This window comes from Musca domestica, unplaced genomic scaffold, assembly GCF_030504385.1.
Source record: "Musca domestica strain aabys unplaced genomic scaffold, Musca_domestica.polishedcontigs.V.1.1 10, whole genome shotgun sequence".
Lineage (NCBI taxonomy): Eukaryota > Metazoa > Arthropoda > Insecta > Diptera > Muscidae > Musca > Musca domestica.
In genome coordinates, this window is record NW_026712115.1 from 2,011,439 (window position 1) to 2,588,154 (window position 576,716).

Consider the following 576,716-nt stretch of genomic DNA (forward strand, 5'->3'; position numbering starts at 1 on the left):
TTTTGTTTCGCCGTTAGCGGAAGCATAGCGGATAGTGGGACGCCCGATAGATAAATCGGGCAGCTGCGAATTAACTAAGCAATCGCGGACTCGACGAGGCGAAGTCACTGGCGCTCCTAAACTATCCAGTCAACGGACTGGTCCACCGCAACGGACTCCCTAAACCCCGTTCCAAGGTTTGCAGTCAGGGCGCCGTATGGAGAATAATTTAAAAAACAAAAACAACCTAACAAACACCGACAACACCTCAACCGCCTCTTGGGAGGTGGGGACGAGACTCTGCAGACACCGAGAAGTAGTATGCGAAAGTATACTACCAAAACGCTAAGAGAAGAAGAAGGCCAAAACGCTAAGACTTAGCCAGGAGAGTTTACCATCTGGTTTTGGGAATGATTCAACTCTCTTTGATGAGGAGCTCGACGTCACCGTCATACACCCATCTAAAAGAGATGAATCAGTGCCGAAAGCTACAGAGGTTGCTCAAACTGGCTCTCAGATGAGGCTAAACTTTTATGAAGGAGATTCATCAGAGCATACCGATGCTACCAACCTCCGGGTCAAGGAAGGCGTCGTGGAAGGTGACACTAATGTCCCAAAAACCCGCGACGACTCCGCATCGAAAGAGTGTAAGTAAAAAGGGACTACAAACGGTCGGTGAGGTACTGTAAAAGCTTCATCGGCCGCGATCCCCTACATATTACGGAGAGGGAAAAGACCCTACGGTTTTAAAGTAAACAATTTTCCAAATATTGATTGCATGGTAGAACTAAGGCTGGAAATACATAAAGCGCATATTTGGCTGGCTTAAGTCATCGGCTGGCTTCTTCGTAGATGAACAAAGGAGTTTTAGGTTGACTTAGTTCGATTTTGACCCTAGACTCCTTTGTTCATTTCCGAAGAAGCTAGCCGATGACTTAACCCAGCCACCTTAAGAACGTAAAGTCATGTAATCATATGCTTAAATTTTTTTAAATTTATACATTTGATAACATCTCATACAGAATCACAGATGGGAACTGTTTTTTATGCATTGAAATTTGACAAGGTAAGTTGCATAAAACGCAGAGCTGGGAATGCTAATTTGAAATGAGATTACATTTGTTTTATTGTACTATGATTGATTGTTTAAAAATAATGAAAAGATTACAAATTTGATTCCTCATACTACCGCGCTTACATACAAAATTTTATAAGGATTCATTAGCCTAATTTAAATATTCTCAACCAGGAAGAAGAAAAAATTAATTAGGGAAAATCTGGTGCGGAATCGACATCCTGCCAGGATATTTCACTAGTTTTAATCAACACAATCCAAAGTCGTATGTGTTCAAATGTTTTAATGGAGTTTGAATTGATATTTCAAATTACGATAAGTGTAAAACTGAATATCATTATTTAAAATTAGGTCAGATTAAATTAATTGTACCATTATAATAATATTAAAAATTGGATATTTCGGATGTATATTTTTAAAAGGGGCTGCAGCTTAAATATTTGTTCTAAAATATGGAAACATTGTCAAAAACTCGTCATGTACTAATTTTCAGAGGATTTAAAATTTGCTTTTCCCAAAAAATACGAACCATAGATGAATTAAACAGTTTTCTTTTTTTCTGGATCACACATTGTATTGGATCTATATTATAATATTTTTATTATTTATTTTTTTACAAGAAAAATTGGTGAAACATGCAGTTATAATAAATGGTCTGTTTCAGATCTGCAAGAATGTAAAATTATTCATTACGATATGTAGCAATCGCTAGAAAATCGTGGAAAAGGCAACATCCCTTTGAAACCAAACAGCCTACATACCATGGTAGAAGAATATAGGTAGATGCATCAACGCTTGGGAACACTGATATGTTAAAATTTTTTAAGTGCTTTGTAAAAAATAAGTTGATTTTTATATGTTTTCTTATACGACGAAAAACGGAGGTTGTAATGATATGTATTTTTCAACAATTTTTACATATTTCAATAATTTTTCATTCACTATTTTCAACATCAAAATCGGTTTGACAGTTCATTGTCCCAGCAGCTGTGTCGATGCGACTACCTGCATTTTTCTACCATGATACATACATAAAGTATTCTACATTTTGCAATTTTAGGAAACATGAAATATACGAATATATTATCTAACGTGGTGTCGCCATTCCTACACCGCAAAAAAATTTTCCGAACCATCTTTTTTGGCGTTTTTTTAAGTACAACGGCGATTTTTTCCATTATTAGGCAAAAAATATGTTCACATTGCCCTGCAGTGAATTTTTATATCAAAAAAGGGTATACCTATTGCATGTCAAAAATGGAATTATACCACAAAATTTCATATCGAGCTTGACACTAGTATTATTATAGAGTCAAATCAGCTGGGATTTGTCGTCACCTGTAATAATTATACCATGAGCAAGAGTAAACAAAATAGAGTTCTCGAATGCAAAACATAACAGCATGGTTGCCAACTTCTGATTGTTTAAAATATTGAATTTGACGGATTTTTACTAGTTATTTGTGCCCGTACTTTCTGGATACGAAATTCTTAACATTAAATTATAGGAGAGTACCATAATGAATTCATTGGAATTGAACGTTTAAAACACGTACACGTTTAAAGGCTAATGTGAACCCAATACATGAACATAGTAGAACAGGGTGATCTTGATAGGAGCGTTTTTCATAATACTTTAATTTAGCATCTCTAGAATTCAATGCCACCATTTTGCGACGCACTTCTCCCTTGTAAATTGATTTTAACGCCGTTACTGTTCATATACTTAGACTTTGCAATCTCTTGCACGTTTGGTCGGCTTGGTTGAAAAAGAATTTATTGCTAATTTTTTTCGCATATTATGGCTGGTAAGAGGCAAGCTACCTCAGACTTAAATCATGACAACTGGGATCGTGAGGAAGAGCCTGAAGAACGTGGAACATTCAAAACCGCTGATGAACAAGAACTTAAAAATCGTGTTATCAAAAAGGCCGCTAGGCGAAGAGTAGCCGGTACCGATTCTGCGGATTCTGGTACAAAGAGTGTTTTTAGTGGTTTTTCAGGCTTTGGCAAACCTTCGGCAACAGCAGCTACAAGCACAGCGGGAGCATCACCCTTTTCATTTCTATCAAAGATATCATCGGCCACCCCAGCGCCAACCAGTATTGCAACAAGTGAAACTCCTAAGCCAGCTGCCACCACGTTCTCTTTTGGATCATCAGCGACAACAACAAAAACAGAAAGTGCCAAAGAAGTTAAAAGTGACACAAAGTCTTCGGAAACATCGGATGAATATTATGCCAAATTGAAAGGTCTCAACCAGGCGGTTAGTGAATGGATAAAAACTCATGTTGATAAGAACCCCTTGTGTATATTGACACCTATTTTTAAAGACTATGAAAAGTATTTGGCTGAACTTGATGAAGAGAAGAAAAAGACTGGAGATAAAAGCACAAGTTTGGCAACCGTCAGTGATGAAAAGAAGCAAACGACTACCGCAACGTCTTCGGCAGGGATTGGAACTTTCAAGTTTTCTGAAACTTCTACAGTTAAAAGTTCTACAACATCAACGCCATTTTCATTTTCATCTGGTGCCACAACAACATCTACTGGAGCCACAACGTCCACCACTAAAACAAATGGTTTTAGTTTTGGTTTAAAGAAACCTGAGGATACAACGGACGCTAAGACCACGCCAGCAGCAACTACTGGTTTTTCGTTTGGTCTTAAACCGAGCACAGCATCCTCAACATCTAGCACTACCTCCTCTACTACATCTACCACGTCAGCTGCCCCCACTTTTAGCTTTGGTAAACCAGCTTCAGCGTCTGATGGTGATGGAGCGCCCAAACCATTTTCATTTACGCCTGGAGGTACTCCATTTAGTTTTGGCAACATAAAACCTCCCGAGGCACCCGCACCATCAACAACTGAAAACGACGAAGAAGACGAAGAACCACCCAAAAACGAATTCAAACAAGTAGTTGAAGATGATGCAGTTTATTCAAAGAAATGTAAGGTTTTCGTTAAGAAAGACGGCAATTTCGCTGACAAAGGTGTTGGCACGCTCTATCTGAAGCCAATTGAATCGAGCGAGAAAACACAGCTTATTGTGCGAGCCGACACAAATTTGGGCAATATTTTGGTCAATTTAATTCTTAGTTCTGCCATTCCGGCCCAACGTATGGGCAAGAATAACGTCATGATGGTTTGTATACCGACACCAGATGTTGAGAAGCCTACACCAATGCTGTTGCGTGTTAAGACTGGAGAAGAAGCCGATGAGCTATTGGCAACTATTGAAAAATATAAAAAATAACTTTTCAAATAAGGACCGCAAAGAATAGAATACAAATAATTTGTGTTTATGTTTTTGTTTAAAAACTCAAAACGCATACGTACACAATTTTTTGATGTTAATTTATTTTTTAGTTATCGTCGAAAATAAAATAAAAGAAATAAAATAAAATAGGATAAAAAATATATTTTTGTTGCTCTTTTTATGGATTAAAATATTCATTAATGTTTAAATGTCGAGGAAATTTATAAAAATAAATGTCTATTGAGCGGAGGGAGACAATCTGTTTCAATAATGTTTCTTATTTGGATCAGATTGAAGAATGGATTAGAAAAAAACGTAGAAACGTAGAAAAAAACGTACGGTTTTCTAATTCATCTTATTATACCAGCAAGAGCCACGTCGTGTTAGTAATGATGACATTCCTTAATAAAATGTTACCCTCATAAAGCATTCTGACTGACATATTTTCAGTCCTCAGGGTTTAAGTTCGTGTTTAGAAAAATGTGATCTGTAAAGGCCCGATTATTGATTATTCTAACGTGGTAAATCAAATGACTTCTTTATATCCTACACAACATAGTGGTAAGGGAATGATGTCTTTGTGCATTTGTTTGCAACAGGGAGAAAGAAGCGATATAGACCCATAGTTACTTTTGAGGGTCTTCATAGAATCACTTTCTGAGTCGATTTATGTATGTCGGTCCGTCTATGTATTCTTGTGAACAAAATGCAGGTCCTATTTATTATCCGATTTAGATGAAATTTTCCAAATAATATTTTTTTGGCCCAAGGACGAACCCTATTGAAATTGGTGATAATTGGGTCAGATTTAGAAATAGCTCCCATATATATCTTCAACCGATTTCTGGATAATTGTGCACTAAATCATCCGACCGAATTCAGTCTGGAAGCAAGTACATCAATATCAGTCCAAATGACCTGAATTTTGGTATGATGACCTGAATTTTTTTTTTAATATAACCCTTCTCCAAGTGATATCACGCACTATATAGCAAACTATAACTGTTCCCAAGGTGGTATGATCTACTTGAAATAAACTATTTTGTTACGGGAGCCCTACTAAGTATGCATAGTGGTGTAGGGTATCATATAGACGACCTGCCCGACTTTTGACTTTTCCTTACTGGTTTTCAAATTTAAATGGGATACTTTAAGGAGCTCTTAAGAATTTTTGACATAAAAAGTAGCGTTATACTTTATAAACTATGCGGGTATTATATATTACTATACCATAAATACAATTGAAATTATATATACCATCAATACAATTGAAATTAGTTTATTATATACTTTTAGTATATTCATATTATTTTATTCTATACTAAATACGCGCTGCATTTTAGGTTGACATTTTTTGGGAGTATTCTAAAAAACTGCTAAATAAGGCTATCTAAGGGCTTTCGGGACATAAAATATGAAATTGGATGGTATATTCCATTCCATTCAATTTGACTGGGACATTTTTATGTCGAATGTGACCTCTAGTGCCACATATACAGGGTGAGATAAAAAAACTGCAATAAAGTCAAACGCCATAATTTATACTTTTATTTTATTGAATGAATGCAAAAAATGTCGGAAATAGCATCAAATCTTAGAATAAGTTTAGATTTTTTCGAATTGGCACGAATTATGGCCTTCAAATGGCCAATGAAACCGTCACACGCAGCCCGAATGTTGCTCTGCAATATTTTGGCCCATTCCCGGCGATGCGGGTATTATATATTACTATACCATAAATACAATATACTTTTAGTATATTTATATTATTTTATTCTATACGTTTAGTATATTTATATTATTTTATTCTATACTAAATACGCGCTGCATTTTAGGTTGAAATTTTTTGGGAGTATTCTAAAAAACTGCTAAATAAGGCTATCTAAATAGGTATTTTTAGGCTGTTATGGGGCGCACATAAGGGCTTTCGGGGCATAAAATATGAAATTGGATGGCATATTCCATTCCATTCAATTTGATTGGGACATTTTTATGTCGAATGTGACCTCTAGTGCCACATATACAGGGTGAGATAAAAAAATGTAATAAAGTGATCGACACTTTGGTTTTTTTAGTGCCAACCAAAGTGCTGAGTGTTATGGTGCTGCGTCCTGTTGGAAGGTCCAAGGTCTGCTGCCAAAATGCGTGCCAAGGCTTAAATACACCCTTTAGAATATTTCACCCGTGGAGACGGATTATGTTAAAAAATATATATATCGGAGCCGAGTTGCACAAAATGGAAACGTATATCCCGAAATTCACTCCATTTGGGCTGATATTAGTTATTATTTGCACAATAAACCTGAAATCGGATTATGGATATATGGGAGCTATATCTAAATCTGATCCGATTATCGCCAAATTCGAATTGGTTTGTCTTTGGGTCAAACAAATATTGTTTGGAAAATTTCATCTCATAATAAATGCGACCTGCATTTTTTTCACAAGAATACATGGACGGACTGACATGCATAAATCGACTCAGAAAGTGATTCTATGAAGATCAAACAAACAAATGCACAAAGACATAGTCCCCTTACTACTATGTTGTGTAGGGTTTAAAAATGCACGCTGTGACATTTATGTTGAAAACCCCTCACTGATAAAAATGTAAATTTTGATAAAAAAAAAAAATAACCTTTAACCCAAGGAAATTTTACACAAAGTTAGCTGACATCTTTGAATAATCTCTATGTATTTTTATTTGCGTGGAAAACTTGGTAAGTCCAACAGAAAGAAAGTTACGTACGGTGTCAGAAGAAAAGGTTAATAGACAAAAGAGCAACACGTAACATAACTAAAAACATTATAAATCTGGTTCTTTTGTTGGGGTTGGAATTGCTTGAAACATTTTACTACTTTCATAAGGGGCATTATTTTTTTAAAACTGTAGAGTCTCTATAAGGAAGTGAAACAATTGATTCCGAGTAAGTAGACTTTGACTGTTAATTCAATTTTACTATTTGCATTTATCAACAAGAGTAGACAAAATGTGCATGTTCGCTATCAATGAGTGAGAATCAATGAGTTTTTTATCTCCATTTCTCCTTATTAAAAAATGTGAGGCTTTCAGAAGACACAATTCCATTAATCAGACTACCAATGTACAAGAGAAAATGTTTAGAAACAATTTCCGATTAATGTTGTCTTTCCTTTCATTTATTTATTATACAGCGTAATATGAAGAAGCCCATATGGTCTCAAATTTATATTACATATCTGCAATACCCTGATTAACAAATAATAATATTAATATATTTTAACAATTCAATAAGTTTAAACAATCCTATTAAATTTAAAAATTCAATAAATAACAGTCTTAAAACTAGTAATCTATTCTAAGAATTCAATAAATACGAATGACTGCACCACGATTCACAGTCTCCAACTAAACAAATGTCTAGTAAGGTAATTGAAAAGTGCGGCGGACTTAACATCACGAAATAGTAATTTACATCATAAAACCCTTCAATTTGAATCAATAAGATAATACCAAGGCTCCCGAACCCAACAAAAAGAACGTAAAACAAGACTGTAACCACTTAATAAACATAATATATAGGATAATGCATTTACCCCAGATATTTAACCACATGATGACTAAACGGAGAACTGGTATAGGTAAAATTACTTAAAGCGAAAGGAAGCTGATTCCGCAATATCACAGCTCAAGACGTTCTTCTTGCAAAAGACACAGTAGAATATGGGTTATTTCAGGTGACATAAAAGTACATACCAAAATTCCGACTTTTCGTCGGTATGGTAGTATACACCAAGATGACATCAGACGAATTCACATGTTTATCAGAATCTATGAGAAAATTCAGTAAATTTGTTTCATTCGTAAATTGCTGTAAAAAAAATGCATTGAGCGATGATTTCTGTATGTTTCAGGTCACTTTACCCTGAATTTAATCTCAATATTTACCTAATTTCTATTTACAACATTTGTCTCATGCAGAAAATATACACCATGCAAGGTAATCGTGATCGTAACCACTAATCTTTTAACTATTTAATAACGATTTCATTTTATATTTTCTGTAGTATAAATAACTGAGAATATGTCGCACAATACAATGTTTTCGGCGATATTGAGTAGTTAACATTTCGAATCCCTTATGCCTAAAAAACTATCAAAACCAAATTCTTAAAACTCTGATGGTCTATTTAATACTTAAAAGTTATATAACATATGAGCAAAATTTATTTGAATCTTTTTTATATGAAGTAGTGATTGGACTGTTTGCTCCGAAGCAATACATGAAAAATCATTAAGAAATGCATTCCATTCAACGCATTTTGAATTTTATATTTTCGCTAAAGTAACATTTTTACAATCTTTTCAAGATTTTTTAAAATTCTACGATAAAAAACGAAACGTTTTTTTATGACACTCGTATCCAACGGGAGGAAGCATTGAAGCGATTGACTTTTGTTTCACTTCAAAGCACTAATAAAAAATAAAGTGATGTGATAGAGGTGTAAAAGGACTGCATTTTAGCCCAACAACGCCCTTGTAAAATATACGACTACTTCCTTCGTGCCAAGAATCAGTCCGGGATTATTTCAGATATGCCCGAATTTAGTTGAAATGACACTACATTGTAACGTAGGTGGTGAGGATCAGATTAGTTTAAAAGAAATTATTGCACTTTCAATTTATTCTTAAATAAAACATAAAAAAGGAAACAAAAACTTCTATGTAAAAAATAAAATGAAAAATATTTTTACAATTCCAGAGTCCACAGTGCCAAGAACGGTACCAAAATCATTTATAATAATAAAAAAAATACAACAAAGATAATATAATTCAATATAATTAACAAATGTGTGTAGATCTAAGTCCACAAAATGCTTCAAAACTTGAAAGTGTGTTGTGTTTCAGGTAACTATTTATAAAGAAAACCCGGCAACCCTGTTTACCTCGAATAGAAACAACACGGCCAACTATGATCATTGCATTGTCTTTTCTTAAATCTTTCCTTTGAAAACAAAGAAGATTAATTCAGGTAATTTCAACCCCCTTCAACGATCCTTGAAAATCTGGGGATGTTTGGAAACAGACGTGTGTAAGGGAATGTCGGTTAAAAACACCCCATCTTAACCCTCATTAAAAAGAAACGAGAAAAACTGGAAAAGCCTGAAAAGAAATTGTTCTTAATAAATCTAACAATATGCAAATATAAAAATGCATAACAAATAAAAATGCATTTTTGACAATTGTCAAAAAAAAAATCACCCCAAAAATATTGATAACCAATTGTATTTTCCAACCGCAAATGGCAGCAGCATCCTTTATGCGTTGTTGATTGCAATCTTATTTACAGGCCGGGGATTGTGCAATATGCTTTGGAAAATACATACTTTGCAACAATCCACGGTCTTCAAATAATTATGCCCTTATGCTCACACACACTCGACGAAAAGCAAAAAAAAGTAACAAATACACAAAGAAACCGAAATTATAAAAAAAAAACATAACCTCATTTTCTGTAGATACGCGGCAAGTTAAAAAGATTTAACTCTACATTTCATGGCCAATAAATCACTGAACCCAAAAAATAATAATTCACATTATGGTCACGTTTTCTTGCAAAATTACAATTAATAATTTACCAATTTGTTAATTTTAATTTGTCATTCCCATAAAACCTTTGTTGTATTTTCTCTTTGTTACTGTTGTTACGCTCTGCATCCGCGATACTTTTTCTTTACCATATAATTTTCCGTTAAAACTGTAATTTTTAAAACGGTACAATATGTTGTTGCTTCTAACTTTGCACTATATTTGTTGCAAAATCTTAGAACTCCTATTCTCCTGGATTTTTAAAGACAAATGAAAAATAAATCAAAAATTTCCCTCCAACTAAACATAAAACGAAGTCATCCTGGGGTTGTTAGTCACGGCGTCAGCATATTCTGTGAAGCCGTTGGGAAAATCACACACGTCTCCGTTAATCTGAATGACGGCGTTACAACCTTAGAAATGTAGTTAGTCACGGACGTACTGTGAGAAGCAATAAAGTACAAACGTATATAGTTTTTCATTTTCTTTTTTATTCATTTAATTTTGTAATGGCAAAATAAAGTAGAACAGATTCAGGAAAGCTACTAAATAAATATATGTCACGAAGCTACTAAATATAAAATGACATATCAATATTTTTTGCCTAAAAATAGAAAAAAAACCTGTAAAGTATACAAGACACCAACAGCGAAGGTGCGACAGCACATAAGGTGATATACTCGTATTTTTTATGTTTCCTAAAATTGCAAAATGTAGAATACTTTATGTACGTATGCAGTTTGGTTTGAATTTGAAAGGGATGTTGCTTTTTCCACGATTTTCTAGTGATTGCTTGAAGTGTTGAGAAATTTGGACCTACAGCTAACAACTATACATGCAGTGGAATTATATGAAAGCATTAAAATTAAATATTTTAAGAGCTATTCTTCTGCATATTAAATTGAATAATCCACATTCCAAAAATGAACATTTTTGAAATTAAAACAATTTATTGAAAATTAATTGTTTTGTTTACATTTTTGGACATAAAACTATGATATTTGCATTACGTACAAAAACAAATTTGTATGTGTTTGTGTTATGTTTGTTGTTACTAGGACATAACCATGGTAGATTTAATAAGGTAAAGTTATGCAATCATATGTTTACTATTTATTTTTTTAAATTTATTCATTTGACAACATCTCATTGTCAAAATGTATACTTACAAATCTGTTGTATACACACAAATCAGAGATGAGAACATGTTTTCTTCACAGTGACATCTTAACTCGAATAAAATTTACGAAAAGTGAAGTTGTACAAAGAGGTTGTACACTAAGTTGTATCGTTTGTGACCAAAACACACAATTTGCGTACTCTCCAAGTTGTACAACCAGTTGTATCGTGTGTGGCTTGCATTATATCTTATAGATATGATTTCAAATATGCTAGTAAAAATCTGTGTCTAAAATCATAAATCACTTCACTATTTCGAAATACTTTCGAAATCAAATTTGATTAAATTGTAAAAACACAACGCTGAGTCTTGTAACTTCAAATTTACTAACAAAACAAATGCAGCAAGCGTTTGTTTGAGACTTTTCTCACAATGTTTTAATTGAAGACAATATCTCGAAAAATGGATAAAATACCGGATATTTTTTCTCAGTTCTAGTTCTTAATACGATTATAATTCTTTTTCATCCCAATGCGCAAAGAACTATTATTTTAACAACAATAAACTGAATATATGTTTTGACATTACAAGACTACTAAAAGAAATATTGTATTCAGACGATCACTGGCCTTACCTTGGAAATTGTTGTACTATAAGAGGGACTTTGTGCAAATTTCAGATGTACTATCAAATAAGAACAACTCTTGCTTATTGTAGAGTAAGTGTGCCTAAGTTCGGCATGTCCCAGTAGTCGGCATTTTTTATTTTTAAGTCCAAATAAATGAAACTATTATAACTAAATGTATTTTATTTACTTCAAATATATTGTCAGCTATCTTTGTGAACAATTTTGCTAAGAAAAAATGAATTATTCTAATAAAAATTAAATTTTTGTCTGTGAAGGTCCTCAACAATTCATATTCTTAAGAAAGTACAATAAAGACGTCGAATCAGTTTAACTAAACAAAAATATTTGTCAAACACACGAAAGAGAAATCAAACACATAAATCAAAAATATTATATTTTAATGAATTAATTTATTATTATTATTAATTATTCTTACAAAAAAATTGGTATGCCGACTGTTGGAAAATGCCATACCGACAATTGGCAAGTGGTGCCGACTACTGGCAAAAAAGCATTGTTTTAATAAAACTACAAATTTATGAAATTTAATAAAAAGTTATTAAAACTTCACTGCAAAAACTATACAAAATTTCGAATCTGAATAAATTAACTTTGAAATAATTGAAATGTTCCACTCAGAATGGCGAGCGATTAAATACGCGAAAATCCTAAAAGTGCCGACAACTGGTACACTTACCCTATGACTCATAACAACAAATTAGTACTTTAGTTTTCATTTTAATAAAACTAAATACAGTTTGTAAAAACACTTATTATAGGTACGTACCGGCAAACATTTCTATGCCATAAATGGTTTATCTTATTATAAACAAAATGCACACACAAAACATATACTACATATTTGGTCATAAAAACAATAGAAATTATCGCATTTATTTGTGAAACAATCAAAATTGATAATCAATATCAGTTTTTGCCAAAGAAATGGTAACAAGAAATGCCAAGATAAGATTATATGCATGTATGTATATCAACATTTGGATTGTGTTTGGAAAAAACTTTATTTGCTGTGGGAGTTTACAATGGCCGTAATCCAATGCAATTGTTAGTTGTTAATTGAACGGTAATACAAACGGTCGCTAAAACATGGCCCCGGCACCGAAATACAATATTGCTTTGGATTCAAATTTGCCCGATTGGTTGGAGCAAATAACCTTAGATGCAGCCGTTTCCCAGGCGGTCGGTGATGATTTCCTCCGAGTGTCAAGTGTTAAAATTGAGAATGCCTCACAGAGCGGTGAAAATTATTCGTCGTTGATGATGCGTATTAAAGTTGAGGTGGGATTGAAAAGTAAGTGAAATTGTCGGTATCTGAAATCTCTCCATTCATACAAAATTATAAAAAACACAAAGGTAGAAGAATACAGGTAGATCCATCAACGCTTGGGAACATTGATATGTCAAAATTTTAAAAATTTGCTGTCAAAAATAAGTCGATTTTTATACGTTTTCTTTTACGAAGCCAATCGGAGGTTATTATGATATGCATTTTCAAAAGATTTTAGTAATTTCAATAATTTTTAAAATGCATACGATTTGTCAAAAAAGGTAGATTTTCATGTTTATACATGGCTAGAAAAGAAAGGTTTCTCAACTTCAAAGAAAGTAGAAAAAATGCAACTCTGTGCTGGAGTCTTATAGTGTCAAATAGACTTTTAAATATGCAACAATTGGCTTTGTTTATTTTTAATTTTTTTTTTTAACAAAATTCATATTGGAAGATGGAATCTAAAATAGTAGGACAATACAGTTTTATCACAAAATTGTAGAATTTGTTACAAATTTGCATTTATTTCAAATGATTTCAAATGATTTCAAATTATTGTATTTTTTAGTCAAGACAATACACGAAAAAAATAGTTGTGTTCCAGTACTTTTTTAGTAGTAAAACTAGCAGAAGAGAGAACAGTTCGAAATGTCATTCTCATTTAGATTTGCTCAAAAAATAAGGGAACGGAAAATTAGCAGAAATGCGATAAAATGTCAACATTCAAAATTCCAAAAGGAAACAGCCTAAATCGGACTGGTGAAACCTTACTGAAAAGATCATTTTCTTTATTAAAATGTATCAATACATTTTTCAACCTTGTTAGCCCTGCCAATTAAATGTCAAATTTACAATATGCACATTTCTGCTCGGCCAAATTCATGTAGCTAAAACAAGCAGAAATGTGCACCACTCAGCGCCATTTTTTTCTCGAGAGAGCTGCAAGTTTTGCTAGTTTTTGGAGTACGGGAACGCGTTGTAGCAGAATTAGTGCTAATTAGTACTAATTTGCAGGTTCTGGAACACAACTAATGTGTATATGTTTTGACAGAATAGGGGCACCAAAAGAAAAAAATTGTATTTTGGAGGTAGATTTGTTCTACCTTCTCTAATTGTGCCTTGTATTTGGGGAGACTGGCTAAAGTCATCGGCTGGCATCTTCGTAGAGGAACGAAGTAGTTTTAGGTCGATTTAGGTCGATTTTTGCCCTAAGCTAATTTGCTCTTTTCCGATGAAACCAGCCGATAACTTAAGCCAGTCAACAAAGCGCTTTATGTATGTTCACCTTTATTTCCAATAAAAATCGCCTGGATTTTCAATTTGAGTAAATCGAACCTCACGTGTGTGGGAATAAAGAATATTGCAAAATTAATAAATGAAACATTTTTTACACTGAAAACACAAGGGATATAGATGGTACAATAAAAAGGCAAAGTAGAGCTACCAGCTGATTACGATTTTTTTCTAAGTGTGCCCGACTTCTGCCAATTTTGATTGGAAGACGCGCGTCAGTTTTTCCATGGAATTGAAAGATAGAACTGTTTAGATAATATTTTTCAAAGAAAATCCAGATATTTCATTCATTTTTCTTGCTATTTAACTGATTTTAAAAATTGGGAAAAATATTGAATAAATGAAAACAATAAAATAAAAATTTGACAGGGAGCGGGCATAGTCTCAGGGCTGTATTTCTGTAGTTTTACGGAGGTGTTCTACCTCCTTATTGTACCATGGAGATATAAATATATATAGGTGTCATGTGCAATTTTTTTAATCCAAAAATGATAAAAGTAAAAAGGTAAAATCATTTCAAATAAGCAATCCCATTTCTGCATTTTCTGTAATTTACCTTGTCACATTTCAATACATAAAAACAGGTCCCCATCTCTGATTTGTGTATGTACAATGGATTTATAAATAGAAATTTTGTCAATGAGATGTTGTCAAATGAATAATTATTGAAAAAAATGTAAACATGACTTTACCTCCTTGATTCTACCATAAATCCAAACATTTTTAAAGCATTTAATGAATGTAGCGTTTTGTAGGTAGCAAGTAGAATTATCTTGTAATCTAGTAAGGATAGTAGATTACATCTTTTGGGATTAAAAGTTAGCGCTGTGACAGTGCGCCAGGCACTCTGTTCTCGCGGTTTATAATTTTTTCATGTTTGTGTTTATAGTATATAGAGATCGGGATATTAGAATTATGCACAATACAAATAATTTTGCAAAAAATCAACAAACTTTATACAGTTGTTATAGATAATTTGGAAGTAGGAGTTCACAAGCTACAGAGTAGATTTTGTATGATTAATACAATCATATCATTTTTCCAGCTATAAAAAACTCACGTGCTTATATTGATCCATTTCTTATCTACTGATAACTGAACATTATCAAATTGTTGTGTTAAACAACTGTCAAAAATGTGGGGGGATTATTCAGTTGTAGCGGCGAGTATTCGCAACACACAGTGCGGGTTTTTCTATATTTCTTATTTTCTAAAACTATTTTTGTAATGCTATTAAAATCAGAGTTAATTTGTTTTCCTAAATCCGAGAATGATCACAAAGATGAAAATGTAAGAAATCTCACACTGCATTTACATTTTAATCTGGCACAAAAGCAAACAAAATTACACATTCTTTTAAAATTTATTTTTTAGGGATATTTTTCAATATTTTTGGTATATCAATGTTCGCGAGTGTTGATGCATCTACCTGTGTTCTTCCACCATGCATTAAGCCAGCCGATAACTTATATCAAAAAAGCGTTTATGTATTCTCATCTTTAAGGTGGGAATACATAAAGCGCTTATCTCACGGGCTTAAGTCATCGGCTGGCTTCTTCGGAAATGAACAAAGGAGCCTAGGGCTAAAATCGAACTAAGTCAACCTAAAACTCCTTTGTTCATCTACGAAGAAGCCAGCCGATGACTTAAGGCAGCCAAATATGCGCTTTATGTATTTCCACCCTTAGAACTCAGTGGTTTAAGCAAGGCAAACAAAACAGGTAGACTAAATTACTAGATCGAATATGGCAACCCTTTTTTAAAGTACTCGACCTTGTACAATAAGTGGGTAGAACAGCGTCGTAAAACCACAGAAATACACAAATGAGGCTATGCCCGCTTCCTCTCAGAATTTCTTTGGTATCATCCCCATTTTTAAATAGTGTTAAATATCGCGAAAGATTACTATGATCCAAAGTACACAATTTTTCGATCCCATAGCAAAACTGGTAAATATATTTAAAGCTCGCCCCGCAATGTGTGTTCCGTATCTTAGATACGCAAATTTTATTTATCTTTTCTTGGGCTTTAACTTATAAATATAGAGATTTTAAACCCTTCATATTGAGGAAACTTTCTTGGTGCTATTAGTTCCTGTGTAGTCCTTGAACTAAAACGAAATCTTGTGCTGACTATTTCCTGCAATGATATTAAGGTCAATTCGGGTTGACAATCTTCTACCGATATTATAGCAATATTATCGCTGCCATGCCATAATGCCAAGCTGCTTATGTATCACCAACTTTGAAAACAATATTTATTATTATTAATATTATTAAAGTCATAAATACATAAGGCCCGGTTCATTTTCGATGAAAATGTACGTTTCTCGAAGCCTCATCGCATTAACCCAAAAACGTATAATTTTGCGATAAAACTAGACTAAAGATGAGAATACATAAACAGCTTGAAGTCTTCGCATGGCATATATTGTGACATATCATAAAGGGATGCCAAAGCCATACACAAATTCTGCCGTCATTGTTCCTTATAATTTGACATTAAAATGCCTGGCTGTGATGCCAAGTTGCTTATGTACCCTCTCCTTAATTATCTTGAATCAGACATTGCCTTAACACTATCGTAAAATTATATATTTTTGGTTGAAGGAGCTAAAGGTGAGGGTACATAAGCAGCTTGGCATCGTGGCGGCTAGGCATATTAATGTCAAATGATAAGGGGAAACGACGGCAGGATTCGAGTGCGACTTTGAAATCCTTTTATGATCTGCCACAAAATATGCCAAGTTGCTTATGTATCCATACCTTACGGTTTTTTCTAAAGACGATCATTTTCATGAAACGTGATTTTAACATAAAAAATGCATAAATCTACTATCTTCTTTATCTTACAGATGGAAAAGATAAAAACCTATCCCTCTTCCTCAAAACTTGTCAAGCCAATGAAGCTATGGCTCAAATATTAGATATATTTCGTATTTTTCCCAAGGAAAATGAAATCTACCACAAAATTTTACCACGCTTCAAACAACTCTATGCCGATGCTGGGAAAACAGTTGAATTTAGTCCGAAGGCGTATAAATTTGATGTAGACGTAGATAAGGACTATGTCCTGCTGGAGGACCTATCCACGAAGAACTATAAAAACGCCAATCGTATTGTCGGTCTTGATATGGACCATATGCATGCCGTCCTTAAGAAAATGGCTGAATATCATGCCGTCTCTGCGTGTTATGTGGAAAAATATGGGTCATATGGTGAAGATTTTAACGTTGGCATGTTTAGTGAGAAGAATCGTGGTATTTTGAACGAATTTAATAAATCAACTGGATTTCTCACCCAACTAAAGAAGTGGCCGAACTGTTCGGCTTACTATGAGAAATTAGCCGACAGCGATGAGTATTTGGTTAGTCGTTTGCTAGAGGATCAACGTGTTAATACGGGAGAATTTAATGTCCTCAATCACGGAGATTGTTGGTCCAATAACATCATGTTCCAGTATGATGCCTTTGGAAAAATCAAAGATATGCTGTTTGTCGACTTTGCCTTGGGCAAATATGGTTCACCGGCAAATGATTTATATTATTTCATATTGTCCTCATGTTCGGCTGATATAAAATTGACGAAATTCGATTATTTCATACGCTTCTATTATGGACATTTGGTGGAAAACCTTAAATTGTTGCAGTACGCTCGACCGCTTCCCAAATTAATAAACATTCACGGAGCATTACTGAAAAATGGATTGGCTGGTAAGAAGATGTGATCTACACGCACACATTAATATAGATAAGCTCGAATAAATCAAATTCAATTATCATTATCAATTATCAATTTCTACGAATTTCTCTATCTTTAGAATTTATTATTTTATTATTTTGCTTTTGTTTTCTATTTTTTTAGCTTATATGATTGCATCCAAAGTTTTGCCAGCAGTCATTTTGGACAAATCAGAAGAATCAAATTTGGAAAACTATACAAATCATAAATCGAAAATGGTCTATTCCATGTATAGCAATCCAAAATATGTTAAGCAAATGGTAAACATTCTACCTTGGCTGGACAATCGTGGTCTTTTGGATTGGAAGTGAGACTAGAAATTGTAAAAATAAATATTTTTCAATGAAATATACAAAAATTTGATTAAATTTAAAATAAATCAGTTCCAATTCCAATTTGAAATCTTTTTCAGCTACTATTTAGCTTACTAAGAAATATTTAATGCCATCTAGTGGCAAATAGTTTAACGCTGAGGAAACTTCGCAATAAGGTGTTACTTTAATGGTGGCGTGTACAAAAGTGACATATTACGACATCTGTTATCAGTTAGAAAGTTTTTTTTTTTAATATAAAGGCCAGTTTCTGTTGTCGATATGAATGCGAATAAAAATTAACTCTATTCCAAACATTTTTCATGTTTTATTTTTTGGGAGTTAAATCAAAAGTATAAGAGACAATGTAGCCTCATTTTAAATGAGTCATGAACTTATTATGGATGTTTTTTATAATAGTAAAAAGTTTTACATTCTTGTAGTTGTGGAAAAGAGCATACGTTTTGTACATCTGCTGAATGCTGCCATTTGTATTGTAACATATTAAAATTTAAAAAATATTTTAAAAATGCAGTATGTGTTTGTAAAGCAATAATTTTTGAAAATGTTATTTTATAAAATATTTTTGCATAAATATTTAAAAGCTGTTCTGCCTCCATGCATGGATCCATCTATCCATAGTAGAACTAAGAAGGTAAAGCCATGCAATCATATTTTTTCAATTTTTTCAAAATTATTCATTTTACATCTTATTGTCAAAATATTTATTCATGAATATATTGTATATACACAGATTAGAGATGGGAACCATGTATGGCACAATTACAGAAGGTAGAACAAAGCTACCCCCATAAATACAATTTTTTCTTTGGGTGCTCTTATTCTGTCATGTACACATTTGGTGCATGTATTGTTTTGAATAAAAAATAAAATAATTTGAAATTATTTCAAATTCAGGTTCCCATCTCTGATTTGTGTATGGGCTTACAAATATACATTTTGACAATGAGATGTTGTCAAATGAATAATTTTGAAAAAATTGTGAACATATGATTGTTTAACTTTACCTTCTTAATTCTACCATTGAAAATATTTTGTTTTTATTTTTCAAAACAATGAACACCTACAAAAACACCAGCTAGTAGCTCTGCCTTACCTTTTTATTGTACCATAGAATAAACAATACAATTCATGGTACAATAATAAGATGCGGTACCAGCTGATTACATTTATTTTTCTAAGTGTGCCCGACTTCTGCCAATGAAATGTTATCAGATAGGCAATTTTGAAAAATTGCAAACATATGATTGCGTGACTTTACCTTCTTAATTCTACCATGGGCAGAATGTTAAAACTGTTATTGTTATGATATCGAAAGAAATTGCAAAAATATAAGATTCTGGCGTGTTATGGAACAGATCACTTGTTATTATTGCGGCATGGTGTGAATCAAAAAAAGTAAATCATTCTATGTTGATTTATAAAATACGAACCCGAAACATCAACGCAAAGAGAGATAATCATTTTTTGTTTCAATTCAAAGTTTCATATGACCGCGCCGAATTTCGTTATAAGAGCGAACAAGGTTGTTAAAATGCTAATGAGAACATGGCAAAACAAATGAACAAGAACAGTTTCAAGTTATCAAAGAGTCGATAACGATGGCAACGTTTATTCGATTTTTTACCAGGCAAAATCGATTTTGTCATTAGGGCAAAAGTCGACTTACATACCCCTAAGTCGTGAAGTTCGCATAAGCGCATAGTGATGTGAAAAATCTTAATTTCTGCAAATAAGAATATAAACTGTGTTAAAATCAATTAAAAGAACAAAAATTAAAAGTAAATAAAAACGCATCGTTATTTTTATAACAAATAAATGCAGATTGTGTGTCAAAACCAAGACAGAGTTTGACTTATCAAAAAATAAATTTATAGAAGAAGAAGCAATTCAGCATAGAAGCCAAATTCCTTTCAATTTTTTTGCTATATAGACGCGGAACTTTACAAAAAAACAAGGTGAGTACAGGCGACAATTAAAATACATTCTTGCAATGGAGAAACAAAAAGTTTCGAGTCATGCTAATTGACATGTTTGCTATTACAACTAAAACATCGATAATTAATAGAGTGTGCAATTATTCTAATACGCGGGGAGGGGGTGGCAGAAATGTGCAAAAAAATATTTGTGGTTTAGCGAGTAGCGTTTATTTATTGCAAATATTTTATGTGATTATGTTGGTGTGTGTGTACTTCAAAACATAATCTTGCAATGCTAATTTCTTTACATTATTTGAAGAGTTTTTCTTTATTGTCCTCCCTTTGCCTTTTGGCTGTTCTTTGCCCGTTGTTAGTACAACGGTACACTACAAGTCATCTCGGCATTATGACTTTATGGTTGAGTGATTTTTATTTTATTTTTGTGGTTAATGTTGTGTATTTTTTTTTGTTTCATTTTATTTACATACATTCATAGGTGCGTCTTCGTTCGTTTTGGGTAAGGGCGAGTGTGTGTGCGTGTTTAAATTTGTTTGCGCCAATTATATTGTTGTTTTTCCTCCTCCTAACATGTTATTTTTATCAAATTAACTTGACGTGTTTTCGTTGTTGTTGTAATAAAATTATAGCATACTTCTTGATTTTTTAAGAAAAAATAAATTGTGAATTTATTTTGTCATCGTTATGTTTGTGTTATTGTTGCTGTTTTTTTTGTTGTTTTCTTATTTCAATGTGTGTATTGCCTTCGTTTGTGGTGTTGTTGTCTTTATTTGTACGCCTGCGCCAGCAGAATTAGGGACATAACGAGACCAGTGTTGCATTTTACGAAAACCATCCATCGTATGAACACAGCGAAAGTAACAACAGGAACAACAACATCAACTGTGACAGTGGCATCTGCAACAACAAACAATGCAAAAAGATGGCCGCATTTTTTCTCCGTGTCATATTTGTGTTCTTATTTTTTGAGTGGTGCATTAACCTCTGATGCGTGTGTGTGTTTTTTGTTTGTTTTCAAAATGGAAATATATCTGTTTTCTTTTTGGAAGAAATAAATTCCAATTGGATTCTCTTTTGTTATTGTTGGTTATTTTTAGCTAGCCGTTGTATTGTTTCTAATATAAATGCGTTTGAGCAGTGCCATTTCAAAGGAGGGGAAGAAAATAAGTGAAACACGCTTATGACCAGATACTGGTCATTGTGTGACGGGAAACTTCCAATGACATAGGCCTGAGTAATCTTGAATGTGACAATAAGAGCTTTCACTGGCACTATAGCTAACCCACATGAGGTAATACTGTTTATAGGGATATGGAACACTTTTAGTATAGTAAAAACTCAGAATTTGAAACTTTGAATTTTTTCCAGAGGTAGGTTTTTGTACCCTGATTTTGGAAAACTATTTTTTGAGGTACGGAGCTGGGCACCCTGTTTTGAGCCGAAAGTCCGTGTTCATACCTTGGTTAGACACGGATATACTATACCGATATAGATAAGATTTGAAAGCTTATGAAAATACCTATACAAAAGGTGGGCTTATTTAAAAGGGTTTTATCCCTCTAAAAGAGTTAGGCTCCTCTAAATGTTAAAAAATGACAAATAATAAAATATTCCTATGTTAAATTATAGCTGACGGTCTGGCTTTTCAAATACGGATCCAGAAGAATTAAATTCGGGAACCAGAGAGGTTTAAGAGATTTTCTCCTCTAGGTATGTCCAATACCGGCTACCGCATATATTTGGTCCTACTTTTTGCGATTTTCACTTTTGGTGGTTTAATCAAAAGTACCGGTCCAAAAATCGATAATTTTAAGACCACCATTAGCATAAACATCATCTGGAAAATTAAAAAAATCTGGATTTTTTACTAAACTAGAGTTAAGCCGAAGTTTATTTTATAATAAATAGGAAGGTGAGCCTTTAAAAACAAAACACAATATCGGGCAAATTGTAGCCACGAACATGTATTTTGCATAACAAGGCAGCAGCTTCGTTTAACCGCCGAGAGAAATTGGCCACACTAGTCAAGATGATTTTTCGATGGAATTCCAGATTATTTTCATGCTTTTAAAAGAATTCATTAGTAAAGAAGCGACACATGCCTTGATTTCTTGTGTCAACAGAATTTTGCAAACCTTAGGTTCCAATATTTATACGAGGAAGGGATAAACCTGGGTTTCCTTTAGCACTTGTATGTAACAGTATAACAATATTAATCTCAGTTATTGCAGGGTATTTATTCTTCACATCACTAACTTGTGCCAAAAGCTCGCATTTTACACATATTTCTGTATTGTGGTCCGACAAGTTGCTTCACGGTGACTACCTATGAAGCTTAATTTTTACATTTTTAACCAGTGAGTGGTGGTAGGTTTAGCAGGACAATTAAGGTGCAGCGTATTGGGTGGACCTGTATCACACGCCGCTTAGACGTTTCGCGCATCTTCGTCAATTCGTGTTCAATGCGAATTGAGACTACTGAACGTGATTGCGCCAAAACTACTCTAGTCTTCATACGTTCTTCAGCTGCAATGGAATTTAGGGGGACGGTATTCATACTATAATTGCTGATCGTATATGTGACTGTATCAGTATGAATGCAACTCAGACCCGCCTTCTCCTCGTCTTGATCTAGAGGCACTCTTTTATGGCGTATGTCCTTAATATATGTCTGCTGGGTGAAGGAGATTTATTCACCATATGATGGTTTGGATGACCCCCACGATAGCACCCAAGCAGGAACTGCAACGAAAGTACATGGTTATCTTGACGTATGGGAAGGACCTTCGCCTGCTCATAAAGACGATTTTCACCGCAGCATTCTGGCAGGCTTAAATTTTATCGTAAATCTACAGGCTGATTTCATCAATTTGCTGAAGATAGTTTTTTTTTTTTGGATAAGCAATATGGTCCTGAGGCAAAAGATTAATACATTACCAATATTAGAGTTAATGATTGTTCTACTCAGAATTTTATTAATTCAATTTTTTGAAATGATATTCATTTTAACTTGAAGTCGATTGGTTTGGTTTAGAAGTTTGGCGTCAGAGAGATACAGAGTCGAAAACAAAGGTTGGACTTCCATTTTTGCTGTTAAGAAATATGTAGACTCTAAATTTCGCTTTTGTCTTACATGCTAAAATTCAATTTTTGATTTTACTGTCAGAACCCAAAGTCGAGTTCGGGTTAACAGAAATTTCATGTGCAATAGTGACAACTGATGATGATTTTAATTTGTTGCCTTATAATAACATTATAAAAGATACCATTTCAAAAATATTTATGTCACGTTTAATTAATTAGACAATTTTAGATATAAGTAAAAAGTAAAAATTTATCAAGGCTTACAAGATAACTAACAGACATCAAAATGTTTCATTGGAAACGGGTAAATTAAAAATTTTTTCTATTATTTATTGGAACCTCTTGTTTATATAAAGATTAAAACAGACGTTGATACTATCAACTTAAAACACCAAATCCAATACTCAACTTATTACGAGTTTATTTGTCTAATTTGACATGTTTCCGATTGCGCTGTATCCCAAGAGACAAGTGAAAAAATTCCCCATGACAAATTTCTATCATTAAAAATCCAAAGAATTTTACGTTCTTCTACCAGAAATTTACTGTTTCTCTTAACCCAAATTGTTGCTGTTGTTTTTTTCATTTTAGGAGATTAATCGTTGGTCTTGTCTAAATTTTCACACACCCCCACACACCAAATTTAAGCTGTCATATGGAAATCATAAACATATATTTTGTGGCTATAGATGTATGTACAATGGCGGCACATTGTTGTCACCACTATGGCTAATTTAAATTTATAGTAGCATTTCCAATTTGGGCTAATACAAATCACTTTAGTAACGCTTCTTAGATGGTTTATTTTTATTAGAGATTTAATGACATGTTTTGCAGCGTGTTGTTTTTTATGTTGTTTGTTGCCATTTAAAGTTTCGAGTTAACAAACTTGCAAAACACTTTGTTGAGATTTGATTGTCGCCAATGAAAAAATACACTATGTACAAAAAGTATGTGTATGAAGAAATTTATAAACATTAAAAAAAATATTTAATACAATGGTTATTTGCACAACTGATATGTATGTGTAGATTAGGTTAGAGGATGCGCGGTTGCTTAGCAACCACTCCACTCGGAGACCTGATGCTACATTGTGAGTGAAAAAATAAGGAAATAAAGAGAGAAAGTAAAAGAAAACGCTTATGTTAAAAAAGGGGTATATCCATGAAGAGTTTATCCTGTTGTCTTTAGCTATTTTAGTCTTCTAGCTAGCTGAAGAATAATTGACGGCTCAGTATTGGAGAGTGAAGACAGATCATGCAGAGTTTGCTTACATTGACACAGTAAGTGTTCCGCAGTTTCTATTTCATCCTTGTCTTGACAAAGCCTAGAATAGCCCGTATGGTCACCCCCCCCCCCCCCACTTGGACGTCATGGCCCTAATAATACAGTGACCTGTGATTAAGCCTACTACAATTTAGCCATGAAAATGAGTGAAAAGATCTCCTTTCGGAGATTACTGGCCATGTTTTTTTGGGGGCAATACGGCCTATTGCATTTTGCCAAGTGTGCTGAAATCTTCCATTAGTGTTTGTGTATAATCTGGAAGAAGTGACACGAGGTTTTTTTCACCGAGCTCTCAATCTCTAGAACAGTTGACTCGGAGCCGCTTCTTGCCAATTCATCTGCAGCTTCAGGACTACCATAGATTTGATGGTGGATGAATTTAGCAGTTTCAGGGCCGCTTGAATATCGACATATATAGTCATCAGCAACCTGTTCGATCCATTAGCAATTCTACGGCTTTCTGACAGCAAAGATTTCTGCCTGGAATACGCTACAATCTTTATTGAGCTTGAATGAATTCCGGATATTCAGGCTTTCGCAGAAAACACCTGCACCCGTTCCACTTTCCATTTTAGAGCCGTCGGTATAGATAGCTATACCACTGAAAGGTGCTAGGTATGTGGATGCCCAGTGTTTCGAAGTCTAGCCTAGTAGATATATAGTAACTGGGTAAAACCCGACCCCCTTAGTTCTCCACATAATTCAATATGGCCGAATATCCGTAAGATTGACTACGCCATTGACCACGTTCATTGAGTGTCAGTGCACATCTCGCAGCATGTTCCTCTACAAATAAACTTAAGGTTTTTAAGTTAAGTAGGGTGCCCAATGCAGATTGAGGTGTGCTTCTGAGTGCACCTGTAATTAAAAGTGATGCTGTTCTTTGTACTTTGCCAATGTTTTTACTGAGGGAAGCCTTCCCCAGAGAGTGCCATCAAACTAACCATTTGATGATATACGGTTTCAGTCTTCAGCTCTTCCCTATGGAGTTTTTGCAGGAGTAGAGTGCTATCAAGCCTCGTTTAGCGTGTTCATCGATGTTCCTCCTCCAGTTCAGACGCTGGTCGAGAATGGTGCCGAGACACTTGGCTTCAGACGAAAGACTTAATGTGACGCCATCCAGCGATGGTGGTAAAAATTCCGGGAGTTTCCGCTTCCTCGTAAAGAGAACAAGCTCTATTTTAAATGGGTTGACACCAAGCCCATTGCAACGCTCCCATCTCAGGGTCTTACATAAGCTCCCTGCATTAGGTCTGAAATAGTTTGCAAGAATTTCCTAGAATTTCCCTTGAGGAGTGTCCCTGGACACTGATTTCCTGACGGAGCACTCCCCTACGCTTGAGTTGATGGTGATTATAATATCTGCAAGAAGGGTATATTAAATATGTCATTCCGTTTGTAACATCTCTAAATATTCATCGCAGACTCCAGGATGATAGGTGCTGAAAATGATATAAATGGTATTGGTCCACGTTTTTCGTATAGTTCCTTATAACGGTATCTCCCGATATTCGGTATTTTCATTTCATTTATTTAATACAATTCAATATAAATATGCCAACATGATGTTGTTTTTTAGCTACATTTCCACGGAATTGTTCCAAATTTGGTATTTATCATGGTACAATGAAGAGAAGGTAGGTCAACTTTGAAAAAATTGCAAGTATAGAGGTCTACCTGTTTGGCTTGTAATGTCAGGATTACTATCAAAACAATAAAAAAGCAAACAACTTGTTGCATTGATTTTGAATAAATAATTTAAAACCGCGAAAACTGAATGAATGGTCAAAATTTCTTTTCAATATCATGTTCTATACATCTCTTATGGGTTATTTCGCGACAAAAACTGTAGATTTTGTCAATGCATTCGTTGGAATAAGCATTTTGAAAACACCCGAATTTGAATATTTTCTGAACAATTTTTTATTATTGAAAAGAAGACACACACATAAGCAAATGAAGTTGACATATTAAGCCAGAAAAATAAAAAAAATTTAAATCATATGGTAGTTCTGCCCTACCTTGAATTCATTGTACCATGGTATTTATAGTTTGTAATAGGTATACCTCCTGTGAGTCTATATAGGTCCACGTTTTTCTATAGTACGCATATAACGGTACCATCCGATATTCGACATTTTGATCATTCTAGCCACATTTCCCTTTAAATTGTTCCTGATATTCGGTATTTTGGCGATTTAGGCGACATTATGTATTGGATTTGTTTAAAATTCCGTATTTGTATTTCATTATGGGTTAAGAACATTTATTCCATATAACGGTACCGTCCGATATTCAATATTTCGAAAAATTTTACTGAATTCTCCACCTATCTTACTATTAATTATTTCGTGGATGTAGACTGAAGATTTATTTTTAAAAATCAAAATTGGAGTTTTTCATTACAGCTTGTGTATAGCCTTTTTTGAATACCAGAATTGCCAGTAATTTTTGTTTTTAAGGTTTTAGAGCACTGAATTACTCAGAGTATATTTTTGAAAATGGTCATTTTTGGTCAGGAGATACCTTTAGTAAATCTATAGATGATGTATCATCATCAGAAGAATATTAGAGTTTCTATCCTTTTCCGCCTACCAATAGCCACCCTCTCCTCTTTGTTAACATGCAAAATCTGCACAGCATGTTTTTACCTCTTGAATTGAGTGAAATGAGACCTTGATGTCCCTTCTCCCAATTAATTACTGGCTCAGGATCCTTCCGAGATATTTGGCACTCAAAGAAAGAACCAATTTCACTCCATCCAGTACTGGTAGAAAAATGTTTCTACTTTTCGTTTTCTTGTGGATAGGTTGGGCTCGGTTAAAGGATGCGTGGCTGTTTAAACAACCACCCCACTCGGTGGAGTAGAATAAAGGGGAAATAAGGAAATATAGAAGAAGGGAAGAATTAGAAGATAAAAACTAAGGAATTAGTGTATTGTACTGTATTCTTCTTGTGATCAGCGTATTGTCTTAAGTCATTTTAATCTTCTGGCTAATTAAAGCATAACTGCTGGCTCGGTTTCAGAGAAAGAGTGTAAATCGGGCAGAATTTGCTTACCCAGCCTCTGTGTAGCTCCAAAAAGAGTTGGTCAGTGGCAGAGTAAGTGCTCCACCGTCTCGGTTTCCTCCTCGTCCTGACAAAGCCTGCTGTATTTGGTGTCGTTACCCCTTCCCCACTTTGAAGTCATAGGCCTTTGTCAATGGGCTTTGTTGCAGTGATCTGTAATTAGACCCACCATAAGCTTTAGGCCAGATTTCGTCAACGAGATGAGTGACGTAGATCTCCATTCGGGGATCACCGGCCATATTTTCTTGGAGCTTTTCTGCATTCCATAATAGCCATAGATTTGATTGTAACAGAATTAAGAGCCTTCAAGGCCGCCTGACTACGACATATATAGTCACCAGTCCATTCAATTTATTGATTCTTTTTTCTAGCAGCTCCATGGCTTTCCTGATAGCAAAGGTTTCTACCTGAAAAACGCTGTAGTAGTTGTTTGATATAAAGGATCTCCGGATATTCGCATTTCACAGAAGACCCCAGCCTCCGTGAATAGTACATCGTTATATCCGGCTACCTTAATTAGAAGTTGGTCGAAATTCACTAGAATTTTATTGATCGCCAGAGCAGTGTGCTCCTCTGTCTGGTTTCTTAATTTTTACAAGAATTGTACTAACTATTAGGAATCTTATGTCAAATAACACCCAATTTGGAACTGTACCAACGGCCTTCAGAACCAATAGAATCAGGCGGGGACGTTGAAAAATTACATAAAGTTCCATAAATATGTTTATATTCAGCTTGGCTTTAAGTTTTTGCTTCTTTTTTTTCGTACATTTTTGTTTATTATTATTTATGGGCTGTAGTATGTCATTTTGGCATTCGGTGTTTTGTTTATGGCATGCGCTGGTGCTGTTTCTACTGTTTACCACTGCAGATGCTGTCGCAGCTGCATTTTTATGGTTCCCAAATAAGCAAATACTTTTGTTGTTGTTGTTGTTGACATTGAACCAAATTCTCTTCTCCATATTTTGTTGCATGACTTGCATTTGCTGTGACTGGTTTTGGCTTTATTTTGTGTGTACATTTATCTCCGATTCTGGTGTTGGGTTACAACATGACAATGCATCATGGATGCAGCAGCCTGCAGTCAACCTCATTGTTTGCCTGCACCAAAACGAGGAGATACCACCATTGTCTTGGCCATAGAATCACAAATACAACCTGAGAAGATTTGTAACATAGTTTCTACACTTCTTTACAGCAGCAGCAACACCAGTAGCTGTTTGTTTATATTGTTCATGACTTTTTGTTTTAAAGATTTGCAGTCAAGTGGGTTACAAATGCCACCAGTTAGAGCTAATTTTACCATTAGTATTGTGTTGTATTCGCAGTGGCAAGCCATTATTACTGCCTTATTTGGAGTTCAACTTGATCGTTAAACAAAACAAATGGCAACAACACAACAATCCATATTTAGTAGATTTTCCCACACTACCCAAAGCTGCCTACCTACCTACTTGTCAGCAGCAGTCTGTCAGTCAGTCATTTGGTCAACTCTCACATTCACACTTAAGTAGATAACACGCTCTACATTTTGGATTCTGTCGGCCACATTAACTTCAGTGCCGCCTCTTTGTTTTCATTTGTTTGTAAACTTGAGATCAACCTACCGACGGCGGCGGGCTATGAATGAATTCCATTATAAAAGCTATTCTCGTTGTTAGGTGGGTAAACTCCAAGCAAAATATTACGTAAAATCGTAACGTAATCAAAAAAAAAAAAAAAAAAAGAATGTGAGAAATAAATACCCAAGACATTGTTCATTTCGTTGCTTATAGAATGGAATAAATAATGTTGTTCTTGCTTCTTTTTTTTGTAAGCTTTAAACATGAATGAGCTGAGCTTTAGACTCTGCTTCAAGTTCTATGGCATGGCGGTAGAGTTTATTAGCACCTTATCTTTGTGTTTTGTTTTCTATGGAATGTTTGAACTTTTTTTTTTCAAAATAGTAAACTGAAAATTCAAAAGGTTTTGATGATGTCTTCGGGGTAGGCTCGGCCAGTTTGACATGGATTTTCCTTTGCCAGTCCTCTCGAAGAGGAATTCTCGAATTTCGAACAGCCCAGATGTTGCTATGCCGCGTATATCATTAACGGGTGGCTTTTAGTATCAGATAGCTTTTGGGTATAGTTTCATTTACAATAAGCATATTGCAGCATCTCAAAGTTCGGTCTGTGGAGAGTGTCTTACGAAGTTGTCGGATACATTAAGAATAATATTGAAAACTCCAGCTTAACATTGGCAGCTGTTCTCCATACATTGAGGGCTTTATAAAATGTGAAGATCGGGCGATCCATAACGCTGTATATGCCCTTTGTATATCCTCTATCCTGGTTGAATTGATAGAATGCCACAATGCAGGATAGTTATTTCGAGCTTAGGAGAGAGTTACATTAGGAAAACAGCAGAGGTACACCCCTGGGAGGACTTCTCATGTTATCAAACAAGGGACATAGAATATTTGGTAGGTGGGAAATAGAAGCTCTAAAGATCTTCAGGACATAGATCCCATCAACATCTACAAGTTTACTAAAAGCATTCCCTGGCTAGGCAGACTTTAAAATGGCCATAACTTCTTAAATATTGAGTTTTCGGCGTTTTTAGCTATTATTTGTGATCACTTTTTTAAGCATGAATTATTGAAAACTTTTAAATGGCCATAACACCCTATATTTTGAGTTTTCGGAGTTTTTGGCTATTATTTGTGATCACTTTTTTAAGCGTGGGTTATCGAAAATTTTAAAATGGCAATAACTCCTTAAATATTGGGTTTTCGGCGTTTTTAGCTATTATTTTTGATCACTTCACTAAAATGGCCATAACTCCTTTAATATTGAGTTTTCGGCGTTTTTAGCTATTATTTGTGATCACTTTTCTTACTTCTTTCCACAAGCCCTTTATTCTACCAAAGGTCTCCGGCCAAGGCAGACGCCGTGTAACTGCGCATCCAAATCGAAATCTTTATTCATTAGTACGAACAGTCAGTCAGTGTCGTTGCTGTTTGCCCAGCTAATCTGATTCTATTTAATTCCAAGTTTCCAAGAGTGGGAGTGTTATAACTTTGCTTCAGGCAAAATGGGTCTACTCTATGTCTCTTCATACGAAATTCTCTCGTGGGGACAAGAGATGTTGCCGCGAAGCTTTGCGCATTGCCGTTAGGCTAAATAAATCTGAATGATGCTAAGTAGCTGCTGCTTCCTCACTCATGCTACATCGGTGATGGGCGGCCCCTGTACAATAATGTCGACAGATAACTAGTTTATTAGGTCTCGGTTCCTTTTTATATTGAGATTTTGGTGGTTTCTTTGTATACATTTTCGACTTGGGTCTGCTGGGGCATCAGAAGCCAACCTGGTCTCAATCTTCTTGCTGGTGGTCGGAGTGGAAGTCGCAGATGCAGCAAATAGACCTGATCTAGCTATGAGGTTCTGAGTGTGACTCTTTATAGATTCCGTTTTCTTTGCCTCTTAGATTTGGTTGGATCGATACTCTCAGAGTCAAATCAACTACGTCGATAGAATTTTGCCGCTAGAGGATAGTCTCATCGGTTTAACACGATGCTTGTCCCCACTTGATCTTTTCCAGCGCGACTTACCTCGTTGTGATGGAGAGGGATAACGTTATGCTCAATTCTTGATCGCAGAGAGGAATCGTTGCAAAAACCAGAAAGAAAATTACTCCCCACAAATGGAATTATATTCGTAGACTGTACTTTCCGACCTATTGAGTTACAAGAAGTTAGAAAAGTCTGCTTGTCTCGGACGAATTTAACATTTGGACCACACTAGGACCTTGATGAAGTTATTGTTAAGAATTCTTGTCCTTCCAAGAGTACATCCTGGAACCAATTTTGATTAAAGCACTGTTTACCTCTTGACAAAGATCTATTTTCTGTAATATGAAATCTCCAATACCCTGGACTATGTTTATTGCCTTTCAAGACTTTCTGTGTACTGAGAATATAAAGTCATAAATCATATAAGAATTGATCTACGGTTTCCACTTAACGTCCAGGCATAAGTTGAGTTTAGGGGCTATGCTTGGATTGACCTGAAAATTTTACCGCAGGTAGGTATTTGTAACCTGATTACGGCAATATAATTTTTTTGTGGGGGAAATACCCGGTTACCCGGTTATTCGACCCAAAAGTTCGGATACAACATCCGGTTTATATCCGGTTCTACGTAACCGATATCAATAATATGGGTATCATTTGAAAGCTTATGAAAATACCTATCCAACAAGTGGTCATATGACGGGGTAACTGGAACCTGTTTCGGAGAAATTTAGGAAAATGTGCATTTTTGTATGAGTAATTTTTGAAAAACCCATAAAAACTCGAAAATGGACCCATTATAGGGTCTTAAAATCTATACACAATATTATAGCTAACACTATTGCCTTTCCAAAATGGTGTCATATGTGTTGATATCTTTTGTAGTTCCGAAGATATTGACTTTTAAAGTCGTTACTTATGAAAGCAGTTTGAGTGAACCCAAGTTTTGTGTCGGGTTTAACGTTCTTGTTAATCTGCTTTGTTTTTAATTTGGTGTTGTTAGAATATTATGGATCGCGTAGTCGGTGTTGGACATATCCCAGAGGAGAAAATCTTAAGCCCCGGCCGAAGGCCGGCTGCTTACAAAAATTACAATTTTTAGAAAAACTATGGATCGCGTAGCCGGTGTTGGACATACCCCAGAGGAGAAAATCTTAAGCCCCAGCCGAAGCCCGGCTACTTTCGAAAACTACAGTTTTTAGGAAACTATTGATCGCGTAGCCGGTGTTGGACATACCCCAGAGGAGAAAATCTTAAGCCCCGGCCGAAGGCCGGCTACTTACAAAAATTACAATTTTTAGAAAAACTATGGATCGCGTAGCTGGTGTTGGACATACCCTAGAGGAGAAAATCTTAAGCCCCGGCCGAAGGCCGGCTACTTACAAAAATTACAATTTTTAGAAAAACTATGGATCGCGTAGCTGGTGTTGGACATACCCTAGAGGAGAAAATCTTAAGCCCCGGCCGAAGGCCGGCTACTTACAAAAATTATAATTTTTAGAAAAACTATGGATCGCGTAGCCGGTGTTGGACATACCCTAGAGGAGAAAATCTTAAGCCCCGGCCGAAGGCCGGCTACTTACAAAATGTACAATTTTTAGAAAAACTATGGATCGCGTAGCCGGTGTTGGACATACCGCAGAGGAGAAAATCTTAAGCCCCGGCCGAAGGCCGGTTGCTTAAAAAAGCTATAAAGGTCAAAGTCAAATGCATCTAGACTGGAGAAAAATATAATTTAATTTAACACATATGACACCATTTTGGAAAGGCAATAGTGTTAGCTATAATATAGTGTATAGATTTTAAGACCCTATAATGGGTCCATTTTCGAGTTTTTATAGGTTTTTCAAAAAGTACTCATACAAAAATGCAAATTTTCCTAAATTTCTCCGAAACCGGTTCCAGCTACCCCGTCATATGACCACTTGTTGGATAGGTATTTTCATAAGCTTTCAAATGATACCCATTTTATTGATATCGGTTACGTAGAACCGGATACAAACCGGATGTTGTATTCGAACTTTTGGGTCGAATAACCGTGTAACCGGGTATTTCCCCCACAAAAAAATTACATTGCCGTAATCAGGTTACAAATACCTACCTGCGGTAAAAATTTCAAAATGATCCGAGCATAGCCCCTAAACTCAACTTGCTCCAACGTCCATTAGATTATGCAATATTAATCACATTTTGAAAATTCAAAACCATCGGAACATTGATTTTCACATTATAATGTGTTAATAATTCTCCAAATTTATAAGTGTTCTTAAATATATATGCGTTTTTGTATATATTTATAAAATATTTCTAATTATTTAATTTTCTTTTATTGCAGGTAAGCAGAATTTATAAATTCCCAGAATACATTTGGGGTAAATATGTATACATTTACATTTACATGTGTACATGTACATACACAAACCGTCCAGAGTTTGTAAAACATGCCGCTGACTCATCTTTGTTCTTCTACAAATGAATGCATAAATGAATGTAAATTGAACAAAGAGAAAACGACAACGAAAACAAAAATAACAAACAAGTGGAAAAAATTAACATGGAAATGTTTGTTTTAAGCATTGCGGCGGAGGCTTTAGTTCTCTGGCTGGCGACATCAGCATACATAGGTGACAATATAATGACATGGACCAACACCGAAAACGAGTGCTAAATGGCATCGTAAAAAACAAAACAAATCTGTTTAAATATCAACCAAAGGCAAATCCGTGTCATAACTATTTAAACATGACTTTATGTTTTGCCGTTGGCGGCTTTAAGATTTAAGCTCACATAGCATTTAGACAGAATAACGGACGCAACCAGTCATTGCAATTAATCATTTGGGATTATATATATTATTTTATGAGTTTCTGTTTTTACTGTGCAGTTTTGTGCTCATAATTTTTGGAAAATATTTAATTTTTTGTAAGTTAGTTAAAATAAAGGATGCTGTGGCGTGGTTGACTGTATCAAATGCCATTGATAGGTCAAGGGCTACCATTGATCTATCAAAGGCATCCTTGCCTGGCTTCTGTAGCGGCACCATCCGCCCATTTTCCAAGCTAGGGGAACGATGTGGGTGGTTAGCTATAGGTTGAGAACTTTTGTCAGATACTCAATTCCCACCGTCTGTGCCTGTCTGTTCTTTGGATGATTTAGCATTTCGGTTCAAACTTGAAACATCACCCATCGTAAACGGTGGTGGTGCCTCTTCGGCTGGAAGAGATCTGATACGACGTAGTACACTTCGTTTCGCCCTCTTGCTCAAGGGGTGCCCGACAAATTGTGGATTAAAATATTCAGGGCACCTCTTCGGATCAGTTACCTACCGTTCCATCGTTTAAAGTGACTGAGGTTCTACCTTTCTCTTTTCCTGCGTTCGAGAGCGATTTAGTCATATCGATTCCGATGTTGCAACACTTTGGATGGTCTAGCCACTTTTTTCTCTTATGCTCGTAATGTACCAATCATTGGGATCATTAGGGTTGGAACAACGTAGAACATCAAGCTTATTTGCCAATTCCGCTGCCTTTTGCTGGAAAATTTGGTCTTATTCCGGGTATTCGATCGGCAGGTTTAAAGCGAGCTGAAGCAGCTTTCACGATGTCTTAGAAAATCGTTTCTGCTACCCGAACATCAGAATTTTGAGCAGTTCTCTGAAGCGACGGTTGATTTACTGACCAGTGAACTTTGTTATGGGCAAGGAAAGTGCGACGTTCAGACGATTCAGACTCAACTAAATGAAGGGTGACACTCTCCTCTTATTCCGTTGGGAATAACCGTTCAGAATGTGGATCAATCAATCTACTCTGCCAACGCTGGTCCCTTTTGGCCATTACCTAGGACGGAATGCCACAACTCATGGTAGGCATTGGAATCCTCCAGTACCAGGCGATTATTGTCTACCAACAGCGGGCTAATATATACATATTAACAACCTCCATACTCCTACGAAGAATCAGATGAGGAAGACAAAGACGCGGACTCGCCCTTTTGCTGAAGTCTCGCAACCAACTTATTCCGGAACAATTTCTGAAGTGCATCCGTTTTTGTTCATCCATTACATCGCACCGAAACAGATCTGTGGTGGATGACGTTCTGACAAATACCTAGCAAAGCCAAGGTACATCGATCCCGGCACGGACCAAAAGATTCCGGAGCAAGCAATCCGGGATATGCTGCTCCAAAACAGAAAAATTAACAAACACTGTTGTTAATTGTTGTTGATTCGGTCAATCCGATATCGTAGAAGCCGCTGGCGAGGGATTGATGCTATTTCGTAACTTTATTCATCGTATTATTAAGGCAATCGCAGCTAATTCAAAAGAAAAAAGGGCTTTGCTCCCCGAAGGCATGGTACAGCTCTTTAGACGCTTTCCTCACAAAGTATTCAACCAAAATCAGAAAATACATAGCTTTTACTTAAAATATTGAGAACAACAGCTTTGTTTTACGGTTCATATGAAGGTTTCATTGGTGTTGACATATTAACAAAATGTTACATTTTTCTCATGTTAAAGAACACTATTTTTTCATATTCATAGTCTTTTTTATTGGATTATTAAATGTTTCTGATAAACAATGAGATAATCACAAATAAACAAAAAAAAAAAAACATTGTTAAAGTATTTGCACATGGAAACAGTCAGTCATAGTTGTCACGCCTTGTCGCCATTGCTTTGAAGAAGCAGAAGTAAAAACTATTTTTAAAGATTTAATAACACATCAAAATAGATAAAATATTAAACTAATATTTCAGGGTTAACAACAAATTATAAATTAAGCTTATAATTTTGATAATCGAATAAAACAATGTATGTCTTCAGTTTTCTTTATTGATATCGGTTACGTAGAACCGGATACAAACCGGATGTTGTATTCGAACTTTTGGGTCGAATAACCGTGTAACCGGGTATTTCCCCCACAAAAAAATTACATTGCCGTAATCAGGTTACAAATACCTACCTGCGGTAAAAATTTCAAAATGATCCGAGCATAGCCCCTAAACTCAACTTGCTCCAACGTCCATTAGATTATGCAATATTAATCACATTTTGAAAATTCAAAACCATCGGAACATTGATTTTCACATTATAATGTGTTAATAATTCTCCAAATTTATAAGTGTTCTTAAATATATATGCGTTTTTGTATATATTTATAAAATATTTCTAATTATTTAATTTTCTTTTATTGCAGGTAAGCAGAATTTATAAATTCCCAGAATACATTTGGGGTAAATATGTATACATTTACATTTACATGTGTACATGTACATACACAAACCGTCCAGAGTTTGTAAAACATGCCGCTGACTCATCTTTGTTCTTCTACAAATGAATGCATAAATGAATGTAAATTGAACAAAGAGATAACGACAACGAAAACAAAAATAACAAACAAGTGGAAAAAATTAACATGGAAATGTTTGTTTTAAGCATTGCGGCGGAGGCTTTAGTTCTCTGGCTGGCGACATCAGCATACATAGGTGACAATATAATGACATGGACCAACACCGAAAACGAGTGCTAAATGGCATCGTAAAAAACAAAACAAATCTGTTTAAATATCAACCAAAGGCAAATCCGTGTCATAACTATTTAAACATGACTTTATGTTTTGCCGTTGGCGGCTTTAAGATTTAAGCTCACATAGCATTTAGACAGAATAACGGACGCAACCAGTCATTGCAATTAATCATTTGGGATTATATATATTATTTTATGAGTTTCTGTTTTTACTGTGCAGTTTTGTGCTCATAATTTTTGGAAAATATTTAATTTTTTGTAAGTTAGTTAAAATAAAGGATGCTGTGGCGTGGTTGACTGTATCAAATGCCATTGATAGGTCAAGGGCTACCATTGATCTATCAAAGGCATCCTTGCCTGGCTTCTGTAGCGGCACCATCCGCCCATTTTCCAAGCTAGGGGAACGATGTGGGTGGTTAGCTATAGGTTGAGAACTTTTGTCAGATACTCAATTCCCACCGTCTGTGCCTGTCTGTTCTTTGGATGATTTAGCATTTCGGTTCAAACTTGAAACATCACCCATCGTAAACGGTGGTGGTGCCTCTTCGGCTGGAAGAGATCTGATACGACGTAGTACACTTCGTTTCGCCCTCTTGCTCAAGGGGTGCCCGACAAATTGTGGATTAAAATATTCAGGGCACCTCTTCGGATCAGTTACCTACCGTTCCATCGTTTAAAGTGACTGAGGTTCTACCTTTCTCTTTTCCTGCGTTCGAGAGCGATTTAGTCATATCGATTCCGATGTTGCAACACTTTGGATGGTCTAGCCACTTTTTTCTCTTATGCTCGTAATGTACCAATCATTGGGATCATTAGGGTTGGAACAACGTAGAACATCAAGCTTATTTGCCAATTCCGCTGCCTTTTGCTGGAAAATTTGGTCTTATTCCGGGTATTCGATCGGCAGGTTTAAAGCGAGCTGAAGCAGCTTTCACGATGTCTTAGAAAATCGTTTCTGCTACCCGAACATCAGAATTTTGAGCAGTTCTCTGAAGCGACGGTTGATTTACTGACCAGTGAACTTTGTTATGGGCAAGGAAAGTGCGACGTTCAGACGATTCAGACTCAACTAAATGAAGGGTGACACTCTCCTCTTATTCCGTTGGGAATAACCGTTCAGAATGTGGATCAATCAATCTACTCTGCCAACGCTGGTCCCTTTTGGCCATTACCTAGGACGGAATGCCACAACTCATGGTAGGCATTGGAATCCTCCAGTACCAGGCGATTATTGTCTACCAACAGCGGGCTAATATATACATATTAACAACCTCCATACTCCTACGAAGAATCAGATGAGGAAGACAAAGACGCGGACTCGCCCTTTTGCTGAAGTCTCGCAACCAACTTATTCCGGAACAATTTCTGAAGTGCATCCGTTTTTGTTCATCCATTACATCGCACCGAAACAGATCTGTGGTGGATGACGTTCTGACAAATACCTAGCAAAGCCAAGGTACATCGATCCCGGCACGGACCAAAAGATTCCGGAGCAAGCAATCCGGGATATGCTGCTCCAAAACAGAAAAATTAACAAACACTGTTGTTAATTGTTGTTGATTCGGTCAATCCGATATCGTAGAAGCCGCTGGCGAGGGATTGATGCTATTTCGTAACTTTATTCATCGTATTATTAAGGCAATCGCAGCTAATTCAAAAGAAAAAAGGGCTTTGCTCCCCGAAGGCATGGTACAGCTCTTTAGACGCTTTCCTCACAAAGTATTCAACCAAAATCAGAAAATACATAGCTTTTACTTAAAATATTGAGAACAACAGCTTTGTTTTACGGTTCATATGAAGGTTTCATTGGTGTTGACATATTAACAAAATGTTACATTTTTCTCATGTTAAAGAACACTATTTTTTCATATTCATAGTCTTTTTTATTGGATTATTAAATGTTTCTGATAAACAATGAGATAATCACAAATAAACAAAAAAAAAAAACATTGTTAAAGTATTTGCACATGGAAACAGTCAGTCATAGTTGTCACGCCTTGTCGCCATTGCTTTGAAGAAGCAGAAGTAAAAACTATTTTTAAAGATTTAATAACACATCAAAATAGATAAAATATTAAACTAATATTTCAGGGTTAACAACAAATTATAAATTAAGCTTATAATTTTGATAATCGAATAAAACAATGTATGTCTTCAGTTTTCTGTTTTTTTTTTTTTGCGGAATCCAAACAAACAACCATTTGTATCGGCGGCAATATCATAAACTGGTTTCGCAGAAAAAAAAACTGGATAACATCTTCTTTTTACCAAGAAGCAAGAAGAAAAAAAGAAGTGATGTTACCTGGCCGAGATGATTCAAAACAATAAATGTATTTCTTTTAATCAAACTAAAAATGGCAGGTGTGGGGAGGGGGGTTTTTGGATATCAATCAACTGCGACTGCTGGTTAGTTGAAGGCAAACTGTACATAAATAACCAAAAAGCAAAGAATCTGCAATAAAATGCTATTTTTTTTATTACGGGGATATAACGGTTAAACAAAAACAAAAATCAAGATTTCAATATCCATTTTTTGTATTACTGCCGCTCCCTACCTTTTTGAGATAACAAACAGACTTTGCCATGAGAATGCCATTTATTTTTCTCATAACAACAAACAAACAGAAAAAAAAATCAAACAAACTAGATTTTTAATTAGCCCCCCCATAACCAACTCTGGTGTAGTCTTCCCAACAAAAATAGAAACACATTTGCATATGAAAACCGTCAGATTGGAATCTGTTTAACACTTCTTTTATGCCGAAAAATTATCAATTCCCATCAACATCATCATATTTTCTTTTATTTGACATAGGCAGGGCTTGGCGTTTCTTGTCTTGTCTTTGCCCGTCATTTTATGCTCTATTTAACAAGACATCATCACAGTGTGTCTTACTTTTCACGGGCATAAAATGTGAACTGCTTCTGGTTGTCTATCTCTCCAGCTATCACCAATGATAACAAATTCAAAAAATTATTTATCTATTTTATGCGACATTTAAGATTCGTTTTATTCGAAATGCTTTGCAGAAAATCATAAACATTTTAACGACTTGACACGGTGGTGGAGCATAAACAAATATTTATAATCTCGGGAAGTATCATTCAAAATCGTTATGTTGCAACTGAGAAGAAGAAAATAACTATTTCCGACGGCACGTCTTGACCGCCGGCCAAATGGAAAAACAATAGTGGGTAATCATTTGTTATATAAATATTTTCACAATTAAGAGAGAGAGAGAGAGAGAGAGAGCTATTTTTTACGCCACCTTCTTACACGGAGAGAAATATTTGTTTCTGTTAAGCCGAATTGTAGCTAGCGCTCAAACACGAACTACCGTTAAAATCAGACAAGACAATAAAAATCAACCGACCCCTTGCTTTATATTCTCAGCCATATGGCTACAGAGGGTATATATAATTTAATACGGCCAAAACGTGCCTCCTCGAAATAACGGTTTTAGAGCTTAGGTCTCTTTGGACCAAATCCGTTTCAGAACATTTGGAGTCGATTTATATTTTTTCCTCCGTTCTTTCGTCTGTCTGGCTGGCTAGTGCGCACGATAACTCTAGAAAGGAGTATCCGATTTGGTCCAAACTTGGTACATCGTAATATTATTATCAATCTTAGAACGAGTTAGGAGATGGGTTATGTCGGATCACTTTTCAATAGCAAAAGGTTTATAAAATGCGAAATTAATATCTGATTCTCCCCCGGATTTACACATCCCAGTATATTATAGTATATTTTTGCCACATTTTTTAATGGATTTGTCTAAAAATTGGTATTTGTTGGTCATAATGGGTTCAAGCTCCGGTGGCGAAACATTGCATGTATGGGTCCATGATTTGGTATAGCCCCCATATAACGGTACCTCCCGATATTCGGTATTTTGATGGTTTTTGCCACATTTTTTCACTGATTTGTCTAAAAATTGGTATTTGTGAGTCATAATGGGTCCTAGTTCGTGTGGCGAAACATTGTATGTATAGGTCCACGTTTTGGTATAGTCCCCATATAACGGTACCTCCCAATATTCGGTATTTTGACGATTTTTGACACATTTTTTCACGAATTTTTCTGAAAATTTGGTAGTTGTAGATCATAATGGGTCCCAGTTCGTGTGGCGAGTCATTGTAATTATAGGTCCACGTTTTGGTATAGCCCCCATACAACGGTACCTCCCGATATTCGGTAATTTATGATTTTTGCCACATTTTTTTTCACGTATTTGTCTGAAAATTGGTATTTGTAGGTCATGATGGGTTCAAGCTCCGTTGGCGAAACCTTGCATGTGTAGGTTCTTTCAATTTTACACACCACAAAATGTTTATCAGTATTTTAGTTTTTTTTCTCCAAGAATTATCAAACGTCTCATATAAAGTGAAGGAAGTAGTTTATTAGTCCAGACTTAGGTCGGACATGAATAGGATAATATTGGCAAACTCCCTCTACACTTTCGCCATGAAGAGTCAACATTTTGAACAATCAAAAAGCAGAATACAATATATTATAATAAACGGAAATATGCTGAGGGCATACATCTGTCGGTAAAACTCACTAATACTCAACCCCCCGTGTCGTCATCAACATCAAAGCAAGTTTGCTACGAGACCTAAATATTGCGAACACAGCTTGAGATCTTTAAACCCACCAGTGGAACATCTATATAGAGAGACGAGGCTTTTCGTAATATCGTATAATTATATGCTTTCGTGTTGTACATGTTTTGGCAGTACTGTGATAGTTATCCAAACCATTAAAAACCACTATCAATGCGTGTCAGGATTTATCGATATAAACTAAAGAAAAGTACCATGGATATAAGAGAAATATTCTTTGTGAGTAAGTCAGCTGTCAGAATTTTAATAGTATTCATACTGGTGTCATAGTAGGTGCAGTGTGCAATACCGTCCTCTGAGTCTTGCAAAGCAAAAAACTGGAAGTTTAATGTGTCCAGTCCATCTGCTCAATCAACAGGTTGAATATAAGGGGATATTCCTTAAAAATGACGAAATAACATATTTTCCTCATTACCATGTAATGAGTAACGTCAACACGATATGTAGGATGGAGAAATAAAGGATTACGAGTGCCAAAAATTGATTCGGTAACCTATAGGAAAGTTTTGCTGGGAATCACCATCTGATGAACCTGAATCCAGCAGAAATGTTCATTATAAATCTGATTACCAAGTCATTATTTCAACAAGGACAAAATAAGTACTTATTTTTTGGCCACTAAAGACGTTATAGAATTACTTATTTATCACCTTTTAGTGGCCAGAAAATAAGTACTTATTTATTATTTATTTATTACTTATTTCGTACGACATGATTTAAAAAAAAAAATTTGCAGGCTTTTTAGTTAATATTGGGCACGGATCAATAAAAATGAGGTGCTGATTTGCACCCTAAGTAGCATTTTTCAACCAAACCAATTCACTCCTGAATATTTTTTGCTGGAACCATTAAAAGTAGCTATCAATAAGATAAGATATAGTTTAGAAAATCCAACATAATTAAACATGCAGCTGATAGCGAGAAAGTTATCTTCTTAAAATGATATATACAGGGTGAGACGAAAAAACTGCAACTACCTTCAGACTGCTGCCATTCCAAGCCACTCGTCCGACAGCTGTTAAAACTATTCCAGTGACAGCTCATTATATCGTTTACAAGCGTACTGGTAGCGTAGCCCGTGATACTGGTAGCGTAGCCCAACTTCAAGGAAGTGGACGGAAGAAAACAGCAACACCAGCAGAAATGGTTCGAAAAGTAAAGAATCGACTTGATCGAAACCCGCGTCGCAGTGGCCGAAAAATGACTCGTGAGCCGAACATATCGCAATATTCCTTTCGGCAAATATTGAAAAATGAGCTCGGGGTAAAATCATTGCAATCCCAAAAAGTGCAAGAACTTACTCCGCAACAGAAAGAAAATAGACTCAGAAGAGCTAAAGAGTTGCCTTGCTTGGCCGAAAGTGGTGAACTGCCGAATTTGGTTTTCTCTGATGAGAAAACATTCGTTGTCCAGCAGTTTGTAAAGAAACACAATGGTCGTGTTTACTTGCCAAACAGGTCAGCTGAAAATGTGCACCTTCGGTTGGACACCAGAACTCAAGCGCCGGCCATCGTGATGGTGTGGGCCGCCATAACAGTCGATGGTCGCTCTCCGCTCGTATTAATCGACCGGGGCATCAGAATAAATGCCGAATATTATCGCGAAAATATTCTGGAGGGTCTATTATATCTTTGGGCATGCAAATATTGTGGCCGCAGACCTTGGATATTTCAACAAGACTCAGCACCATCGCACTCAAAAATGGTTACAAAATGAGGTTCCTCGCTTCATTTTCAGCGCACAATGGCCACCAAAAATTCCGGATACCAATCCGTTGGACTATTGTTTCTGGAGTATTTTGGAAAGCAAGGTTGGCACTAAAAAATAACAAAGTCAAGTGCTACTTCCCCTCAATAAAATGGACATACTTACATCACCACAGACAAAACAGCGAAATACTACACATTACTAATTACTTTTTTTGGTATGTTTGCCGTCTCTCAGCCACCGTCATCCCCCACTTAAATCCTCTACTTCAGGTTTTTACCTTTATCATCCGACCACCAAAACACCAACAAACATTGACAAATATTGACACCATAATTAAATGACTGTCATGTGTTGTGCGGTGCGGTAAAGCGACGGACGATGGTAGTTTTGTTTAAAACTCCTTTTCCGTCCGGTTCGGTCCACTTCCACTGCTTATGGCCACCCTCAACGAAAAAAGGATACGAAGGATACACAGTTTGGTTGATGAGGTCGTTCCGAAGGGATAATAATTTTTGCCCTCCCCTTTATGGAGTGTGACGTGTGCTTTATTTCTTCTTCCGGTTTTTTCTTTCATATTTGAACGTTTTATTTTGTGACTGTTTCCTTTTTTTCTGGTTTGGTGGTATTAACGTTCCTGTTCTTTTTACCTATCAGGATAAAGTGTTAAGGCATATTAGTCCTGGTTGTTGTTTTTTTCTAGGGGAGAATTGTGTTATAAATCGTTTTTTAGTTGAAATTTAATTTTATTTAAGCATATTTTGTATTTGGGACTTGAAATAGGGTGAGGGGAGGGAGGGTGCGTATTTATTGGGGGAGTAAATTGTAATGATGATGGTGACAATATTAGAAAGAAGAATAATTATGATGATGATGACTGTGAAAATTATGGTTGTACTTTTATTGACAAAATTCTCCTACTCTCTGCTGTGTGTGACAGGTGATGGGTGCACAGTAGAATATTGCTGACAGTGATAATTTTCTAAAAGAAAAACACTGTTGGTAGTAATTTTGTTATAGAAAACCGAAAAGGATTACTTATGATGATTGTTTATAGAAATCTATTATTGGTGGAAAACTAAGCAATTTTCTTAAGAAATAAATGAAAATACATGATTGATCTCTGATCATAAACATTGACCATTTTTCTATGGATAATATAGTTTGTTTCGACTATTAGCCCATGGACAAATACGACAGGTAACAATTTTATTAGGGAAAAATATCCCCCGTAACAAATTTTCCTTGTGATAATTTTTCTAAAAAAACCTATAGCATGCAAAAATTTTCGTAAAGACCATTTTCCAAATAAAACTCAACTCTTATAGACTCCTTACAAGAGACTTATAGACTCCATACAAGAGACTAGTGACAATTTTCATGGCAAAATAATTACTTATGAGAATTTTCTTTTATATACACATATATTTGTATACACATATCATTAGTGACACTTTTCCTGTGGAAACTTATCACGAGTGAAAATTTATGAAAATTAACACTAACGACAATTTTCTAGTGGAAAGCCATCACTGGTGAACAATACCTCATAAACAAATATCACTACTGAAATGTTGCTATGGCTAATTGTATTTTTTTTGAAACAAAAGACTTATGACATTTTTTTCCATGGAAAATACCAACCAACAACAACAGTGAACATTTTACTACCATAAGTGACAATTTTCTCATAACCAATGATAATTTTTCGATGGAACACGAACACTGGTGCAAATTTTCCATGGAAAACCATCACTTGTAGCAATCACTACTAATTATTTTCCCAATGGAAAAATATCACTACTGGTTATTTTCTTATGGAAAACCATCACTACTGATAATTATCTTATGGAAAACCATCACTACTGATAATTTTCCTATAAAAAACCATCACTACTTATAATTTTCCTATGAAGAACCATCACTACTGATAATTTTCCTTTGGAAAACTGTCACTACTCATAATTTTTCTATGGAAAACAATCACTACTCATAATTTTCCTATGGAGAACCATCACTACTCATAATTTTCATATGGAAAACCATCACTCATGTAAATTTACTCATGGAAAACAATCGCTACGGACAATTTATTTATGGAAACCCATTACTAGTCACATTTTTTCCATAGAAAACCGTCACTACTGATTATTTTTCTATGGAAAACCATCACTACTGGTCATTTTCCTATAATAAACCATAACTACTGATCATTTTCCTATAGAAAAGTATTACTGCTGATAATTTTCCTATTGAAAACCATCACTACTCACTATTTTCCTATGCAAAACTATCACTCATGAAAATTTACCATGAAAAACCGTCACTACTAACAATTTACCTAGGGAAACCCATTACTAGTCACAATTTTTCCATGGAAAACCATCCATGGAAAACTATGACTACTCACAATTTTCCTATGGAAAATCATCACTAGTGATAATTTCCTATGGAAAACCATAACTTGTGACAATATCTAATGGAAAACGATAACCATTAATTTACCAATGGAAAACCTGGTGACAGTTTTCCAACAGAAAACTATGATTGCGACAATTTTCCAATGGAAAGGCATCAATAGTTATTATTTTTCAAGGAAAACTACCATTGAATTTCCTATGGAAACTCATCACTAGTCACAATTTTCCCAAGGAAAACCATCACATGCAAACAATTTTCCTATAAAAAATCATTACATGTGGCAATGTTTTTATGAAAACTTGGAAAACCATAACTGATAACAATTTTCATCACATTGAGAACCATCAGTGGTGACAATTTTCCCATGGAAAACTGTCACAAGTCACAATTTTCCTATGGAAAACAATCATTCGTGAAAAACCATCACTGATGGCAATTTTCCCATGGAAAATCATCACCGGAGCCAATTTGTTGTAGAAAACGTCACTTGTGAACATTTTCCTTTGTAAATACACCACTAAAAATAATTTTTCTATGGACATCCATCCTGCTGACCTTTTTTTCTTTTTACTGGTGAACATTTCCCCTATTATTGAAAAATATTCTTTGTAAAAGCATCACCGATGGCAATTTTTTGGCAGAAAAGAATAACTAGCGGCATTTTTTTTTGGATAACCATCACTAGTTACTGTGCCCCATGGAAAACCAAATCCATTGACCCTTTTTCCATTAAAATTTACTGGTAATTTTTTCCTCATTGAAATTGACTAACTAACTGTGGAACATCATCACTGATGACATTTTTCTATTGCAAACCATAAAATCGTCACTGGTGCCACTTTTCTCATGGAAAGTCATCACTGGTAAAAATTTTCTCATGGAACATCATCACTGGTGACAATTTTCTCTTGGAACATCATCATTGGTGACAGTTTTCCCATGGGAAAACAAACATCATTGATGGGAATTGAGAGATGAGAAATATCCTAAAAAATGCAAATTTGTAAGATTTTCCTGTGGAAAACAGTTGTATTTTCCTTTTTGAGCTACTGTATTTTTACACACCCGTGTTATTCCTTCACCTGCCTCTCTGCGTAATAACGACCTAAAGGATATGGCGATGATGATGATGACGACGACCGTTGTTGTAATGCCTTTGGTCATTAGAGTAGGAAGTAAGTGGGTAAACAAATATGGTTTCAATTGTAGTTGTTGTTGTTGTATTTACTTTTTATTTGTTGTTGTATTTACTTTGTAAGTGTTTACAATAAAACTCTGGACGGCCCTGTTGTCATTCATTTCCACCAACTGCTGGCTGGCAAACTCGTCCTTCCACTTCCTCTTCCCGCCATTAAGCCAACAAAGTGTAGCGACAAAGTAACAACAACAACGGCCACAACACACATTATCCTCTTCGTGGTGACCACCAAAAGGTGCACATGTTAACTTTTATTCTTCATTCAATTTGTTTAGTTGGTTGCTCGCGCTGCTGGTCACTCACTCACATGATATTCGGGCTTGGAAAAAGGACTCCTAGTTGTATGTTTCGTTCCGTTTCTTTCTCCATACGTTGCGTCCTTTGGCGGCAGGTCTGGTCTCTATGCCCTGGTTGCAATGATGATAATTATGATGGTTGTTGTTGTCATTGTATCGTGTTGTGGTTTAGCCGTTGTGGCAGGCAGGGACACTCGGGGGAGATGAGTGGGCAAACATACATGGGGATGTGTGTTTTGTAGTAGTAGTTATTGTTGTTGTTGCTGTACTACTATTAGTAATTGTCATAGGATATAACTTCCATTTAATATTTTCCGCTAAATTATAGAGTGTTTGTCCCAAGGACTGTGTTTTTATTTTACTTTTTTAGTTTGTTACTATTGCTTTTGTTGTTTTTTCTTGCGCCATGAATTGTAGAAGAATGGACAGACAGAAACAAAAACAGGTAATATTTACTCCTTCTCCATATTAAAATGCTGTTGTTGGACAACCTTCCTTCCGTTGCTGTTTCCGTTTTTTCTTTTCATCGTCATCCACATAATTTTTGTCGATGTTGATTCAATGACGGTGGATAGGGGGACGAAGGCTCCGACATAACCAAAAAAACAACTAGCTTTGCGTGTTGAACATTAAGCACATTTATTCGTTGCTACTTCGTCGTCCATCCATTCCTTCAATTCCAGCCATCCATCTGTTTTTTCGGACTTTATTTCCCTCCCGATGACCCTTGGTGGCTTGTGGCCTTTTCGGTTGGTCGCCGTGCGCGTTTTTCCAAAGTCTAGCAAACTTTTTCCTTTATTATAATTTTCTATAGTTTTGTCTTTGTGGTTTTACATGAATTTCCAGAGCACCGCTGAACAGGTTTTGTATCCTTGTAATTGCCCCGGCAAGTGCTTCAATTTATGTTGCTCGACTTCCATGCCATCATTTCGTCGTGATGATATATTTCTTTATTGAGGGTTGTATGTGTCGGCCTGTTTATGTGTGCGTGTCTTCATCAGGCCACAAACTTTGGCGTAAGACTGACTGCTCAGATTCACAAAAATTACATGGATGAATTGCAAAGACTTTTGGATGGATGGGCTAACTTAATGACTGAGCAGCTCCTCCTGGACATTGAAATAAATGACTAAATGGCTTTGTCAATCTTGTTTGCTTAATTTTTTTATCTTCTCAACCAAAAGAAAATCATAGCTAATAAACATTTTTCGAAAAGAAAACTGCCACTAAAGATTCATAGCAAAATTGTCACCTGGTCACGACTGGGTTTTTTCATTGGAAAATTTTCACAAGTGATAGTTTTCCCTATTACAACTCCCAAAAGTTATACTTGTCCACAAAAACATTTCTCTAGTAATAGTTTCTTACTAATGATAATTCTTCTGAGGGATATTTCTTCTTTTCTAGAAGAGAAATTATCGTCGGTGATATTTTTCCGTATGATACAAGTCCATGAGAGTGTTTTTACTAGTAATGATTTACATACCATAGGAAAAAAATTATTTCTCTTACACTTTCATAGGAAAGCTACCGTTTTCTACAGCAAATTTACTGCAGGTACTGTACAAAAATTTTTGACGGTGATAGTTCTACACAGGAAAAGTTTTCCATGAGAGCATCGTCCCCAGTGTTGATTATCCTAGGGAACATTTTCTCTGGTGAGTTTTCAGAGTATGAAAATCGTCAAAGTTTTCCATAGGAATATTGTCACCGGTGAATGCATTCCGTAGGAAAATAGGTATCTGTGCGAGTTTGCATGGGGAAAATTATGATTGATTATAGTTTTCCATAGGAGAATCGTAGCTTATGATTGTTTTCCCTAGGAAAATTGTCACCATTGTTATGCTTCCATAGGAAAATTGTTACTAGTGATGAATATCCAAATTTTGCAAATAATGTTTTCATGGGAAAATTGTCGATAGTGATGCTTTTCCATATGACAATTTTTCACTAGTGATGGGGTTCCTTTAGAAAATTCTCGCTAGTTATGATTTTCTGTAGGAAAAGGGCTACTAGTGATATTCTTTCAGAGGAACTGTAACTAGTTCTCATTTCCCATGGGAATGTGATAACTATTGATGATTTTCCGAGGGAAACCATCACTAGTGTCTTATGGAAAAGTGTTCACTACTGATGGTTTTCATGGGAAAACTTTCCACGTCACGAAACTATCAATTTTCCTCCCAGATATCGAAATTTCACCAGATACTCAAATCTTGTTCTCTGAAAAAGTAAAAAGTGAAATCTAAAAAAATATTTTTCACAAAAAAATCCAGCCGTATAGTTTTTGAAAGTCCTTCAGTATTATTCTTTTTTCTGCAGAAAAAAAATTACGCAGCACCCGGGACGAATTTTTCTATAGAACAAATTATGAAGCCCAAAAGAATCAACTTTTTCTGTTAAAAAAGTGACACAGTCCTATTTTCACAGTCGTCCAAGACTGAGCTTTTTCTAATAAAAAAGATTCACAATCCCCTTGTATTGAGTTTTTTTTTAATTTAATTTTCTTTCATTTTTTTCATAATTTGTATTTTGGAATTAGATTTTAGTAATTTTCAGCAGCTTACATTTTTGTTTGAAGAGCACCATAAATTTGGGTATTACGATAGTCTCAGGACCGAATATATATCACTTGTTTTAATACCCCCACCATAGAAGTTTGTCATTCCGTTTCTAACACCTCGAAAAATACATTTCAGACTCCACAAAGTATATATATTCTTGATCAGCATAAAATTCTATGTCGATTTAACGATGTCCGTCTGCAGGGCTTTTAGCATTGGAAATGGGCTATATAGGTCCACGTTTAGGTATAGCCCCCTTATAGCTGTCCCTTCCTATGTTCGGTATTCGATGATTTTAGCGACATTTTCACCGGAATTGTTTCAAATTTCGTAATGATAGTTCGTAATGGGTACTACAGTCTGTGACGGAAAATTCGTATAGTCGCGATATAACGGTACCTCCCTATCTTCGGTATTTTAGATACATTATTCACCGGAATGGTTTCAAATTTCGTATTTGAAGTTCCAAATGGGAACTTCAGTCTATGACAGAAAATTGTCCATACTGGTCCAGGTGTTCGTATAGCCCCCATATATTATTACCTCATACATTACATTATTCACCAGAATTGTTTCAAATTTCGTATTTGAAGTTCCTAATGGGAACTTTAGTCTATGACGAAAATTGGCCATGCAGGTCCAAGTCTTCGCATAGTCCCCATGAAACAGTACATTATTCACCGGATCACCGGATTTTTTTTTAAGTTTCATATTTGAATATTATGACAAAAGTTGCCTATGCAGATCCACGTCTTCGTATAGACCTCAATTAATGACTATATTCGGTATTTTTAAGATTTTAACAGAATTCTTAACGGATTTTTTTATATTTTTTTTTTTGAAAATTTCCAGATTCGTTTCAAATGGTGGTGGACTCAAAGTACGGTCCTGCAAAAATTACTGCTTTTTTACTTGTTCTATATAAAAAATTCCATAGTTCCTTAGATCTAAATTTATTTCTCAAAACATCCTTTCTTTTGGCACCGTTTTTTTCTAAATAAAAAGTTTAATTTTTTTGGTTCCTTGATTTTCTGTAGAAAAAATGTCCACTGTCCCCTATGACGGAATTTTTCTATAGCATCTACTCCTGTGTTTTTTTCTTTCTTGACAAATTGTCAAAGATTTCGCAGACTGAGGTTTTTATAAAATACTAATTTTTACAAATCCCCCAGGATTACATATTGTCTTTCAGAATAAAAAACTGACAGTTTTGGAATGTTGCTGCCTCGTGTTTCTTCTAATACAACAACTGTTTAACGCACAAAAAAAGTAAATTAGCCAAAATGCTTTTTTTTACATCGGTGACTTGTAAATTGAAAGCCAAAACGAAAAAAAAAAACGAATGGTTCGTAGGGACCGCGTCACAACGTCGTTAGCCATCCAAGCAGAACCCCATATTCTGCGCCCCGGCTGAGGGAAATAGACGTATAAAAATCACAGAAATTACCTCAATTAAATAATTTTGCCATTAATATAATGTGTGCGCTGGTCTTCCAAGTTCCTCCCTCCTACACCTCCTTCGTTGCTTGGCATTGCTTCTTGGCTCAAGCTATTGACATTTTTACAACAACAGCAGCAGTAGGCAGTCAGTGGCAGCAACATTTCAGTATCCATTTGAACACATTTCTAACAAAAATAATGACATACTAATTTTGTTTGTTACCATTTCGGTATTTTGGTGAAATGTTGTATTTTTTTCGGGAAAAAATCGTTGAGGGCTGTGATTTGTTTCTAGGCTAAGGAGAAGGAAAAAACTTAACTGTAAATGGTTTTGTTGAAAGTTAATTAACTCGCCCCCTTTGCTTCCAAATTAGGGCTTTATTGTAGCTTTAAATGGCAACACGTGAAAGGTTTTAGTTTTCGTTATTAATTTGAAGGATTTTAGATTTCTTTTCTAAATAAAAGGTTACATAGGCCTAAGGTTAATTTTTGTTGGGTGGGAAAAAATGCGACTATTTTTTCTGTAGAAAAAAATTCTTTTTTTTTTCTAAAGAACCCAAGTTCTCAATTCCATAGAATTTAAAAGCTAACTAAAGACCTAAATTCCATTGGCATAATTCAACCACAATGTTCAGGTTTGATATCTCCCCATATTTACTATTACATCTCGAATATGTAATACCCGTTCGAATGCGGTGTAATTTAATTTAGACTAAACCACATAACGTCAACTTTACATAAATAGAAACATTATTAACATACGCACACACTATTTTTATTCTGCATTACTCTCCGAACCCCATCATCATCATAGCTATAGCCAACCACCAACGTCCACAAGATAGTTTTACTATTAATCATGTGTTTAAATTCCCATCGCATAATGGTCGATTCCTTCGTTCGCTGCTATGGTGGGGTACTCCTTCCTCCTTCAATCACTGTTCGTCGTAATATAATTTATTTCAAATTAGAATATGAAATTTTTTAAACGTTTCAATTAATAATTCAAATAAAATTTTAATTGCAGTCAACGTTTCATATTCCCCTCCTCCATCTGTTAGGGGGGGGTGAGTTCACAGATTCGAAGGGAAATTGTGGTGCGTTCTGTGTTAGAAAAATAAATGATGTCGTCGAAAAACATATTGGATATTTCTCATAACCTAATTACAGTTCTCTGTGTCGATTCGAATAGAAAATGATGGCAAACCAAATTATTCTGTCGAAAAATGGAGGTTATTATATTAGGTTTTGCTGTGTCGAACCATAGCTAATATATAGGAGATATTATTTTGGTCGGTTATCGATAAGCAATTATTAAGCTATCGGGTGTATATCGTCGGAATCGGCGAGCTATTTATTATATCGGCGAGCTGTTTATTAATAGGATATCGACTTATTGATAAGCTAGTTGATGTGTTATTAGCAGAGCACAAAAACGCTCGCTCTAATCCGAGTAAAGACTGAAACTCGCTCGATTTTGGGAGTATGTTCTGCGAGTAAATAAGAAATCCATTATACTCTATTATGCTTTACTCGTTTTCGCTCAAAATCGAGCAGATTATCCTCTTGTCGTTGCATTATTTGTAAGTAAGACGTGTAATATCTCAACCCACAGCTGCAAACGAAACAAACTAAAAACAAAAGAATGGAGGGAGAGTAAACTTTTTATAAAACTAGCACACTTCGAGCATTCCCGCTCGCGAGTATTTTTCTTTGCCACTTAAGTAAGGGAGTATGCTTTGCTCGTTTCCGCTCAAAATCGATCAGATTATATACAACTAGTACTCTTCGAGCACTCCCGCTCGCGATTCTTTTTCACTCCGCGCACATTTGAGCAAATTGGAGAGCCATACACACGAATTTGATGAACTATGGACGAACAATCGATTATATATAGCTGAGCTGTCTAATATCTATCCACATAGCTGTCGATGAGTTCGGGACCTCATGGAACAGCTATCGGTGACTTTTCATTATATTCAATGAGCTATTGATAAATTTTCGATCAGATATTGTCGAATTATCGATGAGATATTGACAGACAATCGATTAGCTATTGATGTATAGAATATCGACGAACTTTCAACGAGCTATCGACAAACTATCGATGTATAGACTAATTATAGATGAACTAGTCTTCTAGCTATTGCCGTACTATCGATGAGCTAACGAAGTATTATCGACAAGTTATCGGTCAAAATTTTGAATAATTATAACTCTTATAAAATGTGACGTAAGATTCCAGTTGTCTTCAAATTACACAAATCACAATATTTTTATTAACTTTAGGTCTATTATGAAGATGGAATATATCGGTCCACTCCTTCTGGTACCTCGCCCACAAAGAGTTAAAATTTTGGATATTGATGAAGCTCATAAAACACGAAATTAACCAAAATGATTATAAAATACGAAATAGGCATCCGGGTGTCTTCATACATAACACATCCCATAATTTTCACTAACACAAGATCGGCTGTGAAGATAGGATGTATCGGTCCACTTCTCCTGGTACCTCCCCTCAAACAAAACAAGTCAGCGATTCTTTACATCTTGCTATATCCAAATATTTCTCTCAACCAGAAACCTGAGATGAATATGGAATTTATGATTTCTCATGAAATTGGATATTTGATATTCTTGTCATACCAATATTTTTATCGGTATTGGATGAAGTATGAAAATGGAATACTTCGATCGACTATATCTGGTACCTCACGCACTTTTAAACATTTTCTAAAATTAAAACATATCTCATATCAAGTGAAGGAAGTAACCATTATAGTCTAAACTGATGACAGACTGACTCGTCGCAATATTTATATCATGTTTATTTCTAAAATTTGAATGATAATAACAGAAGTCAAAATATATTTAAATAATCAAATATTGGCTGAAGGTAGACATTTGTGAGCAAAACAGACTGATACTTTTTAACTTGTTTAAATCTTAGAATGTTATCAGGCCTGTGGCTCTGAAAGTCTCTTTATTTTTCCTGTAAAATCCATGAAAATGGATTAGTTGGTCGTTCGAAAAGTATTTTTGATTACAACGTCAACTTCTTACGGCTATTGATGTCATTTCTCTCTTCACAAACATTGTTCCTCTCTTTTTCTCTGCCTCCTTCTCCTCCTCCCCCTCTTCAAAAGTAATTTCCACAAATATGTTTCTGTGTCATTTGTTTTACTGTTATCGGGCTACACACAATGCTTTTATGCTAATTACATTGAAATTGCAATAATTAGGAATAGAGCGAATGATAGAAAGGACCTTGTGGAAAATAAATGATAGTTGGTTGGAACGACAGTCAGACGGACAGACAGATAGACAGACGGGCAGTCCGAGCAAACAAACAAACAAACAATCAGCAACCATCTATTTACTACTCAAATCCCCAGATGAAATACCTGTTCACGTGTGGTTGGTTGGTTACTTGCATTTGTATATACGAGTATTTTTCTCATTCATTGTTGTGTTCCACAACAGCAACAACAATAGCAACAAAACAACACCCTCATCTGGGGACACAACAAAGTGACCTGAAATGCAACAATCATCATTATTTCAATTAACTGTTATACATTATGAATGTGACATTATGTATATATATATTTTTTTGAATCAAGGTGGAGAAAAAAATCCAAGTCATCTGAGTCCTTTTTCTTAAAAAAAAATCTAAGTTTTTAAAATTTTTCAAGAAATGTTGTCTTTTTGGGCCCATGAGCTAAATTTGTTGTTTTTTATCTTTTAAGATACGACAATTTAAGCTCTGAGGATCTTTGAAAAAATATTGTTCGGCCTGCAATTGTATATCCAATGGTCTTTTTTTTTTTAAATGTTAATTGTATGTTTAACGCTCTGCGGTTCCTGTGGCAATTGTAGCTTTGGCGGCACTATTAAATTTGGAATGGAAGATCTGTTGATTTACGAAATACTTTGTAAAACATCTGAATTTTTTATAAAATCTCCAATTTGATCCGTAGATTTCTATTGCATACTTTTACGCTTATTTTGCCACAATTGCATGAATGGTGCATACTTTTAGGCGATCTAAAGTCCAAAGTGCATCTGTGGCTATTGACCAGATGCCGATGAGCTATCAATAACTTATCGTAGAACTATCGAAGCATTATCAATCAACTACCGATGAGTTGTTGAGCTATCGGTGATTTATTAATGAACTGCCGACTATAAATCAATGTTCTGTGAGTATTCGTATTTTTGGGCCCATGAACTAAAATTGTTTTTATACCCTCCACCATACATTCATTTTGTCATTCCGTTTGTAACTTATCGAAATAATGATCTTAGACCCAACAAAGAATATATATTCTTGATCAGCGTAAAATTCTAAGACGATATCCATGTCCGTCCATCTGTATGTGTGTCTGTTTGTCTGTCTGTCTGTCTGTTGTAATCACGATATCTTTCGAACGAATTGAAATAGAAGGCTTAAATTTTGCACACATGTTTATTTTGCCAGTAGGCAGGTTAAGTTCGTAAATGGGCCACGTAGGTTCACGTTTTCATATTGCCCCCATATAACGGTACCTCCCGATATTCGGTATTTTGATAATTTTAGCGACATTATTCACCGGAATTGTTTCAAATTTGGCATTTGAAGTTCGAAATGGATAATACAGCATAAGGCAGAAAATTGTTTATGCAGGTCCACGTCTTCGTATAGCCCCCATATAACGGTACCTCCCGATATTCGGTATTTTGATTAATTTAGCGTCATTATTCACCGTAGAAGTTTCAAATTACGTATTTAGATTTCGTAATGGGAACTACACTCTGTGACAGAAAATTGTCCATGCAGGTCCACGTCTTCGTATAGGCCCCATATATCAGTACCTCCTTATATTCGGTATTTCGTTCTAAATGGTTCCTTTTTTAGCTGTAATTAAGAAATTAGGGGTCAATCGTAAAATTGATAGCATTTTCTGATAGGAGGATTACTTTTGTCCACCTTGTACTTTGTAATACACTTGATTTTTTTTATAAAATATCTAATTTGATTTGATAATAATCAATTGATCTGTTGATGTTGTTGTAGCAGTGTTAACATGCTCCGTTGTTTATAAACTGATTAATCCGGTTCTTCCTCAATGTCCAGATTTAGGAATTCTGCTACCTTTATGGGCTGTAGACTTGGCTGGACAATTAAACAGTGTATTGTGCGGGCCTGTATCGCACGCTGGGCAGGCGTTCCGCACATCTTCGTCAATTCGTGCCCAATACGAATTTAGACGGCTGTACCATCCTGAACGTAGTTGGGCCAAAACTACCCTGGTTTCCTAGGCAGCCGACGTTCTACAGCTGAAATGGATGGGGGTGGATTCCGAGGATGGCATTCATAATGTAATTATTAACTACCTTCGCGACTGCATCAGTATGAATGCTACTCAGACCCGCTTGATAGGCTTTATGATCTAGGGGATCTGTCTTATATCGCTGGACCTCCCTAGATCATGCAGGTTCTGACACGCCTGGGTGGGGGAGTTCTGTCCACAAGATGGTGGTTAGAATGACTCCCACAATAACACCAAGCAGGTATTGCAACGAAAGCATATGATTATGCTGACGTAGGGGAAGAACCTTCGTCGCCTCATGTAAATGGTCCACAGGAGTCATGAGGAGGCACCCTGTTGCAGTTCTCAGGGCGGCATTCTGACAGGTCTGAATACTTGTCCATTGCGTTGCACTCATATTCGCAGACCACACTGGAACCGCATAACTAACCACAGACCGACGTATCGCTGTATAAGAGGTTAACATGGAGGGCGCGGAATTCCACCCCACCTTGGGGAACTCCCTGTTTCACTCTACGGGGCTTGGACTTCTTTTTCCGGAATTCCACGTACGACTGAAATATCAGTGAGCTTTCGACATACTTTCGAACATTGACGAATATTGACCTGCTATCGATCGCCAAGTCATCTACGAGATATTCGATAATCTATCGATGATATATCATTGAATGGCTGATTAGTCATTATTGTACTTTCAACTTGATGGCATCTTGATGAATTACCGACGTTTTATCGATAAATTGTCAACTAGCTATCGCTGAGCTTTCGATGATATTGTGACAGTTTACGATGAACTATTGATCATCTTTCGTACTGACACTAACAGAGCACATGTCCTTCAACATTGACAATAGAAATCTGTGGATCTATGAAATTCTTATAAAATCTCTTATTGAATCTGTAGATTTTTAGTGCTTTACCAAAAGCATTTTGCCCCATTTGCATGAATGGCGCAGGTACAAAATTACCTCAGTGGCTATTGAAAATAATAACAATTAATAGCATCTCTGATTCATTCTGTTTAGTTGCAAGAATGGTGCTTACTTTTAGGAGATCAAAATCCATGGTGACTCCGCGGTTATTGAAAGCGTCAAAAGCAGGCTTTCAATAAATTTATGACAGCAATACTTACGTATGGTGCATACTTTTTGGCCTTATTTATCATATTTGCTCAAGTGGTGCCTAATTTTAGGAGATATAATGCCAATGCACCTCAATATCCATATTTACCTAAGTGGTGCCCACTTTTAGGAGATATAATGCCAAAGCACCTCAATGTCCATATTTGTCCCAGTGATGCCTACTATTAGAAGTTACAAGTCCAATGTACCTTGATGGCAATTGAAAATTCCCCATTTACCCTTTCAAACTAAGAAGGTTAAAGAAAAACATTTTGCATAGCAATAAGCAAATTAAAATACAACCCACCCGCACATACACCCGCTCTTATGCCATTTACATATGATAATTTATGTACATAATAAATAGACACAAAATGATGATAATAGCAGTACAGTAGTTGTTTATGAAGTCAAATAGAAGAGGAGAGGAGGGAGGGCTTGGGAGAAAATAAAATAAAATTATACCCCCACATACGCCTCCACTACTGCCTCTTTGCAACGCCGCTCCACAACTTGGTTGTGTCAATATCAGCTGATTCTTTTCGCATTTTACATAATTTATAGATGTCTCTCTTCTTTTACCTATCCATCTATCATGCTTGCGCCGAGGCACCACATACATAAGGACATCCCTATTTCTAAACGACTGCCGACCCTATTTGCAAGCATAGTTGTTGGCTAACCAATAGGGGGAACAACAACCAACTGTTCCCAACAATGACACAAAAGACTATTAAAGGATACTTTTTTTGTTCCTCCTCGCCGCTATTTTTTGCTCTCGCTCTCATTTAATATTTATAATTGCAGTGCTAGGAAACCTCAAGGATGGTAGGTAAAGTAACTCAAGGATGGACGGATGATACAATAAAAATGGGTGGGTAAATACACCGACCAAATGTGAAAGTCTGAAATTGTTGAGTATCTGATGACTGACCAAGCGTCTAACCGCTTAGTTTAGAATTTTTAGAAAAAAAGCCAACTAAAAACAGTAACTAAACACTTAAACAAATGCCTGAGAAAGTCAACAAATTGTGTATATTTTACAAAGCAAATATTGAAAAAGCAACAAAAAATATATAGTTTGAAAACAACAAAATTACAACAGCAAAAACTTTAGCAAAGTAAATATACATTACTTGCTATTGACTGTCATATATACCGTCTATTAAATGTTATTAAATGTGAATTAAAAAAAAGTAGTCCTCATTTTTTTTGAATTTTTTAAGAATTAACTTTTTTTTGTTGCACTAATTTGAAGGAACAAAATTTTCCTTGATGGACAATAGAAACTGTACTGCAAGCAGCCTTTTTTAAATGTCATTAAAAATTTATAGATACATTTGCCATTAAGTGTGTGTGTGTAAATTTTAGGCGAGCCATATATACTTTAGATGTGTAATGTATACTTTTAGGCGACTCATATGAAACATTTCTGTTAAAGAGGGTGCATTAACTTTGTCATTGGGTTCTAGCTCCGGTGGCGGAACATAGTGTGTATAGGTTCACGTTTTCGTACAGCCCCCATATAACGGTACCTCCTGACATTCGATGTTTAGATGATTTTTGCCACATTTTTCCACGGATTTGTCTAAAAATTTGGTATTTGTAGTTCATAAAGGTTTCTAGCTCCAGTGCCAGAACATTGAATATTTAGGTCCACGTTTTCCTATAGCCCACATATAACAATACCCACCGATATTCGGTATTTTGATAATCCTAGTCACATTTGCCTACGCAACTGTTTCAAATTCGGCATTTAAGAAGATTTAGTAGATGACAATCCTTAGAGTATACCCTCCGACATTTGGAACGAATTTAGAAAATTTCAAAAAAGTAGAACCCGTTAAAAATTATTTTAAAATCTTACTAACCGAATATAGGCGATATAGTGGGGTCTATACGAAGACGTGGACCAGCATAGGCAACTTTTGTCATAAGCCATTACAACATTCAAATACTTGAGGTGATCGACACTTTGGTATTTTTTAGTGCCTACCTTGCTTTCCAAAATACTCCAGATACAGATTGGTATCCGTAGAATTTGGTGGTCATTGTGCGCTGGAAATGAAGAGAGGATCCTCATTTTGTAACCATTCTTGGGCAGCGCGTGCTGAGTGCGATGGTGCTGAGTCCTGTTGGAATGTCCAAGGTCTGCGACCAAAATGTTTGCGTGTCCAAGGCTTTAGTACACCCTCCATTCATTCTTATGCCACGGTGGGTTAATACGAGCGGAGAGCGACCATCGGCTGTTATGGCGGCCCACACCAACACCATGGCCGGCGCTTGAGTTCTGATGGCCAACCGAAGGTGCACATTTTCAGCTGACCTCTTTGGCAAGTAAACACTATCGTTTTGTTTGTTTACAAACTGCTGGACAACGAATATTTTCTCATAGGAGAAAGCCAAATTCGTCAGTTCACCACTTTCGGTCAAGCGAAGCAACTCTTTAGCTCTTTTGAGTCTATTTTCTTTCTATTGCGGTGTAAGTTCTTGCACTTTTTGGAATTTCAATGGCTTTACTATGAGCTCGATTTCAATATTTGCCGAATGGAATATTGCTATATGTGCACGAGCCATTTTTCGGTACCTCCCGATATTCGGTATTTTGATGATTTTAGCGACATTTTTCAACGGAATTGTTTCAAATTTGTTATTTGAAGTTCGAATTGGATACTACAGCCTATGACAGAATATTGTCCGTGCAGGTCCACGTCTTCGTATAGCCCCCATATAACGGCATCTCCCTTTATTCGATATTTTGATGATTTTAGCGTCATTATTCGCCGGAGTAGTTTCAAATTACTTATTTAGACTTCGTAATGGGTACTACAGTCTGTGACAGAAAATTGTCTGTGCAGGTCCTTCCTATATTCGTTATTTTGACGATTTTAGGTACAATACCCATCGAAATTGTTTGAGATGTCGTATTTGAAGTTCGTAATGGATGCTACAGCCTGTGACATAAAATTGTCTATGCTGGTCCAGGTCTTCGAAAAGCTCCGATATAACGGTACCTCCTTACATACGAGATTTTGATAATTCTAGCTACATTATTCACCGTTTATTTCAAGTTTCGAATTTGAATATGATAATGGCTTATGACAAACAATGCCTATGTAGGTCCACGTCGTATAGACCCCAATATAACGACTATATTCGGTATTTTTAAAATTTTAACAGAATTTTCTAAGGATTTTTAAAATTTCCAAATTCGTTCCAAATTTTGGAGGGTATTCAAAGTTCGGCCCGGTCGAACTGACTGCGCTTTTTCGCTTGTTTTTGTTTCAAATCTATTATTCCTTAATAAGTATTTTTAAAAATTCATGATTTTACATTGGAATTTTTTTAAATACACAATTACACACCTGATAGCTCTTGATTTTTATAAATCCGCAATTATACGTTTTCTAGTTCATAATTTTTATCGACGATTTGGTTCTTTAAAAAATATTATTTAAAAAACCACGATTGTGATTCTTGAAAATTATCCTTTATAATGTCCATACTGACATAATATTAAATAAATATTTGGTTTTTAAATCCAGGCTGGTACTCTTGGGTCTCCTTGAAAATTATTCTTTGAAAATGCATAGTAATATCTGAGTGGTACCTTGAATAAATTAGTTCCAAAGGCCACAATTTTAGCTCTTTGGCGGATTTTTTTGAAATCCGATTTTGATTGCTGTACCTTGAAAGTACATTCATAGAAATACTAGTTCTTTACGACCTTAGTTTTTTAAGTACTCGTAGCTATCTTTATTGGATTTTTAACTAATATTATTCAAAATATTCACGCAGTTAGACCTGTGGTTCTTTCCAAAAATGTCTGACTCCTGGAACATAATTTTCTTTAAAACTCCCTCTAATAGTCCTTAGTATGCTACACTTCTTTTCATTAATGTCCTTAATTATCTTGTATGAAAATCAGTTACAATTGCTGCCTACCTGGTGGTCAATTAATAAACAATTTCATAGTTTTTTTCTTCTTTTTGTATTCGGTAGACCTCTACCATATGGATGGATAATAAATAAGCAGAGTCCCTTTTTTGGTCTGATGGGGAGCAATTTTCGTCTTGAAAGAAAGGATATTTTGTGAATACACAAATTTTCTTGTCAATATTAAAAATGTAATTTTATCAAATGTGTTGTTTTTCCTCTGTGGATGTAACCCCCCTCCCCGAGCCCTTTCTTTGCCATAATGGGACATTTTCGGCTCTCTACTCCATTTTCGTGTGGTTCCCTTGAATTTCGTTAAAACGCCCCCCATTTAAGGCCTATTTTGTCGCTGATGTGTATATTTTGTGAAGGCTGATTTTTTGTTCGTTATTTTTCATGGACTCGCATTGTACAGTCCACCCGGCCTCCGAATGTAATTATAGCTTTTGGTTCGTTTTGGTTGCCATGGTTCTGCATAGCTCGTGTCCATTCGATTTCCCCTAATATGCGGCAATGTAATTGTCCTGTATTTTCTATCTATCTATTTCATTTTTTAGCGTGTCACTCGCTGCCTTCGTTTTTCGAATATGGAATATTTAATGATCAATTTATGTGTTGGATTGCCATTGGCGTTGGTGTCGGCCTGCCTGTCTGTGCCCCTCTATTGCGTTTGTTGTATATACATAACCCCCAAAATGCCACGCTATTTATTAATTCTCATGTGCATAGTTGAGCAAATAAATGGGGGGGGGGGGGTCCAAAGAGAGTGAAGCTCTATACCCTCCCACCTCTCAAATGTAATTGTCTTATCTGTCTGAAACTAAAAAGGCCATTTCCGATCTAACATTAAGGACATTTGTGGTTAGTCTTGCAATTTACCCCCTTTCCTCCAATTTAAACCCCATCCCCAACTATAACTGGAGTCTCGGAGCCCAACAAAAGTTGGGGAAGTTACTATGGCCACCGGACATGGTGACCATTACAGTTCTCTTTAAAATATCCTGTGATTGGTCAATCATTTCCGTTTGGTCAAACCCTTTTTCGATGATACAATATTGGGGCCACCTGTATGTCTATCTGTCTCATTTTCGAACTCCAACTACTGTATATGGTTGGAGTCTATCCTTGAGTCCCCAAACATGTCTAGTATTTTCTTGCCATAAATAACCGAGCCCCATTTCTTGAACTATTAGTCCTTTAGAAAACTTCTTGGAGTAGAGACCCATCGAAAAAGCTCTCCATATTATTTTTTTTCTTTTCAAAAAGTACATTTTTCTGTGATAACAACGCCAATCCAATGTTTTGGATTCAAAAACAAAAATTCTAGTTTTGGAAATATCAAAAAGATTGGATTTTTTTTTTAAATAATGTGATAATTAGTGCAACTAAACGCTATAACCAAAAAAATCTACAAAAATACCAGTGTTAATTTGTTACGAACAATATTTGTTAAATGAAAGAAACTATATAATTAATTGATACCTCAAGATAATAAAAACGTAAACGACTTTATATTCCCTCAATTGAAAGAAAAAAAAAAAAACATCAAAAGAAATCTGAATAAAAAACATTTAATTTTTTTTTAATTAACACCAGCAAAACGAATTCTCCATAAAAAGGTAATTTAAATTTTATCATAAAAAATAATGTGCGGGATTTAAGGGGATATCACGTAGATACATACATATTTTTAGTGGGTTAATCATTTTTGCCATGATAACCAACCACTCTTCAGATATATCTCTTTATGGAGTTATGTCATCTTGGCGTCAAAAAATTACTTGATTCGCTCTTATTACACCTGAAGTACAATGTACATTCTTTTATACAAAAAAATCGAAACATTTCTCAAAAAAAGTTCTGTATTGGCATTTACCTATTACACCTAAAATGACAAATCATGGAGTTACATCATCATTTCTATGAAAATTAACTTAACTCGTTCAAATTGCACTTGGACTGTACAGTACACATTTCTAATTTCACAAAATTTAAAAAAAAAAAAAAAAATTAAAGTTATTTTGAAAAATAATCTGAATTAATATTATTTTGAAAGAATAATAAACTATTGTACCATATTTGAAGTTTTGGAAACTGTCAGCTGGGGTTTTCCTAAAAGTATGCTTGAATTTTCAAATGTTTATTTTTCTGTATAACTTCTTGTCTTTCGATACAAAATTCAATGGGCTTTTCTGGTAAGTTCAGTCGGGCCGAACTTTTTATACCCTCCACCATTCGGAAGGAAATTAAAATTTTTCAAAAAAAAAAAAAAAAATTATAATAATAATAAATAAAAACGGCCGAAAGATACCCCTCCAATGAAAACCTTTATATGGAAGATATACAAAGACGTGGTGGTGGTGCATAAGTAATTTTTTGTCATAGGCTGAAATAACGATTTAAATACGAAATTTGAAACAGTTCAGCCCGGAAAAAGGGAGGTAACATTGTATGGGGGCAATAGAAAGACGTGGTCCTGCACAGAAATTTTTCTTTCATAGACTGTAATATCCATTACGAACTTCAAATAACAAAGATGAAACAATTTCGGTTAATAATGTCGCTTCAAACATCAAAATACCGAAAATAGGGAGGTACCATTTTAGGGGGGCTATTCGAAAACGAGGACCAACATGGTCCATTTTCAATACCAAAAGTCCTGCAGACATAATATACACTTGAATAAAATTTTACCCTCTACTTCATTTCTTTCGGAGGCTAGAGTGATTTCCACAGACGGACGGACATAACCAAATCGACATAGAATTTTATGCTGATCAAGAATATAAAGTATATATATCTAAAATGTATATTTCGAGGGCTTACGAACGGAATGACAAACTTAATATATAAATTATACAGGGTGAGATAAAAAACTGCAACAAAGTCAAACGCCATAATTTTTACTTTTTTTTTTAAATTGTATTGAATGAAAGCAAAGAATGTCGGAAATAGCATCAAATTTTTGAATAAGTTTAGATTTGTTCGAATTTTTAATGGGTCAAAATACCGAATGTTGCTCTGGGGTATTTTGGCCCATTCCCGGCGAAGCGCTTGCTTAAGGTGATCGACACTTTGGTACTTTTTAGTACCAACTTTGCTTTCCAAAATACTCCAGACACAATAGTCCAACGGATTGGTATATGGAGATTTTGGTGGTCATTGGGCGCTGGAAATGGAGCGAGGAACCTCAGCAGATGGTGCTGAGTCCTGTCGGAATGTCTAAATGTTTGCGTGCCCAAGGATTTAATACACCCTATAGAATATTTTCGCGATAATATTCGCCATTTAATCTGATGTCACGATCGATTAATACGAGTGGAGAGCGACCGTCGGCTGTTATGGCGGTCCACACTATCATCATGGCCGGCGCTTGAGTTCTGGTGGCTAACCGTAGGTGCACATTTTCAGCTGACCTTTTTGGCAAGTAAACACGATCATTTTGTTTGTTTACAAACTGCTGGACAACGAATGTTTTCTCATCGAAAAAAAAAACAAATTCGGCAGTTCACACGGCCAAGCGAAGCAACTCTATAGCTCTTTTGAGTCTATTTTCTTTCTGCTGCCGTGTAACTTCTTGCTCTTTTTGAAATTTCAATGGCTTTTCCCCGAGCTCATTTTTCAATATTTGCGAATGGAATATTGCGATATGTTCAGCTCACGAGCCACTTTACGGCCACTGCGACGCGGACTTCGATCAAGTCGCTTCTTTACTTTTCGAACCATTTCTGCTGATGTTGCTGTTTTCTTCCGTCCACTTCCTTGACGTCGGGCGCTACGCTACCAGTATCACGGTAACGAGCGATGGTACGAGACACAAAAGATTTATTCACATTTAAATGCTGAAGTGCCCTAACGATAGCCACTTGTGGTTTTTCAGCTAAATATAAAGAAATCACACTAACACGCCAATTCCATAACAAATAACTTTTTTTGAAAATTCTCACCAAAATGCTTTTGAACGCTTCTAAACAATATAATGAGCTGTCACTGGAATAATTTTAACAGCTGTCGGACGAGTGGCTTAGAAATGACAGCAGTCTGAAGTTGGTTGTAGTTTTTTTCATCTGGCCCTGTACTTTTGGAAAGGCAATGATTTTTTTTTATGTTCCCCGGGACGAATGATGTTTCATATATTTATTTATATTTTCAATATATTTATTAAGAAATCAGAAATTCTCTGTAGTGTTTTTGTGACGAGGCGAAATATTTTTTCGCTCTAATAAAAAAATTTGAAATATTTCTATTATAAAAAAAGAAAATCTAAATTAAGAGCTCAAAAAGACCGTCTGCATAAATTCCACCATCAGAAGTTTGGCGAAACATGCTGAATCTATGATTCCAATTGCAAAACAAAATCCTACGCGCCTTGAATTCCTGCCCAACAAATGCTATTCTCTTTTTTAGACACCATGGAGGGAGAGCCGTCGACAAAATACAATTTCAAAAAAACGGAAAAAACAATGTGTAGGAAATTATGAACTAAATGAATTCTCTGCAAAGAATGTGGGGTGCATATATTTTTCTATTTAAATTTAATTAATTTAAAAAATGTGCATATTTAAATAAAATAATTGTTGGTGTTGTCGGCGGGTTTGTTTTTTTTTTTTTTGCACAATTGTTGTCATAGTTTGTTTGTGACAGCCTCCACAAAATACGGATGGCAACAATCGTTTCTGTTTTTCTTCATCGTCATGTTGCATTAAGGTGACAATATGAATGGTTCTGATGACATCCCAGTGTGTGATGATGGGTGTTTGGAGCTATAGGTGAAGAACGGAATATAGCAATGAAGAGCAGGGGTATTTGACCCCTATATGACAATTATACAAGCAGAATTTTATAATCAATAAGAAGTTTTGGTTTCTTAAGGAAAAATTTAACCTAAAACACTGGAGCTTTGACTTGCGTCTTTTAAAAGACATAGAAAATTTTTTTTAGTTTTAAATATTTTCTCCAATAAATTCAATGTCAGTGAATCTGTCATCTCCGGACTCTATGTAACGACGAATAAATGAATTTTTCAAGGTAAACATACTTGATCTGCTAGCTAATATAATTATTAATACAAAGTCATTCACTGGTAAAAGGCTTGATTGCAAAATTGCAACTGATAAAATATTTTAGTCATTGCATTATGTAGATTGCCTTGTGTCATCTATTGATACTGGACAAACAAATATTTTTTAAGAGGAGTTTACGTACCCACAAAAGACCCGACAGATCAAATTACAGCTGATTTCAAATAGAAATCTTCGATACGAACTTTTATTTCCCACGCCACATAGTGGTAATGTATTATGCATTTGTGCATTTGTGTGTAACATGGAAAGGGAAGCGAGATCGACCTATAGTTACTTTTGAGGATCTTCATAGAATCACTTTCTGAGTCGGGTTAAGCATGTCAGTCCGTCTGTCGGCCGTCCATGTATTTTTTTTTTTTTTTTGGACAAAATGCATGTCACATTTATTATCCGATTGAGACGACATTTTTTTCCTTGGACCAAGGACAAAGGACAAACCCTAAAAACTGGTGAAAATCGGTTCAAATTTAGATATAGCTCCCACATACATCTTCAACCGATTTCGGGTTAATTGTGCACCAAATGGCCAATATCAGTCTAAATGGCCCGATTTTTGGCACATGCGACCGAGAAGCAAATACATCAAATTTGGTGGAAATCGCTTCAGATATAGCTTCCATACACATGTTTCATCCGATATGATGTTTAAGTCGCTCACATTCGTAATAAGCACTCCACAAGAATGATATTTGGTACCAGATATCAGATTCAGCCCACAAATACCTCTGTCAAATTTTATCGCGATCTGATCTAGCTCCTCCTCGTTCGACAGCTCTTAAAATAATTCCAGTGACAGCTTATTACATTGTTTACAAGCGTACAAAAGTATTTTTACTTGTGATGGAAATCAAGCGTGATAGTGTGATTTCCTTATATTTGGCTGGTATACCACAAGTGGCTATCGTTACCGTGATACTGGTAGCGTAGACCGACGTCAAAGAACAGCAACATCAGCAGAAATGGTTCGAAAAGTAAAGAAGCGACTTTATCGAAGTCCGTGTCGCAGTGGCCGTAAAGTGGCTCGTGAGCTGAACATATCGCAATATTCCATTCGACAAATATTGAAAAATGATCTCGGGGTAAAGCCATTGAAATTCCAAAAAGTGCAAGAACTTATTTCAGCAGAAAGAAAATAGACTCAAAAGAGCTAAAGATTTGCTTCGCTTGGCCGAAAGTGGTGAACTGCCGAATTTGGTTTTCTCCGATGAAAAAACATTCGTTGCCAGCAGTTTGTAAACAAACAAAATGATCGTGTTTACTTGCCAAAGGGTCACCTGAAAATGTGCATCTTCGGTTGGCCACCAGAACTCATGCGCCGGCCATGGTGATGGTGTGGGCCGCCATAACAGCCGATGGTCGCTCTCCGCTCGTATTAATTGACCGTGGCATCTGAATAAATGTCGAATATTATCACGAAAGTATTCTGGACGGTGTATTAAAGCCTTTTGCCCGTAAATATTTTGGCCGCAGACCTTGGACATTCCAACAGGACTCAGCACCATCGCACTAAGTTCGCGCCACCCAAGAATGGTTACAAAATGAGGTTTCTCGCTTAATTTCCATCGCACAATGGCCACCAAAATCTCCGAATACCAATCCGTTGGACTATTATGCCTGGAGTATTTTGGAAAGCAAAGTTGGCACTAAAAATACCAAAGTGTCGATCGCCTCAAGCAATCGCTTTGGCGGGAATGAGCAGCGTGTGACAGGTTCATTGGTTGTTTGAAGGCCATAATTCGTGCCAAAGATGACCAATTCGAACAAATCTAAACATATTCTAAAATTTTATGCTATTTCCGTAATTTTTTGCTTTAATTTAGTAAAATTAAAAAAAAAAAATGTTAAAATTATGGCGTTTGATTTTGTTGCAGTTTTTTATATCACCCTGTATATCCAATACAAATTCCATATTCATCTCAGGTTTCTGGTTGAGAGAAATATTTGGTTGGATATAGCAAGTGGTAAAGAGTCGCAAGTTATGACAGATAAAAGTATATAAAGGGGTTCGCAGATATATATCATCTTCACAAAAGATCTCGTGTTGCAAAAACGTTAGTATGTGTGAAATTTAAAGAGAGTTGGATGGTTATTTTGCTTTCTTTCAGCGTTTTGTTTTTCAAAGTCTTTAACCCTATGTGCGGTAGGTACCAGAAGAAATGATCCTATCTCCACCATCTTTATGAATGAAATGGAATCGGATGGTAATTTCGCGTTTTATGAGCGCCATTGATATTCAAAATTTTGATCCTTAGTGTAGGAGGTACCAGATGGATTGGACCGATACATCCTATCTTCACAGCAGATCTTGTGTTAGTGGAACTAATGGGATGTGAGAAGTAGGAAGACAACCGGATCCTTATTTCGGATTTTATAATATTTTTAGTTATTTAAAAATTTGACACTTTGTGGGGGAGGTACTAAAAGCAATGGTCCGATCTCTATCATCTTTGCAACAGAACTTGCGTTGATGAAATTATTGAGATTTTCCAAGTCCGAATTCGATCTTAATATGATAATAATATACGATGTACCAAGTTTGGACCAAATCTGATACTCCCTTCGAGAGTTATCGTGCGTACCAGCCATCCAGACAGACAGACGGACGGACGGACGGACGGATATCGCTAGATCGACCCATGTCCTGAAACGGATTTGGTCCAAAAAGACATAGGGTCTAAAACCGTTATTTCGATGAGGCATGTTTTGGCCGTATCAAATGATATAGAGGGTATAGCCATATGGTTGAGGGTAATAAAATATCGTTTTGATGAATATAATCTGTGCATCTAAAAATAATTTTGCTAACCAAATAAAAAGAAAATGTCAAACGGATTTAATGCAGCTGTAGAAATGTGCATTAATATGCTATTTTATTTGCAACCAGATTTAAATTTCAAAATTTTTATTAAAAAATAAAATAAAAGATATCTATTAATAATGCCGGTAAAACAAAATGCATTCAAAGAGACACTTTGAACTTAATGTTGGGCGAATAGGTTACGGAAATTATAAAGATCATAATTTCGGGTGGACGTTTTCATCGTAATAACCGCTGGGTTATTTCTTTAGAAACATTATTTTTACAATAGTCTAGATTTATTTACGAGAAAAAATCGTGGCGTGAAGTTATTTTGCACAAGTATTAAAAGGCTTTATTTTTACTGTAGCAAATTGTTCATCCATCCATGTTCCGATTTAGCCAAATATATATACTTCTAATAAATTAATTATATCGGTTTGTCACAGTCGAGCGTGTCAAGAGAAACTTGAAATATTTAGAAATTCCTTTAACGCAAAATGACAAATGGACTTTTAAATGGTATGCCTTAAAATATGAATATTAACAAGGATAGGACTTAAAAAAAAAGAAAACAGTATCATCCACAATATTTTAAATCAAATTTAAAATCAAATCTTAAAAAAACACATCGATTCCCGATAAATTAGCACAAATTGAGATATATTGCTAAGTGAGAATAATTAAGAAACGAGTATTGTTTAAAGCAAAATAAAAAACAAATAAATTATAATTCTGCCGTTCCGGTTTAAAAATAATAATTTTACTTTATATAAGATATCTGGTGTGTTGAATAACCATATAATGATTTCAAATTTCGCATTAAAAACAAGTCCGAAGGTTCTGTTTGAAAATGTTAAATAATAACTTCCTGGAAAGAAAAGGCAAACTTCTTCTGCTCAGAGAAAATAAATATTTGTTTGGGGTTGCTCTGAAATGCTTCATACAGGGTGAGATAGAAAAACTGCAACAAAGTCAAAAGCCATAATTTTTACATTTTTTTAATTATATTGAATGAAAGCAAAAATGTAGGAAATAACATCAAATTTTAGAATAAGTTTAGATTTGTTCGAATTGGCACGAATTATGGCCTTCAAACGCCGAATGAAACCGTCACACGCTGCCCGAATATTGATCTGCGGTATTTTGGCCAATTCCCGGCGAAGCGCTTGCTTGAGGTGATCGACACTTTGGTATTTTGTAGTGCCAACCTTGCTTTCCAAAATACTCCAGACACAATAGTCCAACGGATTGGTATCTGGAGATTGTGGTGGCCTTTGTGCGCTAGAAGTGAGGAACCTCATTTTGTAACCATTCTTGGGTGGCGCGTGCTGATTGCGATGGTGTTGAATCCTGTTGGAATGTCCAAGGTCTGCGGCCAAATGTTTGCGTGCCCAAGGCTTTAATATAACCTCCAGATATTTTCGCGATAATATTCGGCATTTATTGTGATGCCACGGTCGATTAATACGAGCGGGGAGCGACTATCGGCTGTTATGGCAGCACACACCATCACCATGGCCGGCGCTTGAGTGAGTTCCGGTGGCCAACCGAAGGTGCACATTTTCAGCTGACCTCTTTTGCAAGCAAACGCGTTCTTTTTTGTTGCTGGACAAAAAGAATGTTTTCTCATCGGAGAAAACCAAATTCGGCAGTTCACCACTTTCGGCCTAGCGAAGCAACTCTTTAGCTTTTTTGAGTCTATTTTCTTTCTGTTGCGGTGCAAGTTATTGCACTTTTTGGAATTTCAATGGCTTTACCCCGAGCTCATTTTTCAACATTTGCCAAATGGAATATTGCGATATGTTCAGCTCACGAGCCATTTATCAGCCACTGCGACGCGGGTTTCGATCAAGTCGCTTCTTTACTTTTCTAACAATTTCTGCTGATGTTGTTGTATTCTTCCGTCCACTTCCTTGACGTCGGGCTACGCTACCAGTATCACGGTAACGAGCGATGGTACGAGACACAAACGATTTATTCACATTTAAATGCTGGAGAGCTCTAGCCACTTGTTGGTTTCCAGCCAAATATAAAGAAATCCCACTATCACGCTTGAATTCCATCACGAATAACTTTTTTTCCCGGAAAATTCTCACCAAAATGCTTTTGTACGCTTGTAAGCAATATAATGTGCTGTCACTGGAATAATTTTAACAGCTGTCGGACGAGTGGCTTAGAAATGACAGCAGTCAGAAGTTGATTGCAGTTTTTTCATCTCACCCTGTAAATTGTATTGTGCAGCAATTTTATAAAACCATGATTAGAAATGTATACCAATTCCATAAAATATACCGAAAACTACTTAAATAGTTTTAATTTTTAATGTGACACAAAAAGAGTAGGTTTTGATGGGATTGCTGTCACTCTCGCCAAATAAATATGAACAGATTTCAACATTATATGAAATTTCCAAAATTTAAATTGCATTTACCTACTGAACGAAAATTAAAAGTACTTTTGTTGGAGCACAAACACACTTACACGGAAATGAGACGGCCCACATAAATATGCCGCAGACAATAACTAAAATCCCCTTTACCTCCCTTGGCCTCCTCATTTCATATCGCTTTACTTTTGACATATTTTGAATTGAATAATCATACGTGTTTCTTTTGAAATGACCTTTCTAGGTAACAATAACAAGAAAATAAATATAAATCATTTATTTAAAAAAGTCAACCTCAATCAAACATCCAATCTTGATATTTCCCTAATGTGAACACATTAGTTGGACATGAATGGAGGAAATTAAACAAATCATAGATGGGAATGGGTTAACCTTTTGATCAGGGGCATTATATTTCTTTAATATCATTATCAGTTGATGTGGCTTGCTAAAAAAACATTTACTATTATTGATATTTTGATAATAGAATGACGAACAATTAACCATGATTAGGATTTAAATCTTAAAGATTTCGATACGAAAAGCTGTAAACATAATTACAATAAAACGATTTGTTTTTTCGAAATAAAAAATTTAAAATATTAAACTTAATTTTTTTATAATTTTAAACATATAACATTAAAATATTTTTAAAAATAAACATAAACTTAAAAAGAAAAAATGGTGGATGATTGCAATTTGTTTTCGACTTAAATAAATATAAAAATATAACTAGTTGAGAAAAACCTGAAAACTAAAAAAAAAATGAAATAGAACACGGTCGGCGTTTTATGTAAGACACCATAGTTATTTTATTGTTACATAATAGCCAGCCTTAATCACATTATTGTTGTTTTTTTTTTCATAAAAACAACGTTTATTTATTAGTGGAGAAAATGGTTTGAAAAATTTCACAAAAAAACAAATTAAAAAATACAAATTGAATTAAAATTGAAATAAAAATAAAAACATATAAAACATAAACTTAAATAAATGAATAAAATTAGATGAAAAAAGAAACAGTTATATAAAATTAAAAAATACCCCCCAAAAAAAACAATAAAATTAAAAAAACAACTAAGTTCAGCCGGGCCATTTTGAACTTATTTAAAAATTAAAAAAAAATCCCTAGAATAATACCTCCTGAATGACACCCCTTATGTGGGGGGCTATACGAAGACCTGACTTTCATAAGTAATTTTTTGTTATAAGCTTTAGTACCGATTTCGAATTTACGAATGCGAAATTTGAAACTATTCCGGTGATTAATGCCGCTAATATCTTTAAAATACCGAATATCGGGAGGTACCGTTATATGGGGGCTATACGAAGACCTGGATCTATATAAACATTTTTTTGTCATGTTGTAGTATCCATTACGAAACTTCAACTACGAAATTTGAAACAATTCTGGTAAAAGTTTCATTAAAATCATCAAAATATCGAATAAACAGGGTGAGATGAAAAAACTGCAACCAACTTCAGATTGCTGTCATTTCTAAGCCATTCGTCCGACAGCTGTGAAAATTATTCCAGTGACAGCTCATTATAATTATTTTAGATGGAATTGAAGCGTTAGAGCACTCCAGCATTTAAATGTGAATAAATCGTTTGTGTCTCGTACCATCGAAAAATGGCTCGTGAGCTGAACATATCGCAATATTCCATTCGGCAAATATTGAAAAATGAGCTCGGGGTAAAGCAATTGAAATTTCAAAAAGTGCAAGAACTTACACCGCAACAGAAAGAAAATAGACTCAAAAGAACTAAAGAGTTGCTTCGCTTGGCCGAAAGTGGTGAACTGCCGAATTTGGTTTTCTAAGATGAGAAAACATTCGTTGTCCAGCAATTTTTAAACAAACAAAATGAACGTGCTTACTTGCCAAAGAGGTGCACCTTCGGTTGCCCACCAAATCTCAAGCGCCGGCCATAGTGATGGTGTGGGCCGCAAATAACAGGCGATGGTCGCCCTCCGCTCGTATTAATCGACCATGGCATTGAATAAATGCCGAATATTATCGCGAAAATATTCTGGAGGGTGTATTAAAGCCTTGGGAACGCAAACATTTTGGCCGCATACCTTGGACATCAACCCAAGAACAGTTAAAAAATGAGTTTCTTCGCTTCATTTCCAGCGCAGAATGGCCACCAAAATCTCCGGATACAAATCCGTTGGACTATTGTGTCTGGAGTATTTTGTAAAGCAAGGTTGGTACTAAAAAATACCAAAGTGTCGATCACCTAAATACCGCAGAGCAACATTCGGGCAGCGTGTGACGGTTTCATTGGCCGTTTGAAGACCATAATTCGTGTCAAAGGTTATCAATTCGAAAAAATCAAAGTTTTCTGTCAAAACTATTTCAACGACTTCATATGCAAATCCTAGAAACCAACAGAGACCTCAAGATCAAATTTTGGGATTTCAGCTACAAATGTATGACGTAGCATCAATAATCTAAGTATCAAATATCAGAATTGTATCTATTTTTCTTCACGTAATACCAAAATTAGTTCCACTTAGTACTTTTCGAACAGTAAAGATTTCAACGGACACCACCTCCACATCTATGTCAAATTTAATTATTTCAGCTTTATTCCTTCATCCAATACCAAATATAGTACCATTCAGCAGGTTTCGTACAATTATAGCACACATTTCCGAAACCAGCTCCAAATGTCCGGGTTACACTTGCATAGCGACCCTAATGCCAAATTTCAGATTTCAAGCACTATCTGTTCACTCAATACCAAATTGTATCAAATATGGTTATATTTAGTACTTTTCGTGCACTTGAAGTACACATTTGCAAAACTACCTCTATATCACCAGCCTACCAACAATAGGGACCCCAATACAAGATTTCAAAATTCCACTTTCATTCGTTCACCCTAAACCAAACTGTTCTAAATTTAGTAACATTTAATGCAGTTCACACACTTAGTACACATTTCCAAAACCACCTTAATATATCAACCTGATTTTCAAATACCAAGTTTTTAGCTTTATCCGTTAACATAATACCAAATGGTACCATTTTATAAGTTTAGTACCATTTAGAACTTTTCGTAGCCTTAAAGGTCGAATTTCAAAATCCTTTGGTGACTATTATTCCAGTTTGGCTAATACAAAGTGTTAAATTTTTAGTAAATTTTAGTACTTTTCGTACCTTTTAAGTACGAATTCCCAAAAACCCTACACACTTAGGCTGACGCTCGTGCAAAATTTCAAGGGTCTTGCTTCAGTTAGTCCGTCAGTTACTCTTTTTTTTTACGGGGGGAAATAAAAAAAAACTGTAACAGAGTCAAACGCCATTATTTTTTTTATTTTATTGAATAAAAGCAAAAACTGTCGGAAATAGCAAGATTTATTCACATTTAAATGCTGGAATGCTCTAACGATAGGCACTCGTGGATTTCCAGTCAAATATAAAGAAATCACACTATCACGCTTGAACGCCATCACGAATAACTTTTTTTTTTTTGAAAATTCTCACCAAAATGCTTTTGTACGCTTGTAGACAATATATTGAGCTGTCACTGGAAATGACAGCAGTCTGAAGTTGGTTGAAATTTTTTCATCTCACCCTGTATATTTACAGATTGAAATATAGTTTTTTTTTTTGTAGAAAAGTGTTATTTTGAGATGCTCTGGTGTTATATTTATTTATTTTGATTTAATTTTATGTAATTCATGTAATTCCCTGTAATAAAATCTAAGCTGTTCAAATCAAAAACAATTTTCCGACTGATTTCACAATGACAGCCATTGACATTTCAAATAAATATTTCACAAACCAAATCATATATTTCAATGTTGATACAATTGCTGTTGAAAAAAAAAACTTTGCAAAATATAACGAGTTTTTAAAACAAATATTTTTTTTTGTTAAAACTCATTTTGATGGGAATTTATTTGTCCAATTTTTATGTTGTTGTTGTTTATTGTTATTATGGTCAAATGCAATTGATGATGGTTTTTGGCTTTTGTTTTAATTTCTTGTTCTCATATATCAAACAATTAGCCATACATACGTATATACAGGGTATGTACATTCACATACTGTAGAATGTGTGTGCACATGTGTGTTTGGTATTTGAAACCTTGAATGTATTAACCCATCATCATCATCATCAGCAATGGTTGTTGGCTGGTTGGTTAAGTTGTGGCCAGGAGATCGCTGCTCTTTGTGGTATTTATAATCGTATTAAATAAAAAATAAAATATTTGTTGTTTTACAAAAAAAAAAAAGCATTACAATAATCTCCTCCTGCTTCACAAATATGTGAAGCAGCATCTATCTACTTCCATTCAATATCAATATTCTGTGTGTTGTTGTTTTTGTTTTCAATTTATTCATTCATTGATCTGTCAGACTGAGCACCGCCAGTCAGCCACTCAAATCACTTCACTCACTCATTCATTGCTATTCAGGTGGATAGTTTCAATTTTATATTTATTGGAGGTTTTTTTCGTCACAACACCCCACCTCCCCATTCCATCTCTTTTGCTATTACCCCCACCTGTATTCGGCCCATTGTGTTGGCTGGCTTATGGTTTTATTCTTCTTCTTCTATATCAACAACAACACCTGTTGTTGTTTTATATGTTTGAACAACATCAGAAATATTTGCAAAGCAATAAAAAATTACCACAAATTGAATTAGCAATACTTGAGAAATACATTGATTTTTAACCCACAAATCGCTAAGACTCTTTACAGAAGTAAAGACCGGTTTTTTTTGTAGAAGTAAAGACCGGTTTTTCTATATTAAAAAATCCACGTTTTTCTTTGTTGTGCAGCAGTTTGTAAACAAACAAAATGATCGCGTTCACTTGCCAAAGAAGCCAGCTAAAAATGTGCATCTTCGGTTGGCCACCAGAACTCAAGCGCCGGCCATGGTGATGGTGTGGGCCGGCATAACAGCCGATGGCCACTCTCCGCCCGTAATCGACCGTGGCATCAGAATATATGCCGAATATCATCGCGAAAATATTCTGGAGGCTGTATTAATGCCTTGGGCACACAAACATTTTGGCCGCAGACCTTGGATATTCCAAAATGACTCAGCACCATCACACTCAGCACGAATGTTTGTAAAATGGCGTCCCTCGCTTCATTTCCAGCGCACAATGGCCACCAATATCTCCGGATACCAATCCGTTGGACTATTGTGTCTGGAGTATTTTGGAAAGCAAGGTTGGCACTAAAAAATGCCAAAGTGTCGATCACCTCCAGAAAACGCTTCGCCGGGAATAGGCCAAAATTCCGCAGAGCAACATTCGGGCAGCGTGTGATGGTTTCATTGGCCGTTTGAAGGCCATAATTCGTGCCAAAGGTGACAAATTCGAACAAATCTGCACTTATTCTAATAATTAAAATTTATTTCCGACATTTTTTGCTTTCATTCAATAAAATTTAAAACAAAAATATAAAAATTATGGAGTTTGACTTTATTGTAGGTTTTTTTATCTAACCCTGTAGATGTACCAGAACCGAGTTTTTTGGTATAGAAAAAATTCCACAGTCCCCCAATACCGAGTCCAAAAAATCCACAGTCCACAGTCACCCATGACCGAGTTTTTTCTATAGGAAAAAAAATCCACAGTCTCACAGGACCGAGTTTTTTTCTATAGAACAAAAATCCACAGTCCCCCGTGACGATTTTTTCTTTCTATATGTCGTACCCTCTGAGAAGCAGTGAAATAATTTTTTCTACAAAAAAATAAATAAATAAATAAATTCGGCCGTGCCGGGCATTTGGAACGAATTTGGCAATTCTCAAAAACAATAAAATCCGCTAAAAATTCTTTTAAAATCTTTAAAATACCGAATGTAGCTCTTATATTAGGGTCTATACGATTGACCTGGATAGGTAGTTTTTGTCATAAACCATTACAATATTCTAATGCAAAACTTAACAAAATCGGTGAATAATGTAGCTAAAATCATTAAAATACCGAATATCGGGAGGTACCGTTATATGGGGGCTATACCAAGACGTGGACCTGCACATATAATCTCCTGTCATAGGCTGTAGCATCCATTTCGAACTTCAAATATCAAATTTGAAACAATTCCGACGAATAAATTCGCTAAAATAATCAAAATACCGAATATCGGGAGGTAACGTTGTATGGGGGCTCTACCAAAACGTAGGTCCACGTTTTTTTTTCAATACCAAAATACATAATATACATTTAAGTAAAATTTTATCAATTTACTTCAGTTAGTTCGGAAGCTAGATCGATTTCCACAGACGGAGAGACGGACGGACATCACTAAATGTTTATGCTGATCAAGAATATATATACTTTGTGGGGTCTAAAATGTATATTTCGAGGTGTTACAAACGGAATGGCAAACTTAATATACTCTCCATACTATGAGAGTATGAGAAAGTCTCAGACCAAGAGGATAAATTTTTTCCTATAAAAAAAATCTTCAGTTTACCGAGGACCTTTCCACAAAAAAAAATATTTTAAAAACAAATTGTCTTTAAAATTGTGTCATGCCAAATTTCCATGTAGGAAAAGATCGATACTTTGGTATTTATTTCAAGTCAATAAAAAATGTTCTCCTAAAACAAAATTCTCTGGTACGCTTATGGACAACTTGTGTGCATTCAAATCGGTAAATTCACTTCTCTGTTTAATTGTTGCTGCCACTTTTTGAGTTTAGGTTGGTGCCCAGACAGCTAAACCAGCAAGGCAGTGAGCTATGCTGTTGATTGTTGGCTCAGTGGCTGGGCTGAGCTGGTGGTTTTGGCTGCTGCTGTCTGAATGTTTCAAAATCAGCTTCGACGACAACCGACCATATTATTATTTATTTTGTGTTTTTTTTTGCTTCTTGTTTCGTTTTTTGTTGTTAAATTCATTTATTACGAATACCAAAAACAACAACTACACCCGTCTAATGTGCATTTGTTTTTTTTTTCTTCATCTGAGGTTTGTTTTTGTTTCACTTTTCAGCCATTCAAAGAAATTCCAAGTTTTAGTTGTCTTTAAACACTTCAACACTACTGGCAGATTTATTGTTGGCGCTTTGCATTTCGAGCACAAAATTTTGAATTTTCAATTATTTGTTTTGTTTACAAACAAATCAAGAAACCTAACAACGACGCGGCCACAAAAAAGAGGCGGGAAAGAAAGAACTTTTGTTGCGGAGAGAAATCTGTTTACATTTTCTTCTAAAGTATTTATCATGTTTTTTTCTTCGGAAATTGTTTACTTATTACTAATTTTGTGTTGGTATTTTTCATTCTTTTTTCAGAAAACATGAAAATCAAACGTGAAAATCACGATGATGGTCCCCACTCAGAGAAACGTAGCCGACACGGTGATGATCAAGTTCGCATCTTGATACCCAGTAATGTAAGTATTTGTTCGTTAACTTTTATTTTTTAAATAAATAGAAAAGTTTAATTGGCTTATTTGCCAAGTACTTACCATGGTATAAGACAAATTAGAAAATAAAATATGTGAATTTAAATGAAATAAATCTTGAACTCCATTAGGCGGTCGAGATATCTCCAGAACTGTTTAACATCTACATTTAGATCGTAGCGATCGCTAAGTAAATTCGTGATAGGTTGAATTACCATGAAGGCGAAGTATTTTCCAACGTAAAGTATATAAGATTCAGTCTTAACCTCACATTTTGACTCAGGGACTTTTTACAATATTTACCGTTGGGGTGAAATTTGACAGGCAAAACTAAACATTTTAAAATCTAGAAATTTACACCATTAACCTTCAGCCAATATACAGGGTGATATAAAAACAATGCAGCAAAGTCAAACGCCATATTTTTACATTTTGTTTTTTTTTTTTTTTAATTTTATTTAATGAAAGCAAAAAATGTCGGAAATAGCATCAAATTTTAGAATAAGTTTGGATTTGTTCGAATTGCTCATCTTTGGCACGAATTATGGCCTTCAAACGGCCAATGAAACCGTCACACGCTGACCGAATGTTGCTCTGCGGTATTTTGGCCCATTCCCGCCGAAGCGTTTGCTTGAGGTGATCAACACTTTGGCATTTTTTAGTACCAACCTTTCTTTCCAAAATACTCCAGACACAATTATCCAACGGATTGGTATCCGGAGATTTTGGTGGCGATTGGGCGCTGGAAATGAAGCGAGGGACATCATTTTACAACCATTCTCGGGTGATGCGTGCTGAGTGCGATGGTGCTGAGTCCTGTTGGAATATCCAAGGTCTGTGACCAAAATGTTTGCGTGCCCAAGACTTTAATACGTTCTCCAGAATATTTTCGCGAAAATATTCGGCATTAATTCTGATGCCACGGTCGATTAATACGAGTGGAGAGCGACCATCGGCTGTTATGGTGGCCCACACAATCACCATGGCCGGCGACCAACCGAAGGTGCACATTTTCAGCTGACCTCTTTGGCAAGTAAACACGATCATCATTCATTTTGTTTGTTTACAAACTGCTGGACAACGAATGTTTTCTCATCGGAGAAAACTAAATTCGGCAGTTCTAAACCACGAACCATATCTGCTTATGTTGCGTTTTCTTACGTCCACTTCCTTGACGTCGGGCTACTTTACCAGTATCACGGTAACGAGCGATGGTACGAGACACAAAAGATTTATTCACATTTAAATGCTGGAAGTGCTCTAACGATAGCCATTTGTGGTTTTCCAACCAAATATAAAGAAATCACACTACCACGCCTGTATTCCATTACGCATAACTTTTTTTTCTGGAAAATTCTAACCAAAATGCATTTTTACCCTTGTAAACAATATATTGAGCTGTCACCGGAATAATTTAAGCAGCTGTCGGACGAGGGGCTTAGAAATTATAGCAGTCTGAATTTGGTTGCAATTTTTTCATCTCACCCTGTATATTTAAACCAGAGCTCTGAAATGCCAATGTCGCTCTCTAGTCAAAGTATGGGAAAAATAAAGAAATCAAATATCCTCTATTTTTCTAGGCCACTCGAATAACTGTGAGTAGGCTTTGAAGTTTTCAAATGGGAATAAATTTGGCTCGAAATCGAACAGATTTTACTCTTTCTGAGAACTCTTAAGTTGTATCATACCATTATTATTATTATTTTTTGTTGTAAGTAGGAGCAATTTTTAATCCGCAGCTGCAAACGAAACAAAAACAAATAGCGTTGTTGTTTTTTACACAAAGCCCACAGAGCCTTGGCGTTTGTACACAATCTCGTCGCGCTTCTCAAAAGATGTGGAAGGTCTTCTTCTCACACGAGACCAGAAGTTCACACAGAAGGGCGGAATGTCTTCTTCCTACAGACGACCCTAAGGTCCTCCCAGAGAAACCCCAATGGCCTTCTCATAGCAGTTTGCTACTACCTACTCACACGAACACACAAATTTCCATTTGATTTCTCTCTTAGGATACAATCTTACTCTATTCTGAAAATGTTGATACTCTCTTCTTTTTCAAATAGGAGTACTCGTTAACTAGTGATGAACTCTGGTTTAGAGGCTGATAAGATATTCTTTTATAAAAAAGTACACCTTTATTGATTTGATACTCCAAGCAAGTATTTTTTTTGTGAAAGTTGGACTCCATGTAATTAATGGACTCCATATTCCCTTGGCCTTCAATAAATTAATTAATAAATAATAAAAAAGTAGTATCCCTAGTTTTTTTTTTAAATTTCAATTGAGCCCTCAATTAGGAGCCCCCACTGCTATATATATTGTGTTCGTAATGGTAATACGTTCAAAAACGTTCAGCATTGAGATCTCGCCCAACATAAAGATAATTTATATATAATTTTATAACTTATATTTTTCTTTTATTTTTCAGATTGCCGGTGCTATTATAGGCAAAGGAGGCCAACACATTCAAAAAATGCGCACACAGGTATGGTAATCAAACTCCCTATCCACCTTGGTTTAGAATTCTAAGTATTTTTTTATGTATTTTCTATTTTTTCTGAAACAATGTAACCTCCTATTTACCAGTCAGATTGATTGTCCTATTATTTCCAAAACTAATTTGTCAAAGACCACAAAAAACTTTGTGAAATTAAAAAAATCTCCCACTAAGTTAAGAGTTTAATGTCCTTTCAAGTCCTTAACGAGTCATTATTTTGATGGAGAGGACTGGATCACTCGACCTTTGCGACAAGGAGTATTAATGGGTTTTATTTAGTTTTGTGGGTTATCTGTTTGCGATTTCAATTTTTCTTTCACTGTGTCTCATTATTTGCTCTTATTTAAGTGTGGTTTAATTGGTTTTAACAACAACTAAAGGGCCCTTATTTTTGGGATATCTATCCTCTTTTCTTAATACATTTATTGCTTCTGCTGGTTTAACTTCTTTTCTTTAACATTTCTGCATCTCAAAATATCTTTTCTTTACCTACTTCATCATAACATGGTATCTGTATAATCTTCCAGTTCTTTTTTTTTTTTGTTTTAACAACCTTTGCTGCCTTGGCTGCCCCTCCCTCTTTTTTCCTAGTCGACTGCGGGGTGTGGAGTGTTGTGTGTGGATCATCACTACTCTGCATCTTCTCGGCAAATTTTTGTTAACCACGAATTCTCGTATTTTGTAGAACCATTTCAAATATTTTGTAGCTAAACTTTTAGTTAGTCCCAACTTAGTATACAATTTTGAAATGAGATCATTTTAATGCAAACAAGAACAAAAACAACCTTGACAAAAAAAAAACGAATAAAAAAAAACAAATACCACTTGCAATTTACCATTAATTAAATGATCAATTTTTCTCTTTCTCTTTTTCTCGCCCCCCAACCACCAAAATCTCTCAAAACCATAAACCAACTAAATCCAAATGTTGTTGGTCTCTCAAATACAAATCTCAATTGTTGACCTAATCCAACAACCAAAAATTAATGGTCCCTGTCTGCCTGTGTATTACCTGTTGTGCCCGACCAAACCACCACCACCGACCAACCGCGACCGACCATGATGGAACCAAAATGATTGGTGTGGTTCTGAAATTCGATCTTCATCAACGATTTGTTTTCAATAACAAATACAATTTTATATATCCGGCCCGGTTACTTGGCCCGATTGCCTGTCTGCCCGCCAAATGATTGACCAAAAAATTAAAACTCTGACCAAATATGCCCGAAATCTAAAAAACAATCTGTCATTGAAACCTGAACTGATTCTGCGTACCAAACCAAAACCAACACCGAAAATACCAAAACACCGACCAAACAATCTACGGGTCTTCTGTTGTCTTCTTTGTGGATCTGTTTCAAAATCTGTGTCTCTGACTCTGCGCGACCCAAACAATCGATCAATCCATCCATCAACGACCGACCAATGTCTGTAACTACACCAACACCACAAAAAAAATATTACCAACCAAAAACAAAAAATACCACCACCCCCCAATCAACTACAACAACAACAACCTAACTTTGTTTGTTGAGCAGTATAATGCCACTGTGTCTGTCGACGATTCCCAAGGCCCCGAACGGTAAAGATCTTACTATATAAACTCACACACACACATACATATATATATTTTCTTCTTCTCTTCCTATATAAACAAATATGTCTCATCATAACTTTATTAAGCCATGAAAAAAAAAAAACAAAAAAACCGACAAGTATAATCCAATTTTATTAGGTCTAAAATTCACATATATTACAAGAAACAAAGAAAGGGATTACATTTTCTTTATCTAGACTTATAATGGGCTTAGTTTTAACAAGTATTATCATTGAATATAGTATATGTGTTTGTAATATGTATTCCTTGTAGACTAACCTAAGCTGAAAGATTCACTAGAAACGAAGGTAGAGTTTGAAAAATTCCCTCTGAAAAAATATGTTGCATGTCGTCAAGCATTAATCACCATTTTCATCAACTAATGCTAAAGATTACTGGTGTTCTGGTAACTAGTTGCTTCACAAATGATGAAAATGGCACTTAAAGCTTTAATACTTTTTTCCCAAATGCCTAATTAACAACCCACAAAAATTATTATCATGGAATTTTTAATGTTAACATTAGCTTTTGCAGATTTTGAATCTCTTAAGGAAAAAGAAAACACAATTTCATTATAAGGCCTAAGATGGTGAAGGTCATAAATCCCAAGCAGATGCTTTGGAATATTGAGAGGAATTCAAAGGAAATAACGTTTTAGTTAACCTGGGAACCGTCATCTTCTGGGCCTGCTAGGTTCATTTCTTAATGCTATCGGCGTAGAAGTGTAATCACTGAAGAGGCACCCGTTAAATTCCTAGACGGAGAAATGGTCCGTGTTACCTGGTAATCGTCATATTTTGGGCCTGTCAGGTTCATTTCTTAGTGCTATCGGCTTAGAGAAGTAATCACTGAAGTGGCGTCTAGACGGAGAAATGGTCCGTGTCACCTTATTAGTAATCTCATTCCTCGCCAAGTTGGAGTGCCAAGGACCGAAGCATGGCTTGACATTTTTTTGTTTCATTTTAGAGATGAAATCTGAAATTCGCTGCCAAAATGTTAAGTTAGAGATACATAACAACACCCCTTAAGACGTGACTCGTGCCGACGTTGTGTTAGCGATCATTAATGCTAATTGGCGTGGATGGCTCCCAAAGTTCGTGCATTTTTAAGATATTGTTTCGCAAATGATCAGACAGCAGAATTTCACAATAGCATAAATGTGAGCCTGAAAACTAGACTATTGAACTTTCGAACCCAGCCCTGGCATGGAACTTCATAGCTTCGCCAGGTTAGCTTTATTGCCAAGAGCTTGCATTAGGGTGTCAAAAGATCTAAGTCTCTAAAATGTTACTTTATAACTACAGAACTTCTATAGTCATGTAAGTTCTTCAAGTTAACGGAAACTCCGCTTTCTTGTGAAAAATGCACGCCTAAAACTCAATGTGATGCTCATTATTTCGTTATTCCTCATTATGTTGAGAACTTTTCAAAAATCCGATAAGACTCAATTGTACATGTCTTACTTTACTATTTCCCTAATTAGTTTTATTGATTACTGCAGCCAGCAGAACGTCTGCATTAATCATTGGAGATAGTCTCAGAACAGACAAGCAATGGACAATCTAATGGGACTCATGGAAGTCCATGAATAGAACCTCTTTATAACCCCTGAAGAATTTAATATTCGAATGGGTTCCCTTTTTAACTGAAATTCCAATGAAATCGATGGGAGAGTGCAGGTCAATGTTTCAAAATACCATAAAATGTGCGGTAGGCTTTATATGAACCTTCAAAGGGCTTTTTTTTATCAACTGTCAGTTCCAGATACCAACTTTGAAACAATTTCCTTGAAAAAAATGGCTAAAGTCATGAAAATAACCGGAGGTATCGTCACATGGGGGCCATTGATTTTCTATGTGCACCATGTTCTGCCAAAAGAGGTAGAAACCATTACAAACTCTAAATAACAAATTTAAAACAATTCCGTTGAAAATGCTTACAAAATACCGAATATGGGAATATTATATGGTGGCTATACGAAAACGTGAATCTAGAAATCTAATTTTCAATACCAGTCACCTAGACAAATACAATACAAACTAATAAATAATATAGGCTGTATCTAGATCTCGAACACACAGACGGATAGACAGATCGACATCAGTTAGAAATGAATGCTCTATGGGGTTTCCGACGAGTATTTTGAATAACAAATTTTATGTACCCTCCTTTTCATATACTCTGAAGAATATAAAAATTTCAAAAACAAACACCAAGGCTTCGCGTTTGCTAAGAGATTTTCTCAGTCCTTGAACTTCGATTTAGCACTTACAAAGCTTTTAATATTGCAAAGTTTTCAGCCTAGACTAGAACGCATTGAGGTAATATGAAAACTTTCTGGATTTGCTCTGCTCTGTAGCCATTTTGGAATTTTACTAGCGACTGCAATCTTTTCAATACTGGAGTTGAAAAAGCAGCTTTAGAGCCAGCTGTAGATCCAGATGAATAAACTCAAGTCTGACCTCTTAATAAGCTCCTTCTTTTTTTATCGAGAAATTCAGCGAATATATTAGGTTTACCAATGTCACTAACTACCCTCCCGAAACCAAGTCCAAACTTATGTATAGTAGAATAAGTTCCCATTCAGGCCGAACTTTTTGCACCTTCCACCGTGAGAAAAAGTTAAACATTGTCAAATCTTGTTTTGAATGCCAATCACAATCCCAGAACTAGATTTAAATGTGCCTACAGGACAAATTAAATATATTCGTAGCTTATGGATGAGGTAACAAAATGACGAGCTTCGTACATCTCTTTTAGGTAGACAGGCCTCGAAAATTTTATTTTAAAATACTTCAACCGGACTCGCTTCTATTCTATTCCTTACGGCTTTCCATGAAGTTTGTTTCTCAATACATCGCAGAATGACTAAACCCACTGTAGATGGTATCGATGGCAAACCGGAAATTTTTGATATGTGAAATTTAAAGTAACCGTCCTTTTTTGTACATTTTTTGTGATCCCTGCCTGACCTAAGTCTGATAGAAATATCGTCACGCACCAAGTTTTACTCGATTTTTAAGATGTGGGAAGTTTGACGACGATTTCATGTTTAATGAAAGTTATTATTCGAAGTGTTTACCTTTCGTGGGAGGCCTTGTACCTTCAGGAATCCCAAGTAGTGCCAAGTTTGAACTAATTTTTACATTTTTTTAGTTTTATTGAATGGTAGCAAAAATTTTCAGAAAAAGCATCAATTTTAGAATAAGTTTAGATGTGTTCGAGTTTGTCACCTTTGGCAGGCCATAAGCCTTCAAACGGCCAATGAAACCGTCACACGCTGCCCGAATGTTGCTCTGCGGTATTTTGGCCCATTCTCGGCGAAGCGTTTGCTTGAGGTGATCGACACCTTGGTATTTTTTAGTACCAACCTTGCTTTCCAAATTACTCCAAACACAATAGTCCAACGGATTGGTATCCGGAGATTTTGGTGGTCATTGTGCGCTGGAAATCCAGCGAGGAAACTCATTTTGTAACGATTCTTGGGTGGCACGTACTGAGTCTTGTTGGAATGTCCAAGGTCTGCAGCCAAAATATTTGCGTGCCCAAGGCTTTAATATACCCTCCAGAATTTTTTCGCGAGTCATTTGACGCGGGTTTCGATCAAGTCGCTTCTTTACTTTTCGAACCATTTCTGCTGATGTTGTTTTCTTCCGTCCAATTCTTTGACGTCGGTCTACGCTACCAGTATCACGGTAACAAGGGATGGTACGAGATACTAAAGATTTATTCACATTTAAATGCTGGAGTACTCTAACGATAGCCACTTGTGGTTTTCCAGCCAAATATAAAGAAATCACACTACCACGCTTGAATTCCATCACGAAAAACTTTTTTTCTGAAAAATTCTCCCCAAAATGCTTTTTTACGCTTGTAAACAATATAATGAGCTGTCACTAGAATAATTTTAACAGCTGTCGGACGAGTGGCTTGGAAGTGACAGCTGTCTGAATTTTGAAGTTTTTTCATCTCACCCTGTATAGGATACTCTCCGTTAAATATGATATTCGTATTTTGCGTCCAAACTTTTGAACTTTTCTGTCGGGATTACCTTACCGGAAAGAGTGAACCCAATAGCCCATTTCTGACATCGCTCTAAGTGTGATGAAAGTATTACGATGTACTATTTACACAAAATCGTATCGTGCGAACACTTTGCGCACAGTGTTCGATATTCATATCACTGAATTCAGATGCGAGTAAGACCAGTTCAACGTCTAGGTCTTTCTATAACACATCTGGGTAAATTTTGTACGGCAGCATTTTTGCAGAAATTACATACAATTTTTGAAACTTCAAATTTTACCCAGAGAGAAAATTCAAAAAAAAAAAAAAAAAAAAAAAAATAGTACCTGACATTGAATCATAACGCGATATTAATAATTGATTATATGTAAAATATCTAAATCTATTTCCTATTCCTGCACATATTTCAAAGCAATGTTATTCAAAAATTTCCACAATTTTTTTGAGTTACTAACCAAAAATTAGTCCGATTATTGTTCCTATTCTCATTACCACATCATACCATATGCCGTCGCTAGACAATTGTTATGATAGAAGCTACCATTCAACTCCATATGGAATTCGCATTTCCCCCCCTTAGTTACTTGCTTATGTATTTGTGTTGTGGTTAACCATAATGTGAAGTAAAGTATGGGAGCGGCAATGGTCGGTCAGACAACTTTTAGATTTAAGTTCAATTAATACAAAGTATGTGTGTACTGTAATTGAAGCAAGTAGATTGATGGTAACCAACTACAGTCCTTTGAATTCATAGCCAAATACCATTTGCTTACTCCTGTGTCTTCTGTGCGTTTTGTGTGTAAGCTATTATGTCACTAATACAACTAATTGACGACAAGAGAGAAAGACAACCAAATATGGTTGTGTGTGTAACCGAAAACTCAGGTGATGATTACCTTGAAAAGGATATTGACCGACCCGACCTGTCGTAACTTACATAACGAATAATAATTGTGACGATGATGATGACTATAATGACCCTTGGGTTACTGGTTTTTATGTTGTTTCGTTTTTTATTCTACTTCTTTACGTTCATGTTTGTGTGTATAATTGTCCTCTATATACAACTTATTTATATACTATAACCATGTACTTGCTCTGTTTCTGTTAGCAACACTTGGTATTTAAAAAATGGAAAAAAAGTTTTATTTTTGTAAATACACTTTTTATCTTCTCAACTTTCTTGATCTCTCTCTCAATTTCTCCTCTATCTGTATCCTGTTTCATCTTCATGACTTCAGACCACCACGACCTACAACTTACATACATACATTGTACAAAAGATAACCATTTGCTAGTCCTTGAAAAAAAGCTCCTTCCCAAAAACAATAAATTTGCCACTTAATGTAATTGATTGTATTTATGTATGTGGGATAGTCATTTTTGAGAAAAAAAAAGAAAACAAACAAAAGAATGTCCTTTATTTTGTTCTTCCTTACTTGATGATACCACTTCTTTTTCTTATCCTAAATGTAATATTTTGTAATTAATTTTTTGTTTTAATTCCGTATATTGTTATTATTTTGTTAATAATTTGTTTCCTCTTTTTTGTATTCTTCTCTTTTCTTGCTTGCTCCGTCGTCTTTGTGGACTCCAAATGAAATGTAGAACAATTTTGATATCAGCCGAATTGGATGATACCATCTCAATTATCACGGAAATGATGAAATACTATGAAGAGGTAAGTGAATTTAGTTTTATCTGACATTTTTGTGAAAGAGAATAACACTTCCTTCCGCATAATTCGAATATTTTAAGAACTTTCCAATTTGTTGAATTTCCGAGGGGGCCTTAAAGTATAAATATTAAATTTGATTACTTCAGGTGAAATTTAATATTTCTTTGAGATGATTAATGGGATTTTTAGTTTAGATCTTTTTGTTTTATTTTTGAGGGGAAATGTAAAAAAATATGCGAAACTTCTTGGAATGCTAATCTTTAGTTTTTTTCTAAGGCCAGAGCAACTATCGATTTTTCAGATAATAAACTGTGAATTGAGAGAATGATATTAAGATGCAGGTTTCCAAGGTTTGGGGCCATGCGCTTGTACTGTTTGACAGCTACTTTACTTGGAAACCATTCGGACCATGATGTTTCAATGATGTAGACACGAAAATGTTCGAAAGGTAATAACTAGAGAGATTGGAAATTATGGGATTTGTTGATGAAAGTCTTCTGAGAAGAATAAAGGGTTTATTATGTACCAGGGTATATTTAGTTCTATAAGGGCATTTAAGAATGAGGAGATATTCTTATAAATATTGATTATTGTAGCCAAATTAAATTTTGATCCATTATAAGTCTATCAACCTCAAACGTTTCTTATTGCTCTACAAAGTCTTATATATTAAACAAATCAATTCAAGCATTAGAGGTATATAATAATAATATAGGATTTTTTTCTATATTATCCGATTGCACACTGAAGATATAAAGCAGAAGTAACAAGCAAAAATTAAAAATTCTCACGTCACACGAATCCTCCTTCGACTCGAACTCAGTCTCTAAGCGCAATCTACTACTTATCTATAAACAAATAAACAAACATATAAAATCAGACGGATTCTCTTCGTCCCAATAGTAACTGAAATTAATTTTAATGTCAACAGTTCTTAAGACCATGCCTTTGGACCATGCTAGCTTTGCGATAGCTAGTAAACATAAGCATATCTCCTTTGTCAACACTGCGGAAAATGTTATTGTCTTTAAAAATCTTTACTAATGTATATATATATATTTATATAGATATTAAATCTATTATTTTCTTTCCCTTTGTTGCAGCGTGATTGTGAATACGATGTGCGTCTACTCATTCATCAGAGTTTGGCCGGATGTATCATCGGCAAGGGTGGCCAAAAAATCAAAGAAATTCGTGATGTAAGTAAAACATTTTTCTTTTATTTTTGGGTATCTTAGTGACATTTAAGGATTTTAAAAATAAATATTAAAAATCCGTTGTAAGAAATTCGCATGAAGTGTATTATCGATAAGGTATGACCTATTATTGAGGATTTTTGTGATTAGTTGCAAAAATGATTGCATACTTTCAGGCATTTAATTATAAATCAGAGACTCAGTGTTGCCGTTTCATGGTTAATGCAATTTTAATTTAAAAATCGACCAAAATTGCCGCAAGAAAGTGAAATTTTATTTCTTCTATAAAAATATGGGGGGTTTCGAATCGTTACGGTATTAAGTAGAAGAATTTGTAATTGAGTAGTTATGGATGTAAGAAGGAAATCTTATAAAAATAAATTAATGTTATTTACTTTTCCAAGTCATATACATCGAATAGTTTTGACTTAAAAAACTTCTTACAATTTAGATATTTTTGTATCCAATTCTAATTATATATGTATACTTTTCGTACACTCCACCATAGTATGGAAGGTATATTAAGTTTGTCATTCCGTTTGTAACACCTCGAAATATAAATTTTTGACTCCATAAAGTATATATATTCTTGATCAGTATTAAATCCTATGTCGATTTAGCGATGACGCCCGCCCCTCTGTTGAAATCATTTGCTTTCGAACGAATTGAAGTGGTTGATCAATCAAGTTTGCTTAGATGTATTTTATGTCTGCAGGACTTCTGGTATTGAAAATGGGCCAAGTAGGTCTACGTTTTAGCATAGCCCCCATATAACTCTCCCGCTAGATTCAAGGTGTTGAGGTTATATTAATCAAAATCAAAAATTGCTGTTAATTGACAGATGGAGTTCCTAGCATGTAAACAACATCCTTGCATAGACATTTTTATAAAGACCTCCAGATATTTTATATATTATTGATTTTAGCTAATTTTTTCAACGAAATTTTCTCAAACTTGGTATTTGAAGTTCGTAGTAGGCACCGCCTTCTCTGGCATTTAATTGATTAGGTCCGCGTTTTCGTACAGCCCCCATATAACTCTACCTCCAGATATATTCGGCATTTTTATGATTTGTACCATACTTTTCAACAGAACTGTTTCAAATTTGATATTTGACGTTCATAATGAATACCACCTCCTAAAAAAACTCATATATGTCCACATCTTCGTATAGGCCCCATATAACGGTACCTCCCAATATTCGATATTTTAAGGATTTTATCTACATTTTTTAATAGAATAATCTTAAATGGTCTTCCGGCCGAACTTAGCAGCCTTTTTACTTGTTTTTCATATTTTGAAAACTGAAGACAGTTTTTTTCCCAATAACTACTTATTAAATGTTACGACAGAAACAATTCTTCGATTCTACGAAAAGTTAATTGCATTGGGTCACAATTTTGCTAAGAATTTCCGATTATGAGATCAATAACTATTTCTAGATGTAACAACTAGTGGAAAGAAAGATAGAAAATTTCAAATATGCCATTCACCTTATGAACTGCCCCTAACAAATGATGTCTTCTGCAACAGACATCATCGAGCCTTTGAAAAATAGTACATCAATATTGTTCCTTCTCTATTTTTGATAGGTGTCTTTTACAGAAATTTCAAGTAAATTTGCTGATAATAAAAACAACAACTTATCTAAACTGTTTCTTCCATGCCATTATGTAGTTATGTCATGAACCTGTTATTTGCCTGTGTGTGGTCATTAGTTCCTGGGAATATTTCAATTTATTTTTGCAAAAACAAATTTTGTAGGTTTAAAATTTTTCATGTTTCCATGGACTTTTGTATGCGAATAACATAACACACACACACTCTCATGGTGGTCTTGTTTTGTTTTTATTGTTACGTTTATTTCTATACAGTTCTCTCACCCCCTATAGAATTTGTACATTGAATGGACAATGTTGTTTGCAGTTGTTGAATATCTCGACATATTTTTGAAATGTATTCAGAGAATCCTTTAATCTTTTATTAATTTTTTTGTGTGGAAGTTGGAGTTTCTCACCCTACTCTAGATGAAGGAGGGGGATTTCGATAAAAAAAAAAACAAAATCGAAAAAAAAAAAGAAATTTGTGTGGGAACAAAAAATGTTTCTTTGTGGGAAATTATTTTTTTTTTTTAATTTCAAAAATGGTTACCTCAAAGTCTTCTATAGAAAATTGAAGACTCCGGAGTCTTCTATAGCAAATAGAAGATTTCAAAGGTCTATAACAAATGGATGACCTCTTAGTCCTCTATAGTAAATTGAAGATTTCAATGTCTTTTATAGCAAAAAGAAGACCTTAAGGTCTTCTGTAGCAAATATAAGACTTCAAGGTCTTCTATAGTAAATATAAGACCTCACTGTATTCTATAGCAAATAGAAGACCTCAAAGTCTTCTATAGCAGATCTCAATGTCTTTTATAGCAAAAAGAAGACCTCAACGTCTTCTATAGCAAATAGAAGACCTCAATGTCTTCTATAGCAAATAAAAGACCTCATAGCCTTCTACAGCAAATAGAAAATAGAAGAACTCAATTCCTTCTATAACAAATAGAAGACCGTAGGATCCAAAGTTCCTATATAGTAAATGGAAGACCTCAAAGTGTTTCATAGACTTCAACGTCTTCTATAGCAAATAAAATACCGCAAGGTCTTATATAGCAAATAGAAGACCTCAATGCAATCTATAGCGAATATAAGGCCTCAAGTTCCTCTATAGCTAATAATAGCTATAGCTAATAATAGCTATAGCTAATAATAGCTATAGCTAATAATAGCTATAATAGCTAAGACCTCAATGTGTTCTATAGAAAATGGAAGACATCAAGGTCTTCTATAGCAAATGAAGGACATCAAATTCTTCTATAGATAATGGAAGACCACAAGGTCTTCTTTAGTAAATTGAAGACCTCAAGGCCTTCTTTGGCAAATACAAGACCTCAAGGGTTTTTTTTTAGCAAAGTGAAGACTTCAAGGTCTTCTTTGGCAAATTCAAGACCTCAAGGGTTTCTTTAGCAAATGGAAGACCTCAGGGTCTTCTATAGCAAATGTATGACCAAAGGGCTTTTTACAGAAAATGGAAGACCTCAAAGTCTTCTATAGCAAATAGCGATCCTCAAAGTTTTCAGTAAAAACAGAACACCTCAAGGAAATAAGAGACCTCAAAGTGTTCTGCAAATCAAATTAAAATCTGAGATTGTTTGGGTTTCTCTTAAATTTTTATTTTTGCAATTCCCTCACAAAAACTACCAAAAGTATTCCAGATTCTCGTCTGGATAAAAACTGGATTTCGAAAAAGATAAACTCTCAAAAAAATATTACCAAAAAAATCCAGCTGCAAATGAAATGTAAAAATATTTCAGAATTTCTAAAGAAAACAACCAAAACCTGATGATGAGAAGAAGTTGTTTTAAATCCTCAGGAATACAAAAACAACAACAAAACGTCATCCAGGATAATGTCTAAGCAAGCAACAGCATCAATGGCAGCAGCTGTTTCCTCCTTTCAGTTTCTTCTTCTTGTACTCCTGTTTTGTATGGCTAAGGACTAGTGTCTGAGAAGGAAATCATGAATGACTTTTTGTTGTTGTTGTTGGTGCTGGCTTGGCAATAGCAAAGGAACGGGGGATATGTGTGCTGCTTTCTACGCATTCTCAGGTAGTGTGTGATCACGCAACCAACCAGTCACTCACACCACCACTCAAATCCACAATATATTTTTTTTTTGAAGTTTCTCAACTCCCATCTGTTTTTGCTGAAATATCATAAATTTAAATCCATCTTTATTTTTTTTGTTAGTTTCAAACAACAAGGACTACGTCCGTGCGTATTGGGTGTTAGAGAAAACTAAGACTAAACTAAGAGGAGGGCTAAACGATTACATGTTTTTTTTTTTTTGATGGGGCACAGTGGAGCTCAATTTTTAAAATAAGATTACTTTTTTTTTAACTTTAATGGTTGTTGATTAGATGGTTTTTTAACCCCTTCTGCATTCTTTGGATCCATCTATATTGAACACTAGTTTCAATTTCATTTTTTTATTTTCCCCCACTGTACCATTTGCATTATTCCTCTTTCTAATTCATTTTTTCTTTCAGCGTTATTCATTGCCTTTTATTCGTTTTCTTTGGGTTTTTGAGCTTTCTTAGAAGGTAGTAATGACCTTTGGCGACATTCGTATTATGTGGCGTTGACAATGGCCACACATATTCGAATTTGCTTTTTGCACCACTTACCAACAAAATTCCTTTCCTTCTTTTGGTCTGCATTTGAAAGGCTTTTTTTGTTTGTTGAATGTTTTGCTCTTGCCTTTCGTTTTTTTTTTCTCTCCTTTATGCCATTTCATTTCTAAAGTGCGTTTTTGGCTTTTCATTGCAACTGTTGTTAATTTTCTTTATGAGGAATCTTGTACATACATCTTGGTAGTAAATTACTTTTTTACATTTTTGTAGCATACTCTTAAACGCTTCCGACAATTTTTATACTTAAGCCATAGGCTATACTATATGTACCTCTCGAGTTTTAGCATTTCAAGGGATTTAGATTCAATTTTAAAGCCAATTTGAATCGAATCAAAATTCGAACCATGATAAATGTTCGATGTTGGTGGCCATTTCGACATAAACCAATATGGCGCAATATCGAATATTGGGAAGTACGTTATATAAACGTACAGTTACGAAAAGGTTGACCGATATGGCTAATCTTCGAACCTGAAATAACGGTTTTAGACCCCAGGTCTCTTTAGATCAAATCCGTTTTAGGAATCAGGAATTTTTGGAATCGATCTAGCGATGCCCGTCCATCTGTCTGTCTTGTTGGTGCGCACAACAACTCTCGAGGGGAGTATCCGATTTGGTCCAAACTTGGTACATCGTAATATTATTATCAAAGTTAGATCGAGTTCGGAGATGGACAACATCGGTCCACTCCTTCTGGTACCTCCCCCACAAAAGGTTGAACTTTTCAAATAAAATATTTTACTACACAGAAAGAGAAAGAATCCTAATTTTTGCATCAGTGCTAGGTCAGGTGCGAAAATGGACAATATTGGTCCAATCCATCAAGTACCTTCTCCACAAGAGGTCAAGATTTTGAATAATTGTAACTCTTACAAAATGTGATGTGATGTGAGAGTCCGATTGACTTCAAATTACACACATCACAATATTTTTGTTAACCCGAAGTCTGGTTTGAAGATGGAATATACAGGTCCACTCCTTTTGGTAGTCCCCCAAGGGTCAAAATTTTGAATATCCATGAAGCTCAAAAAACGCGAAATTAACATCCGATTCTATTTGGACTTGGCGCATCTCAATATATCTATCAACACAAGATCTGTTATAGAGATCGGAGAGATCGCACCATTTCTTCTGGTACCTCCCCCACATAGGGTTCACGATTTTGAAAAACCAAACGCTCAAAGATAGCGAAATAAGCATCCAACTCTTTTCAAATTCACACATACAAATATTTTTGCAAGAACTATTGTGAAGATGATGTATATCTGTGTACCCGTTCTGGTACCTCACCCACAAAGGGTCACAATTTTCAATACTTTTACCTGTCAGTACTCGAAACAACTTGCTATTTCTCTTAACCAGAAACCTGAGATGAAAAATTAAGTGAAGGAAGTAGTCGATATAGTCCAAACTTGTCACATCGCAATGTATACATCATATTTATTTAGCTCCGATACGAAATGGAAAATATTGACCTATTCCTTCGGAATCTACTCCATAGAGGGTCAACAATTTGAATAATTATGACAGAAGACAAAACTTATTTAAATAATCGAACATAGGCTGAGGATTTACCACTGTCGACAAAGCCGGCTGATACTTTTTAACTTGTTTTTATACCCTCCACCATAGTATGGAGGATATATTAAGTTTGTCATTCCGTTTGTAACACCTCGAAATATACTTTTTAACAAAGTATATATATTCTTTATGCGCATAACATTTTATGTCGATTTAGCGATGTCCGTCCGTCTGCGGAAATCACTCTAGCTTCCGAACGAAATGAAGTAAGTTGATAACATTTTACTCAATTGTGTATTATGTCTGCAGGACTTTTGGTATTGTTATTATGGGTCATGTAGGTCCACGTTTTGGTATGGCCCACATTAATGGTACCTCCCTTTTTAGGTATTTTGGTGATTTAAGCGACATTATTCACCGGAAATGTTTCCAATTTGGTATTTGAAGTTCGTAATGGGTACTGCAGCCTAGGATAAAAAATTGTTTGTGCAGGTCCACGTCCCCATATCGGGAGGTACCCATATAATGGTACCTCCCGATATTCGGTATTTCGATGATTTTAGTGACATTATTCACCGGAATTGTTTCAAATTTGGTATTTGAAGTTTGTAATGGATACTGCAGCCTATGACAGAAAATTGTTTGTACAGGTCCAGGTCTTCGTATATCCCCCATATAACGGTCCCTCCCGATATTCGGTATTTTGATGATTTTAGCTACATTATTCACCGAATTTTTTATTCATGTTTCGCATTTGAGTATTGTAATGATTTATAACAACAGTTGCCTATGCAGGTCCACGTCGTCGTATAGACCCTAATATAACGGCTACATTCGATATTTTTAAGATTTTAATAGAATTTTTAACGGATTTTATTTTTTTTTTGAAAATTGCCAAAATCATTCCATATGGTGGAGGGTATTCATAGTTCGGCCCGGCCGAACTTACAGTTTTTTTACTTATTCTAATGCATTTGTGTCATGTCGTCTGATCGAAACATTAATAGGTCATATGCATTTTGTCCAATTTTTATAGGATTATGTCTTTGAAATTTGATTGTCATTTTTTTAGAGAAAACATTGTGAGAACGTGAGCCTGTCTATTTCAATGTAGATACATTTTTGAGGACTCGTCACGATTGCCATTAGAAATTAACAAGGAACCATATCCTCCACAGAGAATTGACCACCAAAAAAAAAAAAAACACGACACAAATTTCAATTTTCTAATTAAATATCTTTCTAAACCGCAACATGCAAACACACCTTCTAAACAGAATTATTTGAACAATAACAAAAACGCACTAAACATGTAAGCATAAATTACTGCAAATGGTTTAGAACCCATATTCAACCCACAGCTGTTTGGCTAAGCCACCAGCTAATATATAGAATAATATACTGACTATGCATGCTGCTGGTAGGAATATAATTACGAATAGTTGTTTCTAGCCACCAAAGCAAAGATCATTACATTTGAAGGCGACGGCGGCGGAGGAGTAGAAGGATTTTGATATAAAAAGTGTAAAAACGCGAGAAAGATATAACAGCTGCACTTTATACTCCTCGACACATTATTATCCTTCAAGCGTGGACAACGACTTTCCATTATAACAATAAAAAACAGCAGACAAGGAGTATTGTATCCTTTTTTTTTCTTAGCTACAAATGAAATGGCATGAGGATAGGAGAGGAGAGGTAGATAGGTAGGGAGAGAGCGGGCAACACCTGTTTGAAAAATACCACACATTTCAAGAAAAACATTTTCAAGTTATTCTTCCTCTAAGGTTGTCTTGTAAAAGATGATGAAGAAAAAACACAGTTGTCCTCATCACTCATCATCGGCATCGGCATCTCCATGTTTTTACAGCATCCTTCTTCGTTCAGTCGTTATTCCCAAAAGGACAGCTGTAAAAATTAAGAACTGAAATGTGATTGAAGTAGATTTCATTTTTGTTTTCTATTTCTTAGATATCTATTTTTATTTCCATAACCACCAGCACCTTTGCCTTCGAACATTTGTTACATATTTTATGGACAATGACTTTTAAGTAGGGATTTAAAAAGACAAGACCGGGGATACATTTCATTGTAATGATTAAGTGACAACATGTGTTTTAAATTTAGATTTCCTGAAAAATTGAATTTCCTTAGTTTTCCTAAGAGACAGGAGACTAAAACCATGTTTTTCTTGAATGTTGAATGACAAGAGATGGGGAGGAGGCAGGAGGGATGGATATATGGGGGAAGATTTTGAAGATTAAGTGAGATAAAGTGAAAGTTTAAAAATAGTTGAAACTTTCCCTCCCTCTTCGCTGGATTTCAAATAATCACAACATGAAAAAGTAAAAAAAACTTAAAACAACCCTGAGGTGGAAATGTTTTCAAAAACCCTGAGATTGAAATAATTCCAAGTTGGAGTATTCGAAAAGAATATTATAAAAGTGATACTGTTTTATATAAGTGATACTGTTTTACGGAAGACCATAGGAGAGGTTAGTAGGATTTTAAATCTTTTGAAGCCTCTTAGATTTTTGAGAAAAATAGTTCTTAGAAAACCTTAAATAGATTTTCCGGAAGACATTCGTCTAATCTATAAAATGCGAAATCACGGGGTTTTATAGATGGTTCTTAGAAGTTTTTCAGATCCTATAAAAGAAAATAGATACCCATATTTGGTATGAGCCGCTTTACCAACGGCTCATGAGTGTGTGAAAGTGTCTATCTAGCTTTCTTTTTCACTGCAAATTTCATATCATCAAGCCCCTCTCGAAAGATAAATAAAAACAAAAAAGATAAAGATAAAGATACAAGAAAAACATATATACCAAGAAAGACCTTCTGAAATAGAGGTGACTTTTAGAAGATCTATTTTTAGAAGCCTGTTTGAAGGTTAAGAAGGTCCTTCGATTGCATATAAGGCCTACGGCAGGACCCTTGATGACATAGGTGACATTAAGAATACACCTCAAGGTCATCTAAAGATAAATAACGGTCTATAGTGTCACGGATCCTTTTCCAACTCGTTTATTATCTATGGATTATAGGTCTTTTGTAGGACTTCTATAGAATCAGAAGATCAAAGTTTTGTTATAGCATTAGCAAGGCCTTATAAAAGTCCTTTACAAATCAGAAACATATTCTAGAAATTTAATATAGAATTAAATATTTGCTAGGGTCTTCGATAGAATATATAATCCCTAGTTGTTGTTATTGTAGCAGCTCGTACTGCTGTGTTCGTTCTGACATATTTTCTATTCAGGGTCTGCTTCTAACTCCAAGTTCAAAAAAGAAGCGACCTGTATTGGTTGGGTCTATAGCTTCTAGGGAGAAAGATGAGTATGCTTAGCTGGACAGTTGAAGAGGTGAAGCGGGTGATGTACCACACGTTGGACAGGTGTTCTGTGCTCTGCTTCAAATTCGAGCCCAATACGAATGAAGGCGGCTCTCGTTCTTCAGCTGCAATGGTGGGAGGAGGATCTTCGATTATGGTATTCACTCTGTTTTGTGCAATAACTTCTGTGATCGCGTCAGAGTGAATACTATCCAGGCTGGCTTGATAGCTCTATTAATCTAGAGACTTTCTCATATATCTCTGTACCTCTCTCTAGATCATTAAGGTCTTTCCTTACTGGCCTGGGCGGAGGTTGCCTATCCACCAGATGGTGATTGGGATGGTTGGGTATATAAAACTCAAGCAAGTATTGCCTCCTCGTTTATATGATCAACGGGTGTCATAAAAATGGGTGGTTCTTAGGGCGGACATATATATAATCTCTAGTATATTGGCCCTAAGAAGATCTACACCATAGAAGACCTAAAATAGAAAATAAGGACACAATATCTTCTAAGGTTCCAATTAAAAAGTACAATTTTCTAAATACATATATTTCATTCTACCATTTAGAAAACTTACAGATTTTATGAAGGATTTTAAGAAAACTCAATCTGGTTCTTTATAAGACCTTCGATCGTTTTTTTTTTTTTTTTTTTTTTTGGAAGATCCTTAGAACTTGTTTTGAAGACCTTTGAAAACCTTTCTATTCCACAGAAGAACTAAATTGAGTTTGTCGAATAATCCGTAACACAGTTAATAGACATTTATTCCCCTACTCCAATATTGCTAAATAGTTGAGGCAGTCTTATAATATCGTACCTCTTGTTAATTCTGAAATTACCCATATATTTCTTTCAAAATCTATAAAGTTTTCAAAGTAACATTAGAAACATTTTTATCAAATCGAATAAATATAGAAACTAAAATTTTGCACAGATCAGTTGTTTGTGTGCACGTAGGCCAAGTTCGAAGATGAGCAATCTCGGTCCACGATATCGTATAGCCCCCATACAACCGTACACCCCGATATTCGGTGGTAGCCAAATTTTTCAATGAAATTGTCTGAAAATCCACAAACGTAGTTCTTTCTGAGTACTTTAGCTGGAAAAGTATATCTATATAGGTCCATGATATAGTATAGCCCACATACAATGGTACCCCCCGATATTCGATATTTTGATGATTTTAGTCATATTTATCAGTTTTTAAAAATCCATACTGGAAGTTATTTCTAAGCACTTTATCCCCTGGAAGAGAAATGTCTACATAGATCAGCGGTGCTCAAAACCGTGTTCTAGAACATGAAGAGAAAAAAGAGATAATTTAAGATAAAATTAAAATTCTGTTTTTCTTTATATTTTACGGTTCTATTTAATTGTTTTTAAACACGAATGTTTGCCAAATTAATTTATAAAGCAAATGGATAAAAAATATTTGTATAAATAATGACTTAACACTGTTTTGTTCTTGATTTAAATAAGCAAAGAGAAATTTGACTGAAAAGAGATATTTCTTCTTGAGCACCGCTGACATAGATCCACGATATCGTATAGCCCACATACAACGGAACCCCCCGATATTCGATATTTTGACGATTCTAGGGATATTAGGTAGTACAGCCTATGACAAAAAATCCTCCATAAAACGGTACCTCCCTATATTCGGTATTTTGACGATTTAAGGTACAATATTCACCAAAATTATTTCAAATTTCGTATTTGAAGTTCCTAATAGGTACTACATCCTGTGATAGAAAATTGTTTATGCAGGTCCAGAACTTTAGCTACATTATTCACCGGATTTTTTTCTTCAAATGTTCGTATTTGAATATTGTAATGGCTTATGACAAAAGTTGCCTATGCAGTGCCACATCTTCGTATAGACCTCAATATAACGGCTATATTTGGTATTTTTAAGATTTCAAAAGAATTTTTAACGGATTTTATTTTTTGAAAATTTCAAAATTCGTTTTGAATGGTGGAAATAATGGTTATGGATGTGAGTCGGCAGTCCTCTTAATAACTAGCAAATTACACTAACAATACCTAGCAAAAATCTCATTTCCACATCACCAAGTTTTTCCTGGAAATCATAATATACATACGATATATCGGATCTTGGCAAAAAATCACATTACCAAATAATGGGTTTATTAAGCACATTTTGCCACTAGGTACTACTTAGAAAACAGCATCCTACCCCATTTTTTAATATGGACTTGTCATAGGAATTCAGAACATATTTTCCTTTTTAAAGTTCTCTGGTGTCGTGGAAATTCGAACCAGCCTCGTTAGGTTTAGTGGTCGGACGTGCTCACTTGATATGATAAAAGAATGTTATCTCGCAAGTATTTTTTTAAAAATTACTTTTTTTGGAGTGATCCTGAAAGGACACATATGACTACTTCATTTTCCCCCGATATCAAATCATATAGTCGCTCCAGGAATTATTTGGGCGTCCTAATATGATTCTTTTTGACACATACGCAGAATTCAGCCTAGAAGTAAGTACTTCAAATTTGGTGGAAATCGGTTCGGATATACCTACAGCTCCCATATATATGTTTCATCCGATATGATACAATGATATTTGATATTGGATATCTTATACAGCTCAGAAATAACTCTGCCAAATTTTATGGATATCGGTTCAGATTTTGATATTTATCCTTATCCGATTTCAATTATGTAATATCAGCCCTAAATTGGATGGATTTTTGCACATAAAGCCATAATACTCCTTTAAAAAAGGATGTACTTTACAAAAATTCCCAGTATACAGGGTGATATAGAAAAACTGCAACAAAGTCAAACGCCATAATTTTAAATTTTTTTTTTAATTTTATTGAATGAAAGCAAAAAATGTCGGAAATAGCATCGAATTTTAGAATAAGATTAGATTTGTTCGAATTGGTCACCTTTGACACGAATTATGGCCTTCGAATGGCCAATGAAACCGTCACACGCTGCCCGAATGTTGCTCTGCGGTATTTTGGCCCATTCCCTGCGAAGCGCTTGCTTGAGGTGATCGACACTTTGGTATTTTGTAGTGCCAACCTTGCTTTCCAAAAATACTCCCGACACAATAGTCCAACGTATTGGTATCCGGAGATATTGGTGGCCATTGTGCTCCGGAAATGAAGCGAAGAAACTCATTTTCGGTTGTTATGGCGGCCCACACCATCACCATGGCCGTCGCTTGAGTTCTGGTGGCCAACCGAAGGTGCACATTTTCAGCTGACCTCTTTGTCAAGTAAGCACGATCATTTCGTTTGTTTAAAAAACTGCTGGACATTCGTTTTCTCATCGGAGAAAACCAAATTCGGCAGTTCACCACTCTCGGCCAAGCGAAGCAACTCTTTAGTTCTTTTGAGTCTATTTTCTTTCTATTGCTAATTTTTCGATATTTGCCGAATGAAATATTGCGATATGTTCAGCTCACGAGCCATTTTTCCGCCACTGCGACGCGGTTTTCGATCAAGTCTTTGGCCAGTAAACACGATCATTTTCTTTGCTTACAAACTGCTGGACAATGAATGTTTTCTCATCGGAGAAAACCGAATTCGGCAGTTCACCACTTTCGGCCAAGCGAACGAGACACAGAATATTTATGCACATTTAAATGCTGGAGTGCTCTAACGATAGCCACTTGTTTTCCAGTCAAATATAAATCACACTATCACGCTTGAATTCCATCCCCAATAGCTTTTTTCTGGAAAATTCTCACCAAAATGCTTTTGTACGCTTGTAAACAACATAATGAGCTGTTAGTAGAATAATTTTAACAGCTATCGGACGAGCGGCTTAGAAATGACAGCAGTCTGAAGTTGATTGCAGTTTTTTTCATCTCATCCTGTATACGTTTATTTATTGACTCTACTAAATATGCATAGTGATGTAGGGGATGGGTTTATTATATAGTCGACCCCATCCGATTTTTGGCCTTTCTTTACTGGTTTCATTCCAAAAAAAATACCTACAAACATCAAGCCATTATTAGAGATATCCCCCTCCTACACTCCATTGAACAAATTAAGGTGACTAGTGAAAATATTTTGGGGTACATAAATTTATTTGCTGCTGTCACTGGCGATTTTTCAGCTATGGTGGTTTAGATGTTTTTATACTAGCAACAAAAAACACAACAACAATCATGATGATGTTATTCGCTGGTGTTGTCGTTGATTTTACGCTGTATCCTTTTGATGCCATACAAAAATTACTTTGACCCAGTTTTTTGTTGGTTGTTTTTCGGAAAGGGCGAACAAATTCTGGGAGGACAACAAATTTTGCAATGAAGGATGCTAACACACACGCACACACATACGCAGCAACACCACACACACACACATACACACTCTAATATGGATTTTAAGGTTACTCCTTTTTTGTGGTGGAGAGCCTTGAAAACCAGAAACGTAACAAATTGCAAAGCATGGCTTCTTTGATAGAAGAAATGAGTTTGTTTTCCAAGAATTTGTAGTTTTTCTTTGGAAAACGTAGGCAAGGTGATGGTCGAGACCACAGGGGAGTGTGTGAAAAAATCCTAAATGGCAAAATAGAAGTCAAACAAGAATTTTTGCTTGGGCGGCGGCAATCAACATTTCAAAACGAAATAATGACCTCGGTTTTCTAAAGATTGCATGCGTGAGGATTTTTAACTTGAATTGTTGTTGTGGAGGTCCCTTCTTGACAAGTTTCTTATTTTCTGTTGTTGTTGTTTTCAAGGATTTGATTTCTTTGCCTCAAAATTGTTTTTTTTTTTTTTTTTTTTTTTTTTTTCGAAAAAACAAAAATGGAGAGGACTTGTTTAGTAGACGCATTTTCCTTGGAAGCGGATTTTTTTGGCTGGATTAAAGTTCACGCAATGGTTGGAGCAAGCTCCTTTGTTGTTGGACACACACACTATTTTTTGTTGTTGTTCTTGTTGCATTGCCAAAAGTGCACTTGGCAACAACTAAAAGGATTAGTTGTTGTTTTCTACAACTCTACGGGATATGTTCTCTATGCTTTTGTTGCAGTTGCATTTCGATGTCGCTCTTTGTTTGACGCCACAGTCGGCTGCCCAACCCGCCTGAATTTTCCTGTTTTTCTTGGAACTTTGTGTGTTTAGCATTCATTTCGTTTATCCTTTTAAATGTGCGTGACAAAGTCATTGGTTTTTATGCTACATTTCATTTGCTTTCATTTTTTGGCTCCTTGGAATTTGTTTCTTGCTTTGCTTTTTGTGTATATGAACTCGAATCCTAATGACGCCTTAAATTTAAAATTTTTAAGTATTTTTTAGAAAGGAAAAAAAAGTAAATATTAAAAAAAAAATCTCTCACTAAAAATTGAAAACCTAGCATTCAGAGGTTAATTTTTTCTCAACGGACAAAATCATTACCACCCAGTTGTATGTGTGTGCCCTCGAAGAAGGACTGGGAGGCTCATAAATTTGAACCTGGCCAAAGAGAAAATGTGTGTAAAATGCAACCGGCAAACAAATGGCACAAGACAAAGTTATTCGCCTTGGCCGTTGTACTCTTTCGTTCTCTCTGCCCACCTTTTGTCACAGGTCCTCTACTTTGAGGTGAACACATTTCGTTGCAACAAGACAACAATCAGGACGAATAAACCTGGTTGGTTGTAGGCCTAAGACGAAGGCTGGCAAGCAGCTGCTTTGAAAACGTGCAACAATAACAATACTTGCCATACAACAGTTGTCATTCATTAAGGGTATATTTATGTGTGCCCGTCCGTCCGTCCGTGTCTTTTTGTTTGTATGTGTTCCATGATGAAAGTCCTTTGAAAGGAAACATACATGGAACAAAAGTGACTGACTCCTTGCCAGGGGTTTTCCTTAGAATTCAAAACGTACAAAAGAAAAGCAACATGTGGTACTCTCTTTAATGGACTCAGAAACAACAAAAACAACCGATACTTGAAACAATTCTGGGTGTTGCAGGACAAACAATTCAAAGGCATTGGCCGACATCAACAACATGCTCATCAATGTTGTTGTCGTGGACAAGGAAGGCGATGACTGGCACAGTTTGAAATAATTTCATTTTATCGTAAAGGGAAAACTATATTCTCGTACCTAGAAAATTATTTGAAACACAGCCTACATTAATTACTGGAACTTGTAAAGGATCCTTAAAGAAGGATCCTTGTCGTTGCTGTTTGTAAAAGCATTAGGTTTAGTGTTTAATGATGAATTTTATAAAACATTTCTTTTTTGAAACGTAGATTTTTCTTAAAACGTTGATTTTTACAAGATTTGGCGCCCAACGTGGGGACCATGTATTTTCTATGAAAAACATTTTTAAGCAAAATTGTACAATAATATAGTTGTAAAGAATCGCTGACTTGTTTTGCAATTTATGACAGATAATAGTATTGAAAATGGTGACCCATTCTGGGTGGGCTAGCAGAAGGAGTTCGCAGATATATATCATCTTCACAATAGATATTGTGTTAGCAAATCTGTTTGTATTTGTAAAATTTGAAGGGAGTTGGACTGGATGCTTATTTCGCTTTCTTTGAGCGTTTTGTTTACCAAAAGAAATAGTCTGATCTCTACCACATTTAAAACATATCTTGTGTTGATGTAAATGTTGAGATGTGGCAAGTCTGAATGGAATCGGATATTAATTTCGCATTTTATGGGCTTCATGGATATTCAAAATTTTGACACTTGGTGGGGGAGGTACCAGAAGGAGTGGGCCGATATATCAAATCTTCACAGCATATCTTGTGTTAGTAGACATAATAGGATGTGTGAAATATAAAGAGAAACGGATGCTTATTCCGGATTGTATGATTGTTTTGGTTATTCAAAATGTTGGCCCTTTGTAGGGGAGATACCAGAAGATATATGTCTGCGAACCCCACAACGGGTCACAATTTTCAATACTTTTTTTCTGTCATAATTTGCTAAACAAGTCACCGATTCTCTACAACTTGCTATATCTAAATATTTCTCTCAACCAGAAACCTGAGATAAATATGGAGTCATGATTTGTGAAGGATTAAGTCAAGGAAGAAGTCGATATAGTCTAAACCTGGCACAACGCAATATTTATATCATATTTATTTAGCTCCGATACGAATTGGAAAATATTGCCCATTGCTTCGGAACTCTTGGTTCCTTTGCAGAAAATATTTAATGTAGGTCAATGTTTCGAAGTAGCGCCCATAGTGTCTTGACCAAATTTTTCAATCGATTTAGCTAAAAATTTGTGCTTAGACTACTTTATTGGTAAGGAATATTTATTAATTTCAACATAGGTTTATATTTTTGCATAGTCCCAATATAGCTGTACCTCCGACGTCTACCTTTACAACCAATATTCTCTGGGGGTTGAGAAATTCTAAGTGGAGGTAATCGTATTGGGTAATAACAGTCAATCCCTTAACATGGTATTTTTGGTATAGACTCACATAACGTTACCTCCCAGGTCGTATCGTATTTGGCTTATATGGTCCATTTTCACAACCAATATTCTCTGCGGGTGAAAATTCAGTTAATGGTCAGTACAGCAAGCCACCAAATGGATTTATATGATTTGAGTGTTTTAGCTTTTTGACCTTAGGTTTCATATACAAATTAAAACAAAATTATTTTATTTTGTATTTTATTCCCCACTTTTAAAATTTTAAAGCTCTATTTCCCACCTCGTCTATAACCCGAAAATTTTCGCACAGTGTAATCATAAATGTAAATAAATCCACGGTATAACTAAATAAGTTCTTTTTAATTAAATGGGCCACAGTGTAATATTTCTTGAAAAATTAATGCTGGGAAAAATTCTGTAAAAATATATATTTTATTTAAATTCCGAAGCAAGCTTGAACTTAAAAAAAAAGGTCCATACTTATGCCTAGAGAAAAACCTTCTTTAATTATCCTAAAAATCCCAAGGCGCAACAAGTTGCCGAAAAAAAAAACAAATTCCATCTTCTAATATCCTTTTTGATCCTGATAATTTGCCAGGAAATCTTTCATGTCTACATTCCAAATTCTTGCACTACTTCTTTAGAGGCATTTTGTCTCTGTATTTGTTTGAATGTCGGCATTTGTTCATTAATCCTGAAGATTTGTCTGGCTGGCTGTGGTCGCCTGGCCACTTTCCATCTGTTGGTAGGTAGAGATAGTTGCCTTTTTCGATGGTATGCTCTGTCGAATCTTAATTCGTTTACGACGCTCATCCCTCCCTACAACATCATCCCATCCTCATTGAACGGCAAATGCAACAACTGTCAAACCAATCGCTCAGCTGTCCTTCTTTTCGTTTTGTCTCCTTCTAAAAAACTACAAGACACCAGGAAATTCTCGAATATTTTTGGTTTTGTTGTTCGTTTCTCTTTCCGTTTTGTTGTGCTTCAAACAGGATTTGTCTTCCTCGCTTAAGCTGTGTTGTGTTGTGTTCGTACATTTGTTTCCTTGTTTCTTGGAGAATTTTAATGATGAATGCTTAACAGGTGCTAAAAATGTCTTGGTGTTTAGCCGGTTTCGTTGGGTTTTTTGCCGTCTTCTTGAGTTCCGAAGCAGACAGAGGCAACTCAAGACGACGAAGAAGAGGTGGGAAAAAGTATTATCCTGCCGGTTTTGTTGGTGGAGACAGAGGTCCTGATGATTGCTGTATTTTTTTTTTCTTTTACTATTATTTATTCCTCACGTTTTCAAATTTTATGCAGATGGCTGGTTAGGCAGACGACTTAAATTTGAATCATTGAACTTTGATGTCAGGTTTCTTTTTTTTCTGATGTAGGTGTATACAAGGACGAGAAAAAGGCAACAAGATATAAGGGAAAAAGAGATAAAGCTATAAGAAATTTTTTATACTCATTTCACATAATTAATTATTATTTATTAATTTGTTGCATAAAAATGTCGACTATTTTATTATGAACTTTGGCGCCCGATTGGTACGAATACTGCTTTAATATAATTTAATACTTGTAAAGCAACTTCCATATTTTACATACAAAGTTGACTTTTTTGTGATTTTATACTTTGCCGCCCAAAATGGGGCACTCAGGCAATTTGGCTTGTTAACATAGGGAGCTGACGATAGTTCTCTTCTTCCCAAAATTTTTACCCAATATTCTAACACATTCAGCAACTTTATCACCGTTAGAGTTTCCAAAAAAATGCAGAAATAACTATTTTTAATAAAATATTTTTAGAAACATTTATAGTTAAATTTATTAAAAAGGTAGAGATTTTGACCAAAAAGCTCTTAAATTATTCTAGTCTCTTCGATTTCTCAATTTTAACATTGCCTATAGCATGTATGGTGCATACTTTTAGGGGTAACAAATTTTTAAATTTTTTCTACATCGAAAAATCATCACTTCTACATAATTTTACGCTTTGTCACCATAGTAAACATTGATATTTAAAAATAAAATTTTATAAAAATCACATCAGGAATCAGCCAACTCCTCCCTCGATCGATCCATCCATCCATCTGCTCTTCCATCAATCAGCAGCCTTGCTGCAATCTAATGTGAAAATATAATTTTATGCCCTGTAATTTCCCACACATATTTCGTCACTTTGTGTTTTCCCCACAAGCTGTTGCTGTTGCTGCCGCTGTATGCCATGTTTTGCCATTGGGCGCCATCCTGATGTTCCCTCCAAGAAAAAAATGATGGCTTGCTACATTTCCTTGCTGGTGATTGCATCGGCATTTCGGTATATAATGTTTGCTTCTCCATCTTCTTCTTCTTTATAACTAAAAACTAGAAAATCAATAAACCCACTTCACTTATTTTTCCCATAGTGCCATATCATCTTGTCGTGTCTCCTGGTTGACGCCAGTTTGTCACCCACTATCGACGAAACTCAATCTCAAACAAATATTTCCACTAGACATTCACAACAACCACGCATTCCTCCAGTCATCAGCGTTGCTCCATCACAGCAACATTGCTTTCAAGGTAATTATGAAACGGTGGAGCACTGGAGCAATAATGATGAAAATGGAGGAGGAGAAGAAAAAAATCTAAATGAAATTTCCTTTAAATTATCTTATTTTATTATATATCATTCACTTAGTCCCCACCACATCCCCTATATTTCCCTTCACATTCCTCTTGTCATATTTTGTTATGAACAGTGGAAACTTTACGCTGCTTTGGTTGTCATCTTCTCTCTTCTTATCTTTGGAAGACTTCCGTCTGTCTGCCTGTCTTCGTTGGGCCAAGTATTTCCAGCTCCTTTCCTTCTTCTCCTTTTTTTGTTATACCCCACGAAAGCGTGTCACACACAATAACTTCATTAGATGCGTTGCCATGCATTTCCTGCATTTATTGAATTGGTGTCCTCTTCTTTTGTCCTTCATCTTTTTTTTTACTTTTCTCGTCTTCATTCCTTGACACTATATGGCTGACGATGGTCCTTGTAGTCCTTGCTTTTAATTTTTCTGTAGAACTCAAATTTAAAGTAAAATTCCATGTGTGTGTGTCCGTTGACATGTTTCTTGGCTTTCGATGATGATGATGCAATAGATTGGTGGTTAATATTATTAGAGGTTCCGCCAAAGCGAGCCAACTGTATTGCTTTAAGAAAATGTTAAGGTAGCCCAGCAAACAAAAATAGGAAAATTACTAAATGAAACATAATTTTTAACAACTCCGCGATTTTGACTCTGATAACATATAAAAAAAAAAGAAAAAAAATGTTCTGAAATATTCTTTTAAATCTTTATGATAGAAGTCTTCAAAAATATTTATACCCTACAACACTATGTGTTGGGGGTATTATAAGTTTGATTGGGCCAAAAATTATGTAACACCTCGAAATATTGGTTTCCCACATAGGAAAGTATATATGGATCTTCCTAGCTCGCCGAGCTGAGTCGATCTAGCTATGTATGTCCGTCCGTCCGTCTGTCCGTCTGTCCATGTTAATTTGTAATCACTCTACAAGTCGCAATTATGGCCCGATCTTCACGAAATTTAGAATGTAGGTGGGGCTTGGACCAGAATAGAACCCTATTGCTTTTGGAGATGATCGCCAAATGTTCAGGGGTTGAAATGGACCAAATACTGAAAAAATTTCGGATTTTGCTGTAGCTACACAGGTCGCAATTATAGACCAATCGACGAAATTTCGCATGTAGATAGAGTTTAGGGCGGGGAAGAAGCTTACTAATTTGGGTGGTCATCGGATAATATTTAGCGGGTAAAATAGACCATATCTTTTTTGTTGAAAAAATTCAAAATTTTTCATTAAACCGCGAATATTTTAAATCCCGGCGAAATCACAAAGCCATCTCAAGGTTATTTCTGACCTTTATATTAATGTTATATGTGTATCAAAGAAGATATGCTTGAAAGATCTCTTATATGTCGAGAACGGCTGAACTGATTTCGACCGTTCTCATTAATTCAGAATGGCCTCTTGGCAGGAAAGAAAAAACGTCTAAAAAATCGCATAAAAATATCTCTATAAAGATAAAAATATTGATTTTGTAAAATGTTCTCATATTTTTTCAATTTTGTCATATTTTTGGCATATTTTCATTTTGAATTAAACATTTGGTAATATTTCTACAGCTAACAAAACTAAGTTAGGATATCAGGATATCATATACAGATCTCATTTATGGCCCGATCCTTACGAAATTTTGCATGGGGATAAGATGAGGGTCAGAATAGAAGCCTACTCTTTTTCGAGATGATCGCCATATATTTAGGGGTTGAAATGGACCAAAAAACTGCAAAATTGTCGGCAGGTCGTAATTATCGCCCGATCCTCACGCACATTTGAATGGGGGTTACCGGACATTGCAAAAGCCAAGCAGTTTCGGATGGCCATCCAAAACTATTCAATGTGTGAAATAGTTTGCCAACTTTTGTTGACAAAATACGAAAATGTCCATTCCGGTGACTTTTTGGAGAATTCACAAATACAGGAAAGATGCACTTCTGACTATTTCGTTAACGCTGATTTCGTTGAAGAATATAGTCAAATGTCTGTATCTCATATAGATGCGTTTCAGTCAAAAACCAATAATAAATGTTAATCTTTTGCCACTTCTGAAAGATTATAGATCTTCGGGAAATATTGGTTACAGATCTAGGAAGACTATTTAAATGCAACATCTTCCAATAAATTGGAAATGAGCAAATTAGTTTAAGTTGCTATCATTCGAAAATTAGAGAAGGAAACCTGATGGTTTTCTTTTATTATTTGTCACAGTATCTTGTGGAATTCTTTCGAGTATTTCGCCTATATAAACTGTATGGTTTATTATAGTGTTGTAGGGTATTCAACTGTCGGCCCCGCTCGACTGTAGCCTTTGCTTACTTGTTTCTAATATATATGTGATTTTCTTAAAAACATATATTTGACATTCAGTAAAAAATGTCTCTTTAATTTTCCATGAGTATGGCTCCGTGAGTCGGTCTAGAAAAACATTCTTTTTGAAAACATCAAAAGTTATCTGTTTCAAAAGTTCTTAACAAAATATTCCCCGTTTAAAAATTAAAAAAAAAACAAGCATATGTTTATTATACCCTACGCCTCACTATGGTACGGGGTATTATGTCTTTGTGCATTTGTCTGTAACATGCAGAAGGAAACGAAATGGACCCATAGTTCCTTTTGATGTTCTTCATAGAATCACTTCATATGTTTCATTCGATTTGGTGTTCAAGTCCCTCGAATTCGTAATATTCACTTCATAACAATGATATTTGGTGCCAGATATCAAATAGAGCCTAGAAATACCTCTCTCAAATTTTATTAAGATCGGTTCCCATTAAAAACAATATGGCGGCCAACGTGGGACCCAAACAATTTCCTGTGGGGAACATTTTTACATAAGATTGTTCATCATAAAATTCGCTATAGTATAGTGTATTTAAATATATTAATGTGGCGCCCAACGGGGGGCCGATATATTTTCGATGAGCAACATTCGGATACAAGATTTTTGATCTATAAAATCGTTATACAGGGCGAGATAAAAAAACTGCAACAAAGTCTAACGCTATAATTTTTGTATATATTTTTTAAATTTTATTGAATGAAAGCAAAAAATGTCGGAAATAGCATAAAATTTTGGAATATGTTTAGATTTCTTCGAATTGGTCACCATTGGCACGAATTATGGCCTTCAAACGGCCAATAAAACCGCCACACGCTGCCCGAATGTTGCTCTGCGGTATTTTGGCCCATTCCCGGCGAAGCGCTTGCTTGAGGTGATCGACACTTTAATATTTTTTAATGCCAACCTTGCTTTCCAAAATACCTCAGACACAATAGTCCAACGGAATTTGTATCCGGAGATATTGGTGGCTATTGTGCACTGGAAATAGAGCGAGGTACCTCATTTTGTAACCATTCTTGGGTGGCGCGTCCTGACTGCGATGGTGCTGAGTGCTGTTGGAATGTCCAAGGTCTGCGGCCAAAATGTTTGCGTGTCCAAGGCTTAAATACACCCTCCAGAATATTTTCGCGAATATTGCCACGGTCGATTAATACGAGCGGAGAGCGACCATCGGCTGTTATGTCGGCCTACACCATCACTATGGCCGGCCCTTGAGTTCTGGTGGCCAACCGAAGGTGCACATTTTCAGCTGACCTCTTTGGCAAGTAAACACTTACATTTTGTTTGTTTATGAACTGCTGGACAACGAATGTTTTCTCATCGTAGAAAAATTTCGGCCAATCGAAGCAACTCTCTAGCTCTTTTGAGTCCATTTTTTTCTATTGCGGTGTAAGTTCTTGCATTTTTTGGAATTTTCAGTGGCTTTATCCCGAGCTCATTTTTCAATATTTGCCGAATGCAATATTGCGATATGTTCAGCTCACGAGCCATTAATAGCTGTCGGACGAGTGGCTTATAAATGACAGGAGTCTGAAGTTTGTTGCAATTTTTTCATTTCACCCTGTAATTCAGGGTTTATATCAAAATCAATATGGCGCCCAACGTGTGGCATTTTTTTGACATTTCGTTACGATAAGACGACAAGAAGAGGGCTTCATAGACTATGTGAAGGAACTTTTTATAGCTGAAGAAAGAGTTGTCGACTAGATAGAGGTATTTATAAAGGAATAGAAGGACGATCTGCTAGACGACTGAATTTGAAGTCTTTATAAATGGCATTAAGCTAATTTTATGGACACCCTAAGGCAGTCCTCATCTGAGTTCGGCAATAAATTTTTTGTTATTTTGAAAATCGAGTGTGGCGTGTAGCGCATTCCTTCCTTACTTTCGAAGAAGGACGAACCTTATTTAAATTCGTGAGAATCCTTCGTCATATGTGTAATATTTGCCCAAATAGGATGTTTTTCGCCACATCCGACCGAATTAAGTCTAAAAGCAGCAAATACTTCAAATTTGGCGAAAATCGGTTTAGATATAGATTTTTGAGGTTCAAGTCGCTCATATTCGTAATATGCACTCCACAATAATGATATTCGGTACCACATGTCAGATTCAGCCCAGAAATACCTCTGTCTAATCGCGATCGGTTCAGATGTGGAAATAGCTTCCATATATATCTTCATCCGGTTTTTTGGGTTATTGTCTTCCGTTCGTCCGTCTATGAAAATCACTATAGCTTCCGAACGAAATAAAGTAGGTTGATAAAATTTTACTCAGATTGTCTGCAGGACTTTCGATATTGTAAATGGACTAGATAGGTCCACGTTTTGGTATAGTCCCATGTAACTACTGCTAGATATGCGATATTTTGATGATTTTTGTCACACTTTTCAAATTTGGAATTTGAAATTCCTAATGAGTACTACATCTTATGACAGTTATTGCTCATACAGGTTCACGTCTTCGTATAGCCCCCATATAACGGTACCTCCCTATATTCGGTATTTTGATGATTTTAGCGAAATTATTCAGCGGAATTTGTTCAATTTTTTTAATTGAAGTTCATAATGGATACTACAGCCTATGGCAGGAAATTGCATATGCAAGTCTAGGTTTTTTAATTTTCTTTCCAAATTGTGAGGGCTATTAAATGTTCTCCAATTTTATCAACATCGGTTCAGATTTGGATATAGCTTCATACATATCTATATATTTACATATCTTTAAGCGACTTCACGTTTATGGTGCACCTAATATGTAATATCTGCCCAAATGGAGTGGATTTTGGTACATTTCAGCGATTTTGTCCATTTGCCGAAATCTGGTTATAAACGCTATAAAAAATAGGTTCATAGTTAGTATGATCTTACATCACATAAATTCCCAATACAAATAAACAAATTTGTTATGGCTTAGTGGTGTAGGGTATCATATAGGCCTATTTTTATCTTTTTTTATTGGTTTTAAATTTTACTTAACATGTACCACTTATTGCCCACCTGGGATATTTACCCCATCTCCACAGCTATGGCTAATCACATCCTAACCCCCTTGGCTTGCACCGTCATCAATACCCAATTATTTGTAATTAAAGCTACATAAGTTTGGTTCTCATAACCCTTTTCGCCTACATACCAAAATAGGTACAAAGGATATCGAATAAATTTAATATGCCCCCCCCCCTACTTACCCACCTCAATTAAATTGGAAAAAACAATAATTACCTAGAAGAAACAATTATTATGTACGAAATGCCAATCAAAATCGAAAGTGTTTCCCTAAAAACGAAAAGGAGAAAAGGACACAATTACCTTTGCGGAAGGGGAGTTGGGTGGGAGGTAATTCAACAAACAATAATAATTTATTATTAATTGGTATTTTCTATTTGTCTCTTAACAATTCGAGCGTGTCACAATTTTCCCTTCTGTTATCCCCCGTATTTCATTGCTCAGCGGCACAATGATATCATTTCCATAAGGATTTATGCTTATTCACCCAAATACTCGCACACTTACTCGCTTCTTGAGCAAAAGTTTTCAATGATATTTGAAAGTTTTTATACTTTGCTTGAGTTCTTCGTCCTTTTTGTCCATTCATGCCACCGCTGCTGTTGCTTCGGCATGTCATTCTCTTCAGGTTCTTGAAGCAAGTTCTACAAGTAACTCAAACTACCTTCTAATTATCTTGCAAGACCCCCCTCAAATCTTGCAAGACGGAGGGAAAAAACAACACACACACACAAATAAACTAACAGTCAGTTAGTTTAGTAGTCAGTCAACCAACCATCCAACTAGTTAGCCTTGTTTCCTTCTTCTTTTTATTTCTGTTCTCACCAAAAGTGTAAATTTAAACACTGTTCGTGTTGTTCCTTGTTACTCTGAAGAGGGCTTGAACTAAAAACGCTTTAACAAGAAGATGGAGGAGGAAGGCTGGAGGGGGGAATAGGGTGTTGGGAGAGGTGGTGTTTACCAGTTATGTGCTGCCAGGATATGATTAAAGTTATTACTAAATTCTAACATTTCATGCACTGACTGGTTGGCTGACTGGCGTCAGCTTTAGCGTCATTTGGCGGCATTTTTTCTCGACCATGGTCTCCGCCGTCCATAGCTAAAAACCATAAAATGCGTGATTAACTTAAGTTTTTCGTTTTGTTTAGTTTTTCCTCTTTTTCTTCTTTTATAATTTTCTTTATTTACATACATACACATCCATACATTCGACATTCATTCTCTGGCGATGCCGTCACAAAGTCGCTGTATTTTTTTTCGCCCAGCTTCGTCCGTCTTGTTCGTCGTTTGAAATTTATATTTAAACATTTCAGTTTTGCAATGTACATTCATTGAGAGTCCAATTTCTTTGTTCTTCTTTAATTCCTTGTTCCTTACTCATTGTTGCTATCAATCCAGTTTTTTCTTCTCTAATTTTCTCCATCATTGATAATGGCAACATTCTCTCTTTTTCTGCAATTTTTTGTTGAAAGAGGTTTAAACTCTTGTACAAAATGTCCTTTTTGTAAATTGAGAATTATTCTCTTTGCCAAAGTCTCTTAATTGATATGGGATGCGAAGAGCAAATGTCCCAGAGTGTTATTTTTTTGTAAAAAAAAAAATTTTAGCAACTAATATTGTTAAAAGGTTTTATTTGAAAATTTTTAAAATAAATATTTGGCTTGGTAGAAAAAAACATATGTGGTGTTGTTTTTTTTTTTTTTTTGATTTCTCACTTTGACAATCCTTGAAAAACACATGGTTGTATATGTATGTGTCTTTCAAAAAGTTGTCTTTAAAAATGAAGGTGGTTACCTAGAATAGTCCTAAAACACGATATTGTCTAATAGTCGTTTAAAATTACTTATTGATTCTAATAGTCTTTGAAAAAATCTAGATTTATTTTATTTCAAGAATTCAAAGAAAAATCAATAATTAGCGAATTGTGTCTTAAACATTTTTTAAGAGATTAATAAAAATATTTTTTTTTTTTAAGACCTGAAGGTCGGTTTTTTTATATGTAAGTCCTGAAAAATAGTCTTCAAATAATCGACAATATGGTCTTATAGTCCTTGGAAAAACGTGATATTGGCTTTTATATCCCTTGAATAAAATCTACAAGTAAGGTTGTCCAAGAAAAAAATCCATGGTTGTAGAAATGCAAGTATTTCAAAAAGTTTTCTCTAAAAAATGCAGAATATTCTCCGATAGTCGATGAAGAAACCCACGATATTGACTTTAATGGTCTTTGAAAATGCCATGATATTGACACTCACTCGCTATGTTGGATTTATTAGCCCCAGAGAATATCATAAAGATTCTCCATATTGGCCATGATAGGTCTTGAAAGGTCCTTTAGAACATATTCTTAAAAAAAATGAAATTGACTCTGTTAGTTACAAAAAAAGGATCTGTGGATCCTTTGTAAAATATTCTATAATAAATTGAAATACTGAATTTGCTAGTCGTGATCCTTTCTTCCTTTGTCCTGTAAACAATCGTTCGAAAAGTATTCTTAAAAAAATATAAAAAAACAGTTAGTATTTTTTAATCCAGAGGAGATATTTCTTTTTCAAGCGATGAATTAATCTCTACCTGATATAGATAGTCCTTTGAACAAATTTAAAAAAATCGCGTTTGTTAGTCTTCTGAAAGTTTAAGTTGAAAGTGTAATAAAGGCACTAAAAAATCTATTATAGATAGTTCTTAAAAAAACAAGGCTAAATATTCAATTAAATATTCAAAACTCGAATTGTTGTTTTTTAAAAAAAATATTCTTTAAAAACTCCAACATGATCCTTTGAAAATGTACTTTTGAAAAAGTCTTTAAAAAATCCACGATTAGAATACTCAAAAAAAAAAAAAAAAACTTCACGACTTTGAGTGCCAAAGCCCCTTATTTTTTGTTTTTATTTTATTTATTTATTTATTTTTTTTTTGTAAAAATTTCACAATTATTTGTGCTTTGATAAAAATATACTTTAAATAGTCCTTTGAAAAATATCACCACGAATAGTTCTTTGACAAATTATTCTTTAGAAAAATACGTGATTGATATTCCCTTGAAAAATATTCTTTGAAATATACACGTTTGGTGGACTTTTGGAAAAATATTATTTTAAAAACCAACGAGTTATAGCTCTTTGAGTATTATTTTCAAAAAAATCTTAAAATAGTATTATCATTATAAAACGTATAACGTATATTATATTTATAAAACGATTTCTTCGAAAAATTCTTAAAAAAATCTTTATCTTTTGAAAAAAAAAAACTATAAAAAAATCCATAATTTAAAAAACTCTTTTTAAAAAAGTACACAATTCTTAGTGAAAAAAATCCACAATTGATAGTCCAATTAAAATGTTATTCTTCAGAAAATCAAAGATTGATGGTCCTTTAAAAACTTAAAAAAATCACAATAGCTAGTTATTTAACAATAATTTTTTAAGACTCCTTTGAAATATTATCCTTAAAAATCTACTACTGATAGTAGTATTCTTGAAATAAAACATCTTAAAGTATTTCCCAAAAATCGACGATATAATAATACATTTACATTTTTTCAGGGTTGATAATTCTTTAAAAGAACATTTTATAAAAAAATCCACAATCCATTCCAAAGTTATTTCTCAAAAATCACGATAGATGGTTTTTTAAAAAAAGTATTCCTTAAAAATCCACAATTTATTGTCCTTAAAAAAAAAAACATTCTTTAAAATAGCTCATTTGTAGAAATGTGGTTTTTAAAAATCCACGATTGTCGCTTTTTGAGTCCTTAAAAAATATCCAAAAAAATCCGAGACTCCACTACCCTACAACACTGTGCCTCCATCCAAAAATCCTGTCATTTTTCTGAATTTCAATTTTTAAAAAATTTGTGTTTTTTTCTCCTTGAAATGCGCATGTTTGTTTTTCTCGCCGCGTCTTCGATGAGCGTCCGTCCGTTTCCACTTTGTGCACATAATACCGGTTCCTGTTTTCAAAAGGATATTCAGTTTTTTTTTTATAATTGTTCTCTACAATTATCGTTGTTTGTTTTGGTCCTATGACATCACACATGCCTTCGCTTACAAGCACACACGCATACAAATGACACAAACAACGTGCTATTGTTCTACACAATCCTAGTAACAACAACGACAACAAACATGAATTCTCAAAAATGTCCTTTTTGGTGCTCCATCCATGTATCCAAAAAAGACTCTCTTCTCTTCATATATGTCATGGTGTCATCAGTGCTCTTTGGGATTTTTTCACTCTCGTAATGTGCGGGATGAGGGTGAGTAAATGAGGGAATGTTGACATTGCGGCGATTTTTATGTGCACTAGAAAAAAATCGAACTCCAAATATTTTTTGTAGTATTATGGTATAATAAAGGTTATAAAAATTGCGAGTTTTCGATTTTTTTTGCTACCAACAAAACGTTGATATTTTAAAGTTTCGTAGCCGATCAAAACCCGAATATAAGCATTTCGACTTTTCCCTTAAAAAGGTCCACCTTTCGTTTATTCAACTAAAAATATATGACTTCAAATAAAATTACTTCCTAACATTAATTCCAAAATTTTGGGATAAAACAAGTAAAATCCGTTAAAAATTCTGTTAAAATCTTAAAACTACCGAATGTGGCCTTCATATTAGAGTCTATACAATGACGTGGACCTGCAAAGGCAACTTTTGTCATAAGCCAAAATCATGAAAATACCGAATATCGGGAGGTACCGTTATATGGGGAAAATACGAAGACGTGGACTTGCACAGATAATTTTCTGTCAGTATCCATTACGAATTTCATATACCAAATTTCAAACAATTCCGGTGAATAATGTCGCAAAAAACATCAAAATACCGAATTCGGGTGGTGCCGTTATATAGGGGCAATACGAAAACGTGGACATGCACAGACAATTTTCTTCCATAGGCTGTCCATTACGAACTTCAAATACTAAATTTTAAACAATTTCGGTAAATAATGTCGCTAAAATTAAGGAGTTACCATTTTATGAGGGCTATACCAAAACGTGGACCTACATGACTCATTTTCAATACCAAAAGACCTGCAGTCATAATATACATTTGAGTAAAATTTTATTAACCTACTTCATTTCGTTGGGAAGCTAGAGTGATTTCCACCTACACGGACGGACATTGCTAAATCGGCATTTGTGGGGTCTAAAATGTATATTTCGAGGTGTTACAAATGGAATGACAAACTTAATATACCCTCCATACTATGGTGGAGGGTATACAAACATCAACGATACTCTATAATAATGTTCTTAAAAACACGATAAGTAGTCCTTTATATAATTCGCGACAGAAAGTTCCCTTAAACATTATCCTTGGGAAAAATATATTTGAAAAAATCTACGATTGATGGCGTTTTAGAAAAACAATCTTTAAAAATCCTCGATTGATGAAAAATCTACGATTGATAGTGGATGATAGACAAAATATTCTTTAAAAAATTCACGATTGATAGGTATTTTGAAGTAATATTTTTGCTAAAAATCCACGACTGAAAGTCTTTAAAAACAGATTCCTTAAAATTCTACGATTAAGAGTTTAAAAAAAAATCCTTTAAAAACCTTTAACAACTGTTCGTCAAATATCATTAGAAAAATTATATCTTTAAGAAAATTAAAAAAAAATCCGAAATAAAATGCTTAATTGCGGTCGTTTAAAAATTTAAAAAATATATTGGCTATCTATAGATTCCCTTTTTATATAATGCTTTTTTTAGTTTTAGCAGGTCATTTTTTATAATACATAGATCTTCAATGTCTTTTAATATCCGGTTACTCTTTTTATGATAGTTTTCGAAAGAAGATAAAATTAAGTCACTTGGCATCACTGTTCATCACTGAAATGCCATTAAGAACTCTTACATCAAGTCTTTTTAGTTGTCTTCTCTTTCTCTCTAATCTCTTCCCCCTCTCTTAATTGTTTCATAAATGCGAGTTCAAATTCCTGTGTACAACAGTGCGTGAGTGAATGTGGTGTGTGTGCGATGGTGTTCGTGTTGTATCATTGGGATTTTTTCCTTACATGTGTACACCTAGCTACCTGCATGACTGACTGCGTGACAGTCAGCAGACAGGCAACTTAAGCGGTCCTTAAGCTATTATTGTTGGCTGGCTGACTGACTGATGCCGCCGCCCGGCTTAGTTACTTCCTTAAACATCTGTCTATTCATTTGGTTTTCCATAGAAAATTAGGACTTTGTGTGGAGTACCTACTTAAATGTGAACATGGTGTTGTTGTTATTACTGGATTTCTCTGCAAGAGAAAAATATCTTCTGTACATGAGGAATAGTGAGAAAATGAGAGCAAGGGATGAAATACTGAAACAAACCTCTACAAATTTGACTCGGTCGTACATAGTCATCGAAATTTCCCATTGCTAATCAGTATCACATTAACTCTGGTCGTGTTCAGAACAACTTTGTTCGTTCTTCCTGTTTTTCTTCTTCTATCTCCTCTAATTTAGGAGGTTTGAGTTAATATCGTTGTGGTCGTCGTGTCGTGTAATTTTTTTTCAAGCAAATTTTTAAATAAAAAGAAACAAATATTCTATAGCAAAAAAAAAATGTCTCATTCTATGGAAAATTGTAAAATATTTAAAAGAAATAATGCCCTCGTTTGGCAGTATGTCCTCAGTGTTGTCCTCAAGGAGCTGAAAATCACTTAAAATGGAATTTTTTCAATTTAAAAATTACCTGAAAATTTGGTTTTTGCCGCCCTTTGTGGAATATATCCAGTGACATGGAATTAAGCACAGCAAGCTAGTGCTTTCGAATGGGTAAGTGTAATTTTCAGGAACGAATTGCAGGCAAGAAGACATTTTTGGTTGTCTTTTGGAGGTCTCTGGTGCATAAGAGAAATTTAGATGGTTTCCTGTTCGAAAAGATCCTTTGCGAACTGGATGTCTGTGTTGGAAAGGCTTTTCGTAGGTCTTATAGCCAACTAGGATTTTATGAGGTTGTATGTTTTTAAAAACATTTGACAAGGTTGTAAATTTTTTAGAGGACTTTTATGCATTTTTTAGCCAAAGGATATGATTTAAAATATTTCCATTATGTATATAAATGATTTTCTGTCTTTTCAAGATCTTATTAGGTTATTATATCTACAAAATAGAGTCGTAATATAAATTTCAAGGGAAATATTTTTTCTTCTATCTATGTAGTACTTTTGGGAGTATTTCTCTCTGCAGCAAAATTGGGAGATCTCTTGTGTAAATGAGTCCTTCACAAGATCCTACATCCATAGAACGTATTCAGAAGGTCATAGACGAATTTTGAAGAGTTGTCAATCCAAAAAAAAAAAAAAAAAACACCCTTTGAAGTTTGTGTTTTTTGTAGAAGAATACACAAAACTCTAGAATACTTTTAAGCTTTCCCAGACCTGTAGGAAATCCTTTTGGTCCTCTAGGCATTAAGATCTTTTTAAAGATCTTCAGCATTTTTAGATGGTGGTCTGGCCCTAAAAAAAGTCTATTCAACCCCCACAAAATCTGTATCTTGAGAATGTCTTCTAAACTGTTAAGACTTGTACAACATTCTATACCTTTTAAACCATTATGAGGTGTCTCTCTTTCTCTTTCTCTCGATTATCGTTGTCGATCGTTGTCCTTTCTCTGTTTTGAGCATTTGGTTCTATGCTCACTCTCGTTCTCTATGATCAGAGTTTCGTGAAATATGGAACTATCTGTAGACTCTTCACTGTAGAAAACCAATAAGCATTTCCTCTCTCGCCAGCGTTCGTTGTTCTCTCTCTATGTTTTGACATTATTCGTGTTTTTCTCCATTTCTCTCTGGAATCTATTTTTTATAGCTATGATCGTATTTTCCCGCTCTTTCTTTCATTCTCCAGCGCTCTCTCTCTCAACGATCACAGATTTCTTACTTTTTTATTGAAATATGAACTTTGCTTCTATTTGGAGCCAATTTTTCATTCTTTCCTGATTTCCATTTGGGAGACGATTATAGGAAAGTATATTGTTCCCAAAAAATAAAGTATGTCAAATTGTCGATACTGACATTCTCGCTTTGACAGCCTTCAAAAGCTTAGCTTTTGTGTCCTCTTTTGGGAAATAATTTCATTTCACGGTGACTTGTTTACCAATGCTTTAAAAGGACTTGTCCGACCGACTGGGCCCTATTTTAGGAATAAAAAATTTTCCTGCAACATTTCGATCGGACCTCAAATCCCTTTTCCCCTTCCTTTAATTAGTTTTTTTTGTGGGAATTTTCTATGTCATACAATTTGGGTGATCCGCCCTCCCTCTACCCCTAGAGGGTACATTGGGAATGTGACCTCAAGGAATTCACACACGAAACACACACACACACACACACACACACACACTCACGCTCTCCTGGGTATCTCTTGGGTCAATCATTGGGAACATTGCATTAAACCACGCAAATATAATAAAAAAATAAAAAAAAAAAAACAAACAACAAAACAGAACATGACTCATTTTGTTTGAAATAGAAATATGATATGACATAATTGAGAGAAGCAAGCAAACCAGTGAGCCAACCAACCAGTCCAACAGCCATTGAGCCATCCAGGCTGTTATCCTGCTGCCTGCTACCAACACATACACGCAAACAAAAAAAAAATGAAGCCATAAGAGAGGAGGAGATTTGGATGGTGATGGCGGAATACAACACTTTAAAATATGGCACAATTTTGTCAAAGGATTTTGGAGAGGGGGTTTGGGGAAGGAAAGTCAGTGATATGATTACTACAATAGAAATTGTGTTTGTGTAATTGTGTTGGAGAATGAAAAATGAACTGTGCTGTGTTGGGGTTAAAGGGGTCTCCCCACAGTTCTTCATCATCATCATCATTACCATCATGTTGATGTTTTTGTGTTTGTCTTTGGTGAGAGGGATGTGATATCACTGCCACTATCATTTTCAGCAAGTTTTGTAATTTTTTCCATTTTTCTTTTTGGGATTGGCCTGACTTGTATCCAATTTCATCAGCTTCTGGGGTACACCATGGTTGTTTTTCTTTGGTTCCATGTGAAGTAGCCGTAATTATTTTTCATTCTTTTTTGTTGGAACGCAACTAAGGGTCACAAATTGTTAATGACATGATAAGCAAAGAATAGCTCTCTCCCAGGGGTTTTGCTGTGATAATTTTGCCCAAAACAATTGGCTATGTTTGAGAGGAAAACTTCGTTGAGGATGACATCATGACAACTGATAATAATAATTCTATTACTTCGATGGGGGCAGAGAATTTTAAATTATCAAAAAATTAAAAAGAAAACATCAGGAGGAGACTACATCATGTCATTGAAACTGGTTTCAAATACATTTTTCTCAATGTTTATGGGCCATGGGCAAATAATTCGTATTTGGTTTGGAAACATCGGAGATAAGCCAAAAGGATATGAGGGACACAAAAATATATTAGCAGTTGCTTTTTTAAATTTTTGGAGTTTGCCTTTCCTTTAATGAAGTTGATGAGAACTATCTTCGCAACCGGATGTGATTTTGATGTGTTTGAGTTTTTTCTTGTTTTGTTCTTTGGCAAACAGGATGTTTGCCTTTTATATCGTCTCTCTATCCGTACATCTTTTTGATAGTTCCTTTAGATTTCTGTTTTCAATTACTTTGGCAATATCGTTGTGTTTGTTGTAGCACTTCTTTGCTGTTGTATTCCCAAATCAATCATGCAGAAAACTTAAAGAAAAATACAAAACAAAAAAAAATCGAACGAACCTAAAGAAACAGGATATAAAACATGGATATGTAAACCAGAAAAAACAACAACAAGAAAAACAAATGCAGAGGGATAAGGAAACAAGTGAATGACATGCTGCTCTCTCTTGCTTAAGCCAATAAGGGATAGTATTATTCACATTGTTTTGTCGTCTTCTTCCCCGGTGCCTCCTTTAGTTTATTTTTTCGATAAGTAGAAAGAGGCAAATGAGAAATTTATAATTTCCGCTTGGCAACAGGTGGTTGCAAAAAAAAAAAAAAAAAAAAAAAAAGAAGTCAGTTACCATTACCATTGTATGAGAAAAGAAGAATGGAATATAATATATTTTTTATATACATAAATTGGTGATTTAATACAATTTGCCAAACGAAGTATAGAATATTTTAAGTGGAATCATATTTTGAAAAAAGATCAAATAAATTATGTATTTTTAATCACAAAGGAAAAAAATTAATTCACCTAGCTAAATTTAAGTAAAGGCTTAAAATACTTGTCTATTTTATTTGTTTTATTTGAAGATGTTCTAATTCAGTTAAATTAATTGCACCGACAATTTTTTATAAAATCTCTAAATTTATTATAAATAAAATATGTATTTTTTAATGAAAAATTTCTCATTTGTTTTGCTTGAAAATCACTCAATTCAGCCACTTGAATTAATCACAAAGTTAAAATTGCTTAAATTATAATTTTTTTCGTATAAATTGTTTAAGGTGTTAGTAATTTGGCAGTGATCCTAATATCAAATTTCAGAATTTTAGCTCTTTAATTTCCCCCATAATCAAATTTGGTGCCAGTTAGTACTTTTATAGAATTAAATATTTCTTTATACTTTTATAAAATTAAATATTTAGGTCAATACCTTCACTCAATACCACATTTAGTACCATTTAGTAATTTTTGTACAGTTATAGTACCAAAGCCATCTCCATATCTCAATTCCAGTTACCAACAGAGACCCCAAAGTAAAATTTGAGGATTCCAGCCATATCCTGTCACACAATACCAAATTTAGTACCGTTTGGAATATTCGTACAAATGTAGGTCGCATTTAGTCATTTGAAAGTGATCCCAATATAAAATTTCAGAATTCCAGCTCTTTAATTTCCCCCATTACCAAATTTAGTATCATTTTGTAAAATTATAGTACGCATCAGTTCCTTCTCAAAAATTTCAAGATTTCAGGTCAATTCCATCACCCAATACCAGATTTAGTACTATTTAGTATTTTTCGTACAACTGTAGCACACATTTCCAAAACTGAAACCATCTCCATATCGCAATTCCAGTTACCAACGGAGATCCCAATGTCAAATTTTAGGATTCCAGCCGTATACCTTCACCTAATACCAAATTTAGTACCGTGTAGAACATTTCGTACAACTGAAGGTCGCAGTTCCACCCAATCTCAGACACAGATATCGTCAGTAATATCAAATTTTTGAATTGTATCTCTATCCCTTCACCCAATACCAAATATAGAACCATTCAGTACTAATCGTACAATTATAGTACGTATTTCCGGATCCATAGCCATATGTCCATGCTACACATGAACAGCGATCCTAATACCAAATTTCAGGTTTTAAACACTTTCTGTTCACCCAATACTAAATTGTACCAAATATAGTACTATTTTGTACTTTTCGTACCCTTGACCACCAAACTGACCACCAACAGGGACCCCAGTACAAAATATAAGCTACATCTGTTCACTATAAACCACTATAAAATGTACCATTTAGTACAGTTCGTACAAGAAGTGCTGCGCTTAACGAAAACAAATATTTAGACGTTCAAAAGAAATCTAAATAGCAATAAATTTTCACAAACAAACAATATTATTTTCAGTAAATTAATTTCTAATACCATCTTCTAATATAAATATCAATCAAGCTTATTTGCGTACCCATTTTATGTCCAATATTTCTTCCCTAATATGCCACTCATAATTTACCCCTTATTTACTACATCGTTGTGCTCAATAATGTTCTTTCGTGCCTGCTTACAATTCTTAAGTTACTCTATTCCAAGAGCTTACTGTTTTGCAGGGAGAAAGAGAGAGGAGTGCTCTCTTCACCATCTTCCTCCGAATAATAGTTGAGTGCGTGCGTTTGTCATGAGTAGGAAAACAGCTTGTTGTCTGTTCACAACATGGCTTAAATTAAACCTCTACGTAAATAATGCTTCTTGTTCTTCTTCATCGTCTTCTCATAATATGGTAACCTACATATGCACTACCATTGAACGTAGTTGTTGTTGTCATTGTCGTCGTTCTGCTATTCACGTGTGTGTCTGATGTATTCCTCTACATTTTGTCACATGCTTTATTTGTCTCTCAAGTGCCATCACGCACACACAAAAACACTTGCCACCACACACACACACTGAGTGAGTTCCTCATCGTTCACAAGAATATCTGCAGCGTGAGTGTGAGAAATTTCCATATGAAGAGCCGGAATAAGTCCTTTCCTCTTCTCCCCTGTGTGTTAAATTTGTGCTGTGCTGATCCTCGAATAGCAGTAATTCACATCCTGCGAATGTGTGTGTGTGAAAATATATGTTTGACAATTCACATGTACATGACCTACAAAGCCAACAACATCAAAACAAGAGGTGTCATCTACATTCTCTTGGCAGTCTCAAGTTGTTGTTGTATCATCACCAACAGCAGCAAGTTTTTTTCTTCTGAAAAGGAGAAGGGATAACTGCTAGGCAGAAGGTACTTTATCTGCTATTTGAAATGACAGCTACTCATCCTTTTATTGTCGTATATTTTTTTTTTTCGTTTACTGCCTTTGTTGCGACACTAACCAAAACCAACAGCAGCAACAACAGCATTGAAAACACTTCACACAGCATTCCTGCGGTCTTTGCCGAGCGAACAACCAAGCAACCAAGTCAGTCAATGGTTTTTTTTTTGGAAAAACAGTGCCCCCCTTGCCGAACTGGCTATGACAGTAGCCACGGAAATCAGGAAATGCTTAACGTAGATGTTGTTGCTGCTGCTGTTGTTTTTTTTTTTGATACGTTGCATAGATTGTAGACTCAACTGCTGCAGTATTTGACATGTTACCTTAAAGGTATTTACTTGCGGATTGTTGGACAGACGGACGGCTGGACGGACCCACATGCTGCAGCCTCTTTTGTTTTGAGTTTTTCGATTTTTTGGTGTGTTTGCTTCTCCTTTTTATTTTCTCCAAAACAATATGCTGTTGATTTTGTAAGGATTTCTGTTTCCAACCATTCTTGCATCTGTCGCTTATATCTGGGCATGGCATTGTGTACATGGGTGTGTGCGTGTGAGTTTGCATTGGTGAGAATCAAAAGCAAACGACTGCGTGAAGGGCGATATCCATAAAGTGTTTCGGGTTTTGTGAGACAATAACCAAAAATCGACTTGGCTGGCCTGGCCTGGCCGGCCTGCCATTCAATCTGTTGTGCTTTGATTTTGGAGGAGCATAAAGAACACAAACACACACATTTGGAAATCCTTGGGAATCATGGTAATTCAACCTTAACAGCAATGTGATAGGGAATTAGTTTTGAGTGCTGAACTCGGTGGGAAAAAATTTGCAATTGATGCCATTCAGTTACTCTCAAATGGAAGAAAATTGCAAAAAATGAATTTGTGGAAAAAAATTACCTTCACTACATTTCCCAACACCTCTAAATTTATTAATAATCAGAAAATATTTATTTTCGATTTGGAAGAATTTAAATTGAGTAATATTGCCAAGTCAAGAATTTGTTCATTTTGTCCAGATTTCCATTAAAACCTGGAAACTGTTGTCCAATTCAATAAAAATGCTTTAAACTTAATAATATTGGCGAATTATTTCTTCTAAAGGTGAAATTGTCAAAAAGCCTCAAATTAAATAACATTGCAAAATTTTAATTCTGGATTAACTTTTACTTTTTTTTTAGCATTTGAAATACATTTCGTTAAATATTCAGAATTGAATCAAGTTTTTCTCCTCGATTTCAAAATTATGAAATTTTAAACCATTTTAAATGAGAGGGTCTCAAAGATATCAAAATATACACAAATATAGTTTTTTTGAATTATTTTGTTTTTGAATTCAATTTATTCAATTTCTAATTCCTGTTTTAATTTTTTACTAATTGTTCCCCCTTTATTTTTTCCTTTCCTTTTTAGAAAATTGGCTGTCGCATTCTGAAGGTCTTCTCCAATGTGGCACCGCAGAGTACAGACCGTGTTGTCCAGACGGTGGGCAAACAAAATGAGGTTATTGATGCCATACGCGAGGTTATTACGCTGACACGAGAAACACCCATCAAAGGTCCCGTCCACAACTATGATCCCCTGAATTATGATCGCATGTATGCCGATGAATATGGCGGTTATGGCAATATTCCCGGCAGCAGTCGTCCCTCCAGAGATGGTGGTCGTCGTGGAGGCGGTGGTGATGATAGGGATTATGGCCGTGGTGGTGGTGGACGTCATGATGATCGTAGCCGCAGTGGTGGCCGGCGCGATAATCCATTTGTAAATCCATGGGCCGCGGATGATGGTGGTTACAATGGAGGCGGTGGAAGTGCTGGTTATGGTGCTGGCGGAGCGGCCGGTTATGGTGGCAGCAGTGCTGGCGGTTTTGGCAATAGCTTTGGTGGCGGTGGTGGAGGTTTTGGTAATGCTGCAGGTGGTCCCATGCCGGTTAATAACTATGGTGGAGGTGGCTATGGCAGCCAGGGTGGTTTTGGTGCAGGCAATGCTGCTGCTGGTTATGGTGGTGGCGGCTTTGGTGCTCCCGCAAATCAAGGATATGGCGGCGGTGGTGGCGGCATGAATCAGGCAGGTTTTGCTGGCGGTCCAGCCATGGGTAATGGCATGGGAGGTGGACCTGCCCCCGTGTTTGGCGCCAATGGTAATGTACCCAATAACATTACCGGTACTCTACCCGAGGGACATGATCCAAAGAATAGTACACAGGTTTCCATACCAAAAGAGGTTAGTTTTGGAAATCAGAAGCAATTGAAGAATTTGTTTAAATACTCTTTTTTTTTCTTTCACAGATGGCCGGTGCTATTATCGGTAAGGGTGGCAGTCGTATACGTCGCATACGTAACGAATCGGGTGCTTATATAACAATTGATGAACCCCTACCTGGTTCTACAGATCGTATTATTACCATTTCTGGTAATCCCAAACAAATACAAATGGCCCAACATTTGTTACAGCAAAGGTTAGTATGCAAATACAAGTAACAATTTTCATCTCATTGAAAAACAAATTCATGACATATTTACATAAAATCCATTAAAACCCCCCATTTATGGTTCAAGGTTCATTATTTAAGTGTTAGTTTTTAAGTGGTGAATTGTAATTTATATATATTATATAAATATTTTTTATTTTGGTTTGGTGAAGGTGTTATCCAACGGTGCAACTCATTTCATAAGTGTGTGTGTGGTGTTCATTAAAAAAAAAAATAAATAAAACAAAATCCCAGTTAACAAATCAAAACGCTTCTTCTACCCCCCCTCCATCATTCACGATACTCATTGTTTGGAAGACTAGTGATTTTGTTGTTTTGCTTTAGATTTAAACAATAAATCCCTTGTCTTCTTACAATTTGTATTAATATCTACACATTATAAATTAATTAACCACTCTTCAAAATAACCGTCATCAAGGACTAAAAAGAAAAAAATGAAGCGAAAACTTTACTAATATTCTCATTACATATTAAAAATATAAATAAAAAAAAATTAAAACATTCAATAAAATCTTATAAGAAACATATGTTAAGAAAAAAGAAAGTAATAAAGATTATTCCACTATACAAAAATTATATATTATTGTTATATTGTAAAATAGCTTGAAGGGAAAAAGAACGGCTTTAGTTTCTAGCATAATCCTCATTCCAATAGGTTTTGCCTTTGTTTAGGTAAATATTCTGCTAAAGATACAATAAAAAATAAATAAATACAATATGATGTCTACTCGGAATGTTCATATACACCTAATTCAATCGCGGAGGGTAATCACCAAATTCTATTTTTCTAAAATAATAGGAAACCCTAATTAAAAGTAAAATCAATAACAAATTATAGAGCCAACAATACATTATGGACTATAAAATTATAGCCTAGCAAATAATACACGTGTATCGGCGCATTGAACCCAAATAAAGTAACTCAAGTCGCCTCTATTCCACACTTTTTTATTCTTCAGATTAAGATTCTTTGAAAACCAAACGTTTCAGCCATAAATTGTCTTTGGCAATATTTTTTGTTACACGAGGACTATTTCGGTCCGAAATTTTAAGTTTAAAACGACTCACCAAGGTTTTTAAAGTTCTTTTTTTCTTTCAAAAATTGTTAAAGACTTCATTTGAACGGGATCGGAAAAAGTCAAAATATTCCCCCAAATTTCTTGTCATAAAGTTCTATAGGTCACAGAACGCATCAAAACTCTAACTCTAAAATTTTTTTCCTCGACAAAATTTAGCACTTTTTCGAATTCGTTAAAAATTATCTTAAAACTTCACTCTGCAACAGCCGCCAACCTGTGATGTGAAAATGTTTAAATGGCATTCGGCTAGCGGATCAAAAACAAAAAAAAAAAAAAACAAAAAAAAAAAAAAAAAGGATTATAGAGCCACCTTTTTATGGCTTGATATAACTTTTATCACAAACAAAGGAACCCAATATTTTGGGCTCTACTGCTATAGAAGAAGAACCCCAACAATAACGTTTTGCATAGAATTTTAACAATGGAGGCAGATGTTGGCAGCTCATTAAACTTATTTCAAGGAACACCAGTGATAAAAACTGCCCAAAGAAAAATATTTCTTCTTGTAGAAACTAGAAAACCTTTATGTCTTGATACTTACATGCACGATAACTCTCGAGGGGATCATCCGATTTGATTCATACTTTGTACCTCGTAATATTATTGTCAAACTTAAATCAAGTTCGGAGATGGACAATATCGATCCACTCCTTCTGGTACCTCCCACACAAAATGTCAACATTTTCAAAGAAAATAATTTAATGTACAGAAAGAGAAAAGGATAATCCAGCTTTGCGAATCCTAATATTTGCATCAGTGCTAGGTCAGGTGCGAAAATGGACAATATCGGTCTAATCCATCTCGATCATTTTGAATAATTTTAAATCTTATTAAATGTGACGTAACTGTCCGATTGTCTTCAAATTACACTCATCACAATATTTTCAATAACCCAAGGTCTGGTGCGAAGATGGGATATATCGGTTCACTCCTTCTGGTACCTCCCCCACAAAAAGTCAAAATGTTTAATATTCATGAAGCTCATAAAACACGAATTTAACATCCGATTCCATTCAAACATGGCACATCTCAATATTTCCATAAACACAAGATCCGTTATAAAGATGGAAGAGATCAGACTATTCCCCCCACAAAGGGTCAACGTTTTGAATGACCAAAACGATCATAAAATCCGAAATAAGCTTCTGGTTATCTTCATATTTCACACATCTCAATATTTCTACTAACACAAGATCTGTGGCGAGGATGGAATATATCGATCCACTCCTTCTAGTACCTCTCCCATAAAGGCTACCATTTTTAATACATAAATCTCTTATAAAGTGCGAAACTTGGCATATGTAAGTATTTTTCTCAACCAGAGAGAATATGCTATTTAACGAGTACTCTGGTACCTTCCCCACAAAAGGTTATGATTTGGTTTAAAAAGTATTCCCACGAAACAGGAAGTAATTGCTTTTTTTAAATTTAGCACACCTCAACATTTAGATCAGAATGTGATGAAGTGGAATGCTTCTGTCCATCTATATCTGATACCTCACCCACATTTTAATATTTTCTAAAACTAATCGCATATTTCATATAAAGTGAAGGAAGTAACCAATGCAGTCCAAACCTGACACGTCGCAATATTTATATCATATTTATAAGTTTCGATACGAAATGGACAATACTGACCCATTCCTGCGGAACCTACTCCATAGAGGAATTTGAATAATCATAGCAGAAGTCAAAATATATTTAAATAATCGAACATTTGCTGAGGGTATACATCTGGCGGCAAGACCAACTGACACTCTTTAGCTTTTAATTACATATTTTATTTTATCTCGTCTCAGTTGAAGTGGTGTATAACAAACTATTATTTAGTTTCCTATATTTTTATATATTTCTAGCTTTTATACCCTACAACACTATGTGTTGGGGGTATTATAAGTTTGATTGGCCCAAAAATTATGTAACACCTCGAAATATTGATTTCCCATATAGGAAAGTATATATGGATCTTCCTAGCTCGCCGAGCTGAGTCGATCTAGCTATGTATGTCCGTCCGTCCGTCTATCCGTCTGTCCGTCTGTCCATGTTAATTTGTAATCACGCTACAGGTCGCAATTATGCCCCGATCTTCACGAAATTTAAAATGTAGGTGGGGTTAAGGTCAGAATAGAACCCTATTTCTTTTGGAGATGATCGCCAAATGTTTAGGGGTTGAAATGGACCAAATACTGAAAAAATTTCGGATTTTGCAGTAGCTATACAGGTCGCAATTATAGACCAATCTACGCGGAATTTCGCATGTAGCTAGAGTTTAGGCCGGGGAAGAAGCCTACCAATTTGGGTGGTCATCGGATAATATTTAGCGGCTAAAATATACCATTTCTTTTTTGTTGAAAAAATTCAAAATTTTTCATTAAACCGCGAATATTTTAAATCCCGGCGAAATCACAAAGCCATGAAAAGGTTACTTCTGATCTTTACATTGATGTTGAGATCCAACAAATGGAATATATAGCAAAATATGTGCGATATATATGTCTATCAAAGAAGATAAGCTTGAAAGATCTATTTTATGTCAAGAACGGCTGAACTGATTTCGACAGTTCTCATTAATTCAGAATGGCCTCTTGGCAGGAAAGAAAAAACGTCTAAAAAAATCGCATAAAAATATCTCTCTAAAGATGAAAATATTGATTTTGTAAAATTTGCTCATATTTTTTCAATTTTGTCATATTTTTGGCATATTTTCATTTTGAATTAAACATTTGGTAATATTTCTACAGCTAACAAAACTAAGTAGTTAGGATATCAGGTTATCATATACAGATCGCATTTATGGCCCGATCTTTACGAAATTTTGCATGGGGATAAGATGAGGGTCAGAATAGAAGCCTACTATTTTTGGAGATGATCGCCATATATTTAGGGGTTGAAATGGACAAAAAAAACTGCAAAATTGTCAGCAGGTCGTAATTATTGCCCGATCCTTAGACACAGTTGAATGGGGGTTACCGGACATTGCAAAAGCCAAGCAGTTTTGGATGGCCATCCAAAAATATTCAATGTGTAAAGGAGTTTGCCAACTTTTGTAGACAAAATACGAAAATGTCCATTCCAGTGACTTTTTGGAGAATTCACAAATACAGGAAAGACGCACTTCTCACTATTTCGTTAACGCTGATTTCGTTGAAGAATATAGTCAAATGGCGGTATCTCATATAGATGCGTTTCAGTCAAAAACCAATAATAAATGTCAATCTTTTGCCACGTCCGAGAGATTATAGGTCTTTAAGTTGCTATTATTAGTTTAAGTTGCTATTATTCGAAAATTAGAGAACGAAACCTGATGGTTTTCTTTTATTATTTGTCACAATATCTTGTGGAATTCTTTCGAGTATCTCGCCTATATAAACTGTATCACTTATTATAGTGTTGTAGGGTATTCAACGGTCGGCCCCGCTCGACTGTAGCCTTTGCTTACTTGTTTCCTTTAATTTGTCTCGAATATAAAATTCAAATACTAATTGCATTATTTTCCCCCTCTTTTATCTTTGCAGTGTCCATGAAAATCAACGTAAAAACTTCTAAGCAACACTTTTGAAATTCCTTAATATAAACAAATAAGCAAAACAAACAACAAAACAAGAAAAAATAATTATATTTTTAAAAATTATATATATATTAAGTAAGAGCTCCACCAAAATATTCTATAAATGTCCCCCTCCCTTCCTAACTACCCCTTTAACCTTCACGAAAGAAACTCTTAATTGGAAGAAATTCAGAAAGAAGAAACAAATACGAAATTCTCCCTCCAGCACTTCAACAAGTTCCAGCATCCATCATCTTCTAGCCAGCCACACATCGCCACATTACAAAGTTACATGGAGGTATTCGATTGAACCAAACCTACAAACTACGCTAATTGTAAGGATCACAACTAAAGGAATTTATTGAAAAGGAATCGATAATTAACAACTACTTATACACATAATTATATAAAAAGTTCAAAGAGCCAAAATAAATTCTGCATAAATCAAAAGCAGATTAGCCAAAAACAACAAACAATTTGAGAGCATCTGTTTCTTCCTTTCAAAAAAAAAAAAAAAAAAAAAAACAAAATTAAACAAACCATTTAAAAGTTTGATACTTTATTTACTTCTTTCTAAGTTTAAGTTTAAATATACACATATATTTTAATCATTAAAAAATCACAAAACAAACACAAAATAATTTCCGCTTTCTTGTGTGTAACTTGTCACCCTTTTCCCTCAATTTTTCTTCCTTGTCCCCATTCACATTCATAGGTTTTTAAGAAGACCCAAATTTTTAAACTGTCTGTACAAATAAAGGCAGACACTGTTGGTGCCACCCATTAATAATAATCAATAATATTTTCTTGACAAAAACCCCCATACCCCCTAACCTCTCCTTAAATTAGTTTGTATTATTATTTTTTTAATTAAAAAAATAAGAATTATACACCGAAGAAGAAGAAGAAGAAAAGTTAAGAAACAAACACCAACAATTATTATTATTATTAATTCAATAATGAAGAAGAAAAACAAAACAAAGGAATAAAGTTCAAGTAACTTAAAACAACAAGAACCCACCATCGTAAGAATTGTTTCAGTAAATACAAAATAATAATTAAAAACAAAACAAAAAAAAAAAAACAGACGTCATTTCTCTTTTTTTTTTCTCTATTCTATCTTTCCAACTTTATCTCTATTTCGTTTTGTTACCTCCTCGTTTGTCATCATCATTTATGTTTCATTTGTAGAAACATTTTTTACTGTTCTCCGCTCTTCGCCCTTTTCCCTCTATTACATATTTTGTAATATGTTGTTTTTTTTCTACCATTATGCTGCCTCCCTTTTTGTCCCCAAAGCAGCCAATAACCCCCCTCAGCTACATTTACATTATTTTTACATGTAATTCATATACGCGTATAATATTATTCTTTATATAATTTGATTATATATTATATTCTAAATAATATTATCATAATTATAATTTATATACATACGTAAATGATAGAAGGCGTCTTATTCTTAAAATCAAACCAAAATTTGTAATATTAAAAAAGGGATAAATAATGATAAAATAAAAAAAAATAATTAAAAATAAAAAAAATTGGTTTTATTTAAGTTATCTCAAAGGCTTCCACTATTATATTCCTTGTGGAAAAAAATATTATTCAGAAAAAGGATTAAAGAAAAATTTCCTAAAAATCCATAATTATAGCTCTGATAGATCATCTTCTAAACTTTTTTCTGGTTCTGTTAGAAGCTATGCTTATGGCTTGTTCAGCCATGAGCTAAATCTCCCTAAATATTCTTAAAAATTGTTTGATTAAAGGTTATTGAGTATAAGTCCCAATTTAAAATTTTAAGGAGAAAATTATGTACTGGTCAGAATTTCAGGGATGGAGACGACTGATCGCTTAGCTCACTATCAATGTTCGCCACTAATGCCTGAACAAGGGGATTTAACGATTTCTTGTTAGTTTTCAATTACAAACCATTGGCTCCTGTAGCTTTTGTTCGCCTAGGTTAGGTTAAAGGATGCGGGGTTGTATAAACAACCACTCCACTCGGAGACCTATTGGTCCATTCTGTTCATCCTAAGTTAAGAAGATAGGAGAATAGTATAGAGATAAGAGATGGAAACGAATAGCGGATCGTGAAGAAGTGAGAATCTGAATAAAGAGTAGAGAAGTTAATAAATTTGCATCCAGGGTGTACCAGCGTGACGTCCTTAGCCATCTTAGTCTTCTGGCTAACTGAAGAATGACTGCTGGCACGATGTCGGAGAGGCAGGACAAATCTGGCAGAATTTGCTTACCCAGTAGCCTCTGCCTCACTCGTATAAGAGTTGGGCAGTGGCAGAGTACGTGCTCCATCGTCTCAGTTTCTTCCTCGTCCTTACAAAGCCTGCAGTATTCCACAACTGCCATAGATTTGATTGCAAATGAATGTAGAGCCTTCAGGGCCGCTTAACTATCGACACCGGACCGCCAAGTTTATTGATTCTATTTGCCAGCAGCTCTATTGCCTTCCTGACAGCAAAGATTTCTGCTTATGCTACAGTCGTTGCTTAGTTTGAACTATCGTTGGATACTTAGATTTTCACAGTAGACCCCAGCTCTCGTTCAGCTTTCCATCTTTGATCCGTCATTATAGACTGCTATACCGTTAAAAGGTGGAGTGTCGCGGCTCTAGATGTCTTTTTTAGGTATATGAATATCAAGTAGTTCAAAGCTGTGCCTAGGTGATAGATAATCGCTAGGTATAGCCTGATTTAATATTGACTCCGTCATTGTCCCAGTTCATTGGGTCGCAGGACACACCTAGCAGCTTCTTCCTCTACAAATAAACCTAAAGGTTTCAAATTGAGTAGGGTGTCCAGTGCGGATTGGGGTGTGTTCCTAAACGCGCCTGTAATTAGTAGCGATGCAACTCTTTGGACTTTATCAATGCTTTTACTGAATGTGGGTTTCCCTAAGGAGTGCCACCAAACAAGCCCCCCATAGGTTAGAATTGGTCGGACAACTGACTCATATAACCATTTGATTATGTAAGGCTTGAATCATCAGCTTTTTCCTATGCAGTTTTTGCAGGAATAAAGGCAATTAAGTCCTTCTTCGCTCGCTCCTGGATGTTCCTCTTCCAGCTTAGTTTCTGATCTAGGAGATATTTTGCTTCCGAAGAAAGCTTTAACATAACACCATCAAGTATTGTTAGCGAAAAGACTGGGATTTTCCGCTACCTTGTGAAGAGTACGAGCTCAGTTTTTGATGGGTTCAAGCCAAGTCCATTGCGGCGTGCCCATCTGGAGAGTTTAACTAGAGCTCCCTCCATAAGATCTGAAACAGTTTGCGGGAATTTTCTAGCAATCAGCAACGACGATTAGAATTTCATTTATTACCAAAAGCCAGGGTAGAGGTGACAGAATCCCTCCTTGCTCGCCTAGCAACCATTGATATTTGCTGATCTATACTTTCGAGTCAGTTGCAAACGTTTTACTGTGTTCGTCCTATTTACACTATGCAAAAATTTTCCGGTTGCAATCTGGAGTGTGGAGGGAAATCGCAAGTAGATATGATAATATTCAAAAGTAGAAACGGGGTTGAGTTCTCAGAGTTTGGGGCGTCAAAATTTCTGGGAGAAAGTTGTATTATTAGTTCAGAGAGCGAAACTCCGAAGGGGGTTTGTGTTCCCTGAACAAAATTTTTATTTTACGGTCTTTTATAAAAATAATGGTTAAGGATATATAAAATTTACTGGCTGAGAATCAATATCCAGACGAAACGGAGTCTTGAAATTTTGCACGAGTGTCAGTCCTGGTGTGTAGGCATTTGAAAAGGCTGTGTTTGTGGTAATTTGTACTAAAAATTCTGAAATTTGGAATTTGGCCACGTGAGAGTAGACGTACCAAAGATTTTTTGGAAATTCAAACATTAAGGCTATGTAAATTTCTAAAACCATTTGGAGTTATGTGAAAGGATAGAGCTAAAATCTGAAATTTGGTTTGAGAATCAAGGTTGGAAAGTAAGATGTATATATGAAGGTGGAAAATGTGTAATAAGTGTGTGAATGGTACCAAAGTTGGACAGGGTGAACGGATGAAGCAGGAATTTTGAAAATTTTGTTATTCGTGTCTCTAGTTGGTTTGTGATAAAAAGGGGTGGTTTTGGAAAGTTGGTACAAGTTGGTATTGACAGTTCATGTGTAGCCTGGGCAAATGTATACTATAATTGTAGGAAAATTACTAAATCGTACTAAATTTGGCATTGGTTGAAAAAATACGGCTGGAATCCAGAAAATTTAAAGCCGGAATGTTGTAAGAAAAATCTGGGTTTGGAAATGCTTATAATTGTTCGAAAACACTAAGTGGTGCTAAATTGAGTATTGGGGAATGTATAGAGCTGGAATCCCGAAATTTGATATTGAGGTATCTGTTGGTATCTGGTGTTGAGATATGAAGCTGGTTTTTGTACTATAATTGTAGGAAAAATACTATATTTGGTATTGGGTGAAGGAATAGAGTTGAAATCCTGAATCCAGGCCACTGTTGATATCTGAGGTGAGATATGGAGATTGAGATTATAATTATTCTAAAGTACTAAGAGTACCAAAATTCGGTACAATTTGGCATTGGGTGAACAGATAATGCTTGAAATCTAACATTTGCTATAAGGGTCGCTGTTCATATGTAGCTTTGACATAAGTAGGCGTGTAATTGTACAAATAGTACTAAATGGTACAATTTGGTATTAGGTGAGGAATAGAGCTAAAATCCTTACATTTGATATACTATAATTGTTCAAAAATACTAAGTGGTACTAAATTTGGTATTGGGTGAAGGGATAGAGGTACAATTCTAAATTTTGATTTGAATGTCACCCTTGGAGATATGGAGGTGGTTTTCGAAAAGTACATAATTGAAATAAATGCTTCTATATTTAGTATTAAGTGAAGGGATAGAGCTGAACCGTGAAATTGTATATTGCGATAGCTGTTTGTGTATAGGATTAAGATATGAAAAGGTTTTGCAAATGAGAACTAAAATTATACGAAAAGTACAAAATTTAATATTAAGTGGTGGTATACGGTTGAAATCCCGAAATGAATTGAGGTCTCTCTTGGTATCTCGTGTTGAGATGAAATCCCGAAATTTGATATTGAGGTCTAAGTGGTACTAAATTTGGTATTGGGAGAAGGGATAGAGCTGAACCGTGAAATTTTATGTGAAGTCACTGTTGGTGTCTGTAGTTGAGGGAAATGAAAATCGTATTATTAACGTACCAAAAGTGCAAAATGTAAAAAAGAAAAACAAGTAAATATGTAGTAAGTTCGGCCGGCCCGAACTTTGAATACCCTCCACCATTTGGAACGATTTTGGAATTTTTCAAAAAATTAAGATCCGTAAAAATTCTGTTAAAATTTTAAAAATTCTAAATATGGGGAGTTACCTTTATATTGGGGTCTATACGAAGACGTGAACCTGCATAGGCAATTTTTGTCATAGGCCATTGCAATATTCAAATACGAAATTTTAAATAATTCCGGTGAATAAAGACGCTAAAATCATGAAAATACCGGGAGGTACCGTTATATGAGGGCTATACGAAGACGTGGACCTGCACAGACAATTTTCTGTCTTAGCCTGTATTATCCATTACGAACTTCAAATACCAAAATTGAAACATTTCCGGTGAATAAGTCATCAAAATACCGAATATCGGGAGGTACCTTTATATTGAGGATTTTACGAAGCCGTGGACCTGCATAGGCTGTTTTCTGTCACAGGCTGTAGTACCCATTAGAAACTTTAAATACGAAATTTGAAACAATTCCGGCGAGAAATGTAGCTGAAATACGAAGACGTGATCCTGCACAGAAATTTTTCTGTCTTAGGCTGTAGTAACCGTTATGAAATTCAAATACGAAATTTGAAAAAATTCCGGTGAAAAATTTTACTATAATATTCAAAATACAGAATATAGAGAGGTACCGTTAAGCGAAGCGCTTGCTTGAGGTGATCGACACTTTTGTATTTTTTAGTGCCAACCTTGCTTTCCAAAATATTCCACAATAGTCCAACGGATTGATATCCGGAGATTTTGGTGGCCATTGTCCGCTGGAAATGAAGCGAGGAACATCATTTTGTAACCATTCTTGGGTGGCGCGTGCTGAGTGCGATATTGCTGAGTCCTGTTGGGATGTTCAAGGTCTGCGGCCAAAATGTTTGCGTGCCGAAGGCTTTAATACACCCTCCAGAATATTTTCGCGATAATATTCGGCATTTTTTCTGATGCCACGGTCGATTAATACGAGCGGAGAGCGACCATCGGCTGTTATGGCGGCCCACACCATCACCATGGTCGGCCCTTGAGTTCTGGGGGCCAACCGAAGGTGCACCTCTTTGGCAAGTAAACACGATCATTTTGTTTGTTTACCAACTGCTGGACAACCAATGTTTTCTCATCGGACAAAAAAAACAAAATTCGACCGTTCACCAATTTCGACCAAGCGAAGCAACTCTTTTGCTCTTTTGAGTCTATTATACCCTCCACCGTACTATGGAGGGTATATTAAGTTTGTCATTCCGTTTGTAACTCCTCGAAATACTCATGTCAGATGTCAGAAGTCAGAACAAAGTATATATATTCTTGATCAGCATAAAATTCTAAGTCGATATAGCCATGTCCGTCTGTCTGTCTGTCTGTTGTATCACACTATCTTTCGAACGAATTGCACATATGTTTATTTTTCCAGTAGGCAGGTTAAGTTCGTTAATGGGCCATGTAGGTCCAAGTTTTCATATAGCCCCCATATAACGGTACCTCCCGATGTTCGGTATTTTGATGATTTTAGCGACATTATTAACCGGAATTGTTTCAAGTTTGGTATTCAAAGTTCGTAGTGGATACTACAGCCCATGACAGAAAATTGTCTATGCAGGTCCAGGTCTCTGTATAGGCCCCATATATTAGTACCTCCCTATATTCGGTATGTTGACGAGTTTAGGTACAATACCCACCGAAATTGATTGGGATGTCGTATTTGAAGTTCGAATTGGATGCTACAGCCAGTGACAGAAAATTGTCTATGCAGGTCCAGGTCTTCGCACAGCTCCGATATAACGGTACCTCCCTATATTTGACATTTTGATGATTTTAGCTACATTATTTACCGTTTAATATGGCAATGACTTATGACAAACAATGCCTATGTAGATCCACGTCGTATAGATCCCAATATAACGGCTATATTCGGCATTTTTAAAAATTTAACAGAATTTTTTAGGGATTTTATTTTTTGAAAATTTCCAAATTCGTTCAAAATGGTGGAGGGTATTCAAAGTTCAGCCGACCGAATTTTCTGCTTTTTAACTTGTTTTTTCTGTTGCGGTGTAAATTCTTGCACTTTTTGGAATTTCAATGGCTCTAGCCCGAGCTCATTTTTCAATATTTGCCGAATGGAATATTGCGATATATTCAGCTCACGAGCCATTTTTCCCACTGCGACGCGGATTTCGATCAAGTCGCTTCTTTACTTTTCGAAGCATTTCTGCTTATGTTCCGTCCTCTTCCTTGCCTCGGGCTATGCTACCAGTATCACGATAACGAGCGAAGGTACGAGATACAAAAGATATTCATATTTATATGCTGGAGTGCTCTAACGATAGCCACTTGTGGTTTTCCAGCAGAATATAAAGAAATCACACTATCACTCTTGAATCCCATCACGAATAACTTTTTTCTGAAAAATTCTCCCCAAAATGCTTTTGTACGCTTGTAAACAATGTAATGAGCTGTCACTGGAATAATTTTAACAGCTGTCGGATAAGTGGCTTAAAAATGACAGCAGTCTGAAGTTGGTTGCAGTTTTTTCATCTCACCCTGTATTTGAATAGTATCCACATAACTTTTTAAAGTGATATCTCATTATGGCCGCCATCATATTCATGTGAGATAGGTTATTAATTTATTAACTTCTGTATTCCGATACTCTAACTAGTTAACGGCAGAATTTGATGAGAGTGTACAAGAGGATTTTTCTGAAATAAGTCATTGGCTGTCTTGTTGGTTAAAAAAAGAAACAATTTAGAGAATTCAACCATTGGTCTCTGTCCACGCGTATATTGCTGAATTGGAGCGTGGGATTTCAGAGACCGGGTAATGGAGAGCCAAAACAAGAAGCAAATATATGTATGAATATTTGACCTCGTACACACATTGATGTAGGAGATCCCAATGTAAGAAATAAATCACATGGAGCACAAGAAAAATAAAAATAATAAAGTGATAGGATACCTAGTGTTGGAGAGTATCTTTATTATTTTGGATGCCTTAAGATTTATTACTCACTGGACAGGTGTGGTATCTTCCAAGGTTAGCAAAAGACAAGACAGATAAAAAAGGAAATTGTCTCTTCAACATGGCCGGTACACTCGCTGTCACTGATTACTTTCGTAGAAGTATCTTGCCGTTATTACACTAGAATAACATTGGCATTTTATAAAGATATTGGTTAAAAAATAAAGGGGAAATGTAGGGATGCACATTTGGCGTAAACAGTCTCTAAATATTTTATATTTAAAATTACATACCTCATATATTCTAAGAAAAAAAAAAAAAAAAAAAACGAAATATGTTATAAATATGTGTTTTATTGTTTAAAGTCAAAAAAAAAACGGTACATTAAATAAGCCGTAAGCATACAAACATACATGCACATCTATATGTCTGGAATATATGATTGATTGATTGAAAAGGTTTTACTTATAAACTATAAACAAAAAAATTGTGTAATTATTTATAAATTAAAGGGAAAGAAAATAAAGAGTTCAATACAAGTCCATAGTATTTACAATTAAGAGAAGTTGAGGCCAATTGTTATAGGAGAAGAAAAAAAAAATAATTCAATTTTAATTACTGTACAATTTTAATTACTGATTATAATTAAATTTAACAAAGGATTTAGGCTTAAGAAAACAATATTGTATTATTGTTGTGATTATTTCGTGTTTTATTTGTAACAAAATATATATTAATCAAAATTATTATGCGCTTTCTTATTTTAACAAACTTAATTAACGCCACTATAGCACCAAGCGGATAAATATCATATGTTTCCTTTTTTAGTTTTTGTCATTAATTTAAACTATGTTTATGCGTTTTAGCTTTATATTTTTCCATTTATATTTTTATATTTATAAATATGTTCATATTTTGTTTTATTTTATAATTTTTTTATTTATTGTTTTCATAAAGATTAAATAATTACTTTCAAATTTAAGGTATTGTGAACAACTTTAAAGTTTTTTGTTTTTAAATATTTATATATATACTAATTATTATGAAAATATATAACAATTAATAATAAGCACTTAATTTATATTTATAAAAAAACATACATAGATTTAAAAACAAATTTACAAATTAACATGATTTCAATTCTTGATAAGGGGGATAGAGCGTAGGCAAACCATACATGTACTGTACACACAAACATGTAATGATTTGAGTGTTGGGTGTCTGACAATGTTGCCACTTGGCAAAATTTCCCAAAAACCAAAATCGTCCGAAGCTACAATCAGATGTTCTGGTAAGAAGAAAAAGTGCTGGCTAATATTAAGCTTACTGCTTATCAGTAATAAGAAAGAGAATTTCCAGGCTTTTTGTTTTCAAAAGTTTTGAGGTTAAGAACTAGACTCCGCTATTAGCCGGGAACATTTTATTGAGCGCCTCCTACAGAAAGTTGTAACTAGTTTCCACTCGTACGCAAATATGTCGAATGAAAAAACATGTTTAGGTTTTTGGAGCAAATGCTTTTTCAATTTCAAAATTTTTATAAAAACCCACATTAAAAAAGTCTTTCTGGGGACGACTATATGACACCGCCACTATGCGTATTTTGTAGAGTTCCCGTAACAAAGAAGTGTATATTGGGTATTTATGAATTACCGAATTTCAAAAAATTGTACGATTCGGTTAAGTATGAAAAAATCTATCCAGTTTGGGTTGATATTGCATGTATGGTGGACAATAACCGCAAAATCGGTAGAACATATATATCGAAGGTACATAAAAATCTGAACAGATCTCGATTCTCACCAATTTCAATAGGGTTCGTCCTTCGGTAAAAAAAATTTCATCTAAATCGAATAATAAATGCGACCTGTATTTTGTTCACCAAAAATACATAGACAGACGGCCGGCCGGACTGACATGCATAAATCGACTCAGAAAGTGATTCTATGAAGATCCTAAAAAGTAAGTATGGGTCTATCTCGCTTTCTTTTTCTTGTAACATGCGCAAATACATAATAACCTTATCACTATGTGGTGTATGGTATAATGAATATGTTTGAATACGAACGATTCGAGTAAAGTATTTTTTTAGGAAAAGAGGCTGTTAATGGACTTTAAAAAAACCGCCCAAAATAGAGAGCCAAATGGCAACCCTGCCTCACAAATTAATTCCAGATTTCTAAATTGTCCTAACGTTGAATTTATGAATTTAATTTGTAATGAAAGGAATTATTTCTCCCTATTTGGGCGCCATTGTTTATATATCTCTACCCCCAAACACATATGTACGTTACTATGTCTGTACTAATTGAAAAAGGATTTGAATTGAAATACATGCACACATACATACATACATTATATTGAACAGACAGATTGGAATATTAGTTACGTTTCGATGAATTAATTAAATATTTACAACAATGCGTCAGCAAATGTTTTTCCGTCGACGATGACGAATTGTTGTGATGACTGCTGTGATGGGGTGGAGCACCCAACTCACGGGTATAGATATCCAAACCGTATTGTCCTTCCTCGGGGAAGCTGAAATGAAATGGAAGAAATTAAGACAATTTAAAATCAAATGATTTTTTCTGCCAGGTTTGTCTATTATTTGCCCTCTCATTCAGACTTACTTTATAATAAACGTCACAATATCATCCAATATACTGTGCGTAACATATTTGGAGAGTTTCTTTTCTTCGATGCCGTTTTTGTGCAGCGTAGCCATAAAATCTGTCAGCGGCCGAGACATACGGAATTGCAAATCTAAACTGCGGCCGGCAAATATAAGAGGATCCTGCAAAATTTTTTTTTTGATTGGAAATAAAAAAATGGTATCTGAATATGTTAAATAGTTTGGTTATACCTGATGCGTAATGGGTATCAGGCCAAAGAGTCGTGTAGCTTTTGTTGGACCCCATTCACCGCTGGCACAATCCGGCAATGGGACCATAACTGTTTGTAATTCTTCACAGCAAATCTGAAAATACAAAGTTGTATTTACCAATTAAAAATATACATAGGTTTTTTCTCTAAAGAAAAAGTAATTGCTTTCGAATTGAGCGTATTTTTCTATAGAAAAATATCTCTCAAGATTAACCCAATTCGCTGCAATGTTTAGGAAATGGTAGACAAAAGCTGGTAGCTATGAAAACACAGTATACTTAAACCAAAAGAATTAGAGCATACTTTCAGGCGTCATTGATTAAAAATCATTTAAACCCTTTGAAATCAGGAGTATGGTGATAATTTGATTTGACTTACCTTAAATTTGCACACCGATTTGAATTTCATTGGTTCACCGGTTAAATATTCCTGCGGCGTTACTGCATTGGCAAATATATCCAACAGAAATGCCCCCGAACAGGGAGCATGCACCCGGAATGCCACAATATTACCAATCACCGATTGCATAACGAAACGTTTCAACGATACACCATCGTACGAATCCTCATCACTGTCGTAGAATTTCAAATTATAATGGAATATCAGGCAACTTTGCATGTCCGTGGGCATGGCAATGCGAACAGTGGCGGCACCTGGAAATATATTGCAAGAGATACATTTCTATATTAAAAGGATTTTGTGACAGAAAAAAATCTGTCCTCAAAACAGTGATATTTTCCTATCTTACTAAGAATCATTTTCTATAGCAACAATTTTCCATTGAACTATAATAAAAATGTTTCTATAGAAAAAAATCGGTACTGAGGGATTGAGGTTTGTTAAGGGAAAATTAGTCTTCAGTGACGGAGGCTGACAATTTTTCCTACAGAAAAAAATACCTCCGAAATGAGAAAAAAATTTTTCTCTAAAAAAATCCCCTGATTCGAGGACAGATCTTTTTCTCTAAAAAATCCTCCGACCAGAGGACAGATTTTTTTCTATAGAAAAAAAAATCCTCAGACCTAAGGACAAATTTTTCTTTATAAAAAAAATCCTCAGACATGAGGACAGATTTTTTTTTCTATAGAAAAAAATTCCTCAGAGCTGAGGACAGATTTTTTTTCTATAGAAAAAAATTCCTCAGAGCTGAGGACAGATTTTTTTTTCTATAGAAAAAAATTCCTCAGAGCTGAGGACAGATTTTTTCTATAGAAAAAAATTCCTCAGAGCTGAGGACAGATGTTTTTCTATAGAAAAAATTCCTCAGACCTGAGGACAGATTTTTTTCTATAGGAAAAAATCCTCAGACCTGAGGACAGATTTTTTTCTATAGAAAAAATTCCTCAGACCTGAGAACAGATTTTTTTCTATAGAAAAAAATCCTCAGACCTGAGGACAGATTTTTTTCTACAGAACAAATTCCTCAGACCTAAGGACAGATTTTTTTCTATAGAAAAAAATCCTCAAACCTGAGGACATATTTTTTCTATAGAAAAAAATTCCTCAGACCTGAGGACATATTTTATTCTATGTAAAAAAATTCCTCAGACCTGCGGACAAATATAAAAAAAAATTCCCCAGACCTGAGGACAGAAATTTATTTATAGAAAAAGATTTCTCAGACCTGAGGAGAGATTTTTTCTTTGGAAAAAATTCCTCATACTTGAGGACGGATTTTTTTCTATAGAAAAATATTCCTCAGACATGAGAACAGATTTTTATTCTATAGGAAAAAATCCTCCATCCTGAGGAGAGATTTTTTCTAAAGAAAACAAATCTTCCGACCTCAGAACATATTTTTTTCTATAGAAAACAAAACCTCAGACCTGAGGACAGATTTTTTTGCCATAGAAAAAAGTCCTTAGGCCTCTATAGAAAAAAATCCTCAAGTGTTATTTTCAATAATGAACAAACTTTTTCTATAGAAAGAGTTTTTCTATAGAAAACATTTTGTTCTGTAGAAAAAAATATATCCTACGAACTCTCTTTTTTTCTCTCACCAGTATCGTCCGTAAAGACCACTGCTCCATAACCCTCATCGGCAAAATGCAAGCCATAGCGGAAGAACAATGAACGCACAAATGGTAGATTCTCAAATTCTCGCAGAGTAATGGGACGCTTGAGCAGCTGCCATTCTTCTTGCAGGGGGAAGAATTCATAAATGAATTCTCTGGGATCGGTCAGGAAGTAATGGTCATCATATTCATATCTAGAAAATAAAAATACAATCATTGAAATAAATCTCAAAAAAAATCCTCCCACCCTCTCACCTCAAACTATCGTTTTTACCCCTTCCCGTCTTGGGTACCTCCTTGGCATTGACCAAATGTCTAGCACCCCAATTACATTGTACAAAACGCCATGCGCCAGCAACGAAGACAGCATTCCACGAATTGCGGAAACGAGAATCTTGAAACTTCACCCCTGGCTGATAGCCGGCACTTTTCGAGTAACCCTTGATGACTACGCAATGGAGACCGGCATAACTGCAGAGACGCTTGAAGAGCACATGATAACTCTCAGTGCCAAATTTGATACCCCGCAGCAGCCCCATGGGTGAGTCTCCGCGCAGGTCATCATCAAAGTGCATATTATTCAGATTCTTGACGGTAATCCAACGGAATATTGTTCGGGCCTTTTCGATATCGGTTGTGCAACGACCCACCAACTGCCTCACTAGATCGGTAAAGGTTTTCTGATCCTCCTGGGCCACCGATATGGCTATGCGATCCACGTCTTCAAACTCAATGGGGTCGGTGTAGATTTGGAATTTACTAACTGTGGGCGGTGCAGGCAATGGTGGCAAATTGGGATATTCTATGGGTGTGGTGCCCTCACTGAACTCATCGTCCAGGAAAATGCTCTCGTTCATCATGTACTCGGAACGACGGGCACTGATCAACTCCAACATTTCACTGGACTGACGATCGACTAGAGCTGCCGTCTCATAACGTTCGTGTTCGAGCATTTTACGTGTTATGCTCTCCTTCTTTTTGCTGCGTCTCAGGGTCATGTTCTTTTCCAAGTCCTCCTTTTGTTGTTCGAGGCGTTTGGTGAGAATGTTTTGCTCCTCACGATTGCGCCGCGATGTGGTCAATTCTTTTTCAAATTTGTGCGTTAGTCGCTGCAGTTCACGTTCCCATTCGGTTTGGAATTCGGATTGAATTTTACGATCTTCCTCTTCACGTTTACGTGCAAATTTGCGATACAGGTCGTCTTCTTCCTGGCGGTGCTTCATTTCGAGGCGAGCTTGTTCTTCGCGACCCTGAAAGGGAAAGTAGAGGGGGAATTAGTGAATGCTTTCATGGAAGTCTTATGAGAATCAAATGGATTTGTTTGAAATGTCATAAGAAGTAAGAATTAATACCTTAGATCCTGAGAACATACGTTTCCTGAATGATTTTATGCAGGAGAATATTTATAAGGCACTGAGGTGGGATTTTTTTCTATAGAATAAACGTACCTCAGTCACTGAGGTCGATTTTTTTTCTACAGAATAAACGTACCTCAGTTACTGAAGTCGGATTTTTATACCCATAGTATGGAGGGTATATTAAGTTTGTCATTCCGTTTGCAACACATCGAAATATACCTTTTAGTCCTCACAAAGTATATATATTCCTGATCAGCATAAAATTCTATGTCGATTTATCAATGTCCGTCCGTCTGTCCGTCTGTAGAACTCACTCTAGCTTCCGAACGAAATGAAGTAGGTTGATCAAATCAAATAACGGTACCCCCCGATATTCGATACTTTGATGATTTACCGAATTTTGTATTTAAAGTTAGGAATGGATACTACAGTCTATGACAGAAAATTGTCTGGGCAGGTCCATTTATATCCGCCATGGTACCCTATATTCGGTATTTTGATGATTTTAGCTACATTATAAACGGAATTTTTTTCAAGTTTCGCATTTGAATATTGTATTAGCTTGTGACAAAAGTTGCCTATGCATGTCCAAGTCTTCGTATAGACCCTAATATACGGCCACATTCGGTATTTTTAAGATTTTAACAGAATTTTTAACGGATTTTATTTTTTTGAAAATTGCCAAATTCGTTCCAAATGGTTTTTTCTATAGAAAAAACATACCTCAGTCACTGAGATCGGATTTTTTGGAGATTGGATTTGTTCTGTAGACAAAATATACTCTATATACTCTGTTTCATAGAATGTATTTGTGCATTTGTTTGTAACATGAAGAAGGAAGCGATATAGGCTCATAGTTACTTTTGAGAATCTTCAAAGAATCACTTGCTGATTCGATTTATGCATGTCAGTCCGTCTGTTCATGTATTCTTGTGAATAAAAAGCTGGTCGTATCCGATTGAGATGAAATTTTCTAAACATTATTTGTTTGGCCCAAGGACGAACCCTATTGAAATTGGTGAGAATTGGTTCAAATTTAGATATAGTTCCCATATATATATCTTCAACCGATTTCGGGTTAATTGTGCACCAAATGGTCAATATCAGTGCAAATGACCTGAAAAGGAAATACATCAAATTTGGAGAAAATCGGTTCAGATATACAGGGTTGTCCATATTCGACGGACCTTTGGGCCCATTCCAATCGACGAGGCTTGTCCGCAGGCAACATTCTTTGCGTCAATTGAATTTTGTACGGGAACAAATGCAAATCAATGCGAGCCATGCCCAACTGCTGAGAACGGCGTTTTTGGGATGTTCTTGGGGACCTCTCAACACTGGCTCGTACGGCAGCGATATTCTCGGCCGATCGCCTTGGTCGACTTTTATATGGCCTCTTCGGATTAGAAAGAGCCTTACCAGTCGAAAATTTTTCGTATAAACGCTTAATAGTGTTCTTAGAAGGCGCACTTCTCACATTTTTTAATGTTTTAAAAGCACGTTGAGTTTTCACAATTGACTTCTTCTGTTGAATGTAAATTTCAACTATTTCAGAGCGCTCGCGTGGCGTGTATTGGTTCATGGTAAAAATCTGCTTGGACTAACGCTTCAAACGCGGTATGTCATTAAGCGATGTGACATCTCTGTCAAAAGTTATGGCGTTGCCAGATGGGTCCGTCGAATTTGGGCAACCCTGTAGCTATAGATCCCATATACATGTTTCATCGGATTTGGGGTTTTACACAACAATGATATATGGTACCAGATATCGGATACAGTTCAGAAATAAGTTTTTAAAATTTTGTCATGATCGATTCAGATTTGGATATAGCTCCCATATATATCTTTATTCGATTTCAGATTTTTAGTGCACAAAACGACCAATATCAGCCAATTGGAATTATGGCACTTCCGACCGAATTCATCCTAAAAACAAGTACTTTTGGTGAAAATCAGTTAAGCTGCAATATATATGTTTCATCCGATTTGGTTTAAGAGTCTCTCACATGCGTAATATGCACTCTACAACAATGATATTTGATGACGGGCATTAGATGCTACTCGAAAATACCTCTGCCAAAATTCATCGAGATCGGGTTAGATTTTTATATAGCTTCAATATACATCTTCATCCGATTTTACGTTTATTGTCCACCATACATGTATCCAAATTGGATAGATTTTTTCATAATCTACCGAATTTTTCCTATTGGTGAAACTCGGTCCGGTATATCTTTTGCTCCAATAATTATTTTTTAATATAATTTTTATCGAAGCCATATCATGCAACATTATTTGGTACTAGAGGTACAAAAGTCTCCTTCAAAATTGTTGAAAGTCGATTCAGAGTTGGATATAGTTCCAAAATTGTGACTACTCTATAGCCATGATACGCATTCAAATAAGGTTCATAGTTTATATGATCTATTTCACATAAATTCAAAAATGTAAACTTTTTCTGATATAGGAGCTCTGCTAAATACGCATAGTAATGTAGGGTATCAGATAGTCGGCGTCGCCAAACTTTTGACTTTTTCTTACTGGTTTTATATTAGTTTTCAAAGAACATTATTGTTAATTTATGCCAACTGAATTACATTACATACATTCAATTCAATTCTATTGCACTTTATACGCCCAGCTCACTCAATCTCTCCCTAATTGATGAGGTGTGCATTTGATGGAGTTTGTGTTGAAGTTTGGTTTTCGAAATAAATCAGTCAAGTGCAGTCCAGTGAAACAGCAATGATTATTGTAATTAAACTGGCCATCAACAAAGCATAACGTAAATAATAATAATAACAATCAACCACAATAACAACAGCAACAGCAACGGCAACAACATCAAAGTCTAAAACTGCAACATTCAACGGCAATAACAACAAATGAAGTGCAGTAGAGATAGGCTGAGATAGGCTTCGGTCGGTCATTCACTGAAAAAACAAAAACCAGTAAAGAAAGTCCTAAAGTCGGGCGGGGCCGATTTTATGATAACCTACACCACTTTTCTAATTTAGTTGAGCTCCACTTAATAATTAAAAGTTTTTATGGGAGAATTCAATCATACACGCTATGATTATAATTATAATTTAAAACTCAAAGGACTAAATATGCCAAAGCATTTGTATCTTTTAAATTCGGACTTGTATTGCCCATTTGGTGCAAAATTAATTTGAAATCAGATAAAGATTTATATGGGAACTATATCCAAATCTGAACCGATCTCGATAAAATTTAGCAAAGATATTTCTGAGGTGTATTTGATATATTTCCCTGAATATCGTTGTTAGGGAGTGCATATTACGGCTGTAGGTAACAAATACAACAAATCGGATGAACAATATATATGGGAGCTATAGCTATATCTGAACCGATCTTCACCAAATTTGGCATACTACCTTCTAGACTAAATTCGGTCGCATGTGCCAAATTCCATCCCATCTGGGCAAATATTAGACGTTTGGTGCACAATAAAAGGTAAATCGGACGAAGTTATATATGGGAGCTATATCCAAATCTGAACCGATCTCGATAAAATTTAGCAAAGGTATTTCTGAGCTGTATTTGATATATTTCCCCAAATATTGTTGTTACAGAGTGCATATTACGGCTGCGGAGCACAAAAATAACAAATCGGATGAACAATATATATGGGAGCTATAGCTATATCTGAACCGATTTCGATCAAATTTGGCATACTTATTTTCAGGCCTAATTTGGTTGTATGTGCAAAATTCCATACTATTCGGGCTGATATTACACGTTTGGTGTACAATAAAAGGCAAATCGGACGAAGATATATATGGGAGCTATATCTAAATTTTTACCGATTATCTCCAATTTCAATAGGGTTCGCCCTTGGGCCAGACAAATGTTGTTTGCAAAGTTTCATCTCAATCGGATAATAAATGCGACCTGCATTTTGTTCACAAGAATACATGGACAGACGGACGGACGGACGGATAGACGGACTGACATGCATAAATCAACTCAGAAAGTGATTCTATGCAGATCATCAAAAGGAACTATGGGTCTATCTCGTTTCCTTTTGCCTGTTACAACGAATGCACAAAGACATAATACCCTGACCACCTTGTGGTGTAGGGTATAAACACACACATATAATACAACATCAGATTTGAATTGGTAAAATGTACTTTGGATATTGGATTGCTATTATATTCAACATTGTTCGCAGAGTAGGTGCATTGGAGTTTGAGTTGTTTTTTTTTTCTAAATATTTAAAGTTCGATTTATAGTCAATGAAGTGGAACGCGTCGGAACATGTGTGTGCACTTGGGGGGTCGTCATCAATCACTTTCGATTTTAAGACTGACAATCGTAGAGTTATTAATCATTCTTGACGGGAGAAATTATGTGCATAAGTTCTTCGACATTTCGAGGGATTCCAAAAGACGAACTACGACACTTTTCAAGTAAAATGTGCAATTGTTCATAAAAATTCAACTCCCAAAATTTACCCTAACAAGGGTAGAGGTAAACAATTCAGAAACGATTGTCACCAAACTCCAAACAAGTACCTGCTACTTCGTCCGCTTTTAAGCTTTTATACCCTCCACCATTCTATGGAGGGTATATTAACTTTGTCATTCCTTTTGTAACTCCTCGAAATATTTATAATACACCCTACCTACAAAGCATATATATTCTGGATCAGCGTAAAATTCTAAGACGATCTAACGATGTCCGTCTTTCTGTCTGTCTATTGTAATCACGCTATCTTTCGTACGAATTGAGATAAAAGGCTAAAATTTTGCATACATGCATAGTTTATCAGTAGATAGTTCACGGTCCACGTTTTCGTATAGTCCCCATATCACGGTACATCCCGATATTCGGTATTTTCATGATTTTAGCGACATTATTTACCAGAATTATTTACAATTTCGTATTTGAAGTTCATAATGGCACTACAGCCTATGCCAAAAAATTTTGTATGAAGGTCCAAGTCTTTGGATAGCTCCCATATAACGTTAGCTCCTGATATTCGGTATTTTGATGATTCCAGCAACATTATTCACCGGAATCGTTTCAAATTTCGTACTGGAAGATCCAAATGGGTACTACAACCTATGACAAAAAATTTGTATGATGGTTCAGATCTTTGTATAGCCACCACATAACGGTACCTTCCGATATTCGATATTTTCATGATTTTAGCGACATTATTTAGCGGATTTATTTAAAATTTCGTATTTGAAGTTCGTAATGGGTGCTACAGCCTATGACAAAATATTTTCGTATAGTCCCCATGAAGCGGTTTTCAATTATTTTATTTTTTTTTGAAAATTTTCAAGTTTCTCTAAAATGGTGGAGGGTATTAAAAGTTCGGCCCGGCCGAACTTAGCTGCTTTTTTACTTGTTTAGTACTCAAAATGCACAATTTATTCAGTTTGACAAAATTTTTTAATCAAAACTTAATACTTCTTACAAAATTTTCAGACTTTCCAGATTTTTTTTATTACTAAAAATTTTATTTTTTTCGGAAAGAAAATGTTTACCTTTTAACTCAAGAAGTCTTAATAATCTTTTATTTTGAAATTCATCGAGGATAATATTAGTATTTTACAATGGTTTGTAAAATGGTCCAACATCCAAATTATTCTCAGCGTCTCTATCCCAGGCACCAACAGTGATTAGAAACTAGTAGATTTTAATACTTTTCGTTTAATGACTTTTCGTTAATTCCAAAAACACCTCTAGATCTCAATCCTAGATAACAACAGGATCCTCAATGGCAAATTTCGAGATTTCAGCTATTTCCCTTCCTCCAATGCCCAATGTAGTACCACTTAGTATTTTTTGGAACAATTTTAGTACGCATTTGCTAGATCTCAACACGAGATATCAACAGAGACCTCAATATCAAATTTCGGGATTGAAACCATTAAATATCACATTTAGTAATATTTAATAATTTTCGTATAATTTTAGGACTCATTTACAAAACCTTTCCATATCTCAATCCTAAACTTCAACAGTTATCGCAATATAAAATACCAATACCAAAGTTAATAGCATCTATTTCAATTTTGTACTTTTCGAACAATTATAGTACGTTTTTTCAAAACCACCTCGATATTTCAATTCCAGAATTGTACCTTCCATTTAGTACTTATTTTCGTACAATTGTATTACACACTTACAAAACCACCTCCATATCTCAATTCCAGATACCAATTGAGTCTTTAAATCAAATTTGAGGATTCCAGCTCTATTTCTTCACGCAATACCAAATTCAGTACCATTTATAACTTTTCGAACAAATATAGTACGCATTTCCAAATTCACCTTCAAATCTCAACTTTAAATACCAACTGTCATCTAAATATCAAATTTCAGAATTTTATCTCCATCCCATCACCTAGTACTAAATATAGTACCATTAAGTACTTTCCGTACAATTATTTTATACATTTCCGAAGTCACCTCCATATGTACAGGCTTCACATAATCACTGACCCTAAAACCAAATTTCGCATTTGAAGTACTATCTGTTCACCCAATACCAATTTGTATAAAATATGTAGTACTTTTCGAGCACTTGTAGGACACATTACCACAACCACCTCTTTCTCACAAACCTACAACCAACAGGGATCCCACTACCAAAAATTCGAAATTCCAGCTCCGTTTAGCCTTAACAAAACTATTATAAATTTTGGTACTATTTTGTATAATTTACACATTTAGTATACATTTCCAATCGGAAATATAACAATCTTACTTTCTAACTTTTATGCTCATACAAAATTTCAAGATGAAAACTCTATCCGTTCACATAATACCAAATGGTACCATTTTAGAACTTCTTGTAATCTTAAGCTACGAATTGTAAAAAGCCCTTTGGTATCCATCAATGGCACTCAAAAGCCCTTTATCCTGCACTCCATCAATGGCTCTCAGTCCAAATTTCTGCTTATTCCATTTGTCAAAAACAAAGTGTTCAATTTTCAGTCCATTTTAGAATATTTCGTACCCATTTAGTACGAATTATCACACACCTACGTACCAAGACTGACCCTGGTGCAAAATTTTTAGATTCTAGCATCAGTTGTTTATTTTAAGCATCCTACAAAGGCCAAATAATGGGAAATAGTATTGCATTTTATGAGGTTTAAATTTTGACCATTTGTGTACCAGAGGTACCAGAGGGAATGTTCTGATATATATCCAATTTTCTGTTATATCGAGTTATGATATGCACGGACAGGTGATCAGCTAGATTCTATGTTTCCTAAAAGTGGCATTGTGTACAAAACCGACGAAAATAAAAATATACATCAAAATTATATACATATTCTTTCAATTGAAGGTCATGTAGAGCAATTGGCATGATTAAATAAATTACCTTATTCGTGTTTTCATCAAATAATAATATATAGCTAATCTTTGATCAGCATTTTGTTTGGACATTTTTGTCATGTTTTATGTTGTATCTCTTCAATCGTGTTAATTAACAAATAAATGACACTTTGTAAAGGTCCGTTGGTTTTGAGTTTTTGTTTTCAATTATTAAAATATTTTTTTATTGAAAGAAATAACATTTGTATGTCGATTTATAAATGTGTGTTTGACCAGTGGGTTAATATTGGTATACAGGGTGAGATAACAAAACTGCAACCAACTTCAGACTGCTATCATTTCAAAGTCACTCGTCTGACAGCTGTTAAAATTATTCCAGTGACAGCGAACAAATGCATTTTTGTGAGAATTTTCCAGAAAAATTAATATTCGAGATGGAATTCAAGCGTGATAGTGTGATTTCTTTTTATTTGGCTGGAAAACCACAAGTGGCTATCGTTAGACCACTCCAGCATTTAAATGTGAATAAATTTTTTGTGTCTCGTATCATCGCTCGTTACCGTGATCCTGGTAGCGTAGCCCGACGTCAAGGAAGTGGACGGAAAAAACAAAAATAGTCCGAAAATTAAAGAAGCGACTTGATCGCAACCCGCGTCGCAGTGGCCGAAAAATGGCTAGTGAGCTGAACATATCGCAATATTCCATTCAGCAAATATTGAAAAATGAGCTCGGGGTAAGCCATTGGAATTCCGAAAAGTGCAACAACTTACCCCGCAACAGAAAGAAAATAGACTCAAAAGAGCTAAACAGTTGCTTCGCTTGTCAGAAAGTGGAGAACTTCCGAATTTGGGTTTCTCCGATGAGAAAACATTCGTTGTCCAGCAGTTTGTAAACTAAGAAAATGATCGTGTTTACTTGCCAAAGATGTCAGCTGAAAATGTTTACCTTTGGTTGGCCACCAGAACTCAAGCGCCAACCATGGCGATGGTGTGGGCCACCATAACAGCCGATGGTCACTCTCCGCTCGTATTAATCGACGGTGGCAACAGAATAAATGCCGAATATTATCACATTTTGGGCGCAGACCCTGGACATCTCTCTCATCATCCTCTCTTCATTTCCAGCGCACAATGGTCACCAAAATCTCCGGATAAAAATGCCACAGTGCCAAAATACCGCAGATCAACATTCGGGCAGCGTATGACAGTTTCATTGGCCGTTTAAAGGCCATAATTCGTGCCAAAGGTGACGAATTCGAACAAATCTAATCTTATTATATGACCCTATTTGGTGTTGGAATTTGCTGCAGTTTTTTTATCTCACCCTGTACACACCACTATTGGTATTAAGAAGATAATTAAGAATATCATCCCAATTATGAACCTTATTTGAATGCATATCATGGCTTTAGAGTAGTCCCAATTTGGGAACTATATCCAACTCTGAACCGATTTTTAACATATTTGACGGAGGCTTATGTGCCTCTAGTACCGAATAACATTGCTGTGTAGTGCATGATATGACTACGTTAAGAATTATATTAAAAAGCATTTATTGGAGCAATAGATATACCGGCCCAAGTTCCACCAAATGGAAAAATTCGGTGTGGTATGAAAAAATCTATCCAATTTGGACTGATATGACATGTATGGTGGACAGTAACCATAAAATCGGATGATGATGTATATCGAAGGTATATAAAAATCTGAACCGATCTCGATCACATTTGGCAGAGGAATTTTCGAGCTGTATTTGATGTCCGATATAAAATATCCTTGCAGTGGGGTGAATATTACGCATGTGAAGGACTTAAATCGGATGAAACATATATATGAGAGCTATAGCTATATCTGAAACGATTTTCACCAATTTGATATACTTGCTTCTAGACTTAATTCTGTCGAATGTGCCAGTGATAAAGTTGTGGTTTTGGAGGTATGCACTGCAAGTGCACGAAAAGTACTAAGTAGTACAATAGTTTGTAGAATTTTGTTATTGGGTGAACAGATTTGTACATTTTTCATGAGTAGTATAGCCATATGACGGTTATTTCGGAAATGGGTACTATAGTTGTTGTTGTAAAAGAACTAAGTGGTACTAAAATGAGTATTGCGTGAAGGGATGGACCTGGAATCGCGAAATTTTATATTGATGTCTCCATACCTCTATGGAGATGGCTTTGGAAATGTATATTAGAATTATACGAAATCTACTAAAATTAATATCGGAGCTGAAATCCTGAAATTTGATGTTGAGTTCACAGTACTTAATGTAACTAAAGGTGAAAAATTCCATTGGGAGGAACTTTGGTGAGTATATTTTATCCTCAAAAGGAAATGTTTGGAATAGATTTCTTTACGGTGTTATAACATTATGCATATTTCGATTGTCATTCTATATATATCTTGAATTGACATGGCCACAGTCAAATCGACTGACGATTATTCTTGCAGAACATTTCGTTCCTATAACTCAATTCCCTTAATGGCCTTTTCGTCCTTGTTTCTTGTACCGTATCAAAAGTGACACAAAACGAAATATTTTTTTCATTGAAATATTTAACTTCAAAGGCTTTATCCTCAAAGATAATAAATCGATATGCTGCCTCTTTATTGCCGTTTTTATACCCTAAGTTTGGTTGGGCCAAAAATTATGTAACACCTCGAAATATTGGTTTCCCACATAGGAAAGTATATATGGATCTTCATGTCTCGCCGAGCTAAGTCGATCTAGCTATGTATGTCGTTCCGTCCGTCTGTCTATGTTAATTTGTAATCACTTTACAAGTCGCAATTATGGCCCGATTTTCACGAAATTGAAAATGTAGGAGGCGTTAGGGTCAGAATAGACTTCTATATTGTTTTTGGATATGATCGCACAATATTTAGGGATTGAAATTGGCCAAACACAGAAAAATTTTCTGATTGTACAGTTGCTCTACAGGTTGCAATAATAGACCAATCGACGCGGAATTCAGCATGGGGCTAGTGTATTGGACAGGTCAGAACCCTACCATTTTGTTCAGTCATCGGACAATATTTACAGGGTAAAATAGACCACAACTTTTATGTAAAATATAAAAAGGGAGATGTTGGTTAGACCGCTTATAACTGGACGGATTTTGACAATTCTCAGAAATTCGGAATGGTCTCTTGCCAGAAAAGGACAAAATGTAAGAAAATCGCGTGAAAATATGCCAACAAAAAAGTGAATATTTTTTTTTTCATATTTTTTATCGCATGCGATTTTTTCATATTTGACTTACAATATTGAATTTTTCGTTCGGCAATATGTTTTTACATTACACACTATATTTTGGGAGTATTATATACAAGTATCAATTATCGGGATGCATGGGATAGAGTTAGGGTCAGAATTAAAGACTATTGTTTTTCAAGTTGTTCAAATGGTTCAAAACTTAAAACTTCCTTGATCTTGCAGTGGCTCTACGGGTCAGAATAGCGCGGAAGTGTAGTATCTTGGAACACTTTAGAATTAAATTTGGCGGGTTTGTTTTGGATACGACATAGAGTGTAAATGTAAGAAAATATCCCGGTAAAACCCAAAGCTAACATTTGTGCAGGGCAGTTGGCATTATTTCAAATAATCGACTAAAATGTGTTTGGACCTAAGGGGGTTTGCTAGTGTATTATAGTGTTGTAGGGTATCACATGGTCGGCCCCGCAGGGCTATAGTCTTTGCTTACTTGTTCATAGCTGATTTTCGTATAAACTACTATGCATTTTGTAGAAAGCTTGGTTACATATAAACTATATGCTGTAAGTCAAGTCGTTATGCTGAACAGATAAATATAATTTCTTCGCCCTGAAGTCCTTCGGGATCTTTCATAAGAAATACAATTTATCTAACCAATATTTTTATATAAGACTATATGAAAATCCTAATATGTCCTAAGTTGACCCAAAACTATTCATTCTTTACTTAAAATACTGGCGTATACGTTGTGCAGATAACCATACGCCCTGATGTATCATATAAATTCTGAATTCCTGAAACTTTAAGTAAGTGTTGACATGTTTTGTTCGGGATACCGTAGTATTTTGTTGCTGCAAAACAGTTAGGCTTTATATTTATTACAACTCTTTGCAATGTATTAAACTTTGCCTCACTGTCTCGTTGCTGATTTCACTCCCAATCAGTTGATGAAATTCTAAAAAAGTTTTCATCATATAAATTTTTTCCACATTGACCTACATTTTTAGTATTTAGATATATACAAATATAAGGACTACAACTGTTGAAGTTTTACGGCTCTTGAATCTCAATGGCCTCTGACACAGAGCTACAAATTTATATACATTGTCATATAAAGTAGTTAAACACACATTTTCATGCAAATATGGATGACAGTGCATTTTTGTCGCTATGCAAATTATTTAGTTTTATGCACCATCACCATGACTGGCCCGAAAAAATTTAATTTTCAATGCAAGCACAAAACTTAAAATAAATAATAGAAGAGCCAATGTACCGTAATAATAGCAATGCAGCTGTTGAAAATTCTCTCAACACATATTTGATACATTCAGAGTGAAAAAGTGAAAAATGAGTTAGAAAATATCGGCCTTCAGTTCATGAAAATTTTTATAGTGTATGAATATGAATGTCCTTATTTGTATATGAATGAATATCCTTAAACAAATGTTCATGAAAAATCCAGGAAATGTTAGCATAAAGTGTTTGAACAATAATAAGTTAAAAAACAGCTACGTTCAGCCGGGACGAGCTTTTAATGGCCTCTGACATTTTGAAGGATCTAGAAAAATGTCAAAAAAGAAAAAAAAAAATATTCGAAAAATACCACTTAAATGAAAATTGTTGTATAGGGCTATACGAAGTTGTCCTGCATAAGAATTTTTTTGTCATAGGCTGTAGTACCGATTCCGAACTTCAAATACGAAAATTGAGACAATTCCGGTGAATAATGTTGTTAATATCATCAAAATACCGAATAAACGGAGGTACCGTTATATGTGGGCTATACGAAGACGTGGACCAGCATAGACAATTTCCCCTCACATGTTGTAGTACTCGTTACGAGCTTCATACTATAAATACTAAATTTTAAACGATTCCGGTCAAAAGTGTCGCTAAAATGAAGAAGTTTCGGGGCGTACCGCTATATGGGGTCGTATAGGCCGTGAACCTATATAGACAATTCTCTTCCAGGGGGTAAAATACTCAGAGGGAACTCCTTGTGTGGATTTTTAGACAATTCTATTGAAAAGTGTGGCTACAATTATCAAAATACCGAATATCGGGGGTATCGTAATATGGGACCTACACGATATCGTGGACCTATATAGACAATTCTCTTCGAGGGGATAAAGTACTCACAAAGAACTCCATGTGTAGAATTTCAAATAATTCCATTGAAAAATGTGGCAAAAATCATCAAAATACCGAATATCGGGAGGTTATGTGGGTGCTATACGATATCGTAGACCTATGTAGACAATTCTCCTCTAGGGAACAAACTGCTCAGAAGGAACTCCTTATGTGAGTTTTCAAACAATCCCATTGAAAAATTTCGCTACAATCATCAAAATACCGAATATCGGGTGTACCGTTATATGGGAGATATACGATATCGTATATAGACAATTCTCTTCCAGGGGGTGAAGTACTCAGTGGATTTTGAGACAATTACATTAAAAAATGTGGCTACAGTCATAAAAATAAGGAATATCGGGAGTTAACGTTATATGGGTGATATGTGCAAAAGCAAAAGGACTAAATCTTAAATTTTACGCTGATCAAGAATTTATATACTTTGTTAGGTCTAAAATTATTATTTCGATGAGTTAGAAACGGAATGACGGACTCAATATGTCCTTAATATTATATATGGCGGAGGGTATAAAAACAAATTCTCGAATTTTTGATAGAAAGTCACTGAGACATGTCCTTGAAAATTTTTAAAAATTTTGATCTGGAAATCTTAAAATATTTCTCTATACAAAAAAAAAACAGTTTCTCAAAAAATATTTAAAATTTATTTTATAATTAAAAATCCAAAATGTATATATTTGTTTTAAAACACTATACCTCGCATCCATAGTCATTTGTGGGAGTAACAATGAGCAAATCACTCACAGACAACCGGCTTATGGTGGAGGATAAATGTTTGAAGTGCTTGTATGAAGTAGCTGCCGATGAATATTTTTTTTATTTTCGGGCTCATGAAAAGCAACGGATTGATGGTTGAGTGGAATAATGGACCTGTTGACAAAGGAGGCAGACCCAACAAAACACCAAACGCACGACCGGCTGATGGTTGCTGGCTTGTTGGATGGACAAACGTTCACGTTTCAACGAAATATTGTCGGTTGATGGATGGAGGCATTACGACGGCTTTGGTTGTTACTTTCACCTGGATGCATAATTTAGCAACGCAGCATCTATGGCTGGTGTTATGCAGCACATACTGACACACACAACTTGGTTGTTGCAACTTGCCTGCTTGTTGCATACAATGTATGCAAGTGTTGGAAATTCCATATCGAAACAAGTGAATTGTTTCAATAGATTTTGCCCCATACTCTGGCAGACAGACAGACTAGTCAGTTCCTCCGTTTGCCTGGTTGTGAGGCATGTTTTGCCTCAGACTCCTTTGTGTTATAATAAAACAAAGGCTGCCATTGTGAATGATGGGGTCAGAGCAAAAGAAACAGAAAATGAAACTTCAAAACAAAAAATAGGGAACAAAAACAACTGTAAATATGGATGTTAAGAGAGCGACCAGTCTGTCTGTCAGTCACTCATTTTGTTGTTCATGCATGAAGGAGTTTATGGAGGATATAGGAATTTTGCATGTTTTTTCCTCATTTGGCGATTGTTTTGTTGTATTTGTAAATTAACCACAAAGGTCAGTTGTTGATTAGAGATAAAGGGTGATAAAATGGAATGACGGATTTTGTTTTAAGTAAGGGAATTGAAGTTTTTTGTTTGAAGTGAGGGACTTGAAGTTTTTTCTAGTGAACTGAGGGCCTTCGATTTTTTCCTAGACGGAAAAAATGTGGCCCCAGTGTACTGGGGGCCGTCGATTTTTTCCTGGACCGAAAAAATGTGGCTCCAGTGTACTGAGGGCCGTCGCTTCTTTCCTTGACGAAACATTTTTTTCTGGATGGAAAAAAATGTAATCCCAGTTTACTGGGGGCCGTCGATTTTTTCCTGGCCGGAAAAAATGTGGCCTAGTGTACTGGGGGGAAATGTGACTTCTATGTACTGGGCACCGTCGATTTTTTCCTGGACGGAAAAAATGTGATCCCTGTGTACTGGGGGCCGTCGATTTTTTTCTGGACGGAAAAAATGTGGGCCCAGTGTACTAGTGGCCTTTGATTTTTTCCTGAACGGAAAAAATGAGGCCCAGTGTACTGGGGTCCGTCGATTTTTTCCTAGACGGAAAAAAAGTGGCCCCAGTGTACTGGGGGCCGTCGATTTTTTCCTAGATGGAAAAAAGTGGCCCCAGTGTACTGGGGGCCGTCGATTTTTTCCTAGACGGAAAAAAGTGGCCCCAGTGTACTGGGGGCCGTCGATTTTTTCCTAGACGGAAAAAAAGTGGACCCAGTGTACTGGGGGCCGTCGATTTTTTCCTAGACAAAAGAATATGGCCCCAGAGTTGTCAATTTTTTCATGCACGGAAAATTTGCATCTAAAAATATTTTCATTCCTTTCCCTATCACTCTTTCCCAGATTATAAAAATATTTTAAGTGAGATTGCAAAACAATTCGCATGGACCAATTGCCATATTTCCTGCTCTCTTAGTTTTGGACAATAGCTGTTGTTATTTTGCTCTGCCTGTTTATGGTTATCAACACTTTGTCTGATAGTTGTAATTCCGCTTTTTTTGTTATCGTTTCCTATTTATGGTTATCTTTGATTTTGTTAGTTGTCATGTGATTAAATGGGTTTCGATGTGTAACTTCCAGATAGAGTTTAATAAGTAGGATATGCCAATATTGTTAGACGAAATTAAATGTAGAATGAACTTTCCAACCTTTGATTTGATATATTGAAATAAATTTTGTCTGAAACGTTTTTTTATGGCTAATATTCATACATGTATGCCAAGTAGGATATTTAACTTGTTTCCATTTATGACCACTGGCTAATAAAACAATGGACAGTTTAGTTGTAAATACTGTCGGAGCAACAACACGTTGCTCTTGGCAGGTTTATCCGCCCGACCATTAAATAAAATTAAGTGTTAAATTTCTTTTAATGGTTTTCTTTTTGGTGAGGAAGCAGGTGAGGATTTTCAGCTGGTTTTCCGAGCAACTTTAGTCCGTCGATGGCGATTTTCTTAAAATCCAACCAGTGGCGTAGGAAGATATACTGAACTGAACATTCAATAATTAAATACAGATACTATGATAAGATTTTCAGCTTCCATGTTTGGAAAACCACAAAAAAAATTCCATATAATTTTGACTAGCTACGCCAGTGTCATAATACACTTTTTGGCAAAAAAAAAAAATGTTTTCCAAAAATTACTTTCGTTTTCATGTGTATGTAAATCAAGGTATATTACCATTGGTAAACTACCGGTTATTTGATAAATGGATTAGCTAAGCCAAATGTTTCCCATTGCATGTGATGCAGGGAATATATGATCTTTACTATGCTGCTGTGGTCAGCAGGTGCTCTATATATGTGTTGAGTATGAGTGTTCACATTTTGTTTTTACTTTTTTGGGGAAAAGAAAGTAAAAGTTTGGATTATAATCTTTATCTTAATCGAAATTGTTGTCACATAAATTGAGAGATTGGAAACAATTATGTATGGCGACTTTGAGGTTAAATGAATCATAAAAATTTTACACCCGAGGATTGATAATAGGAAGGTATATGAAATGCCTGTATCGTAAAAAGAGGTAAAGTATACCACATTTTCTTATAATATTAGAGGAAATTCCCCAAACTATTTTATTTTACCCCCACCTTGAAGGAGGAGGAAGGTATATTAACTTTGTCATTCCGTTTGTAACATCCCTAAATATCCGTCGTAGACCCATAATGTATACATATTCATGATCAGCATAAAATTCTAAGTCGATTTAACGATGTCCGTCCTTCTGTCTGTTGAAATCACAATACTGCGCACATTATTTCTCGTAGAGCTTCAAAATTGGGCACAACAATTTATATTGTGTCCAGGTTTTGGTATATCTACAATATAACGGTACCTCCCGATATTCGGTATTTTGATGATTTTCGCCACTTGTACACACTCGTGAGTGCGAGTGAGGCTCTGGGCAAATCTAACAACTAAAAATAAATTTTTGAAAATGATCAGACCTCAGCTGCTTTAAAATATTACAAGTGTACAATTCAGTGATCTTGTGTGCTGTCACATATGATAATGTGTAAGATAATAAAGGTCATGACCCACACACACACACAGTATCGATACGCCAGTTGGTAGACAAGACCACTTGAATGAAGGGACAGGCAGCCCTAATAAATCTAATAACTGATATGAATAATTGTGTGGCTGCGATTAGGTTAAGTTAGAATTGTTTTTGTAGCACTTAAGAAAAATATCTATAAAATTCAGAATTGAAATAACACCCCAACGAAACGGTTGTGTTTCTTTCCTCGCCGTTTTACACCCCATATAACGGTACCTCCCGATATTCGGTATTTTGACGATTTTTGCCACGGTTTTCCACGGATTTGCTTAAAAATTGGTATTTGTCATAATGTCATAATGGATTATAGCTCCGGTGGGGAAACATTGTATTTATAGGTCCATGTTTTTGTACAACCCCCATGTAACGGTACCTCCCGATATTCGGTATTTGGGTGATTTTTGCCACATTTTTCCTCGGATTTGCTTAAAAATTGGTATTTGTAGGCCATAATGGATTATAGCTCCGGTGGGGAAACATTGTATTTATAGGTCCATGTTTTTGTACAACCCCCATGTAACGGTACCTCCCGATATTCGGTATTTTGATGACATTTGCCACAGTTTTCCACGGATTTGTTTAAAAATATAATGATACCTCCCGATATTTGTTTTTTTTGGCGTTTTTTGTTACATTTTTCACGAATTTGTCAAAAATTTTTATTTGTAGTTCGAAATAGGTTCTAGCTCCCGTGTCGGAACATGGTATATATTTTTTTAGTCTATAAGAAAAAAAAAAAAAACAAGTAAAAAAGCTGTAAGTTCGGGCGGGCCGAACTTGGAATACCCTCCACCATTAAGTACAAATTTGGCAATTTTCAAAAAAATAAAATCAGTTAAAAATCTTGTTAAAATCTTAAAAATACCGAATGTAGCTGTATATTAGGGTCTTTACGACGACGTGGACCTGCGTAGGTAACTATTGTCATAAGCTATTACAATATTTAAGTGCGAAACTTGAAAAAATCTGTTTGTAATGAGCTAAAATCATCAAAATACGTACTTCAAATGCAGAATTTGAACAATTCCGGTAAATAATGTCGCTAAAATCATCAAAATACCGAATATCGGAGATACCGTTATATGGGGTCTATACGAAGATGTGGACCTACATGGCCCATTTTCAATACCAAAAGTCCTTCAGACATAATACACATTTGAGTGAATTTTTATCAACTTACTTCATTTCGTTCGGAAACTAGAGTGATTTCCACATATATAGAATTTTATGCTGATCATAAATATATGTACTTTGTTCGGTCTAAAATGTATATTTTGAGGTGTTACAAACGGACTGACAAACTTACTATACCCTCCATACTATGGTGAAGGGTATAAAAACGAATCTCAGTTCAGGATCTTGTAAACCGGCCAGGTTCTGATTAAGATCAAAGTTACTTGAAAGCATACTAATTTTGCTACCTCTTTTTCAGTTTCTACATCTAATACATTTGAAAATACTTTTGTTCATTGAAGGTCACTTGAAGTTCTTTCATCGTGAAAAGATTTAAAGTTCTTCTGGTTTTAATTTATATTTTAAATTTGATAATATTTTCTTACTGATTCTTGTTTAGTCGTCTTGAAAATTCTTCCATACCATTCTTAGGTTTCCTAACATGCAATTAGCCAGTAAACAATTACAATGTTATGAACACTGAACAATGGTCAGTATATATTACATGTGTAATAATTTGAAAATATGTGTGCATAAAGTTGTGTGTCGGTTATGGTTCTTTGTAGCCATTTTTAATTTTTGCTGGTCAACAAAAAAGACGCTTTAAGTTTTCTTTATTTTTGTTAATAAGACGCTTTTGGCTAAACACGTTTTCAGCCATGCCTGCCGTAACACTGCTAACTGCCCAAGTGGCTAACTGCCTGCGGAAAAGGCAATGATGTTGATGATTCTTGTAAATCTATCGGATGTTCTGCACTAATTATTTTGTTAATTTATAACATTAACATAATGTTACAACAAATGTTTTGTTTAGAAAACAAAAAGATTTTATTATTTGTGTGTTCTGTGGTAAACATAAAGACTGCATTCGATCTCGAAGAATTGAAAATAGAATACGAAAAAGTTATGGCAAGGCCTCGAAGCAGTTTATAAAGAAAATATATAATTTGGTTGAAAAAACCAAAACCCTAGTTGAAAAATAAAAAACCGTTCGCAAAGCGCTCATTTTATCTGTGTTCCACTGTTCAACTCAAAAGTAACATAACTTATGTTGCATCAAATAATTAATGGAAAACTTTTTTCTCAGAAATAGATTGCCTGCCTTCCATCCACACAGAGTGCGTGAGAGACCCGTTATTTATACACATCTCTCGCAGAGGGGCAAAATAGTTGGATGAAGGTTTCCCATCCATCATTATTTGAGGTCTGGATTTTCACAGGTATTTATCTGAAGATTGCGTTAATTTATAACAAGTCTGGTTTCGGTGCTGCTTGTTTCTTGTTAGGACAATTTTTAAGTTTTTGTGGATGGATGGTAATTATCATAGATTTTGTCTTGTATTTTAATTTAAAAAGCAAAAAAAAAAAATATTTTAAAAACATGAAACTAAATTAATAATATAAAAAGAATAAAATTATCACTCCACTTAAAGTTTGTCGCTTAAGTCTTTTGTTTGACAGAAAACAAAAACCCAGGTGTTTCATCTGACAAGAGATACAAATAATATTTATGTCATAGCATTTGTATATTTAATGTTGGCTATATTTTTATTCAAATTCGAAAACATGCCTACTCCTAAATTCACTGGAAATAAATGTGCCCATATTTTGTCGCGCACACACACACACCAACATATCTAAGATTTGAATTTCCTTTGGGTTAGTTATAACAAATATTTTTACGCATGTGCTACGGTCTTTAAGTTATGTATTGCATTTAAAAAAAGTTGTGCAAATTTATTACAATCAACTGCCGTTACGGATTTGGAATTTTCAGTATTTGTGTCCATAAAATCGGTCTTGAAGAAATAATTTGAAAAATTATATATAAAAAGGAATTATATAGGAAATTAGATTTTTTTTGCTATAAAATATCCCCAGTAACTGGGGATTGTATTTGTCTCCAATAACTGAGAATCGATTTATTTCTATGGGAAAAAATATTTAATTACTGGGGATAGATTTTTTCTATGGGAAAAATCCCCAAAATAGGAGATCATTTTTTTTATAGAAAAAACCAGTAAGGAAAGCTCAAAAGTCGGGCGGGGCCGACTATATGATACCCTACACCACTATGCATATTTAGTAGAGCTCTCGTAAAAAGGTTTATACAGGGCATTTCAGAGCTCTATGAGATAGTTGGTACAAAATCAAAATCTATCTAATTCTATCGTGCATTTTACGAACTATAGCTATCTCTGAACCGGGTTTCTCCAAATTTTACGTATTAGCTTCTAGACTGGTGATTTGGGCTGATATTGACCATTTAGTGCACATTTAACCCGAAATCGGATGAAGATATATATGAGAGCTATATCCAAATCTGAACCGATTTCGATAAAATTTAAAACAGCTATTCCTGTGCTCCATCTAATACCTGGTACCAAATATCACGGTTGTGGAGTGAATATTACGAATGTATGGGACTAAAACTCTAAATCGGATGAAACATATATATGGTTGCTATATCTATATCTGAACCGATTTTCACTAAATTTGATATATTTGCTTCTAGGCTGAATTTGGTCCGATGTACTAAAATTCAGTCCATTTGGACTTATATCGGCCATTTGGTGCACAATTAACCCGAAATCGGATGAAGATATATATGGGAGCTATATCCAAATCTGAACCGATTTCGATAAAATTACAAATAGCTATTTCTGGGCAGTATCTTATATCTGGTACCAAATATCATTCTTGTGGAGTGCATATTACGAATGTGAGAGGCTTAAACACCAAATCGGATGAAAGATATATATGGGAGCTATAGCTATATCTTTTTCCGATTTTTTCCAAATTTGATACACTTGCTTCTAGGCCGAATTCGGTTGGGTGTACCAAAATTCAGGTAATTTGGACTGATAGTGGACATTTGGTGCACATTTAACCCAAAATCGGATGAAGATATATATGGGAGCTATAGCTGTTTTGTTGTATTAGCTTTAAGGCTAATCTCGGTCACATGTGCCAAAATTCGGGCCATTTGGGCTGATATTGGCCATTTGGTGGTCAATTAACCCGAAATCGGATGAAGATATATATGGGAGCTATATCCAAATCTGAACCGATTTCGATAAAATTTAAAACAGCTATTTCTGTGCTCCATCTAATACCTGGTACCAAATATCACGGTTGTGGAGTGCATAGTAGGAATGTGAGGGACTTAAAGATCAAATCGGATGAAAGATATATATGGGAGCTATAGCTATATCTGAATCGATTTTCTCCAAATTTGATATACTTGCTTCTAGGCCGAACTCGGTTGGGTGTGCCAAAATTCAGGTAATTTGGACTGATAGTGGATATTTGGTGCACATTTAACCCGAAATCGGATGAAGATATATATGGGAGCTATATCTAAATTTGATCCGATTCTCACCAATTTCAATAGGGTTCGTCCTTGGACCAAAAAAATATTGTTTGGAAAATTTAATCTCAATCGAATAATAAATGCGACCTGCATTTTGTTCACAAGAATATATGGACAGACGGACGGACGGACGGACAGACGGACTGACATGCATAAATCGACTCAGAAAGTGATTCTATGAAGGTTCTCAAAAGTAACTATGGGTCTATCTCGTTTCCTTCTCCATGTTACAAACAAATGCACAAAGACATAATACCCTTACCACTATGTGGTGTAGGGTATAAAAACTCCAGTAACAGGAGTTCGAGATTTTTCGCATAGAAAAAAATCCCCCATAACTGGGTTTCGAGATGTTTCTTATAGAAAAAAATCTCTTATAACTTGGGATCGATTTTATTATGGAAATTGAAATCCCCAATAACTGAGGATCAAGATGTTTTTCTATCGAATTTGGGGATTTTTTTTTCCCAAATGTAAGAAGATCGACCACCTGTTATTAGGATTATTTTTCTCGATCCTCAGTTATTATTCCAAGTTATGGGAAATTTTTCCATAGAAAAAAATTTCGATTCCAAGTTATGGGGAATTTTTCCATAGAAATAAATCTCTACAAACTGTTATTTAGGTTTTTTCCACAAAAAAAAATTTTCGACCCCTGTTATTGGTTTTTTTGTTCAATAGAAAAAAAAATCGCCCATATCTAGGGATAGAGAAAAATAATCAAAATAACAGGTGATCGATTTTTTCCCTATAGGAAAAAAATCTCCCATAACAGGGCATCGATTTTTTTCCTATAGGAAAAAATGGCCAATAACGCCCAATAACTAGAGATCGGAAAAATCCCCAATAACTGAAGATCGATTTTTTCCCTATAGGGAAAGAATTCCCAAAACTGAGGATCGATTTTTTCCCTATAGGGAAAGAATTCCCAATAACTGAGGATCGATTTTTTCCCTATAGGAAAAAATCACCAATAACTGAGGATTGATTCTTCCCCTATAGGAAAAAAAATCCCCAATAACTGAGGATCGATTTTTCCCTTTAGGAAAATATTCTCAATAACTGCGGACCGGTTTTCTTCCTTTAGGAAAAATTCCCCAATAACTGGGGATCGATGTGATTTTTATAGAACTATTTACTGGTGGATTTTTTTTTTTTCAAAAATAAAATGTTTCTGAAAATTAGAGTTTTCTTCCAGATCTTAATGTTTCTCATTGTGTGGTGTGTAGGGTACTGTGTTATCCAGACACATTTGAAACTTATGTGCGTTGGCTTGGAAATTTTGTAAACTGGATTCCATTAAATGCCCATTTATCTTCGTGTTTTGTAAACTTTTGACGACAATTTGTTGGCGCAAATAAATGTTGCGATCGAATTGATACAACATGTGGTAATTTACACATGCTGCGGTATTTTGTGGAAATATTTACATGAAATTAAATATTTCAAAATTTAATTTGTTGAGAATAAAAAAATATATTCCAAGGCATGTTATTGTTGTTTGCAGATTTTCCACCAGGAACCACGAACATACCCGTTTTTTTTTTCTTTTCCACAAGTGAAAATGTTCTTCTTTTTGCTTGTCAACTTTCGAAATAAAGAATATTTTCTCTTTTCTGCAATTCATTCATTCATTCATTGATTTCATTTCACCCATAAAAAGTAAAACCTGGCAAAGAAAAGACTTAAGAACCAAACTTGTTTTTGTGCGTTTTTAAACCACATCGTCATCGGCCGCATTGAAGATGACAGCGGACATGAGACCACATTAATTCTTTTCACCCCCCGTCACAGCTTGAGCCTGCGGCTGGAAAGGGGAAAAAGCCGTTCACCTGAAAAACTGGAAAAATCAATTTCACTTACCAAATAGAAATCAATGGGTTTTTCTCTCGCCTTGTTGTAGGCTTTTTGGATTTCAGTCTGTTTGAGTGCGTGTGCAATGTGCAGAGCGCTGGCATCGAAGCGGCCGTATTTGTAATCGGATTCATTTTGTGATGGTGAGCTAACCTCACGACTGCCATAGCCATTTGGGGTGGATTGACGTGAACCGAAACCTCCTTTAATTGCATTAAACAAATGGAAGAAGAGAGGAGAGAAGTGAAAAAACAACATTGAGTCAGTGTTCATTACAACTGGAGACAATAGTTAACGGTTAATGAAATGGCTTTGTTTTCTTTTCTGCTTCTCAACAAATTAACAATTAATTAGTAGCTTCATAGTTCATTCCCCCTGGGGACTTACCATCCACCTCGGTACGTGTTCCCCGAATTTGTTCGTTTACAAATTTATTGGTGCGTGGTGCATTCAAGGCTTGGCGTATGCCCACCGATGTGTTATCCAAATGACCTGGACCACTCTTTGGTACATGAGAACTGCAATAGACCTGCAATGAGGAAAGAGAAAGAGACAAACAACAAAATCAGTAAACATAACGTAATGAATCGTAAAAGAAACCAGCAAGTCATAATAAAAAATTATTAAAAGAAAAAGTCAAACAAAAGTCATTTTTAGTTATTTTTTATGGCTCGCGAAGTAATGTTTAAATTTTTAAAATCTATTTTTGTAATTATTTTCCTGTCTTGCCATAAAAAATGCCTTCCTGCTGCAATGTGGGCTCTCTATTTGTGGTTAATATCAAATCACTTAAATATGTTTGTTGGTGGGCAAAACCAATAGTTTCGGAATGCAGTGTACCTAGATATAATAGATATGCTTGGTTTTATGGGAATATATGGAACGAAGTTGGAATTTGCAGAAAATATATAGTTTTCTTATAAAAAAAACCTCAGTAAACTGAGATCTTCGATTTCTTCTATAGCTTTTAGTCTACATTTCTTTTCACAGAAAAATGTACTTTAGTGAAATTATTTCTTGGCAATTTTTATAGCATCCACTATAGTATGGAGGGTATATTAAGTTTGGCATTCCGTTTGTAACACCTCGAAATATACATTTTAGACCCCAGAAAGTGTATATATTCTTGATCCGCATATACATCTATGTCCATTTATCGGTGTCCGTTCCTCTGTCCGCCTTTCCGTCTCTGGAATTCACTCTAGCTTCCGAACGAAATGAAGTAGGTTGATAAAATTTTACTCAAATGTATATTATATCTGCATGACTTTTGGTATTGAAAATGGGCCGTGGTGGTCCACGTTTTTTATAGACCCCATACAATGGTACCTTTTTATTTTCGGTATTTTGGTGATGCAAGCGACATTATACATCGGAAATGTTTCAAATTTGGAGTTCGTAAAGGATACTACAGCCTATGACAGAAAATTGTCTGTGCAGGTCCACGTCTTCGATTAGCCCCTACAAATGATGATTTTAGCGACATTATTCACCGTAATTGTTTCAAATTTGGTACTTGAATACTACAACCTAAGACAGAAAATTGTCTGTGCAGGTCCACGTGATCGCATAGCCCCCATATAACGGTACCTCCCTATATTCGGTATTTTGATGATTTTTGCTCCATTATTCAGCGAATTTTTTTTTCAAGTTTCGCATTTGAATATTATAATGGCTTATGATAAAAGTTGCCTATGCAGGTCCCCGTCGTAGTATAGACCTAAAAAATCGCCAAGACCTTAGTGCACTAAGGCACTTTTTTCTATAGAAAAAAATCGTCAAGGCTTCAGATCACTTAGTCACTTTTTTTCTAAGACCAACCCCTAAGTACATTGATTTCTATAGAAACAAGTGAAAAAGCAGTGACTTCAAATCAAATTATCAAATATCTGGAGGTACAGTTATATGGGATTTATATGAAACCGTGGGACCCTACAGCCAATTATCTGGCAGAGAACAAATACCGAACTCCAAATACCAAGTTTTTTTTTTAAATGTAGCTAAAATCATCAAAATATTGTATATAGTAAGAGGGCTGTAGTGCTTCATGAAAGCGTAGATCTATATAGGGAATTTTCTGTCATAGGAGGTAGTACCTGTTGCGAAACCCAAATATCGAATTTTTAAAACAATTTCGGTGAAAACTGTGCCACAAATCATCAAAACACCGTTATATGAGGCCTATACCAAAATGTCCACCTATATAGCTTATGTTCAATACCCAAAGTCCTGAAGACCTTAAACATTTCAGGGTAAAATTATCATCAACCTACTTCAGTTTGTTCGGAAGCTACGGACGAACATCGCTAAATCGATAACTTGTGCAGGAAACTTCAAAATATCTTAAATCGGAAGGTTTCGTTATATGGGGCTATACCTGGGGCTGGACCTGAATCGAACATTTTTTGCAAGGTGACAAGGGACCTTTCAAGAATCACAAATGTCAAGTTTCAGCTGATTTGGTTGGAAATTGTGGCAGAAACCTTTTAAATACCGAAAAATCTGGATGTTCCATTATATATACCAAAACGTTCACCAATATAACCCATATTCAATACCAACCAGCCTGCCTGCAATATGAACCTTTCTGCCAAATTTTAAAGCTCAAGATTAAATAATGTGGACTCTATCTGATTTTTATTTAATAATTGGCAGGCAGTAATGAATTTATTCCAATAAAAATTAATGCTAAAATTTAATTTTGTTCAATATTCAGTCAGCCTATATGATACTATTAGGCCTTGTGGCGTATAAGTACTGTCAACACTCATACGCTTCGGATTTTCCATACATAAAACTCTAACTCTAAAATCTCTTCAATTTTCTTTCGTATTTTCGTATTCTTATAACCCATAAAATACGTTAAACTCTCTCGCTATGTTCTAAAATCATCCAATCAATCAAAATTCCATGCATCTCATGCCCGCACATAATGACACTAAGTACCCCTAATAGCGTAGCGATAATTATCTTCATTGCAAGTCATTGGCATGACAATTTAGGTGTCTCTCCTATTAATTGACTGTGTTAGTTTTTTTTTTGCTGGTCTTTTTATTTTTAACAATCTAGAAATAATAAACTGCATAATATGTAGGTGAATTGTTGTTGATTGATTAGCGAGCGACAGTAACAGCAACAAAGCAGCAGCAAGTGCTTAGCAGCGAGGCAAGTCTAAAAACGTGAATCTATGCCGTTGTCCAGCCGTAGCTAAATAAGGCTGAGCCGTTGACTTTTGATTAGACCGACCGGCTATAAAAAAGTGGCAACTAACACCACAACAATCATACGTATACATACATACTCACATTCCATAGAATGTATTTGTAACTGAAAACTGGCGAGAATGTAATTACATTGTATTTGGGTCTGACTCTGGCAATAACGCCTAGGTTTTTCATTGAGAAAAGGCAAATGCTAAGAGGTAAAACTACTTGCATCGAGTGGAGCGTATTTCATCAAGCAAACAAGCTGCCCATAAAACTTTTACGTAATAACTACCGCTACAGTGCTGTTGTATTCCGAAAAATGGACTGCGGGCGTTGCAACGCTTGGACAGCTATGCACTGATGAAAGATAAAGACTCTGATAAATAGTTTTCGCATTTTTTCCTTACTATTTTGGAATTTTACGAAAATAAGTTTTTTTTTTGTTTAGTGGAAATGCATTCCATTGCACCGTACAAAAGCTGGATGTGATAAAAATAAAGTCAGAACATATCAGTCAGTTTTGCCGAAAGCTGCCTGAGTTGTCACGTGCAAAGTTTGGTCTAAACCGAGAATCCCATTCGGTTTATATGTAATTTCTGATTTTGCAAAAATATTCCAGAAGCCAGTAAACATATATTTTTATACCCTCCACCATACTATGGAGGGTATATTAACTTTGTCATTCCGTTTATAACTCCTATTCTTGATCAGCGTAAAATTCTAAGTAGATTTAGCGTCTGTCTGTCTGTCTGTCTATTGCAATGACGCTATCTTTCGAACGAATTGAGATAGAAGGCTAAAATTTTGCACACATATTTATCTTTCCAGTAGGCAGGTTAAGTTCATAAGTGGGCCTTGTAGGTCCACGTCTTCGGTAGGTCCGATATACGGTATTTTGATGATTTTAGCTACGTTATTAACCGGAATTGTTTCAAATTTGGTATTTGAAGTTCGTAATGAATACTACAGCCTATGACAGAAAATTGTCTGTGCAGGTCCACGTCTCCGATATGTCTTTTGTAAAATCTATCTGTGGGGTTTTTACTTGTTCATAAATGGGCCATGTAGGTCCACGTTTTCATATAGCCCCCATATAACGGTACCTCCCGATTTTCGATATTGATATGATTTTAGCGTCATTATTCACCAGAATTGTTTCAAATTACGTATTTAGAGTTCGAAACGGGAACTTCAGTCTGTGACAGAAAACTGTCTATGTAGGACCAGGTCCACGTAGTGGCCCCATATATCAGTACCTCCCTATATTTGGTATTTTGACGATTTTAGGTACAATACTCACCGAAATTGTTTGAGATGTCGTATTTGAAAATCGTAATGGATGCTACAGCCTGTGACAGAAAATTGTCTATGTTGGTCCAGGTCTTCGCACAGCTCAGATATAACGCTACCTCCCTATACACGATATTTTGATGATTTTAGCTACATTATTGACCAATTAATTCAAGTTTCGAATTTGAATATGGCAATGGTTTATGACAAACAATGCAAATGTAGGTCCACGTCGTATGCATTGTAATATAACTACTATCTTCGGTATTTTTTTTAAATTGTAACAGATTTTTTTATGGATTTTATTTTTTGAGCATTTCCAAATTCGTTCCAAATGATGGAGGGTATTCAAAGTTCGGCCCGGCCGAACTTATTGCTTTTTAACTTGTTCATATTCATACAATATTAGCAAAAGTCAGTTTTATACCCTCAGCCATACATATGGCTAGAGTGGATATATATTATTTGATACGGCCTAAACGTGCCTCAGTGAAATAACGGATTACGGACCCAGGTCTTTTTGTATCAAATCCGTTTCAGGACATTTGGAGTCGATTCAGCGAAGTTCGTCCGTCTGTCTGTCTGGCTGGATGGCTGGTGCGCACGATAACTTTCGAAGGGAGTATCCGATTTGGTCCAAACTTCGTACATTGCGATATTATTATCACATTTAGATCGAGTTCGGAGATGGGCAATAACGGCCCACTCCTTCTGGTACTTCCCCAACCAAAGGTCGAACTTTGAAAAAAAAATTACTGCACAGAAAGAGAAAGCATAATCCGCTTTTACTCCAAATTTGCGAAAATGTAGGCAAATGGCTAATATTAGTGGGCATCATCGGCCAAAATTTTGCATAATGATAACTCTTTTACAATATTATTCATGAGTTCAGTTGTCTTCAAATAACACACATCACAATAATTTTATGAACCCAAGGTCTGGTGTGAAGATGGAATATATCGGTCCACTCCTGCTGGTACCTCCCACACCTAGGGTCAACATTTTGAATATCCATGAAGGTCATAAAACGCGAAATTAACATCCGATTCCATTTAGATTTGGCACATTTCAATATTTCTATCAACACAAGATCTTTTATGAAGATGGTAGAGATCAGACCTTTTCTTCTGGCACTTCCCCCACTAAGGGTCAAAATTAAAAAAAAAATAACGAAACGCTCATAAAACAAGAACAAATATTCCAAATTTCTGAACATTTCACACATTTCCCAAAAATATTTTTGCTACACAAGATCTACTGTCAAGATATATGGGATATATCGGTCCACTACTTATGGTACCTCCACCACAAAGGTCAAAGTTTTGAATAACTAAAACGATTATAAAATTAGAAATAATCATCCGGTTCTCTTCATATTTCACACATCCCATTATTTCTACTAACACTGCTGTGAAAATGGCATATATTGGTCCAGACCCACTGGTACCTCCTCCACAAAGGGTAAAGATTATGAATATCATTGAAGCTCATAAAACGCGAAAATAATATCCGATTGCATTCAGACTTGGCACATTTCAATATTTTTGTCAACACAAAATCTGTTATAAAGATGGTAGAAATCGGACCATTCCCAAAATGGGACCTCATTCAAAAAAGGACCTCTGCTCAGATCTTCTAATGACATATCCATGTTAAAATAAGGCGTTAGATTGCTGTTTTGTGAGTAGTTAGTGGCGCCCAATTGTACTTAATACATCTTATTAAACCGAAAGTCGACTTTGACCTCAAAATCGATTTCGAAAAGTTGAAAAATTGAATTTGACTTCAAGACAAAGTCGACTTTTGTATGCTTAATCGTTAATATCTGTGGTGATGTGGCTGAAGGTTGATATTTCCCACCATCAGTGGCGTCAGATCTTGTAACCGTGGCACTTCCAATTAAAGTCCCTTATTGGTGATTGTTAATGCGTGTTTTTACCCTACACCACATAGCAGTAAGGGTATTATGTCATGAGATAGACCCATAGTTACTTTTGAGGATCTTCATAGAATCACTTCACTGAGTTCATTTATAATCCAAATTACCTGAATTTTGGCACATCTGACCAAATTCATCCTAGAAACAAGTGAAAATCGGATCAGATATAACCATAGCACCCCTATATATGTTTCATCCGATTTGGGGTTTAAGTCCCTCACGTGCGTAGTATTCACTCCACAATAAAGATGTTCGAAACGGGACATCAGATCCAGCTCGAAAATACCTCTGCCAAATTTTATTGAGATCGGTTCAGATGTTTACATAGCTTCGATATACACCTTCATCCGATTTTGCGGTTATTGTTCACTATATATTTGGTGGATCAGCCCAAATTGGAAAGATTTTTTCATATTCAACCGAATCTTTCCATTTGGTGAAACTCCGGTATATCTATTGCTTCACTAAATATTTTTATACCCTCCACCTTGGACAGGAGGGTATATTAACTTTGTCATTCCGTTTGTAACATCCTTAAATATTCGTCGTTTGTAAAATCCATAAAATTCTAAGTCGATTTAACGATGTTCGTCTGTCTGTCCGTCTGTCTGTTGAAATCACGATACAGCCCACATTATTTGACGTAGAGCGCCAAAATTTAGCAGAGCAAATTGTATTGTGTCTAGGATGGTTATCGGTCCACATTCTGGTGTAGTCCCCATATAACGGTACCTCCCGATATTCGGTATTTCGATGATTTATGCCACATTTTTTCACTGATTTGTTTGAAAATTGGTATTTGTAGGTCATAACGGGTCTCTGTGCGTGTGGCGAAACATTGCATGTATGGGTCCACGATTTGGTATAGCCCCCATATAACGGTACCTCCCAATATTCGGTATTTTGGTGATTGTGTCAAAATTTTTTTCAGGAATTTCTCTGAAAATTGGTTGTTGTAGATCATAATGGGTCCCAGTTCGTGTGGCGAGTCATTGCAATTATAGGTCCACGATTTGGTAAATCCCCCATATAACGGTACCTCCTGATATTCCGTATTTTGATGGTTTTTGCCACATTTTTTCACTGATTTGTCTAAAATTGGTATTTGTTGGTCATAATGGGTCCTAGTTCGTGTGGCGAAACATTGTATTACAGGTCCACGTTTTGGTATAGCCCCTCCCGATTTCGGTATTTTGATGATTTTTGCCACTACTAAATACACATTGTGGTGTAGGGTATTCTGGCCCGTCCGACTTTTGACCTTTCCTTACTGGTTTAATTGCATAACATGTACCCTCGAATATTGGAACTCGACTTTTTCAAAAGTTTTTATTTCTAAATGATGGAGGCAGGAATATACGAAGTAGGGTTTCCCAAGGACCGAAGTAATTTTTCGTTTTTAGGTTCCCGAAAAGCTTTCCTAACGCATTCCTGGTACGTTTCTTGTGAAGAGTATTTAAAGTGCGGCTCGGCTTTAAATGATGATCTTGAATTGGACTAATTATAGTACCCCTTTTTATACCCTACACCACATAGTGGTAAGGGTATTATGTCTTTGTGCATTTGTTTGTAACAGGCAAAAGGAAACGAGATAGACCCATAGTTCCTTTTGATGATCTGCATAGAATCACATTCTGAGTCGATTTATGCATGTCCGTCCGTCCGTCCCTATTGAAATTGGAGATAATCGGTCAAAATTTAGATATAGCTGCCATATATATCTTCGCCCGATTTGCCTTTTATTGTGCACCAAACGTGTAATATCAGTCCGAAAAGTATTGAATTTTGCACGTACGATCAGATTGGACCTGAAAATAAGTATGCCAAATTTGATAGAAATCGGCTCAGATATAGCTATAGTTCCCATATATATCATATGCACTCTGTAACAACAATATTTGGGGAAATATATCAAATGCAGCTCAGAAATACCTTTGCTAAATTTTATCGAGATCGGTTCAGATTTGGATATAGCTCCCATATATAACTTCGTCCGATTTACCTTTTATTGTGCACCAAACGTCTAATATTTGCCCAAATGGGATGAAATTTAGCATTTACGACCGAATTGAGTCTAGAAGCTAGTACGTCAAATTTGGTGAATATCGGTTCAGATATAGCTATAGCTCCCATATATACTGTTCATTCGATTTGTTATATTTGTTACCCACAGCCGTAATATACACTCCGTAACAACGATATTCAGGGAAATATATCAAATACAGCTCAGAAATATCTTTGCCAAATTTTATCGAGATCGGTTCGGATTTGGATATAGCTCCCATATATATTTTTATCAGATTTAAAATTAATTGTGCACCAAATGGGCAATACAAGTCCGAATTTAAAAGATACACATTCTTCGGCATGTTTAGCCCTTTGAACTTTAAATTATAATTATAATCGTGGCGTGTATGATTGAATTCTCTCATAAACACCTTTAATTGTTATGCGGAGCCCTACTAAATTAGCAAAGTGGTGTAGGGTATCATAAAGTCGGCCCCGCCCGACTTTAAGACTTTTTGGCTTATCCAGTCAGATAAAGGCTGGAGCCAATTCAGATTAATCGACATAGAGTTCCAAAAAGGATATTTATACATGTTAGCTGCGGGAATAAGGCTGGTATTATAAAATTTTTTTTTTACTAAAGGCACATATTTTTCTTCCAGAATATGCTCCGTGAAAAATTAATAAAAAAAAAAATAAAAATTAATTTAGTTTTCGACTCACCTCCTTGTCATCCTGTTTGTGTTGATTGTTGAAATAGGTTTTCAGTGTCAGTTTGGTGCCGCAATGAACGCATTTGAAACAGCCCGAATGGAAGAAAGTGAAATCCTTTAGAGGACCTACACGATCCACTTGATAAACGGTTTCGTTGCAACGCAGGCACGTTGATTCGTAAAAATTTGGACGATACATATTCATTTGTGGCGAAGAGAAAGAGGGACGGCTCGAATATTCACAATAACAAAAAAGCACTTAATTTTCTTAATACAAACTAAACGAAATTGGTTGCACTTCTTTTTTTTTCTCAACTCGGTTTTATGGATTCAAATATTTCACTGGTTTGCTTCTCTTTTTTTCTCTAAGGCACTGAACGTTGGGGAAAACAATCAAATACATTTGAAAATAATGATAATTTCGATGATGTCGATGTGAATGGAGATGGGTTGTTTTGTTGTTGGAGTTGTTGCGATTGCGAATGCTGCTGTTGATGCTGCTGCCTATGTTGCATGCAAGCAAAGATAATGAACATATTTCTATGAAAAGTAATTATGATGTTAATTTGCTGTTTCTTCTGCAATTAAAATTAAAAACAAAAAAAAAAAACAAAACTGATAATATTTTCTTCTGGATAATTCTATAAAAATTTGATTTTCTTTCTTTTATAACACCCAATAATTTTGTATTCTTGGCATTAATTATTATTTTTTTTCTATTCTTTTTTGGTTCGAAATGCAATCACGTTTGTTATTAAAGGTTTTCACTTGGCTTCTAATTGCCTGCTTCCTCGTCGTAGGTAGGCTTTTTCGCTTGTTTACGTTCCGTATTGAACTGAAATTTCGCTCAACAGAAAAGTTTCTATTTGGCCCATAGACCAGAGCAGATTTTGCCGTTTTTGTAGCGTTTCACTTGGTGGGTTTATTCACTTTGTTTTCAAAATAATATGTTGTTGTAAATGTGCGTGTTTGGGATTTTCATTTGGCTCCTCATGAAGAGAAAAAACAACAACAACAACAAACAGCTCCAACAGATTTGTTTTTTACGCAGGGCTAATTTGTTATTTGATTTTTACTGCATGATTTTGTTTTTTTTTTTTGAGTTTTAAGTTTTCTATAGGGGGGCTCTCGCTCACACTCGTCTCACGTTCGTTCACGTTCAACATGCCAATTGCAATGCGAGTGCGTGAGTGAGTTTATTGCCAGCTGCTTGTTTTGAATCCAACAAAATTTCGTGCTCCAAAATCTGTAATGAAATAAAAATAACAACTTCATTAGTATTGGCATGGAAAAAAGCTAAGTTGTGGGTTTTAAGCCATATTTGCATGTCTCAAAACTCGAGCCATTTAAATGTTTAAATGCTAATTTAATATGAATTTATTTATTTTTTTTTCGAATTCAACAATCCGATTAATTGCTCAAACGATTTATGTATTTTAAATGAAGACATAATTTGATTTCATTTGAAGGGGAAATTTTTCTACTTTTTTTAATAAAGTTTTTAAGTAATTTCTGGAATTAAATTGAAAAATCATTCAATTAAACTCTAATGCGAATTGCAATTAGCTCATCATAAAAATATAACAGTTTTTTAAGTATCATAAAAAATCGATATTCTATATCCTAAAAATCAAGGTAAAAAAGCAGTAAATTCGGCCGGGCCGAACTTTGAATACCCTCCACCATTTAGGACGAATTAGGAAATTTTCAAAAAATAATTTCCATTAAAAATTCTGTTAAAATTTTAAAAATACCTAACATCGGAAGCTGCTGATATATGGGGGATTTACGATATTGTGGACCTTTATAAACAAATCTATTTCTGGGGGTAAAGTACTCACAAAGAACTCATTGTGTAGAATTTCAGACAATTCCAGTGCATCATTTGGCTAAAATCCTAAAAATACCGAATATCGAGGTGTCCCGTTATATGGGGCTATACGATATCATGGACCGATATAGCCCACCATCGAACTTGACCTGCCTGCGGAAAATTGTAGCTTCCTATCTTAATTCGTTTTAACTGTGATTACAGGACGGACAGGGCTAAATCCTCTTAGAAGTAAGATTGGTAGGAGAATTGTAGGAGCCGTTATATGGGTATCATACTAAAACGGGAGCCTATATATATGGTAAATGTGACTTGGATGACTAGGACCAATATAGACAATGTTTTGACGCCGGTTGTAGAACCCCTTTGAAGTACAAATACTAAATTTGAATTTGAAGAACAAATATTACATTTCAAACAAACATATTAGAAAATGCGACTTAAATCGCTAAAATGCCGAATATCCGATGGAACCGTTATATATGCGCTGTAGTAAAACGTGGACCTAAATATTCAAAGTTCTGCTGCCGGAGCTAGAACCCATTATGAACTACAAATACCAACCTTTTTACCAAATCCGTGAAAAATGTGGCAAAAATTATTAAAATACCGAATCTCGAGAGGCACCGTTATATGGGGGCTATACATTATGACCTACAAATACCAATTTTCAGACAAATCCGTGAAAAATGTGGCAAATGATGAAAATCATGAAATTATAGAATAGAATATAGGGAGGTACCGTTATATGGCGGCTATACCAAAACGCGGACCAGTATATCTCATTTTAAATACAAACCATCCCAGACACCATAAAAATTGAGTCGCTCTTTGTAGAAACAAATAAAAAAGGAGCTAAGTTCGAAGGAACTTGAAAATTTTCAAAAAATACCTCCCAAATGAAAACCGTTATATGTGGGTTGTACAAAGGAGAGGAGCTGCATAAATAATTTTCCATCATATGTTGAAGTAGCCCTTACGAAATTTGAAAATTTGAATGATAAATACTGTCGTTAAAATCACCAAAATACTGAATATATAGACCTATATAGACCAGGGGGGTAAAGTACTCAGATGGAACTCTTTCTGTGGATTTTCAGACAATTCCATTGAAAAATTTGACTACAATCATCAAAACACCGAATATAGGGAGGTACCGATATATGGGTTCGATAAAAAGACCTAAACATTCATAGACAATTCTCTATCACAGACTGTAGTACAAACTTGGAACTTTAAATACGAAAATTGAAGCCATTTAGGTAGATAAAGTTGCTAAAATCTTCAAAATACGGAATATAGGCAGTTACCGTTATATGGAGGCAATATGAAAACGTGGACCTATACATACAATGTTTCCCTACCGTATACCTTGAACCCATTATGACACACAAATACCAATTTTAAGGCAAACCCGTGAAAAAAATCACCAAAAAACACCGAATATCGGGAGGTACCGTTATATGGCCGCTATACCAAAACGTGGATTGTTCTGTCAAATTTTGAAGCTCTACGTCAAATAATGTGGGCTGTATCGTGATTACAACAGACAGACTGACAGACGGACATTGTTAAATCGATGTAGAACTTTATTCTGATCATAAATATACAGTGTGAGATGAAAAAACTGCAACCAATTTCAGACTGCTGTCATTCCTAAGACAACTTATTATATTGTTTCCAAGTGTACAAAAGCATTTTGGTGAGAATTTTCCAGAAAAATAGTTATTCGTGATGGAATTCAAGCGTGATAGTGTTATTTCTTTATATTTGGCTGGAAAACCACAAGTGGCTATCGTTAGAGCACTGCAGCATTTAAATGTGAATTAAGCAACGTCTGCAGAAAGGGTTCGTAAAGTAAAGAAGCGACTTAATGAAAAACCCGGGTCGCAGTGGCCGAAAAATGGCTCGTGAGCTGAACATATCGCAATATTCTATTCGGCAAATATTGATAAATGAGTTCGAGGTAAAGCCATTGAAATTCCAAAAAGTGCAAGAACTTACATCGCAACATTCGGGCTCTGCGTATGAAGGCCATAATTTGTGCCAAAGTTGATCAATTCGAACAAATCTAAACTTATTCTAAAATTTGATGCTATTTCCGGCCTTTTTTTGTTTTCATTCTATAAAATTAAAAAAATTAAAAATTACCATATACTTTATGGGTTCTACGACGAATATTTAGTGATGTTACAAACGGAGTAACATACCCTCCTTTCCAAGGTGGAGGGTATAAATATTTGCGATCGGGACGAACTCTTTTGAAATGTTTTGGTTCAGATGTAGATATAGCTCCCATACCCAACTTCATCTGTTCTTCACGATTATTGCGTACAAAATATGTACACATCATAGAGGTAAGCGTGCTATATTTGAAGAAAATCGGTTCAGATATAGTCATTATGCCCTTACATAGCATTCAGGCGAATTCTATAGTTATAATGACCTGTTTGCCTTACCATGCTCCCGGTATCATTTTCGATTCAGATTTCATGTAACTTCTTCGGATTTCACAACAAAATCAAGAAAGTTGATGTGTGTCATCAACATGATGAATCGTAATCATAACCAAAAATTTCCAAAATAGACATCGACAATTGTTTTACGACTCGGACTCCTACCAAATTACTCCACTTCGACTCCGTAACGCTGGATACGATTTATAGAAATTTTCAAGTTCGTAGGCTAAGCGTATAAAAATTCAAAATAGAAAAAAGTGACACCTAACTATTCTACAATATAAAAAAATTCACAGCCATTGGTCACTTGTCTACACTTTATGCTTTGTTGCTTCATTTTTTACATCATCATACTTCCTTCCTTGTTTCACTAAGTTTTTTTTTTGTTTGTTTCTTTTAATTATAACATAATTTTGTCTTGTTACATTTTCATGATAAGATCAAACTTATAATTAGCAATGATGTTGTGTTGAATGTTGTTGGATTTTTTTTTTTTTGGGTTTTGTAATTTTGTCGCCAAGGCATGACAGAAGGGAATGATGTCACTTGGCCAGTCCGGATTGCTTAGGTATGCATAAACGCTGGTTGTGTTGGAGTTGGAAGTCCAACATTTTTGCCGTTCCGTGGTGACATTGTCTATGTATGGTGATGTAAAAATGTTGTGAATAAGAATGTGGGTGTGGTAGAGCTGCGCTGTAAAACGGGCTAACCATAAACAAACTATGCTATGAGTTGGCGTTTTCTCTATCTCTCGCTCTCGGATTGTTGCAAATTATGTGAGAACAGCAGAGATTAGTATCGGATTTTACAATAAAATAAATGTGTTTTTTTGAAACAAAATTAAGCATTTTATTCCACTGGTTAGTGATATTTTTGGACAAGTTGTAAAGCAAAAAAAGTAAGGGTGTTGGCATGATTCTAGGCGACACCACTCACAGCACTTGTCGACCTTAATGGAAGAGACTAGCTGAACCCGGTGCGCTTCGCTACCCCTTTCATAGACAAATGAAAATATAGACAACGAAATGCTCTCACCGTTCATCTTCGAAAAAAATCGGATCAGCAGATGTCGTCTATATCGTTTCAGGGGTTTGAGTGGGAATTTTGAAGTCACTCAATTCTAAAACGTTAAAAATAACAAAAACTGTAGGATATTTGTCAGTTGAAAATTGTTCCATAATAAAAGACAAGTGAAAACTATGTAGTGACATCGAAAAATATGAGAATATTCCAGTGAAATTCTTGAAAAACTATAAAATGTGTTTTCGAAGTCGAGTGACTTGAACGCGTAAATCAGCATGTTGACTATGCAAAACATGATGAGAGTCACCTGGATAAAAAGACAAAACTAACTTTTCGTTGTCTATATCTTCATTTGTCTATGCCCCTTTTGATTTTATATGCATTCAAAATTTTATTTACGAATATATGTTGGTTAAAAAAAAAACAAATTTAAAAATTAAAAAAAAAAAATTTAATGCGTAAATAACCAAAACCATTAGAAAAGCAGTAACATGACATACATACACGAAGGGTTTGTCTTTCGGATTTATTTATTTCATAGCAAATACCAAGCATGCAGTAAACTGCAATCTTTTGAAGTTGAGTGGCATTTCTATTGCAATTAGTGAATTCGAGATAGCAACATACTTCACCGTAATAAGCGTATTTCAAATCAATTGTTGTGTTGTTTTTTAGTGTTAGCCTAAGCCGGTGTGGGTCAATGGTTCTTTTTAAAATAATATCCCAATCTGATCCGATTTAAATATAATTTAAAAAAAAAATACTTCTACACCAAACTCCGCCACACCTTTCATATTTCATTGAAATTCGTGAAATCGGCCGATAATATATATATGGGAGCTATATCCAAATCTTAACTAATTTCCAATTAATTTGTCACATTTATTATTGTAACCAAATTCCGCCACACATTCTGAATTTCATTGGTATCGGTCATATATATCATGTTTGGTGCATAACATATATGAAATCGGCCGAAATATATATGTTAGCTATATCCAAACCTCAACTGATTTCAATATAATTTGGCAATTTTTTCTGGTGCCAGATTTTGTCTCTCTCGCTTTGGGTGCATCAAATATGTGAAATCGGCTGAGTATATATATGGGAGCTATAATCATATCTGAGCGTATTTGAATATAATTTGTCAAATTTATTTTTGTACCAAATGCCGAATTTCATTGGAATCGGAAATACGTATCGTGTTTTGTGCATCAAATATGTGAAATCGGCGGAAAATATATATGGGAGCTATATCCAAATCTGAACCGATTTTAATATAATTTGACTAATTTATTTTCTAATCAAAATCCCGTTACATATTCCAAATTTCTTTGGAATCGAACATACATATCGTACATGTCGAAAATATATATGGGAGCTATATTGTTGTTGCAAAATGGTCAGGCTTATCCCTTTTATTGTTGTTTTTATAAAAACAACGTTTGTTTATTAGTGGAGAACGATGGTAATGTTTACCAGGGGGTAAGGCAGGGAATACCTAGGTTTCGGAAAGAGCCACCAATCCTCATCAGTTCCCTTGTTTTTTGTCTGGGATATTCTCCCCAGAAGTTATTTTAAAAATAACTTGTATATCCAAATCTGAACCGATTTCAATTTAATTTGACAAATTCATTTTGGCTCCCAATTCCGTTACTTATTTTAAATTTCATTACAATTGGAAATACATATCGTGTTTGGTCCACCAAATACATGAAATCGGCCGAAAATGTATATGGGAGCTATATCCAAATCTGAACCGATTTCAATATAATTTGACAAAATTTATTTTCGGATTAAATTCCGTCACACATTCCAAATTTCATTGGAATCGAACATTTATATTGTGTTTGAGGCATCAAATGAACGAAATCGGCCGAAAATATATAGGGGAGCTATATCCAAATCTGAACCGATTACAATATAATTTGGCACACTTATTTTTGTTCCAAATTCCGTTACGTATTCCAAGTTTTGAGACTGTATCTTCAACCAATCAATAGATATGTGCATATAAAATCTAAATTTGTGGGAGGTACCTCCGATTCTGATGATATATCTCCAGTTCCAAGTGGAAATTCAAAAATGTATATAGCCTATGTTACTTTCAGGCGATGTTGCAGTATATATGGACATTTTCAGGAAAATCTATTCAGCGGTTTTCGAGTCTATAAATTACAAACAAACATACAAACATTTTCCTCTTTTATAGATATAGAATTTGCAAATGTGGTGGTGTAAGCAGAGTGTACCAATACTCGATCCTTACTTAGGCCCTTTGTCTTTTGCCACAGGATAAGTTTTTATCGACATGTATAAAATAACAGGGTAGTTGACTGACTGCCTGACCAATTAACGTCTGAAGCTAGAATCTTGAAATTTTCCAACTCTTAGTGGATTTTTGAGAAATCCTACTTTAGTGATACGAAAATTATTCAAAGGAAATTTAAAAATTTTATTACTATATCCGTAAGACGCAGAACTTTCAAATTTTGTATGTAAGCGGCACTTGATATCAGTCGGAATATTTAGAACTTTTGGCTACGGAAAGTATTGAAAAGGGCAAAACGGTTCAATCTTATGATTGATCGATAGTAAAATGGCTGAATTGGGATATTTTACAGCGATCAATCCTAGTGTAGAGGACAATTTTCGTATTTTGAGGGTACGAAAAGTACAACATAGTACAGCATAGTTCTTAATCGTTGCATGGGGGTGACTCCTACTTTAAGAGTACGGAAAATACTGAAAGGTACAAAATAGTACAATATTGTTATTGATCTATAGATAAGAGATCGAACTGAACTAGTCACTTTTTGTAGAGCAAAGTGAGATGCGTTGGATTTTCGAAACAGTCCTCTTAGGGTGGTAAAGAGCATGATACTTATATTAGGCGGTAAACAGGAGTTCTAATTTCGAAATTGATTCCTTAAGGACAATAAAGATATGATGAGATTTCCGAAACTTTGAACTAAATGTGTACAAAATGTACTAAATAGTACTGTATCACTAGTGAGTTATTAAAAAGATCATGAAAAATAAAATTTGGAATTTTGTACTTAAAGTGTACGAAATATTCTTAAAAATACTAACCGGCACTTCCTTGTTACTCATCGCTAGATAAGAGTAAGAGCTTGGAAATTTTACATGAAAATCTATCTTTGCGTAGAAAAGAGAAACTGCATTTTCGGGAGTTTGTACGAAAAAGTACGAAATGGTGCAGCATTGTCATTGAGCGCTCGAAAAGAGTAGAAGCTTTCAAATTTAGCATGAGGTTCATTCGTTGTGCAGAGGGTTGAAACATGAAGTGTACAAAATTATAAAACATTGTTATTGATCGATCGGAAAGAGCTGAAGACTTTATGATTTTGAATGAGGGCCACAGCTGTAGAGACAGAGATTTTGGAAAATATTTCTTCAGGTACGACTCTTTCTGAACGATCAAGAATATATAAAATAGTGAAGTTTAGAATGAGGGTCACTTTTTGTACAGAGGAATGAGATTCTGCAGTATTTGTGGAGCTTCGGTACGAAAAGTACTATATTATACAAACCTATACAACATACTTATTGAGCGATTGGAAAGATTTACAACTTTTACATTTAACATGAACGCCTCTTTTGGGTTATGGAACAAGAACTTTGAAATTTTTACTTCATTAAAAAAAGTACTAATTTGTATCTTTTAGTACTTTTTGTTTCGGTGAAATACCTGTAGGTCCAACTATTTTTTTATTGAATGATCAATAAGCAGTAGAAGATTTATGTTTAGAATGAGGATAATTTTTTGTGCAGATTGGTGGGATACGACGAGATTTTGGAACCTTGGACATTAGGGTATAATAGTAATAAACGGTCCAAAACGCTTCAGCATTGATATTTATCAATTGATAAGAACAACAAGTTGGATACTGTGCACGGGGATCACTTATTCTATAAAAGGAAGAGATATAGCGATATTTCCGAATAGTTGTGCTTAGTACAAAAGTACAAAATGTTGGAACGATTGCAAAGAGCTACAACCCTAAATTATTAATAAGCTAAAAACATGCATAATTTTTTAAAAAAAAATATTGTAAACAGTTACAACATTGTTATTGATTTCGATCAATAAGATCTGGATCATAGAAATTTACTATTATAGTTCGATTTTGTGCATGGCGGAATGTTTGAAGTTTTTTGCCTGATTGGTACGAAATGTACTAATATTGTACCAATATTGATATTCGTCGATTGCTAAGAGTAAGAATTTTGAAATTTTGCATGGGGACTATTCTTTTTGTAAACCGGAGACATCCGGCGGGTTTTTATAAATTTGTACCTTTAGGATAGTTTAAGGTGCGAAAGTGTTAATGGGCGATCGAAAGGAGCATAAAATTCGGAACTTAAAATTTTGTATGGGTGTGGATAGTAGGCCGAAACCAAATGTTCGATAATTGTTGGTGTAAGGGTGCCAAAAGTACTAAAAAGGTACTAAAAGCTAAAAACAAGTACAACATTGTTGAGCTTAGACGGAATTTTGGGAAAGGCTACAAAATTGCCATAAATCGATCGATGAGGGCTGAATGAGCGTGGGGTTCAATCTTGAGTAAAATAAGGTAAAATTTTTTGAAAATTTGTATTTTTAGGGTGCGAAGATACTAAAAGGATTAAACTGGTACAAAATTGTTATTGATCGATCAATAAGAATTAGAATTTTGAAATTTTACGTGTTTTTAATTGTTTTTATAGAAAAAGGAAAATTGCACTCAGAGGGAAGAAGGATTACTATGAGCTACTAAACAAGTTAAAAAGTATCAGTTGGTTTTGCCGACTGATGTAGTAGCCAATGTTTGTTTATAAAAATAATTTTTGACTTTTGTTATGATTATTGATGTAGGTTCCAAAGCAATGGACCAATATTGCCCATTTCTTATCGGACCTAAATAAATAAGATATTAACTTCGCGACGTGCTAGGCATGGACTATATTGGTTGAAAATTTTGATCCTTAGTGGGGAGGGGACCAGAAGGGGTTCGCAGATATGTATATCATCTTCACAACAGATCTTGTGTTAGAAAAAATGTTTGTATTTGTGAAATGTGGATAGAGTTGGATGCTTTTTTCGCTTCTTTGAGCAGTTTGTTTTTCAAAATCTTGAACCCTATGTGGAGGAGTTACAGGAGAAATGGTTCGATATTTACCATCTTTATAACAGATCTTGTGATAATGGAAATATTGAGATGTACCAAGTCTGAATGGAATTGGATGTTAATTTCGCGTTTTATAAGCTTCATGGACATTAAAAATTTTGACCCTTTGTGGAGAAGATACCAGAAGGAGTGGACCGATATATTCTATCTTTATATTAGACCAGGAGTTAATAAAAATATTGTGATGTGTGTAATTTGAAGACAATCGGACTATTACATCACATTTTATTAGAGTTATAATTATTGAAAGATTTAACTCTTTGTGGGGGTAGTACTTGATGGAGTGGACCGATATTGTTCATTTCGCACCTGACCTAGCTCTGATGCAAATACTAGGATTTGCAAAGTTGGAGCAAAATCGGATTAAACTTTCTATTTCTGTACAGATTTTTTTTTTTTGAAAATGTTGACCTTTTATGGCGTAGGTACCAGAAAGAGTGGGCCGAAATTGCCCAGCTCTGAGGCAGGATTCTTGTTCTATGAAAATATGAAATTTTTCATTTGACATTTCTTCCCTTTATAAAAGCTTTCATTTCACATTTTCATAGAACAAGAATTGAGGCCCTGGACTCGATCTAAGTTTGATAATAATATTACGATGTACCAAGTTTGGACCAAATCGGATACTGCCTTCGAGAGTTATCGTGTGCACCAGCCAGCAGACAGACAGACATACGAACGGACGGAAATCGTTAGATCGACTTTAGAAACCTTTTGTCTAAAACCGCTATTTCGATGAGGCACGTTTTGGCCATATCAAATGATATATACCCATTGTAGCTATATGGCTGAGGGTATAAAAATAGTACCGTTGATATTAATGGGAATTACTAATGACATCAATGGATGAAAATAGGAGGATTTTTTAACACTTTCTTAACTTTAATAACTGTTGGTGTGTAGGGTTACGAGAAGGAGTTCAGCTTTTGATTTCGTACCATAAAAGTACTAAAATGTACTCAAGTTGTTATCGTTGTTTCGATAAGTAGAACTTTAAAAATTTGTATGAAGATCATTGTTGGATTTTCGTTAAGAGGGCGATCTTCTAAATTCGCGTTTTCACTTAACAGGGACTTTTCAACGTTTTTTGTACATTTTGAAGGAAAGAAAAGATTTTCTGGGTACGCCGATGGCTGGAATGGACTTTATTTATTCTATCTTTGTATTTATATAAAGATCCTGTGCCACCAACGATACCGAATACACAAATAGATCTTCGTACGAACGTGTGGAAGCAGAATCTACTTTTTCTCTAGCGCTAGGTTTTGTAAACTACCCATTTGCAATTTTCCGCAACGAAATAGTGAGCACTTGCTAGATAATAAATAAAAGCTCCCTTTAAAAAAAAATAGTAAACCAACCAACTCTCATGGCAATTGAAATTGTGGGTTTACAACCGACAATACCTACAAAAATTACAAACCCCATTATTGAAGTCTGTGTCAATGCCTTTTGGTCTATTGTTGCAGATGTGCGCCTGCGTGTCATGGACATTCAGAAATTGGAAGGGGGAGGGACATTCTTGTCTTGTTGGGCCACAATGAATTGTGTACATCATTTGATTTCTTGGCCAAATGATGTTGGATTCACATTCATTGCATTGTTGTTGGCATCAAACAACTTTGGAATCATGCGAACAACAACAGCAAGAAAACATATCTGAATTATGACCTGCAATCTGTTTAACATAGTTCTTTTGTGGCTCACTCTCATAGTATTTCCTCTCTCCATCTTTCTCATAAAATTTAGGATCGTGGTAAAATTTTTGTTACTGAAAGTCATAACTGTTTCTTAGGTTGTAGTTTTTTTTTCCTTTGGCCATGGAACCACTTTTTATTGCCATGAAAATGGTGGGTTTGTTGCTGAGGTCACCGTTTAGCATGATGACGACGACGATGATGATGCTGACAATGATGCCAATTGCACTTGCCCCATTGCCGTTGCTGTGCATGTGCACAATCACTACAAGTTATTCATTCGACCGCAAAGATCACTTGAAGGCGATAACAACGATGACACTATTGCCATTGACCTATGCCATGTTAATCGTTTATCTTTGCAGTAAAGAGACGTTTCATTATTTATTGAAATATACATTTCCATAAATACTTGAAATAAATAAAACGCAATAAGTACGACTGTCAATTACCCTGCAAAAGGCCACAAAGTGAATTATTTATGTTGATGTTTTGGATATTTTTGGATGCCCCAGGGGGAAAAAATAAATATTATTTGCAAATCTGGAATAGATTATTAATAAGTCCCAATGATAACATTTTTGACATCAAAGATGACAATGGACATGGATCTTTTAGAGATGTATGAAGCAACCCCGCAAGAGGATTTTTAAGTTTATAAGGAGAAACCCAAGGGGAACAATAAAAATTGAATTCCTACAGATTTCAAGAAGACACTAACGAGGATATTTTTGAGTTTTGTAGGAAAGCCCCGATCAGGATCATGATTGTAAGTATTTAAGAGGCATTTGAAAAGCCTCAAAGATGCCTGTGAGGATTATTATAAAGTCAAAAAGCATACCTTTTCTAGATGTTGGATACCTTAGAACAGAACATTACCCATCATCACCATAATTGAAGGATCGTTTATACATTTTCTGATGGCCCTTAAAGAACATATTTTCAATATTTTTATGAAACCCCCTTACCTACGAACAACAATTTCTAATATATAATTTTGCGGATAAATAAATTTAATCTTTACGGAATTCTCATAGTGGAACTTCGGAGGTATTTCAAAATCAAATACGTGAATATTATTCAAATATCAATTCTTTCCGGAGATTTTCGATAAGTCCCATAGTGAACCTTTGGGAAGTTTTTGGAAATCATAAAAAAATATTTCTAGATTATTGAAATAAAGGGGTTTTTACGAAATTCGGTTGATTTTTGGAACCTTTAAACTATTTTCAGGAACTGTAAGAGTGAAGTGAATACTTTAAAAAGAAGTAAAAAAAAACATTCAGTTCAGCCGGCCGAAATTTTAATACCCTCCACCATTGGATAAAGAAAACAATTTTTTTATAAAAGTATCTGAACTCAAACGTGTTCCACTTTAAACTGCAATTACCAGTGAGACCATTTGGATAATATTGTTAATATACAGGGTGAGGTAAAAAAATTGCAACAAATTCAAAAGGCATAAATTTTACATTTGTTTTTTAATTTTATTGAATGAAAGCACAGAATAACAAAATAAGTTTAGATTTGTTCGAATTGGTCACCTTTGACACGAATTATGGCCTTCAAACGGCCAATGAAACCGCCACACACGCTGGAATATCCAAGGTCTGCGGCCAAAAATGAAAAAAAAAATGAAGCGATGAACCTCATTTTGTAACCATTCTTGTGTGGCGCGAGCTGAGTGCGATGGTGCTGAGTCCTGGTGGAATGACCAAGGTCTGCGGCTAAAATGTTTGCGTGTCCAAGGCTTTAATACACCCTCCAAAATATATTCGCGATAATATTCGGCATTTATTCTAATGCCACGGTTGATTAATACGCGCGGAGAGCGACCATCGGCTGTTATGACGGCCCTCATCATCACCATGGCCGGCGCTTGAGTACTGGTGGCCAACCGAAGGTGCAAATTTTCAGCTGACCTCTGTGGCAAGTAAACACGATCATTTTGTTTGTTTAAAAACTGCTGGACATTCGTTTTCTCATCGGAGAAAACCAAATTCGACAGTTCATTACTTTCGGCCAAGCGAAGCAACTCTTTAGCTCTTTTGAGTCTATTTTCTTTCTTTTGCGGTGTAAGTTCTTGCACTTTTTGAGCTCATTTTTCAATATCTGCCGAATGGAATATTGCGATATGTTCAGCTAACGAGCCATTTTTCCGCTACTGCGACGCGGATTTCGATCAAGTCGCTTCTTTACTTTTCGAACCATTTCTGCAGATGTTGCTGGTTTCTTCCATCCACTTCCTTGACGTGGGGCTACGCTACCAGTATCACGGATGGTACGAGACACAAAAGATTTATTCACATTTAAATACTGGAGTGCTCTAACTATAGCCACTTGTGGTTTTCCAGCCAAATATAAATTCCATCCCGAATAAATTTTTTTCTTGAAAATTCTCACCAAAATGCTTTTGTACGCTTGTAAACAGTATAATGAGTCGTCACTGGAATAATTTTAACAGCTGTCGGACGAGTGGCTTAGAAATGACAGCAGTCTGAGGTTGATTGCAGTATTTTCATCTCACCCTGTGTACTTTTTTGAATCTCCAAAGAATACTACAGGGTGCTACAAACGGGATAACAAATTTAATATACCCTCGATTGTATGGTGGAGGGTATAAAAATGGAAATTTTAGAGCGTTCCAAAGAGATCAATAAATGCCTACATTCAACTATTCGTAAAAATTCGAAAATCCTAACAGTGGAGTCTTTAAATATGACCTTGTATAGAAATTTTTGGGAGGATTCAAAAACGGTTGCGAACGTCCCCCATTTACAGATTATTAGCAAAGTTCGGTTAATGCGTCTTTTAGCATTTTAAGCGGCCAAAAATACGATCGAAAGTATTACCACGTAGGGCACTTTAATATAAATGTATTTCCTTTGAAAACTTCTAGAAAAAATTTCATAATTTTTTTTCGAATCGACAGCATTGTGTGGAAAATAAACTAAACACACAAGTGCAGGGTCTCAAAATTTTATTGCACATTGCAAATTATTTTTCGCCACATTTCAATTGTGGGACGTTACAGCTATTGTTAATGATTCGTTGTTTATTTTATTTTTGTTTTCATTTCGTTTTTTTTTTTTCATTTTTCATGCTTTAAAAATGCAGCTGTTTTTCTTGTGGCACTGCAAGTTTGTTTTCACAAAACCAAAACAATAAACATGGCTTAAAGCTAGCAAAAACAAGTTATAAACCACATAATGATGATGATGGCTGGAATAATAATGATGTTGATGATGCCGATCATCAGCATCATAACCGTTTGAAATTCCCCCCAACAAACAGCAGAAGCAACATGAATGTATGTAAACGGTTGCTTTAATAAATTTTCATGGATTAAAGAAGGCTGTTTTTTTTTGTTGGTTGCAAAGTTCATTGCATTTTCAGCCGTTTGTCCGCCTGTCCGTTCGCAAGGTTTTAGATTCATTCATGCGCATGATTTACTATAAAATATTGGTACTTTTTGTTGCGTTGTTTTTGTTTTTCTATTTTTAAGCACAAACATTTATTGTGGTTGGTTTATTGATGTTATAACACTTTTACCTGGAAAATTATTGTTATTTCGGATACGAACTTCAAAAACCACAACAATAACAAAACACTTGCCAAGGCTTGTCAATTTCTTTGACGGATTTCATATTTTCAAAATTTTGATTAATAGCCAGTCCAGAGTGCAGCATCAGTATGGCATATTGGCAGATAAATGGTTTATGGGCTTTCAAGTAGTTGTTGCTTGTATTTTTCACCTTGGAAAATTGTGAAAAAGAAAACAATTATAGTTTTCGCCAATGGACCTTGATTGATGTTATTGTCAATGACCAATCACATTGTGGTTAATGTTTTTGACTACTGTATGAAATGTTTAATTTGCTGCAGTCATTGTTGTTGGTAGCTGCAACTAGGAACTCATTTTGCTGTTAACTACTTGCGGCAATTGTTATTTGAATGTTTAATTGTTTCCTTGTCAGATATTCACTTTCGTTTTTCAACCATTGCCGATATCAATGATTAGTGTTCGTTTCTTAAGTCTTTTGTTTTATGGCAAGCATTTTTTGTTTTGTTTGCTGCCAATGGTTTGGTTATGCGTCATAACTTTTGAGGTCTTAAAGAAAAACTGATTAATGTAGAGAAAGGAGGAAAAAGCGAGACAGACAGGCAGAGAATGACAGGTGGAAATTAGTGCAAAAAAAAGTTTGAAATGGGTGGGGTCTTTACTTCTATCTACAGAGGAGAATATTTTTGAAAGTTTGTTATGCTAATAGAGTCTATTAAATGTAATCATTTACAGATTTTTAAGAAACTCTGACTTCTTCTACGAATTTTAAGAGGACAATTAATAAATAGCTTTTGGATAGTTTTTAGAACTTCCAAGGGTGCAATTTTTAGGAAATTAATTTTAATTTTTTTTCTAAAAACGGGGACATTTTGCAAGTTTATTTTTTAAAAGTCAGGGATTTTTAAAAACACTTCCCTAAAGATCGTGTATTTTTACAAAATATAATTTGACGATTATTATTAATATTATTGATTTGATTATTATTATTATTATTATTATTATTATTATTATTATTATTATTATTATTATTATTATTATTATTATTATTATTTTATACCCTCTGCCATATGGCTACAGAGGGTATACATCATTTGATACGGTCAAAACGTGCCTAGTCGAAATAACGGTTTTAGAAACTAGGTCTCTTTGGACCAAATCCGTTTCAGGACATTTGGATTCGATCTAGTGATGTCTATCCGTTCGTCCGTCTGTCTGGCTGGTGCGCACGATAACTCTCGAAGGGAATATCCGATTTGGTCCAAACTTGGCAATATCAGTCCACTACTTCTGGTACCTCCACCGCAAAAGGTCGAAATTTTCAAAAAAAAAAATTTTTTTGCACAGAAAGAGAAAGAATAATCAGATATTGCTCCATCTTTGCAAATCCAAATATTTGCGTCAGTGCTGGGTCAGGTGCGAAAATGGACAATATCGGTCCACTTTATCAAGTACCTTCCCCTTAAAGGGTCAACATTTTGAATAATTATAACTCTCATAAAAATTGATGTAAGAAGCCGATTGCCTTCAAATAATAATTTTATTATAATATCGGTTCACTCCTTCTGAAACGATAATCTGAATTTTGAATATCCATGGAGCTCATAAAACGCGGAATTAATATCAAATTCCATTCAGACTTAGCACACCTCAATATTTCCATAAATACAAGATCTGTTATAAAGATGGTAGCGATCGGACAATTTCTTCTGATATCTCCCCCGCATAGTGTTTTAGATTTGAGAAACCAAATGTTCAAAGTAAGCCAAATCTAAATATTTCCCTCAACCAGAAACTTGGGATGAATATGGATTTTATAATGAAGTTACCAAAATAGACCGAACCTAGCACGTCGCAATAATATATTGAATTTAATTAGGTGCGATATGAAATTAACAATATTGGCTCATTTCTTCAGAACTCACTCCACAGAGAGTCAAGAGTTTGAATAATCATAACAGAAGTCAAAATATATTCAAATAATTCAACATAAGCTGAGGGAATACATCTGTCGGCGGAACTGACTGATACTTTTTAAGTTGTTTTTATTTGACTTTAAATATTTTTTCAAGAACCATCAAATCTATTTTCATAAAAATACTAGCAAGTGCCCGCTACTTCGTCATCGAAAAGTCCACCACAACATTCTAGATTAATTCTAACAGCTCGTGTTAGGCATTTTTAGTACTCAAAATGCACAATGTGTTCAATCTGACAGCATTTTTTACTTTTTTAAAGAGTACTTTTCGTGCATTTGTTGGGCACATTTCCAAAACCACCTCTCTGTCACAAACTAACCAAAAACAAATTACCAGCTGCTTCCGTTCTACAAAGATCAAATTTAGTACTATTTAGTACAGTTTTTACACTTAGTGCACATTCCCAAAACCCCCTACGGACATCAATCCCATTTCCACTATGGTACCAAATTTAGTGCATTTTAGTCCTTTTGGCACACGTATAATTTCGAAAAACCTTTCAGTTTGTCTATTCCACACAACATTATTTCCTTACCAAATTTAATACTTTTAAGTACTTTTTAGTACGTATTTCCAAATAGAAACCAAACCGCACAATAGGTGATCCTAATGTCAAATTATAGACATCCAACTCAAGCCTTTACCCAAATACCAAATTTAGTACCATTAAGTACTTTATGGTACGTATTTCCAAAACTAACTCCAAATCACAATATTACACAATAACAGCGATTCTATTGTCGATCTTCTGATTTCAGTCGGTATCCGTAAATGCATTAGCATATTTAGTACCTTTCGTAGGCTTGTTGAACGCATTTCCAGACCCAAATCTTTATCTAAACCATACCCAACAGGAAAGACCCCAATCCGTTAAACCAAAACTAAATAGGCCAGAATTTAATACCTTTTAGCACAGTTACGCTTAGTATACATTACACATTACTTCTCAAACTTAATTTTTATACCAAAGAGTTTTTATACCAGAGTTTAGATGTATCCGTTCAAAAAATATCAAAAGGTATAAAAAGAAGTGTGTTTTGTTTAATATTTTTAGTACACTTTTAAGAATTTTTTGTTAATGATAGTGGTAGTTGTATATATATATATATATATATATATATATATATATATATATATATATATATATATATATATATTTATATATATATATATATATATATATATATATATATATATATATATATATATATATATATATATATATATATATATATATATATATATATATATATATATATATATATATACAACTACATTTTTTTCAAAGATTTTTGTTTTTTTTTTTGTGTATTTTTAAAGTTTTTAGGGACCAAAAGATCGGATATTATATATATATATATATATATATATATATATATATATATATATATATATATATATATATATATATTTATATCTATAATACATATTAATATTTTTATATATTTATATTATTACGGACCAAAAGATCGTTTTTTAACAACCTATAATGTTGGATTTTTAAAAATATATTTTTTCAAGCGTTAATAGATCGTATTATTTTTTAGAAGGGCCCAAAGAAGGAATTTTCTTGCATCCTCAGACCAAAATCGTGATTTTTTTTACGAATATTTTTATCAAGAACCCACAGACAATGGTGGTGAATATCATAAAAACAAGAATGCTGTCTCAACATTTTTCAACTTTTTGAAAAATACAAACGCCTACGGAAAATTGTCAAATACAACTACACAGCCACCCAGTCTGCCGGTGGTATGACAACATGGCATGATTAAAATTTGTTTTGCAATAGCAAATAATAACAAAAAAAAGAACAACATCAAAAACATTATTAAATATCCGATACCATTCATTGTTGCGAATTTTGTGTTTTTTTGTCTTTTCGTTTATTTGAGATTGCTTGCAAAACAAATGACCTTGCAATCTGAAGTCTGCTTCCATGGCGGCTGCCATGCCGCTTTTGCTATTGGCCACCATTGTATTGACGGTAATTGTGAATGATAGCGGCATTTGGTTTTCGAAAAAAAAAAAAAAAAATAGAAAACAACAAGAGGTAGTTACAAATTTTTATTTTACTATTTTTTTTTTTTTGGAAAAGGCAATAGGCAAGCGGCGGCAGTTGTAAGCTAAAAAAAAAAAACAAATAAAAAACTTAATAATACTCCGTGAGCAGGTGGTGAGGTGTGCTGTTTTACTATGGATTTGATGTTGGTGTTTGGGAGTTGTAAATAAAACACGATCGCTTAAAATTGTATGAAGGTTCGAACACTACTTTGAGATATGGAAACCAACTAATATGTTTCTATGTTACCTATTCAAAGAAGATCTTTGAGTTGCCTTTATCTTGAGATTAGGGGAATTGTAGTTAGACTCTAGGGCATTGAGCTTTTAGAATAGAAATAGTAAATTTTTAATTATATTTATTCCAGGACTTTGATCTTGAATTTGTTAAAGATATTTTTAGAGATATTAACAGAGCCTTAATCGAATAAAATTTATCATAGTTTTTAGGATCAGTAGACTGTTGATTGTGGAATTTTTAAGGCTCGTAATTTATAATTATATTATTCCTGGAATTTATCAAGAATACTTTTAAAGGTCCTGATTCTATGTTTTTTTTAAATGTTTTTCATGATCGAAACTTAAAAAACTTGTCAAGCATCGAAGAGTTTTAAAAACGTTTTTAACTTTTATTTTTCTTGGACCATGGAATTTTAATATTTAATATTTTTAAAGGGACCTTGGAGTTTTCTCTAATTTTTTTCTCAAGAATATTTTTAAAGGATTGAGGATTTTTAAAATATTTTTTTAGGATTGGATTTTTTAAAATATTTTTTAAGTACCGTGAATATTTAAGAATATTTTTCGTCGATTTATCCTTTGAAATCGAATCTTCTCAAGGGGCGTATTTTTAAACAAGTAAAAAAGCAGTAAGCACTTGGAACGAATTTGGAAATAAAAAAATAATAATAATATAATAAAATCCATTGAAAATTCTATTAAAATCTTAAAAATATCGAATATTAACGGCTATATAGGGGTCTATACAAAGACGTGGACCTGCATGGAAAACTTTTTCATAAGTGATTACAATATTCTAATACGAAACTTGAAAAAAAATCCGGTGAATAATATGGCCAAAGGCATTAAAATACCGAATACAGGGAGGGGCTATACGAAGACCTGAAGCAGCATAGGCAAAATTTTTTGTCATAGGCTGTAGCACCTATTAGGAACTTCAAATACAAATTTTCAAACAATTTGCGGAATATTGTACCTAAAATTCTCAAAATACCGAATATAAGAAGGTACTGATATATGGGGCCTATACGAAAACCTGGACCTGCATAGCTATTGTCTGTCATGGACTGTAGTTCCCATTGCGAATTCTAAATACGAATAAATAAATTTGAAAAAAAATTCCGGCGAATAGTGGTCCTAAAATCGTCAAAATATCGAATATCGGGGGTACCGTTGTATGTCCTATGTAGACATTTCTCTTCCGGGGGGGTAAAGTGCTCAGAAAGAACTTATAGTATGGATTTTTAGACAATTCCTTTGAAAAATGTAGCTAAAATCATTAAAATATCGAGTATAGGGAGATACCGTTATATGAGGGATATACGATATCGTGGGCCTAAATAAGTAAAAATAAGAAAACCCTTTTGTGGATTTTCGTTGAAAAATTTTGCTACAATAATTAAAATACCGATTATCGGGGGGTACCATTATATGGGGGCTATACGATGTCGTCTACCGATATAGCCCATCTTCGAACAAAAGACTGAATTTAGTTTCCTACCTTGAAAAATATTCTTTAAAAACCCACCATAATTAGTTTGTGGGTTCTAAAAAAATATTCTTAAGAATCCACGATTTTCAATATGAGAATCTTTGAAATTTTTTCCTTCTGTGAGTCAAAACAAAAAAAAAAAAAGGATTCTCATATCGGAAATCGTGGATTTTTAAGAATATTTTATCAAGGACGGTTAAAGAATATTTTTCAAGGTCCTATACACCAATAATCTAAAATTTTAAGCAATGTTTTTAAAGATTGCTTCAATATGAATGGATTAAAAAGGATTCTGCTATCAATACAAACTAGCTTTTTAAGAACATTTTTTATTGATCCACAATCCAACAATCGCGGATTTTAAAAGAATATTTTTTCAAGGAGAGAAAGTCCAAAAATCTGGGATTTTTTACTTTCTTTTGGATCTCTTGTACATTTTGAAAAGCCTAAAATTGATTTTTTTTCTGCATAAAAATAATTGAAAAATTGTCTTAAACATTTGACATTTTTCCAGATGTATGCTAATTTATAAACCAAAACACAAATTGTGGTAAAAAAACAAAAATTTGCATTTAATGTTTATTCTCTTATTTTTTAATGGAGTGAAAACTATTAAACTTTCAGCATTTACATTTGCAAAAAGGCCTGGCAGACAGATCGACTGACAGGCAGGCAGGCAACACATCAAATGTCAACTGGGAGAAATGGCCAAAACAAAACACCAAATCACCAGCAGCGAATAAATGAATGACTGATTGGTTGTCGAGTGTGAATTGATGAGTTGTGATGTGCGTGTGTAAGTATTCAAGTGTGTGTGTGTGTGTGTGCGAACATATTTATTTTGGCATACACAAATATGCAAATTCGAGCACACAAAAGACCCACTGTTAGAAATTTATGCGTACCCATAAAACAATTCATTCATCTATCTATGCAACCGACATCCAAGGGGGAACATACCTCTCAGCCATACCAATTACTTGTCAAAGAAAGAAAATGTCAGACGGCAGTAAGAAAAGAAACTTTTAATTTCTTTATTTCTTTCACCCAACAGATGATTTCAATTCATCTGTTATTCGGCACCATAACCTCCAATAAAAAAATTTTTGCTAAAATATATACCATTTTGATGATCACGGCATAGAAAATGAAAGTATTAACAGTCGTCACACCCTAACGTTAATGTTGGCACTTCAATGAATTTGGGGAGGAGTTGAATTTTCGTTTTCGTTTTTTTTTTTGTTTTTGTTTTTGCTCATTATAATTAATTCATTTTGGCCAATTATCTTTGCTGCAAAATGACTTATAAAGTTACGCGGTACCATTCACCCAGCAAAACGGAAGTCAGCCATGAATTTTAGATTGCATTTTGCAAAATCAAAGGAAATCGAAAATAAAAGTGAAACGAATTAAGTGTATGTGGTTGCCGAACAAGCGATACTCCACACCTTAAAATGAAAACATGAAAATTTAAATTTTGCGTTTATTCCAAATATTAATAGAATAGAAAATTATAGCCCTGTTAGTCCTTGCAAAACATTTTTATAAAATCCACGATTTTTGCCCTTAAAAAAGCCCTTAAAAAATCTAATTGTTCTACTATTATCGGTCTCCGAGCCCTTGATAAAAGTAAACAAAGATTCTTTGAATTTTATTGGTGCTACCATAAAAAATCTACTCATCAACACCTACTCTTCAAAACTCCCCAATTCTGCAGGTCCTTCAGAATGTATTCTTTACAATGGCATAGAATGACATAGATGGAAATTTGAACTTTTAGAATGGTACCTTTTGAGATTATATGAAAAGGTAGGGCTGGCAACTTGAAATTTGGTATGAGAATCAAGGTTGGAAAGTAGGGTTGATATACGAAAGTAAGTTTGTATGTACTAAGTGTGCGTACAACACCAAATGGTACGAAATTTTTAACAGTTTGATTTAGGGTGAATGGATGGAGCTGGAATTTTGAAATATTGCTTTGGGTTTGTGATAAAAATGTGGTTTTGGAAACGTGTACTACAAGTGCACCATAAGTATTAAGTCGTACTAATTTTGGAACAGTTTAGTTTGGGGTGAACGGATGAATCTGGAATTTTGAAGTTTTGTATTGGAGTCTCTGTTGGTGGTAGGTTTGTAATAAAAATCTTGTTTTGGAATACACGAAAAGTACTTCGGAAACGTGTACTACCATTGTACGAAAAGTACTATATTGTACTATATATAGTATTGGCTGAAGGGATAGAGAAAAATTCTGAAATTTTATGGTTAGAAATGCGTCCCTGTATTTGTGCGAAGAGAACTAATGGTACTAAATTTGATATTGGGCTGAAAACTTCAAATTCAATATTAAGGTGTCTGTTGGTATATGGAATTGAGATATGGAGATGGTTTCGAAAATGTGTACTATAATTGTACGAAAAGTTCTAAATGGTACTAAATTTAGTATTGGGTGAATGTATAGAGCTTGAATCCAGAAACTTGATGTTGGTATCTAGTGTTGAGATCTGGTGGTGGTTTTGTGTGGTGGAATACCAACATTATACGAAAAGTACTAAATGGTGAGATGTAGATTGTTTTGGATATGCGTACCAAATTTGGTATTGGTTAGAGATAAAACTTTAATTACGGTCTCTTTTGTTTTCTAGGGTCTACAAATGGAGACGTTGAATTTGTTTTGGGCGGAAAATTGGTTTGGTGGGTCCATTGGGCAACGGCTTTACTAATATCCTCCTTGGTAAACTTCAATAATTTTTATACCCTCCACCATACTATGGAGGTTAATATACCCTTTGTCATTTGTAACTCCTCGAAATACTCATGTCAGACCCAACAAATTATAAATATTCCCGAAATTATATACTCCCGATATTCGGTATTTTGATGAGTTTAGCGACATTATTAACCGGAATTGTTTCAAATTTGGTATTTGTAGTTCGTGATGGGTACTACAGCCTATTTCAGAAAATTGTCTGTGCAAGTCCAGGTTTTCGTATAGGCCTCATATATCAGTACCTCTCTATTTTCGGTATTTTGACGATTTTAGGTACAATACCCACAGAAATTGTTTGAGATGTCGTATTTGATGTTCATTGTGGATGCTACAGCCTGTGACAGAAAATTGTCTATGCAGGTCCAGGTCTTCGCACAGCTCCGATATAACGGAACCTCTCTATATACGATATTTTGATGCTTTTAGCTACATTATTCATCGTTTATTTCATTTCATTTGAATATGGTAATGGCTTATGACAAACAAAGCCTATGTGGCCCACCCAAATATAATGGCTATATTCGGTATTTTTAAAATTTTAGCAGCCGAACTTACTGCATTTAACTTGTTTTTTTTTATCAAACTGAACAAATTGTGCATTTTGAGTGCTAATAAGTCCTAAAATGAACTATTGGAACGATTCTAAAATTTAAGATGGACTTTCGCTGAGTAGCAGGCACTTGCTGTAACCTATATAAAGTGAATTTTGTCCTTGAAAGTACATTTATTCTCAAATCCCTAAATGTAATTCCATTGGTCCTTTAACAATGCTCTAAAAAAAATTCCCGAGTGTAAATATAAAAGCTCTCAAATAAAAAAAAAAAATGTTAAAAACTCCAAGTTTTAGCTCTTAACCATTTCATCAGCTCCTTTGAACCTTGAAAACAGCTTCCTTATGATACCCTACACCCCTAGTTCTAATTTAAAGTCCAAAGGAACTAATATATGAGAAGTATATTCTTCTCCGAATCAATTTCTTTTAAATTTGCAAAGGCATTTGTGCCTTTTCAATTCGGGCTTATATTACCCAGTTGGTGCATTATTAATTTGAAATCGAATAAAGATATGCGGCAGCTATATCCAAATCTGAACCGATCTCGATAACATTGGGTAAAGGTAATTCTGTGCTGTATTTGATATATTTCCCCGAGTATCGTTATTACGAAGTACATATTACGGCTATGGAGAACAAATATAACAAATCGGATGAACAATATATATGGGAGCTATAGCTATATCTGAACCGATTTCGATCAACTTTGGCATACTTATTTTCAGGCCTAATTTGATTGTATGTGCAAAATTCCATAATGTGTGCATTGACGATTAGACGATTGGTGCACAATAAAAAAGCCAATCGGACGAGCTATTACCACATCTGAACCGACTCGATTAAATTTAACAAAGGTATTTGTGACATGTATTTGATATATTTTCCCAAATATAGTTGTTACATATTACGGCTAGGAAGACAAAAATAACAAATCGGATGAACAATATATATGGGACCTATAGCTATATCTGAACCGATTTCGATCAGGCTTAATTTGGTTTTATGTGCAAAATTCCATAATATTTGAGCTGATATTACAAGTTTGGTGCACAATAGAAGGCAAGTCGGACGAAGATATGTTTGGGAGCTATGTCTAAATTTTTACCGATTATCTCTTTCAATAGGGTTCCTCCTTGGATCAAACAAATGATGTATGCAAAATTTCATCTGGATCGGGCTTTAAACAAACCCCAAAAGTATGTCCTTTGAAAGAAATATTATTTTAAAAATCTACGTTTGGATCCCTAAAAAAATCCACGAAAAAATAGTGATTTTTTGAAGTAATAAAAAAAGTAAAAAAAACAGCAATTGTGTGTCCTTTAAAAAATAAAAAAATAATCTTTAAAAATATACAATCGTGGATAACTGTTTTGATCCCTTTTTTAAAATATTCAAAAAAATCCATGACTGTAGATCTGCTGGTCCTTAAGAATAAATTCTTAAAACTACAATATTAGGCTTCTGAAGACTTCAAAATTCCAACATAGATCAATTGCTTTCTCTAAAATTATCCCAAGACCATAGATCTGCTGTTCTTTTCAAAAAATCACAATAGTAGCTGCTAGAGAGACCTTCGAAATAAAGCTTAATTAAATTTACGACAGTAACTTTAATAATTGAAAGTTTTGATACGAAGTGTTCATTCGATTCCGATTGAAATCTAAATTTCATTAATTTCAACTTTATCTCCATCTAAAATAAACCCTTAACAACAAATTTAAAAATAGAATGCCATCACAATCTTTTTTTTTTACTTTTCATTTTAATTAGCTGCTGAAATTTGAATGTTTATGGGCTTTGAAAATTATGATGTCACACAAGAGATTAACAATTTATAAAAAACAAAAAATATTTCACAGACGAATGGAAAGAGACTTGACCAAATATGGAATTTTGAAAAAAGTGACAATGAAATTTCTATCAAAGAAACAAACAAACCCAGCTGGTGAAGGTGACAAAATTGACAAAAAAAAATGTTTATGACATGAATGGCATTAACTATGAAAAATACGCAAATCCAGCCAAAATAAAATACATAATTAATTTGTTTTAACGGTTTCCATAAACAGGTGTTTTTGTCATTTCGGACTAACCAAAGATGGTAGTCTTCTTTGCGAATAATGATGGTGATGATGATAACTCTTGATACGCTTTAATTCCAATTACGGCTTTATCAATGACAAAAGAGAGAAAAAAATTATAATAAATATTACAGCTGGTTTTTTGGTAGTGGCTCTTACTACATATCCGTTTTTGATATCTTACTACACATCCGCTTAACATTTTTCCGCTTATTTGGTCATTTCCTAGCATTTGGTTTTTTTTTTCAAGAAGACATCACACTATCGCTTGTGATTTACATATGAGTGTTTGTGTCTTAAGTCTTTTGTTTTTCTTTTGCGAAAAATATTTTAAAATGAGTTGGTGGGTTTGAATCGGTCCTTAGTGGAATATTCTTTTTTATAATCAGCAATCTGAAATTGGATAAATTATTCTGGAAAGAAGATTAATTATACCCTACAACACTATGTGTTGGGGGTATTATAAATTTGATTGGGCCAAAAATTATGTAACACCACGAAATATTGGTTTCCCACATAGGAAAGTATATATGGATCTTCCTATCTCGCCGAGCTGAGTCGATCTAGCTATGTATGTCCGTCCGTCCGTCGGTCCATGTTAATTTGTAATCACTCTACAGGTCTCAAATATGGCCAGATCTTCACGAAATTTGGAATGAAGTTGGGGCTAGGGTCAGAATAGAACCCTATTTCTTTGGAGATGATCGCATAATATTTAGGGCTTGAAATGGACCAAAAACAGAAAAAAAATCCTGATTTGCAGTTGCTCTACAGGTCGCAATTATAGACCAATCAAAGCGGAAGTTAGCATGGGGCTAGAGCTTAGGGCTGGACAGAAGCCTTCCAATATTGATGGTCATCGGATAATATTTAGTGGGTGAAATAGGCCCAAACATTTGTGTTAAATAAAAGTCAAATTTTCCATTAAACCGCGTTTTTTTTTAATCCCGGCGAAATCACAAATAGACGAACAGGTCAATTCTGACCGTTACGTAGATGCCGATAGTAAATATATCGGTTATATATAGCGAAATATATACAATGTGTATATACAAAGGAAGGGGATGTTAGTTAGAATGCTTATATCTCAAGAATGGCTGGACCGATTTGGACAAATTTTGTCAATTCAGAAGGCCGTCTTGACATAAAGGAATAAAATCTAAAAAAAGGTATCAATAATGATATTAAAATAGATTTTCCAGTAATTTGTGACATTTTTTTAAATTTTTCATATTTTTTATCGCATGCGATTTTTTCAATTTGACTTATAATATTTTGTAATATTTTTTCATCTTTCAACACAGGTTGGGGATATTATATAAGTATTGCAAATATCGTCCGATCCTCACGAAAATGTTCACCAGGGTAGGATTGGGCTCAGAATGGCTAGGCCTATTGTTTTCAAAGATGTCCGCAATATATTCGGGTTGAAATGGACCAACAACTAAAAATTTTCCTGATTTTGCAGCCGTTATAAAGGTCACAAATAGAAACCAAAGGACACGAAATCTTAAGACAGCGGGTACAACGAACCACTAATTTTGTGTGAAAAAGTACCAGCATTACTTACAGGCGATATCCGAAATACACAAAAGGCGAATTTCTGATAGATGACTCTAAATTTGGAGATACAGAGGAACTTTTGCAAAATATTTAGGGGTTCAAATTAACTAAAAACAGAAATGTTTTTCCGATCACACAATTGAAGCCAATCGACACGCCTGTGAAGAGAATTAAGGACACGGAAGAATTCTAGCATTTTGGATGACCATTGGATTATATTTATCTGTAAAATGGACTACTGAAATGGCTAGGCCTATTGTTTTCAAAGATGTCCGCAATATATTCGGGTTGAAATGGACCAACAACTAAAAATTTTCCTGATTTTGCAGCCGTTATAAAGGTCACAAATAGAAACCAAAGGACACGAAATCTTAAGACAGCGGGTACAACGAACCACTAATTTTGTGTGAAAAAGTACCAGCATTACTTACAGGCGATATCCGAAATACACAAAAGGCGAATTTCTGATAGATGACTCTAAATTTGGAGATACAGAGGAACTTTTGCAAAATATTTAGGGGTTCAAATTAACTAAAAACAGAAATGTTTTTCCGATCACACAATTGAAGCCAATCGACACGCCTGTGAAGAGAATTAAGGACACGGAAGAATTCTAGCATTTTGGATGACCATTGGATTATATTTATCTGTAAAATGGACTACTGAAATCCTAATTTCAAAAGCGAAATCTTCCAATATGGATTTGGACATAAGGAGGCTTCTAATCTACTGTAGTGTTGTAGGGTATAACATAGTCGGCCTCGCACGACTATTGCCTTTTCTTACTTGTTTTAAAATTATGTTCCTTCCTTTTAGCAAAAACATATTCACATTTACCGCATTTTGTTGTTGACTCCTCAAACAAAATTGAAAGTTAAATTATCATCATCACTTCCATAAAACAATAGAACCGGTATCTCACCATGAATAGGAAATGCATAAATTTATATTAAATCATTGTCATAAAAAGAGTATCGTTTATAAATACACCGATACACATAGAAAATGAACAACAATAGCAAAACAAATGACACAAAACGTTATAGACGCGAAAGAAAGCCTAACAAATCAATAAACAAATCAAACAATCAATAATGTGGATCGAACCAAACCGCCATACAAAGCTATGTCGATCGAAACAACAAAATGAAAGTGAGTCCACTTGGAATAAATTAAGAAAAAAAAATGGATGAATGGTAGCAAAACACACAAAATGAATTGAATGTATTAGCCAAAGAGGGAAATAGAGAACAACAAATGTAATAAAGGAATTGAAGTGGAAAAAATAATGTGATTACAAAATTTTGAAAGGAGAAATAAAATGGCGAAAGAATTAAAGTAAAATTTACAAGATGGGTCAGGAAACTTGGTTAATTTTTGCTTGGCAGAGTAAAATTTTCTTTTTATTAAGGCTATATGTAAATAAGGTCCCAGCTAAAAATTTAATGCCCAAAAGTTGTAGAATAATTAATACATGGAAGAAGTCTTTTACAAGAGTGTGGATAATGTTTACTTAAAACAAGTAAGCAAAGGCTATAGTCGTGCGGGGCCGACCATGTGATACCCTTCAACACTACAATATGTTAGAAGTCCCTTTATGTCCAAATCTATTTTGGAAGATTTCGCTTTTGAAATTATGTCACGGAGCACTGACCAGATATTACTCTTAGCATTTTGAAAAGTAACATTTGCCCAACATTTACACACTCCCTCGTGCTGCTAGTTGTTGTGGTCTATTTTATAGATAAATATAATCCAGTGGTCATCCAAAATGCTACAATTCTTCCCTGTCCTTAACTCTCTTCTTAAGCGTGTCGATTGGCTTCAATTGTGTGATCAGGATTTTTTTTCTGTTTTTGGTCTATTTAAACACCCAAATATATCGTGGACATCTTTGAAAACAATAGGCCTAGCCCTTCTGAGCCAAACCCTACCTTTGTCAAAAATTTTGTGAGGATCGAACGATAATTGCAATCTGTATATAAATAATAACCCCAACCTGTGTTGTAAAGTGCAAAAATATTACAAAATATACACCTCAATAATATAAGTCAAATTGAAAAAATCGCATGCGATAAAAAATATGAAAAAATAAAAAAAAAAAAAATGTCACAAAATACTGCAAAATCTATATTAACATTATTATTGGCATCTTTTTTTTGCGATTTTTCAGATTTTATTCTTTTATGCCAAGAAGGCAAACTGAATTGACAAAATTTGTCAAAATCGGTCCAGCCATTCTTGAGATATAAGCATTCTAGCTAATATCCCATTCCTTTGTATATATACATTGTATAAATTTCGCTATATATATCCGATATATTTACTATCGGCATCTACGTAACGGTCAGAATTTACCTGTTCCTCTATTTGTAATTTCGCCGGGATGAAAAAAACCGCGGTTTAATGGAAAATTTGACTTTTGTTTAACACAAATGTTATGGTCTATTTCACCCACTAAATATTATCCGATGACCATCAAAATTGGAAGGCTTCTGCCCAGCCCAAAGCTCTAGCCATGCTAACTTCCGCTTCGATTGGTCCACAAAGCTGCTCTACAGCTGCAAAATCATGAAATTTTTCAGTTTTTGGTCCATTTCAACCCCTAAATATTATGCTATCATCTCCAAAAGAAATAGGGGTCTATTCTGACCCTAGCCCCACCTTCATTCTAAATTTCGTGAAGATCTGGCCATAATTGCGACCTGTAGAGTGATTACAAATTAACATGGACAGACGGACGGACATACATAGCTAGATCGACTCAGCTCGGCGAGATAGGAAGATCCATATATACTTTCCTATGTGGGAAACGAATATTTCGTGGTGTTACATAATTTTTGGCCCAATCCAACTTATAATACCCCCAACACATAGTGTTGTAGGGTATAAAAATAGTCTCCAAAAACTTTCAATTTAATTTGATTTGAGGATATTAGTGAACTGTGATCTGAGTGGCTTGACATGTTCAAAAACAATTTCAAAAAAAGAAAAAAACAAGTCAAAAAGCAGTTAAGATCGGACGGACCGAACTTTTAATACCCAGCACAATTTAAAAAAAATCTTGCAAAATTTAAAAAAAAAATCCGAAAACTTACACTTAAATGGAAACCGTTATATGGGGACTATACGAAGACGTGGACCTTATTACGAAATTTCATTATGAACATCAAATACGAAAATTGAATAATGTAGCTAAAATCATTGATATATCGAATATCGGGAGGTACCGATATATGGGGGATATACGAAAACGTGAACCTGCATTAGAAATTTTTGTTATAGCCTGTAGTACTCATTACGGACTTCAAATACGAAATTTGTTCAAATTCCCATGAATAATGTCGCAAAAATCATGAAAATACCGAGTATCAGTAGGTACCGTCATATTGTTGCTATACTTGGACATGCATACAAAAATATTTGCTGTAGTACTGTAATAATTCCGGTAAATAATGTCCCAAAAATCATGAAAATACAGAATATCGGGAGGTACCGTTATATGGGGGATATACGAAAACGTGGACCGACATGGCCCATTTACGAACTTAACCTGTATACTGGTAAACTAGGCATGTATGCAATTTTTTTCGAAAGATAACCTGATTAAAACAGACAGACGGACAGATAGGCGGACAGACAGATATACAGACGGAAATCGCTAGATCGTCGCACAATTTCACGCTGATTCAGGATATATATACTTTTCAGGGTCTATTTTGAATATTTCAAAGAGTTACAAACGGAGTGATAAAGCTAATATACCCTCCATAGAATGGCGGAGGGTATAAAAAATATATAATAAGCATAATAATTTTAGCACTCCATCAAGTACAAAAGTGTCAAAATTTTGAATGATTATAATTCTTAAAAAATAAATATGAAATAGGGGTCTGTTTGATGTGAAAATACAGAGAAGTGAAATAATTGATTGAGAATCAACGCCCAGACGAAATAGCTGAAGCTAGAACCTTAAAATTTAGCGCGAGGGTCAGTCTTGGTGCGTAGGTGTGCGATGAGGCTTGGTTTTAGGATATTCCTACCAAAAGGGTACGAAAAGTGATACAATGAACTAAAAATTGAATACTTTGTATTGGACAAATGGAATGAAAATTTGAAAATCTGAATGCGAGACACTGATGGAGTGCAGGATAGATGTACGAAAGAGTTGTTTTTGGAAACTCGAACTTCAAGGTTACGTAAAGTTCTAAAATGGTACCATTTGGTGTTATGTGAACGGATATATTTAAATTGAACTTGATTTGAGACAGTTTGATTTAGGATGAACGTATGAAGCTGGCATTTTGAAATTTTTTATTGGCTTTCCAGTTGGTGGTAGAAAAGTACAAGTGCTCGAAAAGTACTAAATAGTACTATGTTAGGTACAATTTGATATTGGGTGAATAGATATTACTTGAAATCTGAAATTTGATATTATGGTCGCTGTTCATGTGTAGCGTGTAAATATGGAGGTGGATCCGAAAATGTACACTATAATTGTACGAAAATAACTGAATGGTACTATATGTGGAATTAGGAGAAGGGATGGAGCAGGAATTAATGAAATTTGATATTAAGGTCTCAATTGGTATCTGGAATTGAGATATGGAGGTGGTTGTGTAAATGCGTACTATAACTGTACGAAAAGCGCTAAATAGTATTTAATTTGGTATTAGGTGAAGGGATGGGACTGGAATCCTTCAAATTTAATTTGATTTCGAAGGAGCTGGACTAAATGATATTAAATTTGGCAATGCTGGAAATTCTAAATTCCTTAAATTTGATATTAGGGTCACTCTTGGTGTCTGAGGATGAGATATAGATACTGTTTTGAAAATGCTTGCTATAATTGTTCAAAAAGTACAAAATTTGGTATTGGGTGAATGGATGAAGCTGGTATCCCGAAATTTAATATTGAGGTCTATGTTGGTATCTAGTTTTGAGATCTGGTAGTGGTTTTGAAAATGCGTGCTATAATTATCCAAAAAAAAAAAAAAAAAAAAAAACTAAATGGTACTATCTTAGGATCACTGTTGGTGTCTAGTATGGAGAGATGTAGATTGTTTTGGATATGCGTATCAAATATTACTAAATTCGGTATTGGGTGAGCGGATAGAACCGAAATTTTGAAATTTATTATTGAGGTCACTGTTAGTTTCTAGTCTATATATGGGGACGTTTAAATAGTTATGGGTAGAAAAATTGGATGTGGGTCCATTGTGCAATGGTTTTATCAATATCCTTCGCGTTAAAGTTCGAAATAAAAGATGTTGAAGACTTTTTTGCATAAAAGGTATTATTCCTCCCAAGAAAGGAGGAAATTGAAAATATATAATAACTTCAATGGCTGAAAATTTATTACGATAAATGGATTTTTGATTAATTATACCCTACACCACAAGGTGGTCAGGGTATTATGTCTTTGTGCATTTGTTTGTAACAGCAAAAGGAAACGAGATAGACCCATAGTTCCTTTTGATGATCTGCATAGAATCACATTCTGAGTCAATTTATGCATGTCCGTCTGTCCGACTGTCCATGTATTTTTGTAAACAAAGTATAGTTCGCATTTATTATACAATTAAGATGAAATTTTGCACAAGTTATTTGTTTGGCCTAAGGACGAACCCTATTGAAATTGGAGGTAATCGGTAAAAATTTAGATATAGCTCCCATATATATCTTCGTCCGATTTGCCTTTTATTGTGCACGAAACGTGTAATATCAGCCCGAATAGTATGGAATTTTGCACATACGACCGAATTGAGTCTAGAAGGTAGTGTGCCAAATTTGGTGAAGATCGGTTCAGATATAGCTATAGCTCCCTTATATATTGTTCATTCGATTTGTTATTTTTGTCCTCCGCAGCCGTAATATGCACTCTGTAACAACAATATTTGGGGAAATTTATCAAATACAGCTCAGAAATACACTTGCTAAAATTTATCGACATCGGTTCAGATTTTGATATATCTCCCATATATAACTTCGTTTGATTTACCTTTTATTGTACACCAAACGTCTAATATTTACCCAAATGGTACTTACCGCCGGATTGAGTTTAGAAGCTAGTATGTCAAATTTGGTGAAGATCGGTTCAGATATAGTTATAGCTCCCATATATATTGTTCATCCGATTTGTTATATTTGTTACTCACAGCCGTAATATGCACTCCGTAACAACGATATTCAGGGATATATATCAAATACAGCTCAGAAATATCTTTGCCAAATTTTATCGAGATCGGTTCGGATTTGGATATAGCTCTCATATATACCTTTATCCGATTTCAAATTAATTGTGCACCAAATGGGCAATACAAATCCGAATTTAGTCCTTTGAACTTTAAATTATAATTATAATCAAAGCGTGTGTGATGGAATTCTCCCATAAAAACTTTTAATTGTTATGCGGAGCTCTACTAAATTAGCAAAGTGGTGTATGGTATCATAAAGTCGGCCCCGCCCGACTTTAAGGCTTTTTTTACTGTTTTTTTTGCCAAACTGAACAAATTACGCATTTGAAACGAACATAAAACTCTAATGTGCACTTTTCGCTGAAGAGGTAGTGGGACTTTCTAGTAAAATTTATAAAATGTTTGTTGCTAAAAAAAAGTGCGGCGTATTGAATATAGCCTAAGAAAATTATCAACAATCTAATTCTATTTTTTACACTTTTACTAAGCTGGACCCTATTGGCAATGCTGTGGGGCTAAAATACATTGTTCGTTGTAGGTATAATTTCTTATAACCTATATTAGTTATATCTGAAGTCTATTGCATACATTTTTGCTCTAAGTCAATTTTACATAAACATCACGTAAAAAAATAAAATCCGCAAGTTCAATTTACCCATAGAGCATTGTACTGAATTGCATCAAAATACCATGTCATTTATACATCATGGCCGCCAGCAGTAGATCATTGATTCTTATCCAAATCGAATAAATCATGGCATGACTTGCATTCCATTACTTCCTTACCACACACAAAAAAATTGAATTTCATTGATTTCCTTTTCCCTTGAACCAACCAACATCAGAGTCTTAGCCAAATTTTTTAAAGCATTTCAACAATTAATTAAAATTGTTTTTGCTGTCGGTAGTCATTAAAACTCCATAAATGGCAGACATTGTTCATCTAATGCTCTTTTTACTCTGTGGCAGTTAAAAATTGCGATGGTGGTGCTGATGATGGTGGCGCTACAGCCCACACTTCTTAGTGTTGTTGGCCACAGTAAAACCAAACGCCGAATATTTTTTTGAGTAAATTTCCCATTGAAAACTATTGCCGGTTATTGTTTGTCTGCCAGCCAGCGATGGTGTGAGGTTCATTCATTCTCCCATTCATTGACAAAATTTAATTTCCAAAACCAAAAAAAAGTGTCAGCCACCACCAACCAATTCTGCTAATGACGTTTGTCATCCGTCATGTAATGTGAGTGGCTTTGGCTGTCGTTTCGATTTTATTTTCCTTTTTTGTGAAAAAAAACGCTCCCACATGCGAACTTGGTTTTTTTGTTGTTTGTATTTCCTTAAGTGAAGCTTCTTAACAGACATAATCTGAAATCTATTAATGTCCAAACAATTAGCATAAAATATCAATTACAATTTCAAGAGATTTTTTTTAAGATTTATTTGTTTGTTTTGTCTTTTGTTTGTTTGTATGGATGTTTATGGAGCTGTTATTGGTCACCTATGGATATTTTATTACAAATCTGTTTATTTTGTTGTCCAATTATCGAAAAATGTGGGTGTTTATTGGCAACTGTCGTTGATAATTATGTGATTCACCACAATGATTGAGTGAAGGGTTGATATTTCGGAAATGACCATAGAAGATCATTGATCAATGCCCTTTATCAACCGCGATTTTTTGAAGTATCTTCTGAATTTCGGTTGGGACATAATCATTTTCTGTCACTAACGAATTGACAGAGTTGCCTACAATTTTGTAGTTTGTCAGTGGGATGTTTAAGTTTAAAAACACTGCCGATTTTGAATCATCTGAAGATCCTTGTCACATTTTTTAATGACATTTTCTAAATTAGCTATAGCGTGCAAAAAAGAAGCAATGTTTTATGTAGCTTCTACTTGTGTAGCGAGAAATTGTTATATTTATAAATGAAATTAACTTATAAGAAATAGCTGTATCTGGTCCCAGACCGACGATAAAGAAAATCTGTAAGTAAAGACAAAAGTCGGGTGGTACTGCCTTTAGGATTCCCAACACCATTACGAAAATTCTGCGGTCTAATTGGTAAATGCGTATTAAGGTTTTACAGCGGTTTAAATTTTCGTACTTAAAGGTACTAAAAATACCTCGCATGGGGAAACGGAATAAGCTAGAATTTGGAACGGGAGTCACTGATGGAGTGCAGGATAGATTCGAACTTTAAGGTTACGAAAAGTTCTAAAATGATACCTTACGTCTAAAATGATTATGTGGACGGATAGAGCTAAAAACTCTGGAATGAGAATCAATGTTGGAAGTAAGTTTCATATGTAACGGTGGTTTTGGAAATGTGCACTAAATTTGGAACAGTTTGGTTTAGGGTGAACGGATGAAGCTGGTATTTTGACATTGCGAATTGGGTTGTTGGTGGTAGGTTTATGATGTACTTTTTGGTTTATGGTTTGTACTTTTCGTGGACGTACTACAGGTGGTATATTTGGTACTGGGTGAACAGATGGTGATTGTAAACTGAATCTGTACACATGGAGGTGGTTTCGGAAATGTGTACTATAATTGTACGAAAAGTACTGAATGGTACTATACTTGGTATTGGGTGAAGGGGTAGAGCTGGAATCAATAAAATTTGATATTACGGCCTCTATAATATCTGAAACTGAGATATGGAGAAGGTTGTGTAAATGTATACTATATTTGTACGAACAGCGCTAAATAATACTGAATTTGGTATTGGATGAAGGGATAGGGCTGGAATCTTTAAATTTGATTTGACTTCAGATTTGATTTCAAAGGAGCTGGTTTTGAAAACGCGTACCATAATTGTACTAAATTGTATTAAATTTGGCAATGGTGGAAATTGCAGAACTAAAATCCTAAAATTTGATATTAGGGTCACTGTTGGTATCTGAGGTTGAGATATGAGATTGTTTGGAAAATGCTTACTACAATTGTTCAAAAAGTATCAAATTTGGTATTGGGTGAAGATATGAAGCTGGAATCCCGAAATTTGATATTGTAGTCTCTGTTAGTATATGGTTTTGAAACCTTATAGTTGTTTTGCAAATACGTACTATAATTATTCGAAAAGTACTAAATGGTACTAACGTAGGATCACTGTTGGTGTCTGGGATGGAGAGATGTAGGTTGTTTTGGATATGCGTACTTATATAATACTAAATTCGGTATTGATATTGACGTCACTGTTGCTTTCTAAGGTTTACATATGGAGACGTTAATATAGTTTTAGATCGAAAAATTGGATGTGGGTCCATTGTCAATGGTTTCCTAATAACTTATTGGGTAAACTTCAAAATAAAATATTTTTAAAACTTTTTGGTGAAAAGGGTAAAAATTGTCCTATTAATTTGTCTGAAAAGGAAAAAATCTGAAAATTTAGTTCGATGTATGAAATTTTGATTAAGAAATCTTGTCAAACTGAACAAATAGAACATTTTGAGAACTAAAAAGGCCAAACACTAACTTTTTGAATGAACCTAAAATTTTAAGATTTGTTGATGTCGTCACGTATAGTACCCTGTGCAGAATTTTTTTCACCTTAAATAATGGTTCCTCCTCAAATTCTGTCTTTCATTGTCCGAGTCATATCTTCCTGTCCAATTTTCTCAATTTAAAATCTTCATTTACAGAGTGAGATTAAAAAACTGCAACCAACTTCAGACTGCTGTCATTTCCAAGCCACTCGTCCGACAGCTGTTAAAATTATTCCAGTGACAGCTCATTATGGTGATGGAATTCAAGCGTGATAGTGTGATTTCTTTATATTTGGCTGGAAAACCACAAGTGGCTATCGTTAGAGCACTCCAGCATTTGAATAAATGTGAATAAATCATTTGTGTCATGTACCATCGCTCGTTAGCGTGATAGTGGTAGCGTAGCCCGACGTCAAGGAAGTGGACGGAAGAAAACAGCAACATCAGCAGAAATGGTTCGAAAAGCAAAGAAGCGACTTGATCGAAACACGCGTCGCAGTGGCCGAAAAATGGCTCATGAGCTGAACATATCGCAATATTCCATTCGGCAAATATTAAAAAATGAGCTCGGGGTAAAGCCATTGAAATTCCAAAAAGTGCAAGAACTTACACCGCAACAGAAAGGAAATTGACTCAAAAGACAAAAAAGAGAGAAATTGACAAAAAAGAGAGTTGTTTCGCTTGACCGAAAGTGGTGAACTGCCAAATTTGACATTCTCCGATGAGTAAACATTCGTTGTCCAGCAGTTTGCCAAGTGTTTACTTGCCAAAGAACTTAGCTGAAAATCTGCACCTTGGTTGGCCACCAGAACTCAAGCTCCGGCCATGGTAATGATGTGGGCCGAAATAACAGCCGCTCGTATTAATCGACAATGGAATAAATCAACAATTAGACTAAATGTCAAATATTATCGAGTAAACATTCTGGAGGTGTATTAAAGCCTTTTGGACATTCCAACAGGACTCAGCACCATCGCCACCCAAGAATGGTTACAAAATAAAGTTCCTAGTTTCATTTCCAGCGCACAAGGTTGGCAAGCGCTTCGCCGGGAATGGGCAAAAATTCCGCAGAGCAACATTCGGGCAGCATGCGACGGTTTCATTGGCCGTTTGATGGCCATAATTCGTGCCAAACTTGACCAATTCGAACAAATCTGAACTTATTCTAAAATTTGATGCCATTTCCAACATGTTTTGCTTTCAGTCAATAAAATTAAAAAATAAATAAATAAAATTAACGGCGTTTGACTTTGTTGTAGTTTTTTTTTATCTCAATCTGTATATCATATAGCATATTTACCAATATTAAGAATTTGTAAGTTTCATTCAATGTTTTTTTTGAGCCGTGTAGATGCATATTATTTTACACAATCTCATAGTTTGTAATCTTTAAACTAAACTTTTTAATATTATTAAATAATAGTGATATTAAATAATAGTAATTTGAATATACACATTTTTTAATTACAAAATCAAGCACAATTATTTGCATTAACTGCGATGACGATCTTTAACTTTTGCCCAGGCTACAGTATTAGCAACAACAACAAAAGCAAATCATTTAAATATTCAAAGCATCTACTCTCATTTTCATTTATTAAAAAAAAACAAAAAACTGCTCCGTAACCAACCAGAAATGGCACATTAAATAAAAAAATAATGATAATTGTGGTTAAAATGCCAGGCCACAACCACCAGACAGGGGAGAAACACCAGAAATACCCCGGAATGGCCGACATGAATGACTGGGAGAAATGGCAGAAATTAAATTAAATATGCAAACTTTCGATTTTGTTTCGCCACAATTTTCTTCGTTTGGTTGATATCATAAATATTTCTGGTATTTTGTTATAATTTGTTATAGTTGGTGTTTTTTTTCTTATCACACATGAATGTACGCATAATTTTGATGGTGATTTGAATAATGACATAACCGTTTGTGTTTAACAAGGAGGGCGGGTTGAAAAAATATAGTAACAAAATAATAAAAAAAATCAGCTATAGAGGGTGTGTTTTCCAAAAAAAATAATAATCAAAACAATTATTTATACCCTACAACACTATGTGTTGGGGGTATTATAAGTTTGATTGGGCCAAAAATTATGTAACACCTCGAAATATTGATTTCTCACATAGGAAAGTATATATGAATCTTCCTATCTCGCCGAGATGAGTCGATCTAGCTATGTATGTCCGTCCGTCCGTCTGTCCGTCTGTCCGTCTGTCCATGTTAATTTGTAATCACTCTACAGGTCGCAATTATGGCCCGATCTTCACGAAATTTAGAATGGAGGTGGCGCTAGGGTGGGAATAGAACCATATTTCTTTTGGAGATGATCGCCAAATGTTTAGGGGTTGAAATGGACCAAATACTGAAAAAATGTCGGATTTTGCAGTAGGCATACAGGTCGCAATTATAGACCAATCGACGCGGAATTTCGCATGTAGCTAGAGTTTTGGGCGGGGAAGAAGCCTACCAATTTGGGTGGTCATCGGATAATATTTAGCGGGTAAAATAGACCATATCTTTTGTGTTGAAAAAAATCAAAATTTTTAATTAAACCGTGAATATTTTAAATCCCGGCGAAATCACAAAGCCATCACAAGGTTACTTCTGACCTTTACATTGATGTTATTATCCAACAAATCGGATATATAGCAAAATATGTGCGATATATATGTTTATCAAAGAAGATATGCTTGGAAAATCTCTTATATGTCGAGAACCGCTGAACTGATTTCGACAGTTCTCATTAATTCAGGAAAGAAACAACGTCTAAAAAATCGCATAAAAATATCTCACTAAAGATGAAAATATTGATTTTGTAAAATTTTCTCATATTTTTTTTCAATTTTGTCACATTTTTGGCATATTTTCATTTTGAATTAAACATTTGGTAATATTTCTACAGCTAACAAAACTAAGTAGTTAGGATATAAGGATATCATATACAGATCGCATTTATGGTCCGATCCTTACGAAATTTTGAATGGGGATAAGATGAGGGTCAGAATAGAAGCCTACTCTTTTTGGAGATGATCACCATATATTTAGGGGTTGAAATGGACCAAAAAGTGCAATATTGTCAGCAGGTCGTAATTATGGCCCGACCCTCACGCACATTTGAATGGGGGTTACCGGACTTTGCAAACCCAAGCAGTTTTGGATGGCCATCCAAAAATATTCAATGTGTGAAATAGTTTGCCAACTTTTGTAGACAAAATACGAAAATGTCCATTCCAGTGATTTTTTGGAGAATTCACAAATACAGGAAAGACCCACTTCTGACTATTTCGTTAACGCTGATTTCGTTGAAGAATCTAGTCAAATGTCTTTATCTCATATAGATGCGTTTCAATCAAAAACCAATAATAAATGTTAATCTTTTGCCACTTCTGAGAGATTATAGGTCTTTGGGAAATATTAGTTCCAGCTCTAAGAAGACCATTTACGAGCAACATCTTCAAATAAATTGGAAATGAGCAAATTAGTAAAGGTGGTTTTATTCGAAAATTAGAGAACGAAACCTGAATTCTTTCGAGTATCTCGCCTATATAAACTGTATCGTTGATTATAGTGTTGTAGGGTATTCAACTGTCGGCCCCGCTCGACTGTAGCCTTTGCTTACTTGTTTTATATATTTTTTTATATATTTTATTTTTTTTGAAAATCTTGATCATTTGTGTGGGAGGTACCAGAAGGAGTGAACCGATATATTCCATCTTAACACCAGACCTTGGGTTAATATAAATATTGAGATGTGTGAAATTTGAAGACAATCGGACTCTTATATCACATTTTATGAGAGTTGTAATTATTCAAAATTTTTACCATTTGTGGGGGAGGTACTTGATGGAGTGGACCGATATTGTCCATTTTCACACTTGACCTAACACTGACGCAAATATTAAGATTTCCAAAGTTGGGGCAAAATCGGTTTATCGCTTCTCTTTCTGTGCAAAAAATAAATTTTTTGAAAATTTCGACCTTTTGTGGGGGAGGTACCAGAAGGAGTGGACCGATATTGCCCATCTCCGAACTCGATCTAAGTTTGACAAAAATATTACGATGTATCAAGTTTGGACCAAATCGGATACTCCCTTCAAGAGTTATCGTGCGCACCAGCCAGCCAGACAGACGGACGGACGGACGGACGGACATCGCTAGATCGACTCCAAATGTTCTGAAACGGATTTGGTCCAAAGAGACCTAGGGTCTAAAACCGTTATTTCGACTAGGCACGTTTTGACCGTATCAAATGATATATACCCTCTGTAGCCATATGGCTGAGGGTATAAAAAGACTAAGAAATGAGCTACTTCCGCTAATTCCTACTTGCTTCTCCCTCGCCAAATTGCCGTTGATAAATCTTACCTATTCGTTGATATTTATACGATGTATTTCAAACTAAATTCGAATATTTATAAAAAATATAATAAATCTTTCCAAATTCGAACACCTTAAGTGGGCCGTAAAATCATTTCAACAAATTTCATAGAATAATAATCCCCTTTTAATGGCTGCCAGACCACTCCTTTGCCATATTGCGTTGTGGTACCCTTTAGATAACGACCGTTAAGATTGCTGAAACACAAATTTTGAAAAATTAATAAATTTCTTCCTTACGTTTTTAAAGGACATACCTTGTATGAAATTTCTTATACCACCAAGCCCCAGTATTTTATTATTGGTATCTAGTGTCTGTTCTTCACTGTTAAAAATTCCAGAGAAAATTTTTCTCCCAATTAATCTTTAGAAAAGGTTATACTTTAAGTTATACTTTATATATAACAAGTAAAGAAGCAGAAAGTTGGGCCGGCCCGAACTTTGAATATCCTCCGCCATTTGGGATGATTTAGGAAATTTTCAAAAAAATAAAAATCTATCAAAAATTTTGTTAAAATCTTAAGAAGGTTGGTATTGTGGACCTATATAGACAATTCTCTTCCAGGGGATAAGGTTCTTTCAAGGTACTCCTTGTGTGAATTTTCAAACAATTCCGTTGAAAATTTGGTTTCAATCATCAAAATACCGAATATCGGGGGATACCGTTATATGGGGGCTATACGATATCGTGGACCTATAAATACAATTTTCCGTCAGGGGTTAATTTACTCACAACGAACTCCTTGTGTAGAATTTCAGACAATTCCATCGAAAAATGTGGCTAAAATCACCAAAATACCAAATACCGGGGGGTACCGTTATATGGGGGATATAAGATACTGTGGACTTATATAAACAATTCTCTTCTAGGGTATAAAGTACTCATACGGAACTCCTTGTTTCAGACAATTCCGATGAAAATTGTGGCTAAAAGCATCAAACCACCGAATATCGGGGTGTACCGTTGTAAGGGGGATATACGATATAGTGGACCGACATAGCCCATCTTCGAAATTGACCTGCCCGCAGACAAAAGACAGATCTGTGCGAAATGTTAGCTTCCTATCTTAATTCGTTTTGACTGTAGGGAGATTTCAACAGACGGACGGACGGACAGGGCGAAATTATTATTTTGATGAGTTACAAACGAAATGACGAACTTAATATACCCTCCAATTATGCTGTCCCGACTTTTTGGCCAACAAAATATGAAGTAGAAAATATTACAATATTTGTAACCTGCTTACCGTAATATTCCGTTTCTCAGAGATCTGAAACAAAATTAAAGGTAGATTTATAATAATATTTATTTTTATATATTTCCAATGAATCAATCTTCTTAAAAACAAGTTAAAAGAAAATTATGACCCTTTGTGGGTGAGGTATCGGAAGGGGTTTGCAGATATATATCATCTTCACAACATATTTTGTGTTAGCAAAAATGTTTGTATGAGTTTGTATAAGAGAGATGGATGCTTATTACGCTTTCTTTGAGTGTTTTGTTTTTCAAAATCTGGAACCCTATGTGGGGAGAGGTACCAAAAGAAATGTTCTGATCTCTACCAACTTTATAACAGATCTTGTGTTGATGGAAAAATTGAGATGTATCAAGTCTGAATGGAATCGGATGTTCATTTCGAGTTTTATGAGCATCATGGATATCCAAATTTCGACCCTTTGTGGGCGAGGTACCGGAAGGAGTGAGTGCTAGTAAAAATAATGGGATGTGTGAAATATGAAGACAACTAGATGCTTATTTCGGATTTTATAATCGTTTTGGTTATTCACAATTTTGACCCCTTTTGGGGAGGTACCAGGAGAAATAGTCCGACCAACAATAAAATTTATTAAAAATCCACAATGATCCTCAAAAAACATATTGTTTTCAAATCCACGAAAACTGATCTGTGGGTCTTTAAAAAATATTCCTAATAAGCCACGAATATTGACCTGTAGGTCTTTGAAAAAATATTCATCATATATCCATGAGTATTGACTGAGGGTCCGTCAGAGAAGATTCTTAGAAAATTTACGAAATAAGTAGAGATAGTACTTCCCCTTAGGAACATCGAATACGAAATTTGATACATTTCCGATGAATAATGTCACTAAAATCATCAAAATACCGAATATAGGCAATACCATTATATGGTGCCTATACAAAGACGTGGACCTGAATAGCTAATTTTCTATCACAATTTGATACATTTTCGGTGAAAAGTGTGAAATGGATCATCAAAATACCGAATATTTGAAAATTTAATTATATGGGGACTATATCAAAAAATTGGGTTAAAACTGCAAATAAAGCAGCCAAAAACCTTAAATTTGTCGGTACAGTTATATGATGCTATATCAAAACGTGGACCTATATAGCCCATTTTCAATACCAAAAGTTCTGCAGAACAATTACATATCTGAGTATAATTTCATCAACCTACATCATTTCGTTCAGAAACTAAAATTCCAGAATATATATTTTTTATATGTCCGGAATTTTTGGTTTCTGAGTTCCCAAAAAATAATCCTTAAAAAACCTTTGAAGAATTAAGTCTGCAGACTTATAGGGAGGTACCGTTATATGGAGGACATACGAAGACGTGGACCTGCACAGACAATTTTCTGTCTAAGGCTGAAGTATTCAATACGAACTTCAATGTCGAAATAATGTCGCTAAAACCAGCATGGACAATATTCGGTTATAGGCTGTAGTATCCATTACGAACTTCAAAGAGCAAATTTGAAACAATTGCGACGAATAACATCGCTAAAATCATCAAAATGCCGAATATGGGGGGCTATACGAAGATGTGGACCTGCACAAACAATTTTCTGTCCAAAATACCGAAAAAAGGGAGGTACCATTATATGGGGCTATACCAAAATGTGGACCTACATCACCCATTTGCCTAAAGTCCTGCACACATAATGCCCATTTGAGTAAAATTTTTTCAACCTACTTCAATTCGTTCAGAAGCCAGAGTGATTTCCACATACGGACGGACATCGCTAAATCGGCATTTGTGGGTCTAAAATGTATATTTCGAGGTTTTACAAACGGAATGACAAACTTAAAATACCCTCCATACTATGGTGGAGGGTATAAGAAGCATAATAACAAACTAATTTCATAACAAAACCAGTAAAGAAAGTCTTAAAGTCGGGCGGGGCCGACTTTATGATACCCTACACCACTTTGCTAATTAAGTAGAGCTCCACATAACCATTAAAAGTTTTTATGGGAGAATTCAATCATACACGCTATGATTATAATTATAATTTAAAGTTCAAAGGACTAAATATGCCGAAGCATTTGTATCTTTTAAATTCGGAATTGTATTGCCCATTTGGTGCACAATTAATTTGAAATCGGATAAAGATATATATGGGAGCTATATCCAAATCTGAACCGATCTTGATAAAATTTGGGAAAGATATCTCTGAGCTGTATTTGATATATTTCCCCAAATATTGTTGTTGCGTAGTGCATATTACGGCGGTGGTGGACAAAAATAACAAATCGGATGAACAATATATATGGGAGCTATAGCTATATCTGAACCGATTTCGATCAAATTTGGCATACATATTTTCAGGCCTAATTTGGGTGTATATGCAAAATTCCATACAATTCGGGCTGATATTACACGTTTTGTGCACAATAAAAGGCAAATCGGACGAAGATATATATGGGAGATATATCTTATTTTTTACCGATTATCTCCAATTTCAATAGGGTTCGTCCTTGGGCCAAACAAAAGATCTTTGCAAAATTTCATCTGGATCTGGTAATAAATGCGACCTGTACTTTGTTTACAAAAATACATGGACAGACGGACGGACGGACATGCATAAATCGACTCAGAATGTGATTCTATGCAGATCATCAAAAGGAACTATGGGTCTATCTCGTTTCCTTCTGCCTGTTACAAACAAATGCACAAAGACATAATACCCTGACCACCTTGTGGTGTAGGGTATAAAAATCCATGACTATTGACCTGTGGGGCTTTGAAATAATATTTTTTAAGAATCCACGAACAATGATCTGTGGGTTCGAGAAAGTTGTGTTCCTTGAGAAAATATTCACTAAACATCTACGATTATTAATCCAGTGGTCCTGAAAAAATGTTCTCCTAAAATACCCAAATATTAACCAAAATGTCCTTGAAAAAAATAATTAAAAAAGTAATTAATTAAATTATTCGTGAATCAAGAAACGGTGACCTGTGAATCCTTGAAAATATATTCTATTATAATCTACGAACATTTATCTGTGTTTTTGAAAATAATTGTTTAAACCCCACATTTTTTCATACCCTCCACTATACTTAGTATGGCCGTCTCTTGTAATCACGCTAGAGTCTTTTGTCTGCATGCATGTCAAGTTCGAAGATGGCCTATATCGGTCCACGATATCGTAAAGTCCCCAGATAACGATACCCCCTATATTTGGTATTGTGATGATTTTAGTCAAAAATTTTCAGTGGTATTGTCTGAAAACCCACACAAAGAGTTCCTTCTGATTACTTTACCCCCTGAAAAACAATTTTTTATATAAGATACGATATCGTACCTTCGTGAATCCACAGCGGTACACCACCCTCCCCACCCTCCAATATTCGGTATTTTGATGATCTTAACGACATTTTCAATTGTTTCAAATTTCGTGTTTTAAGTTCCTAATGGGTACTATATAATATGACAGTTATTGCTCATACAGGTTCATGTCTTCATAAAGCCCCCATATAGCGGTACCACACGAGATTCGGTATTTTGATGATTTTAGTCACATATTTCAATGGAATAGTCTGAAAAACCACACAAAGAATTACTTCTGACTATTTTACCCCCTGAAAAAAAAATAGTTTATATAGGACACAATATCCTACCATCGGTGACCCACAACGGTACCCCCACCACGACAGTTTCTTTAACGACATTTTTACCGGAATTGTTTCAAATTTCGTATTTAAAGTTCCTAATGGCTACTACATTCTATGACAGTTACAGGTTCACGTCTTCGTATAGACCACCCCCCCCAAAAAAAAAAAATAAATAAATAACGGTATTTGATAATTACAGGGGCATACACCGGAATTGTTTCAAATTTCGTATTTTAAGAATTGTTTCAAATTTTATTTTTATAACAAAAGACTTAGAACACAAGCTTGGCAATTGATTAATAACCCAACTAGGGGGTTTGTGTCTTAATTCTTTTGGCTTATCTTTAATGACACACAACACCTGGAAACAGTTTGAAGAGATTATAACAAAAACTTGCATGACACAGTGACACGTTAAGCGTCATTTCAAAGCTTTGCATCAAAACAATGACAAATTTTGATTTTAATTAAGAGTTTTTGTTATATCTCTTCAACAGGTAGCAAGCCAAATGGAGAGGGTAGGGAGATATTAAAAAGGTACAAAAAACCCGAAACGTTAAAAGTTTCTCATGGAATTTGCTTAGAAGCAAAACAACAAAAAAAAGGCCACAGTCACAAAAAGTATAAAAACTTTAACAACAACCTAGCATTGTTTGTTTATTCTGCTATTGTAAAAGAAAGAAAAAAAAAAAAAACAGACAGACATCCATACAAGACGATTCCAATGAGGTTTGTTTTATTTATTTTGTTTTGTCTGAGTGGTGTTTTTTTCTCCTCTATGCCAGAAGAGAAATAACCCCAAAAGCCCAACTCTCAAACAAGTTCTTCGTAGATAGCCAAAATAAAACCGACACATTCGAACAGCAAAGAGAAAACAATGAAAGCCAGTCTTGGAACACACAAAAACAAGATACAACATTTTTGCACACAACAACAGCAAGAGATACATATGTAAAAAATAAAGAAAAACAAAAGCAGACATAGATGAAGAATGGGGAAGTAACAAAATATCATCACACAAAAGGAAAGATATTTGAAACTTCAAAAATAGAGAAAAAAAAACGAACAAAAACAAAATAGTATATAACCGCACCGAACCAAACCACCCAAAAAGTATGCGGTTGTTATGCCATCACACAAACATACATACGGCAAGATATGGGCTATGAATCTCATAGCGACATAGTTTGTTAGGAATGACATTGTACTGGAAATGTTACTCTGCGATTTTGGACTACAGAGGTAAGAGCTAGGTGGTGGTAAAGTTAAAAAGAGGTATCTGTTTTTTTTTTGGGGATATTCTAATGTTAAACGAGAAAACAGAAAAACTTGATTTTTTTTGGTATTTATAAAGAAATATTTGGTTAAGTGAGAGCGGCATGGCCAAGAAATATGAAAGAGGTAAGATCCATGCATAGACACAAGGTGTTAATAAAAAACGTGTTTATTTCATTTGATTTGTCATTGTCATGGGATAGAAAACCTGAATGAATTTTGGGGAGGAAATCGTGTTAATTATTTTGGTTTGCATATGCGATAAGAGGTATCATCTCAAGGGATAGATAGGAAAAACTGAAAACTATTTTGCAAAAAGTTTTAAGATGTTGTCACGAAAATAATAAGTTGACTGTAGATCAGGTTGAAAAAATAACCTTAAAAATCGAAAATAAAAAATAACCTCAAAAACAGATATACTTTTAAAAATTATTATTGAACAAGTACAAAAGCTTTGAGCTGGGCCGAACTTTGAATACCCTCCACCATTTGGAACGAATTTGGCAAGTCTCAAAAACAATAAAATCCGTTAAAAATTCTGTTAAAATCTTAAAAATACCGAATGTAGCTGTTATATTAGGGTCTATACGACAACATGGACCTTCATAGATAACTTTTGTCATAAGCCTTTACAATATTCAAATGTGAAACTTAAAAAAAATCATCAAAATACCGAATATCTGAAGGTACCGTTATGTGAGGACTATATCAAGGACGTGGACCTGCACAAACAATCTCCTGTCATAGGCTGCAGCATCCATTTCGAACTTAAAATACTAAATTTGAAACAATTCCGATGAATATTGTCGCTAAAACATCAAAATACCGAATATAGGGAGGAACCGTTATATGGGGGCTATACCAAAACGTAGACCTACATGACCCATTTTCAATACCAAAAGTCCTACAGACATAATATACATTTGAGTAAAATGTTATCAAACTACTTCAATTCGTTCGTTCCACAGACGGACGAACATCTCTAAATCGACATAGAATTTTATGCTGATGAAGAATGTATATACTTTGTGCAGTCTAAAATGTATATTTCGAGGTGTTACAAACGGAATGACAAACATAATATACCCTTCTATGGTGGAAGATATAAAAAATAATATACTTCTTATACACCTTGGGATTATATTCTCGCATATAGCGCTATTACTTTTATTTTAAAAATTTCTTAAAAAGTATTTGATTGTAGTTTTGAAAATTTTAAATATAATATTCTTGAAAAAAAATTTAAAAATTATGCTTAGAAATCCAGAAAAGAAAAGAAATCATTTTTATGTTGGTTCTTTAAAAATTTTCTTCAAAAGTACTCAAATATTGATCTGTGTTTCTTAAAAGTCCACGATAATTGGCCCCGAGAAAATATTCTTTAAAAGTTCACAGTATTAAGTCTGATCTTTAAAAAAATGTAATAAACCAGTAAGAAAAGATCATAAATCGGGCGGGCCGACTATATGATACCCTACACCAATATGCGTATTTAGTAGAGCTCACGTAACAAAAAAGTTTATATTGGGAATTTATGTGAACTATGAACTAAATAACATTGATAATACATATTTATTGGAGCATTTGGGCTGATATTAAATACAAGGTGAGATAAAAAAACTGCAACATAGTCAAACGCCATAATTTTTTTAGTTTTTTTTTTTTTAATTTAATTGATTAAAGGCAAAAAATGTCGAATATAGCATCTAATTTTAGAGCAAGTTAAGATTTCTTCGAATTGGTCACCTTTGACACGAATTATGGCCTTCAAACGGCCAATGAAACCATCACACGCTGCCCGAATGTTGCTCTGCCGGTATTTTGTCCCATTCACGGCGAAGTGCCTGCTTGAGGTGCCAACCTTGCTTTCCAAAATACTCCAGACACAATAGTCCAACGGATTGGTATCCGGAGATTTTGGTGGCCATTGTGCGCTGGAAATGAAGCGAGGAACCTTACTTTGTAACAATTCTTGGGTGGCGCATGCTGAGTTCGATGGTACTGAGTCCTGTTGGAATGTCCAAGGTCTGCGGCCAATATGTTTGCGTGCCCAAGGGCTTAACACACCCTCTACAATATTTTCGCGATAATATTCGGCATTCATTCTAATACGAGGTTAATACGAGCGGAGAGCGACCATCGGCTATTATGGCGGCCCACACCAACACCATGGACGGCGGATGAGTTCTTGTGGCCAACCGAAGGTGCACATTTCCAGCTGACCTCTTTGGCAAGTAAACACGTTTTGTTTTTTGACAAACTGCTGGACAACGAATGTTTTCTCATCGGAGAAACCAAATTCGGCAATTCACCACTTCTTTAGCTCTTTTGAGTCTATTTTCTCTCGGCTGCGGTGTAAGTTCTTGCATTTTTGGAATTTCAATGATCATATTTCAGGGGAATCATATTTCAATATTTGCCAAATGTAAAATTGCGATATGTTCAGCTCACGAGTATTTTTCTGCTACTGCGACGCGGGTTTCGGTCAAGTCACTTCTTTACATTTCGAATCATTTCTGCTGATGTTGCTGCTTTCTTCCGTCCACTTCCTTGATGTCGTGCTAGGCTACCAGTATCACGGTAACGAGTGAAGGTACGAGACACAAAAGATTTATTCATATTTAAATGCTGCAGTCCTCTAACTATAGCCACTTGTGGTTTTACTGCCAAATATAAAGAAATCACACTATCACGCTTGAATTCCATCATAAATAAATTTTTTTCTGGAAAATTCTCACCAAAATGCTTTTGTAAGCTTGTAAACAATATAATGAACTGTCACTGGAATAATTTTAACAGCTGTCGGATGAGTGTCTTAGAAATGACAGCAGTCTGAAGTTGGTTGCACTTTTTTCATCTCACCCTGTATACCCTCTGTAGCCATTTGGCTGAGGTTTTCATTAGCATATTTTTTACGGGATTTTTGAGAAATTGGTGAGAAATATCAAAATCAGATCAGAAAGAAACTAACATCATTTTCTTTCTACAGATTTTTTTTTGCTATATATCCGACATCTTGAACGTCAGCATCAATATAACGATCAGAAGTGATCTATTCGTCTATTTGTGATTTTTTCGGGCTTTTAATAGAAAATTTGGTATGTTTTAAACAAAAGTTATGGTCCATTTCACTATCTAATTATTATCCGATGATCATCCAAATTTGTAGGCTTCTGTCCTGTCTTAAACTTTTACACCATCAAAAATTGCATCGATCGGTGAACTACAAAGCAACTGCAAAATCAGTCACAAAATATTTTGCGATTATCTCTTATATGTTTTATAAAGTCAAGATTGTAGAAGATATTGATATTGAAGACTTGTATACCCTTAAAACAATATCCCCTAAAAATTAGGGATTGGTTGAAAAAATATTCCTTTCAAGTCCACGATTATTGGTCTGTGGATCATTGCAAAATTATTCTTTACAATCCAGGGCTATTTTTCTACGAGTCCTTAAAAAATATTATTTGAAAATCCTCAATTATTGGCCAGTGGATACTTGTAAAATTATTCTTTAAAAATCAATGATTATGGGACCATTGATCCCTGAAAAATATTCTTTATAAACTCAAGATTAATATTTTGTGGATATTCTTTAAAAGTCCAGGGTTTTTGATTTGTAAGTCCTTAAAAAAATTTTCTATGTATTTTTTTTAAACCCTCTATTATTGGATTTTGAATCCTTTTTAAAAACACAACCATTATTGGGCTCTGAATCCTTTAAAAATGTTCTTCAAATTTTGGAAAGGTCATGATTATTGGTATGTGGATCTCTCAAAAACTATTTGTTAAAAATCCATGATTATTGATCTGTGGATCTTCTGAAAATATCCGTAAAATCCATTTATTTGCAGTTACGTGAATAAATTGTCTTAAAAATTCGGCGATAGTTGGTTTGTGAATCCTTAAAAAGTTTTCTTGAAAAGTCAATTATTTTTGGTCTGTGGATCTTATGGTTTATTGGTCTCTAAATCCTTGAAAAACGAATTTTCTTTAAAGGACCAGATTATTGGTCCGCGGTACTTTGAAAAATTTTTCGTTAAAAGACCATTATTGTAGGTCTGTGGGTCATAAAAAATGCATGGTTATTGTATTGGAAATCCCTACAAAATATTATTTAAAAGTCCACGTTTATGTTACCAAATAGGTGAATTTCTTTAATATCCTCGTCTTCATGTTGTTCTCAATTTCTAAAAAAAACCAACCTGTACAGTTGAACTTTGTCATACTCCACTTCAAAATCACATTCCCAGTATCACCTTTTTATAAAAATCGATAGAGGTAAATCAAGGGAGTGGCTGGTTAATCGAAAAAGAGATTTTTGGCAACGATGCTGATGGTGGTGATTATGATGACGAATTGATTAATTTGCTGTGGCTTTTGTGAGAAGAGGTCAACTTGAAAAACTTTACTTTTACTCTTACTCTCACTTTTGGCGCGGCATGTGTGTGTGCCGGTTTGGCATTTGTGTTTTTGCAAAACAAAAGACTTAAGACACAAACCTGTATGAAAATAATTTATTAACTGTTCGATGTTGATTGTGTTGATAAGGTGGCATACGTTGTTAATTTTATGTCGGTCTTTTCAATTGGGGTTTCCTATGATGTTTCACTTTTATTTGAATGGTTCGAATCGAAAAGGGGACAAACAAAGAAAGAAATAATTTTCGGTATCTACAACTGGGGGCTAACGAGAATTGGGAACTATTTTCTTCTTTAAATTAAAACGAGTGAAAAAGTATCAGTCGGTTTTGCCGACAGATGTATATGAAAAATTTTGGAAAATGTTAAAATTTGCGTGATTTACTAAATATAGTCGACCGAAGTATTCCATTTTCATAATTCATCTAATACAGGATGAGATGAAAAAACTGCAACCAACTTCAGACTGCTGTCATTTCTAAGCCACTCCTCCGACATCTGTTAAAATTATTCCAGTGACATCTCATTATATTGTTTACAAGCGTACGCATTTTGGTGAATGAATTTTTCGTGATGGAATTGAAGCCTGATATCTTTATATTTGGCTGGAAAAACCACAAGTGGCTATCGTTAGAGCACTCCAGCATTTAAATGTGAATAAATTTTTTGTGTCTCGTACCATCGCTCGTTACCGTGATGCTGGTAGTGTAGCTCGACGTCAACATCAGCAGAAATGTTTCAAATGTAAAGAAGCGACTTGATCGAAAACCGCGTCGTAGTGGCCGAAAAATGGCTCGTGAGCTGAACATATAGCAATATTCCATTCGGAAAATATTGAAACATGAGCTCGGGGTAAAGCCAATACAATTCCAAAAAGTGCAAGAACTTACACCGCAACGGAAAGAAAATAGACTCAAAAGAGCTAAAGAGTAGCTTAGCTTGGCCGAAAGCAGTGAACTGCCGAATTTGATTTTCTCCGATGAGACAACATTCATCCTCCGTGTTTACTTGCCAAAGAAGTCAGCTGAAAATGTGCACCTTCGGTTGGCCACCCGAACTCAAGCACCGGTCAAGCCGATGGTCGCTCTCCGCTCGTATTAATCGACCGTGGCATCAGAATAAATGCCGAATATTATCGCGAAAATATTCTGGAGGGTGTATTAAAACCTTGAGCAAGCGAACATTTTGGCCGCAGACCTTGGACATTCCAACAGAAATGAGCACCATCACACTCAACACGCCCCATCCAAGAATGATTACAAAATGAGGCTCCTCGCTTAATTTCCAGCGCACAATGGCCACCAAAATCTCCGGATACCAATCCGTTGGACTGTTGTGTCTGGAGTATTTTGGAAAGCAAGGTTGGCACTAAAAAATACCAAAGTGTCGATCACCTCAAGCAAGCGCTTCGCCAGGAATGGGCCAAAATACCGCAGAGCAACATTCGGTCAGCGATTGACGGTTTTATTGACCGTTTGAAGGCCATAATTCGTGCCAAAGATGACCAATTCTAGCAAATCTAAACTTATTCTAAAATTTGATGCTATTTTGGATATTCTCTGCTTTCATTCAATAAAATTAAGAAAAAAAAAAAACAAGTAAAAGAGCTGTAAGTTCGGCCGGGCCGAACTGTGAATACCCTCCACCATTTGGAACGAATTTGGCAATTCTCAAAAACAATAAAATCCGTTAAAAATGCTGTTAAAATCTTAAAAATACCGAATGTAGCTATTATATTAAGGTCTACACGACGACGACATGAACCTGCGTATGTAACATTTGTCATAAGGCATTACAATATTCAAATGCGAAACTTAAAAATATCGGTTATAATATCAATATCAAAATACCGAATATCTGAAGGTACCGTTATATGGCGGCTATACGCAGATGTGGACCTGCACAGACAATTTTCTGTCGTAAGCTGTGGTATCCATAACGAACTTCAAATATCAAAATTGAAACAATTCTGGTGAAAAATGTCCCTAAAATCTTTAAAATACCGAATATTGGGAGGTACCGTCATATGGGGTCTCTACGAAGACGTGGACCTGCACTGACAATTTTCTGTCGTAGGCTGTAGTATCCATAACGAACTTCAAATATCGAAATTGAAACAATTCTGGTGAAAAATGTCCCTAAAATCATTAAAATACCGAATATTGGGAGGTACCGTCATATGGGGTCTCTACGAAGACGTGGACATGCACAGACAATTTTCTGTCGTAGGCTGTAGTATCCATTACGAACTTCGAATACCAAATTTGAAACAATTCCGGTGAATAATGTCGCTAAAATCATCAAAATACACAATATCGGGTGGTACCGTTATATGGCGGCTATACCAAATCGTGGATCTACATGACCCATTTCCAACACCAAGAGTCCGGCAGACATAACATACATTTGAGCAAAATTTTATCAATCTACTTCAATTCGTTCGGAAGCTAGAGTGATTTCCACAGACGGACAGACATTTTATGCTGATGAAGAATATATATACTTTGTGGAGTCTAAAATGTGTATTTCGAGGTGTTACAAACGAAATGACTAACTTAATATACCCTCCATACTATTGTGGAGGGTATAAAAAATGTAAAAATTATGCCATTTGCCTTTGTTGCAGTTGTTTATCTAACCCTGTATATACCCTCTTTACTCATATGGCTGAGGGTATAAATATCACAGTAGATGCACCAAATGTCAATGTTCTCTAAAACCAAAATAGGAAAAGTTTTTGGGGGATGTTAAGCGTCCTATAATTTTAATAATTTTGTCGTGTTAACAAGTTTTATCGAAATCAAAAATAGAACAGTGCTGGCATTTTTATTTTGGGATACCGTTGTTATTTTGTTGTTGCAAAATAATAAGGCTTAATCACATAATTGTAGATTTTATTGAAAAAAAATTGTTATAAGTGAAGAAAGATGTTAGTGTTTACCAGGGATTAAGCCTAACTATTTTGCATCAACGGAATAAATATATATATTACAACATTATAAATTATGATGAATATTTATTTATTTTTTTTTTTATTTTTTTCCAATTCTCAATATTTTCCCCCTAGAACTTTCCTAGAAAGAAAATATAATCGAAAATATTTACCTCGTCTCATTTAGGTTATTTGTTTCATGTGCGCCGAAAATGATTTTGTAATAACTGCCCTAATGAGGTTTGTTACTGCCACCATTTTTGCCACTCGAATTTCATGACTTGAACACATATCACGTTTTATGTTTTAAGCTATCGGTATGGGATTTAGTTTACGTTTTAATTTCAGTAATTTAGCTAATTAACACTCATACAAAAATAGTTAACTCATATTGTCAACAATAGAACAAATACCCCAACCGAAATGACATCAACAATTGTTTGCATTCAATAAAGATTTTGAGAGTGTGATTTCAACTCCCATACCGTGAACTATTCACGACAACAGCAACAACAACAAAACAAAAATTGCAAAACAAAAAAAAAAAAAAAACAACTTGTTAATTATTTATCATAAAACAAGTTTTTTGTTTTGTTGTTTTTTTTTTCCGCAGCATAAAATTTTTGCTAAATGTTTCATTAAAATTTCAAAACTATTTGCATTTTGTAATAGTGTGTGAGTGTGTGTGTTGGAGTCTAGAACAAACAATCGTTTAATGCAGCTATGAGAAATATTGCACAGACATGCGAAAAGTATTGGGGCGATCATTTAATGGGTTAAGGTAATTCAGTTCATTTGCAAGGCAAAAATGCAATGTTGTTGGGAAATTTTGCCGATTATTATTGAAAATTTATTTAAATTTTGCTGTGATGGCTTGGAAAATGCAATGGTTGGAGCCTATCTGCATGTCAGAGAGGAGTTTGAAAATAAATCCAAGGTTGTAAATCTGTGGGTAATGTGGGTTCTTGGAAAAAATGTAAAAAATCCACGATTGTGTATTTCGCTGATGATTAGTGGGTTCTTGAAAACATATTCTCTATGGGAAACAGTCTTGCTTAAAATCCACTTTTTGTCTATCCTGAAAAAACAATCTTTGAAAATCCACGAATATTGATGTGAGGTTCTTTGATTTTATCTCCAAGAATATTGGTCTGTAGGTTCTTTTAAAATGGAGAACACCATGCAAATATTCGAGTCAGCCATGCCACGATCGAACCTTAGACAATGGCACACATGAATAAAAATGGGGGATGTTGTTGGTTGTCATCGCCTATCAAATACATAGCGCATGATTGAATAGACAAAGTCAGTGTGTCGAAAAAAGCTTAATTCATACAATTCGTCTTGTGCAGGCCTTTAGTGCGCACGATAACTCTCGAAGGGAGTATCCGATTTGGTCCAAACTTGATACATCATAATATTTTGTCAAACTTAGATCAAGTTCGAAGATGGGCAATATCCCCCACAAAATGTCGAAATTTTCAAAAAATATATTTTCTGCACAGAAAGAGAAAAGATAATCCGATTTTATTTCAACTTTGCAAATCCGAATATTTGCGTCAGTGCTAGGTCAGGTGCGAAAATGGACAATATCGATCCACCTCCCTCACAAAGGGTCAAAATTTTGAATAATTACAACTCTTATAAAATGTGGTGTAAGAGTCCGATAGTATTCAAATTCCACACATCCCAATAATTTTACTAAACCAAGGTCTGGTGTTAAGATAGAATATATCGGTCCGCTCCTTCTGGTACCTCCCCCACAAAGGGCGAACATTTTGGATATTCATGGAGCTCATAAAACGCGAAATTATCATCCGATTTCATTCAGACTTGGCACATCTGAATATTTATATCAACACAGAATCTGTTATAAAGGCGGTAGAGATCAGATCATTTCTTCTGTTAGCTCCCCCATAGGGTTTAAGATTTTGAGAAACCAAACGTACAAAGCAAGCCAAATAAGCCTTCAACTCTTTTTAAATTTCACACATACAAACATTTTTGCTAACACAAGATCTGTTGTGCAGATGACATATAGCTGCGAACCCCTTCTTGTATGTCACTCACAAAGGGTCACAATTTTCAATACTTTTTTCTGTCATAACTTGCCAAACAAGTCAGCGATTCTTTAAAATTTGTTATATCTAAATATTTCTCTCAACCAGAAACTTGGGATGAATATGGATTTTATAATGTAGTTACCAATAGAGACCAAAGCTGGCACGTCGCAATATTTATATCGTATTTATTTAGGTCCGATTTGAAATTATAATTTACAATTTTGGTCCATTCCTACAAAACCCACTCCATAGAGGGTCAAAAGTTTGAATAATCATGACAGAAGTTAAAATATATTTAAATAATCGAACATTGGCTGAGGGTATACGTCTGTCGGCAGAACCGACTGATATTTTTTAACTTGTTTAGCTCTATTTCCATAATGTGATGAATTCCCCCTGTTTTTTTACACTGTGTAATTTTGGACTTTTAAGAATATTTTCATAAGGATCTATAGCCCAAAGATGACTCTTTCAAGCGTCTAGAGATCAATATTTATTGATTTTCAAAGAATATTTGTAGCAGGATCTACTGACAAAAAATCTTGGATTTTTTAAGAAGATTTTAAAAGAACCTACAGACAAATAATTTTTGCAGTAGATCCTGCTACAAATATTCTTTGAAAATCAATGAATATTGATCTCTAGACGCTTGAAAGAGTCATCTTTGGGCTATAGATCCTTAAGAAAATATTCTTAAAAGTCCAAAATTACACAGTGTAAAAAAACAGGGGGAATTAATCACATTATGGAAATAGAGCTAAACAAGTTAAAAAATATCAGTCGGTTCTGCCGACAGACGTATACCCTCAGCCAATGTTCGATTATTTAAATATATTTTAACTCCTGTTATGATTATTCAAACTCTTGACCCTCTATGGAGTGGGTTTTGAACGAATGGGCCAATGTTGTCCATTTCATATCGGACCTAAATAAATACGATATAAATATTGCGACGTGTCAGCTTTGGTCTCTATTGGTAACTTCATTATAAAATCCATATTCATCCCAAGTTTCTGGTTGAGAGAAATATTTAGATATAGCAAATTTTAAAGAATCGCTGAGTTGTTTGGCAAGTTATGACAGAAAAAAAATATTGAAAATTGTGACCCTTTGTGGGTGAGATACATGAAGGGGTTCGCAGCTATATGTCATATTCACAGCAGATCTTCTGTTAGCAAAAATGTTTGTATGTGTGAAATTTAGTTGAAGGCTTGTTTGGCTTACTTTGAGCGTTTGGTTTCTCAAAATTTTGAATCCTGTGGGGGAGGTACCTGAAGAAATGGTCCGATCTCTACCGCATTTATAACAGATTCTGTGTTGATATAAATATTCAGATGTGCCAAGTCTGAATGAAATCGGTGGTTAATTTAGCGTTTTATGAGCTCCATGGATATCCAAAATCTTGACCCTTTGTGGGAAGGTATCAGAAGGAGTGGACCGATATATTCTATTTTAACACCAGACCTTGGTTTAGTAAAATTATTGGGATGTGTGAAATTTGAATACTATCGGACTTTTACATCACATTTTATAAGAGTTTTGACCCTTTGTGGTGGAGGTACTTGATAGAGTGGATCGATATTGTTAATTTTCGCACCTAACCTAGCACTGACGCAAATATGAAGTAAAGTTGAAGTAAAATCGGATTATCTTTTCTCTTTCTGTGCAGAAAATATATTTTTTCAAAATTTCGACTTTTTGTGGGGGAGGTACCAAAAGGAGTGGACCGATATTGCCCATCTCCGAACTCGATCTAAGTTTGACAAAAATATTATGATGTACCAAGTTTGGACCAAATCGGATACTCCCTTCGAGAGTTATCGTGCACACCAGCCAAACAGACAGACAGAGGGACGGATATCGCTAGATCGACTCCAAAAGTCTTGAAAGAGATTTGGTCCAAAGAGACCTGGGCTCTAAGATCGTTATTTCGACTAGGCAAGTTTTGACCCTATCAAATGATATATACCTTCTCTAGCCCTATGGCTGAGGGTATAAAAAGAGACGTATATCGGCGTTTTGAAAGTTTTCATCGAAAAGTAACCAAAATAGAGGGGGCAAGTTCATTCATTTCATACTTTTGGAAATTTTCGGATTAAGGATCCACGGAATCCGTGCATTTGATGTATATTAAGCGGAATTATAGTCAAAATATTCTACAAAATTATTTGCCAAACAATTCTAGAAGACGTCAAGAGTCTAAATCTTACCTAAAGGCCATATATAAAAAACACATTTTAGGGTTAACAAGTACTTTTAATGATTTTGTGCAAAAACCTCCAATAAAGCATAATTTTAGCAAGATAACATCAAAGACAATAACGAAATCTCTATTTCCACTGTATGAAATAAATATGTTTGCATCAATTTCCCCCTGAAAGTAACATAAAATTTCGTTTTAGACGGAAGTTGTCAAAAGAAGAAATATTCCACACAAAATTTCACTATAAATCTCAGAATGAACTATATATCTAGGTACAATGGTTCTTATAAATATTACTTTCAAAATTTATATACTAAAAGTAAAAATTGTGTCTTTGCTTTTGTTACTGTTAATCTAACACGTATCCGAGCCTCGTTTTGGGATCAAAACCTCAATGAAGTTTCAAATTCTTTGGCCAAATTTTTTTAAGGCCCTTATATAATTTTGACCCAATACAAAGGAACCCCATTTAGTATGAGATATATTTCTCTATATTTAGGATAGAGCTTTGAAATTTGGTAGAGATGGTTGGAGTACATCCTGAATAATTGGTAAAGAATATATCGGTCCACTTTTTGGATTAGTCTCCTTTTAAGGATAACCCAGTTTTTTGCAATATTGCCGAAGACAGTATATAGACAGTATATACCCAAAATGCACGGATTCGAAGGAATTTTAACTCGAAAATTTCCAAAAGTGTGGAAAAGAAAACCTGTTCCCTCACTAGAAAAATAAAATTATTCACCAAAAAATACAAAGGAACTGAAAACTATTCTTAAATAAACAGGCATATTCACTTTCAACAACTTCCAGACTTCATTTAAAAAAGAAAACAAAAAAGAAATTTCATTGAGAACCAGAAGCATAATTTCACTTATTCTTTTAGTTGTATTTTAAATAAAAGTGACCAAAAACCACTTCAAACAAAGCTCTCAACCAGAAAAAGTTGTTACAAATCCGGTTAGATTAAAACAACAAACGACTTGTTTGTCCGGCTCAATTTCTATTAAAAACAAAAATCTAAAACAAACTAAAAACAACGTAAAGCAAAAGAACATTATTATGGCCATCCGAATCAATAGCCACAAATTAAATAAAAACAACTAAGTTTTGTTTTTGTTTGTTAATAACTGGATTAAACAAATCTTAAGCTGTGGCGGTTTGTGAAATCACCACATTGGCAATCGGTGGCACAACTGCCAACCAACAGTTCGTGTGCCACTTTTTGGAAGAGACATCAATGTCTTCATTTTATCGCATTGATCTTTTGATTTGTATGCCGGTTTGGATCTTGCGATGATGGCGATGATCTGTGCAAAAGCGTTACTTATGTCAATTTGATTAACAAATGAAGAGTTGCAAAAATTTTTGAAAAAAAAAGAAAATTAAAAAAGTCAAAATGTTTGTTTAGCACTTAAACTCTTGGATATTCCTTAGAGAGCTATGGGCGGACAGATATGACTAGAAACGGATTTGGCATATTTTGGCCGTATCAAATGATATATACCCTCAGCAGCCATAAGGGTGAAGGTTTTCCACTGAAGTTTAAAGTTTAGCAAAATATAACGTGCGAGAAAATATAAAATAGCGGATATGTACCAACAAATAAAAGAAAAACAAATTTCAAAGTATCAATCGGGCTTACCGACAGATGTATACCTCCAACCAATGTCTGTTTGTTTTCATATATATTGACTTGCGTTATGACTATTCAAACTTTTGACCATTTATGGGGGAGGTTCCGAAAAGTTTGGTCAATATTGTAAATTTCATATCTGATCTAAGTCTATCACAAGGTGCCAGATTTGGCCTATACCGATAACTTCCTGTTCTTTTTATGAGATATGTGATAATTTTTGCAAAATGTTCAAATATACACGATATACCCGATGCAGTGGACCTACGTATTTCATTGATACCCTCCACCATTTGGGAAGAATTTGGCAACTTTCAAAAAAAAAATAAAATCCGTAAAAAATTCTATTAAAATCTTAAAAATACCGAATGTAGCCGTTATATTAGAGTCTATATATAAGCCATTAAAATATTCAAATGCGAAACATGAAAAAAATCGGTGAATAATGTCGCTAAACTCATCAAAATACCGAATATCGGGAGATGACGTTTAATTGGGGCTATACGAAGACGTGGACCTGTACAGACAATTTTCTGTCATAGGCTGTTTTATCCACTACGAACATCAAATACCAAATTTAAAACATTTCCGGTGAGTAATGTCGCTTAAATCACCAAAATACCGAAAATAATGACGTACCATTATATCGGGCTGTACCAAAAGTACTGCAGACAGAATATACATTTGAGTAAAATTTTTTCAACCTACTTCATTTCGTTCGGAAGCTAGAGTGATTTCCATAGACGGACGGACATCGCTAAATCGACATAGAATTTTAATCTAATCTTTGTGGGGTCTAAAATGTGTATTTCGAGGTTTTACAAACGGAATGACAAACTTAATACACCCTCCATACTGGAGGGTATAAAAATACTGGGATGTGAAAAAATTGAAGGAAATCGAACACATATTTGCAATTCTATAGGAATAATTATTAGTTATAAGGTTGACTAGAAAAAGTGGGCCGAAATATCTATTAGATCTACGGTTAACAAAAATATGAAGATAATCGAAATTTCATTACAATCGCTGACTTGTTTCGCATGACCCCTTGTGGGGGAGGTACCAGAAGAGTTCAATACCATATCACATCATACCTCTGGTTGAGAGAAATATTTAGATAAACCAAGTTTGAAAAGAGTCGCTGACTTGTTTCGCATGTTATGCGAGATTTAATTATTCAAAATGTTGACTCGTTGTGGGGAGGTTACCAGAAGGAGTGGGCCGATACATCACATCTTCACAGCAGATCTTGTGTTATTGGAAAAAATGGGAAGTGTTAAATTTGAAAACAACCTGATGCTTATTTCGTATTTTATACTCTTTTTGGTTATTCAAAATTTGAACCCTTTGTAGGGGCGGTACCCAAGAAAAATTTCTATCTCTACCATCTTTATAAGAGACCTTGCGTTGATAGAAATATTGAGCAAGTTTGAATTAATTTCGGTTTTTATGAGCTTCTTACATACAAAATTTTGACCGTTTGTGGGGAGGTACCAGAAGGACCGATATAGCCCAACTTCACACCAGATCTTGGGTTAATAAAAATATTGTAATGTGTGAAATTTCACAAGACAAGTCGGACTCTTATCTCACATTTTATAGGAGATATTAATATTGTAGGGGTAGGTACTTGATAAAGTGGACAAATATTGTCCATTTTCCCACCTCATCTAACACTGAAGCAAATATTAGGATTTGCAAAGTTGGAGCTGGGGTTTTAATTGGATCAACCTTTCTCTTTGTGTGCAGTAAAATATTTTTTAAAGAGTTGAAGTTTGATAAAAATATTACAATGTTCCAAGTTTGGATCAAAACGGATACTCTCTTCCATAGTTATCGGGCGCACCAGACAGACAGACGGACGGACATCGCTAGATCGACTCCAAATGTCCTGAAACGGATTTGGTACAAAGAGACCTAGGGTCTAAAACCGTTATTTCGATGAGACATATTTTGGCCGTATCAAATGATATATATACCCTCTCTAGCCATATGGCTGAGGGTATAATGATCCGATATAGAGATATAATTCCAACATTACAAATTATAATTATTTCGGGAGCACAACTCGTCCAAGTACCCGCTACTATATTTATATGTTTGATAAATATTAGCTGAATCCAGATCTAAATAGCATCAGGTAGGTGTGCATTGCACATGTTTGGTATAGCTTCAAATTGAATTCGAATCAAAATTTTATTGTGTATTTTAAGAATTTTTCATTTTAACATGTAGCATTTTTAAACAACAACAAAACCATTTTAATTAATAACAACTAAAACCCCAGGTAAGTTCGGCCGAGTGGAGTTTTTAATATCCTCCACCATTTTAAAGGAACTTAAAAAAATGTCAAAGAAAATCCGTCGAAAAATATCGCTTGGGGCTATACGAAGTTGGTCCTGCATTAGAAATATTTTTATAGGCTGTAGTACCCATTATGAATTTAAAAACGAAATTTAAAATAATTCCGGTCGCTAAAATCATCAAAATACCGAATATCGTGAGATACCGTTGCATGGGGACTCTACGGGATATACGATATCGTGGTCCTATATACTCAACAGGAAAATAAAAAAACATGGCTCAAATTATCAAAATACCCAATAAAGGGGGGTGTTTTTATATGGGGGCTATACGATATCGTGGACCGATATAGCCCATCTTCGAACTTGACCTGCCTGCAGACAAAATACAGATCTATGCTAAATTTTAGCTTCCTATCTTAATTCGTTTTGACTGTAGTGTGATTACAACAGACGGACAGACGAAAAGGCGGACGAACGGACAGCTCTAAATCGTCTTAGAATTTTACGTTGATCACGGATATATATACTTTGTTAGGTCTAAAATTATTATTTCGATGAGTTACAAGCGGAACGACGAATTCAATATACCCTCCATACAATGTATGATGGAGGGTATAAAGAATGAATGGTAATTTATGTTATTAATAACATACGTAACATATATTGTTCGTCTAACCACAGTCGATTTAAAATTTAGTCGAAAATAAACTATATTAATAACGACCCAGTTGAAAACTTCCATGCCTACAGTGTTTATGGAGAGACAATCCTTCATGTCTTCCAAACGTCAATCATGGGTTGTGAAACACACTTGTGGGTATGCGTATGCGTGTGTATGAGTGATAACACCGACATGCACTTGTTTTCCACTACTCAAAATAAAAAAAAACATAAATTCGCTTTCGCACATTCACCTCTTGCTTCTCTTATCATTTCTTAATTTTCTTCTTTTTATACCCTCCACCATACTATGGAGGGTATATTAACTTTGTCATTCCGTTTGTAACTCCTCGAAATACTCATGTCAGACCCAACAAAGAATATATATTCTTGACCAGCGTAAAATTCTAAGTCGATTTAGCGATGTCCGTCTGTCTGTCTGTTGTAATCACGCTATCTTTCGAATGAATTGAGATAGATGGCTAAAATTTTGCACACATATTTATTTTTCCAGTAGGCAGGTTATGTTCGTAAATGGGCCATGTAGGTCCACGTCTTCGTATAGCCCCCATATAACGGTACCTCCCTATATTCGGTATTTTGATGATTTTAGCGACATTATTCACCGGAATTGTTTCAAAATTGGTATTTGAAGTTCGTAATGAATACTACAGTCTAAAATAGAAAATTGTCTGTGTAAGTCCATGTCTTCGTATAGCCCCCATATAACGGTACCTCCCGATATTCGGTATTTTGATGATTTTAACGATATTATTCACGGGAATTGTTTCAAATTTGATATTTGAAGTTCGTTATAGGAACTACAGTCTGTGACAGAAAATTGTCTGTGCGGGTCCAGGTCTTCGTATAGGCCCCATATATCAGTACCTCCCCATATTCGGTATTTTGACGATTTAAGGTACAATACCCAGAAATTGTTTGAAATGTGGTATTTCAAGTTCGTAATGGATGCTACATCCTGTAACAGAAAACTATCTATGCTGGTCCAGGTCTTTGCACAGCTCCAATTTAACGGCACCTCCTTATATACGATATTTTGATGATTTTAGCTACATTATTCACCGTTTATTTCAAGTTTCGAATTTGAATATGGTAATGGCTTATGACAAACAATGCCTATGTATGTCCACGTCGTATAGACCCCAATATGACGGCTATATTCGGTATTTTTAAAATTTTAACAGAATTTTTTAAGGATTTTATTTTTTAAAAATTTCCAAATTCGTTGCAAATGGTGGAGGGTATTAAAAGTTCGGCCCGGCCGAACTTAGTGCTTTTTAACTTGTTAAATTTATCACCTACCCCATATTCCCAACAAGATTAAAGAAAAAACACTTACACAAAATTTTATTTTATGACATACATGCAAACGTTCATACATACAAATTTCTTCACATATGACTTGTTTGATGTGAATGCTGCCGCTGCTGATGATGACGATGATGACGTTTATAATGCCTATTATTTTTTTATTGCCATTGTTGTTGGATCTCTTCTCATACTTGTTATGGTGCTACTACTCCCCATATTTGTATAGTGCAAAAGAAAGTTAATCACAAACAACAACAACGAACAAAAACAACAATCTCAACTGTCTTATATGCCGCATGCATGCGTGTTTTGCGCAGCTTCGTTGCATCTCTTTTAAAATTTGACTTTATCTCTGAGAATTTCTCTGGCGATCATTATGGCTCTGTATTTGTATCATCTTCTCCTCTGTGTGGCAAGAGATGTTAACACATTTACAAATAAATGCATTTATTTTCTCGAGATTTTGTGAGAATGACATATTTTGCAGGGTTTCCGTTGAAGACTTTGGTAGTTTAGGGGATTTCTTTTATGTAACATAAGCCCTATTTCATTGTACAAATATTCCCAAATCCTATATTTATGATATGAATGGATTCTTCATATAACAAGTAACAAGTTAAAAAGTATCAGTCGGTTTGCCGATAGATATAAACTCTCACCATTTGACCACTTATTATATACTAGAATGTATCTGATACTATGTCAGGGAAAAGTCCACCTTAAAATTTTAGATTCGCAACAGTTCGTGTTAGGCCTTTTAAGTAAACAAAATGCACAATTTGTTCAGTTTGACAACATCATACACTGTACTAAATTTTTAGACTTTCAAGGTTTTGTGCATTTTTCAAGTTTTTTTATTTTTCGGAAAGAATAGTAGAAAAATGTTTACCTTTTACATCAAAAAGTCTCCCCAATCTTTCACCATACAGCTTTTCTGTTTAAAACTATTTCAACAGAAACCATGGAAACCAATGTCAAATTTCAGCATTTAAGTTCTATCTCTTAATCCATATTCGTATTCAAAAACATTCTACTTCTCTCCATCCTTGTTCCATTCAAAATTAGTACCACTTAGTACTTTTCGTACAACTGTAGTCCACATTTGCAAAACCAACTCCACATCTCAATCCCAGATACTAATAGAGACCTTAATATCAAATTTTAGGATTCACATTTCGAAACCACCCTTATATCTTAACCACAGACACCAACAGTGACACAAATTTCAGGATTACAGATCTATCCCTTCACTCAATACCAAATTTAGTAACATTAAGTACTTTTCGTACAATTTTGCAACTCATTTGTAAACCGTTCCATATCCTAAACCTAGACGCTAACAGTTTTCGCAATATAAAATTACACGGTTTCATCCGGTACCAAATTTAGTACCATTTAGTAGTTTTCGTATAGGACGCATTTCCAAACCACCGCCAAAAATATCAAATTTCAGAATTTTTATCTCTATCTCAATGATTAAATACATTTACATTCTTTAGTCCACATTTCCGAAACCACCTCCACATATTTAGGATACACATGAGATCTGAGATTTTAAGCACTATTTGTTCACACAATACCGAATTGTATCAAATTTAGGACTATTCAGTACTTTTCGTGCACTTGCACTACAAATTTCCATGACAACATCTTTATCACAAACCTACCACCAGCAGGGTCCCCAGAAGAAAATTTCAAAATGTCGGATGAAGCTGACATTTTGAAATTTTCTTCTTCACTGAAGTTCATATTGTACCAGATTTAGTATCATTTAGTGCAGTTCGCATACTTAGTACACATATCCAAACAAGTTTTATATATCAATTTTATCTTCCAACCTTGATTATCAAACCAAATGGTACAATTTTAGAAGTTTAGTACCATTTTAAAACTTTTCTTTTCGAATTTCCAGAAAACTTTTGGTACATCTATCCTGCGCTAAGTCAGTGACCGCAATACCGAGAAACAAAAATTGCAAAAACCATGAAAATCGGTCACGGTATCAACAGGGTAACATGAAACAAGTAAAAAAAGCATTAAGTTCGGCCGGGCCAAACTTTTAATACCCTCCACCTTAGGGTAAAGGAAACTTAGGGAAATGTGGCGAAAACCATCAAAATACCGAACATCGGGAGGTACCGTTATATGGGGGCTATATCAAATCATGGACCTACACATACAATGTTTTGCCAACGGAGCTGGAACCCGTTGAAAAAATGTGGCAAAAATCACCAAATTACCGAATGTTGGGAGGTACCGTTATATGGGGGCTATACCAAAACGTGGACCTATAATTACAATGACTCGCTACACGAACTGGGACCCATTATGATATACAACTACTAATTTTCAGAGTAATTCTTGAAAAAATTTGTCAAAAATCATCAAAATACCGAATATTGGGAGGTACAGTTATATGGGGACTATATCAAAATGTGGACCTATACATACAATGTTCCGCACACGAACTGGAACCCATTATGACAAATACCAATTTTTAGACAAATCAGTGAAAAAATATAGCAAAAACCATCAAAATACCGAATATTGGGAAGTACCGATATATGGGGGCTATACCAAATCATGGACCCATACATGAAATGTTTCGCCACCGGAGCTGGAACCCATTATGACCAACAAATACCATTTTTTAGACAACTCCGTGAAAAAATGTGGCAAAAAAATTAAAATACCGAATATCGGGAGGTAAATTTATATGGGGGCTATACCAAATCATGGACCCATACATGCAATGTTTCGCCACCGGAACTGGAACCCATTATGACCAACAAATACCAATTTTCAGACAAATCCGTGAAAAAATGTGGCATAAATAATCAAAATACCAAATATCGGGAGGTACCGTTACATGGGAACTATACCAGAACGTGGACCGATATATCTCATTTTCAATACCAACCATCCTAGACACAATACAAATAGCTCTGCTAAATTTTGGCGCTCTACGTCAAATAATGTGGGCTGTATCGTGATTTCAACAGACAGACAGACAGACAGACAGACAGACAGACATCTTTAAATCGACTTAGAATTTTATGCTGATTCTGAATATATATTCTTTATGGGGTCTACGACGAATATTTAAGGATGTTACAAATCGAATGACAAAGTTAATATATCCTCCTTTCCAAGGTGGAGGGTATAAAAACTGCAACCAACTTCAGACTGCTGTAATTTCTAAGCCACTCGTCCGACAGCTGTTAAAATTATTCCAGTGACAGCCACTCGTTCGACAGCTGTTAAAATTATTCCAGTGCCAGCTCATAATATTGTTTACAAGCATACAAAAGCATTTTGGTGAGAACTTTCCAGAAAAAAAGTTATTCGTGATTGAATTGAAGCGTGATAATGTGATTTCTTTATATCTGAATGGTTCTAAATGGTTCGAAAAGTAAAGAAGCGAAACCCGCGCCGCAGTGGCCGAAAAATGGGCTGAACATATCGCAATATTTCATTCCTCAAATATTTAATATCAAGCTCGGGGTAAAACCATGGGTTTTCCAAAAAGTGCAAGAACTTACACCGCAACAGAAAGAAAATAGACTCAAAAGAGCTAAAGAGTTGTTTCACTTGGGCGAAAGTTGTGAACTGTCGAATTTTGTTTTCTCCGAAGAAAAAACATTCATTGTCCAGCAGTTTGTGAACAAACAAAATGATCGTGTTTGTTTGCCGGAGAGGTCAGCTGTAAATGTGCACCTTCGGTTGGCCACCAGAACTAATGCGCCGGCCATGGTGATGGTGTGGGCCGCCATAACAGCCGATGGTCGCTCTCCGCTCGCATTAATCGACCGTGGCATTAGAATAAATGCCGAATATTATCGCGAAAATATTCTGGATGATGTATTTAAGCCTTGTGCAAGCATACATTTTGTCCGCAGACCTTGGACATTCCAACAGGACTCAGCACCATCGCACTCAGCACGCGCCACCCAAGAATGGTTACAAAATGAGGTTCCTCGCTTCATTTCCAACGCACAATGGCCACCAAAATCTCCGCATAGCATTCCGTTGGACTATTGTGTCTGGAGTATTTTGGAAAGCAAGGTTTGCATTAAAAATACTAAAGTGTCGATCACCTCAAGCAAGTGCTTCGTCGGGAATGGGCCAAAATACCACAGAGCAACATTCGGGCAGCGTGTGACGGTTTCATTGGCCGTTTGAAGGCCATAATTCGTGCCAAAGGTGACAAATTCGAACAAATCCAAACTTATTCTTAAATTTGATGCTATTTCCGACATTTTTTGACTTTGTTGCAGTTTTTTTGTATCTCACCCTGTATATGGGATCACTGTTTATGTACTCCACAAAAAGATTAAGGGTATATTAAACGCACTTTATTTCTCCTCTCAGAAAAGTTTCTGTGTAGGTCCCGTATTTTTTATAGTCTCTATAGGATGCTACATGCAAATCTTTGGAATTTTGATGGTTTCGGCATCATTTTCTAGCCAAATTACCTGAAACTTCTTTTTTTAATCCAATAGATATTTTCCGAAAATAAAGGAATTTTTTTTAGGTCTTTAATGTATATTATACTTTTTATGGGCTAGGAGTTTCCTGCAGATAGAATACCTTTTCAATTCGCCTAACAATGACATGATGTCTTTAAATAGTAGACATTCTGAATGGATTATGTTTAGTATTCTTGCAAGTTTTCTATCTTAAACATTCATGCGTAAAACAGTTTTTCGAAAATATAGCACTTGCTTAAATAAATTCTGTTTTTTCTTTTTATAAATTTTTATTTCTCTTGCATGTGTATGACTTATTTTTATGTTATCTTTTTAGCATCTCTACTTCCTTGCCTTTGGCACTGTTTCATATTCATCAAATGTGCATGAAGAAATATTTCATTGAGGTTATCGGTGATATTTCTATTCTCATAATTAATGCAGATATCTGACCTCGGCAACACTGTTGAACAATTAGCTTATTAGAGTGACATGATTAATGGTTTTCTTTAAAATATAACAAATAACGGCAATAAATTCGATCAAGCTGAAATGTTTGATGTCTTATACCCTGAGATAAAAATTGCGTCCAGCAATTTCCTTTCCCTTGTCTTATAAGAGATTAATGGTTATTGTTACTGGAATTAGTGCAACTTTATTATCAACTTTGCATCTAGCCTGTATTTTTACATGGAAAAATATATCCATGAGCTCGTATGCTCATTTCACGTCATTTCCCCCCGTGTGGGGGAGGTACCAGAAGGATTGGGCCGATATATTCCATCTTCACACCAAGTCTTGTGTTAATAAAGAGTGAAAGAGATCGTATTCTCTTTCAAATTCGACACATACCAATATTTCTGTCAGCACAAGATCTGTTATGAAGATGGTAGATGTCGTCCCTCTCCTTCTGGCACCTCCCCCACAAAGGGTCAGCATTTTGAATAATCAAAACGATCATAAAATGTGAATTGAGTACCCTCTTCTCTTAAAATTTCACATATCTCAATATTTCTACTAACACCAGATTTGGTGTTAATATGGAATATATCGGTTAATTCCTTCTGGTACCTTTCCCACAAAAGGTCAATATTTTGAATTATTATATCACGTAAAATGCGAAACAAGTAATCGATTCTTTTCAAACTTGGTTTATCTAAATATTTTTCTCAACTAGAATCTTTATGTAAATATGGAAATATCTCATATCCCATACAGAAAAGTAGTTCCCTACAGGAAGTAATCAATATATACCAAATCTGGCACCTTGTCATATATATGTCAGACCTAGGTCATATACGTGATTGATAATATTGGCCAACTCTTTTGGAACCTTCCCCATAAAGGGTCAAAAGCTTGAATAATCGTAACACTAGGCTAAGGGTCGGCAAAACCGACTGATACTTCAAGCATTCTTGGAAAAATGAACAAACAGATCCCGTTTGTTTACTTGTATAATGGTTACAGTGTTCCAGAAAAAATAGTCCTCGTACTGTTATCAGTAATATTGCTGAAGACACTATGTACCAGCAAGTTAAAAAGCAGTACGAGGTAATAATAAAATAAACAAGTAAAAAAGCTGTAAGTTCGGCCGGGTCGAACTTTAAATACCCTCCACCATTTGGTACAAATTTGACAATTTAAAAAAAAAAATAAATAAATAAATAAATAAATACAATCCGTTAAAAATTCTGTTAATATCTTAAAAATACCAAATGCTTATACGACGACGTGGACCTACACAGGCAACTTTTGTCATAAGTTATTACAATATTTAAATGCGAAACTTGAAGAAAAATCTGTTTATAATGTAGCTAAAATCATCAAAATACCGAATATAGGGAGGTACGGTATATAAGACGTGGACCTACATGGCTCATTTTTTGACTTAGGATGTAGTATCCATTACGAACTTCAAATACCAAATTTGAAACGATTCCGGTAAACAATGTCGCTAAAATCATCAAAATATTGAATATCGGGGGGGGTACCCTTATATGGGGGCTACACGAAGACGTGAATCTGTACAGATAATTTTCTGTGTTAGGCTGTAGTATCCATTACGAACTTCAAATGCCAAATTTGAAACAATTTCGGTGAATAATGTCGCTAAAATAATCAAAATACCGAACATCGGGAGGTACAGCTATATAGGGGCTATATGATAACTTGGACCTACATGGCCCATTTACGAACTTAACCTGCCTACTGGCAAAATATACATGTGTGCAAAATTTTAGCCTTCTATCTCAATTTGTTCGAAAGATAGCGTGATTACAACAGACAGACAGACAGACGGACAGGACTAAATCATCTTAGAATTTTACGCTGATCAAGAATATATATACTTTGTTGGGTCTGACATGAGTATTTCGAGGAGTTACAAACGGAATGACAAAATTAATATACCCTCCATAGTATGGTGGAGGGTATAAAAAGAGAATTCGTTAAAACTCTGTTAAAATGTTATAGGAAGTTGCGCTTATTTTGGAGTCTGTACGAAGACGTGGACCTGCATAAGCAATTTATTGTCACAGGCTGTATTACCAATTACGAATTGCACATACAATATTTGAAACGATTCCGGAGAATAATGCAGCTAAAAACATCAAAAACCGAATGTAGGGAGGTACCGTTATATAGGGGCTATACAAAGACCTGGACCTGTATAGACAAGTTTTTGTCATAGACTGTAGTACTCATTAGGAACTTCAAATACGAAATTTGAAACAATTCCGGTGAATAATGTCGCTGAAATCCGCAAAATACCGAATATGGAGAGGTTCTGTTATATGGGGGCTATACGAAGACCTGGACCTACATATGCAATTTTCTGTCATAGACTGTAGTACCCATTACGAACTTCAAGTACGAAATTTTAAACAATTCCAGTGTCACTAAAATCATCAAAATACCGAATATAGGTATAGTTATATGGGGGCAATACGAATACTTGGACCTGTATAGTAAATTTTCCGTCATAGGCTAAGGTTCCGATTAGGAACTTGAAACAATCCCGGTGAGTAATGTCACTAAAATCATTGAAATACTGTATATAGGGAAGTGCAGTTTTATGGGGCTATAACTTAATGTGGACCTATATAACCTATAAAGCGTGAACCCAATACCAAAAATTCTGCAGACCACACACACATATGAGTAAAATTTTGTCAACCTACTTCAGTATGTGTAAAAGCTAGAGTGATTTCAACAGATGGACGGACACACAGACAGATGAATGGTCATCGTTAAATCGACACAGAATTTTATGCTGATCAAGAATATATATACTTTGTGGGCTCTAAAATGTATATTTCGAAGTGTTACAAACGGAATGGCAAATTTGATATACCCTCCATACTATGGAGGTCTGGGCATAAAAAACAAGGATTCCAACGAATCTTAATCCTCTATTTAGGTTTCTTTGCTATGTAACCTTTTAAAACAGCAATACGTGTGACGTCATTTTTGGCTCTACTTTCATAATCTGTAAAGTTTTTCCGTGATTATTCCCTGTATTGAACCAAATATATACCTTAACGCCCCTCGATCACGGCAGGAAACATTAAAAACAACACTTTACCATTAATCAACAAGTTTTTTCACATTTTCGCACACGAGATCAGACATCCTGCTCTCTCCCACTCTTAATCACTTATATTCGATGATTAGCTGACATAATATTTACCTTTTTGATATCTGGCATTCAAACTCAAAACTTTTCGAATTCTTTTGTTGTTATTCTTGCAGTCTGCATCGAAATTCTTGTTATTATCCGAATTATTCTCTTTTGGATGGTGATTGAAGTTTTATTTTTTATTTATGACAATTTCATGTTTGCATGTTGTTGTTTGGCGTGCCGTGTTTTGTTTTTTTTTTTCTTTTTGTTGTCAATTTCAAAATTCTTCGATTATTCTCTAGAAAATTTATGTTTTTTGATTTGCACTTTTTTCTGTTTTATTTTATTTATTTTTTCATTCTTTTTGGGAAACGAATTTTCTTTCTTTCTTTGTAACTGGCCACGATTTATTCTTGATGATGGATATTCTTCGCTTTTCGTTTGTTTGTTGTTGTTTATGTATTTTACTTCTCTTGAGTATGTGTGTATGTTCGGCTTTCAAAATATGTATAATAGAATGTATGTATTGTTGTTGTAACTGCTGTTTTTTTTTTTTGCTATTTCCACCACCACTACGCTCCAACTGAACACTACCACACCTCACACTTTTGTTGTTGTTGCTGTTTGTATTTTAGACGGTTTAACTGCTGCTGGGATAAACGAACACCGTAAGACCAACCGAATTGCCAACAACAAGTGATCGAGTCAGACAAACTGACAGGCAAATAGACGGCACGGAAGATACCACACCACACGAAAATTTCATATAAGAAAAAAAATACACACTAGAGGAAAAACACCAACAACAACAACCCAACAACAGCAACAATTCACGGGGAAAATGCAAATAGTTTTCTTTTCTTTGTTGTATGGTTGTTGCTGCCACTACAATTGTATTTGGGGGGGTTTTTCACTTCTCCACTTTTGTGCTGCTGCTAGACACCTTCAAGTAATTGGAGTTTTTTCTTCGTTTTTGTTGTTGTTTTTAGACCCACTCACGTTAGATGCTCTTCTTCTACGGCGATTTTCTTTGTAACTTTTCAACGTTTAGCTAAGTTTATCCGCTTCGATGTACTCTCAATGGCAACGTTCCACTCGTAACTGTTGTTTCCAAAGCTAACAGCATTTGATAATGGCTGAGACCCGGCCTGGTTCCATAGCCAACAAACTGATGCCTTTCATTTAGTGCTCTCAGGTTCTCTCACATATACTATTCAAAATCACTCTCTCCCTCTCTATTTCACAGATAATTAATTCCACTTGCAGTTCTCTGTTGGGGCAAACAAAGCCTCTGACTTACATTCCCAAACACGGAGTCCGAACTTAATTGTTGTTGCAGCCATAACCGTGGCTTGTAGTTGTTGTATTGTGTTTGGTCGTAAAGTGTAAAGTGAGATCATCTAACCAGCCGGGCAGGCAGGCAAGCAGGCAGTCAGTCAAGCAACAAGCCACCTCACAAATGAACTTCCTCACACCACACGCTCTCTTGGGCATACCATATCCATATGGGTATCGATGGATGTATGTATGGATGTGAGTATGGCCGCCCAACAACGCCACCACCATTAGCCACATGAGTTCCCAGCCCCATTCACTTGTTTGCTGTTTCACTTGTTGTTGTTGTTCTTTTTGTTGCTGATACTCATTTTTGGTTATGTCCGCTTCCATTGCCGTTGTTGAAGTTCTATCCGCTGAGATTGTGCACTTGCTTTGCATTTGTGTGTGTGTGGGAGAGTATCTCTGTTTTGGTCTGGCTGCTGTTAAGTCCAGCTTACACACTGCTGTTATGGCAAGTGTTGCCAACCTCAAATATTTTGACAAGTACAGTAAGAGTATTTGTTAACATTGGAGTCTGAGCATTTTCTGCCTACAAGAGAGGGAGATGTAGACTCCATATTAAGATGGTGTTATATTTCCAATTGGAATTTTAGTTATTTGGATTTGTTTCAAAAAATATGTCAATATTCTCTTTGCAAATAGTTAACAGAGTTGCCAATGGAGGTTTTTTTTCGTTGGTGTTTCTTTTCGAACGTTTGTTTTCTAAGTCTTTTGATTTCTGATGAAGGACTTTAGAGACAATCATGACCAAAGAACAAGTCACACATTATCAGATTCGCGTTCAAAATACATTCTTGTGATTAAATTTCGAAATGTAAAATTTAGTTCGATGTCAAAATATATTATTCATATTGAAAAAAAAAAAAAATTAAAACAATTGTTTTCTTTGTTGATTTCGGAAAAGCAAAGCAATTAATGTTTTGAGTTTTCTCTTGATAAGGCAAAAATGTTTGGCTGGCTGGCGAAGGGAGTATCCGATTTGGTCCAAACTTGGTACATGGCAACATTATTATTAAACCTAGATCGAGTTCAGAGAAGGATAACATCGGTCCACTTCTTCTTGTACCCCCCACACAAAAGGTCAGAATTTTCACAGAAAATAATTAACCTCATAGAATACGAAAGAATCATCCAATTTTATTTAGTGTTGGGCCAGGTGCGAGGTACCAAAAAGAGTGGTACGACATATTCCATCTGAGTTTATGTTGATAGGAATTTTAGGATGTACACGTTAGAAAATAATCGGATGCTCGTTTCGTGTTTTATTAGCTTTGTGGGGGAGTAGTGGATCGATATTTACCATCTTCTAACCAGATCTTGTGTTAGTAGAAATATAGGGATGTGTGGCATTTGAAAATATTTGGATGCTTATTTCGCATTTTATGGGAGTTATAATTTTTTAAAATTTTAACCCTTTGTGGGGGAGATACCGGAAGTAGTGGTCCAAAATATTCCATATTAATAGCTGATTTCATGTTAGTAGAAATATTGATATGTGCGGAGTTTAAAAGTGATCGGATGTTCTTTTCGCATTTTAATAGTTTCATAATTATTTAAAATTTTGAACCGTTATGCAGGAGGTACAAGAAGCAGTAGTTCGTTTTATTCTCAGCTGATATTGGGATAGGTGAAATTTGAATAGAATCGGATGCATATTTCGCATTTTATGAGAATTATAAATATTCAAAATGTTGACCCTTTGTGTGGGATGTACATTAAGGAGTGGACCGATATCGTTCATTTTCGCACCTGACATCGCGCTGATAAAAATATTGAGATTTGCACAAAATTGGATGATCCTTTATTGTTCTATACGGCAAGATATTTCCTGAAAATATTTTGACTTTTGTGGGGAAGGTACCTGAAGAGTGGACCGATATTGCCCGTATCCGAACTTGAACTAAGTCTGATAATAATAATAATAATAATAATAATAATAATAATAATAATAATAATAATAATAATAATAATAATAATAATAATAATAATAATAATAATAATAATAATAATAATAATAATAATAATAATAATATTAATAATAATAATAATAATATTAATATTAATAATAATAATAATAATAATAATAATAATAATAATAATAATAATAATAATAATAATAATAACAAGAATAATAATAATAATAATAATAATAATAATAATAATAATAACAATAATAATAATAATAATAATAATAATAATAATAATAATAATAATAATAATAATAATAATAATAATAATAATAATAATAATAATAATAATAATAATAATAATAATAATAATAATAATAATAATAATAATAATAATAATAATAATAATAATAATAATATTAATAATAATAATATTAATATTAATAATAATAATAATAATAATAATAATAATAATAATAATAATAATAATAATAATAACAAGAATAATAATAATAATAACAATAATAATAATAATAATAATAATAATAATAATATAATAATAATAATAATAATAATAATAATAATAATAATAATAATAATAATAATAATAATAATAATAATAATAATAATAATAATAATAATAATCATAATAATAATCATAATAATAATAATAATAGTAATACGATGTACCAAGTTTGGATCGAATCAGATAAGCATTTCAAGAGCTATCGTGCCTACAGGCCAGACGGGCTGGCGGCCGACATCCCTAGATCGACCCCAAACGTGCTGAATTGACCCAAAGATACCTAGGGTTTATACTCGTTTTTTCGATGAAGCACGTTTTGGTGCTATCAAATGATAAATACCCTATGTAGCCATAAAGCTGAGGGTATAATGAGATAAGTCGGTCCACGATTTCCTGTAGCGCCCATGTTACGCTATCTCTCGTTCTCGTACTATAGTCCCCTTTCAATTGTACCTTCCTTTGTTCGTAGTAATGGCACGATTCAGCAATAATCGTTAATTTCCCTTTTACTAATTGAATTCATATAATAATCAATGACAAAAAAGAACACAAAAAGATTCATCTCTAGGCACCAAAACGTACATCTTTTTTTTTTCTTTGGACCATATCCATTTTAGGACATTTGGAGTCGGTCTAGCGATCGGTTCATTCCTTCTGGTACCTCTTCCACAAAAGGTCGGAATTTTCAATATATTTTACTGCACAGAAAGAGAAAGGATAATCCGATTCTGCTCCAACTTTGCAAATCTTCTTATTTGTATCAGTGCTAGGTTAGGTGCGAAAATGGACAATATCGGTCCACTCCATCAAGTATCTCCTCCACAAAGGTTAAAAATTTTGAATAATTATAATTCTTATAAAATGTGATGTAAGTGTTCAATTGTCTTAAAATTACATACATCACAATATTTTTATTAACCCAATGTTTGGTGTGACCCTCACAAAGGGTTAATATTTTGAATAATCAAAACGATCATAACATCCGAAATAAACATCCGGTTTTCTTCATATTTCACACATCACATTTTTTTACTAGCACAAGATCTGCTGTGAAGATGGGATATATTGGAACATTCCTTCTGGTACCTCCTCCACAAAGGGTCAAAATTTTGAATACCCATGAAGCTTATAAAGATGGTAGAGATCGGAACATTCCTCCGCCACGAAGGATCAACATTTTGAATATCAATGGCGCTCATAAAACGCGAAATTAATATTTCCATTAACGCAAGATCTGTTGTAAAAATGGGGGAACCGACCATTTCTTCTTGTACCTCCCCCACATAGGGTTCAAAAATTTGAAGAAAAAACTCTCAAAGAAAGCGAAATAAGAAACCAACTCTCTTCAAATTGCAAACATACAAACATTTTTGCTAACGCAAGATCTGTTCTGAATATGATATGTATCTGCGAGCCCCTTCTGGTACCTAACCCTTAAAGGGTCACAATTTCAATAACTTTTTCTGTCTCATATAAAGTGAACGAAGTAACCAATATAGTCCAACAGTATTAATAATCATAATAGATGTCAAAATTTATTTACATTATCGAACATTTGCCGATTGATTCTAATTAACTGTTGTCTTGTTACCATGTAGGCAGAAAGCAAATTAGACAAAAATGAGCATACTTTCAGGCGCAATTTATTGAATTACTAGAGAAAAACTATTTAATATTAACCCTTAAATCACTACCAAAGTTGAGCGTATCTGTTAAATTTAGTGTCCAAATAGGATAATTCAAAGTTGATTTAATAGTATTCGGTTTGTAGATAAAAAAGAAATTGTAAAGAAAGACCAAAGTCGTTTATGATACACTACACCAATTTGCATGTAATATTTGGGAGGTTTTTCCAAATCTGACCCGATCTCTATAAAATTTAGCAGAGGCATTTCTATGCTGATAGTTGCCACCAAATAGCGCTGTTGTGGAGAGTATTTTACGGAAAATTTAATGAAAAATCTGATGAAACGTATATATGGGACCTATAGCTATATCCCAACCGATTTTAAATTTGATACACTTTCTTCAAGACTAAATTCATTTGTATGTTCCGAAATCCATAAAATTCGGGCTTATATTACCCATTTCGTTCACAATAAACTTGAAATCTAGTCAAGATATATATAGGAGCTATATCCATATCTGAACCGATCTCGATAAAATTTATTATATATTTAAAATTTTTCTTCGAGTATCGTTGTTACGAGTGTAGTGCATATCACGGCTGTGGAGGAGAAATGTAACAAATCTGAACCGATTTCCATCAAATTTGACACACTAGTTTCTACGCCCAATTTGGTTATACGTGCGAAATGCCATCCTATTTGGACCAATATTACATATTTGGTGCACAATAAAATGCAAATGTGGCGAAAATATATGTGGGAGATATATCTAAATTTTGACCGATTATTTCCAATTTCAATAGGGTTCGTCATGGGACCAAACAAATGTTTTGTGCAAAATTTTATCTTGATTTTTGTTTACAAAAATACGTGGACAGAGAGACGGACGTCGACCCAGAATGTGATTCTATGCAGATCACCAAAAGGAACTAAGGGTCTATGTTTGCAATAGGGTCCTATAATTTAAGAAATATTTCATAAGATTTAATATAGAGTTTTGAAATTTGATAGCGGGCTTCGGATTGCTTCAAGAATCACTGGTTTATAAAGTTAAAAAACATTAAGTTCGGCCGAGCCAAAATTTAATACCCTCCATATTAGGGTAAACGAAACATTTTAATAGAAAAGTAACACTTAGACCGTTTGGATAATGCAGTTAACCTTATCAAAAAAACACAAAGTGATTGAGGCCGTTATATGGGGCCATACAAAAACGGGAACCTCTACAGACAATTTTATACTTTAAGGATTGTCATTTATCAAATTTTCAAAAATACCAAATTTGAAATAATTATGTGCGTAAATGTGACTAGGTTTATCAAAATACCGGATATCGGTCAGTATCGTTATATATGGGCGCTAAACCAAACCTGGACCTATACATGCAATGTTTCGCCACACGAGCTAGAAACTATTATGACCTACAAATACCAATTTTTAGACAAATCCGAGGGAAAATGTGCAAAAATCAACAAAATACCGAAAGTCGAGAGTTACTGTTATATGGGACTATACTTAAACGTGGACCGACATATCTAATTCTCCATACTAACCATACTAGATACAATACAAATTGTCCTACTAAATTTTGAAGCTATACATCAAATAATGTGGGCTCTATCGTGATTTCAACAGACAGACGGACGGACATCGTTAAATATATATGGGGTCTACGACGAATATTTAGGGATGTTACTAACAGAATGACAAAGTTAATATACCCTCCTTTTCAAGTAGGAAGGTATAAAAATGGGTCATGTCAATACATGGTACAACCCTTATATAAAGGTAGTTTTAGGTATAGGTGTATTTTGGTTTACCATCTGTAGCCATAAAAAGAGGGCCCAAAAAAGAAAAATACTTTCTTATCGTTCCAATATTGTTTCAGAGCAAAGACCTTACCTATATTAAGTATAAATTCTAGGTTCGCAGCAACATATGTATCGATGGGGTTAAACTAAGTTTGCTGAATTCCTAGCTGCCGACAATTATCTCTGCAGTTCGACACCCTTACGCTGAGGCACGTTTTAAGTGGGCTATAAAAACATCAGCAGATAAACAGTTATAAACCAAATTTTCGAGCAGGCAATTTTTTGTATAAAAGCAACAGCTGGTATGACAATAGCATTGAATTTAATTCTCTCTCACTTGGAAAAAACCAACAGCACTTGAAAAATATTTAAAATGACATCTTCTTCCTTGAGAATATTATTTTTGTTGGTATTGCTTTTGAATATTTTCATTGGAATTTCCATGCAAAATTGGGATGATTGCCGCGAAATTACCATACAAAAACGTACCGATGGCTCTGTGGACTTCTATCGGCCCTGGTCGGATTACAAACGTGGTTTCGGCGATTCGTCCAATTTTTTCCTCGGATTGGATGAGATAAGTCGTCGCACCAATAGCTGTCCCCATGAACTGCTGTGTGTCATGGAGAATTGGGATGGAGATCGACGTTATGCCAATTATGATTCGATAATTGTGGGCGGTGAAGGCGAGAATTATAAACTAAAAATTTTGGGTAAGTATACTGGATCGGCTGGAGATTCGCTGTCATATTCGGTGGGACAGAATTTCACCACAATCGATCGTGACAACGATGCATGGGTTGGCAATTGTGCTATTCGTTACACTGGAGCCTGGTGGTACAAGGATTGTCATCAATGGTAAGGGGGGGTTTAATATTTCATTATATACCCTCACTTTACAATCATTCATGTGAATGCATGTCCACCTTTCTTGCAGCAATCCCAATGGCCTCTATGGCAATAATGAATTTGGAAAAGGCATAAATTGGTTGACATTTATGGGATATAATTACTCCATGAAATCGATTGAGTTAATTTTGAAACCCAAATGTAGTTGCTGATCAGGGGGTGAAGTGTAAGGAAACGCTTTTCGTTGAATCATGTATTTTGTAGTAAAGTTTTTAATTAAATTTTGTGTGTTATATAACTATTAATGAATAAACAAATATATTTAAATAAACTAAATTTTCATATTGAAGAAATTTAATAACTTGTTATGTTAAAACTTGGTTATAAAATCATATTAATAGCGGATTTTTGATAAGCGCTTTAATTAACTGATTTCTAAAATATTAAAGAAGTAAAATAGCAGCTATGTTCGATAAGGCCGAAACGTTAATAACATCCACCATTTGGAAGGAACTTCTTAAATATAAAAAAAAATCCGTTGAAAAATGCCAAGTTTTTCGAAATACCAAGTTTTATTTCTGAAAAATGAAGATGGCATCCTAAAAAACCCCGAATATAGAGGTGCTACCCAAAGACGTAGAACCGCACAGAAGATTTTCGGTCATAGGTAATACCCATCGCGAACTCCAAATTACAAATAATTTCGTTGAAAAATGGAGCTAAAATTGTCAAAATACTAAATATAGGGAGGTACCAATAAACAGGGTGAGATGAAAAAACTGCAACAAACTTCTGACTGCTGCAGAAATTTCCAGAAAAATATATTCCATTCGCCAAATATTGTAAAATGAGCTCGGGGTAAAGCCATTGAAATTCCAAAAAGTGCAAGAACTTACACCGCAACATAAAGAAAATAGACTTAAAAGAGCTAAAAAGTTGCTTCGCTTGGCCGAAAGTGGTGAACTTCCGAATTTGTTTTTCTCTGCCGAAATTCGTTGTCCAGCAGTTTCTATACAAACAAAATTAATGATGATCGTATTTACTTGCCATAGAGGTCAGCTGAAAATGTGTCGGTTGGCCACTAGAACTCAAGCGCCGGCCATGGTGATGGTGTGGGCCACCATAACAGCCGATGGTCGCTCTCCGCTGGTATAAATCGACCGTGGCATTGGAATTAATGCCGAATATTATCGCGAAAATATTCTGGAGGGTGTACTAAAGCCTTGGGAGGCTAAAATTTTGGCCGCAGACCTTGGACATTTCAACAGGACTTAGCACCATCGCACTCAGCACGCGTCACCCAAGAATGCTTACAAAATGTGCTTCCTCGCTTCATTTACAGCGCACAATTGCCACTAAAATCTCTGGATACCAATCCGTTGGACTATTGTGTCTGGAGTATTTTGGAAAGCAAGGTTGGCACTAAAAAATACCAAAGTGTCGATTACCTCAAGCAAGCGCTTCGCCAGAAATGGGCTAAAATACCACAGAACAATATTCGGGCAGCGTGTGACGGTTTCATTGTCCGTTTGAAGGCCATAATTCGTGCTTAAGGTGACCAATTCGAACAAATCTAAACTTATTCTAATATTTGATGCTATTTCCGACATTTTTTGCTTTTATTCAATAAAATTTTGAAAAAATGTAAAAATTATGGCGTTTGACTTTGTTGCAGTTTTTTATCTCACGCTGTACATATTTCATCCAATCCCACAGATATCTGATAGATATATCTCATAGATATCCACAGAGCGATCGGTACGAAATCGTATATCCCCATACAACGGTACCTACCGATATTCGGTATTTTATTGATTGTAGTCAATTTTTTTGTTGAAATTCTCTGAATTTCCATACAAGGAGTTCCTTTTAAACACTTTATTCCCTGGAAGAGAATTGTCTATATAGGTCCACGATATCATATAACCTACATACAAGGGTACCTCCCGATATTCGATAGTTTGATGATTTTGTTTCAAATCTGGTATTTTAAGTTCCTAATAGGTACTTCAGCCTGTGACAGAAAATTGTCTATGCAGGTCCTGGTCTTCGTATAGCCCCCCATATAAAGGTACCTCCCCATATTCGGTACTTTGATGATTTTAGCTACATTATTCACCGGATTTTTTTCAAGTTTTGTATTTTAATATAGTATTGGCTTATGACAAAAGTTTCCTATGCAGGTCCACGTCTTTGTATAGACCCCAATAGTACGACTATATTCGGTATTTTTAGGATCCTAACAAAATTTTTAACGAATTTTATTTTTTTTTTTAAATTTCCAAATTCGTTTCAAAATATGGGGGGGTATTCAAAGTTCGGCCAGGCCGAACTTACTGGTTTATTTCATATTTTTTATCGCATGAGATTTTTTTTTAATTTTGCTTTATATTAAATTGTACATTTTGCAAATTTTTTGCACCTTACAACACTAGTGTTATCTATTCGATTTATTCGTTATTTATTTAATCATTCAATATGCCTGAAAATGTTTAAATATGAAATTTCTGGTCTTTCCGAAAGGGCGATTTAAACATAACCAATGCCGCGCGACCATATGCATTAACTCTTTGCAACTTCCATTGTCTTTAAGATAGCATTTATTAATTTAAAACATTAAAATAAATATTCGATTACATTCAATTTTTTTTTGAAATACTTTTAGGTTGGTCGCAAAATCATTTCAACAAATTTCAAAGAATAATAATGTCCACGAAAGAGTTCCCAATCCACGCCCTTGGCATATTCCTTGGTTTCTCCCTTCAGATAACTACCGTTAAGATTACTAAAAAGAATAATTGCAAAAATTACAACATCTAATTAATAAAGTTTCATATTGAAATAATTACCTTCGATGACATTCCTTATACCACCAAGCGCCGGTGTATTCAACAGCACAACTTTTGCTCCACGGATCATTATCTTGATCCTTGGTGCTGAATTTCTGACCCAACGAATATGACAAAGCATCTCCAGCGGAACCACTATATTTACCCAATTCCTTGAGAATATATTTCTCAGCTTCGGTGCCAATTATGAATTGATCGTATCTGGCAAAGCGACTATCATTTTCCCAATCTTCCATAAGAATCAGCAACTCATAGGGACGGGAATTGGTGAGTTTATTCAATTTATCCAGGCCAATGAAAAACTCTCCTGAGCTGTTACCAAATCCCTGTTTGTAATCGGCCCAGGGACGAAAGAAATCTTCCGAACCATCCATACGCCGCTGTATGACAATGTCACCCGGTCTTTTGGTACTCTCTCGAATTTCTTTTACACTCATCTCTAGTTTGTGAATTTTCTCCAAAATCCCACTAATTTGTGGGTTTTCATGTAAGCAGGCTGTTAAATTCTCCTGGGTGGCCTCAAGCATTCGATGGGTGTTGAGAAAGCTTTTCTCCAGCTCATTTAATTTGCCATGAATATTAAAGATTATTAAACTTTCATTTTCCTGGGATTTTACAATGGCTTTAACCTAAAATGAAGGAGGCACCACTTTAAAAATTAACCAACTTAAAGCAAACTCACATTCTAACCTCCTCCAATCGGATTTCTTTGAAGAGCTTTGAAAATATCAAAAGCAGTACAATAACTTTTACTGGCATTGCCATTCTGATATCCAGTCTATTTTGTTCGTTTCACTTTTGTACAACGTTTGAAGAAATTTACGCTTTGTCACGGCTTATATAGCCGCGTCTCCAAAAACTTTGCGCTTTCTCAATTTGGTTCTTTACCATGCAAAAAAATCCCCTAAGAAAGTGGTTTGCCCACATCAACAGAGTCCTCTTTTCTCAATTGCTGAAAAAATATGTTTTTTTCCTCAAAAGATAAAATTGCAACAAAAACATAGTACTAATGAGCGATAAAGAAAACCGCATCACACTGGGGGAAGTATCCAACTTTTCATATATGAATTCAGAAAAGAGAAATACTAACCAAACCGCTATAGTTTGTGGTTGGGTTGTTCTTTCGTAATATTAAATTATCAAACTCATGTGTGGCACATACGACGTTCTATCGGACATTAAAAGAAAACAAGTAAACCTAGTGAAATAACTAGAAAACTAAAAAAAAGAACAAAAAATATTCTTAGAGGACATTTTGTTGCAAATACTCCAAACAACAAAAACGAATTCAAGTTTATTGTTTAATAAACAAGTTAAAGGTATTAGTCGGTTTTGCCGACAGATGTATATCCTGAGCTAATGTTCGATTATTTAAATATATTTTGAGTTCTCCTATGATAATTCAAGTTGTTGATCCGAAGGAAGTAAGTTGCGAAGGAATGGGCCAATATTGTCCATTTCGTAACGAAACTAAATAAATATAATATAAATACTGCGCCGTGCTGCGTGAAAAAAGTCACACGCCATAATTTTTTTTTTAATTTTATTGAATGAAAGCAAAAAATGTCGGAAATAGCATCAAATTTTAGGATAAGTTTAAATTTGCTTGAATTAGTCACCTATGGCACGAATTATGGCCTTAAAACGTCCAATAGTCCAACGGATTGTTATCCGGAGATTTGGGTGGCAATTGTGCGCTGTAAATGAAGCGAGGAACCACATTTTGTAAGCATTCTTGGGTGGCGCGTGGTGGGTGCGACGGTGCTAAGTCCTGTTGGAATGTCCAAGGTCTGCGGCCAAAATTTTAGCATCCCAAGACTTTAGTACACCCTCCAGAATATTAACATTAATTCCAATGCCACGGTCGATTAATACGAGCGGTGAGTGACAATCGGCTGTTATGGCGGCACATGCCATCACCATGGCCGCCGCTTGAGTTCTGATGGCCAACCGAAGGTGCAAATTTTCAGCTGACCTCTTTGGCAAGTAAACACGATCATTTTGTTTGTTAACACACTGCTGGACAACGAATGTTTTCTCATCGGAGAAAACCAAATTCGAGAGTTCACCACTTTTGGCCAAGCGAAGCAACTCTTTAGCTCTTTTGAGTTGCGGTCTTTCTGTTGCGGTGTAAGTTCTTGCACTTTTTGGAATTTCAATGGCTTTACCCCGAGCTCATTTTTCAATATTTGTCGAATGGAATATTGTGATATGTTCAGCTCACGAGCCATTTTTCGGCCACTGCGACGCGGGTTTCGATTAAGTTGCTTCTTTACTTTTCGAACCATTTCTGCTGATGTTGCTGTTTTCTTCCGGTAACGAGCGATGTTACGAGACACAAAAGAAGAGAATTGGACTCTACATCACATTTTATAACAATTACACTTATTCAAAACTTTGACGTTGTAGAGGAGGTAATTGATGGCGTGGACCGGCATTGTCCATATTCGCACCTGATTTACAGTTAGATTTGCGGATTATTATTATTTATTATTATTATTTATTTATTTATTTATTTATTTTTTTTTTTTTTTTGAGAAGATTCCACAAATTTGTATGGAATTTATACCCCCACCATACTATGGAAAATATATTAACTTTGTCATACCGTTCGTAACTCGTCGAACTACTCATGTCAAACCCAACAAAGTATATACATATATTCTTGATCAGCTTAAAAGTCTACGTCGATTTAGCGATGTCCGTCTCTCTGTGTGTCTGTTGTAATCACGAACGAATTGAAATAAAGGCTAACATTCTGAACATATGTGTAAATTGCCAAAAGGTAGATTAAGTTCGTAAATGGACCATGCCGGTTAACGTTTTCATATAGCCTCCATATCACGGTACCTCCTACTATTCGGTATTTTAAAGATTTTAGAGATATTATTTACCGAAAATAATTTCTTATTTGAAGATATAAATGGGTTCTACAGCCTATGACAAAAATTTACATATGCAGGCCCAAGTCTTGGTATAGTCTCCATGTAACGGTACCTTCCAATATTCGATATTTTTATAATTTTAGAGGCATTATAGGCCGGAAACCAAAAAATTACATATGCAGGTCTACGTCTTCGCATAACCCACATATAACGGTACTTTCCTTGATTCGGTATTTTGATGATATAAGCGAGATTATTAACGGGAATTGTTTCAAATTTCGTATTTGAAGTTGGGAATCTGTACTACAGCCGATGGCAAAAAATTACTTATGCAGGTCCTGGTCTTCGTATATCCCCCATATACCGTATTGTATATTTTTCTATTTTATTTCAAAGCTTTGGTTTATTAGCGAAAACCTAGAAAATTTACGTTCTGCTGCGGCAGATCATGAAAACAGACTTTATTCAATCAATTTTTAATTTTAGAAACTTTTTTCCAAAATAAATCGTTATTTAATTCGGAGGAATGATCTGTTCACTGTAATAAATTTCATTGGGCTATTATTGAGACAGGATCGCATTTTGTAAGCTTTGGAAATTTTGAAAAGAGGGGAAAACGGATAAGTTGTCATCTGAAATAACTTTATTGTAAGCAGCTTTAAGTCTTCAGGTGCAAAATAAAATCTCTTGTTTATTAGATCCAATATTGAATTTTAAGATGTAATATAATTTAACTTCTACTATTTCTGAATTTGCCAAGTTCCTCTTTTGCAAAAAGTTCAGCTTTTGTAACTATAAATAACTTTGAAACAACAATCTGATTCACATTATTTTAATATTCTACTTCCATATTGTCAAGTGTTAGGTTTTTTTTTTAATAAATGGCTTCATATTAATAGATAATTCGACATGCTCGAGTAGAAATAGGGCAAATCAGAATTCTCGGCTTGAAAACCTTTATTTATATTGTTATTAATAGATAACAATATAGATTTATAATAAGAAATAACATTGACAATTCATTCCTTTTGCAATAAATTCAGGTCGTATTCCCTGAACTTCTAAAACCAGAAATAAAGTATAATTTAAAAGTATGCCACTGCTCTATTATTAAACCAGTAAAGAAAGTCTTAAAGCCGGTCGGGGCCGACTTTATGATACCCTACACCACCCTGCTAATTTAGCAGAGCTGCGAATAACAATTAAAAGTTTTTATGGGAGAATTCAATCATACACGCTATGATTATAGTTATTATTTAAAGTTCAAAGAACTAAATATGCCGAAGCATTTGTATCTTTTAAATTCGGAATTGTATTGCCCATTTCGTGCACAATTAATTTGAAATCGGATAAAGATATATATGGGAGCTATATCCAAATCGGAACCGATCTCGATAAAATTTGGCAAAGGTATTTCTGAGCTGTATTTGATATATTTTCTTGAATATCGTTGTTACGGAGTGCATATTACGGCTGTGGGTAACAAATATGACAAATCGGATGAGCAGTATACATGGGAGCTATAACTATATCTGAACCGATCTTCACCAAATCTGACATACTAGCTTCTAGACTCAATTCGGTCGTAAGTGCCAAATTTCATCCAATTTGGGCGTTTTTAGACGTTTGGTGCACAATAAAAGGTAAATCGGACGAAGTTATATATGGGAGCTATATCCAAATCTGAACCGATCTCGATAAAATTTAGCAAATGTATTTCTGAGCTGTATTTGATATATTTCCACAAATATTGTTGTTACAGAGTGCATATTACGGCTGCGGAGGACAAAAATAACAAATCGGATGAACAATATATATGGGAGCTATAGCTATATCTGAACCGATTTCGATCAAATTTGGCATACTTATTTTCAGGTCCAATCTGATCGTACATCCAAAATTCCATACTATTCGTTTGGTGCACAATAAAAGGCAAATCGGACGAAGATATATATGGGAGCTATACCTAAATTTTGACCGATTAGGGTTCGTCCTTGGGCCAAACAAATGATTTGTGCAAAATTTCATCTTGATAGGGCAATAAATGCGAACTGTATTTTGTTTACAAAAATACATAGACAGACGGACGGACGGACATGCATAAATCGACTCAGAATGTGATTCTATGCAGATCATGAAAGGAACTATGGGTCTATCTCGTTTCCTTTTGCCTGTTACAAACAAATGCACAAAGACATAATACCCTGACCACCTTGTGGTGTAGGGTATAAAAATCACTGCCACTAGTGGAAGCTATATCTTGTTACAGATACCCAAAATATATCAGCCCAAATGTACTGAATTTTAGCACCTCCGGCGAAATTCAGCCTAGAAGCAAGTACATCTAAACCCATATCTCTCACATGCGTGAACAACAGTGAACAGTGATATCGGACATCAGATGCAGCTCGAAAATACCTCTGTCAAATGTTATCGACATCGGTTCCGATTTTTATATAGCTTCGATACACATCTTCATCCGATTTTGCGGTTTTTGTCCATAGTATATGTAAAATCAGCCCAAATTGAATAAATGTTTTCATATTCAATCGAATTTTACCATTTGGTGAAACTCGGTTCGCTATATCTATTATTCCAATAACTATTTTTTAATATGATCCTTATCGAAGTCATATCATGCACTAAACAGCAATGTTATTTGGTTTATAGTTGGTATGATCTTCTTCACATAAATTCCCAATATAAAATTTTTTGTTACGTGAGCTCTACTAAATACGCATAGTGGTGTAGGGTATCATACTGTCGGTGCCGTCCGACTTTTGACCTTTCCTTATTGGTTTCTGTATGTCGTAGTTTTGAATGTGTTAAGTGAGTAAAATACCTAAATCCTAAATATTCAATGTTTCGCCACCGGAGCTAGAACCCCTTACCATTCACAAATACCAACTTTAAGACAAATCCACAAAAATGTGGCAAAAATTATCAAAATGCCGAATATCGGGAGGCACTGTTATATGGGGGCTATACCAAAACGTGGGCCTATACATAGAATGTTTCGTCACTGGAGCTAGACCCCATAATGACCCACAAATTCAAAGTTTTAGACAAATTCGTGGGAAAATGTGGCAAAAATTATCAAAATATCGAATATCGGGAGGTACCGTTATATAGGACTATAGAAAAACGTGGACCTAAACATACAATGTTTCGTCTCCGGAGCTAGAACCCATTATGACCAACAAATACCGATTTTTAGACAAATCCTTGGAAAAATGTGGCAAAAAAGTACCGAATTCTGCGAGGTACCAAAACGTGGACCTATACATACAACGTTTCGCCACATGAGGAAAAACCTATTATATCCTACAAATACAAATTTTTATACAAATCCATCCTAGACACAATACAAATTGTTCTGCTAAATTTTGACGCTCTACGTCGAATAATGTGGGCTGTATCGTGATTTAAACAGACAGACAGACATCGTTAAATCGACTTAGAATTTTATGCTAATTATAAATATATATACTTTATGGGGTCTACGATGAATATTTAGGGATGTTACAAACGGAATGACAAAGTTAATATACTCTTCATTCCACTTGGAATACTCTCCACCATTTGGAACGAAAAAAAAATCTATTAAAATCTTAAAAATACCGAATGTAGCTGTTACATTAAGGTCTATACGACGACATGGACCTGCATAGGTAACAATATTCAAATGCGAAACTTAAAAAAAATCGGTGAACAATGTCGCTTAAATCATCAAAATACCGAATATCTGGAGGTACAGTTATACAATTTTCTGTCTTAGGCTGTAGTATCTACTACGAACTTCAAATACCAAATTTGAAACAATTCCTGTGAATAATGTCGCTAAAATCATCAAAATACCGAATATAGGGAGGTACCGTTATATGGTGGCTATACCAAAATGTGGACCTACATGGTGGACCAATACCAAAAGTCCTGCAGGCATAATATACACTTGAGTAAAATTTTATCAATCTACTTCAACTCGTTCGGAAGCTAGAGTGATTTCCACAGACGGACGGACATCGCTAAATCGGCATCGAATTTTATGCTGATCAAGAATATATACACTTTGTGGGGTCTAAAATGTATATCTCGAGGAGTTACAAACGGAATGACAAACTTAATATACCCTCCATACTATGGTGGAGGGTATAAAAAGAAGACTTTCTTTGAAAGAAACTATAAAACTATAAACGAAAAGTATACTACCGGCACACAGTGCAATTCTAATTAAATAAATGTAAACATTTTTTATCTTCTCATTTCTATATTGGCCAAAATAAACAGAAATCAAAAAGGCAAGAGATAGGCCACGGGATGGGATGTGCAAAAAGTGTTTCTGAAAAGGGGATTTTTCTTAGTAGCCATTGAAAAGAACAAAATAAACAAAAAATCTGAAAGATGGTACAGTATATAAATCCCAACAGAATGGCACCCGGTCAGCAGTAAAGGTAAACGTGTGCCGGCGTAAACATCAGGACAAAGAAAATACTTTGGGAATATAAACTAATCAAATGGCAATAAAACCGGCCGGTTTAATTTTTATTTGGATACTTTTAAGTTTCCGCAGCCATGGCATTCACATGGTAGAGGTATGTATGTTTGCACGTTCTTTTATTAACTCCAAAAAAATGTTCAATTCCAATTGTAGATTACATCTGTTGCGCAGTTGGATCGAAATGAGAGCGTACTAATTTTTGATATTCATGGAAAACTAAATGAACTGGAAAAAACCGTTTTGAGTAGCCATAACAAGTTGTTGGAAACCCAAACGAATTTAACCAATTGCCTAAATGGAAATCCTCAATTGAATGGGCTTTTGGAAAAATTGCACAAATTGGAGGTTGGCCTCAAGGAAATTCGGGCAAATACCAAAAAGCCGGGGGATATTGTCATACAACGACGCATTGATGGTTCGGAGGATTTCTTCCGACCATGGGCTGATTATAAAAAGGGATTTGGCAATAGTTCTGGAGAGTTTTTCATTGGCCTGGATAAATTGAATAAACTCACCAATTCCCGTCCCTATGAGCTGCTGATTCTTATGGAAGATTGGGAAAATGATAGTCGTTTTGCCAGATACGATCAATTCATAATTGGCAACGAAGCTGAGAAATATGTCCTCAAGGAGTTGGGTAAATACAGTGGTTCCGCTGGAGATGCCTTGGGCTATTCCTTGGGTCAGAAATTCACTACAAAGGATCAAGATAATGATGTTTGGAATAAAAATTGTGCTGTTGAATTTACCGGCGCCTGGTGGTATAAGGATTGTCACAGGAGGTGAGATGACTACTATTTGTTATTTTTTTTTATTATTGACTATCAATTTTTTGTGGTTTCTTATTGTTCTGGTAGCAATCTCAATGGCCGTTATATCAAAGGCGGCAACACCACTGTCTTTGCCCAAGGTGTTGATTGGTATCCATGGAAGGGACATTATTATTCGTTGAAATTTGTTGAAATGATTTTACGTCCCACATAGAAAGGACAATTTATGCACATAAACTACAAATATAAATTCTTAAATAACGAAATAAATGTGAATTTGAAAATATTGCTTTATGACAATAAAAATAGATTTCAAGATAATGGCAAAACAGTGTTGACATTTTGTTTGTGATATTTTATTGTTGGAATATAATTAAAACAAGTAAAAAAGTAGTAAAGTTCAACTTTTAATACCATCCATGGGTATTACATTATTTTCTTTGGGTATGTGTGTGTCTTGTTTTGAATAAAAAATAAAATCATAAATAAAATAATAGGCAACACATTGTAAAATTTTAGGATAAAACTGAATTGCCCCACTAGTTTCTTTGAAGTTGAGCAACCTTTCTTATTGGGCCATGATAACCTCCACCATTTTCAAAGGGTCTTGAAATTTTTCAAAAAAATCCGTCGAACAATACCACTTAAATGAAAACCGTTATATGGGGTCAGTACGAAGATGTGGACCTGCAGAAGTAATTTCATAGGCTATAGTACCGATTCCGAACTTTAAATACGAAATTTGAAACAATTCTGTTAAAAAATGTCGGTAATATCATCAAATTTGAAAAAATTCCGGTAAAACATGTTGATAATATCATCAAAATACCGAATAAATGTAGGTACCGTTATCTGTTGCTCTACGAAGACATGGACCTGCATGGACAATTTTCCGTCATAGGTTGTAGTACTCATTACGAGCTCATTACTTTCAATACGAAATTTAAAATAATTCCGGTCAAAAATGTCGCTAAAATAATCAATACACAGAATATCGGGCGGTATCGTTATATGAGTGCTAAGTGATATCGTTGACCCATGTATACAATTCTCCTCCATGGGCTACAATACTCAGAAGGAACTTTTTGTGTGGATTTTCAGACAATTCTATTGAAAAATATGGCTATAGTATATATGGACCTGCATAGACAATTTTCTGTCACAGACTGTAGTTCCCATTACAGACTCTAAATACGTAATTTGAAACTACTCCGGTAAATAGTGACCCTAAAATGTTTAAAATACCGAATATTGGGAGGTACCGTTATATGGGGGCTATATGAAGACGTGGACCTACATAGACAATTTTCTGTCACAGGCTGTAACATCCATTACGAACTTCAAATACCAAATTTAAAACAATTCCGGTGAATAATGTCACTAAATCGTCAAAATACCGAATATCGGGAGGTACTCTTATATGGGGGCTATAACAAAACATGAACCTACGTGACCCATTTTCAATACCAAAAGTCCTGCAGACAATACAGACAGACAGGCGAATAGACGGACAGACATCGCTAAATTGACATACAAATGTATAAAAATGTATAAAATGTATATTTCGAGGTGTTACAAACGGAATGACAAATTTATTATACCCTCCACACTATGGTGGAGGGTATAAAAATGGAATGTCAAAACGGTTATTACTTGAGATAAAAATAGAATATCAAAATAAAAAAGTTTGACGGAAGTTACAAAATCTTCAGTTGATTCAGGGTAATATAATGAAGGTAATTTCATGCAATCATTACCAAAAAATTAAATTCAGAGCTGGATATTAGTTACTTAAAATACTCCTACCATAAGTTGATTTAACATTCACCTAATTCGGGTAGACAAAATTGGACCCATGGTAGAACTAAGAAGGTAAAGTTATGCAATCATATGTTTACAATTTTTTTTTCAAATTTATACATTTGACAACATCAAAATTTGTCAACATTTATGTTAATAAATCCATTGTATACACACAAAATCAGAGATGGGAACTTTTTTATTCATTGAAATTTGACAAAGTAAATTACGGAAAATGCAGAGCTGGGAATGCTAATTGTAAATGAGGTTACCTTTATTCCTTTGTACCATGATTGGACCTTATATTTCAAATTGGGCGAGCGTTTATGTTGAAGAGAAGGACAAATATCTCGGTACTCGATAGCGAGTACCGAGTTCGTCCTTTTTGGCCCGTGCGACAGCCTACGACAAAAATGTTTGTATGCAGGTCCACGTCTTCGTATAGCCCCCATATGACGGTACCTCTCCATACTTGGTATTTTTATGATTTGTGCGATTCATATCAAATTTCAGATATTTTTCTCTATCAATACCAAATTAGTACCATTTAGTACTTTTCGTACAATAATAGTGCACAATTTCGAAACCACCTCGATATGTCATCCAGCACCAAATTTAGTACCATTTCGTACTTTTCGTACAAATATGGGATGCATTTCCAAACCTCCACCAAATCTTAAACACAGACACCATCAGTAATCTAAATATCAAATTTCAGATCTTTATTTCTATCCCTTCACTCAATGCTAAATTTAGTACCATTTAGTACTTTTCGTACAATTATGGTGCACATTTTCGAAACCACCTCCATAGGTCAGGGTACGCATAAACAGCGACAACCATGTATGGGATAAAGACATATGTGGGAGCTATATCCAAACCTGATCCGATCTCGATAAAATTTGACAGAGGCATTTATAGGCTATAGCTATATCTGAACCGATTTTTAAATTTGATGTACTTGTTTGTAGGATGAATTATGTTGGAATTTCCAGGATTCAGTTCATTTGGACTGATATTGGCCATTTGGTGCATTATTAACCCGAAATCGGTTGAAAATAAATATGGAAGCTATATTTAAATTTACACCGAAATTTACACCAATTTCAATAGGGATCTTCTTTGGACCAAACAAATATTGTTTGGAAATTTTCATCTCAATCGGATAAGTGCGACCTACATTTTGTTCACAGATGATTCCATGAAGATCCTCAAAAGTAACAATGGGTCTTTCTCGCTTCCTTCTCCATGTTACAATCAAATGCACAAATCCATTTTAGGGAAAAACAGGGAAAAATCAATGCCCAAGACAAAATTTGACAATTTATTTTAATTATTATTTGCGATTTATTTTGTAAAAGCTAATCATTTATATAAAATCCCTTGCTACTTTTAACTATTTTCCGGCAATAATGAGAAGAGATTTTTTCTATACTCCCCTAAGGACATTTTTCGGCTTATATCTGTAGAAAAACCCTCGTTCTTTCATGTTATATTGATCTGAGTAGGTGTTTCCTTAACATGAGTAGCATTGTACAGGAGTCAAGATAGAACTTTATAAGCCTTATGTCAGGTGTAATTTTAATTAAGACCCAACCTATCCAAACTCTCTGAAATATTTCCCTTCAAAATTTACACATTTTAGACCATATTTACTTCAATAAAATGCAACATTCCAGGCCCAGCGCCTCCGCCATGCTTTACGGCAATTTGGGAATATATATTGGTATATGTTATATCCTCCACCATAGTATGGAGGGTATATTAAGTCTGCCATTCCGTTTGTAACACCTTGAAATATACATTTTAGACCCCACAAAGTACATATATTCTTGATTAGCATAAAATTCAATGCCGATTACGATATCCGTCCGTCTCTCCGTCGTTGAAAATCACTCTAGCTTCCGAACGATATGAAGTAGGTTGATAAAATTTTACTCAAATGTGTATTATGTCTGCAGGACTTTTGGTATTGAAAATGGGTCAGGCCAAGTGGACCTGCACTTTTTGGTATAGCCCCCATATAATGGTAACTCCCTTTTTTCGGTATTTTGGTGATTAAAGCGACACTATTCAGCGGAAATGTTTCAAATTTGGAATTTGAAGTTCGTAATGGGTACTACAGCCTATGACAGAAAATTGTCTGTGCAGTTCCACGTCTTCGTATAGACCCCATATAATGATACCTCCCGATATTCGCTATTATGATGATTTTGGCAACATTATATACCGAAGTTGTTTCCAATTAGGTATATGAAGTTCGTAACGGATGCTACAGCCTATGACAGAAAATTATTTGTGCAAGTCCACATCTTCATATAGCCCCCCTATATCACTGTACCTCCCGATATTCGGTACTTTGATGATTTTAGCGACATTGTTCACCGGAATTGTTTCAAATTTGGAATTTGAAGTTGGTAGTGGGTACTAAAGCCTATGACCGAAAATTGTTTGTGCAAGTCCACATCTTCATATAGCCCCCATATAACGGTACCTTCCGATATTCGGTATTTTGAAGATTTTAGCGACATTATTCAGCGGAATTGTTTCACATTTGGCATTTGAAGTTCGTAATGAATACTACTGCCTATGACAGAAAATTGTCTGTGCAGGTCCACGTTTTCGTACAGCCGCCATATAACGGTACCTCCCTATGTTCGGAATTTTGATTATTTTAACTACATTATTCGCCGAATTTTTTTTATTCAAGTTGTGCATTTGGTATACGGTATTTTTAAGATTTTAACAGAATTTTTAAAGGATTTTTTTTTTTTTGAAAATTGACAAAATCGTTCCAAATGGTCGAGGATATTCAATTTGTTTTAGTTTTTAAGTTATTTCGTTATTCAATCAATGTTGGCCAATTCTCGCCGGACTAACAAACATGCCAGTTATATACTTTAATTGTTTTGAGAAGCTAAGAAATGGGCTACTTGTGCCAATTTCTACTTGCATCTTCCTCGCCAAATTTCCGTTGATAAAACTTACATATTCGTTGATATTTATACGATGTATTTCAAACTGATTTGAATATTCATTAAAAATATAATACATCTTCCAAATTCGACAACCCTAAGTGGGTCGTAAAATCATTTCAACAAATTTCATAGAATAATAATCCCCTTTTAATGGCTGCCAGACCACTCCTTTGCCATATTGCGTTGTGGTACCCTGTAGATAACGACCGTTAAGATTGCTGAAACACAAATTTTGAAAAATTAACAAATTTCCTCCTTACGTTTTTTAAAAGACATACCTTCTATGACATTTCTTATACCACCAAGCCCCAGTATATTCAACCGCACAACTATTTACCGACATATCGTTATCTTGATCTTTTGTACTGAACTTCTGACCCAATGAATAGGATAAACCATCTGTGGCGGAGCCACTATATTTACCCAATTCTTTCAAGACATATTTCTCAGCTTCGTTGCCAATTATGAATTGGTCATACCTCGCAAAGCGACAATCGTTTTCCCAATCTTCGATGATAATGAGCAACTCATAGGGACGGGAATTGGTGAGTTTGTTCAATTTATCCAGGCCAATGAAAAATTCTCCAGAGCTGTTACCAAATCCCTGTTTATAATCTGCCCACGAGCGAAAGAAATCCTCCGAACCATCCATGCGCCGCTGTATGACAATGTCACCCGACTTTTTAGTATTCTCTCGAATCTCTTTAACACTCGACTCCAGTTTTTGTATTTTCTCTAGAATTCCGCTAATTTGAGGATTTTCATTTAAACATTCCGTTAAATTCTTTTGAGTTTCCTCTAATCTTTTATGGGTATGGAGAAAACTTTCTTCCAGCTCATTTAGTTTTCCGTGAATATCAAAGAGGATCAACGTTTCATTTTTTTGTGATTGTTCCAGCTAACATGTAAATGTCGGAGAAGCTTTAAAAGTAATTTATCGATTTTAGAAATAAAAACATTTTCATCTTTACCTCTTCCATTTGAATTCCATTCAAAATATTTAAAAATATTAAAGAAATTGCAAATACTTGTGATTTTGTTGAGATTCCCATATTTGCGTCCGGTCCGTTTGGTTTACTTTCGTGCAATGTTTTAGAAAATGAAAGAGTATTAAGAGATTGCAGCTGGTTCTTTATTTTTGCTTCTCGACGACATGAAACAGTTCCCCGGTTTAACCCACCGGTTCGCCTATTTTCGTTACTCAAATGTGGAATAAAAATTGTTTTGCACAAGATAACGTTACGATAATTGTGTTTCTCAGCTTCCGATCCAAAGCCAGTATCAGCATGCTTAAGAATCTTTCGAAAGCAAGTTTAGAAAAAATATACACGAAAACAATAAAAAAGAGCTTTAATTTTGGCCTTGTCGAACTCTTGAAACTCTACACTCTGCAAAAACTTATTACAAGGTCAGTTTTTTAAAAGTGCCTAAACCATCCAATCGTTTCAAAGGTATGTTTAAGATTTTCACAATCGCTGTCAAAATATGAAATTACTGACACCGCGCTTGATGCAGCACCTTAAAGACCCCTAATTTCGATCGATGCCCTTCTATGAAGCTTATGTCTCGATATTAAGGCAGAAACATGCTAAATACTTTAAATCTGGAGGTATAGAGGCTCTAGTAGACATATTTCAATTCCTTAAATAATTACGGGGAAAATTCAGCCGATTCTAAAAGAGCTAAAAAAGAAGACACGTGTATCAATAACCAAGAGGTGGGGTGGGGTATGTTCACTCCTCTTCCACACTTTTGAAAATTTTAGGATAAAGATTCCTCGGAATATGTGCATTTTATGTATATACAGGGTGAGACAAACGCCATAATCTTTACCTTTTTTAAATTTTATTAAATGAGAGCAAAAAAGATCGGAAATAGAATCAAATTTTAGAATAAGTTTAGTTTTGTTCGAATTGTTTACCTTCGCCACGAATTATGGCCTTCAAACGGCCAATGAAACAGTCACACGTTGCCCGAATGTTGCTCTGCGGTATTTTGGCCCATTTTCGGCGAAGCGCTTGCTTCGTTTGGCCGAAAGTGGTGAACTGCCGAGTTTGGTTTTCTCCGATGAGAAAACATTCGTTGTCTGACAGTTTGTAAACAAACAAAATGATCGTGTTTACTAGCCAAAGAGGTCAGCTGAAAATGTGCACCTTTGGTTGGCCATCAGAACTCAAGAGCCGGCCATGGTGATGGTGTGGGCCGCCATAACAGCCGATGGTCGCTCTCCGCTCGTATTAATCGACCGTGGCATTGGAATTAATGCCGAATATCATGGCGGAAATATTCTGGAGGGTGTATTAAAGCTTTGGGCAAGCATTCCAACAGGACTCAGCACCATCGCACTCAGCACGCGCCACCAAAGAATGGTTACAAAATGAGGTTCCTCGCTTCATTTCCAGCGCACAATGGCCACCAAAATCTCCGAATACTAATAGTCCAACTATTGTGTCTGGAGTATTTTGGAAAGTAAGGTTGGCACTAAAAAATATCAAAGTGTCGATCACCTCAAACAAGCGATTCGCGGGGAATGGGCCAAAATGCCACAGAGCAACATTCGGGCAGCGTATGACGGTTTCATTGGCCGTTTGATCGCCATCATTTGTGCCAAAGGTGATCAATTCGAACAAAACTAAGCTTGTTCTAAAATTTGATGCTATTTCCGACATTTTTTGCTCCCATTCAATAAAATTTAAAAAAATGTAAAAAATATGGCGTTTGATATTGTTTCAGTTTTTTATTTCACCCTGTAGATGTATTCCTGACGTTTAGGTAAGGTTTAGGCTCTTGACATCTTGTAGAAGCTATAGTATAGTTTTGTAAAATATCGATCTCGTTAAAAGTGTGATTTTAACCACATTTTAAACAAGTATAGAAAGTCTTAAAGTCGGGCGGGGCCTACTTTATGATACCCTACACCACTTTGCTAATTTAGTAGAGCCCCGCATAACAATTTAAAGTTTTTATGGGAGAATTCAATCATACACGCTATGATTATAATTATAATTTAAAGTTCAAAAGACTTAATATGCCGAAGCATTTGTATCTTTTAAATTCGGACTTGTATTGGCCATTTGATATATATGGGAGCTGTATCCAGCTATTATATTTCTCTGAATATCGTTGTTACGGAGTGCATATTACGGTTGTGGGTAACAAATATAACAATTCGGATGAACAGTATATATGGGAGCTATAGCTATATCTGAACCGATCTTCACCAAATTTGATATACTAGCTTCTAGACTCAATTCTGTCGTAAGTTCCAAATGCCCATTTGGACAAATATTAGACGTTTGGTTCACAATAAAAGGTAAATCGGACGAGGTTATATATGGGAGCTATATCCAAATCTGAACCGATCTCGATAAAATTTGGCAAATGTATTTCTGAGCTGTATTTAATATATTTCCCCAAATATTGTTGTTAAAGAGTGCATATTACGGCTGCGGAGGACAAAAATAACAAATCGGATGAACAATATATATGGGAGCTATATCTATATCTGAACCGATTTCGATCAAATTTGGCATTATTATTTTCAGGCCTAATTTGGTTGTATGAGCAAAATTTCATACTATTCGGACTGATATTACACGTTTAGTGCACAATAAAAAGCAAATCGGACTAAGGTATATATGTGGTATATATATCTAAATTTTGACCGATTATCTCCAATTTCAATAGAGTTCGTCCTTGAGCCAAACAAATGATTTGTGCAAAATTTCATCTGGATAGGGCAATAACTGCAGACTGTACTTTGTTTACAAAAATACATGGACAGACGGACAGACAGACTCAGAATGTGATTCTATGCAGATCATCAAAAGGAACTATGGGTCTATCTCGTTTCCTTTTGCCTGTTACAAAGAAATGCTCAAAGACATAATACCCTGACAACCTTGTGGTGTAGGGTATAAAAAGGACCAAAAAAACGCTTTGTTGACCCTGTCGAGGATTAAAATATACCTATCTATATCTATAAAAGAGGAAAATGTTTGTATGTTTGTTTGTTTGTTTGTTTGTTTGTAATTTATGGACTCGAAAACCGCTGAATAGATTTTCCTGAAAATTTCCATATATACGGCAACATCGCCTGAAAGTAACATAGGCTATATACATTTTTGAATTTCCACTTGGAACTGGAGATATAGCATCAGAATCGGAGGTACCTCCCAAAAATTTAGATTTTATATGCACATATCTATTGATTGGTTGAAGATACAGTCTCTAAATTTGGAATACGTAACGGAATTTGGAACAAAAATAAGTTTGCCAAATTATATTGTAATCGGTTCAGATTTGAATATAGCTCCCATATATATTTTCGACCGATTTCGTTCATTTGATGCCTCAAACACAATATGAATGTTCGATTCCAATGAAATTTGGAATGTGTGACGGGATTTAATCCGAAAATAAATTTGTCACATTATATTGAAATCGGTTCAGATTTGGATATAGCTCCCATATATATTTTCGGCCGATTTCAAGCATTTGATGCACCAAACACGCTATGTATCCCCAATTTCAATGAAATTTGAAACGTGTGATAGATTTTATCTAAAAAATTGATTTCCCAAATTATATTGAAATCGGTTCAGATTTGGATATAGCTCCCATATACATTTTCGGCCGATTTCATGTATTTGGTGGACCAAACACGACATGTATTTCCAATTGTAATGAAATTTAAAATAAGTAACGGAATTGGGAACCAAAATGAGTTTGTCAAACTAAATTGAAATCGGTTCAGATTTGGATATTGCTCCCATATATATTTTCGACCGATTTCATGTATTTGATGCACCAAACACGCTATGTATCTCTAATTTCAATGAAATTTGGAATGTGTAGCGGAAATTAAAACAAATATACATTTGTCAAATTATATGAAAATCGGTTCAGATTTGGATATAGCTCTCATATATATATATATTCGACCGATTTCATGTATTTTATGCACGATATGTATGTTCGATTCCAAAGAAATTTGGAATATGTAACGGGATTTTGATTAGAAAATAAATTAGTCAAATTATATTAAAATCGGTTCAGATTTGGATATAGCTCCCATATATATTTTCCGCCGATTTCACATATTTGATGCACCAAACACGATACGTATTTCCGATTCCAATGAAATTCGGCATGAGTGGCTAAATTTGGTACAAAAATAAATTTGACAAATTATATTCAAATACGCTCAGATTTGATTATAGCTCCCATATATATACTCAGCCGATTTCACATATTTGATGCACCCATAGCGAGAGAGACAAAATCTGGCACCAGAAAAAATTGCCAAATTATATTGGAATCACCACACATGATATATATGACCGATACCAATGAAGTTCAGAATGTGTGGCGGAATTTGGTTACAATAATAAATGTATGTGTAAAATTAGTTAAGATTTGGATATAGCTCCCATATATATATTATCGGCCGACTTCACATATTTGACGCACCAATTTCAATGAAATATGAAAGGTGTGGCGGAATTTGGTGTAAAAGTAATTTTTTAAAATTATATTTAAATCGGATCAGATTGGGATATGATTTTAATAAGAACCATTGACCCACAACGCCTTAGGCTAACACAAAAAAACAACACAACAATTGATTTGAAATACACTTATTACGGCGAAGTATGTTGCTATCTCGAATTCACTAATTGCAATAGAAATGCCACTCAACTTCAAAAGATTGCAGTTTACTGCACGCTTGGTATTTGCTATGAAATAAATAAATCCGAAGGACAAACATTTCGTGTATGTATGTCATGTTACTGCTTTTCTAATGGTTTTGGTTATTTACGCTTGAAGTCGTGCAATAATTTTTTTTTAATTTTTAAATTTGTTTTTTTTTAACCAACATATATTCGTAAATAAAAATTTGAATGCATATAAAATCAAAAGGGGTAGCGAAGCGCACCGGGTACAGCTAGTATACCTATATACCTAAAATGCACATATTCCGAGTCTTAATTCGACAAGTGTTGAAGGGGGTGTATTTGAATTACCCTATTTAGGCTACTTTGCGACGAAAACTTTTAAAACGTCGCTTTTCTTAGCTTTTTATAATCAGCTGGATTTTCCCCGTAATTACTGTTTTTGTTGCACAGTGTAATTCTTTGCTATCCTTTTTACCTTATCTTTTTAAATTTTTGTTTAAATCCAAGGTGGAATATTGTGGTTCCTTTAAACAAATTTTCTTAAAAAAATCAACAATTTTTTAATTGTAACATAAAATTAGATTTTTTTATAAATATAAATACAGTTAATTGTTTCTATTAAATAAAAAAAATGTTCTGTTTAAGAAACGCCTAATTATGTTGCCTTTTTTGCTATCCAACGAACCTTGCAAACACTCTCGAAACCAAGTTTATGATGTAAAGCCTTGGATCCCTCATTTTCATCCGCAACAATTGTGATTAAATCCAAATTATGAATAGCCAAGAGTCGTTTTAGTTCCAGTTTCAACATCATTCGTCCATAACCATGACCCCGTTCGGCTTCCATGGTATAAAGGAATCTACAATGAATATAATGGCACATTTCAACAAAAATAAATTGAATGTTAACGAATGTTGTCTTACCCTGGATTGAGAAATTCATTCGTAGATATCCACGAAATGGGCTGTTCCATGCCACGGCGAAAGAGACCAATGCCACCATTGAATTCAATACATCTACGAATCAATTCCAAAGAATTTGCATGTCTCATAAACCAGTGGGTATCTATCACTTCCGTGTGTTTTTCTGGGTTCAATGGGGCCACATAGAGATCACCGGGTAGTTTTCTATAAAAAGCAAATATTATGAATATTTAAAATTTACATAAAAATCAAATCTAAAAAAATGCTCACTCATTTATTTCAAGTTTGGCAATTTTATCCTTGGTTATTAACATGGCATGCTCATGGCTGGGAAACATCCACTCGTCGGGTGGAATCTTTTGGCAGGCAACATTTTTCACCATCTCATAGAGATTTTCATCGCACATTAGCAACAAATTATAATTTTTCCAATTGATACGATTTGTTGACTCCAGACATTCTTTTAGTTCCGTTTGAGATTCTTGCAGGGTGAAACAAATTAGAAAGTAATCCTATAAATTGACGCAAATAATAATGGAAAATAAGTTATTGTCTTAAGAAAGGAATTGCAAATTGTAAACTACGTAATATGAGAAAAAGTATGTAAATATCTAAAACTCTACAATGTTGCCTTCATTAAATGTTTTGATAAAATCAATTATTTTAACTCCGATAATCCTAAAGAAAATATTCTGTGAACATTTCAGAATAGTCGTTCTAAAATCGAAAAAAATAAATTTCCCAAAATAACACTAAGCAACACAAAATAAAAACAAGTAAGCAAAGGCTACAGTCGAGCGGGGCCGACCGTTGAATGCCCTACAACACTATAATAAACGATACAGTTTATATAGACGAGAAACTCGAAAGAATTTCACAAGATATTGTGACAAATCATAAAAGAAAGCCATCAGGTTTCGTTCTCTAATTTTCGAATAATAGCAACTTAAACTAACTTGCTTATTTCCAATTTATTGGTAGATGTTGCACGTAAATGGTCTTCCTAGATCTGGAACCAATATTTCCCAAAGACCTATAATCTCTCAGAAGTGGCAAAAGATTAACATTTCAACGAAATCAGCGTTAACGAAATAGTCAGAATAGTCAGAAGTGCGTCTTTCCAGTATTTGTGAATTCTCCAAAAAGTCACTGGAATGGACATTTTCGTATTTAGTCTACAAAAGTTTGCAAACTATTTCACACATTGAATATTTTTGGATGGCCATCCAAAACTGCTTGGCTTTTGCAATGTCCGGTAACCCCATTCAAGTGTGCGTGGGGATCGGGCGATAATTACGACCTACTGACAATTTTGCATAAGAGATCTTTCAAGCATATCTTCTTTGATAGACACATATATATAGCACATATTTTGCTATATATCCGATTTGTTGGATGTTAACATCAATGTAAAGGATCAGAAGTAACCTTGTCATGGCATTGTGATTTCGTCGGGATTTAAAATATTCGCGGTTTAATGAAAAATTTTGAATTTTTTCAACATTTATTTTACCCGCTAAATATTATTCGATGGCCACCCATATTAGTAGGCTTCTTCCCCGCCCTAAACTCTAGCTACATGTGAAATTCCGCGTCGATTGGTCTATAATTGCGACCTGTATTGCTACTGCAAAATCCGACATATTTTCAGTATTTGGTCCATTTCAACCCCTAAACATTTGGCGATCATCTCCAAAAGAAATAGGGTTCTATTCTTACCCTAACCCTACCTTCGTGCAAAATTTCGTAAGGATTGGGCCATAATTGCGACCTGTGCCGTGATTACAAATTAACATGGACAGACGGACGGACGGACATACAAAGCTAGATCGACTCAGCTCGGCGAGCTAGGAAGATCCATATATACTTTCCTATATGGAAAACCAATATTTCGAGGTGTTACATAAATTCTGGCCCAATCAAACTTATAATACCCCCAACACATAGTGTTGTAGGGTATAAAAACAGTAGGGAATGGTCAAAAGTCGGGCGGGGCCGACTATATGACGCCTACACTACTATGCGTATTTAGCGGAAGTAGATCATACCAATTATGAATCGCATTTGAATGCATTAGAGTAGTCGTGGCTTTAGAATAGTCACAATTTGGGAACTATATCCAACTCTGATCTAATTTTCAACAAATTTGACGGAGGCCTTTGTACCTCAATAAGGATTATATATAAAAATATTTATTGGAGCAATAGATATACCGGACCTAGTTTCATCAAATGGTAAAATTCGGTTGAATATGAAATAAGTAAAAAGAAGCTAAGTTCAGGCGAGCCGAACTTTTAATACCCTTCACCGTTTCGAAGGAATTTGAAAAGTTTGAAAGAAATTTAGTTCTCATTACGAGCATCAAATACCAAATTCGAAATAATTCCCGTAAATAATGTCGCTAAAATCATGAAAAATTTCGCAGAGGTATGTTCGAGCTTTACCTGATGTCCGGTATCAAATATCATTGTTATGGAGTGCATATCACGCGTGTGGGGGACTTCAACGCCAAATCAGATGAAACATATATATGGGAGCTATAGCTTTATCTGAACCAATTTTCACCAAAAAATGGAGAACTTTTTTCTGGGCATGATTCCGTCGGAAGTGTAAAAATTCACTCCATTTGAGCTGATGTTAGCCATTTGGAGCACAATAAATCTGAAATCGGATGGGAGATATATAAGGGGGCTATATCTGAACTGATCTTCACATAATTTTAAGCACTGATATCTGCGCTGTATCTGATATATGGTACCAAAGATCATTGTTGTAGAGTGCATATTACACATATGAGGGAGTTAAACCCTAAATCGGATGAAATATATATCTGAACCGATTTTCACAAAAAATTGAAGAAATTGGTTCTGGGCTGAATTCCATCGGAAGTCCATTTGGGCTGAAATTAGCCATTTGGTGCACAATAAAACTAAAATCGGATGAGACATATATATGGGAGCTAAATCCAAATCTCAACTGATCTTCACAAAATGTCAAGCACTTGTTTGTGAGCTGTATCTGATATCTGTTACCAAAGATTATTGTTGTGGAGTGCATATTCACCAAATATTTGAACCGATTTTCACCAAATTTGAAGTACTTATTTCTAGAATGAATTCAGTCGGAATTACCAAAATGCTGGTCCATGTTAAAACCCCTTACCACTATGTGGTATAGGGTATAAATACTGGACAAATCCAGTAGATTATGAAATTAGAGCTGAAAATAGAAGAAATGTGTAACGGCTTTTAGGAAGTTTATAACGTAAGGTAACCTCTTGCACATTATTTTAATATTTTCGTATTCGGCAATATTGCTGGTAAAAATACGAGAATTATATTAGTAGAAAATGTTAACCCTCTAGTGAGTCAGCAAATAATTATTGTTAGTCCTTTTTTTTGAAAATATGGTTAGTGCTAGGCCAGGTGTGAAACTTAATAATAATAACCGCCCACTCAATCAAGTACATCCCCCAAAGGGTCAAAATTTTTAATAATTGCAACTCTTATCAAATATGAAATAAAATTACGATTTTCTTCGAAGTTTACATTTTCCAATATTTCTGTCAATATAAGATTTGGTGAAAATATGGAATATATCGAACCACTCCTTCTTTTACCTCTCCCACAAAGGATCAACATTTTGGCTATTTATAACCCTTGCAACATGCAAAACAAGTCAGCGATACTCTTTAAACTAATTATATCTTAATGTTTGACTAAACTCGAGAGCTGATGTGAATGTGGAATTTTTTGACCCTCTCCTACCCTCTTACAAATAAGTCATACAATTAAAAATAAAAATAATTCGCACAATGCAACACCTTTATTTACATTAGTTCTAGTGTGAATATGGAATTCATCGGCCCATTCATTCAAGTATCTCCCCCACAAAGAGTAAAATAATATTTAATATTTCTATAAGCCATAGAGGTAATGTAAATATGGAATATGTCGGTCCACACTATGATCACGAATAAAATAGATCGTTATAGTCTAGACATGGCACGTCTGTAACATAGAGAAGAAAACATAATATACCCATAGTCCCTTTTAAAGAATCACATTCTGAGTCGATTTATGCATTCCCGTACGTCTGTTCTTGTAATTTTGTGAATTTATAATCCGATTGAGATTAAATTTTTCCAAACAATATTTGTTTGGCCCAAGGACGAGTCCTATCGAAACTGGTGAGAATCGGCTCAAATTTATATATAGTTCCCATATATATCTTTAACCGATCTCGGGATAATCAAAATATCATTCAAAGTAGGCATTTATTGGCCGATCGAAATACAATTTTTAACAAATCATTTTTTTGAGCCCAGGACGAACCCTACTATTTTGGTGATAATCGGTCAAAGTTTAGATATAGCCCCCATATATATTTTCTTCCGATTTTCTTTTTATTGTGTACCGAATGTGTAATATTAGTCCAAATAGGAAATTTGCCACATGCGACCAAATTGAGCCTAGAAATAAGTAACACCACGTTACACCCGTAATATACTCTCCATTTGGTCCCAGCTATCAGATACAGCATGTAAATACCTCTGCTAAATGTTATAGATATCGGCTGGTATTTAGATATAGCTCTCAGATCACTATTTAAACTTCTCAATTGTAGCACCAAAATTTCGATACAGGTTCTAATTACGACATTTGTTTGTTCTTAAAAATACATTCTGCAAACGAGTTTGCATTTTGGTCAGCTAGCTATCATGACATGTCTTATTAACATTTTGGACGACCCGGACATATTTCTCCAATTTTATCTTTTCTAATGATTTAGGGTAACAAAAGTTCCACACGACCAAATTTAATGCTTTTTGTTGAGTTTGCAAATCTACCTTTATGTCTGAAAACCTATATGCACATGTATGTATTTTGATACTTACTCGATAACCATTGATTGTAATCAATGTACAATTATTCGGATCTCCGCTACGATGTGTATAGAATCGAACATTCCAACGATCCGATTTCAGATCATGGCGATTGTTGTTTATGTTGTCATAATGATAAAGATAACTGCGAATGAAATTGTGCTGCTGGGTACGACGCGGTAAGAGGGGCTTGAGCACAGCCAGCATGGCCTCCAATTGGGGTTTGGTACATTCCACTAAAACGTCAGTGTCACACATCTTGACCAGCACAATTCGGGGTGAACAACTTAAATAGGAAACAAAATTAAGAAAGAAAAAAACTGGCAACCTTTCTATTTGATGTCTGCCAAGAGACTAAATGACGTTCTGTCTAGAGTTCTTCAACAGCTACAAACTAATGTAGAATATCATTGCCTAATTATCTACCTGAAATCTTCTAATCAGTCATTCATAGAGGAGAGGTAATAAAATGTGTGTAAACAAATGTGTGGGTGTGTGCGAAAAGTTGATAATGCAAAACTGCTTTCTCAGTCTGACTGACACCGGGGTAGTTTGCAGACAATAAACCGATTTTAAATTGCATTTACCTGCACTTTGTTCGAATATTCATATTTACAATATTTATTTCAAAAACTGCCCTTAAAATGATTTAGTATCTAAAAATACAAAGGAAAATTACAGAAGGAACAGAAGTTGTGGAAAATTCCAACAGGGGATTAAAAATCAATCATTTCTTTTCGAGCAAAAAGAACCATACCAAAGGCTGACATAAACCGGGGAAGTTTATTGTGGCATCTATTTTATGGAAATGCTAACATGATATTCGACATCACGTTGTGACATTGTGTATTTGTCTTGGGGTAATATGATTAATCACAATATGACACTTTTGTCACCCTCCACGTTAGAAAGGGGTGGTATACTAAGTTTGTCATTCCGTTTGTAACACCCGATATATAGAGACCACACAGAGTAGGTGAGATAAAAAAAAAAAACTGCAACAAAGTCAAAGGCCATAATTTTTACATTTTTTTACATTTTATTGAATGAAAGCAAAAAATGTCGGAAATGGCATCAAATTTTAGAATCAGTTTAGATTTGTTCGAATTGGTCAGCTTTGGCACGAATTAAGGCCTTCAAACGGCCCATGAAATCGTTACACGCTGCCCGAATGTTGCTCTGCGGTATTTTGGCCCATTCCCGACGAAGCGCTTGCTTGAGGTGATCGACACTTTGGTATTTTTTAGTGCCAACCTTGCTTTCCAAAATAATCCAGACGTAATAGTCCAACGGATTGGTATCCGGAGATTTTGGTGGCCATTGTGCGCTGAAAATGAAGCGAGGAACCTCATTTTGTAACCATTCTTGGGTGGCGCGTGCTGAGTGCGATGGTGCTGAGTCGTGTTGGAATGTCAAAGGTCTGTCGCCAAAATGTTTGCGTGCCCTCCAGAATATTTTCGCGATAATATTTGGCATTTATTCTGACGCTACGGTCGATTAATACGAGCGGAGAGCGACCATCATCTGCTATGGCGGTCCACACCATCACCATGGCCGGCGTTTGAGTTCTGGTGGACAACCGAAGGTGCACATTTTCAGCTGACCTCTTTTGCAAGTCAACATGGTAATTTTGTTTGTTTACACACTGCTGGACAACGAATATTTTCTCATCGGAGAGTTCTCAAATTCGGCAGTTCATCACTTTCGGCCAAGCGAAGCAGCTCCTTAGCTCTATTGAGTCTATTTTCTTTACGTTGCTGTGTAAGTTCTTGCACGGTCCATTTTTTTCGGCAACTGCGACGCGGGTTTCGATAAAGTCTCTTCCTTAATTTTCGAACCATTTCTGCTGATGTTGCTGTGTTCTTCCGTCCCCTTCCTTGACGTCGGGCTACGCTACCAGTATCAGGGTAACGAGCAATGGTACGAGACACAAAAGATTTATTCACATTTAAATGCTGGAGTGCTCTAACGATAGCCACTTGTGGTTTTCCAGCCAAATATAAAGAAATCACACTATCACGCTTGAATTCCATTACGAATAACTTTTTCTCTGGAAAATTGTCACCAAAATGTTTTTGTACGCTCGTAAACAATACAATGAGCTGTCACTGAAATAATTTTAACAGCTGTCGGACGAGTGGCTTAGAAATGACAGCACCCTGTAGTTGTACTCAGTTGTTCACAAAATCGGCCTAAGAACAAACTCTATTTAAATGTATTTAGTTTTGGTGAATCTATTTGGATGAGTTCAAATCGGTTCAGATTTATACATGCGTCTCATTAATAAATTCCTTTAAGTCGCAGCAAAATCAGGTGTGAAGTAATAAATTTGTAAAATTCTGACAGTTTTAGAATATGTTTCAATAATCAATAACCGGATGATGATTATTTATCTTTCTATATGGTAAAGTACTTCCTTTGAAAACGTTGGCATTTTGAGGGGAAGGTACATGAAGTGGCGGACCGATATTGCCCATCTCCGAACTCAATGTAAGTTTGGATTACATCGGATACTCCCTTCGAGAGTTTTCAACCGTTACCAATAAGACAAACGGACGCCGCTAGACCGGCTCTAAATATCCAGAAATGGATTTCGTCCTGAATGGATTAAACATACTTTTGAGTGCGGGTGTGGTGCTGGAAAAATTCTAACAATTAAAAATAAATATTCAGCGACATACAATCATAAAATCTTCACAGAGTTAATCCATATTCACGTTTATCATCGTTTAACTCTTAAAAGAAATTTTGGGATGAGCCAATTTTAAAAGAAATCGAATGCTCATTTCTTTTTTTTATGATCTTCAAGTCTTTTCAAAATTTTGACCCGTTATGGGGGACGTACCAGGAGGAGTATATCCCATCTTCAAACCAAATCCTTTGCTAATAAAAATTTTGGGATTGGGAAATTTGAAGTCAAGCGGATATTTATTTCATATTTTATCAAAGTGGGGGAGGTTTTTGATGGAGTGGGCACCTGACCCGACACTAATAAAAATATTAGGATTTGCAAAGTTTGACCAAAATTTGGACCATACTTTCTTGTTCTACACCGCAAATTATTTTCTGCGAAAACTTTGACCTTTTTTGTTGGAGGTACCAAAAGGAGTGGTCCGATATTGTCCATCTTCGAATTCAATTTAAGTTTTGATAATATTATAATGCAAGCCAGATAGACAGACAGGCGATAGGACGGATACCCTAGATCGACTTCAAATTTCCTGGAAAGGACTTTGTCCAAAGAGACTTAGGGTCTAAAATCGTTATTTCAACGAAACTCTTTTTGACCGTATCAAATGATATACCCTCTCTAGCCCCTATGACTTATGATATAAAAAGCTATTCACGTTTATCATATAAGCCGAAAATTTAATATGAGGAACACCCCAAAAACACTACACTGGGCTGTATCGTGATTTTAACAGTCAGACAGACGGACATCTTTAAATCAACGACGACATGGACCTGCATAGGCAACTTTTGTCATAAGCTATTACAATATTCAAATGCGAAACTTGAAAAAAAATCTGTGTATAATGTAGCTTATATCTTCAAAATACCGAATATCGGGGGTTATCATGGGGTTATACTAAAACGTGGACTTGCACAGACAATTTTCTGCCATAGACGGTAGTATCCATTATGAACTTCAAATACCAAATTTGAAACAATTCCGGTAAATAATGTCGCTAAAATCATCAAAATACCGAATATCGGGAGGTATCCATCGGGACAGAAAATTTTCAGTCATAGGCTGTATTATTTATTTCGAACTTCAAATACCACATTTGAAACATTTTCGGTAAATAATGTTGATAAAATCATCAAAATACCGAATATCGGGAGGTACCGTTATAAGGGGCATATACGAAAACGTGGGACTGCGCACGCAATTTTTTGTCATAGGCGAATTTTTGCATTACGAATTCTAAATACGACATTTGAATCAAAATACCGAATATCGGTAGTTACAAACGGAATGACGAACTTATATATACACTCCGTATATACACTCCTTATATACACTCCGTACTATGTATGTTGGAGGGTATAAAAACAAATGAGGTTAGCCGACAGATATATATCCTCAGCCGATTTACGTTTATTATATATACATTCTGACTTGCGCTATAATCATTCGAAATACTAATCCTTTATGCTGAGGCCCCATAGGAGTAAGTCAACAATGTTGGGTTCCCTTGGTATACGGTCAGAACTTATAAAGTCCTTAAAAAAGTTTAGCCTAAGATCTATTATAAAAACGGAATACTATCAAATCCACATGGATTCTTCCACATCCCAGACTGACTATTGGGCAGCGAAATTATAAGAAACAAAATGATGCGAATTCGGAGTAAGTGCCAAAAGCTTTGAATTCAATGAGAAATATTTCTGACTTTGACGTCGTGCTTCTTACACAATGACTTGTAGGATAATTTTATATAAATTCACATGAAGTTCGACATAAGCTCTGTGAGTTTTTAATATTTATGAATTCCTGTCTTTAAGATTACATATGGATGAATTATATGATGGATTCTGGGACCCATAGTAGAATTGTATGCATTTTTAATCAAAAGACGGAAAATTCCAATAATTTTGAATAGGGGGGAATTCGCTACCTCTAGACTTAGCTCTAATTTTATAACCCGCTGGGGTTTTCCTTGAATTATGAAAAAAAATTAATTTTGTCGCATAGGGTAATTATACATTAAAACAAAATTCGGTATTGAGTGTTGTTTATAACTTTATTCTTATAATATTTTTAGGAATTATGTTTTTTTATTGTAATTACTGTTTAATTTTATTTATTTTTCCTTTTGTTTTGCATTTTTCCAAAATATTGTACATAACTAAATGATTTGTTTTCAACAATTTTACTTAGAATCATTATTCTATTTCAACAATACTACTATGTTTGCGGGTGTTTGGTTGTGATTTAAAAATCCCTTTTTCAAAACAAAGGAAGACACTTGAGGTGCTAATTATTTTGCTAAGCTTTCGGACTAACATTAGATGTGCTAAAACAGCTATTTAGAATATTGTTTAATTTTATAAGAATATTTAAGTGTATTTTGTTTTGTTATTAATTTAAATTAAATTCCATTTTGTTTTGTCTTATTACTAGAGATAAAACAAAAAAATATATGAATAAGATATCTATAATTGTAGACCTGCTGGTGTATTTACATTTTCTTGTCACTATTTGAAAGCTTGGCTTGTATTAATTATAAATATTGCTTAATTTTCTTGTTGCTCTTGCTGTTGTTTAAGTGTAAATAAATTCTTTGAAAAATGGTCTTATTTTAAAAAAGGAAAAATTCTGTTATGGGTTTTAAATAGATTTTCTTTACATTCTTTACTTTTTTAGGTAATGTTTGTTAAGAAATATAATTGCGAGTGTTTGCTTGTCTTGTGACTTAAATTACAAAAAATGTATATATTTATATAGAATCATTTTTGTTAAAAAAATATTACTTAATTGATTTATAATAAGCTATAATTTAGTTTTTTTTTTAATAAATACTATAAACTTCCAACTTCCTCTTAGATTTGTTGTAGAATGTTAGCCTGGCTCCATAAATGGTTGTCTAATTATCTTCTCGTTTTGTTGACTTTTTTCTGTTTCTTATAAGCGTTTTAGCAATGTGCATCTTGTATTCCAATTCTGCTGCCCCTAATTGCCATTGGAACTTAACGTTGTTTGTGGTGTCACATCACGGGTACAGGTTGGCAAGACATAAGTTTTCGACGTCGATTTGTTGGGAAATAAATCCGAAACGTAGTTGGTCTAGAGGGGAAGTAAAACAAAAGTAAGATAAGTAAAATTGAAACAGATGTTTAGTTTATAGCTTTACATAAAATTCTAGCAATATTTTACAAATAGGAAAACATTATTACATGTGCCTTAAAGTATGCTTTGAATTTTTAACCTTAACCTAAAATTTCAATTCTAATTGGACACAATGAATTATTGGCATTGCCGTTTAAAAGAAAGAAAACTATCCAAGGATTCTTGTCTTGACTAAGAAGAAAACCAAGTTTGATAGTTTTGCGTGTAGGGTTGCCAAGCCTAATTAAATTTACTGTAATTGCAAAGGCGATTTATAGAATCTAAACTAGACATTTTTAACATGTCGTACCCAATGATGAGGCCTAGATATCCATTGCAGTTTAATTAGAAACTTAAAATATAATTTTAGCCAGTAAAGAAAGTCTTAAAGTCGGTCGGGGCCGACTTTATGATACCCTACACCACTTTGCTAATTTAGTAGAGCTCCGCATAACAATTAAAAGTTTTTATGGGAGAATTCAATCATACACGCTATGATTATAATTATAATTTAAAGTTCAAAGGGCTAAATATGCCGAAGCATTTGTATCTTTTAAATTCGGACTTGTAATACCCATTTGGTGCACAATAAATTTGAAATCGGATAAAAATATATATGGGAGCTATATCCAAATCGGAACCGATCTCGATAAATTTTGGCAAATATATTTCTGAGCTGTATTTGATATATTTCCTTGAATATCGTTGTTACGGAGTGCATATTACGGCTGTGGGTAACAAATATGGAACAGTATATATGGGAGCTATAGCTATATCTGAACCGATCTTCACCAAAATTGACATACTAGCTTCTAGACTCAATTCGTAATAAGTGCCAAATTTCATCCAATTTGGGCAAATATTAGAAGTTTGGTGTACAATAAAAGGTAAATCGGACGAAGTTATATATGGGAGCTATATCCAAATCTGAACCGATCTCGATAAAATTTAGCAAATATATTTCTGAGATGTATTTGATATATTTCCCCAAATATTGTTGTTACAGAGTGCATATTACGGCTGCGGAGGATAAAAATAACAAATCGGATGAACAATATATATGGGAGCTATAGCTATATCTGAACCGATTTCGATTAAATTTGGCATACGTATTTTCAGATCCAATCTGATCATACGTACAAAATTCCATACTATTCGGACTGATATTACACGTTTGGTGCACAATAAAAAGCAAATCGGACGAAGATATATATGGGAGCTATATCTAAATTTTGACCGATTATCTCCAATTTCAATAGGGTTCGTCCTTGGGCCAAACAAATGATTTTTGCAAAATTTCATCTGGATAGGGCAATAAATGCGAACTGTACTTTGTTTACAAAAATACATGGACAGACGGACGGACGGACATGCATAAATCGACTCAGAATGTGATTCTATGCAGATCATCAAAAGGAACTATGGGTCTATCTCGTTTCCTTTCGCCTGTTACAAACAAATGCACAAAGACATAATACCCTGACCACCTTGTGGTGTAGGGTATAAAAATACTATACCACCACACACATAATGTCATTTACGTACTGATTCGAAGTCCCATGTGTTGCTGTTGTCTTGACGAGATTGTGAAGGAACAATTTTGACCGAACAATTTCGGACGTAATCCTCAAAAAGAAAACAAGGCTTAAGTTGAGTTCAGGAGCTATGCTTGGATTGACCTGAAATTTTTATCACAGGTATTTATTTTGAACCTGATTAAGGCAAATCAATTTTTTTTGTAGGGGAAAGACACGGTTATTTAACTATGTCCGTATGTCTGTCTGTTCAAATCACGGTACAGCCCACATTAATTGACGTAGAGAAAAAAAAATTGCAGAACAATTTGTATTGTGTCTAGGGGTATGAAAAATGGGACTGTGATCATCATACTCTGTAGAAAAATTTTGCGTCTTTAACCCTAAAATGGCGTTAAGTTAAGGTTGAGGCTTTCCAAGTGTTCTGGGACCTCTAGTAGAATTTTTGACAAATACTTCGGCTTGATCCGATCCCGTTTTTACTCTATAATAATACAGGGTGGGATGAAAAAACTGCAACCAACTTCACATCTGTCGGACAGCTGTTAAAAATAATTCCAGTGGCAGCTCATTATATTGTTTATAAGTGGACAAAAGCATTTTGGTGACAATTTTCCAGAAAAAAAGTTGTTCGTGATGGAATTCAAGCGTGGTAGTGTGATTTCTTTATATTTGGCTGGAAAATCCCAAGTGGCTATCGTTAGAGCACTCCAGAATTCAAATAATAAAGATTTTGTGTCTCATACCATCGCTCGTTAGTGGGCAGAAGAAAAAAGCAACATCAGCAGAAATTATTCGAAAAGTAAAGAAGCGGCTTGATCGAAACCCCCGTCGTAGTGACCGAAAAATGGCTCGTGATCTGAACAAACTGCAATATTCCAAATGCAAATATGCAAATGAGCTCGGGGTTAAGCCATTGAAATTCCAAAAAGTACAAGAACTTACACGGGAGCACAAAGAAAATAGACTCAAGAGTTGCTTCGCTTGGCCAAAAGCGGTAAACTGGTGAATTTGTTATTCTCCGATGAGAAAACATTCATTGTCCAGCAATGTGTAAGCAAACAAAATTATCCTGATTACTTGCCAAAGAGGGCAGCTGAAAATGTGCACCTTCGGTTGGCAACGAGAACTCAAGCGCCGGCCATGTTGATGGTGTGGGCCGCCATAACAGCCGATGGTCGCTCTCCGCTCATATTAATCAATCGTGGCATCAGAATAAATGCCGAATATTATCGCTAAAATATTCTGGAGGGTGTATTTAAGCCTTGGGTACGCCAACATTTTGTCCGCAGACCTTGGACATTCCAACAGGACTCAGTTCCATCGCACTCAGCACGCGCCACCCAAGAGCGGTTACAAAATTAGGTTCAACAATGGCCACCAAAATCTCCGGTACCAATCCGTTGGACTATTGTGTCTGGAGTATTTTGAAAAGCAAGTTTGGCGCTAAAAAATACCACAGTGTCGCCCGAATTTGCAGTCGCCCGCATGTTACAATTTTAGACCGATCGAAACGTAATTTTGCGTAGGGTTAGGGTTTAGGTCAGAACAAAATTTTGGATGGTAATCGGATAATATTTGGCGAGTGAAAGGGATAACAAATTTTGTGAGAACAAGTAAAAAAACAAAAGGTTCGGCCGGACTTTCAATACCCTTTATCATTAGGAAAAAAAAACATTTTTAGTAAATGTATCTCGTAGATTCAAACATTTTCCACTTTAAACTACACCGCAGGATGCACCGTTATATGGGGGCTATAGGAAAGCGTGGGTCAATATAAACAATGTTATGCCACAAGAGGTACACCCGATCACAAAATCTAAATATCAAATTAAAAAAAAAAAAAAAACAAGTTAAAAAGTATCAGATGGTTATGCCGACATTTGCGTACCCTAAGCCAATATTCGTTGACCTATTAAAAATGTTGATTATCTATGGGGGATTAATCCGAACGAGTGGGGCAATATTGTTCACTTTGTACCTGAACCAAGTCCAATATAAATATTACAACGTGCCAGGACTATATCAAATCGATTTGGACTATAGAAAATGTCGGAATTTGCGTGAAGTACCTGATGTGGTGGAACGAAAGAATTTGAAGAGAATCAAATGCTTATTTCGTATTTTATAAGAGTTATAATTATTCAACATTTTGACTCAAGGTACCAGAAAGACTGGACCGGATTTGCTGTCTTGTTTCGCAACTAATGAGAGATTAAGGTATTGAAAATTGTGACCCCGTTGGAATGTATGAAATTTGAAGAGAATCGGATGCTCATTTCGCTTTTTATAAGAGTTATAATTGTTCCAAATTTTGATTCGAGGTACCAGAAGGCGTTGTCCAATATATATTCCATCCTCATCCCAGATCTTGTGGTAATAAAAATACCGGAAAGCATTAATTTTAAAGAGAATAGGATTCTCATTTTGCATTTTATGAGACGAACAATTATTCAACAATTTGATCAATTTAGGTCATGTATCTGAAGAAGTGGTCCGACATATTTTATCTTCACACTAGATATTGTGTTGATAGAAATATTATGATTTGCATAATTTGAGAAAAATTTGATACTTTTTCCCATTTTATGAGCGCCATAGTTATTCTAAATTTGGTCCCGGGTATATGGGCCGATATACCCCATCTTCAAATCAGATCATGTGTTAGTAAAAATATTATGATGTGCCGATTTAGAAAGGAATCAGATGCTCTTTTTTTATTTTATGAGTGTTTTGGTTATTCAAAATGTTGACCACTTTGTGGGGAGGTTTCCTGAAAGAGTTGTTCGTTCTATCCATTACTAATATCAGATCTTGTGCCATTCGAAATATTGAGATGTGATTAGTTTGAAGACAATTGAATTCTTATTTCTCCTGTTATAAGTGTTACAATTATTCAAATTTTGACCCTTTGTGAAGGTCAAGTACCTCCCTTGAGGTCCATTTCATCACCTTACCTAGCCCCGATACAAAATATTAAGATATCTGCAAAGTTTGAACAAAATCGAATGATTCTTTTTATTTCTTTGAGTTAAATTGTTTTCTTTGGAAATTTTGATCTTTTGTAAGGGAAGAACCAGATATTGGCCATCTCCGATCTCGATCTAAGTTTGATAATAATATTACGATGCACAGATATTTGACCAAATCGGATACCCCCTTTGAGAGTTATCGTACGCACCAGGCTAGATCAACTCCAAATATCCTGAAACGGTTTTGCTGCCAAGAGATATAGGGTCTGAAACTGTTATTTCGATGAGGCGCATTTTGGTCGCATCTAATGATGTATACCTTCTGTAGCCATATGGCTAAGGCTATAAAGATCCCATTGGGTATCCCAAAGATATCCGTGACATTGACGAAGACGTTATATAATTAAAATGCAAAGATTCCAATGAATCTTAGTTCGAACAAAAAAAATTGGAAGAGGTGAAAAGTATTCCCTTCATTTATACTACTTTGCTATGACGGATTTCAAAACGCCGATATGTTTGTCTTTTATTTTTAGTTCTCATTTCATAATCAGCAGGAATTTTATAGCCTTCAGAATATAATGGAGGGTATATTAAATTTGTCATTCCGTTTGCAACTCCTCGAAATTTTGGTTGGAGACCCCAGCATAAACTTTTAAGGCGATTTAACTAGGTCCGTATGTCTGTCTGTTTATTGAAAACACGATAGACTCCACACAAAGATTTTTATTATATGCAGGATGATCGGTATTGAAAGTGGGCTATATTGGACCACATTTAGACATAACCGCCTCTAGATTTTCGGTTCTCTCTCTCTCTCTAGGCAGGTTAAGTTTGTAAAAGGGTCGGTTCACGTTTTCGTATAGCTCTCATATAGTGGTACCTCCCGACATTCAGTATTTTACTAATTTTAGCGATATCATTCACCTGAATTTTTTCAAATTTCGTATTCGAAGTTTGTAATGGGTACTACAGCCTATGCCTAAAACTTTCCTGTGCAGGTCCCATATAATGGTACCCCCGATATTGGAGTTTTTAATGATTTTAGCGACATTGTTCACTCGATTCCTTTAAAATTTTATATTCCAAGTTTGTAATGGGTAATGCACTGTAGCAAAATCGTATGCATGTCTACGTCTTCGTTTAGCTTCCATATAACGGTAGCTCATTTTATTGGGTATTTTGATGATTTTAGCGACAATTTTTTTTGAAGATCTTAATGGATACTACAGCCTATGACAAAAAATTACTTATTACTCATTTAAACGATATCTTTCGGCATTTGTTGAAATTTTTCAAGTTTCTTCCAAATGATGGAGGGTATCAAAAGTTCGGTCAGGTGGACTTAGCTGCATTTTACCTGTTTTATTTTAATTTTGATATTTTGAGTTAATGATTCTATTCTTTTCACTATTTCATTTTACTTTGATAAACATAGTGGTGGAGGATATAAAAAGTTCGGACCTTAAATCCCTTTTTACTTGTTTTGTAGAAGGGATTTTGGTAAAGGTCTTCTTGACATTGATTTGGGTCAGAAAAATGGTGGCCCCGTCCACAACATTAATGATTTTCCTAATTATGTGCTATACATTTGCCCTAGCATGTAGTAGTCTGTGAGCTGTCTCTTGATTATGTTAGCAGCAATAAGAAATCATATTCATTTACAATAAATTCATTTGGAGCTTTTGTTGTTTTGCGTTTTTTGTTGATGTTGTTTTTGTTCGACTTTATGCTACCAGATCGTTGCCGATTATCTGTGTGTATCGCTGACCATTCGATTTGAATGCCTGTGCCGCTGCCTGTCTTTCTGTCTGTCTGTTTGTTTAGCTTTTGCGGATCGTTTTGCAAAGTGGAGGAGAGAAAACTCTCTGTGTAATGCAAAGTGATTGAATTGTATTGAAGTGAATTTTCCGCAGCAACATTGTTGCCCAGCGGACGATGACAATCATTTTTCCAATTCAATTAATTTGATTTGCGATCGAATGAAAATTACATGGCGCCAATAATGGAAAGTGAATGAATGGCTGTAAAACAAAAATATTTTCCCAACAGAAAATCGGGCATTGGAAAATTTAAGAAATTTCTTGAACAGAAATGTGTTTTCATAACATATAGCAATACAAGATCGGGGGTTTTGAGGGCCTGTTGTCCGGCGGCTCTGGAGTATTAACGACTTTTGATGGGGTTTGAATGCTACCTGTTTTGCAACTCTAACGTTAAAACGATGTTAGATGGGCTTTCCATGCCAAGACAATCTTTTGAGGCCCTTTGTTCAGAAATGGCCTGGCAATCCTTCTCAAGTTATAGTTCCTTCACAACCTAGTCAAATGTATATTCCTGTTCCCCTTGATCCCCTAAATAAACACTTAAATGTTTACAATTTTTTAAGCTTTATTAAATTAAGTGCTTTTTTTTTCTCTTTGAAAGATTAAATCATTTTCTCTCAATTCTTTTTTGTATGAACCGGGGGCCAAACGGTATTCCAATTAAACCAATTTTCCGGCACCAAGAAAGTCTAGAAAATGAAGGGTGGAATAGAAAACAGTGAGATCAACAACAAGTTTTGAAACTAAGAAGCTAAGCTTAATGACAGTGGACACGCGACAACAAAAAAGTCAACACAAGTCATGGCTATAAAAGACAAGGTTAACTTAAAATAGGCAGGGTCATAATTAAACAACTAAAAGTGCTATAGAGACGGAAACTAAGAAAGGGCATGGGCATGCATGAAAACGTATCCATTGTACAGTAATAAAAGCTCAAAAATAAATACATATTTGCAAAAGAATCCTCGAACTTACCACCACAATGGCAACAATTGATCCAATCAATGAACCACCCAAAACATCAGACCAGTGATGTTTGTAGTCTGAAACACGGCTCAAGGCGGTGTACCAGGCCAACATAATGCCGATAAATTGCAGAAAGTGACGCATCAGTTTGGAGCCACGCCATGTCATGCGGCACTGCAGATAAATCTGAATAGAAAAACATACAAATTTATTTTAAATTTTCTTTTCGCGGGTCAATTTCCAACTTACCGCCAAGTAAACCATGCCATAGAAGGTAAAACTCGAATGTCCACTGGGAAACGACAGGGAAACTTCTTTTAACATACGTTCGGAGGAACCAACACCAGCACAATGGAAGTTTGTTATATATTTGCCTTGATTTATGGCATCGGCGCATGTAGTGCCATCAGCCATGATAGGCTGGCAGACCTAAAAAAAAGAGATTAATTAAAAACAATTTATATATATGAGGGCTATACGAAGGCCTGGACCTGCAGGGACAATTTTCTGTCACAGGCTGTAACATCCATTACGAACTTCAAATACCACATCTCAAACAATTTCGGTGGGTATTGTAACTAAACTCGTCAAAATACCGAATATAGGGAGGTACTGATATATGGGGCCTATACGAAGACCTGGACCAGCACATACAGTTTTCTGTCACAGACTGTAGTTTCCATAACGAACTTCAAACACCAATTTTGAAACAATTCCGGTGAATAATGTCGCTAAAATCATCAAAATACTGAATATTGGTAGGTACCGTTATATGAGGGCTATACGAAGACGTAGACCTGCACAGACAATTTTCTGTCATAGGCTGTAATATCCATTACGAACTTCAAATACCAAATATAAAACAATTCCGGTTAATAATGTCGCTAAAATCAAAAAAATGCCGCATATTGGGAGGTGCCGAAATATGGGGGCTATACGAAGGCCTGGAACTGCACGGACAATTTTCTGTCATAGACTGAAGTATCCATTACGAACTTCAAATACCAAAATTTAAACATTTCCAGTGAATAATGTCGCTTAAATCACCAAAAAAACAAAACGAAAATAGGGAGGTACCATTATATGGGGGCTATACCAAAACGTCGACTTACATGGCCCATTTTCAATACCAAAAGTCCTGTTGACATAATATACATTTGTGTAAGATTTTATCAACTTACTACATTTCGTTCGGAAACTAGAGTTATTTCCAAAGACGAACAGACGCTCTCCGCTCGTATTAATCGACCGTGGCATCAAAATAAATGCCAAATTTTATAGCGAAAATAATCTGGAGGGTGTATTAAAGCCTTGGGCACCCAAACATTTTGGCCGCAGACATTGAACATTCCAGCAATCGCACTCGGCACTCGCCACCTAAGAATGGTTACAAAATGAGGTTCCTCGCTTAATTTCTAGCGCACAATGGCCACCGAAATCTCCGGATACCAATCCGTTGGACTATTATGTCTGGATTATTTTGGAAAGCAAGGTTGGCACTAAAAAATACCAAAGTGTCGATCACTTCAAGCAAGCGCTTCATCGGGAATGGGCCAAAATACCACAGAGCAACATTCGAGCAGCGTGTGGACGGTCTCATTGTCCGTTTGAAGGCCATAATTCGTGCCAAAGGTGACCAATTCGAACAAATCTAAACTTATTCTAATATTTGATGCTATTTCCGACATTTTTTGCTTTCATTCAATAAAATTTAAAAGAAAATGTAAAAATGATGGCGTTTGACTTTGTTGCAGTTTTTTTATCTTACCCTGTAGACCTTTATTCCAATTTTAAGATTTCCAATTCTATCCGTTTTAAATTTTAGATACTAACACTAACCCTCAAACCAAATTTTAGGTTTCGATCACTATCCCCTCACCTATTACAAAATTTAGTACCATTTAGTACTTTTCGTGTACTTGCAGGGTGCATTTCCAAAACCACATCCTTTTTGGGGAATTATATTTCTATATTTCGCAACATTTTTGTCATTTCTCTCAAGGCATAATTAATTACCAGCCTATTGTTATTTTAACAGCTACACTTCGTGCCGACCGAAAATGCATATCCGATTTAGTATTGAATAAAGTTTCAGTTCAAAACAAAAACAAATTGCGGGGTGGATGACCAACCACCCAAGTAGCTCATACACATATGAGACTCCAATTCAAACTAATCCTGCCAGAGAAACAAAACGAATCGAATTTCATGTTAACACACAAAATAAAAATCAAAACAACGAAAGTATTTATGGACCTAATCACCGAATAAATGCCTACGAATACAATTCAAATAGACAGGGAATTTTGAAAGAAATTCCAGCCACCGGCCACAATTGCAGATTTCGATCAAATTGCATGGCATGAATACTCTCTCACACGCACACACATGGACCGGTGTGAACATACTCCGAAATAAATCTCTATAATGAATTTGTAAAAATCACAACCAATTTATGGCGACCGAAAAGAAACAAAATCACACCATTTTTCGAAGAATTGCAGCACACAAAAGATTTTTGCCAAAAGCGGCTTACCGCAAGATTAAAACTGGCCGCTCACAAAAAAGACAACAAAAAAAAAAAAAAAAAAAAAAAAACCCAAATAGTGTGAAAATGTAAACCGAATTCTGCAACATAGTTTCAACTTGTGTGCAGCCATGTTCGGCAGGCACACGTAAAGACCAAAGGATCAAAACGAAAACATGAAGGAAATGTGGCCATTTACATATGTGTTACACATGTCGTGTTTAACATTTGAATGTGTGTTGCTGAGGTTGTTTTTTGGTTTTCTATTTCGCAAAACTTCGATGCGAATTGAAACAATTTTGCATAAATGTTAACAATGTTAGGCAGTAGGAGATTAGATGGCAATAAGGTATGATAAGTGTTGGTAACTAAACGAAATCGGCATAGGGGTTGTTTTGACATTAGAGGACCCCCAAGCGAGTTATTCTATGCCACTGAAGAGATCCCACAGTTTTAAGAACATATCTTCTTGGGACATTTTATATACTACTTTTTTTTTTGGAAATTTAATGCTATAATGATGCGAAAAGTTCTAAATAGTACAAAATATTGGACCATTGGCTGTACGGGTAAAGCTAAGATTTTGAAAGCTTTGACGAGATGTTTTCTGAAGCATTCCTATAAAAAGTATACGACAAGTATAAAATAGTACGGAGTGTTGTGTCATTTGATGTATTGGAAGAACAACTGAAGCTGAAATCTGCACAACTGACATATTTGATAACCCCTGAATTTTGAAAATTAGTACTACATGGATACGAAACATACTAAATAGTATCAAATAATGCATAATTAGTATTGAGAAGCTGTAATTTTTCGAGTAGAAATTCATCAATGTGTGAATGGCTATGTTTTAGGAAAAACGAGTTCAAAGCAGCTATGTTCGCCTGGACCAACTTTTAACACCCTCCACCATTAGAAGGAACTTGGAAAATTTCATATAAATTCCGCTTTAATAAATTGCGATAACATACTGAATATTGGATGGACCTATATAAGTAATTTCCTGTCAAAGCAAGTACCAAATTTCGCTCTCTGCAAGGATGTTTCCTTTATTTGCCGCCAATTTACAGCAAACTCGGTTTAGAATTGTAACGAAAACACGCAAAAAAATAAACAATTAATTCGGCCGGTGGCCTTACATGGGGCTAAAACGTGGGCCTATGCTCCATTCTCAACACCAAAAATTGATATTTTGTTCTAGAGTCTACAGTGATCCATAGGCGGACGGATATGGCTAAATAGATATAGAATTTTATGCTGATCAAGAATATATGTTCTTTGGGGAGTCTAAAATGGATATTTCGAGGAGTTACAAACTTAATATATCCTACATACTATGGTCGGTGGTATAAAAGGTAGACGATCGGAGAAGGGTAGACGACCGGAGCTACAATCTTGAAATATGGTACCATCGTTTCTATGGTAGGAAGAAAAAATGATTAGACTTCTTTCTATTAAATACATCTATGAGAGTACGAAAAGAACTAAATAGTCAAAATATGGCATCTTTGCACATACTTGATGAACAGATTTGAATTTTGGAATCATATCTAATGATTTCGAATATTAGGTTACGAAAAAGTCCTTAAATATTGTGTTATTGTAATTGGGTGAACGATTAAGCTAAAATCTTAAGGTGTAGTTTTTGGATACGTATAGTACGAAATGGCCCTAAAAGTTAGCATACAAGGCATATACAGGGTGAGATGAAAAAACTGCAACCAACTTGAGACTGCTGTCATTTCTAAGCCACTTGCCTGACAGCTGTTAATATTATTACAGTGACAGATCATTATATTGTTTACAAGCGTACAAGAGCATTTTGGTGAGAATTTTCCAAAAAAAAAAAAGTTATTCGTGGTGGAATTCAAGTTTAATTTCTTTACATTTGGCTGGAAAACCACAAGTGGTTATGGTTAGAGCACTCCAGAACTGGATAATTCAAAGTTTTTGATGGACTATATATCCATTCAATAGTAAAAAAAATTAGTCTATACGGACTTAGAGACCATGATAAGATACTCTTTGCAAGGGAGAAATAGACGGCCTTTTAAAGGTATTTTATAAAACATTAATCCTTTTAGCGAATTTCTATTTGCAAGATTAAACCTTACATACGTCTCCTATATTTTAGACAATCTCTCTGAACTGAATTATCCAATTTAACCGCAGAACTAAGTGTCTATAGAAAATTTCCGAAAATCCTAATTCCCCTCCACTTTCATGTTGGTACCTCCTATCTATGCCTAATGAAAATATGTACATTTTAATTATCGGTTAAAGGAAACAGTAGCATTGCACAATTCCCCCCCAAAAAAAATACCACCAAATTGTTGCCGGCTGATGAATGCAAATGGAAAGAAAATTATCTCTTTTGTGGGGGTGGGGGTAAACGCAGGGGACCACCAATGCCATGAATTCTGGTACTAGCCTTTGTTCACTTAACTTGCCTGCCGTCCATATATCCTAGTGTCTACATGCCGATAGGCAGGCAACCAGGCAGCATGCTGCCATGGGCCACAAAAAATTGCCAAGAGAAACAAAAAACTAACACCTGCTGATTTTCAAACGTTTACTCAATCCAACAGCGAGAGCTGCGAATAGCACCACTGCCACCTCCAAAAGATTTATTCCAAACAATTTCGGTGCGATTATTTACATAATTTAGCATTAAATTACTGGTCATTGCCGTAATGCATTGCTGCGAATGCGAATTGATTGTCGCACATATGTATATACGAGTATATATTTGTTTTTTTTTTCCTCAATTTGGGAAATTTTATATTTCAATTTAATAAATCTAACAAAAGGAGAAACAACAACACTTTGCAAGATTTTCTTGTTGAAATGTCACCACCGATTGAGAGACGGGTGCGCCGGTGTCGTTGTCAGGTGAATTATTTACAATAATCACGCAAATATTTAAATTTATAATTATTCGGTAATGGCGGATTTCTTATTTAAATGGACTCGCTCGCTTTCCGCATTACGCTAATCTAGCTCTGGCGGACAATTATTTGCACAAAACCGACTGTCAATCAACTGGCCCAAATCGACAATTGAACATGGCTAACATTTAAAATAAAATTCAATAAATCTATCAGATTGCAGCAGCGGCAGCAGCAGTTTTTTTTTTGTCTGGTGTAATGGACAAAAATATTTTAAAGTTTCGAATTTATTATGCAAAAACAACATTAAATTATTTAACATTTACATGGCAAGTGTTTTAAGATTTGGATTTTTTCGATATGGACAAGGGAGGTGTGGAAGTGGTACGAGTATGATGTTGTTTAACGGAAGTTTTCAATGGAGAAATATTTGTTTTTAATACTTAGAAATCAATGAAATTGGCATAAATTCAAATTCATTGAAGATCATAGAATAATCTTCTAATTTATAAGGTTCGGAAATGCCTACTATTCTGTACATAGAAGCCCTATAGAATGATTCCTGAGACTACTCAGCAAAACTTCTTATTACCAAATAATCAGTTTTCTAACCAATTTTTGGTAATCACAACTACTTACAGACGTGTAATAAGGCTGTTTTTTTAAATCGTACTAAAAGGGTACCAAAGGACCAAAATGTACTAAAAATTTAATACTTTGTATTGTGCAAACGGATTAAGCTAAAGTTCTGAAATTTGAAATGAGAGTTACTGATGGAGTGCAGGATAGATGTACCAGCGGATCTATGGAAATTTGAACTTAAAGTTTACGAAAAGTTCTAAACTTAGAACATTTGGTACTAAACTTCTAAAATGGTACCATTTGGTATTATTTGAACTGATTGATATATGAGAATGGTTTTGAAAATTTTGTGTGCGAACTGTACTAAATGGTACTAAAATTTGGAACAATTTGCTCCGGAGTGCACTGATGAGGTTGGCATTTTGAAATTTGCTATTGGGGTCCCGCTTCGTAGTAGGTTTGTGATAAAAATGGGGTTTTGTGTGTTACCACCACACACCCTTTAGTATTTTTGTACACAGATACCATCAGCAATTTAAATATCAAATTTCAGAATTTTATATCCATCCCTTCATTCAATATCAAAAATAGTACCATTCAGTACTTTTCTACAATTGTGTATTGGGTGAACAAATAATGCTTAAAATCTGAAGTTTGGTATTGGGGTCGCATGTGTAGCCTGGACATATGAAGGTGGCTTCGGAAATGTATATTATAATGGTATGAAAAGTACTGAATGGTGCTATTTATACCCTACACCACAAGGTGGTCAGGGTATTATGTCTTTGTGCATTTGTTTGTAACAGGCAGAAGGAAACGAGATAGACCCATAGTTCCTTTTGATGATCTGCATAGAATCACATTCTGAGTCGATTTATGCATGTCCGTCCGTCCGTCCGTCTGTCCATGTATTTTTGTAAACAAAGTACAGGTCGCATTTATTTCCCTATGCAGATGAAATTTTGCAAAGATCATTTGTTTGGCCCAAGGACGAACCCTATTGAAATTGGAAATGATCGGTCAAAATTTAGATATAGCTCCCATATATACCTTAGTCCCATTTTGCCTTCTATTGTGCACCAAACGTGTAATATCGGCCCGAAGTGTATGGAATTTTGCATATACACCCAAATTAGGTCTAAAAATATGTACGCCAAATTTGATCGAAATCGGTTCAGATATAGCTATAGCTCCCATATATATTATTCATCCGATTTGTTATTTTTGTCCACCGCCGCCGTAATATGCACTCTGCAACAACAATATTTGGGGAAATATGTCAAATGCAGCTCAGAAATACATTTGCTAAATTTTATCGAGATCGGTTCAGATTTGGATATAGCTCCCATATATAACTTCGTCCGATTTACCTTTTATTGTGCACTAAACGTCTAATATTTGTCCAAATGGGATGGAATTTGGCACTTACGACCGAATTGGGTCTAGAAGCTAGTTTGCCAAATTTGGTGTAGATCGGTTCAGATGTAGCTATAGCTCCCATATATACTGTTCATCCGATTTGTCATATTTGTTACCCACAGCCGTAGTATGCACTCCGTAACAACGATATTCAGGGAAATATATCAAATACAGCTCAGAAATATCTTTGCCAAATTTTATCGAGATCGGTTCAGATTTGGATATAGCTCCCATATATATCTTTATCCGATTTCAAATTAATTGTGCACCAAATGGGCAATACAAGTCCGAATTTGAAAGATACAAATGCTTCGGCATATTTAGTCCTTTCAACTTTAAGTTATAATTATAATCATAGCGTGTATGATTGAATTCTCCCATAAAAACTTTTATTGTTATGTGGAGCTCCACTAAATAAGCAAAGTGGTGTAGGGTATCATAAAGTCGGCCCGGCCGACTTTAAGACTTTTTTACTGGTTTTGGTATAGGAATGAGGGATAGAGATAAGTAAATTTGATAAATAGATTACTGATGGTATCTTAGTTTGAAATTTCGCGTTGGTTGCGTCCTATATTTGTACGAAAGGTACTACATGGTACTAAATTTGGTATTGTGTAAAGGGATAGGGCTGGAATCTTCAAATTTGATATTGAAGTCCCTTTCTGTATCTGAAATTGAGATATGGAGGTGGTTCCGGAAATGTGTACTATAATTGTACGAAAAGTACTGAATGGTCCTATTTTTGGTATTGAATGAATGGATGGATATACAATTCTGAAATTTGATATTTATATAACTGGTGGCATCTGTGTTTGAGATTTGGAGGTGGTTTTGAAATGCGGCCTATATTTGTACAAAAGTACTAAATGGTTCTAAATGTTGTATTGTGTGAAGGGATAGGGCTGGAATCTACCAAATTGATATTGAAGACCCTTTTTGTTTCTGGAAGTGAGATATGGAGATATGAGGTTGTGTACTATAATTTTACGAAAAGTACTGAATGGTCCTATTTTTTGGTATTGAATGAAGGGATGGATATAAAATTCTGAAATTTGATATTTAAATTGCTGATGGTATCTGTGTTTGAAATTTGGGGGTGGTTTTAAAATGCGTCCAATATTTCTACAAAAATACTAAAGGGTACTAAATTTAGTATTGTGTCGAAGGAATGGGGGCAGGAATCTTCAAAATTGATATCGAAGACCCTTTTTATATCTGGAATTGAGATATGGAGGTGGTTTTGTAAATGTTTAATAAAATTATATGAAAAGTACTTAATAGTACTAAATATGGTATTGCGTTAAGTAATAGAGCTGAAATGTCTCTGTTAGTGTCTGTGGTTAAGATATGGAAGTAGTTTTAGAGATGTGTCCGAAATTGTTCGAAAAGTACAAAGTGGGACTTAATTAGGTATTGGTTGAAGGAATTGGTATCCGAAATTTGATATCCATTAGTTCTGGGATAAAAGAAGGAGCCTGTTTTGAATATGTGTACTAAAATTGTACGAAAAGTACTGAATAGTACTAAGTTTGATATTGGGTGAAGGGATAAAGCTGGAATCTTGAAATTTGATATTGATGTTTCTGTTGGTGTCTGTTATTTATAAAGCCAGCTGGTGTTGGATATGCCTGTTATATATGATTGTACTAAATGGTACTTAATTTGGTAATGGGGAAAATTTCAGAGCTGAAATTTTGAAATTTGATATTAAAGTATCTGAGGTTGGGATATGGAGATTGTTTTGCAAATGTGTACTTTAAATGTACGTAAAGTAATAATGCTACTAAATTTAGTATTGGGTAAAATCCGGAAAGTTGATATGGATGATACTGTTGGTGTCTGTACATGAATGAACATACCAAATGTGAAAAATGACACAAAATTTGCGGTTGGGTGTAGCGGTAAAAATGGAATTCTGAAATTTAGTATCGATAGAAGGAGGTGGTTTTTAGACAAGCGTATAATAATCTTAGTGTTAGTTACTGGAATCCCGTAATTCGATATTGAGGTCTCTGTTGGTATTTTGTGTTGAGATCTGGTGATGGTTTTGCAAATACGTACTATCATTGTTTGAAAAGTATTATATGGCATTATCTTGAATCACGGGGTGTCCAGGATGGAGGGACATTTATTGTTTTGGATATGTCTAGTAAATGTTACTTAATTTGGTATTGGGTGAAAGGATAGAGCTGAAGTTCTGTATTTGGATATTGAGATCAATGTTAGTTTCTATAATATGCAAGTAGGGACGTTGAAAAAGTTTTAACAAGAAAATTTGTAAACTTCCCTTGAAAACTTCCTTTGAAAAATACTTCTCAAATCATAATAATACCGAAAATGGGGAGTTACCGTTATATGTATTGGGACCTTGAAACAATTTTGGCGAATAATTTCGCTAAAATCATCAAGATAAAGAATATAGGGAGGTACCGTTATAGCCTCCATATACGAAGACGAAGACCAATATGAGCAACTCATTAGGGACTTTTAATTCCAAATCTGAAACATTTCTGGTGAAAAGTGTGACACAAATCATCAAAATACCGAACTCCATGACATTGTGAATAAAAACCTAAAAAACCTTAAATATTTCGGTACAGTTACAAACTTAACACACTACATTTCGTTCGCAAGCTAGAGTGAATCGATATAGAATTTTAGGCTGATCAAGAATATACAGGGTGAGATATAAAATTGCAACAAAGTCAAAGCCATAATTTTTACATTTTTTTTTAATTTTATCGAATGAAAGCAAAAATAGCATGAAATTTTAAAATAAGTTGAGATTTTTTCGAATTGATCAACTTTGGCACGAATTATGGCCTTCAAGCGGCCAATGAAACCGTCACACGCTGCCCGAATATTGCTCTGCGGCATTTTGGCCCATTTCTGGCGAAGCGCTTGCTTGAGGTGATCGACATTTTGGTATTTTTTAGTGCCGACCTTGCTTTTCAAAATACTCCAGACACAATAGTCCAACGGATTGGTATCCGGAGATTTTTGTGGCCATTGTGCGTTGGAAATGAAGCGACGAACCTCATTTTGAAACCATTCTTGGTTGGCGCATGCTGAGTGCGATTACAGTCCTGTTGGAATGTAAAAGGTCTGCGGCCAAAATATTTGCGTGCCCAAGGCTTTAATACACCCTCCAGCAAATTTTCGCGATAAAATATTAGACATTTATTCTGATGCCACGGTCGATTAATACTAGCGGAGAGCGACCATCGGCTGTTATGGCGACCCACACCATCACCATGGCCGGCGCTTGGGTTCTGGTTGCCAATCGAAGGTGTACATTTTCAGCTGACCTCTTTGGCCAGTAAATACGATCATTTTCTTTGTTTACAAACTGCTAGACAATGAATGTTTTCTCATCGGAGAAAACCAAATTCGGCAGTTCACCACTTTCGGCCAAGCGAACGTTTAAATGCTGGAGTGCTCTAACGTTACCCACTTGTGGTTTTCCAGTCAAATACAAAGAAATCATACTATCACGCTTGAATTCCATCACGAATAACTTTTTTTCTGGAAAATTTTTACCAAAATGCTTTTGCACGCTTGTAAACAATATAATGAGCTGTCAGTGGAATAATTTTAACAGCCGTCGGACGAGTGGCTTGGAAATGACAGCAGTCTGAAGTTGGTTGCAGTTTTTTTTTAATCTCACCCTGTATGTACTTTATGGGGTCTACAATTTATATTTCGAGGTGTTACAAGCGGAATGACAAACTAAATATACCCTCCATACTACGGTGGAGGATCTCTTCACGATGGAGTATCGCCTATGGAAAATCGCTTCAACTCGTCCATAGTGGATCGCTATAGCTCGCCTAGAGAGGATCGGCTCAGCTTCTATAGGTGCTTATCTATGGAGTCTCGCTTCAGCTCGTCTATGGAGTCTCGATTCAGCTCGTCTGTTGGGCCTCGCTTCAGCTCGTCTATGGAGTTTCGCTTCAGCTCGTCTATGGAGTCTCGCTTCAGCTCGCCTACGGAGATAGAGCGAGTCTCTAGCCTGCCAATGGAGAATCGACTCGCTCCGACTCGCCTATAGAGATTACCTTCTGCGCGTAACTTCCAACTCTGCTTCCCTTTAGCTCTGCTTTGAGACATTCCCTTGCAACATATCTCTAAGATTATTTATTTCGTCCTGATGTAATAATCTTGACCTTGAAAGAATAATCTTTTCTTCATATTTTTATTGCTGCGTAATTTGAAGGACTCATTAAAAATTTGTGGCTATAAATGAAGCACTCTAAAATAATGGAACATGTGCAAAAGTCTCATTCTGATACTTTGTCACCGAAAACGAAAAAAATCCAACTCTAATTAGGGGTAAAAGAACTCATAAAAAATAAGAACGAAAAACGAAAGGGGGAATACCATCAGTCGGTCTGGTAGTCAGTCACTTATGTTCTTGACGCAACAAATGTTGAGAGAATTTTTGAAGAGTCTCGTAACCCTTCTTTATCCACAGCAAAAAAAAAAAGAACGGGGAGTGCAAACAGAAGAAAGTGGAATAACCAAAAAGCAAACGAATGAAAACAAAAACAGCTGGCGTCTGAATAAATAGACACAATGGGAATTCCTCCCCCTATTCCCTGAGTATGCGGCAGGGTAATCAACTTGAAAACAAACAATACCAGCAACAACAAAAAAAAAATAAATTAAATTACTTGCAGCGACCAACAAGTGTGGAACATTGTATCAGCAACTCCATTGCCTTGGAATTTCTGGGTCATAAAATTCAATTTTGTGTGTGTGTGTTTTTTTTTTCGATTTTCCAATGTTACACAATGTCTCTATTTTTATTGTTGGAATTTTGAATTTTTGGTTAGCCATCAAACCATTTGATGGCCTAGACTATTACATGCGACATTTCCAAAACATTAGCTGGGGAACTTAAAATAAAATCTATAAACTTCATGTAACCACATTGGAAAATGGAAATGGGTGCTTTGATGTGTGTGTTTCGGAATTCCCCTGCTCTCCCCGCCAATATAAAGTTAAAATTTTTCTATTCTTGTATTTTAACACATCCATAAAATGTTTTATTAAACTTCATTGTCGAATGTGGCCATTAGTCTGTAGAGCAGCTAAATCTGTTTGACATGTGTTACGGGGTTGGTAACATTTTTTTTAAAGGGGGTCCCCTTAAATTAAGTGGCTATTACAGTACTTTGTTTTGGAGTGGATAACAGACATGTGCCTAAAGTGAAATATTTCATGTCTACATTCTGAAATAGTTTTTAAGAAGAAGCTGTGCTTAAAGAAATGGGAAGATTTCTCTCACTTACCGCAAAGAAATGTGGCCTCAAACGGCCAATCGAGTATTTGGCAATATCTGTCGTCAATTGACCAACACCAGCTCCAAAGCCAAAGACTCCAATTTTCTTGTAGCACTGGACCAGCCATTCCGGTATTTCATAGTCCATAAAAACGTAACGTCTGCCAGTGTTATTGCCATTTGAGATTTTCTCTTGATGACGCGACTGGATTATTTCCACAATAATAATCTGAAAATAAATAGAAGTGTGAATTATTATAATTTTGAATTAAAAATAAATTAAAAAATAAAAAATTTAAACTATTTGAGGCCATTCCAAAAAATCATATCAAGAACATTTTTGCAAAAATCGAGCTAAAAGTAATTTTTAATTAAAAATAATTTGGACTGTACGGTGAGCAACAAGCGTAAAATCGGACGAAGATGTATAACGAAGCTATATAAAAATCTGAACCGATACCGATAAAATTTGGCAGAGGTATTTTCGAGCAGTATGTGATACTCGGTATTAAATATCATTGTTGTGGAGTGCATATTACGCCATGTGAGGGACTTTAACACAAATCTGATGAAACAAATATATGGGGACTATAGCTATATCTGAACCGATGGGCATTAGACATTTAGTGCACAAAAAACTTGAAAACGGATAAAGATATTTATGGGAGCTACATCCAAATCTGAACCGATCTGGGCAAAACATGAAAAACTTATTTATGAGTTTTATCTAATATCTGGTATCAAAGATTATTGTTGTGGGAATTAAAACCCCAAGTCGGAAGAACCATATAACTATATCTGAACCGATTTTCACCAAATTTGAAGAACTTATTTCTGGGATGAATTTAGTCGGAATAGCCAAAATTCAGTTCATTTGTGCTGATATTAGCCATTTGGTGCATAATAAATCTGATATCGGATAAAGATATATATGGGAGCTATACTCTAATCTGAAGCAATCTCGATAAAATTTAACAGAGGTATTTTTGAGCTCTGTAAGTTATCTGGTACCAAATATCATTCTTGTGGAGTGCTTATTACGAGGGACTTAAAATCCCAAACCGGATGAAACATACGAATGGGAGCTATAGAATACATGAACCGATTTTCTCTAAATTTAATGTATTAGAAGTAAATACTAAACACTAAATTGGATGTGCCGAAATTCAGGATATATATGGGAGCTATATCTAAATTTGAACCGACTCTCGCCAATTTCAAAAGGCTACGTCCTTGGGCCACACAAATATTGTTTTCAAAATTTCATCTCACTTGGATAATAAATGCGACCTGCATTTTGTTCACAAAAGTACATGGACAGACGGATGGACTGACATGCATAAATCGACTCAAAAATTGATTCTATGAAGATTCACAAAAGTAACTACGGGTTTATCTCGCTTCCTTCTCCATGTTACAAACAATATCACAATAAATGCGAAATCAACATCTGATTCCATACAGACTTAGTACATCTCAATATTTCTAGCAACACAAGATCTGTTATAAAGATGGTAGGGATCGGACCATTCCTTTTGGTACCTCCCCCACAAAGCGTTAAAGTTTTGAATAATCAAATCGATTATAAACATATTTCAGACATCCCATTATTTCAACTAACACAAGATCTGTGTGAAGATGGGATATACTGGTCCACTCCTTCTGGTACCTCCCCCAGAAAGGTTCAAAATTTTGAATACCCATGAAACTCTTAAAACGCGAAATTAACATCCCATTGCATTTAGAATTGATATATCTCAATATTTCCATCAACACAAAATCTGTTATAAAGATGGGAGAGATCGGGCCATTTCCTTCGGCACAGGGTTTCAGATTTTGAAAAACCAAACGCCAAACCAAACCAAACAAGATCTGTTGTAAAGATTATATATCTGCGAACCCCTACTGGTACCTCACCCGCAGAGGGTCTCAATTTTCAATACTTCTATTTGTCATAACTTGCGAAACAAGTCAGCGATTCTTTACAACTTGCTATGTTTAAATATTGCTCTTAAAATAAATAAATGTTCGATTTTTGTAGTTATGCCCATACCAATATTTTTATTTGTATTATATGGAGTATGAAAATGGAATACTTCGGTCGACTACATCTGATACTTCTTGCACAGTTTTCCTTTTTCTAAAAAAATATCACATATATCATATAATGTGAAGCAAGTAAGCATTATAGTCCAACCCTGACACGTCGCAATATTTATATCATATTTATTTAGGTCTGATACGAAATGGCACATTCCTTAGAAATCTACTACATAGAGGGTCAACAATTTTGATAATGATAACAGAAGTCAAAATATATTTAAATAATCGAACGTTGGCTAAGGATATACAGGGTGAGATGAAAAAGCTGCTGTCATTTCTAAGCCACTCGTCCGACAGCTGTTAAAATTATTCCACTTACACCTCATTATATTGTTTACAAGCGTACAAAAGCATTTTGGTGAGAATTTTCCACAAAAAAAAAAGTTATTCGTGATGGAATTCAAGCGTGATTTCTTTATATTTGGCTGGAAAACTACAAATGGCTTCCGTTAGAGAACTCCAGCATTTAAATGTAAATAAATCTTTTGTGTCTCGTACCATCGCTCGTTACCGTGATATTGGTAGCGTAGCCCGACATCAAGGAAGTGGACGAAAGAAAACAGCAACATCAGCAGAAATGGTTCGAAAAGTAAAGAGGCGACTTGAGCGAAACCCGCGTCGCAGTGGCCGAAAAATGGTTTGTGAGCTGAACATATCGCAATATTCCATTCGGCAAATATTGAAAAATGAGCTCGGGGTAAAGCCATTGAAATTCCAAAAAGTGCAAGAACTCCCATTGCAATAGAAAGAAAATAGACTAAAAAGAGCAAAGGGTTGCTTCGCTTGGCGGAAAGTGGTGAACTACCGATGAGAAAACATTCGATGTCCAGCAGTTTGCAAACCAAACAAAATGATCGTGCTTACTTGCCAAAGAAGTCAGCTGAAAATGTGCACCTTCGGTTGGTCATCAGAACTCAAGCAATGGCCATGGTGATGGTGTGGGCCGCGCTAACAGCCGATGGTCGCACTCCGCTCGTGTTAATCGATCGTGGTATCAGAATAAATGCCGAAATATTGTAGCGAAAATATTCTGCAGGGTGTATTCAAGCTTTGGGCTTGCAAATATTTTGGCCGCAGATCTTGGACATTCCAAAAGGACTCAACACGCGCCACCCAAGAATAGTTACAAAATGAGTTTCCTCGCTTCATTTCCAGCGCACAGTGGCCACCAAAATCTCCGGATACCAATCCGTTGGACTATTGTGTCTGGAGTATTTTGGAAAGCAAGGTTGGCACTACAAAAATATCAAAGTGTCGATCACCTCAATCAAGCGCTTTGCAGGGAATGGTCCAAATACCGCAGAGCAACATTCGGGCAGCGTGTGATGGTTTCATTGGCCGTTTGAAGGCCATAATTCGTCGCAAAGGTGATTAATTAGAACAAATCTAAACCTTATCTAAAATTTGATGATATTTCCGAGATTTTTTGTTTTCATTCAATAATTCAATAAAACTGTACATCTATCGGCAAATCCAACTGATACGTTTCAACTGTTTTTATACCCTCCACCAAAAAAAATTTGGTGGGTATATTAAGTTCGTCATTCCGTTTGTAACTCATCGAAATAATCATTTTAGACCCAGCAAAGTATATATATTCTTGATCAGCGTAAAATTCTAAGACGATTTAGTCCTGTCCGTCCGTCTGTTGTAATCACGCTACAGTCTAAACGAATTAAGATAGGAAGCTAAAATTTTGCACAGATCTATCTTTTGTCTGCAGGCAGGTCAAGTTCGAAAATGGGGTATATCGGTCCACGATATCGTATAGCCCCCATATAACGTTACCCCGCGATATTCGATATTTTGATGATTTTAGCCACATTTTCCAATCGTATTGTCTGAAAATCCACACACGGAGTTCTTTGTGAGCACTTTACCCCTGAAACGGAATTGTCTATATAGGTCCATATATCGGTACTCCCCGGTATTTTGATGATTTTACCCACATTTTTCAACGGAATTGTCTGATAATCCATACAAAGAGTTCTTTGTGAGTACTTTACTCCTGAAAGAGAGTTGTTTGTATAGGTCCACGATATCGTATATCCGCCATATAACGGTACCCTCTGATATTAGGTATTTTGATGATTTCAGCCACATTTTTCAACGGAATTGTCTGAAATTCCACACAAGGGGTTCTTTGTGAGCACTTTACCCCCTGACATAGAGTTCTCTATATAGGTTAACGATATCGTATAGCGGTACCCCCGTTATTCGGTATTTTGATGATTTTAGCTATATATTCCAATAGTATTCTCTGAAAATCCACACAAGGATTTCTTTGTGAGCACTTTAACCCCTGAAAGGTATTTGTCTATATAGGTCCACAAATATCGTATATCCCCCATATAACGGTACCCCCGATATTCGGGATTTTGATGATTTTAGCCACATTTCCCAATGGAATTATCTGAAAATCCACACAAGGAGTTCCTTGTGAGTACTTTACCAACAGACATAGATTTGTCTATATAGGTCCACAATAGCGTATATCCCCCATATATCGGCACTTTCCGATATTAGGTATTTTAAAGATTTTAACAGAATTTTCAATGGATTTTATTTTTTTGAATATTTTCTAATTCGTTCCAAATGGTGGAGGGTATTCAAAGTTCGACCCGGCCGAACTTACTGCTTTTTTACTTGATTTTTTACAATTTGTCGCAATGAGTGATAATCATTGGACAACTAAAAGTTCAAAAAAAAGAAGGACAAGGTATTTGTTTAGTATTTTAAGAATCAACTTCTTTACATGGCTTGGGAACTGCTAACATTGAACCGCAACCGCAAACCGCCTTGTTATCTGCGATCAATTAATCATTCGTCTAAGGTAACTCCTTCGGAGCAGAAATAATGAGGTAGCACTCACTTCGGCACCGTCTGTATGGGATGTTGTCGATTCGACAATTAACATTAACAATAATTGTAACGTCTAACTTTCAGAAACGAATATTACATAATGAAAGGGTAATGCAATCAACTTCTCATTTGAAAGCAATTGAAACCCATTATCCACTTTGTGGTTAACTTCTATCAAATGCATCCAGGTCATTAGAAGGCCAGCGAAAAAAGACGAAGTCATTTTCAAAACAAAACCCATAATTAATAATTAGAAATATTACACTTCACTTTTTTTTTTTCATTTTGTTGGTTGGTTGGTTAGTTGGTTATCTAGAGCAGCAGCCCCACTTCGCCGTTTACAGCTGTTCGGCCACTTAAAAAGGTGGCTGACTAGCCGGGCGATAACAATGCAAGCTGTACATCACAAATTTGCTATGGATATCGAATAAAGGAATGCAATGATTTTGGAATCCACTTTAGCCTTGCTAAGAATAACAACAACAAAAAAACAAATGCATATAATTGTTTACTTTGCTACTAATGAATTTGACAGATAGTCTATCTGTCCGTCCCTCAACTGGTGGCATATTCAAATCCTTGATATGACACAATATGTGGCACAAGTACGTAGAAGCAAATGTTGCATTTTGTTGGTATTGTTTTAATTGAACAACGTTTGTGAGTGTGTGTGTGTGTGTATTTTGTAGTTTACTTTATAAGACATGACCTTTCCATATTGAATTGTTGTTATTTTTTCGTTCGCTGCAATTGAAAATTTGTTTATAGAATACTCAAGTAATCAAGCGTTGAATGAATTGTCTTTTTTTCATTCGGGGAGTTTAATTTTAAAAAAAGGGAGACCTCAATTACCTCGAGGCACTTTATTGCCCCTTTGACAGACAAATGTAAGACGGCGAGTGTACCGCCTTGTGCCACACACTCGCCCCCGTTCGTGTTGACAAACATATCTTTGGCAGCTGCACGTTGTTGGTGGTGGCAAAGGACGTGTGTTTACAAAAGAACAAAAGGATGAGACATTATACTATTTGCCAATAGAAATGTAAGCTACTTTGTAATTGTGGTTTAATTTTATCGATGTGTGGCGGGAGAGCCAGATTCAATTGCTAACCAAAAACCACTGAATAATGAATTTCCTTACCAAATTTTTGGAAGTCGTAACTGCTTAAAAATCAGACTACTTTATCGTTATTTTTGCAAAGACTTTTTAAAGGAACAAGTTAAATAGTATAAGACGGTTTTGCCGACAGATGTATACCCTAACTAAGTATGATATAAATATTGCGACGTGAAGATTTGGAGTATATTGGTTACTTCCTTCACTGTATATAAGACATGTGACAATTTTTATACCCTACACCACAAGGTGGTCAGGGTATAATGTCTTTGTGCATTTGTTTGTAACAGGCAAAAGGAAACGAGATAGACCCATAGTTCCTTTTGATGATCTGCATAGAATCACATTCTGAGTCGATTTATGCATGTCCGTCCGTCCGTCTGTCCATGTGTTTTTGTAAACAAAGTACAGTTCGCATTTATTGCCCTATCCAGATGAAATTTTGCACAAATCATTTGTTTGGCCCAAGGACGAACCCTATTGAAATTGGAGATAATCGGTGAAAATTTAGATATAGCTCCCATACATATCTTCGTCCGATTTGCCTTTTATTGTGCACCAAACGTGTAATATCAGTCCGAATTGTATGGAATTTTGCACGTACGATCAGATTGAACCTGAAAATAAGTATGCCAAATTTGATCGAAATCGGTTCAGATATAGCTATAGCTCCCATATATATTGTTCATTCGCATTGCTATTTTTGTCCTCCGCAGCAGTAATATGCACCCTGTAACAACAATATTCAGGGAAATATATCAAATACAGCTCAGAAATACATTTGCTAAATTTTATCGAGATCGGTTCAGATTTGGATATAGCTCCGATTTACTTTTTATTGTGCACCAAACGTCTAATATTTGTCTAAATGGGATGGAATTTGGCACTTACGACCGAATTGAGTCTAGAAGCTAGTGTGTCAAATTTGGTGAAGATCGGTTCAGATATAGCTATAGCTCCCATATATACTGTTCATCCGATTTGTCATATTTGTTACCCACAGCCGTAATATGCACTCCAACGAGTGCATACCCACGATATTCAGGGAAATATATCAAATACAGCTCAGAAATATCTTTGCAAATTTTATCGAGATCTGTTCCGATTTGGATATAGCTCCCATATATATTTTTATCGGATTTCAAATTAATTGTGCACCAAATGGGCAATTCAAGTCCGAATTTAAAAAATAAATGCTTCGGCACATTTAGTCCTTTGAATTTTAAATTATAATTGTAATCATAGGATATATGATTGAATTCTCCCATAAAAACTTTTAATTGTTGTGCGCAGCTCTACTAAATTAGCAAAGTGGTGTAGGTTATCATAAAGTCGGCCCCGACCGACTTTAAGACTTTCTTTACTGGTTAGAAAATGTTAAAATGTGTTTCAGGTACCATATATAGTGGACCATTTTTCCATTTTCATACTTCGTCTTATACAGATGGAAATTCGAAAATGTTGGCCCTTTTCTCGGGAAGGTACCACAAGCAGTGGACGGATATATTCCATCTTCACAGCAGATCTGTGTTGTGTTAAATAATGGGATGTGTGAAAAATGAAGAGAACCGGATGTTTATTTTGGATTTTACGAGCTTCATGTCTATTTCAAATTTGGACCTTTTGTGGGAGAGGTACCAGAAAGAGTGGACCGATATATCCCGTCGTCATAACAGATCTTGTATTAGGAGATATAATAAGATGTGTGAACTATTAAGGGAACCGAATTTTTATTTCGGATTTTATAATAATCATAATTTTGACCATTAGCGGGCGGGGCACAAAAAGGAGAGGACCTCTATATTCTATCTTTACACAAGACCTTGTGTCAGTAAAAATTTTGTGATGCGTGTACTTTGTAGACAATCGGACTCTTATAATAGATGGAGTGGACCGATATTGACCATTTCCGACCTCAATCTAAGTTTTATAATAATATCACGATGTAATAAGTTTGGACCAAATCGGGAACTTCGAGAGTTATCGTGCGCACCAGCCAGCTAGCCAAATGGACGGATGGGTATGGCTAGATCGACTCCAAATGTCCTGAAACGGATTTGGTCCAAAGAGACCTAGAATCTAAAAACGTCATTTCGATGTGGCACGTTTAGAACGTATCAAAAGATACAGGTCGCATTTATTATCCGATTGAGATTAAATTTTGCAAACAATACTTGTTTGACCCTATTGCAATTGGTGATAATCGGTTCAAATTTAGATATAGCTCCCATATACAGGGTTGCCCATATTCGGCGGACCCATGACTCTTTGGGCCCATTCCAATCGACGAGGCTTGTCCGCTTAATATAAACGCTTAATGGTGTTCTTAGAAGGCGCACTTCTCACATTTTTTAATGTTTTAAAAGCACGTTGAGTTTTCACAATTGACTTCTTCTGTTGAATGTAAATTTCAACTATTTCAGAGCGCTCGCGTGGCGTGTATTGGTTCATGGTAAAAATCTACTTGGACTGACGCTTCAAACGCGGTATGTCATTAAGCGATGTGACATCTCTGTCAAAAGTTATGGCGTTGCCAGATGGGTCCGTCGAATATGGACAACCCTGTACATCTTCAACCGACTTCGGCCAATATCATCAAATGGTCAATAACAGTCCAAAATGACCTGCATTTTGGCACATCCGACCCTGAGTTCGGTCGAGAAGCAAGTACAAAAAAAAAAAGGTTGAGAAAATCGGTTCTGGTATAGCTATAGCTCCCATATATATGTTTTATCCGATATAGGGTTTAAAGTCCCTCACACGCGTAATATGCACTCCATAAGAATGACATATGGTACCGGGCATCATATACCTCTCACAAATATATATGCAAAATTTTATCGAGATCGGTTTAGATTAGGAAATAACTTCCTTTTATATTTTTATCCGATATCAGGGTTAATGTGCACCAAATGACCAAATAGACTGAATTTTGGCAAGTTCGAGTGAATTCATCGTAGAAACAAGTATTTCACATTTGGTGAAAATCGGTTCAGATGTAGCTACAGCCCAAACATATATGTTTCATTCGATTTGGTGTTAAAGTCCCTCACATGCGTAATATGCCCAAATTGAATAGATTTTTTACCCTCCACCTTGGAAAGGAGAGTATATTAACTTTGTCATTCCGTTTGTAACATCCTTAAATATTCGTCGTAGACCCCATAAAGTATATATATTCATAATCAGCATAAAATTCTAAGTCGATTTAACGATGTCCGTCTGTCTGTCTGTTGAAATCACGATGTAGCCCACATTATTTGATGTAGAGCTTCAAAATTTAGCAGAATAATTTGTAGTGTGTCTAGAATGGTTGGTATTGAAAATGAGATATATCGGTCCACGTTTTGGTACGGTCCTTTACCCTAAGGTAGAGGGTATTAAAAGTTCGGCCCGGCCGAACTTTATGTTTTTTATACCCTACACCACAAGGTGGTCAGGGTGCTATGCCTATGTGCATTTGTTTGTAACAGGCAAAAGGAAACGAGATAGACCCATAGTTTCTTTTGATGATCTGCATAGAATCACTTTCTGAGTTGATTTATGCATGTCAGTCCGTCTGTCCGTCCGTCTGTCCATGTATTCTTGTGAACAAAATGCAGGTCACATTTATTATCCGATTGAGATGAAATTTTGCAAACAACATTTGTTTGGCCCAAGGACGAACCCTATTGAAATTGGAGATAATCGGTAAAAAATTTGATATAGTTCCCATATATATCTTTATCTGATTTCAAATTAATTTTGCACCAAATGGGCAATACAAGTCCGAATTTAAAAGATACAAATGCTTTGGCATATTTAGTCCTTTGAATTTTAAATTATAATTATAATCATAGCGTGTATGATTGAATTCTCCCATAAAAACTTTTAATTATTAAGTGGACCTCAACTAAATTAGCAAAGTGGTGTAGGGTATCATAAAATCGGCCCCGCCCGACTTTAGGACTTTCTTTACTGGTTTTTAATTTGCTTCATATTCAACCGAATTTTACCATTTGGTGAAACTTGATTCGGTATATCTATCGAAGTCACATTATAAACTATATATACTATGAACTATATCGAAGTCATATTAAGCCCTATACAGCAATGTTATTTGGTTCATAGTTGGTATGATCTACTTCGCTTAAATTCCCAATATAAACTTTTTTGTACAAAATACGAATAGTCGGCCCCGCGCGACTTTTGACCTTTTCTTACTGTTTTTTTAAACTTGAGATATCCCAATAGTTATATCAACGCAAGATATGATGTTAATATGAGATCTATTGGAACACTACTTTTGGTACCTACCCCACAAAAAGTCAATATTTTGAATAATCACAAGTCTCATAACATGTGCATATTTCTATCAACCATAGTTCCAATTTGAATATTGGATATGACGGTCAATATTTTCAAAAAAAAAAAAAAAAAAACAGTAAAGAAAGACCTAAAGTCGGGCGGGGCCGATTTTATGATACGCTACACCACATTGATAATTTAGTTGAGCTCCACATAATAATTAAAAGTTTTTATGGGAGAATTCAATCATACACGCTATGATTATAATTATAATTTAAAATTCAAAGGGCTAAATATGCCGAAGCATTTGTATCTTTTAAATTCGGACTTGTATTGCCATTTGGTGCACAATTAATTTAAAATCGGATAAAGATATTTATAGGAGCTATATCCAAATCGGAACAGATCTCGATAAAATTTGGCAAATATATTTCTGAGCTGTATTTGTTACATTTCCCTGAATATCGTTGTTACGGAGTGCATATTACGGCTGTGGGTAACAAATAAAATAAATCGGATGAACAATATATATGGGAGCTATAACTATCTCTGAAACGATCTTCACCAAATTTGGCATACTATCTTCCAGACTCAATTCGGTCGCATGTGTCAAATTAAATCCTATTTGGACAAATATTAGACATTTGGTGCACAATAAAAGGTAAATCGGACGAAGTTATATATCGGAGCTATATCTAAATCTGAAGCGATCTCGATAAAATTTAGCAAAGGTATTTCTGAGCTGCATTTGATATATTTCCCCAAATATTGTTGTTACAGAGTGCATATTACGGCTGCGGAGGACAATAATAACAAATCGGATGAACAACATATATGGGAGCTATAGCTATATCTGAACCGATTTCGATCAAATTTGGCATACTTATTTTCAGGCCTAATTTGGTTGTATGTGCAAAATTCCATGCTATTCGGGCTGATATTACACGTTTGGTGCACAATAAAAAGCAAATCGAAAGAAGATATATATGGGAGCTATATCTAAATTTTTACCGATTATCTCCAATTTCAATAGGATTCGTCCTTGGGTCAAACAAATGTTGTTTGGAAAATTTCATCTCAATCGGATAATAAATGCGACCTGCATTATGTTCACAAGAATACATGGACAGACGTGATTCACAAGAATACATGGACTCAGAAAGTGATTCTATGCAGATCATCAAAAGGAACTTTGGGTCTATCTCGTTTCCTTTTGCCTGTTACAAACAAATGCACAAAGACATAATACCCTGACCACCTTGTGGTGTAGGGTATAAAAACTTATATAAAATGGAGGAAGTAGTCGATGTAGTCCAAACATGGCGCGTCGTAATATTATAGAGTAAGGCCAGATGTGAAGGGGACAAAATGGACCACTCCTTTGGCATTTCGTTCACAACTGATCAATAATTTGAATAATCATACGCAAGTCAAACTATATTTCAATAAACTGAAATTGGCTAAGGGTGCACACCGACAGATACTTTTATTTATGTCTGCGACTTTGATCTTTTCGTCACAAATCCAATTTACTCATAAATGCAATTTCACAATTCAATTCATAAATTTTCCAATAACCACACTTTTTCAACACAATTCATGATTACAAAATCATAAACACAACAATGGCAATCAAGTAGAGTGTATATCATTCGATTCGATAATATATCAGTCGGGCAGATGTTTGAGATATAATTTCTTGGAAAACACTTTGGAATTTCATCAGTCCAGTTGGTGTAAGTGTAAGTGTCAGTGTCAGCGGCAATCGACCGGCGAGAACTGAATCGAAAAGCTTTCAAATTATCTTCATAATTTACACTTTTCTATTTCGAAGATAACATTTTTCATGTTGAGGGGGGAACGAAGAAGGAGGGTGCGCGTTGACCTCCCTTTAAATTAAACACTTGTTAAAATTCAATTCGAAATAATAAATAACATTCAAGTGCAACCAGTGGCGGCGAATTGCAAACATCTGGATGGAATTTTTCGTAATACGAGGTGACCCAATTTCATATTTTCTCTTCGCCTGAGTCTTCTTGGCGGTAAAAGTTTTCAAGCAATTCATAAACACTTAATTTGCTTACGAAATATTGTTCACAGCACCATCTCAGCTTTTGATGAAGTTATTTAGAAAATTTATTCAAAACGATTTTCAACCAGTCATCAATAGGAGGGTGAAAATGTTAGGCTGTTAAATTGAATATTTCATAGTGTTTTATGAAGTTTATCGAATATTTCATTCATATGGTTAATGTTTCGATAGCTACGCAGCCTTTGTGATAACACCGCCATGTGAGAGCAGAACTAGAAAATAGGCTAGAGAATACATATGCCCACGCTGCAATTGTGTGGCCCTTTTCACAGCTGTCAGGCCCCAACCGATTCAAGTATTTAACATTTTTGTTGTTTTGTTTTGTTTTTATTTCGAATTTTATTTCCAGTTTTTTCAATTCAATTTTTTGTTTTCTTTTGGGAAATCTCATGGACAATTGTATCAGACAACACCTCGTAAACAATTTTTAATATTTGTTTTTTGTTTCATTCTTAATATTACAAATTTTCAAAACAACATAAATTTGTTAAGTGGTGAAGTTTAGAAGAACTTCTGTTATTTTAAATCGTTTGTTTGTTATTTTTTTATTAATTACCGTATATTGCTCTGATATTTTTGTTGCCATAACATTTGAATTTTATTTGATGAGAGAGGCTATGTGGAGGCTTATAACATAATGTCGGGAGCGAATTCGAATAGTTAGTGGAAAAATTCATTTTTCGTAGATCCTTCAATAGACGCAAGACTCAAACGGATAAAGGATTTTCACAAAAGGCTATTGAAAATTCATCTCTTCTTCAGATCTTCTGAGATAAGTTTATTAGGTCTTCTATGGGAAGTTTCCGAGATCTTCCTTCTCGTTTTCTAAGTGAATAAATCCAGGAAGAAGTTCTAAAGGTCATCTTTAAGATAACTTCCAAGTCATCTTTCATGAGAAGGCTTCGAGCCTTCCGTGTATGGATTACCAAGTCTTCTTTGACAAATTAGTCCGGGCTACAATGCGAAAACCTCGCGGTTTTCAATGTGAGAGTTCCAGGATTTGTATAAGAAGTTCTCCAGGAGAAGACCTTCAGGTCTTCAATGAGAAGATCTTCAGGACTTTAAAGAGAAGACCTCGAGGTATTCAATAAGAAGACCTCCAGGTCTTCGTAAGAAAACCTCCAGGTCTTCAATAAAAAAAACCTCCAGGTCTTCAATAAGAAGACCTCCTGCTATTCAATAAGAATACCTGCCGGTCTTCCAGGTCCAGGTCTTCAATAAAAAAACCTCCAGGTCTTTAATAAGAAGACCTCCTGCTATTCAATAAGAATACCTGCCGGTCTTCTGTATGACAACTGCGCGCGCTTTTGTGTGAAAAGACCTCAAGCTCGTATGTGAGCTCTTCTGTGAGAAGACTTTCAGCTCTTCGATAAGAAGACCTTCAGCTCTTCGGTGAGAAGACCTCCAGAATTTCTACGAGAGAAGACCTTGCCAGCTCTCTTCTATAAGAGAAGACCTGGCCAGCTCTTCTATAAGAGAAGACCTCGCCAGCTCTCTTCTATGAGAGTAGACCTGTCCAGCTCTTCTATGAGAGAAGACCTCGCCAGTTCTTCTATGGGAGAGGACCTCGCCAGCTCTTCTATGAGAGAAGACCTCTAGCTCTTCTATGGGAGAGGACCTCGCCAGCTCTTCTGTGGGAGAGGACCTCGCCAGCTCTTCTGTGAGAAACCTCCAGGTCCTTTATGAGAAGACGTCAATTTCTTCTATGAGAAAACCTCCAGCTCTTCTGTGAGAAACCTTCAGGTCATTTATGAGAAGACGTCCAGGTCTTCTATGAGAGAGGACCTCGCCAGCTCTTTTCTATAACAGAAGACCTCGCCAGCTCTCTTCTATGTTAGAAGACCTGGCCAGCTCTTCTATGAGAGAAGACCTCGCCAGTTCTTTTATGAGAGAAGGCCTCGCTAGCTCTCTTCTATGAGAGAAGACCTCGCCAGCTCTCCCCAAGAAAGAAGACCTGTCCAGCTCTTCTATGAGAGAAGACCTGTCCAGCTCTTCTATGAGAGAAGACCTCGCCAGTTCTTCTATGGTAGAGGACATCGTCAGCTCTTCTGTGAGAAACCTCCAGGTACTTTATGAGAAGACGTCCATTTCTTCTATGAGAAGACCTCCAGCTCTTCTGTGAGAAACCTTCAGGCCATTTATGAGAAGGCGTCCAGGTCTTCTATGAGAGAGGATCTCGTCAGCTCTTCTATGAGAGAGGATCTCGCCAGCTCTTCTATAAGAGAGGACCACCTATAAGAGAAGACATACCAGGTCTTCTGTGAGAAGACCTCCTGGGCTTTCATGAGAAGGCATCTGCGTCTTCCATTAGAAGACGTCCATGTCTTCCATTAGAAGACGTCCAGGTCTTTCATTAGAACAACCCCAGGCCTTCCATGAAAAGACCTCCAGGTCTATAATAAGAAGATATCCATGTCTTCTATGAGAAGACCTCCGGAACTCATTAAATACACGAACTTTTGAACTCATTAAAAACGCGATTTTTCCGTAAACATTTCTCATACAGTTTTTATCAACCTCCTTCAAGTTCTACCCCTTCTTTAAACAATTCATATAAACAAAATAATAATCCAAATATATATACAACAATTTTCAAAATTTACGATCACAATTTCGTACTTACCACAACAACAGGAAGCACCAGACCAATTAAATACAACAAGAAATTATTGATTGTGGATTCTTTGAAAGGATGCATCAGCGATTCATCGTCACAAAAGAAACCGCGTTTATACGACTCGCCCCACAGGAAAAAGCACAGAATGGGGAAGAGAACTGCAACGATAATAAAAAGCAAAACAAAAAACGAAATTAACAACAAATGAAAACAAACAATTAACTAAAAAAGAAAACTTAATAAATATTTTGACAGCCGTATTAACTCCGCCAACCAATGCACACCAGGGCTGGAGAGAGGAACATTTATAAATTGTTTGTTTACAACATTTAAACAACAACAACCAAAAAGCTGGGAAGGAAAACAGTTTTTAAGGCAAAACAAGCTTTTGTGCTTTAGTGTTTCGAGTTGTAAAGCAACAAATTAAGTCATAAAAATCTTCATTGATCTACTTCCTCAATTAACTAATTGGACCGAATAGTCGCGATTGGCAGGGGGAAAATAAAACGTTTATGCTTTTTCAGCCGAATTGGCCACACATCCAGCCGGGTTCCACTGCCCAAACTTTGATGGGAATTCTTTTTCAGGGAATATTTTTTATTGTGCTTTTTTTCTTCGGTCCCGTTGATGCATTTTTCATGTAAATAAGGAAGTTGCGGTAGATATGTAGAATCACTTTTTTAATATTATCCAGAAATTGCTGGACTGGCTGGCTAGAGTAAACAATTTGTTCTGCAGCTATTTTTAAACAATTCCATGACAATACGATTAGAGTTTTTTTTTTTTTTTTTTTTGAAAGGCAATGATGCTGCATCGTTTTTTATTTTCGTTACACTTAAAGAGTCAATTCCAAGGATCCACACTTGCCGCCATATGGCAAGACAAGTGTGTGTGTGTGTCCATGTGTCTAATTTCCAAGTGTTTAGAAATAGGATCTCAAGCATTTCATATTTCAAAGTGACAAAGTTGGAAGCGAAGAACGATCTCAATCGGCGGATGTTGAAAATTATTGGTAATGAGGCGTCAAATTGTCTACGACTGTCTAGTCCGGAGATTTGCTTAAGAAATTGGAGATTTGATTTCATCTTTTTTCTCAAGATCTATGACAATTAGAAAAATAAGTTCCCACAATTGAGTAGAAAAAATGAAGAGAGTCTCTCATAGACTGTTACATATTTCATTTATGATTTTATGGGACATAAATTCACAGTTTTGGACCATATACGATTTATACAACAATCGACAATTTTTGGGCTATGCCAAAACTTCGGTATACAAGTGTTGAGCTATACCATATGACTTCTAATTAATGAAACACGGACCTTCATGAACAATTGTCGGACTATACAAGAATGTGTACCGATATTGTTTTTACGTTTTTTTGAGCTTTATCTAAACTTGGACCGTTAACAATATTTCCAAACATAGAACCCAATTAAAATTTTCGGAACTTAACAAATGTGTACTCAAATTTAAAATCGAGTAAAGGCAGACCTTTATCGATTTTTTTTAAGCAGTATCAAAAAATGTCACGCTTAATCAAACCCTATATAAACAAGTAACAAGTGAAGTGAAGAAGGTAAGTTCGACCGAGCCGAACTTTTAATACCGTAGACCATATCCAAGGAAATTGACAAATTTCAAAAAAAAAAAAACCGACAACTACCACTTAAATGAAAACAGTTTTATGGGGACTATACGAAGACGTGGACATGTATACGAAATTTTTTGTCATAGGCTAATTACGAACTTCAAATACGAAATTTGTTACAATTACGGTGAATAGTGTCGCAAAAATCATGAAAATACGGAGCATCGGGAGGTACCGAAGATGTGGACCTGCACAGACAATTTGCTGTCTTAGGTTGTTGTACCCACTAGGATCTTCCAGTAGGAAATTTGAAACAATTTCGGTGAATAATGCTGCTGAAATCATCAAAATACCAAATATCGGGAGGTACCAATATATGGGGGCTATGCGAGGACTTGGAACTGCATACAAAAATATTTGTCATAGGCTGTAGTACCCATTACGAAATTGAAATACGAAATTTTAAATAATTCCGGTAAATAATGTCGCTAAAATCATGAAAATACCGAATATCGAGAGGTACCTTTATATGGGGGCTATACGAAAACGTGGACCGACATGGCCCATTTACGAACTTAGCCTGCCTACTGGTAAACTATGCATGTATGCAAAATTTTAGCCTTTTATTTCAATTCGTTCGAAAGATAGCGACAGACAGACGGAAAGACAGACAAACAGACAGACGGACATCGTTAATATGACAAAGTCAATATACCCTTCATAGAATGATGGCGGGTATAAAAAAAGCTATTAAGTTCCGGACCGGGCCGAACTTTTTATACCCTCCACAATTTGGAAAATAACTCATGTAAAAATATGTCTGTAAATGCCGAAATTTCAGTATTCGAGGTATGCGTTACTCTTACTATCGGCAGCGACCAATCCAAATTTCATAAAATTCTGTAAAAGTCTTGGCTACAATCAAAACAGCGAATATCGGGAGCATAGGGGCCCGATAGGGAAAATTGTTCTACATAAGCAGAAGGATCCATTGTGGAATCCCAATACTGATTATACCCTCAGCCTTTTGGCTAGTTTTACCCATACATATCATTTGATATGGCCACAGCGTGCCTCATTGAAATAACGATTTTAGACCCTAGTTTTCTTCGGATAAAATCCGTTTTAGGACACTTGGAGTCGATCTAGTCGGTGTCTGTCCGTCCATAACTCTCGAAGAGGATATCGGATTTAGTCGAAACTTGGTACATCGTAATATTATTATCAAACTTATATCGAGTTCAGAGATGGGCAATATCGACCCACTGCTTCCTCCCTTAGATAATATCAATTTTTTCAAAGAAAATAATTTACTGCACAGAAAGAAGAAGAATAATCCGATTGTGCTCCAACTTTGCAAATTTTAATATTTGCAGCAGTGCTAGTTCATGTGGTCCATATCGGTCGATCTTTGAATACCCGCCAGAATTGGAACGAATTTGGCAATCATAAACCATTAAAATATTCAAATGCGAAACTTGAATATAAAAATTCGGTGAATAATGTAGCTAAAATCAAGAAAATTCCGAATATGGGAGGTACCATTATATTGGGGCTATACGAAGACATGGACCTGCAAAGACAATTTTCTGTCATATGCTGCATCATCTATTACGAACTTCAAACACCAAATTTGAAACAATTCCGTTGAATAATGTCGCTAAAATCATCAAAATACCGAACAAAGGAAGGTACCAATATATGGGGCCTATACCCAAACGTAGACCTACATCACCCATCTTCAATACCAAAAGTCATGCAGACATAATACACATTTGAGTAAAATTTTATCAACCTATTTCTTTTCGTTCGTAAGCTAGAGTTATTTTCACAGACGGACAGACGGAAAGACGGACGTACATCGCTAAATCGACATAGAATTCTATGCTAATCAGAAAATATATAATTTGTGGGGTCTAAAATGTATCTTTCGAGGCGTTACAAGCGGAATGAGAAACTTAATATACCCTCCATTTTTATACCCTACACCACAAGGTGGTCAGGGTATTATGTCTTTGTGCATTTGTTTGTAACAGGCAATAGGAAACGAGATAGACCCATAGTTCCTTTTGATGATCTGCATAGAATCACATTCTGAGTCGATTTATGCATGTCCGTCTGTCCGTCCGTCTGTCAATGTATTTTTGTGAACAAAATGCAGGTCGTATTTATTATCCGATTGAGATGAAATTTTCCAAACAATATTTGTTTGGCCCAACGACGAGCCCTGTTGAAATTGGAGATAATCGGTAAACATTTAGATATGGCTCCCAATATATCTTCGTCCGATTTGCCTTTTATTGTGCACCAAACGTGTAATATCAGCTCGAATAATATGGAATTTTGCACATACAACCAATTTAGGCCTGAAAATAAGTATGCCAAATTTGATCGAGATCGGTTCAGATATAGCTATAGCTCCCATATATATTGTTCATCCTATTTGTTATTTTTGTCCTCCGCAGCCGTAATAAGCACTCTGTAACAACAATATTTGGGGAAATATATCAAATGCAGCTCAGAAATACCTTTGCTAAATTTTATCGAGATCGGTTCAGATTTGGATATAGCTCCCATATATAACTACGTCCGATTTAACTTTTATTGTGCACCAAACGTCTAATATTTGCCCAAATGGTATGAAATTTGGCACATACGACCGAATTGAGTTTAGAAGGTAACATGACTAGTTTGGTGAAGATCGGTTCAGATATAGCTATAGCTCCCATATATATTGTTCATCCGATTTGTTGTATTTGTTACCCACAGCCGTAATATGCACTCCGTAACAACGATATTCAGGGAAATATATCAAATACAGCTCAGAAATATCTTTGCCAAATTTTATCGAGATCGGTTACATATTTAGTCCTTTGAACTTTAAATTATAATTATAATCATAGCGTGCATAAAAACTTTTAATTGTTATGTGGAGCTCTACTAAATTAGCAAAGTGGTGTAGGGTATCATAAAGCCGGCCCCGGCCGACTTTAAGACTTTCTTCACTGTTTTTTTTTTCTACTTTTTTCATAAATTTCATGCTTATGGTGTTCAAAAAATGTCAGGAGTATTAAAAAAAGTTTATAATATGAAATACTACAAAGACCTCTTAAAATTTCATACAACATAGCAAACTCATTCGTTATATCTAGCATTTTAGTGGCTGGGGAATATGTTTCCCATTTAATAACCAGAAAATATAACATTTCTCCATATTTAATGCCTTAAAAACTTGAAGTAGTTAGAAGTCATTGTAAATCATAAAAATTAATTTTAATTTTAACATTAAATAAAATCTTAATTGGCACTCAAAATCATTTGCCAAAACTATCATCATCATCGCCTTTGACATTGTCATAAAAAGAAGGCGACGCCAATTAATTAAGCAAAACATAAAAAATGAATTCCAAAAAAAAAAAATAAATATTTCCAAACATAACTTTGACATTGCTGCAATGCCATGAATTTATTCCAAATACCGGCTGGTTGCCACCACTCCAACGCTTTACTAACTAGAACTGCAGCAAGTTCTCCAAACTGAGGCAACACAACAACGACGACGATGACATCTGCCAGAGAAGATTGCGCAAGTCATTAAACTGGAATACGGGGACCCTTAGAAAATTCAACAATTTCATACAACATGTAAATGGTGTGGTATGTTCTTTGCTTGTCGCCAACAACAATCATGGATGCATGTAATTAAAAGAGCATTTGGAGTTTGTGTAAGGAACAGAACACCACCCCACACCATACCAGACATACACTAGGTTGCTAACTTGTGTATTTCATGCTACAATTGTTAATTGTTGGGGTGGATGGGAGCCGTTTGTCTCCTCTATGGGTCTCCATTTAATAGGACAACATTTTTAGAGATGAAAACTAAAAAGCGAAAAAAAACATTGTTCAAATTGTGTGGGTGACTGCCATCAGAATTGTTTGATGCGTTAGTTGGTTGCAGCCATAAATTTCAATTGAGCGTAATACCTGCAGAATTGTCTGCAAACAAATAAAAGGCAATGTGACAAACAACAAGAAAAACCCAGCTGAAATAAAGTTATTACGGCCTCCACCAAGGGGAGACCTTGAAACAATAAAAATACCTCAAGTCGAGTGAAACTACTACAAGCGAGTTGAAAATAGGCCCATGAATTATATTCAAAACTAGTTTAAAAGTTTCAGGTGGTGTTGCGACAGATATATATCCTCCGGGTGATGTACAGAAATATTAGAGCTACATATTACAAATTTAAATTTATTAAATTTATTGCAAAGATTGCAGAGAACTAGGAAATAATTTTGCATTTTATGAATGTTATGATTACCCCGAGCGACAAAATGCGATATTGACAAAATACAGGGTTGCCCATATTCGACGGACCCATCTGGCAACGCCATAACTTTTGATAGAGATGTCACATCGCTTAATGACATACCGCGTTTGAAGCGTCAGTCCAAGCAGATTTTACCATGAACCAATACACGCCACGCGAGTGCTCTGAAATAGTTGAAATTTACATTCAACAGAAGAAGTCAATTGTGAAAACTCATCGTGCTTTTAAAACATTAAAAAATGTGAAAAGTGCGCCTTCTAAAAACACCATTAAGCGTTTCTAATCCGAAGAGGCCATATAAAAGTCGACCAACGCGATCGGCCGAGAGCCAGTGTTGAGAGGTCCCCAAGAATATCCCAAAAAACGCCGTTCTCAGCAGTTGGGCATGGCACGGCCCACTTTACAACGGATTATTTGCGTTGATTTGCATTTGTTTCCGTACAAAATTCAATTGACGCAAAGAATGTTGCCTGCGGACAACCTTCGTCAATTGGAATGGGCCCAAAGGGTCATGGGTCCGTCGAATATGGGCAACCCTGTACACAGGATATAAAAAAGATAAAAAAAAAACTGCAACAAAGTCAAAGCCATAATTTTTTCATTTTTTTTACATTTTACTGAATGAAAGCAAAAAATGTCGGAAATAGCATCAACTTTTAGAATAAGTTTAGATTTGTTCGAATTGGTCACCTTTGGCACGAGTTATGGCCTTCAAACGGCAAATGAAACCCTCACAAGCTGCCCGAATAAAGCTCTGCGGTATTTTGGTCCATTCCCGGCGAAGCGCTTGCTTGAGGTGATATTTTTTAGTGCCAATCTTGCTTTTCAAAATACTCCAGACCCAATTGTCCAACGGATTGGTATCCGGAGATTTTGGTGGCAATTGTGCGCTGGAAATGAAGCGAGGAACCTCAATTTGTAACCATTCTTGGGTGGCGCGTACTGAGTGCGATAGTGTTGACTCCTGTTGGAATGGCCAAGGTCTTCGGTCAATATGTTTGCATGCCCAAGGCTTTAATACACCCTCCAGAATATTTTTATTCGTGATAATATTCGGTATTTATTCTGATGCCACGGTCGATTAATACGAGCAGAGAGCGATCATCGGCTGTTATGGCGGCCCACACCATCACCAAGGCTGACGTTTGAGTTCTGGTGGCCAACCGAAGGTGCACATTTTCAGCTGACCTTTTTGGCAAGTAAACACGATCATTTTGTGTTAGTAAACAAACAACAAATGTTTTCTCATCGGAAAAAATAAAATTCGACAGTTCAGCACTTTCGACCAAGCGAAGCAACTCTTTAGCTCTTTTGAGTCTATTTTCTTTCTATGGTGGTGTAAGTTCTTGCACTTTTTGGAGTTTCAATGACTTTACCCCGAGCTCATTTTTAATATTTGCCGAATAGAATATTGCGATACGGATTTCGACGGGGATTTCGATCAAGTCGCTTCTTCACTTTTCAAACTATATCTGCTGATGTTGCTGTTTTCTTCCGTCCACTTCCTAGACGTCGGGCTAGGCTACCGTATCACGGTAACGAGCGATGGTACGAGACACAAAAGATTTATTTACATTTAAATTCTGGAGTTCTCTAACTATAGTCACTTGATCGGTTTCCCAGCCAAATCTAAAGAAATCACACTATCACGCTTGAATTCCATCGCAAATAACTTTTTTCTGGAAAATTCTCACCAAAATGCTTTTGTACGCCTGTAAACAATATAATGAGCTGTCACTGGAATAGTTTTAACAGCTTTTGGACGAGTGGCGTAGACACCAGTCTGAAGTTGATTGTAGTTATTTCATCTCACCCTGTAGCCATAGGGTATAAAAAAATCACAATTTCAAATTCTTGTAGTCCTTAAAAATGTTTTTAAAAAAGCCACTGCTTTCCGTCTAAAAGTCTTTGACAAATATTTTTTAAAAATTCCAGTTTGTAGTTTTGATCCTTAAAAAACAAATTCTTTAGTTCTGATGGGCCTTCAAAAAATCGATTCTGCAACTGTGCCAATCAGTGAAAGAAATTTCTTTAAAAAACTACTTTTGTAGCTTTGAAAAAAAGTATTTTTTTTATTAAATTAACGTTTGTAACTATGATTGCCCTTGCAAATTATTCTTTAAAAAAATAAGCTATGATTGTTCTTGTAGCTCTGATAGTCCTTGAAAAGATTGTTTAAAAATATTTGGAGTTCTGGCGGTTCTCGACAAATTATTATTTGAAATAACAGCTTTTGTAGTTCCGGTGGTGCTTGAAAAAAATATTCTTTAAATATCCGCGTTTTTAGCTCTTATGGTCCTTGAAAGTTATTCTATAAAAATTAGTAGTTCTGAAGGTCCTTGATAACATATTCTTTATTCTTCAAATAGTATTCTTAAACCAGTAAAGAAAGCCTTAAAGTCGGCCGGGGCCGACTTTATGATACCCTACACCACATTGCTAATTTAGTAGAGCTCCACATAACAATTAAAAGTTTCTATGGGAGAATTCAATCATACACCCTATGATTATAATAATAATTTAAAGTTCAAAGAACTAAATATGCCGAAGCATTTGTATCTTTTAAATTCGGACTTGTATTGCCCATTTGGTGCACAATTAACTTGAAATCGGATAAAAATATATATGGGAGCTATATCCAAATCGGAAATTTTATCAAGATCGATTAAAATTTGGCAAAAATATTTCTGAGCTGTATTTGATATATTTCCCTGAATATCGTGGGTATGCACTCGTACGAGTTCATATTACGGCTGTGGGTAACAAATATGACAAATCGGATGAACAGTATATATGGGGGCTATAGCTATATCTGAACATACTAATACAAATTTGACATACTAGCTTCTAGACTTAATTCGGTCGTAAGGGCTAAATTTCATCCAATTTGGCCAAATATTAGACGTTTGGTGCACAATCAAAGGTAAATCGGACAAAGTTATATATGGGAGCTATATCCAAATCTGAACCGATCTCGATTAAATTTAGCATATGTATTTCTGAGTTGTATTTGATATATTTCCCCAAATATTGTTGTTATAGGGTGCATATTACGGCTGCGGAGGGCAAAAATAGCAAATCGGATGAACAATATATATGGGAGCTATAGCTATATCTGAACCGATTTCGATCAAATTTGGCATACTTATTTTTAGGTCCAATCTGATCGTACGTGCAAAATTCCATACAATTTGGACTGATACTACACGTTTGGTGCACAATAAAAGGTAAATCGGACGAAGTTATATATGGGAGCTATATCCAAATCTGAACCGATCTCGATAAAATTTAGCAAGGGTATTTCTGAGCTGCATTTGATATATTTCCCCAAATATTGTTGTTACAGAGTGCATATTACGGCTGCGGAGGACAAAAATAACAAATCGGATGAACAATATATATGGGAGCTATAGCTATATCTGAACCGATTTCGATCAAATTTGGCATACTTATTTTCAGGTCCAATCTGATCGTACGTGCAAAATTCCATACAATTTGGACTGATACTACACGTTTGGTGCACAATAAAAGGCAAATCGGACGAAGATATATATGGGAGCTATATCTAAATTTTGACCGATTATCTCCAATTTCAATAGGGTTCGTCCTTGGGCCAAACAAATGATTTGTGCAAAATTTCATCGGGATAGGAAATTAAATGCGAACTGTACTTAGTTTAAAAAAATACATGGACAGACGGACGGACGGACGGACATGCATAAATCGACTCAGAATGTGATTCTATGCATATCATCAAAAGGAACTATGGGTCTATCACGTTTCCTTTTGCCTGTTGCACAAAGACATTATACTCTGACCACCTTGTGGTGTAGGGTATAAAAATCCACGTTTATAGCTCCGATGGCTTCGAAAAATATTCTTTTTAGAAATCCAATTCTAGTTCTGATAGACATTGGAAAATGTTCTAAAAAATCCACGTTTAGCTTATTTTACTTGTCAGTCAAAAAATATTCTTTGAAAATCCGGTCCTTAAAAATATTTCTTAAAAAATCTTCATTTGTAGCCCAGCCATCCAGTTCTTGAAAAAACCTGAGTTTGTAGCCTTGGTTGTCTTTGAAAATATATCCATTGAAATTCTGAACAAGTAAAAAAACATTAAGTTCGGCCGGGCCAAACTTTTAATACCCTCCACCTTAGGGTAAAAGAAACATTAGAAGAAATATGGCAAAAACCATATAAATACCGAATATCGGGAGGTACCTTTATATGGGGGCTACACCAAAACGTGGACCTATAATTACAATGTTTCGCCACACGAACTAGGACCCATTATAATCCACAAATACAAATTTTTAGACAAATCAGTGAAAAAATGTGGCAAAAACCATCAAAATACCGAATATCGGGAGGTACCGTTATATGGGGGCTATATCAAATCATGGACCCATGCATGCAATGTTTCGCCACCGGAGCTGGAACCCATTATGACCAACAAATACCAATTTTCAGACAAATCCGTGAAAAAATGTGGCATAAATCATCAAATTACCGAATATCGGGAGGTACCGTTATATGGGGGCTATACCAAAACGTGGACCCATACATACAATGTTTCGCCACCGGAGGTGGAATTCATTATGACCCACAAATACCAATTTTTAGACAAATCCGTGAAAAATGTGGCATTAATCATCAAATTACCGAATATCGGGAGGTGCCTTTATATGGAGGCTATACCAAAACGTGGACCTATACATGCAATGTTTTGCCACACGCACAGTGACCCGTTTGACCTACAAATACCAATTTTCAAACAAATCCGTGAAAAAATGTGGCATAAATCATTAAAATACCGAATATCGGGAGGTACCGTTATATGGGGACTATACCAGAACATGGACCGATATATCTCATTTACAATACCAACCATCCTAGACACAATGCGAATTGCTCTGCAAAATTTTGGCGCTCTACGTCAAATACTGTGGGCTGTATCGTGATTTCAACAGACAGATAGACAGACAGACGGACATCGTTACAGAATTTTATCGACTCAGAATTTTATGCTGATTATGAATATATATACTTTATGGGGTCTACGACGAATATTTAAGGATGTTACAAACGGAATGGCAAAGTTAATATACCCCCCTTACCAAGGTGGAGGGTATAAAAATGGAATATTCTTCCAAAAATCTTCGCTTGATGCTCAAATAGTCCTTAAAAAAATATTCTTTTAATATCCAAAAGACCTTGAAAAGATATTTCCTCAAAACTCTACTCAAATTCACAAATGATTCATTGCCAATGTTTAGCACTTAACGATACAACCAAGCAACAATGATAACTATCTCCATGCCGGGATCTCTGGAACATTAATCTGAACAACAAAGTAATAGAACTAATCATTAGTTAGATACTTAAGAGTGTGCCGGCAATGAATTGACAGTGCAGGGGTAACTTGAGATTAATGCATAAGAGAGGTACCTCTACATTCAATGATTTTTTTTTTTTTTTTCACATTTCTGAGTTTTTTACTCCATAGCTCATTTGAGGCATTGCAATGCATTTTCAACGGATATGTGGTGAAATGCATATTCAGTCAAGCAGTCAGCCAGCCAGTCATCGCCATGGATAAAAAGAAAACAAGGCGCACAGTTAAGTGCTAGGAATGCTCTTGGGATAGCCATTCATACAACAACATTGGCATTGAAGGAATTGATATGCGCCAACTAACCATTAGACCAACTGGCGGACAGACATAATTCGACATTCAAATCTAATGGTTGTATCGGCAAAAAATAAATAAATAAATAATCCGACGACAATGTCCACAAATCTTCTCCTTCTAGATACTCTATCATTAGTCATACAAAAGCATCCAAAGAGAAATGCCGGAAAGGGGAAAAATGCAGTCACGTCGCCAGCCATCAAAACAAATAGTGAAAAAAGCCAGCAAGAAAACGGAAAATAATACAATGTTTGCTTCACTCGTTCCTAGGAAAAGCATTAGCTGAATTGTGGCTAATGAGAGGTGAAGAAAGATAGACAGAGGGACAGACAGGCCGTCAAGAAATTTCCTAATGCATTTTGTGTGTCCTCTCTAAAGATAGGAGTCAGCCAGCCAGCCATTCGTCTGTTTTATGGCCACGATTATGATTGTCAATTGTTGTTGTTGTTGTCGTCGTCGCTGGCTGTTGCAATTGGTAATAGACAACTTGAAATAAACTGATAATTGCCTAATACGGCTAATGAGCAGTTATGACCAGGAGTGCAAATGAATTTATTTTTCTTTCTTCGTCTTAGTCACAATCCGGCGGCTTCTGATGAGAGGGAATATGGAAAATGTCTTTAACATTTTCATGATAATTATAGTCATAAGGATTTATATCAATGTTTATATTCTTACAAGGGATTATCGTTTTTGTTTAGGTCACTATATCGGGATGGATTAAATGGGAGATTTAACCAATTGGAGATTATTTTAATGGTTGACATGGATTGGGATTTTGACATGGATTGCGATTTTGTGAAGAAGGCTGAGAGAATGTTGTCTATGTTCAGGGTTTTACAATTTATGAACACAGTTCATAAAACTAACCAGTAGAGAAAGTCTTAATGTCGGTCGGGGCCGACTTTATGATACCCTACACCACTTTGCTAATTTAGTAGAGCTGCGCATAACAATTAAAAGTTTATATGGGAGAATTCAATCATACACGATATGATTATAATTATAATTTAAAGTTCAAAGAACTAAATATGCCGAAGCATTTGTATCCTTTAAATTCGGACTTGTATTACCCATTTGGTGCACAATCAATTTGAAATCGGATAAAGATATATATGGGAGCTATATCCAAATCGGAACCGGTCTCGATAAAATTTGGCAAAGGTATTTCTGAGCTGTATTTGATATATTTCCTTGAATATCGTTGTTACGGAGTGCATATTACGGCTGTGGGTAACAAATATGACAAATCGGATGAACAGTATATATGGGAGCTATAGCTATATCTGATCCGATCTTCACCAAATTTGACATACTAGCTTCTAGGCTTAATTCGGTCGTAAGTGCCAATTTGGGCAAATATTAGAAGCTTGGTGTAAAATAAAAGGTAAATCGGACGAAGTTATATATGGGAGCTATATCCAAATCTGAACCGATCTCGATAAAATTTAGCAAATGTATTTCTGAGATGTATGTGATATATTTCCCCAAATATTGTTGTTACAGAGTGCATATTACGGCTGCGGAGGACAAAAATAACAAATCGGATGATTTCGATCAAATTTGGCATATTAATTTTCAGGTCCAATCTGATCGTACGTGCAAAATTTCATACTATTCAGACTGATATTACACGTTTGGTGCACAATAAAAGGCAAATCGTACGAAGATATATATGGGAGCTATATCTAAATATTGACCGATTATCTCCAATTTCAATAGGATTCGTCCTTGGGCCAAACAAATGATTTGTGCAAAATTTCATCTGGATAGGGCAATAAATGCGAACTGTACTTTGTTTACAAAAATACACGGACAGACGGACATGCATAAATCCAGTCAGAATGTGATTCTATGCAGATCATCAAAAGGAACTATGGGTCTATCTCGTTTCCTTTTGCCTGTTACAAACAAATGCACAAAGACAAAATACCCTGACCACCTTGTGGTGTAGGGTATAAAAATACTGATTTGTCTGTACCTCCAGACATTCGGTATTTTGATGATTTGGGTCACACAGTTCAAAAGAATTATCTCAAACTTGGTATTTAGAGTTCGTATTAGGCGCCGTTTTCTCTGCCATATAATTGGCTATAGGGGTCCATGTCTTCATATAGTCCCCACTACAACTAGATTTTCAAAAAACGTCTTTCGAACTTGGTGTTTTAAGTTCGTAATAGTTATAGGCCACATATCACAGTAACGGCAGGTTTATGATCTTTTGGTAGGTTTAGTCACAATTTTAACCCGAATTTGGTGTAAATTGGCAAGTTGTGTTCCCAGTATATAGGAAACAATCTTACATTGAACTGTCAAGTTTTGTAATCGTCCCCTAAACCTTTAGATACCGGATTCACCCGAAGCAATAATATCACAATTTTTATCAGCGTCTGGAAGCTACACCGTACAAGACCTGTTACGCCTTTCTGTTCAATAGAAATCCGTCTGGCATATGCTAGTCTGTTGTTATTCATGCATGTAACGGATGTGTGGAAATGCCGAGGCTAAGGTGATTTATATGTATATATTCCGCAGGTAAATAACGTTTTTTTGGCAGAATTTATCCTTTGGATGGCAATGAGCGTCCAGTATTAGGGCATTTCGATGACCACCATGGAATGTGTCATTCCGTCCTAGGTAATGATCGGAAGAAACAAGCGTTCGAAGAGCAGATTGATCGCTCCACATTATGCACGGTAAATGAGAATGCCCTCTTCAAATAAGGGGAAGAAATAAGCGTTGGCAGAGCAGATTGATCGCTCCACATTATGCACGGTAAATGAGAATGCCCTCTTCAAATAAGGGGAGACTGCCACAGTTCGCCAAACTTAACCAAAGCGTTAACTTGTCTGTCAAATGACGTGAATTCGCAACCCGTCAATTTTCTTGGATCAGAACATCTCAAAACACACACTGACATTTAAAGAGGTGCGCTGTTTATATTAACCGCCAATTATTAAGATAGGGAGAAGAAAAGAGTTGGCGAGGAGGAACCGTAACAGTTTATAATGTGTGATGTTGCAAAGAGAGAGCCTCTAGATCAAGAAGCCTATCAGGCAGAGCTAAGTTATATTCATAGTAATGTATTCGCGGAATGTCACCGTTGTAGTCCACCTCATCCATTACAGCCGAAGAATGATACAGACACTCACATTACGCTGCATCTTTTTGATTGTCCTGTCTAACCACACAACGCGATCCCGAAGAATTTTGCGAAAAACTGTGAAAGTAGTCGACTTTTTTACATTTTAACTTAGAGGAGAAGAACCAGATTTCCAGAATCATAGCATATATCGCTGTAACAACAACAACAATTGATTCACAGTGGTTCAACAATCCATGCTGTTGTCAATTCCAAATATATTAATGGTTTGTGTGTGAAAACAACCGACAATTATTCACAAATTATTTCAGAACTTCGGCGGTTGTAATCTTTGGCAATAGACGTTCGCTCAGCCTGGCGATTTAAATTTTTTTAAGAAAAAATTCACATGGGTGTATTTACTTGAATAATGAATCTGAATAATGGATCAGAATAAATGAAAAGTATCCTAAGTAAGAGCCTTTAGCTTGCAGAGAGTAGTCAGACGCAGTATTGCCATTTTGTTAATTTTCCAGATTAGCTATCCAAGTAAGCGCTTCGCTGGGAATGGGCAAAAATGCCGCAGTGCAATATTCGGGTAGCGTATGACGGTTTCATTGGCCGTTTGAAGGCCATAATTCGTGCCAATGATGACCAATTCGAACAAATCTAAACTTATTCTAAAATTTGATGCTATTTCCGACATTTTTTGCTTTCATTCAATAAAATTAAAAAAAATGTAAAATTATGGCTTTTAACTCACACTGTACTTCCCCGTAATTAAATTGTTGTGTAGTTTTTTACTGCGTCTTAATAAGATCATATCCCAATCTGAACGGATTTCAATATATTTTGACAAAATTTACTTTTACTCCAAATTCCGTCACATCTTCCATATTTCATTTAAGGTGGAGGTACATACCGTGTTTGGTGCATAAAAATGTGTGAAATCGGACGAGAATATATATGGGAGCTATATCCAAATCTTTACCAATTTCTAATTAATTTGTCAAATTTATTATTAGAATCGCCTCTCTCTGTCCGAATTTCATTGTCATCGGGCATACATATCACTTTGGGTGCATAAAATATGTAAAATCGACCGAAAAAGCTATCTCCAAATCTGTATCGATTAAAAATATAATTTGGCAAATTTATTTTTGTACCAAATGTAGTCACTCATGCCGAATGTTATTGGAATCGAACTTACTTATCGTGTTTGGTGTATCAAATATATATGGGAGCCATATCCAAGGCTGAATCGACTTCAATATAATTTGGCAAAAAAATTTTTTTAGAGAAATTCCATCACACATTCCAAATTTCATTGAAATGTGTTGTACACAGCCTGTTTAATGCATAAAATACATGAAATCGACTGAAAATATATGTATGGGTGCTATATCTAAATCTGAACCAATTTCAATATAATTTGGCAAATTTATTTTTGTTTAAAATTCCATTACGCATTCCAAAATTTGGAGACTGTAATCGATCAATAGATATGTGAATGTAAAATCTAAATTTTTAAGAGGTCCTTTCGATTTTAGTGCTATATCTTAAGTTCCAAGTTGAATTTCAAAAAATGTATGTAGCCTATGTTACTTTCAAGCGATGTTGCAGTATACTTTTAGGAAAATCTGTGCAGCGGGTTTCGAGTCCATGAATTACAAACAAAAAAAAAAAAAACACACACAAACATTTTCCTGTTTTATAGATATAGATTGTGATATTCAAAGTCTGAACTAAATGGAGGACTCTGCTCAATTCTTAATCTTTGATTTTTAAAATTTTTGTTTGTTTGTCAGGGAGGCACAGGAAGTAGAAGTGGACCATTTTACCATGAAAATAATATTGAGTTGCAGACAATATAAGAATTCAAAATCTGGGTTTTCATTCGAGATAGTGTCGAAACGGAATCAACGTTCAGCATACTTTACATGCTAATCGTACATGCTACACCCTTTTGTGGTAGAATGTAAAGAACTAAACAATATTTTTCATTTCTTTCCTTTGTCTACATAATCCCAGATTTCAAAAGGAGTTAGAAATCCTTTCATGAATAATTAACCATATTTCATACCTATCAAAATATTACTCATAAAAACACAATGGGGAAAACTTCTGGCATAGAATGGAGAGATAATCATTCAATACAAACTGATCAAAAGAAACTATTAAAAATTGAATATCCATTATTTTCTTTGAAAAAAAAAATCACTCACTAAACGAAAGGATGGAAGAATTTGAAAAGGCCTTCAAAATTCAAAAGATTTAGGTTTGGTTTCTTCTTGAAAAGGAAAACTGAAAAGGAAAAATTTAAAACTATTTAAGAACATTTTAGATATCCCCTACCACAAGTTGGTAAAAATGCTAAACAATAGAGTTAATACCCAGCAGGGAGTTATGGCTGCTCTAAATTAAAACAAAAGCCAACTAAGCCAAATGGATGAGTGGTGTGCGAGCCTTTCTCCAGCTACTTGCTGGCAAGTTCAAAAAGGTTAGCAATAGAGTTAAGATTTCAATGCGGGCTAATTCTGTCACATCATTCTTTTACTATCCGCCACCTACGACGCGAACACAGCAAGATATTGACTAAGCAGCAGCTGTTATTCATAAGCTACTTATAAACCCCTCTTCGAAACGGCTTTCGACACTTGATTTTGTTTCCAACATTTTTTCACAAGACAATGGAATTTGAATTTAATAAAGAATTTGTGAATATTAATTTGTTTGCTTTTTTTGAAAAAAAAAAAAAATCTTTTGAGTCTACCCTCCAGTTTTCACTGAAACAGTAGCTCATATTAATCTAGTGCCAAGACGTTTGTTGCTGAAGATAAATGAATGACGGGTTTAAGTTTAAATATTTTAACAATGCCTTTGCAATTTTTATACCCTCCACCAAAAAAGTATGGAGGGTATATTAAATTCGTCATTCCGTTTGTAACTCATCGAAATAATCATTTTAGACCCAACAAAGTATATATATTCTTGATCAGCTTAAAATTCTAAAACGATTTAACCGCCTCCCTGTCTGTCCGTTTGTCTGTAATCACGCTATCTTTCGAACGAATTGAGATAGAAGGCTAAAATTTTGTACACATGTTTATTTTTCCAGTAGGCAGGTTAAGTTCGTAAATGGGCCATGTAGGTCCACATTTTCATATAGCCCCCCATATAACGGTACCTCCCGATATTCGGTTTTTGATGATTTTAGAGACATTATTCACCGTAATTGTTTCAACTTTGGTATTTGAAGTTCGAAATGGATACTACAGCCAAAGACAGAAAATTGTCTATGCAGGTCCATGCTTTCGTATAGCCCCCATATAACGGTACCTCTCTATATTCAGTATTTTGATGATTTTAGCGACATTATTCACCGGAATTATTTCACATTACGTATTTGGAGTTCATAATAGGAACTACAGTTTGTGACAGAAAATTGTGTATGCAGGTCCAGGCCTTCGTATATTCCCCATATATCTGTACCTCCCTATATTCGGTATTTTTGACGAATTTAGGTACAATACCCACCGAAATTGTTTGAGACGTCGTATTTGAAGTTCGTAATGGATGCTATAGCCTGTAACAGAAAATTGTCTATGCTGGTCCAGGTCTTCGCCCAGCTCCAATATAACGGTACCTCCCTATATACGATATTTGATGATTTTAGCTACATTAGTCACCGTTTATTTCAAGATTCGAATTTGAATTTGGTAATGACTTATGACAAACAATGCCTATGTAGGTCCACGTCATATAAACATCAATATAACGGCTATATTCGGGTCAAGTTCGAAGATGGGCTATATCTGGTCACGATATCGTATAGCCGCCATACAGCAGTACCCCCGATATTTGGTATTTTGATGATTTCAGCCACACTTTTCAATGACATTGTCTGAAAATAAACGCAAGGAGTTCCTTTTGAGTACTTTACCCCTGGAAGAAAATTGTCAATATAAGTCTACGATATCGTATAGCCTCTTTACGATGGTACCCCCCATATTCGGCATTTTGATGATTTTAGCCAATTTTTTCAATAAAATTGTCTGGAAATCCACAAAAAAGTTTTTTGAGTACTTCAGCCCCTGGAAGATTACTGTCTATATAGTTCCACCATATCGTATATCCCCCATATAACGGTACGCCCCGATATTCGGTATTTTGATGATTTTAAGTCCACGATATCGTATAGCCCACATACAATGTTACCCCAATGTTACTCGATATTCCATATTTTGACGATTTTAGGGATATTATTCACTGGAGTTGTTTCAAATTTCGTATTTAGAATTCGTAATGGGTACTACAGCCTATGACGAAAAATTGCCAGGCCCTCGTCCTTGTATAACCTCCATATCACGGTACCTCCCAATATTTGGTATTTTGACGATTTTAGCGAAATTATGCACCGGAGTTTTTTTTTTTAAATTTTCCTATTAAGCGTTCGTAATGGGAAGTACAGTCTATGCCAGAAAATTGTATATGCATATTGGCCCCATATATCAGTACCTCTCTATATTCGGGTTTTTTCAAGTTTCGTATTTCAATGTTGTAATGGCTTATGACAAAATTTGGCTTCGGTGCTTTTAAGATTTTGACAGAATTTTTAATGCTTTTTTGCTTGTTTTACATTCTTTTAGAGGTCGGAAGTTTTTACCTGATTCCGGAAAAGTATGTTTTTTTCTTGAGGGACGGACCCGAAAACCCGGAAGATCCGGTTCCAAAACCCGTATTTACAAACCCGATGTGGACAAAATGGATATCATTTGAAAGCTAATGAAAATACCTATTCAACAAGTAGTTGAGACATTTGAGGGAGCTATTTAATATTATAGATTTTTTTGACCCGGACTTTTTATAAAATCCCCTAGAGATCGAATCCACAAAAATATACGCGAAATTACAGTTGACACTATAACAATTTCAAAATGCTACAATATGTGACCCCTTGTACATATTTGTCCAGTAGGTTCGGATCTTGGACCCTGACTTTCGGGTCAAATATCCGGATATCCAGGTTCTTCCTCCCCTACAAATACCTACCTCTGGAAAAAATGTCAAAAAAAAAATCCGAAAGTTTTTACTAAACTAGAGTTTTAGTTATTACGGAAACAAAAACAAATGTTTCCGACATTTTTGAAATATGAGAATTGTAAACAAATCTACTGCTACATAATTGACTTCAATCTATAATATCACAATGTGTTTTTTATTAAAAGAACAACAATAATCCATCTTTTGCTATGCTAGGCCAGGCACAACACACTTCTTTCGATCAGCCAAACGAACGACCGACCGACCGACCGACCGACCACATGTAAGTCATCAAAGTTTATTGTCCAGATGTAAGTAAGTATTTATGTGAGGCCATAAAACATGATTACGTTTTATGTTTATTATAACAATTTTTGTTGTTTTGTTCTCCTGTTTGATTGTCGTCATAGCTCTTGTCGTATCTTTGAAGATATCAAAGCTAGCTGGTTGGCTGACTGACTGACTGCGACTGCAACTCCAACTTGACTTGGCAACTTTAATCTGCCATTCTTATGGGCCATCGATGTCATTGATGTTGGAACATAATTTATGACATGAGGGTATTATTATTGTTATTATTTTTATTGGAGTTGTTGCTGCCGCTGCTGTTGCTATTGTCGATGACAATAGTATTTTAATGGCTAATTGTAGAGTTGTATTTATTTTGATGACGACGATGATAATTATTTATTATCTCTTAAAGATCAGAAAACTACCAAGGGAATACCTTGGACCGTAGTTGGTTGCTATAGTTTTAATTCTGTTTTTATGACTACCAGACAATAGATTCGGATCATCAACAAAAAAAGATGATAATAATAATAAGGAAGTGCTACAAAAAAGAGCGAGTGTTAAAACAGTAGCTAAGTGGGAGGTCCTGATGATGGTATGATAAAAAAAATAAGGAAAAGGAATTTGTTGCAATAAAATGAAATGGTACACAAATGGAGTATCAACAGAAAAATATTTAAAGAACAGGACCATAAGGGCTACAAACAAGTATTTTAAAGAATAGGAATTCAAGGACCATCAAAGCCTCATAGACTTGTTAAAAAATATTTTTCACGATTTTTTAAATAATATTACTCTAAGGACCTTCGGGGCTATAAGAGTAGATTTTCTAAAGAATATTTTTTCAGGGACCTAAAAATGAGGAATTTTTGAAGAATATTAGGACAATCTGAGGTGCATACTTGGATTTTTAAATAATATTTTTAAAAGCACCAACAGGGTATTTTAAAAAGTATTCTTTTCAAGGGCCCAAGGCTCCAATGTGGATTTTTTAATTAATAACTTTTCAAGGACCCTCAAACGTGGATTTTTAATGAACATGTTTTAAAGGACCCTCAAACGTGGATTGTTAAAGAACATATTTTAAAGGACCCTTACACGTGATTAGTAAGTTGATATTTAGGAACCTTAAACGTTGAATTTTTAAGAATATTTTTTCAAGCACCCTTAAATGTGAATTAAAAAAAAAATCTTTCAAGACCCTCAAACGTGGATTTTTTAAAGAATATCTTTCAAGGTCCCTCAAACGGGGATTATTTAAAGAATATCTTTCAAGGACCCTCAAAAGTGGATTTTTTAAAGAATATCTTTCAAGGAGCCTCAAACGTGGATTTTTTAAAGAATATCTTTCAAGGACCCTCAAACGTGGATTTTTTAAAGAATATCTTTCAAGGACCCTCAAACGTGGATTTTTTAAAGAATATCTTTCAAGGACCCTCAAACGTGGATTTTTTAAAGAATATCTTTCAAGGACCCTCAAACGTGGATTTTTTAAAGAATATCTTTCAAGGACCCTCAAACGTGGATTTTTTAAAGAATATCTTTCAAGCACCCTCAAACGTGGATTTTTTAAAGAATATCTTTCAAGGACCCTCAAACGTGGATTTTTTAAAGAACATCTTTCAAGGATCCTCAAACGTGGATTTTTTAAAGAATATCTTTCAAGGATCCTCAAACGTGGATTTTTTAAAGAATATCTTTCAAGGATCCTCAAACTTGGATTTTTAAAGAATATCTTTCAAGGACCCTCAAACGGTGATTTTTAAAGAATATTTTTCAAGGACCCTCAAACGTGGATTTTTTAAAGAATATCTTTCAAGGACCCTCAAACGTGGATTTTTTAAGGAATATCTTTCAAGGATCCTCAAACGTGGATTTTTTAAAGAATATCTTTCAAGGATCCTCAAACGTGGATTTTTTAAAGAATATCTTTCAAGGACCCTCAAACGTGGATTTTTTAAGGAATATCTTTCAAGGATCCTCAAACGTGGATTTTTTAAAGAATATCTTTCAAGGATCCTCAAACGTGGATTTTTTAAAGAATATCTTTCAAGGACCCTCAAACGTGGATTTTTTAAGGAATATCTTTCAAGGATCCTCAAACGTGGATTTTTTAAAGAATATCTTTCAAGGATCCTCAAACGTGGATTTTTTAAAGAATATCTTTCAAGGACCCTCAAACGTGGATTTTTTAAGGAATATCTTTCAAGGATCCTCAAACGTGGATTTTTTAAAGAATATCTTTCAAGGATCCTCAAACGTGGATTTTTTAAAGAATATCTTTCAAGGACCCTCAAACGTGGATTTTTTAAGGAATATCTTTCAAGGATCCTCAAACGTGGATTTTTTAAAGAATATCTTTCAAGGATCCTCAAACGTGGATTTTTTAAAGAATATCTTTCAAGGACCCTCAAACGTGGATTTTTTAAGGAATATCTTTCAAGGATCCTCAAACGTGGATTTTTTAAAGAATATCTTTCAAGGATCCTCAAACGTGGATTTTTTAAAGAATATCTTTCAAGGACCCTCAAACGTGGATTTTTTAAGGAATATCTTTCAAGGATCCTCAAACGTGGATTTTTTAAAGAATATCTTTCAAGGATCCTCAAACGTGGATTTTTTAAAAGAATATCTTTCAAGGACCCTCAAACGTGGATTTTTTAAGGAATATCTTTCAAGGATCCTCAAACGTGGATTTTTTAAAGAATATCTTTCAAGGATCCTCAAACGTGGATTTTTTAAAGAATATCTTTCAAGGATCCTCAAACGTGGATTTTTTAAAGAATATCTTTCAAGGACCTTCAAACGTGGATTTTTGTCAATGTCCCTCAAGGACACAATATGAGTTTTTAAAACTCACATAAAAAACTCGAAATTTGGAATTGGAGTCAGGGTGTGTAAGGAGTTAGTTTTGGAAATGTGTACTCATGTATACGAAAAGTACTAAACGGTACTAAATTTGGTGCCATTCGCATTGGGAGGAATAGATTGAACTGGAATCCTGAAATTTGAAATTAACATTATTGGCGGAGAGAAGGATTAGAGGTAGTTTTCGAAATGTGTACTTATGTGCACGAAAAGTACCAAATTGTACAAAATTTGGTACAATTTGGATTTGGGTGAACCAATAGAGCTGATATGCTGAAGTGAGATTACTGTCGAAATGTAGGATTGAGATATGAAGGTATTTTTATACCCTCCACCTTGGAAATGAGGGTATATTAACTTTGTCATTCCGTTTTTAACATCCTTAAATATTCGTCGTAGATCATAAAGTATATATATTCATAATCAGAATAAAATTCTAATTCGATTTAACGATGTCCGTCTGTCTGTCTGTCTATCTGTCCGTCTATCTGTCTGTCTGTTGAAATCACGATACAGCCCACATTATTTAACGTAGAGCGCCAAAATTTAGCAGAGCAATTTGTATTGTGTCTAGGATGGTTGGTATTGAAAAAGAGGTATATCGGTCCACGTTCTGGTATAGTCCCCATATAACGGTACCTCCCGATATTCGGTATTTTTATGGTTTATGCCACATTTTTTTCACGGATTCGTCTGAAAATTGGTATTTGTAGGTCATAACGGGTCCCTGTACGTATGTCAAAACATTGCATTTATAGGTCCACGTTTTGGTATAGCCCCCATATAAAGGTACCTTCCGATATTCGGTATTTTAATTTTTTTTGCCACATTTTTTCACGGATTAGTCTAAAAATTGGTATTTGTTGGTCATAATGGGTTCCAGCTCCGGCGGCGAAACATTGCGAAACATGTATGGGTCCATGATTTGGTACCTCCTGATATTCGGTATTTTGATGGTTTTTGCCACATTTTTCACTGATTTGTCTAAAAATTGGTATTTGTTGGTCATAATGGGTTCGAGCTCCGGTGGCGAAACATTGCGAAACATGTATGGGTCCATGATTTGGTATAGCCCCATATAATGGTGCCTCCCGATATTCTGAATTTTAATGGTTTTTTCCACATTTCTTCTAATGTTTCCTTTACCCTAAGGTGGAGGGTATTAAAAGTTTGGCCCGACCGAACTTAATTTTTTTTTACTTGTTTAAATTTGGAATGGGAGTCAGGGCGTGTGTGGAGGTAGTTTTGGAAGTGTGTACTCATATATACAAAAAGTACTTAACGGTAATAAATTTGGTGCAATTAAAATTGGAAGGAATGGATGGAGCTGGAATCTTGAAATTTGAAATTAACATTACTGGCGTAGAGTAGGATTGGAGGTACTTTTCAAAATGTGTACTTATGTGCACGAAAAGTACCAAATGGTACAAAATTTGGTACAATTTCAATTTGGGTAAATCGATCGAGCTGGAATGTTGAAATTTGGAAATGAGATTCCAATTGCTTTGTAGGACTGAGCTATGTAGGTAGCTTTGAAAAATCGTACTTATGTGTACTAAATGGTACTAAATTTGGTACAATTTTAATTTTGGGAAAACCGATATAGTTTGACACCTGAAATTTGGAAATAAGATTACTCTTGCATTGTATGATGTAGATATTTATTGAAATTAGTACTTATGTGTACAATATGGTACTAAATTTGGTACAATTTAGATTTGGGCGGGCCAGTAGTGCTAGTATCTTGAAATTTGGAAATAACATTTCTATGGGATCGTATGATTGAGGTATGGAGGTAGTTTTAGAAATTTAGAGCATAGGAGCACTAAATTTAAAACAAATTGGAATTGTGGTGATCTGATAGAGGTGGAATTCTAAAATTTGGAATTGAGATTACTATTGAAGTGTGGGATCGTGGAATGTAAAATAGAGATACATAGAGATATAATTTTATGTGGCGATAACTGTTTGTGTCTTGAATTGAAATATGGAACGGTTTGGCAAATGAGTACCAAATTATACAAGAAGTACAAAAATGTACTAATTTTGGCATTGAGCCAATATATAGAGCTGAAATCGCGAAATTTGTTAAGGTCTCTGTTGGTATGTGATGTTAAGCTCTGGTGGTGGTTTTCAAATGCTTACTTGAATTGTTCGAAAAGTGAAGGGATAGATTTTGAGGTTGGTTGTAGGTTTACATATGGAGACGTTAAAATAACTTTGAACAGAAAAATTGGATGTGTGTTCATTGTGCAATGGTTTTAATAATATTCTCCCCGGTAAACTTCAAAATGACTTTTTTCGAAAAATGAAAAACTTGAATATTATAAAAGTTTTGATAAAAATTTTTTCAAACTGAACAAATTACAAAATGCTAAAAAGACCTAACACAAGCTTTTGGTAAGAATCTAAAATTTTTCGCTAACGAAGTAGCGGGCATTTGCTAGTTTAAAATATATTAAATGCAACAAGGTCCCACGGAACTATTCTCCATCCCTCCTCGTCACAGGCGAAAACTTATAAACAATGTGTCGGCATTCTTGAAAGGAAAATTGTCAACCAAGTCTACCCTACATTTTCCCTACCCTACAAATTCCTTTTTATTTGCCGACATCTAGTGCTATATTTGTTTCCCAGTTTTCACGCCTATCTTTAAAGAAAATGTGTAAAAATTCATTACAACTGTGTTACAACATTTCACCTGACCACACACACACAAACATGAACCATAAGAAACCTGCAGCACATTTTTCTCATTATTACCCGGCTATGAAAGGTGTTCGCTTGTGGTAAAATATGTTTTATGGGGACCACCCAATCATTACTGGGTGATGTTCACATGACACTTTCACATTCGACTTGAAATAGTTTTTTTATGATCTTATAGCGTTGTGAAAATACATTTCTCATAATGTCTAGAAAGGGCCTTTTATCACGTGGTTTTTAATTGCAGGTTTAACTGTGAATTTTGCACTTGGAATATATTTTATCAATTTGAAATGCATTAACATGGGCTTTGGATTTCTCCAAATTTTATTTAGATTTTTTCCCTAACATTTTTTGAAGGTGTAATTATTTTGTAAATTAACGAAAAGATTACTACGGCTAGATCGACTCCATGTGTCCTGAAACGGATTTCGTATGAAGCTACATTGGATATATAAAATAGTTGACTGACTGAAAATCAAAGCTCAGACGAAACGGTTAAAGCTAGCTTCTTCAAATTTTGCACGAGGGCAAGTCTTGGCGCGTAGGCGTGTAATTAGGCCTGGTTTTTGGAAATTCGTACTAAAATGATTTGAAAACTACTAAAATATACTTATAATTGAACACTTTGTAGTGGACACACAGAATTAGCTAGAATTCTGAAATGTATTATAGAGAGGATTGGAAGAAAGACGTACCCGTGGTACAATAAAAAGGTAAGGGGGAGCTACCAGCTGATTACAATTTTTTTCTAGGTGCGCCCGACTTCTGCCAATTTTGTGTATGTATTTATTGTTTTGAAAAATAAAACAGATAAAAAAACTGTAATTTCGGCCGGGCCGAAATGTGAATACCCTCCACCATTTGGAACGAATTTGGCAATTCTCAAAAACAATAAAATCCGCTAAAAATTCTGATAAAATCTTAAAAATACCGAATGTAGCCGTTATATTAGGGACTATACGACGACATGGACCTGTATAGGTTACTTTTGTCATAAGCCATTACAATATTCAAATGCGAAACTTAAAAAAAACGGCTAAAATCATCAAGATTCCGAATATCAGGAGGTACCTGGACCTGCACAGACAATTTTCTGTCTTAGGCTGTAGTATCCATTACGAACTACAAATACCAAATTTAAAACAATTCCGGTGAATAATGTCGCTAAAAACAATAAAGTTCCGAATATCGGGAGGTACCGTTATAAGGGGGCTATACGAAGACGTGGACCTGCACAGACAATTTTCTGTCATAGGCTGTAATATCCATTCCGAACGTCAAAAACCAAATTTGAAACAATTCCGGTGAATAATGTCGCTAAAATCAATAAAGTACCGAATATCGGGAGGTACCGTTACACGGGGGCTATACCAAAACGTGGACCTACACTGCCCATTTTCAATGCCAAGAGTCCGTCTGAAAAAATATACATTTAAGTAAAATTTAATCAATCTACTTCAATTCGTTTGGAAGCTAGAGTGATTTCCACAGGTGAAAGGACATCGCTAAATAGACGTAGAATTTTATACTTATCACCCACCATACTATGGTGGAGGGTATAAAAAGAATATTTTCCAAATCAATGATTGGAAGACGCGTAAATTTCGAGACGCGAATTAATACAATTCGCCAGTTTTGCCATGGAATTGAAAGATAGAACTGTTTAGATAATAGTTTTGAAAGAAAATCCAATTGGGGCCCCTGTTGGTGGTAGGTTTGGGATAAAGGGGCGGTTTCAGAAGTAAATTTGGTATTTGGTAAATTTGCTAATGGGTGAACAGATAATGCTTGAAATCTGAAATTTGATAATATGTTCGCTGTTAATGTCGCTAAAATGTGTCCATAATTGTGCGAAAACTACTAAATGATGCAAAATTGGGCATTTGGGGCATTTGTTGATATCTGGAGGTGGTTTTAGGTTTAATTTAGGGTGAACGGGTTAAGCAGGAATTTTGAATATTTGTATTGGGGTCCCTGCTGGTGATAGGTTTGTGATAAAGAGGTGTTTTTTGGAAAAGTGTACTACAAGTGCACGAAAAGTACTAACTAGTACTATATTTGGTACAACTTGGTATTGGCTGAACAGATAGTGGTTGGGATACGAAATTTGGTATTAGGGTCACTATTCATGTGTAGTCTGAAAATGTGGAGGTGAATCCGGAAATGTGTATAATATTTGTACGAAAAGTACTGAATGACACTATATTCGGTATTGGGTGCAAGGAAAGAGATAAAATTAAGAAATTTAGGTGCTAAGTTTGGTGTTAGGTGAAGGGATATGACAGGAATCCTCAACTTTTATGTTGAGATTTCTGCTAGTATCTGGAAATGTGAAATGGAGGTGGTTTGGGAAATGCGTACTTTAATTGTACGAAAAGTACTAAATAGTTCTACACTTGTTATTGGTGAAGGAATAGAGCTGGAGTCCCGAAATTTTATGTTGAGGTCTCTGCTGGTATTTGGGACTGGCATATGAAGGTACTATAAGTCTTGGATATGTGTACTATAATTGTACGAAATGTGCTAAATTGTACTAACTTTTGTATTGGTTAAAGGAATAGGGATAAAATTCTGAAAATTGATATTTAGATTACTTTTGGTATCTGTTTTTGAGATTTTGGGGTGGTTTGGAAATGCGTCCTATATTTGTACGAAAAGTACTAAATGGTTCTAAATTCTTCATTGGGTGAAGAGGTAGGACTGAAATCTTCAAATTTGATGTTGAGGTCTCTTTTGGAACCATGGATGGTTTTTGGAAGTGTGCACTATAATTGTACGAAAAGTATTAAATGGTACTACTTTTGAATCGCTGTTGGTGTTTAGGATGGAGAGATGTAGATTTTTTTGGGATAGGCGTACTAAATGTTATATGTTATGTTATAAAATTGGGTATTGGATGATGGGATTAGGCTGGAATCCAAAAATTTAAAATTAAGATCTCTGTTGGTATGTGCACTATTATTGTACGAAAGGTACTAAACTTGGATTACTGTTCGATATGCGTACTAAATGATAGTAAATTTGGTGTTCGGTGAAGGGATAGAGCACAAATTTTTATTTATTAAGGTCACTGTGGGATGTGGGTCCATTGTTCAATGGTCTCACTAATATCCGCCTCGTAAGACCTCAGAATGATGGATTTTGAAGTCTTTTTGGTGTCAAATGTAAACATTTTTCTATTATTCTTTCCGTAAAATGAACAACTTAGATTATAGAAAACCTAAAAGCTAACAATTTAGCACGACATATGAAAAGATTGCTGTATATGGACCTCAAAGGTACAGGACTGAGCAGATAAACCTGTGGAAACAAAAATATGAACTGAAGGTTGCCATTAAAGGTGAAACTCTGGAAATAATTCCCATTAAAAAAACTTCAAATGGATTTTTCCTTTGGATATCTTGTGGACAATGCTGCTAGTAGTAAGGATGCCGTACCGTGCCTACCACCTGGTTATAATAGCTTTGTAGTACATAAATGATAAATGATAAAATTATAAGAATTAGACCTCACAAACACCATTTTTATCAAAATCAAGTCTATAAGCTTTACTCCAATATTTCCTAAAAAATATATTGAAAATTATTAATTTTGATGGGGCTTTAACCTTTTACAAGATTTTTTTTTACTTTTTTACCATTCTGCACACATCGGTAGTTCAAAGAGCGCATGCGCAAAACGAACAAGTTAAAATGCAACAGAAAACAATTATCATAATTTTCCATTTTTTTTTTTTTTTTTTTGAAAAAAAAAATTCTTCCCAACTGCAATTTGAAAAGAATCAAAAAAAAAAAATAGTAATTGCACCATGATCATGGTTGAAATGGAAGGAAGGAACAAAGGCCAGGAATATATGTAATGATCTTGTGAAAATCATCTTTGGCTAACACGAAAGGCTGAACCTTAACATTACCGGCATCAATGTCTTCTTTTACCATTTTCAACAGAAAGAATTGTTTCTTTAACATCTTTTCCTGTGAGATCTGAAGGCATTCTTCTATTGTTATTCCCCCTCTACAAAACCAAGTAACGCAAAAGAAGGGGAAAAAATACCAAATTGCCCTTTGTTGTCATTTTCATGGGTAATGGCAAATGTAAAGCCAAAGAATGAGAATGAGAATCAGTAAAATGTTTTTCTTTGGTCTTGGATTGTCTGCGGGCAGGTTAAATTATCCCCGATCAGGGTCATTGCATACCAACAACAATCAGTTAAAAACATACATAGACTAAGCTAGACAATTCGACAGCCTGTCTAGAAATTCCTTGTCTTGGAAAACGTAAATAACAACAACAAGACAACAACAACAATAAGCCGATGAAGTAGAAAAAGAAAAATACCCATTTTGGTAATCTTCCTTATAAGGCAACTGGTAGCTGGATGGATGGTCGGAATAAATAAACAAAGAAGTCATCTCGGCAAGGGCAAGTCAGCCAGCACACAAAAGGAGGCTGCTGGAAGGAACAAAAACGTTTTCTAAATATAGACTAGCTACTGATGGATAGGTTATTTTGTCCGCTTTTTTAAGGTCTTTCGTGATAAATTGTGTAGGCTAAAAACAATTAGTAATGGACTACCTGTAAAAATGCTTGGATATTTAATTCCAATGTAATTACAGCCTCCCTAAAAAACTCCTGCGGAGATGCGTTTTTTATTCATTTTACCATTTTGCAGGGGGTGCTCATTAAAAAAAAATCGTTTAAACGGCATAAAAAATTGAAGTGGATTTAAAACCACTGGATCATTAGGGGTCGGTGCAGGTATTAACATCTCAATTCCGTCAAATATGGCAATGTCGCGGATAATTGTGGTTTTGATAGCCTTCAAATCCTAATCAAAAAAAGACATTCTACAAAGACATTTGAGAATTCTACAAAAAATTCTAGGCCACATTCACAGTGACTTCGTCAGGATTTAAACTCTATCCCTTCACCCAACGGTACAATTTGGTGCATTTTGCACTTTTCGTACGTTCATAGTACGTATTCTCAAAACCACCTCCCATCTATGTCAAATTTCAGGATTTCAACTCTATGCCTTTACCCAGTACCAAATTCAGCAACTTTTATTTAAAACAAATTAACTCAGATATCAACAGTGACCTTGATATCAAATTTCAAAATGTCAGCTTTGTAATTTCCCCCATTATCAAATTTAGTACCACTCAAACCTATTCCTTCACTCAATACCAAAATTAATACTATTTAGTACTTTTCGTAAGACTGTGATGCACATTTCAAAAATCACCTACCTATCTTAAATCCGACACCAAATTTTGGAACTTCAGCCCTATACCAAAATTTGTTCACCCAATACCAAAATTTGTTCAATTTAGTACTTTTCGTGCAAATATAGGACGCTTTACCAAAACCTTCGACGAATCTCAAAATTTATAAATATATATAAAATTTTAGAATTTTATCTCTATCCAATACCGAATTTAGTACCATTCCCGAAATCACCTCCGTATGTAGAGGCTACACATGAACCCTAATACCAACTTTCAGATTTCAAGCGCAATATGTTCACCCAATACGAAATTGTACCAAATATAGTATTATTTAGTACTTTTTGTGCAGTTGTAGTACTCATTTTTAAAATAACCTCCACATCAAAAATCTAGCACCAACAGGGTAACCAAATTTAGTACCATTTATTACAGTTCGCACACTTAGTACACATTTTCAAAACCGTCTTCATATATCAAACTTATTTTCCAACCTTGATTATTATACTAAATTTTTAGCTCTATTTGTTCACACAATACCAAATGCTATCATTTTAGAAGTTTAGTATCATTTTAGAACTTTTCGTAATCTGTAAGTTTATATTTCCGAAAAGTCTTTGGTACATCTATGTATCTATCTTTCCAAATTTCAAAATTCTAGCTCATTTCGTTTGTCCAATATAAAGTTTTCAATTTTGAGTACATTTCAGTATTTTCGTACCCATTAAATTTAACGGAGGCATGTGTACATCTCGTACCAAATAGGTCAAGTTAGTATAGCCCCCATATAACGGTATCCTCCCATATTCGGTATTTTGATGGGTTTTAGCCAAATTTTCCAATAAAATTGTCTGAAAATCCACATGGTTCCGTCTGAGTACTCTGCCCCCGCATGAGAGCTGTCCATATAGGTCTACGATATTGTATAGTCCTCATACAACGGTTACCCACGATATTCGATAGTTTAATGATTTAAGCGGCATTCTTGACCTGAATTGTTTTAAATTGCGTATTTAAAGTTCGTAGTGGGTACTACAGCCTATGACAAGAACTTGCGTATGAAGATCCATGAAGGTCCACGTCTTTATACAGCCCCATATAACGATGCCTCCCGAAATTCGGAATTTTATGATCGTAATGAGTATTGCAACCTATGACGCAAAGTAGGTCCTCGTCTTCATTTAGTCCACATACAATGGCACATCCCTTTATCCGATATTTTGATGATATTAGCGACATTTTAACCGGAATTGTTTCAAATTCCGTATTTAAAGTTCGTAATTGGTATTACAGCCTACGAAAAAATATTTCTAATGTAGGACCACGTCTTCGTATAGCCCACATTGAGCGCTTTTTTGGAGCCGGATTTTTTGGAAATGTTTCAAATAGTGGAGGGCATTAAAAAGTTGGCCCGGCAGAACTTAGCAGTTTTATACCCTCCACCGTACATAGAATGGAGAGTATATTAAGTTCGTCATTCCGTTTGTAACTCATCGAAATAATAATTTTAGAACCAACAAAATATATATATATATTCTTGATCAGCGTAAAATTCTAATACGATTTATCCCTGTCCCTCCGTCTGTCTGTTGTAATCACGCTACAGTCAAAACGAATTAAGATATGAAGCTAAAATTGTGCACAGATCAGCCTTTTATCTGCAGGCAGGTCAATTTCGCATATGGGCTATATCGGTCCACGATATCGTATAGTCACCATATAACGATAACTCCCGATATTCGGTATTATTTTGATGATTTTAGCCATATTTTCAATGGAATTGTCTGAAAATCCACGAAAGGAGATCCTTGTGAGTACTTTATCCCCTGGAAGAGAATTATCTACATATGTTCACGATATCTTATAGCCTCCATATAACGGTACCCCCTACATTCGGTATTTTGATGAAAAATTCTACACAAGGAGTTCTTTCTGAGTACTTTACCCCCAGAAAAAGAATTGTCTATATAGGTCCACAATATCGTATATGTCCCATATATCGGCACCTTCCGATATTCAGTATTTTAAGATTTTAACAGAATTTTTAATGGATTTTATTTATTTTTTTTTTTTTTGAAAATTTCCTAATTCTTACCAAATGGTGGCGGGTATTCAATGTTCGGCCCGTTTTCTTTATTTTTTTATTTATTATTATTTATTTATTTATCGTAATATCGCACATCTCCCATATATCGGCACCTTCCGATATTCAGTATTTTAAGATTTTAACAGAATTTTTAATGGATTTTATTTTTTTTTTGAAAATTTCCTAATTCGTACCAAGTGGTGGCGGGTATTCAATGTTCGGCCCGTTTTCTTTATTTTTTTTATTTATTATTATTTATTTATTTATTTTAATTTTTTTGAATTTCGAATCATTTAAGACCCATTTGAAGTACTATTAGACTTACCCAATATATACATGTGTATTTGAGCTTGTGTAGAAAATTAAAGTGATTGACTTACCTGAAAAGAGAAAGAAAAATAGAAAAATTGTATTATTATTTAAAGGTTTCAGATCGAAAGAAATTAAATTTTTTGGATTATAAATTGCCAAAAAAAAATTCAACATAAATCCACGATTTTACATATATTATAATTAAAATATTTTTTATTCCATTTATTAGTAATGGATGGAAATAAGAAATACCGATTTTTGTATTTCATAGCATATTTTTGTACTTTTTGTCAAAAGAGAATGTACAGAAGAAGAAATACCCAAGTTAATTATTGTGGTTTTAAATTGCATTACATTTTCTTTATTCAAACACATAAACATAGCAGGTCATACGAACATACAAACATATGTATTTTCCTATGACTAGCAAAAGATAAATATCACAAACAAAAAACCCGCCGACAAACCAGCAATCCAAACATACATACATCTATTCATATGGGTGAATGTATGTTTGTATGCATGTACCTACATATAATGCCGTCTATTAAAACGAACTTGACACATAATGCGGTTGGTATTTTTTTGTCTGCCTCCACGTAAATCCGCCTGTCAGGCGATCATCGCGCGGCATTCAAATCTGAGGTTTTGCGCAGAAGAGGTGTTCAAGTGCCAAAACATATGACAGACGTTGACTATTGTGAGTGAGAATCATGATGGTGCTGGTGGTGCATTTGCTACTGACTCTGTGGTTTGGCAAATTTTGTGGTGTTACTGTGGTGACAGTTTTTTATTTTGGTTTGTTGGTGTTTTTTTTTTTTTTTTATAAATTCCACAATTTATATTAGGTGTTCTTTTTTGTGTGGTTAGTGTGTGTGTGGTTTTGTTTTTAAAATAAAAAATAAAATGCAAAAATAAGAAAAAAAATCAGTTTTATTCTAAATGTGAATGCATGGCTATTTATGTTTTCATGATCAATGCGAGACGGTGATGCTGGCATGACAGGCACATTACAGTACTCAACAATAACGATTTGAAATGTAGCGGAAATTATGTTTTGGACTACTCAGAAGAGAAATTTGTAATACTTTTAAAACTCATATTGGAGCTACAATAACACTGTGCAAAACGGAAAATAATTTAAGGAAAACCTCAGCAAATTATGAAAACAGATCTCAAAACAAGTAAAAAGGCTGTAAGTTCGGCCGAACTTTTAATACCCTCCACTATACGGAACGAATTTGGCAATTTTCAAAAAAAAAAAAATATATATATATAAAATCCGTTAAAAATTCTGTTAAAATGCTAAAAAAAAAATACCGAAAGTAGCCATTATATTAGGGTCTATACGACTACGTGGACCTGCATAAGCAACTCTTGTCGTAAGCCATTACAATATTCAAATGCGAATCTTGAAAAAAATCGGTGAATAATGTAGCTAAAATCATCAAAATGCCGAATATAGGGAGGTACTATTATATGAGGGCTATACCAAAAAGTGGACTTGCACAGACAATTTTCTGTCTTAGGCTGTAGTATCCATTACGAACTTCAAATACTAAATTTGAAACAATTTCGGTGAATAATGTCGCTAAAATCATCAAAATACCGAATATCAGAAGGTATCGTTGTATGGGGGCTATACGAAGACGTGGACTTTGAAAAAAATCATGTGAAAAAAATCGGTGAATAATGAGCTAAAATCATCAAAATGCCGAATATAGGGAAGTACTATTATATGAGGGCAATACCAAAAAGTGGACCTGCACAGACTGTCAAAGGCTGTAGTATCCTTTACGAACTTCAAATATCAACTTTGAAACATCTTCGGTGAATAATGTAGCTTAAATCACCAAAATACCTAAAATAGGGAGGTACCGTTATAACGTGGACCTACATGGCCCATTTTCAATACCAAAAGTCCTGCAGACGTAGTATACATTTGAGTAGCATTTTATCAACCTACTTTATTTCGTTCGGAAGCTAGAGACGGTCGGACGTCGCCAAATTAACATAGAATTTTATGCTGATCAAGAATATATATATACTTTGAGGGGTCCAAATTCTATATTTCGAGGTTTTACAAACGAAATGACAAACTTAATATACCCTTCATACTATGGGGGAGGGTAAAAAAAGGAAACTATACATCGCAGAATAACCTAAATAGAGGTGGAAAATTCCCCCTCTTGAACATTTTTAGAAATTTTCGGATAGAGATGCATCCGTGCATTTTAGGTATATAGAGTCTACGGAAATAAAAAGAGATATAAGAACGTGGAATTTTTTGGACGGAAATTTTAAACCTCAAGCGAGTCAACAGAGGTGGTCTTTTTTGCCCTTTTTATAAATATGGTTACAGACTCCCTTTAAATGGGATCGTGGCATATCAAAATATTCTACAAAATGATTTTTCATGAAATTCAACTTTAGGTCGAAAGATGTCAAGAGTCTAAATCTTACCTCAACGCCGGAAATTCATATATATAATAAAACACATTTTAGGGTTAAAGACATACATTTCGTGAGTTTGTACTTTGGTCACTTACCGTAAAATTTGATGGCAAATATTTTTGATTTTGACGTCATCCTTCTAAAATGATGCTTTTTAGGAGATTTTTGCAAAAACTCATGTAAGGAACAGAAATATATATAAATTCCTAGCGTTTAGGTAAGATTTGGACTCTTGACGTATCCTAGGACTTATTGTAGAATGACAAATAATTTTGTAGAATGTTTTGACTTGCTACAATCCCATATAATGGATGAATATTGTTATTTTAAAACAAGAACCAAAAAGACCCTCGTTGGTGACTCGCTTGAGGGTTATCATTTTTGACTTTCAAGGTTTAATGCATCATTCACGTTTTTCCTTTTTCGGAAAAAAATATTAAGAAAATGGTTACATTCTACACCAAAAAGTCTTCAAAATATTTCATTTCGAAGTTTAGCGAGGAGAATATAAATGAAACCATTGATCTATGGACCTATAAACCAAGAGAGGCCTCGATATCAAATTTCAGGATTCCAGCTCTATACATTCACTCAAAGCCAAATTTGGTAACTTTTTTTTTTAATATTATTGGTACCCATTTGCAGAACCATTCCATATCTCAATCCTAGGCACCAACAGTAATCGTAATATAAAATTTCACGGTTTCAACTCTATTCCCTCAGACAATACCAAATTGAGTACTATTTAGTACATACCCCAATCCCACACTTCAAGAGTAATACTAATTTCACATTTCAAAATTCCAGCTCTAAAACCGTTCACCGCAATTCCAATTTTTAGTACCATTTTGTAGACGTCAGTACAAATTTCCATAACAAACATGCATCATACAATCCAATAGAAAGAAATCTTATTTCTCAATTTCAGGATTCCGGCTTTATCGTTTCATCCAAATCCAAATTGTACCAAATTTAGTATACTTAAGTACGAATTTCCCAAGCTTCCGACAAACCTCAATCCTACACTTCTACAGTAATCCCAATTCAAAATTTCAGGAGTCCATACCTATCGTCCGCCCAAATGCAAATTGTTCCAAATTAAGTACCATTTAGTACAAATAAATACAAATTTGCAAAACTACCTCCATTTCCCAATCCTACGCTCCGACAGTAATTTTTTTTACGAATTTCAGGAAATTGTTCCAAATTAAGTACCATTTAGTACACATAAATACAAATTTCCAAAACTACCTCCATATCCCAATCCTACGCTCTGGCAGTGATCTTATTTACAAATTTCAGGATACCATCTCCATGGCTTCAGTCAAATCTAAATTGTACCAAAGTTAGTACCATTTGGTACACATAAGAACGAATTCCTTATCTGCCTACTCAATAGATTCAATAGAAATCTTCTTTCCAAATTTTAGGATTCCAACTCTATCGGTTCTCTCAAAATTGAAAATGTACTAAAATTAGTACACATAAGTACGATTTGCCAAAACTACCTACATACCTCAGTCCTACAATGTAATATCAATCTTTTTTCCAAATTTCAGAACTCCAGCTCTATCGATGCACTCAAATCGAAATTTTACTAAATGGAACTAAAATTTTGTGCCATTTAGTACTATTCGTGCAAATAAGTACAAATTTCGAAAACAACCTCCATATCCTAATCCTACTCTCTGCCAGTAAAGTTAATTTCAAATATCACTATTCCAGCTCTATCCGTTCTTCACAACTCGAATTGTACCAAAATTAACACCGTTTAGTACTTTTGGTACACATAAATACACACTTCCAAAACTACCTCTTTACATAGACCTCAACTTTGATTCCCATTCCAAATTTCGAGTTTTTAACTCTAACCGTAGATATCATATGAAATGATACCAAATATAGTACATTTTAGTACTTTTCGTATACTTATAGTGCGAATTTTCACAAACCCTTCAGTCCATCCATCAAACACTCCATCAGTGACCCTCGTTCCAATTTTTAGACCCTCATTACAAATTTAGTACTATGGGTAAAATATTATTACCATTTCCAAAACCCTCCCTTATCGGACACCTTTGGACAAAGAGTGACCCTCACCAAAAATGGTAGATTCTGGCTGCAGCCCTTTCGCCTGGGTGTTAATGAATCACTAAGTTAGTCACTCACTCCCCCTACTCTTTTATGAGATAATTGAGGCAGTATCCGTGATATAATCGCCAAATTTTTAAAATATTTTTTGAGGCCCAAAATCGAGGGTTTTTTTTGGAAACTATCCGACGTAAATAGAGGATTATCAGGACTATAATCCTCGATTTTATAATTTTTTTCCTAGGCCCTCATAAATCCAAAATACCAACTGTAGCAAACCTCTGCACAACCTGGTTTACCATTTGAATTAAATTCGTGAGCGGCGTTTTTTTTTTTTTTTTTGGATCAAATCAAAAATTCAACCACCACAAAAGACATTAAATGATATTTCCGCTGACAGACCCTCAATCAAATGTGAAAAACTACAAAACATAGCCACTTCATCATTGTTCGAGCTTTACAATGTTCGGGGACATTTACAGAAGACCGATTGAGAGAGTGAAGCTAACATGAATTAAATTACAGCAACAACTAAAAAAATTTAACTTTCCAAAACAAACCCATAAATTTTGAAGTTTTCGTGGCCTACCATTATCGGAATTTTACAAGTGATTCAATAAATCTAGGGCAGATAACACCAAGTAAATATAACCCAGAAAAACAAAGAGGTATTGCAGTCAAGCCGTGATATGGCTTTCGATGAAGAGAAACTTTAAAGTTTCCCCCTTTAAAAAAGGGCCACCATTTTTCCTTATCACATTTCGAAAAGAAAAAATGCCAGTGGACAGGTATTTTGTTTAATCAATCAAAATGCAGCAGGTGGCTAAACGGCCAATGAACATGGCATCACGATGATGGTACGGCCAATATGTCCACACCACAACCACACCTACCAAAAAAATCGTTGTTGTGAGAAACATTTGACACCCAATTTTCGTTCGAAAGGCCTGTTTGACATGCATGCATGAATTTTATTGAAGCAACATTGTTGTTGGTGTTGTTCCTTGGCAAGTTATGGCGTATTAGCGCCACAAGTTCTAAGAAAAACATTTTTTTGACTAGGCAGACATTAGAGCGTCTTTGCTGTCCCATCCCATTCCATGCCATCCCATAAAATCCACTAAAACCCAAGAAGACAAAGAAAATGAAAAAAAAAAAAAAGAAACAATCAAACAGCCAATGTCTCGATGACATTTTCAAGTGTCCGCCTTGACATCGGAATGTAGAATGCACTTAACAGCCACTCCAATCGCCCAAAACACCAAATGACAGACGGACAGAGGAACGTCACCTAATGTTGTGACCTAATGCCAGGCATTAGACGGCCATTCGAATGTTAAGAGGACTTTCCTTAATTAACATAAATGGAAAATCAAATATTGGGTGAGGGATCGGCGGCAAGAGTTTTGTGTCAGCATTGATTTTCGAATAAATTAGAACTAAAAAACAACAAAAACACTTTCAAAACATATTCGACAAATTAAATTGGTAATTAATTCAGTCATTAGAGAATGTAGAGAGCGCGTGGCCCTACCATTCAAATCGAATTAACGATATTTTAGTGTTGGAGATTTTAAATTTTGAAGAAATATGTTGACAGAGTATTTTTGTGAATAAGAGTTTTTAGAAAATTCATGGGGACTATTAGAGTTAAATTTTGGGGACTTTTCAATATTTTCCCGAGCACTCTCGGGGATAAAATATTTGGGCTTTTAGAGAATAGCAACTTTTATTTTGAATTTTAAAAGAATATTTTCATGGACTACATAAGCTTTCTACAATAGTACCTTTAACCTGGATTTTCGGAATTAATTTTCTAGAGGCCATCGATCCTTACAAATATTTTTTACAATGCTATAATAGTGCATTCTAAAGAATTATTTTTCAAAGGCTATCGGAACCTTCTTAAAAACATTTGAATGTGGTTGTTTTAAAGAAGTTTTAGAAGACATTATGTGTGGAAAAATTTTAGGGAAATGCTATAAAAGCATTTAAACCTTTTTAAAGACCTCTAAAGGCCTTTAAAATTAGATTTTTAAATATAAAAGGTGAAATAAAAAAACTGCAATAAAGTAAAACGACATAATTTTTAATTTTAAATTTTATTGAATAAAAGAAAAAATGTCGGAAATAGCATTAAATTTTAGAATTGTTTCGATTTGTTCGAATTGGTTACCTTTGGCATGAATTATGGCCTTCAAACGGCCAATGAAACCGTCACACACTGCCCGAATGTTGCTCTGCGGTATTTTTGCCCATTCCCGGCGAAGCGCTTGCTTGAGGTGATCGACTCATTGGTACTTTTAGTGCCAACCTTGCTTTCCAAAATACTCTAGACACAATAGTCCAACGGATTGGTGTCCGGAGATTTTGGTGGCCATTGTGCGCTGGAAATGATGAGTGCGATGGTGCTGAGTGATGAGTGCGATGGTGCTGAGTCCTCTTGGAATGTCCAAGGTCAGCGGCCAAAATATTTGTGCGCCCAAGGTTTTAATACAGCCTCCAGAATATTTTCGCCATAATATTCTGCATTTATTCTGATGCCACGGTCGATTAGTACGAGCGAAGAGCGACCATCGGCTGTTATGGCGGCCCATACCATCACCATGGCCGGCGGTGGACAACGAATGTTTTCTCATCGGAGAAACCCAAATTCGGCAGTTCAAAACTTTCAGCCAAGCGAAGCAACCCTTCAGCTTTTTTGCGTCTATTTTTTTCTTGTTGCGGTGTAAGTTATTGGAACTTTTGGAATCTCAATGGCTTTCCCCCGAGCTCATTTTTCAATATTTGCGAATGGAATATTGCGATGCGGGTGTCGATCAAGTCTCTTCTTTACTTTTCGAACCATTTCTGCTGATATTGTTGTTTTCTTCCGTCCACTTCCTTGACGTCAGGCTACGTATCACGGTAACGAGCATTGGTACAAGACACAAAAGATTTATTCACAACGGATTTCGAGGATCTCTGTAAATCCTGTTAAGAACCCAAACATGATTTTTTTAAAGAATTTTTAAGACCCTCTAAAGGCCTTTAAACGTGGATTTTTACAGAATAGTTAAGAAAATTCTTAAGGCCTTTAAATTTGACATTTTTTAGAGGTTTCTGTGGCCTCTGAAAAATTTTTTAAGACTCCAAACATGATTTTTTAAAGAATTTTTTAGGACACTCTCTCTAAAGGCCTTTAGACAAAATATTTAAGGATATTCTAATGGCCTTGAAATTGGGAATTTTTAAAGAGGTTTCTGGAACCTTCTAAAAGTCCTTCAAAGCGGTTTTTAAGTAGGTTTCAGGAACTTTTTAAATTCAATTTTTAAAAGAATGGTATCCCGGATAAATGCCTTAAATCCGGGATTTTTCAAAGCCTTTAAAGCCTAGAAATGTGAATTTTTAAGGGGCCTTTTAAAGGTCTTCAAACGTGGATGTTTTAAAGAATTACAAAAAGACAGTGTAGCTTGTTTGTTCGGAATACCGTAGTATTTTGTTGTTGCAAAATTGTCAGGCTTTATCCCTTTATTGTTGTTTTTATAAAAACAACGTTTGTTTATTAGTGGAGAACGATGGTAATGTTTACCAGGGGGTAAGGCAGGGAATACTTAGGTTTCGGAAAGAGCCACCAATCCTCATCAGTTCCCTTGTTTTTTATCTGGGATATTCTCCCCAGAGGTTATTTTAAAAAATTAATTTTCTATGACAAAAAACATTTTTTACCCATCGTTCTCAAACGTTGGTTTTGTAAAAACAACAATAAAGGGATAAAGCCCGACCATTTTGCAACAACATTACAAAAAGTGAATTTTTAGAGGTCATCTTGAGGCCCTTAAAAGTGTATTTTTTTAATTTTTAGGGAATCCCCGAAGGCCTTCAAACGAAATTTTGTAAGGACTTCCTTTAAGACCTTTACAAAAAATATTTTAAAGAATTTTAAAGGGGCCTTCTAAAGAAATTTGAACAGGTATTTGAAAATAATGGTCTCTAGAGGTCTTTAACAGCAGATTTATAAACAAAAAGTTTTGGGGACTTAACCTATATTCGGTATTTTTACGACTTTGACAAAACTTTTAACGGATTTTATTTTTTTTTAAATTTCCATATTTGTTTTGTATTGTGTCAAGAATGGTTGGTATTGAAAATGAGATATATCTGTCCGGTATCGTTTTGGTATAGTCCCTATATAACGGTACATCCCGATATTCGGTATTTTGATGATTTTTGCCACACTTTTTCACGAATTTGTCTAAAAATTGCAATTTATTGGTCATAATGAGTTCTAGCTCCGATGGCGAAACTTTGCATGTATAGGTCCACGTTTTGGTATAGCCTCCATATAACGGTATCTTCCGATATTCGGTATTTTGATGGTTTTTGTCGCATTTTATCACGGATTTGTCTAAAAATTGGAATTTGTTGGTCATAATGAGTTCTAGCGCCGTTGGCGAAATATTGTATGTATAGGCCCACGCTTTTGTATAGCCCTCTATATCGGTACCACCTATATTCGGTATTTTGATGATTTTTGCCAAATTTTCCCACGAATATATCTAAAACTTGGTATTTGTGGGTCATAATTGGTTCTAGTATTTTCATTACCCTAAGGTGGAGGGTATTAAAAGTTCTTGTTAAATGTTCAATTTTCCTTTAATTTCAGAAATACTCCTAATAATCGGACCTTTTTTGAGGGCTAAACAAAAAAGTGGACCAACCTCACCCTAAATAAGGAATAGCTCTCTACAAAATGTCAAAGATCTATAATAAATATATGTATATGGTTATATAAAAAGCTGAAACAAGTCTTCAAACACTTTCAGATATAACAATAACTTAATTCGGAATTAAAACAAAAAACTGATTTTTAACAGCATATTCCACTGTGCGAAATTTTTGAGGCGAATTCTTATGGAGGAGTTTTCTTCGTAAACAATTTGAGTATCCATTTGTGTTTTCTAACATCTTAAGGGATTCAGATGAAGTCATAGTATCCTGGTGGCTTGACAGTACAGTGGTGAAAGGTCACCTTATGTTGATCTGCTTGAAATTATAAAAATGTGAAAACCATTTCAAATCCAAACCATTCTATTGATGTAGGGCATACAAAACTCAGAAAATACCCGAAATAAATTGTTAAAAATAACCTCCAAATTTTGCCTACAAATGTAAAAATAAATAACACTTGTATTTATTTCCAAACGATAATTATTTGAAGTAAATTAGAAACCAAGACAAAAAATCCAACGACAAAAAATGTTAATTACAACAAACAACATCAACTGATAAGAGTCTGTTCTTTTGCTGCTGCTGCTACTGCTGTTGGTGACTTGAATCACGGCATGTCAAATAATTAAAATACTTAACACTTTACTAACTCCCTCCCAATCGCACATGACCAGCATACCCAAATTGGCCATTAAAACTTCATCTATGGGTAGGGAGGGGAATAGAAGTAATAAAAACAACTTGTGGTCATTAAAATGAAGTAAAAGATGAAAAGAAAAAACAACCAAAATATTTTGAATGGATTGTAAAGGCAAATTATTCAAATATTTTATGATTGAAAAGTGATTTAATGACCATTTTTTATTCTTTCAAAATTTTAATTGGCATAATTTTATGAAATATTTATTGATAATCATTTTCCAAGTTAATGAGCGGAGCAATTGAAACTAAATTTAGTGCTGAGACATGTATTCGTTCTGAATTTATTATAAATTTTATGATATTTTTTATTATTTATTTAAATTAGTAATGCAAACAAGAAGCCTGATCAATAAAATTAATGACAAAAAAGAGAGTTAAGGCCATTAACAAATTATTGCCATTAAATAAAAAATATGACTCACATCACGGTTTTTTTTAATAATTAAACAAATATTAAATATTGTGTTCAAATTTATTGCACTTGTATTCACAAAAATCCCCAGAATTTTGTTCCTTTTGTTCTAGCTGTTTTTTTTTAATTAACAAGCCATTCCCTTGTCTTTCACGTTGGTTTGCAGTAGCTTTGAACGTGATGTGAAACGATACGCCATATCTGTTTTTTTTTTTTTGTTTTGTTAGGAAGTTAATAAACGAATTTAATACTTTGCGACAGAATAGAAACAACACATACCTCATGAAAACAAAAAAAAATATTTTGTTGGGAATACTATTTCAATGTTAGCTGATAAGGAATAATAAAGCGTATTATATGGGTAATCATTTCAAACAGGGAAGTGGGTTGTAGAATACGTTACCCATGATTTAATACTGACAGACATTAAAGATGTGATTTTCATTTATAATTTATTTATTTATTTGTGTTGTTGGTAGCGGAGGAACCAGATGCACTGAAGCCATATTATGCATCTTGGAAGATTTTTTTTTTTTTTTGTAAAATGGGATATTCCTTTCGAGAGTCATTTTTCGCACCAGCCAGACGGTGCAAATGTCCTGAAATGGATTTTATTTTGAGAGGCTTTTGGCCCAAAACACGTCATTTCGATGAGGCTCATATTGGTTTATCAAATGATAGCCATAAATCTCAGGTGTGGAACTTTTAACTTATTGAAAAGTAACAGTTTTGGGAATAATCTCCATAAGTGACAAGGTCAATTTCCTACCAGACGAAATGGTACATCTTATACATGGGAAGTAGTAAATTTCAAATAATTATATTAAAAATTGTGGCTATTTCATCACAATACCAAATATTGGCTATTTTACAACTTGAAAACCATTCAGTACTTTTCGTACAATTATAACACACATATCCGAAACCACCACCATATGTCCAGGCTACATATGAACGCTATCCTTATTTCAACATTTCATACAGGTAGTGCACCGACCGGTTCACCCAATACAAATTATGCCAAATTTAGTACTAATTAGTACTTTTCGTGCATATGTAGTACACATTTGGAAAACCACTTCTTCATCACAAACGCACCAAATAATATCTGTTTGCACAAGGACGAACCCTATTGAAATTGGTTAGAATCGGTTCAAATTTAGCTGTAGCTCCCATATATATATTTTCAAACGATTTCAGGTTTACTGTGCACCAAATGACTAATATTAGACCAAATGGAACAATGTTGGCTTGTTTGTTCGGGATAGCATAGTATTTTGTTGTTGCAAAATGGTCAGGCTTAATCCCTTTATTGCTGTTTTTATAAAAACAACGTCTGTTTATTAGTGGAGAACGATGGTAATGCTTACCATGGGGTAAGGCATTGAATACCTAGGTTTCTGAAAGAGCCACCAATTCTAATCAGTTCCTTTGTTTTTTTTTTTTTTCTGGGATATTCTCAGACCAAATGGATTGAATTTTAGCACTTAGGAGGAAACTCAGCCCAGAAGCAAGTATTTCAAATATTGGAGAAAATCGGTTCAGATACGCTTTTAGCTCCCATATATATATATATATATATATATATATATATATATATATATATATATATATATATATATATATATATATATATATATATATATATATATATATATATATATATATATATACATTTTCATCCGATTTTACGTTTATTCTTCACCATATATGTAATATCAACCTAAATTTCCTTTTGTTGATATTGCTCTAACAATTTTATACCCTCCACCATAGTATAAAGGATCCCACAAAGTATATATATTCTTGATCAGCATAAAATTCTATGTCGATTTAGCAATGTCCATCAAATGGATTGCATTTTAGCACTTAGGAGGAAACTCATATATATATATATATATATATATATATATATATATATATATATATATATATATATATATATATATATATATATATATATATATATATATATATATATATATATATATATATATATATATATATATATATATATATATATATATATATATATATATATATATATATATATATATATATATATATATATGTTATTAGATTTGGTGTTAAAGTTGCTCAAATGAGTAATATGCACTCCACAACATTTATATACAGCTCGAAAATAACTCTGCCAAATTTTATCGAGATCGGTTCAGATACCTTCGATATACATTTTCATCCGATTTTACGTTTATTGTTCACCATATATGTAATATCAACCTAAGTTTCCTTTTGTTAATATTGCTCTAACAATTTTATACCCTCCACCATACTATAAAGGATCCCACAAAGTATATATATTCTTGATCAGCATAAAATTCTATGTCGATTTAGCAATGCCCATCCCTCTACCCGTCTCTAGCTTCCGAACGAAGTGAAGTAAGTTGATAAAAATTTACACGAATGTGTATTATGTCTGCAGGACTTTTGGATTTGAAAATGAGACGTCATGTAGGTCCACGTCTTCGTATAGCCCCCATATAACGGTCCCTCCCGATATTGGGTATTTTAATGATTTTAGAGACATTATTTACAGGAACTATTTCAAATTTAGTATTAAAAGTTCGTAATGTATACTACAGCCTGAGACAGAAAATTGTCTGTGCAGGTTCATGTCTTCGTATAGCCCCCATATAACGGTACGCGCCGATATTCGGTATTTTCATGATTTTAGCGACATTATTTACCGGAATTGTTTCAAATTTGGCATTTGAAGTTCGTAATGGCTACTACAGCCTAAGACAGAAAATGAGCCATGTAGGTCCACGTCTTCGTATAGCCCCCATACAACTGTACCTCCCGATATCCGTTATTTTAATGATTTTAGAGACATTAATTACAGGAACTACTTCAAATTTGGTATTTTAAGTTCGTAATGAATACTACAGCCTATGCCAGAAAATTGTCCGTGCAGGTCCAAGTTTTATAATTCCCATGGTACCTCCCTATATTAGGTATTTTGATGATTTATAAACAGATTTTTTTAAAGTATCGCTTTTGAATATTGTAATAGGTTATGACAAAAGTTGCAGGCCCACGTCGTCGTATAGACCCTAATATACGTCTACATTCGATATTTTTAAGATTTTAACACAATTTTTAATGGATATTATTTCTTTGAAAATTGCCCAATTCGTTCCAAATGGTGGAGGGTATTCAAAGTTCGGCCCGGCCGAACTTACAGCTTTTTTATTGTTTTTTTTAATACAGCAATGTCATTTGGTACTAGAGGTACAGAAGCTTCCGTCAAATTTGTTGAAAGTCGATTCAGAGATGGATAGGAACTTAGGAACTAAGTTGTGACTACTCTTAACCCATGATACGCATTCAAATAAAGTTCATAGTTGGTATGATCTACTTCACTTAAATTCCCAATATAAACATTTTTGTTACGGGACCTCTACTAAATATGAATAGTCGGTCGGTCATATAGTCGGTCCCGCCCGACCTTTGACCTTTCTTTACAATACCCCGCGATATTCGGTATTTTGATGATTATAGCGACATTATTCATCGGAATTGTTTCAATTTTGGCATTTGAAGTTAGTAATGGATACAACAGCCTAAGACAGAAAATTGTCTGTGCTGGTCCACGACTTCGTGTAGCCCCAATATAACGGTACCTTCCTATATTCAATATTTTGATGATTTTAGCTACAATATTCACTTTTTTTTTATTTTGGCATTTGAATATTGTAATGGTTTATGACAAAAATTACCTATACAGGTCCATGTCGTCGTATAGACCCTAATATAACAGCTACATTCAGTATTTATGAGATTTTAACAGAATTTTTAACCGATTTTATTGTTTTTGAGAATTGCCAAATTCGTTCAAAATTCTGGAGGGTATTCAAAGTTCGGCCCGACCGAACTTACAGCTTTTTTACATGTTCTAATATTTTCTTTTATAAAATAATGTATTTTGTTTAAAAACCTAATTCTTAAGGAGATCTCAAACAAGGAGTATTTAAATATATTTATCGGTTAAATATAAAGGTTTTAATCGAAATATGAATTAATAATAAATTTTAGTATACTTTAAAGCTTTAATAACAATTCAAAACAACATTCGTATTTAAAACAATTTAAATTAATTATAAAATCAAATAAAAAATGATTCGTTTTTAAATCATCTTCTTAATACAATAATAGTTTTTGAAAATTTTAATAAATCCGTAACACTGTTCCTCCACGACAAACTGTCTCTTCGCCGTATAAACAAAAGCTCCCCCATCAAATAATTATTACAAATTGTGAAAACATTCTCTCTTCTCACACAGATTTCAAAGAAAGAGCTCCAATTGTTCGATGGGGGATAAATTCTCAATTCACTAAATGAGAATGCATCTCTAAATAAGTTTCGCTCTGAGAGTAAAGGGTAAACAATGGAAAAGCCAACTGAAACCAATTATGTATTGGCAATTCTCTTGGCTTTGTTTACGATTGCCAACGATGCAATGAAACAAAATGATTCACCGCGTGATGACGATGTAGAGAAACGTCATTTATGTACGAAAAAGCGTACATTCCTACATACATGGATAATTAAATGCGAACCTGCAAATTAATTTAAAATGAGAAGAGTGCAAAATTACAGAGATTCGTTATTACCATAAATGTGGCAAACAAAAGCAATCTGATTACGCGTGTGTGAAAGTGTTCAGCGAGATAAGCAACACTGGGTGGTGAGCGATAAAGACGATGATAAACTTGAATTGGTATTTGAATCAACACAAATCGGGGTTGCCAATGCAGGGGGTTTTTCTTTATTATTTGAGTGGTAAAACCAATTTACAAACCTTTAACAGATTTGTTACTTTATGCACCAATACCCCTATATTATTAGTTAATTAGTCATAGTCATCATAAATTACCAACTACAACTGCCCAAGTACTGGAAAGCGACTCCATTAATCAAGTTGTCATTTCGTCGTCGCTGTTTGCCTTATTTAAACGTTTTACTTGTTTCGCCTTCGAAACAACACCCACTGCACATTTCGTTTAAGCCAAAAATTGATATCCATGACTTTTCAATGCAATTTTTTTCTCGTCGTTGAGTTTTTTTGCTGTTCATATTTATTTTTAGCCCATTCAGCACCATTGTCGGTTCATTAATATTCGCTGCTGGTAGAAGAAAAAATGAAAAACAAGAATCACAAACGGCATAAATGCTAGCCAACCAATCCAAATGACATTTTAAAAATTGATTTTGCAATAATAGTTTTTTTTTTAATTTTTCCGTTTGACATAACACTTTCTTAAAAGCAGTAAGGAAAAGTCAAAAGTCGGGCGGGGCCAGCTATATGATACCACTATTCATTTTTAGTAGAGCTCCCGCAACAAAATAATTTATTTGAAGTAGAACATACCACCTATACCTATGGGAGGCATATCCAATTCTGAATCGATTTTCACCTAATTTTACGAAGACATTTTAATCATTATTACCAAATAACATTTCTATAGAGTACATGAGAACGATTACATTAAAAAATATATATCGGAGATTAGTTCCACAAAATGGAAACGTACGTCCCGAAATACCCTCCATTTGGGCTGATATTAGCTATTATTTGCACAATAAACCTGAAATCGGATTAAGGATATATATGGGAGCTATATCCAAATCTTAGCCGTTCTTGATAAAATTTGGCAAACGTATTTCCGAGCTCTATAAGGTATCCAAATCGGATGAAGCATATATGTGGGAGTTATATCTAAATCTGATCCGATTATCACCAATTTCAATAGGGTTCGTCCTTGGGCCAAACAAATATTGTTTGGAAAACTTCATCTTAATCGGATGATAAATGCGACCTGTATTTTGAGTACAAGAATACATGAACGGACGGACTGACATGCATAAATCGATTCAGAAAGTGATGTGAAGATCCTCAAAAGTAACTATTGGTCTATCTCGCTTCCTTCTCCATGTTACAAACAAATGCACAGAGATATAATACGCTTACCACTATGTGGTGCAGGATATTAAAAGTTTATAATTCCCAGTGCTGTTGGTATGTTATCTGTGTCATTCCGTTTGTAACTCCTCGAAATATACATTGGAAACCCCATAAATTGTTAATTTACTTAGAAAGTTCCAAGTCTCAAGAAGTCAGTTTCGAAAAAAAAACGCATTTTATGTTATCGACTGGAATTAGACTTCCCGAATTAAAATGATCATTATACAAAAAATTAATACAACTACATAGACAATTTGTTTGCTAAGATGTCGCCAGATATTACTGATGAATTAGTCAGAAAGATCAAGCATGATTTGATCCAGATCTCTGGTTGAGAGAATCATTTAGATATACCAAGTTTGAAAATAATCGCAAACTTTTTTGCATTTTATAAGAAATATTAGCGCTGAACATTATGACCCTATGTGGCAGAGGTACCAGAAGGGGTAGGCCATATATATTATCTTCACTATATTCCTTGTGTTAGTAGTAATATTGGCATGCGCTTAGTTTAAAAGGAATAGGACGCTTATTTTGCATATTTTGAGGAATATAATTATTCAAAAATTTGACCCGCTGTGGGGTAGGTACCAGAAGAAGTGAAGCGATATATTCCATATTCTCATCAGATCTTGTGTTATCAAAAATGTTGGGACCAGTGCAATTTGAAGGGAATCTGATACTAAATTCCCTTTTTATGAGAGATATAATTATTCAAAATTTTGATCCGTTGCGGGGAAGGCACAAGAAGTGATGGTCCGACATATTCCATTTTCGCATCTGATCTTGTGTTGATAAAAATATTGGGATGTGCTGAGTTTGAAAGGAATCGGATGCTTATTTTGCATATTATGAGGAATGAAATTATTCAAAATTTTGACCCGTTGCAGAAGGTGTGGTCCTAAACAGAGTGAGATGAAAAAACTGCAACCAATTTCAGTCTGCTCTCATTTCTAAGCCACTCGTCTGACTGCTGTTAAAATTATTCAAGTGACAGCTCATTATATTGTTTAAAAGCGTACAAAAGCATTTTGGTGAGAATTTCCCAGGAAAAAGTTATTCGTGATGGAACTCAAGCGTGATAGTGTGATTTCTTTATATTTGGCTGGAAAACCACAAGTGGCTATCGTTAGAGCACTCCAGCATTTAAATGTAAATAACTCTTTTGTGTCTCATACCATCGCTCGTTACCGTGATACTGGTAGCGCAGCCCGACGTCAAAGAAGTGGACGGAAGAAAACAGCAACATCAGCAGAAATGGCTTGAAAAGTAAAGAAGCGACTTGATTGAAACCCGCGTCACAGTTGCCGAAAAATAGCTCGTGAGCTGAACATATCGCAATATTCAATTCGGCAAATATTGAAAAATGAGATCGGGGTAAAGCCATTGAAATTCCAAAAAGTGCATGAACTTAAACCGCAATAGAAGGAAAATAGACTTAAAAGAGCTAAAGAGTTGCTTAGCTTGGCCGAAAGTGGTGAACTGCCGAATTTGATTTTCTCCAAAGAGAAAACATTCGTTGTCCAGCAGTTTGTAGACAAACAAAATGATCGTGTTTACTTGCCAAAGAGGTCAGCTGAAAATCTGCACCTTCGGTTGGCCACAAAAACTCAAGCGCCGGCCTTGTTGATGGTGTGGACCGCCATAACAGCCGATGGTCGCTCTCCGCTCGTATTAATCGATCGTGGCATCAGAATAAATGCCGAATATTATCGGGAATAAAAATATTCTGGAGCTTTGGGTACGCAAACCGCAGACTTTGGACATCGCACTCAGCACGCGCCACCCAAGAGTGGGTACAAAATGAGGTTCCTCGCTTCATTTCCAACGCACAATGGCCACCAAAATCTCCAGATACCAATCCGTTGGACTATTGTGTCTGGAGTATTTTAAAAAGCAAGGTTGCCACTAAAAAATACCAAAGTGTCGATCACCTCAAGCAAGCGCTTCGCCGGGAATTGACCAAAATACCGCAGAGCAACATTCGGACAGCGTGTAACGGTTTCATTGGCGGTTTGCAGACCATAATTCGTGCCAAAGGCGATAAATTCGTACAAATCTAAACTTATTCTAAAATTTGATGCTATTTCCTACATTTTTTGTTTTTATTCAAAAAAAAAAAAAAAAAAATAAAAAAAAATGTAAAAATTATGGCGTTGGACATTGTTGAATTTTTTTATCTCACCCTGAAGGCTTTGCAAGATAAACTTTCAAAACGTCGATACAAGCACGATACTCTTTAAACTATTGAAATGTCCGCTTCCTGTTAGAATTATTAAAAATTAGATGCAACAAGTTGTTTTCATTTATTTGATATAATTCCTAATTTTTAATAAGGAGTTAAATATCTCAGTACCTAGACAAAACCATTTTATATCTTTAATGCACGCCTTTATGTTTCCTTAAATCATTGATTTTGAAAACTTTTTTAGTTTTTCTTCAAGACAAAAAATATCATGGATACAAACGTCTTCTATTTTTAGCTCAACTTTCATAATCTATATAGTTTTTCTCGTAATTATTCTTCAAGTTGCACAGTGTTATATAAATAGATGAAATCTTTTAGAGCTTAACTGAAATACAAGTAGCTAGATTGATATTTTTATTTGCCGTAAAAATGTTTTTCACATGCTTGGCAACCCTAACATTTGATAATGATTATTAGAGATTTTACTGAACGTTTCAATTGCATAATGAGCTATTAAATATTGATTAACAAAACACTTGCGGACATATTTTCCTGTTTTAGACGGCACCACAATCAACTGTGAAACTTTCAATAAATGACTCAGAGTAGAAATCGACATTTGAGTAGAGAAAGAGATATTCACGTGCATCCACTCAATATGGACGCTCATAAAAAGCAAACTAACACAAACACACATATATATTTTCCCCAACAAACAACAGGTGGAAAAGTAAACAAAAATGATGGGGGTTACCTTTTCACGTGAATGTTGGTGATGTTGAGGAGGCGGGAGAGAGTGAGAGAACAACCAAGAAAAAACAACCAATATTGACTGACAATCGAAAAGCTTGTCATCGAAGTGGAGAAATATTAGTAAATAATTAATGGTAACGAGAATTGTCAATACTCCCCTTTCCCTCTGCTGCGCAAAAAAACAAACTCCCTCCCACACATATCAAACGGCCGAAATTGAGAGGGAAATAAAAACATGTTTTTTCTTAATTACTTTTTAAACAATGCCTTTCGTTCAGTTTTACTAAGTTTTTATCTGAAAATTACTAAAATAATTTCAAGTGAGTATAACGTTGGAATGCGTCATATGGAATTTTGAATTATCCCATCATTAAATGGTTACTGAAGTCAGAGAAGCTCCACTTTATGAGATACAAAAAGTTCTCTCACACAAATATGTTTATCCAAGCAACCGGTTTTATGCCAACCTTTATCTGCCAAACACAAACTGAAAACATTTTTTGGCGATGCGTAAATAAATGAATTGTGAAACCGGTTTCATTGTTTGTTTACGCCAATTAACCATGGAGGCAGACGGACAGACAATTCACATGATAATGAAACGATTTTTTTAGATAAAAATCATTGTATATATATAGAGTTGTAATTGCTGCAAAGCTTAGAACATTTTTTTATTAAACTAAAGTAAGCAGCTACCTATCTACGACAGCAAGAGAATAGAAATAGTTTGTTGCCATAACAACATTGAATGTGAAGGACTTACTAATGGCCAGGGTTGCCACCTTTTCTAGGATTAAAAATGGAAACGTCACCAAAATGATTCTGGGTAGTTGTCAAGAATGCAGACCTTTTACAGCCTCCTCCATGTAATGGAAGGTATACTAAGATTATCATTATACATGGCAAAACAATAAAAATAGGTCAGTGTTAGTGGGTAGGGGTGAAAGAAGAGCACAAAATGACATTAAATTTGATTTGAGTATAGGAATGAGCAGAACTTATGAGTTATGTTATGTGGGTAACGATGGGCCAGACAATGGACAGTTTCTGGAAATATATTGTACTAGCTGAACCCGGTGCGCTTCGATACCTCTATAATTTGAATTTATATTCATTCAAAATTGTATATACGAATTTTATGTGGTTTTTAAATCAAAATAAAACAAATTCTAGAATTAAACAAGTTAAAAAGCAGTAAGTTCGGCCGGGCCGAACTTTTAATACCCTCCACTATTTGCAACGAATTTGGAAATTTTTAAAAAATAAAATCCTTAAAAAATTCTTTTAAAATTTTAAAAATACCGAATATAGCCATTATATTGGGGTCTAGACGACGTGGACATACATAGGCATTGTTTGTCATAAGCCATTACCATATTCAAATTCGAAACTTGAAATAAACAGTGAATAATGTAGCTAAAATCATCAAAATATCGTATATAAGGAGGTGCCGTTATATCGGAGCTGTGCGAAGACCTGGACCAGCATAGACAATTTTTTGTAACAGGCTGTAGCATCCATTACGAACTTCAAATACCACATCTCAAACAATTTCGGTGGGTATTGTACCTAAAATCGTCAAAATACCGAATATAGGGAGGTACTGATATATGGGGCCTATACGAAGACCTGGACCCGCACAGACAATTTTCTGTCACAGACTGTAGTTCCCATAACGAACTTCAAATACCAATTTTGAAACAATTCCGGTGAATAATGTTGCTAAAATCATCAAAATACCGAATATAGGGAGGTACCGTTATGTGGGGGCTACATGAAGACGTGGACCTGCACAGAAAATTTTCTGTCTTAGGCTGTAGTATCCATTTTGAACTTTAAATACCAAATTTGAAACAATTCCCGTGAATAATGTCGCTAAAATCATCAAAATACCGAATATCGGGAGGTACCGTTATATGGGGGCTATATGAAAACGTGGACCTACATGGCCCATTTACGAACTTAACCTGCCTACTGGAAAAATAAACATGTGTGCAAAATTTTAGCCATCTATCTCAATTCATTCGAAAGATAGCGTGATTACGACAGACAGACGGACATTGTTAAATCGACTTAGAACTTTACGCTGATCAAGAATATATATACTTTGTTGGGTCTGATATGAGTACTTCAAACGGAATGATAAAGTTAATATACCCTCCATAGTATGGTGGAGGGTATAAAAACGTATTGATTGCAATACTATATACCCGTTTACGCTCAGGAGCTTTGCAAACGCTATGGAGATTTGACATACATATCGTACTAGCTGGCCCGGTCCTCGTTGCCGGCCCGTAGTTTTTGTCTATTATGCATATTTGTCCAAGCATAATTATTCACAGATATGACGATATAAGTGTTCACGTACAGGTCGATTAAAAGTGTTTTGGAATACCTGTACCCATTTTTAAGAAGTGGGCTTCAATATTAAAACCGTGGGCTTCAACTGTGTGGATGTGCTATACAAATCTATTAAAAAGTATATATCAATCTCATCGCCATGTAAGGGATAATTTTTTTTAAATTAATTTTTAATATGGTAAAAATCGTAGCAAAATCTTCCAGTCAAATGAGCAGTAATTTGGAATTTGCTGTATTTTTTATACTACATAATTGAGGGCTGAATGATTTAAGAATAGCCAAAATTAATTACTTTTTAAACCCATTAGCACCTTAGATTGTGCATTAGATTAGATTAGATCCTTATAAGTCCCCCTAACCATGTCGGTCTGTTTGTCCGCCAAAAGGTGGACTTGAGAGGGTATTACATGGAGAAAATTCTAAAATTTGTTGATATGTTGAAATTTTTGTGTAAGATTTTCACCCCCCTTATCACATTATTAGCCACATTTTTTGAAATATGGTAAAATTAGGAGGTACCTTCTTTATATGGGCACTACTCCGAAACATCGACCTACATTGAAAACTTTCTTCAACCCCTTATAATCCAAGATGACAAATAGAGGCCAAATCAAAAATATAGCAGAACAATATAGCATGTCATAGCATTTCGCGTGATTTAAATAAGTAAAAATAGTTTTATCCACCTCATAATTGAGGGCAGAATGATAAGATGGGAATTAAATTTATTTGCCATTTAAATTGTAAGTTGGAGACCCGTTAAAGTCCATATTTTCATCATAGTATAATTCAATGATGATTCAACAAATATTTGGTCCCATGCTACTTTCTTATATTTGTAATTTGTTTATGTTTTCACAATTTATTTCGATGTACATCCCAAATCTAACCAACCAATATTCTCTTGGGGGTTACTAATTCAATAGAATACAAAATTTTCTTTTGTGAAAAGTGGACTTGGATTCTCCAATATGGGGACTTTACTTAAATAAATTCCTATGTGGCAATTATCTGTATGATGGTTCCCTACCCCAGGGTTGCATAAATAAAAATTGTTAGCCAAATCAATTGATGAATGTGGTCAAGACCAATATGGGTCCTACTCTGAAAATTTCAAATTATATGCGAAGAGGTTATCTACCCCCTTAGAAACAAAAATGCCAAATAAGGACCAAAAAATGAAAAAAGTGGCCAAGACCCCAAAAATTGCTTAAATCATAGATGTTTATATAAATATGAAATCGGGTTGTACCCTTATCCGAGAGTTATGATCGATATAAAGAACTGCAAAAGCGACTTAAGGTATTTTGAATGTTTGGGAAGAATTTCTGGAAGGATATAAAACCTTTTCTTACTAAAAGTCCCACTCGCTCTACTATTTTCCACCTTTTATATTTGGTATTTTACTGATTATTCTCCCAAAGAATTTTGCATTTTGAGCTCTCATTGGACGGATCATTGTCACATGAAAGAAGTAGATCAACGCTTTGAAATAAGCCCCATTAGGCTTATTCGGTCATTTTTGTTTGTTTTGTGTTCGCATCTTCCAGCTGAACCACGATGTAGGCCTTGGAGTTGAAGGGTAGATGTCAGTTAACATCCTATTACGCACTTATTTCATTTTTTTTTTTTTTTTGGTTAAAAATTGTATATAGTGAAAAATTATTCTTTATTTTGTTCACAAAAAATCCACTGAATTCAATATGATAATACAAATTGAGAAAAAATTGACAAAAGAAGAATAACAAATTGAAAAAATCTTCACCTTGTTCGCTGATTTTTTACAGCAAATGTTTAAAGATCCTTGCAAAGTTTGTCAATAGAATGTACTATTATTTTAAAATTCGATTCCATTGAATTTTTTTCGATTTTTTCCCGATTTGAGTATTTTTGCAATGAGATATCTTTTTCATGGTTTTTAGCGATTTTGAAAAAGTAATTATCTTTTAAATTTGGTGTGACCGCATTAAAATATTTCGATATCTTCTATTCAGTTTCGCCACCACATAATTCGTATTAATATTCGAATTTAAAAATAAAATATAAAAAACACTACAAATGTACATCAGAAAAAATTAAGTCAAAATGGAAAAAAATCATGCAAAATAAAACATTACTATTGTACATTTCAAAAGTCAAAATGAAAATGTTAATATGTCACATTTTTACGCGATTTTTTTGGATATTATCCTTTTCGGAGAGGAGACAATTGAGAATTTGTGTGAATCGTTAAAATCAGTCCAGCGGTTCTTAAGTTATAAGCGTAGTAACTAACACAACTTACATTTATATATATAGATTTGATGCATCAACTACACGAAATCGACCGAGAATATATATGGGAGCTATATCCAAACCTTAACTGATTTCAATATACAGGGTGAGATAATCTCCATAATTTTTAAATTATTTCTTTAAATTTTATTGACTGAAAGCAAAAATTTCGGAAATAGCATCAAATTTTAGAATAAATTTAGATTTGATCGAATTGGTCACCTTTGGCATGCATTATGGCCTTCAACCCGCTAATGAAACCGTCACACGGTGCCCGAATGTTGCTCTGTAGTATTTTGACCCATTCCCGGCGAAGCAACCGAAGGTGCACATTTTCAGCTAACGTCTTTGGCAAGTAAACACGATCATTTTGTTCGGCAGTGCACCACTTTCGGCCAAGCTCTTTTGAATCTATTTTCTTTGTTTAAGTTCTTGCACTTTTCGGAATTTCAATGGCCTTACCCCGAGCTCATTTCTCAATATGGAATGGAATATTGCGATATGTTCAGCTCACGAGCCATTTTTCGACTACTGCGACGCGGGTTTCGATCAAGTCGCTTCTTTACTTTTCGAACCATTTCTGCAAGTGTTTCTGTTTTCTTCCGTCCACTTCCTTGACTCTACCAGTATCACGGTAACGAGCGATGGTACGAGACACAAAAGATTTATTCACATTTAAATGCTGGAGTGCTCTATGTTCCACTTGATGTTTTCCAGCCACTATCACGCTTGAATTCCATCACGAATAACTGTTTTTTCTAGAAAATTCTGACCAAAATGCTTTTGTACGCTTGTAAACAATATAATGAGCTGTCACTGGAATAATTTTAACAGCTGTCAGACGAGTGGCTTAGAAATTACATCAGTCTGAAGTTGGTGCAGTTTTTTTATCTCACCCTTTAGTTTGACAACTTAAATTTTAGGCCAAATTCCGTTCTTGATTCCAAACATCATTGAAATTGGAGACAAATAGCGTTTTCGATGCATCAAATAAATGAAATCGACCGAAAATATATATTGGAGCTATATCCGAACCTTAACCGATTTCAATATAATTTTGCAATTTTTTTTTTGTTCCGAATTCAATAACACATTTCAAATGTCATTGAAATTGGAGATACTTAGCGTGTTTGGTACATCAAACCGGTCGAATATATTGCCACATATATCCAAATCTGAATCGATTTTAATATTGTCTAACAAATACATTTCTTTTGGTCTACTATCTTCATCTTTGGAAGAATAATTAGCGATGAAAAAAATATAGAAGTTAATAAATAAAAACGCGTTTTGTTCGGCCGGGCCGAAGGTTAAATGCGCTCCACAACAAAGTAAAGAAATCCATGAAAAATTAAAGTATCGGTATTGAAGTATCGGAAATTGGCTGGTAAAAAGTCATTAAAATACTGTAAAGTCCATGGTACCGCTTTCCTGCAACTGTGTATCTTATCTATTGTGAGTTTTAAATACTAAAAATAAAAATACCTATTAAAATTAAAAAAAAAACAATAGTCGGAAGTATCGCTTTATGAGTGATATACCAAATAATGGACCTATACCGAATTTTTCACGTTTCCTCCGAAAAAGGTGGTTATAAGAGAGCCATAAAAAACCGTGGGCTATATACCTATTACAAACTCTAAGTACCGAACTTTAAACACTTCTGTTAGAAAATAAGATCTTCATATTTATAATACAGAATATTGGTCGGCCGATTTAACTTTACAAGCCCCCTAACAAACCTAAACTGCCTTGGGACACTACACTGTGATTACAACACGGACACCACTAAATCGATATGGAACTTAAGCTGATCAAGAATGTATACAATAAAATAGAGGAGAGAACACTAGAGTTTATGTCTTCCACCTACCAAAAAGCCTACTATTTGATAATGTGGGACACCTGCATATTAAGTTGCAATCTATCCTTCTCTTCAACCTCACATAGATTACAATAGGCCGGATCACTGTTATCCCATTTTGAAGTGCACAAAGAGTAAAACTCACTCGAATTGGAGCAAATGCGATCCTTAGAGCAGAGAAAATCGAGCAAACTTAAGTTTTTTGATGTCGCTCGAATATAAGCGAGCATATTTTCCTCGTTTTTGAGTGGGAGCACTCTTAGTTTTTGTCATACCGTTGTTGTATTTCTATGTATGAGTGATTTTCTGTACAAGATGATTCCCCTTCCCTCTTCTATAGCACGTAGCATCATCAAAACACCTTTGCTTGTACACACACACACACTGTGTGTCTGCAAATTTCAGATCATTAAGCTTTTCACTGCAAATTTCAGATCATTAAGCTCGTCTCGAAAGAGAAAACAAACACTTAAATTAGAAAATAAAATATTTGTCCATTTATTTTCATTTAAATCTTCTCAAACTCTAATTTTTCAAACAGTAGTGGGTCGGGAGTACTTCCACACAAAACAAAAGACTGAAGAGTGGACTACGTACAATCTCCCACTCTTCGAGCAATGCTGATCACGACCAAGTTGCGCTCCCGAGTGAAACTGAGTAAATCTGTGCTCTGGCTATGCCACTGCTATGTTCTCTTACGATTTGGTTTTATTTCTTTATTATAAGAACGGTACATAATACCCACGGATATAATCCCCATTGCAATTATGGAGATTACGACATTTTTTCGGTTTTAATGCCCATAAAAAAGTGGGGATTATGTCCGCTTTCACAACGGACCGTTTGCTGTGCGGACTACTCACAAAAAATAAAATGATAAAATGATGGTAGTATCTAGGAACTTGGGTTCGCGTTGGCTGGTGCGGAACAAACCTAGCGGAGAATATCTCAAGCCCCGGCCAAAGGTCGGGTTCTTACAAATTAAAACAAATTTAATTTTAAAATTTACTTAGAAAAAGTTTAAAATTCAGAAAACTATGGTTTGCGTTAGCCCGCACACACGAGTTTATGTCCGCAGACGTTTTGGACATTCCCACTATGATGGGGATTATGTCCGCTACTTTCTGGGGATTGTGACCGATTTTTTTTCTTGCACAATCCTCATTCCATTATGGTGTTAGAACGAAAAAAAAGTCATAGTACCCACAATTGTAATGGAGATTATGTCCGTGGAGATTATGACACGGCACCTAAAAGAATCTCCGTCTGAAAAACTATCAATTTAACATTAAGATGATTCAGTTGCAGAATTCGACAGAATGAGTGCCTACTTTCATCCTGGAACCATCTGAGTAAATAGCCAGAAGAACAAGAAGGGGTTCTGAACCAACCCAAGCTATCATGTATTGTTCCGTATAAGTTATTGTAGCCGAAAAAGATGGGCATGTAACTAATCTTATCGTACCGAGATATTTGGCGCCCAATGTAAGATACAGTGTCACTCCGTCCACTTTATAACTGTTTTCTTCTGAATAGTTTTACTTCAGCCTTATCAGATTTTACTGTTATACAATTGTCATGTCCCCAAACAGTTGATGAATAATTCACAGCATTTCATTCAACCATGGCAACCCTTTTCAAAGCAAAAACACAATAGAGCACCACGCTCACTATTGAGTGATTGAGTAGAGCAATAAATAATGTATGTTGCTATAGTTTGTTGTCTTCGTTGTTGCTGTTGTGTTATTGCCACTAATAAATCCTCGGTACTTATGCACGACAGCCATGCAAATTGAACGGGCCTCTGGTGGCCCATGGGCTGATGAGGCGACACCAAACAAGCACACATCCATGCGTACCTACATTCGTTTGAGTTTTTTATTTATAATTGACATAATTTTGTCATTTGTTTGAGATTTGTTTCTGTCACTTTGTTCGCCTCGACGCCATGCATGCAAATGCATGAATGTATGTTGGAAATCGGAGTAGGTTAATTGACACTTACCACAAATTAAAATCAGAACATCTAATCCGATCCGGCATAGAATCCTTTTGTTTGTGGTATCCATTTTGTTGAGGTAGTTGACGTTTGGAGTTGGAGTAAAGGGACTGTGGTTGGAGTCCAACGGTGAACGATGGCGAAGTTGGTCCGATGCGGCTGTTAAATGAACTTCAATATTGTGATTTGTATTGTTGTTGCTACTGTTGCCGTGATGCGCCACGGCAATGGTATTGAAACGGGCGTTCGATTTGACACCGTTGTGGGACGTGGAAGCGACCGGTAAACCGTTACGCGACGTTAATAGCTTGGTAGTGACACTTGCCGTCAATGAATCTTCATCCACGGGTAAATGGCGATAGCTTTCTTCTTCCGGCCGTCGAAGCGGTGTTGTTTCACTCGCAGACGAATCGTTACTCATTTGTAAGCAGTTTTTTGTTGGTGTCTGGTGAGAGATAGGGAGAGAGAGAGAAACACGTACAACGTGTTTGCAATGCAAAAATAAACAAATAACCAAGTAAAGCACCTTTGCTCTGTACGTGTTGGGGAGCTCTCCCGTCAACAGTGAGAATAAGAGTGAACTCCAATTTAGAGAGCGAGTGAACAATAACAGTTGTTTTTGTTATGTGGGGAGAATCACAAAAACAATGAAATACCAAAACCGAAAAAGCTTTGCTGGTTTTGTTTTGTTGACTTTGAACTTGATGACGCTGCTGGCTGGTTCAAAAGAGAGTGTCGCTGTTCTCTTTATCAAGAGAAAGAGTTTAGTTAACAACCCCCCTTCAAACAAAGCAATGGTTGTGATGATTTGCTTTTACTTATTCTTTATCTGGAAATTTGCCTGCTTGTCGTTTTTAGCGGTTTTTGTTTTGATGTGAATTTTTGTTTAGTGGCGACATTAATGGCGGTTTTGTTGTTTGCTTTTGACAATCATTAGTTTGTTGTTGTCGTTACATTTAGTTGGAAGTGTAGGTATTTTCATTCATTCACTCATTGTCGACGGCGGTATTGTTTAATTAAATTTGTTGGAGGTCGTTCTCCCACCTTTTTTCCCCATTCGATGATGAGTTCTGTTGTTTTGCTATCTTTTTTGTTGTCGATGCTCTGTGTTGCGTAAAAATACTTTTTTTTGAACAATTAAAATAGGGTTCAATCACAATTGTCGCTTATTTTCCTTAATGGGGCTCTGATATCCAGTCACTGCAACGGCATCACCGCTGTGATTCGCCTTTGATGTTTGCGGGAGTGGAATTTTGAAGATGAGTAAATCCTTAAAGTGCCGACTACTGGTACAATGTTTTTAATCCTGCAACAAAAGAAACCGAAAGATAATAGTTAATAAAGAAAGGATTAACATTCAATGCGAATGCCAGGCATTTACAATGAAAACCAAGAAACTTCTCGACAAGACGATGATTACTCATGGACGAGGGTTATATGATGCGTTTAGAAAGTGTGGAGCAGGGCCTCAATTCTCGTTCTATGAAAATGTGAAATGAAAACTTTTCTAAAGAAAGTAATGTCAAGTAAAACAAGTAAAAAAAACATTAAGTTCGCCCGGGCCAAACTTTTAATATCCTCCACCTTAGGGTAAAAGAAACATTAGAAGCAATGTGGCAAAAACCATTAAAATGCCAAATATCGGGAGGTACCGTTATATGGGGGCTACACTAAAACGTGGACCTATAATTACAATGTTTCGCCACACCAACTAGGGCCCATTATGACCCACAAATACCAATTTTTAGACAAATCACTGAAAAAATGTGGCAAAAAAAAACTAAAATACCGAATATCGGGAGGTACCTTTATATGGGGGCTATACCTATACATGCAATGTTTTGCCACACGCTCAGGGACCCGTTATGACCTACAAATACCAATTTCCAGACAAATCCGTGAAAAAATGTGGCATAAATCATCAAAATACCGAATATCGGGAGGTACCGTTATATGGGGGCTATATCAAATCATGGACCCATGCATGCAATGTTTCGCCACCCAAGCTGGAACCCATTATGACCAAATAATACCAATTTTCAGACAAATCCGTGAAAAAAGTGTGTTAAAAATCATCAAATTACCGAATATCGGGAGGTACCGATATATGGGGGCTATACCAAAACGTGGACCTATAATTAAAATGTTTCGCCACACGAACTAGGACCCATTATGACCCACAAATACCAATTTTTAGACAAATCAGTGAAAAAGTGTGGCAAACACCATCAAAATACCGAATATCGGGAGGTACTGCTATATGGGGGCTATACCAAAGCATGAACCCATACATGCAATGTTTCGCCACCCGAGCTAGAACCCATTATGACCAACAAATACAAATTTTCAGACAAATCCGTGAAAAAATGTGGCAAAAAAACTAAAATACCGAATATCGGGAAGTACCTTTATATGGGGGCTATACCACAACGTGGACCTATACATGCAATGTTTTGCCACACGCTCAAGGACCCGTTATGACCTACAAATACCAATTTCCAGACAAATCCGTAAAAAAATGTGGCATAAATCATCAAAATACCGAATATCGGGAGGTACCGTTATATGGGGACTATACCAGAACGTGGACCGATATATCTCATTTTCAATACATAGACACAATGCAAATAGCTCTGCTAAATTTTGGCCCTCTACGTCAAATAATGTGGGCTGTATCGTGATTTCAACAGACAGATAGACGGACATCGTTAAATCGACTTAGAATTTTATGCTGATTATGAATATATATACTTTATGGGGTCTAAGACGAATATTTAAGGATGTTACAAACGGAATGACAAAGTTAATATACCCTCCTTTTAAAGGTGGATGGTATAAAAATTTATAAATATATTTTTCATGCAACAAGAATCCAGCACTAAGCCTTCAATATTTGTTCTAACGTGAAATGAAAACGTTTACAAAAAGAGAAATATCGAATCAATAATTTTATAGTGTTACCTAAAATTCGACGTACACACACGTCCGTATTACCCAAATGCTTCAGATCCATATCTAAAAATCTACCAAATAATAACGCTTTAAAAATTTATACTTTATTAAATTCAACCCATTGTCAAATTTTCCAATTGCAAAAATACACATTTTTATACTTTGTGCATTTGCTTGTAACATGGAGAAGGAAGCGAGTTAGACTCATTGTTACTTTCAAATATCTTCATAGAATCACTTTCTGAGTCGATTTATGCATGTCGAATATTATTTGTTTGGCCCGAGGACGAACCCTATTGAAATTAGTGATAATCGGTTCAGATCTGTATATAGCTCCCATATATATCTTCAACCGATTTTGGGTTAATCACCAAATCACCAAATGAACAATATCAGTTCAAATTACCTGAATTTTGGCACATTCTACCAAATTCAGCCTAGAAGCAAGTACATTAAATTTCGTGAAAATCGGTTCAGATATAGCTAAAGTTTTATCCAATTTGAGGCTTTAAGTTTTTCACATTCGTAATATGCACTCCACAAGAACCATATTTGGTACAAGATATCAGATACAGCCCAGAAATACCTCTGCCAAATTTTGTCAAGATCGGTTCAGATTTGTATATAGCTTCCCTATTTATCTTCAACCGATTTCGGCCGAATTGTGCACAAAATGGCCAATATAAGTTCGAATGACCTGAATTTTGGCACATTCGATCGAATTCCGTCTAGTAGCAAGTTCATCAAATTTGATGAAAATCGGTTCAGATATAGCTATAGCTCCCATATATAAAGGGTGATATAAATAACTGCAGCCAGCTTCAGACTGCTGTCATTTTTAAGCCACTCGTCCGACAGCTGTTCAAATTATTCCAGTGACAACTCATTATATTGTTTACAAGCGTACAAAAGCATTTTGGTGAGAATTTTCCAGAAAAAAGAAATACTCGTGATGGAATTCAAGGGTGATAGTGTGATTTCTTTATATTTGGCTAGAAAACCAGAAGTGGCTATCGTTAGAGCACTCCAGCATTTAAATGTGAATACATTTTTTGTGTCTCGTATCATCGCTCGTTACCGTGATACCGACTTGTGACTTCGTGTAAGCAGTATTTTATTCGTTGCGTTTATTATTTTATACCCTCCACCATAGTATGGAGGTTATATTAAGATTTTCATTCCGTTTGTAACACCTCGAAATATACATTTTATTCTTGATCAGCATAAAATTCTATGTCGATTTAGCGATGACCGTCCGTCTGAGGAAATCACTCTAGCTTCCGAATGAAATGAAGTATTTTGATAAAATTTTACCCAAATGTATATTATTCACCGAAATTGTTTTAAATTTGGTATTTGAAGTTCAGGTTCGGTTCAGGTTCGTAAATGGGCCATGTAGGTATAACGGTACCTCCCGATATTCGGTATTTTGATGATTTTAGCGACATTATTCACCGGAATTGTTTCAAATTTGGCATTTGAAATTCGAAATGGATACAGCAGCATAAAACAGAAAATGCCAATGTAGGTCCACGTATTCGTATAGACCCCATATAACGGTACCCGACGGTATTCAGTATTTTGATGATATTAATATATTTAATATTTTCCGGAATTTTTTCAAATTTGTATTTGACGTTCGTAATGGATACTACATCCTAAGTCAAAAAATGAGCCTTGTAGGTCCACGTCTTCATATAGCTCCATATAACGGTACCCTCCGATATTCGGTATTTCGAAGATTTTAGCGACATTATTTAAAGGAATCGTTCCAAATTTGATATTTGAAGTTCGTAATAGATACTGCAGCATAAAACAGATAATGGGCCATGTAGGTCCACGTCTTCGTAAAGCCTCCATATACCGTACCCCCCGATATTCGGTATTTTGATGATTTTTCTTCAAGTTTCGCATTTAAATATTGTAATAACTTATGACAAAAGTTACCTATGCAGGTTCACGTCGTCGTATAGGCATTCGGTATTTTTAAGATTTTAACAGAATTTTTAAGGGTTTTTTTTGGAATTTCCAAATTTGTACCAAATGGTGGAGGGTATTAAAAGTTCGACCCAGCCGAAATTACATCTTTTTACCCTACACCACAAGGTGGTCAGGGTATTATGTCTTTGTGCATTTGTTTGTAACAGGCAAAAGGAAACGAAACAAACCCATAGTTCCTTTTGATGATCTGCATAGAATCACATTCTGAGTCGATTTACGCATGTCCGTCCGTCTGTCCGTCCGTCTGTCCATGTATTTTTGTAAACAAAGTACAGTTCGCATTTATTGCCCTATCCAGATGAAATTTTGCACAAATCATTTGTTTGGCAAACCCTATTGAAACGAACGAACCCTATTGAAATTGGAGATAATCGGTAAAAATTTAGATATAGCTCCCAAATATATCATCGTCCGATTTGTATTTTATTGTGCACCAAACGTGTAATATCAGCCCGAACAGTATGGAATTTTGCACATACAACCAAATTAGGCCTGAAAATAAATATGCCAAATTTGATCGAAATCGGTTCAGATATAGCTATAGCTCCCATATATATTGTTCATCCGATTTGTTATTTTTGTCCTCCGCAGCCGTAATATGCACTCTGTAACAACAATATTTGGGGAAATAGATCAAATACAGCTCAGAAATACATTTGCTAAATTTTATCGAGATCGGTTCAGATTTGGATATAGCTCCCATATATAAATTCGTCCGATTTGCCTTTGATTGTGCACCAAACGTCTAATATTTGGTCAATTTGGATGAAATTTGGCAAATACGACCGAACTGAGTCTAGAAGCTAGTATGTCAAATTTGGTGAAGATCGGTTCAGATATAGCTATATCTCCCATATATACTGTTCATCCGATTTGTTACATTTGTTACCCGTAATATGCACTCTGTAACAACGATATTCAGGGACATATATCAAATACAGCTCAGAAATATCTTTGCCAAATTTTATCGAGATCGGTTCCGATTTGGATATAGCTCCCATATATATCTTTATCCGATTTTAAATTAATTGTGCGCCAAATGGGCAACACAAGTCGGAATTTAAAAGATACAAATGCTTCGGCATATTTAGTTCTTTGAACTTTAAATTATAATTATAATCATATCGTGTATGATTGAATTCTCCCATAAAAACTTGTAATTGTTATGCGAAGCTCTACTAAATTAGCAAAGTGGTGTAGGGTATCATAAAGTCGGCCCCGCCCGACTTTAGGACTTTCTTTACTGGTTTTTACTTGTTTTTTTTTTTTTTGGAAATTGCCAAATTTGTACCAAATGGTGGAGGGTATTAAAAGTTCGTCCCGGCCGAACATACATCTTTTTTACTTGTTAATGATTGAAATTGTTGCTTTTGAGTAAATTGAAACTCCTTTGCCATTTTGATTTGTTTTTAATATTCACTTCATAGTAGTTCATTAGCTACCCCTTTATTCGGAATTGATTTTTTTCGCCTCCTATCGTTTATATCTCATCATCTCCACATTTATCTAGTTTTTTTGTTTCTTTGTGTAGTCATTATTCATATTTTCAATATTTTTTTTGAGCGTTTACAATGTAATTCCATGACTCTTTACGACTGAGTGATTGACAAAAAATAGTCAGAATGAATGGGTGTCAATCATAATCCATCCATAATCATTATGGCTATTTGTAATGGGGGAAGAAGTGAGTGATGATAGCTCTAGGTTAGGGTAAGGGAGGGGTGCAGGCACTTAGATATGCCACAATAGCCCTCATCATATGAAGAATGCCATGGAAATGAATCAGTTTTCAATTGGACATTAAATAGCGACGACGTCAATGCGTCTGGTTTGGATAACTGACAAAAATCTTTGTGCATTGATTTTTGGATTACACCGAACGTGGGGAAACAACATCAACGATTAGTTGGCGAAGAGCCCTCTTCAATATATTTGTGTGTGTGTGTGTATGTGGTGTAAAATGACGTTTGTTTACTTCATTGGCAGCTCGTTAGACATCCGACCGCTACAAGGAAAACACTTGTGGCGAGTGAAAAGTCTATGTCAACGGATTATCAATCAAATGTCATTCCATTTGAGATTCATTCTTTGCATATCATTCAAGGTTAGTGGGACCCTCGAAAGGTGCATATGTTCTATTTCAGTGGAAATTCTTAAAGTTCTTGTTTCCAGTTGGGAAGATGATGGTGATTGATGATCGTTGTGCCTTTGCTGGCGAACATAGGGTCAAGATTATTCTTTTATGGTAAATCAGAGAATTGTTTACATCAAACAAAGAAGAAGCCCAAAGGGACTTCATGACTGAAGATAAACAAAGTGGGGTTTGTTTTGAAATGCAATTGTTGCCTGTCAATTTGACATTAAGTTAACATTTCAAAGAACTACTCAGTTTGTTTGGACATTGAAATATTCTTGTGATTTCAGGGAATATTGAAGATACGATTTCTCCTTTTTAAGAAACTTCATACAGAGGTGATGTGGCTAGATTTTTGGTTCACTGTTTGTTTGGTAGCACTGTCCAAAACAACAAATAATTACAGGAAAACTCATTTTACACACATGCATCCAATGTCCAAATCTTACCCCAACGTCAGGAATTCGTAAATATTAAGAACGTAATTTAGGGGTAAAGCCGTACTTCATATGAATTTATGCAAAATTCTCCTACAACTTATAATATTAGAAGGATGACGTCAATGGCAAAAATATTCCTCATCCAACTTTACTTTACCATATTTTATATCAGATTTTCTTAAACGAGTTCCACAAAATGGAAACGTACGTCCCGAAATTTACTCTGGCTGATATTAGCCATTATTTGCACAATAACCCTGAAATCGGATTAAGGATATATATATGCTACCTATATCCAAATCTTAGCCGTTCTCAATAAAATTTGGCAAAGGTATTTCGGAGCTCTATAAGATATCTGGTACCAAATTTCATTGTTGTCGAATGCATATTACGAATGTGAGGCACTTTAAAACCAAATCGGGTGAAACATATGCATGGGAGCTATAGCTATATCTTATACGATTTTCTCCAAATTTCGATGTACTTCCTTCTAGACTGAATTCAGTCGGATGTGCCAAAATTCAGGTCATTTGGACTGATTTTGGCCATTTGGGACACAATTAACCTGAAATCGGTTGAAGATTTATATTGGAGCCATTCCCTAATCTGAACCGATCTTGACAAAATTTGGCAGAGTTTTTCGATGTATATATAAGATATCTGCTGCAAAATATCATTATTGTCGAAAGCATATTACGAATGTGAGGCACTTTAAGACCAAATCGGGTGAAACATATGCATGGGAGCTATAGCTATATCTTATACGATTTTCTCCAAATTTGATGTACTTTCTTCTAGACTGAATTCGGTCGGATGTGCTAAAATTCAGGTCATTTGGACTAATATTGACCATTTGGTGCGCAATTAACTCGAAATCGGTTGAAGATTAATAGGGGAGCTATATCGAAATCTGAGCCGATCTTGACAACATTTGGCAGAGACATTTCCGAGCTCTATAAGATATCTGGTACCAAATATCACTGTTGTCGAATGCATATTTCGAATGTGAGGGACGTACGAATGTGAGGGACTCGGATGAAACATATATATGGGGGCTATAGCTACGAGTATATCTGAACCGATTTTCAACAAATTTGATGTACTTGCTTCTAGACTATTTTCGGTCGGATGTGCCAAAAATTCAGATCATTTAAACTGATATTGGTCATTTGGTGCACAATTAACCCGAAATCGGTTGAAGATATATATGGGAACTATATCTAAATTTGAACCGATTCTCACCAATTTCAATAGGGTTCGCCCTTGGGTCAAACAAATATTGTTTGCAAAATTTCATCTCAATCGGATAATAAATGCGACCTACATTTTGTTCACAAGAATACATGAATAGACAGACGGTCTGACTGACATGCATAAATCGACTCAGAAAGTGATTCTATGAAGATTCCCAGAAGTAACTATGGGTTTTATATCGCTTCCTTCTCTTTGTTACAAATAAATGAACAAATACATAATACACTTACCACTATGTGGTGTAGGGTATAATTAATCAGAAGGAGTGGTTCTAAATATCTCTTAGATCTTGGTTAATAGAAAAATTAAGATATACGAAGTTTGATGAATATTGCTGACTTTTTATACCCTACACCACAAGGTGTTCAGGGTATTATGTCTTTGTGCATTTGTTTGTAACAGGCAAAAGGAAACGATATAGACCCATAGTTCCTTTTGATGATCTGCATAGAATCACTTTCTGAGTTGATTTATGCATGTCAGTCCGTCTGTCCGTCCGTCCGTCCGTCCGTCTGTCCATGTATTCTTGTGAACAAAATGCAGGTCGCATTTATTATCCGATTGAGATGAAAATTTGCAAACAACATTTGTTTGGCCCAAGGACGAACCCTATTGAAATTGGAGATAATCGGTAAAAATTTAGATATAGCTCCCATATATATCTTCGTCCGATTTGCCTTTTATTGTGCACCAAACGTGTAATATCATCCCGAATAGTATGGAATTTTGCACATACAACCAAATTAGGCCTAAAAATAAGTATGGCAAATTTTATCGAAATCGGTTCAGATATAGCTATAGCTCCCATATATATTGTTCATCCGATTTGTTATTTTTGTCCTCTGCAGCCGTAATATGCACTCTGTAACAACAATATATGGGGAAATATATCAAATGCAGCTCAGAAATACCTTTGCTAAATTTTATCGAGATCGGTTCAGATTTGGATATAGCTCCCATATATAACTTCGTCCGATTTACCCTTTATTGTGCACCAAACATCTGATATTTGCCCAAATGGGATGGGATTTGGCACATACGACTGAATTGAGCCTAGAAGGCAGTGTGCCAAATTTGGTGAAGATCGGTTCAGATATAGCTATAGCTCCCATATATATTGTTCATCCAATTTGTTGTATTTGTTACCCACAGCCGTAATATGCACTCTGTAGCAACGATATTCAGGGAAATATATCAAATATAGCTCAGAAATATATGTGCCAAATTTGATCAAGATCGGTTTAGATTTGGATATAGCTCCCATATATATCTATATCTGATTTCAAATTATTTTGCACCAAATGGACAATACAAGTCCGAATTTAAAGATACAAATGCTTCGGCATATTTTGTCCTTTGAACTTTAAATTATAATTATAATCATAGCGTGTATGATTGAATTCTCCCATAAAAACTTTTAATCGTTATGTGGAGCTCTATTAAATTAGCAAAGTGGTGTAGGGTATCATAAAGTCGGTCCCGCCCGACTTTAGCACTTTCTTTACTTTTTTTTTGGAAATTCGAACATTAACGTTACGAAAAGTTATAAAATGGTACTAAATTTCTAATATGCTACCATTTGGTAGTATGAGAATCAACCTTGAAAAGTAATTTATGAAGGTGGCTTTGTAACTAATTTGGAACAGTTTGGTTTAGGGAGAACGGAAGAAGCTGGAATTTTGAAATTTTTTATTGTGGTCCCTGTGGTGTGGTAGGTTTGTGATAAAGAAGTTTTTTTGGAAAAGTGTACTACAAGAGCACGAAAAATACTAATTAGTACTATATTTGGTACAATTTGGTATTGCGTGACCATATAGAGCTTTAAATCTGAAATGTTTTATTAGAGTCGGTGAAATGATTTGATATACAGGATGAGATAAAAAAACTGCAACAAAATCAAACGACACAATTTTTACATTTTTTTTATTAAATAAAGCAAAGAATGTCGCATCCAATTCTAAATCTAAACAATAAGTTTAGATTTTTTCAAATTGATCACCTTTGGCGCGAATTGTGTCCTTCAAATGGTTGCTCTTCGGAATTTTGGCGCATTTCCGGCGAAGCGCTTGCTTGAGATGATCGATACTTTGGTATCTTTTAGTGCCAACCTTGCTTCCAAAATACTCCAGACACAATAGTCCAACGGATTGGTATCCGAAGATTTTGGTGGTCATTGTGCGCTGGAAATGAAGCGAGGAACCTCATTTTGTAACCATTTTTGGGTGGTGCGTGCTGAGTGCGATGTTGCTGGGTCCTATTAAAATGTCCAAGGTCTGCGGCCAAAGTGTTTGCGTGCCCAAGGCTTTAATACACCCTTCAGAATATTTTTATTCGCGATAATATTCGGCATTTATTCTGATGCCACGGTCGATTAATACGAGCGGAGAGCGACCATCGGCTGTTATGGCGGCCCACACCATCACCATGGCCGGCACTTGAGTTCTAGTGGCCAACCGAAAGTGTACATTTTCAGCTGACCTCTTTGGCAAGTAAACACGATCATTTTGTTTGTTTACAAACTGCTGGACAACGAATGTTTTCGCATCGGTGAAAACCAAATTCGACCGTTCACATTTAAATGCTGGAGTGCTCTAACGATAGCCACTTGTGGTTTTCAGGAAAATATAGAGAAATCACACTGTCACGCTTGAATTCCATCACGAATTTTTTTTTTTCTGGAAAATTCTCACCAGCTGTCGGACGAGTGGCTTAGAAATGACAGCAGTCTGCAGTTGCAGTTTTTTCATCTCACCCTGTATTTCCATAAGCTTTCAAATGATATTCAGTTTTAGCAGTGTTGTACAACCGGATGCAATCCTGATTTTTGAACCCGAACTTTCTAGTCGAAGAACCGGGTATTTACCCCACGAAATCAGGTTAAACATACGTACCTCATAACGTCTGGTATCGTTTTGGACATATTTATAATGGAGATTATATCCGCCACTTTTTGGGGATTATGACCGATTTTTTTTAACATAACCCCCGTTCTATTATGGGAAAAAACGAAAAAAACGAACATAATCCCCATAATTGTAATGTGGATTATGTCCGTGATGATTTTGACACGGCAGCTTAATTATGTATCAAGGGTCCAGAAACTTGTTCAAGTGTAAAGTTCTTTAGCTCATTATGCCGGTTGGGTCTTTTTATACCCTCCACCATAGTATGGGGGATATATTATGTTTGTAAATACATTTTAGAGCCCACAAAGTAGATATAATCTTGATAAGCATAAAATTCTATGTCGATTTAGCGATTTCCGATTGTCTGTCCGTCTTTGGATATCACTCTAGCTTCCGCACGAAATAAAGTAGATTATTAAAATTTTACTCAAATGTGTACTATGTCCGCAGGACTTTTGATATTGAAAATGGGCCATATAGGTTCACGTTTTGGTATAGCCCCCATATAATGATACCTCCCTATTTTCTGTAATTTGGCGATTTTAGCGACATTATTTACCGGAATTGTTTCAAATTTGGCATTTGAAGTTCGTAATGGATATTACAGCATATGATAGAAAATTGTATGTGCAGGTCCACGTCTTCGTATAGCCCTCATCCTATCGGTACCTCCCGATATTCTGTATTATTCACCGGAGGGTTTTCAATTTTGGTATTTGAAGTTCGTAATGAATACTACAGCCTTTGACAAAATTGTCTGTACAGGTCAACGTTTTGGTATAGCCTATATAATGGTACCTCCCGATTTTTTGCTGATTTTAGCTACATTATTCATTGATTTTTCTTCAAGTTTCGCATTTGAATATTGTAATGACTTATGACAAAACTTGTCTATGCGGGTCCAGGTTTTTGTATAGACCCTAATATAACGGCTACATTCGATAAAAATGTTTTGACATTTTAGAAGAATTTTTAACGGATTTTATATTTTTGAAAATTGCAAAATTCGTTCCAAATGGTGGAGGCTATTCAAAGTTTGACCCGACAGAACTTACAGCTTTTTTATTTGTTTACTCAAAATTGGTGATTGCTCTCGACTTTGCCAATTTTCATTATTTCAAATTTCAAAACTTCCAGAGTTATGGGATTGCCCCCTCCATTTTGTAGTATTCCTATTAGGTTTCTGCTTCACTATGAGTTCTGCAATCTTAAAAATATTTAATATTGTGGTCTGAAAACTATGTAATTTCTTATACTTTCCAATTCCTAACCCCAAAGTCGTTCGACACTTCCCATTCCACTAACAACCCTATGGCATTTCCAACTAGTTTTTTTTTTCTTGAAACTATTTATATTTCCTCTTATTTCCGCAAACATTTCGCCAATCCAAAAATACTCCTTGTTTAGACATAACTTACAACTGGCCAGCATATTTGCCAAACTCCGCAACAGACACATTGACCCAAACGCGAACGCGTCGACCATAAATATTGATTTAAGGCATAACTTCGACCTAAGTAAACAGAGAAGAAGTTCTCCAGATTTTCCTTTTCCTTGTTAGCATAAACATTCTAAGTCATAAAGTAAAGAATTCACAATAGCAACAAAAAACAACAATAACAGCAGATCATAAATACCCGTAGCAAATAGTGAGGCATTGTAGGAAAGATTCGAAGTGCTATTTTAGTTGCAAAAACACACACACACACACACAAAAGCACTGTCGGTGGAACGTTGGCCAAGCACGTGCAACATTTCTTGTGACTGACGTTATGATGCAGATAAAAACTGACAGCCGTTGCACGGAGTTGCTTTTCGCTTCTGTGCAAATAATTTGAAGCTACTCCGACACATGATCGCTATCTGGGAAATGTGAGATGGAAATTTATGAAGTTTAGTGTGTGTGTGTGTGCAAATTTAGGGAGTGGGAGGTGCAGGATTTGGGATTGACGATGCAAATAGCACTGTGCGACAAAATTATTTTTTGTTCTATAATTTGAGGAATACTCTAGTAGATTATGAAAGTAGAGCTAAAAATCGAAGACAGGCGTATTGTCATTTTGAAAATTTACAATGCAAGGTAATTTAAATAGAGGGATCACATTTGCCTCTCTTCCACTTTTTTGGAAAATTATTCTTATGAAAATGTCGGACTAAATTTCCTAGGAATCCTATGACAGCAAAACCGCAACATCAGCAGAAATGGTTCGAAAAGTAAAAAAAGCGACTTGATCGAAACTCGCGTTGCAGTGGCCGCAATTTTCCATTCGGACAATATTGAAAAATGAGCTCGGAGTAAAGCCATTGCAATTCCAAGAACTTACACCGCAACAGAAAAAAATAGACTCAAAAGAGCTAAAGAGTTACTTCCCTTGGCCGAAAGTGGTGAACTACCGAATTTGGTTTTCTCCGATGAGAAAACATTCATTGTCTAGCAGTTTGTAAACAAACAAAATGATTGTTTTTACTTGCCAAAGAGGTCAGCTGAAAATGGGCACCTTCGGTTGGCCACCAGAACTCAAGCGCCGGGCATAGTGATGGTGTGGGCCGCTATAACAGCTGATGGTCGCTCTCCGCTCATATTAATCGTCCTGGCATCAGAATAAATGCCGAATACTATACCGAAAATATTCCTTGGACATACCAACAGGGCTCAGTACCATCGCACTCAGCACGCGTCAACCATGAATGGTTATAAAATGAGATTCCTCGCTTCATTTCCAGCGCACTATGGCCACCAAAATCTCTGGATACCAATCCGTTGGTCTATTGTGTCTGGAGTATTTTGGAACAACAAGTTTGGCACTAAAAAATACCGAAGTGTCGATCACCTCGAGCAAGCGCTTTGCCGAAAATGGAACAAAATACCGCAAATCTGGCAGCGTGTATTGTTATCACGCTATCTGTCGAACCAATTAAGATAGAAGGCTAATCTTTTGTACACATTTGTATTTTGCCAATATGCAGGTTAATCCGTAGCCTATGCAGGTCTAGGTCTTCGTATAGCCTCTATATAACGATACCTCCTTATATTCGCTATTCTGATAACTTGTCGCATATTTCAAATTTCGTATTTGAAGTTCTTAATAGCTACTACCATCAGTGACAGAAAATTGCCTATGTAGGTCCAAGTCTTCGTATAGCCCCCACATAACTCCACCTCCCAATATACAGTATTTTTATAATGTTAGCGACATTATTCAGCGGAATTGTTTGAAATATCGTAGTGTAAGTTCGTAGTGGGTGCTGCAGCCAGTGATCAAAAATTTCCTTTGCAGGTCAACTCCTTCATATAGCACCTTCCAATAATCGGTATTTAGATGATTTTTACAGCACTATTCACCGGATTGTTTTAAATTTGGAATTTGAAGTTCCTAATGGATAGTCCCCATATAACCCCACCTTTCATATTCGGTATTTTGTTGATTTTAACGATTTATCCATCGGAATTGTTTCTAATTTCGTATTTGAATATTGTAATGGACTATGACAAAAATTGCATATACAAGACCACGTCCTCTCCCTATATTGGGGTATTTTTATACCCTACATCGTAGTGGCAAGGGTATTATGTCTTTGTGCATTCGTTTGTAACATGGAGAAGGAACCGAAATAGACCCATAGTTACTTTTGAGGATCTTCATAGAATGATTTTTTGAGTAGATTTCGAATTTTGGCACATCCGACTGAATACAGTCCAGAAGCAAATACATTAAATTTGGTGAAAATAGGTTCAGATATAGCTTCAGCTCTCATATATGGGTTTCATCCGATTTGTTCTTTAAGTCGTTCACATTCGTAATATGCATTCGACAACAATGATATTTGGTACCAGATCCGAAATACCCTTGCCAAATTTTATCGAGATCGGCTAAGATTTGGATATAGCTTAATCCGATTTCAGGTTTATTGTGTAATAAATAACAATATCAACCCAAATGGAGTGAATTTCGGGACTTACATTTCCACTTGGTGGAACTCGGCTCCAATGTATATTTTTTATACCCTCCACCAAAAAAAGTATGAAGGGTATATTAAGTTCGTCATTCCGTTTGTAACTCATCGAAATAATTATTTTAGAACCAACAAAGTATATATATTCTTGATCAGCGTAAAATTCTAAGACGATTTAGCCCTGTCCGTCTGTTGTAATCACGCTACAGTCTAAACGAATTAAGATAGGAAGCTAAAATTTTGCACAGATCTCTCTTTTGTCTGCAGGCAGGTCAAGTTCGATAATGGGCTATATCGGTCCACGATATCGTATAGCCCCCATATAACGGTACCCCCGATATTCGGTATTTTTATGATTTTAGCCACATTTTTCAATTGAATTGTCTGAAATTCCACAAAAGGAGTCCCTTGTGGACATTTTACCCCTTCAAAACGAATTGTCTATATAGGTCCACGATATCGTATATCCCCCATATAACGGTACCCCCCGATATTCGGTATTTTGATGATTTTACCCACATTTTTCATCGGAATTGTCGGAAAATCCACACAAGGAGTTCCTTGTGAGTACTTCACCCACTGAGAGAGAATTGTCTATACAGGTCCACGATATCGTATATCCCCCATATAACGGTACCCCCCGATATTCGGTATTTTGATGATTTTACCCACATTTTTCATCGGAATTGTCGGAAAATCCACACAAGGAGTTCCTTGTGAGTACTTCACCCCCTGAGAGAGAATTGTCTATACAGGTCCACGATATCGTATATCCCCCATATAACGGTACCCCCCGATATTCGGTATTTTTATGATTTTACTCACATTTTTCATCGAATTGTCTGAAAATCCACACAAGGAGTTCCTTGTGGGTACTTTATTCCTCGGGAGAAAATTATCTATATAGGTCCACAATATCGTATATCCCCCATATCGTACTGTCTGAAAATCCTCACACGGAGTTCTTTGTGAGCACTTTACCCTGAAACGGAATTGTCTGTATAGGTCCACAATATCGTATATCCCCCATATAACGGTACTCCCCTATATTCCGTATTTTTATGATTTTAGCCACTTTTTCCAATGGAATTATCTGAAAATCCACACAAGGAGTTCCTTGTAAGTACTTTACACTCAGACATAGATTTGTCTTTATATGTCCGCAATATCGTATATCCCCCCATATATCGGCACCTTCCTATATTAGATATTTTAAAGATTTTAAGAGAATTTTTAATGGATTTTATTTTTTTGAAAACTTTCTAATTCGTTCCAAATGGTGGAGGGTATTCAAAGTTCGGTCCGGCCGAACTTACTGCTTTTTTACTTGTTTAATATAATATTTCTCGAAGTGATATCATTCACTCTATAGCAAAAAAGAAAATCCATTCAGAATTGGATATTCCTTCCCTAATATTAGTTCCTTCTGAAACCAAATTATAACTGCTCTAAAGCCAAATGTTGATAGGTGTTATGACCTACTTCAAATAAATTATTTTGTTACGGGAGCTCTACTAAATATACAAACTGGTGTAGGGTATCAAATAGTCGGCCCCCGCCCAACTTTTGATTTTTCCGCACTGGTTATGACTGTAGCAGATATTTTAAACGAACTTTCCCATATAGTGGAGCCTATTCAATGTTCTACCTTGTCGAACTTATTTTCATAATCTTTTGAGTAGTTTCTGTATTTATTATAATTTTTTTTTGTGTTGAACAGTGTAATCCAAAACCAAATATGTATTTATGTGTTGGTCTTAGAGATGTTTTTGCTAAATTTAAGCCTAATGGATGTTATGCTGGTTGTTCCAGGTCACAAAGGTTATCCAATTACAATTTGTGGTCTTATTTCAAGAACCAAGGAACCGAGCAGAGCTTTAAAAATGTTTTGCTTTACATTCAGTTACTTTTGAGGTATTTTCGTTTTCCTTTTAATCTTTTTTTTTTCAAATAACAAATGTTTACAATTTTTTTTTTTTCAAATCTAATACAACAACCATAAAACAGTCAATAAAAAATTCCACCATAATAAATAATCAAGTAAGTGCCAACATGACTACATCTTGCCGCCGAATAACCACTTCAGTAGTTGTATGCCATTACGTTGGGCGCCACTGTAATAAATAGAAAATAAACAAATAATTTCAATATTCTTACGATCGATCGTGGAAATAATAAAATTCCATAAAATATGAATGCCAACAGCAGATGGGACAGGGAGGAGGAGAAGGAGTATCCCAGAGAAGTTGTCTGCAAATATGGGCTTACGAATAATGCAGGTACACGGAAGAGTGAAACATTAAGAAAGCAAACTGCTACTGGAGGATGAGTAAATAGGAGACAAGACAAGGCTAATACCAATGTGCTAAGAATGACAAATAACAAGTGGAAAAGATGTAATCACCACAAATCAACGAGTAAATCGACTAAGCAAATAACCAGTCCGGTAAATAAAGAAGAAAAGAAAACAGAAGATGCATGTGTTATCAACACTTGACTTAGGCACTGGCAACTTTGTTTCATTTGCTATACGCTTGAAATATAATAACTTCCTATCTTTAGATACATAAAGTTCTACCAACACTTCCAAGTGGCAAGGTGTCTCCTTGAAACAAATGTGCTTATAAAGAGATTGGCAAACTGCTGAAGTCATTTGAGGATTAAGACAATGTAGAAGTGATATTAATCAATCATTTCCAGTGGAAGCCTTTTATTACACATGACCCACAAGAACCATTCAATGTTTATAAGTTCTCCTCTGGAGTCGCTTTATTCAGGAGCTGTTCTACTTATAAAGATATAAGAAAATATTTTAGTACCAATTAGGAAAAAATTACAGGGTAGTAGAATGTGAAATGTGTTAGCAGAATGTTTCTGTTAATGTATTTATTCCAAAAACTTGAAAAAGTGAAGAACAAGAATTTATTTAATCAAAGGGGCTATGACGCATTATGTTGGGCGCCACTGTAATAAATAGAAAATAAACAAACAATGTCACTCTTGTTGCTATCGATCGTAATATTGAGGAGTTTCTCTGCTAAGCTTTAAAATTTAGACGATTTCCCATGTAGATCTTCAGAAGTAAATTGCTTAGTCCGAAGATGTGCGGACCTGTACAAATTGGTTTGGTATAGCCCCCATATAACGCTACCCCCCTATATTCGGTATTTTGATGATTAAAGCGGCGTTATTCATCGGAATTGTTTCAAATTTGTTATTTTAAGTTCGTAATGGATACTATATACTGTTGTATTCAATCAAGAGTTGGTTATATTTTTCAATTTTTTGTAGGTGAGAATCCTCATCATAACTTTTAATCTTTACGATCTTGATCTAGGGATGATATGCTGGTGAAGATTTTGGTTTATATTGACTTAAGAACAAAAGAAGACAGTGGGAGCCATTGATTGCTAGCAAACAGTCGGGTGGGGAGGTTCGTGTCTCTTTGAACTTGTTAACACATCATCCTGAACATAAATGGAAATATTATTATAGACTCCCGAAACAATAAACTAATTTTGGATGGACTATGTAGCTGGCCAACTCTGTACCCCTGTTGGTTCAGCCTATTATGAACAAAGAAAAAAACAACAAACCTACGATACACGAAAGGAACTCCAGATGTTAGTGGGAGTTCGTGCCTCAAAACCCTACCCTTCCATGGTCTCAGTGGCAAAAGAAATGGTTGAGACCCCAAACACAGATTTTACCCTTGTTTACCTCACCTCATGTAAGAAAACAGATAACTTTAAGGATTCATGTTGTTAATAGAACAATGTATATTTAAAATAACATATTTTTGGTCATGCCAAAGTTAATGCAAAACAAAAACCTGTCAGCCTTTCAATAGGCATATAAAATGATAAATTGTATAATTCATGTTCATATTATGAGGGTAGATAGATTATTTAAGGATTTTAAATTTAACAGATTCGACTCGAGATAGAATTCATTTTATAGAGAACGTTTAGAAATATAACCATAAGACCAATCGATAATTAAACTAGTATATAAATCTTATATCCAAACTTTCATATTTTCAGGAAGAATTTTGAAGGCTTTCATTTAGTTTGCATTTTTAGTGTAAAAAGGACATTTTTTTTTTTTTTTTTGTGAATAAAGTTGGCAAGATATAACTTATACAGGTAATTTTGACTATAATTATCAACTTAAATGGAAGCCATCAATATTTTCCCTTTTTTAAGTTATAGAAAAATTAACTTAGTAAATTTATGCGAAGATTAAAGCAGTTTAACGATAAATAATTTAAATATATGCAACAATTTTAACTTCTACATGATTCAATTTTTTTTTTATAGTTTAAAACTCACGCAATTTTCTTTTTTTCTAGGATATCCTTTTTAATCCTTTTTCTTACATCTCCATAGATGATCGCCGAGGCCTCGAGGATGTATGTATGGGTGTTGTATGTGTGTGTGTATGAATTGATGTGTATGTGTGTTTAGCTGTAAGGACTAAATGAGGATCATTAGAGGAGTTAAATTTTGTTGCATATGGTTAGGATTTTGATTATTAATCCTAATAACGATTTTTCTAAATACTTATCACGAATTTTAACATTTCTAAATATTATAAATAATTTGCCTCAGGCGGGGTTTGAACCCACTACCTTGGTGATGGTTTTGATATTTCGGTGCAGAACCGGCTAGCCGACTAGGCTACCGTGGATGTTGACGAAGTGGTGGTTAATGTTAGGTTTTCGCCTTCTAACACAGCGTTAATATGACCCAATTACTTTGCCAGTATGCAAAACAGCAGTTCGTATAAAATCTATTTTTAGATGTGCAGTGTGCTGTAATTGGTCAGTTCTTGTTTCTTGTTTGTCTTTGATTCCAAGTTCTATTTAGCACAGTGGGTCAGATGTCAAAAAATGTGCACATCCGAAATTGACTCTTTTCACACCAATTGAGCTGGTAATTTTTAATGATTTTTTCGGGTGTTGAATTATTTTTCCACGGGTAACACAATAGCAGGAGTGGTAGACTATTCTTGGAATTTTGGTAGGTATTATTTCCGTTTACTTTTGAGCAATATAATGATCGGTTTTATAATTTTTCCCAATCAAAATATGGTGTAACGACATTACTATCTCGTAATAAAAAATAGGCTTTCGTTTACGGCTAAAGAAGTCTACCAATATGTTGTAAACCACGAATAAAATATCAAAATCTAGGTATTATTTATTACCAAGATAGTAATTGCAACTGATTTTGCAAATTGGAGGCTTTGTATAATCAAACGCTATCAGCTGCCAACAATATTTATATTTACATCTACAAACATTTATACTATTAATGCAGCTAGTTTCAAAAAATATTCAGTAAGAATTTTATTAAAAAACTCGATGATGCCAATAATTTTTACGGATTTTAAATTTGGTTTTTTTTAACTTTGCAAATGTTGACTTTTATAACTTTTAAATTTTATCACAATCACTGTATTTCCTCTATTAATTACGTCTTCTTGGTGTAAAGCCGAAAATGCGAAAAGAATTATGCTAAGCTAAACTAACTTTTAGGAAGACACTAACTCAATCCATTACAGTTTTCACCACTAGTAACGATTACGCGAGAGAATATTAATGCATTTCTGCAATCCCATGATTCGAATCTCACTCATATTGTCAGCGGTGATCTTCACCACTAGTAACGGGTACGTAAGAGAACTCACTAAATATTACAACACACACTATCATAGATTGTAAGTACGAGAGTGCGCAGCAAATACTCTCTGTTACATACATATCATATGTCCAAAAGTCTCCAACGGTATGGATAAAGGTCGAAAAGAAAATTGTTTCGCCCCAACTGGGGATCGAACCGCGGACCTACAGAACGGCGAGCAGGCGCTCTTCCGCTGGACCACATAGATATTTATATGTGCGTTGGCTAAATACCAATAGATGTTTATGGAAGTTATACACTTTGAACTGTTCCTAAGGGTGTAGCGAGATGAGAGCAAGAACTAAAACAAAATACTGGGAATTGTTATGTGCTGCATCCCAGCAAACAATTTGGCAAAAAAATCAAACAAGTAATTTTGGTGACCATAAATTACCACAAAACCGGGTAATATATATCCCTTGGATGAATATATTAATCGGAATATGACCAAGAATTTATGGTCGCAGGTCCTTAGCATGATAGGTGCCTATAAATTTTCCGTCTAAATCTTCTAACTCGTAGTACACATTACCTACTTTACTTTTAACTTTGGCAGGAAGATATACAGGTGCCAATTTGGCATTGAACTTCTTCTCTGCACTACTTTGGGCAAAATTTCGGCGGTATATCAGTTGTCCTACGTTGTAGGAGATCGGTCGGGTACGCAAGTTATAGTGGTCTCTAGTAACTTTGTACGAATCGGATAAATTTTTTCTAAGATCTTTCCTTATTAATTGTAATTGATCTTCTCGCTGGATTGGAAATTGAGGTTCATCTAAAATGCTTAAATTTTTTAGAAGTTGCCATGTATCACCGTGGGTAATCATATTCATACCAAAGGTGGCAAAGTATGGTGAGCACTTGATAGATTGATGAATGGAGTTCCTCAATGCACAACTAATATAAGATAGATGCTCGTCCCACATCCTTTGATCACTGCGTAGATAAGCTCTAATGCTGGCTATAATGGATCTATTTACCCGTTCGGACGCATTTGCCTGTGGCGAATAAAGCGCAGTGTAAATGTGTTTGACTCCAAATTTGGTAAGAAATGAGTTAAATTCGTTTGACTTAAATTGATTGCCATTGTCACTTATAATTTGTTCTGGTACGCCAAAAGAATGAAATATGTGTTTGAGTAAAAATTCTTGAATAGGTGCAGACGTAAATTTCTTCAAAGGACAGAGCCAGTGATATTTAGTTAGATGATCGAGGACAATGAAAATACCAATGAAACCATTTTTTGATCGGGGATATGGACCTAAAATGTCCACATACAGTCTTTGAAAGGGTCTTATAGTTTGGACTTGTTTACCCATCTCAGGTCTTTGGACTGTATTTGGGTGTTTGGTAGTTTTACAAGTTTCACATTTACGGACATAATCACGGATATCGGTGACCATTCCTGGCCAGAAAAATTGTCGACGAATTAAATCAATGGTTTTAGCCATTCCACCATGTGCTGCCACTGGAGAGTTGTGAAACCTAGCAATCAAATCAGGTCTTAACTTCTCTGGAATCCAAAGCTTCCAGGCTCTACTTTCCTGATCTGGATCTCCATCATAGTGATCGGTACGAATGTATACAAACTTTTCTACAATTTTAATGTCCGGGTACTGGGCTGAATGTGCATTTATCTTACGTTTTAAATCTTGGTAATCTTTATCGTCAAAGCTGGGGGAATTCAAATCAATTTCAGGCTCAATTTCTTCTATGACTGATATTTCTTCTACATGAATTCGGGATAAGGCGTCGGGGACAATATGCTCCTTGCCTTTCCGATGACTAATTGTGAATTTGTAGGGCTGTAATTTGAACACCCAACGGGCTAACCTACCCGTAAGGTCTGGCTGTTTCATTAACCATAAAAGAGACGAGTGATCTGTCACCACTTCGAAATCTTGGAGTTCAAGATAACACCTGAATTTTTTAATGGCCTCTACTGCCGCCAGACACTCTCTCTCCGTTACACTATAATTTCTCTGAGAGGTGTTTAATTTCTTCGACATAAACGCTATTGGTTTCTCATGACCTTCTTCATCGAGCTGAACCAATACTGCGCCTATGCCGTAGTCTGAGGCGTCGCAATGTAAATAAAATTTTTTGGTAAAATCAGGGTTGGACAAAATTGGAGCGGAGGTCAGCAATTCTTTAATGAGTTTAAAGGATTGTTGGGCTTCAGGGGTCCATTTGAATTTCTGTTTAGAGGACAACGTTTCGGAGATGGGGAAAGTGATGGTTGAAAAGTTTTCGATGAACCTTCGATACCATCCCGCAAGACCTAAAAATCCTCTAACTTGTCGAATCGTTTTGGGAATTGGCCAGTTAACTATTGAGTCTACTTTCTCTGGATCCGTTTGGATACCTCCATTGCCGATTACGTAGCCAAGGTATTTCGTCTGGGTAACGCAAAATTGGCTTTTCTCGACATTTAGAGTTAAATTAGCTTTCCTAAGTTCTTGTGCTATTCTTACTAAAACGGATATGTGACTATGGAAATCTTCCGATACTATAACAATATCGTCTAAGTAGCCAAATACACAGTATCTAAGGTCTGGTGGTATAATCATATCTACTAGCCTGCACATTGTCTGAGGTGCTGTACAGAGCCCGAAAGGCATTACCACAAACTGATACAATGGCCTTCCGGGCACTGTAAAAGCGGTAAGCGCTTTCGACTCCTCAGATAAACCTATTTGCCAATAGGCATCTTTTAAGTCTAGTTTTGTGATGATATTTGCTTTAGGTAATCTAGCGAATATACCCTCAATACTGGGCAATGGATAAGCATCTTTTCTTGTCACTAAGTTAAGCTTTCGTGCGTCTAAACAAAGTCTAACTTTGTTTGGCTTTACCACTAAACGCATCGGTGAAGACCAGGCTGATTTGGACGGTTCTATAACTCCCAGTGAAAGCATACGATCTATTTCTCTGTGCATTAAACTCTCAACGACAGGTGATACTGGGTAGAATCGTTGCTTCACGGGTTTGGCGTCGCCAATATCGATATGGTGCTTCAAATACGATGTTCTGCCTAAACCTTCTTTAGCAAAGCTTGGGAATAGATCGACTACAGTTTTTAATTGTAGTTGTTGACTATATGTCAGTGGATAATTAAAATCGGACGGACAACAAGCGGATTGGAGAGCTGATAAAACGGATGGACGGTTAGACGAAATAGGCGGACTAGTAGTAATGGGGTAATCAAAAACATCTGGGGCCAAAGAAAATGATTTCCAAAAATCTAAACCCAGGATCAGTCGTTGATTTAAAGAGGGGACTATTAACAATTTCAGCTTATGACTATCGCCTCGAAAATGGACATCAACTTCTAAGGATCCTAAAGTCCTTTGGATGGAGCCATCAGCAGTTTTGACTACAGTTTTGCCTGGTATAAATTCAGGATAAGAAGAAAAATCAATGTTGGCTAGGTCTGAACCTAGACATGATATGTTGGCACCTGTGTCTAGTAGGCCATATTCTGTAAACGTGAGGAAATTTACTTTGGCATAATATCGCCTATCAGCAGGATTATTCATAATAGCAGATATTACATACACCGAAGCTTTTTTTCTTCTTTTATAATAAAATCTCAGTCGTCGAGTAGACCTTTTTGGGCGTTTATGGGTGTTTATAGACACTTCTGAGACGGAAAAAATCTGGTTTCGTTTTTCCATATATGCTTTAAACCGCTCATGATAAGGTCGAATTGGAAATAATATCTTTTTGTCGGGATTTGAAGTGTCAATATCAGGTTTGAGAATAGTAGTGATAGAGGAATGTTTTGGTTGATCGAGAAAAGAGTTAGTTTTTATGTTGCTTATGGAGGATTCGAGTTTGGTTTTTGAGTTACATAGTTTTTTGACTGTATAGCGATTTTTCTGTTAGCACATCTAGTGCACTGTGGTTTATAGACGTTTTTAAGGCCACATCCATAACAGAAAACCTTTCTGTCTTTTAGGCAGTCATCCCAGAAATGACCAAAGCCATCGCAATTCCAGCATTTAACGTTGGATGGATCTTTGTTGATAGCATCTACGCATGCTTCCGAATTGTTTTCGTGAGTAAGTTCAACATCATATTGAACTTCGGCAACATTTCTGCGAACATTATTATAATTGTTCGGAGCTGGAGGTTTTGATACCTGACTCTTTTTGAAAAATTCGTCTCCCATTAGATTTTCCCTCATTTGCACCAGCTTTCTGAGGTGGGCAATAGTAAAAATAGGGACGTAAAGCAACTCATGTCTAATGTCAGGTCTGAGGTTTCTTACGAGAATTTCTACCATCTCTTCCTCTGGTATGGGTTGTTTGAGTCTGTCTGCTATAGAGCAAATGGAGTCATAGAAAGAATCGAAAGATTCACCGGATTTCATTTTCCGATTTCTTATGGCTTCCATTAAATCAAAATTTGATCGTAAATCTTTAAACTGGCTGCGTAAAGCACTACAAAACTCATTCCATTGGATGGATTCAACACTCTTGTGGTACCTCCAGTACCACTCTCTGGCTTTACCGGTTAATATAATAGGAAGATTTTTACATATATGTGAAAAATTATTCTGTAGATGTTCCTTTGTTAACATTTTGATTCGATATAGAAATTCTTCCACTGGTAGGTTAGTATTGGAACCATCAAAATGTATGTTCCAGTTTTGTATTATAAAAGTCACCCTATCAGGTCGCAATGGAAGCGAAACTTCTGAAGTTGGAGTCTGGTTGGAAAAATTCCGATTTTCGTTTGTCAATATTTGTTGAGGGGGAATCTGGTTTAATGGATTACCATTCTGTGCAGTATGATTGGGAAGACTATTGACGTTTGGGTTCGGAATCGATGTTCCTAAATTTAAGTTTTGAAATATTTTGATTATATTATTTTCGATCATTTGATTGATACGCGAATAGTCTATTTCAGAAGGCATTTGAATAGGGGTTGTATTAGGTAAATTTCTATTCGGAATGGATGGATTGTTTGATGGAGGATTCTGTGAAGTAGAATCTTCACCAACTTCTGGAGGATTATTTTGGGGAATATCAAAATCGGTGCTATAGTTCAGACTTTCTGAACCGAAAGTTTTACTTAAATTCCGAGTAATCGGTCGATTGACCAAATTACCTCGTCCTTTACCTCTATACCCTGAACGATTTTTTCTTATGGTTCCTGTCTGTGTGGAATTTTCGGTAGCTTCAACATTCGTAGCAGGATAAGCTTTTAAATTGGAAAGTTCACAGGTAATCTTGCATAAAGGACATTGAGCCGAATTGGACAATTCATGTTCAATACAGACACGATGGAAAATATGTTGACATATTTCAATGATACAACAGGATTGAGATTGGGGTTGAATGAAATCCTGACAAGATGGACATTTCAATGTTTCTCCTGTTGGATTTTCAGAATCCATATTAGAAATGGGTAAGGGACTACGTGGAATCGACATCGTAAATAGTTATTGGAATAATTTGGGGAGAATAATTATAAAAATTAATTTAAAAAAAATATATTTATATATAAAAAATATATAAAAAAAAAATCCAATATAATATTCCCAAATATTTAAATATTTGAATTACTATTTCAGTAACTGTTTAATGTGGTTTTAATTTTTTGGGGAAAAAATACAAATTCCAATATATGTATGTATATATCGATATTCAAAAAGACTTTCTTACTATACGGGTCAGGTATTTTTAAGGGTAAAAGTGCTTATAATTGTAATTTCGAGGATTGAGAGGGTAAAAAAACTGGGCTATTGAGATTATCTTTCAGTTATAGATATAAACTCCAATGACAAACCATCATTCTTCTTCTGTGATTAACTGAATATTCCGGACTTTATTACGCAAACAGCATGATAAAGTTAATCCAGGAATAAACAGGACGACGATACCGAAGCCTATTGATGTTAATATCTATAACTCAGACATATTCTTAAAACTACTTCGCAAATTAATCTGTATCCATTTCACTGAATCAGGAAGTATTGATTTAGTACACTTCGGTCAGAATTTTCCGAACCATCAGAAAACTGAAAAATCCAGAGGGACTAAGTCAAGTATCTTGAAACAAGTTTCCTGAATTCAAAATGATTTAAACCAAGTAGAGAATGAAATTAATGAAATCTAAATACATATTTAAAATATGGGACAATAAATTCCAAAGACTTTGAAACATATAAGTGTAAATCCCAAGGAATTAAACAAGGCTTAATTCGGAAGAATTTAAAATTATCGCTTGTGGATAACAAAACAATAATACTCCATTTTATGAATATAAAAGGATACAATATACCTATGGATTTTTAGCCTATGCCTTTGCCATTGTATTGGTCTAGGAATTTAGCTATGTCTTGCCAAGGAACTTCGCCTTTGGAGTTGTCTTGGAACTTCGCCCCACGTTGGGCGCCATTCTAATTATGTTGTATTCAATCAAGAGTTGGTTATATTTTTCAATTTTTTGTAGGTGAGAATCCTCATCATAACTTTTAATCTTTACGATCTTGATCTAGGGATGATATGCTGGTGAAGATTTTGGTTTATATTGACTTAAGAACAAAAGAAGACAGTGGGAGCCATTGATTGCTAGCAAACAGTCGGGTGGGGAGGTTCGTGTCTCTTTGAACTTGTTAACACATCATCCTGAACATAAATGGAAATATTATTATAGACTCCCGAAACAATAAACTAATTTTGGATGGACTATGTAGCTGGCCAACTCTGTACCCCTGTTGGTTCAGCCTATTATGAACAAAGAAAAAAACAACAAACCTACGATACACGAAAGGAACTCCAGATGTTAGTGGGAGTTCGTGCCTCAAAACCCTACCCTTCCATGGTCTCAGTGGCAAAAGAAATGGTTGAGACCCCAAACACAGATTTTACCCTTGTTTACCTCACCTCATGTAAGAAAACAGATAACTTTAAGGATTCATGTTGTTAATAGAACAATGTATATTTAAAATAACATATTTTTGGTCATGCCAAAGTTAATGCAAAACAAAAACCTGTCAGCCTTTCAATAGGCATATAAAATGATAAATTGTATAATTCATGTTCATATTATGAGGGTAGATAGATTATTTAAGGATTTTAAATTTAACAGATTCGACTCGAGATAGAATTCATTTTATAGAGAACGTTTAGAAATATAACCATAAGACCAATCGATAATTAAACTAGTATATAAATCTTATATCCAAACTTTCATATTTTCAGGAAGAATTTTGAAGGCTTTCATTTAGTTTGCATTTTTAGTGTAAAAAGGACATTTTTTTTTTTTTTTTGTGAATAAAGTTGGCAAGAAAAAAAAAAATTAACTTAGTAAATTTATGCGAAGATTAAAGCAGTTTAACGATAAATAATTTAAATATATGCAACAATTTTAACTTCTACATGATTCAATTTTTTTTTATAGTTTAAAACTCACGCAATTTTCTTTTTTTCTAGGATATCCTTTTTAATCCTTTTTCTTACATCTCCATAGATGATCGCCGAGGCCTCGAGGATGTATGTATGGGTGTTGTATGTGTGTGTGTATGAATTGATGTGTATGTGTGTTTAGCTGTAAGGACTAAATGAGGATCATTAGAGGAGTTAAATTTTGTTGCATATGGTTAGGATTTTGATTATTAATCCTAATAACGATTTTTCTAAATACTTATCACGAATTTTAACATTTCTAAATATTATAAATAATTTGCCTCAGGCGGGGTTTGAACCCACTACCTTGGTGATGGTTTTGATATTTCGGTGCAGAACCGGCTAGCCGACTAGGCTACCGTGGATGTTGACGAAGTGGTGGTTAATGTTAGGTTTTCGCCTTCTAACACAGCGTTAATATGACCCAATTACTTTGCCAGTATGCAAAACAGCAGTTCGTATAAAATCTATTTTTAGATGTGCAGTGTGCTGTAATTGGTCAGTTCTTGTTTCTTGTTTGTCTTTGATTCCAAGTTCTATTTAGCACAGTGGGTCAGATGTCAAAAAATGTGCACATCCGAAATTGACTCTTTTCACACCAATTGAGCTGGTAATTTTTAATGATTTTTTCGGGTGTTGAATTATTTTTCCACGGGTAACACAATAGCAGGAGTGGTAGACTATTCTTGGAATTTTGGTAGGTATTATTTCCGTTTACTTTTGAGCAATATAATGATCGGTTTTATAATTTTTCCCAATCAAAATATGGTGTAACGACATTACTATCTCGTAATAAAAAATAGGCTTTCGTTTACGGCTAAAGAAGTCTACCAATATGTTGTAAACCACGAATAAAATATCAAAATCTAGGTATTATTTATTACCAAGATAGTAATTGCAACTGATTTTGCAAATTGGAGGCTTTGTATAATCAAACGCTATCAGCTGCCAACAATATTTATATTTACATCTACAAACATTTATACTATTAATGCAGCTAGTTTCAAAAAATATTCAGTAAGAATTTTATTAAAAAACTCGATGATGCCAATAATTTTTACGGATTTTAAATTTGTTTTTTTTTAACTTTGCAAATGTTGACTTTTATAACTTTTAAATTTTATCACAATCACTGTATTTCCTCTATTAATTACGTCTTCTTGGTGTAAAGCCGAAAATGGGAAAAGAATTATGCTAAGCTAAACTAACTTTTAGGAAGACACTAACTCAATCCATTACAGTTTTCACCACTAGTAACGGTTACGCGAGAGAATATTAATGCATTTCTGCAATCCCATGATTCGAATCTCACTCATATTGTCAGCGGTGATCTTCACCACTAGTAACGGGTACGTAAGAGAACTCACTAAATATTACAACACACACTATCATAGATTGTAAGTACGAGAGTGCGCAGCAAATACTCTCTGTTACATACATATCATATGTCCAAAAGTCTCCAACGGTATGGATAAAGGTCGAAAAGAAAATTGTTTCGCCCCAACTGGGGATCGAACCGCGGACCTACAGAACGGCGAGCAGGCGCTCTTCCGCTGGACCACATAGATATTTATATGTGCGTTGGCTAAATACCAATAGATGTTTATGGAAGTTATACACTTTGAACTGTTCCTAAGGGTGTAGCGAGATGAGAGCAAGAACTAAAACAAAATACTGGGAATTGTTATGTGCTGCATCCCAGCAAACAATTTGGCAAAAAAATCAAACAAGTAATTTTGGTGACCATAAATTACCACAATACTAAGACAGAAAATGAGCCATGAACCTAGTCTTCGTATAGCCCTCATACAACGGTACCTCCCGATATTCATTATTTTGATGATTTTAGCCACATTATTCACCGATTTTTTTTCCAAGTTTCACATTTGAATATTGTAATGGCTTATGAGTCGTCTATGCAGGTCCACGTCGTCGTATAGACCCTAATATAACGGCTACATTCGGTATTTTTAAGATTTTAACAGAATTGTTAATGGATTTTATTTTTTTGAAAATTGCTAAATTCGTTCCAAATGGTGGAGGGTATTCAAGGATCGGCCCGGACGAACATACAGATTTTTTACTTGTTTTTTCTTTAATTTTTTCTTCTTTTAGCGTAACGATAGATTATTTCTGCCGTTTCTACAAATTTTCGTAGTGTTTTTTGGTCCTAGTCAGTAGAGATTGGTGATGGAGGTCTTCTATTTGTGGAAGACCGCAAAGTAGTCATCTAGATATAGATGACTGGCACTGTGTATAGAACGCTTCATTGAAGTCTTCTAATGTAATGGAGCTCAGAGGTTTTAAAAGACAGTCAAGTTCAATCGGATCTTTTGTGTAAAACAGTCTGCCAGAATGTCTTCAATGTAAGTAGGCCGTCAAGAAGTGTTTTGCCTATAAAAGATCGAAAATAAGTATCCTATTTATAGAATATCATTAGGGGCTTTTCTATATGTGAAGGCCATTTTTGCAACATACCATAGAGAGGTATTTGATATACTGAGAACAGCCGGGATTCTTATGTGAATGGGTAGACCGTTTTTTTTCAAAATGTGCAAAGGGCAATCGTTCTACTTTAAGACTCCTTTGGAAGTCTTCTATGCGCATCAGACCCTCAGCAGGTCTTCTATGTATAGGAAACCGCCAGAATGTTTAATCTATTATTCTGTAAAAAAAACTTTCATTACCAAATAATGGAGTTGCTAATCAATTATTGTCAGTCTCAATCATTTATTTACAAATCAACCAACCAACCCATTATTTTTGCAAAGTCATGTTAACTGTAATTTTTTATACACTCAGCTTTATGGCTACAAAGGGTATATACCAGTTGATAAGGCCAAAACGTGCCTCATCGAAATGACGATTTTAAATCCTAGGTCTCTTTGAACCAAATCCATTTCAGGAAATTTGGAGTCGATCTAAGGGTGTCCGTTGAATATAGTATTCAATTCGATCCAAACTTGGTACATCGTAAGATTATTATCAAACTTAGATTAAGTTTGGAAATGGGCAACATCGGTCCATTCCTTCTGGCCCTTTCTCCACAAATAGTCTACATTTTCATAGAAGAAACCTACCTCATAGATCAAGAAATAATCATCCAAGTTCCCTCAAATTTTGCAAATCTTAATATTTGTATCAAGGATAGGACAGGTGCGAGAATGGACAATATCGGCTCACTCCATCAAGTACCTCGCCCACATAGAACCAGCATTTTGAATAATCATTACTCCTATAAAATGTGATGTAATAGTCCGATTGACTTTAAATTTCACACGTCCTTATACTCTTAATAACAGAAGACCTGGCTAGAAATTCGATATATTGATCTACACTTTCTGATACCTTCCCCGCAACGATCAGTTCTAGGTTCGGAATGAAAATGGGCAATGTCGGTCAACTCGATAAAATACATCAGACAACTTCTTCTGGTACTTTCACTCAACGAGTCAAAATTTTAAGAATTAACAAGGTTAGATGAAAAAATGGCAACCAACTTCAGACAGCTCTCATTTCTAAGCCACTCGTCCGACAGCTGTTAAAATTATTCCAGTGACAGCTTATTATATTCTTTACAAGCGTACAAAAGCATTTTGGTGAGAATGTTCCACAAAAAATGGTATTCGTGATGGAATTCAAGCGTGATAGTGTGATTTCTTTATATTTGGCTGGAAAACCACAAGTGGCTATCGTTAGAACACTCCAGCAATTAAATGTGAATAAATCTTTTGTTTCTCGTACCATCCCTCATTACCATGATACTGGTAGCGTAGCCCGACGTCAAGGAAGTGGAAGGAAGAAAACAGCAACATCAGCAGAAATAGCAGAATGGTTCGAAATGTAAAAAAGCGACTTGATCGAAATAGTCCATTCGGCAAATATTGAAAAATAAGCTCGGGGTAAAGCCATTGAAATTCCAAAAAGTACATGAACATGCACTTCGTTTGGCCGAAAGTGGTGAACTGCCAAATTTGGTTTTCGTTGAGAAAACATTCGTTGTCCAGCTGTTTTGTAAATAAACAAAATGAACGTGGATCGTGTTTACTTGCCAAGGAGGTCAACTGAAAATGTGCACTTTCGGTTGGCCACCAGAACTCAAGCGACGGTCATGGTGATGGTGACGAATATTATCGCGAAAATATTCTGGAGGGTGTATTAAAGCCTTGGGAACTCAAACATTTTGGCCCCAGATCTAGGACATTCCAACACGCGCCACGCAAGAATGGTTTCTAAATGAGGTTCCTCGCTTCATTTCCAGCACACAATGGTCACCAAAAACTCAGGATACCAATCCGTTGGAATGGACAAAAATACCGCAGAGCAACATTCGGGCAACGTTTGACGGTTTCATTGGCCGTTTGAAGGCCATAATTCGTGCCAAAGGTGACCAATTCGAACAAATCTAAGGTTTTTCTAAAATTTGATGCTATTTCCGACATATTTTGCTTTCCTTCAATAAAATTAAAAAAATGTAAAAATTATGGCATTTGACTTTGTTGCAGTGTTTTTTTTTTATCTCACCCTGTATATCTCTCTTGAAGCGCTCATGTGAAGATGGGATATATCGGTAAACTCATTCCTGTAGTCCTCCCCCATATCGACCACACTCTGGTAACTCATCCACAAAGGGGATATCATTTTAAATAATCAAAATACTTAATGCGATATAAGCGTCGGATTCCTTTTAAGTTCGTCTTCGCACATTCCAAAATGTATATTACCAAAAAAAATGGTGTGAAGATCCTACCCTTTTTGGTACCTCCCCCAGTAAGTGTGAAAGTTTTCACTCTCATAACCTCTCATAACTTGCGAAACAAGTCAGTCAAACTGTCTTATTCTCAACCAGAGATCTGATGTGAGAATGAAATTTATCGGCCAACTCCTCGTGGTACCTGCCACACAAAAGTTCAACATTGTAACATTTTAAATATTAATTTTTTTTATTAAATTTAACACATACCAATATTTTTATCGGTATTAGATGAAGTGGAATACTCCTGTACGCTATGTATGGTACCTCACCCATATCTTAACACTTTTCAAAAATATTTGCATATCTCATAACATGTGAAGGAAGTAGTCGGTATAGTCCAAATTTGGGTCGTTGTAATATTTATATCAGACCCACTCCTTTTAGTACCTCCCTCATAAAGGTCAACAGTTTGAACAATCATAAGGCAAGGCTGGGGGTTATCATCTATCGGTATAGTCCATAATTCCATAATTCGTACCAAAGGTGACTAACTTGTCTTATAGTTGGACTTTAACTCACTTTGCTGACGTTACTTATTATTTTGTAATGAGGAAAGTAATTTCGGTTACCATATAGTTTTTCAAAAAAAATAACCATTATTCTCAACCACCTGGTAAGTCCGAACGCAGTTTATTTATATGAGCCGAATAATATATCCCAAATTTATGCTGGCTATGGGGAGAAGTGCATATTAGAGTTGTTTTTTGTTTTTAAGATCTTCTTTAGATAGAATATGTTTTCAAGATCTGAAAGAAGTATTTAATCTACAGATGACCTTTACAAGATCTTCTCGAGATTCTTAATTGGTCTATGGGAGAATTTAGGTTTACTGATTACCCTTAAAAAAATTAGCTTACTTAGCTTGGCCACATTGATATTCTCCCAATTACACAAAAATCTATTCAAGCCACTTCGATTTAATTACCATTCGACTTGTCAAAGGCTTTGTTGACAAAATCCGATTATCTAAATTTTACAAAACTAAATCCGGTTCATTTCATAATCTTTTCGAAAATTTATGAATCTGATCGTGTTGATGATGCAATCTGTGGCGGTGGTAGTAGTAGTGGTAGCTATTAAGTAAAAGCTTAACGACAACGAGCCGAACATATCGGTGACACCATCTGCAGCATGGCTTAATGAAGCCTTTTTCTACGAAAATTTATGGCAACCAAAGCACCTCTAAACGGTGATTAATGCCGGCAAATGGTTAAAGAGGTGTACACAGATGTCAATGAGGATAAAGTGCCTTTGTTGCCGTACCTGTCATATGGCCAAATGTCCATCAAGTTGAAAATGTTTTCCAGAAATTTTTGTTACATAGATCTTTGACAGTTGTTAACTGAGGGTAGGCACGACATCATAAACAAATTTTTTATTTTTAATTTTTTTTTTCAAATATTTCCAAGGAAATGAAATCGTTGACGACAATCTCCGGCGAGGCGGCATAAATGAACAGCTACCCCTTCTTCGCTGGGACATGGAAAATGTTGCAATGTAGCAACAAACAAAACAAATTTGTAGTTACAACATTGCTTTTTTTGTTTTTGTTGTTGTTGGCTGGCTGGTTGTTGTTGTTGTTGTTGTTGTAATTGTATTTTGATTTGATAAACATTTTCAAATTAGCTGCAATTGGCGGTTTCCATTACTCCACGATCATCATCGTCATCCTCGTCGTCAGCCATTCAACCAAGTGATGGTTGTTACACTCCTTCTTGCCTGAAGTTCCTTTTAGACACCCGTTGCTGATCGCTCGTTGTTGGATTAGCTGTTGTTGTTGTTGTGCCATGCTTAAACCATTTACCAGCTTAGCTGTCTTAGCTTGACTGGCTGGCACATGGAGAGAAGTATTCCAAGAAGTAATATGAAATTGCATCATTACATAAACGTTATACGACATATGAACAAATAGCATTATAACCCATTCCATAAAACAATGTATGTACAACAACAACAACAAAATATAACACAACAAATATTGCAAATTAAAAATTAAAGCGGAAAAACATGACATCTTGTATTTAACTACAGCTATTCTGCATCAAATGTGAACATTAATGAGCATTTCGTGCTGTTGTTGTTTGCAGAGAATTTGTCAAGCAATTTGTTGTTGTTTTTTTTGGGAATTACAATACACTGAAAGAAAAAATAGTAGAGGTCCTCTTTTTTTGATACCTCCCTCATATACGTATTTTGCATCGTATGTTTCATAAAAAATCAAAGCACATAGTATCCGAAACTTTCCTCAAGTGTATTAAAAAACAAGTAAAAAAGCAGTAAGTACGGCCGGGCCGAACTTTGAATACCCTCCACCATTTGGAACGAATTAGAAAATTTTCAAAAAAATAAAATCCATTAAATTTTATTTTAAATCTTTACAATATCTAATATAGGAAGGTGCCGATATATGGGGGTATATATGATATTGTGCACCTATTAAGACGAATCTATGTCTGCGTGTAAAGTACTCACAAGGAACTTCTTGTGTGGATTTTCAGATAATTCCATTGGAAAAAGTGGCTAAAATCAACAAAATACCGAATATAGGGGAGTACCGTTATATGGGGGATATACGATATTGTGGACCTATATAGACAATTCCGTTTCAGGGGTAAAGTGTTCACAAAGAACTCCGTGTGTAAAATTTCCATTGAAAAATGTGGCTAAAATCGTCAAAATGCCGAATATCTGAGGGTACCGTTATATGGGGGCTATACGATATCGTGGACCGATATAGCCCATCTTCGAACTTGACCTGCCTATCCTATCTTAATTCGTTTAGACTGTAGCGTGATTAAAACAGACGGTCAGACGGACGGACGGACATGGCTAAATCGTCTTAGAATTTTACGTTGATCAAGAATGTATATACTTCGTTGGGTCTAAAATGATTATTTCGATGAGTTACAAACGGAATGACGAACTTAATATACCCTCCATACTTTTTTTGGTGGAGGGTATAAAAACATAGAATATATATTGAAATGTAAAAAAAATGTTCTTCTCTCAACAACAGACAGTGACATTCACATCAAATTTAAGGATTTCAGCTCTATACAAAGACCCAATCCTAAACTTACTACCTTACTTTTCGTACATTTATACTACGCATATCCAAAACAACCTCCTTCTCTCGACCCTATACACCAATAGTGACCTCGATACCAACTTTCAGAATACTATCTCTATCCCAACACCCAATGGCACATTTTGTGTCACTTTACACTTTTCGTACGTTCATAGTACGAATTTCCAAAACCACCTCCATCTCTCAACAACAAATACATTCATATGAAATTTCGGGATTCCAGCTGTTTACCTTCACCCAATACTTTATTTAATAACATTAAGTTCTTTTCGTATAGTTAAAGTGAGCATTTTCAAAACAATCTCCATATCTTAACCTAAGATACTTTAATACCAAATGTCAGGATTTCAGGGCTATAATTTCCCCCATTACTTAATTTAGTACCATTTGGCACAATTATAGTACACATATCCAAAATCAGCCCCTCAACAACAGACATCAACAGTGACATCCATATCAAATTTCAATTTAGTAAGATTTAGTACTTTTTTAGTACACATTTCCAAAACCACCTCCATATCTCATTTCCAATTTCCAACACAGACCTCAATATCAAATTTGGGGATTCCAGCCATATCCCTTCACCCAATATGAAATTTAGTACTACTTTGAACTTTTCGTACAATTATAGCACACGTATCCAAAACCATCTCCATATCTTAGCCACAGACACAAACATACACCTTAATATCTAATTTAAGTATTCCAGCTCTATTCCTTCATCCAATGCTAAATTTAGTACCATTCAGTACTTTTCGTACAAATATAGGATGCATATCCAAACCACCACCAAATCTCAAACACGGATACCGTCAGTAAACTAAATATCAAATTTCAAAATTTTATCTCTTTCCCTTTACCCAATGCAAATAATAGTGCCATCCAGTACTTTTCGTACAATTATAGTACACAGTCCCGAAACCAAAGTTAAATGTCCAGGCTTTGCATGAACAGCGACCCTAATATTATTTGTCAGATTTCAAGCACTATTTGTTCGCCCAATCCCAAATTGTACCAAATTTAGTAAGATTTAGTACAATAGGTACGAATTTCCCAAGCTTCCTACATATAATCCCAATTTCAAAATTCAGGATTTTACCAGTATCGATTCATTCAAATAAAATTGTATCAAAATTACACCGACAGCAATATTATTTCCAAGATTCAGAATACCAGCTTTACTCATGGTACAATGAAGAGAAGGTAGGTCAACTTTGAAAAAATTGCAAGTATAGAGGTCTACCTGTTTGGCTTGTAATCTCAGAATTAGTATCAAAATAATAAACAATCAAACAACTTGTTGCATTTATTTTGAACAAATAATTGAAAACCGCGAAAACTGAATGAAAGGTCAACATTTCTTTTCAAATCCAGGTTCTATACATCTCCAAAGGATTATTTCGCTACAAAAACTCTAGATTTTGTCGATGCATACGATGAAATAAACATTTTGAAAACATCCGAATTTGATTGTTTTCTGAATAATTTTTTTGTTATTGTAAAGAAAACACATACATAAACAAATAAAGATGACATATTAAGCCAAGAAAATAAAAAAATTGAAATCATATGGTATCATAGCCCTACCTTGATATCATTGTACCATGGCTTTACTGATTCGCCCAAATTCAAATTGAACCAAATTCAGTACACAATAGTACAAATTTCCATTACTATCTATATCATACTATCCAATAGAAACCCAAAATTTAAATTGTGTCAAATTTAGTACACATAAGTACGAACTTTTAAACTCTCCTACATACTGCAATCCTACAATGCAATCGTAATCTTATTTGTAAATTTCAGGATTCCAACCCTATCGGTTCTTACAAAAATTAAAATTGCTCCAAATCTAGTACCTTTTAGTACACATACGAACGAACTTCCAACGCTTCATACAAAACCCATTCCTACACTCCCACATTAATTCCAATTTTATATTCCAGGATACGAACTCTATTGGTTCACCCGAATTCAAATTGTACCAAAATTTAGTACCTTTCTCGCACATAAGTACAACTTTCGAAATCTACCTCTACATCCCAATTTTACACCCCGCCGTTAATGTTAAGTTCTAATTTCAGGATTCCAGCTCCATCCGTTTCTCCCAATTCAAATTGTCCTAAATTTCGTACCGTTTAGTACTTTTCGTATACATGAGTACAAACTTCTGAAACTACCTCCTTACATCGAATCTATTATTTAACCTTGATTTCCATTCCAAATTTCAAGTTTTTTTCCTCTAATCGTTCACTGATACGAAATGATACCTTTCGTATACTTTTGATACTTTTCGTACACTTATAGTGCGAATTTCCAAAAACCCTTCGGTACACATAATTTACACTCCATCGTTGAACTTCAATTTAAGAATTCTAACATTACTCGTTCGTCCGATACAAAGGATGGCATATTTATTACATTTTAGTACTTTTCGTACAGTTCTAGTACGAATTTCCTAAAACCCAGCCTTCAGACCAAGAGAGACCCTGACCCAAAACTTAAAGTTCTAGCTTCCGCCGTTTCTCCTGGGCATTGATGAATCATTAAGTCAGTCAATTACTTTATTCTTTTATTCTCCGTCTTAGGACTGATCCTCTTGCAAAAAGTTAAAGTTCTATCTCTTAGCAATCCGTCTATCCCAATTTTAGCATTTCAGCTCCATCGGTTCACACAAATCGAAATTGTACCAAACTTAGTACTTTTCGTGTAAATAAGTGCCAATTTCGAAATCTACCTCCATATCCCAATTCAGTGATGTTAATTTCAAATTTTAGGATTCCAGCTCCATCCGATGTTTTAAATTCTTATTTTATACCAAATTAAGTACCATTTAGTACTTTTTGTATACATGAGTAAACATTTGCATTGCTATTTCAAATTAAAAGTTTTAGCCCTAACCGTTCAAATGATACGAAATGATACCAAATATAGTACATTTTAGTACTTTTCATACTCTTATGGTGCGAATACACTTATAGTATTTCATCGTTGATCCTCATTCCAAATTTAAGAATTCTAACACTACATGTTCGTCAAATGCAAAGGATAGCATATTTAGTACGTTTTAGTACTTTTCGTTCGTTTAGTTAGTTGTAGTACGAATTTTCTAAAACCCAGCCGTATCTGACACCTTCGGATCAAGAGAGACCCTGACCAAAAATTAAAAGTTCTAGCTTCCGCCGTTTCTATCAACAACAATATTGTACATTTTAGTGCTTTCTTTACCTTAAAGCACAAATTTTGCCTTATCTCACCCATTAGTGACCTCATACCAAATTTAAAAGTTCTTCCTCGTGTCAAATACCCAAAATTAACGTACGAATCTCCAAAAGTCCCAAAACGCTATTATTTCTGCCACCCTTGTAAAATGTTCCAGCTTTCACGGCGTTTTAGTATTTAAGAACGTTAAACGGCATTTCTGGGCCACGGACCTTATGAAAGATTACCTTAAATTAAATTGCGTCTGATTTTGCGTGGCATTTAGACGATACCCTGAAATTTTTCTAGAGAAGAAGAAACATCCTCTGAATATTTTCTATAGTGAATATCTCCTTATTCCATTAAATGGAAAAACGGCTTTCTTGTCACACACACGAACGCTATCAAATGGCGACTATATGGGTTCAATGTCATCATCATTCTGGCTAACCAAAAAGGAAGGAATTGCTTTAAGTAATTGGCTCCGGGCCAAAGTATTGACCATGATGGTCTTTCTATCCAAATATTGAGTGACGCACCTACCACCAATGACGAATTTCATTGTTGTTTTTTTTTGCAGTTCCGCTGTTTCGATTTTCGTTTTCATTTCAATATCAATTTACTTTTAATGCACTTTCAGATGATGTCTGACCGGCCATTCGACCAGCTGATGATGGATCATTCCCATCAGAATTTCTGTGCGAATTGGTTTGTCTGTCGGCCAATTGCCATTTTTCGATGAAAATTATCATCTATGGATGCAACACCAGCAGTAGCTGCAGGAGGAGGAGGAGGAGAAAGATGATGGTGGTGGTGCATGGGGTTCGCGGTGGCATTTTGCCAATACATGCATGAAGTCAATCTTGTTGTGTGGACTTGCATAATTGGCAGTTTGCCGGACTCTCCTTGCCGATGCTCCTGCCCTGCTCTAGCCATTGCCATACTGATCTATGCTGAACATTCATTGCCTAGTTGCAAATCGGTTCCGCAACATTGCCATTAAGGAACTTGTTCCAACAACTGTTTCTAGGGGGTAGCCAATGCAATTGCAACTGCAGCATGCCTCATGCCTAGTTATTACTCCGCCCCCCAAAAAACAGAATGATGCAAGCAACTCCAATACTCCAGTGCCACACGAAAATGGTAACGAGAATAACTTTACACAGAAGAAGGAAAAATACCACGAATATGAATGATTTTCGTCATCATCGCCATCATCGTCATTGCCGTCAACGTCAATATAATTTGGAGTTGCGGAGGCCAATTATGTGGAGTTCTATGAAATCTATTTTTTTTCTCTTTGGACTGCGAAGCCCAGGAAACAAATCAAATTACCATGACAGTTGTCTCCCAACTTCGTTTGCTGGGTGACTGCATATTGCACGGCTTATTGCCACAATTGGAAGAGCCAAAGGAATTTCATGAAATATTTCTGAAATTGAAAATTACAGGAATTTGCGGTAATTGGCAATGTTGTTAGCATTCGGTTAAATGATGGTGATTAGCTTTCAGAGGTAGATGTGATGGAAACATTTTCTTTACTGGAATGGTGGGATTTGCCTTGCAATATTATATAAAACCATTAATGCCTTCCTCCAAGAGATATTACAATATAAGAACAAGTTAAAAAGCAGTAAGTTCGGCCGGGCAGAACTTTGAACACCCTCCACCACTTGGATTGAATTTGGTAAAATCATCAAAATACCGAATATAGGGAGGTACCGTTATATGGAGGCTTTACGAAGACGTGAACCTGCACACATAATATTCGGTCATAGGCTGTAGTATCCATTACGAACTTCAAATGCCAAATTTGGAACGATTCCGGTGAATAATGTCACTAAAATCATAAAAATACCGAGTATGGGGAGGTACCGTTATTTGGGGGCTATATGAAAACGTGGACCTTCATGGCCCATTTACGAAGTTAACCTGCCTACTGGAAAAATAAACATGTGCGCAAAATTTTAGCCTTTAGCGTGCTTACAACAGACGGACAGACAGAGAAACAGAAGCACGGACAGACAGGCAGACAAAGTCGCTAAATCTGCTTAGAATTTTACGCTGATCAAGAATATGTATATATATACTTTGTTGGGTCTGACATGAGTGTTTCGAGGAGTTACAAACGGAACGACAAAGTTAATATACCCTCCATAGTATGGTGGAGGGTATAAAAAGAATTAATGTTGAAGGTCGGGACAAGCAATTTCATATACGACATACTATCAGAAAATCCACTAAATGTCTTCCGAATTAAAAATAATAGTACCATCCGGGGTACGGGGTACATAGAGTATCCTCTTAATATTCTTTATACACTGTCTTCTATAAAAAGAACACCTCCTAACGATTTTCTCTACGTAGAAGACTTCCTGAAGCTCTTCTAGACATAGAAGACCTCCTGACTGTTATTCCGACATAGAGGACCTCCAAACGGTATTCTGGACATAGAAGTCTTGTAAACATGGAAAACACACTGACGATCTTCCAAACATAGAAGACCCCCTGACGGTCCTCAATGAAAATATAAGGCCTCCTGACAGTCTTCTAGGCATTGAAAAGCACCTTTCGGTCTTCTAGACATAGAAGTCCCCAAGACATAAAGGACTTCTAGACATAAAGGACCCCCTCACGGTTTCCTATACATAGAGGATCCTCTTAATGTTCTTTCATCATACCTCATAACTTCATAACGATCTTCCCTAGGTAGAAGACTTCCTGAAGCTCTTCTAGACATAGAAGACCCCCTCAAGGTCTTCTATGCATAGAATACCACCTCAAGTTCTTCTATACATGGAAGACCCCCACCAAGGTCTTCTATATATAGAAGACCACCTCAAGGTCTTCTATATATAGAAGACCCCCTCAAGGCCTCCTGACGGTCTTCCCTATGTAGAAGACTTCCTGACGGTCTTCTCTACGTAGAAGACCTCCTGACGGTCGTCCCTATGTAGAAGGCCCTCCTAATGCGGGCTAGGCTCTTCCAGTGATTGCCAACCTTCTACAAATCTTCTTCCAATAACAAAAGCACTTACTTTACTTATCAACCCATTTCAATTATCCGCACTTAGTCGGATAATTGTCATGTTTGTATTACCGCTGTAATTGCTATGGAATTTGTCGTCATTGTGGATGTCGTCGGCCTTTACCAGAAAGAAAAAAAATACTCCACACTGAAACACACATATTTCTGTGCATTTGCACTGATTTACCCCTCCATTCAACAAATCTTAATTAAACGAATGTCTCACCAAATTAAAGCATTACAAATTCTGATTGCTCACAAAAACTCGTGCTCACTCACTTATGAGAGGGGAATGACCAGTTCACAAGATGTAAAATTAAGACAAATTTTTAAATACTTGTGACACACAAATGGTGATGAATTATGTGGAGTTGATTAATTGTTGCTGAAATAGCCTTAACCGTAATAATTGACAAATCACAATAAGTTTGCATTATTTTTCCATAACCAAATTTATTGTGATTGGTTTTAGGTTTATTACATGGATTTCATTGGGAAGTGATTTTTTTGCGAGTGGAGATTTTCTTTGGAAATTGGGAGCTCTTATTTAGTATATTGAGGATTCCGAAGGACAGTTTTACCATAAGACCAGGTTTTATGTTAAGTCGCAGTGAAAGATTTTCTACAAAAAGTTTGAATCGGACTTACTCCATTTCCCCCCATACCTCTTCATCAACTCTAACTTTTTTTCCTTACCAAGTCCCAACAGAAATGTGACCAGCATTTGCATTTAGTATTTACCACCAACCTTGCAATTCTTTTCAATGAAATTTACAACTCTAATATTTCATATTTTATGGGCCCTCTTCCATTAGTCCCAACACTTTGTTGCTCTGGCCGGATGTTGGGCTCAAGTTGGTGGTGGTGGTGGACACATTAGCTATGCATTAGGCATATTATGTTACCGATTTTATATATATGAGATGTAGGTACGAACAGTCATTTGCAACAACGATAACTCAAAAATGTTAAGACGGAACAAACACACCACGGACAGTTAGACGGAGAGACAGTTGTCTGCTGGATTGTCTTTTCATCTGTCCATTTGTTTTTTGTCTTTCTTCTTTTCAGCCTGACAGTTTTCTTTTGACTGTCTCTATGAAATGTTAATTGACCATAAATTTCGCGAAACAAATCTCTGGCAACATGTCGCATAAACATGTCCGCATGTTGGCCACCAACAACAACCATCTTCCATTTCTTTCTCCAAGTCATTCCACTGCAATGAAACTTTGCAGGCGTTCGCTTATACAATGTCAAATCCTTCCTGTGAATCTGCTAAACAAGAAAATTATGAGAGGAGGAAGTAGAATGTGACAGCAGCGAAGACACATAATGACAGAGGAAAGAAGAAGAAATATGAGCACACTCACCCACAGCCACACGACTTAGGGCGCATGAACAGAATATTTGATGAGTTCCTGGGATGTATGAGTAATGTTGGAGGACTTAAGTTTCTTTTCTTTTTTGCGTATTTTTGCCATTTCAAGGTATTGCTGTATAAATACAGGTAAGGTCAACGGAGAATAAACCAATGTAGGTTAGGTCAACAGAGGTTTATATTTGACCTTGATTGACCCGTTCATATTTAACTGACACCATTTTAACTTTTCAAAAATATAGGAATTAAAAATATTCTTCATTAAATTTCACTATAAGTTTCCATAGACAAGTAATTTTCATTATATATCTAACAATATATCGGGAAGTACCGCTTATGGGGCTATACCAAAACGTGAACCTACACATACAATGTTTCGCCAACGAAGCATTAACCCATTAGGACCCACAAATACTAATTTTTAGACAAATGCGCGAAGAAATTTGGCAATAATCATCAAAATACCGAACATCGGGAGGTACCGTTATATGGGGGCTATACCAAAACGTGGACATATACATACAATGTTTCCCCACCGGAGCTAGAGCCCATTATGACCAACAAATACCAAATTTTTAGACAAATCCGTGAAAAAATGTGGCAAAAATCATCAATATACCGAATATCGGGAGGTACCGTTATATGGATACTATACCAAAACGTGGACCGATACATCTCTTTTTCAATATCATTTATTTATGGGGTCTACGATGAATATTTAGGGATGTTACAAACGGACTGACAATATTATTATACACTCCATTCCAAGGTGGAGGGTATAAAAAACTCTGAAATATTCTACATTTTTTTATTAATAATTTTTTCTTTGGACATTTTTTCCTTGGTACCAAATATCATTGTAGTGGACTGCATATTACGCATGGGATGGACTTTAACACCAAATCAGATGAAACATATATATGGGAGCTATAGCTATATCTGAACCGATTTTCACCAAAATGTAAAGCACTTGCGTTTAGGTCGAATTCCGTCGGAAGTATCACAATTCAGTCCATTTGGGGTGATGTTAACCATTTGGTGCACAAAAAAACCTAAAATCGGATAAAGGTATATATGGGAGTTATATCCAAATTTGACAAAATTTAAAAAACTTATTTCTGAGCTGTATCTGATATCTGGTACCAAAAACTAATGTTGTGGAGTTCATTTTACGCATGTGAGGGACTTAGAACCGCAAATCGGACAAAACAGGAGCTATAGCTACATCTGGACCGATTTCTATCAAATTTGAAGTAATTTTTTCTAGGATGAATGTAGTCGGAATTTCCTACATTCAGTTCATTTGTGTTGATATTAGCCATTTGGTGCACAATTAACCCGAAACCACTTTCACATCTGTCAGTGATCTTCTTTGGAAGTAATTCTTCTAAACATGACTCATAGTCTTTGATTTTAAGAAAAAAAAGAAGTGCGGAGAATTTTCAGGCTTAAATTATACATTTTTGGAGAAAATGTATGTGAATATAAAGGGTGAGATGAAAAAACTGCAACCAATTTCAGACTGCTGTCATTTCTAAGCCATTCGTCCGACATCTGTCAAAATTATTCTAGTGATAGCTCATTATACTGTTTACAAGAGTAAAAAAGCATTTTGTGAAAAATTTACAGAAAAAAATGTATTTGTGATGAAATTCAAGCGTGATAGTGAGATTTTTTTATATTTGGCTGGAAAACCACAAGTGGCTTCAGCATTTAAATGTGAATAAATTTTTTGTGTGTCGTATCATCGCTCGTTACCGTGATACTGGTAGCGTAGCCCGATGTCAAGGAAGTGGGCGGAAGAAGACAGCAACATCAGCAGAAATGGTTCGAAAAGTAAAGAAGCGATTTGATCGAAACCCTCGTAGCAGTGGCCGAAAATGGCTCGCGAGCTTAACATATCACAATATTCCATTCGGCAAATATTGAAAAATAAGTTCGGGGTAAAGCCATTGAAATTTCAAAAAATGCAAGAACTTACACGGCAACAGAAAGAAGATAAGCTCAAAAGAGCTAAAGAGTTGCTTCGCTTGGCCGAAAGTGGTGAACTGCCGAATTAGGTTTTCTCCGATGAGAAAGCATTCGTTGTCCAGCAGTTTGTAAACAAACTGATCGTGTTTACTTGCCAAAGAGGTCAGCTGAAAATGTGCACCTTCGGTTGGCCACCAGAACTCAAGCGCCGGCCATGGTGATGGTGTAGGCCGCCATAACAGCCGATGGTCGCTCTCCGCTCGTATTAGTAGACCGTGGCATCAAAATAAATGCCGAATATTATCGCGAAAATATTCTGGAGGGTGTATTAAAGCCTTGGACTCAGCACAATCGCACTCAGAACGCGCCACCCAAGAATGGTTACAAAATGAGGTTCCTCGCTTCATTTCAGCGCACAATGGCCACCAAAATCTCCGGATATCAATCCTTTGGACTAATGTTTTTGGAGTGTTTTGGAATGCAAGGTTGGCACTAAAAAATACCACAGTGTCGATCACTTCAAGCAACGCTTCGCCGGGAATGGGCCAAAATACCGCAGAGCAACATTAGGGGAGCGTGTAACGGTTTCATTGGCCGTTTGAAGGCCATACTTCATGCCAAAGGTGACCAATTCGAACAAATCTAAACTTATTCTAAAATTTAATGATATATTCGAAATTTTTTGATTTCATTCAATATAATTTTTATAAAAAAAAATAAATTATATCGTTGCAGTTTTTTTTTCATCTCACCCTGTAAATTTTGAAAGGAGAACTTGCGAGAACTGTGTAATTTTTAATGATAAGTTTCAAAGGACTTTGTAGGTCAAATGTGTTTTTTTAATCCAAATATTTTGAAACACATTCCTAGCTTTAATCCTGGATTTTTAATGAAACATATCCGAAGCACTTTATTTTTAATTTTCCCTGAACACTTGAGGACTTCCGTAGCTTTAATTGTGTATTTTAAAGGAGAAAATTTAAGAACTTATTTTATAAAAAGCGTTTATAAAAAAAGTTAGGACTTTCCGAATGTCAACCGTATAATTAAAAGGAAGATGCTTCGAAAAAATATGTAATCGTAAATTTTTGAAGAATACGTTTTGGGGATTTATTCTCGTAGACTTTTTAAAGAAGAAGCTTTTAAGGACTTTTGCGTTTTTTGAATATGTTTTTGAGGTCCTTCCGATCTGCGCTGGTAGACTTTTAAAGAAAGATTTGTACTCGTATACTTTTTAAGATGAAACGTCTGACGACTTATTGACCTTTAATAGTTGATTTTTATTGAAAAATATTTTGAGAGTTTTTGGGGATCTTCGGACCTGCACTCGTAGACTTTTTTTTGGAATATTTCCATATTTAATGGTAGACTTTTGAAAACAAGGTTTTTAAGGACTTTCGAACATTTTATCGTGGACTTGTAAGGAAGAGATTTCGAGGACAATTGGATCCTTATAACAAAGAGGATAAGATAACTTCTGGATATTTAACCATAGCCTTTTAAGAGAAAGTTTTAGTTGGGATTTCTAGCTGTAATCGTTGATTAATGATTTTTTCTTTTTCTTTTTTCTCTCACAGACTTAATTATTAACTGTTTATGCATTTCGAAAAAAAGAATTAATACGAAAGAAAAACAACAATTCCGTGTGCGTTTTTCGTTCGCATTTATCTTCTTTCGGCATGTGTAAACAAGCTGTAAATGAGGCTAAATAAGAACCACTGCTTTTTTTTATTTTTCACAGCTTTACTTTCAATGCCATCATCCGCATTTTTCTCCAAAAATTTGCCGCCATTAAATGTGACCTCATGCTGTGTCACTAAGGAAATCTGCAGTTTTTGCATCTTCTGAAATGACCGACAATCATAACCCCATTTGCATTATGAAACACAAACACTTATTGAGATTGACAAACAATTTAAAATCAGGAGATGAGTGAAAAAAAACCAGGTCATGAAATGCCGGCCGTAAACACCCTGACAAGAAAAGTCAACAACATTCTTGCCAAACAAACATGGGCGAAAATGAAAAAATTAATTATGGTCCAGTATTCAAAAGCGACCATAAAAATTACGGGCCACACTTTCTTCTTTGGCTGTCATAATTTCAGATTGTTTATTTTTGCAACGAAAAAATAAAAAACACCAACTTTAAAATTATCACAAAAGTTCAATGTTCTGTGGCCAGACAACAACAACAGCGGCGGCGGTGGTAACGTACCACAAGCCCACAGAGAGAAAAGGAAATCAGTTTAAAAATCGTTTCATATTTCATTGTCGCTGCGAATAAAAAATAACATAAATTTGCAATATTAAAGCAAAAAAAAAAAAAAAAAAAATCATAAACATTGGAAAAAAATTGCCAAAAATACAAAACTCACAATCGCCATGAAGAAATGTGTAAAAATAACGCGGCATATAAATGAATGGCCAAGCTGACTTTATGAGTTTTTAAATGACAACTGCAAATCTGCATGCACACACACACGAACAGAAATAATGTCAAATCATTCATTATGAACAGCAGAAAGAAAAAAATAGCTTGCTTAGCATTGGACTGAATTGAGGCCATAAACTTGTGTCACTGACACAAGGAAACTGACAACTAAATCCTTATTATTAGCTCATCAGATACGAGGGTCGCTCACAAAGTTTCAAAATAATGATTCGTCATGATTATTACTCTAATATTACAGAAAAAGCTCATTTGATTATAAAAGTAGTGTTTAAAACAGAAGACACGTGTATCGCCATTTTGAAAGTTTACATCGCAAAGTTACCAAAATAGAGGGAGCCAAATCCCCCCTGTTCCACATTTTCTGAAATTTTCAAATTATGATTCCTTGGAATGCTTGCATTTTAAATACACAGTGTTTATATCATTTTAAACAATACGAGGATTATTTTCGTCGAAAATTCTTATTTTGGACCAAGTCATCAAAGTGATCAATTTGGTCCTTTCCCAAAACATTAAAAAAATCATTTTCAACGGAATCTTAGCATATCAAAATATTCTACAAAATTATTTGTCAAAAATTCTAATATAGGTTAAACGAAACGAATTTATATATTTAAAAAAATAAGTAAAACAGCTTTAAGTTCGGCCGGGTACAATTTTGGCAGTTATCAAAAAAAAAAAATCCGTTTAAAATTCTGTTAAAATCTTAAAAATACCGAATGTAGCCGTATATTAGGGTCTGTACGACGACGTGGACCTGCATATGTAACTTTTGTCACAAGCTATTACAATGTTCAAATGCGAAACTTGAAAAAAATCGATTTATAATATAGCTAAAATCATCAAAATACCGAATATAGGGAGGCGTTATAAACGTGGACCTGCACAGACAATTTCCTGGCATAGGCTGTAGTAGCCATTACGAACTCCAAATACAAAATTTGAAATAATTCCGGTAAATAATGTTGATAAAATCTTCAAAATACCGAATATCGGGGATACCATTATATGGGGGCTATAAGAAAACGTGGACCTGCACAGACAATTTTCTGTTATAGGCTGTAGTATCCATTACGAACTTCAAATACCAAATTTGAAATAGTTCCGGGAAATAATGTGCTAAAATCATCAAAATACCGAATATCGGGGGGTACCATTACATGGGGGATATACGAAGATGTGGACCTGTTCGGACAATTTTCTGTCATAGGCTGTATTATTCATTACGAACTTCAAATACCAAAACTGAAATAGTTCCGGTAAATAATGTCTCTAAAATCATCAAAATACCCAATATCGGGAGGTTCCGTTATATGGTGGATATACGAAGACGTGGACCTACATGGCACATTTTCTGTCTTATGCTGTAGTATCTATTACGAACTTCAAGTACCAAATTTTAATCAATTCCAGCAAATAATGTCGCTAAAATCATCAAAATATCGCATATCGTGAGGTACCGTTATATGTGGGCAAGATCGTGGACTTGCACAGACAATTTTCTGTGTTAGGATGTAGTATCCATTTCGAACTTCAAATACCAAATTTGAAATAGTTACTGTAAATAATGTCGCTAAAATCATCAAAATACCGAATATCGAGAGGTACCGTTATATGGGGGCTATACGAAGACGTGGACCTACATGCCCCATTTTCTGTCGTAGGCTGTAGTGTCCATTACAAACTTTAAATGCCAAACCAAAATACCGCATATCAGGAGGTACCGTTATATGGGGGGCTATACGAAGACATGGACCTACATGGCCCATTTTCAATAAAAGTCCTGCAGACATTATACACATTTGAGCAAAATTTTATCAACCTACTTTATTTCGCTCGGAAGCTAGAGTGATTTCCACAGACTGATGGTCATTGCTAAATCGACACAGAATTTTATGATGATCAAGAATATATATACTTTGTTGGGTCTAAAATGTATATTTCGAGGTGTTACAAACGGAATTACAAACTTAATATACCCTCCATAATGTGAGTTTATGCAAAATTTTCCTACATCATTTCACCAGAAAAAGGACGTCAAAGTCAAAAAAATATTCTTCATCAGATTTTATTATAAGTCACAATAAACCAGTAGGGAAAAGTCAAAAGTCGGGCGGTGCCGACTCTATGATACCCTACACCACTATGCATATTTAGTAGAGCTCCCGTAAGACAAGAATTTATTTCAAGTAGACCATGCCACCTATCAATATTTGGCTTTAGAGCAGTTATAGCTTGCTATAGAGTTCATGATATTACTCGGTGAAGGATTATATGACAAAAATATATAACTGATATTAGCCATTATTTGCACAATAAACTTGAAATCGGATTAAGGATATATATGTGAGGGACTTAAACACCACATCGGATGAAACATATATATGGGAGCTATATCTATATCTGAACCATTTTTCTCCGAATTTTATGTACTTGTTTCTAGACTAAATTCGGTCGGATGTACAAAAAATCAGGACTTTTGACAGATATATGGCCATTTGGTGCACAATTAATCAGAAATTGGTTGAAGATATATGGGAGCTAAACAAATATTGTTTGCAAAATTTCATCTCAATCGGATTATAAATGCGACCTGCAGTTTGTTCGCAAGAATAGTTGAACGAACGGACGGACAGACGACTGGCATGCATAAATCGACTCAGAAAGTAATTCTATGAAGATCCTCAAGAGCAACCATGGGTCTATTTCGCTTCCTTTTCCATGTTACAAACATATGCACAAAGACATAATACCCTTACCACTATGTGGTGCAGGGTATAAAAAAATATATTTTTTTTGCAATAATTACAGGAAAAATCCAATAGATTATGAAAATAGAGCTAAAAACCGAAGACATGTACATCGGCGTTTTGAATGTTTACGTCGCAAAGTAACATAATTAGGAGGGGTAAGTTCCCCCCTCTTCAACACTTCCAGCAATTTTCCAATTACGATTCCTTGGAATCTGTGAATTTTAGGTATCGCCAATATTTAGGTTTCGCCAATATTGTAGGTAAAAACAAGGGAATCATATTGGTAGAAAATTGTGATCCTCAAGTGAGGCAAAAAAGGGTCTGCTTGGTCCTTTTTAAGTCTTTTAATTTTTGGTCCTTTCCATTCCGAGTAAAAATCTACACTTATTCTTATTTTTTTTTTTTTTTGAAAAATGTCGAAGTAAGAATTATTGTAGTCAAATTTTATCGTGAGTCTCTATGTACCGTTTGGAAAACATATATTTTTAATAAAAAAATCCTTGCTTATTTCTTTTCAATTTAGAACTTTTGCACAATTCATTGTCTTATAATTTCACAATAAAATTGCCAGCTTGAGTTGTGGAAAATGCCAGGTAGACTTGATAGTGCTCTTTTTTAGATCAAAACCCCAAAGGAATTCTCGGGTCTTAGGCCAAATGCTGTTAAGACCTCTATATAATTTTGAAAATATGCAACGATAGAATTATTGGTACAGAAAATGGGTCATATCAGTCCACTTTTTGAAATCGTCCCATTGTAAGGATAACTCAGATCCTCGTATTTTTTAGGTTTTATCCATATTTTCCAATCAATTTTGCCAGATTTTTTTTTCATTTTGAGCTTCTATTATGCAAAGCTATTAAAATTCGACCCCACCCGACTTTATTGAAAATAAAAAATAATAATAAATAAAAAAATATATAAAATAAAATACAAGTAAAAAATCTGTAAGTTCTTTGAATACCCTCTACCATTTGGAACGAATTTGACAATTTCCAAAAAAATAAAATCCGTTAAAATTTCTATTAGGGTCTAAAAGACGACGTGGACCTGCATAGACAACTTTTTTCATAAGACATTACAATATTCAAATAGGAAACTTGAAAAAAATGGCAAATAATGTAGCTATAATCATCAATATAGAGAGGTACTATTATATGGGGGCTATACCAAAATGTGGACCCGCACATACACTTTTCTGTCATAGGCTGTAATATCCATTAGGAACTTCAAATACCAAACTTGAAACAATTCCGGTAAATAATGTCGCAAAAATCATCAAAGTACCGAATATCGGGAGATGCCCTTATATGGGGCCTATACAAAGACGTAAACCTGCACAGAAAATTTTCTGTCTTAGGCTGTAGTATTCATTTCGAACCTCAAATATCAAATTTGAAACATTTGCGGTAAATAACGTCGCTAAAATTATCAAATACCGAATATAGCCCCCCCGTAATATGGGGGCTATATGAAGACATGAACTTGCACAGAAAATCTCCTGTCTTAGGCTGAAGTATCCATTATGAACTTCAAATACCAAATTTGAAACAATTCCGGTGAAGAATTTCGCTAAAATTATCAAAGTACTGAATATCGGGAGGTACCGTTATATGGGGGCTATACAAAGACGTGAACCTGAACATACAGTTTTATGTCTTAGGCTGTAGTATTCATTTCGAACCTCAAATACCAAATTTGAAACAATTGCGGTGAATAATGTCGCTAAAATCATTAAAATACAGAATATGGAGAGGTTCCGTTATATGGGGGCTATAACAAAACATGAACCTACGTGGCCCATTTTCAATACTAAAATTCCTGCAGATCAACATAAAATTCTATGTCGACTTAGCGATGTCCGTCCGTATGTGGGAATCACTCTAGCTTCCGAACAAGATGAAGCAGATTGATAAATGTATATAATATATAATTTACATAAAATATAATATACATTAGAGAAAAATTTTGTCAATCTGCTTCATTTCGTTCGGCTAGAGTGATTTCCACATACGGACGGATATCGCTAAGTCGACATAGAATTTTATGCTGCTCAAGGGTCTAAAATGTATATTTCGAGGTGTTACAAACGGAATGACAAACTTAATATACCCTCCATACTATGGTGGAGGGTATAATAATAAATAATAATAATAAACCTAAATTGATGATATTTTTTGTTGTATGCATTTAGTTACACATTTATTTTGTTCAGAGAACCACAATGAAACTTGTTCTGGAACATTTCTTCCTTTGACTCTATCCCCAAAACATTTAGTACAATGGGAGATTTTGACACAGATTGGAAACGTAAAATAGGTCAAAAACGTAAACATATAATTTCCACTTATAATACATACATTTCAAACGTAATTTTCTTCAAATCCATTTTACTTTGATATGCAGTTTATTTTGAGATTTGAAATTAAATTCGGTGTAGAATAGTTCCTCCTTTGACACATTCTATCTTAAACGAAGTTTTATGTTATTTTAAGGAAAGATATAAACAAATATTTTGTTGTAGATATGTAATGGATGTTTAGATTTCTTTTCTTCGACGGCTGATAATAAAGTTTGATGAGTAATAATTTTTCTTTGGCCTCCTCCTTCTAAATTGATGTGCTTAGGAGAATTTGGTATAATTTTTGGCAGACCCTACAAAGTATATATATTCTTGATCAACGTAAAATTCTAAGTCGATTTAGCTATGTCCCTCTGCTGTAATCACGCTATCTTTCGAACGAATTGAGATAGAAGGCTAAACTTTTGCACACATGTTTGATTTTGCCAGTAGGCAGGTCTTGTAGGTCGACGTTTTCATATAGCCCCCATATAACGGTACCTCCCGGTATTCGGTATTTTGGTAATTTTAGCGACATTATTCACCGGAATTGTTTCAAATTTGGTGTTTAAGGTTCGTAATGGATACTACAGCCTATGACAGAAAATTCTCTGTGCAGGTCCACGTCTTCATATAGCCCTCATATAACAGTACCTCCCAATGTTCGGTATTTTAACAATTTTAGGGTCACTATTTACCGGAGTAGTTTCAAATTACGTATTTAGAGTTCGTAATGGGAACTACAGTCTGTGACAGAAAATTGTCTATGCAGGTCCAGGTCTTCGTATGGGCCCCATATATCAGTACCTCCCTATATTCGGTATTTTGACGATTTTAGGTACAATAATCACCGAAATTGTTTGAGATGTCGTATTTGAAGTTCGTAATGGATGCTACAGCCTGTGGCAGAAAATTGTCTATGCAGGTCCAGTTCTTTGTATAGCTCCGATATAACGGTACTTCCCTATATACGGTATTTTATGATTTTAGCTAGATTTTTCAACGTTTATTTTGAGTTTCGAATTTGAATATGGTAATGGTTTATGACAAACAAAGCCTATGTAGGTCCATGTCGTATGGACCCCAATATATAACGGATATATTCGGCATTTTTAAGATTTTATAAGAATTTTAACGCATATTATTTTTTGAAAATTTCCAAATTCGTTCCAAATGGTGGAGGGTATTCAAATTTCGGCCCGGCCGAACTTACTGCTTTTTAACTTGTTTACAACTTCTTTTAGTGTTGATACTGATACTTACATCTCATTAACACAGTTCGCCTAGACAATCTTCCCCTTTCCTTTCAGATATAATAAACCACTCTCGTATTTTTGAAACTCCCGTTCCCCACCGATATTTCAATAACAAACGGAATGACGGGGCTTTCACATGCTGACATGTGTTATTATGTGCCCGACAACTTTGTACAGGAAATTCGTCGTTATTCAAATAACAAATTTTTTGTTGATTCGTTTCCTTTATTTTGACCGGTGTCCGTCCTCGATCTCCCCTCCCCACACAGTTGCTAACTCTAATTTCAAGATTAAATTGCAATTAATTTACAAACTGCAAAAACAGCAACAACAACGAAAACAAGAGCTACGTTTAAAATCCCATGAACTTAATTGAATTCATTCATGTTGACAAGGAAATTGGAAACGTTTGAAATGTAAATATTCGGCAATGAAATAGTAATGAAAACGACGGCAAGTGTGTACAGACGTAAATGTACATAAATGGGTGTTTGTATATTTCATTGAATGGAAAAGCTTAAATGAAGTGGCTACCTGTGTAAAAACATTATGTTAGGTCAGGGTGGAGATTTACTAAGTCGAAAAATTAGTTTTGAGAATTTGATTTATCGGACTACGTTTTCTTGAAACCCCCATATTTGACAAAATTCATTTGACAAAATGCAATGTTTGTCAATAATTATTGGTAAAATCCATCAGACTATAAAAGAAGAGCTAAACAAGTTAAAAAGCAGTAAGTTCGGCCGGGCCGAGCTTTGATTACCCTCCACCATATGGAACGAATTTCAAAAAATTCAAAAAAAAAATTTTAAAAAATGCTGTTAAAATTTTAAGAATACCAAATATAGACGTTATATTGGGGACTATACGATATGGATCTACATAGGCCTTGTTTGTCATAAGCATTACCATATTCCAATTCGAAACTTGAAATAAGAAAATTGTTTGTGCAGGTCCACGTCTTCGTATAGCTCCCATATAACGGTACCTCCCAATATTCGGTATTTTGATGATTTTAGCATCATTAATACCGGAATTGTTTCAAATTGCGTATTTAGAGTCCGTAATGGGAACTACAGTCTGTGACAGAAAATTGTCTATGCAGGTCCAGGTCTTCGTATAGGCCCCATACATCAGTTAAGGTACAATACCCACCGAAATTGTTTGAGATGTCGTATTTGACGTTCGTAATGGATGCTATAGCCTGTGACAGAAAGTTGTCTATGCTGGTCCAGGTCTTCGCACAGCTCCGATAGAACGGTAACTCCCTATTTACGGTATTTTGATGATTTTAGCTGCATTATTCACCGTTTATTTCAAGTTTCGAATTTTAATATGGTAATGGCTTATGACAAACAAGGCCTATGTAGGTCCACGTCGTATAGACCCCAATATAACGACTATATTCGGTATTTTCAAAATTTTAACAGAATTTTTTAATGATTTTATTTTTTGAAAATTTCCAAATTATTTCCAAATGGTGAAGGGTATTCAAAGTTCGGCCTGGCCGAACTTACTGCTTTTTAACTTGTTTTATTCACAAACAGGTATGTCAATTTTTATTGTATATATTAAGTATACAATTTTTCTTTTGTTCAGAGACTGAGAATTAATTTCGATATAGAAAAATTCTTACTTTGACACTTTCCTCAAAAAAATGAAGTATAAGGCGATATTTTGACTCAGATTGGATACGTGTTAAATAAACAGTAAAAAGTAAGGATATAATTAAAATTTTCCCACACAAATTTTGAATGTAATTTTTATACAAACTATATGCGGTGGTAGTGCAATTTTGTGCAGAATATTTCTTGCTTTAACATTTTCCGTCTAGAACGAAAGTTTATATTACTTTCGAGCGTCAAATCGAAAAAAGTCCGAGGAAAAATTGACCAAAAAAATATGGAAATATTTTCCTTTTTTTTTTGGATAATCCGATTTTACTTCAACACTGCATTTCCTAATATTTGGATCAGTACTAGGTCTCACCCACAGAGGGTCAAAATTTTGAATAATTATAATTTTTATAAAATGTGATGTAACAGCCCGATTGTCCTTAAATTGCACAAATCACAATATTTTTTATTAATATAAGGTCTGGTGTGGAAATGGTACCTCCCTCATAGAGGGTCAACATATTGAATAACCATGAAGCTCATAAAACGCACACCTAAGTATTTATATCAACACAAGATCTTTTATAAAGATGATAGAGATCGGACCATTTCTTTTGGTACCTCATCTACATATGGTTGAAGATTTAAGAAACAAAACGTTCAAAGAAAGCGAAATAAGCAAAATTAGTGGTGGATTAGAAGTAATTTTGTACCATCCTGACCAGTTCCAATCTCTCTCAATTGAACTTGGCTTGACTTTATGGTATCTCTAAGTTCGACAAATCGCATATCCTAGGAGATCGATTTTTTGTACTCAGATCTCCTTCTTATTACTGTATCCATTAACAGGCTATCCGAATTCATAAACTTAAAACAATGTACTTTCCTTAACATTGACGGTAGCCACTCGGTATAATCTGCTGATCGAATACCCGAAGTAAGATTAAATTTGTTAGCAAAGGTAACCGAATTAGTTTTTATTTAATATCTAAAGTGTTTCTAAATCAGTTCCGTATGATCTAAATGTGGACAAGGGGATGGTGTATATGCCCCAATTCGCATTGAGGTAAAATGGATGGCACTACGCAAAACATCTACCCTTGATGTTTTACTAATTCTGCTTAACTAACCCCAACTTCATTATGGTCTCAACATCTAAATACTGATGTTTCATAATCAGTAACGTTTTTCCTTGCATTTCTTAAAAAAAAATTGATTAACTCAAAAATTTCTAAAAATAATTCACTTAACCACATTAGCTTATATCCGACGAATGTAGATTTCATCTTGCCGCAGATTTGTTGAAGTCATTGAAGTAAACGCAGATAATGATACATAAATATTTGTCTAATACCACGCTGTGCACGATGATAACTTACAACCATTCACTTTATAATTTATCTATCGAAAATCACATAGGGGCTTTGCTGCCAATTTGTTTCGTTTTTCAGAAGATGCACCCGTTTACCTTCAACTTTTAAGAGAACAAATACAGCCACTAGATTTGCATCGTTGGAAAATATTTCAAATTTTGCAAATCGTGGGTTCAAGATTTTGAAAAACAAAACGCTCAAAGAAAGCGAGATAAGCATCCAACTCTCTTCAAACTTCACACATACAAACATTTTTGCTAACACAAAGTCTGTGTGAAGATTATATATCTGCGAACCCCTTTCAATACTTTTATCTGTCATAACTTGCGAAACAAGTAAGCGATTCTTTACATCTTGATATATTCAAATATTTCTCTCAAGCAGAAACCTAAGATGAATATCGAATATGATTTCGCATAAAATTGGATATAAATGTTCGGGTTTCTTGTAATTTTGCCCATACCAATATTTTTATCCGTATTAGATGAAGTATGAAAATGGAGTACTTCAGTCGGCTATATCTGATACCTCACGCACAGTTTAGCATTTTCAAAAACTTAACACATATCTCATATAAAGTGAAGGAAGTAACCAATATTGTCCAAACCGGGCACGTCGCAATATTTATGTCATATTTATTTAGGTCCGATACGCAATAGACAAAATTGACCCATTCCCTCGGAACCTGCTACATAGAAGGTCAACAATTTGAATAATCATAATATGAGTCAAAATATATTAAAACAATGGAACATACCCTCAGATACATCTGTCGGGAACACTGACTAATACTTTTTAATTTTATGACAAATAATTCTGTAGAATATTTAGCCTTGCTAAGAATCCGTTTAAAGGAAGTTTTTAAGCATATAGCATTTTCAGATTAAATGAAACCTTTTGCAATACAAATGAAACTTTTTGCAGCGGAAATGAAACCTTTTGCAGTGGAATTGAAACCTTTTGCAACCGAAATGAAACCTTTTGCAACCGAAATGAACCTTTTTGCAAATCAAATGAAACTTTAAGATTTTTAGAAGGAAAAATAACAAAACATTTTTATTTTTAGTAGGTTTAAAATTAAATCAACTAATTATAACTAATATGTTGACAAAGAGGATTTTTTATTGATTATAAATATCTACATTTATTTATATTATTTCTTAAATTTTCAATTATTGTAATAACAAATGGTTCTTTACTGATTTGATATAAAATGCTTCCATATTATTAAATTCCAAATGCTTAACGCTAAAAAGAGAAATTTAAACAAATTTTGGCCTTTATAGGTATGGCCAGGACTGAAATGTGAATTTAAGTTTTACCACAATTTTTTATAGTTATAGTATACTACTAATCTTACCTAATAAAGGATTCCCGCTTCGCAGCTTTATTGATTATGGAGATAGAGCAGTCGTGATTTCAATAGACAGATAAGTGGAAATCAGTAAATAAACTTTGATCATGATTGCATATACTATATGGGGTCTACGACGAATATTTAGAGGTGTTACAAACCGAATGACAAATTTAATATATCCTCCTTTCCATGGCGGAGATTATAAAAAGGTACCTAATTCGGGTCCTTTGGAAAAAAATACCTTGAAAAACTTTTTTCAATCTTTCTGCATCTACACTTGTGTTTTATGGAAGCTTTAAGAACAAAAATTATAAAAACATAAATATTAATAAACAATAAAAATTAACTATATATTAGTTATTATTAGTTGATTTAATTTTAAACCTACTAAAAATAAAAATATTTTGTTATTTTTTCTTCTAAAAATCTAAAAGTTTCATTTGATTTGTAAAAAGTTTCATTTCCACTGCAAAAGGTTTCAATTCCACTTCAAAAGGTTTCATTCCCGCTGCAAAAAGTTTCATTTGAATTGCAAAAGGTTTCATTTAATCTGAAAATGCTATATTTCAAAAAAGTTCTAAATAAACCCATTTGTTGACTTTGGAGGATAATATTTTCGACCAGAATATTTTCCTTATTTTTATCTGCAAAATTTCTGAAGAAACTATATACCTGAAATGCATGGGTTTCGAAGTATCCTAATCTAAAAATTTTCAAAAGTATGGAAGAGGGGAAACTTGCCCCCTCGATTTTGGTTAATTTTTGATGATAACTTTCAAAACTCCGATCCTTTGTTTTTATATTTTCAGCCCAACTTTATTAATCTACTCGATTTTCCCGGTAATAATTTGTTGGGGTAATACGATGATTATTTTCTACTCTCATGCAGGTCACCAAAGGGTCCGATTTTCCAAATATGCTTAAAAAGCATTTTAAATGGCATCGGCGCAACTCAAAATATTCTACAAAATTAATTGTCATTCTACTATAGGTCCAGGAAAACAAAAATAGTCTAAATCATACCTAAAGGCCAAGAGTTATTATATGTTAAAAAGGCATTTTAGGGTTAAAGCCGTACTTTTAGTGAGTTTGTGCAAAAATCTCCAACAAAGCATCATTTGAGAAGGATGATGTCAAAAACAAAAATATTCTTCATCAAATTTTTCTTGTTACTTTCCAAAATACTCCAGACGCGATTGTTCAACGGGTTAGTATCCGGAGATTTTGGTGGCCATTGTGCCTGGAAATGAAGCGAGGATCCTCATTTTGTAACCATTCTTGTGTGGCGAGTGCTGAGTGCATTGGTGCTGAGTCCTGTTGGAATGTGCAAAGTCTGCGGTCAAAATGTTTGCGTGCCCAAGGCTTTAACCCACCTGTATATTTTTGCTATAATATTCGGCATTTATTCTGATGCCACGGTCGATTAATACGAGCGGAGAGCGACCATCGACAGTTATGGCGGCCCACACCATCACCATGGCCAGGGCTTGAGTTCTGGTGGCCAACCGAAGGTGCAAATTTTCAGCTGACCCCTTTGACAAGTTAACACCATCATTTTGTATGTTTACAAACTGCTAAACAACGAATGTTTTCTCATCGGAGAAAACCAAATTCGGCAGGTCACAACTTTCGGCCAAGCGAAGCACCTCTTTACCTCTTTTGAGTCTATTTTCTTTCTGTTGTGGTGTAAGTTCGTAAATTTTTGGAATTTTAATGGCTTTACCCCGAGCTCATTTTTCAATAGTAGTCGATTGGAATATTGCGATATGTTTAGCTCACGAGCCGTTTTTCGGCCACTGCGACGCGGGTTTCGTTCAATTCGCTTGTTTACTTTTCGAAATATTTCTGCTGACTTTGCTGTTTTCTTCCGGTATGAGACACAAAAGATTTATTCACATTTAAATGCTGGAGTGCTCTAACGATAGCCACTTGTGGTTTTCCAGCCAAATATAAAGAAATCACACTATCACGCTAGATTTCCATCACGGTTGACTTTTTTTTCTGGAAAATTCCAACCCAAATGCTTCTGTACGCTTATAAAAAATATAAAGAGCTGTCACTGTAATTATTTTAACAGCTGTCGAACTTGTGGCTTAGAAATGACAGCAGTCTGAAATTGGATGCAGTTTTTTTATCTCACCTTTTATATGAGAGCTATAGCTATATCTGAAGCGATTTCGATGAAATTTGGCGTACTTATTTTCAGGCTTATTTTTGTCGTAAGTACAAACTTCCATACTATTTGGGCTGATATTGCACGTTTGGAGCACGACATAAAGCAAATCGGACAAAGATATATATAGGAGCAGAACAGTGTTGGCTTGTTTGTTCGAGATACCATAGTATTTTCTTGTTCCAAAATTGTCAGGTTTAATCCCTTTTATGTTGTTTTCATAAAAACAACGTTTGTTTAGCAGTGAAGAACGATGGTAATGTTTACCAGGGGGTAAGACAGAGAGTTGTATATAAATTTTGACCGATTTTCTCCAATTTCAATAGAGTTCGTCCTTGGGGCAATAAATGTGATCTGCACTTTGTTTACAAAAATACATGGACGGACATGCATAAATGGACTTGGAATGTGATTCTATGCAGATCATCAAAAGGAACTATGGGTCTATCTCGTTTCCTTTTGTCTATTATTATTTGGGTATTAAAACGTAGAATTAAAGCAACAAGAAAGTATGAAACAATTTCAAGGTTCATAGTTCCCTTTCTTCTGGTACCTCCACCCTTTTTGAAAAATCTATGAATTTCTTAAAAAGCAAACGATTCTACGGGCCATATACAAATTGAGAAAAAAATTTGTAAAATTTTGCTCCCACTTCTACCCAATTCGGTGTCTCTCAAAGCAATAGCTACTTTTGAATACCTCATTTTATGACCTTATCTTTCAATTATCTGATATTTCCAAAACCAAACGGCTAATATCTCAATAAATTGTCTTATATTGCGTTATCAGTCGCCGTTTTCTAGAAATATTGCCTTGATTAAGATTTATGTACTGTCACGATTACCACAACGAATTTCAATGAACCATAAATCGTTTCGTATTGAATAACACAGTTTTCAATCAATAAATTTTTGAAACATTTTCGATAATTTATCAACAAAAATGTTTTGCAACAATAAATTTACGAATTTTTCTATTTTAAAAATGCATTGTGAAAATTTATTTTGGCCAAAGGCCAAATTCATTTCCCTCTAGTATACAAACGCAAAACAGATGCATCGACCAGGCCTGGCAGGCCAGGCTGGCACAAACAATTGAAAATGAAATTAAAAATTACACATTAAAAATATTTGCTTTTTCAAAAATGTTTTCACACTCTTTTTTGGGCTCTGAAAATAGTTGCGGGAAAAATTAAATATTCTGTAATCTAAACACACACTGGGACACACATTGCCACTGTGAACTACAAAAGCCACACAAACTGACAGACTGACTTCATTTTCATGAGACCTTGAAATGAGGTCTTAAAATACATTAAACTATCCAAATTATTTATTGATACGAAAATAAAATCCATACACTCGAAGACAAGTATTCTGGATATTGCAGTGAATAATGTAGTAATATTAAGGATGATTTTGATACGATGACAAGTACGACAAGTTAAAAAGTATCAGTCGGTTTTGCCAACAGATGTATACCCTCAGCCAATGTTCGATTATTTAAATATATTTTGACCTCTTTTATGATTATTCAAACTATTGACCTTCTATGGAGTAGGTTCCGAAGTAATGGGCCAATATTGTCCACTGCTCTCATTTCTAAGCCACTCGTCCGATAGCTGTTAAAATTATTCGAGTGATAGCGCATTATATTGTTTACAAGCGTACAAAAGCATTTAGGTGAGAATTTTCCAGAAAAAAAGTTATGGAATTCAAACCACAAGTGGCTATCATTAGAGCACTCCAGCATTTAAATGTGAATAAATCTATTGTGTCTCATACCATCGCTTGTTACCTTGATGCTGGTAGCGTAGCCCGACGTTAAGGAAGTGGACGGAAGAAACCAGCAACATCAGCAGAAATGGTTCGAAAACTAAAGAAGCGACTAGAAACCCGCGTCGCAGTGGCCGAAAAAAACCTCGTGAGCTGAACATATCGCAATATTCCATTCGGCAAATATTGAAAAATGAGCTCGGTGTAAAGCTATTGAAATTCCAAAAAGTGCAAGAACTTACACCGGAACAGGAAGAAAATATACTCAAAAGAGCTAAAGAGGTGCTTCGCTTGGCCGAACGTTGTGAACTGCCGAATTTGTTTTTTTCCGATGAGAAAACATTCGTTGACCAGCAGTTTGTAAACAAACAAAATGATCGCGTTTACTTGCCTTCGGTTGACCACCAGAACTCAATCGCCGGTCATTGTGCCGCCGAATATTATCGCGAAAATATTCTGGAGCGTGTATTAAAGCCGAGAGCACGCAAACATTTTGGGCGCAGACCTTGGACATTCCATAAGAACTCAGCACCATCGCACTCGGCACGCGCCACCCAAGAATTGTTACAAAATGAGGTTCCCCGCTTCATTTCCAGCGCACAAAGGCCACCAAAACCTCCGGATACCAACCCGTTGGACTATTGTGTTTGGAGTATTTTAGAAAGCAATGTTGCCACTAAAAAAATTCCAAAGTGTCGATCACCTCAAGCAAGTGCTTCGCCGGGAATGGGCCAAAGTACTGCAGAGCAACATTCGGGCCGTTTGAAGGCCATAATTCGTGCCAAAGGTGACCAATTTGAACAAACCTATTCTAAAATTTGATGCTATTTCCGACATTTTTGCTTCCATTCAATAAAATTAAAAAAAAATAATAACAAGTAAGTTCGGTCGGGTCGAACTTTGAATACCCTCCACCATTTGGAACGAATTAGAAAATATTCAAAAAAATAAAATCCATTGAAAATGATGTTAAAATCTTTAAAATACCTAATATCGGAAGGTGCCGATATATGGGGGGATATACGCTATTGTGGACCTATATAGACAAATCTATGTTTGGGGTAAAGTACTCAGAAGGAACTCCTTGTGTGGATTTTCAGATAATTCCATTGGGAAATGTGGCTAAAATCATCAAAACCCCGAATATCGGGGGTACCGTTTTATGGGGGATATACGATATTGTGGACCTATATAGACAAATACTTTTCAGGGGTTAAAGTGCTCACAAAAAATCCTTGTGTGGATTTTCAGAGAATACCATTGGAATATATAGCTAAAATCATCAAAATACCGAATAACGGGGGTACCGTTATTTGGGGTATATACGATATCGTGGACCTATACAGACAACTCTCTTTCAGGGAGTAAAGTACTTACAAAGAACTCCTTGTGTGGATTATCAGACAATTCCGTTGAAAAATGTGGGTAAAATCATCAAAATACCGAATATAGGGGAGTACTGTTATATGGGGGATATACGATATTGTGGACCTATATAGATAATTCCGATTCAGGGGTAAAGTGCTCACAAAGAACTCCGTGTGTGGATTTTCAGACAATACGATTGGAAAATGTGGCTAAAATCATCAAAATACCGAATATCGCGGGGTACCGTTATATGGGGGCTATACGTAATCGTTAACCTATATAGATAATTCTCTGTCGGGGGGTAAAGTGCTCACAAAGAACCCCTTGTGTACAAAGAATCCCTTGTGACCATTCCGTTGAAAAATATGGCTAAAAACACCAAAATACCGAATATCGGGGGTACCGTTATATGGGGGCTATACGATATCGTGGACCTATATAGATAATTTTTTGTCGAGGCATAAAGTACCCACAAGGAACTCCTTGAAAAATGTGGATAAAATCATCAAAATACCAAATATCGGGGGTACCGTTATATGGGGGCTATACGATATCGTGGACCTATATAGATAATTCTCTGCCGAGGTATAAAGTACCCATAAGGAACTCCTTGTGTGGATTTTCAGACAATTCCGTTGAAAAATGTGGCTAAAATCATCAAAATACCGAATATCGGGGGTACCGTTATATGGGGGCTGTACGATATCGTGGACCGATATACCCCATCTTCGAACTTGACCTGCCTGCAGACAAAAGAGAGATCTGTGCAAAATTTTAGCTTCCTATCTTAATTCGTTTAGACTGTAGCGTGATTACAACAGTTGGACAGACGGACGGACAGGGCTAAATCGTCTTAGAATTTTACGCTGATCAAGAATATATATACTTTGTTGGGTCTAAAATGATTATTTCGATGAGTTACAAACGGAATGACGAACTTAATATACCCTCCATACCTTTTTTGGTGGAGGGTATAAAAATTATGGCGTTTGACTTTGTTGCAGTTTTTTTTTATCTCACCCTGTATATGTAACATTTAAGGGTTTTAATTTATTTCTGTCCGAACTTTTCTTGTTTCCATGCAAGTGACGGCGTAGTAAAGGCAACGTTGAATTATTCTTGTGTCGCTTAGTTGTTTCCTTTAAAAAGAAACCCTTATTTTTATGTTAGGCCACCTCTGGTCAATAACGCTTACTGTAATACGAAATAGTTTTTTTATTTTTCTTTTTTCAAAAATAGAATTCTTTGAAATTCTCGACAATCGATACAACTTAATACGCAATAATGTAGCAACGATCAACAACAACGCAAATTATTTCAATACTCTGAACCAGAAACATTAAATCCTACATGGAGTGTGTTTGAATGGACGACTCATTTCCTTTAACTGGATTTTGTTAATGTCTGTCAAAGTAAGCAAAAAACAAAAAGGAGAAAAAATTAAGAACTACAAATTAATCGAACATGTCCATTCCCACATTTATTGAAAATTCAAAATAAACTTGGCGATCGATATCCAACCATTGATGGCTGGCTTATTTAGTCGGTTGCTCTGTTGCTGTCGACATGATGCCTGTCAGTCCAACCAGCTGTTTGAATGATTATGGGTTTTGTTGTTGTTTTCTTTATGTCCGTGGGGAAATGAAAACTTTGCAGTCATTGTCAAGGTCAGTGCTAAAACATTTGAGTGATGGCAGACAGATCTCTTTGAGAAAAAAAAAAAAAAAAGACTGAAAAGGTGTTCATGTGCGTGTGTGTGTGTGTGTTTAGACATAAAACAAAATGATGAATAAACTAAATAGTGTTTAAAATGGAAAATAATTTCACCAATTTGATGATTTCATACTCAAAAAAAAAAAAAAGAGAAGAAAACATTGGCTGTATTGAGTTTTGTTTAATCTTCATAAGTTTGAATTTGAAAACGAAGGTGGTTGAGTCCGACAGGTAGTTGAGACTTCACATCCTTTATACATATAAATGTTCTATTATTTCTAGGAAAGTACTCAAAACACTTTGGCCTTTAAAGCCTTCGGATGATTAGCAGTATAAGCCTGACGGATCAGATTCGCCATAGGCCAAGTGTATGGCAATATCTTAGAGCATCATATCCTTGTAATTCCCATGTAATTTTGCTTAACCAAATCGAAAAGCTTCCTATGTCCTATGGTCTCACGCAGAAATAGCAAAGCGTTAAATCGCAAAACTTTTGTAGCCAATTGGGCTCAGCTCTACGAAAGATAATCCGGTTGGAAAATGTTTCCCGCAAAGCACCACACCAAACAGTCACACATTAAAGATGGGCAGGCTTCTCAACAATAAGTCTTGGAAATGTTAGCCTTGGGGATTGAAATAAGTCCTCTTATGTTCGAGAAATACAAAATGGTACTAAATTTGGTATTCGGGTGAGGTATAGGGTTGGTAATCAAAATGTTGGTACTAGTATCACTAAATGGTATTTAAGTTGGTATTTAAGAAGGAGGGAAAGCTGAAAGCCTGAATTTTGGAATGATGGTATTTGATGTTGTATGGGATAGACGAGTTTTTGAGGGTTTTAGACAAAATATACTATATGTGTACTAAAAGTAATGGGTAATAAATTTGGTATATTCTTTCTTTTTGGATGAACGGCGGCAACTGGAGATTTGAAATTGTGATTTGGGGTTTTAAGTTCTTCACATTTGTAATATGCACTCCACAAAAATGATTTTTGGTATTAGATAACTTATGGAGCACAAAAATACCTCTGTCAAATTATATCGAGATCAGATTATTATATAGCTCCCATACATATCTTTATCCGTTATTAGGTTAATTTTGCACCAGGTTGAAATAAAAAACATTTTTTTTTTTAATTTTATTGAATGAAAGCAAAAAATGTCGGAAATAGCATAAAATTTTAGAATGAGTTTAGATTTGTTCGCATTGGTCACCTTTGGCACGAATTATAGCCTTCAAACGGCCAATGAAACCGTCACACGCTGCCCGAATGTTGCTCTGCGATATTTCGGCCCATTCCCGGCGAAGCGCTTGCTTGTGGTTTTTAGTGCCAACCTTACTTTCCAAAATGCTCCAGACACAATAGTCGCAACAGATTGGTATCCGGAGATTTTGGTGACCATTGTGCGCAGGAAATGAAGCGAGGAAGCTTTTGTAACCATTCTTGGGTGGCGCGTGCTGAGTCCTGTTGGAATGTCCAAAGTCTGCAGTCAAAATAGTTTCGCGATAATATTCGGCATTTACGGTCGATTAATACGAGCGGAGAGCAACAATCGGCTGTTACGGCGGCCCATACCATCACCATGGACGGCTCTTGAGTTCTGGTGGCCAACCGATGGTGCACAGTTTCAGCTGACCTCTTTGGCAAGTAAACACGATCATTTTGTTTATTTACAAACTGCTGGATGCTGGATGTTTTCTCATCGGAAAAAAAAAACAAATTCGGCAGTTCGCCACTTTCGGCCAAGCCAAGCAACTCTTTAGCTCTTTTGAGTCTATTTTCTTTCTGTTGCGGTGTAAGTTCTTGCACTTTTTGGAATTTCAAAGGCTTTACCAAAAGCTAATTTTTTAATATTTTCCGAATGAAATATTGCGATATATTCAGCTCACGAGCCATTTTTCGGTCACTGCGACGCAGGTTTCGATCAAATCGCTTCTTTACTTTTCAAACCATTTCTGCTGATGTTGCTGTCCTTGGCATCGGGCTACGCTACCAGTATCACGGTAACGAGCGATGGTACGAGACACAAAAGATTTATTCACATTTAAATGCTGAAGTGCTCTAACGATAACCACTTGCTGTTTTCCAGCCAAATATAAAGAAATCACACTATCTCGCTTGAATTCCATCACGAATAACTTTTTTTCTGGAAAATTCTCACGAAAATGCTTTTGTTCTCTTGTAAACAATATAATGAGCTGTTACTGGAAAAATATTTACAGCTGTCGGACGAGTGGCTTATAAATGACAGCAGTCTGAAGTTGGTTGCAGTTTTTTCATCTCATCCTGTATGGCTAATATCAGCCCAAATGGACTGGGCAGTTCCCAGTGAATTCATCACAGAAACTGGTACTTCAAATTTGGTGAAAATCGGTTCAGATAAAGCTAAAGCTACCATATATATGTTTCATCCGATTTGATGTTAAAGTCCCTCACATATGTAATATGCACTTCACAACAATGATATTTGATACCGGACTCGAAAATACCTCTGCCAAATTGTATCGTGGAATCACTGTTCGATTTCATTCAACTTTGCACATCCCAACATATTTGCGTATGCACACAAAAAATTAAGCGGAGTATTAGATACAAGGTAGTCCAGTCCAAGCTATTCGTGACGTGCGAATCATGTTTGGCCAATATTGGATCATTCCTCCCCCACAAGTATAAATAGTTTTAACGTAAAGAATTTTTTTTTTTTTTTTTTTGAAGGTGGAAAATCAATGCTCCTTTCCCCTAGTAATGGGAAAATAACTATGGACACAAATTTCAACGGAAATAAGTTAGTCTGCGTTGGTTTTATGTAAAAATTGACAGCAAATATACTAAATTGATTTTTAATTTCTCTAAAAAATCGCTAATTTTAAATTATTATTAATTGTAAATTATTAATTATTTTTAAAAAATATGATAATATATACGTCTTTAGAGGAGATGGAAATTTAGTGCACACATTTTATAATATTTGAAAATTTCCAGGGAATTTTTGCACACATGTCCTTGTTATCCAAAACAACACTCACATGGCTTCTAACACTTTGATTTCAAATACGCTATCACATGTCATCCTGGTATATTCTAAAAATCTCCACTATGTACGACAATACCTGACAATTCGAAAACATTGCAATTTTCCACGGTTTAATGATATTTTCAAACTTCTTGGTCATCTGAAAGACACACATGTATTCATGGCCTGTACTTTGTCTTCCACCCCAGGTCCATCTGCTATTTCATGGTCATTTCAAGAAAAACTGTGACGCAGTAAAATTTTTGCATATTCACTCCAAAGACCTGGGGATTGCGCACGTGTCTGCTAGTGGCTATGGTTAGTTATGTATATTCACGAAGGTATGTATGTATGTAATTGCCTACCACAAGGTCTATTGAGTTCATTTTCCAAGACCAGCAGGTTCGTTTCATACCTGTCATTCGGAAAGAAACAAAACAAGAACTAAGAAAAGAAACACTGACTTGTGGTGGGCGTTTACCGAAACCGCTAATGGAAAATGTTTTCCTTATTTATTTATAATTTTCCTAATTGAAAAAAAAAAAAAAAACAAAAAACTCGTAAAAATTATAATTAGATTTTTGTTCTTTTTAAAATGTAAGATTTACAAATAAATTTTGTAACAGACAGTGGAATAAATTTTGGCCGGCAATCAAAGTGGAGATGGAGGAGATGTTCAGGAGAAACCCGCGTCGCAGTGGCCGAAAATGGCTCGTGAGCTGAACATATCGCAATATTCAATTCGTTAAATACTGAAACATGAGCTGGGGGTACACAAGGTTGGCACTAAAAAATACCAAATTGTCGATCACCTCAAGCAAGTGCCTCGCCGAGAATGGGCCAAAATACCGCAGATCAACCTTCGGGCAGCGTGTGACGGTTTCATTGGCCGTTTGAAAGCCATAATTCGTCCCAAAGGTGACCAAGTCGAACAAATCTAAACTTATTCTAAAATGTGATACTATTTCCGACGTTTTTTGCTTTCATTCAATAAAATTTAAGAAAAATGTAAAAATTTGTTACAGTTATTTTTACCTTACCCTGTATATTATTGAGATACGATAAAATCTCATTTACAACATATATCATTATGGATTCGAAATTTTGTTTCCGGTTCGACTTGACTTTGCTCCAATGGAAATATCATTCAAATAACACATACCAAGATTTATTCACCCAATTCCGAGTCACAAATTGGGAAAAAAGAACATTTCAGAAATATCCTGCATTTCTGAAGATTTGTAATGGTATAAAAGTTGTGAACTTTTGAGACATTGCTTGGCAGTACAAAAAATTATTTATTATTTTTTTTAAGAATGTTTTTTTTTATGAAACTTCCAAGTGTCTGCTAGCTTTGGTATTAAAAATAGTAATTTCTCCGCTAAAAATGTTCAATTATTGCAAATTCAAATTCGTCCCGTACGTACACACTTTAATACTGTTCCACACCTTTAAGTACGAATTTTCGTAAATCGCACCTTACCAAGGTTGACCCTCTAGCAAAATTGTATTCCATGGCTCTAATCGATCTTTCAATGAATTTTCTATGAATTTTCCTAATTTTAAAAGTTGATTCTACAAAATTTTGAAAATTGTAGCTCCTAAAGACCTCTCAATAACCCTTCAAGTGCGGAAGTTCAAATATTCACTAATTTTGAAAACTGCACCTTGTCTCATTTTAGCATTATAATTCAAACTATTAAGATTCTAACCGTAAAAATATGGAATTTTGGCTCAAGAAACAAATTAACCGTACAGTTTAGTTTCCAGAACTGCTGAGTATTTATTTATTTTTTCGCATTTAGTACTTTTTTCTTATATATTTTTTGCTCCAAGCGTTAAGATTTTAGTGGCAAACGCAGTACGAAGCTCCCTGCCCCAAAAGTATACATTATTAGTCCAACCACACAGTTTTAGTACATATTAGCATCTTTTAGTACGAATTTCATTTCTTTTCAGAAAAAAATATTTAGAAAATGTTAACTTTTTACCCAAAAAAATTGTTCAAAATCATACATTTATAGTTTACCGTGGATGATATTAGTAAAACCATTGCACAATGAATCCACATCCATTTTTTACGACTTTTCATAAAAAAATGGCCACCACCGAATGTAAATTTTAGAATTTCGGCCCTATCCCTTTACCCAATACCAAATTTAGTAGCAATTAGTACGCATATCCAAAACAATGTACATCTCTTCACCCTAGACGTCAAAAGTGATCCGAAATTAGTATCATTTAGTACTTTTCGACCAATTATAGTACACATTCCCAAAAGCATCTCCATGTCTCAACACCAGATACCTATGGATATCTCAATATCAAATTTTAGAATTTTAGCCATATACATTCACTCAACGGCAAATTCAGTACCATTTAGTACTTTTCTAACAATTATGGTACATATATATATATATATATATATATATATATATATATATATATATATATATTGATATATATATATATATATTGAGTACTTTTTGAACAATTTAAGTACACATTTCCAAAAGCACATACATATCACAATCTCAAATGCCAACAGACAGACCAATATCAAAATAGGAGGATCCTTTCACACAATACCCAATTGAGTACTATTAAAGTATCAATTTCCAAACCCATCTCCTTATGTCAGGGACCCCAATACCAAATTACAGATTTTTGTTCACCTAATACCAAATTGTACAAAATATAGTACTATATAGTACTTTTCGAACAATTAAAGTACACATTTCCAAAACCACCTCCATATATCAATTTCAGTTACCAATAGAGACCTTAATTTAAAATTACGGGATTCCAGCTCTATTCCTTCACCCGATACCCAATTTAGTACCATTCAGTACTTTTCGAACAATTAATATACGCATTTCCAAAACCACCTCCATATCTTAACCATAGACACCAACAGTGACGTCCATATCAAATTTCAGGATTCCAGCTCCATTCCTTCACCCAATACCCAATTTTGTACCATTCAGTACTTTTCCTATAATTATAGTTCACACTTCCGAAACCACCTCCATAAATCCAATCTACACATAAAAAGCCCCAAATCACCTCCATGTCTCAATCACAACAGAGACCTAATAAAAATTACGGGGTACTAGCTCTATCCCTTCTCTCAATACCAAATTAAGTACTTCTTTGGTACTTTTCGTACAAATATTGGACGCATTTTTAAACCCTCCGCCAAATCTCAAATACAGATACCATCAGTAATCTAAATATAAAATTTCAGGATTTTAGCTCTATTGCTTCACCCAATACCAAATACTTTTCGTACAAATATAGTACACATTTCCGAAACCAACTCTATATATCCCAGCTACATATGAACAGCGACCCTAATGCCCAATTTCAGATTTCCAGCTCTATCTTTTCAACTAACACCCAATAATTGTATCAATATAGTACTATTTAGTAATTTTCGTACACTTGTTGTAAACCTACCACCAACATGTACCTCAGTACAAAAATTTCAATTTCTAGCTTCATCCGTTCACCCTTAACCAAACTGTTTCAAATTTAGTACATTAAGTTCGCACACATTTCCAAACCCTCCTTCAAATTTCATATTTTTAGCTCTTCCCGTTCACATAATACCAAATGGTACCATTTTAGAAGTTTAGTACCATATTAGAATATTTTCGACCCTTAAAGTTTGAATTTCCAAAAACCCTTTGGTATATCTATCCTGTACTCTATCGGTGGCTCTCATTTCAAATCTCAGAATTCTAGCTCATTCCGTTTGTCCAATACAAAGTACAAAGGGTACAAACTGTTAGTACGAATTTTCAAAAACTCAGTCTCCCAAAACTGAACTTATTTTTTCTTGTGTCAACTGTAAACAAATATTCATTTTTGCTTCATTTAATTTAAAATTATATAACATTTTTCGTTTTGCAAACATTTGCTCAACACAAGGTTTTTCATCCTTGCGAAAAACAAATTTGCCAATACTAATTGACCACTTTTGTGTGGTTTCACTGTACAGATATTAAAAACAACAAAGAAATATTAATCCAATTAGATACCAATTTAAAATATAAAACAAAATATTTTTCTAGGAAAAAAGAAAACAAAAGCAAATGTAAGGGTTCTATGATGATGGAAAGGGTGAGGTGAGGAAAAAGTTCAGTTTTTACCTTTTTTAATAAATAGAGCAGAAGGGCATTTAGTCTGACTGCTCGTGGCGTTGCTTTTGTTTTTATTTCTTATCAAAGATAAACATCATCCGCACTGATATCGACATAAATATTAATAAATGTGTCAAAACTCACGTTGGCGTAATTGATGACTTTTTGGTTGGAATTGAATTATTAAATTTTTTAAAATATTTTAAATTTTATTTTATTTACTGTTTTTTTTTACCTTTCTTTCTTGGTTATTTTTTCTTTTTTCCTTTTTTAACACAAAATATATGTCACAATTTTACGACCCTGCCGAAAACAATGAAAAACACAATAATTTTCCTCACACAATCAATGAAAAAGCCAGTCATTCGTTGCTGTTTCCAAGCATCGGCAACATCACCGTCCGTTGTGGCCAGCATCCAACAACTATCACAGCAACAACATCACTCTCAATACGCAGCAATGCACCCCCAATCCAATTGCCTGCAGCCTAGTTAACCCCGAAAAATTTCTCTTGGGAAATTTCTTTCTTACTTCCTTTGTGCTTTTGTTTGTTTTCTTTTTCTCATTCGTTTCTATTTCGATTCGTCTAAACTCGTAAGAACGTCATAAAATCTTGTTGTTATTCTATTGTTTTGTGCAAAATTGCATCGCTCATCAAAACAAAACAAAATTAAACAAACGATGGTCCGACCGACAAAAAAAACCTCCGACGAAGAAAAATTGCGAGCCGACTCACCGATTCTCACAATCAGATTTAAACAACTAAAACATGCTGCCAACGAACGACAACACAAGGTGGTATTGCCGCATTGTTGTTTTGCCTTGAATTGTGTGTTAGCCGTGTTTTTTGGTTTTTTCTATCTTCGTGGTTTTCTTCGTTTTGTTTTGGTCGGTCGGCAGGTCGGGAGTTCTGCTTGGTCATCGGTGTCGTCACTCAGTCCCCAATGTTGCTGTGGATTTTACAACATCAACCATAGTGAAATGTTGGTGTATATTGTATGATGTTCGATTGAAATGCTGTAGTGCAATATGTTCGAAGGGTGTTGCGACGTTGGTGAAAACTTGTTCTAGAGACATGTTGTTATCAACATGGTTTTGGAATGTTGTTATCAACATGTTGAATAGATACATTTTTAATATTCATTAATACATCAACTTTGTTTCTATCAAAAGATTAATGAAAAGTGGGATTTAAATCTCAAACTGATAACCCTCTAAAAACTTCAATACTTTTATTTAGAAATTCGCAAGCAAACATTGATGTGTTTTGCTTTTGAGAACTTTGGCTCAATTTCTTTTCCTTCCTTCTGTTCGGGAATGCCATGATTCTTTTCGTGGCAAAGGAATTGTTTTGTTTTGACAAATCAACTGATTTCTTTTTATGTCCACCACCATAGTATTAAGGGTATATTAAGTTCTTTATTCCGTTTGTAACACCTCGAAATATAAATTTAGGACCACACAAAGTATATATATTCTTGATCGGCATTATATGTCGATCCCCATTTATTCCGTATTTTGATGATTTGTGTCGCACATTTTATCGGAAATGTTTTTTTTTTTTTTTTGTTTTTTATACCCTACAACACTATATGTTGGGGGTATTATAAGTTTGATTGGGCCAAATATTATGTAACACCTCGAAATATTGGATTCCCACATAGGAAGGTATATATGGATCTTCCTATCTCGCCGTGCTGAGTCGATCTAGCTATGTATGTCCGTCCGTCCGTCTGTCCTTGTTAATTTGTAATCAAGCTACAGGTCGCAATTATGACCCTATCCTCACAAAATTCAAAATGGAGGTGGGGTTATGGTCAGAATAGAACCCTATTGTTTTAGGAGATGATTGCACAATATTTAGGGGTTGAAATGGACCAAAAATTCATGATTCATGATTTTGCAGTTGCTCCATAAGCCACAATTATGAACCAATACACGCGGAAATTTACATGGAGTTAGAGTTTAGAACTGGGCAGAAGCCTACCAATTTTAGCGGGTAAAATAGGCCCTAACTTTTATGTAGGAAATAAGAAAGTTCCATTAAACCGCGAATATTTTTAAACCCAGCCAAATCACAAATACGTTAAAAGGTCACTTCTGGCCATTAGCTGATAGTCAAAAAAATCGGCAAAATAGGTACAATATATATGTAAAAGAATATATCTTTTTTTATTCAGCTTATAAGTCAAAAACCGCTGGGCCGATTTTCACAATTCCTATCAATTCGGAATGGTCTCTTGCCAGAAACTGATAAAATCTAAGAAATTCGCGGAAATATATAGCAGTAAAAATGTGAATATCTTTTGTTCCATTTTTTCAATTTTTGTCATATTTTTTATCGCATTCGATTTTTCAATTTGTCTTACAATTTTGAATTACAATTTTTTTAAATTTTTACACCCCGCAACACTACGTTTTGAGGGTATTATATGCATGTCGCAATTATAGACCGATCCTCACGAAATTTTTCATGTCGGTAGGGTTAGTGTCAGAATTAAAGCCTATTGTTCTTAAGATGTACATATAGGGCTTCAATTTAATTAAAAAAATTAAATATATTCTAATTTTGTAGTCGCTCTAAAGACCACAATTGAAAACTAATCGACACGGAATTACGCATTAGAAGAGAATTAAGGACAGGGGCATTATTTTTAACATTATTTCAAAAACGAAATCTTCCAAAATGGATTTGGACATAAGGGGACTTCGAACCAATTGTAGTGTTTTAGGGTATCACATGGTCGGCCCGCACGTCTATAGCCTTTGTTTACTTGTTTTTAATTTAGAATTCCTTGCTCATACAGGCCCAGGTCTTCGTATAGTACCCACATATTTTATATTTTGATGATTTTGGCGATATTGTCTGCCGGAATTGATTCGTATTTCGCATTGGAAGTCTTCGTATAACCTCCACCGGAATTGTATCAAATATCGTATTTATGTGTACTAAATGGTACTTGATTTGGTGCAATTACAATCAAAATATATCTGGTATCCTGAAATTTAGAAGGATTACTGTCGGAGTAAGAAATTGTGATATGGAGGTAGTTTCGGAAATGTTTACTTATATGTACTAAATTTGTTACAATTAAGATTTGGTACAATTAAGATTTGGTACAATTTAGGTTAACCACCAAAATATTCCCCGTATTTTCAAGTCGCCGATACACGTGTTTCCTCTTTATGCCCTCCACCATAGTATGGAGGGTGTATTAAGTTTGTCATTCCGTTTGTAACACCTCGAATATACATTTTAGACCCCACAAAGTATATATATTCTTGATCAGCATATCTTTGTCGATTTAGCAATATTCGGTGTTTTGATGATTTTAGCGACAATATTTACCGGAATTATTTCAAATTTGGTATTTGAAGTTCGTAACAGGTACTACAGCATAAAACAGAAAATCGGCCATGTGGGTCCACGTCTTCGTATAGCCCCCATATAACGACATCTCCCGATATGCAATATTTTGACGATTTTAGCGACATTATTTGCCGGATTTGTTTCAAATTTGGTATTTGAATTTCGTAATGAATACTACAGCCTATGACAGAAAATTGTCTTTGCGGGTCCACGTCTTCGCATAGCCTCCATACAACAGTACCCCCAATAGGTGATTTTAGCGACATTATTTACCGGAATTGTTTCACATTTTGTATTTGCAGTTCGTAATGGATACTACAGCCTATGCCAGAAAATTGTCTGTACAGGTCCACGTTTTACAGGCCCCATGGTACTTCCCTATATTCGGTATTTTATTTATTTTAGATACATTATAAACAGTTTTTTTTTTTTCAATTTTCGCAGTTTAATATTGTAATAGCTTCTGAAAAAAGTTGCCTATACAGGTCCACGTTGTCGTAAAGACCCTAAACTTACAGCTTTTTTACTTGTTTTATACTCTCAGCCATATGGCCACATGGAGAATACAGCCAAACATTGTATGTGCAGGTCCACGTTTTACAGCCCCCATGGTACCTCCCTATATTCGGTATTTTATTTATTTTAGATACATTGTTTTTTCCAAGTTTCGCATTTTAATATTGTAATAGCTTCTGAAAAAAGTTGCCTATACAGGTCCACGTTGTCGTATAGACCCTAATATATGGCTACATTCGGTATTTTTAAGATTTTTACAGAATTTTTAATGGATTTTATTTTTTTTTAAATTGCCAATTTTGTACCAAATAATGGAGGGTATTCAAAGTTCGGCCCGGCCAAACTTACAGCTTTTTTACTTGTTTTATACTCTCAGCCATATGGCCACATGGAGAATACAGCCAAACATGCCTCATCGAAATATCGGTTTTAGACCCATAATCTCTTTGGGCCAAATCCGTTTCAGAACATTTTGCGCCGATCTAGGAGATTGCGTCAGCTCGTTTGTCTCTCTGTCTATCTGGCTGGATGGTGTGCACAATAACTTTCGAATGGAGTATACAATCTGATCCATACTTTGTAAATCGTAATATTATTGTCAAACTTCTATCGAGTTCGGAGTAGGCAACTTCGGTCCACTCTTTCTGGTACCTCTCTCACGAAGGGTCAACATTTTCAAGAAAAAAAAAATAAATAAAAACTTGGAGAAAGAATAATTCGATTTTTGCGAACTTTGCAATATAAAAATACATTCTTTAATGCTAGAATCGGTGCAAAAATGGACAATATCGGCCAAATCCATCAAGTACCTCTCCCGCAAAGGGTCAAAATTTGGAATAATTATTACTCTATAAAATTAGCGTCCGATTGTCTTCAAATTTCACACATCTCAATATCTGACCATGAAGCTCACAAAACGCGAAAAGAGCATCCGATACGTTTCAAACTCGATACATCTTAATACTCCCATCAACAAAAAATCTGTTGTAAAGATGGTAGATATCGGTCCACTACTTCTGGTACCTTCCTCACTAAGCCTTAAAATTATGAATAACCAAAACAGTCATCGAATGCGAATTGAGGACGCAATGAAGTATATAGAACCACTCCTTCGGGAACCTCCCCCAAAAAATGGTCAACATTTCGAATAATAATATCTCTCATAAAACGTTCTCCTCAATTTCAATAGGGTTCGTCATTGGGCCTAACAAATTTTGGTTGGAAAATTTCATATCAATCGGTAATAAATGCGATCTGCATTTTGTTCACAAAAATACGTGGACAGACGGACTGACATGAATAAATCGACTCAGAAAGTGATTATACAGGTACAGGGACCCATGGCTCTTTGGGCCCATTCCAATCGACGAGGCTTGTCCGCAGGCAACATTCTTTGCGTCAATTGAATTTTGTACGTTAACAAATGCAAATCAATGCGAATAATCCGTTGTAAAGTGGACCGAGCCATGCCCAACTGCTGAGAACGGCGTTTTTGGGATGTTCTTGGGGACCTCTCAACACTGGCTCGTACGGCAGCGATATTCTCGGCCGATTGCCTTGGTCGACTTTTATATGGCCTCTTCGGATTAGAAAGAGCCTTACCAGTCGAAAATTTTTCGTATAAACGCTTAATGGTGTTCTTAGAAGGCGCACTTCTCATATTTTTTAATGTTTTAAAAGAACGTTGAGTTTTCACAATTGACTTCTTCTGTTGAATGTAAATTTCAACTATTTCAGAGCACTCGCGTGGCGTGTATTGGTTCATGGTAAAAATCTGTTTGGACTGACGCTTCAAACGCGGTATGTCATTAAGCGATGTGACATCTCTGTTAAAAGTTATGGCGTTGCCAGATGGGTCCGTCGAATATGGGCAACCCTGTATGAAGATCCTCAAAAGCAACTATGTATATATAGCTTCCAAATATATTTTCCTCTAACTTGATGTAAAACCCTGTTTCATTTTCCTAATCAGGTTGAATTTCGGATCGATCAAGTTTGGTCTTAAAAAATGTTGGTAAAATTTTGATCAAAAGCTCTAAAGCCGTAATATGCAATCAATACCGATCATTGTAAGTATACAAAATCCCAATATAAACGTATATTGGATACGGGTAGAGCTGCTAAATACCTTAGTGGAGCTGAGCATCATACAGTCGGGCCCACTCGAAATTTTCCTAATCTTACTGGTTGTTTATTTCTACCAAACTTCATAAAGCCTTTAAATGCAATTCTGTAAGGAGAAGCCTGTAGGATCCGATAGTACATTTGATGTTTAGTCGTTTGCCTATCTTATTTCGATGACTTAATTACTCCCTGACAATTACTTCATTCTAGCTATTGAAATCTATCTTCCCTTACAACGTTTCTTAATTTGCGAAGCCCAATAAACTTATCTATCGGCTGTCTACAATTACCTCACGAATTGGTTATTCATTCCAAGAAATACCCACACATCAATTGTTGTCTCACTAGGCGCCTCGAAAATGACATTGGCCATTTGTCACTGCCAACTCTGTGAAAAGGGCGAATTAACTGCAAACACAAAAGTAACCTTCGCATGGCCTGCCAAATAAATAAAACAAAGGGCAAGGAAAATCAATACGTGATGATGTTTGGCATTACGAAACGAAAGTCAGGTTGCATATTCACCCACGACAACAATGGACGAATGGATGCGATGCGTTCGGCTGTTTCTTATTTTCCACGGGCACCATGGACACCGACGTCTGGAAAGTGGTGGCTGTCGAAATGCAAAAACCAAAAAACCCACAGTAAACTGCAGACATGTCGAAGACAAAAGAAAACTGTGCAAACCACGAAGAGTCAAACACACTCACACACGCACGCACGCGCAAACACATACTATAGAAATGCCCACACAATTTTATTGCTGCTGACTGCAGTGTGTCATGTTAAGGTCAGAAGACATGAAACGCGCGTCAATACCTAAAATAAAGTAACCATTAAAGGTCGCCGTGTATTGATAGCTGTGGACATGGACATGGCGTGGGAGGATGTGATACATTACTGCTTCTGACGCTCCCACTCTGGCCATTGCTTGGCTTGAACGCAGCGAGAGGAATCAAAGAGTGCGCCTTGGGCACAATATTTCAACTCAACAATTTAACGCCTATTTTGCAACGCCACCGAAGGAGGGAGGACAGCAAGATCGACGGCACAACGCTCGCTGTCCATTGTCCATTATGTGTCGATCAGGTCAACAAAAACAGCAGGGTGGATGCTCAGAGGCATTGTCGTTGGCTTTCAAACACTCACACACACCTAGGCGCATTGGGCGCACATGTCTTCGAGGCATTTGTTTTGGGAGTTTTTCATGATTTATTTTCTGTTAACAATTGGAATTACCACAAAATTGTAAAACGAAATGTGGTTGTAATTTTTCAAGCAAATTCAGTTTTTTTTCAGAATTTGAAAAAATGTGTAGATTTTGAAACACGGCTGAGATTTGCTGTAAATTAAGGTAGATAGAATTGGAATTGGTTTCCGGGATACACACCTGCATAAGAATTTTTTTAGTTTAAGGAAGATCTGTGTCCAATTTTGGATTGACGAATATGACAAACTAGACCTTAAGCCTTTGGATATGTGACTAAGACAAGGATTCATGCTCAGTTATAGTTTGCTATAGAGTGCACGATATCACTTGAAGAAGGAGTATATTAAAAATATATATATCGGACCCGAGTTGCACAAAATGGAAACGTACGTCCAGCAATTCACTCCATTTGGGCAGACATTAGTCATTATTTGCACAATAAACCTGAAATGGGTTAAAGGATATATATGGGACCTATCCAAATCTTGGCCGTTCTCGATAAAATTTGTCAAAAGTATTTCCGAGCTTTATAAAATATCAGGCCCCAAATATCTTTGTTGTCGAATGCATATTACGAATGTAATACTTCTTCTAAATTGTATTCGGTCGGGTGTGGCTAAATTCAAGTCATTTGGACTGATATTGGCCATTTGGTGCACAATTAACCCGAAATCGGTTGTAGATATATATGGGATCTAAATCCAAATCTGAACCAATCTTGATAAAATTTGGCAGAGGTATTTTTGGCCTGTATCTGATATCTGGTACCAAATGTAGAGTGCATATTACGAATGTGAGGGACTTAAGCGCCAAATTGAATGAAACATACGTAGATGGAGCTAAAACTATATCTGAACCGATTTTCACCAAATTTTATGTACTTTCTTCTAGACTGAATTCAGTCGGATGCGCCAAAATTCAGGTCATTTGGGTTGATATTGGCCATTTAGAGCACAATTAACCCAAAATCGATTGAGGATACATATGGGAGCTATTTATACATTTGAACCGATTGGTATTTCTGAGCTGTATCTGTTAACAGAATTGGCGAATGCATATTACGAATGTGAGGGACTTAAACACCAAATCAGATGAAATACATACGGGTGAGATAAAAACTGCAATAAAGTCAAAAGCCATCATTTTTACATTTTTTATACCCTCCAGCATACTATGGAGGGTATATTTACTTTGTCATTCCGTTTGTAACTCCTCGAAATACTCATGTCAGACCCAACAAAGTATATATATTCTTAATCAGCGTGAAATTCTGAGTCGATTTAGCGATGTCCGTCTGTCTGTCCGTCTGTTGTAATCACGCTATCTATCGAATGAATTGAGATAGAAGGCTAAGGTCTACATTTTCATATAGTCCCCATACAACAGTACCTCGCGATATTCGGTATTTTGATGATTTTAGCGACATTATTCACCGGAATTGTTTCAAATTTGGTATTTGAAGTTCGAAATGGATTCTACACCCTAAGACAGAAAATTTTCTATGCTGGTCCACGTCTTCGTATAGCCCCCATATAACAGTACTTCCCAAAATTCGGTATTCTGATGATTTAAGCGTCATTTTTCACCAGAATTGTTTCAAATTATGTATTTAGAGTTCGTTATGTGAACTACAGTCTGTGACAGAAAATTGTTTATGCAGGTCCAGGTCTTCGTATAAGCCCCATATATTAGTACCTCCCTATATTCGGTATTTTGACGATTTTATGTACAATACCCACCGAAATTGTTTGCGATGTGGTATTTGAAGTTCGTAATAGATGCTACAGGCTGTGAGAGAAAATTGTCTATGCAGGTCCAGGTCCTCGCACAGCTCCGATTTAACGGTACCTCCCTATATACGATATTTTGATGATTTTAGCTACATTATTCACCGTTTATTTCAATGCCTATGTAGATCCACGTCGTACAGACCCCAATATAACGGCTATATTTGGTATTTTTAAAATTTTAACAGAATTTTTTAAGGATTTTATTTTTTGAAAATTTCCAAATTCGTTCCAAATGGTGGATGGTATTCAGAGTTCGTCCCGGCCGAACTTACTGCTATTTAACTTGTTTTTATTTGTAGTGAATGAAAGCAAAAAAATGTCGGAAATAGCATCAAATTTTAGAATAAGTTTAGATTTGTTCGAATTGTTCAACTTTGGCACGAATTATGGCCTTCAAACGGTCAATTAAACCGTGACACGCTTCCCGAATATTGCTCTGCGGTATTTTGGCCCAGTTCCGGCGAAGCGCTTGCTTGAGGTGAATGACACATTGGTATTTTTAGTGCCAACCTTGCCTTCCAAAATACTCCAATAGTCCAATTGATTGATATCCGGAGATTTTTGTGGCCATCGTGCACTAGAAATGAAGCGAGGAACCTCATTTTGCGGCCCAAGGCTTTAATACACCCTCCCGAGTATTTTCGCGATAATTTTCGTCATTTATTCTGATGGCACGGGCGATAAATACGAGCGGAGAGCTACCATCGGCTGTTATGGCGGCCCACACCATCACCATGGCCGGCGCTTGAGTTCAGGTTTCCAACCGAAGATGCACATTTTCAGCTGACCTCTTTGGCAAGTAAACACGTTCATTTTGTTTGTTTACAAACTGCTTTAACAACTCTTTAGCTCTTTTGAGTCTATTTTCTTCGTGTTGCGACATAAGTTCTTGCACTTACACCACTCGAGTTAATTTTTCAATATTTGTCGTATAGAATATTGCGATATGTTTAGCTCACGAACCATTTTTCGGCCACTGCGACGCTGGTTTCGATCAATCGCTTCTTTACTTTTCGGACTATATCTGCTGATGTTGCTGTTTTCTTCCGTCCACTTCCTTGACGTCGGTCTACGCTACCCGTATCACGGTAACGAGCAATGGTACGAGACACAAAAGATTTATTCACATTTAAATGCTGGAGTGAGCTAACGATAGCCACTTGTGGTTTTCCAGACAAATATAAAGAAATCACACTGTCACACTTGAATTCCATCACGAATGTCTTTTTTTCTGGAAAATTCTCGCCAAAATGCTTTTGTACGCTTGTAAACAATATAATGAGCTGTCACTCGTCTGTCGGAAGAGTTGCTTAGAAATGACAGCACTCTGAAGTTAGTTGCAGTTTCTTTATCCTACACTATATTTATAACATGCTTGCAGATGGACATACGCCAAGGGTGTACATTTTTCGGAAAAACCAACTGATATTTTTGAACTTTTTTAATAATATTTTTCAAAACCCGCATTTACAGTTTTATGCTGCCACCTTATGACGGCTACGAACATTAAGGTTTGCTTAAAGATCTTTAGTCTATAGAAGACATCAGAAACTCATTCAATACATTGGAAACCTCAAAAATCTTCCATATTCATAAATAGGTCTTAAACAATGGTCTATTTATATAGAAGAGAGGATAAGAACTAAAAACTAAGGGTGAAATGAATAAACTGAAACCAACTTCAGACTGCTGTCATTCCTAAGCCACTCGTCCGACAGCTGTTAAAATTATTCCAGTGACAGCTCATTATATTTTTTACAAACGTAAAAAAGCATTTTGGTGAGAATTTTCTAGAAAAAAAGTTATTCGGGATGGAATTCAAGCGTGATAGTGTGCTTTCTTTATATTTGGTTGGAAAAACACAACTGTCTATCGTTAGAGCACTCCAGCATTTAAATGTGAATAAATCTTTTGTGTCTCGTACCATCGCTCGTTACCGAAGTGGAAGTGGACGGAAGCAAACAACAACATCAGTAGAAATGGTTCGAAAAATAAAGAAGCGACTTGATCGAAACCCGCGTCGCAGTGACCGAAAAATGGGTCGTGAGCTGAACATATCGCAATATTCTATTCGGGAAATATTGAAAAATGAGCTCGGGGCAAAGCCACCGTAACAGAAAGAAAGAAATATAAAAATAGAAAACAACAAAGAAGTGTACTATCAACGGAAGAGCCTTCCATTTACAGACGACTTAAAAAAAGGTATTCCGTCGAGAATTCCATAAAAGACTACTGTCTCTAGCAGTTATAGGCCTTTTTTGTATCGAATTTTCCACTTTTTGTGATGTATTTCTATAATTGCAACTGCATTCTTTTCAAAATGCCTATTTGGATGAATTGCAACTACTGAAATAATTTATGTTGGCCAATAAATTATATATTTTTATTTCAATTTTAATACGTTAACAAATTTGTTCTAGCCATCCAACACCTGACCTTTGTTCGCCAACGGATTTTGTGCCAGTTGCCAAAGAAATGCATAAATCATTTGTTTATCTTTGAAAATGATTTCAGAAAATCAAACACGTTTTATAAAATTTGAAATATTTTCCAACGATGCAAATCTAGTGGCTGTGTTTGTTCTCTTAAAAGTTGAAGGCAAACGGGGTGCATCTTCTGAAAAACGAAACAAATTGGCAGCAAAACCCCTATGTAATGTTCGATAGATAAATTATAAAGTGAATGGTTGTAAGTTATCATCGTGCACAGCGTGGCATTAGTCAAATATTTATGTATCATTATCTGCGTTGACTTCAATGACTTCAACAAATCTGCGGCAAGATGAAATCTACATGCGTCGGATATAAGCAAATGTGGCTAAGTGAATTATTTTTAGAAACATTATTTCAAGTGCAAAGATTTGTGAGTTAATCAAATTGTTTTTACGAAATGCAAGGAAAGACGTCAGTGATTATGAAACATCAGTATTTAGATGTTGAGACTATAATGAAGTTGGGGTTAGTTAAGCAGAATTAGTAAAACATCAAGGGTAGATGTTTTGCGTAGTGCCATCAATTTGAGCTCAATACGAATTGGGGCTTATACACCATCCCCTTCTCCACATTTGACTCATACGGAACTGATTTTGAAACACTTTAGATATTAAATAAAAACGCATTTGGTTACATTTAGGTCTTATTTCAGGTATTCGATCAGCAGGTTATATCGAGTGGCTACCATCAATGTTAAGGAAAGTACATTATTTTATGATTATGAATTCGGATAGCCTGTTAATGGATACAGTAATAAGAAGGAGATCTGAATATAAAAAATCGATCTCCTAGGGTATGACATTCGTCGAACCTGGAGATACCATAAAGTCAAGCCAAGTTCAATTGAGAGAGATTTGAACTGGACAGGATGGTACAAAATTGCTTCTAATCCAACACGCTTTCTTTGAACGTTTTGTTTCTTAAATCTTCAACCCTACGTAGGGGAGGTACCAAAAGAACTGGTCCTATCTCTACCATCTTTATAACAGATCTTATGTTGATGGATATATTGAGATGTGCCATGCCTGAATGGAATCTAATGTTAATTTCACGTTTTATGAGCTTAATCGGTATTCAAAATTTAGAAGGAGTCGACCGATATATTCCATCTTCACAGCAGATCCTGTGTTAGCAAAGATAATGGGATGTGTGAAATTTGAAGAGAACAGAGTATTCATTTCGTATTTTGTAACCGTTTTAGTTATTCAAAATTTTGACCCTTTGTGGGTGAGGTACCAGAAGAAATGGTCCGATCTCTACCATTTTTATAACAGATCTTGTGTTGATGGAAATATTGAGATGTACCAAGTCTGAATGGAACCGGATGTTAATTTCGAGTTTTATGAGCTTCATGGATATTCAAAATGTCGACTCTTTTGTGGGGGAGATACCAGAAGGAGTGGACCGATATATTCCATCTTCACACCAGACCTTCAGTTAGTAAATAAATATTATGATGCGTGTAATTTAAAGACAATCTGGTCCAATTTTTTAAGAGTTATAATTATTCAAAATGTTGACCCTTTTTTGTGGAGGTACTTGATGGAGTGAACCGATATTGTAAATTTTCGCACCTAACTTAGCACTAATGCAAATATTTGGATTTTGCAAATCAAAATCGGATTATACTTTCTCTTTCTGTGCAGTGAAATATTTCTTTGAAAATGTTGACCTTTGGTGTGGGAGGTGATGTGGGAGGGAGGAGTGGACCGATTTTGTCCATCATCGAACTCGATCTAAGTTTGATAATGATATTACGATGTACCAGGTTTGGTCCAAATCGGCTCCACCCTTCGAGAGTTAGCGTGTGCACCAGCCAGAAGACAGACAGGCGGACGGACGGACATCGCTAGATCGCCTCCAAACGTCCTGAAACGCCGTTATGTTGATGGGGCACATTTTGGCCGTTTCAAATGATTTATAACCTCTGTAGCCATATGGCTGAAGGTATAAAAACGGAATGATAATGTTAATATATATCTTTAGAGGCAAAAAAGGTATTTTTTGTGTCTTGCGATTCCAGAATAAATGAAGACTTTAAGAACTTTATCAGATTTAGTGATGTTTTTTTTCACTTTTGGAAATTTTCGGATTAATATTACTCGAAATCTATGCATTTTAGGTATAATGTGTCTTTGGCAATATTGCAGATATAAATACGAGAAATCTTTTGGTCGAAAATGTTAACACTCAAGCGAGTCAATAAAAGTCGTTTCTGTGGTCTTTTTTTTTCAAAATATGATCAAAAACATCCTTAAAGCGTAGCAAGTCAACATATTTTACAAAATTATTTGCCATAGAATTCTACTATAGGACGTCAATAGTCAAAATTTTACCTAACCGCCTGGTATTCATACATAATAACAAGTAAAAAGACATTATGTTCAGCCGGGCCGAACTTCTAATAACCTCAACAATTAGGTAAAGAAAACATTTTTATATAAACATATCTGGATTCAAACGTATTCCTTTTCAAAATACGAACTCCAGTAAAAAATATTAGAATAATTCGGTTTAAGTTTTCAAAAAAAAAAAAAAAAATGAAGTGGTTGAAGCCGTTGTATAGGAAACATACCAAAAGAGGCTCCTGAAAAAACATACAGGCTGAGATGAAAAAACTGCAATCAACTTCAGACTGCTGTCATTCCTAAGCCACTCGTCCGACAGCTGTTAAAATTATTCCAGTGACAACTCATTATATTGTTTACAAGCGATCAAAAGCATTTTGGTGAGAATTTTCCAGAAAAAAGGTATTCGTGATGGAATGCAAGCGTGATAGTGTGATTTCTTTATATTTGGCTGGAAAACCATAAGTGGCTATCGTTAGAGCACTCCAGCATTTAAATGTGAATAAATCTTTTGTGTCTCGTACCATTATCGTTACCGTGATACTGGTAGCGTAGCCCGACTTCAAGGAAGTGGACGGAAAAAACAGCAACATCAGCAGAAATGATTCGAAAAGTAGAGAAGCGACTTGATCGAAACCCGCGTCGCAGTGACCGAAAAATGAATAGTAAGCTGAAAATATCGCAATATTCCTTACAGAAAATATTGAAAAAAGAGCTTGGGTAAAGCCATTGGAATTCCAACAGGTTTAAAAAGCAGTGAATACCCTCCACCAGTTGGAATGAATTTGGAAATTTTTCAAAACCTAAAATCCTTATATTAGGGTCTATACGACGTGGACCTACATAGGCATTGTTTGTCATAAGCATTAAGATATTCAAATTCGAAACTTGAAATAAACGGTGAATAATGTAGTTAAAATCATCAAAATATCGTATATAGGGTGGTACCGTTATATCGAAGCTGTGGGAAGACCTGGGCCAGTATGCACAGTTTTCTGTCATAGGCTGTAGCATCCATTACGAACTTCAAATACGACATCTCAAGCAATTTCAGTGGGTATTGTACCTAAACTCGTTAAAATACCGAATATAGGGAGGTACTGATATATGGGGCTTACAGGAGCTGCATAGACAATTTTCTGTCATAGGCCGTAGTATCCATTACGAACTTCAAATACAAAATTTGAAACAATTTCGTTAAACAATGTCGCTAAAATCTTCAAAATACCGAATATCGGGGGGTACCGTTATATAGGGGCTATATAAAAACGTGGACCTACATGGCCCATTTACGAACTTAACCTGCCTACTGGAAAAATAAACATGTGTGCAAAATTTTAGCCTTCTAAAAGTGCAAGAACTTACACCGCAACAAGAAGAAAATAGCGCACAATGCCCACCAAAATTTCCGGATACCAATCCGTTGGGCTATTGGGTGTGGAGTATTTTAGAAAGCAAGGTCGGCACTAAAATGGGAATGGACCATAATACCGGAGAGCAACATTAGGACAACGTGTGACGGTTTTATTCGCCGTTTGAAAGTCATAATTCGTGCCAAAGGTGACCAATTCGAACAAATCTAAACTCATTCTAAAATTTGATACTATTTTCGACATTATTTGCTTTCATTCAATAAAATTTACAAAAATATGTAAAAATTATGGCGTTTGACTTTGTTGCAGTTTTTTTTATTTCACCCTGTATGATATCTCGGACCGATAAGACTGACATGTGTGTTTGAATTCTCCCATAAAAACTTTTAATTGTTATGTGGAGCTCAACTAAATTAGCAAAGTGGTGCAGGGTTTCATAAAATCGACCCCGCCCGACTACTTTCTTTACTGATTCTGAGCTGCATTTGATATATTTCCCTGAATATCGTTGTTACAGAGTGCATATTACGGCTGTGGGTAACAAATACAACAAATTGGATGAACAATATCTTGGGAGCTATAGCTATATCTGAACCGATCTTCACCAAATTTGGCATTCTAGCTTCTAGACTCAATTAGGTCGTGTGTGCCAACTTCCATCCCATTTGGGCAAATATAAGACGTTTGGTGCACAATAAAAGGTAAATCGGACGAAGTTATATATGGAAGCTGTATCCAAATCTGAACCGATCTCGATAAAATTTATGAAAGGTATTTCTGAGCTGCATTTGATATATTTCCCCAAATATTGTTGTTACAGAGTGCATATTACGGCTGCGGAGGACAAAAATAACTAATCGGATGAACAATATATATGGGAACTATAGCTATATCTGAACCGATCAAATTTGGCATACTTATTTTCAGGCCTAATTTAGTTGTTTGTGCAAAATTCCATACCATTCGGGCTGATATTACACGTTTGGTGCACAAAGGCAAATCGGACGAAGATATATATGGGAGCTATATCTAATTTTTACTGATTATCTCCAATTTCAATAGGGTTCGTCCTTGGGCCAAACAAATGTTGTTTGGAAAATTTCATCTCAATCGGATAATAAATGCGACCTGAATTTTGTTTACAAGAATACATGGACAGACGGACGGACTGACATGCATAAATCAACTCAGAAAGTGATTCTATGCAGATCATCAAAAAGAACTATGGGTCTATCTCGTTTCCTTTTGCCTGTTACAAAGAAATGCACAAAGACATAATACCCTGGCTACCTTGTGGTGTATGGTATAAATATCTTTGCCAAATTTTATCGAGATCGCCTCAGATTTGGATATAGCTCTCATATATATATTTATATGATTTCAAATTAATTTTGCACCAAATGGGCAATACAAGTCCGAATTTAAAAGATACAAATGCTTCGGCATTTTTAGTCCTTTGAACTTTAAATTATAATTATAATCATAGCGTGTATGGTTGAATTCTCCCATAAAATCTTTTAATTGTTATGTGGAGCTCTACTAAATTAGCAAAGCGGTGTGGGGTATCATAAAGTCGGCCCCGCCCGACTTTAGGACCTTCATTAAATATACAAGCTTTTTAAAACACCTGTCTTCTAATTTGTGTTCTTATAAACTGTCAATCAATCACTTGAATATGTATTTTATGATTAAAATCGCTTAACCATCTCAAATGGATTGAGCAGAGAAAATGTGAAGACTTTGGACTACCTTGAAACAATATCTAAGCCATTTACCCCTTTGTTTTACAAAATACCCAGTGCACTGCAACTGCAGTTTCTGCCTTTCAGTCAATTGATATTTTCTGAAGGACAGCGATTTTTCCATTCGATAATGAATGGAGACAATAAAATTAAAATTACACTACTTTATTAGTTCCATATCGATTTGTATCGGATCTAGGCTAAGGAAATATGAATTAAATGTCTTCATAGCTCATGCAAGCTGGCATTACAAGTCGGCCCCAGAGCAGCATAGAAAAAGAAAAAGTAACAATCTCGCCAAATTATTATTGCAGTCGCCACATCTCATTGAGGTCTTTCAATTAAATGCCACTTTATTGGCAATGAATCAGGCGGCAGCGGCAGTGATGGGGACGACGACGACGACGTGATTTCTTTTGATTGGCGAGGAGGCGAAGAAACCACTTGAACAGCCATGAGCCATGGCGGTGGCACTCTTCTCCATCGTCAATGGATGGGGGCGCCTGTCCGTCAATTTATGGTTTTGTTTTTCTGCTCTGGTCGAGGGGTGATCATAAATATTGCAACAATTAAGATAGGTACAAAGGGGATGAGAATGGGTGACTTGATTTGCATTTTTTGCTGATGCCCATAAAGTAAAATGCATTTTGTAGCCTTTTTGATATTATCGGTGAAATTTAGCACACAAATCTCTGGCCCATAAAATCCCGATACTCTGGAGTAGATAATAGGAAACGATGCAGCTTTGCTGCCTAGTCAGACAAGATATTGGCATAAAAATTATCATAATGGCATAATTTTTTTTCTTGAACAAAAGGAAATTTCTTTATTACCAGGAGTTAACTGCCAAGCTGGGCTCCGAATGCGTGGGTTTCCACCACCATTTATGCCGGGAAATGCTAACATTTTTTATGCCCCCAACAAGTTGTTGCAAAGGTGGATTTCTTTCTTTGCCACCACCAACTGCGATCGATGCCTAGCCGATCATTGTCTTGGTTTTGAGCGCTGAACAATAAAGAAAAAAAAAACTTAAAAAATTCTATTGAGAAATGACATGCCATGCTGCTGCTGCCGCTGCTGTTTGGTTACTCCAAACTCCAGGCCATAGCTGGTAGGCTCTCCGCGATTACCACTCTGTTGTTCAGAGCTATCAAAGTAACATTTGAGCGTTTGTTAAGTCTTGTTAAGTGTCACTAACGTGTCTAACTACAGCTACAAGCAATTTCATTGTGTTCATTTACATTCAATGCCGTTGCAGGGATACTGCGACGAGGGTGGTATAATAATTCGTGGAGAAGGAAAATAATTCAACTCCAAAATCATCCCGAAACGGAATAACAACACATTATTCTCGATATATAAAATAGAGAAGTAAAATAACTATCTAACTGAAGCTATAATCATTAAATTTTGCACGAGGATCAGTCTTGCTGCGATGACATGTGATAAGGCTGGATTTTGAGAAATTCGTAAAAAAGTGTAAAAAGAAAAAAAAAATGTACTAAAAATGTACTAATTTGTATTGGACAAAAGGAATGGGAAATGAAATTCGGAATGAGAATCATTGATGGAGTGCAGGATATATGTTCTAACGAGTTTTTGGAAATTCTAACTTTAAGGTTAAGAAAAGTTTTGAAATCATATTAAATGTCTAATATGTGTAATTTGGTGTTATGTGAACGTATTGGTCTGAAAACCGGAAATTTGATATGAGAATCAAGGTTGGGGAAAAAACAGGTATAGGAAGGTGGTTTTGGAAGTGTGTATTACATGTGCGAACTGTACTAAATGGTACTAAATTTGGGAACAGTTTGATTTACGGTGAACGGATGATGTTGAAAGTTTGAAATTTGTTATTGGGGTCCTGATAGTAAAAGGATTGTGTTAAAGATGTGGTTTTGGAAGTGGGTACTAAAAAAACTCGAAAGGCCAGAAAAACACTAAAATGTACTATATTTGGTACAATTTGGTATTGGGTGAACAGATGGGGCTTGAAATCTGATATAAGAATCGCTGTTCATGTGTAGTTAGAACTATGGACGTGGTTTCGTAAATGTGTACTATAATTATACGAAAAGTAGTGTATGGTACTATATTTGGTATTGGGTGAAGGGATAGACTTGGAATCCTTGAAGATCCTTGAAAATTATTATTGAGGTCACTGTTGGTATCTTGAATTATTGTATGGAGGTGGTTTTGGAAATGTTGTACTAAGTTTGGTATTGGGTTAAAGAAAAGGACTTAAAATACGGATATTTGATATAGATGCCACTGTTGATATCTGCGGTTTAGATATGGAGGTGGTATTGAAAAAGTGCACTAAATTTGAATGAAAAGGGCCAATTGGAACTAAATTGGATATTAATTGCTAGGAAAGAACTGGAATCCCGAAAGTACTAAATTTGGTATTGGGAGAAGGGATAGAGCTGAAATACTGAAATTTGATATAGATGTCACTGTTGGTGTCTGTGGTTGATATAAGGAGCTGGTTTTGGAAATGTGTACAAAACCTTACTCCTGAAATTTGAAATAGTTTAGATATGGAGAAGTTAAAACAGTTTTCGGTAGAAAAAAAACTAGTAAGCAAAGGTTATAGTCGTGCGGGGCCGACCATGTGATACCCTACAACTCTACAATATGTTGGAAGGCGTCATATGTCCAAATCCATTTTGGATAATTTCGTTTTTGAAAAAATGTCATAGAGCCCTGTCCAATGTTACCTTAAGGTATTTGACAGGGTCATTTAGCCAATATTTACGCACTCCGTAGTGTTGTTAGGTATTAAGTTGTGATCCATTTCACTGCTGGATATAATCCAATGGTCATCAAAAATGCTAGACTTTTCTCTGCCTAAATTCTCTTTCAAGGCAAAATTCTGTGTCGATTAATTTTCAATTTTGACCTTTAAAGCGACTGCAAAGTCATGAAAATTTTAATTTTTTTGGTCGATTTGAACACCTAAATGTAAATCTTCACAAACAATGGGTTTTAAATCTGACCTTAATTCTACCCCTTGCACAATTTCGATATGATCGGACGATGATTGCGAACTGTATTTAATACACTTAAGACAGTGTCATAGGAAGTAGAAAAAAATTACAAAATATACATTTAAAAATGTAAGTCAAATTAAAAAATCTCATGCTATAAAAAATATAACAAAAACAAGTAAGCAAAGGCTACAGTCGAGCGGGGCCGACCGTTGAATACCCTACAACACTATAATAAATGATACAGTTTATATAGGCGAGATACTCGAAAGAATTCCGCAAGATATTGTGACAAATAATAAAAGAAAACCATCACGTTTCGTTCTCTAATTTTCAAATAATAGCAACTTAAACTAATTTGCTCATTTCCAATTTATTGGTAGATTTTGCACGTAAATGGTCTTCCTAGATCTGGAACCAATATTTCCCAAAGACCTATAATCTCTTAGAAGTGGCAAAAGATTAACATTTATTATTGGTTTTTGACTACAACGCATCTATATGAGATACAGACATTTGACTATATTCTTCAACGAAATCAGTCTTAACGAAATAGTCAGAAGTACGTCTTTCCTGTATTTGTGAATTCTCCAAAAAATCACTGGATTGGATATTTTCGTATTTTGTCTACAAAAGATGGCAAACTATTTCACACATTGAATATTTTTGGATGGCCATCCAAAACTATTTGGCTTTTGCAATGTCCGGTAACCACCATTCAAATGCGAGTGAGGATCGGGCGATAATTACGACCTACTGACAAATTTGCAGTTTTTTGGTCCATTTCAACCCCTAAATACATGGCGATTATCCCCAAAAAGAGTAGGCTTCTATTCTGACCCTCATCTTATCCCCATGCAAAATTTCATAAGGATCGTGCCATAAATGCGATCTGTATATGATATCCTAATATCCTAACTACTTAGTTTTGTTAGCTGTAGATATATTACCAAATGTTTAATTCAAAATGAAAATATGCCAAAAATATGACAGAATCGAAAAAATATGAGAAAATATTACAAAATCAATATTTTCATCTTTAGAGAGATATTTTTATGCAATTTTTTTAGACGTTTTTTCTTTCCTGCCAAGAGGCCATTTTTAATTAATGAGAACTGTCGAAATCAGTTCAGCCGTTCTCGACATATAAGAGATCTTTCAAGCATATCTTCTTTGATAAACGTATATATCGCACATATTTTGCTATATATCCGATTTGATGGATGTTAACATCAATGTAAAGATCAGAAGTAACCTTGTCATGGCTTTGTGATTTCGCCGGGATTTAAAATATTCGCGGTTTAATGAAAAATTTTGAATTTTTTCAACACAAAAGTTATGGTCTACTTTACCCGCTAAATATTATCCGATGACCACCCAAATTGGTCATTCCCCGCCCTAAACTCTAGCTACATGCGAAATTCCGCGTCAATTGGTCTATAATTGCGACCTGTATAGCTACTACAAAATCCGATATTTTTTTAGTATTTGGTCCATTTCACATTTGGCGATCATCTCCAAAAGAAATAGGCTTCTATTCTGACCCTAACCCCACCTTCGTGCAAAATTTCGTAAGGATCGAGCCATAATTGCGACCTGTAGCGTGATTACAAATTAATATGGACAGACGGACGGACGGACATACATAGCTAGATCGACTCAGCTCGGCGAGCTTGGAAGATCCATATATACTTTCCCATATGGGAAACCAATATTTCGAGGTGTTACATAAATTCACATAGTGTTGTAGGGTATAATGATATGGATTTTGATATGGATTGTGCAACGGTTTTAATAATACCTATTTTGGTAAACTTCAGAATGAAAGATTTTCAAGACTGTGTGTTGTAAAAAGTAAAATTTTTTCCATTTTTCTTATCCGAAAAAGGAAAAACTCGAATAACATTTAAAACCTTGAAAGTCTGGAATTAAATTTTTTCATTTATTTTTATTATTTATTTTATTTATATAAAATTAAGTGATGCTAGTTACTAACCTTATAACTCAAGAACGGTTTGAAGATTTTGACAGTTCACAACATTTTAAAACATGTAATTTTTTTATTTCTGCCTAAAAATGGTAGTTGTGGCTTCGTCGACGTTATATTTTCGTAGGAAACTTATATTTCCATCCAATATGGACCCATAATTCCTAATTTGAGCTCATTCGGTCGGAAAATGGAGTTAGGATTATTGAAGTGCCAAATAACAAGACGTGCCACTATATGGGCACCATATAAAATAATGGAATCCTAAAACGCTCATTTCATCGGAATATACTTCTCGTGTTTTTTTTTTAATGCAAAGACTTAATGGGTTATATATGAACAACGTATTTTAAATACTTGTACCTGACGAAGATAAGTTGCGGAAATATTGGTACTCCTTTCTAGTCCATTCCTGACAAAAGGTAAACATTTTTATACCCTACAACACTATGTGTTGGGGGTATTATAAGTTTGATTGGGCCAAAAATTATGTAACACCACGAAATATTGGTTTCCCACATAGGAAACCCACGACTCGCGGAGCTGAGTCGATTTAGCTATGTATTTCTGTCCGTCCGTCTGTACATGTTAATTTGTAATCACTCTACAGGTCGCAATTATAGCTCGATATTCACGAAATTTAGAATGGAGGTGGGGCTAGGGTCAGAATAGAACCCTATTTCTTTTGGAGATGATCGCATAATATATGGGGGTTGAAATGGACCAAAAACCGAAAAAATTCCTGATTTTTCAGTTGCTCTACAGGTCGCAATTATAGACCAATTAAAGCGGAAGTTAGCATGGGGCTGGCAAGAAGCCTTCCAATTTTGATCGTCATCGGGTAATATTTAGTATGTGAAATAGGCCACAACATTTGTGTTAAATAAAAGTCAAATGTTCCATTAAATCGCGAATATTTTAAATCCCGACGAAATCACAAATAGACGAACAGGTCAATTCTGACCGTTACGTAGATGCTGATAGTAAATATATCGGTTATATATAGCGAAATATATACAATGTGTATATATAAAGGAAGGGGATGTTAGTTAGAATGCTTATATCTCAAGAATGGCTGGACCGATTTTGACAAATTTTGTCAATTCAGAATGCCCTCTTGACATAAAAGTATAAAATCTAAAAAAAATCCCAGAAAATATGCCAATAAAGATGTTAATATAGATTTTGTAGTATTTTGTGGCATTTTTTTATTTTTTCATATTTTTTATCGCATGCGATTTTTTCAATTTGACTTATAATATTTTGTAATATTTTTTCACCTTACAACACAGGTTGGGGATATTATATAAGTATTGTAAATATCACGAAAATTTTCACAAGGGTAGAGTTGGGCTCAGAAGGGCTAGGCCTATTGTTTTCAAAGATGTCCGCAATATATTAAGGGGTTGAAATGGACCAACAACTAAAAAATTTTCCTGATTTTGCATTTGCCGTTATGAAGGTCACAAATAGAAACCAAAGGACACGAAATGCCAGCATTACTTACAGGCGATATCCGAAATGCACAAAAGGCGAATTTCTGGCTTTTTTATGCTGATTTCGTTGACGAATATAGCCAAATATCGTAGACAAGCAAATCATATAGATGAGTCTAAGTTTGGAGATACAGAGGGGCTTCTTGTTTTTGGAGATGATTGCAAAATATTTTTATAAATAATTAACCAAAAACAGAAATGTTTTTTCCGATCACACAATTGAAGTCTTCACGTCTGTGAAGAGAGTTAAGGACAGGGAAGAATTATAGCATTTTGGATGACCATTGGATTATATTTATCTGTAAAATGGACTACAACAACTAACAGCCCGACGGAGTGCATAAATATTGGGCAAATGTCCCTAGTCAAAATCCTAATTTCAAAAGTGAAATCTTTCAAAATGGATTTGGACATAAGGGTGCTTCTAACATATTGTAGTGTTGTAGGGTATAACATAGTCGGCCCTGCGCGACTATAGCCTTTTCTTAATTGTTAATTTCATAAAATTGGAAATTATTTCCGATTTTCTTCAAAATCTACCCACTGATGGGAAATGTACGTCCACTCTTTCGGCTTCCACGCCCACAAGCTGTACTCATAACGTTATCAAACTTTAATAATTAAAATGAGATTGAAATCTGACGGATATGGAAAAAATTAATGAATAATCATAGTTTATGCGATAACTATGTGTTAGAGATCGAAAATATTTATGATATGAACTATATTATCAATTGGACTTACCCACATTCCACTATTCTTTTTAAGGTTAAAAATCATTTCATATGAATGTTGCGATTGCCGATAATGTGATAGTATTCCTTATTTAAGAAGATGGAGTAATGAACTTCAATTTTTTTCTTACATATATAACGCGGCTTCAATCTTGCTCCCATCCATATTTATTGAATAATTGGATATTGGTATTTAAAAAGCCTCTGAGTCCCGAAAAAGCTTCCAGTTTTGAATTATTTTATGAATTTATTTTGCAGAAATCAATTGTCATAGACGGAATATCGGTTCAATAGTGTGCCATCAATTCATCATCAAATTCGAAGGATAAATATTTTCCAATAATTCCAGCTGGTTGTCTTATCTCATTTATTAATTAAAGAATATACATTTCTACAGAATTTAATTCCTTTTAATATATATAATTCTTTCTTTAATTATTTTTTTTATTTAATTCCCTTCTGTTCAATTTCTATCCAAGTAATAATGCTCAATATAAACATTTATTTTTAAAAATGACAAATTGTTTTTTTTTTTCGGCCTACTTTAATGCAAGCCACACACGATACAACTGGTTGTACAACTTGGACAGTACTCAAATTGTGTGTTTCGATCATAAACGATACAACTTAGTGTACAACCGCTTTGTGCAACTTCACTTTTCGTAGAGTTTATTTGAGTTAAGATGACACCGGAAAAAATCGGTCTCTATAATTGACCTCCACCATACTATGGAGGGCATATTAATTTTGTCATTCCGTTTGTAACTCCTCGAAATACTCATGTCAGACCCAACAAAGTATATATATTCTTGATCAGTGTATAATTCTAAGTTGATTTAGCTATGTCCGTCTGTCTGTCTGTCTGTCTGTCTGTCCGTCTGTCTGTTGTAATCACACTATTCGAACAAATTGAGATAGAAGGCTAAAATTTGGCACACATGTATATTTTACCGGTAGGCAGGTTAAGTTCGTAAATGGGCCATGTAGGTCCAAGTTATCATATAGCCCCCATATAACGATACCTCCCGATATTCGGTATTTTAATGATTTTAGCGACATTATTCACCGGAATTGTTTCAAATTTGGCATTTGAAGTTCGTAATGGATACTTCAGCCCATGCCAGAAAATTGTCTGTGCAGGTTCACGTCTTCGTATAGCCCCCATATAACGGTACCCCCCATATTCGGTATTTTGATGATTTTAGCTACATTATAAACAGATTTTTCTTCAAGTTTCGCATTTAAATATTGTAATAACTTATGACAAAAGTTGCTTATGCAGGTCCACGTCGTCGTATAGGCATTCGGTATTTTTAAGATTTTAACAGAATTTTTAACGGATTTTATTTTTTATTTTTTTTTTTTTTTTTTGGAAATTATCAAATTTGTACCAAATGGTGGAGGGTATTAAAAGTTTGGCCCAGCCGAACTTACAGCTTTTTTACTTGTTTAAATTCCATTTTATAAATTGAAATTCCATTTCATAGGCACAAATTCATACAACAGGGCCACAAACGAAACAATCCTGAATACAACCTCACCAAGTTGTACAACCAGTTGTATTGTGTGTGGCTTGCATAAATGTAAAATCCTACAACACTCGAATAAGTTCATGCCTTACAGTGCTAGGAAAACTAATGTTCTGTTCCAGAACTGCAAGAATGTAAAACATTTTAGTCAGATAAACGATTTTTTCGTTTATGATATGAAAACAAGTAAAATAGTATCAGTCGGTTTTGCTGACAGATGTATACTCCCTTCCTTGATTTATGATTATTCAAACTGATGACCCTTTATGGGAGAGGTTCCGAAGCAGATGTACTCTTCTGTGACTCTTTGTGGGTTAGGTACCAGGAGGGGTTCGCAGATATATGTCATCTTCACAACAGAGCCTGCGTTAGCAAAAATATTTGGATGTGTGAAATTTGAATAGAATTGGATGTTCATTTCGCTTTGCTTGAGCGTTTTGTTTTTCAAAATCTTGAATCTTATGTGGGGGAGGTACCAGAAAGAAGTGCGATCTCTACCATCTTTATAACAGATATTGTGTTGATGGAAATATTGAGATGCACCAAGCCTGAATGAAGTCGGATGTAAATTTCGCGTTTTATGAGCTTCATGGGTACTCAACATGTTGACCCTTTGTGAGGGAGGTACCAGAAGGAGTGAACCGCTATATACCATCTTCACACCAGACCTTGGGTTAATAAAAATATTGTGATATGTGTATTTTGAAGAGAACTGGATGCTTATTTCGGATTTTATGAAAGTTTTTGTTATTCGAAACGTTTGTTATTCGGGACGTACCAAAAGAAATGGCCCAATCTCTACCATCGTTATAACAGATCTGTTTTCGCTGGAAATATTAAGATTTACCAAGTTTGAATGGAATCGGATGTTAATTTCGCGTTTTACGATCTTCATGAATATTTTACATTTTGAACCTTTGTGAACTGTATGAGGTTGACTGATATTGTCCATCTCCAAACTCGATCTCAGTTTGATAATAATTTTAAAATGTACCAAGTTTGGATCAAATCGGATACTCCCTTCGAGGGTTATCGCTAGATCGACTCCAAATGTCCGGAAACGGATTTGGTCCAAAGAAACCTAGGGTCTAGAACCGTTATTTCGATCAGGCACTCTAGCCATATGGCTGAGGGTATAAAAATTGCAAAACTAGTTGATTATTGCAGGTTCTTGAAAAGAGCCTAAATGTGTTTCGGTTTCGACTTGGTCCAAAGTCGCACCCATTATCAGACTTCATTTAGTTCCGGTAAAAATATTAAGATGTGCGAAATAAAATCGGGAAATAATAAAACCTTGTATGAGAGTTAAGATTTTTTGAGAATTTTGCGAATTGTAGAGGCAATTCCGTAAGGATTGGCAGCTGTTTTCTATTTTCTCAAATCCCCTAACTTTTATATATGAACAAGAAGTCGATGCTTCAGTTAAAGACCGAAATTCCTGCAATTAAATCGCAAGTTAATCCTTTGAAAGAATCATATAGCGGGACGACCTATACCTGTCTTAACCCATTTGGTCGTATATGTATGTCAAACGGTATAGTGAATAAATTAAATCCGAACAAACAATTGAAGAGACTCATGACCGTTTTGTAGTTCCTGCATAGAGTATATACGTGCGAACGTATGTCTAAAACCAAAACGTTGTAAAAAATATATAAAATGTAAATTAAAAGTAACATTGAATTTTGCACAGACAATGACAAGGGGCATTCATGTCTGTCAGTCAAACAGACAGACAGACACTCACTTCATGCAGCATGAATGCCATCGACTGGATGGGATGCTGTGGCACATTAACAGCTTTTGCCAAGAGCTCCTGTAGCTGCAGTTGATGGGTTGCCTATCGCCTGTCGAATGTTTGTGTGTATGCCTGTGTGTGTGTGACAGAATGACAACTAAGACAACTACCACGACGACTATGATTATGCTGACGATATGGACGGACAATGCTCTCAAAAGACAACGGACAAATATTGACAAAACGTTAATGGCATCAATCGAGAAAATCGACGCGAAGATCCTGAAGAACTTTGCTAGAGAACGATAGCATTGAAGTTGCAGCATGTCTATCGATAGTCTTCAAGTTCAGCTTTGGCGTCTATCTGTAGCGACATTGTGGCATAGTCGGAGATGAAATGGCTGTGGCACAATTTTCAAGTCTCTGAAGCCACTTAAAATGTCTTGTAATTTTTTTCATTCTCTATTAGGTTGCGTTTGTAAATTGCAGTAAAACTGATAATGTGGTTATTTTTCAATTAATTCACCCATAGATTTTTCGATACGCTAGGAATTCTTCATCGCTTCTGCAGCCAAAGACAATGATTGAATAAATTGAAAACTGTCGCCATAATTTGGTGACAGTTTTTCAATTTATGATAAATTTGTGTTGGCAATTCCAAGTGAAGATTTTTTGTTTAGTTATTTTGATATTTAATGACTACACAACAAGACTAAAGCTAAAAAAATATAATTTCGGATTCCCGGTAAATAAAAATATATATTTATCTTATACCATTATGATAAAAATTATTGATTTTACGAAAATGAAATGAAAAAAAAAAAAAAAAATAAACAACAAATAAAACATGTTTCGAATTCAAATTAATACTAAACATTTCAAAAATTAATTAATTTGATTTAGAACATGCGTTTCGACAATTCAAGCTTTGACCCATTATGGTGGAAGGTGAGATGAAAAAACGGCAACCAACTTCAGACTGCTGTCATTTCTAAGCCACTCGTCCGACATCCGATACAATTTTTGCAGTGACAGCTCATTATATTGTTTACAAGCGTACAAAATCATTTTGGTGAGAATTTTCCAGAAAACAATGTTATTCTTGATGGAATTCAAGCGTGATAGTGTGATTTCTTTATATTTGGCTGGAAAGCCACAAGTGGTTATCGTTAGAGCACTCCAGCATTTAAATGGGAATAAATCGTTTGGGTCTCGTACCATCGCTCGTTACGCGTGATACTGGTAGCGTAGCCCAACGTCAAGGAAGTGGACGGAAGAAAACAGCAACATCAACAGAAATGGTTCGAAAAGTAAAGAACGACTTGATCGAAACCCGCGTCGCAGTGATCGAAAAATGGCTCGCGAGCAACAGAAAGAAAATGGACTCAAAAGAGCTAAAGAGTTGCTTCGCTTGGCCGAAAGTGGTGAATTGCCGAATTTGGTTTCTTCCGATGAGAAAACATTCGTTGTCCAGCAGTTTGTAAACAAACAAAATTATCGTTTTTACTTGCCAAAGAGGTCAGCTGCAAATGTGCACCTTCGGTTGACCACCAGAACTCAAACGCCGGCCATGGTGATGATGTGGGCCGCCATAACAGCCGATGGTTGCTCTCCGCTCGTATTAATCAACTGTGGCATCAGAGTATATGCCGAATATTATAACGAAAATATTCTGGAGGGTGTATTAAAGCCTTGGGCACGCAAACATTTTTCCGCACCATTTTTGCACCACCACACTCAGCACGCGCCACCCAAGAATGGTTACAAAATGCGGTTCCTCGCTTCATTTCCATCCGTTGGACTATTGTGTCTGGAGTATTTTGGGACTAAGAAATACCAAAGTGTCGATCACCTCAAGCAAGCGCTTCGACGGGAATGGAGCGGAGCAACAATCGGGCAGCGTATGACGGTTTAATTAACCGTTTGAATTCGTGCCAAAGGTGACCAATTCGACCAAATCTAAACTTGTTCTAAAATTTGATGCTATTTCCGACATTTTTTGCTTACATTCAATAAAATTTAAAAAGATATGTAAAAATTATGGCGTTTGACTTTGTGGAAGTTTTTTATCTCACCCTGTTAGTCTAACAGCGTTACCTTAAAGGCGACGTATTCGGTCAAAGTATTCGCCACACAAGTAAAACACATGTACTTATATGAGAGTTCACAAATACGTCGGTCACACACAATTTCAAAGTTGAACATTTTTAACTTTGGCAATTAAAATAATTCCTTTTTTTGTGTGTTGAAAAAAGAAACAAATATTACAAAAAAGTAAATGTAATTGGAAAATGTTACAATTGGGTCAATTTGAAAAAGTATCAATTTTTTCAATATTTTTATTTGTAGATTATAAGATACTAGCTGAACCCCGTGCGCTTCGCTACCCCTTTTGATTTTATATGCATTCAAAATCTTATATACGAATATTTGTTGATTAAAAAAATAAAACAAATTTAAAAATTAAAAACAAATATGTTTATACTTTAAAGCGTGAACAAACAAATAGCTCGGTTTGACAACGCATGAACATGCCAGGAACAGATGACCATGAGAAAAGCAGGAACACGCCAAATTTAGTCCGCATACACGGAGGGTTTGTCGTTCGGATTTATTAGTTTCATAGCAAATGCCAAACGCGCAGGAAACTGCAATCTTTTAAAGTTGAGTGGCATTTCTTTTGCAATTAAAGTTGCAACATTCAAGGTTGCAACATACCTCCCCGTAATAATCCTATCCTCAATTAAATTGTTGTGTAGTTTTTTTTTTTCTGTTAGCCTAATACCAATGCAAAGGCGTTGGATATCCAAATCTGAACCGATCTCAATAGAATTTGGCAAATTTATTTTTGTTCCAAAATCCGTTACGCATTCCAAATTTGGAGACTGTATATGTAATCGATCAATAGATAGATTTTGATGCTTATTTGCAGTTCTTAATAGAATTTCAAAAATTTATATAACCAATGTTACTTTCCGGCGATGTGTAGCATACTACTTCATTTAATACTGGTAAAATTATTTGAATGTGCAAATTTTAAAGAAAATCGAGCATCTCTTTACAATTCTATAGAAATGATTTTTAATCAAAAAATTAATCAGAAGGAGTGGTTCTAAATATCTCTTAGATCTATGGTTAATAGAAAAATTAAGATATACGAAGTTTGATAAATATTGCTGACTTTTTTCATTATAAAGAGATAAAGAAAGAGTGGTCCTATATATCTTCACACTATATATTGATTTAGTAGAAATATTGGGATGTCTGAAGTTTTTAGAAGATTGGATGTTCAGTTTGTATGCTATGATCGTTTTGATTATTCAAAATTTTACGCTTTGTGGGGAGATACAAGAAGAAGTAAGCCGATATCTACCATCTTCACAAAAGATATTTTCTTGACAAAAAATATTAAAACGTGCCGAGTTTGAGAGAAATCGTATGATCATTTCACGAGCTTCATGGTTCTAAAGTTTGACTCTATGTGGTGGAGGTACCAGAAGGAGTGTACCGATATTTGCCATCTTCGCACCAGATCTTGTGCTACTAAAAATAGTGGGATGTGTGAAATTTAAAGAGTCTTAATTGTTCCAAATGTTGGCCTTGTTTGGACCAAATCGGATAGTCCAGACGGATAGATGGACGGACAACCCTAGATCGACTCTAAATGCCCTTAAACGGATTTGGTCGAAAGAGATCTAGGGTCTAAAACGGTTATTTCGATTAGGCACGTTAGGCAAGTTTTCAAATGATGTATATCATCAAATATCAGTGAATTTTATTTTTTATTTTGAATTTTTTGAGAGTTATAACTGTTAAAAATGTTGATCCCTTACTATCCCATATCCATGTTATATCCCATATATATTTAGTGAGAGCATTGATATATTTATAGATTCAAAAAAATCTCTATCCTATCCCGCATGTTAATTGTTTTAATTGTTAAAAATTTGAACTCTTTGCATGGAAGGTACCAGTATATTTCGCATTTTATGAGCGTCACGTTTATTTAAAATGGTAAACCGTTGTAGGTACCAGAAGTAATGGTCTGTTCCAGCTTATATTCATATCTAGAGATAGTAAAAATATTGAGATGTGCGGAATTTGAAGACAATCAGATTCATATTTCACACTTCATAAGAATAGTGATCATGCAAAATGTTAACCCGTTGTGGGGGGTGTACTATGAGGAGTTGGACGATGTAGCCCCTTTTGGCAAAAAATCATCCACATCAAAAATCATTTATCAAATTTGAGCAAAAATCTGATGAGCTTTCCTTGCTTCTATGAGGTAAAATATTTTCCTTGAAAATGTTAGCTTCTTGGGGGGGGGGAGGTACCGAAAGGATTGCACCAATGTTGCCCATCTCCGAACTCGATGGAATATTATGATGCACAAAGTTTAGATGGAATCGAATACTCCCCAGTCAAATAGACAGGCGGAAAATGTCGGAAATAGCATCAAATTTTAGAATAAGTTGAGATTTGTTCGAATTACTCATCCTTGGCCTTGGCGAAATATGGCCTTCAAACGGCCAATGAAACAGTCACACCCTGTCCGAATGTTGCTCTGCGGTATTTTGGTCCCGGCGAAGCGCTTGCTTGAGGTCATCGCCATTTTGGTGTTTTTTAGTGCCAACCTTCCTTTTAAAATACTCCAGACACAATAGTCCAACGGATTGCTATCCGGAGATTTTGGTGGCCATTGTGCGCTGGAAATGAAACGAGGAACCTCATTTTGTAACTTTTCTTGGTTGGCGCGTGCTGAAGGCCATGGTGCTGAGTCCTGTTGGAATCTCCAAGGTTTGCGGCCAAAATGTTTGCGTACCCACGGCTCTAATACACCCCACGCGTACCCAAGGCTTTACTACACCCTCCTGAATATCTCACGATAATATTCGGCATTTATTCTGATGGCACGGTTAATATGAGCGGAGAGTGGCCATCGGCTGTTATGGCGGCCCACACCATTGCCATTACCGGCGCTTGAGTTCTGGTGGCCAACCGAAGGTGCACATTTTCAGCTGACCCCTTTGGCAAGTAAACACGACCATTTTGTTTGTTTACAAACTACTGGACAACGAATGTTTTCTCATCGGAGAAAACCAAATTCGGCAATTCACCACTTTCGGCCAATCGAAGCAACTCTTTAGCTCTTTTGAGTCTATTTTCTTTCTGTTGCGATGTAAGTTCTTTGGAATAACAATGACTGTACCCCGAGCTCATTTTGTAATATTTGCCGAATGGAATATTGCGATATGGTCAACTCACGAGCCATTTTCGGCCACTGCGACGCGGGTTTTTCTCACCAAAATGCTTTTGTACGTTTGTAAACAATGTAATGAGCTGTCACTGGAATAATTTTAAGCTGTCGGACGAGTGGCTTAGAAAAGACAGCAGTCTGAAGTTGGTTGCAGGTTTTCATCTCACCCTGTATATATATATATTTTACTGCACAGAAAGATTAAGGATAATTCGACTTTGCTCCAACTTTAAAAATCCTTATATTAGCTTCGGGTGCGAAACTGAACAATTTCAGAAATAAGTATCCGGTTCTCACATACCCCAATATTTCTACTAATGTTTTTGTTTTAATTGTTTTCCTTGATGTCTTCTTCCAAAACTATATTTTGTTGGGGAATTTTGCATTAACTCAAATAAATACGGTGTAAACCCTAAAATGTGTTATGAATATATATGAATTCCTGGCGTTTAATTATGATTTAGACTTTTGATGTATTGTGCGACCTGTAATAGAATTTCATCACAAATACTTTTTGTTGAATATTTTACTTGCTACGATCTGGTTTGAAGCGAGTTTTTATAGAAAGTTTGAAAATGGATTCAAAAAAGCTCTTTAAGTTTTATAGTTGTTGAACAAAATGGTTTTCGTATTGTTATCAGTAATATTGCCGAAGACACTATGTACCAAATATGCACGGATTCCACATCCAAATATTTCAAAAGATGCGGAAGAGGAGAAACTTTCCCCATATAAAGGTTACTTTGCGTTGTAAGTTTCAAAATTCCGTTACGCATATCTTCTATTTTTAGTTCTACCCTCTATCTACTAGATATTCTTGTTATTATTTTGGGTTGTATAGTGCTATTTACACAAATAATTCCCGAGAACTGTATCATTTACGACAACTATAGAATTCACAATTCTATACCAATTGCTTACACTTGGATCCTTGCAGCATTAAGGTCCAATTATGCAGAAGAATAATATTTTCTTCAAAAATTTCCCAAATTCCCTACCTATAATATCATCTGTTAAAACAGAACTACCCTTTTCCTGACAAGATAATTACTTTATTAAGATTCATTTGTTTAGACATATACTTAAATTACTTATATTAAATACATACATTCTAAAATATATAACCTAATAAATTAAAAAGTATTCCAAATTATTATCTATCGATTTCTTCTTCAATAAGTTGTAACATTTTCAGACGCTGCACTTTGCCGGTGTCTGTTCGTGGCAGGGCATCGATGAAATAAACACCACCACGCAACAGATATAAACCATCCATTTTGGATTCAAGATATTCATTTACCATTTCCTCAGTGAGAAGATCACCTTCTTTATCTGGAGTTCTCACAATACCGCATGCCACCAAACTGCCTGCCGCCAGATCTGGTACACCAAACACACATACCTCTGCCACTCCTGGTAGAGGCTCCAACAACTCCTCAATGGCTTGGGGAGATATTTGGAAACTAATCCATTTGATCATCTCCTTGGAACGTCCCATCAAATGAAGGAAACCCTCTTCATCGAAGCAACCCAAATCGCCAGTCCTTATCCATTTCCCGTCCTTTGCCTGGGCTGTGGCCTTTGGATTCTCATAATAACCCATCCATATGTTGGGTGTGTGAACATAAATTTCTCCCGTTTCATTGGGGCCCAGACGCTTGCCATTTTCATCGACAATACACACCTCACGGTTGAGCCAGAGTTTGCCCACAGTCTTAGCTTTGGATTCGTAGGGATAACCACCATTGATGCTACAGCCCAGGAAAATCTCTGATGAACCATAAATCATAACGAACCCGGGGCGTTTGGTATTGTTGCTGAGTATGTCTATTATTTTATCTTGGATGGGTTGTGGAACTGCAGAACCACCTGTCATTAGAGTGTCAATGGACCGCAGGGCAGTACGTATAACATCTTCGTTAATATTCATTACCCAGTCGGCTATTTGAGCACTGGTGGCAAAACAATGTGTTACCTTGTAACGTTTGATGACATCAAGAAAATATTCTGGTCGATACGGCCGATCGGGAACAATGCGCAGTGCCGAGTACAGTAAACCCTGCACGAAGTGTGTTACGCCAGTAGCCCAAAACATTGAACTGAAACACATTAGCACCGAATCCATGGTGGCGTTGAGACTGAAAAGAAGGGGGAAAAAGAGAAAAGATTAATAAAAGTAAATCACATTACAGGACACCTAAGGACACCACCTAGTCAAGACAAAATAGGAAATTTTTTAAAGAATACTTTTTTTATATAATTCTGGATTCTTGTAAAATATATTTTTATTGGGTGAACAAATAGTGCTTGAAATCTGAAATTTGTTACTAGGGTCAGAAATTTGGTATTTTGAATAGAAATTATGTATTCAGAATAGTAGTATATTTGGTACTGGGTGAAGAGATAACATAAATTTCGGAAATTTGATATTTAGATTAGTGATTGTATCTATCTTTGACAGTTGGCAGTGGTTTGGAAATGCCACCTATATTTGTACGAAAAGTACTAGAAGGTACTAAACTTGGTATTGGGTAAGAAGATAGGGCTGGAATCCATAAATTTGATATTGAGGTCTGTTATCGGTATCTGGAATTGAGATTTGGTGGTGGTTTTGATAATGTGTATTATAATTTTACGAAAAGTACCCAATAGTACTAAACTTGGTATTAGGTGAGGGGATAGGGCTGGAATCCTCAAATTAGATATTAAATTCTCTGTTGATATGTGAAATTTAGATACGAAGGTGATTTTAGAAATTTGTACTATAATTGTACGAAAAGTACCAAATAGTACTAAATTTGGTATTGGCTGAAGAAGTAAAGCTGAAATCCTGCAATTTGATACAGATATCCCTGTTGGTGTTAAGATCTGAATGTGGTTTTGGAAATGCGTACTATAATTGTTCTAAATGGGGGAAATTACAGAGCAGAGATCTTGAAATTTGTTATTAAGATCACTGTTGGTATCTGCGGCTAAGATATGGAAATTGTTTTAAGAATGCATACTTTAAAGAAGTAAATGCTCCTAAATTTGGTATTGTCTGAAGAATAGAGCTGAAATCCTGATACCTTCTACGGATGGCTGTTGGTGGTTTTGGAAATGAGTGTTATGAACGTATTAAGAGTGCAAAATGCTGCGAAATGCACGATGAAATTCTAGGATGGATAGATGGGGGAGGAGGAAGTTATGGTATTAAATTTGGAAGTGGGTCTTAGAATAGAGCTGGAATTCTGAAATTTGAAATAGAGGCCAATGTTGTGATGCAGTTTTGAGAGAAGGAGGTTGATTTTTGAATACGAACTATGATTGTTCGAATAGTACTAAATGGTACTAGATTTTGACATTAAGTGAATGGATCCTGAATCCTTAAATTTAATATTGAGGTCAATGTTCAGTTTCTAAGTTTTAGATTTACGGTAGGCAATTTTTATTTTGAAAAGACGTTAAAAAAAATTTGTTATAAAAATTATATGTGGAACTGTTGTGCAAGGTTTTAATTAATATGATCCCTGGTAAACTTCCTGAATATGAATAAAGGGAACTGGTGTAGCTGAAAAGTTAGTACGATGTATAATAATGAACAAATGTTGTATTTTGAGTATAAAAATGAGCTGGTGGAACATATCTCAAATTTTAAGGTGGAGTTTTCACTGACAAAGTAGCTGGCACTTGCTAGCGGAATATATGAAGTTAAAATAATGTTTTTCTCCTATAAAATTGTATCCACACATAGGAAGCTATCATATCCACAAAGAGACACAATTTTTCCCACAATTAGTTGAATAAAATATTTTCATCGCAGGCCTTTTAATTTGAAATAAAAATTTGTTTTAATAAATATAAATTATACTTACTAGGGAACATTGTGGAGCATGGCATGATGGGAACACAAAATGCCTTTGGGTGTACCAGTTGTACCCGATGAACTCAATATGGCTGCTGTATCAGAACTGGTCATTTTTGTGCAGGGGAAAATTGATAGGTCATCAACGTCCTCACGTTTCTTTACCAAATCCTTGATGTTTAAAACACCCTCTGTGCTGCCGGTCATCAAAATAATTTTGGCATCCAACTGTAACTTTTGCACGACATACAGGGCATTCTTGTAATTTTCAGCATCACAGAAGATTATCTTGGGGCGGGTGGTTGCATAGATGTTTGCGATGATGTCTAAAAAAGCAAAGCAAAGAAATCAAAAATAGGATTTAAAAAAATATATTTCTTTCTAGCTTCACAGTCATTTTCATAGGCAAATGACCTAAGGCAAGGTTTCAGCTATGAAGTCGAAAATCCTTTTTTTTAAACTGTCACCATCATGTGGAAACGTGGTGTTAGGAATAATTATATTTTCCCTACCTTTTTCAAAACTCTGGAACACCCCATGCACTGGGGTACCACACAGGAATGAAGCCAACATAACGGTGCCCAAATGCAACGACATTTTGGCATAACCACCCACAATATCACCCGCCACTATGCCCATTTCCAGCATATTCTTGGCCAATGCCATACTGTGGTCCAAAAACTCTTGAGCTGTCAGAGATTCTCCGGTTGATTCCAAAATTTGTATCACTCTTTGTGGTGTCTTACGCAGCTGCAAGACTATGGCCTCGCCCACAGTCATGTCACGGCTATAGATTTCCTTAGACTTGGGTCCTGACCAAATTTTCTCCATTTTATCGTATTTGGTACCGCTAAGGTAAGACACTCCACTTTGTTTGATTTTCATTTTGTGGTTGTTGTCTTTTTCCTCCGATTCAGGTTTGACCAATTTTTGAGCACCGACTGACCGTTGACAGCTCTTCACCTCATTTTATATGTATCCATTTTCGAAGACTCTCACCTGAGAAGCTTATCTCAAACTCTGCTCTCTTTCGAAAATTCGAATGAAACGTGAAGCTTATCGCAAACCCTTTTCTTTCGAACAACCAAAACGTGCAGCTTATCTTCAGACTCATATCTGCGAAAATAAACAATTGCAGTTGTTGTCAACTTAAAAACCAAAAATTTTCCAGTTTGCCGCCCACACGTCTGCAAATTATGCCAAATAGTGGCAAAATGTTTAGTTGATTTATTTTTATGATAGGCTGATACTTGGAAAATATAAATAAATGTATTAGTCGTGCGAAAAGATAAACAATAAAAAAATAAATCCATATAATAATAACAAAGAACTGAATATGTCTAGACGAAGACATAACAAAATGTCTATTTTTAATTAATTTATTCATTACACGTGGAAACCTAGGGCAATATTATTTTCAAATTTATTACAAGATGTCCGGTACATTAAGAAAGGGGTAAATGGGTCACTATATGGTCAGGGATTCCGGCAGTATGTCTTTGTGCAATTGTTTGTAACATGGAGAAGGAGGCGAGATAGACCCATTCTTACTTTTGAAGATCTTCATAGAATTACTTTGCCTGTCCATGTATTCTTGTGAACAAAATGAAGGTCGCTTTTATTATTCGATTGAGATGAAATTGGAGAGAATCGGTTCAAATTTATATATAGCTCCCATATATATCCTCAATCGATTTCGGGTTAATTGTGCGCTAAATGGCTAATATCAACCCAAATGACTAGAATTTTGGCGCATCCGATTGAATTCAGTCTGGAAGAAAGTACATAAAATTTGGTGAAAAACGGTTCAGATATAGTTTTAGCTTCATATATGTATGTTTCATCCAATTTGGCGCTTATGTCCCTCACATTCGTAATATGCACTCCACAAGAATGATATTTGGTACTAGATATGAGATACAGGTCAGAAATACCTCTGTCAAATTTTATAAAGATCGGCTCAGATTTGGATATAGCTCCCATATATATACCTTCAACCGATTTCGGGTAAATTGTACACCAAATGGCCAATATCAGTGTAAATGATCTGAATTTTGGCACATGCGACATCGGGACGTACGTTTCCATTTGATAGAACTCGGCTCCGATATATATATCTTTAATATAATCCTTCTCGAAGTGATATCATTCACTCTTTATTAATGTTATTTGGTGGAAATCGATTCAGAATTGGATAGGCCTGCCATATATTAGCCCTAAAGCCAAATATTGAAAAGTGATATGATCTACTTTAAATATATTAATTTGTTACGGGATATTTATTAAATATGCATAGGAGTGTAGGGTATCTTATAGTCAGCCTTGCCCAACTTTTGACTTTTCCTTACTGTTTTTAATAAATTTTGACTTAAGTCTATATTTAGTGTGGTACTCTTTTTTACCCTTAACCTTTTGACTACAGGGTGAGATGAAAAAACTGCAACCAACTTCAGACTGCTGTCTTTTCCAAGCCACTCGTTCGACAGCTGTTAAAATTATTCCAGTGACTGCTCATTATACTGTTTACAAGCGGTCAAAAGCATTTTGGTGACAATTATTCAGAAAAAAAGTTATTTGTGATGGAATTCAAGCGTGATAGTGTGATTTCTTTATATTTGACTGGAAAACCAAAAGAAGCTATGGTAACAGCACTCCAGCATTTAAATGTGAATAAATCTATTGTGTTTCGTATCATCGCTCGTTACCGTGATACTGGTAGCGTAGCTCGACGCTAAGGAAGTGGACAGAAGAAAACAGCAACATCAGCAGAAATAGTTCGAATCGAATACGCGTTGCAGTGGCCGAAAAATTGCTCGTGAGCTGAAGATATCGCAATATTCCATTCGGCAAATATTGAAAAATCAGTTCGAGGTAAAGCCATTAAAATTCCAAAAAGACACCGCAACACAAAGAAAATAGACTCAAAAGAGCTAAAGAGTTGCTTCGCTTGGCCGAAAGTGGTGAACTGTAAACAAACAAAATGATCGTGTTTACTTACCAAAGAGTTCAGCTAAAAATGTGCACATTCGGTTGGCCACCAGAACTCAAGCGCCGGTCATGGTGATGGTATGGGCCGCCAAAACAGCCGTGGCATCAGAATAAATTCCGAATATTATCGCGAAAATATTCTGTAGAACTAAAAAAAACTTAAAAATTATGGCATTTGACTTTGTTGCAGTGTTTTTTATCTCGCCCTGTATACATGGCATACTACAAAAATATGTCACAACGATATAACGATTTTAGACCCAGGTCTTTTTGAGAGAAATCCGTTTCAGCACATTTGGAGTCGGTTTAACCATGCCCGCCGACTCGTCCTTTAGTATATCTGGTGGTTACTGAGAGCCTCAACTCTCGAAGTTATAATCCGATTTGATAAAAACTTTATAAAGGGTGTTTTTTAAGCCCGATAGAACTGGAAATTGTAAAATTAAATTTTAATCAAAATTATTTTTTTATTCGAAAGATCAATACGTGACATTAACATTTGAAAATGATTTCGGGCATATGGGCACCGCGGCTGTTCTTGACGAAGTGCATTCTGGACGTCCAATTGTTGGCCACTTTTTCGGGCACTGCTGGCCGTATGTCACGAATAACACGAACAATGCTGGCCTCCAAGGCGTCAATTGTTGCTGGTTTATCAGCATAAACCAGTGACTTCACGTAGCCCCACAGGAAATATTCGAGAGGTGTCAAATCGCACGACCTTGGAGGCCAATTGACAGGTCCACTTCTCGAAATCAACTTATCGCCAAATTTTGATTTCAATACGGCGTTCGCCATATGGCACGTAGCGCCATCCTGTTGAAACCACATCTCCTCCGAATCAATGTCATATATATTTTTAAACAAAAAATCATTGATCATGGTACGGTAACGATCTCCATTGACCGTAACGCGAACTCCGGCCTCATTTTTAAAGAAATAAGATCAGATGATGCCACCAGCGTGAAAATGTATTTGTATGCATTTTCTGGATGTAATGGAGTCTGTAGGGTCTCTTGTGGATTGGTCTCACTCCATATCCGGCAATTTTGCTTATTAACAAACCCGTTAAGCCAAAAATGCGCCTCATCGCTGCACACAATTTTGCGATAAAACAATGGGTAATTTGCCAACTGCTCTAGATCCTGATTTTCAAAGTAAATTTGGATAATTTCGTAGCGTTATTCAAGCGTGAGTCTAATCATGATGATTTGTCAGAGTATTCTGAAACAAATAACAAAAAGTTTCATCAAAATTTAATTTTTTGTGCTACTATTTATAATTTAAAGTTCTATCTAGCTTAAAAAAACACCCTTTACATAGTAATAATATTACTAAACTTAAATGTATCGGAAATGGGTATATGTCCGTTCACCACGTCGTTACTTTTTCAGAAAAAAAAGTCAACTTTTTCCAAAAAAAATAAAATAAAACCTTATATTGAGTACTCGATATAGTTCAATGTTGACACGCCGTAATATTTACGAGTTAGGCCATCAAATGGACAATATTCACCCATTCTCTTCCGTATCTCCCACAAAAAGCAAACATCTTAAATTATAATAATTATAATAATAATAATAATAATAATAATAATAATAATAATAATAATAATAATAATAATAATAATAATAATAATAATAATAATAATAATAATAATAATAATAATAATAATAATAATAATAATAATAATAATAATAATAATAATAATAATAATAATAATAATAATAATAACAATAATAATAATAATAATAATAATAATAATAATAATAATAATAATAATAATAATAATAATAATAATAATAATAATAATAATAATAATAATAATAATAATAATAATAATAATAATAATAATAATAATAATAATAATAATAATAATAATAATAATAATAATAATAATAATAATAATAATAATAATAATAATAATAATAATAATAATAATAATAATAATAATAATAGTAACCCTAGTTCAAAAATATAATTAAAACATATAAAAATCTCAAATTTCATAGTTTCAACTGAGAACAAAACACGCGAAGGGTCTACTATCTCAGTTTGTGAAATCAATATAAGATTTTCTTAAAATTTCATTAATGTTTATGTTTTATTTCCATTTTCATTTTTTTTTTTTTTTTTTTTTCAAATAATATTTTAGTCATGTGACATATTCTCATTAACACTAATATTTTTCAAACCTTATCATTATATCACACAAATAAGAAAAAATGTAAATCGAATATAAATTGAGTGAAAGATGCTGCCAAACGAAGAAGATATCTTTAGGCGTTCAAAAATTTCAAAATGGTCAAATTTTGACCATGAAATTGTGCGTCATGGACTTCTAACAACAATTATATATTCCTTGAGAGTCATACCGAACAACTCTTACACAACCTAAATGAAGCTTCAAACTTAATATTTGTAAACTTAAAATACTTGTTTGAACCCCAATTTCTTCACTATAAAATTTCTGTAACAAACTCAGCCCGCTGAGACTATTTTAATTGTAAAACTTTTGGATTTTTTAATAAACCTATTGTTAGCAATCACATCCCGGGATTGGCCTTCACTCGGTCATTGACAAATTCATAACTACAATCGGACTAAATTAAAAATACACAACTGTACATAAAATTATTCAGCTTTACTAACATACTGGTAAAAACAAGCTCATGACACAAAGAATCGGCAGCCAAGCCCCCAGATCAGCGAAAAGTCTGTTGCCAGGAAAGTAAACATCATATCTATGATTATGGCTGTTAAGCGTTAATCAGATGTCGGCGAAATAATTGTGGAGCGTTTTGTTTGTTTTGATTTATTTTAATAAGTCATAGACTAACATTCTTAGAAAATGGAGTTAACCTTTGATCATATCAGATGTTCGAAATAATAACACACAACAAGGCTTTAACTTTGTACGAATTTTATATACCCTTCCTTATAATATCGGAAATTATTTTGGCAATGGAAAAACGTTTAATAGGTATCGTGTTGATAGAAAGATTCTGAATAAATATTTTATCCTACACCACATAGTGGTAAGGGTATTATGTCTTTGTGCATTTGTGTGTAACATGGAGAAGGAAGCAAGATTGACTCATAGTTACTTTTCAGGATCTTCATAGAATCACGTTCTGAGCCGATTTATGGATGTCAGTCCGTCTGTCTGTCTGTCCATGTATTTTTGTGTACCAAATGCAGATCGAATTTATTATCCGATTGTGATGAAAATAATATTTGTTTGGCCCAAGGACGAATCCTATTGAAATTGGTGAGAATAGGTTCAAAATTAGATGTAGCTTCCATATATATCTTCAACCGATTTCGGATTAATTGTGCACCAAATGGCCAACATCAATTCGAATGACCTAAATTTTGCACATCCGGCCGAATTCAGTCTAGAAGCAAGTACATAAAATTTGGTGAAAATCGGTTCAGATATAGCTATAGCTCCCATATATGTTTCATCCGGTTTGGGGTTTTATGTCCCTCACATGCGTAATATGCACTCCACAACAATCATCTATACCAAATATCAGATACAGCTCAAGAATACCTCTGAGAAGTTTTATCGAGATCGGTTTGGATTTTTATGTAGCCTCAATAACTTCATCCGATTTTACAGTCATTGCTGACCATTTTTCAGCCAAATTTTTCCATTTGGTGAAACTCGGTACGGTATATACAGAAATGAAAAAGATGAACAAACTTCAACCACATGTCCGACAGTTGTTACAATTATTCCAGTGACAGCTTATTATATTGTTTACAAGTGTACAAAAGCAATTTCATGAGAATTTTTTAGAAAAAAAGGTTATTCGTGGTGGAATTCAAGCGTGATAGTGTGATATCTTTATATTTGGCTGGAAAATGGTAAATAATCCAGCATTTAAATGTGAATAAATCTTTTATGTTTTGTACCATCCCTTGTTATCGTGATACTGATAGCGTAGCCCGAAGTCAAGGAAGTGGACGGAAGAAAACAGAAACATCAGCAGAAATGGTTCGAAAAGTAAAGAAGCGACGAAAACATTCGTTGTTCAGCAGTTTGTAAACAAACAACATGATCGTATTTACTTGCCAAAAAGGGCAGCTGAAAATGTGAACTTTCGGTTGGCCACCAGAACTCAAGCGCCGGCTATGATGATGGTGTGGGCCGCCATAACAGCCGATGCTCGTTCTAATTGAGCATGTCATCAGAATAAATGCTGAATATTACCGCGAAAATATACTGAAGGGTGTATTAAAGCCTTAGGCACGCAAATATTTTGGCCGCAGACCTTGGATATTCCAACAGGACTCAACACCATCGCACTAAGCACGCGCCTCCAAAGATTGGTTACAAAATGAGGTTCCTCGCTTCATTTCCAGTGCACAATGGCCTTCAAAATCTCCGGATAGCAATTCGTTGGACTATTGTGTCTGGAGTATTTTGGAAAGCAAGGTTGACACTAAAAAATACCAAAGTGCCGATCATCTCAAACAAGCGCTTCGCCGGGAATGACCCAAAATACTGCAGACCAACATTCGGGCAGAGTTTGACTGTTTCATTGGCCGTTTGAAGGTTATAATTTGTGCCAATGATGACCAATTCGAAATAATCTAAACTTATTCTAAAATTGTATACCATTTCCGACATTTTTTGCTTTCATTCAATAAAATTTAAAAAAATTTTAAAAATTATGGTGTTTGACTTTGTTTCAGTTTTTTATATCACCCTCTAGAACTTGATTTTGAAAAGAAATTTTTACCTTTCATCTGTCTCTTGAAATCACGATACAGCCCACATAATTTGGCATTGAGCTCCAAAATTTGGCACAATAAAAAAGGTTATATTTGATGCATCCAACACGATACGTATGTCCGATTCCTATAAAACCAAAAATTTTTGCCAAATTATATTGAAATATATATATATATATATATATATATATATATATATATATATATATATATATATATATATATATATATATACATATATATATATATATCTATATATATATATATATATATATATATATATATATATATATATATTTGGTTCCAATAATAAATTTGACAACTTAATATGCTGCTACCTCCAGTTATTTAATCGCAACAGAAATGCCATTCAACTTCAAAAAATTGCAGTTTCTTGTACGCTTGGGATTTGCCATGAAATCAATAAATCCGAAGCACAAACCCTACGTGTGTACGGGCTACGTTTGGCATGTTCCTGCTTTTCTCGTGTCAGCTGTTACTGGCATATTAACGAGTTGGTATACCGAGCTATTTGTTTGTTTACGCATTAAAATATTAAAATAATTACGTTTCTTAAATTTTTGAATTACTTATTTTTTTAATCCAAAAAATAATTAATAATTTATATATTAAATTTTGAATTCATATAAAATCAAAGGGGAAGCGAAGCGCACCGGGTTCAGCTAGTAAATTATAAAATAATTACTTCAAGAAGTCGCATTCGGAATGACGAACTTAATATGCCCTTCATTTGCTTTGTGGCCAAAATAAAAATAGACCAACATTCATTTATTGTGGCAAACAATTGTGTCTAGACCAAATCATAACAAGCTAAGTGCGAAACAATGGCAACAGGTTCGTTCGGACACACGAACGAGATAAGAATTTACACGTGCTATAATGAGACTCGGTGACAAACTGCCGAAAACTTAATTAAATATTTTTGAAACATTTGTTGTTGGAGTTTGTTTAAAATATAAACACAGTCACAGATGTTTATGAAATGTAAACAATGATTTGACTGAGGTCTATCACGTTATATGACATTTATGACGCACAAATTTTCTTCAAGAGGTCGGCTATTAAAATTGATTTGGATCTGATCTTATTGAAAATATTGCCTGAGTTTTATAAATCACCTTTCCACAAAAATATGTATGGATGATGAAGGGTTTCCAATTAGATATCTTTTAGATAATAAATGATTAGGCACAACTGACCTTTTCAACCTAATGCGAACAGAGCAATGTAAACATTTGCCTCACTGAAGGTCGGAATTGTGGAATAAAGTAAAATAACTCAATACCTACAGGTCGGGTAATAATTTGTAATTCTGAAAGTTTTATGAAGATGATAGTTTATTTGGCAAACACGAAGAGAACCAGATTCCCAATTACAGAGAATGTAATTTCCCTTTTTTCTTAATTTTATGTATGGTATACATAAGGTCAAACTACGAGTTGTAATATCGGGTTCATCTGCCAGCCAGACAGCCGTAAAAATATATCCAAATGTTCTGTAATGGATTTCTTCCAAATATACGCCAAATAATACCTGATTACTCTGTTTACTCAATGATTATGCAGAAATATGAAATTATGAGAAAATAAACGTCTGGAATAGTATTTACGTATAATGATAAAACCACAATATACTAGGTAAACAGACCTTGTTTGTCACAAATTCGCTAAGACCACTTTTATAACAGGTCTACCGAATGCCCGATGTACTATGGCCCATGAGCCATGCGATGTACCATATAAAAATACTTACCTTCCGCACAATGGTAAAATCTGTTGTAAAAAAAATAATTTTTTTTGTTGTTGCAAAATAGTTAGGTTTAGTCCCATTATTGTTGTTTTTTATAAAAACAACGTTTCTTTATTTGTGGAGAAAATTGGTAATGTTTACCATGCGGTAAGGTAGGTAATACCCATGGTACAATGAATACAAGGTAAGCTAACTTTGAAAAAATTGCGAGTATAGAGGTCTACCTGTTTGGCTTGTAATGTCAGAAACACTATCAAAATAATAAAAAGGACAAAACTTGTTGCATTGATTTTGAATAAATAATTTAAAACCGGGAAAACTGAATGAAAGGTCAAAATTTCTCTTCAAAATCATGTTCTATATCTCTTTTGGTTTATTTCGCGACAAAAACTGTAGACTTTGTGGATGCATACGTTGCAATAAGCATTTTAAAAACACCAGAATTTGAATATTTTCTGAACAATTTTTTTTATTATTGAAAAGAATACGCACACATAAACAAATGAAGTTGACATATTAAGCCAGAAAAATAAAAAAATGAAATCATATGGTAGTTCTGCCCTACCTTGAATTCATTGTACCATGGTAATACCCAACAACAAAATTCTACGGTATCCCGAACAAACATGCCAGCGAAGTTCTAAAAAACAAAACTATTACATTTTTGATGATTTTTGACATGGCCTATATACAGGGTGAGATGATAAAACTGCAAACAACTTCAGGCGGCTGTCATTTCTAAGCCACTCGTCCGACAGCTGTTAAAATTATTCCAGTGACAGCTTATTATAATGTTTACAAACGTTCAAAAGCATTTTGGTAAGAATTTTTCAGAAAAAAGTTATTCGTGATGGAATTCAAGCGTGATAGTATGAATTCTTTATATTTGACTGGAAAACCACAAGTGGCTATCGTTATAGCACTCCAGCATTTAAATGTGAATAAATCTTGTGTGTCTCGTACCATCGCTTGTTACCGTGATACTGGTAGCGAAGCCCTACGTCGAGGAATTGGACGGAAGAAAACAGCAACATCAACAGAAATGGTTCGAAAAGTAGAGAAGCAACTTGATCGAAACCCGCGTTGGAGTGACCGAAAAATGGCTCGTGAGCTGAACATATCGCAATATTCCATTCGCAAAATATTGCAAAATGAGTTTGGGGTAAAGCCATTGAAATTCCAAAAAGTTCAAGAACTTACACCGCAAGAGAAAGAAAATAGACTCAAAAGAGCTAAAGAGTTGCCTCGCTTGGCCGATAGTGGTGAACTGCCGAATTTGGTTTTCTAAGATGGGAAAACATTCGTTGTCCAGCAGTTTGTAAACAAACAAAATGATCGTGTTTACTTGCCAAAGAGATGAGCTGAAAATGTGCACTTTCAGTTGTCCACCAGAACTCAAACGCCGGCCATGGTGATGGTGTGGGCCGCCATTAATGCCGAATATTATCGTGAAAATATTGTGGAGGGTGTGTTGAAGCCTTGGACACGCAAACATTTTGGACATTTCAACAGATCTCAGCACCATCGCACTCAGCACGCGCGACCCAATAATGGTTACAAAATGAGTCGGTCAACTCAAGCAAGAGCTTCGCCAGGAATGGGAAAAAATACCGCAGAGCAACATTCGGGCAGCGTGTGACGGTTTCATTGGCCGTTTGATTGCCATAATTCTTGCCAAAGGTGACCAATTCCGTCCTTTTTTGCTTTCATTCAATAAAATTAAAAAAAAAAATGTAAAAATTAGGGCGTTTGACTCGGACGAGTGGCTTAGAAATGACGGCAGTCTTAAGTTGGTTGCAGTTTTTTCATCTCACCCTGTGCCAATAATGCTAATAGAAAAATCGAAATGTGCAAGACCTAAAAAAATCTAACAATGTGTGTAGTTGACAAAGATCGAATGCTTATTTCGCATCTAATGAACGTTATTTATTCAATATTTTGATGCATTTGTGGGGGAGGTACCAGAATAAATTGGTCAATTAATCCTATCTTTACACCAGATCTTGTGTTGGTAGAAATATTGTTATATGATAAATTTGAAAATACTCGGATGCTAATTTTGTGTTTTATGAGTTTTATGTTTATTCTATATTTTAACCCGTTGTAGGGGTAGGAATTTGGAGGAGTAGTCCGTTTTATCAGATCTTCATACCAGATCTTGTGTTAGTAGAAATATCGAAATGTGCGAAATATGAAGGTAATCGGAATCTTATTTCACATTTTATAAAAGTTACTAGCTGAACCCGGTGTGTCTCGCTATCCCTCTTGATTTTACATGCATTCAAAATTTTATACATGTACGAATATTTTTATATATATATATTTTTTTTTTTTCAATAAAAATAAAACTAATTCACGAATATAAAAAACGTATCTATTGTAATGCTTTAATATCGTATATAGGGAGGTACTTTCACAGACTGTAGTTCCCATTACGAACTCTAAATACGTAATTTGAAACAATTCCGGTGAATAATGTCGCTGAAATCATCAAAATATCGAATATCGGGAGGTACTTATATATGGGGGCTATATGAAAACATGGATCTACATGGCCCATTTACGAACTTAACCTGCCTACTGGAAAAATAAGACATGGCTAAATCGACTTAGAATTTTACGCTGATCAAGAATATATATACTTTGTTGGGTCTTACATGAGTATTTCGAAGAGTTACAAACGGAATAACAAATTTAATATACCCACCATAGTATGGTGGAGGGTATAACCACCGTCCGTCCGTCTGTCCATCCGTCCGTCTGTTGTAATCAAGCTACAGTCTAAACGAATTAAGATAGGAAGCTAAAATTTTGCACAGATCTCTCTTTTGTCTGCAGGCAGGTCACGTTCGAAGATGGGCTATATTGGTCCACGATATCGTATAGCCCCCATATAACGGTACAACCCGGTATTCGGCATTTTGATGATTTTAGCCACATTTTTCAATGGAATTGTCTGAAATTCCATTCAAAGGAGTCCCTTGTGAGCATTTTACCCCCTCAAAAAGAATTGTTTATATAGGTCCACGATATCGTATATCCCCATACAACTGTACCCCCCGATATTCAGTATTTTGATGATGTTAGCCACATTTTTCAATGGAACTGTCTTAAAATCCACACAAATAGTTCCTTGCGAGTACTTTACCCCCTGAGAGAGAATTGTCTATACATGTCCACGATATCGTACATCCCCCATATAACGGTACCCCCCGATATTCGGTATTCTAATGATTTTACCCGCATTTTTTAACGGAATTGTCTGAAAATCCACCCAAGGAGTTCCTTGTGGGTACTTTATACCTCGGCAGAGAATTATCTATAAAGGTCCACAATATCGTATAGTCCCCATATAACGGTACCCCCGATATTCGGTATTTTGATGATGTTAGACACATTTTTCAATGGAACTGTCTTAAAATCCACACAAATAGTTCCTTGCGAGTACTTTACCCCCTGAGAGAGAATTGTCTATACAGGTCCACGATATCGTGTATCCCCCATATAACGGTACCTCCCGATATTGAGAGAATTGTCTATACAGGTCCACGATATCGTGTATCCCCCATATAACGGTACCCCCGATATTCGATATTTTATGATTTGACCCACATTTTTCATCGGAATTGTCTGAAAATCCACACAAGGAGTTCTTTGTGGGTACTTTATACCTCGGCAGAGAATTATCTATATAGATCCACGATATCGTATAGCCCTCATATAACGGTACCCCCGATATTCAGTATTTTGATGTTTTTAGCCATATTTTTCAACGGTATGGTCACAAGGGGTTCTTTGTACCCAAGGGGTTCTTTGTGAGCACTTTACCCCCCGACAGAGAATTCTCTATATAGGTTAACGATAACGTATAGCTCCCATATAACGGTACCTCTCGATATTCGGTATTTTGATGATTTTAGCCACATTTTTCAATCGTATTGTCTGAAAAGCCACACACGGAGTTCTTTGTGAGCACTTTACCCCTGAAACGGAATTGTCTACATAGGTCCACAATATCGTATATCCCCCATATAACGGTACTCCCCTATATTCGGTATTTTGATGATTTTAGCCACTTTTTCCAATGGAATTATCTGAAAATCCACACAAGGAGTTCCTTGTGAGTACTTTACACGCAGACATAGATTTGTCTTTATAGGTCCACAATATCGTATATCCCCCCATATATCGGCACCTTCCTATATTAGATATTTTAAAGATTTTAAAAGAATTTTTATTGGATTTTATTTTTTTTTGAAAATTTTCTAATTCGTTCCAAATGGTGGAGGGTATTCAAAGTTCGGCCCGGCCGAACTTACCTTTTTTTTACTTGTTACTTGTTAGTTTTTAAGTCTATAAATTACAAAAAAAAAATCGAAAGTACAAAAATTTCCTACTTTTATAGTAGGCAGACATACTTATTATCACAACCGCTTTTCAACACTACCATACATTACTAGAGCTTTTTAGTATTTGAAAATCCCAGTAGTTTTCAAAGAAAGAAAAAACAAACTTTTTTCCTCACAATTCAATGTTGCTTTTGACACCGTCCATTGAATTGAATGACAGTATTCTTAACAAATCGGTGAGATGTTTTCCGCCAATTTGCAAATTTTTAGAAATTGAATTGACGCATATACAACATACATGTATATAAATCTGTGTTTAGAATAAGTGCATGGATCCTGACCAGGTAAGATATTCTTAATTTTTTACCTTAAGATTCGACGATGATAATCTCCTTTTTATAAACGTTGCTCATCTTGGTGTCAATATTTGTTTTCTAACTGAGTAAAAGTTAAATGATAGATAATTCATTCCGAATCCTTTCTTCTGGGACTGCAAAAACCACTAGAAACTGGAAATGTCATATTACAGAACAACTGATCGGCCTGCCATAAAAACCAGTTAATTTTAATTCTCATCCATTATTCCAGTTTAGGCGGAAATGAGGATAATTGTACCCTCAGTTATATAGGTTCAGAGAGAATGAAGAGTATATATAGAGTATATCAAGATAACTCCCGGCGAAAAGTTTTGGAAGGTTCGTTCACCAGCTGCTTTAGCGTCCCTATTTGATATAATTACGTCAATGGAGTCGAATAAGTTTGACATGTAATCACTAGTAGTATCACCTTCACCTAAAATATTCCGACTTGTAGGTATGTCCAGGATCCGTGCATGACTACAACGCGAAAAGTGCTTTCCATAGTTTCAGTGCATTCTTTGATGCTTGAAACTCAGCCAATAGATCAATTGGCTGAATATTTAGCATCACGTCCAACGCAGACAAAGGAGGGCTCTTGATATCAGTTATCTTTACCCGGTGTCTAATTTGGACCAGACAAAGCACAAATAGGTCGGAACAGGATCATCGGCATAAGCGACTACCTTCACCAGAAGCTAAAGCTGGGGTGAGAGAACTCCTTTCTGCGGTTTACCTCTATTAGCATTTTTCGCTATGGAACTCTCTCAAGCTTGATATACCTCTCAAGCTTGATGTACCTGCTTTTTAGCATCCTATCAATCCGTTCAACAGGATTGTGTAGTACCAGTGGCATAGAAGGCACTATGGATCGATTTCGAGCTTAAAGTACCCTCTATATTGCTAATGTGAAACTAACTGTCAACTTCGTGTCGGGCAGTCTCCACTAATTGATTGATTGACATACGCGTGTTATAATGTACTTATTGGTCCGGTAAACATTCCAAGGTCTTCGTCAGAAAGAACATGGGATATATTACGCAAATGTATCTTATACCTACCCCAAAACGTCAATTTTTTTTTTAAGTTCCACTTCCTTTGGTTGAATGGAAGTTGAGCTCCTTCTGAAGCAGAAACGGAAAGACTATCTAGTCCAGCTTCCTTAAAAGAAGAAATCCTTTTGACGCCTTTCCTTACCGTCGAGTAAATAATTGGGACTTCTTTTGTTAGGGTCGCGTCAAATAATAAATCGTGTGTAAGAGCACATACTTTAAACGCCAAAATTTTAACTTTTTTTTTAATTTTATTGAATGGAAGCAAAAGATGTCGGAAATAGAAATTTTAGAAGAAGTTTAGATTTGTCCGAATTACTCATCCTTGGGACGAATTATGGCCTACAAACGGCCAATGAAATCGTCACACTGGCTGAATGTTGCTCTGCGGTATGTTGGCCCATTCTCGGTGAAGCGCTTGCTTGAGGTGATCGACACTTTGGTATTTTTTAGTGCCAACCTTGCTTACCAAAATACTCCAGACACAATAGTCCAACGGATTGGTATCCAGAGATTTTGGTGGCCATTACGTGCTGGAAATGAAGTGAGGAACCTCATTTTGTAACCATTCTTGGGTGGCGCGTGCTGACCTCTTCGGCAAGTAAACACGATCATTTTGTTTGTATACAAACTGCTGGACAACGAATGTTTTCTCATCGGAGAAAACCAAATTCGGCAGTTCATCACTTTCGGCCAAGCGATGCAACTCTTTAGCTCTTTTGAGTCTATTTTATTTCTGTTGCGGTGTAATTTCTTACATTTCTTGGAATTTTAATGGCTTTACCCCGAGCTCATTTTCCAATATTTACCGAATGGAATATTGCGATATGTTCAGCTCACAAGCCATTTTTTGGCCACTGCGACGCGGTTTTCCATCAAGTTGATTCTTTACTTTTCGAACCATTTCTGCTGATGTTGCGGTTTTCTTCGGTCGACTTCCTACGCTAGCAGTATCACGGTAACGAGCGATGGTACGAGACACAAAAGATTTAATGACTGGAGTGCTCTAACGATAGCGACTTGTGATTTTGCAGCCAAATATAAAGAAATCACACTATCACGCTTGAATTCCATCAGGATTATCTTTTTTTCTGGAGAATTCTCACCAAAATGCTTTGTACGCTTGTAAACAATATAATAAGCTCTAAGTGGAATAGAAATGACAACAGTCTGAAGTTGGTAGCAGTTTTTCCATCTCACCCTGTACGTGTTGAAAGAAAGCTACACTAGGCAACACAACAAATTTTCACGGAGAAAATAGAGCAGTTTATGAAAGAAGAGCTAAAAAAGAAGACAGTTTACATCGCAAAGTAACCTAGATAGAAGGGGAAAGTTTCTCCATATTCTACGATTTTAGAAAATTTTGGAATCTCTTATATATTTTTGCTTTAAAGTGTCATCGGCAATATTATAGATTTCCCCTTATCTTATTTCAAAACTCAAGCAAGTCAAAGAAGGAGTCTTTTTGTACTTTTTTACAAAAATCTCCAACAAGGCATAATTTTAAAAGGTTGACGTCAAAGACGAAAATACTGGGTTAGATGAAAAAACTGCAATCAACTTCAGACTGCTGTCATTTCTAAGCCACTCGTCCGACAGCTGTTAAAATTATTTCAGTGACAGCTCATTATATTGTTTATAAGCGTACAAAAACATTTTGATGAGAATTCCAGAAAAAAAAAAGTTATTCGTGATGGAATTCAAGCGTGATAGTGTGATTTCTTTCTATTTGGCTGGAAAACCACAAGTGGCTCTCGTTAGTGCATTCCAGTATTTGAATATGAATAAATCTTTTGTGTCTCGTACCATCGCCAGTACCGTACAAGGAAATGGACGGAAGAAAACAGCAACATCAGCAGAAATGGTTCGAAAAGTAAAGAAGCGACTTGAAAAATGGCTCGTGAGCAGAACATATCGCAATATTCCATTCGCAAATATTGAAAATGAGCCCGGGGCCATTGAAATTCCAAAAAGTGCAAGAACTTACACCGCAACGGAAAGAAAATAGTCTTAAAAGGGCTAATGGGTTGTTTCGCTTGGCCGAAATTGGTTTCCTCCGATGAGAAAACATTCGTCGTCCAGCAGTTTGCAAACAAACAAAATTATCGTGGATCGTGTTTACTTGCGAAAGAGGTAAGATGAAAATGTGAACTTTCGGTTGGCCACCAGAACTCATGCGCCGGACATGGTGATGGTGTGGGCCGCTATAACAGCCGATGGTCGCTCTCCACTCGTATTAATAGACCGTGGCATCAGAATAAATGCTGAATATTATTGCGAAAATATTCTGGAGGGTGTATTAAAGCCTTGGGCAACCAAACCACAGACTTTGGAGATTCCAACAGGACTCAGCACCATCGCACTCAGCACGCACCACCCAAAAGTGGGTACAAAATGAGGTTCCGCGCTTCATTTCCGGCGCACAATGGCCACCAAAGTTTCCGGATACCAATCCGTTGTACTATTGTGTCTGGAGTATTTTGGAAAGCAATGTTGGCACTAAAAAATATCAAAGTGTCGATCACCTCTAGCAAGCGCTTCGCCGGGAATGGGCCAAAATACCGCAGAGCAACATACGGGCATCGTGTGTCGGTTTCATTGGCCATTTGAAGGCCATAATTCGTGCCAAAGGTGACCAATTCGAACAAATCTAAACTTATTCTAAAATTTGATGCTATTTCCGATATTTTTTTTTTTGTAAAATAAATAAAAAATATGGCGATTGACTTTGTAGCAGTTTTTTTTTATCTCACCCTGTATTTTTCATTAAATTTTACTATAGTCACCATACAAAAAAATCGCTATATTCCTTATATATATGAAAAAAATTGCACCAATATTCCAAAAAGAAATCTCAAAAATATTTCCTAATTTCTGCGATCAATTTCACATCGGACTTTTTCGAGTATCGTAAATTTTCATTTTAGGCGGTAGATGTCAAAAGAAGAAACATTTTCACAACATTTTGTTATTAATCTCAAAACAGAGCATATCTCTAGGTGAAATAGTTTTTATGAAAATTTCATTCAAAATGTGTGTACTGAAAGTGAAAATTATGCTTTTCCTTATTTACTGTTAATTTAATGCATATTTAATCCGAGTCAAAACCACCCTTTATACTTAATATTTTTGGGGGAAGTGTCAAATTAAGAATTATTTTAGACCAAATTTCATTGTTAGCCTCTGAACAAAAGGCAAAATTATTTTTATATGCAGTGGAAATAAAGATTTAGTTTCGTTGGTGACTTATTTTGACTTGCTACGATGCCGCTGAAAGTAAGTTTTTAACCACATTTTAAAAAAAGGACAACAAAGAGGTCTTTTCTGAATCGCTTGAGGGTTAACATTTTCGACCAACATATTCCCCTTATTTTTAAGTGTCGTATTGCCGAAGACTATACATACCTTAAATTCACTGATTCCAAGTAATCTTAATTCGAAAATTTCCAACGGATTGGAAGAGGAGGAAACTTGTCCACTCTGTTTTTATTACTTTTCTATGTAAACTTTAAAACCCCGATACAAGTGTTTTCTGTTTTTAGCTCTAATTTCATAATCTGCAGAATGTTCCCCATAATTTGTGCAAAAAAAAAAATAATAATTTGTAGCACAGTGTTATTATCGGTGGCTTTGGCAAAATGAGAGGACTGAAATTTCGACCGCACGTTATTCCAAGTAAATTGAAATGCATAATAAGATCTGAGAACGTAGACATTTCGACACCTATTTCAATAGTTCAAAATAACACAAAAATAAGTTTTATTTAAAAATAAGCATTACATAATTACTACTAACAATTGTTATAACACAATACTAACAAATACAATACTATTCTATAACAGATTCATAACTCATCTATCGATTTCCTCGATAATTTGTGGCATTTTCATGCGTTGCACTTTGCCGGTGTCTGTTCGCGGTAAATCGTTCAGGAAATAAATTCCACCTCGTAGCAGATACAGGCCATCCATTTTAGATTCTAGATATTCATTTATCATTTGAGCAGTCAGCTGTTGCCCCTCCTCGTCGGGGGTTCTAACTACAGCACATGCAACCAAACTTCCGGCCGCCAGATCGGTTACAGCAAATACACAAACCTCTGACACCCCCGGTATACATTGGATCATTTCCTCTATCGATTGTGGAGATATTTGGAAACTAAGCCATTTGATGATTTCCTTGGCACGTCCCTTAAGATGCAGGAATCCATCATCATCGAAGAAACCCAAATCACCGGTTCGTATCCATTCGCCATCCTTAGCCTGGGCTGTGGCCTTTGCGTTCTTGTAATAACCCAACCAGATGTAGGGGGTGCGGACATAAATTTCGCCCAATTCATTTGGACCCAGCCGTTTGCCATTTTCGTCCACTATACACATGTCTCTGTTGGGCCAGAGTTTACCTTCGGTTTGGGCTTTATACTCGAAGGGATAACCACCATTTATGGTGGTGCATATAAAAATCTCAGATGTACCATAGCCCATGGCAAAGCCAGGTTTATTTTTACCATTCGAAAGAAGTTCCATGATTTGATCCTGTATTGTTTGTGGTATACTGGTACCGCCACTCAACAGGGTATCAATGGACTGGAGGGAGTTGCGTACCACATTCTTATCATGATTAGTAACCCAATCTGTTATTTGGGCACTCGTGGCAAAGCAGTGGGTAACCTTGTAACGTTCGACCAAATCGAAGAAGTATTCGGGGCTATAGGGTCTGTCGGGAACAATGCGTAACGCTGAATATAGGAGACTTTGCACGAAATTCAATATACCCGTCGACCAGAACATCGAACTGAAACACATTATAACGGAGTCCTGTGTGACGGTAAGACTGAAAAAACAGAGAAGAGGGACAGGTTAGTACGGATGGAGTATAATTAAAAAAAAATACAATATAAGATAATTTCGAAGGATTTTTGGTAGGAATATGTGTGGTTATATAATTGATAGTCATTTTCAAGTCAATTAAAAAAAAAGCAATAATCCTATAAAGATTATAATAATCCTATGAAGAGATGCCGAACTTTGAATACCCTTCACGTACTAGAAAAATTAAAAAAATAAAATCCGTTACAAGTTCTGTTCAAATCTTTAAAGTACCGAATATAGGGAGTTGTCGTTATATAAAGGTCTATCCGAAGACGGGGACCTACATAGGCAATTTTTGTCATAGGTCATTACAATATTAATTCAAATACGAAATTTGAAACATTTCCGGTGAATAATGTCACTAAAAATCAAAATACTGAATATGGGGAGGTACTGTTATGGGGGGGCTATACCACATATATAGCCCATTTTCAATACCAAAAGTCCTGCAGAACAAAAACACATCTGAGAAGAATTTTATTAAATCAGCTTCAATTCGTTCGGAAAATTTCTTGATTTAAGCCTTGAGATTACTCTAAAAATATTTTGAACATGTATTCAAAGGTTGTAGGCGTGCGGGCCGAACATTTGATTCTCCACAACACAATAATTTCTTGAAATACCCCCTTAGGTCAAAACCCATTTTAATCGATTTTTTATAACAATAGGCTTCTATTTTGACCCTAACCCCATGACTACAAATTAACATGGACAGACGGAGAGATAGAAAGATAGAGATGCATATATAAGATAAGGGGTCTAGGACCAAAATTTCTCGGTGTTGAAAACTTTTTGGTCTAATCAAACTTATAATATTCCCGACAGATTGTGTTGTGAAGTATAAACAATCGATTATAGCTTTGAATCATTTAAAAAATATTAAAAACATATTTTTTTTAAATATGTCAAAATTCCAATATTATATTAATGCGCCCTTTAAAAAAATATTAAAAATAAGAAATAAACCTTTGTTCGAAATATTTTAAAAATCGAGGGCTCGAAGGTCTCCCTCCACGTCCAAAAGTCCACCTTCAAAATTTAGATTCACCATAGTATGGTACGTGAGTGGAAATTACTCTAGCTTCTGAACGAAATGAAGTAGGTTGATAAAGTTTTACTCAGATGTGTGTTAGGTCTGCAGGACTTTTGGTATAGGCTATATAGGTCCACGTTTTGCTATAACCTCCATATAATTGTACCTCCAGATATTCGGCATTTTGATGATTTGTGTCACATCTTTCACCGGAAGTAATTAAACTTTCATATTAGAAGTACATAATGGTTTCTATAGCCTGTGACCAAAAGTGCATATGCAGGTCCACGTCATCGCATAGGACCCATATAACAGTGCCTCCCTATATTCGGTATTTTCATGATTTTAGCGACATTATTCACTAGAATTGTTTCAAATTTCTTATTTAAGTTCCTAATAGATACTACAGCCGATGGCTGGATATGCAGGTCCAGGTCTTCGTACAGCCCCCATATCATATTAACTCTCTATATTCGGTACTTTTAAGATTTATTATTTATTTATTTATTTATATTTTATTTTATTATTATTTATTTATTTATTTCTTTTTTTTTAAATCTGCAATTTTCTCCCAAATGGTGGGATGTTCAGCCCGGCCGTCTTCAAAATTTTCCATTTTGGAGTTATTAGTAAAACCATTGCACAATGGAACCGAATGCAATTTTTCTGTCCTAAACTATTTCAACGTCTCCATATGTTCACCCAGGAAAACGAGAGTGATCTCAAATTTAAGAATTTTACTTATATCCCTTAACCCCATAACTTGATTTAGTAATATTTAATACACATATTCAAAAAACTATATCTCTCTATCCTAAACACAAGCATTGATCCAAAATTAGTTCAATTTAGTACTTTTCGAATAATTTTAGTATACATTTCCAAAACCACGTTTATATCCCAATTCCAGATACCAATATCAAATTTTAGGATTCCAGCTCTATCCCTTCACCCAATACCAAAATTAGTACAATTTTCTACTTTTTGTGCAAATATAGGACATGTTTCCAAAACGACCTTCAGATCTTAACAAATCACACCAATGCTGGGACCATATCAAATTTCAGAAGTTCCGTTCTATTACTTTACCGAACGCAAAATTTAGTACTATTTTGTACTTTTTATACCCTCCACCATTCTATGGAGGTTATATTAACTTTGTCATTCCGTTTGTAACTCCTCGAAATATTTTTAATAGACCCTACAAAGTATATATATTCTGGATCAGTAAATAAATTGAGCTTTCGCTCCGATATTTCGCAATGCGTTACATTGCATCTTCAGAGAGATCAGCGTAAAATTCCAAGACGATCAGCGATGTCTGTCTGTCTGTCTGCCCGTTTGTCTGTTGTAATCACGGTACCTTTCGAACGAATTGAGATAAAATGCTAAAATTTTGCATACATGCATAGTTTACTAGTAAGCAGGTTAAGTTCGTATATGGGCTAAGCCGGTCCAGGTTTTCGTATAGCCCCCATATAACGGTACCTCCCGATATTCGGTATTTTCATGATTGTAGCGACTGTATTTACTGGAATCATTTCAAATTTCATTTTTAAATTTCGTAATGTGTACTACAGCCTATGAGAAAAAATTTCGTGAGCAGCTTGATGTCTTCGTATATCTCCCATATAACGGAATATCCCGATATTCGGTATTTTGATGATTTTAGCGACATTATTCACCTGAATTGTTTCAAATTTAGTATTTGAAGTTCGTAATGGGTACTATAGCCTATGACAAAAATGGGTACTATAGCCTATGACGTCTGGTGGTGGGTATTAAAAGTTCGGCCCGGCCGATCTTCGCTGCGGTTTTACTTGTTATACAATTATAGTACACACATCCAAAAACACAAATTTCAATTCCAACAGAGACCTCAATATCAAATTTTGAGGGATAGGGTTTCCTACAGTAAAGAATAAATATAGTACCGTTCTGTACTTTTCGTACAAATTTAGGACACATTTCGATACCATTGCTAAATCCTAAACACAGATACTACCATTGATCTCGATCCAATTGATCTTGATCAAATTTCCGGATTTTATCCCCATCCCCTCAATCTATACTTATTGAACAATCACAGTACACATTTTCGAAACCACCTTAATATGCCCAGGCCACACTTGAACACCGACCCTCATGCCCAATTTTAGATGTCAAGCACTATCAGTTCACCCAATATTAAATTGTATTTTCGTGCACTTGTAGTACATATTTCCAAAGCCTCCTCTCTATCATAAATCTACCACCAACCGGGACACAAATGTAAAATTTCAAAGTTCTAGCTTCATCCGTTCACTCTAAACCAAACTGTTCCACATTTAGTACCATTGAGTATTGTTCGCACACACTTAGTACATATTTCAAAAACCACCTTCATATATCAAACTAACTTTCCAAACTTGATTCTCATGTTAAATGGAATCTGAGTACCATTTTGGAGCTTTTCGTAATCTTAAAGTTTGAATTTGGAATAAAAACCTTTGTATATCGATCCTGCACTCTAGCAAAATTTACCTTATTCCGTTTGTCCAATACAAAGTATTCATTTTTCAGTAAATTCTAGTAATTTTCGTATCCTTATCACACGACTGCGCACTGAGACTGACACTCGTGCAAAATTTCAAGATTCTAGCTTCATCCGTTTCGTCTGGGCGTTGATTCTCGATTTGTCATTCAGTCAGTTACTTCACTACTCTTTTATATACTTAGGACTACATTTTTTGCATAAAAATCATACTCACTGTAGATTATTGTGTAGCATCGATTGATGTGAGCACATGATGCCTTTGGGGGTGCCAGTTGTGCCCGATGAACTCAATATAGCTGCAGTGTCTGAACTGCACAGTTTAGAGCAGGGAAATGCTGAAAGATCGCCAACATCCTCGCGTTTCTTTATCAGATCCTTGATATTCAAAACACCATCTATGCTGCCGGTCATCAACACAATTTTAGCATCCAATTGTAACTTGTCCAGGACATAAAGGACATTCTCATAATTTTCTTGATCGCAGAAGATTATCTTAGGCCTTGAAGTTTCATAGATTTTGGCAATGACACCTAAGGAAAAAATAATACATTTGGAAATTTCATACGCACATTTCCGGCGGTAAAATTATTTTTCCTTACCCTTTTCAAAACTCTGAAACACCCCGTGTACCGGTGTTCCACAGAGAAACGAGGCCAACATCACCGTACCCAAATGCAAAGAATGTTTGGCATAACCACCCACAATGTCACCCGCACTGATGCCCATTTCAAGCATGCGTTTAGCCAATGCCATACTGTGATCCAAAAACTCTTGGGCTGTAAGAGTTTCTCCAGTAGACTCTAGGATTTGTATCACTTTTTGTGGCGTTTTACGCAACTGCAAGACTATGGCCTCGCCTACAGTCATATCACGGCTATAGATTTCTTTGGATTTTGGTCCTGACCATATTTTCTCCGCTTCATTGTATTTCGTTCCGGTTAGGTAGGACATTTTGCTACTGCTGCCTAAAATTATGTTTTACCTCCTTCTGGTGTGTCTTTCACAATTGATTTCCCAATACTAACGGAGGCAGGCACACGACATTCTTATATAGATATTTGGCACACAAGCCTCCGACTTTATCACCCGCCCCTTTTTATGATCTGATCATGGTAATCTGAAATTTATAAAAAAAAAAATTTCCAAATCTTTGTTCACACGTGTGGCAGATATTCCATAGAATAGTTGATTACTCTGTTTACGAAATGACTGGCAGAAATTTGAAAAAAAAAGAAAACCAAAATAAACGTCTGGCATTGTATTTATTTTATTTTTATGCCGAGAAACAACAAAAGCATATCGTAGATTCGGTTAGACGATTTTTATAGTAGGAAATAAACAATTGCGGGACTTTGCACCACTTCTGAATTTGTTTAATTTGATGAGTATCATTTCTGAGTAACTCCAACTTAGGACAACAATGTTATTCAAATTTAATAGTGCTTTCTGATCACAATATGGCCTTAAATCCATGCCAAATGAAAATGGCGCCCAACATGTTGCTCTGGACCTTATAATAAATAAACTCAAGGTTTGATATTTCAACTTAAATTAATATATAAAGCGAGGTTTTCTCATCGATTGAGATAATCCCTGGAGCAGCCAGGTCTTCCATAAGGACCCATTAAACCTTATGAAATAAAAAGAGCAGATTTCTCCCTTTGCTGTGTGTCAATCTAATATTTCGTTGGTATTTATATCTATATCTCAATTTACTCGGGTTCAAATGTGATTATATGAGTATGACACGTGTTATGCAAAATTTATTTCTGAAATGCTCGGGAAAGTTATACATAGTTGTTCAGTTGTAATTGATGATCGGAAATTCGATGTTTACGACGACTCGTAGGCAAACGGCGATAATAGTGTTGATATTAAGAGGATGAACATTGTAGACGATTTGAGGGTAATCGGATGTCGAGGTGTGAAGGTAATCAGGAAGTACTATTTTAATGTTCGGGCTGATTTCGGCAATCGGGCTGCAATCGACTTGAAGGTAATCGGGACTTTTTGTAACAGAAATTACGATTCTGATGATTTGTAAATGGCAGGCAATCCAGATCTCGGTGGTTTAGGTGTCCCCGTCTTATTAAATGAATCGGGGACTTGTTGTTAAAAATTCGGGTTCCACAACTCACTGTGGGGATGTTCGGAACCAGACGTCCAGTCTCCTAAGATGTATCGGAAACTCATTGTATCATTGTTTGTGTTAAGCAGTTACTTTTGGGGATTTTCTGGAGGAGATGTCCAACAAGCCGAAGCCCCCACTTATATATTCAGCTCAAAAAAAATGTTTCTACCAGCTAACGAATCTGTAAGTCGAAAGACATCGTATGATATTCTCATTGTTTTTGCTGGTGCTTTTGTTGTCGGTGCTACCATTGCGTGCGGTAGTATTTTTCAACAAATGTATGTAATGATATCAAGTTACACATTGTTTCTTAGTTTATTTATTTATTTATTTTATTTTTATTTATTTATTTATTTATTTTTTATTTATTTATTTTTTTTTTTTTTTTTTTGAGAAGAGGTTGGTATAATTTCGACAAGTTATAAAGAAATCACAATTCTTAATTTTTTTAATTTGGGAGATGACTCTACTTGGAATCAGATCTCAGATCTTTGATGAAAAAAATTAAGATTTTTTTTTGGGTACATACGAACGTCGAGACGTAAACATTTTTTAATGGTGCGAAGAGACTTTCACCATAAAAAATATTCCTAGTTGAATGTAAATTTTGGGAATTTTCTGTAATTGTGACCTGCAGAGCGATTGCAAAATCAACAAAAAATGCTGCGATCCTCTCCAATAGCAGTAAGGTTTTAATCGGACTTGTATCTTTACTTCGTGTGAAATTTCGTTAGGATTGGGTCATAATTGTGACCCCAAGCATAATTACAAATTAATATGGACAGACCGATTTATACAAATAATAAGATCGCCTCAGCTCGGCGGAATATAAAAAATATAATTACGGGGAAAATCCAGTAGATTATGAAAGTAGGACTAAAAAAGAAGCCACGTGTATCGGCGTTTTGAAAGTTTACGTTGAGGGGGCAAGCTCACCGCTCTTCCAAACTTTTCCGGAATCCGGGCATTTTAGGTATAAGAAACTATATATCTTAAATGCACCGATTCCAAAAAATCGCAGAAAATTATAAGAAAAATATTTTAGTCAAAAATTAAATTAAAAACAAGTAAAACAGCTGTTAGTTCGGTCGGGCCGAACTTTGAATACCCTCCACCATTTGGAACGAATTTGGCAATTTTCAAAAAAAAAAAAAAATCCGTTAAAAATTCTGTTACAATCTTAAAAATACCGAATGTAGCCGTCCGACGACGTGGACCTGCATAGGCAACTTTTGTCATAAGCCATTGCAATATTCAAACACTTTAAAAATCGGTAAATAATGTAGCTAAAATCCTCAAAATTTCGAATATAGGGAGGTACCAATATATGGAGCATATACCAAAACGTAGACCTTCACAGACAATTTTCTGTCATAGGCTGTAGTACCTATTACGAACTCCAAGTACCAAGAAACAATTTCGGTGAATAAGGTCGCTATATTCATTAAAATACCGAATATCGAGAGGCGGCATTATACGGGGGCTATACAAAGGCGAGGACCTGTACAGACAATTTTATGTCATAGACTGTAGTATCCATTACGAATTTCAAATACCAATTTAATATACCCCCTTACTATGGTGGAGGTTATAAAAATGTGCTCTTTTTGGTCCTTTTTTTAATAGTGTTAAAAACTTCCTTTAAACGGGTCGTGGCAAGTCAGAATACTCCACAAAATTATTTGTCATAAAATTCTACTATAACTTTATGCAAAAAGTGTCAAAATATATTTTGCTTAAAATTTCACAATAAATCTCAGAATAAACCATTTATTTAAAATTTTGAATGTTTTGTCTCACTTTTTTACTGTTAATTTACCACATTTCCATCCTAAGTCAAAATTCTTGTCTCATTTTTTAGGCAAAGTTTCAAAGGAAAAAACATTCTAAATTAAATTTCATTGTGAGTCTTTGAATAAACGAAATTTGTGTACTTAATATGAATCATAAATAAAAACATTGCTTTCTCTGAAAATTTTAAAATTTTTTCCCAATTTTCTGCAAATTTTCTTATAACTCCAATATAGAATAGCATGTCTAAGTGTTGGATAATGCCAAATGGACTTGTTAGTACTCATTTTTGGATCAATACCACTGCGATATCTACGACGTCATGTTTTAGGACAATATTTTGTTGCCCAGTGTACTTGGACTTTATCTTAACTGGCCATGGAAATAATCTAATTTAAATGTGCACACCCCTTTTATTTTTGTGAATCACATCTTATCTTTCAGCGAAGCAGACATTAAATCAAAATACGTCTCAAGTACGACATAATTACGTGTGGCGTACTATCAAAATGGAATATTTTGGTTTGCAATCTATTGTTGTTTTTGTTTTCATATTTTAATACCATGGCGCGTACGACATAGTATGTCTGTCCAAAGGTATCTAATAAAAGAAATTATGCTTCTTAGGGCATTCATTGACTTGGTGTTCTCAATGTTAATGTTTTCCTCAGAGTTATGGCAAGCTTTTTTAATTTCGCTGAAACTTTTTTGATATGACAAGAAATCTAATCGTCACAGTGTTACCATATCACAGGACAAAACTATTTACACTTCAAGTTTATTAAGGTTTTTTAAGGTTGCCGCTTTGTCGCTTTATTAAGCAAGTTTGACACTTCAATTAATGGTAATTGATTTTAAACCCTTCACCATACTGTGACATATTAAGATAGTCATTTGTCACTCTAGCTTCCAAACGGAATGCAAGTAGGTGGACAACATTTTACTAAAATGTAAAATTTTTTGGAATTTTTTCTTAAATGGAGGAAAACATATTTCCAATTCTTTCTAAATGATGAAGTTAGGCCTGGCCGAACATAGTTGCTTGTTTACATGTTCATGTATTAAAACAGATCCGTGTTTTATTTATTTTTTTTTTTTTAAATTGTGATGTTTATACCCTCCACCATAGTATGACAAAATTAAGTTTGTCATTCCTTTTCTAACACCTCGAAATATATATTTTAGACCCTATATTGTATATTGAAATGCCCTACAACGAATGCAGGTCGTCTTTTTCTTCTTCTTGGTTTCCACATAGGAAAATATATATGGATCTTCCTATCTCGCAGAGCTGAGTTGATTCAGCTATGTACAGGGTGAGATAAAAAAACTGCAACAAAGTCAAACGCCATAATTTTTATATATTTTTTTTATCTTATTAAATAAAGGAAAAAATGTCGGAAATAGCATCAAATTTTAGAACAGGTTTAGATTTGTTCGAATTGGTCACCTTTGACACGAATCATGGCCTTCAAACGGCCAATAAAACCATCACACGATGCCCGAATGTTGCTCTGCGGTATTTTGCCCCATTCCCGGCGAAGCGCTTGCTTTAGATGATCGATACTTTGGTATTGTTTTGGTGTCTACCTTGCTTTTCAAAATACTCCAGACACAATAGTCCAACGGATTCGTATCCGAAGATTTTGGTGGCCATTGTGCGCTGGAAATGAAGCGAGGAACCACATTTTGTAACCATTCTTGGGTGGCGCGTGCTGGGTGCGATGGTGCTGAGTCCTGTTGAAATGTCCAGCGTCTGCGGCCAAAATGTTTGGCTTTAATAAACCCTCCAGGATATTTTTGCGATAATATACGACCTTAATTCTGATGCCACGGTCGATTAATACGAGCGGAGATGACCTTCTTCCGATATGGCGATCCACACCATCAGCAACTCTTTAGCTCTTTTGAGTCTATTTTCTTTCTATTGCGGTGTAAGTTCTTGAATATTTTTGGAATTTCAATGGCTTTAATGACGAATGGAATATTGCGATACATTCAGCTCACGAGCCATTTGTTGGCCACTGCGTTGCGGGTTTCGATCAAGTTGCTTCTTTACTTTTCGAACCATTTCTGCTGATGTTGCAGTTTTCTTCAGTCCACTTTCTTGACGTCGGGCTACGCTACCAGTATCACGGTAACGAGCGATGGTACGAGACACAAAAGATATATTCACATTTAAATGCTGGAGTGTTCTAACGATAGCCACTTGTGGTTTTCGAGCCAAATATAAAGAAATCACACTATTACTCTTGAATTCCATCACAAATAACTTTTTTCTGGAAAATTTTCACTTGCTTGCTTTTTTACACTTGTACAATATAATGAACTGCCACCGGAATAATTTTAACAGCTGTCGGACGAGAGGTTTGGAAATGAAAGCGGTTTGAAATTGGTTGCATCTCACCCTGTACATTTCCAAAAACAGATTGTAAAATATCCTAACTTTCAGCTCTTAAAGGCCGAACAATATGAACATTATACCTTCCAATACCTTTTGTACCTTTAAGGTAAACATTTCTGAAAGTCCCGCCTTATGTCTAAAGTTCAAAGTCTCCAGAGTACACCTCAAGCCGCACTTGATACACTACTTTGCCTAATCCCATTAAGTCTTCTCGTATATGAAGAGGCAATCATGTGTGCTCTTCGACACAGAGAACTACAACAATGGCACAGTCAACCCTTTGGACACTATGCGATACTAGGTCGTGTGGGATGTATAAGAGAAGAAGTCAATCTTGTGACTATATATCACCACTGTGGAACATCGAACCACTTGACATGGACGTCTAGACCTTTAACAATCCATCTTTATACTTATGTTATGTCGGTTCTAAGATGGTATGTGGGAGGGGTTCTGGGGTCTTCTGTGACATCCTTAATATAGGTAAACCCGACAAACTTACCAAAGGCAGTACTACATTCAAGACGGAAATCTTTTGCGTTCAAAAAAGCTATAGAAATATTGACAGAGGGAACAATAAAGTTAACGGTTCGATGATAATATCCGCCGATAGTCAAGCGGCACTGAAAGCTTTACCCCCTGGTAAACATTACCATCGTTCTCCACTAATAAACAAATGTTGTTTTATAAAAACAACAATAAAGGAATAAAGCCTGACCATTTTGCAACAACAAAATACTACTACTAAAATACTACAAACAAGCCAACACTGTTCTTTTAAATTATTTTACCAAAAAAGCTATGGCAGAAAAGCTTTGGAAAATAATAGTTATTCAGCCCTATGTCACTTTTTTCCTGCAATACATAAGGAATGCTGTAGCACAATGTAGCGCCATTTAAAGAAGTACCGATAGAGGCCACCGAGATACTCATTACCGAGCATATTGATCGACCTAGTTAGATGACCGGAAAAGGCTAGAAGAACATCATCAACATAGATCAGGAGGCGACCCCTAGAGGGAGGAACCGGAATGTCGCAGGCCGAAGAGAGAACCTTGAGGAATGCCAGCCAACATCGGGTAACTAGATCCCTAAGTACACTTGCGACCATTCTACAGGATTGGCAGTCAAAGCCAAAGATAGGAATTTGTATAAAATTTCTTCGAGGTGGTTGATTTATTCGTCGGTTTATTACATTGCTCGAGCTGTTGATGGACTATGTGTTGTTATTGTTCTTTGTGTTAGGTAGGTTGCTACTAAGTGTTATTTGGTTGGTTCTAAGTTATCGGTCGACTTAGAACTCTGCTGTACAATTTTGTGTTTGATTGTACTTTTCGTACCTTTAAGTACGATTTTACATAAATTATCCTAATGTCGCCCCATACGCACCACCAGTGACCCTAACGCCGATTTTAAGACATCTCGCTCAATATATTCGCGCATAGTACAATTTGTACTATTTTAGTCCTCCACGAGAAGGAAAACATAAGATTTTGGAATTTGGTGTTTTTATACCCTACAACACTATGTGTTGGGAGTATTATAAGTTTGATTGAGCTTTTCCAAATAGGAAAATATATATGGATCTCCCTATCTCGCCGAGCTGTGTAGCTCCGTCTAGCTATGTATGTCCGTCCGTCTGTCCATGTTAATTTGTAATCACTCTACAGGTCGCAATTATGACCCGATATTCACGAAATTTAGAATGTAGGTGGGGCTAGGGCCAGAATAGAATCATATTGATTTTCCTACTTTTGCAGTTGCTCTACAGGTCGCAATTATAGACCAATCGATGCGGAAGTTAGCATGTGGCTAGAGCTTAGTGCTGGCTAGAAGCCTTCCTTGGGTGAAATAGACCATATCATTTGTGTTAAATGAAAGTCAAATTTTCCAATAAACCGCGAATATTTTTTTATACCGGCAAAATCACAAATAGATGAAAAGGTAAATTCTGACGGTTACGTAGATGCCGATAGTAAATATGTCGGATAATACTGCGAAATATATGCAATGTGTATATGCAAAGGAAGGGGATGTTAGCTAGAGTGCTTATATCTCAAGAATGGCACAGGTTTTGACAAATTTTCTCAATTCAGAATGCCCTCTTGTTCGTTACGTATGTTAATGACTTGCTGAGTTATATTAACGGTAGGAATTATATGTCGTTTGCATTTGCTGATGACATTTAAACTTTGTTTAAAGGAGAATATGTGTTTATGGATGTGTTGCAGTCATCAATTGATTTTAATATTAATATGTTGGTAACTTGGTTGTCCTGTAACGGTCTCTTAATAAATACTCAAAAATCTAAAGTTATATTTTTTGGAAACTTTCAAGAGGATTCAATTAATGTTTCCATTTATGGGACGCCTATAAATGTTGTAAGCTCGATAAAATGTCTTGGTTTGTTTCTTGATTCTGGTTTGGTGTTTGATGTGAATGTGAATTCTTGAGTGTCCAAAGTTAACTTTATTTTAAAGAAGTTGTATTGTTTGGACATAGTTTTGCCTAAGAATATTAGAATTCAGTTTTTTATACCCTCCACCAAAAAAGGTATGGAGGGTATATTAAGTTCGTCATTCCGTTTGTAACTCATCGAAATAATAATTTTAGACCCAACAAAGTATATATATTCTTGATCAGCGTAAAATTCTAAGACGATTTATCCCTGTCCGTCCGTCTGTCCGTCTGTTGTAATCACGCTACAGTCTAAACGAATTAAGATAGGAAGCTAAAATTTTGCACAGATCTCTCTTTTGTCTGCAGGCAGGTCAAGTTCGAAGATGGGCTATATCAGTCCACGATATCGTATAGCCCCCATATAACGGTACCCCCGATATTCGGTATTTTGATGGTGTTAGCCACATGTTTCAATGGAATTGTCTGAAAATCCACACAAGTAGTTCCTTGTGGGTATTTTATACCTCGACAGAGAATTATCTATATAGGTCCACAATATCGTACATCCCCCATATAACGGTACCCCCCGATATTCGGTATTTTGATGATTTTACCCACATTTTTGAACGGAATTGTCTGAAAATCCACACAAGGAGTTCTTTGTGGGTACTTTATACCTCGGCAAAGAATTATCTATATAGGTCCCCAATATCGTATAGCCCCCATATAACGGTACCCCCCGATATTCGGTATTTTGATGATTTTACCCACATTTTTCAACGGAATTGTCTGAAATTCCACAAAAGGAGTCCCTTGTGGGCATTTTACCTCCTCAAAAAGAATTGTATATAGAGGTCAACGATATCGTATATCCCCCATACAACGGTACCCCCCGATATTCGCTATTTTGATGATTTTACCCACATTTTTCAACGGAATTGCCTGAAAATCCACACAAGGAGTTCCTTGTGAGTACTTCACCCCCTGAGAGAGAATTGTCTATACAGGTCCACGATATCGTGTATCCCCCATATTCGGTATTTTATGACTTGACACACATTTTTCATCGGAATTGTCTGAAATCCACACAAGGATTTCCTTGTGGGTACTTTATACCTCGGCAGAGAATTATCTATATAGATCCACGATATCGTATAGCCCTCATATAACGGTATTTTGATGTTTTTAGCCATATTTTTCAACGGAATGGTCACAAGGGGTTCTTTGTACACAAGGTGTTCTTTGTGAGCACTTTACCCCCCGACAGAGAATTCTCTATATAGGTTAACGATAACGTATAGCTCCCATATAACGGTACCCCGCGATATTCGGTATTTTGATGATTTTAGCCACATTTATCAATCGTATTCTCTGGAAATCCACACACGGAGTTCTTTGTGAGCACTTTACCCCTGAAACGGAATTGTCTATATAGGTCCACAATATCGTATATCCCCCATATAACGGTACTCCCCTATATTCCGTATTTTGATGATTTTAGCCACTTTTTTCAATGGAATTATCTGAAAATCCATACAAGGTGTTCCTTTTGAGTACTTTACACGCAGACATAGATTTGTCTTTATAGGTCCATAATATCGTATATCCCCCCATATATCGGCACCTTCCTATATTAGATATTTTAAAGATTTTAAAAGAATTTTTATTGGATTTTATTTTATTGAAAATTTTCTAATTCGTTCCAAATGGTGAAGGGTATTCAAAGTTCGGCCCGGCCAAACTTACTGCTTTTTTACTTGTTTTGTGTCAAGCGTCGTGATAATATATCTCCTTTGTGAAGGAGTTTCTCGGTTGTTCGTTTGAGTGTTTTGTGAATTTAAGGTCAATGTTGTTTTGGATCTTTTTAAGTTTTCGAGAGAAATCCTTCTATGTAAGAATTGCTAGCATTTTCAACAATATGCAACCAAACCTTAAGATATTTACTTTTTCCCTAAAATGTTGTAAGCTCATTTCAATATTGTTTAAAATATATGATTTTCTTGTGTTAATTTGTTTTTTTTTTTCCTTGCATAGTTTAGTTTAGATTTTTCTAATTATTCAATGATTTTTGCTCATCTTTTTTTTTTTTTTTGTTAATTTTTTTAATGTTAATTTTTAATAAGATTTTTAAGATCAAGGATGCTATGAGTAGTCATGTATAGGAGTTCTTGGAACCGTCAATCAATTGTTAATTTTTTGTTAATTTGTTTTAGTGTTTAATTTTAAGGAAGTCTTTTAGGATTAAGGATATTATAATTAATTTAGAGTAGTCATGTATAGAAGTTGATGGAACCTTCCATGGCCCTGTCGGCTAGGTTTCTGTACAAATTGAAAATAAATAAATACGCACGGTAATTTGCAAACTACTTGTGCTTAATCTAGAAAGAATATATTGAAAGCTTTTTTTCACTACAGAGACTTTTTTGATATAAAAACTATAAGCACTCATATATGTTATCGTTTAGGGTTGCCAAAATAGCTATTAATTCTTTTTATACCCTCCACCATACTATGGAGGGTATATTAACTTTGTCATTCCGTTTGTAACTCCTCGAAATACTCATGTCAGACCCAAAAAAGTATATATATTCTTAATCAGCGTAAAATTCTAAATCGATTTAGCCTTGTCCGTCTGTCTGTCTGTCTGTCTGTCTGTCCCTCTGTTGTAATCACGCTATCTTTCGAACGAATTGAGATAGAAGGCTAAAATTTTGCACACGTGTTTATTTTTCCAGTAGACAGGTTATGTTCCTAAATGGGCCATGTAGGTCCACGTTTTCATATAAATACCTCCCGATATTCGGTATTTTGATGATTTTAGCGACATTATTCATCGAAATTGTTTTAAATTTGGTATTTGAAGTTCGAAATGGATACTACAGCCTAAGAAAGAAAATTGTCTGTGCAGGTCCACGTCTTCATATAGCCCCCATATAACGGTACCTCCCGATATTCGGTATTTTAATGATTTTAGCGTCATTATTTAACGGAATTGTTTCAAATTACGTATTTAGAATTCGTAATGGAAACTACAGTCTGTGACAGAAAATTGTCTATGCAGGTACAGGTCTTCGTATGGGCCCCATATATCAGCGCCTCCCCATATTCGGTGGGTACAATACCCACCGACATTTTTTGAGATGTCGTATTTGAAGTTCTAAGTTTGTACTACTGTGCGAGCTTTTGTAAAATACTTGTGCTTAATCTAGAAATAATATATTGAAAGCTTCTTTCACTACAGAGACTTTTTGATATAAAGACTATAAGCACTCATATATGTTATCGTTTAGGGTTGCCAAAATAGTTATAAATTGTTTTTCGGGTTCTAAATTATATACCCCGATGAATAAGGCCAGTAATATTGTTTGTAATATCTTCGGGAAAAGCGTAAGTCATAGCTTAGCTCTTAAAATTATATCTCGTGTGACAAACGGACAACATCGATTGACCCTTTCTGGTATTTTTTCACAAAACGATATTGTAAAGAATTACAGTTGTCAAATACCAATTCAAAACATGTATTTTCTTTAATTTTCAAATGTGATGAAATCTGTATAATTCTTCTATATTGATTCGCTGAATTCCATTAATATTTAACACTAGGATTTTCAAACCACTTCGTCATAAAAAGTCTACTTTTAGATTTTTAAATTCGTTCCAACAGTTCGTGTAGACCTTTTTAGTACTCAAATCGCCAATTTGTTCAATTTAGCAGAGTTTTTTAACCAATCTAATCTAAAATTATTAAAACCATTGCACAATGGATTTTTTTGTCCAAAACTACTTCAACGTCTCCATATATACATGGTGAGATAAAAGAAATGCAAAAGAGTCAAAAGTCATAGTTTTTATTTTTTTTTTTTTTAATGTTATTGAATGAAAGAAAAAATTGTCGAAAATAGCATCAAATTTTAGAATAAGTTTAGATTTGTTCGAATCTGTCACCTTTGGCCCGAATTATGGCCTTCAAACGGCCACTGAAACCGTCACACGCTGCGGTATTATGCCCCATTCCCGGCGAAGCGCTTGCTTGAGGTGATCGACACTTTGGCATTTTTTAGTGCCAACCTTGCTTTCCAAAATACTCCAGACACAATAGTCCAACGGATTGGTATCCGGAGATTTTAGTGGCCATTGTGCGCTGGAAATGAAGCAAGGAACCTCATTTTGTAACCATTCTTGGTTGGCGCGTGCTGTGCGCGATTGTGCTCCAAAATATTTTCGCGATAATATTCGGCATTAATTCTGATGCCACGGTCGACAAATACGAGCGGAGAGAGACCCTCGGCTGTTGTAACGGCCCACACCATCACCATTGCTGGCGCTTGAGTTCACCGCTTTCGGCCAAGCGAAGCAACTCTCTAGCTCTTTTGAGTCTATTTCCTTTCTGTTGTGTTGTAAATCTTTGCACTTTTTGGAATTTCAATGGCTTTTCCCCCAGCCCATTTTTTAATATTTCTTGAATAGAATATTGCAATATGTTCAGCTCACGATCCATTTTTCGGTCATTGCGACGCGGGTTTCGATCAAGTCGCTTCTTTATTTTTCGAACCATTTCTACAGATGTTGCTGTTTGCTTCCGTCCACTTCCTTGACGTCGGGCTACGCTACCAGTATCACGGTAACGAGCAATGGTGCGAGACACAAGAGATATGTCCATGCTATACATAAACAGCGACCCTAATACCAAATTTCAGATTTCAAGCACCAAATTGTAATTAAATTCAGTACTATTCAGTACTTTTCCTGCAGTCGTAGCACACGTTTCCAAGACCACCTCTCTATCACAAACCTACCAGCAACAGCTTCCCAATACAAAATAAAAAACTTTCTGCTTCATCCGTTAACCCTAACATAAACTGTTGCACATTTAGTATCATTTAGTACTGTTCGCATAAGCGAGCTATATCCTAATCTGATCCTATCTCGATAAAATTGTACAGAGGTATTTGTGGATGTGCGGACAGACGGACGGACGGACTGACATGCATAAATCGACTCAGAATGTGATTCTATGATGATCCTCAAAAGTAACTATGGGCCTATCTCGCTTCCTTCTCCATGTTACAAACAAATGCACAAAGACATAATACCCTTACCACTATGTGGTGTAGGGTATAAAAATCGAATACTGATTTCGCACTTTACGATAGTAACATAAACATATAGTCCATTATTTCACCTAAATATTAAGATGTAAAAAGTTTGGACCAAAAAGGATCTTCCCTTCAAGAGGTATTGTGCCATCGTGTCGAAAATATGTAGATCAATTAAAAACTTTTCCAAAGAATTTCGCCCAAAGAAGATATTTAGACACTGATCAAATGATATATATTCTCATAGCCACAAGGCTGAAGCTATGAAAGGGAAAGGGACAAACTGATAATATCAAATCAGATTCTGAATGTCTGCTGGGCCAGGTTCACACACCGTACACGTGACTATATCAAAAGTTATTTTTTCAATAAAATTAGTTCTCTTTTTCATAAGTGCTTTCCACTTTCAAACTAATAATATGCATATGTGGTCTGATAACATTCGGCCTTTTGCCACTCGAAAAATAAACTTCAGACGCTGTGATTACTCTCAATTCACATGTCTCACCAAGAGTTCTTATCGCAACCCTTGAAGTGTTATCATAATGAGGAACTCCTCATAATTCATTTGCATCGGCCTGGTAACAATGGGAACTTCAAAAAATAAAAATAGACAACCAATACAAATATATCTGTTTCATAATAACGATCTTATCGAATATTTTCATAGTTACTTAAAATATAATCAGTTATTCTATTAAATTTATAAACTAAGTAGTATGCCATTTATCTATCAATTTCTCCAATAATTTGAGACATTTTCAGCCGTTGTACTTTGCCGGTGTCGGTGCGCGGCAGAGCGTCCACAAAATAGACCCCACCACGTAGATGATAGAAACTGTCCATTTCCCTTTCGATGACCTCATTCACCATTTGGGCGGTCAGTTGATTGCCTTCGACATCCTTGGTCCTTACAATGGCACAGGCTGCCAAATTTTCAGCCACCAGATCGGGAATGGGAAATACACAGACTTCGGCTACTCCGGGTATGCGCTGTAGTACCTCTTCTATGGGCTGGGGACATATTTGGAAATTCTTCCATTTGAACATTTCTTTGGCACGTCCAATCAAATGTAGAAAGCCCTCGTTGTCAAAGTAACCCACATCTCCAGTCCTTATCCACTTACCGTGCTTGGCTTGGTCTGTAGCTTCGGGATTTTTGTAATAACCCAACCATGTATAGGGGCTGTGAACATAAACTTCTCCCGTTTCATTGGGACCCAAACGTTGGCCATTCTCACCCACAATACATGCCTCTCTGTTGATCCATAATTTACCCTCCGAATCTGGCTTAAACTCAAACGGATAACCACCATTGAGGCTAACACCACCCATTATCTCGGATAAACCATAACCAATTGTGAAACCGGGACGCTTGGTATTATCACCGAGGATTTCAAACATTTGTTCTTGTATGGCCTGTGGAACTTTGGCACCGCCAGCCATCAAGGTATCAATAGATTTGAGGGCAGATCGGGCTTTCTCTTTATCCGTATTCAAAACTAAATCTGCCATTTGGGCTCCAGTTGCAAAGATGTGAGTAACCTTGTAACGTTCCACTAATTCGAGAAAATATTCCGGACTATATGCACGATCGGGAACGATGCGCAGCGTTGAATATAATAAACTTTGTACCAGATTCATAACACCCGATGCCCAGTACATGGTACTGAAACACATCAATACCGAGTCCATGGTGGCGGTGAGACTAGATGGGGAAGAGAAGAGAGAAAGAACGAGAAAAATAATTAGGGCAGAAATCCAGAAGATTATGAAAGTAGAACTAAAAAAGTAGGCATATGTTTCTGCGGGGCCAATTTTCACCTTTTAAACAATTAAGAAAAATTTCAGAATACGATTCATAGGAACTCATGCAATTTATGCATATAGTGTTTTCGGCAATATGGTAGATAAAATATGTAGAATATTTTGAGAATATCAGAGGGGTCCTTTTGGTCCTTTTTTTAATATGGTAACATTTTATTGCAGATCTTAGATAATGTCAAGAGTCTAAATCTTACTTAAACGCCGGGAAGTCATAAAACCTTAATTTTTGAGAATTTGTGAACAAATCTCCACAATTTTCGAAGGATGACGTCAAAGACAAAAATATTTAATTTAACTATAAGTCACCAAAGAAAAGAAATATCTCTATATCTCCACTACATATCTAAAAAATATTTGCCTCAATGTTCCAAAAACAAACCGAAAATATTTCCCAATTTTTCTTCGGACTTTTTTCAAGTTAATGCCTGCAAGTAACAAAAATTTTCTTTTAAGGCGAAAGTTGCCAAACGAAAAAAGATTCTACACAAATTTATAAACTAAAAGTGAAATATATGTCTGATTTTTTACTCGTAATTTAAGTCGAATCTCCCTTTATACATGTGTTTTTGGGGAATGTGTTAAAGGAAGAATTATTCTACATCAGAGCCAGAGTGGGTTGCGGAAAATGCCAAAAAGACTTGATAGTACTCGTTCTTAGATGAAAATCCCAAAGGAGTTTTGGGTTCTTAGGGCAAATGTTGTTAAGGCCTTATATAGAATTTTGGCAAAATTGAAAATTGAGCTTTGAAATTTGTTGGAGATTTTTGGATTACATTCCGAATCATTAGTACATGAAATGGGTCATATCAGATCATTTTTGGGATAACTGTATTTGTTTACGTTTCAAGTATTTGTTTACGTTTTGGCCCTTTAATTTTCCAAAAATTCTGAGATTTTGAGTGCCTATTATGCAAAAATGCTATGCAGAAAAAATTATCAAATTAGGTACAAATTATTAAAATAGGTACAGCAGTATATAATCTGGGTTATCATACAAGGGGCGTATTTCAAAAAGTCGATGAAAACACTTTTTTACAACACGGTTTTAATTGGCCTTTTCAAGCCCTAATTTGTTTAAAATGCTGGCTTACTTTTAAGTAGAAAATTCAAATCATTTTATTTAAAATTTGATTAAATTTAATGAAAATCAGTTCAGATATTGCTATGGTTCAGATTTATATGTGTTTTCTCCAATTTGATAATTTTTGTTCCCGTAAGCTGTTATAAAAACAAGTAAAAATTAAGTTCGGCCGAACTTTTAAAACTCTCCACCTTTGGGTAAAGAAAACATTTTTTTATTTGTTCAAGTGTGTTCCACATTAAAACCGTTTGGATAATGCTGTTAAATTCTTCAAAAACCCATAAAGTGGGTATGGGGCCCATACCAAAACGGGAACCACTATAGACAATTTTATACTTCACGGATTTTCATCTACCAAATCCTCTTAAATAACAAAATTGAAACCATTTCGTAGGTAAATGTGACGGGGATTATCAAAATACCGAATATCGGCGGGTATCATTGTATGTGCGCTATAGGAAAACGTACATAAAATTTTCAATGTTCTTCCTCCGGAACTAGAACCCATTATGAATCAAAATTCTTAATATCCGGAGTTACCATTAGGTGGGGGCTACACGAAAATATGGACCTATATATACTATGTTGCGTCACAAGAGCTAGAACCCATTACGAACTACAAATACCAATTTTTGGACAAAACCGTAACAAAATGTTGCGAAAATAATCAAAATACCGTATATCGGGAAGTACCGTTATATGGTGGCAATTCTAAAACTTGGGCCGCTATGTCTCATTTTCAATATCAACCATCCTAGGCACAATACAAATTGTTCTGTTCAACAGACAGACAGGCAGGTTTAGTTAGATCGACTTAGAATTTTATTCTGATCATGAATATATATACTTTATGGGGTCTACGAAAAATATTTAGTGATGTTGCACCTTTTCAAGGTGGAGGGTATGAAAAGTACCCTCCACCATTTGGAAGGAATTTGCCAACTTAAAAAATGCAATAAAAATACTGAAAAATAAATCATAAATATATCGAATATGAGTAAGTTACCGTTATATTGGGACCTATACGAAGACGTGTATATTCAATTTTTATCATAGGCCATTGCGGTGTTCAAAATGATAAAAATACCGAATAATGGGAGATCCAGTTATGTGGGGGCCATGCGAAGACCTGAACCTGCATAAACAATTTTTTTTTTGTCAGTGGAGGTAGTACGAACTCCAAATACCAAATTTAATGCAATTCCGGTGAAATATGCGATACAAAACATTAAAATACCGAATATAGGTGGGGGGTACAGTTATATGTGGCATTTGTATACTTTGTTGGATCCGACATGAGTATTTCGAGGAGTTACCAATCGAACGACATACTTAATTTACCCTTCATGCTATGGAAGAGGGTATAAAAATAGAAGCCAGGTGGCATCGGGGTTTTGAAACTTTAAATATCAAAGTAACCAAATTAAACCCATCATCAAAAATTTATATCGGATGGAAATAATATATGGGAGCTATATATATAAACTTGATACCAAAATTGCCAGACATACTTCTGGAATGAGCGGGGCCATGTGTGTTAAACTTCATTTGGACCTGCATAAGCAACTTTTGTCGTAAGCCATTACAATATTCAAATACGAAACTTGACATAAAAATCCGGTTAATCTTCGAACTTGACCTGCCTTCAGAAAAATGACTGATCTGTGCAAAATTTTAGTTTTCGATATTTATTTGTTTTGACTCTAGCGAGATTACAACAGGGCTAACTCGTCTTAGAATTTTACGCTGATCAGGAATATATATACTTTGTTATGTCTGAAATTATTATTTCGATAAGTTACAAACCGAATGACGAACTTAATATATCTTCCATATTATGTATGGTGGAGGGTATAAAAAGCTATGTGTCTTTTTTGTTTCCTTCGGTATGTAACAGATACAAAGACAAAATACGCGGCGAGGCGTACGATATAAAGAAATAGCTCGAGATAACTAGAAAATGTATGCGTTGTTTTTTTTTAATCCACTCATCTCGAAATATCGTTCTCAAAGATTTCCTCCTCACTTCCTTCATTAAAATATTTACTGTGCACACTGTAACTATACTTACTATAGAAGATTGTGCAGCATTGATTGATGTGAGCACATCACTCCCTTTGGTGTGCCCGTTGTACCAGATGAACACAATATGGCTGCCGTGTCAGCACTGGACAATTTGGTGCAGGGAAAACTTGAAATATCACCAATATCCTTACGATAAGTCACCAAATCCTTGATATTTAAGATACCCTTTAAACTACCAGTCATCAACACAATTTTGGCATTTAATTTCAACGTCTCCATTACATAAAGCACCTTATTATAGTTTTCCTCATCGCAGAAGATAAGCTTTGGCCTGGTGGTTTCATAGAGTTTTGTTATGGTATCTAAAACACACATGTATATGTTTTTTAATAATTTGGAATTCTGTAAGAATCAAATTCGACATTTCCATACCTTTTTCAAAACCATGAAACACTCCATGCACCGGAGTGCCACACAAAAAGGCCGCCAACATAACTGTGCCCAAATGCAGCGAATGTTTGGCATAGACGCCCACAATATCCCCGGCGTCTACGCCCATTTCGAGAATATTTTTCGCCAATGCCATACTGTAATTTAGAAATTCTTGAGCCGTCAGCGTCTCCCCGGTAGACTCGATAATTTGTATCACTTTCTGGGGAGTTCTACGCAATTGCATTACAATGGCCTCGCCCACAGTCATGTCACGGCTATAGATTTCTTTGCATTTCGGTCCACACCAGATTTTCTCCGCTGCATTGTAAACAGTTCCTCCCAGGTTAGCCGCCATTCCGTTCCGTTTCGTTTTTCTTCTCCTACTTTTTGTGTGTTTCTTCTACGAATATCTTTTGAATACTAACAACCATCGGACACCAGCAGCAGCTCTTAAGTAGTTATCGAGGATCATTCGGACTGCTTGAAATTTAGAGTTTATCTCATTTCGTCGTCGTATCTCTCTTTTTTTTTTTTGGAAAATTTTCGCCAATCATCGACCACCACAAGCTGAGCGAGATAAGGGAGAATCAAATACAGTTGTTTATTTTTAAAATATTAAAGCCGGCTAGTGTTTAGTTTATTTTGTTGTTAAGTGATAATGTCAACGTAGTATTTAGACAAACTAAATATGTGTGTACAGATGGTGTATGATCGCCACTGCAACACCATTTCCAAATGTAATAACGAATAGAGAGTGATCAATGAATGTTTTTAATCTCTAAAGAAGAAAATTAATTTTGTAACTCATTTGTGGCTTAACTTTGAAATGATAATAGAGATAGGAGAACCCAGAAATATCATTCTCAGAAAGCGAAATAGACACAAGATTGCCAAGAATATTTGTACACGGTAGGCGAACGTAGCGATTATGAAGCAAGCAGCATATAGCCCTATCCTGGCTTTACGTTTACGCTAGTCGACAAGAAAACCCATCATTAATTTCCATTACTAAATAATGGATTTCGTATCAATGGATCCAACTAATAAATTATTTTCTCAAGTCCTGAAATAAATAGTTCACTTTGGCCACTAAAAACCGACACATAAAGGGTGATTTTTTTTAAAAGATATAGGAACGGTTAAAAAAAATATTGATATATACAGCGGTGGTCATGGGGTTGGCACACTAGCTACACTGTCTCAAACAATTGTCCGTACCCCAGCTGAAAATATATTTGATTATAATTCGAAAAAATATTTACCCTATTCGAGTAAAATATTTTTTTTTAATTTACAACAATTGTTTATAATAATTTCCAATAAAAATAAAACAATCATGTTTCATTACTTTTTTATAGGAAATACAAACAAAAAGTCCAAAAAAGTAAAATAAAAAATTTGCCCGTACGACAGAATTCAAATATAACGGTTTTTTTTTTTGTTTTTATAAAATCGGATCATTATGTAGAGAAATATAGATTTCTCTAATATAACGGATCATTCATATTTGATCCGATTTGATCATACTGAGATTCCTATTGCCATCAAAGAATTGATTATTAAACTGCACAATGAAGGCAAAAGTTATCTTGACATCGCTAAAAATATTTCCAGACCAAAATCATCTGTACAATATGTGATACAAAATTATAAAAAAAAACTGGCTCACTCTTAATTGCGCCAGGAAGAGGTCGTAAAAAAAACATAGACACTCGACTAGGAAGAAAGATCGACCGGATGGTGAAGCTGGAACCACAAACAAGTGCTGTGGAAATAACTAAAAATGTTCAAAAAGATGAAAATGTTACTTTAAGCGCACAAACGGTACGAAACTTTCTGCATGATAACGAATATAAGGCATGTGTTCCACGCAAAAACCCTTCATTTTAAAAAAGGAATATAAAACAGCGTTTGGAGTATGCCAAAAAATATGTAGACAAACCTGACGAATTCTGGAAAACTGTTATATTTACTGATGAAAGTAAATTTAATATTTTTGGGTCGGATGGAAGACGTTTTTTGTGGCGAAAAGAAAACACCGCGTTGCAGTTAAAGCAACGGTGATGGTGTGGGGTTCAATGGCAGCTGGAGGTGTGGGAAATCTCGTGTTTGTGGAAACCACGATGGACAAAATTTAGGTATTTGAATATTTTGAATGAAAATTTAAAAGCAAGCGCCACTAAATTGGGCATACAAGACGATTATCGATTCTTGCACGATAACGACCCAAAGCACACTTCCATGGTTTTGCGAGAATGGCTGCTCTACAACGTTAAGGAAGTGGTACCTCATCCTCCCCAGAGCCCAGATTTAAACCCCATAGAGCATCTATGTGGTATTTTAGAAATTAATACATATGTAAAATTTTTTATAGAGTACGGACAACTTTTTAAGCTAATATTGAGAATTATTTTCATTTTTTTTTTTTGTTAAAAATAAAAGTGAATCTTTTTTTTTATTTTAATATTAATTGGCATTTTTATAACTACTTGTTGGCCCTAAAAAAAAGATTACTACATTCAAATTGGGAAAGTATTTTTCGAATTATAATCAAATATATTTTCAGTTGTATGGGGTACGGACAATTGTTTGAGACAGTGTACTTGCTATTTTTAAACGCAAATATTTCCTAATTTTTGATGATATCTTTTACATGCTTGTTATTTGCCCTTCTAAGATCACGTCCCATCATGTCCAGCAGTATTCCTTTATATATATATTTTGCGTTTTTCTACCCAGAATAAAATAACCTCCAAAAACACTGGACAGTATTTTAGCACAAAATAAAAAAGTTTAATCATATTAAAAAAAGTAAGAAATCAAAAAAAAAAAAAAATTAATGCACTAAAAACTTTGTACTTAGTTGGATACCCTTCATTTTTGATAACAGCTCCTAGTCTCCTTCGCATATTTTCGCAGCGATTCACTGAAATATCATTCCGAGCTTTTTCTACTTCTTTCGATAAATCGGCCAAATTTATAGGTTTTTCTCTCATTACATGCTGCTCCACATCATCCCAAAGGTTCTCAATAAGATTGAAATCCGGAGATTAGGCTGGCCATTTTAACACGCCGATATTTTCCGATTCCAAGCAACACCTCACTTAGCGTGAAGTGTGTTTTGGATCATTATCTTTCATAAATCGCCACCTAAGAGGCATTTTGTCCTCTGCATAAGGTATCATTGTTTTTAGAAGTATCGACTGGTATAAATACTGGTCCACACGGTCCGTGTTTTATTGTTTTATTGTGTACTTTGGATTATGTTGCATATTCGGAGGACACCATACATATCTCTTACCATCCGATCCGAATCTACAAAATTTAGATTCATCACTCCATAGGACATTTTTCCAAAAAACTAAGGGCTTTTCCAAATGCTTACGAGCAAAGGACAACCGAGCTTGTATGTTCTTTTTTGAATCATGTGGCTTATGCTGAGAAATGCATCCACGTAATTTTTTGTATTAAGTCTTATTCTTATCGTTCTGCTGGACACGTTGATAACATATTTTCCCGAAATTTCTCTCTGGATTACGGCGGAGCTCTTCGACAGAGACTCTAAATATTATAGAGTCCACTTTACGTGATTTTTTTCTGGGCCGAGGAACCAGTGTAGTATTTTCAGATGTTTTATACTAAAAAATAAAAAATAATAAAAAATAAATAAAAGCTTTACTTCGCGTAGCCGGCGTTGGACTTACAAAAGTATCAAATTTAGAAAAGTTTCCTACGCGTTAGCCAATGTGGGGCATAACTAGAGTAGAAAATCTCAATCCCCGGCCTAAAGTCGGCTACTAACAACAACTGTTAAATTTAGAAAAACTTTAGTTCGCGTAGCCGGTTCAACATACCCAGAATGAAAAATCTTAAGCTCTTGAACATGTGCAAATTTAAGAAAAAAATCAGCATTTTTTATCACGTTATAACAATAATTGGATTTAAAATTATTTGATTATTTATAAAAAGTCAAATTTCAAATTCTATTTCTTCTTCAACACATTCAGCTAAAAAATTTGCTCACTCTTCCTACGTTTTTGGATTAGCAGGATTGTACATCATACCGGCATATTTTAAAAATTTAGAAAATATATTTTTGCCCATCATGCTGCCCCACCGTAACAAAATGCACTTTTGTATATATCCGTTAAAAAACAATTTCCGCCTTCAAATGCCTCCATAGTCCTTCAATTGTATTAGTGCGGTACCCTGTCTGAGGGTCCCCAAAATTCAGGGAATGGTTCACCTTGTGGTGGGTATAGCCTTCCTCCGGCAGAGTGTCATAAGCCCAAAATATATATACACAAATATTATTACTTGTATTTTAATATAATGTTATAAAAAACATACATTCCAACAATCTGAGACAATTATAGTACCCGGGAGAATATATTTTTCAATGAGGAGTAACAGACTTTCCCTCGTTCTTTCTTCCACCGGGACAATAAAGCATTTATTCGAGCCTCTCTCCATTCCTCCAAAATCCCATTGTCCCTCTAACCAATGTCATCTGTTGAATTTCCGATTTTACATTCGTCTATTTCAAAAATTTTTCCGGGGCCACCCAGCCTTACTGTGTCCTGGAACGAACTAAAAACAACCAATTCCCTGCAGAAGTTGTCCCAATCCGTTCCAGATTACACACCCGTAATATTGGCTGTTTTCATTAAAAAATTGATGGGTAAATTACCGCACCATAAAACGTCAATTCCAACATTTGTTAGGCCGACAAGTGAGACCGGCTGAAGGTACACCTTCCAGCTCTTTTATGGCCCTTTAAATACCTAAATGCCTCGCTACATTTAAAAGAAAAATAATTATTAAAAATTTAAAAAGAAATATACAGGGTGAGATAAAAACTGAAACGAAGTCAAACGCCACAATATTTACATTTTACATACATAGTATGGAGGGTATATTAAGTTCGTCATTCCGTTTGTAACTCATCGAAATAATAATTTTAGACCCAAAAAAGTATATATGTATATTTTGGATCAGCGTAAAATTCTAAGACGTTTTTGCCCTGTCTGTCCATCCGCCTGCTGTAATTACGCTACAGTCAAAACGAATAAAGATAGGAAGCTAAAATTTTGCACAGATCTGTCGTTTGTCTGCAGACAGGTCAAGTTCGAAGATGGGCTATATAGATCGATATCGCATAGCTCTCATATAACCGTACCCCCCGATATTCGGGTTTTTGGTGATTTTAGCCACATTTTTCAATGGGATTGTCTGAAATTCTACACAAGGAGTTCTTTGTGAGTATTCTATCGCCTGGAACAGAAATATATATATATATATATATATATATATATATATATATATATATATATATATATATATATATATATATATATATATATATATATATATATATATATATATATATATATATATATATATATATATATAGGTCCACGAGTACATAGAATTGGCTATATAGGTCCACAACATCGTATATCCCCCATATATAGGCTCCTTTAAATATTCGGTATTTTTAAGGTTTTAACAGACATTTTACTGGATTTTATTTTTTTGAAAATTTTTTAGTTAGTTCCAAATGGTGGAGGGCACTCAAAGATCGGCCCGGCCGATCTTACTGCGGTATTTTGGCCAGCGATGCCAACTTAGTGCTTTTCGCGCTATTTTTGGTGCGTTTTAGACCCCCCCAAAAGCCAAAATAGTGGGAATAGCGCAAAACGAAGCACTGTATGTACGCTTTTCATCTTTTCTGTTGGTGCTCTTAGATTTTAAAATGTGGCAATGTTTAACAATTGGATTATATTGATAGTATGGCAAGTTCTTTACTTCGAATTCTTTACGTGCCTTTCATTCCTGTCATTGCAGTTCTTTTGTTTACATGTAACTCTTTTTTAATAAAGAAAAATAAAGCGAAGAATTTTGTGTATTATAAAACAAATGGAAAGTAAAATGAACGAGAAAAAAACGCGGATGACATTTCTAATATGGAACTAAGTATGCATAATAGATAGATCTGGATAGAAGCAAATGAGTTTAAAGATTCCATAGGGCAAAATCCCTTTCAAAATTTATCAGAATTCGTTATAAGACTGTTAACCTTCCCATACTCAAATGCAGAAGTAGAAAGAACATTCAGTGCTATGAATTTCTATAAATCGAAAATCAACAGATTATCCTTAAATTCTGTAAATTATATTTTACATACTAAATATGGCCTTCGTCGAGAGAATACGTGCTGTGACAAATATGACCTGTCGTCAAAGGTCTGTAGAAAAAAATCTAAACAGGAAGTTTACAAAAAGTCTAACTATTTTTTACAAACTGTCTTATGAGAAAATGATGAAACTGATGCAGACATTCCAACTGCATTTGAAGCTATGGGTTTTATAGGTGAACATAATTGTTTGTAAAAATTTATATGTCTCTAAGTTTTAACCACATGTAAAATGTTCATAATAGGGTAAGTGTGCCTAAAGGTACGGTCACACTGGGCAAATATTTGATCGAAATTTGTTTTCCCATATTTGACTGAACAAATGTGAAATTCATACAGAGTTGATTCGATGTTCACATTACAGTCAAATATTTGACATATTGTGTTTGTTCAAAGTCACCAAATAGCGTAAAATAGTGCTATGGGGAAACATGTTTGACACATGTTCACATTCGTAAAATATATTTTCCCAATAAATTGTTTGATCAAACTGTGAGGAAACATAAATTTATTTGGCCGAGAGAAATAGACAGAGAGAGTGAAAGAGAGACATAAAGAAAATGGAGTTTCGGGTATAATTTATTTGGAGAAGGGAAGCAAATGACCAGCTGTTGTGGAATAAATTCCTTGTCAGAACATTTTTTTTTTTTGCATTTTTGTATGTTTGTATCACGGTAGAAGAATACTGGTAGTCGCATCGACATAGCTGCTGGGACAATGAACTGACAAAACAATAATGAATGAAATATTATTGAAATTTGTAAAAATTGTTGAAAAATACATATCATTACGTAAAAGAAAACATAGAAAAATCTTCTTATTTTTGTCAAAACATTTCAAAATGTTTGACATATCTATGTTTCAAGCGTTGATGAATCTACCTATATCCTATTCCTGAACCTGCAAGAATCTACTAGTTTGTCAATTTTCTTCGATATAATAAAGGGAAAATCGGTAATCGTAGTAAAAACTTTTACATCTTGCAGTTCCGGAACAGACCATATATTAAATTTTTACTAAACATTCAAATTCAGTTAATTCAAAAATATCAAATAAACAAAACCACATATTGTATTCGTTTGCTTTTCTATTCATTAAACATCATGTTACAAATGCTCCTGTTCTTAAAGCAAAATGCTGCCCAATGTTTTAAACTGATATTTTTCCTTGTTTGACCTTACAAAACATTTGCACCGTCAAATAAATGTTTGACCAAAAAAGAGGAAAATAATTGATCATAGGTGTTCACATTATGGACACACTGGTCATATTTTTGTTTTCTGGCAAATAACTTTGTTTTCCCAAAATCAGCTGTTTTTGTATTTACCGTCAAATAATATTTGGTGGTCAGATTGTGACAAAGAAATATTTGACATTTTTCGTCAAATATTTGCTCAATGTGACCTTACCTTAAGTTCGGCATGTCCCAGTAGTCGGCACTTTTTATTTTTAAGCCCAAATAAATGAAACTATTATATCTAAATGTATTTTGTTTACTTCAAATATATTGTCAGCTATCTTTGTGCACAATTTTGCTAAGAAAAGATGAATTATTCTAATAAAAATTAAATTTTTGTCTGTGGAGGTCCTCAATAATTCATATTCTTAAGAAAAGTTCAATAAAGACGTCGAATCAGTTTAACTAAACAAAAATATTATATTTTAATGAATTAATTTATTATTATTATTATTATTATTAATTATTCTTACAAAAAAATTGGTATGCCGACTGTTTGAAAATACCATACCGACAATTGGTAAGTGGTGCCGACTACTGGCAAGAAAGCATTGTTTTAATAAATCTACAAATTTATGAAATTTAATAAAAAGTTATTAAAACTTTATTTATTATTGCAAAAACTATACAAAATTTCGAATCTGAATAAATTAGCTTTGTAATAATTGAAATGTTCCACTCAGAATGGTGAGCGATTAAAAACACGAAAACCCTAAAAGTACCGACTACTGGTACACTTACCCTATATCATATTTTTTTAAAAATATGTATGCACTTATATACATGAAATGTTTATATAAGACTAGCTGAACCCGATGCGCTTCGATTTGATTTTATATGCATTCAAAATTTTATTTACGAATATATGTTGGTTAAAAAAAAAAACAAATTTAAAAATTAAAAAAATATTATTGCACTACATTAATGCGTAAATAACCAAAACCATTAGAAAAGCAGTAACATGACATACATACACGAAGGGTTTGTCCTTCGGATTTATTTATTTCATAGCAAATACCAAGCGTGCAGTAAACTGCAATCTTTTGAAGTTGAGTGGCATTTCTATTGCAATTAGTGAATTCGAGATAGCAACATACTTCGCCGTAATAAGCGTATTTCAAATCAATTGTTGTGTTGTTTTTTAGTGTTAGCCTAAGGCGTTGTGGGTCAATGGTTCTTATTAAAATCATATCCCAATCTGATCAGATTTAAATATAATTTAAAAAAAATTACTTTTACACCAAATTCCGCCAAACCTTTCATATTTCATTGAAATTGGTGCGTCAAATATGTGAAATCGGCCGAGAATATATATATGGGAGCTATATCCAAATCTTAACTAATTTCCAATTAATTTGTCACATTTATTATTGTATCCAAATTCCGCCACACATTCTGAATTTCATTGGTATAGGTCATATATATCATGTTTGGTGCATAACATGTATGAAATCGGCGAAATATATATGTTAGCTATACCCAAACCTCAACTAATTTCAATATAATTTGGCAATTTTTTCTGGTGCCAGATTTTGTCTCTCTCGCTTTGGGTGCATCAAATATGTGAAATCGGCTGAGTATATATATGGAAGCTATAATCAAATCTGAGCGTATTTAAATATAATTTGTCAAATTTAATTTTGTACCAAATTTAGCCACTCATGCCGAATTTAATTGGAATCGGAAATTCGTATCGCATCAAATATGTGAAATCGGCGGAAAATATATATGGGAGCTATATCCAAATCTGAACCGATTTTAATATAATTTGACTAATTTATTTTCTAATCAAAATCCCGTTACATATTCCAAATTTCTTTGGAATCGAACATACATATCGTGTATGGTGCATAAAATACATGAAATCGGTCGAAAATATATATGAGAGCTATATCCAAATCTGAACCGATTTTAATATAATTTGACAAATGTATATTTGTTTTAATTTCCGCTACACATTCCAAATTTCATTGAAATAAGAGATACATAGCGTGTTTGGTGCATCAAGTACATGAAATCGGTCGAAAATATATATGGGAGCTATATCCAAATCTGAACCGATTTCAATTTAATTTGACAAATTCATTTTGGCTCCCAATTCCGTTACTTATTTTAAATTTCATTACAATTGGGAATACATATCGTGTTTGGTCCACCAAATAAATGAAATCGGCCGAAAATGTATATGGGAGCTATATCCAAATCTGAACCGATTTAAATATAAATTGGGAAATCAATTTTTTAGATTAAATCTATCACACGTTTCCAATTGCATTGAAATTGGGGATACATAGCGTGTTTGGTGCATCAAATGCTTTAATCGGCCGAAAATATATATGGGAGCTATATCCAAATCTGAACCGATTTTAATATAATTTGACAAATTTATTTTCGGATCAAATCCCGTCACACATTCCAAATTTCATTGGAATCGAACATTCATATTGTGTTTGAGGCATCAAATGAACGAAATCGGTCGAAAAATATATATGGGAGCTATATTCAAATCTGAACCGATTACAATATACTTTGGCAAACTTATTTTTGTTCCAAATTCCATTACGCATTCCAATTTTGGAGACTGTATCTTTAACCAATCAATAGATATGTGCATATAAAATCTAAATTTTTGGGAGGTACCTCCGATTCTGATGATATATCTCCAGTTCCAAGTGGAAAGTCAAAAATGTATATAGCCTATGTTACTTTCAGGCGATGTTGCAGTATACATGGAAATTTTCAGGAAAATCTATTCAGCGGTTTTCGAATCCATAAATTACAAACAGTATTTAGTTAAAAAAAAAGTGTTTTATGGACAATTCTTGCATTTAGGTTAGAAAAAAATATATTGCGCTTTTTACGCTTCTTTAAGGAAAGTTTTTACGCCATTTACGCTTTTCTGGTTTTTAATTACGCTTCTAGCTCTCAAAATGTTGGCAACACTGATTTTGGCCCATTCCAAACGACGCGAGGTGATCCACACTTTGGTATTTTTTAGTGCCAAACGTGCTTTCCAAAATACTCCAGACACAATAGTCCAACGGAGAGTTTGGTGGCCATTGTGTGCTAGAAATGAAGCGAGGAACCTCATTTTGTAACCATTCTTGGGTGGCGCGTGCTGGGTGCGATGGTGCTGAGTCCTGTTGGACTGTCCAAGGTCTCCGTCCAAACTGTTTGCGTGCTCCAGAACATTTTCGCAAAAATATTCGGCATTTATTCTGATAGCACTGTCGATTAATACGAGCGGAGAGCGACCATCGGCAGTTATAGCGGCCCACACCATCACCATAACCGGCGCTTGAGTTCTGGTGGCCAACCGGAGATGCACATTTTCAGCTGACCTCTTTGGATAATTTTGTTTGTTTACAAACTGCTGGACAACGAATGTTTTCTCATCGCAGAGAACCAAATTCGGTAGTTCACAACTTTCGGCCAAGCGAAACAAATCTTTAGCTCTCTTGAGTCTATTTTCTCTATGTCGCGGTGTTTGGAATTTCAATGACTTTACCCCGAGCTCATTTTTCAATATTTGCCGAATGGAATATTGCGATATGTTCAGTTCACAAGCCATTTTTCGGCCACTGCGACGCGGGTTTCGATCCAGCGCTTCTCACAAAATGCTTTTGTACGCTTGTAAACAATGTAATGAGCTGTCACTGGAATAATTTTAACAGTTGTCGGACTAGTGGCTTAGAAATGACAGCAGTCTGTAATTGGTTGCAGTTTTTTTATATCAGCCTGTATGTACCTACCGCCAAACCCGGCCGTTCGCTGTAGTTGAATTTTTTAATAATCTTAGAGAGTTCGATGCTCAATATTACTTTTCCATATTATTCAAACCCTCCATATTAGGTTTGTCATTCCGTTTGTAACACCTCGAAGTATACATTTGAGACCCCACAAAGTATATATATATATATATATATATATATATATATATATATATATATATATATATTCTTGAACAGCATAAAATTTTATGTCGGTTTGGCGATGTCCGTCCGTCTGACAGTCTGTGGAAATCACTCTAGTAAAGTAAAGTGGACCAAGCCATGCCCAACTGCTGAGAACGGCGTTTTTGGGATGTTCTTGGCGACCTCTCAATACTGGCTCGTACGGCAGCGATATTATCGGCCGATCGCCTTGGTCGACTTTTATATGGCCTCTTCGGATTAGAAAGAGCCTTAACAGTCGAAAATTTTTCGTATAAACGCTTAATGGTGTTCTTAGAAGCGCACTTCTCACATTTTTTAATATTTTAAAAGCACGTTGAGTTTTCACAATTGACTTCTTGTAAATTTCAACTATTTCAGAGCGCTCGCGTGGCGTGTATTGGTTCATGGTAAAAATCTGCTTGGACTGACGCTTCAAACGCGGTATGTCATCAAGCGATGTGACATCTCTGTCAAAAGTTATGGCGTTGCCAGATGGGACCGTCGAATGTAAGTCCACGGTTTGCTATAGCCCCCATATAATGGTACCTACCTATTTTCTGTGTTTTGGTGATTTAAGCGACATTATTCACCGGAATTGTTTCAAATTTGGTATTTGAAGTTCGTAATGGATGCTACAGCCTAAGACAGAAAATTGTCTGTGCAGGTCCACGTCTTCGTATATCCTTTATATAACGGTACCTCCCGATATTCGGTATTTTGATGATTTTAGCGACATTATTCACCGATTTTTTTTTTAAGTTTCGCATTTGAATATTTTAATGGTTTATGACAAAAGTCCCCCTCCCGATATTCGGTATTTTGATGATTTTAGCGACATTATTCACCGATTTTTTTTTAAGTTTCGCATTTGAATATTTTAATGGTTTATGACAAAAGTAGCATATGCAATTGAAAAATGGAATTCGTCTTTTGGAATAAATGTTTTTAAACTATTATAGAACACTAAATTCTATTTCAGTATTTCACTTTTCGCAAGAAGAAGGAAAAAAATTGTCTTTGGTTTTTTGAAGTGTAATAATTTAGTTTTTTTCATCAAAAGTTATTATTTTAAAATTGAAACATCGTATACAGATAGTTATCAGTGTTTCAGAACAAAAAAGTTTTAAAAATAATGATGTAAAAATATTTTAAAAATTAATTCAAAATATTACCATATTTTCGCCATATGCGAAAAGTATGTGGAGTTTTAAAAAAAATAATATCGAGAAGGTCTTAAAATTTTAATTTTGTATTTTAGTATGGGATGTCATCATTCATAATCAACAAAAAACTCGTTCCTTTTTTGCCGTTTTCGTTTAATTTAAAAAATGGTGAAAATAGTCAACTGATTTTGCGGTGAATGTACTTTGATCTTGTTCTCTGTTTTATTAGTTTTTTTTTGTGTTGGTCTTTCTAAAGATGTTTCTCTTGGGTTTTTATCCTGTTATTGACTGGAATTCTAAACGATATATAAAACTATACATAAAAGTATTTCAGTCTCTTTGAAAAAATCAGTGGTGAGTTTACTTATTTCACCCTCAATTTTGACTGATGATCCAATTTAAGACAATAAGAGAGATGTAAGGGAGGATGATTTTTTAAATGTCAGTCACATATATTTTTTTTCTAAATATATCATAAGGTTTTAGTATATTTCTGATATGAAGGCCAATTTTGTATATATTTTTTTATAATTATTCCTTTCCTCATAAAAATATGTAGTATTTTTGTCTTCAGATTTAGAAGGTTTTACAAAGGATAAATAAATTTTTTGCTTAAGTCAAATTTTGGATTTATATAGGCAATTTTTGTAATATTTCCATCCATCCATTGGGAAACAAAATACAAAATAATAAGTTTGTAAAAACTTCTGTCTGAAGTCCTCAATATACCTAATATTAGGAAGTGCCATTATATATTTTGCAGGGAGAAATTGCCAAAATACATACAATTTGGAAGTGCCGTTATATACGGTCAATAGTTAATAGTGGATTTATCTTCACAAAATTTAGCAGGGAGAGATTTTGTCCGCTCAGAACTCAAAATGTCAAGATACTCATGATTACGTTTGAAATTGTGGCCGAAACCTTCAAAATACCAAAAATCAGAAAGTAACGCTATATGGGGGCCTTACCGAAACGTGGGCCGATATGTTCCATTTTTAATGCCAAACATATTAGAGGTAATATGAATGTCTGAGGAAAATTTCAGAGCGATAAAATGCTTCCCTATTGGGTAAGTATTTTCATAAGCTTTCAAACGATATCTATATTGTCTACATCGGGTAAATGGATACTGGTCTAGCCCGGGCCTTGAACACGGACATTCGGGTCAAAAATATGTCCCACAAGACGAACATTGTTTCTCGGAATAAGGGAAAAAAAACCTACCTCTGGAAAAATTTCGAAAAAGTCGAAGAGTTTTTTTTGCAACTTAGATGTGAGAATATTGAAATAAATAATGGAAGAAGAAAATATGAAAGAGAGAGAGAAATTTTATAAAGATGTTGTTTTCTTTCTGCAGAATCTTGCATATGCGCAATAACCAAAAGTATAAACGCGACAATATTTGAAATTTGCAGTTTTCCCTAACCATGTACCAGAAACCGTAGAGGTAACATCAATTGTTCAGTAGGAAACTTAAGTTTAAATATTACGAGCTACAAATTTTATTTTTATCCAGTTCCTAAAAATATAATTATAAATCTACATTTTAACAAATACATTGAATTTTAAGTTTTATCTCTCAATTACTCCAATAATTTGTGGCATTTTAAGACGCTGCACTTTGCCAGTGTCGGTACGTGGTAGGGCATTCACAAAGTAGACTCCGCCCCGTAGGTGATAAAAGCTATCCAGTTGCTGTTCAAGACACTCATTAACCACTTGGGTAGTTAAATTACGACCAGTCTCATCATTGGTCCTGACAATGGCACATGCTGCCAAACTACCAGCCACCAGATCAGGTAGAGGAAATACACAGACCTCCGCCACACCTGGTATGCGCTGCAACACTTCTTCTATGGGCTGAGGACATATCTGGAAACCTCGCCATTTGAACATTTCCTTGGCACGACCAATAATGTGTAAGAAACCCTCGCTGTCAAAGTAGCCCAAATCTCCTGTCCTTATCCATTTGTCATGCTTGGCTTGGGCTGTGGCTTCGGGATTCTTGTAATAACCCGTCCATATATATGGACTGTGAACAAAAAGTTCACCAGTTTCATTGGGGCCCAATCGTTGTGCCGCCTCATCCACCAAACACACCTCCCTGTTGCACCAGAGTTTACCTTCCGTTTCAGGCTTAAAATTGAATGGATTGCCTCCATTGATGCTTACCCCTCCCATTATCTCAGATAAACCATAGGTCACGACAAAACCGGGACGTTTCGTATTATCCGAGAGAATATCAATGATTTGTTCCTGTATTGTTTGAGGAAGTTTCGCACCGCCACATATCAACGGTGCGAGGCAAGAGCGTACAACTTTTTTGTCTTGGTTAAGAACTAAGTCAATAATCTGTGTGCCAGTCGCAAAGAAATGTGGAACTTTGTAACGCTTAATTAAATCGAGAAGATATTCGGCACTGTAGGGTCTATCGGGAACAATGCGCAACGCTGAAGATAATAAACTTTGCAGTAGATTCATAACTCCCGATGCCCAATACATGGTACTAAAACACATTAGCACTGAGTCCATGGTGGCAGTGAGACTAGAGGGAAAATCGAAACAAAAGAAAGTATTTAAAAAGAGAAGAAAAAGAGAAATCGAAATTCAATCCAAAGAAAATATTATTAAATAAATAATAGAGAGATAATACCAAAAAAAAAAAAGACCGACATAACCTATATTTTAAACCAATGACTCTTGAAGTTATTCAAAGCTCTCTAGTCATTTTTAAAGCTTTATATTAAATGTTGTGATAGTGAAATATTGGACTTAATTTATATATTATCAACGCCTCTAAAGCATTGGCTTAAGTACCCAAAGCTTTTTGGGGTTTTGCTCTGTAAACCGAATGCACCTGGAATTTCTAATGGAAACCGAGATCTCTTTTTTTGGTGTCTTATGGTGGAATTTGTTGAGGAATATTTTTGTATTTGGAGTCATCTTCTTAAACGATGCTTAGTCGGAGAATTTTGTATAATTTTTAACCCTAAAATATGTTCTTTTCGATATTTATGAATTCCTGGCGTCTAGGTCAGATTTGGAGCTTTGATTTATTCTGGAACTAATAGTCGAATTTTGTTGCAAAAAATTATGTCGAATATTTTGACTTGCTACGATCCTCTTGCAATGGAGTTTAACCCGCGTTGTAAGAATTAATTATTTTGAAATTAAACTTGCTGTTACACTAAGGTTGTCAAGGGTTCATTTTTGGAAAAATGTACTGTAAATGTACGAAAATAAGCAAATGGCTCTGTTTTGTTATAATATGTTTGAGGTGATCAAATAGACCTAAGTGATTGTTTTTGAGTAAAAGAATTCTAAATTTTAAGCTGTAGCATAGGATGATGTACGACAAGTTCCAAATGGTTCTAATATTGGTACCATTGGCGTTAGGTGTTCAAAAAAATGGAACATGTGCTATATCGATGTGTAGGCTTAAGACAAGTTTTTGAAGTGTTAGGATGTGACTATAAATTAGAAATATGTGGGATCAATATTGTAGATCAGGAAATTTAACGTAGAGCTGCATGAAAAATACAATACACGTTACTAAGAACTGTGATATTGACAAGAGTCCATCAGCAGAAATGGTTCGAAAAGTAAAGGAGCGACTTGATCGAAACACGCGTCGCATTGGCCGAAAAACTAGCTCGTAAACTGAATATATCTGTAAAAATTTAGAAAATGTACAATTCAAAATTGTAAGTCAAATTGAAAAAATCGCATGCGATAAAAAAATATGACAAAAATTAAAAAAAAATGGACAAAAGATAATCACTTTTTTATTGGTATATTTTTCCGCGATTTTCTTAGATTTTATCGTTTTATGGCAAGAGACTATTCCGAATTCATGGGAATTGTGAAAATCGGCCCAGCGGTTCTTGATTTATAAGCAGAATAAATAAGATCAATTCTTTTACATATATATGTAATTTTTTTGCTATAAATCCATAAAAGTTAGGCTCTATTTTAGCCGCTTTATTGTCCAATGGCCGCCCAAATTGGTATGTGTTATTTCGTTATTTCGAGGTGTTACATAATTTATGGCCCAATCAAACTTATAATATCCCCAACACATAGTGTTGTAGGGTTTAAAAATGTAAAAATTATGACGTTTGACTTTTTTGCAGTTTTTTATCACACCCTGAATATAGTTTGTTAGGTCTAAAATTATTATTTCGATTAATTACAAACGGAATGACAAACTTTATATACCCTCCACCTATGTATGATGGAGGGTGTAAAAATAAGGCAAACTAAGTTCTTGAAAAAAGTTTCTTTAAAAGTCGCAATTAAAACCGTGTGAATCCTTGAAATATATATTTGAAACATCAACAATTTTAATCGCATATTTGTTACCAAACTACGTTTGTAAAACTGAGGGCAGAACTTTTGTTTAACTCAAGGCCTGAATTTTTATACCCTCCACCACAACCCAAAAAATCCGATATATATCAAATTCAGTTGTATGGTAATATGAATCTGCTATAAATATTTCCTAGAAATTAAACTTCCTATTGAAGACCCGAAATACCAAATTAAAGCCTCACAATAACAAGAAACGTAGAGCAAATGCTATGATTCACAATACCAAGATTCTAAGAGGAAATATTAAAAAATACATCTGAATTGAATATTTTTTGCAATGAGAACCCGAAATATTAAACTGAAAACTTAAGAGTACGAAATTTCGGTGATGTAATTGTATGGAAACATAAATATGGACCGTGACTTTTAAAAAGTTATATTTGAATATATAACATTTTATTTCCACAAAAAATATTGTTTGAACGCTTCAGGGCCTTGTACTACACTCTTTAATAATACACAAATGTGTAAAAAACACATTGTTACAACATGGTTTCATAGAAAAATGTTATTAAAACAAGTAAAAAAGATGTAAGTTCCGCGGAGTCGAACTTTGAATACTCTCCACCATTTGGAACGAATTTGGCAATTTTCAAAAAAAAAATAAATAAATAAAATCCGTAAAAAATTCTGTTAAAATCTTAAAAATATCGATGTGCTCTATACGACGACGAGGATCTGTATAGGCAACTTTTGTCATAAGCCATTACAATATTCAAATGCGAAACTTGAAAAAAACAAGTTAAAACAGCAGTAAGTTCGGCCGGACCGAACTTTGAATACCATCCACCATTTGGAACGAGTTTGGATATTTTCAAAAATGAAATCCGTTAAAAATTCTGTTAAAATCATGTAAATACCGAATATTATCGTTATATTGGATTGGGGTCAATACGATGTGGGCCTACCAAGGCATTGTTACATCGGAGCTATACGAAGACCTGGGCCTGCATAGACAATTTTCTGTCACAGGCTGTAGCATCCATTACGAACTTCAAATACGACATCTCAAACAATTTCGGTGAGTATTGTACTTAAAATCGTCAAAATATTCCGAGACACTGATATATGGGGCCTATCCGAAGACCTGGACCTACAAAGGCAATTTTCTGTCACAGACTGTAGTTCCCATTACGAACTCTAAATACGTAATTTGAAACAATTCCGGTGAGTAATGACGCTAAAATCATCAAAATACCGAATATTGGGAGGTAGCGTTATATGGCGGCTATACGAAGACGTGGACCTGCATAGACAATTTTCTGTCTTAGGCTGTAGTATTCATTACGAACTTCAAATGCCAAATTTGAAACAATTCCGATGAATAATGTCGCCAAAATCATCAAAATACCGAATATAGGGAGGTACCGTTATATGGAGGCTATACGAGGACGTGGACCTGCACAGATAATTTTCTGTCTTAGGCTGTAGTATCAATTTCGAACTTCAAATACCAAATTTGAAACAATTCCGGTGAATAATGTCGCTAAAATCATCAAAATACCGAATATCGGGAGGTACCGTTATATGGAGGCTATATGAAAACGTGGACCTACATGAACTATTAACTCTGTTGGTCTTTGAAAAAATGTTTACTAGATCCTTAAAAATCCCCACACCAGCAACTGCACTGCAACTGATATAAAAAATCCACGTCTTTCTCAGAAAATGACGAAAAATTGCGATTGAAATCTTTGTAGCTGTTAGAAAATATTGTTTGAAAATATTTTTATAAATCCTTAAAAAATGGGAACTGAAAAAGAAAACTTCTTAAAAAATCTGTGTGTTTGGAAAATACTCTTTAAAAAGTCCATCCTGTGGTCCTTCTTTATAAATCCGCCGTTATAACTAAGATTTAGGACTCCAATTCTACTGATTTTTAAAATATTATAATGTGGTTGGTCCTAGTAACTTATAGACAACTGTGGGTCTTACAATCCTGTATTATATTCAAGATTGTAACTTGGAGGTTAAAAAACACAATTGAAACTAAGACTTTTTTTAAATTCTCGATTATAACACTGTGGAACTTTGGTTTTTTTAATTCCACGATAGTTATTCTGCTCTGTAAGTCTTTGGAATTTTTTTCTTTCAAAAAATGTAAGTCCTTAAAATATCACCTTTTAAAAATTCCACAATTGTTACTCTATCCGTCCTTGAAAAAATACCATTTAAAACTTCTGTAGGGGACCTAGATAATTATTGTTTTAAAATTCACAATTGTTACTCTGCGGGTCCCTGAAAGAAACATTTTTTCCTCAATCATAACTCTATGGTTCCACAAAAATATATGAAAGCCACGATTATAACTGTGCGGGTCCTGAAAAAGTATTCTCTAAAAATCCACCATTGCAAATTTATATTCTAAAATCTGCAGATTTTTTTTACTTACTATATCAAATTATGGAGCATAGCCTGGTGGGAACACATCACCCCCTTTGGTGTACCCGTTGTACCGGATGAACTAAGTATAGCTGCCGTATCGGCACTTGTCAATTTCGAGCATGGAAATGTGAAAATATCTCCGACATCGTTGCGCTTCTCTACCAAATCTTTAATGTTTAACACTCCCGGCAAGTTACCGGTCATCAAAACAATTTTGGCATCCAATTGCAGCTGTTCCAAGGCAAAAAGAACATTTTTGTAATTTTCCTCATCGCAGTAGATCACACGCGGTCTTGTAGTTTCATAGAGCTTTGTTATGGTATCTAAAAAGGTAGAATCCTCGTATTATAATTCAATTTTTCTTCGATTTTTTGCATTCTCATTACCTTTTTCAAATTTATCGTAGACTCCATGGATGGGAGTTCCACACAGAAATGAAGCCAAAATCACTGTGGCCAGATGAAGTGAATGTTTGGCATAAATACCCACAATATCACCGGCCTGTACACCCATATCAAGAATATTTCGCGCCAGTGACATACTGTGATCTAGGTAGTCCTGGGCCGTTAGAGATTCTCCCGTTGATTCCAAAATTTGTATTATTTTCTGTGGAGTTTTGCGCAGTTGTAATACTATGGCCTCGCCCACCGTCATTTCTCGGCTATAGGTTTCTTTGCATCGAGGTCCAGACCATATTTTCTCTTCTTCATTGTATGCCGTTCCTGAGAGGTAAGCCATTTCGTAATATGTGTTTTCTTTTTTTTTTGAGATTTGAATTTTGTCTTTACAGTCCAAGCAACTTCGGAATACTGATGGAATTCTAACATCGCTGGGTATGATTGAGAATCACATTTGAAAACATTTACCTTATCACCCCGTTGGCCCTTATCTCGTACAATGTAACGAAGGGAACTGCGTTTTGAAATTTACGATGTAATCCAACAAGTTGTTAAATTCTGATGGCATTTTTAATATCGAATCTCCGCTTTCATTGTTGATGGAACTGATGTAAAACCGGTTTTTATCTGCACGTTTTATTTAAGGAAAAATCTATTGGATCGGTAGAACTTGTCACCACTTAGTAAGGAATATTCACATACAGGGTGAGATGAAAAAACTGCAACCAACTTCAGACTGCTGTCATTTCTAAGCCACTCGTCCGACAGCTGTTAAAATTATTCCAGTGAAAGCTCATTATATTGTTTACGAGCGTACAAAAACTTTTTGTGATAATTTTCCAAAAAAAGTGTTACTCGTGATGGAATTTAAGCGTGATAGTGAGATTTCTTTATATTTTGCTGGAAAACCACAAGTGGCTATAGTTAGAGGACTTCAGCATTTAAATGTAAATAACTCTTTTGTGTCTTGGACCATCGCTCATTACCGTGATACTGGTAGCGTAGTCCGACGTCAAAGAAGTGGACGGAAGGAAACTGCAACATCAGCAGAAATGGTTCGAAAAGTAAAGAAGCGACTTGATCGAAACCAACGTCGCAGTGGCCGAAAAATGGCTCGTATGCTGGACATATCGCAATATTCCATTCGGCATATACTGAAAAATGAGCTCGGGGTAAAGCCATTGAAATTCCAAAAAGTGCAAGAACTTACACCGCAGCAGAAAGAAAATAGACTCAAAAGAGCTTAAGAGTTTCTTCGCTTGGCCTAAAGTGGTGAACTGCCGAATTTGGTTTTTTCTGATGAGAAGACATTCGCTGTCCAGCAGTTTGTAAACGAACAAAATGATCCCAAAGATGTCAGCTGAAAATGTGCACCTTCGATTGACCACCAGAACTCAAGCGCCGGTGTGGGCCGCCATAACAGCCGATGGTCGCTCTTCGCAGTCGTATTAATCGACTGTGGCATCAGAATAAATGCCGAATATTATCGCGAAAATATTCTGGAGGGTGTATTAAAACCATGGGCACGCAAATATTTTGGCCGCAGACCTTGGACATTCCAGTAGGACTCAGCACCAGCGCACTCAGCACGCGCCACCCAAGAATGGTTACCAATTGAGGTTCCTCGCTTCATTTCCAGCACACAATGCCCACCAAAATCTCCGGATACCAATCCGTTGGTGTTTGGAGTATTTTGGAAATCAAGGTTGACACTAAAATATACCAGAGTGTCGATCACCTCAAGCCGAGAATGGGCCAAAATACCGCAGAGCAACATTCGGGCAGCGTGTGACGGTTTCATTGGCCGTTTGAAGGCCATAATTCGTGCCAAAGGTAACCAATTCGAACAAATCTTAATTTATTCTAAAATTTGATGCTATTTCCGACATTTTTGCTTTCATTCAATAAAACTTAAAAAAAAATTAAAAATTATGGCGTTTGACTTTCACCCTGTATAGTTACCTAATTATGTATATCCCCCATATAATGATACCTCCCAATATTCGATATTTTGAGGATTTACACCACATTTTTCCACGGATTTGTCTAAAAATTGGTATTTGAAGGTTATAATGGGTTGTAGATCCGGTGGCGAAATATTGTATGTATAGGTCCACGTTTTTGTATAGCCTCCATATAACAATGCATCCCGATATTCGGTAGGTTATAATGAGTTCTAGCTCCGGTGGCGGTATATCACCATTGTGTAGGTGATATACGGAGTGATTTTTGCTAAATTTTTCTACGGACTTGTATAAAAATTGGTACTTGTTGTTCATAGTGGGTTCTAGCTCCTGTGGCGGAACATAGTATATATAGGTCCAGGTTTTCGTATAGCACACATGTATTCGGTCACTTGAGTAAAAAAAAATGTTTTTTGTCATAGAAGTTATTTTTAAAATAGCTTCTGGGGAGAATATCCCAGACAAAAAAAAACAAGGGAACTGATGAGAATTGGTGGCTCTTTCCGAAACCTAGGTATTCCCTGTCTTACCCCCTGGTAAACATTACCATCTGTCTCCACTAATAAACAAACGTTGTTTAAAAACAACAATAAAGGGATGAAGCCTGACCATTTTGCAACAACAAACTACTATGGTATCCCGAACAAAAAAAAGCCGACTTTAATAAGGTATCTTGAACCAAAAAAAAAAACAATTTTCAATAAAATATAAACATCATTAATTTATTCCAACGCCTCTAATGCAACATCTTTCATCGACATTACCAATTTCAAAACTTTGCTTCTTTTAACCTTACCAGATCCAGTTTTTGGCAAGCTATCGACAAAATAAACCCCGTCGCTTATATGATATATACTACCCATATTGGCTGCCACATGCTCCTCAACATCCTTGACCGTGAGACGTATGCCTTCCACGGTTTTATTGCGCACCACGACACATGCAATTAAATTCGCTGCCACCATATCGGGAACTCCAACAATACACGTCTCAGCAATGCCGGGTAAACGATAAAGAACATCTTCTACCAGGGGTGGATAAATTTGGAAATTTTTCGATTTAAAGACATCATTATCACGGGAGCAAACGTGAAGAAATCCCTTCTCGTCGAAGAACCCAATATCACCTGTGTGCAGCCAACCATTTTTAAGAGCTTTCCCTGTGGCCTCGGGATTTTTGAAGTAACCCTTCCAGGTGTATGGTGTCCATATGCATATTTCGCCATGTTCGGTGGGTCCCAAACGCTGACCTTGTTTGTTAATAATTTTTACCTTATTATTGGGCAGCAGCTTGCCCTCAGTTCCCTCCAAACTATCGGCCACATAATGTAAATTACTGCTCAAAATACCCGATAATTCAGTCATGCCATAGACGACGTTGAAACCAGGTCTTCGTTTGTTGCACCCCAAGATGCCGTTCATCTTTTCCTGTACGGCCAAAGGTATCTTTGAACCGGCCACCAGGAGAGTATCAATCGACCTTAAGGAGCTCTGAATTCGCTTGGTATCTGCATACATGCACAATTCCGCCATATAACTACCACTTGCAAAGAAATGTGTTATTTGGTGGCTTTCAATCAATTTTAGAAAGTAGTCGGTTGTAAAGGGCCGCGTGGTTAAAATACGCAGACAACCGCTGGTCAGAGAGGAGAGCATCATTAAAACACCCGATATCCAATACATGGTACTGAAGGTGGATATCACCGAATCTCTTTTGATGGTCAAACTAAAATTGAAATATTAATGGGAGGCATTTGAATTTCGTGATCGCCGTCAAGGGTCCCGCAAACTTGGGTTTAATTTTTAAGGCAAGTAAAATATACATACCATACTTTTTGATTCAGCAAAGCTCTGTGGGAGCACATAACACCCTTGGGCGTTCCTGTAGTACCGGAGGAACACATAATCAATGCCGTGTCGTTCCCATTAAGATCGTGGCAGCCATATCTGAAAATAAACAAGATAGAGAGTATCAGTCGATTTGGCCACAGATATATAACTCGGAGAGGTCATTTTCCACAGAAGACCAAGACTTCAAAACGATCATCCTCTCTATAGTAGTCTTAAAGCAGACTTAAAAAATCTTATTTTTTTGGGAAAATTCTGTTTATGGAAGAGTATGAAAAATATGATATCTACGGAAAACCTCAATCCTTCGCCTAGAAAATCTCAAATCCTTTGGGAAGACTTTAGAATTAAAAACCTGAAATTTGCTATAAGAATCAATGTTGAAAATTGGGTTTAATTGTGCTTTCGGAAATGCATACTAAGTGTGCGAACCGTACTAAATCGTACTAAAATTGGTACCGTTTATTTTAGGGAGAACGCGTGGAGCCGGAATTTTTAAATTTTGTATATGGGGGACCCTCTTGAATGTATATTTTATATAAAGAGGATTTTTTGGAATCGTGTACTATAAGTGCACGAAAAGTATTGACGAGTACTATAATTGGTACAATTTGCCATTGGGTGAACAGATAGATAATCTGAAATGTAAATTACTAATGGAATTTAAAATACTGTGTTTGAGATATGGCGGAGGTTAGTAAATCCGTCCTATATATGTACGAAAAGTACTAAATGGTACTAAATTTGTTATTGGGTGAATTTATAGGACTGGAATCCTAAAAATGGATGTTTGCAGCGTTGGATCCTAAATTGAAATAACGAGGTGGTTTCGGAAAAGAGTACTATAAATAATAATAATTTTTCGAAAAATACTAAATAGTACTAAATTTGATATTGAGTGGGGAAATAGAGCTGAAATCCCGAAATTTGATATAGATGTGACGGTTGGTGTCTTTTATGGAGATGATTCTGGAAATATGTACACTATCTGTTCAAAAAGTACTAATAGGTACCAAATTGGGTATTGGGTGAATGTATAGAACTGGAATCCCGAAATTTGAGATTATCGTCTTTTTTAATATATGGAGATGGTTTTGGAAATGTGTACTATAATTGTAGGAAAAGTTCTAAATAGTATTAAATCTGGTATTGGGCGAAGGAAACATATTTGCAGAGAACTGCTCATATAAATCCAAATATAGGTATAGTTTTTGAATGGCCCCATAAGAGACCAACACCTGGTATTCGGATTTTTAAAAAATTAAAAGCATTTTTCAACGCAATTTTTTAACATTCAACAAATTTCTTCCAAATTGTTGAGGGTATTAAAGGTTCGGCTCGGAATATAAGAAAATTTTATATTGGAAATTTTTTATACCCTCCACCAAAGTATGGAGGTTATATTAAGTTTGTCATTCCGTTAGTAACACCTAGAAATATACATTTTAGACCCCACAAAGTATAAATATTCTTGATCAGCATAAAATTCTATGTCGATTTATCGATTTCCGTCTATCCGTGTGTCCGTCTGTGGAAATCACTATTCCGAACGAAATGAAGTAGATTGATAAAATTTTACTCAAATGTGTATTATGTCTGCACGACTTTTGCTATTGAAAATGGGCCATGTAGGTCCACGTTTTGGTATAGCCCCCATATAACGGTACCTCTCGATATTCGGTATTTTGATGATTTTAGCGACACTACTCACCGGAATTGTTTCAAATTTGGTATTTGAAGTTCGTAATGAATACCAGAGTCTAAGGCAAAAAATTGTCTATGCAGGTCCACGTCTTCATACAGCCTCCCCAAAACGGTACCTCAAAATATTAGGTACTTTGTTGATTTTAGCGAAATTATTCACCGGAATTGTTTCACATTTGGTATTTAAAGTTCGTAATGGATACTACAGGATATGGCAGGAGATTATCTGTGCAGGTCTATGTCTTCGTACAGCCCCCATATAACGGTATCCCCCGATATTCGATGTTTTGATGATTTTAGCGACATTATTCAGCGGAATTGTTTCAAATTTGGCATTTGAAGTTCGTAATGAATACTAGAGCCTATGACAGAAAATCGTCTGCCTAGGTCCACATCTTCTTACAGCTCCCATATAATGGTACCCCCCTATATTTGGTATTTTGATGAATTTAGCAGCCTTAGGCAGAAAATTGTCTGTGCAGTTCCATATTTTGGTATATCCCCCATATACCTCCCGATATTCGGTATTTTGATGATTTTAGCTACAATCTTCACCGATTTTTCACCGACTTATGACAAAAGTTGCCTATGCAGGTCCACGTCGTCGTTTAGACACTAATATGAAGGCTTCATTTGGTATTTTTAAGATTTTAACAGAATTTTTAACGTATTTTATTGTTTTGAAAATTTTCAAATTCGTTCCAAATAATGGAGGATATTCAAAGTTCGGCCCGGAGGAACTAACAGCTTTTTTTCTTGTTTGTATCAAACTTGCGCGAAATTAAATGGAAAATATGACTAAAATGCCACAAATATTTGAAATCGTGGTTTACCTTTTTTTGCCCATAATGCAAGAGCTTGACTTGCACGACATGTGCTTTCAACAAGATTGACGCATTGACATTGAGACCCAATTTCGGTGAAATTTTTTTTCACGCACGTCAGTGATCTATTGTGGTGCTATGTTAAAGCTAATGGCTGTACAAACACCCCCGCTTCAAGTCAACATTGAAGCATTAATTTGTGAGATACCACCGAAAAGATAGAAAGATAATGCCAACATTGGAAGGGCGATTTGAGTCGCAGTCGCGATCGACATTTGCATCTTCAAACATTAAATTACATGGACCATACTATCAATTCAACCATAGATTTTACGATTTTTTCTGAATCCTATAGCTGAAAAAAAAATCACCCTTTATAACAACAGTATCGATATTCGGTGTTTTGATAACTGTAAACGCATTTTCAATGGATTTTTTAACTCGATCTCAGCACTTATAGACATATTTTCAACAATGTTATTTTACAAATGAAGGAGGGTATTAAAATTCGGTCCGGCTTATCTGATTTTTTACTTGCTTCATATAGTAGTTTTCTTTTTTTATATTTTTCATAATATGCTTACCTAAAATCTTTTCGAACTTCACATTCTTTAATTTTCAGCAAATCCCTTATGTGACCCACCCCAGGAACACCATCACAATCATTCATAATAAAAATCTTTGCCTCCAATTGCAATTCGCGAATAATATCTTTGGCTATCGGGTAATTTTCCACTTCACAAAATATAATTTTGGGACGGGTTACCTTATAAATAAGGGAAACACTATCTAGGGGAAAAGGACGACAGAGAAGAAATAACATCAAGAAAATAAAAATCCCAACAAATTTCTAACAACTCACCTTTATCGAATCCTGGATACAAGGCATTGACGGGTGTGCCAGCCAAAAATGAAGACACCATCAATGTTGTTACTTGCGTCCAATTGTTGGCAAACAAACCAATTATATCACCCGGGCGTAATCCGAAACTCCAAAGGTGTTTTGTGAGGGCCTCAGCACATTTCAGCAGTTCTCCAGATGTTAGCTTTTCTCCGCTTATGTCATGGATTTGTATGACCTTTTGAGGTTGCTTAGAGAGCACATCATAGATAACTTCACCCAGTGTTATATTCTCATTGTAGATTTCCTTGCAGTTGGGTCCAGACCAGAGTTTTTCTTTGGCATCGTAGTGGGTGCCTGTTAGAGGGTGCATTGTACCCTAGGAGTCTTTGCAAATAACTGACTTGCAATGGGGTTTCATCGCCTGCTGATGGTTGCTTTTATAAAACCTGGGGAAAAATTGTTGCATGCCACATTCGATTGTTGAACAATGACATTTAATCGAAACAATTAACTGACAATTTGAATTTAAATTGCTGTTACTATTCTCAAATATTAAACTGTACAATAACCATATTTTCCTAACAATGTTTGAACTTATTAACTTGGAATTTACAATTTAATAGAGCTTCGACTTAATAATAATGGGTTGTCTAACAAATTCACAATTTGTCAAAAAAATCGCCGACATGGTCATGCAATGTTTATTATTGGATATTTGATACCTTAACTGGGGTGGAAATTTAGTTATAGGGGAAGAAAAACAATCGAACACACTGCACTTATAAGAATGAGCGAAATAAAATAATACATTTCAGCCTTTCATTCATTGAAACAATTCCGGTGAATACCTAAAATCGTGAATATACCGAATATATGGAGGTACCGATACATGGGGGCTATACGAAAACGTGGACCTGCATAGACAATTTTCTGTCAAAGACTGTAGTACCATTTACGAACTCTAAATAGGAAATTTGAAACAACTCTGGTGAATAATGTCCCAAAAATCATGAAAATTCAGAAAGAAGGAACTCCTTGTGAGGAGTTTCAGACAATTTCATTGAAAAATGTACCTAAAATAATCAAAATATCGAATATAGGGAGGTATCGTTATATGAGGGATATGCGATATGGTGGACCTATATAGGCAATACTCTTCCAGGGGATTAAGCAATCCAGAGGAACTCCTTGTATAGATTTTCAGACAATTTCATTGATAAATTTGGCTATAACCACCAAAATACCGAATATCAGGGGTACCGTTATATGGAGGCTATTTGATATCGTGAACCGATATCTTGGCAAAAACGTTACTTCCTATTTTTATTCGATTTGACTTTAGTGTAATAACAACAGAAGGACGGACGGACAGGGCTAAATCGTGTTAGAATTTTATGCTAATCAAAAATAGATATACTTTGTGAGGTATAATATTATTATTTCGATGAGTTACGAACGGAATGACGAACTCAATATACCCTCTATAGTATACATAGTGCAGGGTACAAAATTTTTGAGATAAATCATCATAGGTTTGTTTTACCGTTAACTAAAAAATTTCCATTAAAACACACATACAGACATACATCTCAAAGTGGCTGCCCTTTGCAACGAATTCCATCTTCGAGGTTTTGACCCGACCTTGGGCTGTTGTTGATTTCCTCAATTTTACTAGTGAGTGAAAAATACTCGCGAGGGTAAAGTAATCAAAGAGTATGAGTTTTGTAAGAAGTTTATTTTCCATTTTTTGTTTTAAACGATAGTGCTCGCGATAATTCCCGTTGGAAAAAGAATTGGGGGTATTTATTTCCAAACTAGAACAAGGGTTTACTCTAAGAGTGTCATCAAAAGAAAAAAATAGTTTTCTGGTTTGTTAGGTGTGGGAGGGGGGACTTCGGGGACAAATGAATTCGGTAAAATTTTGTGAGAGTTGAAAAAATGCACACACATACAAATAAAATCAGTAAAGAAAGGTCAAAAATATGGACGAACCGACGTTATGATATTATACACCACAGTGCTTATTTAGTAGAGCTAACCGCTAACAAATATGCGTTGATATTGGGAATTTTTGTGAAGCGGGAGCTATAGCTATATCTAACTTGATTTTTGCTATAATATGTTCTATTTTAGTTGATATTACATATCCAATCATATATATGGGACCTATACCTATTTCTGAACTGATTTTTACCAAATTTGACACGCCGTTTTCCAGTCTGAATTCATGGATAGAGATGTAAAATAATAAATCTGAATCTATCTCGATAAAATTTAGCAAAGGTATTTCTGAGCTATATTTGATATCTTTTCCCGAATATTGTTGTTTTCTCGAATATATGAGCGTTAGCTTTATCCGAACAGATTTTGTGAGAGTCTTTAATACAAAATCAGATCAAACGATTTGAACCAACATTTGACAAAGTTGATTCTAGGCTCGATTTGGTTGCATTTGCCAAATTACATCCGATTTGAACTAATATTACACATTTGGGGCAAAAGAAAAGACAAAAGGGACGAAAAACTGAGGAGAATGTACGGAACATAATCAACTCGTCCGGGTTCGAAGACCCATATATAAAATATTCGGGTCCAACAAATCAGTATAGAAATTATATTGTTCTTGCACCCGTACTTTTGGGTCAAATATCCGTCCCCCAATAATACTTACCCGGAATCAGGGTGCAAATACCTACCTCTTTCAAAAAATCCGAGCTTTTACTAAAATAGACTTGTTCCCTTAATTTTTATAAAAACAAATAAAAAAGCTGTTAGTTCGGCCGGGCCGAACTTTCAATACCCTCCACCATTTGGTACAAATTTGGCAATTTTCAAAAAATAAAATCCGTTAAAAATTCTTTTAAAATCTTACAAATACCGAATGTAGCCGTATATTAGGGTCTTTACGACGACGTGGACCTGCATAGGCAACTCTTGTCACAAGCTATTACAATATTCAAATGCGAATCTTGAAAAAATATGTTTATAATGTAGCTAAAATCATCAAAATACCGAATATAGGGTGGTACCATGGGGGTTATAAAACGTAGACCTGCACGTACAATTTTCTGGCATAGGCTGTAGTATCCATTACGAATTTCAAATACTAAATGTGAAATAATTCCGGTATATAATATCGCTAAAATCATCAAAATACCGAATATCGGGGTTCCGTTATATGTAGGCTATACGAAGACGTGGACCTGCACAGACAATTTTATATCATAGGCTGTAGTATCCATTACGCACCTTAAATACCAAATTTAAAACAATTCCTGTAAATAATGTCGCTAAAATCATCGAAATACCGCATATCGGGAGGTACCGTTATATGGGGGCTATACGAAGACCTGGACCTACATGGCCCATTTTCAATCCTGCAGATATTCTACACATTTAAGTAAAATTTTATCAACCTACTTCATTTCGTTCGGAAGCTAGAATAATTTCCACATACGGTCAGACGGATAGACGGACGACCATTGCTAAATCGACATAGATTTTTATGCTGATCAAGACTATATATACTTTGTGGGGTCTAAAATGTATATTTCGAGGTGTTAAAAACGGAATGAAAAACTTAATATACCCTCCATACTATGGTGAAGGGTATAAAAACAAAAAGCTAAAGCACAAAAAATATATACCTTGTCAATTTCTCTACCGATTTTAATGACTTTTCCTTTTTTTGAAAGCTTATAAAATTGCCTTTTTTTTAGCAAAAATATACAATACTACTGTTATCAGCTTTGCAGTGTACAACACAAAGAAAATCGTTTTCCCGTTTATGATGCATTTTTTCACACTTAAACCACTGTAACTTTTTTTTATCGGTTAACCGATTTCAATAGGTAAAGTGATGACAATCCTTTCTGGTAAAAGATCAACGATTTTCATTGAAGATAAATATCAATACGAGGCTTATTTTGGTCGAAAATTTGAATCTTTAAGCGAGTTACCGAACTTTTCGGTACTTTTCTCAAAAAATGTTTCAAAAGTCCTTTATGGGGTATCAGAGCGTGTAAAATATTTTACAGACGAATTTGTTATAAAACTCTACTATGAAAGGTACCAAAAGTCTTAATCTTACCTACACGTCAGGTATTCATAAATGTTAAAACACATTTTAAGTTATAGCCTTACTTCTTGAGACTTTATTCAAATTCTCCCACAAAGCATCATTTTAGAGGCAAGGCGTCAAAGACAAAAATATTCTATACTGAATGTCACTTTAATCTACCAAAGAAAAGAAATCTATTTTTTATCATATACGGGGGAAGTTTGAAAACTTCCATGGTAGAAGAATACAGGTAGATGCATCATCGCTTGGGAACATTCATGCATCATTTTTTTTAAATATTACTTTAAAAATAAGTAGATATTTATATGTTTCCTTATACGACGTCAATCAGACTTTGT

At 35.3% G+C, this 576,716-nt stretch overlaps 15 protein-coding genes and 1 long non-coding RNA gene across 27 annotated transcripts; 5 read left to right on the forward strand and 11 right to left on the reverse strand.

The window, feature by feature from the left end:
• Positions 1-2,769: 2,769 nt before the first annotated feature.
• Positions 2,770-4,477, forward strand: LOC131803717 (nuclear pore complex protein Nup50-like). Its single transcript, XM_059125286.1, has one exon. It carries the CDS (start codon positions 2,856-2,858, stop codon positions 4,311-4,313), a length of 1,458 nt encoding a protein of 485 aa, XP_058981269.1. The 5' UTR covers positions 2,770-2,855; the 3' UTR covers positions 4,314-4,477.
• An 8,171-nt stretch (positions 4,478-12,648) lies between these two features.
• Positions 12,649-18,349, forward strand: LOC131803718 (uncharacterized). Its single transcript, XM_059125290.1, has 3 exons — positions 12,649-12,945; positions 17,069-17,926; positions 18,078-18,349. The coding sequence occupies exons 1-3, from the start codon at positions 12,741-12,743 to the stop codon at positions 18,263-18,265; spliced, it is 1,251 nt and encodes a 416-aa protein (XP_058981273.1). The 5' UTR covers positions 12,649-12,740; the 3' UTR covers positions 18,266-18,349.
• A 1,607-nt stretch (positions 18,350-19,956) lies between these two features.
• On the forward strand, positions 19,957-135,113 carry LOC101894495 (heterogeneous nuclear ribonucleoprotein K). Of its 5 annotated transcripts, none has more exons than XM_059125299.1 (9): positions 19,957-20,244; positions 78,904-79,004; positions 81,445-81,501; positions 83,052-83,095; positions 88,745-88,817; positions 89,918-90,013; positions 128,323-129,135; positions 129,201-129,370; positions 133,998-135,113. In XM_059125299.1, exons 2-9 carry the CDS (start codon positions 78,909-78,911, stop codon positions 134,026-134,028), a joined length of 1,380 nt encoding a protein of 459 aa, XP_058981282.1. In that variant the 5' UTR covers positions 19,957-20,244; positions 78,904-78,908; the 3' UTR covers positions 134,029-135,113. The 5 variants fall into 5 exon arrangements, with proteins under 5 accessions (XP_058981282.1, XP_058981289.1, XP_058981278.1 ...); XM_059125306.1 differs by lacking the exon at positions 19,957-20,244 and adding an exon at positions 62,549-62,981; XM_059125295.1 differs by lacking the exon at positions 19,957-20,244 and adding an exon at positions 73,759-73,840.
• On the reverse strand, positions 131,923-134,061 carry LOC131803724 (uncharacterized). The gene is made up of 2 exons (XR_009342751.1): positions 133,922-134,061; positions 131,923-132,338 (listed from the first exon to the last, which is right to left on the reverse strand). It is a non-coding gene; the product is annotated as an uncharacterized LOC131803724 (long non-coding RNA).
• Positions 135,114-142,759: 7,646 nt separating the features above from the next.
• LOC101894655 (hillarin) lies at positions 142,760-256,378 on the reverse strand. 6 transcript variants are annotated; one of them, XM_059125335.1, is made up of 12 exons: positions 255,286-256,378; positions 224,656-224,679; positions 181,604-182,081; positions 180,846-181,413; positions 172,068-172,209; positions 171,690-171,883; positions 147,418-148,412; positions 147,148-147,356; positions 145,526-145,800; positions 145,128-145,241; positions 144,895-145,058; positions 142,760-144,802 (listed from the first exon to the last, which is right to left on the reverse strand). In XM_059125335.1, the coding sequence occupies exons 4-12, from the start codon at positions 181,038-181,040 to the stop codon at positions 144,643-144,645; spliced, it is 2,448 nt and encodes an 815-aa protein (XP_058981318.1). In that variant the 5' UTR covers positions 181,041-181,413; positions 181,604-182,081; positions 224,656-224,679; positions 255,286-256,378; the 3' UTR covers positions 142,760-144,642. The 6 variants fall into 6 exon arrangements, with proteins under 6 accessions (XP_058981318.1, XP_058981309.1, XP_058981313.1 ...); XM_059125326.1 differs by having other exon boundaries at positions 181,582-182,081; XM_059125330.1 differs by having other exon boundaries at positions 180,846-182,081; positions 255,286-255,711; positions 256,216-256,377.
• Positions 223,400-280,708, reverse strand: LOC101895310 (ficolin-2). 2 transcript variants are annotated; one of them, XM_020036563.2, is made up of 3 exons: positions 280,027-280,708; positions 279,334-279,953; positions 223,400-223,606 (listed from the first exon to the last, which is right to left on the reverse strand). In XM_020036563.2, exons 1-3 carry the CDS (start codon positions 280,105-280,107, stop codon positions 223,483-223,485), a joined length of 825 nt encoding a protein of 274 aa, XP_019892122.2. In that variant the 5' UTR covers positions 280,108-280,708; the 3' UTR covers positions 223,400-223,482. The 2 variants fall into 2 exon arrangements, with proteins under 2 accessions (XP_019892122.2, XP_058981359.1); XM_059125376.1 differs by lacking the exon at positions 223,400-223,606 and adding an exon at positions 279,069-279,273 and having other exon boundaries at positions 280,027-280,697.
• On the forward strand, positions 262,754-263,535 carry LOC101894814 (ryncolin-4-like). The gene is made up of 2 exons (XM_005182994.3): positions 262,754-263,284; positions 263,364-263,535. The coding sequence occupies exons 1-2, from the start codon at positions 262,800-262,802 to the stop codon at positions 263,485-263,487; spliced, it is 609 nt and encodes a 202-aa protein (XP_005183051.2). The 5' UTR covers positions 262,754-262,799; the 3' UTR covers positions 263,488-263,535.
• LOC101894979 (ryncolin-4) lies at positions 265,718-267,049 on the reverse strand. Its single transcript, XM_005182995.4, has 3 exons — positions 266,815-267,049; positions 266,125-266,753; positions 265,718-266,060 (listed from the first exon to the last, which is right to left on the reverse strand). The coding sequence occupies exons 1-3, from the start codon at positions 266,887-266,889 to the stop codon at positions 265,937-265,939; spliced, it is 828 nt and encodes a 275-aa protein (XP_005183052.1). The 5' UTR covers positions 266,890-267,049; the 3' UTR covers positions 265,718-265,936.
• LOC101895141 (ryncolin-4) lies at positions 273,442-274,612 on the forward strand. Its single transcript, XM_005182996.4, has 3 exons — positions 273,442-273,601; positions 273,661-274,289; positions 274,365-274,612. Exons 1-3 carry the CDS (start codon positions 273,524-273,526, stop codon positions 274,489-274,491), a joined length of 834 nt encoding a protein of 277 aa, XP_005183053.1. The 5' UTR covers positions 273,442-273,523; the 3' UTR covers positions 274,492-274,612.
• Positions 280,709-285,302: 4,594 nt separating the features above from the next.
• LOC131803742 (uncharacterized) lies at positions 285,303-290,914 on the reverse strand. The gene is made up of 4 exons (XM_059125385.1): positions 290,555-290,914; positions 285,928-286,169; positions 285,658-285,861; positions 285,303-285,593 (listed from the first exon to the last, which is right to left on the reverse strand). Exons 1-4 carry the CDS (start codon positions 290,798-290,800, stop codon positions 285,389-285,391), a joined length of 897 nt encoding a protein of 298 aa, XP_058981368.1. The 5' UTR covers positions 290,801-290,914; the 3' UTR covers positions 285,303-285,388.
• A 4,673-nt stretch (positions 290,915-295,587) lies between these two features.
• On the reverse strand, positions 295,588-466,140 carry LOC101895662 (putative phosphatidate phosphatase). Of its 2 annotated transcripts, XM_059125391.1 has the most exons (7): positions 466,005-466,140; positions 392,490-393,789; positions 331,462-331,613; positions 316,388-316,606; positions 303,924-304,103; positions 303,684-303,860; positions 295,588-296,333 (listed from the first exon to the last, which is right to left on the reverse strand). In XM_059125391.1, the coding sequence occupies exons 2-7, from the start codon at positions 392,902-392,904 to the stop codon at positions 296,220-296,222; spliced, it is 1,257 nt and encodes a 418-aa protein (XP_058981374.1). In that variant the 5' UTR covers positions 392,905-393,789; positions 466,005-466,140; the 3' UTR covers positions 295,588-296,219. The 2 variants fall into 2 exon arrangements, with proteins under 2 accessions (XP_058981374.1, XP_058981377.1); XM_059125394.1 differs by lacking the exons at positions 295,588-296,333; positions 466,005-466,140 and adding an exon at positions 303,256-303,397 and having other exon boundaries at positions 392,490-393,781.
• Positions 466,141-499,727: 33,587 nt separating this feature from the next.
• LOC101901254 (uncharacterized) lies at positions 499,728-503,541 on the reverse strand. Its single transcript, XM_005183292.4, has 3 exons — positions 503,054-503,541; positions 502,552-502,867; positions 499,728-500,835 (listed from the first exon to the last, which is right to left on the reverse strand). Exons 1-3 carry the CDS (start codon positions 503,424-503,426, stop codon positions 499,851-499,853), a joined length of 1,674 nt encoding a protein of 557 aa, XP_005183349.1. The 5' UTR covers positions 503,427-503,541; the 3' UTR covers positions 499,728-499,850.
• A 17,933-nt stretch (positions 503,542-521,474) lies between these two features.
• LOC131803425 (uncharacterized) lies at positions 521,475-527,673 on the reverse strand. Its single transcript, XM_059124720.1, has 3 exons — positions 526,839-527,673; positions 526,454-526,769; positions 521,475-522,632 (listed from the first exon to the last, which is right to left on the reverse strand). Exons 1-3 carry the CDS (start codon positions 527,188-527,190, stop codon positions 521,651-521,653), a joined length of 1,650 nt encoding a protein of 549 aa, XP_058980703.1. The 5' UTR covers positions 527,191-527,673; the 3' UTR covers positions 521,475-521,650.
• A 12,745-nt stretch (positions 527,674-540,418) lies between these two features.
• Positions 540,419-546,332, reverse strand: LOC131803748 (uncharacterized). The gene is made up of 3 exons (XM_059125398.1): positions 545,427-546,332; positions 545,041-545,356; positions 540,419-541,769 (listed from the first exon to the last, which is right to left on the reverse strand). Exons 1-3 carry the CDS (start codon positions 545,779-545,781, stop codon positions 540,788-540,790), a joined length of 1,653 nt encoding a protein of 550 aa, XP_058981381.1. The 5' UTR covers positions 545,782-546,332; the 3' UTR covers positions 540,419-540,787.
• A 13,114-nt stretch (positions 546,333-559,446) lies between these two features.
• Positions 559,447-565,740, reverse strand: LOC101887630 (uncharacterized). Its single transcript, XM_005183298.4, has 3 exons — positions 565,103-565,740; positions 564,724-565,039; positions 559,447-560,505 (listed from the first exon to the last, which is right to left on the reverse strand). Exons 1-3 carry the CDS (start codon positions 565,452-565,454, stop codon positions 559,533-559,535), a joined length of 1,641 nt encoding a protein of 546 aa, XP_005183355.1. The 5' UTR covers positions 565,455-565,740; the 3' UTR covers positions 559,447-559,532.
• Positions 565,741-567,779: 2,039 nt separating this feature from the next.
• On the reverse strand, positions 567,780-572,720 carry LOC101887795 (2-succinylbenzoate--CoA ligase-like). Its single transcript, XM_005183299.4, has 4 exons — positions 572,316-572,720; positions 572,038-572,242; positions 568,905-569,024; positions 567,780-568,803 (listed from the first exon to the last, which is right to left on the reverse strand). The coding sequence occupies exons 1-4, from the start codon at positions 572,665-572,667 to the stop codon at positions 567,801-567,803; spliced, it is 1,680 nt and encodes a 559-aa protein (XP_005183356.1). The 5' UTR covers positions 572,668-572,720; the 3' UTR covers positions 567,780-567,800.
• Positions 572,721-576,716: the final 3,996 nt, after the last annotated feature.

What these genes read in the sequence shown, in the direction of transcription:
- LOC131803717 (XM_059125286.1), top strand. Translation starts at nt 2,856, where the DNA reads ATGGCTGGTAAGAGGCAAGCTACCTCAGACTTAAATCATGACAACTGG.
- LOC131803718 (XM_059125290.1), top strand. Translation starts at nt 12,741, where the DNA reads ATGGCCCCGGCACCGAAATACAATATTGCTTTGGATTCAAATTTGCCC. An exon ending in AGTTGAGGTGGGATTGAAAA is followed by an intron (nt 12,946 to 17,068) that starts GTAAGTGAAATT and finishes TTTATCTTACAG; the next exon opens with ATGGAAAAGATAAAAACCTA. An exon ending in ACTGAAAAATGGATTGGCTG is followed by an intron (nt 17,927 to 18,077) that starts GTAAGAAGATGT and finishes CTATTTTTTTAG; the next exon opens with CTTATATGATTGCATCCAAA.
- LOC101894495 (XM_059125295.1), top strand. Translation starts at nt 73,774, where the DNA reads ATGGCCACCAAAATCTCCGGATACAAATCCGTTGGACTATTGTGTCTG. An exon ending in TGATGAAATACTATGAAGAG is followed by an intron (nt 88,818 to 89,917) that starts GTAAGTGAATTT and finishes CCTTTGTTGCAG; the next exon opens with CGTGATTGTGAATACGATGT. An exon ending in AGGTTTCCATACCAAAAGAG is followed by an intron (nt 129,136 to 129,200) that starts GTTAGTTTTGGA and finishes TTTCTTTCACAG; the next exon opens with ATGGCCGGTGCTATTATCGG.
- LOC101894655 (XM_059125332.1), bottom strand. Translation starts at nt 181,040, where the DNA reads ATGAATATGTATCGTCCAAATTTTTACGAATCAACGTGCCTGCGTTGC. An exon ending in GGTCTTTACGGACGATACTG is followed by an intron (nt 145,801 to 147,147) that starts GTGAGAGAAAAA and finishes ATATATTTCCAG; the next exon opens with GTGCCGCCACTGTTCGCATT. An exon ending in AATCGGTGTGCAAATTTAAG is followed by an intron (nt 145,242 to 145,525) that starts GTAAGTCAAATC and finishes TTGTATTTTCAG; the next exon opens with ATTTGCTGTGAAGAATTACA.
- LOC101894814 (XM_005182994.3), top strand. Translation starts at nt 262,800, where the DNA reads ATGACATCTTCTTCCTTGAGAATATTATTTTTGTTGGTATTGCTTTTG. An exon ending in TACAAGGATTGTCATCAATG is followed by an intron (nt 263,285 to 263,363) that starts GTAAGGGGGGGT and finishes CCTTTCTTGCAG; the next exon opens with CAATCCCAATGGCCTCTATG.
- LOC101894979 (XM_005182995.4), bottom strand. Translation starts at nt 266,889, where the DNA reads ATGGCAATGCCAGTAAAAGTTATTGTACTGCTTTTGATATTTTCAAAG. An exon ending in AAGAAATCCGATTGGAGGAG is followed by an intron (nt 266,754 to 266,814) that starts GTTAGAATGTGA and finishes CCTTCATTTTAG; the next exon opens with GTTAAAGCCATTGTAAAATC. An exon ending in TATAAGGAATGTCATCGAAG is followed by an intron (nt 266,061 to 266,124) that starts GTAATTATTTCA and finishes TATTCTTTTTAG; the next exon opens with TAATCTTAACGGTAGTTATC.
- LOC101895141 (XM_005182996.4), top strand. Translation starts at nt 273,524, where the DNA reads ATGGCAATAAAACCGGCCGGTTTAATTTTTATTTGGATACTTTTAAGT. An exon ending in ATGGCATTCACATGGTAGAG is followed by an intron (nt 273,602 to 273,660) that starts GTATGTATGTTT and finishes TTCCAATTGTAG; the next exon opens with ATTACATCTGTTGCGCAGTT. An exon ending in TATAAGGATTGTCACAGGAG is followed by an intron (nt 274,290 to 274,364) that starts GTGAGATGACTA and finishes TTGTTCTGGTAG; the next exon opens with CAATCTCAATGGCCGTTATA.
- LOC101895310 (XM_020036563.2), bottom strand. Translation starts at nt 280,107, where the DNA reads ATGGGAATCTCAACAAAATCACAAGTATTTGCAATTTCTTTAATATTT. An exon ending in ATGGAATTCAAATGGAAGAG is followed by an intron (nt 279,954 to 280,026) that starts GTAAAGATGAAA and finishes TTTACATGTTAG; the next exon opens with CTGGAACAATCACAAAAAAA. An exon ending in TATAAGAAATGTCATAGAAG is followed by an intron (nt 223,607 to 279,333) that starts GTATGTCTTTTA and finishes TTTGTGTTTCAG; the next exon opens with CAATCTTAACGGTCGTTATC.
- LOC131803742 (XM_059125385.1), bottom strand. Translation starts at nt 290,800, where the DNA reads ATGTGTGACACTGACGTTTTAGTGGAATGTACCAAACCCCAATTGGAG. An exon ending in GCCAAACTTGAAATAAATGA is followed by an intron (nt 285,862 to 285,927) that starts GTGAGCATTTTT and finishes TGCTTTTTATAG; the next exon opens with AAAACTACCCGGTGATCTCT. An exon ending in AATGAATTTCTCAATCCAGG is followed by an intron (nt 285,594 to 285,657) that starts GTAAGACAACAT and finishes TATTCATTGTAG; the next exon opens with ATTCCTTTATACCATGGAAG.
- LOC101895662 (XM_059125391.1), bottom strand. Translation starts at nt 392,904, where the DNA reads ATGAGTAACGATTCGTCTGCGAGTGAAACAACACCGCTTCGACGGCCG. An exon ending in TGAGGCCACATTTCTTTGCG is followed by an intron (nt 304,104 to 316,387) that starts GTAAGTGAGAGA and finishes TCTTTTTTTTAG; the next exon opens with GTCTGCCAGCCTATCATGGC. An exon ending in CAATTGTTGCCATTGTGGTG is followed by an intron (nt 296,334 to 303,683) that starts GTAAGTTCGAGG and finishes CTTCCCCTCTAG; the next exon opens with ACCAACTACGTTTCGGATTT.
- LOC101901254 (XM_005183292.4), bottom strand. Translation starts at nt 503,426, where the DNA reads ATGAAAATCAAACAAAGTGGAGTGTCTTACCTTAGCGGTACCAAATAC. An exon ending in GTTCCAGAGTTTTGAAAAAG is followed by an intron (nt 502,868 to 503,053) that starts GTAGGGAAAATA and finishes TTGCTTTTTTAG; the next exon opens with ACATCATCGCAAACATCTAT. An exon ending in ATGCTCCACAATGTTCCCTA is followed by an intron (nt 500,836 to 502,551) that starts GTAAGTATAATT and finishes CCTTCTTTTCAG; the next exon opens with TCTCAACGCCACCATGGATT.
- LOC131803425 (XM_059124720.1), bottom strand. Translation starts at nt 527,190, where the DNA reads ATGTCCTACCTAACCGGAACGAAATACAATGAAGCGGAGAAAATATGG. An exon ending in GTTTCAGAGTTTTGAAAAGG is followed by an intron (nt 526,770 to 526,838) that starts GTAAGGAAAAAT and finishes TTTTTTCCTTAG; the next exon opens with GTGTCATTGCCAAAATCTAT. An exon ending in ATGCTACACAATAATCTACA is followed by an intron (nt 522,633 to 526,453) that starts GTGAGTATGATT and finishes CTGTTTTTTCAG; the next exon opens with TCTTACCGTCACACAGGACT.
- LOC131803748 (XM_059125398.1), bottom strand. Translation starts at nt 545,781, where the DNA reads ATGGCGGCTAACCTGGGAGGAACTGTTTACAATGCAGCGGAGAAAATC. An exon ending in GTTTCATGGTTTTGAAAAAG is followed by an intron (nt 545,357 to 545,426) that starts GTATGGAAATGT and finishes TGTGTGTTTTAG; the next exon opens with ATACCATAACAAAACTCTAT. An exon ending in ATGCTGCACAATCTTCTATA is followed by an intron (nt 541,770 to 545,040) that starts GTAAGTATAGTT and finishes TTCCCCATCTAG; the next exon opens with TCTCACCGCCACCATGGACT.
- LOC101887630 (XM_005183298.4), bottom strand. Translation starts at nt 565,454, where the DNA reads ATGGCTTACCTCTCAGGAACGGCATACAATGAAGAAGAGAAAATATGG. An exon ending in CTACGATAAATTTGAAAAAG is followed by an intron (nt 565,040 to 565,102) that starts GTAATGAGAATG and finishes CTACCTTTTTAG; the next exon opens with ATACCATAACAAAGCTCTAT. An exon ending in ATGCTCCATAATTTGATATA is followed by an intron (nt 560,506 to 564,723) that starts GTAAGTAAAAAA and finishes TTTTCCCTCTAG; the next exon opens with TCTCACTGCCACCATGGACT.
- LOC101887795 (XM_005183299.4), bottom strand. Translation starts at nt 572,667, where the DNA reads ATGCACCCTCTAACAGGCACCCACTACGATGCCAAAGAAAAACTCTGG. An exon ending in GTATCCAGGATTCGATAAAG is followed by an intron (nt 572,243 to 572,315) that starts GTGAGTTGTTAG and finishes CTTTTCCCCTAG; the next exon opens with ATAGTGTTTCCCTTATTTAT. An exon ending in GAAGTTCGAAAAGATTTTAG is followed by an intron (nt 569,025 to 572,037) that starts GTAAGCATATTA and finishes GTTTATTTTCAG; the next exon opens with ATATGGCTGCCACGATCTTA.